This window comes from Typopeltis vanoorti, chromosome 5 (assembly GCF_054136105.1).
Source record: "Typopeltis vanoorti isolate ZY-2024b chromosome 5, IOZ_Tvanoo_1.0, whole genome shotgun sequence".
Classification (NCBI taxonomy): domain Eukaryota; kingdom Metazoa; phylum Arthropoda; class Arachnida; order Uropygi; family Thelyphonidae; genus Typopeltis; species Typopeltis vanoorti.
The window spans coordinates 130115268-130536202 of record NC_143553.1 but is presented as its reverse complement, the minus strand read 5'-3'; the positions used below and the strand labels follow the sequence as shown (position 1 = coordinate 130536202).

General features: G+C 36.1%; 1 protein-coding gene and 1 pseudogene across 1 annotated transcript; both read left to right on the top strand.

Annotated features, from left to right (window-relative positions):
• The first annotated feature begins 92439 nt into the window (after positions 1 to 92439).
• On the top strand, positions 92440 to 92607 carry LOC150106814 (U2 spliceosomal RNA; annotated as a pseudogene).
• A 2040-nt stretch (positions 92608 to 94647) lies between these two features.
• On the top strand, positions 94648 to 418963 carry LOC150106813 (WD repeat-containing protein 91). The gene is made up of 17 exons (XM_090392727.1): positions 94648 to 94853; positions 162582 to 162846; positions 189020 to 189142; positions 208674 to 208756; positions 215281 to 215396; positions 229271 to 229416; positions 236791 to 236912; positions 261846 to 261939; positions 285428 to 285465; positions 301529 to 301623; positions 306490 to 306586; positions 331531 to 331637; positions 359098 to 359263; positions 380116 to 380224; positions 392303 to 392415; positions 413276 to 413467; positions 418715 to 418963. Exons 1-17 carry the CDS (start codon positions 94734 to 94736, stop codon positions 418868 to 418870), a joined length of 2142 nt encoding a protein of 713 aa, XP_090248853.1. The 5' UTR covers positions 94648 to 94733; the 3' UTR covers positions 418871 to 418963.
• Positions 418964 to 420935: the final 1972 nt, after the last annotated feature.

The window sequence follows — 420935 nt, the reverse complement described above, 5'->3', positions numbered from 1 at the left end:
AAAGTTTGATTGGTTCTACCTGTGGGAGATGACACATTGATCACATCTGCCAAATTATAATTGAAATGTTCAATAAGTGTTTTGTCATTGTATTTCAAGTTGAGAGTAACGTTGAGTAACATTGGAAAAATAAAAGGAGTCGTCAGTGGTTCAGGAAAGTAAAGTATTTGAAATTAAGCTGAATTTTAACAAGGCTGTGAGAGCAGATGGTTTATCACCATGTACACTAAAAAAATGTGCAAAGGAGGAGACATATTTTCTGTGTTCTTCTAGATGGATATTGACAGTTCTTCCTGTTTTTCTGAAGTATTTATAGCTTGCAGCAGCAAGGGATACTGTAGAACCTAGGATGGTCCAGATGGGAAGATCTTTAGCTGAGTGGTTAAGGGTAGCTAATTTTTGGAAAGGACTGAAGGACATCTCTATGTTGTACTTTTTTAAGAATGCATACAATTTTTTTTGAGGTACCTCTGATGTAGGGAATACCAATGGATTTTTTGTGTTCATGATTGGATGAGGGAGGGAGGCAGAGAGCTCTGTTGATTTTGTTAAGGGGGAAGCCATTGGTTAAAAATGTATTTTGAATGTGACTGATTTTAGGAAAGAGCATGCAGCTGCTGTTTTCCTTTTCACTGGTCAGCCAGATCTCAGATATTAGCTGAGAATGTGTGCATTTTTTGCTAAAAACTTTTCTAACATTTCCCCAACATGTGGCCAAATGAAGAGCACATCATCATCATAGTCAGCTTGTAGGTTTATCCCCTGCCAGGTAAAATAGCCAGAGTGCATTGTGAACATGAATAAGGCTAATGTGTCAGGGATAGAGAGTCTGAATGAGTTCTGTGGTTTCTTTTTATCCTCAGAGATACTGATATCTCTGAGGATCATGTTGGATATGATCTTGCATGTTGGATATGATCCTCAGAGATATGATCTCTGAGGATCATATCCAACATGCAAGATTTGCAGTGAACGGTTTTTTTTATATAAGAAGGTGTGGCCAATAAGGGGAGGGAGCTCTTTGGGCTAAATGTTTGGCTACTTTATAAGTAGGGAAGCCAATACTCCCTCTCAAGGGTATTTTCTGTTGATGTACTTTAGATAAACCATGTAATCCTAGGTATCGCAGATTTATGTTTTTGAATAGTTTCCGAAGTCCAGGATACTGTTTTGTCTAATAACTTTTTGAGAGCCTTATTTTGCGTTTCAGTAGGATCACTGTCAATTAGACGATCTGTTGATTGATCTCTGAGTAAGATCAACATTTTCCGATCATATTCAGAGTGATCAAGTATTAAATATTTTTAATACTTAATACCCCCCACCCCCACCCAACAAAAGCAACCCATAAATCCAGAACGCAAAATATCCATTGTTATTCCTTACATCTAGGGCACCTCAGGAAAAAATTGCACACATTCTTAAAAAGTAAAACATAGAGACATTGTTCAGTCTTTTCCAAAAATAGCTATCCTTATCTATTTACCTAAAGATCCCCTTCACCATCCTAGGGTCTATAGTATGCTTTGCACCTCCTGCAAGCTTAATTACTTTGGATGAACATGAAGAAACCATCAGTATCATTCTATAAAAACAGAGAAAATATGTCCTTCATTATTATAGTCATTCTAGGCTGGCAAACCATGTCATGAATACGAATCACTAGATCTAATGTGGAAAAAAAACCTCCCTCCTAGACAGAAATTGGTTTAAATCATAGAAACTGTTTTTGGAATCCACAGCACAGTATTCCCCAAACTTAGACAAATTCAGCTACATTACACCACCAAAAGTCAGAAACCATTTTGAGACCATAAGCAAGTGTTCATCACCAGTTAGAACTGTAGGAGCCTGCCTTTTATAATCAGTCTGTGTTTGCCTTTCTACTAGTGTGCCTGCATGCATGTGCTTGATATGTCTCTTTTTACCATGAAGATGCCTTAGTGACCAAGGAAAAATATTGGTCAATATGAGTGATAATTAGAAAAATAAACCTCAGTAATATAATCGTGATAATCAAGATCCAAGCATTCATATCAGATTTCAAAAAATAACTTCTCAGACCTGTAGCAACTTTTATGCAGCATACTTGCCCTCTTCCATTTAATTATATGTGAAGGACTGTCCAGAGCATAATCTGAGTCTGCCATACAGATGATCATGAATGTAGTTTTTGTGTTCTTTAAAGCAGATGTTAACAGATCTTTCCAAAGGACAGAGTTGCAGGCATAAGCAACCTTATGCACTGCAGGATATGCAAGAAGAATAATCCTTTGGAGAACAGATGCATGTTGCTAGCTGGATGTGGTTTGAAAGGGACATAGAGATTATATTTGTGAAGAACTTTAGCTATCTTTCAGATGTGTTCTGGATATAGGATATAAGAATAGTTTTGTTGCTACATTGTGTGAATGTGAAGCATACAGTATTTGGTTTATTTTATGGAGATTGCGGCTGTTGTCTAAAAAACCACCATTGTGAAGATAACTGAGTTTGTTCTATGGTAAGGGCTGTGTCATTAGAACATATAGTCTTGACTCTGTGTAATGTTTTGAGGATGATGTCATACTTTTGGAATGGATGTTGGTGGCACTACTGCATACATGTTTGTGTATGTTTCCTATAAATAAATGAATAATTAACCATTTGGTAATTGCTTGGTTGTGCTTGATTTTCTAGAAATTTTCTAGAAATGGCTGGAGGAGAAGCCATTATGGTATCATCTGGTTATCTGCATATTTGTCCTTTCCATGAAAAATTACCTAGGTGAATTTGAATAATTCAAATATATTGGGGTGGGGGAGGTTTAATCAAGTCAAGTCAGTTTTTTTTTTGTTGTTGTTGGTGATGGTGATAAATTACATCATCATCAGCTGTATAACTGAGAGGAGACCTCCACATAGCCTTTAAAGGAATGCGGAGAACCGACCAGCGCTTCTAACCTAATGTCCAATCCTCACCTTCTCGTGGTGCACCCTGTTGGGTATCTACTTTGATACTGAACAAACGAGGATTGGCTGGCAATTTGGGATTTAGCCGACCAAATTGTATTCTTATTGGTTAAACCAAAATAAAAAATGATGGTACAACATGACAAAATTTCATGCCGGCTGGGGCGTCGCCCGGTTAAACAAGGCCCCCGTTGTTTTCGCCAGGGAACCAGGGCGAACAGCAAAAAGTCAGCTACTGGAACAAATCTGAAAACAAACCCCAACTCAACATCACCAGAGTTAAAGATCGGTACTATCAACGTAAGAAGCCTGAATGGCAAAGAAATGGAGCTAGCTGAGGAATTAGATAAGTACCAGATCGACATAATAGGGGTGACTGAAACAAAAAAGACCAAAACTGGTGAGATCTTTCTGAGCAATAAATACAAAATGTTATATTCAGGCAATGACAATCAAGGAAAAGAAGGAGTAGCCATAGTATTCAACACAAAATACAAGGCTAATCTTCTTGAATGGCAGTCAGTCTCAAGTAGAGTAATGTGGGCAAATATGAGAATGGGGAACTGGACAATGAGACTTATTTGTGCCTATGGTCCCACAGAAGGTTCTACTAAGGTAGAAGTGGAGGAATTTTTTGAGGCTTTAGAAAAAGCAACTGACACAATGAAAAAGGAAAAGTTGGTCCTTGTTGGGGATCTAAATAGTAGAGTAGGAAATGATTGTGAGATCATACAAAATTATTTTGAGAAAATTAGAAGAAAAGAGCAAAGGTAATAATAATGGAAAATACCTGTTGGATTTCTGCTCAGGACATGGACTGGTTATTACTAACACCATGTTCCAACATAAAAATGTGCACAAATTCACATGGAGAGAAGAGGCTAGGAATAAGAAAAGTCTCATTGACTATGTTATTGTTGATAGTGATGTTTTCTCCCTGGTGCAGGACACCAGAGTGTACAGAGGATTTGAAATTGGAAGTGATCACTATTTAGTCTTGAGCAGGATAAAATTGAATTTCATATTGAAAAGAATAACATGTAAGAAAGTTTTAAAGCGAATAAAAGTTGAGCAGCTCTCAGATGTGAACTGTAGACTAAAATACAGAAATATTATTGAAAAGAAAATGAAGGAGTTTGAGAACAGGAATCAAACCTTGGAGATACAGTGGCAAACTCTGAAGGAAACATTGATTGATTCTGCCAGAGAGGCATGTGGTGAGGTTGTGTGCAAGGATAAAAAAATCAGAACTCCCTGGTGGACACAGGAAGTTAAAGAGGCAGTGAAGGAAAAGAAGAAAGCATATCAAAAGTTCCTGGCAAATAAGTCAGCTTTTACTCTTACAGAATACAGAGACAAATGTAAGAAAGCTAAACAGTGTGTAAAACTAGCTAAACAAAAGTCATGGGAGGACTTTGGCAAGAATATAGAAAATAAATATCAAGAAGGTGGCAAAATATTCTGGAGGTTGTTGAAGAAGCTTAGGAATGGAGGAAAGAGTGCTGTAAAAGGAATTAGAGATGATAACGGTGAAATGAAAACAGGAGAAAAAGATATCCCTGAAGTATGGAGTAATTACTTTGAAAAACTGCTAAATGAAACAAGCAGTGATGACAGCACAGTGATAAAAAAAACACTGACCAGGCATGCAGTCAGGAATACATATCCATACTTGAAGTAGAAAAAGCCATCAAAGGCTTGAAATGTGGAAAGGCAGCAGGAGTTGATGATATTCGACCAGAAATGCTGAAGTATGGTGGTATAAGAGTTTTATACCACCATATAAATTGCATAGTTCAGAAAGCCTGGACAGAGGGACGAATTCCCGATGATTGGAGTAGAGCTCTCATAGTACCCATATATAAAAAGGGAAATAAAACTGAATGTGAGAATTACAGAGGTATTTCCCTACTGAGTGTTCCTGGCAAGATCTATGCAAGTATACTTGAGAAACGGTTCAGAAGAATTGTGGAAGAAAAGCTTGGTGAAGAACAAGCTGGATTCAAGCCAAATAGAGGCTGTCAGGATCAGATCTTCACTTTACGACAAATAGTCGAGAAAGCATGGGAATATAACAAAGATCTGTATTTAAGTTTTGTCGATTTGGAAAAGGCATATGACAAGGTGCCAAGAGAGAAGCTATTCAATACGCTGCAGTTATATGGTGTCAATGGGGCATTATATCAAGCAATACTTGGTCTTTATTTGAGTTGTAAGTCAGCAGTTAGAATTGAAGGAAGTACAGGAAGATGGTTTAATGTTAAATCTGGTGTGAGACAAGGATGTACATTATCCCCTCTGTTATTCATTATCTATATGGATCACATTATGAAGGAAAGTGGTATTAAACCTGATATCAAAATTGGAGATGTTAATGTCATCTCTTTGCTTTATGCGGATGATGTTATACTTCTAAATAAATCCGCTACAAGTCTGCAAGATTCTCTGACTAAATTGAATAGCTGCTGTAATAGATATGGTATGAAGGTCAGCAATAAAAAGACAAAGACAATGAAAATAGGCAGAATCATTGAAAATGTCAACTGTGTTGTGAATGGAGAACCTGTGGAACAAGTAAAACATTTCAGCTACTTAGGCACAATTTTTACTGAAGATGGTAAACTAAATATAGAAATAGACAACAGAATCAGCAAAGCTGGTATCGTGGGAAGTCAATTGAATAAATTCATATGGAATAAGAAAGAAATTAGTCGGAACACTAAATTAGCTGTATACAAGACAGTGTTCAAACCAATTTTAACTTATGGATCTGAGAGCTGGGTCAGAAGTAAAACACTTGACCAAAGACTAGAGACCGCAGATATGAGAGTCCTGAGAAAGATTAGAGGCGTGAACAGATGGCATCAATGGCAATATCATATTAAAAATGAGGATATTAGGAAAGAACTTGACATTGTCAGCATCCAGGAATGCATTAGCAGAGCTAATCTCAGATGGTATGGTCACTTAAATAGAATGGGAGAGGAAAGATTAGCAAAACAAGTGTTCTCTACCAGGTTGGCAGGAAAACGACCCAGAGGAAGACCAAGATATAGGTGGATTGATACGGTACAAAGTGCCTTAGACGATAGAAATATAAGATCTGATAATGTTGGAGTTTTGACAAGTAACAGACTGATTTGGAGGAAAATTGTAGATAGGAAGTTAGTAATGATGTAATTTTTTCATGTAGTACTGTCATATCCTGTACACCCCTTGAGGGTACATGGCAGGAATTTGATGATGATCTTCATGACACTTTTTAGCCATGTCCACAACCTGTATAAAATAGATGAAACACTCCATACCTCCCATCTCTCCCATACCTGAGACACAGGATCATACAAAACTATTCCAATTCTCTCCTCTACCTGAGATGCTTCTGAAAAAATAGCTGAAGTTCTTCATAAATATAATCTTCATGCCACTCTTAAGCCACACGTCCAATTAGCAGTCTTCATCCATTCTCTGAAGGCTCAGCATCATCCTCTTGCATATCCTGCAGTCTATAAGATTCCTTCTTCCTGCAACTTAGCCCTAGTCTAAGTTGCAGGAACTTGTAGTGTTCCAAAGAACTCTGTATCTGGTGTCAGTGACATTTGAAGCAAGGCCACACTTGTCAGATTCCAAAAATGCAATATAGTCAATGTCCTTGGATTATACTCAAATCAGAATGGCCAGTCTATCCAAAGTAAAAATTAAAAAAAAAAAACACTGACATGAACTGGGTGTCTGATAGACATCAGGAACTTTTGGACAGACTGTTCGATCTGTTAACATTCTCCTTGAAGAATGCACACACATATAACATACATATATATATATATGTATATATATATATATATTTCATCCAGTGTAACATGGATGTTGTCAGGAAGAAGGAAGAGTTGATTGCTAATTACATTCAAAACAAGAGTCATAAAAATGGGTCACATAGCATGTGCTTACTAGCTTTTGTTTTGCTTGCAGCTGAGTTGACAGGAATGCACTGTTAGAGTTCAAAGGAACAATTGCAAAAGTTTCTGCAATTAAATTGAAATAACCTAAAAAAAGAAAAGAACACTTAATAGTAATTACTTCCCAAAATATTGCAATTGGCATACAGTTGGAGCATTTAAAGTTCTGATAATTTTGCAGTGTTCCACCCATTTCAGGAAAAAGACAGTCAAATTTGAATCTTCTAGAATGAAAAATCTCGATCTTGTACCAAAGAACTCTGTCTAGTGTCAGTGACATTTGAAGCAAGGCCACACTTGTCAGATTCCAAAAATGCAATATAGTCATTGTCCTTGAATTCTGCTCAAATCAGAGTGGCCAGTCTATCCAAAGTAAAAATTTAAAAAAAAAACACTGACATGAACAGGGTGCCTGATAGACATCCGTAAGGAGAGAGAGGTGGTAATTTGTCCTTGTAGATTGTATGAACGAATGGTTTCCAAGCTAATTTGAAGGAAGTGAATAGATTAAATTTATGAAGATTCTGTGGAATTTGTTCAGACATTCCTTTAAGGTAGGATATCCAAATTCTTCTCACATCAGATTGTATTCTGGTTGATAACTATTCATAATTTTATGAATAGTAGTTTTGTTAATCATTAGTCATCAGAGTGATTTTTACTTGATTTAATTCATCTAGGAGAAGGGCAGAAAAACAGATCGCATGAGCTCAACATACTACAGTTTTGCTAATCCCGTCTTCTGTGATGAATGATGATATGAGAATGAATGGATGTATCTGCCAGTAAAGGTTTGTTTTCGATAAATCAAAAATTCAACACAGCCTATAGGATTTCAGATTATTAAGGTACCCAAAAAGGGAAGACTGTCATTGGATTCAGGTTCAATAGTGAAACTCTACATGCAATACATAGAACTTATTTTATCCAGGAATTCTGTCTTTGAGTGGGACCAGACTGCAAAGAAATCAAATCATCAAAATGCAATGCCAAATATCAGGTTGAAGGGAAATGGTATGGAAAAGTTGATTTTCTAGATCAGGGCTGTCTAACTGTAGGTAATCTGAGGGCTGCATTGCAATACGTATCTAGTATTTTGGTGAGTAGCAGCAACACAACCTCGATAGCTGAACACACGAACAACGCTAATCGCTCGCTCATGTTCCCTGTGAGCACTGGAGCATGCGTGTTGGAACAAAACAGTGTAAGAACACTTCTTTGACACATCTAATATTTGAAAAACACGTGGGTATATAGTAATGTAAAAATACCAAATAAAATTACCAACATCGAGATTATCGATTACTGATAGAATTAAAATATCTAATACGCATTCCATTCAAATTATTTTATTTTTTTCGTTCGTGAAAATCAAAACCTACAGGTGGGCTGCACAAAATTGCACTGAGAGCTGCATCCAGCCTGCAGGCAATGCTTTGGACAGCCCTGTTCTAGATGCTCCATGAAATAATTCGCCTAAGCAGGTGAGGTGGGACTGTCCATTGCTGCTGCTTCAGTTTATTTGAACAACTTATTCCATCATTTAAAATAGCCTCCATTATTTTAGGTGATTTAAGTAGAAACGTTTATAATTGTTTCTTTGAACTCTAATAGTGAATTCCTGTCAACACAGCTGCAACTAAGTCCCAAGCTAGTAAGTACATCCTACATGACTCATTCTTAAGATTCATATTTTGAATATAGGTACCGATTATCTTTTCTTTCTCTCTGGCATTATCTGTGTTACATTAGATGAAATATACTGGATTTTTTTTTTGTTTGTTTTTTTAATAAATTGTATATTTTTTCTACAATGGTTGGCTGTATAAGTATTTAGAAATATGTCTAGCACACACACGTTCCTTTAAAATATATGATTATTCATGATCATACGTTTCAGGATGAATATTGGTATAGCAAATCAGAACTGGTAGACCATGCTCTGGTATTTTCTTCACACAGAATTAAATGGAACAAGACATCTGTACAACATAGAAATTACTATGGATCTGAGAAACCATTTTTAGAATCAGCATCAGTTAGGAAATATTCCCTTGAACTCAGTAAATTTCTAAAACTGCATTTAGATTGGCTTCTCTGAATTAACTTCATTGTTCTAATTTAATGTCATAAAAGTGCTCCTAGGGAGCACTTTATGACATTAACTTGCTTATAGTTACAATTCAAATTTTTTCTTCAACCTAATGTAACTCAATAAATTATTCATTTTTGTTCTCCTAATGTTGTTTATATTGCAATTCTCTATTATAAATAACCACCAATTCCCAAGCCTATCACTGTACTCAAATGCTAGATTTTTCAAGGACATAGTACTTGCTATTGGTCTTCCCAACTTACTGAGTTGGGAGGACCAATAGCAAGATAAACTTGAATTTCTATTCTGGAGATAGATATATATATATATATATATATATATATATATATATATATTTTTTTTTTTTTTTTTTTTTTTTTTTTATTATTTTATTTTATTTATTTTTTTTTTTTTTTAGGCTCTAATAAGCAAGGTAATATTATCAGATGATGAATATCCTATATCTGCTAAGGCTTTTACCAATATCTGTGTTCATCATCACGAACCATAGGCACACTGCCCGTTGGTGTCCGATACCTCCTTCACTATCTTCTACCACCTTTCTTTGTCCAGTGCACAGTGTCGCAGTTTCTTTAAACCCATTCCACACCAGCCCTTTATGTCATCTATCCATTCTCTGTATGGTCTACCTCTTCTATTTACACCATCCATAATACCAAACACGAATGTCTTTATCTTCTGATCATTACTCGTCTACTTATTCATTCCAAATAATTGTATAATTTTCTGCATTAAATTCTCCTTTGGTTGTATCTTTTGATAGAGCTCTTCATTTGTGATTTTCTGTACCCATCCTATTCTTAGAATCTTCCTGTAACAAGTTCTTTCAGATGCCAAAATTCTTTTTGTTGATTCCTTATTTATTACCTACATTTCAGATCCATACAGTACACCACTAAAGATGCATTTTTCTATTACTCTTAATTTCATTCGCAGGCTGATCACTTTACTTTTCTAGATGTTATCCATGGCCTTCAGATTTGTTTCTTCCCTTTTACTCCTATGTCATTTTATTCTCCAAATATGTGAATTATTCTGCATTTTCTATATCAGTTCCATCCCCTTGTATCTTTTGTTTCATGTTCTTCTCAACAAATACCATTGTCTTTGTTTTTCCCGAGTTCATAACAAGTCCAAATCTATTCCCTTCTTCATTTAACAGTTTCAGTGTTTTTTTGTAGTTCTCTTTCTTCTTCTTCACTAATAATAATGTCATCTGTAAATCTCAGATTGTTAATTTTCATCCTGTGTACTGATATTCCTTTGGCACCGTCCTTCATTGTCCATTGCTTTTCCTAAATGTGTGATGAAAATGTTTGGTTATTATTGGTTATATATAATTGGGTCCCCCCTGTCTAGTACCTCTGCTTGTTCTAATTTTCCCAAATCCTCACTTATTCTAACTGCTGCCATTGCATTCTTATAAACATCTTTTAATATGGCTATTTTTCTGTCAATTCCATAGGATTTTAGCAATGCTAATGTCACTTTCTGGTTAATGCTGTTAACCGCATGGTCGAAATCTGTTGAATTGCACTTCTATCTTTCCTAAATCCGGCTTACTCATCTGCAAGGTATGCTTCCAGTTTTGTTCTCAATCTTTCTGTCAATATCATCATCACCTTACTAAGGTGACTTGTCAAAGCAATTGTTTTATAATGAATTAAGAGTGAAAGAATCTGACCTTAATCAGTTCTCTGTTATACGGGAAACATTGGATAGGCTAATTAGATATTCCTTTGGATCAAATGAAATGATATTTGGTCTAAGAACATGTTCTATAATTTTTACATTCTAGCTTATTTCCATTCTATTTTACTTCCATTTTACATTCTAGCTTATTCTTGTATAATGTCACTAATATCAATTTCACCCACTCTGGCATTTTCTCTTCCTTCCATACTATATTTAGTGTTTTATCTAATTTCCCTCTTATTCTATATAAATATGTTTTTATTCACTTGACTTCCAGCAATACCATCTTTGCTGGAAGTCAAGTCAATGTTCCAACTCATATTGACTCGTATAGTCAGAATAAATACAGAATATATGTTTTGTTTTTTGTTGGACAAAAATGGTGGAAAGTGTTGGTTAAAATGGCAGTGTACAAGGTCTTTTCAGCATACAATTAGCATAATTGATAACACAGAATTACTAATGTTAGTAAAACTCTTTCTTACATAAATATAATAACCTCTTAGGATGAGTAGATTCAAAATGGACTAACTGGATAATAAATAGAGGCAAATGCAACTTACAAACATAATGTATTTGCAAGTTTGAATGTTCATATTTTTGAACTCGTTAATGTGTTTCTGGAATGAAATTAACTTCATAAAAAGATTGTAAAAATGCATTCTAAAATGTTTATTGTAAATATACGTAATTCAAAAAGAATTAAATTTACTCTAAGAACAGAGTACATTATTGTTTAATACATACATACTCAGGGTACAGCTGTGCTGAACCAGGCTCCAGATTATCAGATCTAGACATTTCAATTAGCTCATTTGTCGGGTCATCTGAATGAGAATCTTCACCTCTTCTACATCTGAAACATCCGTTTCTAAGTCCTGCCTCAATCTCATTTTACAATTCCTAGGTGATTTTTGTCTTTAGTTTTTTTTTTCTTCAGAATACTGAACCAGAAAGAAAGCATGGGCACAGTTTTCTTCAACAGTATTTCATTGTTATCAGTTGTATTTATTTTTTTTAACTACTTCTAAGATATTGTATCCTTTCCAGAATTCTTTCAAGTTTAGTTTCATCTGCACTAAGGTTGCTGTAGCTTTGTTAATTGTATGGCATAAACAGAAGTGTTTGGTACATGGGAGCATGAATACTGCTTTTGCATTTGGATTTAAGTCAGTTAATATTATAGAATAACCTGGTACATTATCAATAATCAATACCACTTTGAACAACATGATTTACAAACCACTCTTGGAATAATGCATATGTTACCCACAAATTTTTATTAGAACTCCAAATAACCATTAATGATTTGTCAACCCCTGAGAGTCCTTGGATTTTTAGAGTGGTAAACTACAAGTAGCTGTAGTTAGTCTCCCAATGCATTCCCACCAAATAGCAAGATTGGACTGTCCTTTGAAATTTTGAATCCTGGAACTTTTTCTCCTCATTTGCAATAAAAGTCAATAATTGTATCTTTTCCAGAAAAGGCCAGTCTCATGAACAGTGAAAATTTGATGAGAACAGTATTATCTTCCTTGTCAATTTTTTGATAATGTCAAAAGGAATTCTGATTTGCTACATCATCAGACTTGCCAGATGATTTTTTTTTTATATTTCATCTTTTTTTTTTTTTTTTAAATCTAACAGTTTATCTAGCAACAGCCTTAAAATCAATAAGATCATCTGTTTTGCTTATGCCTATTTTAATATCTTGAAAAAGACTTCTAGCTTGAATCAATTGAGTAATAGTTTTATTCAGTTCTATTTTGATTCCGAATCCAAATTTTTAAAACAGCATTCCATTTCTTCAACAATGATATTTCACTATTTTAGAAATAATTACAGACTAAATAGAGCCTGCACTGCAAGTTTTTTTTAAAATAATTATTGCAATCATAGTAATGGTTGATGTTACAGTCATTATGATCTGAAAATAGTGAATATCTTGAAGCAGTCAACTCACCATTTTCATATTGTTTTAATTATCAGTGCTGTAACAAGGGCATGGCGGCCACTGCCTCAACTAGGTTTATGGTGCAAAACGTAAAAAATGAAAATAAATAATTAGATATAAAAGTCTGCTATTTTATATTGTATTTTTAAATTTTGGCAATATGGCGCTTCAGACACACAAATTCTGCAACTCGTTTTGATGTGGTTAATAGTAAGTATTTAACATATTGCATTTAGTAAAGTTTAACTTGTTACATTTATTTAAATTATCAAATTTTTTGTAATTTTTGGGTTAGGGGGTGTAAATTAGAAACTTGCCACAGGCGCTTCATACCTTCGTTAGTGTACTGTTAATTATGTCCATTTTAGTTTCTATTGAAATTGGTTGACTGTCTACAATAAAAATTCTGAAAATGATCGAATTATAACTGTTAAATTAAAAACAAATAGAAGCTACTTAAATATCATAGGAGTACATGCCCCTGAAGAAGGTTTGAAAGAGGATTCCAAACAATTTTATAAGGAACTACAAACACAGTTTAATACATGTAATAAAAAAAAGACTATATATTAATAGCAGGAGATCTCAATGCTAAAGTTGGAAATAATCCGATCCCAGATGTCTTAGGAAAATGGGGAGAAATCTGCATCAATAACAATGGTCAAGAACTATTAGACTTTTGTACTTTCAATAATAATTGAAATAAATATACTTGGAATGGCAGAGGAACAAGATCTATAATTGATTGTCATTACTAATGTTTATATTAGTAATGATATGCATGTTTACAGAGGGAGCTAAATTTTTTTTTCAGATTATTATTTAGCACTCTAAAATAAAAATACTAGCAAAATGGAGAAAGGAAGTAAATACAAAAAAGCAAGAAATAGAACAAGTACACAAAGCATATCTATCACAAGAAGAAAGCATTAGAATGCTATATCAATCATGATTAATGGATTACCTGAAAGAATTCCAAATCAGTGAAGATATAGAATGGAAAACTGTAATAAAGATAATCCATATAGCAGCCTCTGATCATAATGATAAAATGCAATAAAAGAAAAACAAATGGCATACAAGTCACTCCTTCAAAAACGTACACAAGGAACAGAAGAAATATACAAAAACAAAAGAAATATAGCTAAAAACCATAGTACAGAAAGCTTACCAAGATTCTTGGGACAGATTTATTAATAAAATATACATGGAAGACAAGACATAGCCTACAAAATATTAAGAAAGTTAAACTGTGAAGAAAGAAATACAGCACAGATCAACATAATATAAGAAAAACAATGGATAGAAAATAAGAATTTATGGTATCACCCAAATTTAATAAAATAATGAAGAAATCAGCACTGATATAGAACCAATAAAATGGGAAGAACTAAAAGAAGCAATAAAGGTATCGAAAAATAAAAAATAAACTGGATTAGATGGCATAAATAGAGCTTTGAAAATATGGCAAATATTCACATTACAAGAAGATTTACATTTACATCACAGACTCTTAAAATTAATAACTGTTGGAATAAATGTGAGGTTACATTAGTTTGGTCAAAAGTGAAGGTTATATCTATTTAAGAAAGAGACAGAGGAATAAGTTTATTAAATACAGGTTACAAAATTTACAATAAAAGACTTAGAAATATTGCGAACAATCTATTCTCAGAAGAACAAAATGGTTTCAGACATGGAAGGTCATGTATAGTGATACTGATAACTTTTTAGGAAAAAAAAACGCATTTTTTTGATAACTTTTAGGGGAAAAAAAAAATTTAAAAAAACGTGTTTTTTATGATAACTTTTTAGGGAAAAAAATAAATCGCGGTTTTTTAATTGTTGTTTCCTAAAAAGTTATCAGTATCAGTTGGAGGTGACATTACTAAAAGATATCTGCAAATGATGCGCTCGCTCATCTCCATGAGGCTGAGCAGACATCTTCTGGAGGAGAGGGGTTGAGGAGGAGTATTGCAGGGAAGACCTCTGTCACCCTCTTGACTACCCTTTCACTTCCACCACCTAATGCTATAATGCTATTTTTTTTTCCTCCAAAGTTATCAGTATCAGTTGGAGGTGACATCACTAAAAGTTATCTGCAAATGATGAGCTTGCTCATCTCCACGAGGCTGAGCAGACATCTTCTGGAGGAGAGGTGGGGAGAGTATTGCAGGGAAGACATCTGTTAACCTTGACTACCTTTCACTTCCACCACCTAATGCTATTTTTTTCCTCCCAAGTTATCAGTATCAGTTGGAAGTGACATCACTAAAAGATATCTGCAAAAGATGAATTTGCTCATCTCCACTAGGCTGAGCAGACATCTTGTGGAGGAGAGGGGGGGGAGAATAGAGGGTGATGGGGGTTAGGTGGGGGAGCATTGCAGGGAAGACCTCTGTCACCCTCTTGACGACCTTTTCACTTCCACCACCTAATGCTTTTTTTCCCCATCCCAACAATTTCGGACATATGAGTGAGAGAATTATAGTCACATGGTCTAACATCAAAAACACTTTTTGAGGATAAAATACTTAACATAATAAGGACAAATAATATAGAATACCCTTCGAGCCACAGAGATAAGATTTTCCCTATGATGTCTCAAAGTAAGATAATCTCACCTCAGCATCATATCCAACAGCATATAGAAACATGTCTGTGAATCATCTGCATGAAAGTTTCATTTTGGAAAGAATGGTCAGGTAAATAGTACTATAAGGAAAAACAAACAAGTCAAGTGTCTTTGCAATTCTGGCAATTCGTTCATCCCATGCAGCTATCATCTTGTGTTGTGGTGATTGGTATCCAGGAAAGTAAAGTAAAATAATGGGTGAGCCACGAAAGTCATTGAAATTTTCTTTCTTCAGGAAAATAGCACGAGACAAAACTCTTCACCTAGCTCTAAAAGGATGGAAACCAATTATTATTTTAGAAGACACGTACATTGTGATGTATTTATCAAGGACCACTTGGGAAAAGATATGCAGGAAGTGGTCTGATATCCTCGGCTACTTGCAAAGAAGAGTTGATTACGAAATGGACCTCGGTGTGTGTTATATTCTGAAATGCCAAGAAAGTTTTTTCTATTAGTTGTGAAGAAGCTGAGAGATTTTCACCAAAAATATACGACATTGATAATCATTTACTAATTTTGGAAACTGAATTACCACCTATTCGTATCATGAGAAAAATTATTGCTAATCATTTAAATTCATCAATGGTAAAATTAGACTCAATATTTTATCCAATTCGATAAAGATTCTGTATTTTGGGTCATTACGAACATTTTACAAAAACTGTTTGTGTATATTTGCTGACAAAAGAATACACAGAATGTGTATTCTTTTTCCTAAACACATGCATACACAATGTGTTTAGGGATGCATGGTGTCATTTCCATACTGACAATATCAAATGTATGGAAGTGTGGTTACATGGTATCTGATTTAAAAATTCTTTTACCTGACCAGCTATTTTGATGTAATGTAACCAAGAAACAGTGAGTAACAAAAATTTTATTCATTGAACTCTGGAAAATGTTGAGTCTAAACTAAATATTGGGGAATATTTTTAGGTAATTACATGTGTCGAATTTTTCTCAGTGAATATACTTGTAAATAGTATTTCAGCAAAATAAAATATGCATTGGTAAACTTGAATGAACAAAGATGTGTGCTTTTGTTGTGTTTTTCCACAGTGAATTTTTTACTCAGTTATTCTGATTAGAACTTGATATTTAAATCCACAACTTTATATCTTAATGCAATTCTGTTTAATTATGTAAAAAAATCACAGCTGTGAAATTAATGCTAGGAAGGGAAAAAAGTGTAGTGAAAACTAATATCCATGTATTGATTATTTTAGAAATTGTCTAATGCTAACTATTGACATTATTTGAGTTATCTGAAAACAATTCGTTCACATAATCGAAAATCCGAACTGTTAGAATTTAGTTGTTTTACAGAGAGAGCAGCTAATTAACCCAAAACGTCACTTTAACTCTTAAAGTTTGGTATAGTAAAAATGTTTGTACTCTCCAGATAACACACATATAAATTTTACCTTTCCCAACACAAACAATATATCCAGCAGCATGTGAAAACATGTCATTGAGTCATCTGTGCAAAAGGTTCATTTTTGTAGGAACAATCAGGGTAAAGCATGGTAAGTGTAAACAATACTATATAAGAAAATACCATAGAGTCGAGTTGACTTTGGACTTAAGGTAATCGTTCATCCACTGCAGCTGCTGTTTTGTGTTGTGGTGTTTGGTAATGTAAAAATAATGGGTGAGCCTCAATTTCTTTGTGAAAAGTTCTAATTGTTTAGAATTTTGTAAACGAAAGTTACCATAAAGTATACGATCAGAGCTAATAAACAGTGAAATAATAAATAACTTTATTTGTGGTGCCATATGAAAATATAAGAAGAAGAATGAAGGAAAACGATTATGAAAAATCGACAATGGGTGAAAAATACGAATTTTCAGTTATCATTGGGATAATTGATTGCCAATTTCTTTTGAATAAGAGTTCAAATTTATTTCCTAAAGAAATTTGTATTTCTGATGGAATTATTGTAAGATATGCATTGACAAAATCACCTTGTAGTTGGAAAGAATGACCTGAATGAGTTATAAAACAGAATTCTTGGTTAATAAAATATAACCATCAGCTGAAGTGAGAAATTGGTTCACTACTAATGGACAAACTAAGAAATTGGATGATAGAATCAACATGCAAATATTACTCGCCAAAGGAAGAGAAAAATCAAAAACATTAACGAATGTGTACAATACCAAGCTATTTTAAACCTGGTTTTACTCCATTTCCCAAGTAAGCAAACAGACAAATAAATCAAGTTTGTGCCTGCAAGTAATGCAAGTCTAGCTGACCCTGCAGGTAGTGCAACACCAAGGTAACTCATGGTAAAAGTAGAATAAGCTCTGATCACTAATCTTAATATTTACCCATAATGCAAAGCACATCTCCTGGAGGAGATGTATGATGCTTTGTATTAAAGGCAAGGGGCCACTACCCAGACCGGTTTCAACCTTTATTGAGGTCTCAATTTTTATTTAATAAGGTTAAAACACCTTATGGTAACTTGTTCTAGTAAAATACTTATAAGCTCTGTATTACTAAAATCTTGATATTTCTAGCTGGGCTCCCACTGATGAAACCTCAATAACGGTCGAAACCGGTCTGGGTAGTGGCCCCTTGCCTTTAATACAAAACATCATAATACAAAACGTCAGTACACATTTGTGAAAACGTTTTGTTTTTTTTTCCTTCTAATTTTGCGTATAACTAAGGCCATCGACAGGGTTTTAGGGTCCAGGTAATAATATTTCTACGGTTCATTAGGGTTTTTGCTTACCCCTTTTGATACGTGTATAAAACAATAAGCATGATTCCGTTTTTACCCTAAAAGATGCTAAAATGCCTGATTCATCATTAGTTGTTGTTTTTTTAATCTGTTACACATTTATATCATTTGGGTCGTTTTCGAAACCATATTGTATTCTTTATCTATAGTTACTCTAAAGCAGGGATGGGCAACCCTTGTCATGCATGCCAAACGTGGCAGGCAACCCAGGGCTCACCTTAAAAAATAATTAATACATTTCAAACATCTTCACTGACTTGTATATTTTAACTTAATATAATACAATTTTATTAAGTACAGCGATACCAAGTAAAAATGCAATAAATAAGCAAACCCTACCAACTGTTTTAGTAATAATAAGGAACAAAGATCCTATTTCCAAGCCATCTGTCTCTGCGATATACTGATGTACAAATTTTGTTCCGTTCAGTTATTGCATCATTCTTCAGGCAGCCAGACGTGGCGTGACTCCTTTACTATCATTTGATATATCTTTTCATGTTTCGTAAAGTACGTATCCGTTTTCTAAAGTGTGTATATGTGGGTTTGTATTTTATTAAATCGTAAGTCATTAAAATATGGATTGGAAGAATTTATTGTCAATTAATATGTTTAACTTATTATATATAAAAGCAAATTTCCTTTATTTTGCCATAAACATACCCTATTCACTCGAATATAACTCGCACTTCTTTTCCACAAAATTAAAGCTAAAAATCGCGGTGCGAGATATATGTAGGGATATTCGGAAACTAAAGTATTCAGTTTTTTCTTAAAATCCTCGCATATATCTTGCACCACGATTGCTATTTCCTACCTAGAGAGCAGTTTCCTTGTGTGCATCCTACCCAAATAACGCCATCTTCTTTCCCATTATTTCAAGCAAAAATTACGATAATTTACAAGACTTGAGATACTTAATGAACAATCCTTCACGAATGACTAATGAACAGACAGCTATGGTACTAGGCCAGTAAAGATAGAGCAGCTGTGAAGACTTGCATATGATTGGTGCGGTATTAACAAAAATCGCGCGAGTCAAACATAAAAGCAAGCCGGCAATTTTTGAATTGAAAATTTCAATTTGAAATGCTAATTCTCTTCAACCAAATTCAATATCTGAAACTGCCATAAAAAGAATCAAAAAAAAAAAAAATCAGCTAACGCCTTTTTGTTCCCTTTCTTAGTTTTTACACGTTCACGAATTTTAACATTCCGTTTATATATTTATTACTGCCTTGCATTTGAGCTGGGGTGGACAAACTCCCACACATCTAGTTTTTAATTAGATACCGTGTTTGCTGGTGCAACATGTAGTTTTGCTTGAGTATAAATAGTGTAGTTTCTGTGGGTAGGGGATATTATTATTCATGACACATGTGATTCATTAGCCATTTTTATCCCCGTTTGTCTCTAATTGCAATATTTGTTGAGAAATATATTACACAAATGTCTCTGTACCTTATTCTGTGATACAATAAAACGCCCTGTTTTTACTTATGTTTGCAGTGACTATTGGCTAATGGGGGAGGGCGTGTGGTTTACCACGGGAAGCGAGTTACTATCGCCCTGAAACGTGTTTAAACTTTTTTTTTTCTTTCCAGTGCGAGGTATACGCAAAACTTTTTAATTTCCTTTTTCGTAAAGTAAAACCAGGGGTGCGAGGACGAGTTATATTCGAGTAAATACCGTAAGCTGTTTTTAAAGCTATGTGAAATGTATTATCAATATGCAGGGTTATGAAGTGTCATCTACACGTAATTAGATTGCATGCGTACCCTTCTCGTCCATTTGCATGTGTGTAGGTTGGCTTATAATTGTACTAATTTTTGGTTTGCTTAAACTTGGTTGGTATATGCAGAGAGTGATTATGATGAGCTTTTCTGAGTCCAAATTATAATTTTTGTCAGTGTCTATATGTCTCTGTCCATATTATTACAGTCCCATAATCCGATTTTCATTAAAGTTAAAACCTGTATGAAGAAAGCAATTATTTAATTGCTTTGTATATTTATTTATTTGCTACCTGCTCTTTACAGATTGAGCAGAATTCCACAGCCACCAGCAAAGAATACATAGAAATTCAAATGAAAAAGATATTAGACAATTTAAAGAATACTGGACTGAAATTTTTGGCATGGTTTAGAAAGATAAAGCATTATGCATTTTATGTCCCGAATCAGTTGTTTGTAAGACTTCTTCTGTAAAGAGACATTTTGAAACTGTTCATAAGAAATTAAGTAATAAAAGTGAGCAAGAACAAAGAGAATTAATTTCTCATGAACTGAGTAAGACAAAAAACAGCCTGATACTTGGATGAAATTTATTTCAGGTAGTCCTAGTTCCAACATAGTTGCTGCTAGTTTTGAGGTTTCAAAAGTTATTGCCCAACATGTGGAGTGATGGGAAATATATTAAAGAAGCATGGCTAGAATGTGCTCCTTTCCTTTTTGAATTGCTTAAATTTAATATGTAAAAATTATTCAGCGCATTAAAGAATTGTCTGTGAGTAGGAAAAAATTAAGGATAAAATACTTAAGTTGGAAAGGAATATAGCAGAACAATTAAGATTTGGCTTCATGTAAGTTCTTTTCTATTTGTGTTGATGAGAGCACAGACATTACACCATTAGCTAGGCGGGCAATCTTTACTCGATTTTGTAGGGATGACTAAGTATGCAAAGAGAGGATTAAACTTATAACACTACCTGAGCTTATCAGTGAGGTTGAAATATGTAAAGCAGTTATGAACGAATTATCTATTCGACAAACTGATATTTCAAAAGTGGTATCTAGCATGATTCGTAAGGAAGCAGGATTGTAAATCTGTTTGAAAATTACGTTGGTCATCCACTGATAGGTTTTCATTACATCATACATGAGGACAATTTATGTGCAAACGCGGCCTAAAAGATCTTTAAGAAGTGATGAAAACAGTAACCAAGGTTATTAATTACATTTCTGTATATGCTTTGAATAAAAGACAATTTCAGAATCTATTGAATGAGGTGGATTCGGTGTACAAAGGACTAATAATGTACAACAACGTTCGTTGGCTTAGTCGAGGTGTTGAACTGAAATGATTTGTTGCAGTAGTGGCTGGTGAAAATTTTAAGTGGGGGTGCTGCATATACAAAAAAAATCACTATTTTTTCCTAATCAGTAACCAATTTATTAATAAATAAATTAACATATTAAAAATTGCTTAATTAAAAATATTTCATCCTCACCACGAACCAACACCAATAATAAAAGTTTCGTATCAATAGCAATGACAAGTGCAAACGAATATCGGTGTTAGATCGCAGTACATTTGTTTCGTGTAACGATAATTGAAAAATATAATTCTTTTCATATTTTCAACAGTGACACTCTTCATAATTCAGCCTTGTATCTATAATAAATAAATAACTCTATGTTATTTTAACAAAATAAAATGATATTTACAAAAAAATAGTTCACCACGAACAAGTGCCAATAATAAACGTTTCGTATCTCACAGAAATAACGAGCGCAGGCATAAGATAAACTGCCCAAGCGGCAGTGTATCTAATGACGTAACATGCAACGACAGCAAACGAATATCGGCATTAGATCTCAGTGAATTTGTTTCGTGTAACGATAATTAAAAAATTATTCTTTTCATATTTTCAACAGTGACACCCGTCATAATTCAGCCTTGTATCTATAATAAATAAATAATTATATGTTATTTTAACAAAATAAAATAAGATTTACAAAACATAATTCACCAGGCACAATGCAATAATAATAAATGTTTCATATCTCCCAGAAATAAGGCATGTAGGCATACTAAAAATACACTGCTATTTGAACAGTTACAGTTGGAAATGACATAACGTGCAATGACAAGAGCAAACGAATATCGGCGTCAGATCGCAGTGCATTTGTTTCGTAATCTAAAGAGATAATCGAACAATTCAGTAATCAGTGTCAAAAAATAGTAAATGATTATCAATATCGTTCATTTTTGGTGAAAATCTCTCAGCTTCTTCAAAAGTAATACAGAAAACTTTACATCCACCTGCTCCTGTATCATCGAGCATTAATTCCCCATCTTGCATTTCAGAATATAACAGACATCGAGATCCATTTTGTAGTCAACTCATCTTTTCAAGTAGCTGAGGATACCAGACCACTTCCTGCATAACTTTTCCCAAGTGGTCCTGGATAAATATATCACGATGCACGTGTCTTCTAAAATAATAATTGGTTTCCATCCTTTTAGAGCTATGTGTAGAGTTTTGTCTCGTGCTATTTTCTTGAAGAAAGAAAATTTCAAAGAATTTTGTGGCTCACCCATTATTTTACTTTACTTTCCTGGATACCAATCACCACAACACAATATGATAGCTGCACTGGATGAACGAATTGCAGTAACTGTGAAAGCACTCGACTCATTTGTGTTTCCTTATAGTACTGTTTACCTGACCGTTACTTCAAAAATTAAACTTCTTTGCAGATGACTCACAGACATGTTTTCGCATGCTGATGGATTTGATGTTGATGTGAGTTTATCTTACTTTGTGACATCATGTGGCAAAATTTATCTCTGTGGCTCAAATTCATCCAAGGGGAAATGAGCGAGCTCATCATCCACACAAAAGGTTCATTTTTGAAGGAATGGTGAGGGTACGGCATGGTAAGGGTAAACAGCACTATGAGAAAAACCATAGAGTTGAGTGACTTTGGACTTAAGGCATCCACTGCAGCTGCTGTATTATGTTGCAGTGTTTGTGTCTGGTAATGTAAAAATAATGGGTGAGCCACAAAATTCTCTGAAAGTTTCGTTGTGAAAAGTTCTAATTGTTTAGAATTTTGTAACAGAAAGTTAACATAAGATCAGAGCTAATAATCAGTGAAATAATAATAATAATAAATAACGAAGGAGTCTGTGTAGCTCAGTAGAAGTGGCATTTGCACTCTACAGTGCTTGACCACATGAAGAAAGGATTTGGTGGTTCAAATCTAGTCGCCGACTAGAGAAACTTTTTCTAAGCCTTTTTTGGGCCGGTTCCAAAGTTAGTTAATCTCTGGCATAGGCTAGCGGGTTTTTTCCCATGGAAACTCGGATTTTCCATCCCGTAAACTCAAGAAAATCGACCGTAGAACCCACACTATTTTCAGACATTAAAAATATTGTGTTAGGGTTATGAGATGGCGGCACTAGCTTGCTGCCTTCTTCACTGCATACCGATGAGTGATAGCCTTGGGCCAGCTATCTCTTGATTGGCTACCAGTGGAGATTGAACTGCCCACTCAGTCTCCAAAACTTAGATAGGGTAAACGACCCTGCCTACTCCCTATACGGGAACAACATAGGCGTTAGCTGATTTTTTTTTTGTAGTGACAGAATTTCCCAACGATCACAAAATGAAAATAAGCTTTCAGATGAGAGTCACATTGTCAAAAACCACATGATGACAATTCCACAAGCAAGGGAAGAACCTTTGAACAACAGTGCAGATTTAACAATAAGAAGATTAAGGAACAAAAAATAGATTGTATTTATCACTTTATTTATTTTCTGTATGTTAGATTCAGTAAATACATTTGTAAATAATATTTCACTCAAAGAAAATGTGTAAATTTAAGTGAACAAATTGGGTGTCATTGATGTGTTATACAAATTTAAGTAGGACCATTTTTTTCCTTGTGAAATTTCATGCCACAAACTAAACAGAGACTTTTTTTTTTGAAAATCCACTCAGTGTATTAAAAGTCTTATTTTTTCATGCAATCCCTCAAATATTTCAAGAAACTCTGTCAACTCTTGGAAGAAAAAGGAATCAGGTAATTAAATTAATAGCCAGAATTTTAGTGGAGAATATTTCACCTGCAAAGTGACAATTTTGTCATTATATCTGAAGATACCTCCAACAGACTAGAAAGACAGTCATAATTAAGCTAAAACTGTCAGAATTTGGTTATTTTACAGAGAGACATTAGATATTTTAACCCAACACGTTACTAAAACTCTTAAAAATATTGCTGTAGAAAAAAGGTATCATAGTGTGCAAATAAAATCAAGTGACTTGCGTGCGATTCGAAACTTATTTCACAGCATACCACCGATACATTCTAGTGGGGTGGGAATTAAAAACAGACACCAAAGCAAATAACGAAATTGTAGTTTTGTGAATAAAGTACAAATGAACTGTAAAGTGACAATTTTGTTACTACATCTATAGATACCCTCACCAGATTAGAAAAAACAGTCGTACCAAATTCTAACAATATGACTGTTAGAAATTGATTATTTACAGAGAGAGACATTAGATATTTTAACCCATCAAGTTAGTAAACTCTTAAAAAGTTTGTTGTAGAAAATAAAAAGGTATCATAGCATGCAGATAACAAGTGAATCAATATGCAAATATCAAATAATACTTACCATTGGAAGAGAAAAATCAAAACATATTTACGTACTTAATAGCCAGACCCATTCTTCATTTAAATGATATAGTTCGCCCACTATTTGTAGATCTCTCCCTGACATTTTGCCAAGAATAGCCGATTCATGCTGAAGGGAAGAAAGAAATGAAGGATGTACGAATTTGTCGCCAACATGAGAAATCATGTGCTTTCTTGCCTGTCACTGTATTAGTACTAGCTTGATTTTTGTTGTAGCTTTTTGCATTTTTTTTTTATTATTAGTTTGTATGATGGATCCAGTACAGTCAACAAGTTCTGTTGTTAAACGTTTCATTAGCTCTTGCAAAAGAATATTGAATATTGTGCTGACATTCTGTGAAAAAGAATCGTCTCCTTGTTTCCCTTTCTCAAGTCATAAAACGTGCAAGTGCAATTGCGGGCATATCGGGGTCGACTGTTAAAAGAATTCGTAGGGAATCAAAAGGTGAAGTTAAGCCAAAATTTAAATCTCCTAAAAAAGCGCCAGAGTAAAGAAAACCATCGAAACCATAGCTTTGAATGATTTTGATGTAAGCGTTATGAGAAGAACTATTCACGAATTTTACGTGGTCGAGAAAAGAGTGCAAACTGTTCCGAAATTGATTCCTGTGCTTAAAGAAAAATTTGATTTTCCTTGGAAAAGAGAAACTTTAAGGAAAATACTTCATGAAATCGGATTTTGTTTTAAAAAGTCCCAGAATAAAAGGAAACTTATCATGGAGCGAAGTGACATTGTTTTATGTAGAACGCAGTATTTGAGAGCAATAAGACATTTCAGGGAGAAGAAAAGACCGATTGTGTATCTAGATGAAACTTGGATTGATAGTAATTTAACTTATGGAAAATGTTGGCAGTCTAAAGAACTTACTATACGAAGCCAATTACCATAGGCAAATGAATTCTACGATCTTCGAAAAGTGGGCAGAAGAAAAACTGATTCCAAACCTTCCTAAAAATGCTGTTGTTATAATTGATAATGCTTCAGATCACTCTATTCGATCAAAATGTTCCAAATTGGTCTAATAAGAAGCAAGTTCTTATGGATTGGCTCTCTGCAAATAACATTTCTCATTCCCCAGATATGCGAAAAATTGAATTGCTTAATTTGTCAAAAGAAACTCGCCCACAACTAAACTATTTAAAAATTCGACACGATGCTCAAAGAGCATGGATTTCTAGCTTTGAGGCTACCACCATATCATTGCGATATTAATACTATTGAGTGCGTTTGGGCAGAAGTGAAAACTTTCATTTGCTATCGCAACGTACTTGGAGATATTGATATGTCGAAACTTTTTAAGCTTTCAGAACAGGTGATTGAAAGTATTACAGTTCAAAACTGGGAAAAATATTGCTTTCATGTCACCTCATTGGAAAATATGTATTGGGACAGAAACGGAATTATCGAAGAATTATGCGAACCTTTGGTGATCAGATTAAGTGAAAGTGATGGCGATTCGGACACCGATTCAGATGACTGTGAAGATTAAAAGGATTTGATAATGGTATTTTTTTCCAAACTTTTTTTGCATGGGTTTGTTAAAAGAGTCACAACAAGTCATAAATAATTAATCGGTTTAGGACATTAAAGTGTCTCAGTTCTCTCAACTGTAAGTTTAGAATATCTAAATTCCTTTGAAAAAATTTCTGTTTTTCTGTATAATTATTTTTATTTTATAGAAAACTTTATTAAAAATAAACTTAGTTAAATTTTTGTTTTATGCTATACCTTTTTTAATTTTGTTAATACTCTATGTACATTTTTCCAATTGTTATACAAGCAAAATAGTTACACTTTAAAAACTACAATGTTCGTAAAAGAAAAGCTAAATTTTCCGACCTGTAATAAAAATCAAACACATCGCAGAAGACAGATTGATTACCCTATTATTGGAATGGATTCTCCTTTTTCTGACATGCGCAGAAGTGTGGAGGGACCTAGTAAAACTCGGACTTGTGATGAGTGGTAAAGCTGGTGAAAGTCTTGATCATTACGCCGAATGAATGCTCGCTTATAAGTATACTTTTAGAACACATTCATAAGCATTTCACTGATGTAACTCTAGTGATGTTATTTATTTCTCAAAAACTTGACACAAACTTGCTTTACAAGATTCTTGAAACTACAAACACATTGTAATTTGCTTTCAAACACTAATGTTGTACTTATTCTTTCACTTCGGGCACATTTAAAAAAAAAAATGGATACCACACACAGCAGAAACTTTGCTAATCAAGTCCTAGGCGTCGTCTGCTTCTGTCACGACTGCAGCGTCTCCTCGCCACCAGTACACAGTTTAAAGAGAATTCGCAAGTCTTTGTAACAAAAATCCTAACAGACCTCTAATCGGTGGGCGAACTATACCAAATGATGAAAACAATATGGGTAGGAATTCCAAAACTCTGAACAGCTGATGAATTTCTTGCATGCTGTGATCATAAATAGTTATTTGAAGGTAAACATTTTATTTTTCTTTACAATTTTTCTTTCTTTCTTACTTTCTTTATTTTAATTTTGAGAACATGGGTATGAATTTCAAAACTTTGAAAAGCTGATGAACTTCTTGCTTGCTGTGATCATAGATATTTAATTGAAGGTAAACATTTTATTTTATTTTTTACAATTTTTCTTTGTTTCTTTTTTTTTTTTTTGATGGTTGACATTGTTGCATATTGTTTTCAAGAAATATGTTAACCCTGCTTTCAGATACGTGTTAAGTTTAATGTCTTAATTTTTGTTTAGTTAGGAATGCAAAAACCTTGTTTGTCTCATTTTCGTTACTTAACTTACTAATGCTAATGAAAGAAAAATAAATAAATTTCAGTTACATAAGTAAGTAAGTTCAGAGCTTTGGAATTAAAGTGCAACTGTTAGCATTTGGTGATTTTATATTTGAGCAACATAAAATATAAATTATGCATTTGTAACTTAATGAACAAAGATGTGTGCTGTTGTTGCGTTTTCGACAGTGAAACTTTACTCAGTTATTCTGATTACAAATTGATATATAAATTAATAACATTATACCTTAATGCAATTCTGTTTATTTATTGTAAAAAAAATAATAATAAATCGCATCTCTACGCTTCTAGATGTGCGAATTTGTCGGTCACTGGTGGATCTTAGTCAGGAAAAGACATGCTAACTTAGTGGAAAATTGTTGCCTCTACTGTTAAAACCATAGTTCAATAGCCAAGAATGATCTGTTTTTACCTTTGAAGAATACCGCGATACATCTGTGAAAGGAAGTGATTAATGATTTACAAATGGCTATACAAATGTTCCCATAGTGTCTGAAAGAGAGCAAAAAGCAAATGAGCAGAAATGAGTCAGACATCTTCAAGATAAATGAACATCAGTGCAAATTCCCCAGCCAGAAAAGTTCACAAGTAGGCTCAACAAAAAAGCGAAGAGAAATGACACAGTTTAAGATAGCATATTTGAATATCTACAGCGTATGGGGAAAAGAAATTCACACTATTTATTTATTGATTAGAATTGTATGTATTGGTTTAAAAAAAGAAAAAAACTAGGGAAACTGATATCCTGTAAGTAATTATTTTAGAAAAGTGTCTAATGCTACCTATTGACAATGTTTGAGTTATCTGTAAACATTTCCTTCACATACTCAAACCACGAACTGATAAAACCACGCAAAACATCAAAGGGAGGATGTGAGTCAATGCGTCAATGAGTCGTGCGGGTAGTATTATCAAACCCTCAAGTAAGACTAGAAGACTTCCAAACTCCCCCCCCAATCAGAAAAGTTCACAAGTAGGGACAACAAATTGGCTAAGGGAAATGACACAGTGCCACCATGAGTGAAGGAAAGAAACGAAGCGCATATTAATCTATAAGAAAAATAGTCCACTTCATTTCAGACCTTATGTTTTTGTGTTTTGTGCTGAGAATATATGTTAAAAATCAACAATTTGGAATAGTCAGAAAACCTCCATAGTTATAATATATCCCCATTTTGGAAAGATTCTAAGTAATTTAAATTATTAGAATTTCTAGACTCTATACAAAAGTTATCAACTAAAGTCGCCATTTATTTTAATTTATTTTTAAAATGCCGTTTGGTTTTTCTCTTGACTGTAAACTAAAAATACCAAAAGTCAAAATATTTTGTAAAAAAAGATAACTTTAATTAGCAAACGTAATGAAGTTTAAGATTTTAATGTAGACAAATCAAAATATTCGGATGAGTTATGTATATGCGAAAATAAAAGTGTGTGTTTGAGGGATATATTTAATTATATACACTAGTATATAATTAAATTATTCAGAAAAGCCTAAACGCTGCCACCATTTAGACTCTACTCTACTCTATGAATTTCTATATTATTTAACAAGAAAGAAATACCCCAAACTATTTTTTAAAAAAAAATAAACTAACGCCTATGTTGTTCCCGTATAGGGAGTAGGCGCCAAACTATATTGGAAAATTAGTACTTTCATCTATAGGCAACCAAACACAAAACTTGAAGACAATGACGGATGTGTGTCACCCTGGGAAAATTCCAAGATATCTTATCTCAAAAACATCGCCGACAAATCCATAGGCAAAGCAAAACATTATGTTATGTCACAGAGACGTGTTTCCCAGAAATTTCCAACCACATAACGTCACGATTCTTTATCTACGACTCATAACAACACACATCCACGAAACGGACGTCGCTTTCCCCATTCACCCTACCCCTGTTTGGTTTAAAGTGTCCTACCAATCACAGTACCAATCCTTTTCCACTAATATATCTTCTTTTCCCATTCAAAACAATAACGTGACTTATTTACAACTAACAAATGACGTCACTTATCTTCATCTGATAACAACACACATCCAGGACACTAACGTCGCTTCCGCCATTCACCCTACCCCTGTTTGGTTTAAACTGCCCCACCAATCACGACATGAGTCCTTGTCTCTACCATCACCCACAATTCCATACGCGAATCAAACCACAAGAACTGACGTCACTGACACATCTGTCCCAGGGAAATTCCAAACTCAAGATGTCACACACACAATGATGTCATCATCTCAACAAACAACACGTCACGATTCCTTATCTTATCTTGATCTGGTCAAAAGCACCTGGTCTACTACTCATTCCGTCGGAAAGAAATGACTGATAACCCTCTCAACCTCTCATTACTGAAATGCTGGCGTACAAGTCGCTGTACTGAATGTTATGTGGCCATGCTCCATCCTGCATAAAATTGATGGAGTCCAAACATTATCTTTGCTGCAATGCAGGAATGACAAAATTTTCCAGCATTCGTCGATAAATCTCTCCAGTAATAGAGCAGGTTACAGGACCTGTAGGGGTAACATGCTCAAACAAGTATGGTCCTATTATGAAATCGGCTGTGAAGCCACACCACACAGTTACTTTTGGAGAATGCAGTGGTACTTGCTGGATCGCTTGGGGATGTTCAGATGACCAAATTCTGCAGTTGTGAGTGTTGAACAACCCATTCAGATAAAAATGAGCCTCATCACCCCACAATATTATCCAGAGCCAGTCATTGTCGACCTCCATTCGGGCAAGAAACGTTAGCGCTAATGTCATGTGCTTATCATAATCTGTGGTAGTTAGTGCTTTCATTATTGAACTTATACGGATAGAAAAGTTATTTTATGGCCACCCTGTATTTGATATTTGTTTCTTACCGCCCTATCAATGTTGTCTCCTGGGTGCGTTGCACCATCAGGTTGGTGCAGCCCTGCTCAGGAGAAAGAAACTTGCACAGAGGAGTGCATGTACTCACTTTTCAGTACATGCCATTAAATGATGAAAGTACTTTAACATCGATGATTCAATCTGTGATATCTATTATGGATTGGAAACAGTGGGACACACATTCTACAACTGCCTGGTTGGCCGAGTGGTTAGCGAACGCACTATCCAATCAGGAGGTTGCGGGTCTGAATCCCGCTGTGGGCATGGATGTTTGTAATTCTCTTTAGGTGGGAGATAAATTTCATCGCCCTATGTGATACCACCTCCCAACTTTTTAGAGGCTTGAAAGAGTTCCTCTTTCAAGTTTGGTCTCTAGAACAGGATTCCAGACTATGTAAAAATAATATATATATATATATATATAATTGATAAAAATGGCAAAAATAAATTCTTAGCCCACCCATGGAACAAAATGTACTATAGGTTTGTAATCACCTTTCATCGGCGGGAAATCTGCCTTTTTTTTGTCCTTTGTATAGTAGAACAGTTATCTTTGGATAACTGACAGAAGGTGAACTCTACCACCTGGATAATTTAAAAACAGAGTTAATCCAAATTATGTTTTATTGAGTTAAATATAGGGTGATCAAAATTAAAGGATCCCTGTTTAAGGACTTATAGAGCATCACACAGTGATCCAAATACTGCAAAACTTGGCAGGAATACATTGTGCATATGGAAGTGATATCTAAGAAAGAAAAGTTCTAAAATTCACCACCAATGGGCAATTATGATGTACCGAATGTAGATGTAATTTTTCTGGGTATGTGTAAGGCAGAGAAAAGCGACAAGCATTGATACATTTTTATAAATTGCCATTATGCATGCACAATATTCAATGTGCCACCCCTTCTCAGTATATCACAAACTGCATCTTTATACAGTGTATTCGTTGGCAGAATGCAATTGACTGGGACTGCTGTTGCTCACATGCTGTGTTATGCTGTCTTTCTCACTGGCAAGTTATCAGGATGATCCCGATAACTTGTCTTTGAGAAATCCTCAGAGATAAAAATCAAAGGGATCAGATCAGGTAAACGAAAAAACCATGCAGTGGCAAATGCATGACTGGTCACACTGGCTTCTGTGAAATGTTATCGAAGATCCTCCTGTACGGATGTGTGGAGGAGCCCCATCCTGCTTGAAAATGACCGAATCTCTGCACAGGCACTATTGTAGCTGTGGGACAACAAAATTGTTTAGCATATTGCGATACATCTCAGCAGTAATTGAGCAGGTCAGAGGAACAGAGTAGTGAATTTCCTCAAAGAAGAATGGTCCAATGATAAACAAACCTGTAAACCCGAATAAGAATGTAACTTTGGGTAATGCAAAGGAATTTGTTGGATTGCATGCAGGCTTGAGGTAGCCCATACTCGGCAATTGTAGGTATTTACAGCTCTATTCAGGTGAAAGTAACATCAACTGCCATGCAGCGAATGTCAGTTGACATTCCAAGTACTGTGGGTTCAACTGCTGTCAGGGTTATCTTAAATGAGTGGAAATGCCGAATATTGCATAGAATTTTCCAGACAGTTGTTTAAGGCACATCCATGTCTTGACACAGCAGGAACCAACGCTGTTATTCATGGCCTGCTCAACAACGGCAATAGCAACTTCACTTGTGAACTTATTGGTTTGTGACCCCTGCCATGTATAACTCCCAACGATCCCATTTCTTCAAAACAACTGTTGTGTCCTCAAAGGGTTAAGAAATGTTTAATGTAAATTATTCAGGTCACAACTTTAATGCAACTTAGGCAGAGAATATAGAATGTTGGCAATAGGATAAGTGTAAGCTGTTTACAAGTGGAAAACAATTATAAATTAGGAATTACATAAATTTGTATAGTAAGCTTTTATATATAATCTGTATTAAGTGTGGACCAGATATAGATCCATGTAAACTGACAAATCCACTTGAAAAAGACCAGTCTCTAGTACTAAATTAGCAAGGCCTATGAGTCAGGGTTCAAGGGTCACTTTTGCCATCCTGCATTATCAAAGAGAAGGGAGGGAGAGAAGTACTGGAAAAGGAAACCTAAGCGTTTTCCAGGAAAGGAAAGCAGGCACACGTGCGATTAAAATAGAGGGAGCTAAGGAGATTGACGTTAGCTCACGTGACCGCGTTGGCGCGCATCGCGAAGATCGAGATTGCCGAGAGGAGAAAATTAAACAAAAAGGCCTTGGAAGCACGATTCGAGATCTTTTTTCCTGGATTCCTGGTTCCTGATCTCTCGGACAGTGGTCGAGCTCGTCGTCGGGGAAGTTTCCTGGCCAGTCGGGGAAGGTATTTGGTTCGTCTGTCTTAGCGTTCGTATTGGGCCAAGCTATGTCCGTGCTCGATGATAGCTGTGCGTCGTTGTGCGAAGGAAGAACCAAATTGAGTTGGCCGTACAAGGCACCGTAACCGTGCCGCCTCCCAGTTTTCCCACTGAGATTCTACTCGCACAGATCAACGGAAGATATTCTCTAAAAGGACTATATTGAAGGCCTTGATGACCAGAAAAGGCTGGAACAAAATTTATGAATTTGAGGACAGAGATGGTAATGTAGACTTTTAAAATCCTATTTCCTGTTGTAGAAGAGAGTGAATTCCCTGTGAGAACATTTGTAATGGACTAAGCTTAAAGGGACTGTAAGAATAGCCTACAACTAGGCATAGGCACGAAAATAGTGTTAAGATTTGTTTGCCCACGAGGCCGAATAGATATCTGCTTACGCTAAGCTTAATGTATAAATTGTGTTATTGCATTAACTCATGGCCACGTATATCAGAATGGCATGATGATTACCCATGAAATTATACAAAATTGATTGTATTAGTGGTTATTGCAATTTCATATGTGTAATTAGTATAAATTAATTAGAGCCTTTGATCTAAATTGAGTGCATCCACATTAACCTGTTTGAATTGTATAATTGTGTATCTCCTTAAGGCTCAATAAATTGTTTCATTTACTGTATGTACTTGCCTGATCTGCTTGTGTTATATGAATTCAAAACCACCGCTCATAAAGAAATCAACGAACTAAGCGGGATAAAGCCAAGAGAATAAATATATTAAGTGAGCCACGACTGTGAGAAAGAAATGAGCAAGCGGAGGGATAAGATTAATCTTGATTCTAATTATCATATATCTGTGGGGGTCACCCTGAGCAAGAATCCTTTCTATCCTAGGTATTAGCTGGCGCAGTAAAAAAATAAATGTGTTAATACTTATAGGGTGAACTCCATCAGATTGTTGTGTGATAAGATGATGTTTAGAAAGTAAAGAGGCCAATAAGACTGCAAAGATCCTAAGAAATAAATTAATTTAATAGGAGACCAGCGATTTACTTGCATATGTGAAAGAGCTAAGATAACTGTAGCCGTGTATTAAACAAATAAAAGAGGGACAAGGTAAAGCAAAAAGGGAGTACAATACAATATATAAATAGTATAACAAATAATAGCGTGGCCAGTAAGATTTGATAGAAGAGAGAAAGGATATTTAAGTAAGATAAGGTGTCGTGGTAAGCCAGCTATAAAATTCAGAAAGAGCAAAGGAAAGTAACGATAACATAACTAATCATTCTTCACAGGCACATGAAGTCGTGTACCTTGTCAAGATTTATGCAGGCGACGAAATTCGCGGAGTGCAGCAACAGCATTGTAATTTTTATTGTGTATAGATTTAATGACTTAAAAACTGAGATAACTTATAAAGATTTTATGAGAATAATACAACTAGTTTCGGCTTATAACAGCATTAATCAGGTATTCGTTAAAAAAAGATAATAGTAATAAACATTGAAGCATCTAAAAAACTGAAAATTACAGGTAAAAATTGCAACACATAATTGAAACAAAAAAACGTTGTATTTTTTAAGTTTTTCTAACTGGCGCGCTATTGTTTATTGCGTGTGTGCGTGCGGGCTCTCGTGAACATGATCGTGATCCACCTAGACAGTGCACCACAGAAACTAATAATAAATTTAAATGTAGCATCTCCATCCATACATTAGCACAATCTCTAACAAATCCGATAAGGTCCTTAAAAAATACATCAGGACGTTTTTCACCACACTTACTTCCAAAAATCCGTTCTATATATATATATCTATATCTATATATATATATATATATATATATATAGAACGGATTTTTGGAAGTATATACATATATACTTCTCGTAAACGCCAGAAATGCAGCAGCAAATGAAAGCTTAGGAAAGACCAAAAAATTTAATAAAAGAAAAAAACTGAAGATCTGGGATGATACAATCAAAGAAATAATTAAAAAGAAAAAAGAAGCCAATAACAAATGGTTAAGCAGTAAAAGATTAGAAGATGAAATAGAATATAAAAGAATAAGAGCCATAGCTAAAAGAGAAGTCAGAAAAAGACATAGAGAATCATGGAACAAATTTGTTTCTAATTTAGAACATGATTTATATAAAATAAGATATCAAAGATATCAAAGAAAACATAAAATTAAACACTGAATTGAAATTAGAAGAATTTCTAAATTACTACACAGAACTGTGGACAGACAAATATTTTAAAAAAGACAACTGGCAAACAATTAACGAAAATGAAAAGGAAATATCTGAAGAAGTATTAGAAATCAGCCTGAAAGAAACAAGAAACGGAAAATCACCTGGAGAAGATAAGCTAGGTTCAGAACTATATAAATACGCAGGAACAAGATTCAAAGAAAGACTCTTTTTATTTTTAAATAAAATTTACTCAACTGGTATTCCCCCAATAGAATGGAAAAAAGCAATTGTGATTCCTATCTTTAAGAAAGGTAATAGAGATGACCCTAAAACCTATAGAGGTATCAGTATACTAAATTCCTGTTACAAAATATATAGCAGAATCTTAAATAACAAAGTAATGAAATATTCCGAAAACTTTATTCTAGAGGTACAAAATGGATTTAGAAAAGGACGATCATGTATAGACCCAGCCTTTTGCCTAAAATTAATAATAGAGAAAAGAAGAGAATATAATTTAGAAATACATATTGCATTTATTGACTTTGAAAAAGCATTTGACAAAGTCAAAAGAAACATATTATTTAACATATTAAAAGAAAGACAAATACCAAATAATATCCTAAAAGCTATCACAAGTATATATGAAAATAATCAAATACAAATAAGATTAAATCACAAGCTATCATATACAAGAGAGATAAACCAATGGGTCCGGCAGGGATGTCCCCTCTCAGCAACTCTTTTTAATATCTACTTAAATGAAATAATAATAAAATGGAGTAAAAATTTACATCAAGGAATTAAACTTTCACCTACAGTTAACTTAAGCACTCTCTTCTTTGCAGACGACCAAATAATAATTACAAATTCTGAATATAACTTACAGAAAGCTATTTTAAATCTAAATGAGATATCCAAAGATTATGGTATGATAATATCAACGGAAAAATCAAAAACTATGGCCTTTAAAGAACAAGATCCAGCAAGAACTAAAATAGTAATAGATAACAAGATCTTAGAACAGGTGAATTCATTTAACCACCTAGGATGTATGATTACATATGAAAATGAAAAAGACATAAACGTAAAAATTGCAAAATATTTAAAAATAACAGGTGTAATTAACTCTATATTTAAACCAAACCTAGTTCAAAAACAAACCAGGCTAAAAGTAAACAATATATTAGCCTTACCGGTCTTAATGTATGGAAGCAAAATCTGGACAATAAAACAAAAAGACAAACAAAGATTAACAACAGCAGAAATGAAGTTTATGAGAAAAACTGTAAATTATACCCTATTTGATCACAAAAGAAACGAAGATATTATGAAAGAATTAAACCAAGAACCAGTAATAGAAAAAATTAAAAAATATAAACATAAATGGATGGAACACGTTCAAAGAATGAAATCAGAAAGATTACCAACAAGCCTTAAGGTACAAGCCATTAGGAAAAAGAAAACCTAGGACGTCCTCTTAAACGATTCAACGATGACTTCTAAAGCCGGAACAAGCCATGCTAGGCCTGAATCCTTGATACGTATGATGATGATCATGACTTCCAAAAATCTATAATGACACTTCACACTTTTTCTCCGAGATGTTAATTGCATGTAACTAGCCATAGTGATCTCAGCATGAAAATGTGAAAACTGTCTCTTGCTGTCTATTTATAGCATAAAAAATTCCAAATGTAATAGCAGCAACTATTACATTATACATAATAAAATTATGTTTAATCCTTTATCCAAGTGTGAGCAAACAAAGTTTGCACCTGAAAGTATCTACCGCTAGGTGGCCAAGGTGTTGCACGTGCGTTCATACCGCTCCTGCCTTCCCCCACCTTTTATACATTTATCCGAAAGGAAGGACTTATTTTTTTATATAGGTATATTCTCCAAGCCGAGAGCTATCTACTCATACTAGTCGTGTACGCGTAAGTGTAGTGATAAGTGATTTATGACAGTTTTCTTCTACTGCTGTACGAGTTCGTATATATCTTCAATTTGGACGCCATAATTCCTTCTCGGACACCTGCACCCCTCACCTGAGGCTATAGCCGGCGAAGGATTAACCGCCATGGCAACGGCACATTCATGTACTACCAAGGATTTAGCAATTCAAAGACCCCCTACGACTTCGGACCCGGAAGGAAGAGCAAAGGTCACCGGAGCTATGTACACAGAAAACAGGTCAGTCAATTCAAAATCTTATGCTAATGTTGTATCTAATGGAAATATCCTATCGTCCCCCAAAACACTGATCTCACACACGAACGCCTCATCAGCCAGCAATAAACCGATTAACGCAAAAATAACTACCACTGTTACGAACGTCATTTCCCGAGAAAATGGGATTGTTATTTTCGCCACCAAAGAAAAGATCCCATTAGAAGATTATCTGACGGCGATCGCCAAAATTGTGCCCGCAAAAAACATTACTGACGCTTCCCGCGTAGCTGGAACTGTGCAGGTATATTTTAGCCATATCTCATGGGCACAAACGGTACTGCAAAAAGGAGTCGATATTGGCGATTATCACTTCGAAGCAGCCCCAATAGCACTGGCCCCAACAAAAGTAACAGTATCAAATGTTCCCCCTGAAATTCCTCATCAACTCAACAGATCCATGTTGTCAAGATACGGTTCGGTCACAGGAAAAATACGCACATTGTCAGCAGCCACGAAGAAGCCCGAATTTGCCCATGTCAAAAGCTTTCGAAGGCAGGCATTAATGCATTTTCCAAACAACGACGCACTGCACGACCTCCCAAAATTAATCAACACGGACATAAACGGAATAACCTATACTTTCTACTTATCTTCCTCATCACAGTGCTTCTTCTGTCATGAAGATGGTCACATTAGGAAACAATGCCCCTATATTACCAACAGTTCATCAACAAACATCCCAGCCCAGAATAGTAAACCAGTTGAACAGAATAACATCGCACATGAAGAAAATCAAAGCATAGGAAAAAGTAAACCAAAAATCCTCTCCTCATTACAAACTTCAGAGGAAAGAAAATCCCGAACTGAAAAAGACAACGCTCACGTCGCTCTTGAACGCCTGCCAAGTAATGAGATCCAAGGCTCAGAAAACGAAGTCTCACAACACGAAAACACGGATCCTCCCAACAGAGATGACAAGGACGAACTAATTAAAAGCAATCCCCAGACCCAGCAACCAGAATCACTAACTCAGCCTCCCACTAATTCAAAATCTCACCCTATAGAAGAAACTACTCAAAATGGCCTTTCTTCACCTGCAGCCAGCCAAGGAGAAACAGAGTTCCCAGACGATGAGGAAACTGTATTTCCACATGACGACCTAGAAGAAGAGGAAGCTGAGGGTGAACTTCCTCACACTGAGGGTACCCTAACCATGAAGCAGCTGTCATCCTTCATACAGAAAGTGCGAGGTTCTCCTCACAAACTAACTATAGCCCTTAAATACACCACAAGAATCCCAGAACTAATATCTCAACTTCAGGACCTACACTCGAAACTGAAATGTAAAAAGAGCAGAGCAGAGGTTAACAGGAGTAAGCGAATCTACTACCTAATTAATGGTCTACAAACACAGTACCAGGACCAATATTAGATTAAACTTACAATCAAACTTTCATAAATCATAATGTCTATAAGCCTTTTCTCTCTCAATGCAAGAGGATGTGCCTCTGCTCTACGCAACAGAATAGTCTTTGACCAGGTACAAAAATATCATATAGACCTAATACTAATGCAAGAAACAAACATCAACTCCTCATCCAATTTATCCAGAAGATGGGCAGAGTGGCCTTATGACTTACAGCACTCTGCAACCCAACAACATCATGGAGCAGGAGTTAGCTTAGGTGTACATCATAGATCTCCCTACAAACTAAAAGTGATTGCTGATATACCAGGATATGCCTTGTATGCTCACATAATAGCACCCAACCATAATACCCTGCATGTGTTCAACATCTACATACCACAGCAGGATGCTCTGGCATCACAAATCCTGGATTTCGTTCAAAACCATCTGTCTAGTATAGACCAAGAACATGTCATAATAGCGGGAGACTTTAATTGCACTCTTGACCAAGAAAAAGACAGACTTCAGTGTGCTGAACATCGTAGCCAATTAATAAACAAACTTCAAACATTGGTAATCGATAATGAACTCATCGACGTCTTCCGGCATCAACATCCTGATAAGAAATCCTACACATGGAGGTCAGCAATCACAGCGACAAATAGGCCACTCTACCAAGCACGACTGGACAGATACTACATTTCCAAACATACCTTGCCTCTAGTCAGAAACATCTCACACATCCCTTCCTACATTTCAGATCATTGTTTCGTCAAGCTGCAACTTTCATTATCCTTGGAAGCATCCAAATCAGGAAGTGCCTACTGGATCTTCAACAATACTCTCCTGAAAGATCCAGATTATATAATAAACACTCAGGCTTTAATAACCAACCTCACTCACTCGAAAGTGGATACAGAACCAATGAAAACATGGTGGCCCCACCTAAAATCACGAATAAAATCCTTTACGCAGATCTACAGTCACCAGAAAAATCAACAGAAGAACATTAGAATCAGACAACTTGAAGAACAGCTCAAGTATCTCCCAGAAGAAAGCCCTGAACATCATTCTGCCTTGCAAGCCATGCAAAGACAGGCAGAATTATCGGCAAAAGGTGCCCTACTTAGATCGCGGCATACACAAATAAATCTTTCAGATGCCCCCACAAAATATTTTTTCTCTTTGGAAAAAAAATGCCAGGCAGCAAACTCCATCTCTGCTATCAGACTTCAAGATGACAGCATCACAGAAGATCCAAGAAAAATCACCTCTGAAATCCTACAATACTACAAGAATGCATACAGCACTGCAGGAACATCCCATCATGCCATTCACGAAATACTGAAAGAAACAAAAAAAATCTCTGCAACAGATCGGAACCACTTAGAAAAGAAAATCACTCTACATGAACTGAAAACCGCATGCACATCCTTGCCAAAGAACAAATCTCCTGGCCTTGATGGTCTCACGTCAGAGTTTTTCCAAGCCTTCTGGAATCAACTCGGACCACTTCTCCTCGAAACACTGCAAGAAGCCTACATCAATGGCCTCCCACAATCCGTCACGACCTCAGTAGCACGATTGATACCAAAGAAGGGAGACCACACGGATATCCGAAACTGGCGTCCACTCTCCCTAATTAATACCGATTGCAAAATAATTTCCAAAGTTATAGCAAACCGAATAAAGCCAACACTGCCTGAAGTTATTGGCCAACATCAAACGTACTATGTCCCAGGAAGATCAATACATGATAACCTCCATTTAATAAGAGACCTCATCCACATCGCAAATAGCCAACATGAAGACCTAGCACTCGTCAGCCTTGATCAGAAGGCTTTTGACAGGGTAGAGCACGAATACCTTTATGAAGTTCTAAAGGCATTTGGCTATGGTCCTCTCATCATTGAAACAGTGCAATTGCTTTACAGAGATGCACACTTCTGTTTAAAAATCAACAATAGGCTCACTCGCACTTTGTCATACTCTCGAGGGATCAAGCAAGGATGTCCCCTCTCTGGTCAATTATACACACTGGCCATAGAACCCTTCTTAAAAAGAATACACGACACCATCATCTGCAAACGAACCAGAATAATAGAACCACATAAAAAAATTACCTTATCAGCATATGCCGATGACGTCACTGTAATAGTACGAAATGAAGAAGAAATGACAGTAACCGAGGAAGCACACAGACTATATGCACAAGCCTCAGGGGCCAAATTAAATTCTGCCAAAACCACAGGCTTGTGGTCAGGCAGATGGAAGTCTAGAAATGATTCTCCGATCGAATGTACCTGGTCAAGCGAAGGACAAAGATACTTAGGTGTGCACCTTGGCAACACCAAAATATATAACACACTGAACTGGACGCAGCTGCACAATCGTTTTAAACAGGTGCTAGGTAAATGGAACAGCGTTCGTTCCATGTCTTCACTTAGAGGAAGAGTACTAATAGTTAACCAGATGGCTGCTAGTGTCTTATGGCATACCCTCAAAGTACTCACACCTCCTGAAGAATTTCTCCACCACATTCAAAAGGAAATCAAACGTTTCCTCTGGAACAAAACTAACTGGACAACACACCCTCAACTCTGCAAGCCACTCAGCAAGGGAGGTCAAGGCCTGATTTCCCTTGAAAACAAGATTCGATCCTTCAGGATAATCCTCCTCCTAAAGACACTTCAATGCAATCACACTTATGTAACCACCTTCGATTACATCACGAAAGCATCCACCAGAGGACTTACACTTTCCACAATCCTCCGAATGGCCAGTCCTGCACCATCTCCTCCTAAACTACCTACCTTTTACAAAGATGCTCTACAGCGATGGAAAAACACAGGACTCCATCACACACTCACAGGATCAACAGAGTCAGCTGTACTTACAGAACCACTATTTTCAAACAAAAACATCACAAGTCTCACAACTGGCCAGCCTTTTCTTTTCCCTACATGGAACTGGGCAGGAATAAGAGTCATAGGAGACCTCCTAACCCACACCCTAAAGTGGAAAGCATTCACAAGCCTACCAATGAATAACCCAAAAACTGAAAAACAATATCAACAGTTGCAAGCCTCCATTATAAAAGCCTATCCAGATATCGCTACACCTCAGGAAATCCGTATTCCTTCTAGAAACTGCTCGGGGCCAATATTTCATCTTGTACAATCTGAAGCCTCACTTCCAATTCATCCCTCCAACTACAAGAAAATATACCACTTCCTCATGTCAGTGTCCCCATCCTCACCATTCTTATATTCAACCTTAACACTCTCATCTACAAGGCTGCATATACCACACAGTTTTCAGTGGGATCTGCCATATAAATCAAAATGTGCCAAACCAGATTCCGAAATACAGTGGAGATTATGGCATAACATCTTACCAACTCCTTCAAAGCTCTACAAATTTAAGCTAAGAGAAACGGATCTGTGTCCATTCTGTGACGTTTCAGGCAACCTGGAACACACATATCTGACCTGCCCTGCAAACAAAGTGATAATCACCTATGCCCTGAATACCGCCTCTAGCACCTGTAACTACACACACAGCCAAGAAGACTACTGGAATTTAGTCCACACAGAAGAAAACAGACACAGAACATGCAATTTCATCTTCATCTGCGCTAAGGCCGTCATCTACAGTTTTTACCAAAAACAGACAAGAAGTAACCAGCACCCATCGATCACTGAAGCTGCACAAACCCTCATGCACATCCTCCGTCGGAAACTAAAAAGCAGGCTTCTATTGGAACTTGAGCACTTCAAAGAAACAAGAACTGTCGCGAAATTCCTAGAGGAGTGGAATCCAACTGGTACCCTCTTCTGGATTGACGACGACAATGTGCTCCATCTGAATGATAACTCAGAATGAAACTGAACTGTTAATTTTGAATATTCATTTATATCTCTATTGTACACCCGAAAGGAAAATGTTTTTTTTTCTTTCTCTGTAAATATATACTTATAATATGTAAATAGTCATTGTTGCCTATCGTGTAATGTTTATTTTAACAAGTTAAATAAAAAAAAAAAAAAAAAAAAAAAAAAAAAAAAAAATATATATATATATATATATATATATATATATATATATATATATATATATATATATATATATATATATATATATATATATATATATATATATATATATATATATATATATATATATATATATATGAAAACAAATATAGATTTAATGACTATAAAGCCGAGATAACATATAAAGATTTTAATGATAAATACTACTAGTTTCGGCATATAGCAGCCTTCTTCAGGTATTTGTAAAGGAAAAGAATACTAATAAACATTGAATTATCTAAACAAACTGGAAATTACAGGTGCAAATTGCCTCACATAATCGATAATGCCAAAACACATCTCCAAGAAGGGGATGCATGATGTTTTGTATTAAAGGCAAGAGGCCACTACCCAGACCGGTTTCGACCTTTTTTGAGGTCACATCAGTGGGAGCTAGGCTAGGAACACCAAGATTTAGTAATACAGAGCTTATAAGTATTTTACCAGAACAAGTTGCCATAAGGTGTTTTAACCTTATTAAATAAAAATCTCTGTTAACATACATAACATACATATTTTTTAAAATAATTGAATGACTAGAACGGAGATTTAAGTAAAAAGGTTTTAATATTAAAACACTACTAGTTTCGGCTGGTAACAGCCTTCATCAGGTGACATTATGAAAGAAAGAAAAAAGAAAAACACTGAAACACTGAAGCTTAAATAAACTAAAGAACATCATAGAGAGTCTTTATACATAATTAACATTACAACGTTGTGGTTGTATTTAAAGCTGTTCTTTCGTTTGTGGTATTGTTGGGAAAGTACGTGCTAGTAGCATCTCGTAAACGCCAGTACATGATTACAGCTGAATGACTATCTGGGAGGTTGTAGTTCAAGTTATTATTTAGATGATCAGGATTGAAGATGATTTCCCTGGATTCTACGATTTTTCTCTCTTGTTCATCATTGTAACCGAAGATGTTAGTAGATTTTTCCCAGCAGACTTTGTGACTTTGGCTTTCATCATTAGGATTAGCCGAGAAAAGGATATGACTTGATAATGCACTGGCTCGCTGTCTCTTTTAAGTAATGTCTCTCATGTGTTCTTCCATACGCAATTTGACAGATTTGTCTGTCTGCCCAAAATAAGGAATATCACAATCACACAATATTTTATATACACCAGGGTATTTGAATTGATGATGACAAGTGGCTTATTAAGAAACGGATTTTTGGAAGTGGAGTGAACAAGGTTCTGATATTGTATTTTCTTAGAACTTTTACTAATTATGTAAAACTGTACTTATGTAAGGAATAGAAATATTGCCTTTGAATCTACTTGTTTCTTCTCAGTGATGTCCAGGAGGATTAAGAAGGAATTTTTCAATGATTCTCTTGGAATATCCATTAACTTTGAAAGAAGTTTTGAGATGGTTTATTTCTGTAAGAAGTTCATTTTGGTAATCCAGAAGAGAACGGGCTCTATGTCCCAAGGTGGAAATTATTCCAAGCTTATGAGGAGGGAAGCGATGGGACTGACTATGCAGATATCTGTTGGTATGCGTTGGCTTTCTATACATCGATATTTTGAGTTTACCAGAGGACCGTGTCAGTTTGACATCAAAAAAAGGCAGGGAATTATCCGTTTCAAGCTCGGCAGTAAACTTAATACTTTGATGTTGGCTATTGAGATGTTCGAGGAAAACCATAAGGGAATCATGTCCATGGCTCCAAATAATGAAGACATCATATATGCAGCGTTTCCAAACTTTAGGTGTTAAAATAAAGGAAGCGATAGCCTTGGTTTCAAAATCCTCTAAGTAAATATTTGCGAGTACAGGGGATAAAGGATTACCCATGGCCAGTCCATGATTTTATTTGTATATAGTATCTTGAAATTTGAAGTAACCGGACTTGATGCAATGTGTAAGCAAGGCTAACATTTTTTTGGATAACTTGTCCTGGAGTAATGTTAGGACTTCATCTGTTGGAACATTAGTGAACAAAGAAGTTATGTACAAGCTAGCCATGATTTCATCTTCAATAACTGTTATATCCTTGATGTATGTAACGAATTCTGTAGTATTCTTGATAAAGGATGGTGACTTGCATGAAAAACTTTAGGTATTTCGCAAGATATTTTGAAAGGTTGTACGTGGGAGAATTGATACCTTCTACAATGGGGCATAGTGGGGTGTTCTCTTTATGGAGTTTAGGAACATCATATATGCGAGGAATAAACGAATGGAGAGAGCGTAGAGATAAACGAACGTTACGGGATAATTCAGTGGTTGTTTTTAATAAGTTGCTTGTACAATTTTGAAGTTCACGAGTTGGATCTCTCACGAGTATTGAGTAGGTATTGTTTTGTAATAATTCAAGCATTTTATTCAGGTAATCTTCAGAGTTGAGGATGACTGTTGCATTGCCTTTATCCGCAGGAAGGATAATTATATCTCTGTTGTTTTTTAAACCTTTAATAGCTTTACGTTCTGTTAAAGTAATGTTATCTGCAGGTGATTTTGTGTTATTGATAATAAAGACTGATTCATTACATAGAAGTTTTGCATCTTGTGGAGGGAGAAATAAAGTAGCTTTTTCTATTTTTGTAAGTAGTGTCTCCTTTAGTATAAATTTAGGGGAAGGAATAAAGTTTAGACCTTTACTAATAATGCTTTTTTCTTCATCTGAAAGTATATAAGAAGATTTGTTGATAACGACTTTGTCAATATTGATGTGTGGTTTTGAGAAGTTCCTATTATTTTGTATTCTTTTTAATGTTTCAAAATTTCTTATAAGATTTACTTTGTTATTATATTGTATTGTGGCTGCTTGAGATTCACAGTTTATATTAAAGGTATGCCAACTTACATTATCTAGAGATTTTTTCAGTTTCTCCGCTAAAGTACATAATTACAGCTGAATGACTATCTGGGAAGTTGTAGCTCAAGTTATTATTTGGATGAACCGGATTGAAGATGATTTCCCTAGATTCTACTGTACTGGCGTTCACGAGATGCTACTAGCACGTACTTTCCCAACAATACCACAAACGAAAGAACAGCTTTAAATATAACCACAACGTTTTAATGTTAATTATGTATAGAGACTCTCTATGATGTTCTTAGTTTATTTAAGCTTCAGTGTTTTTTTCTTTCTTTTATAATGTCACCTGATGAAGGCTGTTACAAGCCGAAACTAGCAGTGTTTTAATAATAAAACCTTTTTACTTAAATCTCGGTTCTGGTCATTCAATTATTTTAAAAAATATGTATGTTAACCGAGTTAATACACACACACACACACACACACACACACACACACACACACACACACACACACACACACACACACACACACACACACACACACACACACACACACACACACACACACACAGTATATGTAAAGCTATATAAAGATAAGATAAACATTCTTGTAGTATGTAAATAAAAAAACAACAGTTTTCAAATTATTTAGATAGAAGAAAGTGTGATTTTTGTTTGTTTTCTTTGTAATACTACTTTTTGTTTTATTTTTCTTATTTGTCCACGAATGGTGCAACCTTATTTAAAATACGCAGTAGTTACTTCTGTAATTGAAACTCAGAGAATTTTTGAAAAGTTAAATTTGCATGCACTACAAAGGACCATGGTTGATCCATCCCTGCAGATAAATAAGTCCCGCATAATCGGCGTTTTACTGCATTTGGTGTAACGTATTGGGCAATCAATTACTCACAAAAGAACAATTTGTTGCAATATCTTTCTACTTTTTAGCAATAGGTAAAATGAGTTAAAATATTATTTATGAAAAATTAGAAAAAAAAGAAAGTAGGATTTTGAAAACTAGCAATATGACATTCAAACACTTTACAACATTTTCTTATGGAAATTCTGCTGTTCAGATAATTGATTTTTATGTTTAGAAAGAAACAGTCCAAAAGATATCAAATTTTTGATAAGTTGGTGCAGACCATTCAGCACTAGTGAACAAATTAATCCGAACAATCACATTTCAAAGAAAATTTAATTTCGCAAGAAAATAAGTACAAAAATTTTACTCCAACTTTACTTGATAATATACATGTGCCCCTCTGTTCCTAATAAATTCCTTAATTCGCTTATGCAGGGACTTACCAACGTAGACCAGTATATTTTCTTATTCATCTCGAAACCATACTTTTATAATGGATTGTATTAAGTTTTGCTTTATATCACAATTTAATTTTCAAAATCTCTTTGTCACTATGACCCACAAATTTCCTATTGAATTAATGTCAGAAGAGACAAGTGACCACTGAAGTAATTGGATGTTGTGATTTTTTCAGGATCAATTTTGACTTTTTTTGAAGTGTGGCATGGAGCAAGATCCTGTTTGAAGATAAGTTCTTTGTATTTCTGGATCTGATGGACCACTCATTTCCAATATTATGTATTGGTCACTTTTCATCATACCATCAACAGGCACAAGTAATCCTGGACCGTCTGTGTAAAACAACCCCAGAACATCGTTTTAGCTGGGTGTTTAGGTGTTTGTGGTGGGCGGTAAAAGTAGTTTCAGCTGCTGAGTTTTGCGAACATAGGGTACTCACTCCCTGTGGACAAAAAATGACTTTCATCTGAGAATGACCGTCCACTTCTTACTATCCAATCTTCGTACACTTTTGCCCACTAGAGCCTATTTTTTTTTTACATAACCTTCCTAAACAGTTCTTTCTTTTTTGATCTGTGAGCAGTCTTCTACGGACTGTGATGTCAGAAGCAATAACCAAACTAGCTTCCAAGTCTCTAAGTATACAGCAGAGAATCTTGAATTCATTTTCTTTCTCTACCTAGTAAACGATCTTTGGTAAGTATAGTTTTCCTTTTTCATCCAAATTTCATTTTCTGTCAGACGAAAAAGTACCTAGCTTCCAAAAACCTCTTTAAAATTGCATTAACAGTACCCAAAGCAACACCACACTCATTAGCAATTTGCCTTTGAGTCATAGATGTATGAGGAGAAAGAGTGCATAGTTTAGAACTCTTTCTTGGAGATATGTCCATTTTATCATCATCAAATTCCTGACATACACTCCAGGATATCATGGTAGTACTACAAGAAGATCTTGCATGATTACTAATTCAAATTAACAATTTTTCCTCCAAATCAATTGTTATTTGTCAAGATTACCAACATTACCAGATCTTATATTTCTGTCTTCTAAGGCACTTTTTCTATACCAATACACCTATATCTTGATCTTTCTCTGGGTCATTTCCTGCCAACTAGGCAGAGAACACATATTTTGCTAATCTTTCCTCTTCCATTCTGTTAAAGTGATCATACCACCTGAGATTAGCTCTCTTAACACATTCCTGGATGCTAACAATGTCACATTCTTAACAAATATCCTCGTTTTTAATATGATATTGCCATTCATGCAATACGTTCAGGCCCCTAATCTTACTAAGAACTCTCATATCTGTGTTCTCTCTTTGGTCAGGTGTTTTATTTCTAACCCATCTATCGGATCCATAAATTACAATTTGTTTGAACACTGTCTTTTATACAGCTAATTTAGTGCTTTGATTAATCTCTCTCTCTCTTATTCAATATACATTTATTCAGTTGACTTCCTACCATACCAGCTTTGTTGATTCTGTTGTCTATTTCCGTATTTAATTTACCATCTTCACTAAAAATCACTAAAAATTCAGCTAAGTTGCTGAAATGGTTTACTTGTTCCACAGGTTCTCCGCTCACAACCCAGTTGAGATTATCAACGATTCTGCCTACTTTCATTGTTTTTGTCTTTTTATTATTGACCGTCATACCATATCTATTACAACAGTTATTCAATTTATTCAGGGAATCTTGCAGACTTGAACCAGATTTATTTCAAAGTATGACATCATCTGCATAAAGTAAGCAGTTGACATCAACATCTCCAATTTTGATATTAGGTTTAATACCACTTTCATACATAATGTGAGAATAATAGAGTTATTCATTATCTATATGCTGCTGACTTACAAATTATATCAGCAAGACAGTATTGCTTGATATAATGCCGCATCGACGCCATATAACTACATCGGTTTGAATAGTTTTTCTCTTGGCAACTTGTCATATGCCTTTTGCAAGTCTACAAAACTTAAATACAGATCTTCGTTATATTTCCATGATAAAATTTCTCACCTATTTTTCATAAAGTGAAGATGTGATCCTGACAGACTATTTATCCTGCATCCAGCTTGTTCTTCACCAAGCATCTGTTCCACAATCCTTCAACCGTTTCTCAAGTATACTTACATAAATCTTACCAGGAACATTCAGTAGGAAAACAGCTATGTAATTCTCCCATTCAGTTTCATTTCCCTTTTTATATATCTACTATGGGAGCTCTACTCCAATATCTGAATTCGTCCCACTGGTGAGGTCTTGTGAACTAAGCAGTGCAGGTATAAAAGTCTTGTAGAGACTTTTATACCTGCATGCAAGACTCTTATACCCCCATAATGTAGCATTTATGGTCGAATATCTACTCCAGCTGCCTTTCCATATTTGAGGCTTTTGATGGCTTTTTTTCTTGAATGATGGATGTGTTGTCTTTATATTCTCTAAGAGCACAAGCTAACTTATTGTCTAGGAACTTTCGATGTGGTTTCTTCTTTTCCTTCACTGCCTCTTTAACTTCGTGTGTCCACCATGGAGTTCTGAATTTTCTATACTTGCAACCTCACCACATGCCTCTCTGACTGAACCAATCAATGTTTTCTTTAGGACTTGCCATTGAATCTCCAAGATTTGATTCCTGTTCTCAAACGTTTTCATTTTTCTTGAATAATGTTTGTGCATTTTAGTCTACAGTTCAGATCCGAGAGCTGCTCAAATTTTATTAGCTTTGAAGATTTTTTATATGATCTTCTTTTCAATATGAAATTCAATTTTATTTTGCTCAAAACCAAATGGTGATCACTTCCAATTTCAATTCCTGTCCACACTATAATGCCCTGCACAAGCGAGAAAACATCACTATCACAATAACACAGGTAATCATACTTTTGTTACACCTTGCCTCTTCTCTTCATGTAAATTTATGCACCTTTTTATGGTGGAACATTATGTTAGTAATAACCAGTCCATGTCCTCAGCAGAAATCCAACAGGTATTTGCCTAGGGATTCCAGACGTCCCGTAAAATACGGGTCGTCCCGTTTTTGGCTAATGCGTCCCGTTGTCCCGAGAAAAACTCTTCGGGACAGTTTTTTGTCCTGTATTTTAGAGTTCAAGACTGAATAACTAAATCGATGAGTTACAATTTCTATTCTATTAAAAACATCGCTCTCCGTCATTACAGGGAACTGTAGACGCGTTGTTATTTTCTCAAGGCGAGTGATGGCAACACTGCAACAACGATAAGTTCGTTAGAACAGTGTGCATGTGCATTGACATTTTGGCGTGTGCCGTGATATTGGCTCAGCTTTAAATAGCACGGAATTGTCCGCTTGGCCCACGCCATTTTAGAAGCTTGCTCCGAGAGAAACAGATTGGTGCTTGCAGAGTATTAATTACTGTACGGCTGTTATTAAAATGTAAAGTTTTTCAATTCTCCTGTGGCCTTGTTGAACGTTGAAAATACCGAAAACGAAGTGTGATTATACAGACGTTTTAAAATCTCAATTTCCGTTTTTAAAAAAAATCTACTAAATTGGGAAAGACAGATAAAGTGGAGTGTACGGTTTGTGGTGGCTTGTTTAGCGTCGAGCATGTCCGAAAGTCCGACATTACCCAGCACATTGCTACGAAAAGACACAAATCTGCACCTCGATCTAGTACAAGTGCAAAAGTCAGTGATTTCTTTACTAAGAAAGAGATGCGGGAAGTGGAAAAGAATTTTGCTGCAGAAGAAGAAATTTCGCGTATCACACGTGTTTTCACAACCAGAATTTTCGATCAATGGATTGTACATCTAAAATAATATGCAAGTTATATGATAGAAAATTTACGTGTGGGCAAACAAAAACAAGCGATAATTGTAAATGTTTTGGCTCCATTTGCAATCAAGCAATTCAAACTGGAAATGGAGAAAGCAAATTATATATCTATCTTGATATATAATTTGCTTTCAAACTTCAAACCATGGTGCTTTAAAATTAGTTACCCTCAGTCATAAGCGTCCCGTATTTTTTTAAAATGTATCTGGGATCCATATATTTGCCATTATTATTAACTTTGCTCTTGTCTCCAAATTTTTCCAAAATATTTCTTTATGTCTGACAATCATTTCCTACTTTGCTATTTAGGATTCCAACAAGGACCACGTTTCTTTTTTTGTGTTTTAGTTGCGTTTAACAAGAATTAAACTTAAGCAAGTTTTCCTGGCTCAGTCTAGCACATTGTGTACATAGACTTTTTCGTATGCATAATAATAGTTATAATCTATTTGACAGGCATACCAATAGAAATTCTATTTATCTAGCAGAGTATAGGTTATCAAAGGGAACTAGTCAACTAGTTCCCTTTGATAACCTATACTCTGAAAAGGTCAACTAGTCAGACATAGTTAAGAAAAGGAATATTTAGGATCTTAAGTTCACAGCCATATAATCAAACTAGGGCTGAAGATGGAAAGTTGATGTTTTGTCTAACTCCATAGTCTCAAAACAAAAGAAAGTGACACACTGGTAAACGATTCAGACATGTTGATGGATATGTGCAAGAAAAGGAAGGGAAGGAAAATGAAAATAAATTGCTGCTTTGAATGTATTCTCTACAAACTTCAAGATATAGACAAAACTCTAGCGGTAATAAGATTACATGCATTAGGTAGGCAGGATATCAGTGACAGATTCCTTTACTGGTATGGATGGTCATGTGTAAGATAATTTTCAAGAGAGACATGAAAGCAGTTGTTGAGTGTAGACTTTTTTAGGAGATGAGGAACGTGTTGCCTATCATTGGATGATTTATGTCCAGTTGGAGTAGAAACCCATGACTTCTTAAATAATTGCAACTGTCCATGTGGCACTGAGTTTCACTCCATCTTGTGTGAGGTGGAGTTTAAAAAGATCAAGTACATAATGGAATGTTGTACAGATCTAGTGCATCTTATTATTGACGAAGAAAGGCATTATTGAATCAAGCTGATGTGTGCAAAACGAATAATCATTAGGGACTTTAATTATCTGAATATTAATGGGGAAGCAGTGAAATCTCATAAGAAGAATGAAAGAATTTATTAGGCTGTTGCGAGACAGCTTCCTCGGCAGCATGCGACAGAAGGAACTGGTCAGATAGAGGATATACAGTAAAATACATGACTCTTCTACCTCCGGATGGTAACAGTGATCATACAGTACTAACTTGGGAAGTGGCTAAGTTTGTGAATATTTCATTAGAAAAGTTTACATGTTGAACTGCAAAGCATGATATTAACTATATTTCCTTGAGACAAAAATGGGACACTGGGATGGCAAAAACGGGACGGCAAAAACGGGATATTCTGTATTATAATATTCTGTATTATAATACAGAATATTATAATTCTGTATAATATTATAATTATACAGAATTATAATATTCTGTATTCATGAAAAAGTAAGACGATCAAAACGTTTTATTACATAAACATATTGAGCTTACAATTATTCTTCATTGACAGAACCCATACAAAAAATTTAGCTGGACGTAGAGGGGGGAATTGTATTTCATCACGATCGTGAAATGAATATTTCTCCAATGAAGTGATCTTATGCAGTAAATTTCGGTCTTTCAACACCTTACCATAAAACTTCTCACATTCCATGACACAATTTTGTCTTACAACTAGCATAGCCCTCATTGTCTCAACACTTAATCTAGATTTCGCCTTTGACCACATACTGTTCATAACAAAAAATATTCTCTCAACAGGTGCTTTACTTCCTGGAAGACAAAGAATAAACTATACAATATTACAAAAGTCTTGAAAGTCTAGGCTTTTTTTGCTCATTTCAGAAAAAATCTGTACCCATCTATTAGATACCGGAATGTTTTCTTTATTCCATGTATCCAACTGCCTCACAGCTATGGATATTATGGGGGTCCACTGATCGAATACATGAGTTTCTTCTGTTTCTGTGCGTGTGATGAGTTCCTTGTTCCCGTTGTCCTGTATTTCTTCCCATTCAGAAGTCTTTCTTAGTAACACCCACTTGAACTTCTCAATGTTTCCTAAACTGCACTTCCACGTGTTGACATATTCTAACTGGTTTCATAAAAATTCTCAACTACCTCAAAACACGTAGCCTGATTAATTTCTCCTGAATCTACTAACATCTTCAGTTGTTTTTTGACATCGGTAATTAAAAACACTTCATTTTTTTCTGAACGACTCTAAATTGTTTACAAGATTTTCAATGTTCATGGCTACTTCTGTAGCTGAAATATTCTGATTTGGTACGTGCTGAAGAAAATTTTGGTTTATAAATTTTATTTATCAATGTCGACAAGCAGTCATTTGTGAGAAAACTTTGCCCGTGACGCACAATATCATAAGCAACAGGAGCTTCACTTGCTGCAATTTTATCGCTTTCACTATTACCATCATTTCAGCATCCTTATATATCTGCCTACGTAGATGTTGGTTGATGTGTCACTTCTGCCTCCATGAACAACGGAAAAATGGACATTATAGTGTTGGCATACCACTTTTGTTCCATCACTACAGAGCTTGTCCAGTTTAATAAATTTCAATTCTTTCTGGAGATCATCATTAAAACTGCAGTTTCGCCTTTTTGACATTGCAAGGATAGACTTAAAGTTTTAAAAAATAAGACTTAAAAACTTTTAAAAATATGAAATTTAAACCACCGGTTATCATACAGACAAAACAAAAACTAACATTTTCTCTGAATAAATCACTGCAAATATCGATATTTAGTATCGAACAATGCGTCTCAATGGTTATACAAATTACTAGTATCCATGATATTGATATACGATTATAGGTTATGAATAATAATTTATGATTGACCAATATTAAAGTATATTTATAGTTTGTACTAAAAAACGGGACAAAACTGACATTTTTATTAAAACGACGGGACGACCGGGAAATATGAGAAAAAAAAAATGGTACTGTCCAGTTCAAAACGGCGTATGGTCAGTTTAGATATTATGAACAACTGAGTAGTATGCTGGGTTCTGGACAATCAAATCAGTTCAGTTGTTGGATGGGAAGAATATTGACAGTGCATGGCAAACGTTTAAAAATAATTAAATCATTCAATATCGGAATGCTTCCTTAGAGTTCGAAGAATAAATAGGATAAGAATGAAATGGATGTGTAAGCTTATTTAACAAGAGATTCATTAGAAACAATTATGCGAAAAGAATGTGATGTGCATAAGGACGAAGTCACTTGTGAGAAATATAAGGAGCAAGCCAGAAGACTCATAACTGTTGAACGGAAAGCTGCCTGAGTATGAATGTAAACTGCCTCTGCACGCTGAAGACAATCCAAATGGATTCTGTCGTCGTGCTTCAAGTAAAATAATGAAAATGAAAGAATAACTATCGAATGCAGATGGTGTGATTGTGACAAGTACAGAAAAGATTGTTCAGCTAATGAATTCCCATTTTGCTAAAAGCTCTCAGCCTGGTGTATGCAACATTGAACTCACTGCTACCTCTTCATTGGATGCAGAATCTCAGGCAATAGGGACTGGTGGGATTGTCATGTTAGTATCTACGGAGTAGTGGTGAGGATTTTGGAAAAGTTAGTAACGACACGCATAGGGAAATAAGTTGACAGAGAATCTCAACTTTGTATTGAAGGGCATCAGTTTATTAAAGGACGATCATGTGATCGTAATGAAATGACGATAATTGCTCAAATTTTAGAGTTAAATTTGAACAAGTTAATGTTATAATTGAAATAGATAAGGGGAATGAATACAAAATGATACTCTTGAAATTTCCTAAGGCTTTTGACAGGATGCAGCATGGAAGTCCGTTGCACAAATTGGACAATATGGATTGAATAATAAAACATTAGTGTGCATAAGAGGATGGCTCTCTGAGAGATTTGACAAAGGGATGATATATATGTTTCTGCAAGATTTGAGGTGAATTTGCAAGATTTGAGGTGACCAGTTGGATACCAGAGGGGAATAGTGCTTGGTCCACTGTTAAGTGGACCAAGGACTATTCCCTCTGGTATCCAATTCAGTCTTTACATTAATGATATTAGGAAAGATTTGCCAGATGGCATATGGCTATTTGTTGATGATGAAAAGATTGACAGGATGATATGAAATGTAGCTGATAATACTTGCAGATTGATTTGAATAGGCTGGAATTGTGTTCATGTGAAAGTGATTTTCAATTCAACGTGATTAAATGTAAAGTTATATACTTTGATGTGATGGTCAGATATCCAATGTCATAATATATTGGTAAAATTATACTACAAGAAACCAGGATAAGGATCTTGTAGTTTTAGTAAATAGGAAGTTGTATTTCACTGGCCATATAGCACAAATTTCAAACACAACTCAGAGGTTAATTGTTTGCATTCTTAATCGAACATTGAGATGTAAAGCTAAGGAAGTCAATGTGCCTCTTTAGAAGGCCTCGATTCTATTTTGCGCAGATCTAGTCTTCTGGATGCCGATATCGTGGAGAGAGTGTAAAGAATAGCGTGAAAGATGAAATCGTGAGAGTTTACATGATGAGTAATATGATTGAAACTAACAGACTTCTGATAGGATCATACAAAATGCCAGTACATGAAAGTTTTTATTTTAAGGAGGGTAAGGTGGGATCAATATGGTATTCATTCAAAATTAGAATTAATGCAGTCAAGAAGGGATGAGAACTACACTTTTTCTTATATATATCGGTGCCTAGTTGGAACAGATTATCATTGTAGGTGCCGAGTGCAGGTAGTGTGAAATGAATAAATTAGAGGGAATGTATAACAGCAGTGGGGGAGGGAGTGAGATCTTTGAATACTGCATAGAATGAAATATGCACCAAGAAAAATTCGTAAAAAAAGAATAGAATCTGGAAAAATTGAATTTTTATGAAAGATCGCAGCCAGCCTGTACTCAGTGGTAAAAATTAGGGAATCACAACACAACATAAAGGTAATCACAACCGAAAACAAAATCACATAAAAATGTTAAGAACTAAAAGAGAGTCAGTATTAAATAAAATATACGAATACAGCAAGTCTGAAAGAACAGCCAGTTCTAGACTGCTCCAAAAGGTACCTATACTGTACTCCCACAGATACGAGACCCTTCGACACGTCTGTGCATGTCAGAAGAAAGAGAATCCTTTCCGATAATAGGGTAATTAATTCGTCTTGTAAGATGAGTTGTTTATTATTACACGTCAGAAAATTCACTTTTCTTTTATGAACATTGTAGTTTTCAAAGTGGTAACTATTTTGTTTGTATAACAGTTGGAAAATTTTACGTATAAAGCACGTGATTTTGCGTCTTGGTGACCAATTCGTACATCAGGTGATTTCTTTTCCCCCTTCAACATGAATTGACTCGTCTTGGCAAGTTACCAGACTAGGGTCTCGGATCTGTGGTCTGACAGTACCACCCAGTTAGAGGGTATAGTACTCAGGGATCATCTGGAAAGATGGAATGAGAATGAGGCCGAAACATATTATTTACTTGCAAAATAAAAGTACAAATAAATAATAAAAAGAAAAAAGTAAACATTCCTATCACACTCATGGTACCAGTGTACTATAGGATTACAACCTTTCACAAGTAGGAATCACATTAAAAAAAATATCTCATCTGCTAAAAGTAACTAACAGGGACATAAGATGCTTTATAATATTTTTAACAACTTGATACAAGTTCACGTTTTTTGATTAAAAAAGCCTAAACCGCTTCGTACTGTACTCATTAAAGTCGTCCCATTTTTTTATCTTGCTTTCCAGCCGGTCTTCATCAATGAAAATCATTGTATTTGCTCCTCGTAAACTGAATGCATCAAAAAAAAAAAAATCAGCTAACGCCTATTTGTACCAGTATAGGGAGTAGGCGGGAGCGTTTACCCTATCTAACTGAATGCATTTATCTTCGGAAAAAAAAAAAAAAAAACATCTGACAAATAAACTAAACTTTGAAGGCATAATTGGACTGTTCTACATCAATGATCGTTATCATCATCATCATTAGTGGCTCTAACTAGCACATAATCTCCAACTACCTTCCAAGTATCATTGGATTTCTTAACCATAACTCCAGGATAAGGTGGTTAGCATTATGCTTATAAGTATTCTTTGTCTGTAAATTGTATTCTACTGGCCAGTTTGCTTGGTTCCGGGAAACAACCAGATTTCGGAAGGAAATCCTTGCCACCCCGTGTGAGACTATCTAACTCACGTTCAACTGAAGAGCCCTGGTAGAGGTTCTCGGTGTTCTAGAAGGGATCCAGGTCTTTCCAACCAAAGGGCTTCGCCAATACCAACTAAGATAAGGAGGTTCTTGTTATCCATTCACATTTACTTTCTCTCTACGTGTCTGTACATAAAGCAGTGAATAATCTGGAATTGTCTCGGCTCGATTTTATAGAGTTATCCATTTTGATATCACCATGAAGTACCCTTTTAATTTAGGCAGACATTTTTCACAACACTAGACATCGACATTTGTCTATGAATATATCCACGAGAGATTAGTACACACACAATTCTGATCAAAGTAATTAGGAATTTAAATTATCCTGTAATTGATTTTGCACCATCTGTACAAATTCTACAACACAAAGACCAATCAATTTGTTTTTATTCAAAATACTATTTCATTAAATTAAAAATATCTTCATTAATTCTATACTCTGCCAAAGGATGCTAAAACATAAATTTCTTTTACTTCACATTTTGCAAATAACGTGCAAATACAATTAAAACGGCTAGATCAGAAATATCTCTGGTTAAATCTAAAAGTAAAATATTTTCTTACCCTTCTTATAATAATGAATTCAACATCATCAGACAAATCATGTATTTGGTGGCATTGCTATATCGGAAAAAATGCATAATATCCATTTTCGTTGCTAAATTCCTTTAAACATGCACCAGACAATAGCTTTTGCGAATGAAAAAAAAATTAACTTGTCTGCAATAATATGGACTTCCTGCGCTTACGCTATTTCACAGCTTACTAAGTACAACGCCTCAAGTTCTTTTTCACTATTTCCGAATGATGTATACGAATTCAACAACAGATGTTTTTAGTTCTGGCAATTTCCGTTTAAATATCAGCTGGCTTTACAGCATAATTTTCAGTTTTTTTTTCTAACTGACGTGACAAGAGAAAGGTTTCAAACTACTATGGACGAGCAGCACTTTTCCACAAATGACACTTTACGGTATGGATAATCCTCATCTCCTAGAAATTAAACACCAGTTTTCATATAATCGTCATTATATTTCCTCTTTTTAATTAATATCTCATGCTAATCTTTTGTGTGACTTTATGTACTATTTTAAATTTTGTCGAGCTGAATGAATTTTACGAGTTTTTGAGAGTCATCTTGGGTTGAATTTGAAGGGGTACTTTGATTTTTATATTGAATTATATATATCAACATTGTTTTTATACTTAAGTCTTCAAGAGAGAGAGAGAGAGAGAGAGAGAGAAATCCAGTTAATCAACAATGAATCACGGAGTTGTCTAAACCGTGTGCAATACATAGCGGTACACATGCACATATTCACAACTCTCTCCCGAACATCTTGTTGCACGTTTCGCAATCAGGAAGCGTTTCAATAACCACAGCTATTTTGAAACTAAATATAAATTGACCCGAAACTCTTAAACCACTATTAAATTCTCTTAATACTTTACAGACATGTAGCAATGTAAATCTAAGCAGATGCCTTTACAGTGCACTTCCCCATGATTGGAAAGATTAACCAGGTATTAGAGTAAAACGCCCAAGTACATATCAGGAATAACAATTCCGGATCATTCACATATCACCAAACTTCGCAGCTGGAATGAGGAATTCTTGATAACCAGAGCCAGAAATCCAGTTAATTGAAGATACCCCGTTTGAGATTCATTCTAATCACTGTAGTTTCTTCCGGTTAGAACTCTCTTTCGACAAATATTTTATGGAGAAATTTTCAAATCAAATTAGTTTCTGAAATGGGTGCTACCATTCTTCCACCTTCTAAGAATGCAAGAATAAGCACAAGTGATGGTTGATATCTATGGAGATATAGACTAGGATGGAGAAAGATCACATGGCAGGAAGGAAATGGAATTGATACACCTAGTGAGAGATAATTATTTGAGGCAGCATGTGATGGACGGCAAAGGGTGTGAGAGTATTGGATTTGATCATAGGATCAGAAGAGCTATCCGCAACGAAGGTGACAGCATTGCCTCCGATTGGTGAAAGTTACCATGTGAAACATGAGGAATATTCTGTTAAGAAGGGGTATATGTGGAACTACAACGTAAGTGGTTATGACAAGCTTAGGAAGAAGCATAAATCTGTGCCACGGAATAAAACACTACAGGGTAATAGTGCATAGGAGATAGTTAATGGTCATATAGAGGAAGCAATTTTAAATTGTATACTTAAAGTAAGGAGGGTTAATCAGGTAGGAGTTAGAGATTAGTAATATCATTTAGCACGAGCTGCAGAAGAGGAAAATGATGTGGAGGTTATATAAAAATAAAGGCAACTAGCAAATTCACGAACAGTACAAGGCTCAGAGAAGAAAGGTGACCAGCCACAAGGAAGGCAAAATCAGATTATGAGACGAATCTAGCCAAGCAGGCCAAAGGTAATCCAAAGATTTCTTTCATTATCTGGTAAGAGGAAGAATGCCTGTTGAAGATTAGCCTTAATGAATGATGATGGCCTCGAGCTGACAGAATTAGGTAAAATAGCGAGTTACTGAGCGATCACTTTTCAAGGGTGTATCATCCTTTAACACAGGGTTTCTCAAACTTTTTCTACGACGGAACACTTCACAAATCCTGAAATTTTCACGGAACACACTTTGGTTATTTTGTAATGTATTAATTAATAATTAATTGGTAATTTAGCTGATTTTATTATCAATTAATAATTGATACTAATTCTTAATTAATTAAACATCGATTAAACCATCATTAAATTAATTTGTGCTGATTTTCATTGACATATCTTATTCTGATCAACAAAAATGTATATTATTATAAGTATTTACGAGTGAATGCAGACTCTTTCTCCTGTGTGCTGGTAGTTTTCCCCTCCTTTTGTACATCCTGGAGATCTTTATAGGCTTGAGGTGAATGACGCACTATCTGTTCCGTCACAAATACCTTCAATAAGAGATTTCTTAATACCAAAATTAAACAAAGTGCCTTGTCTCTTGTTCATATTAGAATTTAAATCTGTATTCTTATTACTTTTAAAAAATAACGGCATTCCGGTTTCAGAACAAGCACTTACACACTGCAATACGAACTTGCGAAGAAAGTATTCAGTATTAATAGATTTGAGAACCGGATACCGACTACCTTGATCTTCAATTTCAGTGGAAAATTTTTCTTTATACTTCCTTGCTGACATTTGCAATACAGATGTTATTTCGTTCAGTTTTGAGAACACGCCGCCCATTGTTATAATCCGCTTGCAGACAATTTTTATGACCCGTCAAGAACGGGGGGTATTCCCTTTCCCAAATGTTGAAAGGTTTCGATGTGTGAAAATTAACGATACACAGATATTATTAGGCGTTCTGGGGGCTGAGCTTTTCGACATATTCACGAATATTATTCTCCTCAGAATATTTCAACCATAAAATATTTAGTCATGAAAAAATGCTTAGATAACAAAAATAACATTCCGAAACTTCTCGCAGAACACTAGTGTTCCGCGGAACACATTTTGAGAAACCCTGCTGTGCGACAGACACTAATATGGGAACAGAGGTGGATGAATGGGAGAATCTTAGGATATTTCTGAATCTCAATTTAAATACAGCTGTGGGATTAAATGGAATATTAGCTAGAGTTTTGCGAGAATGTGCCTCCCTGAAACTTGAATAAAGGTGTGGTTAGTAGGGATGTGAGAAATAGATTTTTGCTTGGGTAGTCGTGAATGGTCGAAGTTGGTTGCCAATGTCAGTCGTGAGCATTTTATCTGTTGATGGGTTGAAGGAGAGGTATGATAGATTACGTGGATAGTTTGGGTCTACTGCGATGAGACTTTAGACTCCATGGAGGTGCCCCTACAACAACAACAACAACAATAATAATAATAATAATAATAATTTTGTTTCGGTGGCATTTCTACTATCTTCCTCGAAGCTTCCTTATCTGAGGAAGATAATAGATGTCAGTGGTTTGGTGTTTTTTTTTCCAGTGCCTGTCGCGAGCCAGGTGTAATAATAATAATTATTATTATTATCATGGGCAACTCCAATAATAATAATAATATTGTGTCCTTCTTCAAAGTTGTTCCAATTCATACCTGTTCAAGATTCGTAAGGAAGTAAATAATCCCAAATCATTTTTAGGCAATATTATTAAGTGCAGTTGTGAAACTTCCACCAGCGAGTAAAGAGGACGATTGTTCTAAAACGTTTTGGGACTGGTGCACATCGATAATGTTGGCTATAGATGGTTTTGGATTATTTACTCCTAAATTAGTCATGAATAGGTATGTTACTGATATGGTATCCCATGATAACATTTCTTTTAACGTCCATAATTTCTGTCGATAGTATACAGCATGGCCCCCACAAGGATAGGGCTGACGGGGCTCTAGCCTGGGGGCCCGGAATTAGGGGAGTCTTGTTGGGTCGGCCAGTTAAGTGAGACTAACAAAAGACAAAAAGAAACTTTATAAAATAAGAATGAATATGTGCTGATAGGAACTACTAGATTTTGCAATCGTTTCCAACCCATTATTTGAGAATAAATTGTCTTATTTGAATTAAAATTTTGCTAGTTAGTAAGTAAAAGAAAATATAAAGCTTTTTTAGTTATGATTTTTTTTTGTATGAAACAAACTTAATTTTTTTTTTCCAGATCGTACAAAAAATTTGATATATTAGAAATATTTAAATAAATTGCTCTCAAGCAAGCAAAGACGTTCTAGTTAAAATAAATAAAATCCCAATGTCTGATTCAAAGTACAAACATAAGTCCGGAGCTCAGAAGAGGAAACTTAAATCCGAGAGAGAGAATCGAAAGCATCACGAGGTCGTCAATTCATACCCAAATTTTTAAAATCTGAAAACGAAAAGGACATAGTTCCCAGTACTGATCATAGTGAAGGTGGTGTTAATGTTTGTGACACTGAAATCCAAACAAAATATCAGTGTCAAATCGGAACTCATAAAGCAGTCGAAAGTCAAGCGATTGTTACATGTGAACCTCTTGCAACGGAGGAAAAGGCCGCAAGTGAAAAACCTGCAGGAGGAGTGACTATGGAAGAATATGATACAGTTGATGCATCAGTTGCAGGCCCTATTGAAAAATCTGATATAAAATATGATGACCCTAGTATTTAGCTTAGAGTAATCTCAAACAACATGCGGCAAGAGACAGTACGAACTATCAGCTTTCAAGAATTCCAAAAATTTATAAGGAATTGCCATGAGATCTTAATGGTATGAAATTTGAAGATTATTTGCTCTATAAAAACGAAAGATGAAAGAACAAGAGAACATTTTCCAAGAGAATGGTTAACATTGTGTGTATCGAAAGAAAATCTTTATTGTCTACCATGTCGTATTTTTTGCGACTCTAGTGACAAAAACGTAAGCAGTTTAGCCCAAGAAGGATTTTCGCCAAGAAATAAGCATTGGAAAAAGTTGTATGGTATGTTGCCTCTTCAAGAAAATAGAGCCGAACACAAAAAACAATATCTGGCTTGGAAATCCCTTTTGCAGTCATTGAAAGGACATGGAATCGATAAAGACTTACAACTACAAATTCAATATGAAACAAATAAGTGGAGAGCACTTCTGCAATGGATGGTAGACGTAACGTTATTTTTATCATCCAGAGGTTTAGCATTTCAAGGAGAGAACACGAAGATTGGAGATGCTCGTAATGGGAATTTCTTAGGTATATTAGATATAGCCAAGAATGACTTAATCTCCTAGCAATTTTGTTAATCGAAAATGATTTGGATAAGCTTTTGTGTTATCATTTAAACTAATTGATCCTAAACCCTGTAGAGCAATGTGTTGTCCTTAGCCTGAGCGATAGGTAGGGGGCCTGCCAAAAATCCTGGCCTGGGGCCCGCTTCAGGAAGTGTGTGTGTGGGGGGGTCCTGGTATACAGATATACAGTGTAGTCTATGTATGTTTCCTAAAATGAAAGACAGATTTAAAACAAAAATCCAGTAATGGCTTTAATTCTTAAAGGTAGCAGTTGGAATTTCCCAACCCCTCTAGCCTACTACAAGATAGTGAACAGCCAGTCAATGCACTTCATCATTCATTGATGGTGAGCTCGAAGCTCTCAGGAAATCAGTATAATCAATCAATATAATCAGTGTCAATGAATGAAGTTGAAGTATTCTTGGAGATGAGGAAGAGTTGGCGAGGATTCCGAGACGAGTGACCAAGATGGCGCAGATCTCCGGGATACACCTTATGAGTATAGATTGAAGATTTGGAAGTTATAGATATTGGCTGATAGGAGGAAAAGGAGTGAGACATATATGTGTGACATGACATGGGTAACGCTATAAGTGAGACAGACAAATTAGTGAAAGGTGTTTGCATGATCAGTACAGAAGAAATTTTTCATAACAGATCTGGGGTAGGAGAACTAGAGGGCCATCCTTGGAAATTGAGAAAGTGCAGTAAGAAAGGGTGTGATAACTAGATTTTTTTGATTGGAGAACGGCGAATAAGTGGAAAAGTTGCTAGAGTCGGTTAAAGGTGCCACGACTGTGACTGATTCAAAGCAAAGTATGATAAATATTGTGCAGTATTAGATAGTACTTGGCATAATGATTAGGGCCTTCATCGATAAGTCTGTGGATTACATGGAGTTTCCCATGTAATAATAATAATAATAATAATAATAATAATAATAATAATAATAATATTTTGCTTAGCATTAAAAATCTGAAACTCTACATAATATTACTGACGAATTATTTCAATAACACCTATCGTAATAACAAAGACACATATCGCATAACAGGACCCACAACAAATTTCTTAAATCCCTAAACCGTTCAACAACTCACCCGGTTCTTTTATGAGATCACATCTAATACCCATGCTACTCAATAACCTACCAAAAAATTTAAAACATATAGACAACTACAGAAGATTAACATATGAACTCTGAAAACTATACCAACACAGTTAATATAGCATTAACATTTATATATTCTTCTTATTCTTTAGCTATGCCTTATCCCGTGTTAAACGGGGTTGGTGTTCATATCTTTAATCTTCTTCTTCCAGATTCTCTGGTCCAGGGCATCTCTCCGACTCCATCCTTTCTCCCTAAGAACCTCTGCCACATCCCTCCATCTGAGTTTGGGCCTACCTCTTTTCCTCATTTCCTCCACCTCCATATGCTCCACTCGTTTACCAACATACTCCTCACTCCTTCTCTCTACATGACCGAACCACCTCAGCCTGCTTTCTTGTACCTGCTTACCGATCGGTCTCACCTCGATCATCCCTCTGATGTAGTCATTCCTTATCCTGTCTTTCTTTGTCATACCACTCATCTATCTCAACATCTGCATCTCTGCCACCCCCATCTTCCTCTCCTGTGCTTTTGTTATAGGCCACGTCTCCGCACCATGGAGCATCGCTGGCCTCGCCACCATCTTATACAGCTTTCCTTTCATCTTGCATCTCACTCTCTAGTCGCACAGGACCCCGCTCATCTTCCTCCAGTTCATCCAGCCGCATGTTATTCGGTGCTGTATTTCCTCATCCAAGTCCTCTCGACGACCGACCCGAGATACTGGAATTTCTTCCCTGAAGTCAACCTTTCACCCTGGAGTCATATGATTATATCCTCGTCACTCCCTGTTGATATATATTCGGTATTTACCCGGTTAAGTTTCATGCCTCTCTCTCCTCCAACACCTTTCTCCACTCTTCCAGGGTCTTTTCAAGCTTCTCTTGGGATGATTCGCAGAGAACAATATCATCGGCAAACATCATGCTTCCTGGTGCCTCCTTCTTGACGTCCTCCACTAATACATCCATGACCAGATCAAAGAGGTAGGGGCTCAGAGTTCATCCCTGATGGAGCCATACGACAATGAGGAATCCCTCTGTCATGCTGGCACTAGACCTGACCTGAGTTTTTGCTCCCTCGTACATCTCCTTCACCAACCTCACGTACTTTTCCGACACCCCCCCCTTCTTCCTCATACACCTCCATACCTCCTGTCTGGCCACTCTGTCATATGCCTTTTCCAGGTCCATAAACACCATATGTAGCTCCACCTGCATCCCCCTATATTTCTCCATCAATCGCCTTAGCGCAAATACTGCATCCGTCGTCCCTCTTCCTGGCATAAATCCAAACTGCTCCTCACCAATTTTTGTTTCCCCCCATATCCTTCCTTCAATTACTCTTTCCCATATCTTCAACGTGTGTGTGACATCAGCTTGATCCCTCTATAGTTGCCACAATCTTGAACATCTCCTTTTCCCTTGTAGATTGGGATGAGAATGCTTTTTCTCCATTCCTCTGGTATCTTTTTCCTGTTGGGCTATTTTCCTCATCAGATCCCATAATATGTCTACGCCCTCGCTGCCCAAGCTTCTCACACTTCTCCAGGTATCTGGTCTACCCCACAGCCTTTCAATTCTTCGTTTTTTTCAGTGCCCAATACACTTCCTCTCTGCTTATGCCCTGCACCGATCCTTCGTTTGCCTCTCCATCCTCACACCTCTCATTGGATTCTCCTAATTTAGTACACTACGAAAATATTCTTCCCATCTTCCTCTGATTTTGTCCTCCTCTTGTAGTACTACTCCTATGGCGTCCTTTATCTGCTTAACTGATGATATGTCTTTCGAGGCCTTATCTCTAGCTTTCGCTATTCTCAACAACTTAGCTTCACTACCGTTTCTCTTCAGTACTTCATAAACCTCTTCAGCTGCCTTCGCCCTTGCCACAACTCTCTTTGCACTTTTCTTCGCTAATCTATATGCCTCCTTGTAGGCTCTGGTTCCAGTCACGTCCCATTTTTTCTTTGCCTCTTTCTTTTCCCTGATCTCCAACTGCACCTCCTCATTCCACAAACATGCCTCCTTATCCTCTGGCGGCCCCTTTCCTGATGTTATACCGAGCACCTCTTCTCCAATTTTTCTAATATTCCGACTATTTACGTCCCACCATTCTTCCACATCCTCTGGTAACTTCATTCCTTCCAATACCTTTTCTTTAAACTCATTCCTTGAACCTTCCACTTCCAATTTCCATCACTTTATTTTCCTATCTTTCTGCTACTTCTGTCTATTCTTATTTTCTCCTTTTATATCACAGTCTACCACAACCAACCTGTGCTGTGCCGCTATACTTTCTCCGTTAATCACATTACAGTTTTTCACCTCCTTCAGATGTTTCCTTCTGCACATAATATAATCAATTTGGCTCAACCTATCCCCGCTCTTATAAGTTATCAGGTGTCCAACTCTCTTCTTAAACCACGTGCTAGCTATAGCCAGGTCGAAGGCCACGGCATGCTCTACGATTCTTTTACCTTCTTCATTTCTTTCACTACTACTTCAACCCCCGTGCATCCTTTCTTCACCACTTCGTCGCCTTCCTACATGCCCATTCAGGTCTGCTCTGACGATCACTCTCTCACCATCAGGGATTCCCATTACTACCTGGTCTAGTTCTCTCCAGAATGCCTCTTTCTCCTCCTCATCACAACCTACTTGTGGAGCGTATCCACACACTATCACAGCCATGCTTCCTCCAATCTCAAGTTTAACACTCGTAATCCGATCGTTCTTCTGGCACACCTCGCAGACTCCACCCTTCAGCACCTTGTTGATGATGATTCCAACTCCGTTTCTTCCATTCTCATTCACCCCGCTGTAAAACAGTTTATATCCTTCCGCCAGCTCCTTTGCTTTATTGGCCTTTCACCTTGTCTCCTGCAGGCACAAGATCTTTAGCTTCCTTCTTCTCATCATGTCTACTATCTCCCTACATTTCTCAATCATTGTACCCACATTCAGCGACCAAATTCTTACTTTACACACTCTCTCTTTCTATTTGGACTCGCTTCTTTAACCGAAACCGTCCTTGGTTCTGTAGCCCAAGCCCACTTCTCACAGTCCTCGGGCGACAGAAATGCGCGTCGCTTACGAGGGACGCCCTGGCTGTTGTCCTTTCTCTGTTATTCGACATTTCATTCCTGGTTTTGGCATGTTTTTTACGGCTGGATGCCCTTCCTGACGCCAACCCTCCCCATTTATTCAGGCTTGGGACCGGCACTGAGATGGGCTAACTTTCCCTCCCCAGTGGCTGGGTTAGCATTAACATTTAAGCTTTAAAAAAATCAACACTATTTGAGACAATACCATTTAGAGTTTATGAACATAAAGTGGAATTGTCTAACGACTGAGGTGATAGGATTGACAAGTAGCTAAGATATCCAGCTACTCCCTTTTAAAAAAAAAAACAAAAAAAAAACGGTTTTCTGGAAAGGAATGCTTACGAGGGACGCCCTGGCTGTTGTCCTTTCTCTGTTATTCGACATTTCATTCCTGGTTTTGGCATGTTTTTTACAGCCGGATGCCCTTCCTGACGCCAACCCTCCCCATTTATCCAGGCTTGGGACCTGCACTGAGATGAGCTAATTTTCCCTCCCCAGTGGCTGGGTTAGCATTAACATTTATATACACATCACAAATCACCAGCATCCAATGCCTACCCCCTTAATGTGGGGCACCTGTTCGTGGTGGAGAGGACCTCCCAGTGATGGTACTGGTCCTTTTCATTCTTCCTCTCTTTCTCTGCTTTTCTTCCCATATTCTTCGCTCTACTTCTGCTGAGTCTTTTTCACTATCCTTTTTTCCAGACCCATCACTGGGATCCAACGCCCTGCCGCCGTGTTTGCTGTCAGGTGTGACCCGTGGACATCTGGAAAGGTGGGGGAGGATACTAATAGTCTTGCACTACTTTGGCCCCTGCTTTGGCAAGACAGGCGGTCTTGGATGGAATAGCTAGGATCAATCGGCTAGTGGGCTTGCCTGCAAGGGTCAACAGTGTTGCACTAAGTCTCTCACCCCCACATGGTCTGTGGTCGGGATCATAGGCTTGCTGTAGTGCCAGTATAGCGTCCGGGGTAGCCCTGGCGTTCCAGTCCTGAGCGCAAGCAGTGGGTGTTCATGTGTGGTTCCATGGTGAATGGGGCGCTCTGGCGCCGAATTAAAAACTGCTTGAGCATGAATCCTTCATCCTCAAATGTTTCATGGGCCCTAACAAAGTCCCAGCCAAGTACTGATACCGTAGATACAGCATATGGAAACAGAAGTAAGAAACAAAAGATACATGATGCTAACATAAATGTACCAAATTTTTAATCATTCATGCTATAGGTGAAAAACCAATAAGGAAAATATCACCCTTCTTTATTCAAAACGGGTTAAAAAGACTGGCAGGACTTCCCAAAACTGTTAAGAAATTGTGTTCCGGTGATGTCCTTGTGGAAACGTTGTGTCAGCAACATTCCGAGAAATTACTCAGTGCAACGACAATGGGTGGAATAGAAATTATAGCAACACCTCATAAAACACTTAACACCTGTAGAGGAGTGATATCAAAATGGGATCTCTTCGATGTTCATGATGTGGAAATATGTTCAGAACTTAAAGATCAAGGAGTGACAGGTGTGAGGCGCATCCTGATACATAGGGATGGTCGCCTAGTTCCAACCAAGAACATCATTCTTACTTTTCATACACCTAAGCCTCCAACATCTGTAAAAGCATGGTATCTCAGCTGTCCTGTTAGAATGTACATCCCTAACCCACTGAGATGCTTTAAATGCCAGAGATATGGACATGTCCAAACTGCCTGTTGTGGTTCTACTACCTGTGCTCGATGTGGTAGTAAAGAGCTTGATAATAAATCTTGCTGTGCATAAAAAAGCTAAATGTGTCAAGTGCCAGGGAAATCATCCAGCTTACTCTCATGCATGTCAGAAATGGAAAGATGAAAAAGAAATAGAAAGAATGAAACAAAGAAAAACATAACATCCAAGATGCAAAAAATGAAGATAGCCACTATCACACCTGCTCTGTGATCCTCTTATGCTGAGAAGGTAGCAATTAAGAAAATCACAGTAGCAACTCAAACTTGCATGTCTGTTCCACCATCTGATAATTTCGCCATACCTGCACATTATGAATAACAAGTACTTCTCTGTTGAGCTCATTAATCACATGACTTATGGCCTTACTCCAGAGACAGCTCAAAAAATGATCCCACTTGTGGAAAACCCGTGGCAAAGATATCACTTAAAGATAAACCACCAGATACTCCCACAGAAAAAATGGATACTTCAGTAGCCAGTGAAAGTAAACTAAACTTACTAACTGACCCTAACACTTCAGACGGTTGTATACTCTATAAGAGGAAGTGATGGACACTGGCCGTCCATACTTCCCCAAAACAATTGATAAATATAAATATGACAAAGGTTAGTGCTCAACATTCCGAAAACCAGAAAAGTCTATAAAACCAAAACAATAGGAAAATTTGCACAATGGAACTGTTTGGTTTCGCCAGAATATCGAGGATATCAAGATTTTGTTGCAGAAACACAAACGTTTCCATTTCTGTATACCGGAAATGTACTTAAGGCCCAATAAGGATCCTCCCATTAGGAATTTCACTGTTGTACACAAGGATAGAACTGGAGGTGGTCCTGCACATGGAAGAGTAGCTATCCTAGTGGGCAGTCATATTCCTTTCCATCAGGTCCAACTTAATACTTCTCTGAAAGCAGTAGTGATTCGCTTCTCCATGGAATTTCTTATTACAGTATGTTCAATTTATTTACCACCAAATGCTGAGTTAAATGAAATTGATCTTGATAACCTTATCTCGCAACTGACTGAACCCATACTTTTAATGGGTGACTTTAATGGTCACAATATTCCATGGGATAGTGCCAACACTAATATAGGAGGTCGAATCATTGAAAGAATTCTTGATAATAATAACCACTCCCTTTAAAATAATAAACTCAATACTTTCTTCCATATGCCTACCTGCTCATATCACGCAATTGATCTTACAATCTGTTCCCCTTCCATTCTTCCACTGCTCATGTGGGACGATGAAGAGAACATATATGGAAGTGATCACTTTCCTGTTCTCTGCACAATGTCTTCACAGGAACCACGTTCACCCACATGGATACCTATGTGAAAAATGGACCAGGCTAACTGGAGCACTTTCTCTCATCTTGCAAAATTTAATGCTGATGCCATCAGTCAAACACCTATCAATGAAGCTGTAAAAATATAACAAAGTGCATTGTCCAGGAAGCAGCAGCCTCCATCCCAAAAACATCATCTCGGTTTTCACTCTATCCAAAGCCTTGGTGGAACCCAGAATGTCAGACAGCCAAAAAAGATCAACACAGAGCATGGGATATATATATCATAGATATCCCACCACATCAAACCTTATAGCTTTCAACAGTGCTCGAACCAAAGCACGCTATGTGAGGCGTCAGAGTCAAAAACAATAATCATCCAATTTACTACATCAATTAATCAAATGACCAGTCCAAAAATTGTAAATGAAAGGCAGATATAGAAGACATTGTTTGTCTATCTTAGACCATAATGGAAGTGTTACTGCTGATCCCAAACCATTGCAAACACTCTGGAGAAAATTTGTGCCAGAATCTAAGCAACAGCTTTATATCCTCCTGAATTTTTAATTCTCAAAGAACAGCAAGAGAAACAAAGGCTACATTTTTCTACCAATGTTCTTGAGCCATACAATCAGCCATTTTTTAAGGAGGAACTAAAAAGGGGTCTCCTACTATCTCACCTTAGTGCAATAGGACCTGATGACATCCATTATGAAATGATAAAATATATACTATCATCTTCTATGGATCTCCTTCTCTTACTATACAATAGAATACTTGCAGAAGAAGAGTTTCCAAATTCTTGGCATTAGTCAATTTTCATTGCTATCCTAAAACCAGGAAAAGTTCCAACACAAGTAAATAATTATCGACCCATTCCTCTGACCAGCTGTCTTTGTAAGATACTAGAGAAAATTGTTAATGCCAGACTTCTCTGGTATTTAGAAAGCAACAATCTTCTCTCCAATACACAATGTGGGTTCCGTAGATATCGTTCAATTTTAGACCATTTGGTTCATTTAGAAACTTGTATAAAAGATGGATTTCTGAAGCAAGAACTCCTTCTTTCTGTTTTATTGACATGGAAAAAGCTTAAGATACTGCGTGAAGACATGGCATATTAAAAGACTTCTATAACTTGGATCTTAACTGACACCTTCCTGTATTTATTAAAAACTTTCTTCCCAGGCGAATTTCCAAATCAGAGTGGGATATATGCTATCTCGATCATATCATCAAGAACAGGGTGTTCCCCACGGTTCTGTCTTAAGTGTGACACTTTTCATTGTTAAAATTTACTCAATCACCAAACAGGTTCCTGCCACTGTAGACAATGCTCTATGGGTTGATGACTTCACAATTTACTGCCATTCTTGTAACATGAGGGTAATTGAAAGATAACTTCAGAAAGCAATTGATCATGTTTCTCTGTGGGCTCTTTGTAATGGGTTTAGATTTTCAACAGAAAAAAATGTCTCCGTACACTTCTCTCTGAAACGCACTCTTCCCCAGATCCTGAATTAAGAATGGGATGCACTATTATTCCAGTAGCTACAGAAGTCAAATTCTTGGGACTGGCAGTAAACTTACATTTCTAGCACACATTCGTCAACTAAGAGAAAAATGCACGAGAGCGTTGAACCTTCTTCACACTCTACAGTATACTCTACTGAGTGGTGCTGATCGAGCTTCATTGCTCCATCTTTATCGTGCACTTATACGTTCAAAGCTGGATTTTGGGTCTCAAGTTTATGGTTCTGCAACACAGAGTAACCTGCGATGGTTGCTGGATTCCATCCATCATCAGGATATACGGATAGCTTCTGTTGCCTTTCGCACATCACCCAATCACAGTCTTTATGTTGAAGCAAATGAACCAGCCCCATCACTTGGACAGAAACAGTTGTCTCTTAATTATGCCCTAAAGATAAAGTCTCTCCCAGATCATTTTACATGGACTATTCTCTTTTCTCTGCACCAGGAAGCTGAATACCACACACTTTAAACTCCATACATCCTTTTGGTATATGTATTACTATTATTACTATTATTACTACGGGCTACTCCAGTAGTCCTTAGACTCATCGAAGGAGGCCCTAAACATCATGTTCACACAACTGTTCAACATTCTCACAGTATCTATCATACCTTGCCTTGAACTCGCTCACTGTCATAGCACCCACAACAGACTCTGGCAGCTTATTACACTCATTTACCACTCTAAAAGTAAAGAACCCAGCTCTAACACCCCTGCTAACCACGCTCTTGCCCAGCTTCCATGGGTGTCCCCTAGTTCTCCCACCACCAGTCCTGATCTCAAAAATATCATCTGAATTAATCCTATAGAATCCTTTTAGCAATTTGAATGTTATTATTTTATTATTATTATTATTATTATTATTGTTCCGGGAAACTCCAAGGAGTCGACAGACTCATCGAGGGAGGCCCTAACATCATGTCAAGAACAACTATTCAACATTCACACAGTATCTATCATACCTTGCCTTGAACTCATTCACGGTCGTAGCACCCACAACAGACTCTGGAAGCTTATTCCACTCATTTACCACTCTCCAAGTAAAGAACCTAGCTCTAACACCCTTGTCCACCACGCTCTTGCCCAGCTTCCATGCATGACCCCTAGTCCTCCGACCACCAGTCATATTTTCAAAAATATCTTCTGGATCAATCTTATAAAAACCTTTCAGTAATTTGAATGTCTCAATCATATCATCCCTACTTCGCCTATCATCCAATTTCTTCAACCCACAAATCTTCAACCTATTTTCATAAGGTTCATTCCACAGACCTGCTATCATCTTGGTCACTCGTCTCTGGACCCTCTCCACTTCCTCCCCATCACGAAGAAACCCTGGTGCCCATAGCTGGGGACAGAAGTCCAGATGGGGTCTTATCAAGGCTCGATACAGAGGAACAACAACTTGTTCGTCTCTGCATGTTAAAGTATTTTTCAGAAGCCAAGTGATTTGGTGAGCTGTTTTAGTTACTTTTGCAATGTGCCCCCTAAACTTCAGCTCCCTATCCACCAACACTCCCAAATCCCTGGCCTCATCAATCTCCTGAAGTATGATTCCACCAATGCGATATACTGCTGCTATTCTTTTCACCCCAAAGTGCATAACCTTATACTTTGCCACATTAAATTGACATCTATTTTTCCTAGCCCAGTCCTCCAAACTATCCAAATCATCCTGTAAAATTTTGACATCTTCTGCACTGACAATTGCTCTACCCAACTTTGCATCATCAGCAAACAAGTGAACACTTCCTCTCAGATCCTTTCCAATATCCTTGATGAACAAATTGAAAAGCAGTGGTCCAAGAACAGAGCCCTGTGGCACTCCACTAGTCACAAGACGTCTTTTAGACTCCACTACTGAATAAACCACTCGTTGATATCTCTCCTTCAACCACCCTCTTATCCATCTCACCAACCCTATATCTATACCCATCTGCTCCAGTTTACTGATTAGGGTTCCATGTGGTATCCTATCAAAGGCCTTGGCAAGGTCCAGCAGTATCACTGTAAACCCATTACCCCTATCCAGTTCAGCCGTCACTGTGTTATAAAACGTGAGCAAGTTACTGAGGCATGATCTACCCTTCACAAAACCATGTTGTCCCCCATACAATATCCCATTTTCATCTATCCAATCCTGTATTTTTTTCTTGACTAATTTCTCTAAGACCTTGACAATGATTCCTGATATGCTAATCGGTCGGTAATTTACAACAGCAGTCTTGGAACCACCTTTATGCAGTGGAACTATTTTCCCCTCTTTCCACCCGCTCGGGACTAACCCAGACCCAAGACTCAAATTAAACAAAATGGTCAAGGGTACTGACAATTCTTTAGCTGCTTCTCGTACAACACGAGCTGGTATACCATTCAATCCCACAGATGTATTGACATTGAGGTTATGCAATAGACTACTCACCTCCACTTCATTAACCACAATTCCCGTATAATCTACTGGTTTATTCGTTTCTGCAATGTCACCACCTGGATGATATACGTTTGCAAAGTGCTCACTCAGTAACTCAACTATCTCAACTGATTCAGTTACCTCCCTATCATCGGCATTCTTTAAAATCAATCTGTCATGTACATTTTTCCTTTTACTTGCTACATATCTAAAAAACTGTTTAGGATTCTCTTTAGCCTGCATGGCCAATGTTCTTTCGTAATCCTTTTTTGCTTTTCTTACCACACTCTTCACCCTTCTGGCCTGCGCTTTATACCGTTCATGTGCCTGCCGGTCACCCTTCTCCTTAAATTCCCTCCATAGTTGTTTCTTTTTTTTGCAACTCAAGCTTAATGGTGTTATTCATCCATTTAACCCCTACTTGATTTATTATTCAGACTCTAGGTATACAGTCAGCCATTGCTTCATGCAAGCACTTCTTAACTACCTCCCATGCACTATCAACTTCTAGTCCTTGCAGTTGTACATGCCATGGCACTGAACCAATCAAAATCCTAAGCTTGTCATACTTTCCAGCCCGATAATTCCAGATGTACCCTGTCTTAATTGAAAATTCTACACCTTTAGCCACCTCCCAAGTTAAGACCCTATGATCACTCTCACCGATTGGTGGCAATGTGGTCATATTTGTTACAGCCAAATCCTCAGATGTAATAACCAGGTCAAGCACTCTCTGACCCCTAGTATTTTCCATTACATGCTGTCGCAGATAGTTATCTCAATCATATCTCCCCTTTTCCGCCTATCAACTAGTTTCTGCAACCCACAAATCTTCAACCTGTTCTCATATGGTTCATTCCATAGACCTGCTATCATCTTAGTCACTCGCCTCTGGATCCTCTCCACCTCATCCCCATCAAGAAGGAACCGAGGTGACCAAATCTGGGCACATTAGTCGAGATGAGGTCTTATCAGGGCTCGGAACAGAGGTACAATAACTTGCTTGTCTCTGCTCGTCAAGGTATTTTTCAACAACCAAGTGAGCTGATGAGCTGATTTAGCTACTTTCGCAATGTGCCCCCTAAACTTCATCTCCCTATCCACCAACACTCCCAAGTCCCTGGCCTCATCAATCTCTTGGAGTACAGTTCCACCAATGTGGTATACTGCTGCTAATCTTTTCACTCCGAAATGCATAACCTTACATTTTGTCACATTAAATTGACATCCATTCTCCTTAGTCCAGAACTCCAATCTATCTAAGTCATCTTACATGACTTTGACATCTTCTGCGTTCACTGTCGCCCTACCCAAATTTGCATCATCAGCAAACAAATGAACTATCCCACTTAGACCGTTCCCTGTTCTGTTCTTGGACCACTGCTGTTTAATCTGTTCATTAACGATATAGGGAAGGGTCTAAGTGGGACAGTTCATTTGTTTGCTGATGATGCAAAGTTGGGTAGGGCGATAGTGAACTACTCTTTGATATCTCTCCATCAACTACCCAGCTATCCATCTCACCAACCCTATATCCATTCCCATATGCTGTAGTTTACGGATTAGAATTCCATGTGGTATCCTGTCAAACGCCTTTGCCAGGTCCAGCAGTATCACTGTCAACCCATTTCCCTTATCCAGTTCAGCCGTCACCTTGTTATAAAACTTGAGCAAGTTACTGAGGCATGATCTACCCTTCACAAAGCCATGCTGTCCTCTGTACAGTATCTCATTTTCATCAATCCATTCCTGTATTTTTCCCTTGACTACTTTCTCCAAGACCTTGACAACAACTCCTGATATGCTGATCGGTCGGTAATTTGCCACCATACTCTTGGATCCTACTTTATGCAGTGAAACTATTTTCCCCTCTTTCCACGCCTTCGGGACTAAGCCAGACCCGAGACTCAGATTAAATAACATGGTTAAGGGCACTGATAATTCCTTAGCCGCTTCATGCAAGACCCGTGCCGGTATACCATCCAATCCCACAGATGTATTCACATTAAGGTTCTGTAATAGACTATTCACCTCCACTTCATTCATCACAATTCCCATATAAACTAATGGTTCCTTCATTTTTTCAAAGTCACCCCCTGGATGATATACTTTTGCAAAGTGCGTGCTCAGTAACTCCACTATATCAACTGGTTCAGTGAACTCTTTACCATCGTCATTCCTTAAAATCATTTTGCCATGTACAGTTTTTTTCTTGCTTGCAGCATATTGAAAGAACTGTTTGGGATTCTCTTTTGCTTGCATAGCTAGTTTCCTTTTATAATCGGTTTTTGCTGTTTTTACCACACTCGTTACCCTTCTGGCCTGCACTTTATACCGTTCGTGTGCCTGCAGGTCACCCCTTTCTTTAAATTCCCTCCATAGTTGTTTCTTTTTTTGCAGCTCAAGCTTAATGGTGTTATACATCCATTTAACCCCTACTTGTTTCACTATTCGGACCTTAGGTATACAATCAGCCATAACCTCCTGTAAATGCTCTTTGACCACTTCCCATGCTCTATCGACGTACAGCCCTTGCAGTTGTACATGCCATGGCACTGATCCAAGCAATCTCCTAAGCTTGTCATACTTGCCAGCATGGTAATTCCACATATACCCTGTCTTAATCACAAATTGCACACCTTTAGCCACTTCCCAGGTCAAGACCTTATGATCACTCTCACCAATAGGTGGCAACATGGTCATATTCATTACAGTCAAATTCTCAGATACTATTACCAGGTCAAGCACTCTCACACCCCTAGTATTTTCAATTACATGCTGTCTCAGATAGTTATCCCTTAATAATTGAATAAAATCCATTTCCTTCCTCACATGTGTTTTCTCCTCCTTCCAATCAATGTTACCATAGTTGAAATCCCCCATAATAATTACCCTCCTTCCACTCATTTCATCAATTTGTTTATGCATACCATCACCACCATCTATTCCATCACCTGGTCTATAGCAGCACCCAACTGTATATTTTATTCTGCCAGTGTCAATTTAACACCAAATAGCCTCAAATGAGCTCCTTTCACTATCCTGCAATACTTCAATTCTCCTTGGCTGCAGTTCATCAGCTATCATCAATAACACCCCTCCCCCAATTTTATTCTCTCTGTCCCTCCTAAACATACTATAACCTACACATTTTATCCCACTAACTATATCATCTTCCGTCAGCCATGTTTCACTAATGCCAATAACCTGTGACCAGGAAGAGCCAATCAAGGCCAAAAATTCTTCCTTCTTGTTCCTAATACTCCTGGCATTAGTATACATGAATTGCAGTGATCCCTTTGTCCCACCCCTATCTTGATGCGTTATTCTAAATGTCCCATTCCCATTTTTTGTCCTTAGTGCTGGCTCAGGTACATTATATACATTTTTACACTCAACTGTCTCCCTGATGTCTGGATATCCACTTCCCCCCCCTCCTTGGTAGTTCTAGTTTCCCTGGTTCTGCACATCCATTTTCACTTCATTCAGCAACACTTTTTCCAGTCTCCGCACACTAAGTCCATTCAAATGCAGGCCATCCATCTTGTTTAAGTCCTTTCGCCCATCAAACTCATTCCACACGTCCACGAATTCCACACCACACCGTCCGCATAACCTGCGCATAATGTCATTTGCGATTATGGGCCTCCTTCTAAACTCCTCTCTATCATACCGCGGTAACAGACTCACCATTCTAACTCTGTCACTCTTTTCTTTCGCTACCTTTAACAATACTTTCAGGTTCTCTCTCATAAAAAATTTATCACCTTTCAATTCATTCGTACCCGCCACAATTATTAATTCTTTCACCCTCTGTTTTTGCACTCTAATACTCTCACTTACATCCTTAAATTTCGCACCCGGTAAGATTCGTGTCGTGATTGGTGGGGCACTTCGAACAAGATCAAGATAAGATAAGGAATCTGTCATGAATGTTTGTTATTATTAGATGTAGATAAGTGATGTCATTTGTTAGTTGTAAATAAGTGACGTTATTGTTTTGAATGGAAAAGGGAGATATATTAGTGGATAAGGAATCGTGTCGTAATTAGTGGGACACTTCTGACAAGATCAAGATAAGATAAGGAATCATGACGTGTATGTGTGTTATTTTCAGATGAAGATAAGTGACGTTATTGGTTAGTTGTAAATATGTGAGGTAATTGCTATTTTTAAATAAGTGACGTTATTGGTTCAGAAGAGAAAAGGAAGATATTATTTTCGTGTCTTGATTGGTGAGATACTATGAACAAAATAGGGGCAGGGTAAATGGGGGGAAGCGACGTCACTGTCTTGAATGTGTAGTGTTATGAGTTGTAGAAAAGTAAATGGTTTGCATATGTCATTATGGGTGATGGATAGTGATAAGATAAATTTTGGAATGTTTGGAATTTTGCTGGGGTCCCCTTTCTGTCAGGGATCTCACCTAGTGTGTTGAGTTCGCATTAGGAATTGTGGGTGAAATTTAGAGATAACCAATCGTGAGGTATGTGTTTGGAAATTCCTGGGGAACATATGTCTCTCTGTGTTTTGGTTTGCCTATGGAATTGTGGGCAATGTTTTTGAGATACAATATCTGGGAATTTTCCCAGGGTGACAAACATTCGTCATGGTCGTCAAGTTTTGTGTTGTTTGTCTATAGATGACAGTATTAATTATCCAATACATTTCGGTTATTTCTTTCCTGTTAAAGGGTGGGATTTCTTACAGTCGAGTCGTGATGGCGGCAGTGATTAGGCTTTTCTGAATAATTTAATTATATGCTGGTGTCCCTCTAACATACACCTTTTTTGTTCCAAAGTTATCACTATCAGTTGGAAGTGACATCACTAAAAGATTATTGGCAAATGACAACCTCTTTTTCGAATTAACGTTATCTTGTTTACAAATATTTGGGTAATGGTGTTTTTTTAGTTCACATGAAGAGAAAAAACCAAACGGCATTATAAAAAATAAATTAAAAATAGCCAGAGACTTAAAAGCTTACAGTAAATTTTAATTTTAATGATAATTTAAATTTACTTACAGTCTTTCCAGAATGGTTCTTCTTAATGCAAATAGATATTCCAAAATAGTTGAATTTTTATCCATACCAAAACACACAAAAACCCAATCCTGAAATCACAAAATTTCTGTAATAACCTGAAAAGCTATTTGACTTTTGTTCCTTAGATTTTCTGTCCATTTGGTACACTGTTCATTCCTTAGCATTGGGTCATATTGTGTTTTTATTTCCAAACTGGTGATTGTAACCTCAAACTCTTTTCCTGTCTAATATATCCGCCAGCGATCGGTAAACACTCACACAGAAGAATATTTCTGTAAATAACCAGAAACTATAGTTAGGCATACCGTTTAGATTTCCACCCATTTGGTTCCTTTCGTTTTGTTCTAGATGACTCGTTAATTTCTGGTCTTAGTTTTCGACCTCTCTAACACTATGGAACTGTTTGTATTAATCACATCCTGTAATACATGAGTTGAAGTATTGTTCAAAAGGTATCATTTTCCCATGGTTGGATGTTTGTTACATACTTACATATGACTAAGTGATTAGTATTCACATGATTATGATGACACATGTCCTAAAATTATTCATTCCTGATTAAGGATTTTATATGCTTATTGTTTTCAAGTAGATGGCTTGTTTGTTTGTTTACATTTTGTGTAGCTAGGAAACTGGAATTTATTTCAAATGAATATTAGCTCTGTAATATATATACTTTGTTAATTTCTATGTTACCTTATATGTGATTGCAATATTATTAACAAATTGAATTTACTTGAATCTCATCTGAAAGTTAATTTTCATTTGGTGATTGCTGGGAATTTATGATTGTAGTAAAATTAAGGGTTACATATTTATTTTTGGAAACCAATGCATATATTTCTGAGCATTATTAAAAGCCAAAATATTTCATTATGTTTCCAAAAGCATTTAAAAGTACATGTTATGTTTTCACCTTTTGGGTATGAATTGGGGATGAATTTAAATGATTAGCAATAATTTCCCACATAATATGAATAGCTGGTAATTCAGTTTCCAAAAATAGTAAATAATTATCAATGTCGTACATTTTTGGTGAAAATCTCGCAGCTTCTTCACAACAATTAGAAAAAACTTTACTTCCATCAGCTCCTGTATCAACAAGTATTAGTTCCCCATCTTGGCATTTCAGAATATAACACTCACCAAGGTCCATTTCATAGTCACCTCTTCTTTGCAAGTGGCCGAGGATATCAGACACTTCCTGCATATCTTTTCCCAAGTGGTCCTTGATAAATACATTGCAATGTACGTGTCTTCTAAAATAATAATCGGTTTCCATCCTTTTAGAGCTATGTGAAGAGTTTTGTCTCGTGCTATTTTCCTGAAGAAAGTAAAATTCAATGACTTTTATGGCTCACCCATTATTTTACTGTACTTTACTGGATAAAAACAACCACATCACAATAAGATAGCTGCACTGGATGAACGAATTGCCATAACTGCAAAGACACTTGACTCATTTGTTTTCCTTGTAGTACTGTTTACCTGACACTTAACCCTACCCGTTCCTTCGAAAATGAAACTTTCGCACAGATGAGTCACAGACATGTTTCTACATGCTGTTGGATTTGATGTTGATGTGAGATTATCTTACTTTGAGACATCATAGGGAAAATCTTATCTCTAGAGCTCGAAGGGTATTCTATATTATTTGTCCTTATTATGTTAAGTATTTTATCCTCAAAAAGTGTTTTTGATGTTAGACCATGTGACTAGTTCTCTCATTCATATGTCCAAAATTGTTGGGATGGGGAAAAATCATATTAGGTGGTGGAAGTGAATAGGTCATCAAGAGGGTGACAGAGGTTTTCCATGCAATGCTACCCCTCCACAACCAACCCCCTAACCCCATCATCCCCCTATTCTTCCCCTTCTCCTCCATAAGATGTCTGCTCAGGCTAGTGGAGATGAGTGAGCTCATCATTTGTGGATATCTTTTTAGTGATGTCACCTCCAACTGATACTGATAATTTGGAGGAAAAAAAAACCCTCCAACTGATACTGATAAATACAGAGGGATAAAAGAAAGAAACGCTTACCTGCAATGTTCCCCCATACTCTAACCCCATACTGGATAACTTTGGGGAAGAAAAAAAACGCGTTTCTTTTTTCCTCCAAAGTTATCAGCATCAGTTGAAAGTGACATCACTAAAAGGTATCCGCAAATGAGGAGCGTGCTCATCTCCACTAGGCTGAGGAGACATTTTCTGGAGGAGAGAGGAATGAGGGGGTAGAGTATGGGGTGGGAGAGCATTGTAGGGAAGGGTTTCTTTCTTTTATTTCACTCTGCATTTATCAGTATCAGTTGGAGGGTTTTTCATTAGTATGATATAAAGTTATCAGTATCAGTTGGAGGTGATATCACTAAAAGATATCTGCAAATGATGCGCTTGCTCATCTCCACTAGCCTGAGAAGACATCTTCTGGAGGAGAAGGGGTGATGATGGAGTTAGGGGCAGGGGGGAGCATTGCAGGGAATACCTCTGTCACCCTCTTGATGACCTTTTCAATTCTACCACCTAATGCTATTTTTTTCCCATCCCAGCAATTTCGGATATATAAGTGAGAGAACTAGTCACATGCTCTAACATCAAAAACACTTTTTGAGGATAAAATACTTAACATAATAAGGACAAATAATATAGAATACCCTTCGAGCCATAGAGATAAGATTTGTCCTATGATGTCTCAAAGTAGGATAATCTCACATCAACATCATATCCAACAGCACAACAGCATGTAGAAACATGTCCGTGATTCATCTGCATGAAAGTTTCATTTTCAAAGTAATGGTCAGGGTTAAGGGTCAGGTAAACAGTATTATAAGGAAAAACCAACGAGTCAAGTGTCTTTGCAGTTACGGCAATTCGTTCATCCAGTTCAGCTATCGTATCGTGTTGTGGTGTTTTTTATCCAGGAAAGTAAAGTAAAATAATGAGCCACAAAAGTCATTGAAATTTTCTTTCTTCAGGAAAATAGCACGAGACAAAACTCTTCACATAGCTCTAAAAGAATGGAAACCGATTATTATTTTAGAAGACACATACATTGTGATGTATTTATCCAGTACCACTTGGAAAAAGTTATGCAGGAAGTGGTCTGATATCCTCGTCTACTTGCAAAGAAGAGTTGACTACAAAATGGACCTCGGTGAGTGTTATATTCTGAAATGCCAAGATGGGGAACTAGTACTTGATGATACAGAAGCTGATGGAAGTAAAGTTTTTTCTAATTGTTGTGAAGAAGCTGAGAGATTTTCACCAAAAATGTACAACATTGATAATCATTTACTATTTTTGGAAACTGAATTACCATCTATTCGTATCATGGGGAAAAGTATCGCTAATCATTTAAATTCATCAATGGTAAAATTAGATTTTCAAGATTTTATCCAATTCAATAAAGATTCTTTATTTTGGAACACTTATGAATATTTTATAAAAACTGTTTGTGTATATTTGGTGACAAAAGAATACATAGAATGTTTGGGGAGGCATGTTTTCATTTCCAGATGTTAAGCATGGTAAGCGGAGCTTACCAGTTACCACGGTAAGCTGTACTCACCATTGGTAACTGGTTTAAAAACTCTTTTGCATGATCAGCTATTTTGATATAATAGAACCAAGAAACTGATTATTCATTGAACTGTTTGGAAAATGTTAAGGGTATAAACTAAATATTGTGAAATATTTTAGGTAATTACATGTTTCGAATTTTTCTCAGTGAATATACTTGTAAATAGTATTTCAGCAAAATAAAATATGCATTTGTAAACTTAAATGAACAAAGATGTGTGCTCTTGTTGTTGTGTTTTTCCATAGTAAATTTTTTACTCAGTTATTCTGATTAGAAATTGATATTTAAATCCACAACTTTATACCTAAATACTATTAATTTAATTATTTAAAAAAACATCACTACTGTGAAATTAATTCCAAGAATGTCTGTGTGGTTAGCCTAGTAGCTTTGCTCTTCACAACCATATGCCTGGGGAAGGAGTGTCCTAGGTTTGAATCCCTTCAACGACGTGAGGAGCTTAAGGATCTGCCATAGCCAAGTTATCTGGTCTTGGGAGTGGACAGCAGGGCTTTTTCTTTCAGTTTATCTGGTGTTTTCATCCTGCAAGCAGGTAAACTGGTCTGAGAACTCACGGATTACAGTCAGGAATATTGACCCAGCCATAGGTCTGATTCATCAGCCTATACTGGTTTTGAAGCCTGGATAAAATTTGGGGGACTAGATGATACTATGAACTCCTGTAAAAGGGGAGTGCAGTATTATCACATTTCAGGATTGTGTTTTTGTGTGTTGTGGTGTGGATAAAAATTCAACTAGTTTGAAATCTATTTGCATTAAGAAGAACCATTCTGGAAAGACTGTAAGTAAATTTATATTATCATCAGAATTTCTAGACTACATACAAAAAATTTACTGTAAGCTTTTAAGTCTCCGGTTATTTTTAATTTATTTTTTTAAAATGCTGTTTGGTATTTCTCTTCATCTAAACTAAAAAAACACCATTACCCAAACATTATAAACAAGATACGTTAATTCGAAAAAGAGTTTGTCATTTGCCAATAATCTTTTAATGATGTCACCTACAACTGATAGTGATAACTTCGGAGCAAAAAAAGTGTATTTGAGGGACACCAGAATATAATTAAATTACTCAGAAAAGTCTAATCACTGCCGCCATCACGACTCTACTGTAAGAATTCCCACCCTTTAACAGGAAAGAAATACCCCAAAATGTATTGGAAAATTAGTATTGCGATCTATAGACAACCAACACAAAACCTGGCGAAAATAACGAATGTTTGTCACCCTGTTAAAATTCCCAGATATCTTATCTCAAAAATATCGCCCACAATTCATAGGCAAACCAAAACACCATGTGATATCACAGAGAGACATATGTTCCCCAGAAATTTCCAAACATATACGTCACAATTGGTTATCTCTAAATATCACCCACAATGCTCAATGCGAACTCAACATACCAGGTGATGTCCCTGACAGAAAGGGGGCCCCAGAAAAATTCCAAACATTCCAAAGTTTATCTTATCACTATCCATCACCCATAATGACATACGCAAACCATTTACTTTTCTACAACTCATAACAATACACATCCAAGACACTGACGTCGCTTCTCCCCATTCACCCTACCCCTATTTTGTTCATAGTATCCCACCAATCAGGACACGAAAATAATATCTTCCTTTTCTCTTCGGAACAATAACGTCACTTATTTAAAAATAGCAATTACCTCACTTATTTACAACTAACCAATAACGTCACTTATCTTCATCTGAAAACAACACACATACACGTTACGACTCCTTATCTTATCTTGATCTTGTCAGAAGTGTCCTACTAATCACTACACGATTCCTTATCCACTAATATATCTCCCTTTTCCATTCAAAACAATAACGTCACTTATTTACAACTAACAAATTACGTCACTTATTTACAACTAACAAATGACGTCACTTATCTACATCTGGTAACTACAAACATTTATGACACGATTCCTTATCTTATCTTGATCTTGATCTTGTTCATAGTGCCCCACCAATCACGACACGAATCCTTATCGCTACCATTACCCATAATTCCATACGTGAACAAAACAAACAACGTGACATCACACACACACAGATGGTCCCCAGAAAAATTCCAAACATTCCAAACTCATGACGTCACAAACACGATGACGTCATCAAATGAACACCAATCACGTCACGATTCCTTATCTTATCTTGATCTTGATCTTGTCATTAGTGTCCATACTACTACTTGCATTGCTTGACTTAGTGTTGTACATGCATTTTGTTTATTAACTGATATTGTTGTCTATCTATGTACTGCCTTAAATGCTTCAGTAATTTTGTTTATATGTAGATATTGCATTGCACAGCTTAAAATTTGTGCATACACATTATTTACTAATTTTTTTTACTAATTATGTATTGCTGCAGGACACCTTGTATATTTGAGTAGCCTTCTTGTAATTTTGTTTATATGTAGATACCACATTGCCAAATTTTATATTTATGCATGCATGTTGTATAATAATTCCTTTTTGCTGTATAAACATGCTATAATTTTAACTACATGTAGATGCTGCATTCCTAGGCTTGTACCCGTATTTTGTTTATTTAATTTGCATTGTTGACAATTTTTGTACTACTGTAACCTTTAACCTTGTATTGCCATGCCCTCTGCAACAATTCTGTTTCTATGTAGAGCCTGTGTAGCTCAGTGGATGTGGCGTTTGCACACCACCGCGCCAGGCCGCACGAAGGAAGTCTTGGTTTCGAGTCTAGTCGGCGACTAGAGGAAATTTTTCTAAGCCTTTTTTCGACCGGTTCCCGAGTTAGTCGATCTCTGGCACGGGCAAGCAGGTTTTTCCTCCCGGAAACTCGGGTTTTTCGTCCTGTAAACTCAAGAAAATCGACCGTAGAACCCACATTATTTCAGACATTAAATATATTGTGTTAGGGTTAGAGACCACGAGATGGCGGCACATTTGAGCCGTCTCTCTTCACTGCGTACCGCTTAATTAGTGATAGCCTTGGGCCATCTATCTCTGATTGGGTACCAGTGGAGATTGAATTGCCCACTCAGTCTCCAAAAGTTAGATAGGGCTAAATGGCCTCGCCTACTCCCGTATATACGGGAATAAAAAGGCGTTAGCTGATTTTTTTTTTTTTTTTTGTAGATGCTGCTTTGTGGAACCTAATTTTTGTGTACACATATTGTTTACAAATTTCTTTAACTGCTTATGTATACTTGTAACCTTAGTATAGCACAGTATGACCTTCGTAGTTTTTGTGCCAAATAAACTATAAACCAACCAACCAACGCCTACATTCCATTCATAAACAGTACCAAACAACAAAAATAGTGAAGGATAATCTCACTCTCTTCATAAAAGATAACCCTAGCTTCGAAGTAGGTGGGATTATCCCGCCTCATTCAACGAATCCTCATAATCATAGACAGCAAATTGTTGTTATGTATATGTCAATACAGTGTATAATAATAAAAGATGATACGGATATGAAAAAAATTATGTGTATTTATATTAAGAAAAATATTAAAAAGAGATAAGGAACTATAAAATTTTGTACACAGCAGAAAATGTAATATGTCTTAATCGTACATAATAAATAAATAAATCAGCTAATGCCTTTTATTCCCTTATAGGGAGTAGGTGAGGCCTTTATACCCAATCTAGCTTTTGGAGACTGATTGGCAGTGGTGGTTGGTGAAAATTTCAAGTGGGGGTTCTACATATACAAAAAAAAAATTCTAATCAGCAACGAATTTATTAATAAATAAATGTACATATTAAAAATTGCCTTTATTAAAAATATTTCATCCTCTCCACGAACAAACACCAATAATAAAAGTTTCGTATCAATAGCAATGACAAGCGCAAACGAATATCGGCGTTAGATCGCAATGCATTTGTTTCATGTAACGATAATTGAAAACATATAATTCTTTCATATTTTCAACAGTGACACTCGTCATAACTCAGCCTTATGTCTATAATACATAAATAATTACATGTTATTTTAACAAAATAAAATAATATTGACAAAAAATAGTTCACCATGCACACACACACACACACACCAATAATAAACGTTTCATATCTCACCGAAATAAGGTGCATAAGGATACTGAAAATAATTGAACAATTCCAATTATTAATAATTCAATCAATGTCAAAGCATAATCTGTAGACATTAACATGTTGTATTGAATTTATATACATGTTGTAAGCATCGTTATTATTTATAAACACAAACAAAATTTAAATTTTTCATTTTTTCCTTGGGGATGCTGCAGTGTCACAGTGCGTATGTATGGGCCGCCACTGCTGAGTAGGCAGTTCAATCTCCACCGGTAGCCAATCAGAGATAGCTGGCCCATGTCTATCACTAATTATAGCAGCCACTGATGAAGAGGCTGGCAAACAAGTGCTGCCATTTCTTGGTGCCTAACCCCTAACAAGATATGTTACTGTCTGAAATAATGTGAATACTACGGTCGATTTTCTTGAGTTTACAGGACGAAAAACCAGAGTTTCTGGGAGAAAAACGCCTTGCCTCTGCCAGAGATCGATTATCTCGGGAACCAGTCGAAGAAAGGCTTAGAAAAAGTTCCTCCAGTCGGCAACTAGACTTGAACTTAAGTCTAACTTCGAGCGACCAAGCACAGAGGACGCAAGCACCACTTCCACTGAGCTACACGGGCATTCAAATACCCTGTATGATTATAATAGAAAAAAAATTGTTATTCCAAAACTTACTATATAAAGAAATACTACTTTTCTTTTAGGCTTACACGGTGATCTGAATGCATTTTAGTAAATTATGGAGACAACTACCGTGTTTGAATAAAAACTTTAGTTTAATATAACTAAAATCTACATTCTAATTATAAAAATCTAATTTAAAGAATCCTGCGAAATTCTGATAAACCACCCAAATATCAACAACAAATATGGCATGAAAATTCCAAGGATCTGGATGGCACACATTCAGCCTACCTAATATGAAAGATACAGCATAAGTCAGGACTCTAGCCAATCCTTTGCTAGTATTAGAAACTATTCCATACCAACTGGCTGGAATGATGTGAATATATGTATATAGTAAACAACACAAATAATAGGACTCTAGCATTGATGTATAATTTTTTGAAAATTTTTTATTTTTATTTTAATTTTTTTCACCAGAGGTCAGGCCAACAATTGTTGTAGCGGTTGGTCAGTGTCTTTAACAAACCAGTTTGATTGTAGTATAGCTTGTTTCCTGTGTATAGTTGTATGCTCCAGAAGATGACCTTGACATAAAGGTCGAAAAGTCGAATGTAGATTTTAATTATATTAAACTAAAGTTTTTATTCAAACACGGTACAGAAATACTACCTATCGCTATTATATATATATAGTGTAAAATAGAAAAAAATCTGCAATAATCATCACCATTAATATTATAATAATATATGTTGCAAAGAATAATAATAATAATAATAATAATAATAATAATAATAATAATAATAATAATAATAATAATAATAATAATAATAATTATTATTATTATTATTATTATTATTATTATTATTATTATTATTATTATTATTATGTTCATTATGTTCATGTAATGTATTATAAATATTATATATAAATAATAAAGTTTGAAAAAAATATATAATGGTGGCATGTGTAGCTCAGTGGAAGGGGTGCTTGCGTCTTCTGGACGCTCGAAATTAGACTTAGGTTCAAGTCTAGTAGCCGACTGGATAAACTTTTTCTAAGCCTGTTCTCGAGCTAGTCGAACTCTGACATGGGCAAGCAGATTTTTTCACCCAGAAACTTGGGTTTTTCGTCCCGTAAGCTCAAGAAAATCGACCACAGTACCCAAATTATTTCAGACAATAACACATTCTCTTAGGGTTAGGTACCAAGAGATGGCAGCACTTGTTTGCCAGTCTCTTCATCAGTGGTGGCTGCTTATAATTAGTGATAGACATGGGCCAGCTAGCTCTGATTGGCTACCGGTGGCGAGTGAACTGCCCACTGAGCTCCAAAAGAATAGATAGGGTTTAAAAGCCTCGCCTACTCCTGTAAAAAAAAAAAAAAATCAGCTAACGCCTTTTTGTTCGCGTATAGGGAGTAGGCGAGGCCGATTTTAAGCCCTATCTTTTGGAGACTGAGTGAGCAATTCAATCACCACTGGTAGCCAATCAGAATAGCTGGCCCAAGGCTATCACTAATTAATCGGCGTGCAGTGAAGAAGGCGGCTAGTAAGTGCCGCCCTCTGGTGGTCCCTAACCCTAACACGATATATTTAATGTATGAAAATAGTGTTGTTTCGACGGTCGATTTTCTTGAGTTTATGGGACGAAAAAACCCGAGTTTCCGGGAGGAAAAACCCCCTAGCCCATGCCAGAGATCGAGTAACTCTGGAACCGGTCGAGAAAAGGCTTAGAAAAAGTTCGTCTAGTCGGCGACTAGATTCGAACACCTTACGTCCTGCGGTCAAGCACTGTAGAGTGTAAACGCTACTTCTACTGAGCTACACAGGCTCTTGCCTACCCCTATAAGGAAATAAAAGGCATTAGCTTGTTATAAATTCTTCAGTAAAGTCGATTACATTATTTAACGCATTTATAGTTTCACTTAAATTTGTGTTTTGATTTTTTTTTATTACGTGACACTTCCATGGAGTCCAAAGACTCATCGAGAGAGGGCACCCACTCCACAACTCTCCATTTCCACCACTCAATCTACCATAAAGCGAACCGCAACTACCATCATCATCTACACCAATGTCATCTTCTGGCCACTACTACCAGTAGTATTTTCACAGACAATCATAAACATCCATGCCCACTGCAGAATTCTAAGCAACGGGTCAGAATCTCGCAGCTTTTGGCTGGAGAACGGATATGCTAACCACTCGGCCAACCAGGCCATTTTACTTACTACATTGATCCAGCATAAAATTCAAACCAGATTATAAGTGTAAACAAAAATCAATAATATTTAATTTTCAAAGCTAATGTTTTTGCTTCACATTTTGTACTATTGTCGTCAATTTTGTACTATTGAATATTATCATACATTTCCACAAAAGAACCTAAAACTTCTCCTATATTATATCTAAGCGAATCTAGTATCAGCAATGTCGGATTAAGGAGAAGGATGACCGGGCACCAAGCTAACGATTTGAGCAAATAAAAACTTATGAACAAAATTGGAGTTTTGCCTTTAATTTAATTAAAATAGGCAATTTAATCAAATTACCAAAACATTGTATGGATTTGCATTCAATTCTTAATGATGAAGTAGTAGTGACATAAATTTTTCTCTGATTTGTATAGGTTTAGATTAAATGTTGAATCTACTTTCAACACTGTGAATGAATTATACATTCACTGTACATTACGCGTGAATTACACATTCACGCGTAAGGTCTGTCACACAAACAAGGCCCATATCTCGCTTTGTAATGGAGGTTAAGCCGGATATACCTTCGCGCATCACGTTCTAACTGACGAATGCGCGCTGCATCTAAAAAAGAAACCGTAACAGAACGCTCCGGGAGAGCGACATGCTCGTTTAGTGATTCTGACAGCTGTATATGACACAGCGAAAAACAACTTGCAGTTTTTGCTAAATGTTATTAAAATTCACAGTATTTCTTACAATATAACGCTAATATTAAAATGTTTTTATTTTATTTTTCTGCTCACTTCAGCGTATCGTCTGCTTACCGAGTTAAGTCGGCATGGATAAAGGTTCCTCAAGTAACTGACGGGAATCGAAACGGGTCTTTCCAACTAAAGGGCTTCGTCTATACTGACTGAGCTACGTAGGCTCGTTCGTCTCTCTTTGACCATAAAATAGTTCTTTATTTGTGCTTATTCTCTAATCACTGTTATCACTGGGACAATTCTCTTTAACTTTTGTTGGTTCAAACCATTCTCTAATTTGAATAGTTTATTTGAATAATCATTGATAACCAGTTGCTTTGAATCAATGATTATATAATTATTGAATAATTATACATCTTTTCAATATTCTTCCATCATCAGTAGTATTTATTTTTATCGTCATCCTCAGTTATTCAACTGTTGCGAATAAATGACTTTGTTATTTTCTTTATTATTTGATATGCTGCTATGTGGTTATTATTTTTTTTTTCGAACGTTATCTTCAGTTTCTCTGTATTCTCTAGATCAGCGTTTCTCAAACTTTTCCTACTACTGAACACTTCACAAATCCTAAATTTTAACGGAACACTTTGGTTAGAGTCGAGTATCATCAGTCTCGTATTCAATGTAAAACTAAGGACACACCATCGTTGCAGCAGGCTGTATCGCATCACAAAAATGGGTTACAGCGCACACTACAGACGTCTTGGGCCCTATCGGATCGCATTGACCTTGCTTATGACCGCACGTTTCCTAGAATTGATACCTCAGTACTTCACTCGTGCTCGGAGGTGTCGACAACCGCGGGTGGCTGAGTTAAGGCCAATGCGCGCTGGCCTTAATTTAGCCACCCGCGGTTTGAACATGTTTGAACTTGTCACAGCATTTAAAACCACTCTAGGCTCATATTAAATTTGATAATTTTTCACGGAAAACTGGTCTTCCACGAAATATATTTTGGGAAACGCTGCTCTAGATGACTACTAAGTTTTTTTTGCATGCGTTATCTATTTTTTTCCTGTCTATTTGTCTGTCAATTCAGATAATTACACTGATAATTTCACCATTCAGATAATTTCGAATATTCCGATTTAGTCTAATCTCCTCCGATATTGATACAACATTTTCTATCTAAAATCTTCTAAGCTACTTCAATGAATATCCGTAAAAACTCTTAGTAAGAGTCATTACGATCAAGAGAATGAGCAGGGATTTTGGAAATGGAAGCAATATTTGCTTTAAACAGCTCTTGGGTGGTTTTTGATTATACAGTAGCGATCAAATTCATTTCTGATTTTGATTTGGATTTACCATTTTGGTGAGCTATAAAATAAATATATCTCAAAGAAATTGTTCAAAATTATATATTTTTTCTCAGCACTCTTTTTCCATAACTTAAAGATAAAATACCAATGAGTGTGGTTTTGGTTTAGGTGCTGTTTAATGCGATTTAAAAAGGGGTTTAAGGAAACAAGTACAGAAAAGGAAAATGTGGGCGAAAAAGGAAAACTGCACTTACTCAAGATCGGTTACTATTTAGGAAAAGGAAAATAAATCCAAGATTGTCTGCTGTAGACATTGTTGGCATCTAGTGGAAGTAATGTTTCTGACATGGCAGTCCGTCGAAGATTGTTGGAAGCAGAAAGGACTGTCCACAGGCCGATGAAGAAACAACTATTGAGAAGGTTATGCAGAAAAAGAGGCTCCAGTGGGCAAAAGTGTTACAAGATTGGACTGTTAAGAAGAAGGAAAGTCATTTTCTCAGATGAAAACGATTTCTTTGTTAAAGTATCCAATGTTCGCTAATCAGCTGCTGAGAAAACTTCTCCCACCCACTTTCACAAGCTCCTAAATCCCAGCTAAAAAGATGTTCTTGGGTTGTTTTACACATGATGATCCAGGATCACTTCTGCCTGTTGTCAGTATGATAAAACCTGACCAATTCATAAAAATATTGAAGAAAATAGTGGTCCCACAGATCCAGAAAGAAAAAGAACTCATTTACCAACAGGATCTTGTTCCATGCCACACTTCAAAAAAAAAAAAAAAAAGTGAAAGAGTTACTCAAAAATCAAGCCATCCAATTGCTTCAGTGGCCACATAACTCTTCTGACATTAACCTAACAGAAAATTTTGGGGCACACAGTGGAAAAGAGACTTGGAAAATGAAATTGTGATACAAAGGATAACTTAATACAATCCATTATAAAAGTATGGTTTCGAGATGCAGAAATAAGAAAAATGTGTTTCTACGTTGGTAGATCCGTGCCTGAGCAAATTAATGATCTTATTGACAACAGGGGAGTTCATATAAATTATTAGGTAAGGTCGAAGTTTAATTTTTATACTTATTTTCTTGCGAAGCTAAATTTTTTATTTAAAATATCAGTGTTCGGATTAATTTATTCGCAATTCTCCGCCTATAAATATAAATTTCATATCTTTGGGGACGATGGTGCCCCGTATGAGATCATAAACTGACAAGAGCAGATATTTCTCTTTCACTTCTCTGCCTTTTGGCTAAGATACGAGTGTAGTATATGTTCTTATCAGCTTATATCTTATACGGGGCACAAGAACTGCTGTTTGAAAGGCAGTGAAGTGTTTGGGATTTGCTCCACCTTTGCCGCAAGTTTCCTAGTATTGTATAACTACAACCTCAGTCCCCTCTGGTTACCGCTTTTCGACCTTATATTGTGTGTACACGCTCTAGATCGAGGTGTAATTGGTCTCTTTTTTATCGAGGTCAGTAAAGTTCGAAAAACACTGTAGTAGATGAAACACATTACCTGATGTAAGAATACTCAGAAGTACTCCCCCAGTTATTGGGAATTTCAAGCAGCAAGAAAAAGAAGTGAGAAATGAAACCAAACATCCTATCTTAAGTGTGTTTGATTTGATTTCCAGTTTACTACAGTAGTGTTCTCATTTTAGTTAATTATTGGTCAACGGCAACACCAACATTATTTCAAACCGAATATTTTTAGAAATTATGAAAGCTCCGTAAATTTGACCAGAGAGCATACAAGAATTCAATCCTAGGCATCAAGTTGCTTGCCTAAGACTTCATTCACTTCTTAAAAGACCACGAGCGCTGTCCAAGCGGCCGTATATTCGCCTTTTATTAGTGTATTTGATAAAGGGTTCACCGACTTGACAGCTGTTGCGAAAGGTTGATTCTGTTCAGAGACCAGGCAAACAGGGGAGAATGTTGGTCTTGAAATTCACGCTTGCTCTTGTTATCATTGAAAGAGTGAGAAGTATGACTGAAGCGGAATAATGAATTACTGACCATTTAAAACTATATATTTTGAAATTTATGTACATTTAATCATACAAATACAGCATTTATTTTACTAATGATATTCTATCTTTTTCAATTTAGCTACTTGAACACAAATTCTACCCCTACGGTTCTTCTTTATGAACTGGTCAATAACATCGTCATAAAAAGTTGGTTGTAAGTTAATTTTCCCAAGCAAAACACACACATTTGTAAAGGCTACCAAAGCTCACTGGCTAGAGCTACTCTGACTACGTATGGCCTTGTGTTTAAGGCGATGGGAAGGGAGCGAAAATGGCTATGCGCGCGCATGAAATCACAGTGCTGCAGCGAGGACCTGAAAGCTCCTACAACCGAGCAAGCCAAGGTAGCTTTGACTAGACGAGCAAGCATCGGCCTTCGATACAAAACGCAAAGCTCAATTATTGCCGCGCAAGCTTAAGACGTCTTCTGTCTACAAAAATAAAAGCCTAAATGGAATGCTTATAAATGCATGCATTTATTAATAAATAAATATTACTTCTTTCTCAATTAATGAGCTTGATCCATGCTTGCTTTCTCAAATAGCAAGCATGGAAAATTCGCCACTGCAGGCAAAAACTCCCATTCAATACTAAAGAAATCTAACATCAGAGAAGTGTATTTTTCTTAAATGAACTCTCGGTCGGTGTGTAAAAGTAATTAATAAGGAAAGAGCCAGTATCATTTTGTCCCGAAGCGAAACCGTTTCGCTCTTTTTTTTTTTTTTTCTTAATAAGTAAAAAGTTTCATGCCGAATATAGTAACTATAAAAGAATCGGCGACTACTAGCGTAAGCTAAAGCACGTAGTACAAACTAGGGCAACTCGCAGCATGTGAGATTTAATATCCGCTTAATTTAAATAATGTTTACATCGCCGAAATGAAGCCTATTGGCTCTTTATTTTAAATAATTTATGGGTGCACCCTTTTGACAACTCGTATAGCAGAGTGTATAAGTTCTTTTCGCTATACTCTTAGTATTATATTATATTTGGTCTAGCTACTCACTGATGAGATTTCAATAAAGATCGAAACCGGTCTGGGTAGTAACCTCCCACCATAACATAATGTATAACATCATACATCTCCTAGGAGATGGGTTTTACATTATGTGAAATACTAAGAATAGCGATCAGAACTTTCTTCACCTTTGTTGCGAGTTGCCCTAGTTTGTTCTACGTGCTTTAGCTTACGCTAGTAGTCCCCTATACTTTTATAGTTACTATATTCAGCATGAAACTCTTTGAGTTGCTTATTCGGTTTTAAAACAATGTGGGATTTAATATCCCCTTAATTTAAATAATGTTTAAATCGCCGAAATGAAGCCTATTGGCACTTTATTTTAAATAAGTAAAAAGTATTAATTGTCATCGCTCGATGGAGCTGTTGTAACTATGGATTCTGGAGGCGTGTGTGCTTTATTTACAGATGAATGCTTTTAGCCAGCTGGATTCGTTTTGGAATGTGCAAGTAGTGTTACATTAATAGAAATGGCGGCAATCAACTTTGGTGATGATCTTGTTCGTGATTATTTGTTATACAGGGGTTTCATGGGTGCCCTGAAAGCCTTTGATGCCGAAGTCAAAGTTGATAAAGATAAAGGCTTTCGTGTAAGAATATGTTGTATTATGTGTTTTAAGGTTGTTTTTTACCAACATTTTATAAGTCGCATCACTGCGTGTGACTTACGTTTAAATAATTTTTTGTTGTTTCAGTTGAAATACTTTTTTTACCCCTCCAGCTTTAATAACTCCTCTCGTTCCGAAGTACTACGGTTACTTCTTCCCCTCCCTCCTGAAACCGATGTTCCACAATGAATCCAGAGATTATATGACGAATTCGTTATAGTAGTAATAAGCTCTTCAGTGGGTGCTTGAATCTTCTTATATTTTAGTTCATAAACTCTTACGCTTTCCCCAGCTTTCTATCATATCCCGTTAATTTGATCACAACGTATGTTTTTAATCTTTCTTTAATGAAGAATAATTTTAATATAATTACGACTATTATAGCCTGTTTTTGTTTAGGAGTGCCCCTTATTTTAATACACTGGCTAACAGGCTAACAGTACTCAAAAAGGGGTGTATATATATATTTAGGGTATTATGGGTGAGTATAGAAGGCAATTATGGCAGAATAAAAAGAGGTGGAAAAATTTTGTACATACCTTGTTTTTGGTTCTATGGTGCCTTCCAATTCCAAAATCTTGCTGAAAGTTGTTTATAAACGGGGGGGGGGGGAAGGAACATGGGGTGTGTGTGTTTTGACGCTTGAAATAAGTTTGGAAACCCGGGTTACTATTAATAATATATATATTATTTTGTTTAGGGCAGCATTTTTTTTTTGTGTGTGTGTGGGGGGGGGGGAAAGGCGAAGGGTATCCTTATGTGGAAACTGGGACAGGGGTTAACGGGGTATGGACCGTTTCGGACGTCGTCTGACCGTCATCGGAACCTTGTCAGAATGAAACCATTGTCTCATTCCGACAAGGAATGAAGCTTAAAAATATTTGTTGTGCAAACCAAATTGACTCAGTATCTCTTAGAGTATTATTTACTACAATGTATTTCACTACTGGGAGTAATGATCTACAGCCCAGTATGTTTGTCTTATCTACACAACAAAACATGACCCAACTATAGGAAGTGACAGCATGATGTTTATCTGTAATTTGCAGTCGGTTGTAATTTACCACTTTTGATTCAGAAAATTAGCACTGCACATTTTGCTTCTTTTTGCGCACATTTGTTTATTTGCAGTTTCATCCTTTTATTGTCGTGAAGATTTCTAGTTTTTTTTCTTCCCTTCCTACTTTTGATATAGTGATGTATTAATCTGTAGTCCTAAAAGGTCGGGCCCACCAGGTATATCCTTGGCTTTCTGAACCATAATCGTAGGATAAGGTGTAAGTAATTTTGGCAGTTGACTTATATTAATAATCCATTGACATCAGTGGAATCTGTTATACCATGCACATCTTTGAGTTAAAGAGTTAAAAATCAATAAATATAATATATATACTATTGTATTTATCTAATGGCTTGCACATGAAACTTGGACAGAATAATAGAATATTTGACTCCAGTGTATTTCACCTAGTGTTATCTGGACATCATCAGGAGAGAAGGTTGTTAACCACATTCAAAACCCAAGTTGCAAGGAATGAGTCATTTAGCTTGTGCTTACTTGCTCATACCTGTCACAGCTGAGTTTAAAGGAAAATGCTCCATTAGAGTTCAAAAGTAAACAATAATTCACATACAGCTTATATAACCTATTCATTATTACTAAACAATAAATAATGTGAACAGTTAATCCAAATTATTTCCCAAAATTTGAAACAGGCATGCAGTTGATCAAATTTAAATCTATTGCAATGAAGAATCTTGGTTTGATTCCAAAAAAACACTGTAGACTGTCAGTGGCATGGTAAACAATGCAGGACTCTTCAGATTAAAATAATTTAATGTAATTCTGATCGTTTTCGATTTTAGTTTCATCAAAATAATGAAGTTAACGTCATGACAGCACTAGATAAATGTCAGGTAAGGAGAGCGGTGGTAATTTATCTTTCGTGCATGATAGAAAAGAAGACACTTTGAGCTACTTTGAAGGTTGCGTATCTTGTGAAGAACCCGTGCTATTTGTTCCAATGTTCCTTTAAGGTAGGGTATGGAAACTTTTTTACAACAGATTATAGTTTGGTTGAGGTGATCTCTATTAGAAATTTTTTGAATGGCAGCCTGGTTATATCCACTAGTAGTCAAGGTGATTTTTATTTCTTTCATTTTAGAAACTATGGACTTTTACAACCGTGTTATAAATAACTATTTTAATTTCCTGATATTCCAATCTTCATATTAAGGTCATGACCTCTAGTGAAAAAAAAAAAAATACAGATAAAATTAATTAAATATTTAGAAACTACATCAAAGCTAAATTCTGTTTAAGATAACATGGGAGAAACATTCTTTCATATAGATAGGACATCATTGTTACTGTAAGAAAACTATTTTTAACATGACAATTGTTACATTAGATTTAAGATTCTGGATTATCTACAGTCCTGTTTATAGTTAGCTCCTAGGAAGAAAGGTTCCGTGGTTAGAATATGTGCCTTCCATATGCTTGGGATTTTTAACCCCTTAATTATTGTTTAGATTGGAGTGGTTGATAAGAATCTCACAGGCTGCCTTAAATTTGCCTTCATTCCATGTTTTGGTGTGATGTAAACAACTGGTGCTTTCCCAGTCAATTCTCTGTAAAGTGTTCAGGGCATGATCAGAAAGGCCAACTTCACCATAATTATTATATTTAATGTGTCGTTTATGTTCCTTTTGTCTGATAGGAATTGTGCATTCTGTTTCCCCTATATATGATAGATTACAAGTTTCAATAAATGCAGTATACTCCAGGGTGGGCCAGCAGAGGGAGTGGGTCTTTGGATGAGTTGAGTAAGCTTTTTAATTTTGCAGGAGGTTTAAAGGTGGCTTTGAGGTTGTATTTCTGTAGTAGTCTGTTTATTTTATCTGATGTTCCTTTAATGTAAGGAATGGTTATTGTAGTCTGGTTTATCTTTGTTTTTTGTTGAGGTCTTGTAGAGAATTTTGTTAATAGTGTTTTGACTGTAACCATTTTTTAGAAAAGTATTGCTGATAACTTTAAATTCGTCTTTCAGCACTTGTTCATTGGAGCAGATCTTCAAGGCCCTGTTTTTTAGAGTATTAATGACACCTATTTTTTTGTTTCGGGTGGTAGTAGGAGTTTGTATATATATATATATATTGGCCCGTATGTGTAGATTTCCGCAAACAGTGAAGGAAAGACTGCCAGAAGGAGGATAGATGCGTGACAAGTGTATCTAGAAATGGAAATGTGTTTTTGTTTTTCAATCTCAATAGTGAACTGTATGTGTTTGTGTTGTTTGTTTAGGTGGCTAAGGAAAGTGTCTAGTGTCTGAAAGCCATGGGGGCCAGATTGTGAAAACATCACCAACGTATCTAAGCCATGCTCTAGATTCCTCTAAAATAGAGGCATCTAGAGCATATTGCTCAAAATGTTCCATATAAAAGTTAGCAATAATGGCGAGCCTATGGCTGTGTCTTTCTTATTGTAGGTAGAAAGCGTTTTGCCATACAAAATAACCAGAACGTAATTATTATTATTATTACGTGACACATCCAGGGAGTCCGAAGACTCATCGAGGGAGGAACACCTACTCTACATCACTTTGTCTCCACCACTAAATCCACTAACTACTTCAATGCCATCTACTGCCCACAACTGGTATTTCCACAGACAATCGCAAACATCCATGCCCACAGCAGGATTCGAACCCTCAGCCTTTCGGCTGGAGAGTGGATATGCTAACCGCTCGGCCAACCAGGCTGGCATAATACATATTATGCCAGGCCAGCATAACACATGCACAAAGAGCGCTGTGATATCTGAAGGGAATTTGTTCTGTAAAAGGATTGTGTCATTCAGTGGGACATCTGTAAAGAGGGCAGAGACGTCAAACTGACTAATAAATTTGTTGGAAGTTTATTTCCAACTTGGTTAAAGTATAATAAATTTAGCTTAATCCTTTATCCAAGCGTAAGCAAACAAAGTTTGTTCCTGAATTATACATTGGTCATACATAACTGGTAATTAGCTTACGGAATTAACAACGCATATAAAGTATATTAATTAAAGGCAACTTTAATGAATAACTTCTATATTTCGGCAACGTCATTGCAATCTTCAGGAACATAAAAATATGGTATGTGCACGCAGGCACTAACAAAAGCAAATGAGGAAGAAGGCAAGAAACTAATATTGTTCCTAAAGTCCTAATGGTGCCCTCCGGCGGGCTAATTTGGTTGTCTTGGCCGTTGGGCTGAAGTTCTCATAATGTAAGTCTCCCAAATTTGGGGTAGTTTCATGCACCCAAATTTGTTGAGGTTTGGAATGTTTTTTAAAGCAGCTGATGATTCCTTGAATAATCTTTCGTACTTAAACTTGCTGCGGCGTATTATTTTAGTTTTCTTCCAACGAATTCTATGTTGGGTATCTAAGACATGGTCTGCCAGCCCAGAGTGGCTCTACTGGTGAAACCAGATGTAATCTTTGTGTTTTGAAATCCTAATATTTGCTGTCCTGCCTGTTTGGCCAAAGCAGGACAATTTGCAGCTGCACGGGACCTGGTATACATCAGGTAGGTCTAGGGGAAGTGGTTGGTCTTTGGTAGAGCGGATAAGGGATGCCAACTTTTTATATGGTCTATAACAAGAAGTAAGGTGCTATTTTTTGAGGATATTGGTTATTTTCTCAGAGGTGCCCTGGATGTAGGGGATGGTGATAGATTTAGTTTAATCTTTATTGTGGAGGGGAGGGGGCATGTGGTTTACTGGTTTTAGTATTTTTGGGGGGTTATAGCCATTGGCTAAGAAAGTGTTGAGGATATGGTTTAGTTCAGTGGTTAGGGCCTTGTCATCTGAGCAGATTAATTTTGCCTTGTTATATAGTGTTTTTATAACCCCATATTGTTGTGAGGGGGGGGGGATTGCTGGTGAATGTATCTGCCAGTATGAGTGGGTTTTCTGTAAACAGAGAAACCAAAGATCCATCAAGCTGGCGAGTGATTAAGTGTCTAGGAAGGGGAGGGTGTTTTTCACCTTTTTTTTCTAAGGTGAACTGGACTCTGGGGTGTTGGTTGTTTAAGTGTGTTAGGAAGGAGTGTAGTGTATCTGAGCCATGTGGCCAAATAGAATTGCCGTGAGGCAATTCGTAGTAAAGGTGGACGACCAAGCTCTCATCACTCCTTGTCTCAGTATCTCCCATAATGCAAAATGCATCTCCTTGCAGACATGTATAATGCTATGCATTAAGGGAAGGGCGAATACCCAGACTGGTTTTGACCTTTATTGAGGTCTCGTCAGTGGGATCCAGACTCAGAGGTGGTGATACTAAGGTGGAAGCGAAGGAGAAGTCATATTAACCTATACAAGTTGCCAAAAGGTGTCTCACCTTATTATTAAATTAGTCTGGATTTATTTATCTTTATCCTATTTTCCACTTGATTAGAGTATAATAAATTTAATTTAATCCTTATTCCAAGTGTAAGCAAACAAAGTTTGCACCCTTTAGTTTCTTCAAGACTGAGGCAATTCGTAGTAAAGGTGGACCAAGCTCTCATCACTCCTTGTCTCAGTATCTCCCATAATGCAAAGTGCATCCATCTCCTTGCAGACATGTATAATTATTATTATTATTATTATTATTATTACTACGGGCTACTCCAGGAGTCCTTAGACTCATCGAGGGAGGCCCTAAACATCATGTTCACACAGCTGTTCAACATTCTCACAGTATCTATCATACCTTGCCTTGAACTCGCTCACTGTCATAGCACCCACAACAGACTCTGGCAGCTTATTCCACTCATTTACCACTCTAAAAGTAAAGAACCCAGCTCTAACACCCCTGCTAACCACGTTCTTGCCCAGCTTCCATGGGTGTCCCCTAGTTCTCCCACCACCAGTCCTGATCTCAAAAATATCATCTGAATTAATCCTATAGAATCCTTTTAGCAATTTGAATGTCTCAATCATATCTCCCCTTTTCCGCCTATCAACTAGTTTCTGCAACCCACAAATCTTCAACCTGTTCTCATATGGTTCATTCCATAGACCTGCTATCATCTTAGTCACTCGCCTCTGGATCCTCTCAACCTCATCCCCATCAAGAAGGAACCGAGGTGACCAAATCTGGGCACATTAGTCGAGATGAGGTCTTATCAGGGCTCGGTACAGAGGTACAATAACTTGTTTTTCTCTGCTCGTCAAGGTATTTTTCAACAACCAAGTGAGTTGATGAGCTGATTTAGCTACTTTCGCAATGTGCCCCCTAAACTTCATCTCCCTATCCACCAACACTCCCAAGTCCCTGGCCTCATCAATCTCTTGGAGTACAGTTCCGCCAATGTGGTATACTGCTGCTAATCTTTTCACTCCGAAATGCATAACCTTACATTTTGTCACATTAAATTGACATCCATTCTCCTTAGTCCAGAACTCCAATCTATCTAAGTCATCTTGCAAGACTTTGACATCTTCTGCATTCACTATCGCCCTACCCAACTTTGCATCATCAGCGAACAAATGAACTGTCCCACTTAGACCCTTCCCTATATCATTAATGAACAGATTAAACAGCAGTGGTCCAAGAACAGAACCCTGTGGCACACCACTAGTCACAGGCCGTTTTTTGGACTCTACTCCTGAATAAACTACTCTTTGATATCTCTCCATCAACCACCCAGCTATCCATCTCACCAACCCTATATCCATTCCCATATGTTTTAGTTTATGGATTAGAATTCCATGTGGTATCCTGTCAAACGCCTTTGCCAGGTCCAGCAGTATCACTGTAAACCCATTACCCTTATCCAGTTCAGCCGTAACCTTGTTATAAAACTTGACCATGTTACTGAGGCATGATCTACCCTTCACAAAGCCATGCTGTCCTCTGTACAGTATCTCATTTTCATCAATCCATTCCTGTATTTTTCCCTTGACTACTTTCTCCAAGACCTTGACAACGACTCCTGATATGCTGATCGGTCGGTAATTTGCCACCATACTCTTGGATCCTACTTTATGCAGGGAAACTATTTTCCCCTCTTTCCACGCCCTCGGGACTAAGCCAGACCCGAGACTCAGATTAAACAACATGGTCAAGGGCACTGATAATTCATTAGCTGCTTCATGCAAGACCCGTGCCGGTATACCATCCAATCCCACAGATGTATTCACATTAAGGTTCTGTAATAGACTATTCACCTCCACTTCATTCATCACAATTCCCATATAAACTAATGGTTCCTTCATTTTTTCAACGTCACCACCTGGATGATATACTTTTGCAAAGTGCGCACTCAGTAACTCCACTATATCGACTGGTTCAGTGAACTCTTTACCATCATCATTCCTTAAAATCATTTTGCCATGTACAGTTTTTTCTTGCTTGCAGCATATTGAAAGAACTGTTTGGGATTCTCTTTTGCTTGCATAGCTAGTTTCCTTTCATAATCGGCTTTTGCTGTTTTTACCACACTCGTTACCCTTCTGGCCTGTACTTTATACCGTTCGTGTGCCTGCAGGTCAACCCTTTCTTTAAATTCCCTCCATAGTTGTTTCTTTTTTTGCAGCTCAAGCTTAATGGTGTTATTCATCCATTTAACCCCTCCTTGTTTCACTATTCGGACCTTAGGTATACAATCAGCCATAACCTCCTGTAAATGCTCTTTGATCACTTCCCATGCTCTATCGACGTCCAGCCCTTGCAGTTGTACATGCCATGGCACTGATCCAAGCAATCTCCTAAGCTTGTCATACTTGCCAGCACGGTAATTCCACATATACTCTGTCTTAATCACAAATTTCACACCTTTAGCCACCTCCCAGGTCAAGACCTTATGATCACTCACCAATAGGTGGCAACATGGTCATATTCATTACAGTCAAATTCTCAGATACTATTACCAGGTCAAGCACTCTCACACCCCTAGTATTTTCAATTACATGCTGTTTCAGATAGTTATCCCTTAATAATTGAATAAAATCCATTTCCTTCCTCACATGTGTCCTCTCCTCCTTCCAATCAATGTTACCATAGTTGAAATCCCCCATAATAATTACCCTCCTTCCACTCATTTCATCAATTTGTTTATGCATACCATCTCCACCATCTATTCCATCACCTGGTCTATAGCAGCACCCAACTGTTTATTTTATTCTGCCAGTGTCAATCTCACACCAAATAGCCTCAAATGAACTCCTTTCACTATCCTGCAATACTTCAATTTTCCTTGGCTGCAGTTCATCAGCTATCATCAATAACACCCCTCCCCCAATTTTATTCTCTCTGTCCCTCCTAAACATACTATAACCTACACATTCTATCCCACTAACTATATCATCTTCCGTCAGCCATGTTTCACTAATGCCAATAACCTGTGGCCAGGAAGAGCCAATCAAGGCCAAAAATTCTTCCTTCTTGTTCCTAATACTCCTGGCATTAGTATACATGAATTGCAGTGCATTAAGGGAAGGGCCACTACCCAGATCGGTTTCGACCTTTGAGGTCTCATCAGTGGGAGCCAGACCCAGAGGTCGTGATACTAAGATGGAAGCAAAGGAGAAGTCATATTTACCTATATGAGTTGCCAATAGGTGTCTCACCTTATTATGAAATTACTCTGGATTTAGAGAAAGATGTTGGAAGTTTATTTTCCACTTGGTTAGAATATAATAAATTTAGTTTAATCCTTTATCCACATAAAAGCAAACAAAGTTTGCGCCTGTTCGAAACCGGTCTTGGTAGTGGCCCTTCCCTTAATGCATAGCATTATTCATCTCCGTAAGATGCGCTTTGTATTATGGGAGATACTGAGAAAAGGAGTGATGAGAGCTTGGTCTACCTTTACTACGAATTGCCTCAGTCCTGAAAATATTTCAGGTGCAAACTTTGTTTGCTTACACTTACATAAAGAATTAAACTAAATTTATTATACTCTAACGAAGTGGAAAATAAACTTCCATCTTTCTCTAAATCCAGAGTAATTTAATAAGGTGAGACACCTTTTTGGTAACTCATATAGGTAAATATGGCTTCTCCTTTGCTTCCACCTTAGTATCGCCACCTCGGGGTCTTGCTCCCACTGACGAGACCTCAAAGTTTGAAACCAGTCTGGGTAGTGGCCCTTCTCTTAATGCATAGCATTATACATCTCCGCAAGGAGATGCACTTTGCATTATGGGAGATACTGAGACAAGGAGTGATGAGAGCCTGGTCCACTACGAATTGCCTCAGTCCTGAAGATACTTCAGGTGCAAACTTTGTTTGCTTACACTTGGATAAAGGATTAAACTAAATTTATTATGACTAATAAATCTTTGTCTAATGTAATGTCTTTGATTATGTTTATGAAGTGTTGTGTGTTTCTGATATAGGAGGGGGAATGACCTACGAACTCTTTGAGTGTTGCTGCTAATTTGTGCCTAGGTGATAATTCGGGCTGTCTATAACTTCGACTGTCGGCCAGAGTGGTGTGTTTTGTTTGTGTATCTTTGGTAGACTGAATTTATTCCCCACCTATTGTTAACTTTTATATAGAACGTTTTGAGCAACATGCTCTAGATTCCTATCCTTTAAAACTCAGTCTGGTTTAGATACGTTGACGATGTTTTGCAATCTGGCGCCATGGCCGCTAGACACTTTACTTAGTCATCTAAACAAACAACACAAACGCATACAGTTCACAATTGAGATTGACAAACAGAACACACTTCCGTTTCTAGATACACTTGTCACACGTCTTCCTTCTGGCAGTCTTTCCTTCACTGTTTACTGGAAACCTACACTTATGTTTACTAGAAACCTACACTTCATATACACAAACTTCTACCACCACCCAACACAAACTAGGTGTCATTAATACTCGAAAAAAACAGGGCTTTGAAGATTTGCTCCAATGAACAAGTGCTGAAGGTCAAATTTAAATTTGACTTTCAGCACTTGTTCAAATTTAAATTGAAGTTATCAGCAATACTTTTAAAAAAAAAAAAAAAAAAAATTGGTTACAGCCAAAATACTACTAACAAAATTCTCTACAAAACCTCAACAAAAAACAAAGATAAATCAGATTACAATAAAACTAACCATTCCTTACATTAAAGGGACATCAGATAAAATAAAATGAATACTACAGAAATACAACCTCAAAACTACCTTTTAACCCTTCTGCAAAAGACTCACCCTGGAGTATACCATATTTATTGCACCTGTAATCTACCATATACAGGGGAAACAGGATGCACAATTCCTATCAGACAAAATGTGTTGTTTACAACACATTAAATATAACAACTATGGTGAACCTAGCCTTTCTGATGATGCCCTGAACACTTTACGTAGAATTGACTGGAAAAGCACCAGTTGTTTACATCACACCAAAACATGGTATGAAAGCAAATTTAAGGAAGCCTTTGAGATTCTTATCAACCACCCCAATCTAAACAATAATTAAGGGGTTAAAAATCCCAAGCATATGGAAGACGCATATTCTACACATGGAACCTTTCTTCTTAAGAGCTGACTATAAAAAGGACTGTATATAATCCAGAATCCTAAATCTATAACAATTGTAATGTTAAAAATACAACATCATTGTTACTGTAAGAAAACTATCTATATGAAAGAATGTTTCTCCCATGTTATCTTAAATAGAATTTGGCTTTGATGTAGTTTCTAAATTTTTAATTTTAATTTTATCTCTATTTTTTTTTTTTTTTCGTTAGAGGTCATGCCAGTAGAATAACCAGTGATGAGATCATTTGTTTCTTTACTTACTGTGTGAAATGTAACTCAGCTTATCCTTGTATATTTGTATATATTCCAGGCGATGACCTTAATATGAAGGTCGAAACATCGGGAAATTAAAATAGTTATAACACGATTGTAAAGTCCGTAATTTCTAAAATGAATGCTGATCACCTTGGAACACTAAAAGAAATTGTTTTTATTTCATTTAATTCTTGTAACAGAAGGGAATCAGAGGAACAGATTGCTTGAGATCTGTGTATAAAAGTTTTGAACATGAATTACCCATTGCATGATATTTATTGGTAATTGTGTTTTGACTGTTGTCAACCAATTGCTTCTCTCCAGATTGTATTTGTAACGTAGGATACATTATATTGAGTTAATAAATTCTATCCAACCCTTACATTGCTTTAAGTTGTAAGAGGAACAAGTATACCAAATGTACTTTTCCCTTCTATGTATTAGTTCTAATGGCCTGTTACAGGAGTAACTTGAGCCCTTCTAAGTTTTACCTGCCCCGAGGTTAAGGTGACTAGCCCTGTGCCTCCCGGTATATCCTGTGGCTGTAGCTCGTGTGTTAACCCCCCAACGGGCCACGACGTCTATAGACGCCCTGATAAATCTGGATACGAAGCTCTAAAACACGTTGAATAATATGGATAAGAAGTTCTATTTGGTGTCACTATTTCATCCACATTGGCCGGTAGAGAGGGTAATGGGAACTGTTTGCGGGAGGAAAAACCCAAGATAAACTGAGGTAAAAAAACCTGCTGTCCGTGCCCAAGACTGGCTAACTTGGCTGTTTGAGAAAGATCCTTAATCTCTTCACGTCAATGACGGGAATTGAAACCAGGACACTCCTTTCCCAGTCATATGGTTGGGAGGTGCATAACCACTAGGCTAACTGTGCGGACCTACCAAATTTACTGACCTTAGTTTTTATGTCTAAGAAGAGTTCTTAATCATGCAAAGAAATATTCAAAAATATTGCTGTTTTCTGACCTCCATTAAGTCCATGATTCAGCATGGTAGATCTGCACTGCCACAACTCATTCACTGGTTGTGCATTCATCAGGTCCAGATTTACATATAAGCTAGGAAGTTATAGCTTTGGATCTCACATTAGGGCCTCTTTCAGTATAAATAACCTAAAATTTACTTGGCAGGGGGGGGTGGAGAGGCTCTAAAAGTTAGATTAAGAACCACAACCTTAAATCCAACTGCACTAATCACCCTCTCAGCACTGTATTATGTGCTCATCATTCACACTTCATACAAAATATTTCACTTCTCTTCTCATGCTCTAGTTATACATGGTGTCCACATTGAACCTACTTAGTTTAAAAAAAATGGTAAAAAATAGAAATGTGAAAATGAGTAAGGTTTGGGCTGTTCCAAAGACTATAAATTTTTTTTTTTTTTATAAAAAAGTTGGTGAGTGTTTCTTCTCATTTGTACATTTCGACACCATGGTCCATACACTTTAGCAGCAACACGTTGAAACTAGGGAGGTTCATAATAAATTAAGTTTAATCCTTTATCCAAGTGTGAGCAAACAAAGTTTGCGCCTGAAAGTATCTTCAGGACTGGGGTAAGGTAGTACAGCACCAGGTCTACTCCTTGCAAAGGTGGAGCAAGCTACCAACACTCCTGTCTCAGTATCTCCCATAATGCAAAACACATCTCCTTGCAGATATGTCTAATGTTATGCATTAGGGGAAGGGCCACTACCCAGACTAGTTTCGATCTTTATTGAGGTCTCTTCAGTGGGAGCCAGGCCCAAGTGGAGATACCAGCCAGAAGCATTAGCAAGGTCATCTCTACCTATAGGAGTTGCTAAATGGTGTATCACCTTTTTAATAAATTACTCTGTTTTTCGAGAAAGATGTTGAAAGTTTATTTTTCACTTGGTTAGAATATAATAAATTTAGTTTAATCCTTTATCCAAGTGCGCGCAAACAAAGTTTGCGCCTGAAAGTATCTTCAGGACTGGAGTAAGGTAGTACAACACCAGGGCGACTCCTTGCAAAGGTGAAGCAAGCTACCAACACTCCTATCTCAGTATCTCCCAATACACCATTTGGCAACTCCTATAGGTAGAGATGACCTTGCTAATGCTTCTGGCAGGTATCTCCACTTGAGCCTGGCTCCCACTGAAGAGACCTCAATAAAGGTCAAAACTAGTCTGGGTAGTGGCCCTTCCTCTAATGCATAACATTAGACATATCCACAAGGAGATGTGTTTTGCATTATGGGAGATACTGAGATAGAAGTGTTGGTAGCTTGCTCCACCTTTGCAACGAGTAGACCTGGTGTTGTACCACCTTACCCCAGTCCTGAAGATACTTTCAGGTGCAAACTTTGTTTGCTCACACTTGGATAAAGGATTAAACTAAATTTATTATATTCTAACCAAGTGAAAAATAAACTTTCAACATAGGGATGTTCAGTGTGGAAACCCTTTAAATCAATAAGGTTTATTGATTTAAAGAAATCAATAAACCTTATTGATTTATTATTATGTGACACCTCCAAGGAGTCCAAAGACTCATCGAGAGATGGCGCCTACTCTACAACTTTCTCCACCATTCAATCCACCAACTACCATCGTCTACTGCCCACCACTAGTTTTTTTGTCTGTAAATTGCATGTTTTCTTAAGGCCGATTTGTCTGGATGTGGGATTGAAAACCCTGCTACCTCTGTATGAGATCAGCTAATTCACCTTCAGTTGGAAAAAGCCATGTAAAGATTCCTCTCATCACGACAAGAATCAAACTTAGGCCTTTTCTAATCGAAGTGTGCAACGTACTGTCTTTCTTCAAATTCTGCTACAGAGTCGCATTTATCTTGTGAAAAATCTCTTCTACATTAATCTCCACACACACACACAAAATAAAATACCTCCTCCTATCTATGAAACTCTGCAAATGGCATTTCCTCAATCCATCCTGATACCCACATTCTAGATACCTAATATCATAGTTGCTGTGTTATAGATTACTCTCTTGAGAAGGGCCATGATTGTCAATGAGTGGATGAGAAAGATTGTGTAGGTGGAATGGTGTGCAGCTTATAGATGTATGGAGTAAATTCAATGGACTAAATGATTTATATATATATGCCTGTTGGACCATTTGAGTGTTTTGAAAGTAGATTTTTGGAGAAAGTGTTGTTTAACAAGTGTTTGAAATGCAAAGCCAGGGAAACTAGAGATATTAAGGGGAGATGTGGTCAGGAAATGTATCTTGCCACCCCTGGGATAAAAGTGAGTACAGAAATGATTATGTAATGCTGAATGTGATTTCACAGGTTTCAAATTCAAATGGGTTGGTAATGACATTATATAAGGGTAACTTGTATGCCACCAGATCTCAGTCCTGTCTGATCTCTTGCAAGAAAGAGCTCTCATGCCTCCCCTTACCTTCAGTAATACTGAGATATCCAAACATGATCAGATTTCTTTACTCAGACTGACCTGCACCTTTTGATCTTTCCTGGCACAACCATATTTCAGCTATAGCTTCTGCAGCCACCAAAAAGCTTGGTATACTTTTTTGCACATGACACTACTTCACACCTTCATAGCTGCTAATTATACAAAGCCAAATCCCACCCACCCATGGAATATTGCTGTCATATTTGGGATGGTGCACCAAAATCCTCTAAGAAAGCTAGATTCTGTCCAGAAGAAGACAATCTGGCTAATTAATGAACCCTCTCTCTCACAGGTATTCAGTTTCTGCCTTGTGCCTATTCTACAGATACTTTCATGGACAGTGCTCTGCTGAATTGGCCATTATTATTCTCCCACTCTCTTCCAAAATCATTAAAACAAGAGCCACTGCCAACCAACACCCTTTTATAGTCCATCTTGAAATTCCCCAAACCAACTTCACTGTCTCCTCTTTCATTCCATCTACTTCTGTCATTTGGAACAGTCTTCACCACTTTGCCTTCATTACAACCCTCAGCTGTTGAAGCAAAATGTAAACAGGATTTCACGTTTCTTCTATTCCTCTTTCCAACGCATGGTTCTAATGTGCTATAGGTCATGTGGCCTTTTGTGTGTGGATCAGATATATATCATCATCAGCCATTGTCAATCCACTGCTGAATGTGAAGGCCTTTCCAAGATTACTCCAAAACTGTCTGTGGCTCTCTCCTCTCTTCCATGTCACTCCTGCAAATCTGATATCATCAATACACTGTGATTTAGGTCAGTGTCGTGGTCGTTTTTCCTCTCGTGGAGTCCAATCCAGTACTTCTTTGTCCATGTTGATCATGTCTTTGAGCAATATGCTCAGACCATTGCCACTTCAGATGTTTCACTCTTATGTCAGAAACTTTGGTTTGATTTTTTGTCTATGTATATTCCTTTTGTGATCTGGTCTTGTGATACCAAGCATACTTCTTTCCATACTATTATCTTTTTATCTTTTATCTTAAATTAAATTTTATCTTAATTTTTGAATTTCCTTTGTCTTTAGTATCCATGTTTCACAGCCATATGTCAATATGGCTGTGAAACGTGGATACTAAAGGTATCCATTTGGTTTAAAACTTTTCTCTTCAGGCATAATAGTAGTTGGCTTTTGAATATTGAATGTAGTTTTCCAAATGCATCGTGCATCTTTTAATTTTGTCTATGATATTTTGTTTGAAATCTGTTGTCCTAAGTATATGCAACAATCTACTTGTTTAATTTTATCATTATTGATTTTTATTATTTCTGGTTGGACATAACCATTGAACATAACTTGGGTCTTCTTTAGGTTTATCTTTAGTCCAGCTGTTTTGCTAGCAATTTGGAGTTCTTGGATATAATTCACAAGCAGTTGAAGTAAAGATAACTATCTCGTCTGCAAAGCTTAAATGGCTTAAATATCTTCCATTTATCTTCAATCCTTTCCTTTCCCAATCAAGAAGTTTGAATGTGCCTGCCTTGGGCATAGATGTTGTGATTGAAAAATTATAGGCATCAGTTAGACCTTGTTGATAGAAAGTGATATAGGTATGGGGATAGAATGGTATTGTATTTTCAGGTAGGATAGAGGAATAGGAGTGCAAGTTATTTAGGGTTGAGTGTTTGGAATTACGACACCGCAACGAAAGCTATGAAGCTTCACAGTGTATTATTGCCGGCCTGGTCAGCCAAGCACTTAGTGAATCTGCTCTCCAGCCAAAAGGTTGTGGGCAGGGCTGCATTTATACTTTTGGAGGCCCGAGGTGCAACATCATTATGAGGCCCTCAAAAATAAGCATTTTAAGTTCATTGAAAATAAAAGTCAACATTTCCATAATAACTCATTTTAATAACACAATACAACATTGGTATATATATATTACTTAAATTAAGGGGATATTAAATCCCACATAGTTTTAAAACCGAATAAGAAACTCAAAGTATCGGCGACACTAGCGTTAGCAAATGCAAGTGATTGGTATATATATATATTTGCATTTAAAAAAAATATCACTATTTAGTCTTGAGCAGGATAAAATTGAATTTCATATTGAAAAGAATAACATGTAAGAAAGTTTTAAAGCGAATAAAAGTTGAGCAGCTCTCAGATGTGAGCTGTAGACTAAAATACACAAAGATTATTGAAGGAAAAATGAAAGAGTTTGAGAACAGGAATCAAACCTTGGAGATTCATTGGCAAACTCTGAAGAAAACATTGATTGATTCTGCCAGAGAGGCATGTGGTGAGGTTGTTTGTAAGGATAAAAAAAATCAGAACTCCCTGGTGGACACAGGAGGTTAAAGAGGCAGTGAAGGAAAAGAAGAAAGCATACCAAAAGTTCCTGTCAAATAAGTCAGCTTGTGCTCTTAGAGAATATAGAGACAAATGCAAGAATGCTAAACACTGTGTAAAACTAGCTAAACAAAAGTCATGGGAGGACTTTGGCAAGAATATAGAAAATAAATATCAAGAAGGTGGCAAAATATTCTGGAGGTTGTTGAAGAAGCTTAAGAATGGAGGAAAGAGTGCTATAAAAGGAATTAGAGATGATAAAGGTGACATGAAAACGGGAGAAAAAGATATCCTTGAAGTATGGAGTAATTACTTTGAAAAACTGCTAAATGAAACAAGCAGTGATGACAGCACAGTGGTAAAAAACACTGACCAGGCATGCAGTCAGGAATACATATCCATACTAGAAGTAGAAAAAGCCATCAAAGGCTTGAAATGTGGAAAGGCAGCAGGAGTAGATGATATTCGACCAGAAATGCTGAAGTATGGTGGTATAAGAGTCTTACAGTGGCTGCACTGCATAGTTCAGAAAGCCTGGACAGAGGGACGAATTCCCGATGATTGGAGTAGAGCTCTCATAGTACCCATATATAAAAAGGGAAATAAAACTGCATGTGAGAATTACAGAGGTATTTCCCTACTGAGTGTTCCTGGCAAGATCTATGCAAGTATACTTGAGAAACGGTTGAGAAGAATTGTGGAAGAAAAGCTTGGTGAAGAACAAGCTGGATTCAGGCCAAATAGAGGCTGTCAGGATCAGATCTTCACTTTACGACAAATAGTCGAGTAAGCATGGGAATATAACAAAGATCTGTATTTAAGTTTTGTCGATTTGGAAAAGGCATATGACAAGGTGCCAAGAGAGAGAAGCTATTCAATACGCTGCAGTTATATGGTGTCAATGGGGCATTATATCAAGCAATGCTTAGTTTTTATTTGAGTTGTGAGTCAGCAGTTAGAATTGAAGGAAGTACAGGAAGATGGTTTAATGTTAAATCTGGTGTGAGACAAGGATGTACATTATCCCCTCTGTTATTCATTATCTATATGGATCACATTATGAAGGAATGTGGTATTAAACCTGATATCAAAATTGGAGATGTTAATGTCAGCTCTTTGCTTTATGCGGATGATGTTATACTTCTAAATAAATCCGCTACAAGTCTGCAAGATTCTCTGACTAAATTGAATAGCTCTTGTAATAGATATGGTATGAAGGTCAGCAATAAAAAGACAAAGACAATGAAAATAGGCAGAATTATTGAAAATGTCAACTGTGTTGTGAATGGAGAACCTGTGGAACAAGTAAAACATTTCAGCTATTTAGGCACGATTTTTACTGAAGATGGTAAATTAAATATAGAAATAGACAACAGAATCAGCAAAGCTGGTATGGTGAGAAGTCAATTGAATAAATTCATATGGAATAAGAGAGAAATTAGTCGGAACACTAAATTAGCTGTATATAAGACAGTGTTCAAACCAGTTTTAACTTATGGATCTGAGAGCTGGGTCAGAAGTAAAACACTTGACCAAAGACTAGAGACTTCAAATATGAGAGTCCTGAGAAAGATTATAGGCGTGAACAGGTGGCATCAATGGCAGTATCATATTAAAAACGAGGATATTAGGAAAGAACTTGACATTGTCAGCATCCAGGAATGCGTTAGCAGAGCTAATCTCAGGTGTTATGGTCACTTAAACAGAATGGGCGAGGAAAGATTAGCAAAACAAGTGTTCTATGCCAGGTTGGCAGGAAAACGACCGAGAGGAAGACCAAGATATAGGTGGATTGATACGGTACAAAGTGCTTTAGACGATAGAAATATAAGAGCTGATAATATTGGAGTGTTGACAAGTAACAGACTGATTTGGAGGAAAATTGTAGATAGGAAATTAACAATGATGTAATTTTTTTCATGTAGTACTATCATATCCTGTACACCCCTTGAGGGTACATGGCAGGAATTTGATGATGATGATAAAAATAAACCAGTTCAAATTTAAATAAAAAAATTAATAACTAAGTTTTTTTTTTTCTGGCTTTAGTTTTAGCAAATATATCTATAATGTCATCATAATTGATAGTCCATTACATCTGATTCAATGCATAATAACGAGAGGTCACTTGTTTTATTTTGGTGCAAGTTGCTTCTTAAATAATTTCTTATTCAGTTTCAACACTGAAAATGAGTGTTCAGCACTTGTATTTGAAATAGGCATCGTCAAAAATATTTTAAAAATTGTTTCTACGTTTGGAAAAGTAGACCTTAACTTTTCGTTTATAAATTTGTACATATTTTTAATTGAAGAATTTTCTTCCTTTATCATTATTAAAAATTGCTTAACTTCATCAGTAAATTTTTCTGGATCAGTATCAGTCCCATAAGTTTGTAAAATTTTATCAATACTAGTCTTGTACTTGTCTTGATCTATATCTTCCTTCAAAAAAAGTCAAACATCTAATATATCGAAATAGCTTTTTGTTCTTTCATTAATTTCCAAAATTAGCTTATCACAAATGACATTAAAAGTGTTCACAGCGAAATTTTCTTTCCTATGTAATATAATCTCATTGTTAGACTGTGAAACTTTGTCACTCGTTTTTTTTTTTTTTTTTTTTTTTTTTTTTTTTTTTTTTTTTTTTTTAACTCTTTTCTTTTCATCTTTAAATTTTGTCTCATCTGTTAATAAATTTGCTTCTTCATTTACAGCAGCAAAACTTTCTTATCTAGAATAAAACCAACTAAAGAGTGTAACAAATTATTAGCTAAAAACAAATCCATATCAGTATCTTGTAGAGATTTACTAGTAGCATTTATTCGTTATAAAATTTTGTCCCACATAACTGTTAAAATTGTTGTTTCTGGTTTGTCAAAATGTTCAGCCAATGATGAACTCTCTAATTTAGAAATAGGTTTTTCATGAGGAGAAATGGATAGTTCAAGTAATGCGTCTTTAATTTGTTTATATCCACGTTTCAAAGCCAATATAGCGTCAGCTCTTGCGGACCACTTTGTTTCACTTAGTCTTTTAACTGTTAAAGATTTTTTTTCTAAATGTTTAAGGAGTATACCCCATCTTGTTGAAGATGAAAAGTAATTATATACATTTTGAATAAAACAAAAATATTGCACTGCTTCCGGACAAGATTCCAGGGCATAGTTGCCAATTAAATTTAAGGGATGACTAGAGCACGGTATATAATGTGCAGAGGGACTGTTTTTTCAGCCTAGCTTGTAAACCTGTATAGATACCTTTTTCATATTGGCAGCGTTATCATAGCTCTACCCTCTGCACATTTTTATATCCAAAGATAATTCTTCTAATTTTTTTAATACTACCTCTTCTAAATATAAGGAATTATGTTGTATAATTCTGATGAACCTGATAAATGTTTCTCTAATGTCAGAATTTGCAGCAACATACCTAAATATCATAGCTAGTTGGTCATTATGAGCAGTGTTTGGCGTTGAATTGAATATGATAAAGCTAGTGGGATTGAATGCAATGGGTATAGCGTGTTCAGGAGTGACAGGGTGAATAAAAAGGGGGGAGGAGTGTTATTGATGATAGCTGATGAGTTGCAGCCAAGGAGTATAGAAGTTGAACTGCAGGATAGAGAAAAGAGCACATTTGAGGCTGTTTGGTGTGAGATAGAATCTAGCAGAACAAAATATACAATTGGGTGCTGCTATAGACCAGGTGATGGAATAGATGGTGGGGATAGTATGCATAGGCAAATAGAAGAAATGAGTGGAAGGAGGGTAATTATTATGGGTGATTTCAATTATGGTAACATTGACTGGAAAGAGGAGAGGGCACACGGGAGGAAGGAATTGGATTTTATGCGGTTATTAAGGGACAACTGTCTGCGGCAGCATGTAGTGGAAAATACCAGGGGATAGAGAGTGCTTGACCTAGTAATTGCAACTGAGAATGTGGCTGTAATGAACATGACCATGTTGCCACCAATTGGTGAGAGTGACCATAAGGTCATGACTTAGGAGGTGGCTAAAGGAGTGGAATTTACAATTAAGACAGGGTACATGTGGAATTACCGGGCTGGTAAGTATGACAAGCTTAGGTGTGTGCTTGGCTCAGTGCTGTGGCATGTAAAACTGCAAGGGCTGGATGTTGATAGTGCATGGGAGAAGTGTTTGCAGGAGGCAATGGTTGACTGTATTCCAAGAGTCCGAATAATAAATCAAGTAGGGGTTAAATGGATGAATAACACTATTAAGCTTGAGCTGCAAAAAAAAAGAAACAATTGTGTGAGGGAATTTAAGGAGAAATGTGATCAGCAGGCGCAGGAACGGTATAAAGCTCAGGCCAGGATAGTAACAAGGGTGGTAAGAAAAGCAAAAGCGGATTATGAAAGAAAATTGGCCATGCAGGCTAAAGAGAATCCCAAACAGTTTTTTCAATATGTTGCAAGTAAAAGGAAAATGTCCATGGTAGAATGATCTTAAAAAATGCTGAGGGTAGGGAGGTAACTGAATCAGTTGATATAGTGGAATTACTGAGCGATTACTTTGCAAGAGTATATCATCCAAGTGGTGACATTGCAGGAATGGAAGAACCAATAGCTTATACTGGAATTGTGATGAATGAAGTAGAGGTAACTAGTCTATTACAGAACCTCAATGTCAAGACATCTGTGGGATTGGATGGTATACCGGCACGGGTCTTGCATGAAGCAGCTAATGAATTATCAGTGCCCTTGACCATGTTGTTTAATCTGAGTCTCGGGTCTGGCTTAGTCCCGAGGGCGTGGAAAGAGGGGAAAATAGTTTCCCTGCATAAAGGTGGTTCCAAGGCTGCTGTTGAAAATTACTGGCCAATCAGCATAACAGGAATCATTATCAAGGTCTTGGAGAAAATTGACAAGAGGAAAATACAAGATTGGATAGAAGAAAATGGGATACTGTATTGGGGACAGCATGGTTTTGTGAAGAGTAGGTCATGCCTCAGTAGCTTGCTCACGTATTATAACACAGTGACGGCTGAACTGGATAAGGGTAATGGATTTACAGTGATTCTACTGGACCTTACTAAGGCCTTTGACAGGATACCACATGGAATTCTAATCAGTAAACTACAGCATATGGGGATGGATATAGGGTTGGTGAGATGGATAGGAGGGTGGTTGACGGAGAGATATCAGAGAGTGGTTTATTCAGGAGTAGAGTCCACAAGATGGCCTGTGACTAGTGGTGTGCCACAAGGATCTGTTCTTGGACCACTGCTGTTTAATTTGTTCATTAATGATATAGGAAAGGATCTGAGAGGAACAGTTCATTTGTTTGCGGATGATGCAAAGTTGGATAGGGCAATAGTGAATGCAGAAGATGTCAAAATTTTGCAAGATGATTTGGATAGATTGGAAGTCTGGGCTAAGGAGAATGGATGTCAATTTAATGTGGCAAAATGTAAGGTTATACATTTTGGGGTGAAAAGATTAGCAGCAGTTTACTACATTGGTGTAACTGTACTCCAGGAAATTGATGAGGCATGAGATTTAGGAGTGTTGGGGATAAGGAGTTGAAGTTTAGGGGGCATATTGCAAAAGTGGCCAAATCAGCTCATCAAATCACTTGGGTGCTGAAGAATACGTTGACAAGCAGGTTATTGTTCCTCTGTATCGAGCCTTGATAAGACCCCATCCCGCCTACTGTGCCTAGATTTGGTCACCTAGGTTTCTTCTTGATGGAGAGGATCCAGAGGCGAGTGACCAAGATGATAGCAGGTCTGTGGAATGAACCTTATGAGAACAGGTTGAGGATTTGTGGGTTGCAAAAATTGGTTGATAGGCAGAGGAGGGGAGATATGATTGAGATATTCAAATTACTGAAGGGTTTCTATAAAATTAATTCAGAAGATATTTTTGAGAACAGGGCTGGTTGTGGGAGGACTAGGGGACATCCATGGAAACTGGGCAAAAGTGTGGTTAGTAAAGGTGTTAGAGCTGGGTTCTTTACTTTTAGAGTGGTGAATGAGTGGAATGTGCTCCCAGAGTCTGTTATGGATGCTGTGACAGTGAATGAGTTTAAGGCGAGGTATGATAGATACTGTATGAGTGTCGAATAGTTGTGATGAATATGATTTGGGGCCTCCCTCGATGAGTCTAATGACTCCCTGGAGTTGTACGTAATAATAATTATTGCAAAATAAGCAGCTTCCTTAATTTCTGATATTAATATTTTTTTTTTTTTTAGCTATTAATGCTATGAATTCATCACAAGTATGGTAAGAAAGATAATTTGATCTGCCAGAACCACAGTTGGCATACATTTTCATGTGATGTTGTTTAAAAAATCATCAAATTCACTTAAATAATGTAAACACGATAAATAATTTCCGCAAGAATCAGAAAAAATATCATTTGTATTTCCTCTAAATGCTAGCCCTGGTTTACTCAGTAACTTAATGGTAGCTATTATTCTTTTTAAAACCTCTTTCCAATAATTTTCTTCAGATTGTATTTGTTTGATCAATTTGACTATTTACAGAACTTGATTTTCTTTTGTGTTATGTGCACATCGATCGTATATGCTGAGTAGAATGCTCGTGATAACATAAGGTTCATGTTATATTTCTCCAGTCATAAAACCCTTTATTAAGCTATCATTTGACTTAGAAAACAATTTACAAACAAAGCAGTAAATTGCTTTGCTGGTTTCTGAAAAAATTAGCCACTCTCATTTCTCCTTTGTTCCATTCGCCTTTTTACAGAAAAAATGTGATATATTTACATTTCTGACATATATTTATTGCGTTCTGTGTATTCTTTTTTTAAATTTTCAATTTTACCAACATTCTGGGGCATATTTATTAAAATATGCTCGATAAACTGTTCATTAATAGTAAGTGGCCACACTACTATATCGGTAGGATAAGAGATAGCTTGCTTGCTGGTAAGTACAGACTCTGATTGAAAATTTTCTTCAGAAACCTCTTGATTTGTTTCATTTACTTCTTTCTCTCCTATGTTTTCCACATCATTTTGATGTTCTTCATTTTCACTTTTGTTTTTCATTTTCTCTAAGTCGTTTTCTTTTACTAGCTCCGATTCCAATTTTCTTGGCATCATTATGTGTATTAATCTATCAAAAGCGAAATAAATATTTATTAAATCCAAAATAAACATATAAATAAAATAAACAATTACGTTAAAAGCTTAAAAAATACAAAAATAGAAACAATAGTACCTTGGTTTTGTTAAAATAAATGAGTAACAGTAAAATAAGAATAATAATTAATTGAATAATATATTCTTACCAACTGCGACAACTACTTTAACAATATAATTAGGTATATACACTTATATACAGTATACTGCTTTACAAGTACTAGCCGAATAAAAATAAAGAACGGTAACTAAACTATCAGTTTAATTACCGTTCTTTGGAATTTCCTTTTACTGTTCTATGATAATTGACCCTTTTTGGTGCACAATTTATTTATTGTCTCTCTTCCCAAAAATATAAACGAATTTCACATGTATACAATAAATATTAATATTAAAAAAATCTTGGTAATATTAAACTAGCAACCTTGTAAGTCATTTTATATAAACAAATGACTAACTTATATTGATGGATTATGAATAATTATGCAACTTCTACGATACTTTATATTTAATATTAAATTTTCTAAATAGTTTAAAACCTTTAATGTAATTTTAAATATATATATTATTTACACTTTTAAATATTCCATGTAATTGAACCATAATTAATTTAAAGAAAGATGTAATTAAAATCTTTCTGTGAAAGATTTCACTTGCAGTATTGATTATTGATTTTGAGAATGTTGATTTTGTTTGACAAGCTTTGTTGACAAGCATCATAGTTGCTACAAAAATTCTGAATACCGAAAAAATATTAAAAGGTATGGTGATAATTTAGTATAAGGATAAAAGTTTCTTGTTGTTTTAAAAAGAAAAAAATTTAAATGCAATCAAATTAAGCTTGCTAATCAAGGTAAAAATTGGAACTTCATGAACTGTCAAGTTCAGATATTCTCGCTAAAAATAAAAATTTTGAATTTACGGTAAAAAAATATTATAGCAAAAATCATTTATGGAATTACAAGATTTATTCAACTCCAGCTTTGATTTTTTTTAAGTTGCAGTAATAAGCATAATAATTCCAGCTTTAGTTAAAACGTAGAGGCAATAAACAGTAATGATAACTTGTTATCTTAAGGCATATTCCGGTAATTGGACCACATTTTTTTTATTAAGCTAAAAGCACAATAAAGAAATAAAATCCGACAAGTTTCGTAAGTTGTTTGACTTGCATCTTCAGGGGTAAAAGGTAACTGAAAGTTAAAACAACAAAAACGAAATTAATAGTTCATACTATGCAGTTGTAGCCATCTGACTGTTTATAAAATTAAAAAATCAGAATGCAGATTCAACGCAGTGCTAAGTTTAAAAACTTAGCACAATGCTGGATGATGCCACGTTCTGTTCATGATCATAATGTCTGAGGTATATTTTTTTTATCAAAGCTGACCAAACTTGATGTAGGCCTTGGTTTTTATTGCATTGTGTTGGAATTCTAAGCATGTTTGCAGCTTCTTTAAATTTCTTTACGTAATAGTTTTTTTCTATATAAGACATGTTTGTTTTCTGCCAGAATACATTGTGGCTGGTGGAAGTGGTATGGAAAGTTTTGAAATACGCATGGATGAACACAAAAAGGATGTACAAAACAGAATAGAATACAAATCAGGTCTAGCTTTCCACTTTTTACAACAAAACTGGCTAAGTTATGTTTAATATATCTGTTCATAAATATACTCAAAATCCCTTTGACCTAATAAAAAGGCAGAATGCTGATGAAACTTCATCAGCATTCTATCTGTTAAAATGCAACTCCCTCCCTGCAGTTAACGGATTATTGTAGTTATGTGTACTGTATTTCTTGGATTGATCCATTTTTGCTGCACAATTTACTTATTGTCTCTTCTCAAATAAAAACTAATTTCACATGTGCGAAAATAATTAATCAAAATGTTTGTTTGCATTGGGAATATTAGGTATATACACTTGTATACAGTATTCTGTTATTTAAAAAATATAAAAATTTAAAAAATATTTATATTTTTTAAATAACATTTAAATTTCCGACCCATATAATAAGATTATATGGGTCGTACATTTCAATTTTAGGAACGATTTTTTTTTTATTTATTTTTATGAACAACAAATGGTGTTAAACTGGATTACTTGGGGATTTCCAATTGTGAGTCTTTTTAATTTATATCCAATGGTATTTTACCAGAGATTTTTTGTCTTTTGCTTAAAACTGCAACAGTACAGTTACTTTGGAAAAATAACAAATTCGAACAAAAAGAAAGTGCGCACATGTTATCTAGCAGTATTTGTGTGTGTGGGATGATAATTTTTGGAGGGGAGGGAGTTCGCCATTAAAGGCGAATTAATTCTGTTATGAAAATTTTGGAAATAAAATTTCATTTTGACGCATGCACCTACACATGTTTCTAAAGATAAACTGTAGGAAAATATCGAAATTAGCCGAAAATATGTACATAACAGTTGACTTCATAACTGCCGTTTATTTTGATCTGTAGTGAGTGATTAGGGGGGAAAGAAAGAAAGTTGAAATGCAATAACCTACAGATTATGTTATAAAAAATTATGCATTGCATGATATGATTCAAGATTTACGTATGATAACTAACCTTCGAACTAAGATTATGAATAAAATAGGAAACTTAATTTGGAACAGATGGAGGCTGCATTCATTTTTAGATTCGGATTTTCATGAATTTATAAAATAATTGTTTGACAAAAATAATTATCTTCAATCAAGTTCTTGGAGAATTTTAAAATGTATTGGCGATTAAAATAATCAGCAAAAAAAATTGATACTCTCATTGATCTTCCAAAGTGATACAATATGAAGTGAAGAAAGTATGAAAGGATTTCTTATTTTACGCCGGTATTAAAAACTATAATTATATGATAAAAACAATCAGCAAAATGAATATAACTCATAAGTATTTAAATTAAGGGGATATTAAATCCCACATTATTTCAAAGCCGAATAAGAAATTCAAAGATAGAAATCTGATCTAGGAGTTTCATGCTGAATATAGAAACTATATAAAGTTCAGTGAGTCCAAGCGTAAGCCAACACCTGGTAATGCAATGCCAGGGCTACTCGTTTGAAAGGTGGAGCAAGCTTCGATCACTATTCTTGGTATTTACCCATAATGTAAAACAACAGCTCCTAGGAGATGTATTACTGTTCTACATTATGAGAGAAGGTCCCTACCCAGACCGGTTTCGACTTATTTTGAGGTCTCATCATTGAGTAGGTAGAATGGGAGTTCATGTCTTTCATCATTGGCCTGTGGATTATAAAGATGTGCTGAGGGTCAGCAGATAGTGAGAGGGAAGAAAATAAAGGTAGAGTAAGATAGTGGTAGGTAATAAAGAGGTCTCAGTCGATCTGTTTAACTTGATAACCTACCTACTAGAGGTTGTGGCCAAACACGTCTTCCGACATCATTTCCATACGTCTGTTCTTTTTACAGCTTGTGCTGTAACACGTCTGAAATAGAAACTTTTTTTTTTAAAAAAAATAGAAAAAATAATTCTGTAATTAGACTGAGGAAAGAAAAACCTGGTATGACTTTTGAAAGAAACCAATGGAACTTTAAATGAAACTCCAAGGAAAAGAGGGACTGATAGAGTGGGGGAAGAACCTGGCCCGAGTGATGCAGCCCACCGAAGGAACTGCATTGCCTCGATGTAAGCCTTCGCAGCTCGGGTTCTCAGGTCTTACCCCTCCCGAGTGAATTATTCATAAGGCCATTGGAATGAAGAAAAAAAAAAGAGATTCAAAGTCCTAAGCTTTTGTCAAATTCCTTCATAACCCACCAACAATCTTCCTGGATGTTTGCTTTTGTCAGACTTTTCAATGTGTTGCACAACTGCACTATCTCGTTCTCGTCTAGGTCCCAGTGGCCTTTTAACTGGTCCGGTCTCTGACCATTCTTATGTCCCAGATACGGAGGTGATCCCATTCGAGAGTTATATTCTTATCATAAATGGAGAACGCTGGTGACCCGACATTGTACATAATTCGACAGACTTTTTCTGCTACTTTGATAGATCCTTTAAAAGTTTTTGAAATCACGGCTCCATTAATAATGCCTCTGTCTGTTATTTCTATTAGTTCCCCCCCCCCCTCAACATATCACTCCCTGGGGTTTTGTTGGTTGCTTTCTCAGATTCTCCCAGGTTTTCTAGATAATCTGTTGTGGTGTGCATTCTTCCTCTTCATGAGCTTCTGATGAGGTTGTGTTACCCAGCTTTAATTTTTTAACATTCTCTTCCTCAGGGCATTTTGGAGTGTCATTACTAATTTCCATTTCTTCTGTCTCTTTTACTGTGTTTTCTGCCAAGGTGGCTTTTCCATCGTCTGAATTTTCTGGCAGATTGGATGTTTCTTTTACCATTTTTACCTCTTCTTCTGTGTCATCTTCGGTTTTTTCCACCATAGTAGTTTCCTTTTTTGCAGTGTTTCTTTTTCCTCCTTTTTGAGTCTTTGGAGTTGGCTTTGTTTTCCTTTATCAGTGGATTGAGAGGTGTTTTTTTGGGAGCTGGAAAATCATCTTGTTTTGTGGATTCGGACTCATTGACAATTGCTGTGGTTGGCGATATAGTCCCTTCTATTCATTCTGCATGCATCTTGTTGGGACAAGTGTCTACTTTGTGGGTTTTGTCTCTGCATTTTAGGCAAGGTGCCAGACATTGACCTAGGGCATGTCCTGCCGCCATGCAGTTCTTGCATTTGTTTTGGGGGAAGTCAGCACCTAGGTGTTCCATTGAACTGCATCGAAAACATTGTTTCTTTACCCCAGGGTAGTTGACCACTACCCTGGCAGATCCTAAAAAGATCAAGTTGGGGACTTCAGTTTTCATTTCCATTGAAATGATCACCTCCCCTGACTTCCATTCTGGTATGTCCACGTCTTTGCCTATTGTTACGTCCCTAATGATCCCCCCCACTTAGAGAAGATTGTCCTTATTACTTCTGCACTTTTTCCAAGTAGTCGACTAGGAATCTATCAATCTTGAGAGTTTTAAAAATGCTCTCTAGTGAAAAGGGAAAATATTTTTTTCCTTAGCATTCCACTCCCTGAAGTTTTTCCTGCGTCTCTATGTTCTTCGTTACAAGTTGGAATCTGCCTCCCATAAGGGGTCAAACCATGTATGTTCTCAGCTTCTATGATGTCTAGTAGAGCTCTCACAAATGTCCTCTTGTCGATGTTGGAGTTGACCTCCACCCCGAGGGTTTGAACTCTCGGCAAGAATGAAGTCATAATTTACGAAAAGAAGAGATACCTTAGCAAAAAAAAAAAATAAAGTCCACGAAGGGACCTTCCAAACAAGGCCAAGCATTCCTCATTTGCAGAAATCTCCTACTACACTTGGTAGAGGGGTGGAAAACTACAAACATGCACAAGGCAAAAAAAGGACAAAGTAACTAAATAAGGTCTCACCAAGACAGGATAACTCCAGGCAGCAGGACTGGAACATGCAACTCTCTTTCAGGGTCGCTGGAACAGGTACTCCTCACAAACTGGATCATGAAAGTAGGTAGACCTGAATGATACCAAGATGGTAGTGAACAGAAACTTGCATACACTCTGCTATATGAATTGCCAAGAAGGTGTACCAATAAATTATTTAAAATAAATAATTGATTATTTTATTTCACGTTGCTGAATTGAAGCCAAGAGGCTTCAATTCGGTGATGTAAAAATTATTTAAATTAAGGGGATAATTTAAATTATCCCCTTATAATATTAAAACCCATATTATTTCAAAGCCAAATAAGAAACTCAAAGATAGAAATCTGATCTAAGAGTTTCATGCCGAATAGTTTCTTATTCGACTTTGAAATAATGTGGGATTTAATATCCCCTTATTTTAAATAATTTTTATGTCGCTGAATTGATGCCTCTTGGCTCTTTATTTTAAATAATTTATTGGTACACCTTGGCAATTCATTTAGCAGAGTATATGTAAGTTTCTGTTCACTACCATCTTGATTTCAGTAGAATGGTTGTTATTGCGAAGAATGTTTTTGATTTCAGTGGTGGTTAGCGAGTTTTAGATTTTGTGAATCATCTTTTGATAGCAGAGTATAAGGTAAGACTGACTTTTGATGCAATTTTCTGGCCCTTGCCCATTCTCTTCGTTCGCCATAATATATATTTCTCAGGTAAGCACATTTGAATACTTTTAAACATGAACAGTTTAAGTCCTGATGACTTTGTCCAATCTCTGAATAAGAAGCTGGTGCTCGACCTCCTCAAAAAATTGTTGAAGAAATTTGGGGTAGAGTGGCAAGGGTTTCTAAACCTATATTCAGTGACAGATGACTCCACAGAAGGGACAACTCAACACCAGGGAAAGAAGGGAAGATGAACCTGATAATCTCTGCTCCCACACCAAAAGACCATACAGAAACCCATGCTTGAAAAAAGTGATAAACAGCGGAGACTCAGGTAAACGAGGGGATGGAAGATCCCCTCCCCCTCCCAACACTGACCTCTCCCACACCCAACAATGAAAAAGTTCTACCAATTGTGCTACAGGAAAAAGAACGATGGGCGGCCCTCAGGCCTATTATGCAAAACCACCAAATTGCCTATTCACGGACAAAAAAACATAGACGACGGAGTTAAAATCCAGCCTGCCACAGTAGGCGACTACAGACACCTCACAAAAACCATGGATGAGTTAGATATTAAATATCATACTTACTCACTGAAATCAGAGAAAAACCTAAAAGTTGTACTCAGTAGAGTAACAGAAAACATCTGCACAGAGAAATAACCGAAGACCTACGCCTCCACGATCTCCCACCTGTCAAGGTCAGCAGAATATTATGGACTGACAAGAGTCCAATGCCCCTAGTACTCGTAGAGATACCTAACACACAGAAGAGCATATACAACATAACAACGATCTGTGGTCTGAAAATCACAACTGAACCACTAAGGAAAAGACCCTCGTTGGGCCAGTGCCACAGATGTCAGAAATACGGACATGCACAGAAATTCTGCAGAGCAGACTACAAATGCTTCAAATGTGAAGCATTTGTAGTCCACCACCCCCACAGCAACCTGCTCAAAACCCAGGACCTTAACAGCCAAATGCGCAAACTGCCCCCACCCAGCAAACTTCAGAGGCTTCAGTCACTACCCTATGAACAAAACAGACAAAAGGAAACAGATCTCTCAACCCTGCCCACAGGCACCAGAGTCGACGGCTCCCCAGTTGCTTGACACCTAACAAAAGACAACAAAACACCAGCTCTCACAAATGGAAAATACCAACAGTCTGGAAAGCTACCGTCAAAGCAGGACATATGCCGACATACATAGATCTCCACAGCAGATCATTCCATATGGAAATTCCTAAACAACCTCAGGAACAAGTGCAAATCCCCCCCCCCTCTCCAATCAGAAGCACCTTGCATACACAGATGCTGACAAAGCTGAAGTCATAGCAAGAAACCTAGAGAAACAATGCAATCCTGCATATGAGAACCTAAACATCAGCCATGTGTACAAGATTCATCGTAAAGTCAGGTTCACAGTAAATAATCCAGATGACAATCCAAGCCCTATAATGCCTACTTCACCTACCGAAATAATCGGCATTGTCAACCACCTCAAGATCAAAAAAGCCCCAGGTCCCGACGGCATCACTAACAAAGTCATCAAGGCACTACCACGTAAAGCCATAGCACATCTGGCAAACATCATAAACTCCATCCTCAAATGACAACACTTCCACCAGTCATGGAAAATAGCTGACATTATCCCAATTCCCAAACCAGGCAAAGACCCACACCTACCTGAAAATTACCATCCCATCAGCCTGCTATCCAACTTAGGAAAAATAGCAGAGAAAATCGGACTTCAAGATCATGTCAACCAACTAAATATCATTCCACAAGAACAATTTGGCTTCTGTCAAAATCACAGCACTACCAAACAGATCCATAGACTGGTAGAATACATCACCACAGGATTTAATTGGAATCGGCACACTGGAGCTGCCTTCCTAGACATCTCAAAGGCCTTAGATAAGATCTGGCACCAAGGCCTCCTCTATAAACTTATCATCGCAAACCTTCAACTAAACATGATACACCTGATTAAATCATACCTCTCAAACAGGAGGATGCAAGTCAAAATCAATGAAACAGTCTCAACCCAACGGAAAATCCTCACTGGAGTTCCTCAAGGATCACTGCTAGCCCCAATCCTGTTCAACATCTATATGGCAGACATCCCTCAAAATCCTCTCACATCCACCATCGCCCTTTATGCAGATGACACGGCTATACTAGCCAGATCCTGCCAACCACATCTCATAACCAAAAAACTACAAGACACTATCCTGAATCTAGAAAAATGGTTTACAGACTGGCGACTACAATTACCCCCCCCCCAGAAAAGTACAACGATACTCTTCACAAGAAGACTAGCATCCTCCAAAGGAGACATCACCCTGTTCAACTCTAAAATTCCCTGGAAAACTGAAACAAAATACCTCGGAATACTTCTCGATAAACGATTATGCTTCAACAGCCACATCAAGAGCACATGCACCAAAACTTCAAAAGTTATCGCCCAGCTGTACTCCTTGATCAACAGACACAGCAAACTAAGCACAAGAAACAAAATTCTACTCTACAAGACAGTGAGCTGTCCCACAATTATATATGCCTCCCAGCCTGGAGCCATACCTCCGAGACAAACATCCTCAAGCTACAAAGACTACAGAACAAGTGCCTACGAATGATACTGGATGCCCCTTGGTTCATCAGGAACTCCCAGATCCACCAGGACATAAATATCCCCTACATCTCTCCACTACTACGCTCCCTAGCAGAAAATTCTTTATGAAGACATCTATGCATCCAAATCAATTAATACAACAAGCCGGAAACTATGATGGTAATGACCACTGGAAACATAAAAGACCGAAAGCCATCCTAACACTCAACGACGTGTAACCACTTCTGCCCACTCAGGGTGAGCTAAAATAGCTCACAAATCTCTCCCATCACTGCTACTGAAACAGACAACAGGGAATATAAAAAGTGTCAAGCTTCACCTGTGCCATATATGTCTTGCATCCTACCATCTTGGTATCATTCAGGTCTGCCTACTCACTGATGAGACCTCCAAAAAAGGTCGAAACCGGTCTGGGTAGGGACCTTCTCTCATAATGTAGAACAGTAATACATCTCCTAGGAGCTGTTGTTTTACATAATAGGCAAATACCAAGAATAATGATCGGACTTGCCCCACCTTTGCAACGAGTTGCCCTGGCATTGCACTACCAGGTGTTGGCTTACGCTTGGACTAGCTGAACTTTATATAGTTTCTATATTCTTCATGAAACTCTTAGATCAGATTTTTATCTTTGAGTTTCTTATTCGGCTTTGAAATAATGTGGGATTTAATATACCCTTAATTTAAATAATTTTTGCATTGCCGAATTGAAGCCTCTTGGCTCTTTATTTCAAATATCTCATAGGTATTTATCTGATATAACTTAGATTCCGGTTACCGAGCAAACAGAAAGCAGTTGCGTTTCTTAGTGTAGGCCACAAAACGTAGCTACTACGTACATCAGGTAATGTAGTTAAGTGTTCTTTTCAGCGTGAAGGATTATCGCATCTTCTAATGGACATGATGGTCAAACTACACTTCTTATCCATGTTCTTTCAGCAGGTGGACAGAATATTATCCAGGTTTGCTGGACGTGTATATACATCCAGCAAAGAAATGGTATGCTTAAATACATGAATTTTATGGAATACAGAGTTCCTGTTAGTTTTATATTCTAAGGAAAGAACAATGTATTTCAAATGGAAGCGGGAAGCCTCACAAATTTTTCAGCTGCCTCTAGTTTTTATATTATGAATTTAATATTTAAAAATAAGTATTTTATTTTGCAACTATAACTAAGCTGTTTTTTTTTATTGGTTTTTGTGAGGAGTAAGGTTTTAAAATGCGCACCTGGTTGTGGGTTCGAATCCCGTCATGGGCACGGATGTTGTGATTGTCTGTGGAAATACTAGCGGTGATGGCGGGCGGTAGATGCCGTTGGTGTAGTTGATGGATGGAGTTGGTGAGGACAGAGATGTAGAGTAGTTGCCCTCCCTCAATGAGCCTTTGGACTCCCTGGAGGTGTCACATAATAATAAGAAGAATATTTCTTCTAGGCATGCTGTGAATAATTACATAGATATTGTGTCGCCCTGTCTTATACCTCTCTATTTTCACATTAGAGATGTTTCCATTGAAATGAATTGCTTCTGTGGTATTGGTGTATGCTGATTATATAGTTATATATATAAAAACTGTGCATCCAAGGTGATGCTGAAATGCATGTACATGAATGTCGCAAGTATCAGAAATAAGAGAGAGGAGATTTTGGCATTGGTCAGCTTGACTTGGCAAAAAATTATAGGCATCGGTGAGACCTTATTGAAAGTGATATAGGTACTAGGTATGGGGATAGAATGGTATTGTATTTTCAGGTAGGATAGGGGGAATAGGACAGGAGGTAGGGTATTGCTGATGATATCTGAGGAACTACAATTAACAAAATTAGAAATTAAAGAGGATTTTAGGTCTGGCTGAGGTGGTTCATTTGAGCCTGTCTAGTGTTAATAGCACAAAATATATTGTTGGTTGCTGTTATAGTACATGAACTATTAACTACGTATGTGGGCAGTAGATGGTGTTGGTAGTAGAAGTTCGGTGTAGTTGGTGAATGGAGTGTTGGAGACAATTATTATTTCGTGACACCTCCATGAAATAATAATATGGACCAGGAGGTCCACAGGAAGATGTAGATGCTGTGTATAGGCAGGTTCGCACAGTGAGTGCAGTCTGAACAATTATTATAGGAGACTTCAACAACTATGGGAACATAGAGGGAGGAAATGGGACATGGCAAAATGGAAGTGGAATTTTTACATTTGCTAAGGGATAATTATCTAAAACCAATGTGTTATAGAGGGGACCAGAGATTTGAGCTTTGCTCTGGTAATACTATTACAAGATACATCCAGAGCCAAGGTAGATACTACCTCTAATTTGAGAGAGTGATCATTCAGTCTTGTTCTGGGCAGTTGCTAAATGTGCGGAATTCTCTGTCAAGAAGAAGGAATTTATGTTGAACTATAATGCTGGTAATTATGACTGGTTTAGACATCTTAGAGCAGTGCCATGGCTTGAAGCTACAAAGAAAGAATGTCAATAGTGCATGAGAAGTGGACAGAGATTATTTGAGAGAAACAGTATCAAACTGTGCATACCAAAGGTCAGGAGGATAAACTGTTGAAAATGGCGAAAAAATATATCGATTGGATAATCCATCAGATGTTGCAGAGATTCAGCGAATGTTACTAGAGTCCAATGATGAGAATGCGAAGGTGAAAGTGATTTAGAAGATGATGATTATATGAAAGTTCATTAATAAGATTTGGATACCAAACAAGATATTTCAAGTGAAGAAAGTGAAGATGAATTAGACACGAACGAAGAGTATTTTCTTGGAAAGGTAAAGAATCAAAATGGAGGAGAAATCCAATAAGAAGACAAATTAGAAGACAGCTGCAGAATATTTTGTGTCAACTTCCGTTAATTCAGCCAAATGCAAAAAAATGCCAAGACAGAACTTGAAACTTGGAATTGCTTTATCACCAGTGGCATAGTTGGTGGGGGAAGTCTGCCCCAGGCGGCACTTTGAACCTTACCCTATATGTCATTTTGACTTTTTGTAATATTTTTGGTGTGTATTGAGAGGGGCGGCAAAAGCTCTAGCAACACATATCATATTTTACATCTAATCTTATTATATATACAAATAAATACATTGATTCTATTTTGAACCAGTATTCAAGAGAAAGAGATGCTAAACGAATAGACAAAACAGAATTAAAAGCATTTTTAAGCCTCTTATATCTAGCTGATTTACATCGCAACAATCGGCTAAATTTGCAGGATTTATGGACTACAGATGGTAGTGGGATTGAAGTTTTTAGACTTACGATGTCTTTACAGGGATTTAGATTTATTCACAATTGTATCAGGCTTGATGACAAACTTACCTGCTTAGAACATTGATAGATTAGCAGCTGTGAGAGACATTTTCTCATCATTTGTAGAAAAGTGTAAATTATGATACTCTATGGGAGACGTTTGCCTCGAAACCCAGGTAATAATAGACAAAATGTTACCTGGGTTTCGAGGCAAATGTGGATAATATATTCCATCAAAAAGCCCAGTAAATATGGAATAAAAATTTTTGCTATGGTAAATTTGAAAGTATTTTACACAGGAAATCTTGAAAAATATGCAGGTAAGCCAAAAGGACCTTACTTGATTAGTAATAAACCAGTAGCTATAATCAAGAGACTTGCAGAACCTATTTACTCTTCAGGGCATAATATTACAGCCGATAATTGGTTCACTGATATAAATCTTATTGCTGACTTGAAAAAGAAGCCACTTTCGTATGTAGATACTGTTCTTAAGAATAAACCCCAAGTGCTACCTGAATTCGTGTCTCCTAAAAACAGGTCCAAAAAATCCAACATACTGTATTTGCTTTTGATGCATATTGCACACTTGTATCTCATATACCAAAAAAGGGAAAAAACATAATTTTAGTTTCACGTATGCACTTCGATAACACCATGAATTTAGATTCACAAAAGCCTGATATAACAGAATATTACAATCAAACAAAGTCAGGAGTTGACACTGTGGACCAAATGATTGGCACATATAATGCAGCCAGGAACACCAGAAGATGGCCTATGGTTATGTTCTGCACAATTTTGAATATTGCAGGAATAAATGCTCAGACTATTCATATACTGAACAACAATGTGAAAATACGGGGCAGAATATTTATTAGAAATCTCGTAACGCAGTTAGTGTCAGAACAAATAAAAAGGCGTTCAGAAATCTCTATAGGTGTGCATAAGCCTTTACACTTGAAACTTCATCAGTTTCAAACACAATTTAAAGGATATTCTAACGACGACATAGATACGGCTCCCTCGACAAACAGAAAAGATGCTTTACCTGCTATGCATCCAAAACGAGTCGCTTATCAAAATATTTTTGCAAGTGTTGTAAAAAGTATTTATGCCTTGAACATGGCAACATTGTTTGCGATGACTGTTATTACTGTTTTGTAAATCCAACTATTGAAGATTCTGATTACTTCTGATTAATGTTAAATGCATTTGTTTAGTTTTATTTTCTTTCATTATAAGAAACAAAATAACACAAACACGTTATTTTGTAACAAAAATTTTTATTCTTTATATTTGTTTCTTCAATAATTTCTAGATTGTAACTGAAAATAAAATAAATAAAGCATCGTGTATTATATTTGCAGTGTTTTTTTTTTTTTTATCGTATTTTAGCACATACTAGTAATGAACGTAGCTCTCTGATACACGCAGCCTAAGCTGCAATTTTTAGACCGCAAACTCTGCAGGGTTAAGGAAACCACATGAAAATCTAGTTCAGAAACTGGAGTATACGGGAATGAATATGAAGCTAGTAGCATGGAAGGGATGGGGATTAACTGACAGACACCAGAGAATAGCATATGGTTGAATGGAATCTAACAGAATGAGGATAACTAGTGGAGTACCTCAAGATCTGTACTAGGGCCACTACTCTGATTTGTATATCAATAATACAGGGAAAGATTTAAAAGGGGGATATTCAGTTGTTTGCTTCTAATGCAAAACTGGAGAGAGAGAGCGATAGTTGATCAAGGTGATGTAGATATCTTTCAAGATGATTAAAATAAATTGGCATTGTGGGCAAGGATAAAGATTGTCAATTTAATGTTGAAAAATGTAATGTAATGCACTTTGGGTTGAAAAAGTCACCTAACATACTGTCTATCACATTGACATTATGGGATTGCAGGAAATTGAGGTAAGGACATGGTGATAACAGTGGACAGAGTTGAAGTTCAGACAGCACATTGCAAAAGTTGGTAAAATAGCTCAGAGGATTACTTGGATTTTGAAAAACACTCTAACAAGTAAAGATAGGTTACCATTCCTCTTTATAAAGCTATGATTTGGTTGCATTTTGATTATTATGTTCATATTTGATTACCTGGGTTTCTTGGGAATTAGGAGGTGGTGGAGAGGATTCAGAGATGAGTGACCAAGCTGGTTAATAGGTTTATGGAATACTCTCCATGAGGACAGGTTGAGATTTTGTGGGTTACAAAGTTTAGTTGATAGGTGGTGAAGGAGACATTTTATACAATTAATATATAACATATTAAAGGGGCTTTATGAAATTGATCCATAGGTAACTTTTCAATATGACAAATAGAGAACTAGGGGTCATCTGTGGAAGTTGTGTGTGTCATTGGTAAAGGTGTTCAAACTAGATTTTTTGCCCAGAGAGTGGTGAATGAATGAATTCCAGGAGAGATATGGTGTGGGTGTGTGTGTATGGATTAAGTCTCCAATAATTCTCTGAATTCCATGGAGATACCGAATAATAATAGATTCTTTCCAAAATAAATCTGTGCAGGTTCTGTTCAAGTCCTTAAACAATGGAATCATCTTTACTTCTGTGTTGATATGCTCATATTTGCTATGATCTTTTGTAACATCTCACAATTTTGCCAACATAGTTCCTAAATTTGATTCCTTTTCTATTAATAGCATCTAATAAAATCATTCCTCCATCCCTTACCCAAGTTTGCAAATGGCATTTATTTAGTCATTCCTAGTACCCAACATTCCAGTGAGCTGACACCATAGTTACTCTCCTGTAGATCTATTCCAAAATATCATCCCCTTGTAAACCAGGTGACCGAATCTCTACACCAGTGCTTTCCAAACTTTTCATGTTGGGACACACTTTTAGACAAACATAATTTTGCTGCACAGTAATTCAGTCTGATGTGCCTCTCATGGGTCACGTTGTCAGATCAGATGTAGTTTAAGTATATGCTTTTACAATTATATTTTGTATGGCTTTTAGAAGGTTTATTTAAAAATCTCTTCCTGTTCATCCGATACCGGGTTAATAAAAATTCACTATTTATAGTAAGTGATTAATCACTTACTCCTTTTAAAACTGATCCCATCATTACTATAACAAGCAACTCCTTTTGATATTTAATCTTATCAAATATCAAAAGGTGCATTAATTTGTTTGGTACCATACTTTCATTTGCAAGTATCACCCCCATAAACTAAACACTGGGGACAAGGATGGTTTTCATTACCAGAAAATGTGAACCCCAATTTCATATAATCTTTATTGTATAAATGAGGCATGGAAAATTTTCCTTTGCACTTCTTCCGTATTAATGCAAACCGTTCAACAGTTGATTCTTGCATAATTTCTTATATAGTCAATACATTTTGTTCATCACAAATGTCACCTTCAGCTTTTCTTTTATTAATTAGAAACTTATCCATTTTACAGGTAATTCAACACCAATTTGATAAATAAAACTGTGAATTTATTGTAAAGCTTTAACAGTAACTAAACATAATATAAAAGCACCAAAGCTCTTTGTTTATTCACATTGCAGTTAGAATAAACATCACTAATAACATTTGTATGATTTTTTATTCTTTAACGATACTTGTGACATAATGATTATTAAATATATACACGTTAACAAAAGAATAATATTTAATTGGCCAAATATTTCAGTCTGAATATTACAGACCATCTTCAGTGGCTACATTGGAATAGTTTGTAACATTGGCAACTCACGCTCTTTTTTGAAAAACTCTTCTGATTTCTTAAATAAATTGAAAAATCGCTTTACAACCCACAGATCTTATGGTTAGCGTTGATATAGAATCTTTATATATGAATGTACCTCTCAAAGAGACTTTAGAATTACTTGCTGACACATCTTCCCACTAGATATTATAAAGTTATTTGATTTTGTCATGCGCTCTGGATATTTCTTCTTATTATTTCGGGCTACTCCAGGGAGTCCTTAGACTCATCGAGGGAGGCCCTAAACTCCATGTCCACACAACTATTTGACATTCTCACAGTATCTATCATACCTTGCCTTGAACTCGCTCACTGTCATAGCACCCACAACAGACTCTGGCAGCTTATTCCACTCATTTACCACTCTAATAGTAAAGAACCCAGCTCTAACACCCCTGCTAACCACACTCTTGCCCAGCTTCCATAGGTGTCCCCTAGTTCTCCCACCACCAGTCCTGATCTCAAAAATATCCTCTGAATTAATCTTATAGAATCCTTTTAGCAATTTGAATGTCTCAATCATATCTCCCCTTTTCTGCCTATCAACTAGTTTCTGCAACCCACAAATCTTCAACCTGTTCTCATATGGTTCATTCCATAGACCTGCTATCATCTTAGTCACTCACCTCTGGATCCTTTCCACCTCCTCCCCATCAAGAAGGAACCGAGATGACCAAATCTGGGCACAGTAGTCGAGATGAGGTCTTATCAAGGCTCGGTACAGAGGTACAATAACTTGCTTGTCTCTGCTCGTCAAAGTATTCTTCAACAACCAAGTGAGTTGATGAGCTGTTTTAGTCACTTTTGTAATGTGCCCCTTAAACTTCATCTCTCTATCCACCAACGCTCCCAAGTCCCTGGCCTCATCAATCTCTTGGAGTACAGTTTCACCAATGTGGTATACTGCTGCTAATCTTTTCACCCCAAAATGCATAACCTTACATTTTGTCACATTAAATTGACATCCATTCTCCTTACCCCAGAACTCCAATCTATCTAAGTCATCCTGCAAGACTTTGACAACTTCTGCATTCACTATCGCCCTACCCAACTTTGCATCATCAGCGAACAAATGAACTGTTCCACTTGGATCCTTCCCTATATCGTTAATGAACAGATTAAACAGCAGTGGTCCAAGAACAGAACCCTGCAGCACACCACTGGTCACAGGCCATCTTTTGGACTCCACTCCTGAATAAACTACTCTTTGATATCTCTCCATCAACCACCCACCTATTCATCTCACGCACACCACTGGTCACAGGCTGTCTTTTGGACTCCACTCCTGAATAAACTACTCTTTGATATCTCTCCATCAACCACCCAGCTATCCATCTCACCAACCCTATATCCATTCCCATATGTTATAGTTTACGGATTAGAATTCCATGTGGTATCCTGTCAAACGCCTTTGCCAGGTCCAGCAGTATCACTGTAAACCAATTTCCCTTATCCAGTTCAGCCGTCACCCTGTTATAAAACTTGAGCAAGTTACTGAGGCATGATCTACCTTTCACAAAGCCATGCTGTCCTCTGTACAGTATCTCATTTTCATCAATCCATTCCTGTGTTTTTCCCTTGACTACTTTCTCCAAGACCTTGACAATGACTCCTGATATGCTGATCGGTCAGTAATTTGACACCATAGTCTTGGATCCTCCTTTATGTAGTGAAACTATTTTCCCCTCTTTCCACACCTTTGGGACTAAACCTGACCCGAGACTCAGATTAAACAACATGGTCAAGGGCACTGATAGTTCCTTAGCCGCTTCACGCAAGACCCGTGCCGGTATACCATCCAATCCCACAGATGTATTCACATTAAGGTTCTGTAATAGACTATTCACCTCAACTTCATTTATCACAATTCCCGTATAAACTAATGGTTCCCTCATTTTTTCAATGTCGCCACCTGGATGATATACTTTTGCAAAGTGCGCGCTCAGTAACTCCACTATATCGACTGGTTCAGTGACCTCCTTACCATCGTCATTCCTTAAAATCATTTTGCCATGTACAGTTTTTTTCTTGCTTGCAGCATATTGAAAGAACTGTTTGGGATTCTCTTTTGCTTGCATAGCTAGTTTCCTTTCATAATCGGCTTTTGCTGTTTTTACCACACTCGTTACCCTTCTGGCCTGCACTTTATACCGTTCGTGTGCCTGCAGGTCACCCCTTTCTTTAAATTCCCTCCATAGTTGTTTCTTTTTTTGCAGCTCAAGCTTAATGGTGTTATTCATCCATTTAACCCCTACTTGTTTCACTATTCGGACCTTAGGTATACAATCAGCCATAACCTCCTGTAAATGCTCTTTGACCACTTCCCATGCTCTATCGACGTACAGCCCTTGCAGTTGTACATGCCATGGCACTGATCCAAGCAATCTCCTAAGCTTGTCATACTTGCCAGCATGGTAATTCCACATATACCCTGTCTTAATCACAAATTGCACACCTTTAGCCACCTCCCAGGTCAAGACCTTATGATTACTCTCACCAATAGGTGGCAATATGGTCATATTGATTACAGTCAAATTGCGAGATGCTATTAGGTCAAGCGCGCTCACACCCTTAGTATTTTCAATTACATGCTGTCTCAGATAGTTATCCCTTAATAATTGAATAAAATCCATTTCCTTCCTCACATGTGTCCTCTCCTCCTTCCAATCAATGTTACCATAGTTGAAATCCCCCATAATAATTACCCTCCTCCCACTCATTTCATCAATTTGAGTATGCATACTATCTCCACCATATATTCCATCACCTGCTCTATAGCAGCACCCAACTGTATATTTTATTCTGCCAGTCTCAATCTCACACCAAATAGCCTCAAATGAGTTCCTTTCACTATCCTGCAATACAACTTCAATTCTCCTTGGCTGCAGTTCATCAGCTATCATCAATAACCCCCCTTCTCCCATTTTATTCTCTCTGTCCCTCCTAAACACACTATAACCTACACATTTTATCCCACTAACTGTATCATTCGTCAGCATGTTTCACTAATGCCAATAACCTGTGGCCAGGAAGAGCCAAGCAAGGCCAAAAATTCTTCCTTCTTGTTCCTAATACTCCTGGCATTAGTATACATGAAATACAGTGATCCCTTTGTCCCACCCCTATCTTGATGCGTTATTCTAAATGTCCCATTCCCATTTTTTGTTCTTAGTGCTGGCTCGGTTAAATTATATTCATTTTTACACTCAACTGTCTCACTGAAGTTTGCATATCCACTCCCCCCCGTCCTTGGTAGTTCTAGTTTCCCTGGTTCTGCACATCCATTTTCACTTCATTCAGCAACACTTTTTCCAGTCTCTGCACACCAAGTCCATTCAAATGCAGGCCATCCATCTTGTATAAGTCCTTTCGCCCATCAAACTCATTCCACACATTCACAAATTCCACACCGTCTGCATAGCCTGTGCATAATGTCATTTGTGATTATGGCCCTCCTTCTAAACTCCTCTCTGTCATACTGTGGCAACAGATTCACCATTTTAACTCTGTCACTCTTTTCTTTCGCTACCTTTTAAAAATACTTTCACGTCCTCTCTCATAAAAAAATTTATCACCTTTCAATTCATTTGTACCTGCCACAATTATTAATTTTTTCACCCTCTGTTTTTGCACTCTAATACTCTCACTTACATCCTTAAATTTCGCACCCGGTAAGTACGATTTAGTTACACTCCCATCTATCACTCCTCTTAATAACGAGTCACCATACAACACTCTTTCCTTCATTTCAGAAACTCTCCCACTCTTATGCTGTTTATTTACGTTAGCCGAATCACTCCGAAAAGAGTTTTGCAGATGCTCTAATTGCCGCTGCGCATTTTGTATCACTGTATCAAGCAGTATCAATTCCTTACATTCTTGTATAAAGTTTACCATGGAGATTGAAAAAGACAAGTTATCATTTTTAGATGTCATTCTCATCCATTTACCTTCAGGTATTCTTACAACAATAGTTTACAGAAAACCAACTTTCACAGGTTATATTCTCAAAGAATCTGCTCATCATCCTTGTCAAAAAAACAGGAATCATAAAATGTTTAATACAACGAGCCAAAACTAATTGTTCAACTTCTCATTTATTACAGAAAGAACTTTCAACTGTCACACATCACATGAAACTAAATGGCTTCTCCGAAAAGAGCACATAACATCTTTTCGATTCTTACAATCCAACACAGAACAGCAAAGATTCAATATGTCGAGTTCCAATTCTTTACATTTCTGGGATTTCAGAACCAATTTCAAGAATTCCTAAGAAATATGATTTAACAGCCACTTATACACCTATTAACAAATTATCCACCCATTTTCCTTCATCTAAAGATAAACGCTCAACCTTGTCTCTACCTGGTGTATCAATTTCCTTGTAATCTTTCCTACTTTGGACAAACTGGACATTATATAGAAAAAATAATTCAAGAGCATCAATTCAACACAACAAACCTGAGAAATCTAGATTAAGCCACAACATCCTTTGGTCCAAGACATCTTCTCCTACACAGATGTAGCTACGAATTTGAACGTTTATTTAAAGAAAGTGTGAGGTCTTACTTCAACATCCAAATTTGATTCATAATGACTTTATATCTATATCAAAAATTTGGGAAAGTTTAATCAGGATAACACATTATTTTTTTAATGTAAATTTCCTATATTAGTCTAATGTTATTTAAGATTATTACATGAATTTCTGAATTAATATCTTTAATTATGACTTTAAAATGTTTACTAATACTTAGCGATATGACATAACGCAGCTCATTCTATGTGTGAATAATAAATTTTTCATATTCCATCTTGTTTTCTTTAAAACTATTCCTATGTAGCCACTGAAGATGGTCTGTAATATTCAGAACCGAAATATTTGGCAAATTAAATATTATTCTTGTATAAACGTGTATATATTTAATATTCATTTATATGAATAAGTGGGGCGCTTTATTTTTATTGGTCGAATGATATTAAAATAAAATAATAAAACTGAGTTACTACTACGTGATAAAACCACAGGGATGAATTTGGCTGCATTTATTCTCCATTATTTATCGAAATATATTGATATGAAATATTCTTAAAGGTTAAAAATAATTAAAAGATAGTTTGTATATATAATTTTTAAAGTGAAATTTAAATTCTAGAACGTAAAACATCTTGCAATTACATTCTGTTTAAAGTAAAGTATTTTTGGAATTCCTTAGTGCGGCTCTGCACAATTTAGCTTCTGTTTACATTTACTGTCACTCATACTTGAATGAACTATAGAAAACCCCAATGAAAACGAAACTGACGGTGATGGTTACATGCAAGTCGGTATAGACTCATGGAGGGGGGGGGGGGTTCCCGAGTGGTTGACCAAATATCTTCTTCTTTAACAGCGCTAACTGAAAGTCGTACCGGTACTTCACAAAATGGATTCCACTGTGGAAATTTTCAGTGATTATTCTCTCTAACGCTTTATGTTCGCGCGACACACCTTCACACTGCAGCTGACACACAAATGTGTCGCGACACACAGTTTGGAAAGCCTTGCTCTACACAGTAATCTGTCTATAGCCTGATCATGTCTTTACGCAATGAAATCATTACTGCTTTACTTGTATGTCGATATTCTCTTCATCATTCCATAATATTTTGTAACAGCCTTGCAATTCTAGTAATGTGGCCCTAATTTTTGGTGCTGTCGTTCAGTTGTATATGCTGCATCTTATCCTTCCTTTCCACATTTCAAAACTATATGGTACTTCACAAGATTGAATTGGGAGCTGTGTGGATGCATGAATGCTTTCACAGCGAGTCTATTCTCCTCTTGGAGAGCAAATCAGCATCCTTCCTCAGTTTTGCATCATATGCAAACAATGTATATTCCCATTAAAAAAATATTATTAACATGTAATTAAACAATAATGCTCCAAAGTAAACCCATCGCACCACTAGTGGAAGTCTTCTTTCAAGATACTTCTTCCCATACACATCTTTCTTGTACCTATCAGTCAGCCTCTTTTTCATCTTGCTAATCTGTTGTTTGCTGGACTGGTTGACTGAGTTTTTATTGTAACCTATTCCCAACCAAGTTATAAGGCTGCAAATTTGAATCATGCTGTGGGCATGGATGTTTCTGTCTTTAGGTGGAAGATGAATTTCATCATCCAGTGTATTGGAGACCTGAATTGTTCATTTTGGTCTCTGGAGCAGGGTTTCTGGATTTTATAAAAGTTAAATGCAAAATAATTATATAAAATTAGAAAAAATGGTGTTTGGTGGGGGGGGGGGTTCCTTGATACTAACATACTACAGGCTTGTAACCTTTCATGTTGGCAGTCACAAAACAACAACAAAAAAAATTCCTAATCCATTCAGGATTGTTATGTGATGAACTGTCAAAGACTGTTCATCACATAACAATATGTGATGAACTTTGCAAAATCTAAATATACAGAGATCTGTTTCTCTGGCCTTCAAAGAACTGAACATTCACCCAACCCTTGGATGTATTAAGTTGTCAGCTAACTACTGGTACAGCTCCATGTAGCTGCACCTTCAGTTAATATGGTTGTAATTTTAAAATAAGATAAAATACCATTCTGTCCTTTCTCTCCACCATATTCCTTTCACTATGAAGTAATCAACACCTTAAGCTAATTATAACTGCCTGGCTAACTGTGGATTATTTCCTTTCATAGTTCTAGCTAATATTGGTAATGTGTGTGTATCATTTAAGTGGCATAGAAGAGTGCTAAAATTCTCAAAAGAAATGGAGGATTAGTAACATTTATTCATTAAACAGATTTTATATATGTAAATTCAGTTTTTTTATATATATAAATATTTCAGTTTAAATCTATAATACTTTAGTACTGGATGGGCTAAGAGTTAAATGATCAGGGAGCCCTACTCTAGAGATCACACTTATAGTAATCTATTGTTTATCCAACCTTTAAAACAATGACTTTTCTATTAACTGACCCTTGCATGTCAACCAACTTTTCATACAATACCATGCGATATTGTACTTTGATCATTTGACTCTTCAGTTATCAGAATGGCAAACTGCCTTCTCATTGTGGTCAGATAAATGGTAGATTACTATAGTACCTTTTTGATTACTTCAGGCCAACTTAACAGGATGGTGATTTCAAACATGCTAACCACTCGGCCAGCCTGGCTGGCAGTGTGGTTAGCATGTCTGCTCTCTAGTCAAGAGGTTGCAGGTTCAAATCCCACCGTTGGTGTGAATGTCTGTGGAAATACTAGCGGTAGATGGCGTTGGTGTAGATGCGATCGGTTGGTGTGGTGGAAGCAGAGTTGTAGAGTAGATCCCCTCTCTCAATGAGTCTTTGGGCTCCCTGGAGGTGACATAATAATAATAGGTGATGAAAATGCCATCTACCTAAAGCCTTTCACAAATAATCATGCTACAATGGGATTTGAACTTAAAAGCTTGTATTTTAGAAACTGGTAATATCTTTTTGAGCATTACAAAGGTCCTCATCCTAACCAAGAGAAGTATTGTTACATCATAATGCCCTTGCCAAGTTGGCAGACAAATGTACATGAAAGTTCCAGAAGTCTGGAATGAAATTGAATGACATGTAGGAATAGTCACCATTGTTTTTTCCTGCCCCCCCCCCCCCCACTCAACATCCTCGAATGGTCTGCAGTAGTCTTTTGGTGTCTCTCAGTGCAGAAGTATATTAGCACCTAGCTTTTCTTTTGTTTTTGTTCTTAATACATCAACAGATGGTTGTTAATGACTGTAATCAGAATATGAGAAAACAGAATTGCAACGAGTAACAAGATTTTTTTAAATTTTAAGTATGGAAAAATTATTAGCATTTGTATAAGTTTGGTAGTGGATCCAAAACAAGATATTTGTTTATAATTGCTAGAAGTATTGAGAATAAATGGGAAGAGTCATAGTATAGACTGGGTTGGTTGTTTTCTTGAAAATAGCTACTATACATGAAACTTGGCTGGGAATAGAATGAAATAGCATTATTTGTTGAAATAACAGCTTCACACATGTCAGAAAAAACTAAATAGAATTTATTACTCAAATGTATTACTGATATATTGCATAGGATCTCCTACTTTTTGGGCAAAAAAAGCTTTCAAGTTTTCGTAGAAAAAAGTGAAGATTTTCAAGTCTAAAATGATTGTAGTCTTGCTGTTTACAATATACCACTTCAAGAAACACTATGGCTTTTACAAGCAGGTATCCCTTATGACATTGTCAAATTATTCAAGTTTACTTCAATGCTTGTTATTTTTCTTGATGTAATTATTTCAGTCAATCAAAGATACTGCATCGAGTAATCCTATATTATCTGCTTTGGCTGATTATTTCACGGACCATTTAGAGAATTGGATTTCATAACATCATTTCTCCTCGACTTTGCATTTGACTACATTTTGTGAATGATATCTTCGCAATCTGGTCTCACTGTGGAAAAACAGAACTACTTCAATTTTGAATAAAATTAACTCTTTATATATTCCCATGAAGTTTACTATTGAATATGAATCTAACAACAGTTTCCCCTTTTTGGAGACTTTAATACATCATAACTCTGCTGGTAATATTGAATTTTCTGTTTACAGGAAGGGAAGCTATCCTTTATAGGCAGATATATCCATGCATCTTCACATCATCCTTCACACACAATAGGTGTTATCAAAAGCCTTGTGCATTGAGCATGCACAATTTATTCTTCTGAGTCTTTCTATTAGAAGAATTAAATAAAATAATTTACTCTATTACTTGATGGATACAGTGAGCCCTTGACAGAAAATATTTCATAATTATCATCCCTCTTCCAGATTGTAATCTGATGTTAATAGGATCAGCATCCCCTACCATAAATGAACATCCGAACAAATAGCAAGGACCCTTCACAGATATAATTTATGTTACTTTCAAACCAGCCCAGAAGTTGTCATCTTCAAAAATGCCAAGAAATTATATTTTCGGTTTCATCCTTTATCCAAGTGTAAGCAAACTTTGCTTGCTTGTGAAGTCACTTCACAACTTAGCTACTTGTATAAGAAAGTTTGTCATCTTTCTTACTGCCAATCAAAGATACATTATCTCTGTGCTTGCCTAATGTTTATCAAATACTCTGTTCTTGTCACCTTTGATGCTTTTGACTGACTGGGTGTTAGAATCCTAGCATATCAAGATTATATAAGATTTTTGGAATTTGAAGGTTCAGGCTGTGCTTCTCATACCATTGACACTAGACATATAGTTCGCTGGAACCATACCAAGATGCTACACTACAGCAGGTGTAAATGTGACCATTTAGTTTTCAAATCATGTGAAGCCCTAAGCCACCATCTAGATCTTAATCTGACAGACTATATGCTTATTTCTAAGTTTTGGAAAGTGATTACTGTTAATTGTTAATTTTTTAAAAAAATTTTAATTATACATTTATATCCACATCTCTGAACTCTAATAGCATTTCCTCCTACTGTACAGCTGTGACCAAGATGTGATATTATATGCATGCTGCATGATTCATTCTTGTATTTGGAATTTAAATATTATCAGTTCTTCCCCCTGAATGAAGCTCATGATATATTGAGTGAAATATATAGAAGTAATAAATTCTATTTAGTTTTCTCTTACATGTGTGAATCTGCTATTTAAAAAATGATTCATCTAATGCATGTCTTTATTAAACGTTTAGTAATAGAATGGAAAGTCAGTGACCTTGACCATATTGTTTAATCTGTCTCAGCTATGGGTTAGTCCTGACGGGGTAAAAAGAGGAGAAAATAATTCCATTGCATAAAGGTGGCTCCAAGACTGATATATCAAATTACTGACATATCAGGAGTTGTCAAAGTATTGGAGAAGCTGGTCAAGAGCAAAATACAGGAATGGATAGATGGAAATGGGATACTATAATGGGGGGGGGGCAGCATGGTTTTGTGAAGGTAGGTTGTGCCTCAGTAACTTGCTCACATTTTATAATACAGTGACGGCCAAGTTGGATAAAGGTAATGGGTTTACAGTGATACTGCTGGACTTTGCAAAGGCCTTTGATAGGATACTACATGGAAATCTAATCTGTAAACTGCAGCACATTAGGGATGGATATAGGATTGGTGAGATGGATAAGAGGGTGGTTGATGGAGAGATATCAGAGAGTAGTTTATTCAGGAGTGGAGTCCAAAAGAAGGCCTGTGACTAGTGGCATGCTGCAGGGTTCTGTTCTTGGACTGCTACTGTTTAATTTTTTCATTAACGATATAGGAAAAGATTTGAGAGGAACTGTTTAGTTATTTGCCATTGATGCAAAGTTGGGTAGAGCAATAGTTAATAAAGATGTCAAAATTTTGCAGGATGATTTGGATAGATTGACAGACTGGGCAAAGGAGAATGGATGTGAATTTAATGTGTCAAAGTGTAAGGTTATGCATTTTTGGGTGAAAAGATTACCAGCTGTATACCACATTGGTGGAACTGTACTCCAGGAAATTGATGAAGCCAGAGATTTGGGAGTGTTAGTGGATAGGGAATTAAACTTTAGTGGGGGCACATTGCAAAAGTGGCTAAAGCAGCTCATTAGACTTGGTTACTGAAGAATACTTTAACGAACAGAGACAAGCAGGTTATTGTGCCTCTCTATCGAGCCTTGATAGGACTCCATCTTGACTACTGCATGCAGATCTGGGTGCCAGGATTTCTTGGTGATGAGGAGGAGGTGGAGAGGATCTAGAGATAAGTGACCAAGATGGTAGCAGATCTATGGAATGAACCTTACAAGAACAGGTTGAAGATTTGTGGGTTACAGACACTGGTTGAAAAGGGGGTGATATGATTGAGACATACAAATTACTGATGGGTTTTTACAAGATTAATTCAGAGGAAATTTTTCAGAACAAGTGTTGTGGTGGGAGAACTAGGGGCCATCCATGGAAACTGAGTAAGAGTGTAGTTAGCAAGGGTGTTAGAACTAGGTTTTTTGCTTGGAGAGTAGTGAATGAGTGGAATAGATTGCCAGAGTGTTGTGAGTGCCATGACTGTGAATGAGTAATTGTGTCTTCTGGAGGAAGGTCTAATGAGATACAGTAGTCTAGGCAAAGAAAGAGATAATTTGCATTGGTCATTATGGAGGAGTTGGAAGACAAGAATGAAGTCAAAATAGCCTCGTCTTTAGGTGATGTTACAATGCACCTCTTAGGGTGAGACAGAGTAGATAGCACAGATGGATAAAAGTTATGCCCAACAGCTTCTACAAGGAACCAGAATGCACAACTTCCATTTTACAAGTGGCAGCTTTTCTACATTCATCCTTGTTGAATTTAGACTTGACCCCTTTAATGGTGGTTCTACAGGTGTTTTGTGCAGTTGTGTTGCTATGGAGGAAGCTGGTGTTTTTGATCTCGAGTCACTTGTGAAAGGTTGTTTTTCTTGGACAGTCTGGGCACACTTCTTGGAGAACCTTGATTTAGATATAGGTTGGAAAATTTGAATAGAGTGGGGGAATTGAAGTTTCCATTCCAATATGGATTTCTGTAACAAGATCAGAACAGATATCTGGATCTGAAGAATGAAAATAGTAGTCTGTGTAAAGTTCATGTAAATCCTCCCACTTGGCATTGTTGTAATGCTAGAGCATGTTATGTTGTCAGTGGCTGAAGGATGTTCCATCAGAGATGAAGTTTGGAGGAGATTGTGGTGTGAATTACCAAGCGGAGCAGTCACTTGAACAGAGTACCTGGAAGGAGAACTAGTTAAGAAGAGAACCAGAATGTTTGGTGAGTGAAGAGGATTGTCAGGAATTCTGGTAGGCAGATTATCTAGTTTGATTTATTACTTATAGCAAAAATCTCTGCCTCTCTTCAGTCTTGGTCAGTGAAATTTAAAAAGAGAGCCATTTAGTGTAGACATTGAAATCACCAAGAAGGATGACTTCAGTTTGGAAATTTAGACTGAATGAAATCAAGCTTTGAAAATAGGAAGTGAAAGAGTTCTGAATGATTTTCAGAATTGGGAGTCTGCAGTCTGATGTTGTTATATAAACCATACATTGCACTTAAAGATCAATTTATCTATTGTTCAGCATTCCTATCAAATGCCTTTTTACAAATTCCAGAAAAATGACAGTTTGCCTTTCCCTCATCTGGAAAATGGTAAAGGCATGTTAACAGAATGCAGAAAGATAGACTATAATGAAAATTAAGTTCTAAAACATCCTTTGGAAGACTACAAAAATGGTCGGACGATAGATTGCAGTAAACATTGTTGCAGCAGATATAATTCTAAGTGGAAGAACAGTGAGGATGTCATTGCCAAACTATGAGAAGCTTGTGGGTGAGCATAGTGTTTCTGATCAACAATCTAGCTGGTATAATATTTCATTTATAAAGTGTTAACTGTAATAGGGCTGTTAGGGTGATTCAAGGAATGAAAAGATAACCTGAAAAATGTTAGTAATTGCTCATAAATATGATTATCATGTTTTAATGAATACTTTCATATTACTAAAAAACAAATGACTATTTTTTATAACTAGATATCAATTGAAGGTAGTACTTTCAACTTTTAAGAAATTGGCAGAAGTAGTGAATAATGCAAGTCACACTTGCCATATTAATTTTTACAACTTCACTGTTTTAAGGATAACTTATTACAGAAGCTGGTATTTTTTCTTGGACAGATAGCATTGAATTATAGATTCTGCTGTCTAATATTAGTGGGTTATGTATAAGGAAATAGTGTTCCATAACAGATCTAATGATATGCTCCAGAGTTTTCTGTTTTAGGACCAACTTGCATACTAATGAAATTAGGAGTGTTGTAATTAAAAGAACACTTACTAGCAGTGATGCAAAGGTGGAAAAGGAGTGGGAGGGAAATAAGGAAAGTGATGTTCTCATGTTCCAAAAGGATTGAAATATGTCTATAAGAGCAAAGTGGTAACACTACAGCTTTGTTGTTAAATGTAAGATTTTGTAGATTGATATTCTCTGTATTTGATTGGCAAAGATGTACTGAAAGAATTAGAGTAGATAAGAAATCTTGAGTTTGATAGAAAATGAGCTGAAATTTACTAGCACGTTACGAAAATCCTAAGGACAGTCCAACAGATTGTTAGTCATGTAGATGGCAGTGACACGTAGATGCTATCGCTCCTCTGCATTTTGACTGTCTTTTTTATGATATGTAAATATCATAAAAACAGCAAAGAAATCTGCACAGAGAAGTCAAAATGCAGCCTAAATCAGAAGAGCAGTGATTTTTTTCTACACTGAAAAGTCCAGAGTAAAATGACTAAGGTGATTTCAAGCCATTGATTTAGTACGATGGGTACAAGACCAGATTGAGGATTGCCATCTGTAGAGTCTGATAAAGTGTAAGGTGGTGAGGGTAGAGGTTATACTGAATTAATGGCAAAGATTATTCATAGAGTGAAGAGAAAATAAAGGCATCTTGAAAGTTACAGTATATAAAGAGAGAGAGTATGAGCATGGAGGGAGATAAAGAGCATGTTCCATTCTTGGAGAATAGTGACCGTGGAATACAATTAATATGCAGAATGAAGTGAATGATTTAAAGGACAATAGGATGAATATATACTATTCATATGTTTATGATGTTTAGCTGAAGATTATTGTTAACATCTGACTTCCATGGAATCAGAGACTCATTGTTGATGTACACATTATTGCACACAATGCTCATCCAACCATGCCTTAAACTGATTCAGTGTGTCTACATGCACAACACACTTGGGCAATGCTTTCAACTCACCAACTGCTCTCCATGCAAAGAACCTGCTCATTTCTCTGCTCACATCTTCCTTATACAGTTTCCAGCAATGCCCTCTTGTTCTACTCTCCTCTTCATTCTATGAAACATCTCTTCCATGTCAACCTAATAACCCCTGACTAACTAGCTCTAGCTTATGTCTCAATCATATCCCCCCCCCACCTTTTCCTCCTATTCATGAGGCTTTGCAGTTTACATTTACTCAATCTGTCCTCATACTCCACGTTCCAAAGACTACTGACCAACTTTGTGAATCTCCTTTTGGACCCTTTCTAACATATCACCATGAAAACATAGCAACCAAATATGTGCACAATAATCCATGTGTGGCCTGATCAAGGCCATATACAATGGCATCATAACCTCTTTATTTCTGAATGTCAGGGTCCTCAGCATCATTGCCATTATTCAATGTGATGTCTTCGCAACTTGTGCAATGTGGCCCCTGAATTTCAGGTCCTTGTCTACTACCACTCTCAGATCTCTCATCTCCTCTACCTCCTTTGAAGTTTCCTCACCAAGTGTATACTTTGCATCCTATTGTTGCTTACCAAATTTCAAAGCCTTACAGTTGGCAGCATTTAACTGATAGTTCCACTTACCCATTTATGCAATCTATTCAAGTCCTCCTGTAAGGACATAACATCTGCTTGACTCTTCATTGCTCTCCCCAGTTTTGCACCATCCTAGTATCATTAATATACAAATTAAATAACAATGGTCTCTAAACTGACCCCTGCAGTGTACTACTAGTGACCTTCCTTTTTCAGGATGCTGCATCTCCATATACAACTTTCTGATACCTATCTGGCAGCCAGTCACTGATCCAACTGAGAAGTTGTTATTCAGTGCCATCTGTTTCAGTTTATTTAATAGCTTGTGTGGCAGTCTATCAAAAGCTTTTGTGAAATCCAAGTATATCAATGTATATGCATCTCCCTTCACCAAGATATTTGTTGCCTTGTTATAGTATATAAGTTAGTAAAACATGATCTCCTTTTAACAAACCCATCTTGATAACCAAAGAGAATACTGCTGTTATCAACCCACTTCTGTATCCTTCTTCTCATCAATCTTTCCAGTACCTTCTCCACAACTCCAGATATATAGATTAGACTATAATTTGAAACAATTTTACCTTCTTTCCACTCCCTTTGAATTTGTGCTGTTGTAAGACTTATTAAACAGGCATTCCAATGCTACTGCCAATTCCCTTAAGACTTGTAGTGATATGTCATCAAATCTTATCACCTTAATCAGTGGCGGCCCGTACATAAGCATTGCGACACTGCAGCATCCCCAAGGAAAAAATGAAAAATTTAAATTTTGTTTGTGCTTATAAATAATGACAATGCTTACAACATTATATAAATGCAATACAACATGATAAAGGTTACAGTTTATGTTTCGACATTGATTGAATACTCGCGACTTATTTTTCACGGTATTAACAACACCACACACGCTTTTATCACAAATGTTTTATTATTCAATGAAACATCTTTGTGATAAAATCTAGTATAATATAAAATATAAGATAATATAAAATAAAGTCGCTTGCCTCCCTTACAGGCAACTCCTCTACTTTTGTAAAAAAATTCAATCCATTTCAAAACACTGGTTAAAAATCTAATCCTAAAAGATTCAGACATAATGGTTAGTTTCGATGTCACCTCCTTATTTACCAATGTACCACTTATAGACACTTGATTTAATCAAGTCTAAATTTCCCCCTGATATTTTTGAATTATTTCAATTTACCATGAATGCAGGTTACTTTACATGGGGAGGAAAATTCTACAAACAGATTAATGGTACTGCTATGGGTTCCCCCCCTCCCCTGTTAGCAAATTTTTACATGGAACACTTTGAAAACAAAGTACTTACCACAGCTATATACAAAGCCAAAAGTGTGGTTATGCTATGTAAATGATGTGTTTGCCATCTGGCCCCATGGACAAGACACTTTGGATGCTTTTGTCACCTACCTAAACAGCCAACACCCCAAAATTCACTTCACAGTAGAAAAAGAATCAAATAACTGTTTACCATTTCTTGACACATTAGTCACCCACCTTTCAGATGGATCACTATCCTTTTCTATTTACAGAAAGCCTACACACACACACACACACACACACACACACACACATAGAGGAAGATTCCTGCATAAGCAATCACATCATCATCCAGTCCAACAGTACAGCATTTTAAAAACACTTGCACACAGAGCCAGAGAGCCATTTGTTCTAACAATACAGCTTTGACCACTGAACTCCAATACCTGTGCCACACGTTCTTAGCCAACGGCTACAATTCCTACAAAATAGATAAAATACTACATAAGCCCATTACTTGCCCCTCCCCCCCCAATACACAAGAATACACCATGACCATTTCTATTCTCATATCAGAGGTACATCGGAAAAGATAGCCAAAGTATTGTTGAAACATGGCCTTCGCACCTCTTTCAAACCTCATGTTAAGCTGGCAACTCTGATCTGCTCAACTAAGGATAAACTTCACCCTTTAGCACACCCAGGAGTGTATGAAGTTCCATGTGACTGTGACTTTGCCTATTATGGGCAAACAGGAAGATCAGTGAACATCTGCCTGGAAGAACATGAAAGATACATTCGCTACTATTACTATGGCAAGTCGGGACTGGCAGACCACGCTTTGGACACTCCTTCACACAGGATTAGATGGAGGAAAATGAATGTGCTATTTAGGAGTCATTATAGATCTGAAAGATTATTTTTTGAGTCAGCAATGGCTTTGAAGAATTCTCCCAACCTTAACAAAATATGGTTGCATTAATTTGCCAAAAATTTGGGAGACAGTTATCCTAAGAAAAACTCCTGGATAGCTGTTGCTTTTTTTTTTCCCATTAGAGGGTGCCAAAAATAGGACTTTAGATCTTTTTGCCTTTTGCAATTATATTGTTTCACTCACTCATTGTCGTGTATACAAGTGTGCTGTGCTCTGATGATGCCGAGTTGAAAATCAGTGAAATATAAGCGTTAATAAAACATCTTTGTCATAAAAGTGTGTGTGGTGTTGTTAATACTGTGAAAAATAAGTCATGAATAACCATCAACACCTAAGCTTATCTGTTAGATTGATTGAATAGTTAATAATGGAATCGTTCGATTAATGCTTTAGATTACGAAACAAATACACTGCGATCTAACGCAGTGTCCATATTATCACATTCAACCAATTGTGCCAGACTCGCTGATATTCGTTTGTGCTTCTCATTGCACGTAACTAGTGAATCTGACACTGCTCGTTGGACAGTGTATAGTATGATTGCGCGCGATATGAAAGGGTGAACTATTTTTTGTAATCTTATTTTATTAAATTAGTATATAATTATTTATCATAGCTACAAGGCTGAATTATGACGAGTGTCACTGTTGAAAATATGAAAAGAATTATATTTTTTCAATTATGGTTACATGAAACAAATGCACTGAGATATTCTATTTACGCTTGATATTCGTTTATGCTTGACACTGCTCTTTGGGCAGTGTATCGTATGCTTGCGCTCGTTATTTCTGTGAGATACGAAACTTTTATTATTGGTGTTTGTTCATGGTGAAGGTGAAATATTTTAATAAAGCAATTTTTTAACATGTATTTATTTATTAATAAATTGGTTACTGATTAGGAAAAAAAGAATTTTTTTTTATTATTTTATTTTGTATATGCAGCACCACCACTTAAAATTTTCACCAGCTGCCACTGGCCTTAATTAACATAAAGGTTATTTATTTCCTCAAATACCTCTCGCTTATTCACAATTAAGCCATCCTTTCCTATGTCCTCTAAACTTAAGTTCCTCGTGATATATAATGTAGAAAGTATTTTTAACTTGGGTATAGTTATGTTAAAGATATCAAGCAATTTTAAACCTGGTTTTACTCCATTTTTTCCAAGTAAGCAAACAGACAAAATGTCAAGTTTGTGCCTGCAATTTATGCAAGACTAGCTGATCCCACAGGTAGTGCAAGACTAAGGCAACTCGTGGTAGAGGTGGAGCAAGCTCTGATCACTAATCTTAATATTTACCCTTAATGCCAAAACACATCTCCAAGAAGGGGATGTATGATGTTTTGTATTAAAGGCAAGGGGCCACTACCCAGACCGGTTTCGACCTTTATTGAGGTCTCATCAGTGGGAGCCAGGCTAGAAATACCAAGATTTAGTAATGCAGAGCTAGTAAGTATTTTACCAAAACAAGTTACCATAAGATAAGGTTATAACACCTTATGGTAACTTGTTTTTTATATTGCTAATGCTTCTGCCTTGGTATCACCACTTGGGCCTGGCTCCCACTGAAGAGACCTCAATAAAGGTCAAAACTAGTCTGGGTAGTGGCCCTTCCCTTAATGCATAACAGTATACATATCCGCAAGGAGATGTTTTGCATTATGGGAGATACCGAGATAGGAGTGTTGGTAGCTTGCTCCACCTTTGCAAGGAGTCGCCTGGTGTTGTACCACTTTACCCCAGTCCTGAAGATACTTTCAGGCACAAACTTTGTTTGCACACACTTGAATAATGAATTAAACTAAATTTATTATAGTCTGACCTAGTGAAAAATAAACTTTCAACATCTGTATTTAAGTTTTGTAGATCTGGAAAAAGCATATAACAAGGTGCCAAGGAAGAAAGAACTATTCAAAACGCTAAAGTTGTATGTGTCAGTTGGGCATTATATCAAGCAATACTTAGTTTTTGAGTTGTAAGTCAGTAGTTAGAATTGAAGGAAGTACAGGAAGATGTGGTTTGATGTTAAATCTGGTGTCAGACAAGGATATACATTATTCCCTCTGTTATTCATTATCTATATGGATAACATTATGAAGAAAAGTGGTATCAAACTTGATATCAAAATTGGAGATGTTAATCTTATCTCTTTACTTTATTATTATTCAGGCCTCCATGGAGTCAAGAGACTCGTCGTGGGAGGTCCTTCTTAGGAAACGCAGTTTATCATACCACTAATTGACTGTTCTTGCTCTCATCACTCTCAGGCAATGCATTCTGCAGTTCAACCACCTTCCACACAAAGAAATCACTCCTCATCTTCTTGCTCCCAGCTCCCTCTCATAACTTCCAAGAAGTGAAAGAACTCCCCAGTGTCAACCGTGTAACTACCTTCTCAACAGTTTAAAATCCCTAGCCGATCCTCAACTGATATTGTACACTCCTGAAACCATCTTTGTTATCTGCCTCTGTACCCTTTCTACAGTTAATTTATACCTTTCAGATCCTGAGGACCAAATTTTAGAACAGTCGTCAAAGTGTGGTGTGATCAGGGTCTTATATAACTTAATGATAACTTATCTCTGCAGGTGAGCATTCTTCTTAATATGGCAGCAATCCTCTGGGTTAACTTCACCACCTTTGCAATATGCTCCCTGAATTTCAGTTTTCTATTAATTACCACCCCCAGATCTCGTTTCTCTCTACTTCATCCAGTACTGCCCCTCCAATCGAGTATGCAGCCTCCCATCAATGTATCCAAAAACTTCAAGACTTTGCATTTTGCTGCATTAAACTGACATCCCCATTCATTTGCCCGTCTGTCTAGTTTATTGAAATCCTCTTGTAGGGCTGCCACATCTGCACTATTACTGATAACCCTTCCCAGCTTCATATCACCTGCAAACAACTGAATATCCACTTTCAATCCATTGACAATATCATTAATATAAAGGTTGAACAATACATGTCCCAGTACTGAGCCCTGTGTAACCCCACTTGTAACCTTCTGCTTTCTTGATATTGTCCCACCATACACAACTCTGATATTTATCGGACAACCAATTTTGAATTGGTTGTCTGACTAACCTGACATTTAAACCCATGTGCTGCAACTTACATATCAGCTTATCATGTGGCACCCTGTCAAATGCCTTTGTGAAATCCAAAAAAATGGCAGTATATGCCTTTCTCTCATCAACTGCTCTTGTCACTTTATTATAAAAGGCAATCATATTACTAAAGCAAGAGTGCCCCTTAACAAATCCATGTTGATTCTCACAGACTTACCTTCATCTGTCCAATGCTGTATATAGTCCCTCACTTATTTCTCCAAGACCTTAACAACTACTGATGACACACAAACTGGCCTATAATTATACACTTCCAGTCTGCTACCACCTTTATGCAATGGCACGATCTTACCTTCCTTCCATTCTTGCGGGTACCTTTCCTGCATTCAGACTTTTAATGAAGAGCCAGGTCAACGGAGCTGTCAGCACGTTCTCTCAAAACCCGTGGTGGAATACCATCCAGTTCCACAGCTTTACTGACATCCAGAGTACTCAGTATTTGGAACACACTCTTCTCTTGCACTTCTAAACCCTGACCCTGCCCTATCCCTCTAGTATTAAAACCTTCTTCTCCAGGATGAAATACTCTACTAACCTAAACTAATCTATCATTTCTCCTCCTACTGGCCACATAGCTAAAAAAAAAATTCCCTAGGATTTTCTTTGGATCTTAGTGCCAATCTCTTCTCATATTCCAGTTTTGCCTTCCTCACCATACTAGTCACTCTCATGGCCTGCACGTATATTCTTCGTGCATCTGCTCTCCACCCCTCTCCTTATATCTCTTCCATAATCTCTTTTTCAACTGCAGTTCCTGTATGATATTGTTTGTCATCCACTTTACACCAAATTATGTCTGCTTCTTCACTTGTGTAATACAGCTTGCTATTGCTGCTAACAAATATTCCTTCACAATTTTCCAAGCAGTAATGATATCCTGGCCTTTCCAATTCTGCTCTCCATGGAACTGTCCCAAGTTGATATCTAAGACTATTATAATCACCTGCCTTATAATTCCACATATGTTCCCTTTTCTTTGATACCCCTGCATGTCTATTCATCTTATAAGTCAAAACCACATGGTCACTCTCTCCAACTGGTGGGAGAGATGTCATCTCAGTTATTATCAGCTTCTGATGCTATCACCAAATCCAAAACTCTTGAACCTATTGTTACCTCTATTACATGTTGCCTAAAGACATTTGTTCCTCAAGAATTCTAGAAATTCCATTCCCTTATTACTACATCATTTTCCTCTTCTCAGCTTATATTACTATAGTTAAAATCTCCTATAACAAATATTCTTCTTGCACTTGCCAAGCTCAACTGCCTAAACATCACCTGCTCTCCACCGTCTGTGCTCCTTGGCTTGTAGCAACATCGTACTAAATATCCTGTCTTGGTCACTTCTATCTCGCACCATATGCTTTCAAAACCATTAGTATCACTTCCTCGTGACACTAATGGTTTTGAAAGCCTCCACTCTTAGAGGACATAAGTTATCACTTATCATAAGCAGTACTCCACCACCACATTTTACTTTCTTATCTTGCTGAAAATGCTGTACCCTGCTACTTAAATTCCTGTTATTATATCATCTTCTGTCAACCACATCTCTGAGATCCCACTAATCTTTGGCCAGACTGATGCTATCAGTGCCACCAATTCATCTCCTTTATTTTGGATACTTCTAGCATTGGTATAAAGCTTAAAAATGTTACTGCTTCTTTACCTATCATTATCCTCTCTAGACCCCACAACTTAAATATCAGCTTATCAGTTTATGCAGATGATGTTATACTTTTCAATAAATCTGGTATAAGATTCCCTGACTAAATTGAATAACTGTTGTAATAGACACGGTATGAAGGTCAGTAATAACAAGACAATGAAAATAGGCAGAAGCATTGAAAATATCAACTGCATCGTGAAGGGAGAACCTATAAACCAGTAAAACATTTCAGCTACTTGGGCATGGTTTTTAGTGAAGATGGCAGTGGCGGCTCGTGAAGTTTTAAATGGGGATGCTGCCTATACAAAATAATTTTTTAAAAAAATTATTTTTTTCCTAATCAGTAACCAATTTATTAATAAATAAATCTACTGATATTATTTATTAATAAATTGGTTACTAATTAGAAAAAAAAAGAATTTTATTATTATTTTGTATAGGCAGTACCCCCCCCCCCCCATTTAAATCTTCACGGGCTGCCACTGGAAGATGGTAAATTAAATATGGACAAATATAGACAACAGAATCAAGAAAGCTGGTATAGAGGAAGTCAACTGAATACATTTATATGGAATAAGAAAGAAATTAGTTAAAACACTACTAAACTAGCTGTATACAAAACAGTGTTCAAGCCAATTTTAATTTATGGATCTGAGAGCTTAATTAGAAATAAAACACTTAACCAAAAATTAGAGACAGCAGATATTGAGAGTCCTGAGAAAGATTAGGGATGTGAACAGATGGCATCAATGGCAATATCATATTAAAAACAAGGATATTAGGAAAGAACTTGACATTGTTAGCATCCAGGAATGGGTTAGTAGAGCTAATCTCAGGTGATATGGTCACTTAAAGAGAATAGGAGAGGAAAGATTAGCTAAACAAGCTTTCTCTTCCTGGTTGGCAGGAAAAAGATCCACAGGAAGACCAAGATATAGGTGGATTGATACAGTAAAAGGTATTTTAGAGGACAGAAGTATAAGATCTGATAATGATGGAGTCTTGACAGGTAACAGATTGATTTGGAGGAAAATTCTAGATAGGAAGTTAGTGGTGATGTAAGTTTTTATTTTTTTTTATATACTATCCTGTACACTCTTGAGGGTTCATGTCAGGAATTTGATGATGATGATGACACATTGCTATGTTAAACTGGTAGCCATTCTTCTTTGCCCATAAGAGAATTACAGAATTGAGTGGCATTTAGAGGAACATAAAAAGAATAAAAATGTTCAGCAGCAAAACGGAAAACAAAGCAAGGAATCAGGTAAGTTATGTCATAATAATGAAAATCTGGTAAGTTGATTGTAATATGAATGTTATTTGGTATGGTGACTACCATAAAACCTGCCATTGATGAGCAGGTTATAACATCAAGTTTTCCCATGGCACAAATTAAAAATATAACTCAAGCAATTAAAGAAAAGCAAAAGAGGTAATTCTGACCTCTGATTTACCAGTCACTTAACTAGTGATAAATTCAGTATGAGTGGGGATATTGAAAAGGTTGTTGGAAGAAGTGAGAGTGAAGAGTGAGAATCATAAGTATATTACCTGGATATGATGGAAATGAATTATGAAGAAGGGCTATGATGACAATATAAGAAGGAATGTATACAAGTTCTTGGATGTTTGGAGTGATTTTGAGGGAAGATTGAATTTCTATGAGAGGAATGGCCTACACTTGAATGCATTGGGCATCAGGAGTCTTGAAAAATCATTAATTGATATGAGACTTAGCAGTCAGGGAAACTGAATTCTGATGGGAGAAATTGTGAGAATCTGTGTAAGAGCAATGATGTTGGGTAACTGTTTTAATGATGGGAATGGTTATATTATGGAAATAATTTATGAAGAGAATGATTCTGTGTTCATCCAGTTTGGACCTATCAAGCATGCGTAAAGATGCCTGCATAAGTAATGAACTAGATAAAACAGAGAACTGCAAGTTATTGAACAGTGTCATGCAGACCACAGACTAGAGTATACAAAACAGCATGCCGATAACTTATATCTGTGCACGAATGCTAGGAGTATCAGAAACAAAGGAGTAGAGTTTTGTTGCCTTGGTTACTATATTGGGATCTCATATTGTAGGCATTAGTGAGACCTGGCTATCAGAAGTGGACATACTAACTGGTATTGAGTGCAAAGAGTACAGTAGTTTTAGGAAGATTAGATGGGATAGGAGTAAAGATAGCATGCTGCCAATTGATATCAGATGACTTGAATCCAGTTAGTTGAGACCTATGATGGCAATACTAGTAACAGTTTTTTTTATGTGGTAGTGAGTTTGAAGCTATCTGGTGTGTGTGAGAGGAGTCCAACAAGATTAAATACATAGCAGGGTGTAGTTATAGACCTGGTGGATTGTTTGCTAGTGATGAAGAAATGCATCACCAAATAGATAGAATGGGTGTGAAAAGAGTAATCATAATGGGGACTTTAATTATCCAAACATTGATTGGGTAGCTGTGAAATCACATGAAAAGAATGAAGCTGAATTTATTGAGCTGTTTCAAGACAACTTCCTCAAGCAGCATGTAACAGATGGAACTTGTGGTCGAAGACGGTCAGATCTGATTATAGTTTTTTTTTTTTGGGGGGTGGGTCAGTTCTATTCTGCCTCTGGTTGGTGATAGTGATCATGTGGTACTCGCTCGGAAATTGCTAAGTTTATGAATTTTTCATTCAGAAAAGGTTATGTGCTGAATTACAAAGGAGGAAATTATAACAACCTGAGGGGTATGCTGGGTTCCTCACCATGGTATCAGTTGTTTCATGTGAAGGATATAGTGTGTGTGTGTGTGTGTGTGTGTGTGTGTGTTGGAAGTGTTTCTCATCAGTGGGAGCCAGATCCCAAAGGAATACCAATGTTCTTAAAAGAACTGGGCGATGGACTGAGTCCTTGACTCTTTATCCCATCATCTGAATGAAGAAAATCCGTGTAGATGGATGTTATTGAGCTAAAAAGCTCTAGTCATGGGTAGGTAACAGCAATAGCTGAGCCTCGATTAAAAACTTCATTGGCTACAGCATTGCCATTTGTTATCCTGTAAGTCCTAAAAAGGACTTTAGGCTGTTCCAGCCAATCTCTCTTATTACATATTCGGAATACCAATGATTAATGATTAACATTTCTGACTCTAAGGGTGAAGCAAAGCGCTTTTCATGTTCCCTGCTATCTGACATGGAAACAGTGAGTGGAAATGTTTGTGAGCAAAATGCTCGCCCTGGGTGGGCTTGGAGGTTAAATATCAGAGGGGGGTATTAGTATGGCTTTGGGCCTTTTGTATTTGAAACAGTCTGTGGCATCATAATTCGTAGCTAGTTGAACCAGTTCATTGGGGTTTGCAGATGCTTTTTTGAAAAACTTTGTTGCTGTAGTTTGCAGAAAAGTGTATATGTAGGGGACATCTGTGTCTCGATGGAGCTGCACAGTTCTAATGAACCACGGGACGCTTAGTATCATACGAAGGCATTTATTTTGTACTCGTTGTAATTTGAGAATGTTAGTATCAGCGGTATGACTCCAGGCTGGAGAAGCATAAGTGGGTATAGGGTGGACCATCAGTTTGTAGATGAGCAGTTTGATTCTGGTGTTTAGTTTACTGTTCTGTTGATTAGAGGATAGAGTTGAGCAATGGCTTTTGATGCCTTTGCACAGAGAGCCTTGATATGAGAATTGAAAGTTAGCCTTTTGTCTAGTAGTACGGCAAGGTATTTGACTTCTGTTTTCCAGGGGATTTTTGTGTTGAATAGGAGGATGTCATTTTTGGGAAGCATCGGTCTTCTGGTAAATAGTATGGCTATGCTCTTCTAGGGGTTTACTTGTAGTCTCCATTTAGAGAACCACTTCTCAATCTGTAGTATGTTTTTCTTGTAGTTTATTGATGGCTGTGTGTGGTTTTAGAGATCTGGTTAATATCGCTGTATCATCTGCATACAGGGCTAGGATGGATGACAATGGATTGTGTGGGATATCAGCTATGTATATGGAAAACTGAATCGGAGCTAGTAATGATCCTTGTGGGACTCCAGCCGTGAGACGTTTCTGGGCTGATACTGCGCCTTTGATCTTGATTTGCATATGCCTGTCGAAAAGGTATGATTTGATTAGTTGTACCATTTCCAGTGGTATTTCAGTTGATCATTTTATGTAGCAGTCCATGATGCCAGATTTTATCAAATGCACTGTTGAAGTAATGCAGAAATCATATTTCCCATATAGAAATACTCAAAAGGTGTCACAATTTATTACTAAAATACTCTGGATTATGGATAAATTTTGAAATTTTTTTTCACTTGGTTATACTATAAATTAAAGATGCCAAGACTTTTATGTTGTTTCAACTGCAAGTACATAAAGGTTAGTTGCTTACTGGGTCCAGATCTACTGCCATACTTTTGTACTTGCCATCTTACTCTGACTTGCTACCTCATGAACAAAATTCAACTTTTTCTGTCCATTCACATGCTAATTTACCTTCTTCATGCATCCTCACCTGTACTCTCCCTGATACTTCTAGTTGCCCTGTTGTATTCCCAGTCTCATGGCAGTCAGCAAATTTATCACCCCTTTTAATAGGCACACTCAACAACTTATTAAATCTCCTTCCTATCATTTATTTTTTATGGTTATTTATTACTGATAAAATGTGCGAATTTTTTCATATCTTAGACTGAATATACTAATCTATAAGGTTAACCTATTTGCTTCAACACTGGTAGGTACACCTTAAAAATTATCATAGCATTAACAAAACTTATAAATTGAGCAAGTCCAGGATTGAACAGATTATTGTAATAAGGCAACAGTGACACACCTCCCCCCCCACCTGATTAAGGTATTTGCTTGAACGAGCAAAATTTTTCTAGCCTTCCCTATCCTTCACAAACCTGTGCTAACCATCATTGATAATTCTACTTCTATGAGTCTAATCCTGTATTCTATTCCTAATTAGTCATTTCAGTACCTTATGCTACTGCAGATAAACAGGCTATTCTGTAATTGGATATATCTATGTCGGCCTGGTTGGCCAAGTGATTAGTGTATCCACTCTCCAGCCAAGAGGCTGTGGGTTTGAATCCTGCGTAGGCATGGATGTTTGATTGTCTTCCACCTTTATACATTCATTCATCCAAGTATAAATACACTCTCCCAAGATAGACTGGGTCACCATGGGAAAAGTAGACATAACCCTCCCACAATGGGAGAGGCCTTCACCCTATAGTGGGCAGAAAACAGGCTGATCATTATTCTCATGCAGCAGCCTTATTTTACCTTTCTTCCTGTTTTGTACACAATTCTTTAAAAATGCATTGTGATATGTCATTCTTTCCCACACTCTTATTAGCATCTAACCCATTCAGCATATCATATACCTAAAATTCTTTTATTTCTAGCCCCACATGCATTTATCATGTATCTCCCTTTTAGATGTTGCACAGGATTTTTCATGCCACTATGATATATGCTGATAAACTCATGAAATGATTCCACTCAGTCATCCTAATTGTAATAATTGTAATTATTCTTCCTTTTATTTGTCACATAGCAGAAAAACTCGCTTGAAATTTCTCCAGCCTGACTAACTGATCTCATCTAATAACATTTTCTCTCTTTTTTATACTAGGCTTGTCAATTTTGTTACCTACAATTTATATTCCTTTTGCATCTGATCACAACTTGCTTATCTTTTCTGTAGCTCCTTTTCAAAGAGAATTCTGAGAAAAGAAGTTATGGAAGCGATGTTTCTTAATTCACTGTTCATCCATTTCACTACTAATCTTTCATTTATTTCACTTCTTGTCAGATTTATCCCAACAAATATCTATGTTTTGTCAGCCTCATTTCCTCACAGCTCTCCATCCCTTGGTACTGATGTTAGTTGACTACAGAGCTCCCCATAATCACTTGCCTTTGGTAATTATACATACTGGAGTGAGAAAGGAAGAACGAGAGGTGATTCCTGAAAGTTATATAAAGGTATGCTGAAGGGAGTGAGAAGTAGATTTGTGGAGATTGGTTGTTGAGTAATATCTGCTAGATGTATTGTGAATGCTAAGAATGAAAGTGAGTTTGAGGTTTAGTATGATAGAGATGTTGCTAATAGAGTAAAGTCCCGCAATGGGACTTTCTCGTTTTTTAATAATAATCCAAACCCCTTGGTTTCAGGGTGGATTAGTTGTAAACTTTTTGAAACTTTATCCATTCACATTACAGATTAGTCTATTTTTATTAAACAAAAGCTTGAAATCAAAATCTAATATCAAAAGAGGGAACTAACTCCTAGTTAATTAAGAGGAGATGAGTTAGTTGTTATTGACATAAAAGTTGTGGTGCTGGGTGACCACTCACAACCTTCTGTCATGAGAAAGCTGCCTACTATGTATTTGAATTAATTACTACGCTTTGGACCCTTGACTGATTTTAAGATTCCCTCTTTGCATGCCTTGCAGGGCACACTGGCATCATGGAGGACTTACCAGAGAATGACTTCTTGAATCCCCAGGTCTGGAGTTGGATAGCACAGATTATTATTGGTCTAGGCCTCTTCTGGTCCTTCATGTGGTACCATAGTATGTAGCACTGTTTCAATGTGAAGTTGGAAAATAAAATAAATAATTTGAAGGTCAGATTAACTTTTGTAAAATGCAACTGTTAAAATTTATACAGAAAATAAAATTAAAAAAAAAAAAAAGGAAAATCCTTAGCTCATCAATGGTATTGCTATATTATAGGTTTTAAAAAAATTGTTTGAAATGTGTGTGTGTGTGTGTGGGGGGCATTCTTTGAAAGATGCTTTCAAATTTATTGTATTTTACAGTTTTATATTAATTTTAAGTATTTTAGCTGTAACATAAAAAAAATAAGCTAAACAATTTTGTATTAAAATTTCTTTGTATTAAAATTGCATAAATTTTCAATGTACAAATTTTTTTTTTCAGCCTGATAGAATTGTTGACCATTTGAGCACATGTATTAATACTCTTGACCTGACTGCACTCAGAGATGCATGGACTCATCTTGACCAACGAGTATTTTCTCGGTTAGAACATTCCTTTTTATCTACAGCCAAGAAACTGGAAAATGCTTTGCTAAGAATGTATGTAGTAATGTGCATTTCTAGTTCTCGCCAAGACAAATTATCAGAATTCTTTGAGAAAATGACTCTAGAGTTGCAAGGGCATTCAGAGTGGAAAGACTGGTTTAGTAAGTAAGAATGTGAAGTAATTTAAAATAAAATTATTGGTGCAATAAATATTGTAGTACTCTATTTGCATGGTCACATTTATATATAAATATTACAATTACTAGAATTTCTTACAGGTTTTCTTAAATGTTGAGGGTAGATAATTAAAAGAATAATTCCATGTAACCTATGAAGAACTGACTGATGATTCTAAGTCGATAGCCATTCATCATTTTTCTGTAGTGTGCACCTTGTTTGTAGTTGTTAAATTGTGAATGAAGAATTTTATGATTATTAATACTTCATTCATGATTTAACATGAATTGCATTTCCTGAGCTAAGTTTGCTCCTAAATAAATTCTAATTTAAACACTTACTGTTATTTGTTCATTGAAATAATAATTGTAATTTTTTTTTAGTTATTTTATCTGATATAAATTATTAATATAATTTGTAAATGTATCCTAAGTGAACTGTAATATATGCATTTTATTTGTTGTTATGGAAAGTGAAAATATTTCTAATAGACTCTGCTAATGTGATTTGATTGGCTGCTGTTGGAAAACTAAGTTATTTCATGATAGCGCATGCCTTAGCATTGAGAACTGTACAACGATCACGTGATAATTTGGTGGTTTGGGCAGGAAAAAGAGAGAGGGTTTATGAGATAGAGGAAGAAGGAACCAGAAGGAAAATGGAATGAGTGTAGATAGGTAGTGAGATGTGACCTAACTTGAGATCGAACGTCGCAACAAAGATTTGAAAGCTTGTTCCGATTTTAATGAATCTTACTTTGAACTCATAATTATTTATAGTTTCCTGTCACCTTGTAAAGGATTTACCTGAGTGAGTGGATAATAATAATATGATTGAGATTTATCGTAAGACATGTTATTACGAGTAAGAAAATATCTTTTCCAGTCTTGGCAAATAAGTTGTTGAACTCAGGGATACTAAAAGTTTTGTGTCATCTATAGTGGAAGATTATCAAGTGCCTAGAAGTGATGTAAGAATTTTCTATCATGTGCAAGCTATGATGATCATACCGGTAAGAATATCTATTCTATAACTAACGTGTGATAGTGTTGCTTGTGTCCGAAGAACTTGGTAAAATTTCGTGTTGCTGAAGCCAGCTAGTCCAGCTTGATTGAGCGATATTATAAAACATTTCCTTGTGAAACAAAATGTGAGAAACTTCATTAAAGAAATAATTCGTGTTTGAATGTGTTATCTCACAATGCATATGTATATTTAAGACTGAACCTTTTAAGAACTATTTTAATCCTCTGATAGATATTGAAGTTGCTAGTTAAGTGTTTGATAAATTGAAGTTTATGAATATATCTCTGAGACTAAAAAGAATTAACTTTTAAATGTTTTGCTGAATATTGATGTTGTTTAAAGTGAAACTAAGTTGAAATCATAACAGATGAGAATTGTGAAAGCCTTATACATAAGTTCTAGCAGTAAATGATATACTCAGCTGAGTAGAATCTAATTTCTTTATAGAATGCATAAATTGTTTTCTAACTGTATTGATCTTAATAGAGTTCTTGTTTCTTATGTAAGAATAATTTTGTGAGAGAATTAAATATCTTGTTTAACTTGATTCTTATGCTTGCCTAATTTCAGTTTCATTGCACTGCTCATTAAAATATGAATCTTGTGGGAAACCCTATATATATATATATATATATAAGTAAGACGATTTTGGCCTGTAGTAAGTTCTCATAGCTGTAGTGCTAATTGGTGCTCGATTCCCTTACAAAAATTGTATGATTTCAAACATAGAGTGGCGCAGTGTAATAAAAATTTTCTTTATGTTTGAAAGTGGGTTAAATAACAACTAGCAAATATAATATTGGATGAAAGACAAAACACAACAGTGGGTATCCACTTGGATCACGAATCAGTGAGGATGTCCTGAAAATTTTGAGATGTAGCACTAGATTATTTTATATTGGGTGTATGCTGCTTTTACATTTACAGTGGAACAGTATATCAAAAACCAGCTGGGGTGTTGCCTGATTGTAAATTGCACTGTTTTCATCAGGAAAATGCACCTGCTGGATTATTAAATGTAATTTATAGGTTGGCAGCACTATCAGCTTACAGAATATCAATGAAAGCAGCTGCTAGCAGATGAACTGCAGAAATATTTGTTACAGAATTGTTGCTGTTGATTAAAAAAAAAAAAAAAAAGTACTGAAATTGATATTATTTTAAAAATATAGGATGGTTTATTCAGGCAGTAGGAGTAAGAAAATAGAGTAGCTGAAGAGTGTATGTGTGTGTGTATATGTGTATATATATATATACAGTAGAACTTTGTTATAATGATCACAGTTACAGCGAATTCACGTTTATAACGAATAATTTTGAAGGTATATTTGAATTGCATTTGATTTAATACATGTATTTCATGTTTATTACAAATTAGTTTCATGGGAATAACGAACGAATAATACATGTTAGTCATTCCTTTACTGACATTTAGTACGTACGCATTTTCTGGTTGTGGAAAAATGTTGGGAGTCGAACGGAAAATTTTATCGCTTTCCAAAAAAGTAGAAATTATACAGGAGGTGGAAAGTGGCCAATCAAATCTGACAGTAGCAAAGAAGTATGGTTTGTCCCCATCTACAATATCAACAATTTGGAAGAATCGTGAGTTGACTGAAAGCTTTTGAAAGCAATTTATCGAAGTGTAAAAAACTTAAAAAGTGTAATAAAAGTGATGTTGATGAGGCACTTCTTTCGTGGTTTAAAGTGCAAAGAACAGCTGGCTTACCTATTAGCGGATCAATTTTGAAAGTTCAAAACTGGAAGAAAAATTTGCTGTTCAACTTGGTTATAGCGATTTTAAATGCAACAATGGATGGATTGATCGCTTTAAGAACAGAAACAATATTGTCTACACAAAAGTGGTGAGGCTTTGTCCATTGACAAAAACGTTGTTTCTGTCAATGGACAATGGACTGGATCAAGAATGTATTACCGGATATCAAACGAAGGTATGGATACAACAACATTTATAATGCAGACGAAGCAGGGTTTTTTAATAATTTAATGCCCGATAAAACTTTTCAATTTAAAAACAAAGTGCATTGGTAGAAAATTTATCAAAAATAGACTCAGTTTTAGTTTGTGCGAACGTGACCAGTAGCGATAAAAGAAAGCTTCTTGTAATTGGAAAATCGGCAAAGCCTAGATGCTTTAAAAACATAAAGAAACTTCCTGTTGATTATACAGCGAATAAGAACTCCTGGATGACATCTGCAATTTTCGAAAATGAAATTCGCAAGTGGGATAAAAATCTTCGCAGCGAAAACCGGAAAATTTTGTTATTGATAGACAACTGTCCTGCCCATCCTGTAGTGGCTAATTTAACAAACATAAAACTTGTTTTATTGCCACTGAATGTGACATCTATCTTGCAACCACTTAATCAAGGCATAATTAGATGTTTTAAATCCCATTTTTGTCGTCTGTTAGTCTTGGAACAGATAGAATGCAGAGAAAAATCTGTGGAAAATGCTTATGCTTACGACTCGAAGATCGGTGTACTTCACGCAATACGTTTAATGAGTGATGCTTGGAATTTGGTGTCATCGTCTACGATACAAAACTGTTGTAAGAAAGCCGGTCTTGTGGAATAAAAGTGTGAATCTGAAGAAGATGAAGAGGATAACTTACCGTTATCAGCGTGGTTAAAAGCGCGAAACTTGAACAATTTTGACACGTGTGCAGAGATTGATAATTTTATAGACAATGATAATGGCGTCGCAACTTCGGGTATACCGACAGACGCTGACATCTTAAAATAAATCTCTCATACACCAGAAGAAGATAATAGTAGTAGTGACTCCGAGGAAGAAAATAGCAATGATGAGAAAATCGTTACCTGGTGTGAAGCAGAAAGTGCTTTGCATATTTTAACAAGATTTATGGAATTGCGATCTGTAAGTTCAGACGACACATTCAAGCATCTTAGTGGTATAAGGAACAATTTCAAACATATGAAATATGCGTCTTGTGCAAAACAAAGTACGCTTGATGATTTTTTATGTAAAAATGTGAAGTTTTAACAGTGCTGAAACACTGCACCTGTGAGATAGAGGTTGAAGTGAGTGCAAGAGAAAGATCATTTCTGAGCCTAATTTGCATGCTTCTGGATGGTATCAAAGATTTTAAGGGAAGTTATAGGTGCACCATTTCAAACATGAGCAGTATTCTACATATGGGATTTAGAATTCACTATATACAAACCACAATACAATTTGGAGTTTATATATAGTAAAGAGTTGGTTTGTGTAAAATACTCCTGAACAGAAGGAAATACCAAGTTTCTTGGATGCTATTGATGCAATGTATTTATGCCAGGAAAGACTAGAGGTAAATGTTAGTCCAAGCAAAGAGATCTGATCTTGTCTGGTGATTTGTGTTTTACTGAGGGTAAGGATAGGTGAGCTGGGATCTTCTGAGTAAGAAAAGGCAAGAACATAAGGTTGTCCTCTCCCCATTGGAGGATAATATTTAGATCAATGTTTAAGGCACTAGTTGCAGATGATCTTGTAGCTTGATGTCAATACTGCATGATTTATCAAACTAATAGGACAAGTGGAGAGTACTATTGTCTGCAAAGCTGTGGATGGGATTAGTGGCTATTATGAGTAGGGAGTAGGTCATTTATATATATTATTATGAGAGAGAAAGTAGGTAATAGGACATGGCCTTGAGGCACTCCAGCATTAGTTGTGAAGCTTGAAGGGATGGAGCCATCTACCTTGACTTGCAGAGAAAGCTGGCTATCCAGTTACAGAGGGTGGCTGGGAGACCAAAGGATGGCAATTTATTTAGTAGACCTCGATACCACATGTTTGAAAGCTTTGGAAATGTCAAGGACAGCAGCACAAGTTTCTCCAAACCTTTCTGTGGTATGTGTCCAGCAGTAAGTGATGTAAGTTATAAGGTCAGTTGTGGATCTTGAATGGCAGAATCCATACTGGCATTTGCTGATTAATTCATGGGCATGCAAGTAGTGGAGGAGTTGGCTATTGATGACTTTTTCCATTATATTGGAGAGGACAGAGGCAATGGCAATTGGTAGGTAATTTGCAATGTAGAATTCTATCACCTTTTTTTGGAATAGGATGGATATGAGATTATTTCCATGCATTGGGATAAGTATCAGATATGTATAATAAATTATAGAGATGATGTAGGATGGGTATTAGCTCTGAAGTACGATGTTTGAGAACAATTGGAGAGATGCCATCAGGACCAAAAGACTTCTTAGTATCCAAGTTATTTAGTAGTTTTCTGATGTATTTCTGTCAAAAAACTATAGGAGGCATATGGTGCTTGGATCTCGGTATGGCAGGAGGTGGTCTCTTGAGAGATGAGATTGAACATCTTAAGAAGAGGTTGGCTGATATGAATGAGGAGGAAGTGAATATTTATGAAGAAAGAGTAAAAGGATAATCATATAGCATTCTATGGAACTCAGGCAGCATTAGTAGTATGGTGAATAAAAAAGTACCCAAAACATGCTTTCCATGGTGGGAAAGAACAGGTATCAGAATTATTATTATTCCGGTCAACTCCAAGGAGTTGACAGACTCATCGAGGGAGGCCCTAACATCATGTCAAGAACAACTATTTGACATTCACACAGTATCTATCATACCTCGCCTTGAACTCATTCATGGTCGTAGCACCCACAACACACTGGCAGCTTATTCCACTCATTCACCACTCTCCAAGTAAAAAACCTAGTTCTAACACCCTTGCTAACCACATTCTTGCCCAGCTTCCATGTATGGCCCCTAGTCCTCCCACCACCAGTCCTATTCTCAAAAATATCTTCTGGATGATTAATCTTATAGAAACCCTTCAGTAATTTGAATGTCGCAATCATATCACCCCTTTTCCACCTATTGACCAATTTTTGCAACCCACAAATCTTCAACCTGTTCTCATAAGGTTCATTCCACAGACCTGCTATCATCTTGGTCACTCTTCTCTGGATCCTCTCCACCTCCTCCCCATCAAGAAGAAACCCTGGTGCCCATATCTGGGCACAGTAGTCTAGATGGGGTCTTATCAAAATATTTTAACAAGATTTTTCAAGAGATAAATCTTGTTAAAATACTTTAACAAGATTTATTTCTGCTTGTTAAAGTATTTTTCAGAAGCCAAGTGATTTGATGAACTGATTTAGCCACTTTTGCAATGTGCAGCCTAAACTTCAATTCCCTATCCACCAACACTCCCAAATCCCTGGCCTCATCAATCTTCTGGAGTACGGTTCCACCAATGTGATATACTATTGCTATTCTTTCCACCCCAAAATGCATAACCTTACACTTTGCCACATTAAATTGACATCCATTTTCCCTAGCCCAGTCCTCCAAACTATCTGAATCATCCTGTAAAATTTTGACATCCTGTTCACTCACAGTTGCTCTACCCAACTTTGCATCATCAGCAAACAAGTGAACACTTCCTCTCAGATCCTTTCCTATATCATTGATGAACAAATTGAAAAGCAGTGGTCCAAGAACAGAGCCCTGCGGCACACCACTAGTCACAGTCCATCTTTTGGACTCCACATGTACCCTGTCTTAATTGTAAATTCCACACTTTTAGCCACCTCCCAAGTCCAAGACCCTATGATCACTCTCACCAATTGGTGGCAACATGGTCATATTTGTTACAGCCAAATCCTCAGATGCAATTACTAGGTCAAGCACTCTCTGACCCCTAGTATTTTCCATTACATGCTGTCGCAGATAGTTATCCCTTAATAACCGCATAAAATCCAATTCCTTCCTCCGGTGTGTCTTCTCCTCACTCCAATCAATGCGACCATAGTTGAAATCTCCCATAATAATTACCCTTCTTCCACTCACTTCTTCTATTTGCTTGTGCATACTATCTCCACCATCTTTTCCATCACCTGGTCTATAGCAGCACCCAATTGTATATTTAGTTCTGCTAGCCACAATCTCACACCAAATGGCCTCAAATGTGCTCTTTTCTCTATCCTGCAATTCAACTTCTATTCTCCTTGGCTGCAGCTCATCAGCTATCATCATCAACAATACACCTCTCCCATTTTATTTTCCCTGTCATTCCTGAACGCACTATACCCATCACATTCAATCTCACTAGCTATGTCATCTACTGTCAGTCATGTTTCACTAATGCCAATAACCTGTGGTCTGGAAGTGCCAGTCATGGCCAAAAATTCTTCCTTCTTGTTCCTAATACTCCTAGCATTAGTATACATGAATTTCAGACCCCCATTAGCCCCATCCCTACCTTGATGCCTTATACTAACTATCCCATTTTGATTTGTTGTCCTTATTTGCTCTTAGTGGTAGTTGTGGGCATGAATGATATTAAATTATGAAAAGCAATTAAACAAATTGGTTTAATCCTTTATCCAACTGTAAGCAAACAAAGTTTGCGCCTGAAGTACACTCTCTGTCCAAAAAGAAACCGAACTTTTGATAGAAAATAAGACACAGGCCAATTATAATTATTCAAATAATTTATTTCAATCAATATACTCTCTCTCAGCTTCAATACAGCATTTTGCAGTTAATTTGTTAAATGAGTTTTTTATATCGGTTTTAGGATGCTGTTGAGAGTCATGGTTACTGCTGCTTGAACGTTTTCAATGGTGTCGTATCACTTTCCTTTCATTGGCAGATGATGTCAGGGGAAGAGAAAGAAGTCACAGGGTGCTAAATCAAGTGAATTCGGCAAGTGTTCCAACACAAATTTGGTTTTTGCTCAAAAACTGTCTTGCAATGTTTGAACGGTGAGACGGTGCATTATCATGCAGAAGTGACCAGCTGCCTGCATCACGATATTCATGCTGTACGCAACGAATTCTCGCTATCAATCACTTCAAAACTTCGAGATAAAACTCGCCATTGACCATTTGGCCAGGCGGAATGAATTCTTTGTGAATAATGTCCTTGGAATCGTAGAAACAAATTGGCATTGTCTTTACTTTTGACTTCTCCAAGCGACTTTTTTTTGGATGCCCCTCTTCTGGTGGGCTCCACTCAGCACTCTGGCACTTTGTTTCGGGCTCATACTCAAAACACCATGTTTCGTCACCAGTAACAATCGTTTCAAGGAAGTTTGAGTCCTTACTAGCGGTTTTAATGAGGTCCTTGCAGTGTTCAATTCGATAAATTTTTTGGTCGTCGGTCAACTTCTGGGGAACAAATCGCAAATTCATTTTATGAAGGCCCAAACTCTCAGTCAAAATGTTGTGCACAGTTGATTTTGGAATCCCCAATTCATCTTCAATCAATCTCGTGGACAATTTCAGGTTTTCTTTGATATTGCAGTTTTTGGGTGTTAACTTTGCTCAGTCCAGTTTTTGGATGGCCCAGCTTTTCGTCATCCTCAAGCATCTCACAACCACTTTGAAATTGCTTAAACCACTCGTAAACTTGAGTACAGGATAATCATCACTGTATGCTTTTTGAAGCATTTGATGCGTTTCGGTAAAACTTTTACCAAGTTTAACACAAAAGTCAATCCCAGCTCTCTGTTTGAAACTCCTTTTCTGACTGTTGATCAAAGCACACTATCACTCTTGGCACTATAACTCAGTGTCTAATGAAACAAATGTCATAAACAGTTCACACAACACTAATGAAGGTTGTCGCTTTCGACAACAAAAAGATATAACAGGTAGTAGCACTAGTTGCTTCTATTTTCTAAAAGTTCTGTTTCTTTTTGGACAGAGGGTGTATAATCAGGACTGGAGCAACTCGTGGTAACGGTGGTATTATAAAGGTGAATTAAACCAAGTATATAATTTCTTGGTATTTTTAATTAAAAGAAATGTGGAGAAAGACTTCAAGTTTATGTGGGAAGTAAAGGATAATAGTGCTGTTCGGAAATTTATTTGTGTGTTGCCCAGATATGATGGTAATGAGTCAAAGCTGAGCAGAGATAATGAATGGTGAGTTGTGTAAGGCAAAAGTGGTTCAGTTTGTGACTCTGTGGAGTGAATTGGAAGGGGAAATTGGACTAGTTTAAGGTTGATGGATTGCATTTGAATGTGTTTGGTGTTGGACATTTGGTGAAACTTTTGTTTGTTGAGAAGGCACAAAATCAAGAATTTAGTGTAGAATGATCAAAGGTGATTGCGAAACAGGTTGTAGGACAGAAGTAAGACTGACACAAGGTTGAATATGTGATTTATGGCAGTGATGAAATGCATAAAGGTGAGGATGAAATAGGTATGAATGGCAACTAGTCAAAATCAGGGAAATGGTTATGGTGAGACTGAAAAGAGAGGTGTGGCATAGCAGATAGAGTAGAAAGCGATGATATTGGTGAGATGACCTTAAAGACGGGGGGGGGATCCTTACATTCGTATAAATGTAAGGAGTATTTGAAATAAAGCAGCTGAGTTTGTTGCGTTGATTGATGAATGAGTCAATGTGCCCAGAGATGGTGTAAATGAAACTTGGTTGATGCACTGTCAAAAATAGAAATTGAAGGATATATAACTTTCTGGAAAAATAGGAAGGTGAAGAGAGGTGAGGGAAGAGTACTGTTATGATTGCAGGAGAATTATGTCCATAAAGAGTGGAAGTTTAAAACGGTAGTACATGTGAAGATTTTGAATCTGGTGTGAAGTTGAAATTAACAGGCTTATATATCTGGTAGAATATAGGCAAGGAGTGTAGAGAATATTGATTGTGAAATGTTTAGGCACCTCCTTTTTATATTGGGCATATAAGGAGGTGATCCTAATGGAAGACAATCTCCTCCTTCCAGTCTACATTGCTATGAGTGTGTGGTAACAAAGAGTGGATTTGTTGAATTTCTGAGGGATAATAAGCAACATGTGACAGAAGCAACTTTAGGTTTTAGTGTTGGATTTGATTGCATCCTTACAAGATGTGGTTGTTGATGAGATATTAATGCTGCTGCCAGTTGGAGAGAGTGATCATAAGGTTATTGCCAAAAAAAAAAAAAAGATGTATGTGGAATTATAAGGTGAATGATATGGGAAGTTCTGTAATCAACTAGCATCAATATGTTGGTTTTATGAACTTTGCAGAAAAGATGTTGACACTGCATGGGAATTCATAAAGCAGTATCTGACACATGCAGTACAACTACATACCAAGGGTTAAGTGAGTAAATAGAATAGAGCTGAAATGGATGAACAGTGAAATCAAGCAAGCTATGTTGGAAAAGAAAATGTTATGGAGAGGGGGGTATAAGACAGTTGATGGTGATCAGCTCCATGAGGAGTAGAAAGTGCAGGTTAGGAAGCTGATAAGCATGGTAAAGAAAGAACAGGTGCAGTATGAGAGGAGATTGGCTGGTCAGGCCAAGTTTAATTCAAAAGGAATTCTTCTGCTATATGGTAAACAAGAGGAAGAATGATTGATTATAGCAGGTTGATGCTAGTACAGTCATAGCAGCAGAGTGACTGTTGCAAAGGATGTAGTGGAATTATTTAATGAGCACTTCATCAGTGTATATCATCCCAGTGTAAATGTGATACTGTCAATATGTAGAAGTGAAGCAAGTATTAGAAGAATTAGGGGTATATCAGGCATTGATTGGGTTAGATGTTAATAAGGCTGCAGTAATGGATGATATATCACCATGCATTTTTAAGAAATGTGCAAAGTAGTAAGCTGTGTCCTTGCCCCCCCCCCCCGGTTCTTTTAATGAAAGTCTTGTAGTGGATAAGGTTTCTAAGGAGTAAAAAAAAAAAAGCAAAATAGTACCACTCTACAAACATAGAACAGAAGTTTCCAATTACAGACCAGTCTATATATCTGCAGTTAATCAAGGTGTTGGAGAGGAATAGAATACAGGATTGGATTGATGGACATGGGATTCTTTGATGGTCATGTCAATTTATCTTATTTTAGCAGTTTAATGTTTTCTTGGATTTTGCAAAAGCAATTGATAGGTTACCTCATAAGTTGATGTAAAGACTGCAGAGGATGGAAATGGATAGTATATTGGTTATATGGAGATTGACTCTCTGAAGTACAAACAGGTTGTGTATGATGGCAAAATTTTTAAAAAAGGATGGTAACCGGTGGTGCTCCCTAGGGTTCTGTTCTTGAGGTCCTGCTGCTTAATTTGTTTGTTAATGATATTTCATATGGATTGGCTGGAGATGTTCAGTTTACTTATGATGCAGAGTTGTGGAGAATTATAAGGAGCACTACTGATGTTATTTCCCTTCAGGAAGATTCTTCTGGTCAACTTGCTGCTATCAGAAAGTTATGGAAAGATAAAAGTATTGTCATCACCAGAGCAGATAAGATTAATGTCACAGAATATAATCAAAATATTGATATTAATCTCAGAGATCATGCTACCTACATCCCAATAGATCACACTCCCACAAAACACAAGTTAAAAAATTAAAACTCACTTAAAAAAGTATCTTCCTGGCTACTGGACAAAAAAACTCAATCCTTTGGTTCTCTTTCCCTTCCTGGATATACGGTTTACCAAAAATTCACAAACCTAATATCTCCCTAAGACCTACAGTAGATAGCACTGATTCTCCATGCTACAAATTGTCAAAACAGTTGGCTAACTCTCTCATCCCTCTCACTAGACTTACCACATCCTACATAAAAGGAAAACTATCCATTTGATTGAAAATTTAATGTTAAATAATAAAGATATATTGGTAAACTTCGACATCGCGCCACTCTTTACCAATATTCCCTTAAATGGCACGCTCTTAAATTGACTATGGTCAATCTGGCCTTTCAGACCATGTATTGGATACAATCGACAGGATTTCCTAGAAGAAAACCATCATGCTTCACTATAGTAAATTTAAAAAGGAAAAACTGTTTTCAGAATCTGCAGTGGCACTCAGAAATCAACTGAATTTAAATATCGATGCATAAAACTTCCCAAAATTTGGGAAACAATAATTGTCAGAGGTCCCAATTTACATCATAGGCTGCCTACAAACGACCCTTAGAGTGTCCCACCGAGATAAGACTTTAGTCACCCAAGTGTTTGATTTAGTATTGTGTTGTTTTTGTGTGTGTGTTACAAGTTATTTGTAATCCCTGAAGATGTTTCTTTAACAAACGAAATATTGGACACATTAAAATTTTAATCCTTTCCTAGTACTGTAAATATCCCATTAAACATCCATCAGGAGATGCTATTTTTAATAAGTGCAAGGTTTTGCATTTGAGTCCAGAGATATGAGGCTGTGTACTGTATTCATGGAACTATACTGTAGAAAGTGGATAAGATTAGAGATCTGGGATTAATATTTGAAAGTAGACTTAAGTTCAGAGGGCATATTTCAAGTGTTGCAAAAGCTGCATATTGTATTGCCTACTATGATAATAAGTACACTGATATGTAGGGATAAGGAGATGATTGTGTCATTGTATAAAAACACTGGTCACACCAATCCAAGTGATCAAATCTGAGCACTTGGATTGTGCTCAGATTTGATCACTTAGTTTCATTGTTATGTAGAAATTGGAGAAGCTACAAAGAGGAGTGATCAAGACAATATCAGAACTCTGGAATGTTGGCAATAGAGAGGGGTTAAAGGAATGTAAATTAGAGTTTAGTGGATAAGAGGAAAAGAGGTGTGATAGATGTTTAAGTTATTCAGGGGACTTGATTGAATTAATATAGAAGGGATTATGAAAAGTAAAAGATTGAGAGAGGAAGAACCAGAGACCATCTCTTTAAATTGTGTAAGAGCATGATGAAGAGTGAGGAGTAGAATTGTTACATGGAGAATTGTGGATGAATGGAATGCATTATCGAGTATGTTAATACAAAGTGTTAAAGATTTTAAAGGTTCAATATGATAAATGTGTTGTCAGTTGAGGGAACCTCTGAGGTTGCTGATTCCATGATAGCACTTCATGGTATAAACAACACCAAGAGAGGAAAAAATACATTTAGTAAACTTACTAATATTTTGTTGATTTTCTACTCACTATCTGCAGAGCATAATTATAATTGTGATAAACTTACAGTACTGAACTAAATAATTATGGGGAAACAATTCAGATTGTAACTGAAACAGAATCAATGGCTTTACATGGCACCCTCTCTGGACTGGATAACCATAAAGTTAATCTGGAGAAGTCATTAACGCAACCATACGTATTCAGTTTGAGAAAGCACTTCAGTGCTGATACTGATTCTAAAATAGTCTCTCAAACCTATAACAACTAATATGTAATATTGATGCTTTCTTCCATCTAATCCTATGTAAAGATCCCTTCACATACAGATCACATACAGTGACTTTCCATAGAGATGATTGCAGATGTAATTTGTTCTTCAAGGTAGATGTTAAATGACTGATCTACCAGTCTGTCCAAATTAGGCTAAACTGGAAGCACAACGAACTTCATACACTCCAGGATATGCAAAAGGATGAAGTTGATTTTTAGGAAAATAGATGAAGATAGCTAGCTGAATGAAAGATTTGAGAATGGCATAGAGATCATATTTGCAGGAAACTTTGGCTATTTTTTTCTGTTGTATCCATAATATATGGGATAGGAATGGTCTGCTGTGATTGTGTATTTGTTGTAGGAGGGATGGGGTGATGTATGCAGTATTTTATCTATTTTATGCAGGCCTTTAACCATTAGCTGAAAAGGTGTTGCAAAGGTACCTGAGCTCAGTTTCAAGGGCAGCCATTTGAAGAAGTAGCTTTGGATCATATAAATGGTAAAAGATAATGAGCCATTAGGAAGGCATGTCAAGTATTTCTAGAAAGTGGAGACAATTGTAATTATTATTATTATTATTTTTTTGGTGAAGTTTATTTCAGGATATTGGCTGTTGAGATGTACTAAAAATGCATTTAGTGTGTCTGAACCTACTAGTGTTACACCCTGATACCTTAAGAATGTAGAATTCCAAGCTATCATGCTGTAACATGAAGAATAAATAAATTAAAAACCCTGCATAAAAGATAATAGATCAATTATTTAAAAGAAATATTCTTGCATCCAATAAAATATAAAGGCGTTTGTTGAACTAACTAACAAAAAGAAAGAATATATTAATGTTGTAATATGATATAAAAGAGAAAATTTAATTAAATAAGAAAGAAAAGGATTAGTCATAAGAGATGGTATGTGAGAGGCTAGAGATTAAAATATTAAGTAAGTTCATAGAGAAATTTTGGAAAGGGGATTAAGTTAGAGGCTAGCAAAAGAAAAACAACAGACTATCGCTCAGGACCGATTCCCGGATTAAGACATCGTTATGGGCTTGCCGATCAAAGGACGTTTGGCAGAAAAATGCCACCCTAATTGGTCGGTGAAGTAAAATCAAATAAGGGGCAGGGAAAAGAAGTTAAAGAGGGTGCTGTTAGGAGAGCAGGTATAAAAGGGTTGGACCCCCCCCCCCCCCGACGAGGCTTTTAGAGACTTTTAGGCTTTTAGACCTGCTTTTGGTTTTTGGTTCTGTTCCAGGAGGGTTCTTCGCGAGCTCCTTCGTATGGGTTTCACAGTGTTTTCCTGAGTGGCGAGATTGGAGTTATATCTCCGTCGTCACAACACGGAAACAAAAGTGAGCGAAATTTCGGTTCCGTATTTCCTATGTAAGAAGCAAAGAATGCCATATAGTTGAGGAAAAGAAAGCATATTCTTTGTGTTTCAACTTCAGTGACAACCACGAAAAAGGGAAAGCTGTAAAGAAATCGATATCCACGTCGCGAGTTGCACAGCCATTATTTAGACGATTCAAAGTGTGTCCTGAATAACGAAAGGTAAAGACCGCGTAGGCATAGTTCAATTCAAAAGGGAACATAGGAGAAGCAGATTATTGGAGAGGTTATACCAGGATACTTCAATCAGAAAAAGATAGAGGCCCATATGGAAAACTCGGGAAAGAAAGGTACTGTAAATTATATCTCGTGTTAACTAAGATTCGTCTGTATTAGTTATCATTATTCTAATACTGAACTGTTGAAGTGACCAAGAAAACAATACTAGGACTTTAGTATCTGACAGAATATATTGAAAGTAAGCTGGCTAGTGTTAATGTTATATGAGTAATTAAGTGTCCTGAGAATTTTGCATGTCTATTATATTGTATAAGAAAGTTTAAATGTCATAGTTATGGTTTAGTTAAGCTACTTAAGTTTGGATAGTTAAATAGTGTGAATTAATCTTATGCCCATGTCATATGAAGTTATGTGTTGAATGTGTATGGCGGCATGATCGTAATACCCATTATAGGATCATAGCTTAATTATTTATGATAAGCTAATGTCAGTTTGTAAATATTTAGTATAGCATTGAATTGAGTAATAACTAAAATTTGAATCGTACCATGTTAAGGAATTTAATAAACCTTTTGTCCAATGATAAAAGGGTTGTCTGAAATTGCTGTCCAATGCACCACTTGAAAAAATTACGAACCTAATCATGCGGGGAAATTAATGTGTTAAGAAACGAGAAAGTGTCACGACTGCAACATAGTTACACTTTCTGACATAGTTTAGTTCTTTCTCCTTGTTTTTGCATATAATATCTTAAACTAAATGTCCCAAAAGGTGCAGTATAATACAAATATTAGGGATACTAAGGGGAGAAATAACTTAGATATTAGTAAAAATTTTGGTGATATCTCGAGCATAGATAAGCGGAAATTATTAGATAGAATAAAAATCATAAATTGGGACACAACACTAGACAGATCCAGGACAAACAGCAAAACACATCAGAAATGCTCAAATATGGAGATATTTATGGATGAATGTAGTTTCATCCACAAATGGATGGATGAATGTAGTTTCATCCACAAATGGATGGATGAATGAATGAATTAGGCAGTGCAGCCAATGGAAAAAGTTTTTTCCATGGGCTGCACTGCATAATTCATAAGGTCTGGTCAGAGGGTTGAATTCTAGATGATTGGATCAAAGCTCTCATACTACCTGTCTAGAAAAAGGGAAATAAAACTGAATGTAGGAATTATCGAGGTATTTCCCTACAGAGTAGTGTTCTTGGTAAGATTTATGCAGTTATACATGAGAAACAGCTAAGAAAAATTGTGGAAGTTGGTGAAGAACATTCTGGATTCAGGCCAAATAGAGGTTGTCAGGATCTGATTTTCACTTTAAGACATAGTTGAGAAATCTTGAATATAATAAGGATTTGTATATAAGTTTAGTTGATTTGGGAAAGGCATGTGACAAGGGAAACCCATTGTACTTCCATCCAGCATTTTTATATTTCTCCTTTCCATAAGTTCTTCCTTGCAGCCTTTCCATAGTTCTTCATCTCTTTGGGATAAAGGAGACCAACTCTGCACAGAGTAGTCCAAATGCCGTCATATCAAGGACTTATAAAGAAGTAAAATGACTTCCCTACCCTAACATGTCAATGTTTGTCTCAACATCGCAATTATCCTCTGAGGTTTATTTGTAATATTTGTTATGTTACCTTTTTAAACTTCAGCTTTCTATTCACCATAACTCCAAAATCTCCATCCTTGTCAGTTACTCAAAGCATAATCTCACCAATATAATATGCTATTGGCTATCACATGTCAAAGTGCATAACTTTGCACTCAAGCATTGAATTCATGGCCATTATTGTTGCCCATGCTTCTGTCCTATTCAAATCACACAGTGAACTGTACATCAGTTGCATCTCTGATTGCCTGCCTATCTTTTCATAACCAGCAAACAGTTGATCTCCTGTCAGGTCCTTTGCAATATAATTCATGTATAGATTAATCACAGTGGTCCATGTACTGATTAATGCAGCACACTACTGATCACCTTAAATAAATCTGCCATGTGAATCTAGAAATTAGCAGAATTCTAAATATAGACAGTCCTTCTCTCTATACTTTACTCATTGAACACTGTTTTTTTTTCTGCACAATCTAATGAACTAATGTGCAGTCACAACCTCCTCATCTCACCTTTATCATACCCATGGTAGCAGACTCACAATTTTTTACTTTATTACTTTTTTGCATCTTCCAGTAGCACTTGCATAACTTGTCGTGCATCATTTTTCACCTTTCTAGTTATTTTCTGCAAAAAGATCGATTCTTTCACCTTACCTCTCTGCATTCTGACAGCTTCACTAATATTGTTAATCTTTACCAGGGAAACAATCTTTACACTCATTAAGTACATATCTTATCATAGAATTACCATAAATTTTTATCCTTGCTCTCCTCTCACTTTTTCATACTTTCTTGTTTCTTATAGTGCACTTCTTGTTTCTATCTCTCAACTCTGCTACTTTTTTAGTTTCATGAGGTCCTCTTCTTTCACCTGCATTTTTCCATCTTTTGTCAATGTTCTCCACTCCTAGCATGTATTTTATTTTCTGCACACAATCGACACTCAACTTTCCTATGTATTTGCTTATCAGTCTTGCATTACTTTCACAAATCTTTTACCTTTTGTAACATATATATTTCATACACACATACGTCTAACAGATAAGCTTAGGCGTTGATGGTTATTCATGACTTATTTTTCATGGTATTAACAACACCACAAACACTTTTATCAACAAGGATGTTTTATTAACGCTAATATTTCGCTGATTTTCAACTCGGCATCATCAGAGCACAACACACATGTAAACGCGATAGTGAGTGAGTGAAACGATATAATTGCAAAAGACAAAAGATCTAAAGTCCTATTTTTGGCGCCCTCTAATGAAAAAAAAAAAAAAAAGCAGCAGTTATCCAGGAGTTTTTCTTAGGATCACCGTCTCCCAATTTTTTGGCAAATTAATGCAACTATATTTGTTAAGGTTGGGAGAATTCTTCAAAGCCATTGCTGACTCAAAAAATAATCTTTCAGATCTATAACGACTCCTAAATAGCACATTCGTTTTCCTCCATCTAATCCTGTGTGAAGGAGTGTCTAAAGCGTGGTCTGCCAGTCCTGACTTGCCATAGTAATAGTAGCGAATGTATCTTTCATGTTCTTCCAGGCGGATGTTCACTGATCTTCCTGTTTGCCCATAATAGGCCAAGTCACAGTCACATGGAACTTCATACACTCCTGGGTGTGCTAAAGGGTGAAGTTTATCCTTTGGCGAGCGGATCAGAGTTGCCAGCTTGACATGAGGTTTGAAGGTGGTGCGAAGGCCATGTTTCAACAATACTTTGGCTATCTTTTCCGATGTACCTCTGATATAGGGAATAGAAATGGTCATGTTGTATTCTTGTGTATTAGGGGAGGGCAGAGTAATGGGCCTATGTAGTATTTTATCTATTTTGTACGGATTGTAGCCGTTGGCTAGGAACGTATGTGCGCAGGTACTGGAGTTCAGTGGTCAGAGCTGTATCGTTAGAACAAATGGCTCTGGCTCTGTGTGTAAGTGTTTTTAAAATGCCGCACTGTTGGACTGGATGATGTGATTGTTTATGTAGGTATCTTCCTGTGTGTGTAGGTTTCCTGTAAATAGAAAAAAGATAGTGATCCATCTGAAAGGCGGGTGACTAACGTGTCAAGAAATGGTAAACAGTTATTTGATTCTTTTTCTACTGTGAAGTGAATTTTGGGGTGTTGGCTGTTTAGGTAGGTGGCAAAAGCATCCAAAGTGTCTTGTCCATGGGGCCAGATGGCAAACACATCATTTACATAGTGCAACCACACTTGTGGCTTGTATGTAGCTGTGGTAAGTACTTTGTTTTCAAAGTGTTCCATGTAAAAAATATGCTAACGGGGGAGAGAGGGGGGAACCCATAGCAGTACCATTAATCTGTTTGTAGAATTCCCCCCCCCCCCATGTAAAGTCACCTGCACACATAAAAAATTCAGACATCCATTATGTCTGAATTTTTTAGGATTTGATTTTTAACCAGTGTTTTGAAATGGATTGAATTTTTTACAAAAGTAGAGGAGTTGCCAGTAAGAGGGGCAAGCGACTTAGCTAAATGCCGGGCCAGTTTATATGTGGGACTATCTATGCTATCAACTATGGGGCGTAGGGGAATATTAGTTTTGTGGATTTTTGGTAGTCCATAAATACGGGGTGTTTTAACATGAATTGGTTTTATTTTCCTGATGATTTCTTTGGGCCATGATGTCACTTTTTTCAGTAATTTTCGGACTTTTTTCTTTTGCGACATCGTAGGGTCTCGATGTATAATTTGATACGTGGAACTGTCACATATGAGATCTTGCATTTTTTTGTTATACTCTTCTTTATTCATGATAACTGTTGCATTTCCTTTATCGGCTTTTGTAATAATAATATTTTTATTATTATATAACTTTCTTAGGGCAGTTATTTGCTTACGTGGCATATTGCTTTTTGGAGGCTTAGCTTTGTTTATAATACTTGCTATGTCTAGTCGCACGTTATTGGCCATTGGTGGCGGAAGATCGTGGATACCCCGTTCTACTTTCATCATAATTTCGAGTTTAGGAATTTGTTTGGGCGTGACGGCAAAGTTATGTCCTAAACTGAGAGCGTTCTTGGCTTCTTCGGTGAGTGTTTACGACCACGTGGTCTCGTCGAAGTTGCGGTCGGGACTTCGTATGTTGGCGCTGTTGTAGTAGTTCAAATTTCTTTAGGTGCTTTCTTTTAACTTTTGTGAATTCTTTTTTTGCTGCAACTTCGGAGATCTGCTGTAGGACAGTCCATATTTCAGGATTTAACACGTTTATTAGTTATTGTTGTAGAGCTGTTTAGCTTACTAAGCTCTATGCGAGTAGCGGTGATTTGTTCTCGAAGAAGCGCTAAACTCGCCCGTCGATAAATACGATGTGCCTTTGCCGATTGTAACTTTTCTTTGAATTTCAGAAAAGATGGAATATTATCGTTGTCGCGGCATCGTTTAAGGAAGGCTAACCGGTTCAATTTTCTGGATAATTTCAGTTTCAACTTACCTAAGAAAAACTCCTGGATAACTGCTGCTTTTTTTTTTTTTTTCATTAGAGGGCGCCAAAAATAGGACTTTAGATCTTTTGTCTTTTGCAATTATATTGTTTCACTCACTCACTATTGCGTTTACATGTGTGTTGTGTTCTGATGATGCTGAGTTGAAAATCAGCGAAATATTAGCATTAATAAAACATCCTTGTTGATAAAAGTGTTTGTGGTGTTGTTAATACCGTGAAAAATAAGTCATGAAGTACACACATACGTATATACTGCAAAATTTCTCATATGAAACTTCCCTAACAAAGTTTCATATGAGAAATATGAAACTTTGTTAGGGAAGTTTCATATCTCGTAAAAAGCAACATATCTCTAGTCTTTGGTCAAGTGTTTTACTTCTGACCCAGCACTCAGATCCATAAGTTAAAACTGGTTTGAGCACTGTCTCGTATATAGCTAATTTAGTGTTCCAACTAATTTCTCTCTTATTCCATATGAATTTATTCAATTGACTTCCTACCATACCATATTTGTTGATTCTGTTGTCTCTTTCCATATTTAAATTACCATCTTCACTAAAAATAGTGCCTAAGTAGCTGAAATGTTTTACTTGTTCCATAGGTTCCCCATTCAAAACACAGTTGACATTTTCAACGATTCTACCTATTTTCATTGTCTTAGTCTTTTTATTGCTGACCTTAATACCATATCTATTACAACAGTTATTCAATTTAGTCAGGGAATCTTGCAAACTAGTAGAGTATTTATTTAGAAGTATAACATCTTCTGCATAAAGCAAAGAGCTGACATTAACATCTCCAATTCTGATATAATTTTTAATGCCACTTTCCTTCATAATGTGATCCATATAGATAATGAATAGCAGAGGGGATGATGTACATCCTTGTCTCACACCAGATTTAACATTAAACCATCTTCCTGTACTTCAATTCTAACTGCTGACTAGCAACTCAAATAAAGACCAAGTATTGCTTGATATAATGCCCCATTGACACCATATAACTATAGCATATTGAATAGCTTCTCTCTTGGTACCTTGTCATATGCCTTTTCCAGATCAACAAAACTTAAATACAGATCTTTGTTATATTCCCATGCTTTCTCAACTATTTGTCGTAAAGTGAAGATCTGATCCTGACAGCCTCTATTTGGCCTGAATCCAGCTTGTTCTTCACCAAGGTTTTCTTCCACAATTCTTCTCAACCAGTTTCTAAAGTATCCTGGCATAAATCTTGCCCAGAACACTCAGTAGGGAAATACCTCTAATTCTCACATTCAGTTTTATTTCTCTTTTTATATATATGGGTACTATTAGAGCTCTACTCCAATCATCAGGAATTGGTCCCTCTGTCCAGGCCTTCTGAACTATGCAGTACAGCCACTGTAAGACTTTTATACCACCATACTTCAGCATTTCTGATAGAATATCATCTACTCCTGCTGCCTTTCCACATTTCAAGCCTTTGATGGCTTTTTCTACTTCAAGTATGGATATGTATTCCTGACTGTATGCCAGTTTAGTGTTTTTTACCACTGTGCTATCACTGCTTGTTTCATTTAGCAATTTTTCAAAGTAATTACTCCATACTTCAAGGATATCTTTTTCTCCTATATTCATGTCACCTTTATCATCTCTAACTCCTTTTACAGCACTCTTTCCTCCATTTCTAAGCTTCTTCAACAGAATATCTTACCACTTTCTTGATATTTATTTTCTATGTTCTTGCCAAAGTCCTCCCATGACTTTTGTTTAGATAGTTTTACACAGTGTTTAGCTTTCTTACATTTGTCTCTGTATTCTCTAAGAGCACAAACTGACTTATTTTCCAGGAACTTTTGATATGCTTTCTTCTTTGCTTTCACTGCCTCTTTAACTTCCTGTGTCCACCATGGACTTCTGATTTTTCTATCCTTGCAGACAACCTCACCACATGCCTCTCTGGCTGAATCAATCAGGGTTTTCTTCAAAGTTTGCCACTGAATCGCCAAGGTTTGGTTCTTGTTCTCAAACTCTTTCATTTTTTTCCCCAATAATCTTTGTGTATTTTAGTCTACAGTTCACCTTTAAGAGCTGCTTAACTTTTATTCGCTTTAGAACTTTCTTACATGTCATTCTTTTCAATATGAAATTCAATTTTATCCTGCTCAAGACTAAATAGTGATTGCTTCCAATTTCAAATCCTCTGTACACTCTGGTACCAGCACCAGGGAGAAAACATCAACAATAACATATTCAATGAGACTTTTCGTATTCCTTGCCTCTTCTTTCCATGTGAATTTGTGCACATTTTTATGTTGGAACATGGTGTTAGTAATAACCAGTCCATGTCCTGAGCAGAAATCTAACAGCTATTTGCCATTATTATTAGCTTTGCTCCTTTCTCCAAATTTTTCCAAAACATTTTTGTATGTCTGACAATCACTTCTTACTCTGCTATTTAGATCCCCAACAAGGACCAACTTTTTATTTTTCATTGTGTCAGTTGTTTTCTCTAGAGCCTCAAAAAATTCCTCCACTTCTACCTTAGCAGAGCCTTCTGTGGGACCATAGGCACAAATAAGTCTCATTGTCCAGTTCCCTATTCTAATATTTGTCCACATCACTCTATTTGAGACTGCCTGCCATTCAAGAAGATTAGCCTCATATTTAGTGTTGAAACTATGGCTACCCCTTCTTTTCCTTGATTGTCATTGCCTGTTATTCTCCTAAATGGATCCAGCAAAAAGTCTAAGGATTCTCTAATTGAATTGCTCTAATAAACAACCCTGATCGGTTCTCTGCATTCCTTTAAAGGCTATGGAGGTCTCCTCTCAGGTATGAATAGACAGATATGTGATGAGAACGAAGACCATGTAGGTCAGCAGTAAGATGAGAGAAAAAGGTAAAAAAGTAAAGATGAAGAAATCAAAAATAATGCATAGTGGAAATACTCTAGAAAGAAAGCAAAGAAATAAAAGCAGATTGAATAGTGAATTCATATAAATATCTGAAACGAATTTTTACAAGTAACCATAAATTTCATGATTAAATATCAGTTAGAATAACAACAGGATGGAATATTTTTAACCAGTATAGTAGTATATTCTAAGAAACTTTAAAAAGAAAGGTATGCAACACAGTGAAACAACACGAAAGTGCCATTCTGAGAGTAACATGGCTAGATAGGAAGGTTAAGGTATGATTAGAAAGGATATGTGATGAGAATCTGAACATTGAAGACGATGTAGGTCAGCAGTAAGATGAGAGAAAAAGGTAAAAATATATTATAGACAATTAAGAGAAACTTGGAGAACAAGCTAGGTTCAGGACAAATAGAGGTTGTCAAGATCAAATTCACTTTAAGAAATAGTTGAGAAATCATGGGAATATAACAGGAATTTGTATCTTAGTTTTGTGGATCTGGAACATGCATTATGCCAAGATATAATAATGATATTATATCGAGAAACACAGTCTCTATTTGAGTTGTAAGTCAGCATTTAGAATTGAAGGGTATAGGAAGATAGTTGTTAATTCAGGCGTGTGAGACAAGGGTATATATACTTTATCTGCACTGTTATTCATCATCTACATTAATTACATTAATGCCACTTTCCTTTATAATGTAATTAATGTAGATGATGAATAACATCTACATTAATGTAGATATTATTCATCATCTACATTATAAAGGAAAATGGCATTGAACCTGATAACAAAATCGGAGATATTAATCTCATATGTTTAATTTATGCAGATGTTATACTCCTAAATGGATCCAGCAAAAAGTCTGAGGATTCTCTAATTAAATTGCGCTAATAAATTTGATATGAAAATCAGCAATAAAAAGACCATAAAAAAGGCAGGAACATTGAAAACATCAACTGCATTCTGAATGGAGAACCTATAGAACAAATATACAGGCAAAAATTTTGTTTAGCAAAGATGGCAAATTAAAATAAGGAAATAGACAACAGAATTAGCAAAACTGATATGGTAGTAAGTCAAATGCATAAGTGAGAAAGTAGACAAAACATAAACTAGCTGCATGCAAGATGGTGTACAAGCTAATTTTAACTTACGGATCTGAGTACTGGGTTAGAAATAGAGTGCTTGATCAAAGACTGGAGACCATGGATATGAGTGTTCTGAGAAAGATTAAGGGATTGGACAGATATCAATAGCAGTATAATATTAAAAATGAGTAAATTAAAAAGGAACTTTGTTAGCATTCAGGAATGTGTGTGTGTGTGTGTGTGTGAGCAGAGCTAATCTCAGATAGTATGGTCACTTAAACAGAATGGGAGAGGAAAAATAAGCAAAGCAAGTGTTTTGGCAGGGAAAAGACCCAGAGGATCTAGGCAGATTGACGCAGCTAGAAGTGCTTTAGAACAGCGCTTCCCAAACTGTGGGCCACGGCCCCCTTAGGGGCCCATGAAATAATGAAAACAAATTTAAAATGTTTTAAGACTAAGTAGATTTTTTTAATCTTAAAAGAAATGTATTTAATTTTTATTATTTATCTTTTCCTTTTTGTTCTTTTTTATATTTTAATGGAAAAAAAAAGTACACATTGGTGTTGGTTCACAAATTTTGCTTCTTGCGTATTTCAGCGATTAATGAATATTAATAAATATATGCTTATTCATATACGTTTCATTTCAAAGGTATTGATAAGAAACACAAAAAAGATTACAAATGCAAAATCTTGAATATAAATTGTATTGAATATAAATACAATAAATATAATATGTCTGTATTAAGATTTTTTTCGATGGGGCCGTGAATTATTTTAATTTTTCCAACTGGGCCTTGTCATTCATAAGTTTGGGAAGCACTGCTTTAGGAGACCAAAATTTAAGATAACAGATTAATTTGGAGGAAGACTGATGTAATGACAGAGGAAGTCGGTAATGATGTAATTAAAAGAACGTTCAGACCTCTCCAAAAATTAGCTCTTATTTGCTGACAAAAAGATCCTCTTTATCCTAGAAATATTTTATCCATTATTAAACTACAAACAGATGTCAAAAATTTTTTTTTTTTCATTTCGACAAGTTTCATGAAATACTTTTTCTCACTTCATCAGGAAATAACATGAATAAACTAAAAAAAAGCTAGAAAGCAACAAATAGCAGTTAACATCTCTAATGAAAAATATTTGAACACGCATAAACAATAGAAAGCATGCATTCATTGTTATGCTAGCTGCCGGTTCATGGGTTGCTGTATACCGCTGATAAGTGTCGTGATGGAATAATAAAGACCAGACTTGATGTAAAGTCATCCCTTGTTTTTTGTTGCACTGTCGATCTTCTATCATTTATCATCTTGACTTCTACAGGATTTCCTGCTACTGTGAATTGGTATACTTAAAAAAAAAAAAAAAAATTTCCTCTGATTTGGATCACTGTATTCAGTGGAGACAGTCTCTATTATACAGATAATGTAGATTTTAATCAGACAATTTTTGAAATATGCTACAACCCTATGACATTCCCCAAACCGAAATAAATATAGTTGTCCCACACTGACAGAAATTTTGGAGACCATTATGACAGCCCTACCAGCAAAATTACCATGCCAGTAAAAGGCTTCATGTAGAAGTGTAAGTCTGTTTTTTTCTTCCTTTCTCTGTTTGAATGTAGATGCATGTATCTTGATAACTAAGGCTAAATATTGCCTTAACTATTAAATAAAACTTAATTGAGGCATTGACAATGAAAAGGGTGTAAGTGCCAAAATTTACAAAAAGTTGTTTTCTAACTGAAAGAGATGTATGTTCCAATGCCAATAGTATAGAAAAGGAGACAAGTTCCCTAGCCCATTCATTCTAATTGTAATTCACGTCAACAGATCATGCTGGATACAGTTTTCCTCTAGTTGGCATTTGGTTTTTTGCTTCTCCTGTAAAATTTGGATTTTGTCACTTACACCCTTTTCATTGTCGACACTTCAATTATTAACTAAGTAAATCATCAGAATCTTAGGTATCCGCACTAACCGAGCTGAGCTGACCAAACCAAAGATTGTTGATAGGAAACTGATGATAACTCAATATTCGTAATATCTGGTATACCCCTTGAGGATGCTAACCATGAAATGTTGTTATGTCTATAAAATGAAGAATTAATAAATTTTTCTTTTGGTAAGCAGTTCATACATTAATGCTGGTCTCTAAATAAAATGTATCCTTAATTGGGTCATCAGAAAGAAATATTAGATAAGACTGCATTATCTATTTCTAGATGAATAAATTTGATTATTTCTCTTACATTTTTCTTTCTTTAGCATTGCCCTTCCTCAAAAATCCAGAAGAGAATCCAATATTTCAAGTATATTTTACTCGTCAGTGGCAAGATACTATGTTGGTATCATTGCACAATTTCATCAGTGTTGTATTTCAGAGTATGGGTAAGAAGCTTTGAATAATCTTGTTTTTATAATAGAAATAACATAATTGCATGCATGCAGTTCATAGTTAAGAATCAGTTAGTTATTTTATCTTTTTTTAATGTTATTTTTTGTTTTCTGTTTTAATTATTCCCATCCCATCTCTCCTTTATCTGATGAGATACAGTGATCCATTATAATTAAGCAACTTGCATTGTTATATAGCTAAATTTTTAGTAATAGAGTTAGGATGGCTATTCAGTAATCGCTCGTTTAGACTTAAGTGCTGAGGAGGAACTTATGTTAGAGACTTAATAGAGACCAAACAGTGGTGAGAATTAAAACTGATGTTCAGTTCTTCCAATATTTTGTCTTAGTCACAGAGACATCTTATGGGGTGCAATATGAATAGTAATAAAAACACACATACACAAAGACATACACAAAAAGTGAAACAGACAAACGTTTAATCTTATCCAGGTAAGGTGCTCTCTGTAGATGCCAGCTTGGAGGCTTTGGTTGTAATGTGGGATCTTTGATTGTTTTCCATGTTTTGGGAAGTTTTATTACATCCATATTTATTTAAATTGAGCTGGTTTTTAATGGCCTGCAGATTCTTGAGATTGGTCTTTCACTCTTAGACCTCTTGCAATGGTGCATCATGGTTTTCTCATTTGATTTTGTGTGTAATATCTAGAGCATGGTTTGGTAGTCTTGACTGATTGTAGTCATGATTCTAGATGGATTTTTTTGTTTTTCCACGTGGATGATGGCTGATCTTTCAATTGATCTGTAGTTGGTTGACTTGCCGGAAGAAGGAACTTTATGCAAACCAGAAATTCAGAGGAAAAGGAAATTGAGAGAAGTTGGTCCTTGGGAAGAATAAGCACAAATTCTGGTTATTTTTTCACGTGCCCTGGATGTAGATCATGCAAAACATGGCATCCACTGGTCGATGCCAGTGCATTGCTAGGTTGCTGACCTGCTGGATATTATTCTGTCTAGATCAGTGGGTCTTAACTTTTTTTTTGCCTGTCAACCCTGCTTAATTTTTCACTAGGTTAATGACTCAATAAGATAATTATAATATATTATTAGGCAAACTTAAATTACCATCCACATATTTGAATTGATAGCTAATTAAAAATTAATTACTTTGATACAAATTAATTTTTACTTAAAAAAAGATGTGAACTTACTGTATTTAATAAGTCAATCATTAATGGCTACCCTGAGTGAGCCTGATGGGATCCTGCTAATTTTTCAAAATTAATTAATTAAAAAATTAATTACTTTGATACAAATTAATTTTTACTTAAAAAAAGATGTGAACTTAATGTATTTAATAAGCCAATCATTAATGGCTACCCTGAGTGAGCCTGATGGGATCCTGCTAATTTTTCAATATCAGGTTCAATGTTCGACAAACAAAGTCTCAAGTCTCCTCTTTCACTTATTTGCAATCTATTTTGCTGCTGAGCTAACAATTGCAACACCATGCCGAATCCTTTCTTGACCAAGTATGAAGAAGGAAAAGCAATGAGCAGTAATTTTATTTCTTGCCAAAGCTGAGGATACTTGCATTGCATGTTTGGCCAGAATCTTTCATAGCCATGCTGTTGAATTGTACTTGAGCTTCAAAATCATTTTTTAAGTCAATAAATTCTTTACACAAATTTGGATGAACAGAAGCTGCATCAGAAAGAAATGGATTTATGACCCAATCGGGTATTTTAAACTCATCAAAGTCTTTGAATCTAAATCATCAAGTCTTCTTTCAGTGTCAGAAGATGGGAACAATAACAATCCAAATCTGTATCTAATATTAAATCATCTATTATTCATAGACTGGAGAACTGCAGAAAATCTCGTCTTGCAATGCTCTGCTTGTAGAATGTTAATTTGTTGATAAAAGCATTTATAATTTCCTTCGCTTTAATAAGCTTCATGTTGCTTCCCTGCAATTTGATGTTAAAATCATTCAATTTGGTGAAAATATTGGAAAGATATGCGATATCAACCTTTTCCTTCTTTAGAAGATTGCACAAGTTCTCATCACATGATTTAAGATAATGGCTCTTTGAATGAATAATTGAGTCTCTTTTCGTTATTAAATAATCTATTTTCGAATAATGCAAAATGAATGTTATTTATTAAATTAGAAACTAAAAACCCTAAATATAGCATTTGCAATAAATTAAGGACATTTTATATTAATCAAGGATATTTTACAATTGAAAATAGTACATGCAATGCTGAAAAATTTAATACTTACATGTTTGAACTCTTTGAAATCATATGCGATAATCCTTCTTTACATTCATCTTGGATTATCATGGATAATGCAAGAATTCATAAACCCACTGATTTGTCAAATATTTGTTTTAATTATTCATGCCAATTAAAGTTAAGTTATGTTGTTTTAATTTATTAAACCAAATACTTTAAACGATACTTGACATAATGATTAGAAATATACATGTTTACACAAGAATGTTTAATTTGCCAAATATTTCGGTCTGAATATTACAGACCATCTTCAGTGGCTACATAGGAATAGTTTTAAAAAAACAAAGTGGAATATGAACAATTGATCATTCACACATTAAACGAGCCACGTGATGTCATGCCGCTAAGTATTAGAAGAGTAAACATTTTTAAAGTCATAATTAAAGATATTACTTCAGAAATTAAATAATAATCTTAAATAACATTAGACTAATATAGGAAATTTACATTAACAAAAAAAAAATAATAACAATGTGTTATCATGATTCAACTTTCCCAAATTTTTGATATAGATATACAATCGTTATGATTCAAGTTTGGACATTGAAGTAAGGCCTCCACACTTTCTTTAAATAAATGTTCAAATTTGTAGCGACATCTGTGTAGGAGGAGAGTCTTGGACCAAAGGATGTTGTGGCTTGTTTCTAATCCATGCTGAGCTAATCCAGATTTCTCAGGTTTGTTGCGTTGAATTGATGATTGATGCTCTTGAATTCTTTTTTCTATACAATGTCCAGTTTGTCCAAAGTAGGAAAGATTACAAGGAACTTGATACACCAGGTAGAGACAAGGTTGAACGTTTATCTTCAGATGAAGGAAAATGGGTGGATAATTTGTTAATAGGTGTATAAGTGGCTGTTAAATCATATTTCTTCAGAATTCTTGAAATTGGTTCTGAAATCCCAGAAATGTAAAGAATTGGAACTTGATGTGTTGAATCTTTGCTGTTCTGTGTTGAATTGTAAGAACTGAAAAGATGTTGTGTACTCTTTTCGGAGAAGCCATTTAGTTTCATGTGATGTTTGATAGTCGAAAGTTGTTTCTGTAATAAATGAGAAGTTGAACAGTTAGTTTTGGCTCGTTGGATTAAACATTTTATGATTCCTGTTTTTTGACAAGGACGATGAGCAGATTCTTTGAGAATATAACGACCTGTGAAAGTTGGTTTTCTGTAAACTGTTGTTGTAAGAATATCTGAAGGTGAACGGATGAGAAGGACATCTAAAAATAATAACTTGTTGTCTTTTTCAATCTCCATGGTAAACTTTATACGAGGATGTAAGGAATTGATACTGCTTAAAAAGGAAGGTAAGGAGTCTCTGTTGTGAGGCTGTACAGCAAAGATGTCATCTATATATCTAACCCAAAAGGATGGTTGAGGAAATATAGATGAAAACAGGACTTCTTCTAGATGTTCCAAATAAAAGTTGGCAAGAGCAGGAGAGAGTGGATTTCCCATGGCTGTTCCTTCCACTTGGTTGTAAAATTTTTTTTGACATAAGAAATATCCAGAGTGCATTATGAAAGCAAATAACTTTATAATATCTTGTGGGAAGATGTCAGCAAGTAATTCTAAAGTCTCTTTGAGAAGTACATTCATATATAAAGAATCTATATCAAAGATAACAATAAGATCTGTAGGTTATAAAGTGATGTTTTTCAATTTATTTAAGAAATCAGAAGAGTTTTTCAAAAAAAAAAGAGCATGAGTTGCCAATGTGTGATTTCCATAATTTTGATATATATTTGGCTATGCGATAAGTAGGAGTAATATCAAATTTCCGAAGTAATATCAAATTATCCACCCATTTTCCTTCATCTAAAAATAAATGCTCAACCTTGTCTGTACGTCGAGTTCCAATTCCTTACATTTCCGGGATTTCAAAACCAATTTCAAGAATTCTGAAGAAAAGATTTAACAGCCACTTATACACCTATTAACAAATTATCCACCCATTTTCCTTCATCTGAAGATAAACGTTCAACCTTGTCTCTACCTGGTGTATCAAGTTCCTTGTAATCTTTCCTACTTTGGACAAACTGGACATTGTATAGAAAAAAGAATTCAAGAGCATCAATCATCAATTCAATGCAACAAACCTGAGAAATCTGGATTAGCTCAGCATGGATTAGAAACAAGCCACAACATCCTTTGGTCCAAGACTCTCCTCCTACACAGATGTCGCTACAAATTTGAACGTTTATTTAAAGAAAGTGTGGAGGCCTTACTTCAATGTCCAAACTTGAATCATAACGATTGTATATCTATATCAAAAATTTGGGAAAGTTGAATCATGATAACACATTGTTATTATTTTTTTTTTGTTAATGTAAATTTCCTATATTAGTCTAATGTTATTTAAGATTATTATTTAATTTCTGAAGTAATATCTTTAATTTTGACTTAAAAAATGTTTGTTCTTCTAATACTTAATGATATGACATCATGACTAGTTCTATGTGTGAATGATCAATTGTTCGTATTCTTTCTTTTTATTTTTTTTTAAAACTATTCCTATGTAGCCACTGAAGATTTTCTGTAATATTGAGACTGAAATATTTGGCAAATTAAACATTATTCTTGTGTAAACGTGTATATGTTTCTAATCCAAATATGTCACACTAGGCTAGCACATGTAACGCTATGGTAGCGCTTGCCTGTCTGAACGCGCCTATTGTCTTTGCATATAGTGTAGGTGTTGTCTGTAAATCTGCTCACTTTGTTAAAATAAGTAAAGGTTTTGTATGATTGTGTTACGTAACGTGAAATATTGTAACATTAAATTAAATATCAACAAAATAAAAATATTTTTATAGTATTTAAAATGTCAGCAAAGAAGAGAAAGATAGAACAAGAAAATCGAGAGTTTAAAAGTGAATTGACCGAAACCTATGCATTTGTAGCAAATACAGCAGGATTTCCAATGTGTTTAATATGCCATGTAAAGCTTTCAAACAATAAAAAATCAAATATACTAAGACATTAATTAAATAAACATGATGCATTTATTTGACAAAGCATATCCACGGGGAGATGAAAGAAAAAAGGCAGTAGAAGAGCTGCAATGCAAAATAAACCTAACTAAATGTTCATTTTCCAAATGGATAAAAGCATCAAAAAATACAACTATTGCTAGTTTTGTGGCCGCTCAAGAAGTTGTTAAACAACAAAAATCTTTTACAGATGGGGAATATGTGAAAGAATGTTTTATTAAAATGTCCGAATTTCTCTTCTGCGATTTTAAAAACAAAGCGGAAATAATTACAAAAATAAAAGACATGACATTATCTGTTAAGATTGTAAGGGATAGAACTGTACGAATGGCAGATAACAAATCAGCAAGTTACAGATCTAAATTCAACACCAGGATTCTCCATTGCCTGTGACGAATCATGCGATGTGGATGACATTGCACAGATTGTACTTATTTGTAAATACGTAAACTCTCAAGGACCTCAGGAAGAATTACTTGATATACTGCCACTTACAGGACAAACTCATGGAGAAGACATTGAATCTGCTGTTACCACTTGCTTGAAAGTAAGGGTATTAATATTAACAAAATAATATCTATTGTGACTGGTGGGGTGCCAAGCAAGAAAGGTACAAAAAAAAGTTTTGTTTCTTTATTTAAAAAACAAATTTTGCATGACATGATTTCCTTTCACTTCATAATCCATCAAGAGATACTTTGTGCACAAACTTTTCCAAAAGAGATAACAGTAGTGATGGATTTGGTTGTAGAAATCATTAACAAAATAATGGCAACACTGCTACATCATTGGCAATTTTGTGAACTTAAAGAAATCAGTTGGGAATATTCCATATTCCCATCTTCTTTTGCATAACAATAAGATTTCTTTCCAGAGGTGCAGTGTTGATGTGATTTGCCTTGGAAAGGTTAAGTTGTTTCTAAGACAAAAAGACGCCTTGAATATGCACAGTTAGAAGATACTCATTTGTTACAAAAATTCTACTTTATGGTGGATATGACTTCCCATTTAAATGCACTAAATAAGAAACTACAGGGAAAGGGAAATACAGCAGTTTTGCTTTTAGAAGAAGTGATTTCGTTTGTACAAAAATTATATTTGTTTGCGATGAAAGACTTAGAGAAAGGAATAATAATTACATTTTATACAAGAAATATCAACAAGAACAAGTTGATAATAATTCCATAAATTTAACCTTTTTCAAAGAAATTGTGGGAAATATGCGATCTGCATTTAATGGGAGATTTGAGGAGTTTAGGAAGAACAAGGAAACTGTCATTTTTAGTGCGACCACTTGAAATTAATCCTGCCGAATTAAATTTTTTATCTTTTGCTGGAATTAATGAGACTGCATTTCAACTTGAGTTGGAGGACCCGAAAACCATGGATTTGTGGAATTCAAAATTTAGAAATCTTGAAGCTGACCTGGAGGAGTTGGAAAGACAAAAATCTACCCTTGCAATACAACACAAATGGTCTGAAATAGAAGATCTTAAAAAGCAAGATCAGATTGTATTTGACACGTGGAATTGTTTACTGGATGCTTACATTCAGTTACAAACATATGCATTTGGACTTGTATCGATTTTCGGATTGACATATTTCTGTGAGCAAATATTTTCTAATATGAATTTTATTAAAAGTAAGTTGAGAAACCAACTAAACAACACGAATTTTTCGTCATGTTTGAAAATGAAAATCACGGTATATTCGCCACATATTGAGAAACTATCCCAAGAAGTTCAACAGCAAAAGTTGCATTAAGAAGATATTTTAAATTAAAAAAATTAAAGAAATAGGTGTGTTATTGGATTTTATACATATGTTTTTGTAAGGAGGAGGAAATCTTTGTTTTAATATTTAAAAATATCATATAATTTCAGAAATGGTAAGGTAAAGTAACATGTTATCATACTTGTATCATATAATTTCGTGTGACATGCCACCCCGTGTTTTACAAGTATGATAACATGTTACTTTACCTTTCCTATCCTCTTTGCTCCCTGCAGAGCATAGGGTCTCAACCATTGACTTCCATCTGACTCTATTCCATGTTTCTTTTTTGATCTCTTTCCAGGAACGTCCCAGCCACCTTGCCTCTGTTTCTAGTTCTCTTCTCCGTGTTATCCTGGGTCTGCCTCTTTTCCTCTTGACTTGGGGGTTTCATTCTAGTGCAATTTTTGCTATTTCTTTATCTGGGTTCCTGATTGTGTGACCTATCTAGTTCCATTTTCTTTTAGTGATTTCATTTCTGATGCTGGTTTGACCTGTTCTCTCCCAAAGTTCTATGTTTGTTATTTTATTTGGCCAGTATATTACAATAAAATACAGTAGACCTGTATTTTATTTATGTTTTCCTTTGTTAGTGACATGTCTCAGCTCCATATAGTAAAACTGGTTTAAGATTAGTGTTGATGAGCCTAATTTTGGTTTTTAATTTTATTTCTTTTGACCCCCAAATTTTCTTCATCATATTGAATGCAATCTGTGCTTTCTGGATTCTATTTTGTATGTCCTGTTTGGTTCCTCCTCTTTGTGTGCTGATCACTGATCCCAGGTAGATGAAGTTATCTACCTGTTCCAGTGTTTTCCCTAGTATTTGAAAGACTAATTCTTGTTTGGGGTTTATCTTCATTACTTTGGTCTTGTTATGATTTATTTTCAAGCCACATTTATTTGCTTCCTGGTTTAAATTATCTATTTTCTTTCGGAGGTGTTGATGTTTTTGTACCAAAAGGCATATATCGTCTGCAAAATCCAGGTCACTGATTTTATTTGACCATCCCCATTGAATGCCAATTCTTTCTTCAGATGTTTTCCTCATCACCCAGTCAATGACAATCAGAAAGATGGTCGGGGAGAGTATACATCCTTGTCTTACTCCTGTGTTTGATGCAAATGGTTCTGATAGTTTGTCATTATTTATTATTTGGATTTTGTATTTTTCATGAGTTTTCTTTGTTATATTTATGATTTTCTGAGGAATCCCGTAGTGCTTCATTAACTTCCATATAGCCTTTCTGTCTATGCTATCAAATGCATGTTCAAAGTCGACGAATCCCAAATATAGGCTACTCTGCCACTCTGTTGACTGTTCAACAATTATTCTTAATGTTATTATCTGATCAATACAAGATCTGTTTGGCCTGAACCCAGCCTGTTCTTTCTTCAGTTTAGTTTCAATTTCTTGTTTCATTCTTTCTAGTAAAATTCTAGTAAATACTTTACTGACAACATTTAGAAGTGAAATCTCTCTCCAATTTTTACAAAGTGTTATATCTTCCTTTTTTTGGCAGTTTTACCAGGAGTCCTGTATTCCAGTCTTCTGGCCATTCTTCCTTTTCCCATATTTATTATTATTATTATTATTATTACGGGCAACTCCAGGGAGTCATTAGACTCATCGAGGGAGGCCCCAAATCATTTTCATCACAACTATTCGACATTCATACAGTATCTATCATACCTCGCCTTAAACTCATTCACTGTCACAGCATCCACCACAGACTCAGGGAGCGCATTCCACTCATTCACTACTCTAAAAGTAAAGAACCCAGCTCTAACACCTTTACTAACCACACTTTTGCCCAGTTTCCATGGATGTCCCCTAGTCCTCCCACAACCAGCCCTGTTCTCAAAAATATCTTCTGAATTAATTTTATAGAAACCCTTCAGTAATTTGAATGTCTCAATCATATCTCCCCTCCTCCGCCTATCAACCAATTTTTGCAACCCACAAATCCTCAACCTGTTCTCATACGGTTCATTCCACAGACCTGCTATCATCTTGGTCACTCGCCTCTGGATCCTCTCCACCTCCTCCCCATCAAGAAGAAACCTAGGTGACCAAATCTGAGCACAGTAGTCGAGATGAGGTCTTATCAAGGCTCGATACAGAGGAACAATAACCTGCTTGTCTCTGCTTGTCAACGTATTCTTCAGCAACCAAGTGATTTGATGAGCTGATTTGGCCACTTTTGCAATGTGTCCCCTAAATTTCAATTCCTTATCCACCAACACTCCTAAATCTCGTGCCTCATCACTTTCCTGGAGCACGGTTCCACCAATGCAGTAAACTGCCTCCCATCTTTTCACCCCAAAATGCATAACCTTACATTTTGCCACATTAAATTGACATCCATTCTCCCTAGCCCAGACCTCCAATCTATCCAAATCATCCTGCAAAATTTTGACGTCATCTGCATTCACTATTGCCCTACCCAACTTCGCATCATCCGCAAACAAATGAACTGTTCCTCTCAGATCCTTTCCTATATCATTTATGAACAAATTAAACAGCAGTGGTCCAAGAACAGATCCTTGTGGTACACCATTAGTCACAGGCCGTCTTGTGGACTCTACTCCTGAGTAAACCACTCTCTGATATCTCTCCGTCAACCACCCTCCTATCCATCTCACCAACCCTATGTCCATTCCCATATGCTGCAATTTACTGATTAGAATTCCATGTGGTATCCTGTCAAAGGCCTTAGCAAGGTCCAGCAGAATCACTGTAAACCCATTACCCTTATCCAGTTCAGCCGTCACTGTGTTATAATACGTGAGCAAGTTACTGAGGCATGACCTACCCTTCACAAAACCATGCTGTCCCCGATACAGTATCCCATTTTCTTCTATCCAATCTTGTATTTTCCTCTTGACTATTTTCTCTAAGACTTTGATAATGATTCCTGTTATGCTGATTGGCCGGTAATTTTCAACAGCAGCCTTGGAACCACCTTTGTGCAGTGGAACTATTTTCCCCTCTTTCCACCCCCTTGGGACTGACCCAGTCCTGAGGCTCAAATTAAACATAATGGTCAAGGGCACTGACAATTCTTTGGCTGCTTCACGTACGACACGAGCTGGTATACCATCCAATCCCACAGATGTATTGACATTGAGGTTCTGTAATAGACTAGTTACCTCTACCTCATTCATCACAATTCCAGTATAAGCTGTTGGTTCCTCCATTTCCGCAAAGCCACCACCTGGATGATATACTCTTGCAAAGTGCTCGCTCAGTAATTCCACAACATCGACTGATTCAGTTACCTCCCTACCCTCAGCATTTTTTAAGATCATTCTACCATGAGCATTTTTCCTTTTACTTGCAACATATTGAAAAAACTGTTTGGGATTCTCTTTAGCCTGCATGGCCAATTTCCTTTCGTAATCTGCTTTTGCTTTTCTTACCACCCTTGTTACCATCCTGGCCTGAGCTTTATACTGTTCATGCACCTGATGGTCACCCTTCTCCTTAAATTCCCTCCACAATTGTTTCTTTTTTTGCAGCTCAAGCTTAATAGTGTTATTCATCCATTTAACCCCTACCTGATTTATTATTCGGACTCTTGGTATACAGTCAATCATTGCCTCCTGCAAACAGTTCTTGACCACCTCCCATGCACCATCAACATCCAGCCCTTGCAGTTTTACATGCCATGGCATTGAGCCAAGCACACACCTAAGCTTGTCATACTTACCAGCCCGGTAATTCCACATATACCCTGTCTTAATTGTAAATTCGACTCCTTTAGCCACCTCCCAAGTCATGACCTTATGGTCACTCTCACCAATTGGTGGCAACATGGTCATGTTCGTTACAGCCACATTCTCAGTTGCAATTACTAGGTCCAGCACTCTCTGCCCCCTGGTATTTTCCAATACATGTTGCCGTAGATAGTTGTCCCTTAATAACTGCATAAAATCCAATTCCTTCCTCCCATGTGCCCTCTCCTCTTTCCAGTCAATATTACCATAATTGAAATCACCCATAATAATTACCCTCCTTCCATTCATTTCTTCTATTTGCTTATGCATACTATTCCCACCATCCACTCCATCACCCGGTCTATAGCAGCACCCAATTGTATATTTTGTTCTGCTAGATTGTATCTCACACCAAACAGCCTCAAATGTGCTTTTTTCCCCATCCTGCAGTTCAACTTCTATACTCCTTGGCTGAAGCTCATCAGCTATCATCAATAACACTCCTCCCCCCTTTTTATTCACCCTGTCATTCCTGAACACGCTATACCCATCGCATTCAATCCCACTAGCTTTATCATCTTCTGTCAGCCATGTTTCACTAATACCGACAACCTGTGGCCTGGAAGTGCCAACCATGGCCAAAAACTCTTCCTTCTTGTTCCTAATACTCCTGGCATTAGTGTACATGAATCGAAGAAGCCCATTTGTCCCATCCCTACTTTGATTCCTTATACTAATTATCCCATTCTGATTTGTTGTCCGTCGTACTCGCCCGGGCATAATATACTCATTCATACACTTAACTGCCCCCCCCCTAAAGTCTGCATATCTACTCCCCCCCCTCTTAATAAATCTAGTTTCCCTGAGTCTGTACATCCACTTCCACATCATTCATCAACACTCTTTCAAGTCTCCGTACACCAACTCCATTCAAATGTAACCCATCCATCTTATATAAGTCCTTTCGCCCATCGAACTCATTCCACACATCCACAAATTCCACACCACTCTCCATGCATAACCCACGCATAAAGTCATTGGCAATTATGGCCCTCCTTCTAAACACTTCGCTGTCATACCGCGGTAAGATACTCACCATCCTAACTCTCTCACTCTTCTCTTTTGCTACCTCAAACAACTCCCTCACATCCTCTATCATTTCCATTTTGTCCTCTTTCAAATCATTCGTTCCTGCCACTATTATCATCTCTTTCACCCTCTGTTTTTGCAGTCGAATAGATTCGCTGACGTCCTTTATGTTCGCACCCGGCTGGTACGACTTCGTTAAACTCTCAATTATTACGCCTCTTAATAGCGAATCCCCATACAGCACTCGCTCCTTCATTTTATTGACGTTTACGTACGTTCTATTATTTGCCGTCACAGACTTGCGCCGGTTATTTGTCGGTACGTTCAACACACATTTTTGCATACGCTCCAGTTGTCGTTTGGCTCTGTGTATCGCGCCATTTAAACGGGCAATTTCGCTACTCGCATTTATCTCACCATTTTCATTATCGATCAAATCATCCATTCCTTCGGTGTTTCTACCTTCATTTACACTTTCAGCGACGCTCTCACACATATCTGGCACTACCACGCAATTCTCTAGTACACCGCCATTTTCTGCATTCTGACTACCGTTAACGATATCAGTCTCGATACACGAAACACGCTTGAAGTCCTCATTCTGTTTACACTTTCTACACATATTAACTCCACTATCACTTTCTAACCAGACTCCTACCGCTCTTCGCAAGGCATACATCTCACAGACAGCACATTGCATAAATTCTTTTACATCACAACTCTTAAGCAAGCATGGCGACCTGGCCGCCATTTTTTTCTTTATCGGTGCCATGTGTACGCTATCTTTTCTTAAAAATAATAATTAAAATAACAGAAAACACGCAAAAATTGCACAGACACACCAAGAAACAAAAAGCAAACAATACTACTTAAAATTCTGGTAAAATATCTAATGTTAACACAAAATAATACTGATCTTTTCAGGAGCTCTCGACAAGCCGACGATCTAATCCATTATTAACGCGGTATTGAATTGAATATTTGATTAAACAGCAGGTGTAGCATTTCAACTGTAATGTTTATATCTGATTTAAGTAGTGTAGCCTGTATATTGTCACTCCCAGCTGCTTTATTGTTTTTTGTTTTCTTTACTGCATGAGTTATTTCTAGTTTAGTTATAGTTTCTGTATTTATTTTAAGTATTTTTTCTTCTGGTGTTTCTGGTATTTCTTGTTCTAGGTTTTCTATTTCTCCATTTAAAATTTCTTGGAGATGTTCTACCCATCTTTTTTCTATGTCTGCTTCATTTGTGAGTAACTTTCCCTGTTTATTTTTTACAGACCCTTCTCTTTTAAATCTCTTCCCAGCTAGCTTTCTTGTTATCTCAAACAACCTCTTTTGGTCAAATTTACTTGCTGCTGCTTCAGCCTCTTTACACATTTCCTCCAGGAAATATCTTTCCTTGCACTTTTTTTTTACCTGTCTGTTTTTAAGCCTGTATCTTTCATTTATCCTATTTCTTTTGTTTTCTTCTGTACTTTGCAGAAGTGTATTCCATAAAGCTTTCCTTTCTTCAGAGATCCATTGTTTGCGATTCCTACTCTGCCTTCCCAGATCTTCGGCGGTACTATTAAATATATTCTTTATTTTTTTCCCAGTTCTCTTCAACGTGTATTTCCTTATGTTGTTCTACAATGCTTCCATATTTATACCTTAATGTTACTTTATATTTGTCTTTTCTATCCTTATTTTTCAGTTTGGATATATTGTATTTAATTCTTTGGTTATTGCCTTTAAATATTTTTTTTAGTTTCATTTTTATTTTTGCAATCAATAAGTGGTCTGTAAAGGCATCTGCACCTCTCCAAACTCTTAAATCCATCAAAGTGGTTCTCCAAGGTCTGTTTATTAAAATATAGTCTTTGGTTTTTGGATTTCTTATCAGCTGATATCCAAGTCTGTTTATGGATGTCTTTATGTTTAAATGCGGTTCCTCCTATGATCATATCATTGAAAGTGCAAAAGTCTTTTAGCATTTCCCCATTTTCGTTAGTTTCCTAAACCTTCTTTTCCCATTATTTGTTCATATCCCACGTTACTATTTCCTACTTTTGCATTCATGTCACCTATAATTAAAAGCATATCTTTACTTTTGACTTCATCTACTTCTTTTTGCAGCATGTCATAGAAGTCTTCTTTCTCTTCTGTTTTTGCATTGTTTGTTAGTCCATATATATTTATTATAGTCGCATTTCTGTATTTAGTTTTAAATCTAGCTTTGATGATTCTTTCAGAAACTAGTTTCCATCCAATTAGTGCTCTTCTAGCATTTGTTGTTATCATGAAAGCTACACCTCTGCTATGTGTGTCATCTTCATTTTGGTTTCCAGAATATAAAATGTATTTGTTTGTTGTTAGTTAGATTTCTCTGCTACCATTCCATCTGGTCTTGTTTAGACCTAGTATTTCTGTTTTGTATCTTTCCATTTCTCTGGTTAGTAAGTTAGCTTTTCCACTTTCATACAAAGTCCTAATATTCCAGCATCCAATTTTGGTTAAGTTTTGGGCTAAAGACATTTTTCTTGGAGTTTTCCACCTGTCAGCTTCCCTAATGGGGCTTTCACTAGCTTGCTTCTTTATCCCAGTACTTCTCCTTCTTGGTTTTGTGTCGGTTTTCCAACAATGGTTGAGGTTTCTGTAGCAATATAATCTTTCCATATTATGGTTGCTAGCCACAAGATCTGGGCTTGGGACCGGCAATGGCAGAGTTATGATAACGTGTTACTGTAAAAAAAAAAAAAACTGAATAAATAATTTAATTATAATATTTTTCAATGTAGTTTCTAAATTTAAAGCAGTGATGAGCAATCAAATAGTAAATCAATACTTGGTTTGATCCATATAAAGAATTTTTTCTTTGATAAAAAAAAAGTATTACTAAGACTTTTATTGTTAAAAGACCATAAGATTTAATGATTACAAATACAAAGAGCCAACAAGTTTCACTAGCCACTGTCTAGCATTTTCAAGGCTGTACTGGTGTAAAAACAAATGCATCAAGTTACATGAAAACATACACTTTAGTAACTGCTAGGCCGTTACATTTGATAATTCATATTTGATGGCGTGCATGCGTTTGAATGCTTCAGTCAGAATCCAGTACATGTCCACGTGTTGTGTAGTTTTTCACATATTATAGTTCTGTTGAGCTGAGAGAATTGATGAGATATTTCCATATGTCTTTAAGAATAGCACCTTGATTTCTGTTTAAATTATTGCCTGTGCATAGCACCACTGCTTCTTCTTTGAAAGTTCTGTGTCTGTAGTCATTCTTGATGTAAGGCATAAAACTGTTTTTCCAATCTATAACGTGATTTGATGTTGAGAAATGATGAGCTAAACCAGATGTGATGATTCTATTGTGATTGACATCCTCCACTTGTTCCTTCTGTCTTATTTCAAAACTTCTAGAGGTCTGTCCAATGTAAGAAAGGCCACACAATTGAAGAAAGGTACCTCATCTTTGGGTGATCTTAAGACTTGTCTGATCATGGTAGTTGGTTTAAAAACTACTCTGATGTTATGAGCTTTTAACATTCTCGCCAATTTTGTGGATACTTAATTAATATATGGAATGACAGCTATGGACACATATTGGGACTCCGTTCTACGTTGTTGGAGGTTGTCTTTAAAAAACAATTTGTTTAAAATGTTAGAGGGGTATCCATTCAGAGATAGTGTTAGCTATTTGTGACAGTTCTCTCTGTACATCTACTTCTTTCAAAATAGACCTTAATTCTCTATTATGGAGCATATGAATGATGCTGTGTTTTTGTGAACTATAATGGTTAGGCGAATAATGTAGATATCTACCTGTATCTGTGGGTTTCTTGTAAATGGACAGTTGGACATTGTTATCTTCTCTCCTCACCAGTATGTAAACCAACTACCCAAAGATGAGGTACCTTTCTTCAAATTTCCTGGAGTATACGAAATTCCATGCACGTGTGGCCTTTCTTACATTGCACAGACCTCTAGAAGTTTTTAAATAAGACAGAAGGAACATGTGGTGGATGTCAATCATAATAGAATCATCACATCTGATGATTCTATTTTGATTTTTCCTGAAGGCATAGAAGTTTTTCCAATCATTATAGATTGGAAAAACAGTTCTATGCCTTACATCCAAAATGACTATAGACACAGAACTTTCAAAGAAGCAGCAGTGGTGCTATGCACAGGCAATAATTTAAATAGAAATCAAGGTGTTATTCTTAAAGACATGGAAATATCTCATCAATTCTCTCAGCTCAACAGAACTATAATATGCGAAAAACTACACAACACGTGAACATGTACTGGATTCTGACTGAAGCATTCAAACGCATGCATGCCATCAAATACGAATTATCAAATGTAACAGCCTAGCAGTTACTAAAGTGTATGTTTTCATGTAACTTGATGCATTTGTTTTCACACCAGTACTTGAAAATGCTAGACAGTGGCTAGTGAAACTTGTTGGCTCTTTGTATTTGTAATCATTAAATCTTATGGTAACAATAAAAGTTCTTAGTTTTAATATATTAGACCAAATATGAACAATTTAAGAAAGTATTACTTTATTTTCCATTATTTAGGTATATTTAAATTTTTTAACCTGCACAAATAAATCCACATGTAAAAGTCAACAATTATAAAATAGATTTTTAATTAAAATATACTAATTCTGCCATACAAAATGAACACCATATACTGCACAAAAAACCTGAGAGGGCCGCATACAGCCTGCGGACCATTGGTTGCTCATCACTGCGTGCAGCTCCCTAAATTTTTTTTTTAACAGATATCATTTTAAAAATGGCTCTTCACTCCAAAAAGGTTGCCGACCGCTGGTCTAGTGAACCTCTTAGAGCCTTAATATAGTGTAATTACCTGTTTTATGATTAAATAATCTATTATATTTGTTCAAGCATTTGTTTTAATAGAAATGTATGAAAATGTGTAGCAAGTAAACGCAGATACTTTGAATTAAATTTAAATTATTGTACTGCTATCGTGTTGAACGGCTTATGTGTTCATCGCACATGTTGATTGGATTTTAACGATATAAATGCAAACACAGATTGATAAGAAAATAACTTTTTATTGACTTAATTGCTAATCTTTCGCTGGTATTCTATCTGGCATCTTCAGAGCACACAAAGTTTGTTACAGTAGCGAGATAACTGCAATCCGGTACAACAGTGGGACTAGTATAAGTAATTGTAGCATGCAACACAAAGACTAAAGTCCTAATTAGGTACCATCTAAGTTGGGGAAAAAAAAAAAAAATAGAGAAAGCAGGTATTAATTTGGTCTTAGGATGACTGTCTCCCAAATCTTTGGTAGATTTATACAGCCATACTTGTTGAGGTTTGGTGTATGTTTCAAGGCTTCTGTTGATTCCAGGAACAACCTCTCTGACTTGTAAAAGCTTCTGTGCAGCACTTCTGTTTTTTTCCAATTGATCCTGTGTGGAGGGTATCCAAAGCATGGTCTGCTAGACCTGACTTGCCATATCGAAGGTGCTGGATATATTTTTTGGGTTCACCGAGGCAGATGTCCACAGTTCTTCCTGTCTATCCATAGTAGTAGGCTCAATGACATGAACAGGGCATTTCATATTGTACTGCTAAATTGTACACATTTATTGTGATACTATGTAGTGGAATTGGTTTACTTATCATAATTACAAACTGAAATGAGGGAAGGGGAGGGTTTTTTTAATCTAAGTTAATGTATTATTCTACATTAACAAGAAATTATGCTTGTTTCAGCCCATTATAAATAAATTTTTCCTGTGAAGTATCTTTATGATTAAGTGACTTGTATATGAAGCTCTTCATTGCATGAAGTTCCTTTTTGTTGCATCTGCTGCATGTATAATGCATCTCATTATACATGCAGCTTTCCATAATAATGCATCTCATTATTATGGAAAGGAGTCACTTCCAAAATCAGTGTTAACCTATATTTGTCTTCTTAGTGAGAGCTAAATCAGTAGCAGGAATTATTTCTCTTCTCATACATACTAGAATGACTACTTGCTGTATATTATTGCTACTTTGGATTTGAGAAGACTGAAATATAAGAATACAGGATGTGTCACATTTCAAACTGAAAATATCAAAATTTATAATCTTATTTATTTAGCACCTTATATTAATTTGAAGAAGATAAAATGTGGAACTGTTAGATAAAACAGAAAGGGCATCAAGTTTTACAGATCCTGAATCTACAGTAAAGTTTCAGGTTTAACATAAAAATTTGTAGAATATCTGTTTTCATCTCTCATATTTTGTTCTGATTTGGTTAAGTGTAATCCATTGATGTTTTGTGCTTGGTGTCCCTTTCACTATCTGATAGTCATCTTGCAGAATACTGCTCTATTGCTATACCGCTCAAATGAATCAGATACTGGCTCCCTGGTTCAATAATGATAATATATTGAGCATGCTCATTATGACTATCACTCACACCTTATGTGGGAAGAGAAGCCAGGAGACCCTACTCTGGAGATGAAACATTGCAGTAGCCACTTCACACCTCAGTCACCTTCATGGTATAACCTGACAGAGTAAGCGGCAGCAGGATTATTTGCCATCTGATTGGGAAGACTCCAACAGACATGTTACCATTGTGCTTGGTGTCCATTTTATTATCTATTAGTCATCTTGCAGAATACTGCGTTATTGCTGTACCCTCAAGTGAATCAGATACTAGCTCCCTGGTTCAATAATGATAATATATTGAGCATGCCCATTATGACTATCACTCACACCTCATGTGGGAAGAGGGGGAAAGAGAAGCCAGGACACCCTACTCTGGAGATGAAACATTGTAGTAGCCACTTCACACCTCCCAAAAGTAGAGTTGTATTTCATAATGGGCATGAAAGACATATACCACCTGGAGTTATAGTTAGCAGATAGGCTATAAAATAAGATGAGGAAATCTTCAACAGATTAATAGGAACACTCATCAGACTTTAGCATTCTCATCAAGTATATGGGGTGACCTGGGGATGTTGCTAATAATAATTCTTTCATTACATCTATTATATCAGGATCTGAGTTACCAGAAGAAAGTAAACATATAGTATGCTAAGAGAGGAGGATTATACAGTCGTATGCTGTTGTGATAAATGTAGAATTTATTAGAAAATTACTGAAATTGTATAATGCCTTCAAGATTAGTCAGTTCACTTTGAAAAAAAGGAAGCGATTACAGTTGAAAATGGACTAATTTTGATTTTGAAGAAGTCAGAATGAGATCATGATTTAAGAAATTTTAAAGGAATTTAAATAAAAAAATATAAAATAAAAAAAGGAAAAGTAAAGTTCAGAAAAGTTTAAAGGCAGGATTCTCTGATTCTTAGAGGCACGAATAAGAGCTACTGTAAGAATTTGGTAGTAAAGGTTGGGGGGGGGGGACATGAAACAGGGAATGTCAAAAAAGAGGACATTCCATGTTAAACATACTCTCATATAGTATATCATATACCTTATTAGAAAATGTAATTATGTATTATGTGCATATGTGCTTAGACAGAAGAATCAGGTTGTGTGTGTGTGTGATGAGTTTAATGAATTGTAATGGTGAGTGATAAATTAAAATTTGTATTTACGTTTCCTTATGAAAAATTTAGCACTGACTTTGGAACTAATTGACAATGATTTCTAATATTTTTTTTTTTTTTTATTACTAGCTACTCCAACACTTTTGAGCTATGAAGAAGAGCTGTTTCGACTTAGTGCCCTACAGGAACAAAATGACATGTTAAGGCAGAGGGTAAGCACTTAGTCAGTGGTATTTAATTAGCTTTTCAAATCAAGTTATATGTATGGCTTATTGTTATTTAGCAATAATACACATGTAATGTTTTATATCAAATTTGAAAACTATATGGTGGAGGGAGGGGCTGGAAAGTTCTGATAAACACACCTAGAACAAAAATGATATTAAAGCAACTGATACAAAAAGAAAGAACATATGAGGATATAAGAATATAAGTTACCTTCATAACTCTGCTGCTAGTATGTTCTTTCTTTTTATATCAGTTGCTTTATCTTTCTTCTCGGTGTTTATCAGAACTCCCCCCCCCCTTAAGTTTTATGTTTCATAAAGCAGTGAAGTACTTTTATTATTTTGCAGTTAGCTTACCTGCTTTCCAAACAACAAGTTGCAGGTTTCTGGACTATGCAAATACAAATGAAAAAAATACAGAAAAAAAAAAAAAAAAAAAATATATATATATATAAAAAAATGGAACAAAAATCCTTAGTCCACCTACAGTATTAATGTACTATAGGTTTATAGATGCTTTTTTTTATGTGGGGGAACCACATAAAACTGTCAAACTTATTATGGGTAAAGCCCTTACACAATTGCACTAGAATAATTTTATCTTTCAGAATAATAGATCCTTCTACTAGTCATCTTAATAGGCTACTCCATTATTCAGCAGCTGAATAATGAAAATAGTAGCCTATTAAGATGACTAGTAGAAGGATCTATCTGCTAGTTATCTTAAACATCTTACCAAAAAAAAATTTCACAATCAGCAGAGGTGGTCTTCTCTTGTAGAAGTCACATATTGACACTGCTTACCACTTTGAGAATTTTTTTATTTTTATGATTATTTATTTTTTATTTTTTATGTTGGGCCCATATAGAGGAGGTTGGCTGGTCAACCTATAGTACGTTAGTACCATATATGGGTGATGGGTTGTGAAAGGAGAAGCTTGTTTACATTTGATTTGAACGCCTGTATATTGTATTCCTTGGGAAATACGTCAGGAGGAATACTGTTCCACAGTACTGCAGTAGCAGGGATGAATGAGGAGGAGAAGAAACTTGTTCTGTGGGTTGCGAGATGTACTGTAAAAGGATGTTGGGCGGCAACTGTACCTGTTCCAATGGGCTTAGTACAGGGTGGAGGAATTATTGATGCTGTTTCAGATGAACCTTTCCCGTGAAAGTATTTATAGAATATGCAGATTGCAGAGACCAAACGTCTATGTGGAAGTGGGCAGAGCGAGTTGGTGAGGGATGGGTCATTTATTAGTCTAATTGCTCTCCTCTGTATTGAGTCAAGCATTTTGAGGGAGCTTTTTGGAGCCCCACTCCAGATGTGAGAGCTGGGCAGATTTTTGACTTGTATAGTGTTAACAGCTGTTTAGAGGTGAAGTAGCGTCTTGAGTGAAAGAGAGAACCTAGTTTTTTGGAAGCTGAGGATGCAATGGTTGTGATGTGTTTATGGCAGGAGAGGCTGGCATAAACAAATTTCTCTTCTCGGAATTACCTTGACATCAAGGTAATTCCGAGAAGAGAAATTTCGTCTTGTCTGTGAATTGGAGTGTTATTGAAAACAATGCTGGGGGAAAGTGGTTATTTTTTGTGAGAAATAAGACAGAACTGGATTTTACTAGCGTTGAAGTTGACAAGGTTGTCTGAACCCCATCGGATGATGGCTTGGAGGTTGGAATTAAGGGCAGTGGTGGTTGATGTTCTGTGGGTTGAAGTGAGTTGTGTAGGGTAGGGTTTGTCAAATGAAAGGGAGGAATGTAGTGTGCTATCATCTGCAAAACTGTATTGGGTAGAGGTCAACTGAAGTAGGTCATTGATATATAGAAGGAAGAGAATCGGTGAGAGAACTGAGCCTTGAGGGACTGGCATTAGTTGGATGGTGAGAGGATTAGGGAGCCATCTACCATACATCCTGTCTGGACACACACACATAGTGTGCATCCAGACAGGAAGCTGGCAATCCATCTGCAGAAGTCCTGAGGCAGTCCAAATGATGGGAGTTTCTTAGTAAGCCTTTGTGCCAGACTCACTCAAAGGCTTTGGAGATATCAAGTGCAATTACTTGGGATCTGCCGAATTTCTCCATAGCATTTGTTCAGTGATGGGTGATGTGTGAGAGTAGATCTCCTGTTGAACAGCTTTGGCAGAATCCGTACTGGTGGTCGCTTAATAGCCGGGTACCTTCAAGGTAGATTAGGAGTTAAGAGTTGATGATTTTCTCCATTACTTTAGATAGGACTGAAGTGAGTGAGATAGGGCAGTAGTTAGATGGCAGTGATTTGTCACCCTTTTTAGGAATGGGTTGAATATAGGCCATTTTCCAGGTTTTGGGATATATATACCAGTGGAGTAAGAGAGAGTGTATATACATGTGAAGGATAAGAGTCAGTTTAGGTGCACATTCCTTCAGGATAATTGGAGGAATTCCGTCTGGGCAAGGAGACTTTTTTGTGTCTAATTTAGACAGCAGGTTTGTGATGTCTTTTTTTGGCAAAAGGATATAGGAGACATTGTATGTTGGGCAGTTGGAATGACTGGTGGGCATTTGCCAATGTCAGTTATGTGTGCATTGGAGCCAAAGTGTGATGCCAGGAGGTTAGCTTTTTCTATGGGCGATGTTGCAAATGAGCCATCTGGGTATGATAGAGGTGGGAATAGTGTAGGGCAAAAGTTACAGCCAGTTGCCTTGGCAAGGGACCAAAAGGCATGGCTGCTGTTTGGACAGGCTGCAAGCTTCTTGCTTTTTGTCTGTTCAAAATCTGTTTTGGAAGTATTGATATTTTTCTTGCATTTGTTTCGGGCTTCAGTGTAGGTATTGAAGGAGGATGGGGTATGCCTGATTTTTCATTTGTACAGCCTTGGCACATTTTTGGAGAACCAGGGTTTAGTTAGGGGACGGCAGGTCTGAGTAGTGTGGGGAATATATGCTTTCATGCCAGCGAGGATCACTTTGGTGATGCGTTTGGTGCATATGTCTGGACTGGAAGACCGGAAACAATAGTCTAACCATGGGAATGAAGCATAGTAGTCTCGGAGACTGTCCCGTTTGTCACTATTATGATACCAAACTATTGTGTGGGAGTAACTGTGTAGGCATTGTTGCATGGGGGAGGAAATGAGCACTAAGTTGTGGTCAGAATTACCCAGGGGGCTTACTACATTCACTGCATATTTGGAGGGGTCATTAGTAAGGAAGAGATCTAGGGTATTTGGGAAGTGGTTTGGGTTATCTGGTATTCTGGTCGGTTTTTGAACAATTTGCGTGAGGTCATTAGTGACTGCAAATGTTTCAGCATCTCTACCTGCAGGATCTGTATGACTGGAAGAGGAAAGCCAATTGGTGTTATGGACGTTGAAATTACCCAGGAGGATGATTTTGCTGTTTGGGGAGTGGAACTGGAGAAAACCAACTTTTAAGGAGAGGAAATGAAAGAGCTCTGAGTGATTGGTGGTATTAGGAGAGTGATAGAGACTGCAGATGAATTTGACTGAGTGGGGAAGGGATATCTTCAGCCAAAGGTCGAAGTCTGGTAATTCCAAGCTAGCTGTTCTCTGGCAGGGTATGTCAGAGCAGATATATGCACAGACGCCACCCTTGGGTCGAAAGGAGTTAAATAGTGTATAGTTAGGAAGGTTGAGATGAATAGTGCTGGGGGGGGGATTTGAGTTTTGGTTAAAAAAAGTAGGTGGGGTTTGGTGGACCGCAGGTGGTAGTGGATGCTGTTGAGGTTAGAGTTGAGGCCACGGATGTTGGTGGAGTGGATATGCAAGGTTCTGTGAGGCAAGGATTTGACCCCAAGGGTCCTACACATTTCCTATTCAGTGCCTGTATGCTGGTGTTCTTGGTGGCTGCTGATGTCACTTGGTTTTTGTACTAGTTTGGATTGTTTGTAGTCTATTACCCAACTGTTGTCTCCATTTTTCTTCTAGTTGTTTTCGGAGTTGGCATCTTTGTTCTCTCTGGGTAAAGGTTAAATCAGGTTGAGTACGTATGGGCGACTGGGGGCAAGTGTCCTTTAGCTTGTTGTTTATCGCTGTTATAAATTTGGTTGTGTCTATTGGTGAGTCGCAGGTCACTTTCACGAGACGTGGATAGTTCGTTCCGTCCTTTCTTTTGTTTATGGGTCCGATACAATGGCATTTGATGATGTTTCTGGGATCGAAATTGCATTCTCCTGCAAGTTTGCCAATGTCTTCTTTTAGGGATTTACTGTTTTCTGTCGGAAAGTTCAGGATAACAGCGTTGAGTTTCCTAGTTTCGGCCTCAAGCGACTCGTGTACCGATGATGTAGTTAGTTCACAAAGTTCGTTAGCAGGCACGGGCGTACTTGTGGTCGGGCGCTGGTCGTTGAGTGTCACGAGCTTAGTTTCCAACTTTTCAATTTTGGAGAAGAAGGTATCGATCATGATATTAAGCTGCTGCGCGAGGTTTGTGACTGTTTTGTCTAGCTTTAGTATCTGTTTTACGGAAAGGAGGCACATCATACGGAAGTAGGGGTGGTTTAGATTGGTGAAAAGCTTGTGCACCGATTGATTTATTTTCGTGCAAGAAATATGTATCCAGTTGCAGCAGAAATCGCACAATATGCCTTTTTTCCCTTCTTTGACTTCGGTTTCACAGCTGCAGAACTTAGTAATGTCATTCGGTTTGTTGGTGATCGGCGACGGTACTCTGACAGGACTTGAGGTAGTCTTCCGTTGTTGGCTTTTGTTGCAGCCATCTTTATTTCAGACGGCAGGCATAGCGCTTTCACATGGCTGTTTTTTAGTTGTAAAATATAGCAGATTTAATGGACTGTGGGTACTTATGAGTTGTACTGTAGTAGCCAGCTGCTTAGTACTTTCTGTTACCTTTCCGTTTGCTGCTTATTTTGTATAAAAAACACTTGCAGTTATGATAAAATGTGGGAGCACAAATTTAACGTTATTTATTCGCTGGTGCCACCTGACTAGATTTTGATCTAGTTGACTAGATACAACTCAGTCATAACATTATAAAATATGAGTATATTGCTGAGACTTGACCTCCCTTTAGTAAATCCCTGCTATTCCTTATAGAGCATAGCTTATCTGTTAACCATTTCTCTGTGCATTCTTACCAACATTCTAAAATCTTCACCACCATTCCAGAGATACTGATAGGGTGGTAGTTAGACACATCCATTTTTTTTTTTTCACCGCTCCTGTACTACAGAACTATCATACATTCCTTCTGTTCCTGTGGTATCTTTCCTGAGGTGAGATTCAAGTTATACAAATATGCCAGGGGCCTAGCCAATTTGATTGAACATTCCTTTAGCATATGTGCTAATATCTCATCTTCCCTATTGCAGAAATCTTATCCAGGTAATGCAACAGCTCTCCAACCTTCATATGAGACTACTACATTTGATGAAGAGATAAAAGATAGTGTGAGTTGCTTTAGCCATAGATCCAAATAAACCAAAGCAATGTAATAGCAGCAGCACTGTTCACCTGTTACATTCACCTTGATAGATCTTGGCAAAGTGAGCACTCATTATTTGAACAATCTCATTCAACTTTTTACACAACAATACCATCTACATTTGGTGAAGTTATTCTTCCACATTCATTCTTCATTTTACTTTGCAGCTTAATGATGAAATTCTTGGATTGCCTTTTGATTTTAGCTTGCACAGCCAGTTTCTTTTTTTTTAATCCAGTTCAGTTTTCCACACAATATTCATAACTTTTCTGGTCGCATTTTATATATTTCATACCTCCTCTCACTCTTATTCTCATGATATTTTTTCAACATCATCTTATGGATCTCTTGCTCTTAATAAGTTTGTGTCCATTTCACTCCCATCCTATTTTTCTTGAGCCAGTAAACATTTTCAGAATTTTTCATGAAGTGATCAGTTGAGGCGATAAGGGACTACCCATTGCCAATTTGAACTATTTTTTATATTAAAAAAAAAATTATTCCACCAAGAAATTGGATTGGAGGCACTGTTCAGATAGTTTGGTAATGTCCAGTTGAAAAAAGATTTCCTACAAGTTCTAAAACATTAATTGACAGGAGAGAGAGAGAGAGAGAGAGAGAGAGAGTGAGTGTGTCCGGACTGGACTGTAATGGTGTTACAGTTTTCAGTTGATGATTATGGATGTTTTCTTATTTTCTAATTATATATTTTTCCATATACAAAGGAAATTTCCCACTTCATGCATAGCTTATTCAAGCCTACTTTAGATGAGACTACAAAAAAACATTGCTGACAAATTTAGTGAAGAGCAAGTTGAGTTCCCTAATAGGAGATGCTAAGACCAGATAATTAATTTTAATTCAGAAAGTTTAATTGAAGTTTAACAAGGATCTGTATTTCATTCTTGCATACAAAACTAACTGGCCCATTATCTTAGTCTAGTGTGTGTGTTTATGGGATTACTATTTAAAACACTTGGTCGTTTCATTGATTTATATTTTGTATTGGTAAAGAATAGTTAATTCTTATCTATGTTCTTTATTATTATTTTTTGTGTAGTTAAGTATGATGCAGGTTACAGATGCTTCTGATATAGTCAAGGGTGTTCCAGAAGCCAGTTGTCAAGAAATTCCTGCTCCACCAGAATTAATGGATGACTTTTATGTAATTGCACAGTGAGTGTGTTTTAAATAATTATCACCTAATTCATTTTCTCAGAATATTTTATACTATATCTTTAGTAATATTTACAATAGATGCTCATCATGGTGAACCTGTGCAAAACAAACACCTTATTATAGAGAATAAAGGTCAAAACTGGTCTAGGTAGTGACCCTTCCCATAATGCATAGCATTATACATGTCTGCAGGGATATGTGCTTTGCATTATGGGATACTAAGGCAAGTGATGTGAAGTTATTAGCCTCTATATACGAGTTGCCCCAGTTCTGAAAATACTTCAGGCACAAACTTTGTTTGCTTATTTTTTTGTCTGCTCGGTTAGCCTAGTGGCCTATGCCCTTCACAACCATATGCCTGGGGAAGGAGTGTCCTAGGTTTGATTCCCATTAATGGAATCAAACAACGTGAGGAGCTTAAGGATCTTCCTCAGCCATAGCCAAGTTAGTTGGTCTTGGGCATGGATAGCAGGGTTTTTTCCATCAGTTTATCTGGGGGTTTTTATCCCACAAGCAGGCAAACCGGCTCCGTGAACACACAGGCTACAGTCATAGGATATATCATGGCAAGGAAGGCAACGGGAAACCACCTTGCTCATAACCATTTCCTTAGTATGGTAGCATATAGCTACCTCCCACCAGCCATATGGATGAGAGAATAGAATAGAATTATAGAGAAGGGTTTACTCTTAATTTTAAGGAATAAATATCCCCAAAGAAGGCAAGTGTTTATGATTGCTATAAGAGGGTACATTGTGTGTGTGTTGTATTATTACCACTGCCGAAAGATGTCATTTTTTCATGATTTGGTTAATAATATTAGGTTAACTCATTGTAGTTTTTGTTTTATGTGGTGTGGGATTGACTGAGTTATTTTGTAAGCTTTTTTTTTTTTTTAGTACAATATTGTTGGTATGCTACCAATCCATGATAGAACAATAGTGGCAAAGATATGATTGTTGGATGATTTGAATTTCTGTGACTTTTGTACAGTGCAGTGTGTGTGTGTGAGTGAAATATGTTTGTTGTGAAAATTAAAGGATTTATGAAAGAGTGAAACAGGTGAACAAGTATGTATTAAGTGTTTCGACAGTGAATGCTGGTTAGGTGGTGAGAACAAAACAAATGTTAGAGTAGATGGTATCAGTGGTAAAATGGAAAACATTATAAATATTGAATAGAGTGATCAATGCAAGAAGTAAAGGTGATTGTGGGCTTAAAGGGATGCTGCAGTTTCTATATACTACTTCCAGAAGTATCAGGAACAAGATGGGAGTTTTGGCATTGGTTAGTGCAACCTTTGCAAGGGTATATTATACAAGTGAAGTTAATGCTGTGACATATGTGACAGATTATGGGGAAAGAGTGGATGAATTGGAGATTCTTAGGATATTGCAGAATCTCAATGTAAATACAGCTGTGCAATTAGATGGGATATCAGCTCCTGTTTTTGTAGGAATGTGCAAGGGAACTGGCAATGCAAACTTTAATTTAACTTGCAACTTGACACTCTGGTAGAGTTCCAAGGGAGTGGAAAGAGGGCAAAATAATTCCCTTAAGGGAGGTTCAAGACATCAATATCTCAGGAGTGGTGGTAAAAGCACTGGAAAAAGGATGAGTGTAATAAGAATATGATACCCTGAGGGGCAACCTGGCTTTGTGAAGGGTTAGTCATGCCTTAATTTACTTACTTTTTACAATAGTGACAGCTGAGTTGGATAAAGTAAATGGCTGCACAATGATTCTGCTGGATTTTGCAAAGGCATTTGACCAAATACCACATAGAACTCTGTTACACAAATAAGAACAAATGAGTATGGATATGACACTGGTTATGTGAATAAGAGAGTGGCTGCCTGACAGATGTCAGAAAGAGTGGTATGCAGAGAAGAAGAATCCTGGCAAAAACTGATAACTAGTGGTGTGCCATAGCATTCAGTGCTGGAACCATTTGTACATAAATGATATAGGCAATAAACTGAAAGGAAATTTTCAGTTGTTTGCTGATGATGCAAAATTAGGTAGAGCAATAGTGAATCAAGGTGATGTGGAAAGCTTGCAGGTTGATTTAAATAAGCAATCAGCATGGGAAAAAGATAATGGGTGTCAATTTAATGTGGAGAAATGTAACGTTATGCATTTTCGGATAAATCAATTACAAGCTGTGTACCACATTGATGAAACTGTACTCCAGAAAATAGATGAAGCTAGGGATTTAGTTGTTTGTATTTATTCCAGTGCAAATAATTCATCGCTATTTTTTTTTTCAATGTCAACAGTCTTTTCATTTTGCAGTTTAAAATGAAATCTTGAGAGATCATCCCACATGGACAAGTATTTTTTTTTTCTCCATATTGGGAAAACTTGTATACAGGTATCCCTTGCTTAATGTGGGATTTGATTGACACGGCGAAATTAATTGCGGCAATCTCTTGATATACACGGCAAGAGTTTTGATTAATGTGCCTTTAACCCTGCGGAGCTCACAGCTGATCTGACAGATACATGCAAAATGTTTAATATAAATATTCTTATACAATTCAGTGTATAGCTTGGAGGTCATGATTAGCTATGCATTCTTATGTTACGAGTGATATTCCACACTGTTTTTTGCTGTCAGTTTGGTTTAACATGTTATGTAAAGATTTATGATGTTTGACAGTAAATGTTATCTGAGAGATACCGTGACCTCTGATGTCAGTATAGTATGGTTTAGTTGTTTGTTTTTTTTATTCTTTGTTCAATAATTTCTAGATTGTAACTGAAAATAAACCATCATGTATTACTGAAATAGAGAGCCAAAGGCTTATTTATCATACATCTCCTCTAGGAGATGTGCTTTACATTATGGAAAATACTAAAGAAATTGATCTGGAGCTTTTATTACGAGTTGCCCATAAGGTTGCTTATGCTTGCATTTGCTGAAACTTTTAGTTTCTATATATTTGGCACGAAACTCTTGTAGTTTCTATATTCGGCTATGAAATAATGTTGGATTCAATATCCACTTAATTTGTACCATCATGTATTATATTTGCAGTGTGTTTTCTTTGTTTTATTGTTTGTTTGCTGAGGTCTGGAGAGTCATTTTGCTTGTTATCGTAGAATTTATGCCGATAAGAAAAAAACTAGAACTGTTCAAACAACTCTTGATAACTTCTTTTGATGAAAAATTGCAGTAAATAATGTAGGTACAAGTATTTATTAAACATTTACTTTGCATTCATTTTTTATCTTTCCTTAAAGAGTACCATATAAAACGAATTATTAATACAGTAATCGATCATGGATGAATTATAATTTTTACCATTGATTATTAGATTTGATTAACACAATTTTGATATACGCGGTAACATCGAGGGATTAATTAACCACGTTAATCGAGGGATACCTGTATTACATGTCAGTGTCATATATCCCTCTGATCTGCATATTAAAGAATTACTACAAACTTGGACATTAAGGTAGATGCATTTAACCTTGCCATGCTTGCATTCCACTGCACAGCACTCCACCTCTTTTCTATGTTGTTTTAAATTGCAAAATTCTTTAAGCCTAGAGCATGTTAGTACCATGGTTAGATTAAGGGTTATCTGGAAAATACTGTCTTTTGAGAACAGACAGAACTTTCTCATACCACTTCAGGCATCCAGTAAAGTAGGGAGGAGAGGTGGTGAAATTCTTATACATAAAAATATTTGCAAAACATAATCCATTCTGGGATTGGATGGTGGATACATTAACCACTTGGTCAACTGGGCCAATTAACTAGTTCACCAGTAGCATCCCCCAGGTAGAATATCCTGAAAAAATGAACTCATTAACAGAACCTCTTCTACAAAGACAATCTACAGAGAAATTCAAAATCATCTTCTAGTCAATATGCTGCTGCTGTCTTCCCAGACAGCATATCTACTTGGATTCTACTATATAAAACTCAGAGGAACTGACAGAAGTTCATGCTGAGTTATTTTTTTTAACATTGTTTTAGTATATATATTTTATAAATGATATATTCACTAGTGCTTTTTATTCTCCAAAGGTAGTAAGTAGATGAGGCCTATGGCTGTTTAGCCCTAGCTTTGGGAGACAATTGAGCAGCCATTCTCTATTCTTAGTCAAGCATAAAGTTGGTTCAAGATTATCAGTAATTAATTATGAATTATATTTTCAGTTGAATAAAAATATGTAAACTTCTTTTAATAATTTTGGGAGCATATGAATGGAGCATGTTATACACTTTTTCAAAAATCCCCCCCCCCTCAGTCCAGGGTTGGCTTAGTTAACCCAGTTGCTGCTTAGAAGAAATCATGACTCGTTCATTTGCTTTCCCTAGCTTAGAGAGACCATTGCTTGTGGTGTGTGTGTGTGTGTGTGTGTGTAGTAGCCTTTCTTAGAACGATACTCATGTTGCATATTTCTGATTCATTCTCATTATTTTCTTTCTGTGTACATAATTCAGATTTTGATTTTTCAGCATCATTTTATTTTATACTTGTGTTGTCTATTAATGGGAAGCACTAATTAACAAAAGCTCTTAAAAAATTCATTCAGCAGAAAAAAAAATCTTGTTATTTCAGTTAGTGCTATTTGCATTCACAATTAATCACTTAACCTTACAGCATGGCAACATATTTCCTCCTCTTAGATTAAAAAAGGGGGGAGGAATCTAATAGTGTAATAAATTGTTTGCTGTTTACTTGATGTCTGTTTATAGATTACAGCAATGAACTACAGTTAATAATGATAGCACAATTTTTTTTTTTTTTTAATATTTCTATTTATGTGGTACCAAGTTGATTGGATTCTTGCAAAATAGCTCAAAGGATTACATGGAAGTAAAAAACACATTGTTGAGCAGAGATATGAATGTTATTATCCCTCTTTATATATGGTTACATTATGGCTGTATCTTGACTGCTGTGCACTGATCTTTTTGCCTGAGTTATTTAGGCATGAATAATGTGGTAAAGACAATTCAGAGAGTGATCAGGATAGTGATTGATCTGTAGGATGCTCAATATGATGATAGATTAAAGGTGTATACATTACAAACTTTAGTTGATAGGCAGGGTGTGCCCCGTCTGCCAACTGTAATTCTTGTAACATACACGCAGCACAATACTAAATATGTAGGTGACTTTAAAGTAACATCTAGGTAGTGTGCCCAGACCTCTGAAAAGGCTTCAGTTTTTTTATGTCTAGCCAGACAATTATTGTTTCTCAAATTTTAGGAAGTTTTATGCATCTGTATTTATTTACATTTGGTTGATTTCTGAGTGCCGTTGCAGATTTGAAAAATGGTCTTTCCTTTTTTAAATTTACCATGGTGGAGCATGGTGTTTTTTTTTATAGGAGATCCTCTCAGTTGTGTCCAATACATGGTCTGCAAGGCCATATTAACCTTAATCATGATTGAAGATGTATGATATGTGTTCTTCTAAACAAATGGTCACTGATCTACCTGTCTGTCCGAAGTAAGCTAGCTTGCAGGAATAAGGTACTTAATATACTCCAGGCACTGAGAGAGAGAGAGAGAGAGGGAGGGAGTTGATATTTGGTACAACTGATGAGTAGTAAGTCTGAGGCTTAAAAGCTGTGTAGAGGTATTTTTTTTAAAGCCCTGGCTATTTTTTCTGATGTGCCATGGATGTAGCAGATGGTAATGGCATTTCTGAAATCCTTCTGAAGTGATGGAGGAGAAACTGATTACTTTTTTAATTCTCTAATTACTGTAGTCATTGGAAAGGAAGGTGGTTGAGTTTGTTGAAAGAGAGGTTCTTCTGGAACAAAGATTATAGGCACCATTGGTTCAAGTTTTAATAATGTGATATTGTTGAGAGGGGGAGGTGGGATAGTGGTAATAAAGTTTGTGAATGTACCTGCCTGTGTGAGTGAGTTTTCTATATACAGTGTAGGAAGGGTAAACTACTGTTATTTACTTTTTCCATCATAAACCGGATTCTTAGATGTAGATTATTGAAGTGACTAAGGAAGGAGTCAATGTGTGTGTGTGTGTGTGTGTGGGCCATGAGACCAAATAGAGAACACATCATCTACCTATCTTCGCCAGATAGGTTTGAGAGGGACTGAGTCTATGGCTTGTTTTTCAAAATTTTTCCATGTAAAAATTGGCAAGAAGAGTTAGGGGAGGGAGGGTCCTATAGTGGTTCTCTCTGTTTGTAAATTTTTTTCTTCCAAGAGAAATAACCAGAATTGAAAAATATTGAAAAGAATCTGAAGGCTTAAGTTTTTTTTTGTAGTAATGTCTGGCTACCAGGAAGATACTCTTAAATTTTTTAAATTGCATTTTTGTGGTATCGTGATCTAGTGTCAATTCTAGATTTGTTACCTACATCCCACTAGGTCATGATCCCACAAAAATACTAGTTAAAAAATTATAAGTATCTTTAGTATCTTCTTCGCTGCCAGACATTACAAAAAAAAACTCATACCCTTCAGCTCTCGTCCCCCTTGGATATATGATTTACCTAAAATCCACAAACATAATATTCTTCCCCTAAGACCTATAGTAGATGCCACTGATACTCCATTCTACAAATTGGTCAAAACAGCTCCCTCTTGCCCCCCCCCCCTCACTTGACTTACATCCTATATATATATAAAAAAAAAAAAAAAAAAAAAACTATTCATTTTAAAACCTTGATTGAAAATCTAACTAAATAATACATGTATAATGGTGAGCTTTGACATCACCTCACTGTTTACCAGTATTCCCTTAAATGATGCCTTGAACACTCTTAAAGTTTTTCTTCTGATATCTTAGATCTCTTTTCCTTTGCATCAATTCTAGTTATTTTTCTTGGAAGAACAACATTTACAAACAGTTAGAAGGAACTGCAATGGTTCCCCTTTGCCCTTTAATCGTCTTGCCAATTTTTACATGGAAAATTTTGAAAAAGGAGCCATAGACTGAGTTGCTCTCAAATCTATCTGGCTAAGATATGTTCTCTTTTTTGCCTTTTGGCCAAGACACATTAGACTCCTTCCTCAGTTACCTCAATAGTCAATACCCAAGAATCCAGTTTACGATGGAAAAGGAAAATAACAATAGTTTACCCTTCCTGAGATGCATTCAGAAATGCCATCACCATTCCCTACATCTGTAACACATCAGAAAAATAGTCAGGTCTTTAAAAAAAAAAAAAAAACCTCGACACAACTTTTAAGCCCACCCAAAACTTGCTACCCTTATCCGTTCTACTAAATATCAGCTTCCTCCTCTCTTAGTCCCTGGAGTATACAAGGGTTGTTCGAAAAGTTTGATTAAAAAATAAGTTAAACATTTTTTTGAAAAAATCGCCTTTATTTCTGAACATCGTCTCCATCAAAGTCTAGTCCAGCAAGTTTCCAATTTTTTCATCCCATCTAAAAAGTAATATTTGTCAAATTGTGCAAAATAGTCATTGACAGCCTTGATAACATCCTCGTTCGAAGAAAATTTTTTCCCAGCAAGCCGAATTTTTAAGTTTGGGATGGACAAGAAGTCACACAGGGAATCCGGAGAATCCGGTGGATGTGAAACCAATCCGGTCCTCAATTTTGCCATTGTGACAGCGAATGTGTGGTATGGTGCATTGTCTTGATGAAAGAGCACTTTTTTGTGCGCCAGTCTTTGCTGTTTTTTCTTCAGTTCTTCTAAACGGTCCAACAGTGACTCATAATAGACTCCTGTTATTGTCTTACCCTTTTCCAAATAGTCTATCATGATAATTCTTCGGGAATTCCAAAATACAGTGGCCATCACCTCCCCAGCTGGCAAAACCTGGTTACTCCCACCAAAATCTGGTTCTAGCTAGTTCAGCTCATATCAACTCCTTCTCCCTTTGAATACCGTAGCTCCATGCACGTGCTATCTAAAATTAACTCCATTTCCTTGACAACAGCCAATCAAATCTCAATAAGAATTACATAAAGTCATATCAGCAGAATGCTACATATTTACATTCTCTTTCAGAAATACAAATAAGGAAATAATTCATAGTTCATAAGGTACAATAAACTTATATATATACAGTTTCTTACAATATAATCATAGGAATAAATTAAATAAAATGAATGACATTTTTATACAGAGTCCTTTTTATAACTAATACATATTCTAGATTAAATAATTAAACAATAATAAACAAACTTAAAGTAATTATATGAATATTAATTTATAAGCAAGAGACTAACGTCAAATAATATACACAAGTCTTGCTTATGACTGACATGGTGGATTATGCTGGCTTCTGAAAGAAGTATTAACAATTTTCATTTCTCTTCACTCAGAATCCAACAAAGGCTTACTCTTCCTCTGAAAAATTTTTCTTTAAAGAAAAATTTTTCACACAGGTCATTCTTGCTGGGGATCTAATTTCTTCCTGTTTTTTTTTTTTTTTTCTATCATGACTTGTGCATGCATTCTTGTCCACCTTTTTATTAAAATTACTATCATCCTTATTACTGAGATCAGCATGTCTATCATACCTGCATTGAGGGAAAGTCTCTTGAGAATAAAATTTATGTACTCTACCGTTAGTATTGCATCTTGGATGTTTTGTTCTATCTGTGTCCTCTCTGTAATCACTCATTCGCAGATAATTTTTTCCCTTTCTTTTCATAGTCTCTGGTGAATCTCCTATGAAAACTACTTAGTTAGGCCTGTTTCTTTATCTTCTTGTTTCATTAGATCTAGTATGAAGAGTAGTTGCCTTGACAAAGTGAACTTCAATTGTTAGTTGATCTGTAGAGTCAACTTTTATTTCAGATGTGGGGTATCTGTTCATTTAATGTTATGTCTGTGCTGAATTGAGATTCAAGCTTATCCAGTTTATCTAAGTCTGCACCACTATTATGCTCAATTAATTTATCAGCATGTGATTGTATTTTCTAGGGGTTGTGCATCAGTTGACTTATTAAACCTTTCTGTTAGTTTCTTCTTTCCAATATATATAGGCTTATTATTATGTCTAACACTTCTTCTTCTGTTCATCAGGGATATTTCTCCCCTTGAAAAATCACATGAAAAGTGATACTTTTCCATGAAGTTAGTTCCCAAGATGATATGAGAATCTGGGTTAGATGTTGAAGGAATAACCAGTAAATTCTGCCAGACATTTAGTCTAAAACCTGGTAGATAAATTCTTGCATGCACTTTCTCATAAGCTATAAAATTGGAGTCAGACAGAGTGGTAATTTTAACAGGCCTCCTTAATTGAGCTATATCCTTCCTTAATCTATGCTTTATTTGTAGTCTCTACTAATAGTTGAAGCATTACAGCTTCTGTCTAATAAAATATTACACTGGAATCCTTGGATATTTCCTTTTAATCTTCATCATTGACTCATCTGATTTGAGCGAACGTTGATAATTACTGCATTTTCTGTGAGGGATATATCCAAAATTAGAATCCCATGAGTTGTTGGAGTATTTTCCTCTAATATAAGAGCAATTTCTGGCAATGTGTCCAGAAATTGCTCTTATATTAGAGGAAAATACTCCAGTTTTGTAGCACTTGAAACATTTAGGTGGATCTCTAAGGGTTGGGAGATATTCCTTCCTTTTTTGAGATTGAGAGACAATTGGCACTTGTTGATTAAATCCCTCCAATTTTTGCATCATCTTATCCAGACTTGTTAATATAGGCAGATTTTGTCTTTGTACTTCCTGTTCTATCATCTCGTTGATTCTATCTGTTGAGAGGTTGTGATTCTCATGAGATTTTAAGGTAATAGTTGCTAGTTGTGTCCACTTGATCAAGACGATTTATTATTGGTTGCTGCAATCTCTCCACTTCATGGTGAACCATAGTTTTCGCTTCCTCCATTAATATCCTTTTGTTTGATTGATCTTCACTGTCCGACACTTGATTAAGATTTATAGAATTTTCCCCAATATCTTTCCTTTCTCCTTTTTATTTTCCCTTTCAGTTTTGATTATGTTAGAGGAACAATCAGCCTTTTCTAAGAAATTTATATGGCTTAGATTGGATGAGGGAGAAAAGTCTCCTATCATTTGCTCTTTTTCCTTCACAGCTTTAAAACACTCTTCTAATGTGGTAATTCTCTTCTTGTAGGCTGTTTCCCTTAATTCTGGTCTAACACCTTGGCGGAATTGTTGGAACACAGCCCAGTCTAAGTGAGGTTTATCTTCATTAGTTACATTAAAACCGTTGGATAGTGTCAACAAACTGATTGTAAAAATCTGTGATAGTTTCTCTATCTTTTTGTGTGACTCTGTAGTTTCCATAAGTTAGGGCCAATACTTCTTAATCTAGAATATTGCGTAATTAAAACATCCTTAAATTTCTGATACTCTAAAGTTTCTTTGAGAATTGGGTATGAGTACAAAAATGTGTTTGCCATGCCAATTAATTTACTTCTCAACAATATTAATAATTGGAAGTCAGTCCAGTTTGCTATTTCCCTAAGTTTTTCAACAAAAGAAAAGAAAGACAGCACATCATCTGATTCCTCACCCGAAAACTGAGGAAAGACCTGTTGTGGGTTAAATTATCCGTTCACTGTACGAAAAAATTCACTATCTTCCATTTCGAACTAGATGAAACTACCATATTAATCTATCAGCTACAAACTTAAATTTAAAAATCTGAATCCAAAAAAAATAGCTTCTTTCTTTGCCTGATTCTGGTTCACAACCTGCTCACTGTGATTCATTTAATTTTACTATTAAGGTTTTAGGGATCACCTCTTCTTCCACGATAGCATAAAAAAATTTAATTACTCAATTTACACTAGTGAATTCACATCCTGTCGACTGCACCATTTTGTTGTGTCGTACATCCTGGCTTTGAATCCGCCATCTTGTTGGAACGGTATTCTTATTTAAATTATGTTTTTTTTTTTTTATTAATTGTTGGTTGATTACTGATCCAAATATAGAGACATTTATATTATCCTGTGCCACCCTATATTCAGATTAGTCTATATAATATAGTGGAATCAATCATCAACTAACTTTTTCAATCTCACTTTTTTATAGGCCAAGGTTAATATTATCATTTAAGGCTTCCGCAAGGTCCTATAAACTTTGAGCGGTGCAATGAAAGAGAATCAGGCAAACACCAAATTGAAATCAATAAAACAAAACATTTAATGCACGGTTATATAACATGTACATTAAGTATAACTTTGAAAACAAGATAATGCAAATCAACTTAGTTCAAATATTCATAACAAACATAAAACATTAGGCATCAAACATCCAGCTGTCAATTCTACATTCTTCAGAATAATTAAAAATGGTTCACACAGTTCAATGTTACAGAATCTTACAGTAAATATTCTTAAAGTAGTATTCTCTAATTCTCTCTTAGTCAACAAACACTTAATTATGAGGCAGTTATCACTTCAAGGGGGAAACACTTTTGCGCTCCATACTTTGGCTATTTTTAGTAGAACGCCACAGTTAATGTTAAGATATATAAAGCAGAGCTAACTCTTATTTCTTCACACTGAAATATAAAAAATGGATTGCTCTTACCGGGTTACATCTTTTACATATTGGATTCACTATAGGCACACTTAAAACTGTAGTTAACTATCACTTTGAAGTAACACTATTCAAAAGAAATCTTCACTATAATAACTGAAATATTAAACGTAGAGCTTCACAAGTCTTGACGCACTCGTTTTAGGTAATCTACTTATTCCTTGTTTTCTTCTATGCATTAAATTCAGCTTTGCACTATTCTTCTTCAAAACAATTGGAATTCGTCGTAATTTTAGAATTCTGTATAAATATTCCTAATTGCTTATTAATTTCCCGGTTCCTTGTTAATCTATTTACGATATTTCCAAATCCCCTTACTGCCAGCCGTTACTTTACTCCTTGATGTCCTGAATGCTTCTCTCCTATTTGCTTTCGTTTTCCAATTAAATATTTACATTCTCTTTCAAAAAAGCAAATAAGAAAATAATTCATAGTTCACATAAGGTACATTAAACTTATATATATAGTTTCTTACAATGTAATCATAGGAATAAATTAAATAAAATGAATGACATTTTTATACAAAGTCCTTTTTGTAACTAATACATATTCTAGATTAAATTATTAAACAATAATAAACAAACTTAAAGTAATTACATGAATATTAATTTATAAGCAAGAGACTAACATCAAATAATATACATGTCTTGCTTATGTCATGGTGGATTATGTTGGATTCGGAGAGAAGTATTAACAATTTTCATTTCTCTTCACTCAGAATCCAACAATGTTACTCTTAAATAAATCGAGGATTTAAGATTTAATGATCAAGTCTGCAAGATTGCATAATAAGTTGAATTAATCACCCTTATAAATTTGGCATAAAAATTAGCAATAAAAAGACAAAAAAAATTCTGAAAACAGCCAAGAGACCCTTTAGAACAAATAAAACATTTCAACTATTTAGGCACACTTTTTAGCAAAGGTAGCAAATTAAGTATGGAAATAAACAATAGAATAAACAAACTGACATAGTAAGGAAGTAGTTGAATAAGAGAAAAAGTAGTAAGAACACTAAACTCATAATATGCAAGACACTGTATGAACCAGTTTTAACTTATGTATCTAAGATTTGGTTAGAAATAAGTGAGCAGAGACTAGACTACATCTGTGAGAGTTCTGAGAAAATTTGAAAGTAAACAGGTGGTATCAATGACATTATCAGATTAAAGATGTAGATATTAGGAAGAAAGTTGACATTTTTAGCATTCAGGAATGTGTAAGCAGAACTAATTTTAGGTGGTATGGTTGCTTAAATAGAATAAGAGAGGAATGGTTAGCAGAACAGGTGTTTGATGCCAAGATGGAGAGGGTTAGTGGAACAGCAGAGGAAGACCAAAATATCTTAGTTTTCCTCTGGATTGATTTTGATTCATCAGTCAGAAGTGCCTTAGGAGAATGAAATTTAAGATCCTATAATGCTGGAGTCTTAAGATAATGCCATGTCTAACCACACCAGTTTCATCCTTTATTGAGGTCTCATCAGTCATGCATAACATTATGCACATCTGGAAGGAAGTGTGCTTTGCATTATGGAGTATTAAGGCAATTGATAAAGTTATTCTCAATATACAATAAGCCTGGTCATGAAGATGCTTCACATGCTTACACTTGGATAAAGGATTAAACAAGAATATAATTATTCAAAATTAAGTGGATATTGAATACCACATTATTTCTTAACTGAATAAGAAACTCAAAGATAGGAAATCTAATCTAAGAGTTTCATGCCAAATATAGAAAACTATATAAAGATTGGCAAGTCTAAGCATAAGCCAACACCATTGAAAAACCTTAGTATTACATCTAGGTCTACCTACTCACGGATGAGACCTCAAAAAAGGTCGAAACCGGTTTGGGTAGTGACCTTCTCTCATAATGTAGAACAGTAATACATCTCCGAGGAGCTGTGTTTTACATTATGGGAAAATACTAAGAACAGTGATCAGAGCTTACTCCACCTTTACTACGAGTCGCCTTGGCATTACGCTACCAGGTGTTGGCTTATGCTTGGACTCTCCGATCTTTAGAAATATTCGGCACGAGACTCTTAGATTTCCTATCTTTGAGTTTCTTATTCGGCTACGAAATATTGTGGTATTCAATATCCACTTAATCTTGAATAATTTTACTTTGCCCAAGGTGAAGCCTGTTGGCACTTATTTCAGTAATAATATAATTTCTTATCAAGTGTAATTTAAATGGTTTTTCTAGATAAGTAGTTATTTCTTGCTGCAATATTTAAAGTACTGAAATCATAACCACTCTGCAATTAATTTTACTTATTGCTTCTCTCTCTCTGTGTATGTGTGTCATCTCAAAATGTGCCTTTTACTTATTTCTTTATGCACAGGGAAACTCCAGCACTAGAAAATCAAAGTAAATCTTTACGGTCACTAATTCGGAATTTTAGCAGTGGTTTTCCTCCGTCTCCTGTTATGGGACGACGTAATCAAAGTCAGAATGGTCGCCGGCAAACAGATGACAGTAATGCATCAGGTTGGCTCATAAATTAATTCTTTAGTAAATAACTTGAATGTGTGCATTATCTGTTTTAATGTGTTTACTGATTGAAGTATTTTATATAACAATTTTTTGCCTGTAGCAAAGTGTTAAAAGACAATAATTTAGCTTAGTAAGCATCTTGCTTAATGATATTATTGACATTTTTAAATGGTAGTTTTTATGTCAGCTCCACATGCAAGGTACCAACACATATGACATGACAACCTGATATGTAGTTTTTTGTTTCGTTAATTTGCATTGCATGGGCTTGCAGAGGACAATAAAAGAGGATATAAAAGACCCCAAAAAAAGTTACTAATCTTATTATATGGGTATCTTGGAGTTGGATGACTCATTGCGGGAGACCTACAGTAACCTTTATACATGTAATACCTATCGTGTCTCTCCTTAATCTCATTGTTAGAGCACTTACAACCAGCATTCCCTTTAATTTTTGCAAGCCCATGCATGCAAATTTCCATTCTCAGTGTGTGTTGTGTGCTAAATATTTCTGTAAAAGCAACCTACCTGCTTACTTCTTCAGCTACTTAAATAGTTATACACATATGCAGTTTATAAACAAATTATCACTTTTCAATAGTGATATTTTGATAGTTTAACTCACTAAACTGCTAATGTAGTATTTCTCATTAATTGTTGCTCTTTTTTTTTTTTATCTAGCTATAACCTGTAAAATTGAGAGCACTAAAATTAATTCATTTAAATCTTATGTAGCTACAAAAATCCAAAACCATTTGCATCCCATTTAAGTGACTGTACTGTCTAGACAGTATACATTAAACAAATGTCTCTGCAGTTTGTCCACATACCATAGGCTAAAAGTAATGTAAAAAAAAATATATTTAATGGTGGTATAAGAGTCTTGCAGTGGCTGCACTACATAGTTCAGAAAGCCTGGCCAGAGGGACGAATTCCCGATGATTGGAGTAGAGCTCTCATAGTACCCACATATAAAAAGGGAAATAAAACTGAATGTGAGAATTACAGAGGTATTTCCCTACTGAGTGTTCCTGGCAAGTTCTATGCAAGTATACTTTAGAAATGGTTGAGAAGAATTGTGGAAGAAAAGCTTGGTGAAGAACAAGCTGGATTCAGGCCAAATAGAGGCTGTCAGGATCAGATCTTCACTTTACGACAAATAGTTGAGAAAGCATGGGAATATAACAAAGATCTGTATTTAAGTTTTATCGATTTGAAAAAGGCATACGACAAGGTGCCAAGAGAGACGCTATTCAATACCCTACAGTTATATGGTGTCGATGGGACATTATATCGAGCAATACTTAGTCTTTGAGTTGTAAGTCAGCAGTTAAAATTGAAGGAAGTACAGGAAGATGGTTTAATGTTAAATCTGCTGTGAGACAATGATGTACATTATCCCCTTTGTTATTCATTATCTGTATGGATCACATTATGAAGGAAAGTGGTATTAAACATGATATCAAAATTGGAGATGTTAATGTCAGCTCTTTGCTTTATGCAGATGATGTTATACTTCTAAATAAATCTGCTACAAGTCTGCAAGATTCTCTGACTAAATTGAATAACTGTTGTAATAGATATGGTATGAAGGTCAGCAATAAAAAGACAAAGACAATGAAAATAAGCACAATCAGTGAAAATGTCAACAGTGTTGTGAATGGAGAACCTGTGGAACAAGTAAAACATTTCAGCTACTTTGGCACGATTTTTAGTGAAGATGGTAAATTGAATATAGAAATAGACAACAGAATTAGCAAAGCTGGTATGGTGGAAAGTCAATTGAATAAATTCATATGGAATAAGAGAGAAATTAGGTGGAACACTAAATTAGCTGTATACAAGACAGTGTTCAAACCAGTTTTAACTTATGGATCTGAGAGCTGGGTCAGAAGTAAAACACTTGACCAAAGACTAGAGACTGCAGATATGAGAGTCCTGAGAAAGATTATAGGCATGAATAGATGGCATCAATGGCAATATCATGTTAAAAACGCGAATATAAGGAAAGAACTTGACATTGTCAGCATCCAGGAATGCGTTAGCAGAGCTAATCTCAGGTGGTATGGTCACTTAAACAGAATGGGCGAAGAAAGAATAGCAAAACAACTCAGGTTGGCTGCAAAACGACCCAGAGGAAGACCAAGATATAGGTGGATTGATACGGTACAAAGTGCTGTAGACGATAGAAATATAGAAATATAAGATCTGATAATGTTGAGTCTTGACAAGTAACAGACTGATTTGGAGGAAAATTGTAGATAGGAAGTTAGTAATGATGTAATTTTTTTTCATGTAGTACTATCATATCCTCTACATCCCCTACATGGTGCATGGCAGGAATTTGATGAGTTGTAATGGGTTATAGTAATATTGTAATGCACAGAGAAATTAGTAAATAAAATAGTAACAAGTATGATTTATCATAGAATCCATTTTTATAGTATGTTAAAAAATTGACTGTAAGTTAGAAATTCTGAAAGAAAAAATTTTGGGTGCACAGTTACTAAGTGTATGCACTTCCCTTTTTGACTGGTGTGTGCATGTGTGCATGCACACACATTACTCACAACTACTGGCAATCTGTTTCACTCGTTTGCCACTCCAAGCAAAAAAGCTAGTCTGTACACCCTTGCTAACCACCCTCTTATAAAACTTCCCGGGGTGACCCCTAGTTCTCTAATATGTTGACAAAATTTCTTTTGTGTCAATCTTATAGAACCTTTTTAGTGACTTATTGCATCCCCTCTTTTCTACCTGTCAGCTAAACTTTGCAAACCACACACTTTCATGTCCTCATAAGGAACATTCTACAAATTTATCACCAGCTTGGTCATGTGTCTGTGAATCCTCTTTCCCACCTGTTGATCCACAAGAAACCTAGGTAACCAAATCTGTGCACAGTAGTCAAGATGCAGCCAAATCATAGCGTTATAATTATGATTTAATTATAAGACTATGATTTGGCCTTATAATTATAAGACTAATATTACCTCTCAATCCCTAATCTCACCAATTTCTTGCAATCCAGTACTGTCAGTGTGATAAACAGTATGTAATTTCTTCACCCTGAAGTGCATAACTTTACGTTTTGCAACATTACAGTGATGATTATCCTTTGCCTGCAATGCAATTTATCTAAATCATCCTGCAGGATATCTACTTTGCATTATCAACTATTATCCTCCCCAGTTTTGCATCACCTGCTGACAGCTGAATATCTGTGTTAAATCATTTACTATATTATTAATATACAGATTGGAATAGTAGCCCTAGTACAAGAGCCCCTTGAGGCACTCCATTAGTATGTTGTCTGCACAGTTAGCATATTGGCTATGCACTTGGCAATCATATGCCTGGGGAAAGAGTGTCCTAGGTTAGCTTCCCATCGTCGACGTGAGTAGCTTAAGGATCTTCCTCAGCCATAGCCAAGTTAGCCAGTCTTGGGCGTGGACAAAAGGGTTTTTCCTCCAGTTTATCTGGGGTTTTATCAGGAACGACAGGATCATATGAATGAATCTCTCTCTTCTGCTGCACAGCAGAAGAGAGAGATGAATTCTGGAACGTGCTAGATGAAGAAAACGAGATGGTGATTGTCGGAGGAGACTTGAACAGACACATAGGGAGACAGAATAGGGACTGTGAAAGGGTGCATGGTGGCCATGGAGTGGAAATGATGAGCCAGGAAGGAGAGAGGATTTTGGCCTTCGCAGTAGCATTTGATCTGGCAATTGTGAACTCCTTTTTCTGTAAGAGGGAAGAGCATTTGATAACATTTAGAAGTGGCAACAACAGTTCACAAATTAACTACATTTTGACTAGAAGAAAACATCTTAAGGCAGTAACAAATTGTAAGGTAATCCCAACAGATCAAGTGGTGCAGCAAAACCAGCTGCTGTGCGCAGACTTTAAAATAAATTCGAAGATAAGAACCTTTGGAAGCCATGGGAGGATTTTAATCAATAAAGTTGATTAAAAGAAGAGAGTGTGAGGAACAGTTTTAGAGAGAAGGTGTCAGAGAGGATTTCGGATGAACTAGAAAGTGTACAAGATTGGTGGAGGCATAATTCAAAAGCAATTCTGAGTTGTGAGGTTCTTGGTGAAACATGCGGAAAGATTAGAGAGCAGAAGGAGGTTTGGTGGTGGAATAATAATGTACAAGAAGCAGTGACGGCTAAGAGGAAGGCAAAGCAGAAGTGGGACGAGTCAAGAGTGGAAGAGGACAGAGGAGTATAGAGAGAGAAAAAGCGAGAAGCCAAGAGAGTTGTTGCACAGGCGAAGGCCATGGCATATCAAGACATTTATGATCAATTAGAAACAAAGGAAGGACAGAAAAAGAGTTATAGATTGGCAAAATGTAGAAATAAGGTATCAAAGGACATCATACAAGTGAGGCAGATCAAAGACTGCAGGAAGGGTATTAAGGAAGGATGTAGATATAAGAAACAGATGGAGAATATACTTTGAAGGGATTTTGAATGAAGAAAATGCAAGGATGGGAGAAGATGGGAGCCTTACGAGGGGATGGTGCAGAACATTAGTAGAGTGGAAGTGAAGGAGGCCATAAACAGGATGAAGAATGGAAAACTAAGTGGCCCCCCCTCACAGGATCCCAGTGGAGGCATGGAAGGCACTGGGGGAAGAGGGAATTGACCTGCTGTGGGACCTGGTAATAAACGTTTGTCAACAGGAAAATATACCCGAGGAATGGAGGGAAAGTATTCTTGTCCCCATCTACAAGAGTAAAAGGGATGCACAAGACTGTAAGAATTAAAGAGGAATAAAGTTGATGTCCCACACAATGAAAATCCTAGAAAGGGTTCTTGATGGAAGACTGAGGAAAGAGGTGGAGATTGCAAAGGAGCAATTTGGCTTCATGCCTGGTCGATCGACGACACATACTATCTTTGGGTTACAACAGATGATGGAAAGGTTTCGAGAGAAGCAACGGGAGCTACATCTGGTATTTATTGATCTGGAGAAAGCGTATAATAGAGTGCCAAGGCAAGAAGTCTGGAGGTGTCTGAGGGAGAAGGTACCAGAGAAACATGTCAGGCTGGTGCAGGAGATGTACAGAAATGTGAGGACAGTTTGGAGAAGAGAGTTTGGACCTGTCTGGGAGAAACAGAAAGTTTTCCAGTGACATTTGGCTTGCATCAAGGATCAGCATTAAGTCCATTCCCGTTTAATATTGTGATGGAGGAGGTGAGAGAAGACTCGCCTTGGACTATGTTGTATGCAGATGACATCGTGCTGTATGCAGAAACAAGAGAAGTGACAGCTAAACTGGAAAGTACTGGAAGAGAGAGAGGTATGAGACTGAGCAGAAGTAAGACAAAGTATATGTGTTACAAAGTGGATGGCAGCCAGGAGACGGAGCTGGAAGGAAATGTTCAGGAAGGTCAGTGACTTTAGATACTTAAGTTCAACAACAAAAGAGGATGGTGAGGCTGAGAAGGAAGTGGGATGGAGGAACTGGAGAGAGAGATGGCTGGAGTGCTATCCGATCAATCTAAAAGGCAAAATCTACAAGACAGTAGTGAGACCAGCTATGACGTATGCTATGGAAACTGTGGCCCTGAGGAAAAATAACATCAGCAGGATGGAGGTAGCAGAGATGAAAATTCTTAGGTGGATGTGCAGTGTGACCAGAAAGGGATCGTCTGAGAAATGACTGTAAGAGGAACGGTGAAAGTTACGAACTTAGGAGCAAAGATACAGGAGGCAAGGTTGAGATGGTTAGGTCATGTGATGAGGAGGGAGGAAGAGTATGTGAGAAGAAAGGTCATGCAAATGGATGTGCAGGGGAGGAGGAAGCACGGCAACCAAAGAAGATATGGTGGAGGAGGACTTGAGGATGAACTTGGATGTGGCTACAGCCCAAGACAGGAGGTTGTGGAGAAGACTAACTACAAACAGCGACCTACTTAAGTGGGAAAAACTGCAGAAGAAAAAGATGAAGAATTAGGAAAGAACTTGACATTGTTAGCATATCCAGGAATGTTTTAGGTGGTATGGTCACTTAAACAGAATGGGAGAGAAAGATGAGCAAAACAAGTGTTCTCTGCCAGCTTGTCAGGAAAAAGAACCAGAGATAGACCAAGATATAGGTGGATTGATACAGTAAAATTTGACTTAGAAGACAGAAATATAAGATCTGATAATGTTGGAGTCTCTACAGATAACAAATTAATTTTGAGGAAAATTGTTAATAGGAAGTTAGTAATGATGTAATTTCTTCATGTATTACTATCATATTATCCTGTATACCTCTTGAGAATACATGTCAGATGACCTTGCACTGAACAACCTTCTCCAAACATGTAATTCAAACCATTCGATTGTATATGTCCATCAGGCATATACAAGTCCTTTTTGTCCAACAAATTCATTTCATACATCTATAAACTGCATGCCGTTCCTTGTGCACAATCATATCATGATTCAGTCAGCAATCGTGGCCCTTGTTCACAATTCAATTGTATCATACAGAGGTAGCATACTCGAAATCTTTACTGTTTCATTTTGCTGTTTCACTTCTATCAGCATTTCTTTATCTTCTCTCATTACATATTTTTCACCTCTCAAATCGTTCATGTCTGCCAAAGCAATCAATTCTTTCAGTTCTCCATTCTGCAAACTAATATCTTCACTAATATTCTTTATCTCTTTGCACCTGGAAAACATGCTTTCATCACTTTCTCATTAGGTACACCTGTCATTGAATCTCTGTACAATACCATTTTCCTTATTCCCAGTTTCTTGCTCTTTCATACCTTTCCCATTCACTTTTCTGTCATTTTCTCTTTTCTCTCCTGTGCTACATGCCAATTGTTTCTCCAATCATTTGAACTCCTGTTTTGTCCCATAAGGAATTCAGCATACACACGCTTTTACTCCTCTCACTGTTCTCATGATCCACAGTACCTTCAGGCACTTCTTTTATGTGCTCATACATATTTTGCTCACTATCACTCATTTCTTACATAGTATTCTCCACACTTTCACTGTACTGCTTTGCATCATTAATATTAGTTACTTCACCTGCTTTCGACACAGCTTGCATTTCTTATGCTTGCACACAAAACATTTCTGACATATCCTTGCTTTACTTTTATGTCATAATCTATTCACTCTTGGATATGATTGTGTTGAGCAAACAATATATCACACAAAATCCCATATCTTAAATATTCACTCTTGGAAATGATTGTGTTGAACAAACAATGTATCACACAAAATTCCTTATTGGTGCTATGTGAAACACTTCTTAAATAATGTTGCATATTAAATTTCATAAACAGTTTTTATAATCCTGTTGTAAATAAATTTAAGTGCAAATTTTGTTTTATACTCTTTTTCTATTAGGTGCTAAGTCAACTAAAGGTAAACTTCGATCTCCTAGTGTGCCTTCTCAGGCATCACCAAGTAATAGAGCCCGGCATCAAACAGAACATGATACAACACATAAAACACTTTCTCATGGAAAGGTAGGTAGGTTTGAGTGTTTCTGTGAATATTAATTTATGCATTTAGAATTTGTTATATAGCTTAATTATATCAGCATAAAGCAAACAGTTTGTGTGATACTGAAAAGATGTAACGTACATATTTGTGTATATATGGATTAATCACTGATTCACTTTTTTTAAAAGCTGTAAGATTATTTGATAAAAAAACTTGAACTGAAGTTTTTCTTCATAAAATTAGTATTATAATACAAATGTATATAAAAATTAGGTTTTACTTGAATAAAATTGTGTTTACCTTTCTTGGAATCCTGATATACTTTATGTAAACTGGAATAGAGCAGAACTCCATATTAAGTTGCTATACTGGAAAGTTTTAGCTTTTTAACTTGATAATAATGTAAATAATGTTAACATAATGCTTTATGTTTTAAGCAAAATGTTTGCTAAGTTTCTTGTCTATCCTCTGTGCAAATACTTACATGTAAGTAGAACACAATATAAACATCAGAATTGTATTCCATTCTACTGCAATAAAAATAAAAAATAAATATGTACGTTTCAAGACATAATAGCAAATAAAATCACTGATTTTGACTGCCAGCTGATTATGCACTTAATCCTAAAACATTAGTAATACCATGTTCTTTCTTTATTGCATTAACAGTGCATAGGCTATTAGCAAAATTTTGTTTTGAAGCAGCTCGCATTCTTTAAAAACCAGAGCTGTCTTCTTCATCTTACCTATATAAAGTGAACTCAATGTTCTCTCATTTGAAAAGGTGTGATTTTATTATGACTAGCACTTACAAAGAGGAACTAAAACATTGATAGTTCTAGAACAAAAAGAATACCACTGGTGACCATTTCTGAGAAACTTCTATCATACACAACTTGCTGATATTGTTCAGAGAACCAATCCATCCAACCAGTCTGTTAAGTTTGTTATGTAGTAATCTATCGAATCTTGCAAAGTTCAAGAACATCAGTCTTCCTTATATAACATATTCCATTCACCTTATCATAAAATGTAAATCAATTGCTGAAACAAGACTCTTACACTTCACAAACACATGATCATTGCAAATCCTAAGTCCATTGTTGCAATCCTGTATTCTACATCCACTGTCCAAAAAGAAACCGAAAAATAGAAGGAACTAGTGGCGCCACTTGTTGCATCTTTTTGTTGTCGAAAGCGGCAACCTTTATTAGTGTTGTCAACTGTTTATGACATTTGTTTCATCAGAAGCAGAGTTATAGTGCCAAGATTGACAGTGTGTTTTGACGAGTGGTAGGTTGTCATGATATTCATGACATATTCATGACATGCACAAAGGTGGTTCCAAGGCTGCTGTTGAAAATTACCGGCCAATCAGCATAACAGGAATCATTATCAAGGTCTTAGAGAAAATAGTCAAGAGGAAAATACAAGATTGGATAGAAGAAAATGGGATACTGTATCGGGGACAGCATGGTTTTGTGAAGGGTAGGTCATGCCTCAGTAACTTGCTCACGTATTATAACACAGTGACGGCTGAACTGGATAAGGGTAATGGGTTTACAGTGATTCTGCTGGACCTTGCTAAGGCCTTTGACAGGATACCACATGGAATTCTAATCAGTAAATTGCAGCATATGGGAATGGACATAGGATTGGTGAGATGGATAGGAGGGTGGTTGACGGAGAGATATCAGAGAGTGGTTTACTCAGGAGTAGAGTCCACAAGACGGCCTGTGACTAGTGGTGTACCACAAGGATCTGTTCTTGGACCACTGCTGTTTAATTTGTTCATAAATGATATAGGAAAGGATTTGAGAGGAACAGTTCATTTGTTTGCGGATGATGCGAAGTTGGGTAGGGCAATAGTGAATGCAGATGACGTCAAAATTTTGCAGGATGATTTGGATAGATTGGAGGTCTGGGCTAGGGAGAATGGATGTCAATTTAATGTGGCAAAATGTAAGGTTATGCATTTTGGGGTGAAAAGATGGGAGGCAGTTTACTGCATTGGTGGAACCGTGCTCCAGGAAATTGATGAGGCACGAGATTTAGGAGTGTTGGTGGATAAGGAATTGAAATTTAGGGGACACATTGCAAAAGTGGCCAAATCAGCTCATCAAATCACTTGGTTGCTGAAGAATACGTTGACAAGCAGAGACAAGCAGGTTATTGTTCCTCTGTATCGAGCCTTGATAAGACCTCATCTCGACTACTGTGCTCAGATTTGGTCACCTAGGTTTCTTCTTGATGGGGAGGAGGTGGAGAGGATCCAGAGGCGAGTGACCAAGATGATAGCAGGTCTGTGGAATGAACCGTATGAGAACAGGTTGAGGATTTGTGGGTTGCAAAAATTGGTTGATAGGCGGAGGAGGGGAGATATGATTGAGACATTCAAATTACTGAAGGGTTTCTATAAAATTAATTCAGAAGATATTTTTGAAAACAGGGCTGGTTGTGGTAGGACTAGGGGACATCCATGGAAACTGGGCAAAAGTGTGGTTAGTAAAGGTGTTAGAGCTGGGTTCTTTACTTTTAGAGTGGTGAATGAGTGGAATGCGCTCCCTGAGTCTGTGGTGGATGCTGTGACAGTGAATGAGTAAGGCGAGGTATGATAGATACTGTATGAATGTCGAATAGTTGTGATGAAAATGATTTGGGGTCTCCCTCGATGAGTCTAATGACTCCCTGGAGTTGCCCGTAATAATAATAATATGCAACGAATTCTCGCTAACAATCGCTTCAAATCTTAGAGATAAAACTCGCCATTGACCGTTTGGCCAGGCAGAATGAATTCTTTGTGGATAATGCCCTTGGAATCGTAGGAACAAATCAGCATTGTCTTTACTTTTGACTTCTCGAAGCAACTTTTTTTCGGATGCCCCTCTTCTGGTGATCTTCACTCAGCACTCTGGCACTTTTTCGGGCTCATACTTACTCAAAACACCAGGTTTCGTCGCCAGTAACGATCATTTCAAGGAAGTTTGAGTCTTTTTATGAGCGGTTTTAATGAAGTCCTTGCAGTGCTCAATTCGACACATTTTTTGGTCGTCATCAACTTGTGGGGAACAAATCACAAATTCAATTTACGAAGGCCCAAACTCTTGGTCAAAATGCTGTGCACAGTTGATTTTGGAATCCCCAATTAATCTTCAATCAATCTCACAGACAATTTCGGGGTTTTCTTTGATGAAATCGTGCACTTTTTGGATGTTAACCTCGCTCAGTCCAATTTTTGGACAGCCCAGCTTTTCGTTCTCCTCAAGCGTCTCACAACCACTTTGAAATCACTTAAACCACTCGTGAACTTGAGTATGGGATAAGCATTCATCACTGTATGCTATTTGATGCATTTCGGTAAAACTTTTACCAAGTTTAACACAAAAGTCAATCGCAGCTTTCTGTTTGAAACCTCATTTTCCGACCATTCGTCAAAACAGTCACTCTTGGTACGATAACTCTGCTTCTAATGAAACAAAAAACAGTTGACACTAATAAAGGTTGCCGCTTTCAACAATAAAGATACAACAGGTGGCGCCACTAATTTCTTCCATTTTTGAAAATTTTGGTTTCTTTGTTGACAGAGGGCATATTCTATCAAACTTCTTTAATACCTTATCCACAACTGCAGATATACAGAGATTGGTCTCTAATTGAAACCTGTCCTGGAATGATGCTTGTGAAGTGCTATTATTTTCTCTTTTCGCTCTTTAGGAACTTTTCTGCTATAGAACTTGAAATAACTAGGTCAGAGGCATAGCTTACTCTTTTGCATGTTCCTTTAACAAAAGTGTTATGTATTCCTTGTGGCTTTATTAATATCCGTGCCTATAGTTATATCACCTTTAATTCTATTATTTTCCTCTCCTTCTAGATGTTGTATAACATCATTTACACTTATCTGGTATATACCCTATGATACACAGTTAGTGTTTATTAAATAACTCCACTAAATCCTTTACCATGGTCATTGTTACTATAACTATTCACAGGTGTCACTTTCCATAATTATTCTTCCTCTTTCTTTCCGCATAACAAAAGAATTCTTTTGAATTCTTTTCAGCTTAACTGGCCAGTTCTATCATACTGCACTTCTTCTTTCTTTACCATTCTTGTTACCTTTGTAGCCTGCAATTGCATTCCTTATTCATCTGATTGCCATTGACTGTCTTGCACCTCTAACTAATTATCTTTCTCACACTGCTTGCCTGATTTCACTATTCATCCATTTCACTCCTACTATTTATTTGCTTGACTCTTGGTATGCAGTTGTGCATTGCTTGTTTCATATCCTTCTTAATCAGTTCTCATGCTCTGTCAACCTCTTTTCTCCACAGCTGATTAACTCATAATATTGATGCCATATGACTTTGAAGCTTGTCATAATTACCTATCTCATAATTCCACATACACATCCCTTCTTGACAGCAGCCTTTTCCTCTTTGAACATCTCCGAAACCAGTAACTCATCATCATCATCATCACTCGCCAATCAGTGACAATGTTGATACCTCATTTACAGCCACATCTTGAGAATATTCAACATCCTAAAACCTTGTATTGCTTTCTTCACATGCTGTTTAAGAGAGTTATCCCTCAAACTCAATAAATTTGTTTTCATACACTATCATCCGTCCAATTCATGTGATTAATATTTTCCATTAGGATCACCTTCCTTTTTATATACCAACCAGTTTGTCTAAACATTTCACAATCAGTGCTGTCTACATTCTCTGGTCTATATCAGCACATTATTAGATAAATCATTATCATCATCATCCTCAAATTCCTGTTATGTACCCTTGTGGGGTATACTGTGAATAGGATACGATGATAGTACTGAAGGAAGAGTTTACATTATTACTACCTACCTATCAACAGTTCTTCTCCTCCTATGCATGGAAAGGCTTATGTTGAAAGTACATGTTAATTTATTTTCACGGTATTGATTACAACACAGAATGATAAGAAAATAATATTTATTAATTTATTAGCTGATATTTTGCTGGTATATTATATCCAGCATCTTCATAGCACAAAAACAGTTTGTCACAGTACACAAAACAATTTGGTAAAACAGTGGGAATAGTTTAAAAAAATTGTAACAGAGGACAACACAAGGAACTAAAGTCATAATTAGGTGCCATCTGTGTTGGAAAAAGAGAAAAAACAAGTACTAATTAGATCTATTTTTGGTAAATTTATACAGCCATATTTGTTGAGGTTTGGAATATGTTTTAAAACTGTTGTTGATTCCAGAAACAATCTCTCTGACTTATGACTTCTGTATAGCACTTTTTCTTCTATTTGATCCTGTGTTGAAGGGGTATCCAAGGCATGGTCTGCTACACCCAACTTGCCAGATGTATTTTTTTTATGTTCACCAAGGCAAATGTCAATAGTTCTTCCTGTTGGTCCATAGTAAGACAGGCCACTTCAAATTGCCAATTTGACATGTGGTTTAAATATGGTGCATAGCTGATATTTATTAAGCACTCTAGATATCTTTCCAGATGTGCCTTGGATGTATGGGATGGTAACAGGTTTGCTGTAGTCTTGTGTGATAGGTAATGGAGGGTATTTTGGGGAGCATTTAGTTTTTTTTTTTTAATTCTATGGGGATTATAGCCATTGACTAAGAAAGTGTGATACAAGTTGAGTGAGTTCAGTTGTAAGACATTGTCATTGGAACCGATAGCGCTGTGAATTTTAGTGTATTTAGGATACCATACTGTTGAGCTGGACCATGATGTGATTGTTTGCAGATATCTCCCTGTATGTGTGTGGGTTTTCTATAAACAGAAAAAGATAAGGAACCATCTGGAAGCCATGTGATTAGTGTATCCTAGAAGGGCAGACAGTTATTAGCTACCTGTTCCATTCTGGAGTGGATTTTAGGGTGTTGTTTATTCAAATGCACTAAAAATGTATTCTAGTGTGTCTGGACCATGTGGCCATATAGCAAATACATCATTAACATAGTGTAGCCAGCCAAATCACTGTTTTGAGAGTGGTTGTATTCATCGCTAGCTTTTCCAAGTGTACTATGTAGAAATTGGCTAAACAGAGAAAAGGGGGGGGGGGCATTGCTGTTCCATCTTCTCTTTCCATTCAAAATAACCTGTATGCACTGTAAATTTAAATAGTTCAGATATATTTGGGAGAGGAAGGGGATGTGACTTGAGGAAATCAAGGGATTCAATTAACAGTAACTTTCCTCATGATTATTCTATTATCTACGGTGTCAGATCAAGGCACTTTTAATTGCATCAGTCTACTTACATCTTGGTCTCTTTCCTGCCATCCTGGTATTAAACACCTATTTTGCTAATCTTTACTCTCCCATTCAATTTAAGTGATCATAGCATAACAGAGATCAACTCTGCTTGCACATTCCTGCATTCAGAATTCTAGCAATGTTAATTTCCTTTATAATATGGCTCTCCAGTTTATGCCATCTGTTTACTGTCCTAATTTATCTTGGAATGCTCATCTGTGGCCTACAATCTTTGAACAACTGTTTTATTTCTAACCAAACTCTGAAATCCCTAAATTAAAATTTGTTTGAACACTAGTCTTGTATATAGCTTAACAGTTTAGTGTTTTGACTGATTTCTCTCTCTTATTCCATATAAATTTATTCAGCTGGCTTCCTACCATACTGGCTTTTCTGATTCTGTTGTCTATTTCTATATTTAATTTTTCATCTTCACTAAAAATGTTTTTTGACTTCCTATCATACTGGCTTTTCTATTTCTGTTGTCTATTTCTATATTTAATTTTTCATCTTGACTAAAAATGTTTTTAAATAGCTGAAACGTTTTACTTGTCCTACAGGATATAGTTGGTTTTCAGTGTTCCTCCTATTTTCATAGTTTGTCTTTTTGTTACTGATTTTCATACCAAATTTATTAAGCACTTATTCCATTTAGTTAGGGAATCCTTCCTGCAGACTTGTACTGGTTTCTTTAAGAGGATAACATTATTTGCATAAAGTAAAGAACTGAGTTGAATATCTCCAAATTTGATGTCAGGCCTGACGCTACTTTCCATCATAATGTGATCCATATAAATTTTGAATAGCACAAGAATGTATTACACCCTTCTGTCGCACCTGGTTTATCATCAATCTTCTATCACTTCTAACTGCTGGCTTACACCTTACACCTTAAATATAGATTATGTATTGAACTGCATAATGTTCCATTTTTCTTTACAATTGTAGTGTTTTCTTTTATTTAAAAAAAAAACAACAACTTTCCTGTTGTTACTTTGTCATATCCTTTTTCCACATCTACAAAATGTAAATACAGATTCTTGTTGTATTCCCATGACTTTAACTATTTGTCTTAAATCTGCTGGAGGTTGTAGTCATTTTGGAAATGCTTCATCCTCTCTCTCTCATTCATGAGAGAGGCTGTTCCACAGAACTGAGGTGGATTAGAATGAAAGATGACTGGGTGTTGCAGTTTCTGTGATTTTGCAGTTTGACTCTAAAGTGATGTCGAGCAGCAGTTGCTCAAATTCCTATAGATCTGGCAGAAATGATGAGCATAATGGATTCTAGTTATGCTGAACAGCAGTCATGGAAATATCTGTACCAGGGACACAAAACTAATCTTCGATGAGAAAGTGACGGAAGAGAGTAAGAGACGTCATTAATCAATCAAAAATATTTAGGGAGGTCTTAGGTGCACCACCACCCCAAACAAGAGAGCAGCATTCCAAGATTGGCCAGATTTGGAATTTATACAGATTAAGTAAGTAACTCTTGAGAAAATAAGTACTGTCTTGATTGTAAAGGATGCCAAATTTTTTTGGATGCTGATGGTGCTATAGAAGTGATATGATTATGCCAAGAATGGTTTGGAGTAAGTTGGCATGAGAAGAGAAAGATTTGGTCTCGACTGTTGACCTGAGCATTATGAAAACTAAGTTGAGAAAATCTGAGATTTTTTTTCTCTCCTTTTTTTGTGTAAGAAAACAAGCAAAACTGTTTTGGATGCATTGAAGTTGACTAGGTTATTTTTCACCCCAATCAAGGATACTATGGAGATCAGTGTTCAGTGCATGTAGGGATTGATCTGAGAGATGAAGGCAGCCCATATGATGATAATTTGTTCAGAAGTCCTTGATGCCAGACCTTCTCAGAAGTCTTAGAGATGTTAATGTGCAATGGCACATTTTCTTAATTTCTCAATCTTTCTATGAAATGAATTCAGAAATTCTCAATCTTTCTATGAAATGAATTCAGAGGTGCATGATGTAGGCCAAGAGATATCCTATGGATCTAGATTAGTGAAATCCATATTGGTGATTACTAATTAGATACCAGTTCTCAAGGTATTAGAGGACAAAATTGAGATGAGTGCAGTAGGTTGACAACTTTATGGTAGACATTTATAACCTTTTTTGGGAACTGGCAGTATATGGGCTTATTTCATTTCTGTAGTTTTGATGCCAAGTGAGTACATTTTAGTGTATAGGTGATAAAGAACGTGTTAGTTCAGGAGTACATCTCTTAAGAACAATAGGTGTGATTCCATCAGCACAGACGGCAAGTATTCGAGTTTAATTGACTGCCCTGGTACACTTCTTGGAGACCCACAGTTTAGATATGTTGGAAATTTTGAACAGAGTGAGGAATGAAAGCTTCCATTCCAATATGGATTATTTCTCTAACAAGTATCTGGATCTGAAGAATGAAAAACAGTAGTTTGACCATGGAAGGGAGAAGTAAAAGCCACATAAGTTTTTTCTGAATCCAGTGCGTTCAAGTTTCCATCCACAATGCTTAACTTCTAATGTGCATAAATAATATTTGGAACACTCTGGATATATTCCTTTGTAATTCTGAGTCCATTTTATTTTCCTTTTATAGATATGCTATTTTCACTAAAACTTCACATGCTCCAGTATTTTCTATTTCCACTCTTAGTAGACACAATTCCTTTGCTACTTTCTCTCCTCATTTCACTTTTCTATCTTGCCAGAAAGTTTTATATCCCTCCACTTCTACTCCTAACCAATTCTCACCCAGTTATCTCTGGGCATACTGACTCAGTGTTTCCTTATTTTTGATACTGTTTTTTTACTGTTTTTGATAAAGTCAGTGTGGCAGGATCAAAGAGAGAGAAACTGAAAAGCAAGTTATGAAAGAACAGGAAGTGGATAAAGGTAGCAGTTCTCAACTCCTAATATACTAATTTTTAGTATCTGTTCATCAGCCACCCTTTGATCCATATCACTAGTTTCCAATCCATCTCCATTTTTTTTTTTTTTTTTTTTTTTTGCATAACAGATTTCTATGTGGTATTCGGTCAAATGTCTTTGCAAAATCCAGCAGAATCATTGTGTAGCCATACCCTTTATCCAACTTGGCTGTCACTCTTATTATAAAAAATTAGTAGATTACTAAGGCATGAACGACCTTTCACAAAGCCATGTGCCCCTCATAGAGTATCATATTATCTGTCCATTCATGAATTCCCTTTTTGACCAGAGTTTCTAGTACTTTTACCACTGGTTCTGAGATACTGATTGGTCTATAATCTGGTGGCACAGATTTGTTATGATCCATCGAGTCGTTTCAGACTCCTGGCGACTCCACGAACATACACTCTCCATTCCGATCTGTCCCTGACCATGTCTTTCAGAACCTCCAAGTGCACTCCAGTTGCTTCTTTAACTCCATCCACCCATCTAATTCTTGGTCTTCCTCTTCTCCTGCTTTCATCAACTTTAGCAAGCATCATCATCTTCTCCAGACTGTCATTTGCTTGCATAATATTCTGAAGTATGACAATTTTTGCTTGATCATAGCTTCAAGAGAGCAATCTGGCTTTACTTAGATCTGCCTTTATGCAAAGGAATTATATTGCCCTCCTTCAATTCTTTTGGAACTTAAATAGTCTAGTCAAAGGCAGTTCCCCTGCACATTCTCTTAAAATGTGAGCTGATATTCCATCCAAGCTGTATTTTCATTCAGATTCTGCAATATCTTAAGTGTCACCAATTCATTAATCTCTGTTCTAACATCAGTCCCTGTCATCTCTGACATAACAATATCATCACTTGGATGTTATACCTTTGCATAGTGGTCACTCAATTTTGTCTGCCTCTGTTACCTCGCTACCATCTGCACTCATTAAAGTTATCTTTCCATAGTCATTCTTTTTCCTATTTTCCAAATAACAAAATTGGGGTTTCTTTTAGCTTGTTTGACCAGTTTAATATCAAGCTGGTCACCTTTCTTGCCTTATTCTTGTACTGTTCATGAGTTAGATGGTCACCTTTCTCCCTATACTGTATTTTCCATGTATAAGACGAATCCTACTTTTACGAACCCAAAATTAAGAAATCAGTATTTCAAACATAAAACATAATGCACATTTTTTTAAATATTCCAAGTATATTTAGTAATTAGGTAATATTTTTAAGATACATGCTAAGATGCATTTTCTGGGCTCACTTGGTTTGTGTATGGCCAACCCTTTTCTCCTCATGAAGTTAAAGCACCATTTTGCTTTTCCTGTGAAATCAATGTTCATTTCTGTTGCAAACCTTTTTGCCTCATATTGAATAAGCTTGGTTGACACACATATCCCACTCTGGTGCTGCTCCATAATCCAAGTGTTAAGCCTCTGCTCAAGTTTGGCTGTTTTCCCTCTTAAGGCCCTCTTATTTTTTGGCATCTCAACTAGTTGTTCTTCCTGTTTTCTCCACTATCTAATCATACCTCCTCCCACTGAGTATATGATTAAAAAGTGGAGAAAACAGGAAGAACGACTACTCGAGATGCCAAAAAAGAAGAGGGCCTTAAGAGGGAAAACAGCTAAACTTGGAGCAGCGGCTTAACACTTGGATTATGGAGCAGTGCCAGAGTGGGATATGTGTGTCAACCAAGCTTATTCAATATGAGGGCAAAAAGGTTTGCAAGAGAAATGAACGTTGATTTCACAGGAAAGTGTCTGTCTCTCTGAAGCTTTATTTCCATGTTCTTTTGTGTAATTGATGACTTTTAACTTGAATTTTGAAGAATATATGACAATCGTTTTTTTTTTGGACATTTTTTGAGCTAGTGCTCAAAATATTATTAATGCATTAACTTACCCCGCCAACAAGTTGCAGACATATGAATGCTTTCAGAGTTCTGATTAGTTTATTCGGAATCAGCTGTTAATGACGTCATTGACAAAGGTTAGTGATTGGCAGAAGCCTGTTCATGGAGACGACGTACCATCAGTTTCGCCAGAGCAACTGCAGATCTTTTGACAGGTTACCCCCCCGTGTACAAAATGACACCCAATTTTTGGTCTAAAAATTTTAGAAAAAAGTATTGTCTTATACACAGAAAAATATGATATATACCCTCAACAATCTTTTTTTTTTGTAGCTCATGCTTAATGATATTGCTCATTCATCCAACTCCTACCTTATTTACTCTTCTGACCTTTGGTATAATGTTATATTGCTTCTTTCAGATGTCTCTCATGCACTATGTACATCCTTCTCTTGTACATAGTGCATGAGAAGGATGTACATAGTGCATGAGAGACACTATGTACAATGTACATCCTTCTCTTGTAGAACTTTATTCCATAATACTGCTTCAAGCTGCCTCCTGCGTATCATAATTACGTCTTATAGTTCCACATCCCCTTTCTTAACTGGAATTTCCATATTTTTTGCTACATCCCAAGTCAAGACAATGGAGTTAATATCAAGATAATTTTCATGAACAATACATTCTGGCAAAAATATTCAGTTCAAAATTACTAAAGACTGATTATAGCAATCTCTCAGTTATTAGATTGCATTGGAAAATCAGTTTGCTTGTCAGATAATTGAGGGCATAGTTATCTGAAGGTACTGTTATGTGTCTTCTGTACCAGAAGACACTTAACACACCCATTCAGTTATCGGTTAACTTAGGGTTTGATTATTTGAAGGTTAATTGAGACATCATGATATTATCTGCATTAATAGTATTCCCATGAATACCTCAAGAAACTATTTGATGATTAACTATAAAGCAAAATGTTAAAGTTAAAAATATATTTCTGTAAATGCTTCTATTTTTTTTTTTTTTAAGTTTTCTGATTTTTTTTTCCTTTAGTTAAACTGAACTCAAAATCCTGCTGAATATATCAAATTTATAATAGATATAACGTAATTATATAATTAATAGTAAATATAATGTAGATTTTTTTATAGTGTACAGAGACTGATTTATTACTAGCTTAATTACTGTGAAGTTTAATACAACATTAGATTTGCATTAACAGTGCTTAAATGTATATTAACAGAACAGATTAAGATATAGATAAGATACAGAAGTAATTCATTTGATAAAGCACATTTTAACAAGTTGCTTGTTGAAACCTTTCATAACTGGACCATCAGGATAGAGACCATTATACTGCAAGATCAACTCTAGGCACTGACTTGAGATTTTTTTGTAGTTTTTTTTTTTTTTTTCAGCCTCTTGCTGGGATGGAAAAACCATATGTTAATATATTAACATAAGGTTTTTCCATCCCAGAAACTTTTGTTTTTAATAATGCAACTCAGAAAAATCAATTGTGGGATTAGCAATTCCACAATTAGCTGTCACATGAGAGTGCAGACCAGCTTTCAACAATTTCCAAAAGTTGCTAAAATGGATGAAGAATATAAAAGGTATTACAAGATTTATTTTTTTTATTTATACATTCACACTCCAAAATTTTTATTCCTCTTGTCACTTTGCAGACATAAAATGCTGTACTTCACATAGGATAAAATAGTGCATATGTTTTTATGTAGCAGTTAGGAAAAATGAAATAAATATGCATCGCTAAATTCCTGACATGTACCCTCAAGGGGTATACAGGATTATGATAGTACTACATGAAAAATTTACATCATTACTAACTTCCTATCAACAATTTTCCTCCAAATCAATCTGTTGCCTGTGAAGACTCTAACATTATCAGATCTTATACTTCTCTCCTCTAAAGCATTTTTTTGCTGTATCAATTTGCCTATATCTTGGTCTTCCTATGGACCTTTTCCTTGCCAACCAGGCAGAAAACACTTGTTTTGCTAATCTTTCCTCCCATTCTGTTCAAGTGACCATACCACCTGAGATTAGCTCTCTAATACATTAAAGCATGTTTCCTAATATCCTTGTTTTTAATGATGTTGGCATTGATGCCATCTGTTCATGCCCCTAATCCTTCTCAGGACTCTCATATCTGCAGTCTCTAGTCATTGGTCAAGTGTTTTACTTCTTACCCAGCTCTCAGATCCATAAGTTAAAATTGGTTTGAACACTGTCTTGTATATAGCTAATTTAGTGTTTTGACTAATTTCTCTCTTATTCCATATAAATATATTCAGTTGACTTCCTACCATCCTGGCTTTGTTGATTCTGTTGTTTATTTCCATATTTAATTTACCATCTTCACTAAAAATTGTGCCTCATCATCATCATCATCATCAAATTCCTGCCATGTACCCTCAAGGGATGTACAGGATATGACAGTACTACATGAAAAAATTACATCATTACTAACTTCCTATCTACAATTTTCCTCCAAATCAGTCTGTTACTTGTCAAGACTCCAACATTATCAGATCTTATATTTCTATCGTCTAAGGCTCTTTGTACCGTATCAATCCACCTATATCTTGGTCTTCCTCTGGGTCGTTTTCCTGCCAACCTGGAAGAGAACACTTGTTTTGCTAATCTTTCCTCTCCCATTCTATTTAAGTGACCATACCATCTGAGATTAGCTCTGCTAACGCATTCCTGGATGCTGACAATGTCAAGTTCTTTCCTAATATCCTCATTTTTAATATGATATTGCCATTGATGCCATCTGTTCATGCCTCTAATCTTTCTCAGAACTCTCATATCTGCAGTCTCTAGTCATTGGTCAAGTGTTTTACTTCTTACCCAGCTCTCAGATCCATAAGTTAAAATTGGTTTGAACACTGTCTTGTATATAGCTAATTTAGTGTTTTGACTAATTTCTCTCTTATTCCATATAAATATATTCAGTTGACTTCCTACCATCCTGGCTTTGTTGATTCTGTTGTTTATTTCCATATTTAATTTACCATCTTCACTAAAAATTGTGCCTCATCATCATCATCATCATCAAATTCCTGCCATGTACCCTCAAGGGATGTACAGGATATGACAGTACTACATGAAAAAATTACATCATTACTAACTTCCTATCTACAATTTTCCTCCAAATCAGTCTGTTACTTGTCAAGACTCCAACATTATCAGATCTTATATTTCTATCGTCTAAGGCTCTTTGTACTGTATCAATCCACCTATATCTTGGTCTTCCTCTGGGTCGTTTTCCTGCCAACCTGGCAGAGAACACTTGTTTTGCTAATCTTTCCTCTCCCATTCTATTTAAGTGACCATACCATCTGAGATTAGCTCTGCTAACGCATTCCTGGATGCTGACAATGTCAAGTTCTTTCCTAATATCCTCATTTTTAATATGATATTGCCATTGATGCCATCTGTTCATGCCTCTAATCTTTCTCAGGACTCTCATATCTGCGGTCTCTAGTCTTTGGTCAACTGTTTTACTTCTGACCCAGCTCTCAGATCCATAAGTTAAAATTGGTTTGAACACTGTCTTGTATACAGCTAATTTAGTGTTCCGACTAATTTCTTTCTTATTCCATATGAATTTATTCAATTGACTTCCCACGATACCAGATTTGCTGATTCTGTTGTCTATTTCTATATTTAGTTTACCATCTTCAGTAAAAATTGTGCCTAAGTAGCTGAAATGTTTTACTTGTTCCACAGGATCTCCATTCACAACACAGTTGACATTTTCAATGATTCTGCCTATTTTCATTGTCTTTGTCTTTTTATTGCTGACCTTCATACCATACCTATTACAACAGCTATTCAATTTAGTCAGAGAATCTTGCAGACTTGTAGCGGATTTATTTAGAAGTATAACATCATCCGCATAAAGCAAAGAGCTGACATTAACATCTCCAATTTTGATATCAGGTTTAATACCACATTCCTTCATAATGTGATCCATATAGATAATGAATAACAGAGGGGATAATGTACATCCTTGTCTCACACCAGATTAAACATTAAACCATCTTCCTGTACTTCCTTCAATTCTAACTGCTGACTCACAACTCAAATAAAAACTAAGTATTGCTTGATATAATGCCCCATTGACACCATATAACTGCAGCGTATTGAATAGTTTCTCTCTTGGCACCTAGTCATATGCCTTTTCCAAATCGACAAAACTTAAATACAGATCTTTGTTATATTCCCATGCTTTCTCGACTATTTGCCGTAAAGTGAAGATCTAATCCTGACAGCCTCTATTTGGCCTGAATCCAGCTTGTTCTTCACCATGCTTTTCTTCCACAATTCTTCTCAACCGTTTCTCAAGTATACTTGCATAGATCTTGCCAGGAACACTCAGTAGGGAAATACCTCTGTAATTCTCACATTCAGTTTTATTTCCCTTTTTATATATGGGTACTATGAGAGCTCTACTCCAATCATCGGGAATTCGTCCCTCTGTCCAGGCTTTCTGAACTATGCAGTGCAGCCACTGTAAGACTCTTATACCACCATACTTCAGCATTTCTGGTCGAATATCATCTACTCCTGCTGCCTTTCCACATTTCAAGCCTTTGATGGCTTTTTCTACTTCAAGTATGGATATGTATTCCTGACTGCATGCCTGGTCAGTGTTTTTTATCACTGTGCTGTCATTACTGCTTGTTTCATTTAGCAGTTTTTCCAAGTAATTACTCCATACTTCAAGGATATCTTTTTCTCCTGTTTTCATTTCACCTTTATCATCTCTAATTCCTTTTACAGCACTCTTTCCTCCATTCCTAAGCTTCTTCAACAACCTCCAGAATATTTTGCCACCTTCTTGATATTTATTTTCTATATTCTTGCCAAAGTCCTCCCATGACTTTTGTTTAGCTAGTTTTACACACTGTTTAGCTTTCTTACATTTGTCTCTGTATTCTGTAAGAGTAAAAGTTGACTTATTTGCCAGGAACTTTTGATATGCTTTCTTCTTTTCCTTCACTGCCTCTTTAACTTCCTGTGTCCACCAGGGAGTTCTGATTTTTTTATCCTTGCACACAACCTCACCACATGCCTCTCTGGCAGAATCAATCAATGTTTCCTTCAGAGTTTGCCAATGAATCTCCAAGGTTTGATTCCTGTTCTCAAATTCTTTCATTTTCTTTTCAATAATACTTCTGTATTTTAGTCTACAGTTCACATCTGAGAGCTGCTCAACTTTTATTCGCTTTAAAACTTTCTTACATGTTATTCTTTTCAATATGAAATTCAATTTTATCCTGCTCAAGACTAAATAGTGATCACTTCCAATTTCAAATCCTCTGTACACTCTGGTGTCCTGCACCAGGGAGAAAATATCACTATCAACAATAACATAGTCAATGAGACTTTTCTTATTCCTAGCCTCTTCTCTCCATGTGAATTTGTGCACATTTTTATGTTGGAACATGGTGTTAGTAATAACCAGTCCATGTCCTGAGCAGAAATCCAACAGATATTTGCCATTATTATTAGCTTTGCTCTTTTCTCCAAATTTTCCCAAAATATTTTTGTATGTCTCACAATCATTTCCTACTCTGCTATTTAGATCCCCAACAAGGACCAACTTTTCCTTTTTCATTGTGTCAGTTGCTTTTTCTAAAGCCTCAAAAAATTCCTCCACTTCTACCTTAGTAGAACCTTCTGTGGGACCATAGGCACAAATAAGTCTCATTGTCCAGTTCCCCATTCTCATATTTGCCCACATTACTCTACTTGAGACTGATTGCCATTCAAGAAGATTAGCCTCGTATTTTGTGTTAAATACTATGGCTACTCCTTCTTTTCCTCGATTGTCATTTCCTGAATATAACATTTTGTATTTATTGTTCAGAAAGATCTCACCAGTTTTGGTCTTTTTTGTTTCAGTCACCCCTATTATGTCGATCTGGTACTTATCTAATTCCTCAGCTAGCTCCATTTCTTTGCCATTCAGGCTTCTTATGTTGATAGTACCGATCTTTAACTCTGGTGATGTTGAGTTGGGGTTTGTTTTCAGATTTGTTCCAGTAGCTGACTTTTCGCTGTTTGCCCTGGTTCCCTGGCGAAAACAACGGGGACCTTGTTTAACCGGGCGACGCCCCAGCCGGCATGAAATTTTGTCATGTTGTACCATCATTTTTTATATTGGTTTAACCAATAAGATTACAATTTGGTCGGCTAAATCCCAAAATTGTGCCTAAGTAGCTGAAATGTTTTACTTGTTCTATAGGTTCTCCATTCGCAATGCAATTCATATTTTCCATGCTTCTGCCTATTTCCATTGTCTTTGTCATGCTGACCTTCATACCATATCTGTTACAACAATTATTCAGTTTAGTCAGGGAATCTTGCAGATTTGTAGTGGATTTATTTAGAAGTATAACATCATTTGCATAAAGCAAAGAGCTGACATTAACATCTCCAATTTTGATATTGGGTTTAATACCACTTATTAAATCCTTCATAATGTGATCCATATCATCATCATCATCATCATCACGAACCATGGGCTCACTGCCCGTTGATGTCTGATGCCTGTTTCGCTATCTTCTTCCACCTTTCTTTGTCCAATGCACAGTGTCGCAGTTTTTGTACACCCATTCCACGCCAGTCTTTTATATCGTCTATCCATTCTCTGTATGGTCTACCACTTCTGTTTAAACCATCCAAAACACCAAATATAAATGTCTTTATCTTCCGGTCCTCACTCATTCTACAGATATGTCCAAATAATTGCATCTTCCGTTTTATAATCTTCTGCATTAGATTCTGGTTTGGTTGTAGCTTCTGATAGAGCTCTTCATTGGTGATTTTCTATATCCAACCTATTCTTAGAATCTTCTTGTAACAAGTTCTTTCAAATGCCAAAATTCTTTTTCTTGATTCCTTATTTATTACTCACGTTTCAGATCCGTACAGTACCCAACTCAAGATGCATGTTTCCAGTACTCTTAGTTTTGTTTGCAGACTGATCACTTTTCCAGATGTTATCCATGGCCTTCAGATTTGTTCTTCCCTTTGCAATCCTGATCTTTATTTCTTTTTTACAGTCCAAGTCATATGTCACTTTACTTCCCAAATATGTGAATTGTTCAACATTTTCACTTTTTTCCAAGTTCATAACAAGTCCAAATCTCTTCCCTTCCTTGTTTAACAGTTTCAGTGTTTTTTGTAGTTCTCTTTCGTCTTCTTCGATAATAACAATGTCATCTGCAAATCTCAGATTGTTAATTCTCATTCCATGTACAGATATTCCTTTGGCATCTTCCTTCAATTTGTCCATTGCTCTTTCTAAATGTGCGATGAAAATGCTTGCTGATATTGGGTCTCCCTGTCTAGTACCTCTGCTTGTTTTAAACCATTTCCCCAAATCATCACCTATTCTAACTGCGCCACTGCATTCTAATAAACATCTTTTAATATAGCTATTAGTTTTTTTATCAATTCCATAGGATTCCAGAACTGCTAATGTCACTTTCTGGTCAATACTGTGAAATCCTTTCTGAAAATCAACAAAGCAAGTATATATGTTTTTGTTTTTTCTCCTAGCTTTCTCTGCTATTAACCTCATATAGATAATGAATAATAGAGGGGATAATGTACATTATTGTCTGATACCAGATTTAACATTAAACCATCTTCCTGTACTTCGTTCAATTCTGACTGCTGATTTAGAATTCAAATAAAGACTAAGTATTGTTTGATATAATGCCCAACTGACACCATACAAATGTAGGGTTGTGTGGTATCAGGTGAATAGCTTCTCTCTTGGCACCTTGCATATGTATTTTCCAGATCTGCAAAACTTAAATACAGATCTTTGTTATATTCTCATGGTTTCTCAACTACTTGTCATAAAGTGAAAATCTGATCATCCTGAAGCCTCTATTTGGCCTGAATCTAGCTTGTTCTTCAAGCTTCTCTTCCACAATCCTTCTCAACCATTTCTCAAGTATACTGGCATAAATCTTACCAGGAACATTCAGTAGAGAAATACCTCCTGTAATTCTCACATTTAGTTTTATTTCCTTTTTTATATATGGGTACTATGAGAGCTCTATTGTAATCATTTGGAATTTGTCCCTCTGTCCAGGCCTTCTGAACTTGTCGAATATCATCTACTCCAGCTGCCTTTCCACATTTCAGACTTTCGATGGCTTTCTCTACTTCAAGTATGGATATGTATTCCTGATTGCATGCCTAGTCTGTGTTTTTTTAATACGGTGCTGTCACCGATTGTTTCATTTAGCAATTTTTCGAAGTAATTACTCCATACTACAAGGATATCTTTTATCCAGTTTTGATGTCACCTTTATCATCTCTAATTTCTTTTACAGCACTCTTTCCTCCATTTCTGAGCTTCAACAACCTCCAGAATCTGAGATGAGATCTCCTTATAGCCTTTAAAGGAATGCGGAGAACCGACCAGGACTTCTTACCTAATGTCCAATCCTCACCTTCTCTTGGTGCACCCTGTTGGGTATCTACCTGGATACTGAACGAACGAGGATGGGCTGGCAATTTGGGATTTAGCTGACCAAATTGTATTCTTATTGGCTTAAACCAATATAAAAATTGATGGCACCACATGACAAAATTTTGATGGCTGAGGCGTCGCCCGGTTAAACAAGGCCCCGGTTGTTTTTGCTAGGGAACCAGGGCGAACAGCGAAAAGTCAGCTACTGAAACAAATCTGAAAGCACACCCCAACTCAACATCACCAGAGTTAAAGATTGGTAATATCAACATAAGAAGCTTGAATGGCAAAGAAATACAGCTAGCTGAGGAATTAGATAAGTACCAGATCGACATAATTGGGGTGACTGAAACAAAAAAGACAAAAACTAGTGAGATCTTTCTGAACAATAAATACAAAATGTTATATTCAGGAAATGAAAATCAAGGAAAACAAGGAGTAGCCATAGTATTCAACACAAAATACGAGGCTAATCTTCTTGAATGGCAGGCAGTCTCAAGTAGAGTGATGTGGGCAAAATATCAGAATGGGGAATTGGACAGTGAGACTTATTTGTGCCTATGGTCCCACAGAAGGTTCTACTAAGGTAGAAGTGGAGGAATTTTTTGATGCTTTAGAAAAAGCAACTGACACAATCAAAAAGGAAAAGTCTGTCCTTGTTGGGGATCTAAATAGCAGAGTAGGAAATGATTGTCAGACATACAAAAATATTTTGGGAAAATTTGGAAAAAAGAGCAAAGCCAGTAATAATGGCAAATACCTGTTGGATTTCTGCTCAGGTCATGGAATGGTTATTACTAACACCATGTACCAACATAAAAATGTGCACAAAGTCACATGGAGAGAAGAGGCAAGGAATAAGAAAAGTCTCATTGACAATGTTATTGTTGATAGTGATGTTTTCTCCCTAGTGCAGTACACCAGAGTGTACAGAGGATTTGAAATTGGAAGCGATCACTATTTAGTCTTGAGCAGGATAAAACTGAATTTCATATTGAAAAGAATAACATGTAAGAAATTTTTAAAGGGAATAAAAGTTGAGCAGCTCTCGGATGTGAACTGTAGACTAAAATACACAAAGATTATTGAAGAAAAAATGAAAGAGTTTGAGAACAGTAACCAAACCTTGGAGATTCAGTGAAAAACCTTGGAGAAAACCCTGATTGATTCAGCCAGAGAGGCATGTGGTGAGGTTGTCTGCAAGGATAGAAAAATCAGAACTCCATGGTGGACACAGGAAGTTAATGAGGCATGGAAGCAAAAGAAGAAAGTATATCAAAAGTTCCTGGCAAATAAGTCAGCTTGTGCTCTTAGAGAATACAGAGACAAATGTAAGAAAGCTAAACACTGTGTAAAACTAGCTAAACAAAAGTCATGGGAGGACTTTGGCAAGAACATAGAAAATAAATATCAAGAAGGTGGTAAGATATTCTGGAGGTTGTTGAAGAAGCTTAGAAATGGATGAAAGAGTGCTTTAAAAGGAGTTAGAGATTATAAAGGTTACATGAAAACAGGAGAAAAAGATATACTTGAAGTATGGAGTAATTATTTCAAAAAATTGTTAAATGAAACAAGCAGTTACAGCACAGTGGTAAAAAAACACTCAACAGGCATACAGTCAGGAATACATATCCATACTTGAAGTAGAAAAAGCCATCAAAGGCTTGAAATGTGGAAAGGCAGCAGGAGTAGATGATATTTGACCAGAAATGCTGAAATATGGTGGTATAAAAGTCTTACAGTGGCTGCACTGCATAGTTCAGAAAGCCTGGACAGAGGGATAAATACCCGATGAGTGGAGTAGAGCTCTAATAGTACCCGTCTATAAAAAGGGAAATAAAACTGAATGTGAGAATTATAGAGGTATTTCCCTACTGAGTGTTCCGGGCAAGATCTATGCAAGTATACTTGAGAAACGGTTAAGAAGAATTGTGGAAGAAAACCTTGGTGAAGAACAAGCTGGATTAGGCCAAATAGAGGCTATCAGGATCAGATCTTCACTTTATGACAAATAGTTGAGAAAGCATGGGAATATAACAAAGAACTGTATTTAAGTTTTGTCGATCTGGAAAAGGCATATGACAAGGTGCTGCCAAGAGAGAAATTATTCAATACGCTACAGTTGTATCGTGTCAATGGGGCATTATATCAAGCAATTCTTAGTCTTTGAGTTGTAAATCAGCAGTTAGGATTGAAGGAAGTATATGAAGATGGTTTAATGTTAAATCTGGTGTGAGCCAAGGATGTACATTATCCCCTCTGTTATTCATTATCTATATGGATCATTTTATGAAGGAAAGTGGTATTAAACCTGATATCAGAATTGAAGATGTTAATGTCAGCTCTTTGCTTTATGCGGAAGATGTTATACTTTAAATAAATCTGCTACAAGTTTGCAAGATTCCCTGACTAAATTGAATAACTGTTGTAATAGATATGGTATGAAGGTCAGCTTTAAAAAGACAAAGACAATGAAAATAGGTAGAATTGTTGAAAATGGCATTAATGGAAATATCATATTAAAATCGAGGATATTAGGAAAGAACTTGACATTGGCAGCATCTAGGAATGCGTTAGCAGAGCTAATCTCAGGTGGTATGGTCACTTAAACAGAATGGGCGAGGAAAGATTAGCAAAATAAGTGTTCTCTGCCAGGTTGGCAGAAAAACGACCCAGAGGAAGACCAAGATATAGGTGGATTGATACGGTACAATGTGCCTTATACGATAGAAATATAAGATCTGATAATGATAATATTGGAGTCTTGACAAGTAACAGAGTGATTTGGACGAAAATTGTAGATAGGAAGTTAGTAATGATGTACATTTTTCATGTAGTACTATCATATCCTGTACACCCCTTAAGGGGTGTACAGGATATGATAGTACTACATGAAAAATGATTTGATGGTGATACAGGATATGATTTGATGATGATGTTCTTACCAAAGGCTTCCTATGACTTTTGTTTAGCTAATTTTATACAATGCTGTGCTTTCTCATATTTTTCTCTGTATTTTCTAAGAGCATAAGCTGAGTTACTTGCTATGAATTTTTGACATGCTTTCTTCTTTTCCTTGACTGCCTCTTTAACTTCCCGGTCCACCAGTTCTGATTTTTCTATCCTTGCAGACAACCTCACCACCTGCCTCTCTGGCTGAATTAATCACTGTTTTCTTCAGGACTTGCCACTGAATCTTCAAAGTTTGGTTGTTGTTCACAAACTCTTTTTTTTTTTTTTTTTTGAATAATGTTTGTGTAGTTATTTACATCTCACATCTGAGAGCTGCTCAACTGTTATTTGCTTTAAAACCTTTTTACATGTTCTTCTTTTCAATATGAAATTCAATTTTGTCCTTCTCAAGAGTAAATGGTGATCACTTCCAATTTTTCCACCAGAGAGAAAACATCCCTATCAACAATAACGTAGTCAATGAGACTTTTCTTATTCCTTGCCTCTTCTCTCCTTGTTAATTTGTGCACATTTTTATGTGAGAACATGGTGTTAGTAATAACCAGTCTGTGTCCAGAGCAGAAATCCAACAGGTAACTGCCATTATTATTAACTTTGCTATTTTTCTCTAAATTTTTCCAAAGCATTTTTGTATGTCTGACAATCATTTCCTACTCTGCTATTTAGATCCCCAACAAGGACAACTTTTCATTTTTCATTGTGTCAGTTGCTTTTTCTAATGCCTCAAATTCCTCCACTTCTACCTTGTAGAACCTTCTGTGGAACCATAGGCACAAATAAGTCTCATTGTCCAATTCCCCATTCTGATATTTGCCTATATCACTCTTCTTGATATTGCCTGCCATTCAAGAAGATTAGCGTCATATTTAGTGTTGAATACTATGGCTACTCCTTCTTTTCCTTGATTGTATCATTGCCTGAATATAACATTTTGTATTTATTGCTCAGAAAGATCTCGCCTGTTTTTGTCTTTTTTGTTTCAGTCACTCCTATTATATTGATCTGATACGTATCCAATTCCTCAGCCAACTCCATTTCTTTGCCATTCAGGCTTCTTATGTTGATGGTACCGATCTTGAACTCTGATATTGCATATGCATTTTACATTAATAAAACATTATTTACATTAATATAGAGGATTTCTTTAGTCCAATTATGCTTGGGACTTGTTCAGACATGCAGAAAGAAATACAGTAATGAAGTGCTTAAATATGGAGGTATAAATAATTTACTGTGATTTACTGCATAATTTAGAAGGTTAAATTCCAGATTAGTGGAGTAGAACTTTTTTTTTTATTGAAAATAACATGGAAAATATGAACTATATTTTCAGTAGAGGAGCTATAGAATAAGAAATATTTCAACTGTTTAGGTATATTTTTTGATGAACATGACAAATTAAATATAGAAATGCATAATAAGGATAAGAAAAGCTGATATGATGAGATGCAAGAATAAATTTATGGAATAAGGGAGAAATTAGTTACAATAGTAAACAGGACTAAGAATAGTAGACTGAATACCTGTATACAAAACTAGTACATCTAAGTTGCATTAGAAATAAAACAGTTGAAGATTAGATACCATGCATATGAGATTTCTGAGGAAAATTAGAGAAGTGAACAGATATCACCAATGACATTATTTTATTTTAGTAAAAGGAAAGATATTAGAATGGAACTCGACATATCAAAGGATCTGTGAGCAGAAATGATCTGTGGTAGTATGATCCATTAAACAGGATTGGTGATGAAAAGCTAGCAAAACAGGTTTTTGATGAAATACCAATAACTACAGTGAAAAGAGACCCATAGGAAAACTGGAATCTAGATGAGTTGCAGCTAATTACTCCTTTGTGAACCAGAATATTAGATCAGATGACATTAAAATTTCAAACAATCCTGTTGATAGGAATCTGGTAATGTAAATTTAATTGTATAGTGTTGTCATAGTATTCTGCGTACGTCTTCAAGAGAATGTACAAATCAGGAAATGAAGATATTTTCATTGGCAATCATCTCCAAACAGTGAACTTTGTTTTAAGCAATGACTTAAAAAAGCATTCCAAGTGAGATAAAGGAATGTCTACGAAGTATAAATATCTAAAGAAATTTGACTTCAACTATAGGCTTAATTTTATTATCATTAGATCATCAGACAACAGTTAATAGCTAAAAGCAAACTTAAAAAAAAAAGGGGGGGGAGGGTGCATTTGCTTTTAAAATTATTTCAAAGTAATTTTAAGTTTTAGTTATAACTTTAAGACCTTATGTTGAAAGAAATATTGCATGCGTTTTCTTTCCAAAAGTATTTTAAATAAATTTTAATTACAGCTCTTTTATTTTGTAAACCTATTTACATTTACAACAGTTTCTTGCCACATGACAGGAAGACCTTAGTTCTCAAGGTTTGTCACAGTCCATGGAAGCTACATCATTTAGAATATCTGGTTCATTACACTCATCTCAGACTTCTCATCAAAGTAAGTGGCAGTCACCAAATTTTAAATATTTGAATATAAAATATCGTTTTAATAATTCAAGTTGTTTATGCATGTATTGAGTTATTACAATAGTGTTAGTTTTATATAATACAAAATACATTTGATTTCAACAATATTCTAAATTCTTTTCATTTTCTAATTATTTCTGTTACTTCTGAATTATTATTATAGACCAGGGACATAATTTTTAGAAGTAAAATACGAATGAAGATAATGATACTTAAAGTGAAGTTGGAATACATATTTTGGATTGCAGATTAGTTGAAGGTGGTGTAGTTCAATGAATCAGGTCTTCTGATCCACAATGGGAGTATGGCTCAAGTTTGGAGTCTACTACTTGAGATTTTCAATCTAACTTTGTTCAACAACAGTATACGAAGGCACTTAAAAAAAAAATAAATCAGTGGATTGCAACAAAAGCCCCAGCTTCACACTCAGTCTATATCAAGTCATGCAACAAATGCAAAACAGCCATCAGCATATCCAAAATTGACTTTGACAGCAGAAAATGCGTGCCTTGTACAAAATTGCCTTCTTATACCTTGCAAGAGCCATCGAATTCAACTTCTGTGTGTTTCCATTTCTTTCTTTTTCTCTCATTCAAGATGGCACACCTATTACAACATTTAAAGTTGACCCCCTGGCATCATTCTCCTCCTAGCTCCTGCAAAGATGCCTTTAGTTTTTAGTGTCTTTCAGCAAAAAAAAAAAAAAAGGATTTTAAATAACTTCGATATCAAAAATTTTTCTGTTGTTGATGGCATTGCATCAATAGTACTCAAAAATCCAAAGCTACTTCTGAACTAACATTTGTTCTGTATCATCTCTGCAATATTTTATGCTCAGCTGGCATTCATCTTAATACACAGAAGCAAGCATATATCGAACCTGTTTGAAAAAAGGGTGATAAGTCAATGAGCTTATCTAGTCTAAGTCTAGATAAGCCTGGCAGCATCATTCTTCTTCTGTATACCTTCTGTCTCTCAGCAAGAAGGCATTAGAAGGATTTTCTTCTTCCTAACATGGATTTTAGACCAGGTGGCATGTTCTGGTCTCACACTATCTCTTTCTTGGTCTTCCGATTCTTCCTTTTCCACTTATTTTATATTTGCATAATATTTTTGATAGTCTGCTGTCATCCATTCAATTTAAATGTTCTATCCATTTTTGTTTATACTGTCTTATGTAGTAATTATAGTAAAACCTCTTTTTTACACTTTTCAGGGGACTGATGGGAAAAAAGTATAAATAGCAGGAAATGTAAAAAAACATTTAAAAAAGGCTAAAAGATGACTTACTGCTAGTATGTTAGTCTACATACTAAATTACAAAATTTAATAACCGAAAATAAATGAATTTACAATTACTTACATTTATCTATGTAAAAAAATCTTTAATTGTTGACTGTTTTTTTGACATAGCGCCAGATTGCTTTGCATTGAGTTCAATGCTTGACCTGTTTTTTTCTATCGTGTTCAAAGTGGACACGGAGAGTCCAAGATCCTTTGCTAAATGCATGTGTTCCAGCATGCCAATCTACACGTAGCAGAATTGCCATCTTTTCTTCTACCAAAATACATTTTCTGTCTTTTTTCTCCATGTTAGTAACATGAATAATCCACCACTGCAAATTGAAAGCAACATTCACATGCTAAATTACTTAGCAGAAATTCTGCAATATTAATTCGTACTGTGATTGAAAAATCACGGTATCACTCATCACTACATTACTGCTGCACATGTGCAAGTCACCATGATGGCGGAAATGAAACTATACAGCTGAAAGCAATGCCATCTGGGAACAGAAATGCGCAGATTATCGATTCAAAAATCAGTATTGCCACCCGAGAAAAAAACGCAAATCACAGGAAATAACGTCTACATCAAGTTGTTAATGGCGGGAAAACAATATATCGTAAGAATTGGCTTTAAGACGGGACCAACGGAAAATGATGTGAATGGCAGGAAAACGTAAATTGCTGGAACTTAAAAACAGGGTTTTAATGATTGGTTTTATATTCAGGGATTGTAAAATTTCTTCATTTGTTTTATGGTCCCATTTGGTATATCCAGCTATTTTTCTGAGATATTTCATTTCTACTGTTTGAATTTGTTTTTCATCTTTCCTTTTTTTATTGTTCATGTTTTGCTTCTGTATAGTAGAGTTGGTTTTGGCAAGACACTATATAATCCAATTCTAGTGTGTTTTTGTACTAGGGATGGCTTAAATATATTATTTATTATGTCATTTACTTTGACAAAGTTTGATATTTTAGTGTCTGTCTTTTTCTTCTTCATATAATAAATCACATCCTAAGTATTTGAAAGTACTTGGTCTTCCGATAGGATTATTTTAAATAACTTAAATATCAAAACTTTTTTCTGGTATTGACCATCTCACCAGTACTACTTGAAAGCTGTATACCAAAACAACCATTTTGTTCTGTATTATCTCTACAATCTTCTGTGCTCAGCTGGCACTTATCCTAATACAGAGAAGCAAGCATATATTTGAACCCTTTCAAAAAAAGGGTGATACGTCTATGTCAAACTACTGACCAGTTACCGTCACCTAAGCCCTCTCTAAAATAATCAACAGCAAGCTTTTCCTTTACTAAAGGCCCACCAATTAATCAGTGACCATCATTGTGGATTCTGCTATTTTAGATCCATCCTGCATCACTGAACACATGCTTTGGATGTTTTTAGAGAAATGTCTTGTTGCTGTTGACATTTCCAGAGCATTTGATTATGTGTAGCACGTAGAGGCTTGCTCATTAAATTTGCCATCTTTTACGGTGGGTAGACAGCGTTCTCTCTCTGGGTGTTCACTGCATGTCATAGTGGATGGCCTCCTCTCATGAAGCTTCTCCACCAGTGCAGGAGTCTTGGTGCTCTTCTCTATCTCCTACTCCTTTATATATGAATGACCTTCTGACACATATCAGTGTTAGATCCTGAATGGAAAACTTTTGAAAGGAAATAATTCATTCAGGATTTAACATGTTAAATCTAACAACTTAAGGAGATACCTGCATTCTAGCAGAAAATAAAGAAAATTGTTTGCTATATGTATTCCTTATATGTAATTTACTGCGATTTATTGCTGTCTAACCAGAAATCAAAATAGAGAATTTATGTCAGAATAGAGATTTGTATAAGAAAATTATTAGTTTCATTAAGGTATCTAGTATGCTGTAAATCACTAGATAAGTTGTAAGTATTAGTCCAACGGTCGCATGTGAGCTGTACAAGTTGAGCATAGGGCCGGAGGCAATGGTATATGCAGAAGGTGATGTTAGCACGCTTTCCACGAAAACAGCACTCCAAGAGCAACAGGAAAGTAAGGGATCAACTTGGGATCATGAACGAAGAGGGTCGTGCAGAAAATATGCAGCGGAAAAAGAGGGCGCACGAACTGGGAATATAAGGCGATGCAAAGCCATTTTACAGGACTTTTCCTGGCTGTTCTTCTCGTGGATCCTTTGACTGGTGGTTCGAGAGAGAGGTGAGTCAGTGCAGCGATGTCAGACAGTGGGCCTTTTCCTAGAGATGCTGGAGAGATTCCACACGGAGCTAATCGTGAGATATCGGCCTCTGCAGAATCGAGCCCTCACTGAATGTCCCATCGGAAGGAATGGAGAAAGTTTCCTTAGACATGGTAACAGACACGTGCAAGTCCGGCAGCTGTTCAAGGACAGTGTAGCCCCAATGCCAGGTGCAGAGACAGCCTAATCGGAAGGTAACTAAACCCTACAAGTGGAAGCGACCTGATATCCAGAAAAGAGTTGGTAAAGTAGAGAATTTTATTATATGTTTCAGTTGTGTTAGAGGAAAGAAAATCGTGTGTAATAGAAGAATGTGGACAATTTATTAGAGTTCTTCAGTGAGAATTATTATTTGGAGTAGCTGGTTTCTGTTAAACAAAATTGTCTGGAAGCGATTACATATGAGTGTGACTGAATTTGATAAGTAAAGCTGATGTTGCAGAAAGCAATTAATCGAATGCCATCAGAACATATAATATGTAACTGAGTAACTTGTGGAAAAGGATTATAGTTTGTAGTAATGTGTTTCATTTACGTTATCTAGTTTTGTTTAGCATTTTCCTTAACTAACTTAGCATTATTTGAATCAACTTAGTATGTACTGATTTTCTTAGCAGGAATTTATTTGTATGAATTTGAGATCATTGAATATATGATGCTTCATAGTTATAAATGTCTTGAAATCCCAATAAATATGTTTTATTTACTTATGCCTGAGTTATACCTGATTACGAGATCAAATTATCACTTATAAAATTGAGCCTAGGCAGGAGGGAATAGAAAGTGTATAGAGATAGATTACAGGTCACGACTGCTAACTGAAATCTATATGACCGTAGCAAAGTGTTTATTAATGTGTTTATGCCTAAAGTTCTAGGAAAGTCTCCCTGTGTAAGAGTCCCTTTTATTATAGGATACTGGCTGGCGCAGCTTTAAAATATAAATTTGCCAGTATCCAAAAAGGAGACAAACCCTAGATAGAAATTTCTTAGGTCCGTATGCAGAATAGATAATAGCGATTACAGAGATAATAAAGGTTAGAAAATAGGAGAAAGCAACGATGTAACAATGGTGCAGTCGGTAGGATGTGATTAGGGCCCCCCCAAAATTAAGGTTAATAGATCCATAATCACTGTAAGGTGGTTTTGACCTCATATCAGGCAGTCACGCATTTATTGGGACAGTAGAAATTTGAGAGAAGGTTTTGTATTAGATTGTAAGCTGAATGCAGGTATGTCTCTCCTGACAAGCTCAGAACTAAATGATTTTCAATTCTTCAGAACTATAAACCCCCAACAGATATTCCCTCAGTTTTCTGGAGAGGACACTGACAATGCAAGAACTTTCTTTGAATACATTGAGGAACTGAGGAAGATTGGCCGATGGAGCGACTTCCAACTGCTAATTTTGCTACGTAGCAAGCTAGTTGGAAGGGCGAAGAACTTCTTTTACTCCTTGCCGACTCTAAAGGTAACCCTGAATTACCAAAAGTTCAAAGAAATACTTATATCTCAGTTTTCGAAGGCAAGGAATGTGGATCCAAATTTATGGAAACTTCAGAAAATGGTGCAGAAAGACGAGGAGAAGGTATCAGAATTTTAAACTCTTGCAAATACCCTGAGTGTCTCTGATGAAGTTGAGCACCATCTGAACTGGGCTGTCTTCCAGCACTTCAGGATAGGGTTAAGGCAAGAGCTGAGGGAGATAGCATTTGGGATATAACCAACTTAGAAGAATGTTATCCAGCCATAAAAGAGAGAGAACAACTGTTTGGAGACATCTGTCCTGCAGCCATAGTTGGGTCTTTTAATATAATTAAGCAAGAGAGAGACAGCAATAGGGATCAAAGCACTGTGATGGGACATCCAGAAAAGGAGAAGCAGAAGGCACAGAGAGGAAATGAAAAAAGTAGACCTGAGACAGTTTACCAGGTTACTACTAGCATTCCAAGTTTTAGCGAGGTTCGCTGATTAATCAAGCAAGAAGTGGAGAGATTGCAGCAACCTATCATGGAACATCTCAATGCTGTACTTAGTCAGTTGACAACAGCCTCCATGACAAACCAGGAGAATTCCTCCCTTCAAGATGAGAGGACCATTGACCTAATCCACAAAGAGGTTGAAAAGATGTAAAGACCACTGCTCGACAAAATGGACTCTGTGATGCATAGATTGACGGAGCTGTCTGCCAAGTGCAATAGTAACTCTCCTTTGTCCTCGGACGGAGATAATGCAAGGGGTTACTATTGAGAGTCCCCAAGGTGCTATAACTGTAACAAGTTAGGTCATGCCCGTAACTGTTTTAACAGGCATGGAAACTCAAAGGGGAACTATCATTCAGAGGCCAAGACACATGTTTGTAGCAAACAAGCAGAAAGGGGGGGGGGGTGACGATATCAGAGACAAATCCCTGTAATTTTGGTTGAAGGATCTGAGGAAGAGGGTTCAGGGCATTGATAGATACAGGTTCACAAGCTTTGATTATCTCCAGAAACTATTTCAGGGAGATAGAGCCCTATGTAAAGGGGGGGACAAAACATCTGCGAAAAACCATTAAGCTTTTGGGAATATCCCCCTCTATTACTCGCGCAACGAAATCAGTGAGATTGAAGGTGAGCCTGCGCGAATATGGCATGTGTGTTTGGCACAGTTTCATAGTTTTGCCAAGAAACTCTCTCCCTCATTTAAGACTAATCCTAGGAAATGATTTCTTAACTAAATACAGTTTCTCCTGTGATTATTCTAGAAGAGAAATATGTTTTCAGGGGAGGAGGAAAAATACAAAGGCTGGAAGGGGGATCACAAGCTCGGAGCAAGGGAGGTGTCCATATGCATCAGAAACACCAGAGAGAGCGAGAGTGGGCACAGACCTACTGAGGAAGACGCTGAGCATAGAGAACTCACCAACTTAGAACAGAGTGAGGTCTCCTCGTCGAAGATCTCAAAGAATCCTGATATGATTGACCAAGAAGGAAGGACACAATCAGATGAAAAGGTTACAAACAGAAATGAACGTGAGACAGGTGAAGATATGTTGGAGATCAACTATGCTGGTATTAAGTGGAATATAACTACCTCCTGTAAAAGATTAATGAATAACTGGTGCAAAACTCGGGAAGGATGAGACGATCATAACACAGCAAGTAATAAGAGAAATTTTAAATCAATCACCTGGGGTGTAGAGCATGCCCTCTTATCCAAATGTGACCCGGAAATTAAATTCAAAGAATGGAAGAGTCATCCCCAGAGAACTGAGGGAGGTATAAAAAGAGTTTCTCTGAAGAAACAGAAAAACTTTTTCTTTTAGAAAGGGAGGACCTTTGTTAGATCCTGAATGGAGAACTTTTGAAAGGAAATTATTCATTCAGGATTTAACATGTTAAATCTAACAATTTAAGGGGATAACTGCACTCCTGCAAAAAATAAAGAAAATTGTTTGCTATATGTGAGAATATGTATTCCTTATATGTAATTTACTGAGATTTATTGCTGTCTAACTGGAAATCAAAATAGAGAATTTGTATAAGAAAATTATTAGTTTCATTAAGATATCTAGTATGCTGTAAATCACTAGATAATAAGTAGCAGTCCAAAGGTGAGCCATACAAGTTGAGCGTAGGGCTGCAGGCAATGGCATACGCAGAAGGTGACGTTAGCACGCTTTCCATGAAAACAGCACTCCAAGAGCAGAAGGAGATTGAAGGATCAACTTGGGGGCATGAACGAAGAGGGTCGTGCAGAAAATATGCAGTGTAAAAGAGGGCGCACAAAACTGGGAATATAAGGCGATGTGCACCATTTTACAGGACTTTTTTTCTAGACTGTTCTTGTGGATCCTTTGACTGGTGGTTCGAGAGAGAGCTGAGTCGGTGCAGCGATGTCAGACAGCAGGCTTTTTCCTGGAGATGCTCGAGAGATTCCATGCAGAGCTAATTGTGAGATATCAGCCTCTGCAGAATTGAGCCCATTGGAAGGAATGGAGAAAGTTTCCTTAGATGCGATAACAGACACATGCAAGTCTGGCAGCTGTTCAAGGACAGCATAGCCCCCCAATGCCAGGCGCAGAGACAGCCTAATTGGAAGGTAACCAAACCCTACACGTGGAAGTGATCTGATATCAGGAAAAGAGTGGGTAAAGTAGAGAATTTTATTATATGTTTCAGTTGTGAAACATATAAGGTAGAGGAAAGAAAATCATGTGTAATAGAAGAATGTGGACAATTTACAAGAGAACTTTAATGAGAATTATTATTTGGAGTAGCTGGCTTCTGTTAAACAAAATTGTCTGGAAGCAATTATATATATGAGTGACTGAATTTGATGAGTGAAGCTGATGCTTATTTTAAGAGGAACTTGTGGCATAGTAAATTAAATAATAAAGGAACACGTAAAAACCACAGTTATATCTTCAATTAGTAAAAGGACAAATATTTCGTATTAAAATTAATAGTACATCTTCAGTGTCTGTTACAGTAATAGGAATGGAATACAAGCAAAATGTTCGGTGGATCACCTATTAAAATACAATTGTTACCGCGTGCTAGGAAATAATAGAGAATAACAAATTTAATCTATTAAGATAAATGGTTTTTTACATAAGATAAAAGTCTCCCAGATCTTTGAGAGAGAAAGACAGTCATTTCTATTTAAATTCGGTCGGTGTAAGATAGTTTCGCAACTTTCTTTGAATAAGCGTTCATATTTGAATCTGCATCTATGGAGAACAGCTTTATCCCACTGGACACTATGAGTAGAGTCAATACTGTGCTGTGCCAGACCAGACTTCAGAGGTTTGTTATAATCAATATAATATTGATGTTCTTTAATTCTTTTTTCCCAAAGAACGGCCAGTTGGTCCAAAATAAGAGACATCGCATTTGCAAGGTATCTGGTAAACGCCAGCCAAAAATAGAGAAGACAGTTTATCCTTTGTAGAACGTAATAAAGAAGAAATTTTGTCGATAGGAATATATGTTGGAATCGATTGAATACTTTTTCAGAATTCTACCTATAGGTTCTGAGATTCCTGGAATGTACAGAACAGGAACTCTGCAGACCGTTAAAGAAACTGTAGGTATTGGAACATGAGTCAAGTATCTGTTGGATTTGATTGGAGTTGTAATCATTTGATTCCATTAACTTTTTAATGATGGAAAGTTCTTGTTGTAAGATTATTGGGGAAGAGCAAACTTTATGTGCTCTATGAATTAGAGATTTAAGAATGCCAAATTTTTGAGACGTGTGGTGCGCACACTTTTTGTGAATGTATCTGCCAGTAAATGTGGGTTTTCGAAAGACGCTTGCAGATAAGGTACCAGAAGACGTTCTTGTAAGGAGGATGTCCAAAAGTGGTCAAGTACCAGAATTTTCTTTTTCCATAGTGAATTGGATGAGTGGGCGAAGGTTATTTATCCGTTATAGAAAAGTGGAAAGTTCATCTTCATTGTGTGGCCAAACAGCAAAAACATCATCGACATAACAGTATCAAAGGGATGTTGAGGATGAATGGATGAGAACATAGTATCTTCGAATTGTTTCAAATAGTAGTTTGCCAAAGGTGGAGACAGAGGGCTACCCATGGCAGAACCTTCAATTTGTTTGTAGATTCTGTTTTTCCAACTGAAATAACCTGAGTGGATGACATATTCGAATATCCTTGCGATATCTGGAGGGTAATCTTCATATAAAGAATTGACTTTGTCAGTTAATGGGATATTGGTGAACAGAGAAATGATGTCAAAACTGACTAACATTTCAGAATCTATAATTTTAATATCCTTGATTTTTTCAAGAAAATCTGTTGAGTTTTTTATATAGGATCTGGAATGATCAGTGAGAGCACTTAAGGAATGTGATAATAGTTTTGCAATACGATAAGTTGGAGAATCAATGCAATTCACGATAGGTCGTACAGGACAGCCTTCTTTATGGATTTCAGGGAGTCCATATAGACGAGGAGTTCTTCCAAAGTAGGTGCGTATTTTTTCCACGTAGTTAGGATCCCAACTAATCACCTCATCAAGTAATTTATATAGTTGTTTAATTTGTGAATTAGTAGGATTACGTGTGATCTCTTGGTAGGTCGTAGTGTCTTCTAATAGGCTGGATACTTTTGTCTCATAGTCAGTCTTATTCTTAAGAATTAAAGAACATCAATATTATATTGATTATAACAAAACCTCTGAAGTCTGGTCTGGCACAGCACAGTGTCCAGTGGGATAAAGCTGTTCTCCTCCATAGATGCAGATTCAAATAGGAACGCAATTTCGAAGAAAGTTGTGAAACTATCTTACACTGACCGAATTTAAATAGAAATAACTGTCTTTCTCTCTCAAAGATCTGGGAGACTTTTATCTCATGTAAAAAAACCATTTATCTTAATAGATTAAATTTGTTATTTTCTATTATTTCTTAGCACGCGGTGATCAACCGAACGTTTTGCTTGTATTCCATTCCTATTACTGTAACAGACACTGAAGATGTACTATTAATTTTAGTACGAAATATTTGTCCTTTTACTAATTAAAGATATCATTGTGGTTTTTACGTGTCACTTTATTATTTAAGTGAAGCTGATGTTGCAGAAAGCAATTAATTGAATGTCATCAGAAACTATAATGTGTAATTAATGAGTAATTTGTGGAAAAGGATTATAGTTATGTAGTAATGTTTCATTTATCTTATCTAGTTTTGTTTAGCATTTTCCTGAACTAACTTAGCATGATTTGAATTAACTTAGTATGTACTGATTTTCTTAGCATGAATTTATTTGTATGAATTTGAGATCATTGAATATATGATACGTCATAGTTATAAATATCTTGAAATCCCAATAAATATGTTTTATTTACTTATGCCTGAGTAATACCTGATTACGAGATCAAATTACCACTTATAAAATTGAGCCTAGGCAGGAGGGAATAGAAAGTGTATAGAGATAGATTACAGGTCACGACTGCTAACTGAAATCTATATGACCATAGCAAAGTGTTTATTAATGTGTTTATGCCTAAAGTTCTAGGAAAGTCTCCCTGTGTAAGAGTCCCTTTTATTATAGGATACTGGCTGGTGCAGCTTTAAAATATAAATTTGCCAGTATCCAAAAAGGAGACAAACCCTAGATAGAAATTTCTTAGGTCCGTATCCAGAATAGATAATAGCAATTACAGAGATGATAAAGGTTAGAAAATAGGAGAAAGCAACAACGTAACACCAGCAAGTAATCCTATTCATGGTTTTATTGATGACTGTACACTCCATTTGACAAATCATGCAGTGCTCGCACATCTTCAACTTCAAGATCTATAACCAGTGCAGCATTTACTGATCTTCAGTGTGGTGAAGATAGCTTTAGTTGCCTTTAATGCTTTCAAAATGCAGTTTTGTCTTCTTTCTTAAAAATTAAAATAAAACCTGAACTTACCTCCCTTACCTTCAATAAAACACATCATAAGGTAATCAGATTTCTCTGTCGATGACCCTTGACTGACATAAGCGCTTCCATAACGCAATTGGAAGAACGACGGTACATTGTGCCCTTTGATTGGAATAGGCCTAAGTTAGATTCTCGTTGCGATGGGAGGAATCTTTATCTGGGCGATTTCAATCGAAGATGAGTTAGCCGATCTCATACGGAGGTAGTAGGGTTTTTTCGCCCGGAAACTCTGGTTTTTCATCCCACACACAGACAAATCGGCCTTTCAGAACACACACAATTTACAGACAAAAAATACTAGTTGTCGTGGAGTTGGGCGGTAGATGGAGATGATTCGTAGTAGAGGTTCGGCGGTTGAGACAGTTGATGTCCTCCTGTGATGAGTCTGTTGACTCCTTGGAGGTGTCAGGAATAATAATATTTACCCGTAAGCTTTCTTCACATGAAGAGCTTCGTCAGCTTCCAAAAACAACAGTAATTCTTTTCCTCTCAAGATGCTGTTTTTCACCCATTCATCTACTAATTCTACACAAATCTTAAATACTGCTCATGTTTATGGTGCATCTATAACCTCCCTAAAAATAGATGTATCTAGAAGTGAGCAATTTAGCTCACTTCTAGATACATCTATAGGTAATCCTTCCCTGTGGTAGTTGATCGTTCCCTCATTGACTCACTTCAAGCACTATCTCAGTCTGTTTCAGCCCTGTGCCTTTTCTTCAGGTACTTCCATACACAAGCTTCACCAATTAATTATCAATTTTGGTCTGTTAAAGCAAGAGCATCAGTTGCTTCCCAGCATCTCTTTTCATTTGAATTACAAACACACCAAACCTGCTTTTCTCTTCTTATTTTGTCTATCTCTGTTCTCTGGAACATCCTTCCTGATGAAGTGTTTTCTAACAACTACATCCAACATTTTCAAGAAAAACTCTTCACCTACACCATACACACAGCCATGATGTGCAATAGATTCTATGTCTTGTGGGTAATTAAGGTGTGGGTAATTCTATGTCTTGTGGGTAATTAATTTAAAAGCAGACTTGCTTAGCAGCTGGGATATAATTTATCTGTAAAAGAAGGGGTGTATGTGTGTGCACAGGCTTGTTGGCCTATGTGGTTAGCATACTTGCTCTCCAACCATGGGTTCAAATAATCTGTGGGCAAGGATGTTTGCAGTTGTCTTCAGGTGGGAGATTAGTTTCATTACCCAGCGTGAGACCACCACCCTGCTTATTGGAGGCCCGAAGTAGCTTGAAAAAGTTCCATGTTTGGTATCTAGAGTAGGTTTCTGGACTTTGTAAAAATTACAAAAAATAAATAAATAAAATTGATAAAAATGGAGGGGGGGGATTCTTAGTCCACCCCAACATATAGGTATATTAATAGTAACATTTTGTGGATAGGAACCACATTAAAAAAAAACATAAAAAATTATACTCCACATATGGAAGACAGAGGAGCTTATATCAATAAATGCGGTGTATGGAGAAATGTATGTAAATGTCAAAATATCAGAAAGCTACTGGAAGATCATGCCATTAAAGTAAAGCAAAAAATGCATCTGAAAAATGGCTGTTCTGGTGTAGGCTGGATAGCAGAAAACTCGACTTGGAAAATCACTTGTTCTGTGCAAACCAAATACCAGAAGGAGTTAAGTCAGAATCATATTGTGCTACAAACACTCAACATCAAAAGGTCAGCATGGAAGAGAATTGGGAAAATGCTTTGGGGGGGGGGGGGGGGAACTGCTTTCTCAATCTGAATAAAATTATTGGATATGCATAGTTCCAGTTGATTTATGCTGTTCAAAAGTCGATAAACATTTCACCTCATATACAGTTGATTCTCATTATGGTAAACTTTGCTTTAATAAATTACTGAAGTTCTGATGAAAGCCCCTTGGGTAAAATGCTATTATAAAACAAATTTACGATAGCACTAAACACAAATTTACGATAGCACTGTAGATGCTCTGAATTTGTTGTAGTGAATTTGCTTATCACCATCTCAGCTCATAGTCATGCCTGAGTAACACATGCTCACTATTTTTCTACTGCAGACCTTTTCTGTTAATCTCCTGATATTCACCAGCCAGATTCTCTTTCTGTCCAACCAAATGATTTCCCATAACCATGACCGTCTTTTGCTTGTTGACTCCTCACCCTGTTCATTTTCCCTCCTGGAAAACAAACCTTGTGCACTCTTACATTCATGACAATTTTCATAATGCAATGCTGTTACATCCATAGCCATTCATCACCCCTTTCTCAACTGGCTGTGATTTGATTATTTTGCACACTTCAATTCATATCTGCATTGCCTTCAATTCGTGAACTGTATTGCTTGAATTACCTGAAACAGCATGTCATGGAAGGAACTAGGGCTTTGAAAGTGCTGGATCTGGTAATAGCATTAAAAGATGTACCCATAACCAAGGTGGATATTGCTTTAATTTGGGGAGAGTGACCATGCAAACTTGATCTCAAAGATTGCTAATCATGTGTAATTCTGTGTTAAGGAAGAGTTAATGTTGAACTATAAAGCTGGTAATTATGTCAGATGTAAGAAGCATCTTGGAGTAGTGCCATGGTTTGAGATACTACAAGGAAGGAATGTGTCATGCATGCAAAGTGGTCAGAGATTGTTAGCAACTGCAAAATCTCCACCTGGATGGATACACCTTTGCAAAGCAATCACTCAGCAATTCAACAATTTTTTTTTATTCTTTGCTTCTCTCACAATCATTGATTAAAGTCATTCTATCAGTCATTTTTGCTCTTATTTGCTACACAAAGAAAAAACTCTTCTGAATTTACTTTGCCTTCTTAGTTAATTTTCTTTTATAATCAGATTATGGTCTCTCTCTCTTACTATACTATAGTCACCCTTTTTTCCTGCACTTTATACTGCTTACTAGTATGCTGATCACATTTTTCTTTAAATTCCCTCTCAAATGTTTCATAATGCAGTTTGGTAATGCTTCTTTCATTATCAAACTGCATACCCAAGATCAGGAGGCTAAATCAAGTTAACTGTAGAAAAATGAAACATTTTAGAGGGAATTTAAAGAAAAAGGTGATCAGCATACTGGTGAGCAGTATAAAGTGCAGGAAAAAAGGGTGACTATAGTATGGTAAGAGAGAGAGACCATAATCTGATTATGAAAGAAAATTAACTAAGAAGGCAAAGTAAATTCAGAAGAGTTTTTTCTTTGTGTAGCAAATAAGAGCAAAAATGACTGATAGAATGACTTTAATCAATGATTGTGAGAGAAGCAAAGAATAAAAAAAATTGTTGAATTGCTGAGTGATTGCTTTGCAAAGGTGTATCATCCAGGTGGAGATTTTGCAGTTGCTAATCTGATGTTGGAATTGAGATAGATGAACAGGCAGTGCTCAGCATATTGAAAAATATCAAGATGAATGCAGCAGTGAGACTAGATGGTGTGTCAGTTCGTGTGCTACATGAACGTGCAAGAGAATTGGTAGTGCCACTGATGAAATTGTTCGGTCTGTCTCAGTTCTGCCAAGGTTCCAAGGGAGAGTAAAGAGGATAAGATAGTTTCATTACATAAAGGTGGCTCCACAACAGAAGTAGCAAATTACAAACAAATCATTATCTCAGGAGTGGTGATTAAAGTATCAGAAAGATTTTACCTTTTAACGAAGGCAAAATCTAGTAGTGTAAAATCCTTTCACAAAGCCATTCTACCAACACAGGAATACATTATTGTGGGTAACATGGCTTTGTGAAAGGTAGGTCCTGCCTTAGTAATTTACAAATGTTTTATAATGGTGACAGCAGAACTAGATAAGGTAAATGGCTACACCATGATACTGCTGGACTTTGCCTTTGCAAAGTTCAGCAGTATCATGGCAGAAATTTGACAGAATACACATGGAAAACTATTACAAAAGTTGGAGAAAATGGGAATGGGTATGAAGCTGGTAACATGGATAAAGGGGTGGCTGATAGACAGACAGAAATCTGAGAGTAGTATCAGTTCATCCCCAAGGTAATGTAGTTTTTTATATTGTTCAAATGTATCTCAATTTGTCTAAACATGAATTTTTAAAGCTTTATAAGTACGACTAAGCTGAGGCAGCCTCATTCTAAGGAATTCCACCTTGCAACAACATCATATGTAAGTTATTGTTTAAATAACCTTTTATTACTATGGAGGTCACTGAAGACCACATTGGCACATCATGCTTTTAGCTCAAAAAAGCAACAATGATGCTAACACTGTAAAACAAAAAAAGTGTGCAAGAAGTGTATGGCGATAATGTTTTGAATGTATGAAAGTGCCAGCGATGGTTTCAAAAATTTTGACAAGGGGACTTTGGTTTGAAAGACTCTCCTCACTCTGGATGCCCTCTCTCTCGATAATGATATGCTGGAAGCTGCTATTGCAAGAAATGTCAATGCAACTGTTGACAATTTAGGAAAAGATTTTAATCATCGACAGTTGCATTGACCATCCATCACCATTTGCAAGAACTTGGAATAGTGTCTAAGCTCGGCAAGTGGGTTCTTCACGAACTGATGAACAACAGTTGATGAGAGAGTGTCAACATCTGCACTGGTCTTCATTCTCGAAGAGGTTCGGTCTCCTTTTTTGAGTCATGTAGCCACTGGTGATGGAAAAGTGGATACTTTACAAGAATGTTAAGTTTGCTAAAGTCATTGGGTTCATTCAGGGGAACAGGCCAAAGAAGGTTTTTGTTAAGCATTTTGTGGGATATTGCTGGTATTATACACTTTGAACTCTTTGAAGTGTGAACAACTCAATCAATGGAATGAAAATTTGAAAGAAAAAAAGTGTTCACTGGGCAATCGAAAGGGTGTTGTTTTTTACCATGATAACGCATGCCCTCATAGTGCAAGAATCACCTGCATCAAGATTGAGGGACTTGGCTAGTAAAGAGCTTCCGCATTCCTCTGTATTCTCCTGATCTTGCACCTTCAGATTACCACTTATTTTGAAGTTTTCAACATTTCATTAATGAAAAACAATACAACACATTAGAGACATTGAAATTGCGCCTATGCAACTTCTTTGCTTCCAAACATCCTGAATTCTCTAGAAATGGCATTATGAAGCTTTTACAACATTGGAAGAGCATTATTGATTCAAATGGAGAATATATACTTGATTAAATTAGACATGACTTATCTTTTATATCCTTTCAAAACTTAATGCTAAAAGCATTACTTTTGGGATGATGACCTGATATATGGTGAAGTGGAATCTAGGAGAACGAGGATGACTAGTGGATTACCTCAGTGTTCTGTACTAGGGGTGCTAATCTTTAATTTGTATATTAATGATATAGAGAAAGATCGAAGGTGTGTGGGTGGTGGTGGTAGGGGTGGGGCATTCATTTGTTTGCTGAAGATGCAAAAGTGCAGAGGGCAGTAATAAGTGTTGTGGATATCTTGCGGGATGATTTAAATAAATTGGCATTGTGGGCAAAGAATGATTGTCAATTTAATGTTGCAAAGTGTAAAGTTATGCATTTTGGGTTGAAAAGGTTACATACTGTGTATCACATTGATTGTACTGGGTTGCAGGAGGCTAAGGACTTAAGGGTAATGGCAGACAAGGAGTTGAAGTTCAGAGGGCATATTGTAGAAATTGGTAATATAGTAAAAAAGAATTACCTCGATATTGAGAAACATGCTAACCAGTAAAGAGAAGAAAGTTATCTCTTTTTAAGCTATGATTTCATCTTGGGGGATCAGGAGGTGGTGGAGAGGATTCAGGGACAAGTGACTAGCTGGTGACATGTCTAATGAATAAATAACATGAAACAGATTTAGTTTGTGTTTTTTTTTATTTATTTATTTTTTTTATTAGTATAAAATTTTTGCACTAGTATCAAGGGCATCTTCAGTATGACCTTCAAATTAAACAAGAACAGAAACCACTATATTCAACAATGAAACGTGCTACACATATGTATGGTGCTAGTGCCGCAATGAGAAGAAATGGTGTATTTGTTTTGGTGTTACAGAAAGTGTTTTTTTTTTTAACTAAATTATATTGTCTAGATTTGTATAATAGTACTTTTGTGTGATAGTCAGACTGGACATAATCATTGTGCTGTGGTATTGTGATTTTAAAAATGTTCCCTTTAGTTATTTCGATTAATACGAGTGCTAGTTAGCATTACAAAAATGGCAGCAGTGCAGAAGGTCTCAACTTAGAGATGATTTTTTCCTGGACTTTCTTTTCGCAGTGGATAAGATGTGACAATTGCTTTATGTATGTGTCCAAAATCATTAGATTTATGGAGTGTTAGTTAGATCGAACAATAAAAAAGAGCGTATTAGGTATGTGAAAAGTGTGATGAAAGGCTAGGACATTCCAAAAATGAGAACAGTGTTACCAGGAATAATCAAAAAATCGATGGAAGTGCTTGCGATGGTAATAACAGAAGTGACATGGAAGAGCTTACGCAAGAGTTAATGAAAATGAAGAGTCAGGTTAAATGTATGGAAGAGGAGGAAATGGAACGTTTATAGAAGAGCATAATTGATGTAAATGACAACGAATTTAATAAGAAGCAAGTATCTAAAGGCTGATAGGGTTGCTTTATATGGTGACTCAATCATTAAAGGTGTGGTAAAAAAAAATAAAGATGCTTTGCTTAGAAGGAAGGAATGAGCTTCAGAATTAGTGGTAGGCACAAACGACTTGAATAGTGAGACAAAGAATGTGGAAAAGGATTTGAAGTTGTTGCAGGAAGTGAAGAATAATGATGTCATTGGGAAAGTGGTTTGTTGCCCAGATATGACAGTAGTGAACTCAGAAGGAAAGCAATGATACTGACAAGATGGCTGAATTGTGTTATGCAGAGAGTGTTGAATTTGTGAATGTATGGGATGAATTCAAAGGGAAGTTAGACTGGTTCAAAGTTGATGGAATGCATTTCAATGGATTTGGTGTTGGTTATTTGGAGTGATTGTTGTTTATACAGAGTTCATACGAAATTAGTACCACTGAGTCAGAGGTTGAGAAGCAAGTTGTGGAAAGACGGGAAGAGGATGGATACAAAGGTGAGGAAGTGATTATAGCAGAGTAACATAATGCAGTGCAAAACATTGAGGGATGAAAAGAATATAAATGAAAATCAGTCGGGATCAGGGAAACGCGGATAGTCAGGATCAAGAGAGAAGTGCACTATAACAGAGAGAGAGAGAGAGAGAGAGAGTAAAAAATGATTGTGTTGATAGGATGGCCTCATTGAGTGGAGAATTGTTATACTTATATACTAATATATGGAGTATCAGAAATAAAAGGGCTGAGTTTGCAGTATTGATTGAATCAGTATGCCCAAAGATAATTAGCATAACTGAAATTCAATTGACTGAGGATGATATACTGTCAGGACATGAAATAGTAGGATATATAGAATTTTCTGAAAGGATAGGAAGCAGGGGGGGGGTAACATTAATAGTAGCCGAGGAATTGTATACTTCAAGAGTCAAAGTGGAAAGTAGTAGGAATATGTGTGAAGATTTTGAAGCTGTTTGGTGTGGAGTTGAGATCAGTAGAATAGTGTGTCTAATAGGATGCTGTTATAGGCCAGGAAATGTTTATACAATTAGTGGCAAGAAAAAAAGATGATCCTAATGGGAGATTTTAATTATAGGAATGTGGATTGGAAAGAAGAGTGTATAGTAACAAAGAAGGTGAATTTGTTGAGTTTCTGTGGGATAACTATCAAAAGCAGCACAATGAACCTCTTGTTGGAAGCGACAAGAGGTTCCAAAAGTGTTTCCAAATCTAACACCAATGAACCTCCTGTTGGAAGCAACAAGAGGTTCATTGGTGTTAGATTTTATGATATCCTCACAGGATGTGGTTCCAATCCTGTGGAAAGTAGTCCTGTTTGACTACTTTCTACAGGATTGGAAAGTAGTCAAACAGGAAAAAGTTATCAAGAAGGTCTAAATGAAAAACAATAAGATGGGTGATTATCAGAAACTCTGTAGTCAAACTAGCATCAATACCTTGGGTTGATGAATTGTTGTGTAGAAAATATGGGAAATGATAAGGCAGTATCTAACACAAGCAGTGCATAATTGCACACCAAGAGATAAGTGCATAAATAGAGTAGGAGTGAGATGGATGAACAGTGAAATCAAGCAAGCAGCGTTACAAAAGATGTTATGGAGAAAGTACAAGAACATTTGCAACGAACAGATGCATGAAGATTATAAAGTGCAGGCTAGAAAAGTGACAAGCATGGTTAAAAAAAAGAAAAAGTAGAATATGAGAGGAGATTGGCCAGTCAGGTCAAACCTAAGCCATAGATATTTTTTTGCTTGTTGATGGTTATGGTAGCAGAGTGACCATGGCAAATGATATAGTGGAATTATTTAACGAACAATTCATCAGTGTAAATCATGGTGTGAATGATTGTGTGCAACATGTGGAAGGGAGGCAAGAATTAGTAGAATTAAAGCTGAAAGAATCGAAGGTGTATCAAGTGTTGATTGGGTTAGATGTTGATAAGGCTGTGGGAATGACACAGTGTATATTTATAATGAATATTCACAACAGTTAGTCATGCCTTTGTCCTGGGTTATTTAATGAAAGTTTTGCAGTGGGGAAGGTTCCTAAGGAGGGGAAAGAAAGCAAACAAGCATGGTTTGCCTTCTTTCCAATTTGTCAAGAACAGAAGTGTTTCCAATTATAGACTGGTCTATATATCTGCAGCTATGATTAAAGTGTCTGGAAAAATTGGTTAGAAGAATACAGAATTGGGTTGATTTACGTAAGATTCTTTGATTGTCAGCATGGGTTTGTGAAAGGCAGGTCTTATTTTAGCAATCTGCTTATGTTTTATGATAAGGTGACAAAGGGAGAATCATATACAGTGATTTTCTTGGACTTTGAAAAGGCATTGATAGATTACCACAAGTTGGTGTACAAGCTGCAGAGAATAAGAATAGATAGTATATTGGTTAGATGGATTGGAAATTGGCTCTCTGAATGATAACAGTAAGTTGTGTATGAAGAGCCATGTCTCAGAAAAGCAAGGTGACCAGTATCATGCCTCTGGGTTCTGCTTGAGCCCCTTCTGTTTAACTTATTTGTTAATATTTCATGTGGATTGACTGGGGATCTTCAAATGTTTGCTGATGATGCAAAGTTAAGTAGAATTATCAGTAGTGCTGTTAATTCTCTATAGGAAGATCTGAATAGACCTTCAGCTTGGACAAATGAGTGGGGTTGCAGTTTTAATGTTTATAAATGCAAGATATTACTTTGATGTATTGGTGGAGCTGTACTCTAGGAAGTGGATGAGATTTGGAATCTTGAAGTGATGGTGGAGAGTGGAGTGAAGTTCCAAGGACACGTCACACACATCATATAGCTGCTATAATAAAAAAATACATTGACAGGTAAGAATAAGGAGGTGTAATGCCTCTATATAAGGCTTTGGTCAGACCACATATGGACTTTTGTACTCAGATTTGGTCACCTAGTTTTCATTGTGTTGTGGAAACACTAGAGGATTCAAAGACTAATAACCAAAGTGATATCAGGACTCTGCAGTGTTGGTTATGAAGAGCATTTGAGAGAATGTGGATTATAGAGGTTGGTGGATAGGAAGAAAAGAGGAGATATGATAGAGAACCTCAAGTTAATTAAGGGATTCTATCAGATTAATACAGAAGAAATTATAATAAGAGTGGATGTTGAGATGGGAAGAATGAGAGGCCATCCCTGGTAGTTTTATAAGGCTGTGGTGAAGAAAAGTGTGAGTAGATTTTTTACATGAAAAGTTGTTGGTGAGTGGAATGCATTGCCTGAGTGCATTGTGAGTGTGGGTAATGCAATTACTTCAAAACTCATGATAGATGTGTTGCTGCTGAGTGGGCCTCCCACGATGAATGTTGGTTCCATGGAGGTGACTGAATAATAATGATGTGGAGCATCATGGTCTAATTATATTAAGATTCTAGTAAGGATAACTTAATTTTTTTAAGTTAATTCTGGAATTTGTGAACTATTTCCCATTAGAGGGATAATTCAAGTCCATTGTTTCTATTTAGTTTTGGTCGATGTAGAAAGGCCTCAACCCTCTTTGCATAAACGTTCCAAGAGATTTACTTTTGTGTTATTCTCTTTGTCTATCACAATCTGTCCATTGCCATTTATTGTCTTCTTTATTGTTGCAATATTTTTTACTTTTATTTATTTTCTACTTATTATTCCTTTTATCTTTTATTCCTGGAATAGCTCTTTGTACTAATATTAATTCCAAAATCTTTGACATTAATTCTTTGATCTTCAGAAAAGATTGACAAGGAAATTAATGAATTTGTTTAATAGTCAAAATATTTTGTATGTTATTTAAAATGAAATATAAAATATCTTTTGAATATTAAGTTATGTAAATTAAACATTTCCTGTTCTTTCAATGTTGGTACTCAGTTTTTCTGCAGTGCAATTGTGAGAAAGATTTTCTTCAGTATCATTATTTTTCATTTCAAAGATTATAATTTCAACATAATGAAGTTTTCTAGAGTAAATTAAGTTTTAAATATATAACAAGTTTACTGTGCCATTCAGAGGTGAAATTCATTTGAAAATTTTAATTAAAAATCTAGTTGCCTTATTTTCCTGCATTTGCCACTTTATTTATTTTTATAATGGTAATCCCATAAATCAGAAGCTCCCCAGCTTGTATGTTAGGATTGCAAATGGGCAGAAATGTAGAGCAGGAAGAAGAAACAGGAATGTTGGATGCTAAGATGTTAAATGTTAATGTTGGATTTTGTTGGCTTGGTTGTCTAAATGGTTAGCATATCTGCTCTACAACCAATAGGTCATGGGTTCAAATCCCTCTGTAGACATAGATGTTTGTAAAGGCCTGCTCCTGGCAAGCTTGTATAGCTCCTGAGTTTATAAGGCTTATTTATTTATTTATTTTTTAAAGTTTTATTTTTTCTTAATGAGATTGAACTTGTTCTGTCTCATTAGGAAATATATATGAGAGAGAGAAGACTTTTACAAAAAAAAAAAAAACAGCAGGTGATAGAATGAATAAACTGGAAGAAAAAGTTGTAAATGAGCTTGAAGTCAAATTGTAAAAGGGTGTGGAATAGTTGGAGCTTGTATTTCGGCAGATTTAGAAGAGAGTAGGACAATCCTCATTGCCAATTCTGATAAACACCATCCATGGAAAAATTTGTAGAGAATGCAAGCAGCAGAAACTGAATGTTTGTGTGTGAAAGAGTGAACTGGTAAGATATGGGTCATTAGTGAACTTAATTTCTCTTCTGTACTGAGTCATATTTTTTGGGAGGTCTTTGGGGAACCAAAAAACCTGAGAACAGTACTAATTGGATGAATGGATTTTGTATAGATGTAGAAAGGTTTTTGCTTGGTTATAAATTAAATAAAATATGCCAAAAAATTATATTCTTGTTTAATCCTTTTGCCAAGAATATAATTTCTTGGCATTTTTAATTGGATTTGTGTAAATTAATAGCTGTTTAAAGTATTACCTTGACAACAAAAAGAGACCCTAACTTTTTGGATGCTGAGATAGTGAAATTTATGTTATGACAAGAGGGATTGCAGGTTAGAGTAGTCTTAGAAGAAAGATTTCATCTTGTCTAGAAATTGGTGTATTGTCAAAAGTATGAATGTAAGAAATGGGTTGTTTTTTTACAAGAAATAAAGCATAATTGAGTGTTAGTAACATTGAAATTAATAAGGTTATCATCACCGCTTTGAAGAATAGTTTGATATCAGAATTAGGATGGTAGAAGTTCATATTCTGGAATATTTTTTCCAGAGTGCATTGTTTGTCAAATGAGAAAGAGGAGTGCAATGTACTACTGTTATTAGCAAAACTGTATATTGTATTTTCTGTCAACAGGTTCTTGATACACAGAAGGAAAAGAGTAAACCTTGCATTCCTACATTTTTTACAATGTAAAGAACAGAGCTTGGTATTCCTACCAATTTTTCAAAAAATATACTGTCCATGTATGTTGTGGTCTGCAGCTGCTACAAACTACTAAAGTTTATTCTATTTTTTTTCCCCACACATGGAAGGGAGAAGAGCCTATAGCACACAGATGCCATGTGTGAGGGTCAGGAATATATGAAGTATCAGAAATAAAAGGGCTGAGTTTACAGTATTGATTGAATCAGTATGCCTAAAGATAATTAGCATAACTGAAATTCAATTGACTGAGAATGATAGGACCTGAAATAGTAGGATATATAGAATTTTCTGAAAGGGTAGGAAGCAGGGGGGGGGGTATCGATATTCAATTGATATTCTTCTTCTTCTCGAATTGTTGATGCTAGCATCATATTGTGGTTAAAATCAATGTAATAATTAACCAGTTCTTGTTAATGTTTGCTCTAAAAATGAAAGTTTTGAATGCCTGATTTTAAATTTTAATGAAAGGAATTCTATTTTTTTTTTAAATCATTTATTTTTCAGCTTCAGAACAAAAGGAATCCTTTTACATACTCAGTCAGGTAAGAGATATAGTTTATTACAATAATTTAACATATATTTAAGTTATATTATTATTCTTAACCAGCAGTAACATGCTTTAATCCATTGTTTCATAATCAGATGAAATAAGGAATTTTTTTTAAGCATTAAAAAGTATATTTTTTAACTTGTATGTAGTATATATCACACATGCATGGTGTTTTGAATAATCATAATTGAAGTTTGTTTATTCACATGCTACTCATCAGTGGATTTAACATAATATGAATGTATGTTGATATATTTTTGATATTATTATAAAAACCTCCATGGAGTCAAAGACTCATCGTGGGAGGTCCACTGTTATACACACAGTTTATCATACTGTGCCTTAAATATATTCACTGTCTCTGCACACACCACACTCTCGGGCAAAGCATTCCAATCACTCACCACTCTCCATGCAAAAAACCTGCTCCTCACTCCCTTGTTCACACCCTCCTTATACAGCTGCTTCCAGGAATGACCTCTTGTTCTCCTGCTATCCTCACTCATTCTGTGCAAAACCTCCCCAACATTAATCTGGTAATAACCTCTTAACAGCTTATGTCTCAATCATATCCCCCCCTCCTCCTTATATCCACCAATTTCTGCAAATTGCATTTTGTCAATCTGTCTTCATACTCTACATTCCAGAGATCAGAAACCACCTTAGTCGATCGCCTCTGAACTTTTTCCAATGCAATTTCATCTTTTTGAAAACTAGGTGACCAGATCTGTGCACAGTAATCCATATGTGGCCTAATCAAAGCCTTATACAAAGGAACCATAACATCCTTACTTCTACAAGTCAATGTCCTCCGCATCATTCCCATTATCTGCTGTGTTGTCTTCACTATTTTAGTAACATGTCCCCGAAATTTTAGGACCTTGTCTACAATCACTCCCAGATCTCTCATTTCCTCTACCTCTTCCAAGATATTTGCACCGATTGTGTACTTTACATCCCATCTCTGCTTCCCAAATTTCAAAATCTTACACTTTGAAACATTGAATTGACATCCCCACTTATTTACCCATTCAGTCAGTGTATTCAAGTCCTCCTGCAAAGCTACAGCATCCACACTACTCCTGATAGCTCTCCCCAACTTTGCATTATCTGCAAACAACTGCACATCACCATTCGGACCTCTCAAGATATCATTTACATACAAATTAAACAGCAATGGACCCAAAACAGACCCTTGAGATGCACCACTAGTAACTTTCCTCTTTTGGGATATCACTCCTCCATAGACAACTCGCTGATACCTATCAGACAGCCCATCTCCAATCCAGCGAACCAATCTACTGTTCAGCCCCATCCGTTCCAATTTAATTACCAGCTTGTCATATGGCAATTTATCAAATGCCTTTGCAAAATCTAAATATACCACTATATATGCAACACGCTTATCCAATGCATTTGTCACTTTATTATAAAAAGTAAGCAGGTTGCCAAAGCATGATCTTCCTTAGTAAATTCATGCTGGCAGCCAAAGATTATTTTTCTGTTGTCAACCCAATTCTGAATCTTATTTCTAACTAACTTCTCTAATACATTGACCACAACTCCAGACACACAAACTGGTCTATAATTCAAAGCCTTACTCTTATCACCTCCCTTATGAATTGGAACAATTTTACTTTCTTTCCACTTTTTGAAACTTGACCCAGTGAAAGACTCATGTTGAAAAGATATACAAAAGCTGTTGTTAACTCTCTGGCACATTCCCTCAAGACATGTGGTGAAATAGCATCAAGTCCCACAGCCTTATTTACATCAAGTCTATTCAATTCCTCATATACCTCCTGTTCACTTACTAACAGTTCCTCCTCCTCCTTTCCCACTGCCTTCAAGTTCTGCATGATGCCACATTCACAAGAATGAAATACCTTTAGAAATTGCTCACTAAATATCTCAACTATATCCTCCGCAGCGGTTATCATTCCTCCGTTTTCACCAATCAATCCCATCCTACCATAATCATTCTTTCTTCTACTGGCGACATATTGAAAAAACTCCTTAAGATTTTTTTTGGCTGCTTTAGCTAACTGCTGCTCATACTGCATTTTTGTTACCCTTATCTAGTCACCTTCCTCACCTACTCTTTGTACTTCTCATGCAACTGGTTGTTATAAATACTCATTTGGTGTTTCTTTCATAATACCTTCTTCCAGATTGCATACCTTATTTCTTGATTCATCCATTTTACATCCACTCTATTTACCCTCTTCACCCTTGGAATACACTCTGATATTGCCTCCACCAAATAGTTCTTGAGTATGGCCCAAGCAGCATTGATATCCTTTCCATCCAGTTCCTCTTTCCAATTTATTATCGCAAGCTGTTTCCAGATCTTTTTGTAATTACCAGTCTTGTAATTCCATATGTATCCCTTTCTGACAGACGTATTATTAAAAATATAAGAAGATAAACAGTTACTTAGTAATTTCTGAAGTTATAGATTGACCTTGTTTTAATTTAAATCGTAATAAAGATGTATTCTTAAGCAAAAAATGTAAATTTCTTCTTCAGAAAAATTTCCAAATTTTCCATTTGGAAACTTACTGTAAATTTTTATTCTAAATCATATTCAGTATCATTGTAAAAGTGAGTGGAGCTGGCAGCAGAATTGGAATTTCAAAAATGGTACTCATCATCTGGTGTTCCCAGACTTTTCCTTATTTCTTGCATCTACTCTCCATGTGAATTTGTGTACATTTTTATGTTTGAACATGTTGTTAGTATAACTAATCCATGTCCTGTACAGAAATCTAGCAGTCATTTACCATTATTAGGTTTGAGCTTTTCTCCAAATTTTCCCAAAACATTTCTGTATGTTAAGTAATCATTTCCTACTCTTTTGTTTAGATCTCCAACAAGGACCAACTATTCCTTTTTCATTGTACCAGCTGCCTTCTCTAATGCCTCAAAAAAAATTCCATTTCTTCCTTGGTAGAACCTTCTGTGTGATCATAAGCACCAATAAATCTCATTCTCCAATTCCCCATTCTGATATTTGCCTGCATCACTCTGCTTGTTATTGTCTGTCATTCAAGAAGATTATCCTCATATTTAGTGTAGAATACTTTAGCTACTCTCTCCTTTCCCTGATTGTTATTGCCTGAATATAACATTTTGTATTTGCTGCTTAGAAAGATCTCACCTGTTTTTATCTTTTTTGTTCCAGTAACGCCTATTAGTTCCATTTCTTTTCCCTTCATGCTTCTTACGTTGATAGCGCCAGTCTTGAGCTATGCTAATGTTGGGTTGGGATTTGTTCCAGTAGCTGACTTTGCACTATTCACCCTAGTTCCCTGACAAAAACAGGGGCCTTATTTGACTGGGCAACTCCCCAGCTGGCATGAAATTCTGTCTTTTTTGTACCATCATTTTACATTGTGATTTAAGCCAGTAGGAATACAATTTAGTCGGCTAAATCCCAAATTGCCAGTCCATCCTCATTCGTTCAGTATCCAAGTAGATACCTAACAGGGTGCACCATGAGAAGGTGAAGATTGGACATTATGTCAGAAGCCCTGGTTGGTTCTCCACATTCCTTAAAAGGCTGCATGGAGGTCTCCTCCCAGTTTTACAGCTTTGACTCCAGTAATTTCTCTTAAACACCCCTGTATATACAGGGTAAATAAAATTGAATTAATAACTACAGAACTATTTGAATCCAAGGCCTTCTAAATAAAAACTATACTTTTGAGATCTCTGTCTTTTAGAGGATAAAGTCATTGTCTCACTGACTCATTCTATTAAGAGTTTGTTTTACACAAGCTTAATCAGTCTACAAGGCTGAACAGTTTGTATTTTACAACAAATTCCTACAAAAACAGATGTTCGTTAGAATCAGTTTTTTTTTATCAGGCCTTTTCTGAAAATATAAAATTTAACTTCCATTTGGCTTGTTTCACTGAGTATAAATATTGTTACCTTTAGGAAATTTAATTAAAAGACTAAATCACAAATTCTTGACCAGAGAAAGTTTCTCTTACTACTTTGTAAACAATGTATCAAAGTGGAACTCTTCACTGGTGTCCTCGAGACAGAAGTCGAAACTTCATTTAGCATTTGTTTGGGCATCAACATAGAATGTCTATTCAATATCTCCTTTTATTACTATTCACTTACTGTTCAGGTCAAGTATCAACTTTTCCAGTCAAAGAATAAAATTCTTTTCAGAATCCTCGTTTAATACATTGACTGTTTTTCAAAAAAAAAAAAAAAAAAATTCTCTGGTCTGTGTTCTTGAGCTTCCATTCTCTCTCCTTGTTTTTTGTTGTCCCAGTACAGAAGGCTCTGACAGCTGTCAATCACTCATCAACCTCCTTGGTTAGCACTTGTTTAGCTAAGTGACAAGCAAGAAGTCAGTAATGGCTGACACATTATTGTTATTAGTGCGAAGAGAATGCCTGAACCACAGATATCACTGTATACTTAACAATTGTGAATTGCAATAAAAAAAAATAAAAAAAAACATTTGAAATTGTTGCAGTATCTGGTAAGTACATCAATCTGAAGTACTTTACATTTTTTAAATGTAAATATCAGTTTCTCATTGGACACATCACTAGTGCTTGCTTGTAATTGCTTTCCATATACAAGAAGAAATTCTTTGGACTGAACTGATTAACAGATATCACTGTAATTAACTTCAGGGATCATGTGGTTATGATCCCTGAAGTTAACCAACAAAAAATTAATTAACAAAGATGCTTAAGGGTCAAAGCTGTATAACTGAGAGGAGACCTCCACATAGCCTTTAAAGGAATGCGGAGAACCGACCAGGGCTTTTGACCTAATGTCCAATCCTCACCTTCTCGTGGTGCACCCTGTTGGGTATCTACTTTGATACTGAACGAACGAGGATGGGCTGGCAATTTGGGATTTAGCCGACCAAATTGTATTCTTATTGGTTAAACCAAAATAAAAAATGATGGTACAACATGACAAAATTTCATGCCGGCTGGGGCGTCGCCCGGTTAAACAAGACCCCCGTTGTTTTCGCCAGGGAACCAGGGCGAACAGCGAAAAGTCAGCTACTGGAACAAATCTGAAAACAAACCCCAACTCAACATCACCAGAGTTAAAGATCGGTACTATCAACGTAAGAAGCCTGAATGGCAAAGAAATGGAGCTAGCTGAGGAATTAGATAAGTACCAGATCGACATAATAGGGGTGACTGAAACAAAAAAGACCAAAACTGGTGAGATCTTTCTGAGCAATAAATACAAAATGTTATATTCAGGCAATGACAATCAAGGAAAAGAAGGAGTAGCCATAGTATTCAACACAAAATACGAGGCTAATCTTCTTGAATGGCAGTCGGTCTCAAGTAGAGTAATGTGGGCAAATATGAGAATGGGGAACTGGACAATGAGACTTATTTGTGCCTATGGTCCCACAGAAGGTTCTACTAAGGTAGAAGTGGAGGAATTTTTTGAGGCTTTAGAAAAAGCAACTGACACAATGAAAAAGGAAAAGTTGGTCCTTGTTGGGGATCTAAATAGTAGAGTAGGAAATGATTGTGAGACATACAAGAATATTTTGGGAAAATTTGGAGAAAAGAGCAAAGCTAATAATAATGGCAAATATCTGTTGGATTTCTGCTCAGGACATGGGCTGGTTATTACTGACACCATGTTCCAACATAAAAATGTGCACAAATTCACATGGAGAGAAGAGGCTAGGAATAAGAAAAGTCTCATTGACTATGTTATTGTTGATAGTGATGTTTTCTCCCTGGTGCAGGACACCAGAGTGTACAGAGGATTTGAAATTGGAAGTGATCACTATTTAGTCTTGAGCAGGATAAAATTGAATTTCATATTGAAAAGAATAACATGTAAGAAAGTTTTAAAGCGAATAAAAGTTGAGCAGCTCTCAGATGTGAACTGTAGACTAAAATACAGAAATATTATTGAAAAGAAAATGAAAGAGTTTGAGAACAGGAATCAAACCTTGGAGATTCAGTGGCAAACTCTGAAGGAAACATTGATTGATTCTGCCAGAGAGGCATGTGGTGAGGTTGTGTGCAAGGATAAAAAAATCAGAACTCCCTGGTGGACACAGGAAGTTAAAGAGGCAGTGAAGGAAAAGAAGAAAGCATATCAAAAGTTCCTGGCAAATAAGGCAGCTTTTATTCTTACAGAATACAGAGACAAATGTAAGAAAGCTAAACAGTGTGTAAAACTAGCTAAACAAAAGTCATGGGAGGACTTTGGCAAGAATATAGAAAATAAATATCAAGAAGGCGGCAAAATATTCTGGAGGTTGTTGAAGAAGCTTAGGAATGGAGGAAAGAGTGCTGTAAAAGGAATTAGAGATGATAAAGGTGAAATGAAAACAGGAGAAAAAGATATCCTTGAAGTATGGAGTAATTACTTTGAAAAACTGCTAAATGAAACAAGCAGTGATGACAGCACAGTGATAAAAAAACACTGACCAGGCATGCAGTCAGGAATACATATCCATACTTGAAGTAGAAAAAGCCATCAAAGGCTTGAAATGTGGAAAGGCAGCAGGAGTAGATGATATTCGACCAGAAATGCTGAAGTATGGTGGTATAAGAGTCTTACAGTGGCTGCACTGCATAGTTCAGAAAGCCTGGACAGAGGGACGAATTCCTGATGATTGGAGTAGAGCTCTCATAGTACCCATATATAAAAAGGGAAATAAAACTGAATGTGAGAATTACAGAGGTATTTCCCTACTGAGTGTTCCTGGCAAGATCTATGCAAGTATACTTGAGAAACGGTTGAGAAGAATTGTGGAAGAAAAGCTTGGTGAAGAACAAGCTGGATTCAGGCCAAATAGAGGCTGTCAGGATCAGATCTTCACTTTACGACAAATAGTCGAGAAAGCATGGGAATATAACAAAGATCTGTATTTAAGTTTTGTCGATTTGGAAAAGGCATATGACAAGGTGCCAAGAGAGAAGCTATTCAATACGCTGCAGTTATATGGTGTCAATGGGGCATTATATCAAGCAATACTTAGTCTTTATTTGAGTTGTGAGTCAGCAGTTAGAATTGAAGGAAGTACAGGAAGATGGTTTAATGTTAAATCTGGTGTGAGACAAGGATGTACATTATCCCCTCTGTTATTCATTATCTATATGGATCACATTATGAAGGAATGTGGTATTAAACCTGATATCAAAATTGGAGATGTTAATGTCAGCTCTTTGCTTTATGCGGATGATGTTATACTTCTAAATAAATCCGCTACAAGTCTGCAAGATTCTCTGACTAAATTGAATAGCTGTTGTAATAGATATGGTATGAAGGTCAGCAATAAAAAGACAAAGACAATGAAAATAGGCAGAATCATTGAAAATGTCAACTGTGTTGTGAATGGAGAACCTGTGGAACAAGTAAAACATTTCAGCTACTTAGGCACAATTTTTACTGAAGATGGTAAACTAAATATAGAAATAGACAACAGAATCAGCAAAGCTGGTATCGTGGGAAGTCAATTGAATAAATTCATATGGAATAAGAAAGAAATTAGTCGGAACACTAAATTAGCTGTATACAAGACTGTGTTCAAACCAATTTTAACTTATGGATCTGAGAGCTGGGTCAGAAGTAAAACACTTGACCAAAGACTAGAGACTGCAGATATGAGAGTCCTGAGAAAGATTAGAGGCGTGAACAGATGGCATCAATGGCAATATCATATTAAAAATGAGGATATTAGGAAAGAACTTGACATTGTCAGCATCCAGGAATGCGTTAGCAGAGCTAATCTCAGATGGTATGGTCACTTAAATAGAATGGGAGAGGAAAGATTAGCAAAACAAGTGTTCTCTGCCAGGTTGGCAGGAAAACGACCCAGAGGAAGACCAAGATATAGGTGGATTGATATGGTACAAAGTGCCTTAGACGATAGAAATATAAGATCTGATATATTTCTTGGAGTCTTGACAAGTAACAGACTGATTTGGAGGAAAATTGTAGATAGGAAGTTGGTAATGATGTAATTTTCTCATGTAGTACTGTCATATCCTGTACACCCCTTGAGGGTATATGGCAGGAATTTGATGATGATGATGATGATGAGATGCTATTTTAAAACGATTCATAATTGTAATTTGACTATTTTATAATGTAGAACCATTTTAAGGTAATCTGTAATAAATCATTTTAGCTGAGTTTCATAATCTTTGAAAGGTATTTTCATTATTTTAGTTTCACTTTCAGGATTGCAATTTGTTGACTAATAAATTTAATGAATTAGGCATGGCAAAATTAATTAGTTTATTAATAAAGTTGGTTAATTTCTCCAATATTACACTAGTTGTCAACCATATTGGTTATACATGGTAAAAAGTTAACATATCTGTTTTCAAATCACATAAAAACTTCAAATTTAGAATAGAAGTGATATGCTTCTTCAGGACTCTTGCTTAGGAAGAGTCCTGAATGGCAGGAGTCTAATCAATCAGGACAAGGACAACTAGTTATTCTGAATATTCCTTAAAAATGTGTGACGCATTATCCATCTGTTAATAATTGGTGGATTTTTATGTAGATAAGGATATTAATCCTACCATAGAGAATGATCTCTGTTTCTAACAATTATTTTTTTTAATTCCGAGTGCACCTATATGTTATTATATGCACAAGGGTTCACTCCAATTGGTGCAATGATCTTAACTCTTTCTTTCAGAATCCAAATAATCATTGACTCAAGACCAAAATACAAAATAAACACATTTAATATAACAAAAACAATAATATATATACACTTCAAACAAATATTACATAACTAACTACAAATTAATTGGATCCAAGGCCTTATTAAATTAAACTTACACTTAAGACTAGACTAAACACTTTGTTTGCACAATCGCAAAATGTTCATAGCCAGTTTCTCTCTCTGTCAAGGCCCTTCTCCAAAGACATATGACTTTATTCTTCCTTTTTACAGGATCCTTTCTCATCACTTATGTAGCACACATTAATTCTTCCGAACTTAATTCTGTCTCTTTTCTTCAGTAGAAATAATAGTCAGATCCGGCGTCCTTAATATAGATGAAACTTCCTAATCAGAGTTTTCTTGAACATTCCTTTAGAACGTAAATAGCAAATTCTTCTTTTATTCACTAAATGCTTATTGACAGTCTTAACTCTTCCAATTAAAAAAAAACTTGCAGTTGTACGATTCCCTTTTCGGAATCTACTATAAATCTTTCAATTAGTGTTTCCTCCAATATTCCGTTTAAAACGCATATAGCAATATTTTCTTTTATTTATCCACATACTCATTCCACATTAAAACTTAATAGTTCCACGATTCCTTTTTCGGAATATACTATTAATTTTCCTTCGACTGTCACATAAAAAAAACTTAAGTAAGTTCCTCCGAACCTAAATATCTGCCGGCCTGTGTTCTAACCTTCCGAACGCTCTCTTGTTTACAGCCGTTACTCAGATACCGAACGCTTTCTTGTCAGCTGTCAGTCACTTATCAAACTTCTCGGCAAGCATGCGCACTGCATGAAACTGGTAAGCAAGAAAGGTATAAATAATGGCTGATGCATTATCTCTGTTAGCGACAAGAGAATGTCTTCATAAAACACAACCTTTGATTATTTTAAATTACAATAAAATTATTTTAAGTAATACAAATATCAAATCTGGTAAGTACATCAATTTTTTTGACTTCTTTACATATCACTTTTGACAAAACAATTTCCATAACAGGCACATCGCAAGTGCCGACAATGCGTGTTATGAAAACAAAACTAATAAACATTTTAACATAAACAATTCGTAAAAATATTCAGAATTTTAATTTTGATTATTTTTACACATCTATTGCCACTTAATAAACCTCCAGTACATTCACTTCTAATCCTCACTTGTGGGGATGGTGGCAAAATAACCACTGCAGAGGATGTAGTGGAATTATTTAACGAGCAACTTTGTATGTCATACTCTAGTATATAATCTTTCTGTAATTATTCTTCTGCTTGCTTGCCACATACAAGAAGAAATCTTTTGGCCTGAACTGACTAACAAATGTCACTAATTAACTGTAGCGACAGAAAATTAATTTAAATGATTTTTTAAAAAATAAGAAAATTTCTACAGAGTAGTAATTTTTAATTAAAAAAGACTAGTGCTACTGCAAAAAAAAAGTCTTAAGACATTTCCAATTATAGACTAGTGTGTGTATACATATTTCCAGTTACATATCAGTATGTATATATCTACAGTTGTGGTAGAGCTATTGGAGATTTGTTGAGAATAGAGTACAGGACTGATTTCATAAACATAGAATTTTCTGTTAGATTTATACTGGATTTCTAAAGGGCATTTGGTAGTTTACTTGCATTTTATGACACTGATGAATATAGTGGATAAATGACTTTTTTTTGTATATTGTGATATTCTTGGAGCTAAAAGCATTTGAGATTGCTACATACCAAGATATAGATAATAGTCAGTAAAATGTTGTTTTTTTTTTGGGGGGGGGGAGGATTCCCACAAAGGACGTTAACTAGTGGTGTACCACAGGGTTTTGTTACACCCTGATATCTTAAGAATGTAAAATTCTCAGTTATCATGGTGTAACATGAAGAATAAATAAAATAAATTAAAAACCCTGCAGAAAAGATAATAGTTGAATTAATTAAAAGAAAAAGAAAGATTCTTGCATCCAATAAAATATATAAAAAAATAAAGGTGTTTGTTAAACTAACTAACAAAAGAATATATTAATATTGTGATATGATTTAAAAGAGAAAATTTAACTAAATAAGACAGAAAAGGATTAGTCATAAAAGATGGTATGTGAGAGGCTAGAGATTAAGTTATTAAGTTGATAGAAAATTTTTAGAAAGGGGATTAAATTAGAGGCTAGCAAAGGAAAACAACAGACTATTGCTCAGGGCCGATTCCCGGATTGAGACATCGTTACAGGCTCGCCGATCAAATGACGTTTGGCAGAAAAACTCCACCGTAATTGGTCGGTGAAGTAAAAACAAGTAGGGGGCGGAGAAAAGAAGTTAGAAAAAGTGCCGTTAGGAGAACAGGAGAACCCCTCCACACACACACACACGAGGCTTTTTTGGTTTTGGTTTGGATTCTGTTCCAGGAGAGCCCTTCATGAGCTCTTTCGTAAGAATTTCATGGTATTTTCCTGAGTGGTGAGATAGGGGTTATATCTCCATGCCACAACACGGAAACGATAGTGAGCGGAATTTCAGTTCCGTATTTCCTATGTGAGAAGCGAAGAATGCCATATAGTCGAGGAAAAGAAAGCATGTTCTTTGTGTTCCGACTTCAGTGACAACTACGAGAAGGGGAAAGAAGCAAAGAAATAGATGTCCACGTGGCGAATTGCACAGCCGATGCATAGATGATTCAAAGTGTATTCGGAGTTACGAAAAGTTAAGCCAGTGTAAGCATAGTTCAACTCCAAAAGGAACGTAGGAGTAGCAGATTGTCGGAGAGGTTACACCAAGCTAGTTCAATCAGAAGAAGGTAAAGGCCCATATGAAAACCCCAAGAAAGAAAGGTACTGTAAAATATATCTAATGTTAACTAAAATTTGTCTGTGATGAGTATCATTATCCTAATACGGAACTGTTGAAGTGACCAAGGAAAATTTATACTAGGACTTTAGTATCTGACAGAATATATTAAAAGTAAGCTGGCTAGTGTTAATATTATGTGAATAATTAAAGTGTCCTGAGAATTTTGCATGTCTATTGTAATGTAAAGGAAAGTAAAAATGTCATAGTTGTATGTTAGTGCAGAGAAAGGTTTAGTTAATCTACTTATGTTTGAATGGTTGAATAGTGTGAATTAAGTAATCACGTGTCCTAAGAAATTTTGCATGTCTATTATAATGTATAGGAAAGTTAAAATGTCATAGTTGTGTTTGTTAATGCAGAAAGGGGGTTAGTTAATCTACTTAAGTTTGAATAGTTAAATAGTGTGAATTAATCTTATTTGTCCATGTCAAATGAAGTTACGTGTTGAATATGTATGGCGGCATGATCGTAATACTAGTTATGTGTTAGTGCAGTAAATGGTTTGCTTAATTGAATAGTTAAATAGTGTGAATTAATCTTATTTGTCCATGTCAAGTGAATTTATGTGTTGAATAGTTATGGCGTCATGATCGTATTGCTCATTATAGGATCAAAGCCTAATTACTTGTAATAAGATAATGTTAGTTTGTAAGTATTTAGTTTAGATTAAATTGAGTAATCATAAACATTGAATTGTACCATGTTAAGGAATTTAATAAACCTTTGTTCAATGATAAAAGAGTTGTCTGAAATTGCTGTCCAATGCACCGCTTGAAAAATACGAACCTAATCACGCGGGAAATTAATGTTAAGGAACGAGATAAAGTGTCACGACTGCAACAAAGTTGCACTTTCAGACATATTTGAGTTCTTTCTCCTTGTTTTTGTATATAATATCTTAAACTAAATATCCCAAAAGGCGCAGTATAAATACAAATATTAGGGATACTAAGGGAAGAAATAATTTAAGTATTAGAAAAAAATTTGGTGATATCTCGTGCGTAGGAAATAGAAGAACATAGATAAGCGAAAATTATAGAATAGAGTAAAAAGCGTAAAATGGGTCACAACATAAATGGCACAGCCGGTAGGATATAAAGTATAAGAAAGTTAATAGAATATAATAAGAAGAATAGGTCACAACAGTTTTATTCTTGGGCTACTATGTCAATCTTCACAGATTGAGAGTATTATAATGCAAAACTGAGCAGAGTTAAAAGGATTTATGCTGTAGTTAAATCCCTTCAGAGAGATACTTTTACCTTGAATTGGATGTGTGGAGGGGACTTGCTATTTTAATAAGTGCAAACTGTTGCATTTTGGAGGTCAGAGGCATAAGATTATGTATTTTATTTATTTATTCATTGGGGTGCTCTTCCCCCTCCCAACCGTCCCTTAGAATAGGTTGAGTCCTTCTAATGAAGGATTATGTATTTTATGACTGTAGCATCCGTGTGTGTGTGTGTGTGTTCACAGGCCAGTTTGCCTGTTCTGAGGGATGAAAAACCAGTGTTTCCTTGCAGAAAAAACCCTCTACTTCAGTATGATACTGGCTAACTCTCCTTTCTTCAAAAGAGACCAGATAAAGTGGATGGGAATTGAACCCAGGTCTTTTCGACCAAAGGGCTTCATTTATGCCGACTGAGTTATGGAGGCTCTAGACTAGATATTGTAGTGATAGAACTGTACAGAAAGTGGATGCAATTCAGTATTTCAGTATAATTGTTATCAATGGTTAATAGTTCAGCAGTAACATTGTTGTGAAAACTTAATTTATGTTGCTATGATAAAGGAATATATATAACCAAAAGAAAGACCATGCTAGTAGCAGAGTTTTTGAAGGTAACTTATATTCTTATATCCTTGTATGTTGTTTTTTGTATATTTGTTGCTTTAATATCAATTTTGCTCTAGGTATTTATCAGAACTTTCCAGCTCCCCCTCCCTCAACTCATATTTGACAACTTCATAATCAGATCACACAAAAGTAGTTGTGTGCACTTGATTTTCACTGTGATGAAGAAAGTGGAGAGCTTTCAGAGATGAGTGATTAAGGCAGTATCATGATTCTAGTATGTTCAGCCATTTGAGAAGTTGAGTGTGCAGTTTTGTAGATAGAAGAAAAAGGAGGATATTTTATAGAATGAACTCAAAAAAAGAATAGACAGTAAAGGAGAGCAAGTGGCCATCACTGGAAATTGAGTAAGGGTGTAATGATGAAATGAATGGAGGAGTAGATTTTTACTTTGGTTAGTTATGAATATGTGGAATGTTTTGCCAGTGTGTTATGAATGAATTAGAGAGCTGTTGCAATGAATTGGATTCTATGCATGTTTGGTAATAATATATATTCTTTCCTATAATTAGCTCATACTGTAGGAAACATTATGGTGACCTCATTGACTGTAACAAATTTCCAAGAACTTCTAGCCAGTATCCTAAATGAATTTATTATAAAATTTATCCAGCTTTGCTAATCAGCATTAATTCTAAAGAAAATTCACTATAAGCTAGCCTTCCAATGTAACAAGTTCTCAATAGTAAGTAGACTGTATTTTCAGTGCTATGTACGAGGGTATCAAAAATTTTCGAGACTATCTCTGTTTACAAGAAATTACTTTATCTACATTTACACATTATCACCTTCAAAATAGTCCCCCTTGCATATCAATACAGCGCTCCCAGCATTCTTGCCACTTCTGGAATGTGTTCTGGAAGTCTTCTTTTCGAAGCATGTCAAGCACCTTCTGCGATTCGTGCTGGATTTCCGCAATGGTGTCAAAACGGTGACCTTTGAGCTGGATCTTCATCTTCGGGAAGAGGGCGAAGTCTGCATGAGCCAAATCTGGCGAGTAGGGTGGGCGCGGAAGTGAGATCATGTTGTTTCTAGCAAGAAACTCGCGTGTGAGGAGAGCTCGGTGACAGGGTGCATTGTCGTCGTGGAGCATCCAGTTTTTCACGTGCCACAGATCTGGTCACATTCACCGAATGTCCTCCCTGAGATGCCTTAAAACCTGGCAGTAGAACTCTCTATTGACAGTCTGGCCCCTGAGGACGAGTTCTCTATGCACAATGCCATGAATGTTGAAAAAGACGAGCATGCACTTGGTCGAGCTGCGGACCTGCCTCGCCTTTTTCGGTTGTAGAGATGATGGGCTCTTCCACTGTGAAGACTGTTGCTTCGTCTCAGGGTCGTACCTGTACACCCAAGTTTCGTCACTGGTAATAATCCTCGACATGTTGACGGAATTCTTGGCAGACTTCGACGCGGTGTTCCTTCTGCTCCTGGGTCAGCAGCCTGGGGATGAACTTGGCAGCAACACGGCTCATGTTCAAATCACATGTGAGGATTGCCTGGACTGTTCCATATGGCACACCGACAATGGCAGCAATGTTGAGGAGTGTTCTCCAACAATCCTCATGCACAAGTTGCCAAATGGTTTTGACATTTTTGGGGGTTGAGCTCGTTGAAGGTCTTCCTTATCTCATCATCTTCCAGAGATGTTCTTCCGCTCTTGAAGCATGCGTGCCACTCAAAACACCTCAAACGACTCATTGCAGCATCGCCACAAACTTGCCGAATCATGTCAAACGTCTCTGTGGCAGATTTGCCCAGTTTTGTACAGAATTTCACTTTTGCTCTTAGTTCTAACTTGTTGTCCATGATGAAATCGCAGATGTGGTAACGCAGGTGGTCAGAATAGCATCAGTTGCACAGCTCCTGATGTACACAGGACAATGTCTTTCACGTCTGCCATCTGTTGGCATGTTACAAACTTAGTCTCGAAACTTTTTGATTCCACCTCGTATGTTGAATGTGACAAATTTGGGAGCACATTTCACTTCTGGAGTCAGCCACCTAAATAAAATTACTTGTTCATTCTACACAGTGCTGCTGATTGTAATGTATTTTGAAATTTTATTTATGGTATTTGTGTATAGTAAGTATATAAAACTTAACTTTTAAAGTTAAAAGATAAATCTTTTAATTTATGGTTAGAAATAAAACACTTGACCAAAGACTAGAGACTACAGATATGAGAGTCCTGAGAAAGATTAGGGACGTGAACAAATGCCATCAATGGCAATATCATATTAAAAACGAGGATATTAGGAAAGAACTTGATGTGGTTAGCATCCGGGAATGTATTAGCAGAGCTAATCTCATGTGGTATGGTCACTTAAACAGAATGTGAAAGGAATAATTAGCAAAAGCATTCTCTGCCTGGTTTGCCATGAAAAAGATCCACAGAAAGACCAAGTTATAGGTGGATTGATGTAGTAAAAAGTGCCTTAGAAGAGAAATATAAGATCTGATTGATTTGGAGGAAAATTGTAGATAGGAAGTTAGTAATGATGCAAGTTTTTCATGTAGTACTATCATATCCTGTACACCCCTTGAGGGTACATGTGAGGAATTTGATGATGAAGTATATAAAACATATTATAATATCTTCAAAAATAATTTGAGTTAGTATTTGCTTTATTTCTTTGAAATTTTAGGAAGAATATAGTGAACATCGTTCATGCATTACACATTGTAAATTTAATAGTTCAGGATCTGTTGTTGCTAGTGCTGATATGGATGGAGTGATCAAGTAAGTTATTTGTTTTATGCAACCAATTATTACAAATGAATGAAAAATTTACTGGCTTTTGTATTCTTTCTAAATTGGGAATGCTTTATTGTGTGTTAAGTCTCCTGGCTGTTTTCACATGAAAAATTCATTTACAAGGAAAATCATTTAATGGAAGTAATTGCTAAGAATAGCGATTTATTTCTTTGCATATGCTTTGTTGAAATGATGTGTAAGAATAATTACAAGCTCATTTTGTTTGGTAGAAGTCTATTGGTGACAATAGACTTCTACCAAAGCGCATATTTGGTATTACTAAGCAGTTTTACTTAGTAATATTTTCTCATTAATATTAGACTTTTTGCAGCTAACTCGGATTAAAATTAAGATGTTGGAGTAAAAAAATAAGATTGGGTTTTATGTAGTCAGCTCTCATTATAACATACTTGTAGACACTAGCTACAGGAATACATCATATCATCTGATGCACATTTATTTCCCTTATGGAAAATTGTTTTTCACACAGCTTTTTAAAATTTTTCTTTAAAATTTATCATTATTCTATAGCAGTTTTGGCTACACAGCTGTATTTTTTTGTGTGATCGATGTTTTCATTGAAGAATCTTATGATGCAAGTTAACTTCTAACATAAGTGTTCTGTTGTATTAATTTGTATTTAACTATAAGTAATTAAGATACAAAATTACAAGTTACAATCATATCTCCCCTTTTCCACCTATCAACTAATTTCTGCAACCCACAAATCTTCAACCTGTTTTCATAAGGTTCATTCCATAGACCTGCTATCATCTTGGTCACTTGTATCTGGATCCTCTCCACCTCCTCCCGATCAAGAAGGAACCTAGGTGACCAAATCTGGGCACAGTAGTCGAGATGAGGTCTTATCAAGGCTCGGTACAGAGGTACAATAACTTGCTTGTCTCTTTGCTCGTCAAGGTATTTTTCAACAACCAAGTGAGTTGATGAGCTGATTTAGCCACTTTTGCAATGTGTCCCCTAAACTTCATCTCCCTATCCACCAACACTCCCAAGTCCCTGGCCTCATCAATCTCCTGGAGTACAGTTCCACCAATGTGGTATACTGCTGCTAATCTTTTCACCCCAAAATGCATAACCTTACATTTTGTCACATTAAATTGACATCCATTCTCCTTAGCCCAGAACTCCAATCTATCCAAGTCATCCTGCAAGATTTTGACATCTTCTGCATTCGCTATCGCCTTACCCAACTTTGCATCATCAGCGAACAAATGAACTGTTCCTCTTAGATCCTTCCCTATATTGTTAATGAACAAATTAAACAGCAGTGGTCCAAGAACAGAACCCTGCAGCACACCACTAGTCACAGGCCGTCTTTTGGACTCTACTTCTGAATAAACTACTGTTTGATATCTCTCCATCAACCACGCACCTATCCATCTCACCAACCCTATATCCATTCCCATGTGTTGTAGTTTACGGATTAGAATTCCATGTGGTATCCTGTCAAAGGCCTTAGCAAGGTCCAGCAGTATCACTGTAAACCCATTACCCTTATCCAGTTCAGCCGTCACCTTGTTATAAAACTTGAGCAAGTTACTGAGGCATGATCTACCCTTCACAAAGCCATGCTGTCCCCCGTACAGTATCCCATTTTCATCAATCCATTCCTGTATTTTTCCCTTGACTACTTTCTCCAAGACCTTGACAATGACTCCTGATATGCTGATCGGTCGGTAATTTGCAACCGTAGTCTTGGATCCTCCTTTATGCAGTGAAACTATTTATTCCGAATAGTGTACATGTGTCCAATTCTCTTACTGACTGACCATCATAACTGGTCATCACAATGTTTTCTTGAAACATAACCATATCACATTTAGCAGAAGTGTTATATTATGTAATCTTATCTTCCCTTGTTAATTAAATATCCTTCATCTATCATGTACTCAATTGTCAACTAACTCAGTCTACCCTTTTACATGAAATCTCTAATAGATCTTAGGCCTACTCTTAAATTTAGTGATAGTAACTCTTCTATTTTTTCTGATGGATGATTCTCTCTTTGATATGGAGAAATTTATTTTTTAATGTGCCACTCCGCGTCTAGATATTTGCAAACATAACATCCAGGAATCATCAATAAGTGAGTACAATATCACTACTACTTCAAGGTTTTACAAGAATAATTATTCTGCTCTTAAACACATCACAATCGTGGTCCTATTTCATTAGATTGGGTTCCCACTTAGATTCGAACATTTTTATGAGCGGTGCAGTGAAACTAAGTCAGGCAAGCACATGGTTAAATTTACAACAAAACATTTATTACGTTCAAGCATGAAATTTACACAAGTTATGAAAGCACAAAATTATATCAGTTGACCAAAAGTTCAAGCAGTTACTCTAAAACAATGCAAGTCAAAAATTACTAAAACATCTAACTCAGTTAGATAATTTATTTAAAGATCATACTCTATTTATAGTAATAAACTACATAAGTCAATCTATTGATACCAGACATTAAAACTATACATTTGCAGCTGCTACACAGTTTAGACATTCAATTTAACATACAGCACTTTCCCTACTCTATTACTTATTTTCCTGAAGTCCTTCAATTTAAAATCATTATTTTAAACAAGTCCTTAGCTAACTCTTATCACATTCTCTGGGAACAAATATTAACTCATCTCACACATTTCTAGGAACTGAAAATGATCCTACACATGTTCTCAAGGAACAAGCAAATTACTATGACACGTTCCCTTGGAACAACCATTGATACTCTTTCACATTCAATATGAACACTCATTGAGATAATACATGTCCCTTCTATACATTTCCATAATAAGAAGAAAATAATTCCTTACCGGGACTGAAGATATACTTTGCCTATCAACTTAGTGTCTGGGATAGCAGTTCCTCTTTCTTGTTCCATAGGATTTTCTCCTGGAGCCATTCATAAGGCTGGGATCTGTTCACGAGAGGGCACTTCTTTACAGTTTAACGCAGGTGGATACCGATTCCTCGTCACTGTAGTACAGCATAGCTATGCTGTGCCGCATCTATTCTGGGTGGCTGTGGAGCGCATATCTCTTGGCTATAAGAACATCATTCTACCAGTTGCCTTGGAAGCTTCCGCTAGCTTCAATGTCTACAGACCGGAACACAGGAACAAGGAGCAAGGGAGCATTTTAGGTTATGCTATCTGTTTTTGTACTTCGCGCCTCGTTATCCTATTGGTTCTTCCTTTTCGTCAACAGCACATGGTTCCTCGACAACTAGCACCAAAATTCAGTACCGGCGAACGTCTTTGCTACATCATGTGATGATCAGCGCCAAATAGGACTAGCAGATATTTTGACTTCTACGTGCATTACTCATTCTCTGATATGCGTGTCTTGCAGTTTCTATTTTTGTTTTGCAGGCGGATTAAGTTCCAAGTTCCCGTGCATAGTTTACATGGCATACATACAAATTACTAGGAATTAGCAAGAACAGTAAAGCTCACAGCTAGAAGTTTTTCTATATTAACATATATATTACAAATTAGTGGCATACAACAGTAGGTAAATTTTCAGTATTTATTTCTGATTAACAAAATTGGCCTTGGGAATGGCAGATTATGTTAAACTCTGAATGAGATATTATTATTCTGCAACTCTTCTCATTCAGAATTTAACAGAAGTTCATTCTTCATCAGTGTAAAGTGTTTTTAAGAAGATAAAAGTACATATTTTTATACATATATATATATATTAGGGTTACCAAGTAATTTTATAAACTTGGTTATTTACTCCTAATCCCAAGTAAGCAAACAGTTAAGTTTGCACCTGAAACGTAGTTCAAGTCTAAAGATGGTGCAACACCAGGGCAACTCATTGTAAAGGTGGGTAAAGCCCTGATCACTATTCTTAGTATTTTCCTTAATGTAAAGTACATCTCACTAAGAGATGTATACTGCAATACATTATGGGTGGGGTCACTACCCAGACTGGTTTCAACCTTTTTTGAGGTCTCCTCAGTGAGTAGCTAGACCCTAAATACTAAAAGGTTTTAGTAATACAGAGCCTTATCAACTTTACCTATGCAGGTTGCTAAAAGGTGTTTTTATTTTGAATAAACTCTGGAGGAGATATAGATGTAAATAAATTTTTTTACCTTGGGAATAATGTATATTAGTATTTCTCTGTATTAATGAAACCTTGGTATTTAGGATCTAGCTACTCACTGAGGAGACCTCAAAAAAGGTTGAAACCAGTCTGGGTAGTGACCCCACCCATAATGTATTGCAGTATACATCTCTTAGTGAGATGTGCTTTACAATATGGAAAATACTAAGAATAGTGATCAGAGCTTTACCCACCCTTACAATGAGTTGCCCTGGTGTTGCACCACCTTTAGACTTGAACTACGTTTCATGTGCAAACTTAACTGTTTGCTTACTTGGGATTAGGAGTAAATAACCAAGTTTATAAAATTACTTGGTAACCCTAATATACATTATTCCCAAGGTAAAAAAATTTATTTACATAGATATATATATCTATATATATATTTATTTATTTAAGATTTTTCATTAAAAAAGTCATTTGCTGGATTAATACTTTTTTGTTACATTTCTTAAGGGATTGTAGTAGTAATAATTTATTAAAAATTTTAAATTTTTTCATTCAATATAAAGTTTAATAAACTTCACCTCGTGCTAGCCAAAATAATGAATGAATTGTGAATAAAAAGAATATATTTTTTTTTTGCATTTAATTTACATGCACTGTATGTAACAGTATCATAAGTAATGACTTTTTGAAATTGAATGCTTATCATCAGTGTATCTTTGACTATAAATAATTATTTTATTTATAAGTATTTGTTTTGGAATAGAATATGGACTCCAAGTCCTTCACTTCAGACAGAACACACCATTGTATCTCAGTCTAGTGTTTTAGCTTTAGAATGGGCTAGTAAAAGGGAAAAATTGGTAAGTAGTGAGAAACAGTATTATTATTATTTCTTATCATTTATTGCCTTAATCATATTTAGTTGATGTAAGCAGTAAAGTCTCATTAATAAAAGCAGCAAAATAAAACAGTATATTCATTATCATCTTGTCTGTTGATCTTGAATACAGGTGTGAAATGACTAATACTGAGAATGAATTCTGGTAATGAGATTATTCACTGACCGACTTCAAATCATCCTGAAACAAAGATTTACTTTTTTGTGACCAATGAGTAGATCTATCTGAAGCTCTACCAGTGGAACTAGGGAAGGGAGAAAAAGTTGAATCTTCTTATATTCACATTTATGTCATTCATATTACATGCTTAATTGAGTGGGAGTGTTAATGGTTGGAAATTTGCACTGGAATAATACACATTTAACATCACCATTGTTGCAGAAATTTAATAATATTGTCATTAATTGTGCTGATATATATATATATCAGCAATTTCTTGATATGCACCCTCAAAGGGGCCGGGGGGGGGGGTGTTCAGGCTATCATGACAGCACTATAGGAAGTTTACATTATTAACTTCCTATCAACAATTTTCCTCCAAATTCATATATTATTTGTCAGAAATTCAATATTGTTGTATCTAGCATTCATGATTCAAAGGCACTTCTAACAATCAATCCACCTTTGGGTCTTTTTCCTGCCATCTTGGCATCAAGCACCTGTTTTGCTAACCTTTCCTCTTCCATTCTATTTGAGTTCACACATTCTTGAATGCAAACAATGTCAAGTTCCATCCTAATGTCTTCATTTTTATTATGATTCTGCCATTGATATCATCTTTTTACTCCCCTAATTTTCTCAGAGCTCTCATGTGTCTCTAATCTTTGATCAAGTGCTTTATTTCTAACCCAACTCTCATATCCATAACTTAAAACTGGTTTGAACAGTTTTATATAGTGCTTATATATATATATATATATATATATATATATATATATATATATATATATATATATATATATATATATATATATATATAAGGAAAAGCTTTTTTAAATAACGAAACCTGTGGTGCGTTCATAATTAGAAGAAACACACGTATAAACCACAGTGAAAATTATTTAATTGTAAATATTTCATCCTAAGTATCTTAGGACATCATCAGTACAGTATTTAAACAAAAATTAGGAATAACATACAGTTAGGGCGCATGATTACAATAGAATCTCATGAAAACGTGCATAACGTGCTAAAGTAGTACAAAAAAAAAAACTTTAATTATTTAACACAGTTTTGTATGATAATTTCCCATACTTTAGGAATAGTAAGAACGTCGTTGCGGTTTAGGTTTGGTCTGTGTAGTAGGGCTTCAGAACTTTCTTTGTATAAACGTTCATGTTTAAATAAAGATCTATGTAAAACTTTAGCCTTTTCCCAATGGATCCTATGGTTTGGATTTTCAATTCCGTGTTGAGAGAGGCCAGATTTCTGCGGTTTAAGAAGACGAATGTGGTCTTGATGTTCCGAGATGCGTTTCTGAACAGACCTACCTGTCTGTCCAAAGTAAGATAATTCGCAAGAGCACGGAATCTCATAAACACCAGGTAACATCAAGGGTGAGAATTTGTCCTTAGGAGAAGGTAATAAGTTGTAAATTTGGTTGATAGGTTTGTAAGTAGTGGCAAAATTGTATTTCTTCATAATTTTAGAAAGACGTTCTGAGATGCCTTTAACGTAAGGTATGGGAATCCTATGCACTTCTTCCTGTCTGGTTTGATGTATGCAGAAGTGACTGATGATTTTTTGAGTTGTTTTGGGATTATATCCATTTAGGATGGCTGTATTTTTGATAACTTCTAATTCCTGGTTTAAAGATTCTTCAGAGGAGCAGAATTTGTGTGCTCTGGAAACTAGTGATTTAATAATGCCAGATTTCTGAGATGGATGATGAGCAGAAGAATTGTGAATGTAGCGACCTGAGAATGTAGGCTTGCGAAAGACGGAAGTGCCGATGGAACCGTCTTCTTTTCTTTTGATGTGTAAATCCAAAAAAGAGAGACCCTGTGGAGATTCTTTTTCTAACGTAAAGTTGATGCGATGATGAAGAAGGTTACTTTTATCTAGAAACAGTTGTAATTCAGGTTCGGGATGATTCCATACTGCAAATACGTCATCGACATATCTTAGCCAAATTTTTGGTTTGGGTTCAAAAGTGAATATTTTTTCCTCAAGGTGTTCTAGAAACAAATTTACTAGGTTTGGTGATAAAGGAGATCCCATTGCTGTTCCTTCCTCTTGCTTGTAAATTTGATCTTCATCATCGCATCAACTTTACGTTAGAAAAAGAATCTCCACAGGGTATCTCTTTTTTGGATTTACACATCAAAAGAAAAGAAGTCGGTTCCATCGGCACTTCCGTCTTTCGCAAGCCTACATTCTCAGGTCGCTACATTCACAATTCTTCTGCTCATCATCCATCTCAGAAATCTGGCATTATTAAATCACTAGTTTCCAGAGCACACAAATTCTGCTCCTCTGAAGAATCTTTAAACCAGGAATTAGAAGTTATCAAAAATACAGCCATCCTAAATGGATATAATCCCAAAACAACTCAAAAAATCATCAGTCACTTCTGCATACATCAAACCAGACAGGAAGAAGTGCATAGGATTCCCATACCTTACGTTAAAGGCATCTCAGAACGTCTTTCTAAAATTATGAAGAAATACAATTTTGCCACTACTTACAAACCTATCAACCAAATTTACAACTTATTACCTTCTCCTAAGGACAAATTCTCACCCTTGATGTTACCTGGTGTTTATGAGATTCCATGCTCGTGCGAATTATCTTACTTTGGACAGACAGGTAGGTCTGTTCAGAAACGCATCTCGGAACATCAAGACCACATTCGTCTTCTTAAACCGCAGAAATCTGGCCTCTCTCAACACGGAATTGAAAATCCAAACCATGGGATCCATTGGGAAAAGGCTAAAGTTTTACATAGATCTTTATTTAAACATGAACGTTTATACAAAGAAAGTTCTGAAGCCCTACTACACAGACCAAACCTAAACCGCAACGACGTTCTTACTATTCCTAAAGTATGGGAAATTATCATACAAAACTGTGTTAAATAATTAACGTTTTTTTTTGTACTACTTTAGCACATTATGCACGTTTTCATGAGATTCTATTGTAATCATGCACCCTAACTGTATGTTATTCCTAATTTTTGTTTAAATACTGTACTGATGATGTCCTAAGATACTTAGGATGAAATATTTACAATTAAATAATTTTCACTGTGGTTTATACGTGTGTTTCTTCTAATTATGGTAGGATCATCATTAAGCTGGGAGTATGTATTGCAATCATGAAGTATTTCCAGTCATATGATTTAGCATTTAAGACTACAGTGATATTTCCTTTTGTCAGCTTTGCTGATAACTGTTTTTTATTTCACTAAGGAATTTGGGGCTTTTCATTCTAATGGTGGAGTACTCAATACTGATGATTGGGCATCATAGATCACTTTGGCTATTTCAAAACATAATCTATTAGCTTTAGTACTAGACAGATGACTGGTGTACTTTTTAATGTTGTGTATGAAATCTAGATAGGGAATATGTCTGAATGAAATTGCAAACTTATGACCTTTTTCTAGTAAGTTTTCAGCTCATCTTCAGTTAGATGGCCTGATAAGTTTACAACCCATTTGCCAGCGGGTAATTTAATTGTAATTTTCTTAGATCATTCTAACAATATTAAGTATTTTTTTTATCGAGATTTATGATACTTTTTTCCAAATGCTTTAGTGCCTGCATTTTTTGAAGTATCGATAACCATGTGTAGCAAGTCTTGATTTAATATATTGGACAGCTCAGCTTCCTGTTGTTTTAATGATATTTAATGCCAATTCTTTTTTGAAACTTGTAACTGATTAAGTAACAAGGAATGGTTCGCTAAGTTAAAGGAGGTCATTAAATCGCCAGGTGTTCATAAAATTTATCAGAAAGCTAGCCATTTCTTGTTACTTAATCAGTTATGAGTTAGATACTTCCCAAGAAAGTATAGCATGAGTACTGTCACCAACTGATGGTAAAATAGTCATATCCTTAACAGAGACCCCCTCTGATGCTATGAACAAATCTCCCTTTGACCTTCAGTTCCTCTTTTCGCATGCTGCTTGAGAAAGTTGTCTTGCAACAACTGGATAAATTCCTCTTCATTCTAATGAGATTTCTCTTCTACCCAATCAATGCTTGGATAATTTGTCATCCATATTGATCACTCGTTTAGCATTGATAAGTCTAAATTGACAATGCATTTCTTCATTCCCTGCAACTGAGCACCACCAGGTCTGTAGCAATACCCCTGCCATATATTTCATTTTGTTAGCCTCCACTTCACCAGATAGCCTGAAACTCACTGCTACATGGGACATTATTACTCGCATTGTTTTCTTGTGTTTGAAAAGAATTCTACTCTAACTAGACTTAAGTTGTCTGATATCATTAATACTACTCCCCCTTCTCTCCTTTCTCTTCTGCCATGCCTAAAAATAGTATACCCATTACACTCGATCCCAGTAAACATATGTAATTCTGATAGCCAGGTTTCACTAATGCCAACAATCTTGGGTGACATAGTATTCAATAAAGCAATGAACTTAACCCTATTGTTTCTGATGCCCCTGGCATTTGTCTATATAAATTACAAATTACCACCTAGTCTATTTATAATTAGATATGCAATCTATTTGTCGTTATTGTTGAACTGTCTCTTTTCCCTCACTAGAAATACTCAAAAGGTTCAAAGAATATATTTCCACACCTTTGCCAGATACATAACCATGCTCAAAGTCATTCATATCTTTATCACGTTTTCATACCAGAGCTAAACTTTCACACATTTTACCCATTCCTCCCTTGATCTAGTTTTCCTGACCCTTTGCATTAGGTCTCATACCAGTAAGTAATTTTTCCAGGCTCCTGTTGCCAAATGAATTGAATTGTACTGAGGAATTTGCCTGTGTGCTGTGTTTGCTAGGATTAAGAAGAAAATCGTTGCTTTCTGACATATCCTAATCAGCAGGTATTTATTCACACTTGGTTAAAATGGTGAATTTTTGATATTTGCATGTAATGTTGTTACCGAAGTTTCCTTCTAATTAAAGAATCTAAGATAAGAAGTGTGATTGTAGTGAAGTAACTAATGAGTGTCTGAAGGTATTAGTTTGTTTTTTATTTATTTAGAATATGTTGTCATACATGATATTAATGTATGCTGATATATGTTGGTAAGAAGAAACAACCATCTCCCTCCTTTTCCCTTCTCCATTTTTTTAAATTAATTTTATGATGATGGAAGAAGGAATATTAGATCGACCAAACATTCTTTTGCATTCTCATAAACATTCATTTTTAAAAGCAGCTTGATGAGTATATAAGAAAGAATAATAACTGAACAGAATTAAGGGCCTAAGCTGCAGCCTTTTGGCTGGACAGCAGATACACTAACCACTCAACCAACCAGGCCAGCAGGGAAGAGGAATGTTGTAGAACTATGCTTTGTGCGATTCCTTAAACATACCTACTTTAGAGAAGTTTTTTTTTTTTAACATGCAAGTATATACTTCTAAATCTGTGTAGGGAAGATATTCTTTCTTTTCCTTGATAAAACTCAAGTTGTGTTTTTACTGAAATCAGCTAAGTGTTTAAAAATTAACTTTTGTGCATTAAGTGTAGTGTCCTCTCATGTTTAAGTGCTTCTTGGTCTGTTTCTAAGTAAACTCTTCTAAGTGTATACACAACACATGTTTGAAAATACTCAGTGATATTGTCATTAACATATCACTAAGTATATTAGAAAAGAAAAAAATACTGATCAAAGACCGAGGATCACAGATATAAACAATCTGCAGAAAAGTTAGTTTTTCTGCAGTTAGATGGCATCAATAGCAGAACAATATTAAAAAGGAAAATATCTTGATTGCATACACTAGAAAACGATTTAACTAACCACAGATTATACAATTTAATCTTTGGTTAGTTTATATACACATAGCTACTTCTCTTTTTACATGATTTTGAAATAACAGTTTAGAAAACAAAAGCAATTTTATTTTTACGCTGTATATTTTAATTTAACACGGTTCAAGTGGCATTTATTTTAAAAATTTCTGTTTGAATTCAGTTCTGTTAAAAAGGGTATTCCATTATAATTATCATTTCCCGTATGGTACATATCGACTTATTAAACTTGAATTTTTGGGGACCCTCCCCCTTCGATGTTTTAAATATCAGCGATTACGCTACAGAATGTAGACAAATGCCAAGCAGAACTTCTACAGCGAATTCAGAAAAAAAGTGCTGGTGGAACCCCCAACTGGCCATGATATCTATAGACATCCAGCTAAATCTGGATACGATTCTGTAACACCCGTTGAATAACATGGATAAGAAGTGCAATTTGGTCTGACTATTTCATCCACCTCGGCCAGTAGGAGGTTAGCAGCTAAGGATCGTGTGACTATTATTTTGCAGCAATGCTTCAGGAGATTGTACATTAAAGCCATTACTCATTCATCGATCCCTAAGACTGATTATTAAATTATCTAAGTATTGATTTCATAGCAGAGAAAAAACTCATAAGAATAAAGGAGAATTTATTGAGCTTTATTAAGGCTTTTATAAAGCTTTATTAATTTCTTAAAGTTACATGCTGAACTGCAGATCTGGAAATTATGACGAACTCAAGAGCATAGTATCTTTGGTTCCAGAATATCAATTACTGAATGGGAAGGATATCAGCAGGGCATTGGAAACTTTGAAAAGATACTTAAATAATGTAGTATCTGAATGTTTCCTTAGATTTCAAAGAACAAATAGGGGAATGAAATGGATAAACAACTCAAGCAAAAGCTCCATAAGATGTTGATGTAGAAGAAATATCATGAGAATAAGAGTGAGCACAGTTATGAAATATATAAAGCGCAAGCTAGAAAAGTTTGAAGTATTGTACTGAGAGCTAAGTGGAATATGAAAAGAATACTATAATGCCATGATGATATCCTTCCCATTCAATAACTGATACTCTGGAACCAAAGATGATACTCTTTAGCTGTGTAGACTAAAGTCAACCCAAAAGAATTATATTGTTACTGCAAGTAAATAATGAATGGGGAATAATAACTTTATTGAATACAACAGTACCCTTGTATCAAAAACAGATACAATAGTTCAAATAATGAATGCTTGCTTTGCATTAAGTTATAAATCTGGCATATGTAACATAGCGCACAAGAAGGATGTTCTAGAGCTGTTGCATAATCTGCATAAGAATTTGGCATTTGGGACAAATGGGATATCGGTACTTGTGCTAAAGGAATGTTCAGCTCAACTTTATGATGAGAATAGTAGGATAATTCAACTTAATTGTAGGATAAAGTTGAATACTTCAGTTTATCAATTAATATAATTTTAAATAGGGAAAGCATAAGTCAAATGAACAATTATGCTTCAAGTGTCGTCCCCTAGAAGATTGGCAACTTGTCACAGAACTTTTTTTTGCTGCTCTGGAACATTTATGGTAATTCAAGCAAGTCCAGTCCTTAATGTCTTCAAACTCCATTCTCCTGGGTCTACTGCTCCCTCTTTTTCAGTCTAGTTAGATGTTCCAAAATATTTAAGTTTTCATTCTTTAATGATTTTCATTAATGTTCTTTTCATTTTTGCTTTCTTAAAGCATCTTCGTTTTTCATTATTATTGGCAAATACTAGAGTGAGACATGGATAATTTGAATTTTATAAGATTTTTAAATGCAGCCATATAATACACACAAAAATCGGAAAAAGTAATCACTTGAGTAATTATTATTTTTGTTTGTTTATTTGAACCAAAGAAAGGCTGAAATAACTCGTTTTACTTATTTAGACACAAGTTCCAACCTTCTTTTGACCGTAATCAATCATACAATCCATGAAAGCTCTGGCAGAAAAACTGGATATTCAGTTGATCGTCAACACTGTTTCCCATTGTAAAATATGGGCAAGAAAAGTTCAATTATTTATAGAAAATTACTTGTCTATACTGCGGTGTCCTAAATGCATCATTTCACACACGTAAAATAGACAAAACTCGGAAAACAAAAACAGCCACTCTTGAAAAATGACAAGGTTCGATTGGGTTGGTTGACACAATATGTAACAGTTGCAAAGTTATCAAAAGTATCTACTATGTGTAATTAATTGTTAATAGGCTTTTGTTGTGTAAAACTTATGTACCAGTGCCCCTAATGATGTAAATCTTAAGAGTTAAATAAAAATAAGCAATTAAAACCTCACAAGTTTCATTCTCTCTATTGACATCATAATGTAGTTTCAATACTGAACTTTCCACAGGCATTTCTCATTTTCTAAAATTTAGTTTTGGTTTTTCATCATCATGCGTATTAAGGATTTAGGCCTAGCATGGCCTGCTCCGGCCTTAGAAGTCATCGTTTAAGAGGACGTCCTGGTTTTCTTTTTCCTAATGGCATGTACTTTAAGGCTTGTTTTGGTAATCTTTCTGTTTTCATTCTTTGAACGTGTTCCATCCATTTATGTTTACATTTTTTAATTTTTTCTATTACTGGTTCTTGGTTTAATTCTTTCATAATTTCTCCGTTTCTTTTGTGATCAAATAGGGTATACTTTGCAGTTTTTCTCATAAACTTCATTTCTGCTGTTATTAATCTTTGTTTTATTGTCCAGATTTTGCTTCCATACATTAATACTAGTATGGCTAATATATTGTATACTTTTAGTCTGGTTTGTTTTTGAACTGGGTTTGGTTTAAATATAGAGTTAATTACACCTGTTATTTTTAAATATTTCGCAATTTTTACGTTTATATCTTTTTCATTTTCATATGTGATCATACATCCTAGGTAGTTAAATGAATTCACCTGTTCTAAGATCTTGTTATCTATTACTATTTTAGTTCTTGCTGGATCTTGTCCTTCAAAGGCCATAGTTTTTGATTTTTCTGTTGATATTATCATACCATAATCTTTGGCTATCTCATTTAGATCTAAAATAGCTTTCTGTAAGTTATCTTCAGAATTTGTAATTATTTGGTCGTCGGCAAAAAGGAGAGTGTTTAAGTTCACTGTAGGAGAAAGTTTAATTCCTTGATGTAAATTTTTATTCCATTTTATTATTATTTCATTTAAGTAGATATTAAAAAGAGTTGCTGAGAGGGGACATCCCTGTCAGACCCCTTGGTTTATCTCTCTCGTATATGATAGCTCGTGATTTAATCTTATTTGTATTTGATTATTTTCATATATACTTGTGATAGCTTTCAGGATATTATTTGGTATTTGTCTTTCTTTTAATATGTTAAATAATATGTTTCTTTTAACTTTGTCAAATGCTTTTTCAAAGTCAATAAATGCAGTATGTGTTTCTAAATTGTATTCTCTTCTTTTCTCTATTATTAATTTTAGCCAAAAGTCTTGGTCTATACATAATCGTCCTTTTCTAAATCCATTCTGTACTTCTAAAATAAAGTTTTTGGAATATTTCATTAGTTTGCTATTTAAGATTCTGCTATATATTTTGCAACAGGAATTTAGTATACTGATACCTCTATAGTTTTTAGGGTCATCTCCATTACATTTTTTAAAGATAGGAATCACAATTGCTTTTTTCCATTCTATTGGGGAGATACCAGTTGAATAAATTTTCTTTAAAAATAATAAGTCTTTCTTTGAATCTTGTTCCTGCGTATTTATATAGTTCTGAACCAAGCTTATCTTCTCCAGGTGATTTTCCGTTTCTTGTTTCTTTCAGGCTGATTTCTAATTCTTCTTTAGTTATTTCCTTTTCATTTTCGTTAATTGTTTGCCAGTTGTCTTTTTTAAAATATTTGTCTGTCCACAATTCTGTGCAGAAATTTAGAAATTCTTCTAATTTCAATTCGGTGTTTAATTTTATGTTTTCTTTGGTATCTGCATTTAAGTGTTTCAAAATCTTATATACATTGGGTCTTATTTTATATAAATCGTGTTCTAAATTAGAAACAAATTATTTCCATGATTCTCTGTCTTTTTCTGACTTCTCTTTTAGCTATGCCTCTTATTCTTTTATATTCTATTTCATCTTCTAATCTTTTTAACCATTTCTGAGAGGTTTCTTTTTGATCATTTCTTTGATGGTATTATCCCAGATCTTCAGTTTTTTCCTTTTATTGAATTTTTTGGTCTTTCCTAAGCTTTCATTTGCTGCTGCATTTAGTATCGTTTTTATATTAAGCCATTCTATTTCTTCATTTTGTTTTATTTATCTAGATATTTTTTAATTCCTTGTTCATGTAGCCATTGTACATTATGTCATTCAATAGTCTAGTTTTATAAACAAATGTTTCAAATTTTCTTTCTGTTCTTGTTACTTGTAGCCATTTAGGTGGTAATCTTAATTTTATTTTAACAAGGAAGTGGTCACTGCTTATTTCATATCCTCTGTGAACTATGACAGCTAGTGAAAATTTTGTCTTTTCATTTAATATAAAATAATCTAGTATTGATTTTCATCCTCTTGCTGCCCAAGTATATTTATGTATGTCTTTATGTTTATAGAAGGAATTCATTATTTTTAGGTTATTATAAAAACTACAAAGTCAATCAATTTTTTACCATTCCTGTTTAGAGTATGTTCTCTATGTATTCCTATATTGTTATTAATTTTTGTGTTTCCAATTCTTGCATATAAGTCTCCTGCTAAAATTACTTAATCATTTTTATTTTATTATATATGTTTTGTAGCTGATTATGAAAATCAATATTATCCTGTTCTCTTCCTTCTTCTGGGGCATACAGACCAATTATTGTTCAATAGCCTCTATCTATTTTTATTCTAGCTTCTATTATTCTTTCATTCCATAATTTATAATGTTTTAATTGTTTTGAAAGGGAGTTATGAATCAAAATCATGACTCCTGCTTGTGCTCTTTGGTCTCTGTGAACTCCACTTATATCACATTAAAATATTCGGTTCTCATAGTCCCTTTTAATTTCTTTTTTGTTTCAGTGATTACTGCTATTTTAAAATTTCTTTCATTTAATAGTTGGTCTAATTCTATTATTAAATAGAATATCCTCTGTTTAATATAATACACATAACAAACTGGAATGTTTATCTATGGATAAACATTCCAGTTTGTTATGTGTATTATATTTTGTCGTTTCCAATTTTGTTTTAACTTTTCCATTCCAGGGTCGTTTTCCATAGATTCAACCGATTATCTTTTTCTGTCAGCTTACAAGTAGAATTATGTTCTCCATGTCAGGGTACTAGCCTGACGATGGAATAGTTCAGTGGTAGGGCTGCTAACTTAAGGCTTCTAATACGTGTTGAAAGGCTTATACGCTGGTTAAACATGATAACTAATAATTAAGGAATTGAAAGTGTACACTAGAAATATAAATTAAAAACAAATTTAATAACTTTCTGATATTTCGGCAACGTCATGTTGCCATCTTCTTGGGAACTTAAAATAAAGAACAGGTGCACGCAAATGCTACATAACAGCAAATGAGAAATGAAGCGAGGAAGCTACCGTTTTCCTAAAGTCCTGATGGCCCCCTGGCAGGCTCTATTGTTAGTTATTGGCCTTTGGGCTGAAGTTCTTCTGATATATGGTTCCCAAATTTGGGGCAGTCTTATGCACCAAAATTTGTTGAGGTTTGGCATGTTCCTAAGGGCTCAGGCTAATTCCATGAATAGTCTTTCATATTTGAACTTGCTGCGGTGTATTACTGTGGCTTTCTTCCGCCTTATTCTGTGGCGGGTATCCAGAACATGGTCTGCAAGCCCACAGTGGCTGTACTGGTGAAATCGGATGTAGTCCTTGTGTTCTGAGATTCTGATATTTGCTGTCCTACCTGTTTGGCCAAAGTAGGACAATTTACAGCTGCAAGGGACCTGGTATACACCAGGTAGGTCTAGGGGAAGTGGTTGATCTTTAGTGGAGCAGATAAGGAATGCTAATTTTCTATATGGTCTGTAACAAGAGGGCAAGTCATTTTTTTTAGGATTTTGTTGATTTTTTCCGAAGTGCCTCAGATGTAGGGAATAGCGATGGATTTAGAGTAATAAATATTTTTTGTGAATGGGGTGAAGGTGGGCTATGGATAACTGGATTAAGTATTTTGTGGATTTTTTTGGGGGGGGGGGGTAGCCATTGGCTGAGAAAGTGTTAAGGATGTGATTTAGTTCAGTAGTTTAGGGCGTGATCATTTGAACATATAAGCTTTTGCCCTGTTGAATAGTCTCTTAATAACTCCATATTGTGAGGGGGGGGAATTGTTGGTGAATGTATCTGCCTGTATGGGTGGGTTTTCTATAAACTGAGAAAACCAAGGTTCCATGAGGTTGGCAGGTGACTAGTGTGTCTAGGAAGGGGAGGCTATTGTTTTTCTCTTTTTCTAGGGTGAACTTGATTCTAGGGTGTTGGTTGTTTAAGTGTGTTAAGAAGGAGAGGAGTGTATCCAGGCCATGTGGCCAAATAGCAAACACATCATCAACGTAACGAAGCCATATGGTATTTTTTTTGTGGGGGGCTGAGTTTAAGGCTTTTTCTTCAAAAGTCTCCATAAAGAAGTTGGCCAAGGGTGGGGAAAGTGGTGAACCCATGGCTGTCCCCTCTATCTGTTTGTAGAATTTTTCCTGCCAAACGAAATAGCCTGAGTTCATTGTGAACTGAAATAGGGCTGAGATATCAGGAGGAAATTTAGCTTGGATTAGCTCTAAGGTTTCTTTGAGGAGGACATTTGTGAATAAGGAGGAGACATCGAAACTGACCATTGTCATTATGTTGGAGTGTAAGGTTTTCTATACTGGCTTTGAAGTGGGCTGAGTTTTTTATGTGTGATGGTGTATTGCCAGTATAGTGTGAGAGTGCTTTGGCTAAATGCTTAGCTAGTTTGTAAGTGGAGGAATCAGTGCCATCCACTATGGGACATAATGGCACATTTTCTTTGTGTAATTTTGGGAGCCCATATATACGGGGGGGGGGGGTCTAGAGTTATGTGGTTTTAGTCTGTTAGTAATCTCCACAGGCCAAGAAGTAACCTTCTTAAGGAGCCTATGGAGTTTTCTAATTTGTGAGTTGGTGGGATTGTATTCATTGGGGAGGTAAGTAGCTCGATCTAATAGTAAAGCCTCTTAAGCTTACCTGTGTAGTCATTATGATTAAGTACCACAGTGGTGTTCCCCTTATCCGCTTTGGTGATAACTATTTCTTTGTTTTTCTTCAATTCTTGTAGTGACTTGTATTCACTAATAGATATGTTGTTTTTTGGTGGTTTTGCTTTTGTGAGAACACAGGCTCCACCAATCTAATATCATTGGTGATGTGGTTTGGAAGGTGGCGAATCCTGCATTCAATCTGAATCATGAATTCCTCGGCCAGTAATTTTCTAGGAGCAATGGTGAAGTTGTGGCCACGTGACAGAGCGTTGAGTGCTTCAGGCTTCAAGGTGACTGACAAAAGGTTAACTACAGTGTTAATTTGTAGTTTTTTGTTTGGACGTCGAGTTCTTTTTTTAGTTTATCAAACTTGTTGATATGTCGACCCTGTATTCGCTGCAGTACACGAGACGTCATGTAGAATTGACCAAAGTTCGTGATTCAGCATATTTGAAAGCTCATCCTCTAGCTCTAAAATAGCTCTGTTTATGTCAGCTAGGGTACCGCGTGTTGCAGTAATTTTCTCCCGAAGTAAAGTCTGGCTTGCCCGGTTGTAGATATGGAGAGCTTTTTGTGAAATGAAACGGTGCTTCAATTGTACACAATTTGGAATTTCCTGGTTATCCCGGCAGCATTTTAGGAAGGTCAGACGATTCCGTTGTCTGGATAACTTCAGCTTCAGTTTGCCATAATGGCGGGCCTTGCGTGCAGAGGCATCTCCGTGGATGATCGTAATACGTGTTGAAAGGCTTATACGCTGGTTAAACATGATAATTAATAATTAAGGAATTGACAGCGTACACTAGAAATATAAATTAAAAACAAATTTAATAAATATTTTCCCGATATTTCGGCAACGTAACATTGCCATCTTCTTGGGAACTTAACGGTGTTAAGTTCCCAAGAATATGGAAAGAAAAACAAAGAAATAGTTATCACCAAAGCGGATAAGGGGAACACCACTGTGGTACTCAATTATAATGACTACACAGGTAAGCTTAAGAGGCTTTACTATTAGATCGAGCTACTTACCTCCCCATTGAATACAATCCCACCAACTCACAAATTAGAAAACTCCATAGGCTCCTTAAGAAGGTTACTTCTTGGCCTGTGGAGATTACTAACAGACTAAAACCACATAACTCTAGACCCCCCCCCCCCGTATATATGGGCTCCCAAAATTACACAAAGAAAATGTGCCATTACGTCCCATAGTGGATGGCATTGATTCCCCCACTTGCAAACTAGCTGAGTATTTAGCCAAAGCGCTCTCACACTATACTGGCAATTCACCATCACACACAAAAAAATTCAGCCCACTTCAAAGCCAGTATAGAAAACCTTACACTCCAACATAATGACATAATGATCAGTTTTGATGTCTCCTCCTTATTCACAAATGTCCCCCTCAAAGAAACCTTAGAGCTACTCCAGGCTAATTTTCCTCCTCATATCTCAGCCGTATTTCAGTTCGCAACGAACTCAGGCTATTTCGCTTGCCTGGAAAAATTCTACAAACAGATAGAGGGGACAGCCATGGGTTCACCACTTTCCCCACCCTTGGCCAACTTCTTTATGGAGACTTTTGAAGAGAAAGCCTTAAACTCAGCCCCCCACAAAAAAAATACCATATGGCTTCGTTACGTTGATGATGTGTTTGCTATTTGACCACATGGCCTGGATACACTCCTCTCCTTCTTAATACACTTAAACAACCAACACCCTAGAATCAAGTTCACCTTAGAAAATGAGAAAAACAATAGTTTCCCCGTCCTATTCTTGTGTAGAGGCTTAAGTGCTGTGAAGACATTATGTTGGAGGTTTAATGGATTTTTTACAACACTCAAAAAGAATTAAAATAGAATTTAATACTTCCTATATTTCGTCCTAGTCACTAGGACATCTACGGGGATTACAAAGACAATTAATGTAACATGCACACAAAAACTTACAATACTAAGCCCAACCACGTGGGTGACAAAGTCCTATCTAGGTGGAGCGCCCTCTAAGGGCAGTAGTAGGTGGCCTGGAATGTAAGGTGGGACCTCTGGTGATGACTGTTTCCCAAATCTTTCGGAAGCTTAATGCAACCGTATTTGTTAAGATTTGGTTGGTTTCTGAGAGCTGCTGCTGCTTCTAAGAAAAGTCTCTCTTTCTTGAATTTGCTGTGGTGGAGCATGGTGGTTTTCTTCCATGATACTCTGTGGGTGGTGTCGAAAACATGGTCAGCCAAGACTGAATGGCCATAGTTGTGTTTAACGATGTACGACTTGTGTTCCTCCAGGCGGATGGATGCTGATCTGCCTGTCTGTCCAAAGTACGCAAGCTTACAGGAACAGGGTACTTTGTAAACTCCAGGCAGAGAGAGAGAGAGAGGAGGGAGCTCATCTTTCGTAGAACGGATAAGGGTAGCCAGTTTGCGGTAGGGCTTATATGCTGTGTGTAGGTTATACTTTTTTAGTATCTTGGCTATTTTTTCCGAAGTGCCACGGATGTAGGGTATGGTGATGGCATTTTTAAATTCTTGTTGACGAGAGGGATGGGGAATGGGGGAGGAATTGATTATTTTTTTGATGCTCTGTTCGCTGTAGCCATTGGAGAGGAAAGTTCTGTGTATGTGGTTAAGCTCAGTAGTGAGGGCGGTTCCACTGGAACAAAGATTGTGGGCTCTCTTGGTAAGGGTTTTAATGATGCCATATTGTTGTGAGGGGTGGTGGTGGGAGAGTTTGTGAATGTATCTGCCTGTGTGTGTGTGTGTGGGTTTTCTGTATACAGTGAAGGCAAGTGTATCATTAGGCAGGCACGTGACTAAGGTGTCTAGGAAGGGTAAACAATTGTTCTTTTCCTTTTCCATAGTAAACTGGATTCTTGGATGTAGGCTATTGAGATGACTGAGGAAGGAGTCTAACATGTCTGGGCTATGAGGCCAAATAGAGAACACATCATCTACATATCTTAGCCAGATAGAAGGTTTGAGTGGGGCTGAGTCTATGGCTCGTTTTTCGAAATCTTCCATATAGAAATTGGCAAGGGGGGGGGGGTGAGAGGGGGGAACCCATGGCGGTTCCCTCTATCTGCTTGTAGATTTTGTTATTCCAAGCGAAATACCCAGAGTTGATGGCGAAGGAAAAGAGATCTAAGATGTCAGAGAGAAAAACGTTTTCTAAGAGAGATAAAGTGTCAGTTAAGGGAATATTGATAAACAAGGAGGAGATATCAAAGCTTACTAATATGTCTGTATTATTGAAGGTTAAATTTTCTGTGAGGGCTTTAAAGTGGGTCGAATTTTTTTTTTTTATATAGGAAGCTGAATTTCCGGTGAGGGGGGGGACAGAGAGTTGGCCAGCTGTTTAGACAGTCTGTAACAAGGTGCATTGTTGGCATCTACTATAGGCCTGAGTGAGGAATTAGGTTTGTGGATTTTTGGTAAACCGTATATTCGGGGGGACGGGAGCGGAAAGGTTTAAGTTTTTTCTTTCCAATGGCGGCGTTCATCACTGCGAGGGCGGCACGAGTAGAGGCGATTTGCTAGTGACGAACGCCGCCATTGGCTCCTTACATGCAGAGCTCTCCACCGTTCTTAACCCTGAACTTTGGTCGATTCTCTCTGACATTTCGGAAACTTCCGCACAGAGAGAATTTCAGAAAATAAAAAACAAACACGTCAAGAAATACAACAACCTGGTTAAAGACAAACCACAACCACAAATTCAACCGCTCCAGACAGTAATAAACCTCTCGTCCAAAAGGCTCAACGATGATGCCGTCAGCGCCCTTTGCCTCGGCCGTAATTTTGCCGTCGCCCCGAAAGAAGTGCCGGTGCTCGATGTAATGGTTAACGTCGAACGGGGGATCGGTCGCTTACCGTCGGAGGTAGCCAACAACATCAGACTCGACGTAGCCGACATCCTCGTTCACTCTTCGTCTCCAAAAAGTAACTTATCTTATTCCCAACGCATGGCTCTCCAGAAACTACGCAAAGAAAAAAGTATCGTCATCACCAGAGCGGATAAAGGTAATGCCACAGTTGTCCTTAATACCAGCGAATACAATCGTAAAATGAACATTATCCTCCGTGATCGTGCTGCCTACATCCCGCTAGAACACGACCCCACAAAAACGCAAGTTAAGAAATTAAAAATCTTACTTTAAAAAGTAACCTCCTGGCCCCCCGACGTCACGAAAAAACTTAAACCTTTCCGCTCCCGTCCCCCCCGAATATACGGTTTACCAAAAATCCACAAACCTAATTCCTCACTCAGGCCTATAGTAGATGCCACCAATGCACCTTGTTACAGACTGTCTAAACAGCTGGTCAACTCTGTCCCCCCTCACCGGAAATTCAGCTTCCTATATAAAAAATTCGACCCACTTTAAAGCCCTCACAGAAAATTTAACCTTGAATAATACAGACATATTAGAAAGCTTTGATATCTCCTCCTTGTTTACCAGTATTCCCTTAACTGACACTTTATCTCTCTTAGAAAACGTTTTTCCCTCTGACATCTTAGATCTCTTTTCCTTCGCCATCAACTCTGGGTATTTCGCTTGGAATAACAAAATCTACAAGCAGATAGAGGGAACCGCCATGGGCTCCCCCCCTCTCACCCCCCATTGCCAATTTCTATATGGAAGATTTCGAAAAACGAGCCATAGACTCAGCCCCACTCAAACCTTCTATCTGGCTAAGATATGTAGATGATGTGTTCTCTATTTGGCCTCATGGCCCAGACATGTTAGACTCCTTCCTCGGTCATCTCAATAGCCTACATCCAAGAATCCAGTTTACTATGGAAAAGGAAAAGAACAATTGTTTACCCTTCCTAGACACCTTAGTCACGCACCTGCCTAATGATACACTTGCCTTCACTGTATACAGAAAACCCACACACACAGGCCGATACATTCACAAACTCTCCCACCACCACCCCTCACAACAATATGGCATCATCAAAACCCTTACCAAGAGAACCGCCCTCACTACTGAGCTTAACCACATAGACAGAACTTTCCTCTCCAATGGCTACAGCGAACACAGCATCAAAAAAATAATCAATTCCTCCCCCATTCCCCATCCCTCTCGTCAACAAGAATTTAAAAATGCCATCACCATACCCTACATCCGTGGCACTTCGGAAAAAATAGCCAAGATACTAAAAAAGTATAACCTACACACAGCATATAAGCCCTACCGCAAACTGGCTACCCTTATCCGTTCTACGAAAGATCAGCTCCCTCCTCTCTCTCTGCCTGGAGTTTACAAAGTACCCTGTTCCTGTAAGCTTGCGTACTTTGGACAGACAGGCAGATCAGCATCCATCCGCCTGGAGGAACACAAGTCGTACATCGTTAAACACAACTATGTCCATTCAGGCTTGGCTGACCATGTTTTGGACACCACCCACAGAGTATCATGGAAGTAAACCACCATGCTCCACCACAGCAAATTCAAGAAAGAGAGTCTGTTCTTAGAAGCAGCAGCAGCTCTCAGAAACCAACCAAATCTTAACAAATACGGTTGCATTAAGCTTCCGAAGATTTGGGAAACAGTCATCACCAGAGGTCCCACCTTACATTCCAGGCCACCTACTACTGCCCTTAGAGGGCGCTCCACCTAGATAGTACTTTATTGTCACCCACGTGGTTGGGCTTAGTATTGTAAGTTTTTGTGTGCATGTTACATTAATTGTCTTTGTAATCCCCGTAGATGAAATATAGGAAGTATTAAATTCTATTTTAATTCTTTTTGAGTGTTGTAAAAAATCCATTAAACCTCCAACATAACCTCCCCATCCTAGACACACTAGTCACCTGCCAACTTGATGGAACCTTGGTTTTCTCAGTTTATAGAAACCCACCCATACAGGCAGATACATTCACCCACAATTTCCCCCCCCCCATTAAGACACTATTCAACAGGGCAAAACTTATATTCAATTGATCATGCCCCTAAACTACTGAACTAAATCGCATCTTTAACACTTTCTCAGCCAATGGCTACCTCCCCCCCCCAAAAAAAAAAAAAAAATCCCAAAAATACTTAAACCAGTTATCCACAACCCACCTCCACTCCTTCACAAAAAATATTACTCTAAATCCATCACCATCCCCTACATCTGAGGCACTTCAGAAAAAATCAACAAAATCCTAAAAAAACATGACTTAACCACCTGTTACAGACCATATAGAAAATTGGCATTCCTTATCTGCTCCACTAAAGACCAACCACTTCTCCTAGACCTACCTGGTGTATACCAGGTCCCTTGCAGCTGTAAATTGTCCTACTTTGGCCAAACAGGTAGGACAGCAAATATCAGAATCTCAGAACACAAGGACTACATCCGATTTCACCAGTACAGCCACTGTGGGCTTGCAGACCATGTTCTGGATACCCGCCACAGAATAAGGCGGAAGAAAGCCACAGTAATACACCGCAGCAAGTTCAAATATGAAAGACTATTCATGGAATTAGCCTCAGCCCTTAGGAACATGCCAAACCTCAACAAATTTTGGTGCATAAGTGTGCCCCAAATTTGGGAACCATATATCAGAAGAACTTCAGCCCAAAAGCCAATAACTACCAATATAGCTCACCAGGGGGCGCCATCAGGACTTTAGGAAAACGGTAGCTTCCTCGCTTCATTTCTCATTTGCTGTTATGTAGCACTTGCGTGCACCTGTTCTTTATTTTAAGTTCCCAAGAAGATGGCAACGTGACGTTGCTGAAATATCGGAAACTATTTATTAAATTTGTTTTTAATTTATATTTCTAGTGTACGCCAATTCCTTAATTAGTTATAAGGCTTCTGAACTAGCCTTCCAAATTTCAACCTATATTGAATGGGGAATAAGGTATATTGAAGGGGGGGAAGAGTAGATTATAGAAGAATTATAGTAAGGTTTATAGAGAGGGCATAGTTGTAAAGCCAGAAATGAAAACTCCCCATGGTCCTTGAGTACTCTAATAGCATAAGGGTCATAAAATAGAGTTAGTTGATAAGGCCTTATAGGAAAGATTAAAGTAAGTGGCTCTTTCTCAAGATCCAGCTAAGGGTCCATGGGAGTGCCACTTCCCTTACAATCAAGATGATTTCCCCTTATGGCCCTGTTGGTCCATGAGTCCTTATTCAGTATATTCGGGCACCTTCACCACACACACACACATGGTTGGCTCCCCTATTCGCCACCCAGGGGACTCGCTCTCTAGGGGTTACAGGGTCCTCCCCGAGAGTAGTTTTTGTTTTTATGCTAATAAAATCAAGTTTGATATATCATATTTAGTTATTTCATCCTAATGATCAAATAAGCATTATTTTTTAGAACACAAATAATGAAGGAATATTTATTGTTACATCCTGAATGAAACATTTATTAAAAGAAATTATTCATTCAGGATCTAACAAGTTTAAAATGTAAACAATGAGAAACTTGTACTTGGGCAAGAAAGTAAATACACATACATTAACCTTAAGTAGAGCTGAAAAAATGTTGATTTAGAAATGTGAAATTAATCCTGTTTACACAAAGTCATGAAAGGAATTTTGTATAAAAAATGTAGTTAAAATAGAATATCCTATGCAGTGTATGTGAATTAATTGAGTGCAAGCTAAAATCTAAAGGTCACATCTTAGCCGTCCAGTGTAACTTATGGCCTAAGGCAGAAATTATATGGAAGATGAAGCTTGAAAGCGTTCTCAGAAGACGCCATGCGTGGAAGATGCATGCCATGTGGAAAAACATAAGGGAGAGAGGACACTAGTGGAGGTTTTATAAAAGGGGTTTGGCTCCCTATCTCAAGGCTTTTTGGTTCCTGGTTCCTTGTGCACGTTGGCGCTCCCTCCCGCCGGCTGGGTGATTCCGGATCGTCCGTAGAAGTTATCCGTCGTCTCCATTAGACTGAGTGTCCTAGCTAGCTAACCCTTCATAGCAGGGCAGCTGAGCAAGACCGAAGAACCGGCAATGCTGAAAACTGTAAGTGGTAACGGAACGAGACCAGAGCAGCACATCGCCGTATTGTTTCCGAATGACCATATCGTGCAATCATCGTAAGTGACCACTTGGGCGAAAGCCGGCGGAAGGATCGAGATGTCTAGACAAAGCAGTGAATGGACCAGATAATCATTCCAAGGGATGGTAAAGTAGAGAATTTATTTTATGTTTGCAGTTAAAGAAATGAGTGGACACTATGTAATTTAGAGTGTGGACATTTGATAGTGAACTTTTAAGAGATTACCATATTTGGCAGTGACCTGTCCCAACTGGAAAGAAATGTCCGAGAAGGAGATTGTATGTGTTATAACAATGATAAAATGTGAGAAATATTAAGTAATTTAGGAATGATTGAGGGGATAAAATTATAGACTAGCAATTTTGTATTTTAATGAGCAATTCAGTAGAGCGAGTTATTATTACTGTTCAAGGGTATTTAGCTGTGTTATCTAACTCTTTTTACTTAGAATGAAGTTGAAATAACCATGTGTTTAGTGCGTTCCTTGTATATAAATTTTAGACCTCAGTAAACATGTTTTTGTATTTTATACCTGATATTGGCCTGAGATATGAATTCAAATTACCACTCATAAAACTGAACCTAAGCAGGAGGGATATAAAAGAATAGTAGAGATTTATAAGCCACGACTGCATACTAAGTTTGATATAGGTGAATTGAATTAGATTGTATACGAGTATAAGTGCTTGAACTTTCACCACTGTATGTTATTCTGGGAAGGTCTCCTTGGATAAGAGTCTCATCTATCGTAGGATATTGGCTGGCACAGTTTTAAAAAATAAATGTGCCAATATTTGATCAGGAGACAGTCTCAGATAATAGAATTAAGAGTTTTGTTCCTGACTAAGATAAAGCCTCTAATATTTGAAGAATACACATGACTGGTCTAAGAAATGGCCCAAATTATAGATTGAATAGAATATAGAGTGTGATAGATGCAAATTGAATTGAGTGTTAAGGATAATTGAGAATTAGAAGAGAGTTAATCATAGTGTAGTAAAGCAAAACATAATAGAAGAGAAAAGTATAGAAGAGCAACGATATAACATTATTCAGATTTTGATGTTCTGGGTTAATATTTATTCAGAATTGCAATTTTTTAATGATTTTTTTTTCTTTTTTTAATCTTATACACTAGCCCATTGGTTCCCCCCCCACCCATCGTTAAAACACCAATACTAATCTGTCATTACTGTGACATTCCAGTATCTCTTTTCATTTCTTTCTTGTCCTTGGAAAGGATACATGCAAGTTAATACTACAACCTAATCTTTCAAATTACTTTATTTTGTGAAATAAGGATCTTTGTTGTTTCAAGATATTTTTGACTCATGTTTCTTTTTCAGTTGTGAACATTGCTTCGTAAACTATTTGACATCCAGTATCTCTTTTCATTTCTTTCTTGTCCTTGGAAAGGATACATGCAAGTTAATACTACAACCTAATCTTTCAAATTACTTTATTTTGTGAAATAAGGATCTTTGTTGTTTCAAGATATTTTTGACTCATGTTTCTTTTTCAGTTGTGAACATTGCTTCGTAAACTATTTGACATTAATTTTCTAATATCATTCCAGAAAAAATAGCTTCTTTGAGTTTGGCATTAGAAAGACATGTATGTTTTAAGTAAAAGCATTTAAATATTCCTCTAATGCTTCCATTAGTTGCTTTATTAAACCAAATTTCATATGAATCTGTGATAAGAACATTATTTGGATCTGCTAAACCTTTATAATTTTTGAGCTTGGAGTGAAGCTTTTTACTGGGTTCTGATTATGGACTCTGCTGTTCCGTTTGCAAAGAAAACCTATCATTTTGGGCATTTTCACATAACCAAATTTGCTGCTTCAGAATTGTGCTGAAAATTTTCAAATCTCCACCAATTAATATAATTCCTTATATTTGACTTTATCAAAAAGTTCATGACTTTCATAAGTTTAATTTTTTAAACACTAAACAAACTGTGTTGGAAGTGAAAATATTGTTTTCATGGGTTGGATGAATTCCAGAGCTTTCCAGAGATGAGGAGAAAGAAATACAAGAGATTTAACAAGTTTGAAGATGTCCCTCCATTACTAAAAGAAGAAATTCTTCTAGGCCTAGACAGAGTTATAGAGCAAATGAAGCTGAGAAAGGCACACAGTTAAAATGACATTCATACAGAAATGCTCGCGGTCCTAGAAGAAAATAGAGTAGAGGAGTTAGGAAACTGTTTAACCGTATAGATGCAAGTGGATTCATTCCTGATGAACTCAGGAATTCTATTTTTATAAATATCCCAAAAAAGGCTGGGGACAGTTGAATGTAAAGATTACAGATCAGTAAGCCTAATGAGCCATATAATAAAATTTGTATTATGAATTGTGTTATGATTTGCAAGGAATAAAATCAAAAACAGAAAAAGAAATAGTATGTCCAAAGTAAATTTATGAGAAACAAAGGAAAAAGAGTTTATCTTCAATATCAGAATATTACAAGATAGAACCTTAGAATTGCAGAAAGATGTTTATATTTGTTTTATAGATTATAATAAAGTATTTTATAATGTTCACCATAAGAAATTAATGGAAACATTAATAAAAATAAGAATATACAGGAATGACATGAGACTGATATTCTGTATATATATAGGAACCAAACTGTAAACATAAATCAGTGAACTGTCAGAAACTTTCCAAGTCTTAGATTTCGGAGATTGAAATCTAAGAGTTTCATGCTGAAGAACTATCGGCAAGTCCAAGCCATGAAACCCTCAGAGTTTCGTATCCGGCTTTAAAATGATGAGGGATTTATTATCCCCTTAACTTAATTTACGCCGCCGGGGAAAAAATAGCCTCTTGGCTCTTTATCGTAGTAATAATAATATGTGGGTACACTGGTCTGGCAATTCGTATAGTAAGGGTATATATAAGTTCGGTTCACTTAAACCTTGGTATTATCCAGGTCTACCTACTCACTGATGAGACCTCAATAAAGGTCGAAACTGGTCTGGGTAGTGACCTCTCCTCATAATGTAAAACAGTAATACATCTCCTAGGAGCTGCGTTTTACATTATGAGAAAATATTAAGGATAGTGATGGAGCTTGCTCCACCTTTGCTCCGAGTTGCCCTAGTGTTGTACTACCCAGGTGTTGACTTACGCTTGGACTCGCCGATAGTTCTTCGGCATGAAACTCTTGGATTTCGATCTCAGAGTTTTGTATCCGGCTTTAAAATAATGAGGGATTTATTATCCCCTTAACTTAATTTATGCCGCCGGAAAAAAATAGCCTCTTGGCTCTTTATCGTATAATATAACTTGTGATGATTCAACCACAAATATTCAAATGCTAATTATTTTTAACTAAGCATTATTACTTAAGTCTAGAATGCTTTCCTGTCAAAGATAAGTTTCTTAACTGTGGCACAAAAAAAAAAAAGTTATTTTGTTTGAATATATAGAGATCTGCTATATTTTGTGAACAACTTTTTGTGTGATAGGGGAAATAAAAACATAGTTGGCATTTCTGTGCTTTGAATACTTGAATTACTGAAAAAAGAAGCTAAACTTTCATCCCTAGTATTTCAATCAAACTGTTAATGCATTGCATCCTGAAAAATTTCTGACAAAAGGCCTAGTTTTACCTATTATATACTTTGATCAGTTACTTTTACCTCTTAAACAGTAAGTTTGATAGGTTGCAGCAGGTATTTATTGCTAATTTTAAAAATTTAAATTTTAGTTACTCTATGGCAACATTACTGGACGTCTGAGGTTGTACAATACAAAGGATAGGAAAGTAGTTGGAGACATATCTCATGATGCATCATCGTTTCTTAAGGATCAAAGGTAAGTTCTAAACAATCAAGCTTGACGCATCAGAATGCCTTTTAATATTTGTTTTCATCATTATGTTGATTTTAAAGGAGAAACTTGGATAGTTTCAGATTTCATTATTGCAAATCTTGTTTTTCTTCTAATTATTGTAATCCAAAAATAGGTTGCCCAACATATGGTAAGCAGGTGCTTTGGATTGGTTGTTGGGAAGTCAGAAAGAAAGGGAAAAAAAAAACTTAACATTATATTCAAAACAAAGATAGTACTTTTTGAGAACTTCATATGAACGGAAGTTGTTTTAAAAAACAGCAATAGAATGCTTCCTTTGGGATTCGTAAAGAAGTTTATTCTGAGTATGAAGTTGAACTGTAAATGAGTGTAATCATGTCATGTTTTAATGTGTAGAGGAAAATGGGCTTGGTGAACTTAATTGTGCCAATTTTAATGAACAGCAATTATGAGAACATCATAGTTGCTATTCATCAGCCAGCAGCATATTCTCCATTTCTTGAGAAACTTGCTCCTTCCCCCTTTTCTTTCTTCTCTAATTTTTTATGCTTCTCTTTTTATTCAGTCCCCTTGTATTTTTCGGTTAATATAGGTATATGTATAATTTACCTTTTAAGTCTCTAAAGAGGATATTCTTCATGAGATAACTGAAATAGGATTCATAGGTTTAAATTGGCCATCTCGGAAGTACTGAGGCAACATCAGCACATCATATGCAATATAGGTGTGCAAACTGAAGTTCACTCACTCTGTAGCAACAAAATCCTCTCTCTCCGCATATACTTTAATGGCATGCTTACGTGATATCCTTCACATGAAAAAATGTGAGCTAAAGTAACTGGGAAAAAGATAATCATGTGTAAAAAGAAAGAAAAGTATGAAAGAGTGAGAAACTGGGAATAAAGAAATAAGAGTTTGTATAGAGATTTAATGACAAGGAGTATACTTAATGAGAAAGTGAAGAAAGCATGTTTCCCAGGTGCTAAGATGAAGAATATTAGTAGAGATGTTTTGCTGAGAGAAGTGAAAGAGTTGCTTGCTTTGGCAGGCATGAATGATTTGAGAGATGATATAAGAGTTGGTGATATAAGTGAAAAAGAAAAGTGAGAAAAATAAAGATTTTGAGCATGCTTCATTGGTATGAGAGGACTGATTTGAGAAGGGTCATGATTGCTAATGAGTCAATTAGAAGATTGTGCACAGTTTATAGATGTATGGAGTGAATTTGATTGATGACAGGACTTGCATATGCCTGATGGATGACATTTAAATAGCTTTAGAAAGTTTGGAGAGAGAATGTTGTTCATTGAGAGGTTGAAAGTGCAAAATCAGGAAAACAAAGGATTTAGGGGATGCAATCAATCTGGGTTAGTCATCCCTCGGACAAATGAGTGTGTATACAGAAATGAGCAGTTTCGCAGGTTACAAATCCAAATGTGTCATTACCAACACACAAGGGTAAGTCTGAAGGGATGTTGAAATGCACATCCACAAATGCCAACAAGTATTACAAATAAGAGTTTTTGGCATTGGTCATCTCAAGTTGGCCAAAAATTATAGGCGTCAGTGAGACCTGTTGAGAAAATGGATAGAATAGGTATTGTATTTTTTTTTGGGGGGGGGGGATAGGTCAGGAGGTGAGGTATTGCTGATGATAGTTGAAAAACATTAAACCAACAAATTAAAAGTTAGAGGATTTTAGGTCGGGGGGGGGGGGAGATGATTCATTTGAGAGTATCTGGGGCAGAATAGAGGCCAATAGGACAAAATATTGTTATCTGCTATCTATTGGAATATGTGAATGTCATACATTGGCAGATTATCACAATGAATGAGCAATTATGGGGACTTTCAACCATGGGGACATTGGTTGTAGAGCAAAAGGGTGCATAGCAAGATGGAAGTGGAATTTATATAGCTACTAAGGGATAATTACTTGAAACAGCCTGTCATGGAGGGGACTAGGGGTTTGAGGGTGATGAGTTGGTAACAGCATCAGAAGACGTATCCATAACCAAGGTAAACAGTCTGCTTCCAGTTTTGGAGAGTGACCATGCAGTCTTGTTATGGAAGATTACTAAATATGTGGACTTTACTGTCAAGAAATGGTTTGTTGAACTATAAAGCAGGTTAAAAAGCCAAACGACTATTTTTTCTGGCCAAGTTGATTAAATTAAGGAGATAAAAATCCCTTATTATTTTACAGCCAGTATGCGAAACTCTGAGATCGAAAACTACCATCTAAGAGTTTCATGCCGAAGAACTATCAGCGAATCCAAGCGTAACTGAGCACCTGGTAGTACAATACCAAGGCAACTCAAGCAAAAGGTGGAGCAAGCTCCCTCACAATCCTTGATCTCATAACGTAAAACACAGCTCCTAGGAGATGTAATACTGCCTTACATTATGAGGAGAGGTCACTACCCAGACCAGTTTCAACCTTTTTTGAGGTCTCATCCACGTCTACCTACTCACTGATGAGACCTCAAAAAAGGCTAAAACCAGTCTGAGTCGTGATCTCTCCTCATAATGTAAGGCAGTATTACATCTCCTAGGAGCTGTGTTTTACATTATGAGAAAATATCAAGGATAGTGAGGGAGCTTGCTCCACCTTTTGCTTTGAGTTGCCTTGGTATTGTACTACCAGGTGCTCACTTACGCTTGGATTCGCTGATAGTTCTTCGGCATGAAACTCTTAGATGGTAGTTTTCGATCTCAGAGTTTCGCATACTGGCTGTAAAATAATATGGGATTTTTTATCCCCTTAATTTATAAAGCAGGTTGTTATTATAATAAACTTACAATCCTCTTCCTAGAGTGCCATGGCTTGAGGACCTAGAAACAATGTCACTACTGCATGGAAAGTTGTCAAGCAATTGTTTGAGAAAAACAGTATCTGACTTTGCATACCCATAGAGGAAAAAACCAAGTAGAGATAAGTGGATGAGTAGAGATATAAAGCATGAGCTGCAAAAAAAAAAAGAGAGAGAGAGAAAAAGGAATAATGTGAAGGGGTATAAAGAAAAAGATTATCAGCATACACACGGGCAGTACAAAGTGAAGCAAGAAGAGTGAATAGTATGGTAAGAAAGGTAAAATCAGAGTGTGAGAAAATTAGCTAAGCAGTCTAAAGTAAATCCAAAAAAAGTTTTTTTTTTTTTTTTTTTTTTCATTGTGGCATATAAGAAGATGAGTGACTGTGAAAGAATGATTCTAATCACTGCTGATGGTATGAAATAGAATCAAAAGAAATAGTTGAGTTGCTAAATGATCACTTTGTAAAGTTGTATCATCCAGGTGGAGGTGTGACACACTGATATCAGAATTGAGGTGGATGAACAGACAGCTGCTCAAGATATTGAAAAATATCAATGTGAATACAGCAGTAGGACTGGATGACATGTTGGCCTGTGTGCTGTGCTGTGTGAATGTGCAAGAGAATTGGAAGTGCCTCTGAAGTTATTCAATCTGTCTCTGACAGGTTCCAAGGGAGTAGAAAGAGGGTATAAGATAGTTTCATTACATAAAGGTGACTCCAAGACAGAAGTAGCAAATTATAAACTAATCATTATCTCAGGAGTGGTGGTTGAAGTATTGGAAAAATTGGTTAAAGGTAAAATTCAGCAGTGGGTGGATAGGAATACAATACTTGGTGGGCAGTATGGCTTTGTGAAAGGGAGGTCCTACCTTTAATAATTTACTCTTTATAATAGTGACAGATAAAGGAAATAAATGGCTACACCATAATACTGCTGGACTTTGCAAAAGCATTTGACAGAATACCGCATGGGGAAACTATTACAAATGTTGGAGCAAATGGGAATGGATATGAAGCTGGTATCATAGATAGGGATGTGGCTGACAGACAGACACCAGAGAGTAGTATATGGTAGAGTGGAATCTAGACAAATGAGGATGATTAATGTGATGCCTCCAGGTTTTGTATTAAGGCCACTACTACTTTAATTTGTATATTAATAATGTTTGGAAAGACTTAAGAATGGGGAGAATATTCAGTTGTTTGCTGACGATGCAAAACTAGGAAAGGCAATAGTTGATAAAGGTGATATAGATATCCTACAAGATGATTTAAATAGATTGGCATTGCGGGCAAAGAATAATATTGTTAGTTTAATGTTGCAAAATGTAAGGGTATGTATTTTGGGTTGAAAAGGTTACTTACTGTATGTCGCATTGATGGTACCCAATTTCAAAAAACTGATGAGGCTAGGGCAGTGGTTCTTAACCGGTGTTCCGCGGAAGGTGAATAGGCGTTCCGCGAGAAGTTCTGGAATTTGTAACTAAACCATCATTAAATTAATTTGTCAACACAAATTAATTTAATGATGGTTTAATTGATGTTTAATTAATTATTAATTAGTAATTTATTATCAATTATTGATTAATAAAAAGTCAGCTAAATTACCAAGTAATTATTAATTTATACATTACAAAATAACCAAGGTGTTCCGTGAAAATTTCCGGATTTGTGAAGTGTTCCGTAATCGAAAAAAGTTTGAGAAACACTGGGCTAGGGACTTGGGGATACTAGTGGACAGAGTTGAAGTTCAGAAGACATGTTTCAGAAGTTGGTAATATAGAAAGGATTACCAAGATGGTTTCAAAAAATTGCAAGTAAAGATAGGGAAGTTATCTCTCTTTATAAGGCTATGATTTTGGCTGCATCTTAACTACTGTGCACAGATTTAGACATCTGGTTTTCTTGTGGATCAGGAGGTGATGGAGAGGATTCAGAGACAAGTAACTAGGCTGAAATGTACCCTATGATAATTTATTTTAAGGTGTGTGTTGCAAAATTTAGGTTGATAGGCAGAAAAGAGGGGCATGGCAGAAACTCTTAATGGGCTTCTATAAGACTGACACAAAGGAAATTTTTTGATACATGATGAACAGAGTAAGAAATGGAAGTTATTTCTTGAAATTGTGTAAGAGTATAGGTAGTAAGGTTTGTGCAGAGTAGATTTTTTTTCTTGGAGAGTGGTGAGTGAGTAAGTGGAATGGATTATCAGAATTATTTCTGAATGCCCTACAGTGAATTAATTTAAGGAGAAGTATATGATAGGTATTTTGTGTATAAAGGTCAGTGTTGGTCTCCCATAATGAGCCTTCTGACTCCATGGAGATACCCATATAATATTTTTTTTTAAACAGGATGGAATGTGTCTTGGAATAATGCTATCTCCCAGTTATGTTCAGCATAGTTATATCACAGTCCTTTCCTTTAGTGTTTATACAGTGATCAGCATTGATTTCAGACAAATTATGGAGACTACAACTGTGTTAAAAATAATTAATTTCCCGTTTCAACCTTCATATTAAGATCATCATCTGAAGTATGTACACACACACACACACACACACACACACACACACACACACACACGAGGGGGTGGTGGAAAACAAGCAATATTACATTTCAAACAGTATGTCAAAGAGAATGATTTGATCAACAGTTATTCTATTAACCTGACCTCTAGTGAAAAAAATAAAATAAAATGCATACATCAAAGTCATATTCTATTTATAATATCATCTGAGGATAATTTCATATAGATAGTTTTATTACAGCAAAAGTGATGTCTTAATTTCTTTGTTATATCTTTGATCATTTCAATGATTTCTTCAGCAAACAGATGTCATTCTTAGCTGTATAAGGAAGGTGTGAGCAAGGGAGTTAGAAATAGATTTTTTGCATGGAAAGTTTTGAATGATCGGAATGCATTGCCATAGTGTAATGTTGGCAGAGAATTTAATTGTATTTAAGGCAGGTGTGATGAGCTCTATGTATGACAAAGAGCCCTTCCACAATGAGTCTTTGACTCATTGCTATCTTATCTGAAGGGGGTCTTCAGATGATGATAATAGTAATTTCTGTTTGAAGTTCTCCAGCAATCCCTCACTTCAAGAATGTAAAAATGTCAGCTCTTATTTCATATATTGCCATCATTAATACTATTTTTGTTTTAATTATCTATTATTAATCTCTAACCAAAATAAATAGCAGACCTCTAGCTTTGATGTTTTTTTTTTTTTTTTTCACCAGAGGTTCAGGCCCAAATTAGTGATACCTCCAATCTCCCTAATCCTGTCTGTTTCATGCCTCTTTTCTTTTGACTGAAAAAAAGAGGCATAAAATTTATTTTCTTAATATATAAAAAGGGCAAAGATGATATCAGTAACTATAGACTGAGTTTATTTTTGTATTTGCATTTTTGTATCCATTATTTTAAATATAATCGTAAGACTTGGATGATGCCCAGCCATATGAACAAGCAGACTTAAGAACAAAGTTCTCCCCTATAGATCATATCCATACCATTACTCTAATAATAAACAAAATAAATTAATATAATCTTCATGCATATTTAGTGTTTGTAGATTCTGAGAAAGCCTTTGATTCTTTATATCATTCAGGAATAATAATGAGCAGCTTAAAACAACAGGACATCACAGCAAAATATATCAGATGATTAGAAACTATATATTAGAATTCAACAGTGAATATGAAGTTAAAACATCGGGGAAAGAAAGATTAGAAGAGTGAGAAAAGGAGATCTGAAACACTAAAATTTTCTGATTTATTAGAAGTCTTTAGGAATGTATCATGGGAATAGATCTAAATCATTTTCATTTTGCAGATGTTATCCTTGCCTGCAAAAAATCATAAAATGACATTGACAGAGGAAAGCAGGTAATGTTCTTTAAACCTTTTTTTCTTGCTTGAGGTAAAACATTGAAGTTTATGAAAAAATCAGATCAAATTGAACTAAAATTAGCAAATGATACTGTCGAAATTGTTGATAGCTATATTTACCTCAAAGAGTTAGTGAGCTTTAAGGAAAAACAACATAAAAAAAAAAAAAATAGAATTGCACTAGGAAGCTGCATAAAGATTATTTGTTAGGTGGATTTACCTGTAAAATCTATTTAATATCTTCTCCAGTGTTTACATGTGGAAGTAAGACATAGCAATGACTAAAAAAACGGAAAGACAAAAGTTGTCCAGAGAGCTTTGTCGAGAAGAGTACTTCACATAACAGAAAAGGATGGAATTAAAATCATAATAGAATTAGAGAGATGACCAGAGTAGAGGATATTGTAAAATGTGTAAATGGTGATGGGCTGGCTAGCCATCTCCATCTTTACATTAACAGATGAGAGATGGACAAAATTAAGCACTGAGTGGATATTAAGAGAAGGAAAGATCATCAAAGAAAGACAACTGGAATGAGTGGGGGGGGGGGGGGGGGCTATATCTAGCATGGTAAATTATAATATTCTGGCCTGGTTGGCTGAACGGTTAGTGTATCCGCTCTCCAGCCAAAAGGCTGCGGGTTCGAATCCTACTGCGGGCATGGATGTTTGTGATTGTCTGTGAAGATACTAGTGGTGGTGATGGGTGGTAGATAGCGTTGGTGTAGATGATGGTAGTTGCTGTTCATTGTAGTTGATGGATTGAGTGGTGGAAACAGAGCTGTAGAGTAGGTGCTCTCGATGAGTCTTGGACTCCTTGGAGGAATCGTGTAATAATAATAATTTAACATCAGTTATTATATTAGAGCTAAGATCCTGGATTATACAGTCCTATTTATAGTTAACTCTTAGACAGAAAGGTTATGTGGATAGAATGTGTGCCTTCCATATTCTTGGGATTTTTAGACCATCATTACTATTAAGATTAGCCTAATCTTAATCTAAACGTCAGGAAATTAATGTAATTATTCCTAACACAGTTGTAGTCTCCATAATTTGTCTGAAATAATCATATCACAGGTCATTGCTTCCTTAGCTTATAAGAAATTCATTTCTTTTTTCTTTAGATATCACTTTGCTGCTGTTCATCTCTAGAAATCCATGGCCCATTACAAAAAAAGCATTAAATTTGATTAATGACCTCTTACCAGTTCCCTCCATACTTTCACAGAGGTATTCAGTTTCTGTTGTAATTATGTTTGACAGATATTTCCATAGTTACTGTTCAAAGAATTGGTATTAGTAATTTCCTCATTGTCTAAATTTGTTAAGATGATTGTCTCAGATAATCCTAACTTCTTCTCAGTTCAAATCCAAACCCACAGAAGAAATCGTTGTTATTCATTCCCTCTGCTGCTGTCACATTTTCCCGATATATATATTTCCTAAAGTATACTATCAGCACATCTTTGAATTCAGTGTTAATAGGTTTATCCTTTCTCCTCAAATCCACTTTTCATTGGATTAAACATGCGAATAATACAGGATCAAAAAACTGAACATACGTAATGGCTCACTAACCCCCCCCCCATAATCCCATCTTTTCTCCACAAATCATGAATAAGAATGGAGATAATGTGCATTCTTGTCCTATCCCTGATTTTACATCAAACTATCTTCCTGTATTTCCTTCAGTTCTAACTACTGACTTACAACTTAAATATAGACCATCTATTGCTCTGTATAATGTTCTATTTACCCCCCCCCCCATGTTGTCTGTTGAAAAGCTTTTCTCTCAGCACCCTGTCATATGCATTTTCCAGATCTACAAAACTTCAGTATAGATGCTTATCATACTTCCATGATTTCTCAACTATTTATCATAAAGTGAAAATGTGATCCACACAACCTCTGTTTGACTTGAATCTCCACATAGATTTTCAGCTTCTTTTCAAGTATGCTTGCATAAATCTTACCTGTAACACTTAGTAGAGAAATTCCTCTAATTCTTATGTTCAGCTTTATTCCCCTTTTTATAGATCTAAACTATTAGTGCTCTATTCCAATCATCTGGGATTCAACCTTCTGACCAACCGCTCTGAATTATGCAGTGTAGCCCCTGCATGACTTTTATACTTCCATATTTGAGCATTTCCTGTCGAATATCATAGACTTCAGCTGCCTTTCCGCATTTCAAGTTTTTAATGGATTTTTCTACCTCAAGTATGGATATATATATATATATATATATCCACACGCGCGCACACACACACACACGTGTGTGTGTGTGTGCGCACGCGCGCGCGCGCGTGTATTCCTGAGCTTCTACTCGGTTGTTATAGTACATTAAATAAATATTTAATGACTTTAAACCGAGATAAAATATTAAGTTTTAATGAAAATGATACAACTAGTTTCAACCTTTTTACAGCCTTCATCAGGTATCCACTAAAGGTAGAACACAATAATAAAAGTTGAAGTTACAAAAAACTGAGAATTACAGGCAAAAAATGCAATACATAATTGACACAGAAAACGTTATATTTTTCAAGTTGTTCTATTTAACGCGCTATTGTTTGTTGCATGCATGCTTGCAAGTTCTCGTGAACACCGGTATTGAACAAGTTGTATTGAACAAATTGCTGTTCAAATGTTCAGGATTAAGGAGGATTTCCCTGGACTCCACAATTTTCCTTTCAAACTCATCACTGCATCGAAAAATGTTTTCGGATTTATCCCAGCAAACCGAATGACTCTGTAGATCATCATGAGGATTTTGAGAAAAGAACATGACTGGATAGCGCAGATGCATGTGATCTTTTATAGGAGATGTTTCTCTTATGCTCCTCTATACGTAGTTCAATAGATTTGTTAGTCTGTCCAAAATAAGGAATATTACAATCACACCATAACTTGTATACACCTGGATATTTCAGGTTGTGATGAATAGGCTTCGGATGGCTTATAAGAGAACGAACTTTAGGGAGTGTAGTGAAAAACGTCCTGATGTTGTATTTTGTAAGGACTTTAGCCAATTTATTGGAGACTGAACTAATGTTACGGATTGAGATGCTACCTTTAAAATCAGTAGTTTCCGTAGTACACTGCCTAGGAGGATCCAGAAGAAATTTCTTAATCTTTTTTTCAGAATATCCATTTTGTTTAAAGATAAGAGAAAGGTGATTAATTTCTTTTTGGAGCTCATTCTGGTTCATTTAAAAGAGAGCATGCTCTGTGTCCTAAGGTAGAAATAGTTCCAAGCTTTTGTGGTGGAAAGTTATGAGAATGACAGTGCAGATATATTAGTATGAGTGGGTTTTCTGTATATATAGAGATTTTAAATCTATCAGAGCATCGTGTAAGAATTATCCAGGAATGGAAGGCAGTTATTTCATTCTAGTTTAGCAGTGAATTTTATATTAGAATGCTGGTTGTTAAGATGATGAAGAAAATCCATGAGAGATGTGTCTCCGTGACTCTATATAATGAAAATGTCTTCAACATAATGTTTCCAAAGTTTCGGCTTAAGTGAGAGGACGATATGGCTTTCGTTTCAAAATCTTCCAGGAAAATGTTTGCTAGAACTGGGGATAAAGGTTTGCTCATTGCTAGGCCTTGGTTTTGTTTGTAATTCCTTTCATGGTACTCTTTTCTCCATTTCTAAGCTTTTTTTTGATAGCCTCCAGAACATTTTCTGCCTTCATGATGTCTATTTTGTATACTCTTACCATGACAGTCTTCCCATGACTTTTTTTGTTTACTTTTACACATAGCTTAGCTCTTTTACGTTTTTTTTTTCTGTATTCTTTTAGGGCATCTGCTGACTTATTTGATAGGAACTTTTGATATGCTTTCTTCTTTTCTAGAAATGCTTCTTTAACTTCTTGTGTCCACTGTGGGATTGCTATTTTTCTACCCTTATAGCCGGCCTGGTTGGCCAAGTGGTTATTGTATCCACTCTACCTTATCAAGAGGTTACAGGTTCGAATCCCACCAAGGGCATGGATGTTTGTTATTGTCCTACTAATCAATTACCATATGATCTGCACCATAAAAAATCAAATAGCTGGATCAGTCAATGTCTTCTTCAGCATTTGCCACTGAGACTCAAATTTGGTTCTTGTTTTCAATCTGTTTAATTTTTTTTTTTTCTCCCAATAATGTTTATATGGTTGAGTCTACAGTTTACCTGTAAAAACTGATCAACTTTAATTGGTTTTAAAACTTTTTGCATACTGTTCTTTTCAATCGGATATTCAGTTTTATCCTGTTTAGTACTAAGTAATGATTACTTCCACTTTCAGATCCTCTATACACTCTGGTATCTTGAACCAACATGGAGATATCACTACATAATGACATAGTCAATGCATCTTTCCTTATTTCTTGTCTTCTCTCCACCTGAACTTATGTACATCTTTGTTGGAACATGGTGTTAGTAATGACTTCCATTTCCTGAGAAGAAAACTAGCAACGACACAGACTATTCATTACTCTAATTTCTCTTACAGTAAAAATCAATTCAGCAGTGGATCTCCCTTTTCTAAAATCAGACTGCTCCTCTCTTAGACCTTCTTCATATTTATCCCTCATTCTTGTTGCCATTATCCTTTCGTAAATTTCTGCACATTTACACAATATTATTTCTATAGTGATTACTCCTTGTGCCTTTTTTAATCTCATTTTTATCTCAACATTTTGAAGACTGTGATAGTGTGCGACGAAAACAGCTAGAAATGTGGAGCAGCAGAGATTGGTTGCTGCACCATGATAATGCCCCAGTCCACATGGCCTTGTCTGTCCAATAGTTCCAGATGAAAGCCAACATGGCGGTTGTTCCCCACCCTCCCTTCTCACCTGATCTCCATGTGACATTTTATTCCCATGGATAAAGAAAACCATGGAAGGGCAGAGATTTGTTGATACGGACAAAGTGAAAGAAAAGTAGCTGGAGGCCATAATAGTATTCCAGTTGCAGTTCCAGAACTGTTTCCAGCAATGAGAAAAAAGGTTGTGACAAGTGCATTGATTCTCATAGAGAGTACTTTGAAGGAGACTAGAATATGGTATAAGCTTTAATAAATTTAAATAACAATTAATTCCAGTTATTTTGGGGTACTCCCCCCCTTGTATACTGGAACAATCCTCATGATCAAATCATCAGGTATCACTTTTCTCCAGATCATCTTAAAGATGTCATACAACCATTTTAGTCCTGATCTGCCAGAATCTCTGGTCATGATCAATTCAACAAGCAAACAAACTAATCTATCCAAGAAGACTTTGCATTCTTCTTCCTTAATATGCTTCTTCAACCTTTGCTAGATCTCTTTCCCTGTTATTTTCTGTCTTCCATATTCATTCCAGTTTACTTCACAATGGCTTTCATCTTAGTGCAACAGATCTTTAAAACAATATTACTGCGCCATCCTAATCTATCTTCTGGTAATCATGATTTGCATCTACGAAAAAACTGGTTCCTTATTGCTGCTGCTTCTATTCTTCATTAATCCACATTTTCTTTCTCATTAATATTTTCTAACTTATTAGGAATTATAGGCACATTAACACAAGGATATTTTAATATTTGCCAAATATTCAGTCTGAAACTAACAGACTGTCTTCAGTGGCTACATAGGAACAGTTTTTAACAAGGTGGAATACCAACAATCGATCATTCAAAAGTAGAATGAGCAGCATGATGTTACATTGCTAAGCATTAAAGAGAGGAAAAATTTCATCAGAGTGATGATTAAATTATAATTATTAATTCACAATTTCATATAATATTCTTAATTTATAAATAACATTAGACTAATGTAGGAATTAAGTCTCAATTTAAAAATAAAAAAATTAATGTGTTATCCTGATTAAACTTTCCCATATTTTTGATAAGGATATACAGTCATTTTGATTCAAGTTAGAGAGTTGAAGTAAGGCCTCAGCACTCTCTTTGAATAGGCATTCAAATTTATACCGACATCTGTGTAGAAGGCGAGTCTTGTACCAGAGGATATTGTAGCTTGTCTCTATCCTGTGCTGAGCCAATCCAGATATATCGGATTTGTTGTGCAGAATGTATGATTGATGTTCTTGAATTCTTTTTTCTATGTAATTCCTAATCATAATGTCACAAATGTCTCTCAAGAGTAATTTTCTAACTTATGTATGAATTTCCAGCTATTCATCCTTGTTATTTAATTTTTCATAGCTTTTTTTATATGATTGTGAATAGTTCTGTCATTTGATCTAGTCTTTATGAACTTCCAAAAAGGCTTTTTTTTACTCTCTCTTACCACCAGCATGTTTCTTTTCCTTTTTTGCTTTCATTTGTTCTTCCACACATCTTTTCTGCTGTTCCTACTGTTGGGGATCAAAAGTTTTCCTATTCTTCGACCTGATTTGAAACTGAAATTCATGCTTTTAGTCTGATGCAACATTCCCAACTTCAGCTTTTTTTTTTTTTTCCTTCATATAGGTGGTTAGAAGAGGCATATGATCTCCGTCGAAGGTGGCAGATGTCAAAATTTTATTTATGATTTTCTGGCTCCATTCTTTATTGAGAATGAAATAACCTGTTATTGATTTTTTTGTATACCATTCCAAATATACCTTGTGATTCTGTTGATTTTATCTTTTCTCATAGCTGTTTCCAATTTTGAGATAATTGCTGATGCAGAAATATAAATCTTTATCTTTTTCATTCCTCATTTCTTTGACAAAAACCAAATGGTTCCAAAACTTTTGGGGCCATAGTTAAAGCCTAAATACAAGTTTCAATTTTTTATTTATTTTATTTTATTTTATTTTTTTATAAATACTGCTGTGCTATCTTCTCCAACTGGGGAATTAAGATTAACTAATGAAACTTATTCCTCTGTAATTTTCAGTTTTATAAGATGTAATCATGAGGCTATAGCCTTGTGGAAATGCCATTTGTATCCATAATTCTAGGCTGTCCAAAGAATGGAAGATTTTTCTTTGATTCTAGTTGCCAACTAGAACTCTTTTTTTTTTTTTTTCCTAAGCCTTTCTTTAACCAATCCTCAAGTTAGTCAGTCTCTGTCATGAGCTATGCAGTTTTCCCTCCCAGAAACTGGTATTTAACATCACATCTCAAGAAAATTTACTGTAGAACTCACTGTTACAGTCTATAAGTGCTTCAAGGATGGAGATGGCTGTCTACTGTTTTTGGAAAAAATTAAACAGGACTAAATTACCTCCACCCATCTTTGGAGAATAAAAGGTGTAAGAGCAGGTGGATGAGTTTTTTGTTTACACTTTGGTAAAGGATTAAATTTCTTGTCTAGTATAATTTATGTTGTAAACAAGTGCAAAAAAACTTTCTACAAGGAAATATCTTTTTCAATTTCTGCTGTGAAATAGATTTTAGGATAGAAGCTGGCCAGACAAGGAAAATATACTTAATGTAACTGTATTTTTGAATTCATGTGGTATTTTTCATTGCCCATCTTTTCAGAAGATTCCGTATGCATATTTTCTAAGTGGAGTGAAATTGAGGATTCCATTGCTAGCCTTTGTTTCTGTTCATGGTAAGAGTCTTTGAATTAAAAGAAAGCATTATCTAGACAATGCATAAAAAGGTTGAATGTGTGTCCATCCACTAGAAATATCTTAGTATTAGTATTACTTCTAAGCCTCCATGGAGTCTGAAGATTTATCAAAGGAGGTTGAAAGTTCTTCTAGTAGAGATTTGTATCATGTCTTCTCTCAACACTAGTAAAAAGCATTATTATTACTCCAAGACCCCATGGAGTTAGACTCATCTAGGAGGTCCCTTTTGTCATACACACAGTTCATCATACTGCACCTTAAACACATTCAAATTCTCTGCAGACATGCTCTCAGACACTGCATTCACAACTCTCCATGAAAAAAAATCTTACTTTTCATTCCCCTGCTTACTCTCCTTATATAACTTCCAGGAATGACCTCTTGTTCTCCCCCAATCTCCCATCATTTTATGGGGGGAAAAACAATCTCTTGAACGCTTATCCCATAACAACCCCTTACTAACCTATGCATCTCTCATATCACCCCTCTTCCTCCTTTCCACTATACTTTGCAAATTGCATTTTCTCAAACTTTCTTTATACTCAGCATTCCAGAGACTGGAAATTACCTTAGCCAATTAATTGTCTCTGGACCCTTTCCAATAGCTTTTCATCCTTTTGAAAACCAGGTGACCAAATCTGTGCACAGTAGTTTATATGTGACCTAATCAAGGCCTTACAATGGAGCCAGAATCTCCTTACTTCATGTAGGAGTTCACAATTTTGGACATTTCGCATGAAAGAAAATATCAAAGTTGTAGAGAAAAAGTGAGCTTGGAAATCCAGCCTAGCCTTTCACACTATTAACAAAAGCATCAGGTTGTTTGGTAACTCACAAGAATGCCATATATTGAATTTAACAGCTATATTTGCAAATTTAAAGATCCTGAAATGACACAATATCCAACACAGTGTTATAAGATCTTATCTTCAGCTAATGGTGATGGGACTACATAAAGAATCTGATATACTTGTAACTAGTTTATGACGGACAGCATGTGATTCATTGCTCAACAATGAATCACATGTAAGACATCTCAACATGATATGCCCTGTCAGTTTGATCACAAAACAAAGTGATCAAATAGAGTATACTTTGCAGTATTTTTCATAAACTTCATTTCTGCTGTTATTAATCTTCGTTTGTCTTTTTGTTTTATTGTCCAGATTTCACTTCCATACAATATAAGACTGGTAGGGCTAATGTGTTGTTATACTTTTAGTCTGGTTTGTTTTTGACATAGGTTTGGTTTGCAATTTTTAGGTTTATATCTTTTTCATATGTGATCATACATCCTAGGTAGTTAAATGAATTCACCTGTTCTAAGATCTTGTTATCTATTACTATTTTAGTTTTTGCTGGATCTTGTCCTTTAAAGGCCATAGTTTTTTTATTTTTCTGTTGATATTATCATGCCATAATCTTTGGCTATCTCATTTAGATCTAAAATAGCTTTCTGTAAGTTATCTTCAGAATTTGTAATTATTATTTCGTCGTCGGCAAAAAGGAGAGTGTTTAAGTTCACTGTAAGAGAAACTTTAATACCTTGATGGAAATTTTTATTTCATTTAGGTAAATATTAAGAGTTGCTGAGAGGGGGCATCCCTGTCGGATCCCTTGGTTTATCTCTCTCGTATATGATAGCTCATGATTTAATCTTATTTGTATTTGATTACTTTCATATATACTTATTATTGGTATTTGTCTTTCTTTTAATATGTTAAATAAAATGCTTCTTTTAAATTTGTCAAATGCTTTTTCAAAGTCAATAAATGCAATATGTGTTTCTAAATTGTATTCTCTTCTTTTCTCTATTATTAATTTTGCAAAAGGCTGGATCTATACATGATCGTCCTTTTCTAAATCCATTCTGTACTTCTAAAATAAAGTTTTTGGAATATTTCATTAGTTTGCTATTTAAGATTCTGCTATATATTTTGCAACAGGAATTTAGTATACTGATACCTCTATAGTTTTTAGGGTCATCTCTATTACCTTTTTTAAAGATAGGAATCACAATTGCTTTTTTCCATTCTATTGGGGGAATACCAGTTGAATAAATTTTCTTTAAAAATAATAAGAGTCTTTCTTTGAATCTTGTTCTTGCATATTTATATACTTCGGAACCAAGCTTATCTTCTCCAGGTGATTTTCCATTTCTTGTTTCTTTCAGGCTGATTTCTAATTCTTCTTTAGTTATTTCCTTTTCATTTTCGTTAATTGTTTGCCAGTTGTCTTTTTTAAAATATTTGTCTGTCCACAATTCTGTGCAGAAATTTAGAAATTCTTCTAATTTCAATTCGGTGTTTAATTTTGTTTTCTTTAGTATCTGCATTTAGATGTTTCAAAATCTTAGATACATTGGGTCTTATTTTATATAAATCATCTTCTAAATTAGAAACAAATTTGTTCCATGATTCTCTGTCTTTTTCTGACTTCTCTTTCAGCTATGGCTCTTATTCTTTTATATTCTATTTCATCTTCTAATCTTTTACTGCTTAACCATTTATGATAGGCTTCTTTTTTTTTTTTTTTTTTCATTTTGATTATTTCTTTGGTTTTATCATCCTATATTGAATATTTTGGTCTTTCCTAAGCTTTCATTTGCTGTGCTGCATTTAGTATCGTTTTATATTAAGCCATTCTATTTCTATTTCTTCATTTTGTTTTATTTTATCTAGATACTGGTTAATTATTTGTTTATATAGCCATTGTTTTATAAACAAACATTTTAAATTTTCTTTCTGTTCTTGTTACTTGTAGCCATTTAGGTGGTAATCTTAATTTTATTTTAACGAGGAAGTGGTCACTACTTATTTCATATCCTCTGCGAACTCTAACATCAGACGAAAACTTTGGCTTTGCATTTAAGATAAAATGATCTAATATTGATTTCCATCCTCTTGCTGCCCAAGTATATTTATGTATGTCTTTATGTGTATAGAAAGAATTCATTATTTTTAAATTATTATAAACTACAAAGTCGATCAATTTTTTACCATTCCTGTTTAGAGTATGTTCTCCGTATATTCCTACATTATTATTAATTTTCGTGTTTCCAATTCTTGCATTTAAGTCTCCTGCTAAAATTACATAATCATTTTTATTATTTTATTATAAATATTTTGTAGCTGATTATAAAATTCAATATTATCCTGTTCTCTTCCTTCTTCTTGGTCATATAAACTAATTATTGTTAAATAACCTCTATCTATTTTTATTCTAACTTCTATTATTCTTTCATTCCATAATTTATAATGTTTTAACTATTTTGAAAGGCAAGTTTATTTTTCACTTGGTTAGACTATAATAAATTTAGTTTAATCCTTTACCCAAGTGTAGGCAAACAAAATTTGCACCTGAAATAGTTCTGGACTGATGCAACTCGTAGCAAAGGTGGACCAAGCTCTCATCATTCCTTGTCTCAGTATTTCCCATAATGCAAAGCACAGCTCCTTGCAGACATGTATAATGCTATGCATTAAGGGAAGGGTCACTACCCAGACCGGTTTCGACCTTTTTATGTTTTGAAAGGGGACATGGTTATAAGGACAGAAATGGAAAGCCCCCATGGCCCTCGAGTACTCTAATAGTATAAGGGTCATAAAATAAGAGTTGGCTGATAAGGCCTTATAGGAAAGATTAAAGTGAGTGGGTCTTCCTCAAAGTAGTAGAAGAAGTGGATAGATCCAACTAGGGGACCATGGGAGTGCCACTTCCCTTACAATCTTTATTCTAGTAGTAAGACTTATACGTTGGTTAGACATAACTGGTAATTAATTTACGGAATTGACAACGCATATAAAGTAAATTAATTAAAGATAACTTTAATGAATCACTTCTATATTTCGGCAATGTCACATTGCCATCTTCGGGAACATAAAGATATGGTATGTGCACTAAGGAACTAACAAAGCAAATGAGGAAGAAAATAAGAACTAATTTTGTTCCTAAAGTCCTAATGGTGCCCTCTTGCGGGCTAATTTGGTAGTCTTGGCAGTTGGGCTGAAGTTCTCAAAATGAAAGTCTCCCAAATTTGTTGTATCAGGATTTCAGAACACCAAGACTACATCCGGTTTCACCAGTACAGCCGCTCTGGGCTGGCAGACCATGCCTTAGATACCCACCATAAAATTCGTTGGAAGAAGACAAAAATAATCCATCGCAGCAAGTTTAAATACGAAAGACTATTCAAAGAATCTTCAGCAGCTCTAAAAAACGTTCCTAACCTCAACAAATTTGGGTGCATGAAACTGCCCCAAATTTGGGAGACTTTCATTTTGAGAACTTCAGCCCAACTGCCAAGACTACCAAATTAGCCCGCAAGAGGGCACCATTAGGACTTTAGGAACAAAATTAGTTCTTATTTTCTTCCTCATTTGCTTTGTTAGTTCCTTAGTGCACATACCATATCTTTATGTTCCTGAAGATGGCAATGTGACATTGCCGAAATATAGAAGTGATTCATTAAAGTTATCCCTTACAATCAAGATGATTGCTTTTGCTTTAGTATCACCACTTCTGGTTCTGCCTCCCACTGACGAGACCTCAATAAAGGTAGAAACCGGTCTGGGTAGGGCTATTTCCTTAATGCATAGCATTATACATCTCCACAAGGAGATGTGCTTTGCATTATGGGAGATACTGAGACAAGGAGTGATGAGAGCTTGGTCCACCTTTGCTACGAGTTGCCTTAGTCCTGAACTACTTCAGGCTCAAACTTTGTTTGCCTATACTTGGGTAAAGGATTAAACTAAATTTATTATGTTTTGAAAGGGTGTTATGAATTCAAATCGTGATTCCTGCTTGTGCTCTTTGGTCTCTGTCAACTCCACTGTATATCATATTAAAATTTTCGGTTCTCATGGTTCCTTTTACTTTCTTTTTTGTTTCGATGATTACTGCTATTTTAAAATATCTTTCATTTAATATTTGGTCTAATTCTATTTCTTTATATGCTATTCCTCTTATATTCCAGTTTTCTATATGTATTATATTTCATCTTTTCCATTCCAGGGTCGTTTTCCGTAGATTCATTCTGATTACCTTTTTCTGTCAGCTTAAAAGTAGAATTATGTTCTCCATGTCAGATGACATGGAGAACATAATTCTACATAATAGGAACTAGCCTGCTGATGGATAGTTCAGTGGTAGGGCTGCTACCTTAAGGTTACTGAACTAGCCTTCTTCCAGATTTCAACCCATAGGAGGAATAGGATATATTGAAGGGGAAAGAGTAGAATTATAGTAAAGGTTTATAAAGGGGACATGGTTATAAGGCCAGAAATGGAAAGACCCCTTGGCCCTCGAGTACTCTAATAGTGTAAGGGTCATAAAATAAGAAGAGTTGGCTGATAAGGCCTTATAGGAAAGATTAAAGTGAGTGGATCTTCCTCAAAGTAGAAGAAGTGGATAGATCCAGCTAAGGGACCACTGGAGTGCCACTTCCCTTACAATCAAGATGATTGCCCTTTTTGGCCCTGTTGGTCCACGAGTATATTAGAGTATATTCAGACCCTACCCCCCCCCACACACACACGGTGGGCTCCCCTATCCACTACCCAGTTGACGCACTCTCTAGGGGTTACAGGATCCCCCAAAAGATTGTTATTATCATATTTATTATTATTTATCATATTATACTGTTATGTGTTTTCGAATCAAAAATATCTTTATTCCTGATGTAAAAACTCGATGTTACAAAAAATAATTAAAACTCTAGTGCATAGATTTTTACAGTAGGAACACACCTTAAAAACACTTGTATAAAGTGTATCTATGTTTCTTATGTTCAAATTTTGTATAAACACCAAAATAAGCCCAAAGGGAATTGACTCGCTCATTGTTTAAAGGCAAAAGTAAGATGTTGAAACCAACAGTAATATCAATGAGTCGGCAGCTTCTTTTGAAAAGTATTTACTAGTCCTGTAGCAGGAGACCTTCAAGGTCAGTATTGAAAGGGTGCGGCGTGCATCAATCGGAAAGTCCCATAGGCCAAAGCTGGATTAAGGACGTCTAAGGAGAAGAATAGATTTGTTGACGAATGTTCGAGAACTGCCAATCTCGTGATGTTGCCCGGGGTTCTCGTAACTACGCACAAGACATGTACGGAGACATTTGGGGTCCAATAACCTTGAAAAAAAAGTGTAGGGGCAATGAGATATAAGGCTCGGAGTTTTGTTAAGAAAGGCTTCCTATTTTCATCTTGCCTATCTATCCACGAGAAGTCGGGGAGGAATGGTGCCATAAGTCCGTAGGAGAAAGACGGAGTCCATCCACTTAAGGCAGTTTTCCAGTGCGAAGCCAAGGATAGTCTGGAGGTCAATCTAAGGAGAAATCTTGCCATGTAAATCCAAGCCTTGCCGCTCCATTTGAGTACATGCATGGCCAACATCATATGCAGTTTCCTCGCCAGTCAAATTCTAGACGCCGGAAGAACCCATCCAGTATCCCGCTAGCTGAAGCGACTCCTCATCGTTGCCCTGAGACTCTTGTAAAGGAAAGGAAAAGAAGTAAAAACCCAGAACGGAGAAGAGCCCCTTGAAGCACCAGAAGAAAATAACAAACAAGGAGGGAAGACATATGCAAGACAGTCAGAGACCCACGTGAGTCTGTAATGTTCATTTTCTTTATGTGTTTGACTAGATAATTTCCCTAAAGAACTGCTGAACTGACTAGTAAAAAAAAAAAAGTTGCAATTTTTCTTATGTGCATGAGTCACCCAGAGATCTGTGCTAAACCGTAAACAAGCCAAATGTGAGCGTAGTAATTTTCCTTAAGATGAAATTGGGTTAATTTGAAATTCTTCTAATCTTTATATGTGCTGAATTAATTTCTTGTTGAAATGTTTAACTTAGAAGGGATGAAAGTATGTCAGTATAATTGCCAGTCATATAACTACGTCTTTAAAGTTAAGAGTGAGAGCTTAGGAGTTATATGATGTGTGTGTGGTGCTTGCTAGAAGATTAATTACTGTTGCTATGCACACCTAAATAGTTTCTTGTTATGTTTGAAGAATTTTTAGTAATTGTGAAGCGGAATGTACTAAATAGAGTTTAACTGAGAATATATATATATGAAAGTTCCTTGAATATCGTGTTTGAATACTTGTTTAAGAATTAGGATTTCTTTTGGGAATGAAGCTTTAATTACTTGCACTGTATATAATTCTTTGACCTATTATTAAATGTTGATTGTTTTTTTATACAATGTTTCTGACTCAGTTTAATCTTTTGCAATGCACTGACCTTAAATAAAATCAGACCTGTAAGGTGGGAATAACCCAGAAGTTATTAATGAGTTAAGAAACTTAGTAGAAAATTTTTGGCTATGGCTAAGTTATGATATGAGTAAATTCTTTGTTCAGCGAGGGTATTAATGCCATGTGTCATAAGGGGAACTTCTGAGGTGCAGTCAAAATAATTGAAATAAATATCTAGAGATCTCAGACATGGGGAGGAATACTTAAAGTAGAACAAAGATAGAATTAGAGATTGATATAAGCATAGTGATAAAAGTAATTTACAAAGTATCACAAACATTACAAAGTGTTACAAATATTACATTCAGAAAAGCGACACCATAAAATATTACACTGATGAAGTACGATAAGAAACTAATGATAAAACAGTCTTTCCTTTATAATTTTCATTGTGGTTATATCAGAATTACTGATATAAAGATAATGGTTATCAGAACACAATAATTGGATAATTAAGCATTTACCTATAGGTAGGATATACCTGATTCACATGATGTATCATTAAGTTGAAATGCATAATGACCATAACCCAACTCTGCAAGGTAAAACGTTGAACAAGAAAAACTACATGTGGTGTATAGTGTGAGTTTTATTGCACTGCATATTATTTGTTGAATCTCCAGGTGTAACTATTATAAACATTATTAATCTATTTGTGTTTATATGACCTTCCTTAATAGCCTTTCTCTGCTGTGGAGAAATCAAATCCCAACTCTTTTTTTAACCTCTTTGATAGCTTTCTGTTATGTAGATTTCCCCTGAGTGGTCTGTTAGCTGTACATAGCAAATACCATGCGAGCGCTAAATCTTGTTTATGCTTCCAGCTTTATTTTTATTTAGCAGTTTTGTTGACTGTGCAAGGGAATAAATGCTACATTTACAACATAATGTTTCAGTAACTTCACTCTTCTATTTGTATGTCAAATATTATAGAGATACTACCTTCAGTAGCTTCAGTTTTTCTCTGCTGTTTAAACTGCAAGCACAAATTTTATTGTCTTAGGATCCATACCCATTAAGGTGCTCTATTTTTGTGGTTCCTTCTCTTGCAAATGTTTAAAATGTGTATGGTTGTTCTAATGGCTCCAATTCACCATGCTTGGGTAATGGTGGGGGAGGAATGTAGGTGTAACTTCCTGTCTCAGTCAACTTTCTGTTAGCTACATCATAAGTGATTTTGCTTTAGATAGCATGAGGAATATATTGATGAATAGGAGGAACTGCAGACTGTTTAGATAGGCTATAAATTCTACCAGCTGCTCTTTAGATCCCTTTACCCCCACCCCGAGGGAACATATCAGGAATTTGATGATAATGCTCTTTGAATCATTCCTGCCAAATGATTAAACTGAGAGCCAAATTCTTGGTCTTATGTGGCGATCCTCTAAAGTGCTGTCTCTCAAATTGATTTCATAATTAAATTTGAAAGTTGTAGTAAAAGCGATGATCAGTCTATGACCAACTCTCTCCCCCTGGGAAAAAAAAAAAAAAGATTACGAAGCAGTATTTAAACAGTTTGGCAGTATCAGGTAGAAAGATGGAAGATATAAAACTGGATCCATTTGACCTTCTTGCCAACTTGGATATTGTCAACTTATCAGTATTCCCAGAGATGAAACCTTGCAATAGATAAGAACATTGATAAATTCACAATGTCAAGGCAAGCAAGAAGATCCAAGAGTTCTTGATTTCTATCCAATCTATTTTCTCAATGAAATTAGAATTTCTGTATCATCCACTTCCAGTATGTCTAAATATCTGTATAGATGTTTAGATGTACTGGAAGTGGATGATTGCATCCACTTCCAGTACGTCTTTACTTTACATTGCATTTACAATGGAATGTAAAGGTATACATCTGTGTTATTACTTCTTCCAGTAATAAGTATATGTCAGAATCACCAATAAGCAAAATGACCATCTAAATTCAAATGGAATCTACATTTGTGTTTTCCTGGCAATAACATTATTGCTTGGAAAACTCTCCTCACATGCTCTTACTCAAGCATTCAGTTTGAGTAAGAGCATTTGAGGTCTCAGCCAATGACCTGTTGAACCTTTTCTCGGGTTAGTTTTATTAGCCCCCCAAAAGGGTGTTTTGTTGACGGTGAGTTTGCCCAGTCTCCTCAAGGTCAGCATGCAGGGATGCCATCAGTTAAGAATGAAGTGCAGATGTGCATTTCTAATTAGTATAACTGAAATATGATGAAATGTGCTCTAAGTACATTTCAGGTAGGAGCTTGGGATATTCTCTACATCATATAAGAAAAATAAGTCTTGATATGATCTCTAATTTGCCTATTTTTGAAGTTATAGACTTGCACTGTATGTAATAAGTTGTCTGTAGACCTCTGGTGTTCTTTAATTTGGTTATTTCTGGAAAACCTTTTACCTGTAAGTATAAAAGATGAAAATATCACAAGGGAGGTAGTGCAGATTTCACAAGACAAGTTTTCATTCAAACCATAATTTTTACACTTTTTAGTGACTATCTGATTTCGTACATCAAATGTACATTTCTAAGTTTAGAATAATTGGAGTATAATGGCTGATAAGTGATCTCTAAGCACACTTAAAGTAGTAACTTAGGATAATATCATTCTCTACATCATGTGCTGTCTGCTATGTAATGCTAATGAACTATATATTTTAATGAAATTACAAGACTAAATATTAATTACAATAAATTTAATATTTTTGAAATGAAATGAAAATGGAAGTAGTAAAATTGGATATTAATCCAGTCAGCCTGTATCCACAAGTGGACTGGTCATGAAGACACTTCAGCTTATGCTTGGAAAAGAGATTAAAACAAGAATATAATTTCTTGTATATTATGATTTACTTTGTAGCTAACAACAGAAAAGAACTTTTGCAACTATCTCTCACCCAAAGTATTTTAATACAGTAAAACCCGATTTTATGGACTTCAGATTTATCGGACAAAATTTACAGTCCGTATGTCACATGTGAAAATTAACACTCTGTTAATTTTAAAATGCTTTTAACCAAGATTTGTGTATAATTAAATTAACAGGTTATTTTTTTTTAACAAATTTCCTGGGTTTTTTTTTTAACAAATTTTGACGAATAGGCCATGTTGGATAAACACTGTAGTAATTTAGCCAACATAAATGACTCACTGCTCATAAAACATGTCCGGCGAATGATTAGCACATGATCATGCCAATCGCACTGTAATTGGTTCTTTAGTCGTGTGCTGTGACTTTCTGCGGCAGTTTTAATGCGTGCCGGCCGATGTTCCAACGTGCACTAAGCTATGCCCAGTAGTGTGCATTGGTTTACTCGTGGTGAATGGTTTATGTATGTGTAAATCTACTTTATTATATAACGGACTTTCGGATTTAACTGACACCCCCCTCCCTCTCGCCCGAAGTTCGTTATATCGAGGTTTTACTGTAATATAGTTATTTCACTATTTTGATACTTGTATATAGAAAATGTGACTTCTGCTTTGATATAACTATGGTATCTTCTTGGTGACTCCCGCTAATGAGATCTCAGTAAAGATTGAATGATCCTGAGTAAGGAGTCTTTTGAATTGATGTGAAGACAACTTCTATACATAAGTAGCCTAGCCATGAAAATATTTTATGCACAATTTTTTTTTGCTTATGCTTAGATATAGGATTAAAGCAAGAATATAATTTCTTTTATACAAGCAAAAAAACTTTCTCCTACTCTCTCTGATCCATAGTACTTAAAAATGTGGTCTGAAAGGAAGTATGCTTTGTGTTATAGGATGCTAAGGCAGTGAACTGTATATTTTAATGAAATTACAACAGATTAAATATTAATGACAATAAATTAATATTTCTGATATTTTGGCAAAGTCAAATTACTATCATTAGGGAACACAGTACAATATGATTTATTGTACATCTTCTCCTCTAGCCAATTTTTTGTGGAACATTTTGAAAAACATATCCTTGATATTGCTGCTCTCAAACCTTCTATCTGGCTAAGATATATTGATCATGTGTTCTTCCTCCTCCACCTCAATAACCAACACCCTCAGAATCCAGTTCACCATAAAATTTTCTAGATACTCTAATCACACAACTTTATCCCATCATTTCTCTTCTTAACAGAGCCTCCAACCTCTGTTTTACTCAGGCTTCCCTTTCAGCTGAACTGAACTTTATTCACCAGACCTTTCTGTCCAATGGTTGCAATACTTGAAAAGATTAAAAATTGGTTTTTCTATATATAATTGTGTCTGCATGCACACGTGCCAATCTCTCTCTTGCGTGCACACGCACAGTATAGTCTGTATTGTTTTCAAATCTCATCTGAAGCTGGCTACACATATCTGCTCTCCTAAGCATCCACTCTCTCCCCTCTCTGTTCCAAGTGTTTAAAAGGTTTCTTGTTATTGCAAATTATCATATGATCAAACTGGTAGATCTACTGATATCTGCCTAGAAGAGTACAAGAAATATATCTGCTGCCATAACTATGGCAGTGGATATATTTGTTGCAGTGAATATAATAAATTCACTGCAACAAATATAAACTTGAAAGATTCTTCTTAGAATCAGCTGCAGATTTGTTAAACCAGCTTAATCTTAATAAATATGGTTGTGTTAAACATCCCAAGATTTGGGGAAACTTTAATTCATAGGTTTCCTGCCCAACAGTTAAGGCTAGCTAACAGCACCCATAGAAAGTACCGCTCAGTAAGCCTTTCGGCTTTTAGTCTAACTTTTCCCCTTATTGTTTTGAGTGTTTTCCTGTTTGCTTTTACAATTTTAAGATTGTATCCCTGATGATGTCTCTGTCACAGAGGCAAAATGTACGATCCAATAGACTTGTATATTATCATTTCTCTGTGTTATATTCATTCCATTAAACCTAATAATGAGTTCGTGACCAGCATTTGGCATGATACCACTGAATATGATTTTTGGTACATAATTTTTATTTAAACATTCTGTTGCTACCTATAATTTTTTTTCATTATTAAAAACAAGACTGACTCATTTACCTGAGGGTTTTTTTTTTTTCAGTGGGATTCATGTTTGGGCCAAAATTAGCACCAATTCTTGAAGGCTCTCTAAAAATTTATGTTCAGAAAAAATTTAATTTGAAATCAAGCAGTCTTGAAAGTAGGCAGATAAGATAAATGTTGAATTCAAAGCTAGGATGGCCTATCAAGAAATAATTCATAACAAAAGTAATAATGAAATAAATTAAACATTTCATTGGATTAAACAAAAAAGACTAATTAAGAATTGAAAAAAAGTGCTATTTTCAGGTAAGTCATATTGTGGTGTAAGGAAACAATGCAGTCAGGAAAGGCGAAGTAGTTAACAAACACATCACTGGTGGCAGAAGTTTTGGAGATGTTTCTCAGTTGGTCATTCCTAAAACTGAGGTTTTTGGGATGAAAATAGTCCTGCACAACAACAGCCTCTAATTGAGGAAGCTTGTTCCAGAGCAAAAGCAATTTTCCAAGCAAGACAACTCCGTGTCATTCTTCAAAAACACAAATAATTTTATGAAATTGGTTGCTTAGCATGATCTAGGATTTCTCCTGACCTAATTCCAATAGAAAACCTCTAAGCTATCTGTGAAGAAAACTCAAGAATGGATTATACAAGTAAGGCATGCTGATTTGTGGTAACATGCATTCCTCAATGGAAAGTTCAGTACATTAGGAAAAAGGAAAAGCTTTGAATGCCATCACATATTATAAATATTATCAAAGATAATGTATAAAGTATTAAACAATTAAATGTGAAAATTTATTTATCTTTTGAAAACTGAATGCTTTCTTCAAAATATTATTAATTAATTTGCACATGTATATGATTCAGCTTACTTTATCAACTGATTAAGACAGTGTTGTTGCATCAATATTCATAATATATAACTTTTATCATATTGTAGAATAATGTGCATTGCATGCAGTCCCACAGAAACGTGTTTTGCATTCTCAACTAGTACTTCTCCATGTCGTCCACTTTCCAAATCGGAAACTATTAAACCTGAAGTCTCTTCTCTTCCTCCTCAGGGCAAATTTTTTTTATGGGATATGCGTACCTTGCAGTTACAGGTCAGTATCATCTTTGTTTTTTAATGCTATTTACATTTAACTCTCAGTATAGTAAATTTAAATGTATAGTGAATTTACTCAAATTCCTTGTATCTATGGAATTTGGTTGGAACTTTTTAGTAGTTTGCTATAACAAAAACTTATACACTATAACAATGTGTATTATAACTAGAGCTGGGGCATGGCACCTGCTTTACAATTCTGTCATCACCACTTAATCCACCAACTACACCAATGCCATCTACTGTCTGCCACTAGTATTTTTTGTCTATAAATTGTGTGTGCTCTCAAGACTGATTTTTCTGTATGCAGGATGAAAAAAAAAAAAAAACAGTTTTCTGGGAGAAAAAAAACCTGTTTCCTCCATATGAGATCAGCTAATTCACTTTTAATTGAAAAAAAAAAACATATAAAGATTCCTCTCGAAGGGTGCAATGTACTGTTGTTCTTCTAATTGCACTACAGAAGTGCTTCACTTCAGTTTCAAATGATATAACTATTACAACTGCAAATTCGCATGAATCAGCTTGTTGCAATTTGTATAACTGATGCTTTAAAGTATAAAACTCTTCCATATCGGTAATTCTGTGGCTTTCTTCAAGCTTTCCAATAATTCTTCCCTGCATGAATCATTTTGATATCTTTAAGACATTACAAGACATCCAAGTTTGCAACTTTATTCCTTCAAACACAATTCGGTTAGTGCTGCCTTTTGCCTTTTATCCTGTTGTGTGCTACCACATGACCTCGTTGCATAATTCACTTGCACATTCAATTTGAAAATTTCAATTACAAATTCAGTTTGAAAATTTGAATGTGTAATTGACATTTTCAGATTGTATGCAAAGGATCATGTGGTAGCACTCAACAGTATAAGACAAAAGGCTGCACTAACCGAATTGTGTTTGAAGGAATAAAAATATCATCTAAATACGAGAGCCATTATAAAAGTGAAGATGGATAAAAGGGAATACCTTTAGATGGAAATGTCATCAAACAGAAAGCATTACTGTTGTACAAACAAATTAATGAGAAGGAGCCAACAACATCAAACAACAATTGTGAATTTTCTGCAAGCTCAGGTTGGCTTACAAAATTTCTCAAAAGATATGCACTTCATAGTGTAAAAATAAAAGGAGAAGTCGCATCTGCAGATGAGCCGGCAGCTAGGAAATTTCTTTCAAACTGTTTAAAATTATTGAAAATGGTGGCTATACTCCTGATCAAGTTTGAAATGCAGATGAGATCGGTCTTTTTTGGGGAAAAATGCAAAGTAAAACTTATATAGCAAAATCACAAAAGAGTGTTGGTGGCTTTAAACAGTTAAGGATCGTGTGACTCTATTTTGACTGTATGATCTCCTGAAGCACTGCTTCAGGAAATCATATATTAAAACCATTACTCATTAATTGATCCCTAAGACCACGGGCAATGAAAGGTGTGGATTTTAACAAGTTAACAGTGCACTGGAAAGCAAACAAAAAAAGGTTGGGTTACAAAAGAAATTTTTAATGAATAGTTCCATCAATGTTTTGTTACAGAAGTTATCGGATTCACAGTTGCATTTATCGGATTTATATATATGATTTACCTGATTTTGCTCTGTATACTTAGTAGTTAGCATTTATTAGTTTTAGTTTCATTACTATCTTACCATAAATTTTGGAAGCAGTTCAGCAAGGTTTTCTCTTTGATTATTTCATCTTCATCATCATCAAATTCCTGCCATGTACCCTCAAGGGGTGTACAGGATATGATAGTACTACATGAAAAAAATTACATCATTATTAATTTCCTATCTACAATTTTCCTCCAAATCAGTCTGTTACTTGTCAAGACTCCAACATTATCAGATCTTATATTTCTATCATCTAAAGCACTTTGTACCGTATCAATCCACCTATATCTTGGTCTTCCTCTCGGTCATTTTCCTGCCAACCTGGCAAAGAACACTTGTTTTGCTAATCTTTCCTCTCCCATTCTGTTTAAGTGACCATACCACCTGAGATTAGCTCTGCTAACGCATTCCTGGATGCTGACAATGTCAAGTTCTTTCCTAATATCCTCGTTTTTAATATGATACTGCCATTGATGCCATCTGTTCACGCCTATAATCTTTCTCAGGACTCTCATATCTGAAGTCTCTAGTCTTTGGTCAAGTGTTTTACTTCTGACCCAGCTCTCAGATCCATAAGTTAAAACTGGTTTGAACACTGTCTTGTATACAGCTAATTTAGTGTTGCGACTAATTTCTCTCCTATTCCATATGAATTTATTCAATTGACTTCCCACCATACCAGCTTTGCTGATTCTATTGTCTATTTCTATATTTAATTTACCATCTTCAGTAAAAATCGTGCCTAAATAGCTGAAATGTTTTACTTGTTCCACAGTTGACATTTTCAATGATTCTGCCTATTTTCATTGTCTTTGTCTTTTTATTGCTGACCTTCATACCATATCTATTACAAGAGCTATTCAATTTAGTCAGAGAATCTTGCAGACTTGTAGCGGATTTATTTAGAAGTATAACATCATCTGCATAAAGCAAAGAGCTGACATTAACATCTCCAATTTCGATATCATGTTTAATACCACTTTACTTCATAATGCGATCCATATAGATAATGAATAACAGAGGGGATAATGTACATCCTTGTCTCACACCAGATTTAACATTAAACCATCTTCCTGTACTTCCTTCAATTCTAACTGCTGACTTACAACTCAAATAAAGACTAAGTATTGCTTGATATAATGTCCCATCGACACCATATAACTGCAGCGTATTGAATAGCTTCTCTCTTGGCAGCTTGTCATATGCCTTTTCCAGATCGACAAAACTTAAATACAGATCTTTGTTATATTCCCATGCTTTCTTGACTATTTGTCGTAAAGTGAAGATCTGATCCTGACAGCCTCTATTTGGCCTGAATCCAGCTTGTTCTTCACCAAGCTTTTCTTCCACAATTCTTCTCAACCATTTCTCAAGCATACTTGCATAGATCTTGCCAGGAATACTCAGTAGGGAAATACCTCTGTAATTCTCACATGCAGTTTTATTTCCCTTTTTATATATAGGTACTATGAGAGCTCTACTCCAATCATCGGGAATTTGTCCCTCTGTCCAGGCTTTCTGAACTATGCAGTGCAGCCACTGTAAGACTCTAATACCACCATACTTCAGCATTTCTGGTCGAATATCATCTACTCCTGCTGCCTTTCCACATTTCAAGCCTTTGATGGCTTTTTCTACTTCAAGTATGGATATGTATTCCTGACTGCATGCCTGGTCAGTGTTTTTTACCACTGTGCTGTCATCACTGCTTGTTTCATTTAGCAGTTTTTCAAAGTAATTACTCCATACTTCAAGGATATCTTTTTCTCCCGTTTTCATGTCACCTTTATCATCTCTAATTCCTTTTATAGCACTCTTTCCTCCATTCTTAAGCTTCTTCAACAACCTCCAGAATATTTTGCCACCTTCTTGATATTTATTTTCTATATTCTTGCCAAAGTCCTCCCATGACTTTTGTTTAGCTAGTTTTACACAGTGTTTAGCATTCTTGCATTTGTCTCTATATTCTCTAAGAGCACAAGCTGACTTATTTGACAGGAACTTTTGGTATGCTTTCTTCTTTTCCTTCACTGCCTATTTAACCTCCTGTGTCCACCAGGGAGTTCTGATTTTTTTATCCTTACAAACAACCTCACCACATGCCTCTCTGGCAGAATCAATGTTTTCTTCAGAGTTTGCCAATGAATCTCCAAGGTTTGATTCCTGTTCTCAAACTCTTTCATTTTTCCTTCAATAATCTTTGTGTATTTTAGTCTACAGCTCACATCTGAGAGCTGCTCAACTTTTATTCGCTTTAAAACTTTCTTACATGTTATTCTTTTCAATATGAAATTCAATTTTATCCTGCTCAAGACTAAATAGTGATCACTTCCAATTTCAAATCCTCTGTACACTCTGGTGTCCTGCACCAGGGAGAAAACATCACTATCAACAATAACATAGTCAATGAGACTTTTCTTATTCCTTGCCTCTTCTCTCCATGTGAATTTGTGCACATTTTTATGTTGGAACATGGTGTTAGTAATAACCAGTCCATGTCCTGAGCAGAAATCCAACAGATATTTGCCATTATTATTAGCTTTGCTCTTTTCTCCAAATTTTCCCAAAATATTTTTGTATGTCTCACAATCATTTCCTACTCTGCTATTTAGATCCCCAACAAAGACCAACTTTTCATTTTTCATTGTGTCAGTTGCTTTTTCTAAAGCGTCAAAAAATTCCTCCACTTCTACCTTAGTAGAACCTTCTGTGGGACCATAGGCACAAATAAGTCTCATTGTCCAGTTCCCCATTCTCATATTTGCCCACATTACTCTACTTGAGACTGACTGCCATTCAAGAAGATTAGCCTCATATTTTGTGTTGAATACTATGGCTACTCCTTCTTTTCCTTGATTGTCATTGCCTGAATATAACATTTTGTATTTATTGCTCAGAAAGATCTCACCAGTTTTGGTCTTTTTTGTTTCAGTCACCCCTATTATGTCGATCTGGTACTTATCTAATTCCTCGGCTAGCTCCATTTCTTTGCCATTCAGGCTTCTTACGTTGATAGTACTGATCTTTAACTCTGGTGATGTTGAGTTGGGGTTTATTTTCAGATTTGTTCCAGTAGCTGACTTTTCGCTGTTCGCCCTGGTTCCCTGGCGAAAACAACGGGGGCTTTGTTTAACCGGGCGACGCCCCAGCCGGCATGAAATTTTGTCATGTTGTACCATCATTCTATATTTTGGTTTAACCAATAAGAATACAATTTGGTCAGCTAAATCCCAAATTGCCAGCCCATCCTCGTCCGTTCAGTATCCAAGTAGATACCCAACAGGGTGCACCACGAGAAGGTGAGGATTGGACATTAGGTCAGAAGCCCTGGTCGGTTCCCCGCATTCCTTTAACGGCTATGTGGAGGTCTCCTCTCAGTTATACAGCTGGATTATTTCAAGTTTTACTTTTTATTCATATTTCTTAGAAAGAATTTTGTATCTGTTTGGTCTCTTTATTGTATGATCTTTTTGCAATTTTGCTATGAAGTGATCCTATATTTCTCTCTTTTTTCAGCATGCTGTTTTGTATTTATAATTAATTTCTGCTTCTAGTGATTTTGTGTTTTATCCATTGTTTATATGCTTCCTTGTCTTTGATTATTGCTTCAATGTTCAATTTCTTATTCTCCTCCTCTTCCATTTACTTTTTGTTCCAAGGCATTCTGTTGCTACATTTATTAATGTTTGTTTTTTTTTTTAATTCCATTCTATCGCTATATTATCATTTTCTTTTATTTGTTCTAGATTTTCATTCCAGGATGATACTTTTATCATCTAAGAATTGAACTCTAAAAAATTCTGGGGATATCTGTTTGCATTGATTTAGTTAATTTTAAAACATCTTGGATTCTTAATTTTTCCTTTAATAGATAATGATCAGATTCTATTTTTGCACTTCTAAGTACTGGCTATGTAGTATCATAGTAGATGTTTTTCTGTTAGCTATTATACAGTCTATTATACTTTTTAGGTATTAGTAATTTTTAATTGTGGAAAAATCCTCAAGTATGTATCTATTTCTGTTGCATGTAGTTTCATCATTTGTTCTCTCATTATTAATAGATAATTATTTGTGTTTATTTTATCTTTTATTTTTGTAGACCTGAATAAAAAGCATTGTAATCTTCCTCTCTTCCTTCCTCTAGGCACCAATAATAGTCAGGAAGCCACAACTTATGTGTAATCTTAGTTTTTGAATTCTCTTCCTCTAGTATTTGTAATGTGTGATATTTTAAATTGATGTGTTAATAAGAAAACAAAAATAAACATGAAACAAAGCACTCAGTAAGATGAGGCTGACCAGGTTTATAATTAAATAAAAACTTAACACAAAATTTAATTAATAATATAATAAAAGGAAATAATTGCAGATAGCCATAAAAAAGGTGCATTCTGTGACAGCATTCTTATACAGTGATGGCATGTGCTATCACAGTTGAATCAAGAGCAGTTTTTATAAGTTAAAGATACCAAAAAATTATATACTTGGTTTAATCCTTTATCCAAGTGTAAGCAAACAAGTTTGCCCCTGAACTATTTTCAGGACTGGGGCAACTCGTATAAAGAATCTAAGACTTCACTTGCCTTAGTATGCAAAGTGACAAGAAATGGAAAATATACAAGCAATTAGATGGGACAGCTATGGAATCTCCCCTTTCCCCCCCCCCCCCTCCCATAGCCAACTTCTACATAGAATATCTGGAAAAGCTAGATATCAATACAGCCACTCTCAAACCTAGTCTCTGGCTATGCTGTGTTGATGATGTGTTTGCTATTTGGCCACATGGCCCAGACACATTGAATACATTTTTAGTACATCTAAATAGCCAGCACCCAAAAATCCACTTTACAATGGAACTAGAAGCCAATGACTGTCTGCCCTTCCTGGACACATTAATCACACGTCTTCCAGAAGGTTCCTTATCATTCTCAGTTTATAGAAAATCCACACATACAGGGAGATATTTATACAAACAATCACACCATCACCCTTCTCAACAATATGGTATCTTAAAAACACTAACCCATAGAGCTAGAGCATTTTGTTCCAGTGACATTGCTCTCACTGCTGAACTTTCTCATCTACATCACACCTTCCTGACCAATGGCTATAACCCCCATAAGATAGAAAAATACTAAATGCTACCCAAAAACTCCCCCTCACTATCTACCACAGAAGACTACAACAAAACTATCACCATCCCATACATTAAAGGCACATCTGAAAAGATATCTAGAGTACTTAAAAAACACCAATTATGTACCGTATTTAAACCTTATGTGAAATTGGCAACTCTCATCTGTTCACCTAAGGACAGATTCTCTTTTTTATCACATCCAGGAGTCAATGAAGTGCCCCGTTCATGTCATCGAGCCTACTATGGACAGACAGAAAGAACTGTGGACATCCGCCTCGGCGTACACAAAAAATATATCTGGCACTTTTGCTATGGCAAGTCTGGTCTGGCAGACCATGCTTTGGATACCCTTGCACACAGGATAAATTGGAAAAAAAACAAAAGTGCTGCACAGAAGCTTTTACAAATCAGAGAGGTTGTTCCTAGAATCAACAGAAGCCTTGAAAAATACTCCAAACCTCAACAAGTATGGCTGTATAAATCTACCAAAGAATTGGGAGACAGTCATCCTAAGACCAAATTAAGACCTGCTTTCTCTCTCTTTTTTTTTTTTTTTTTTTTTTTTTTAAACTTAGATGGCACCTAATTAGGAGTTTAGTCTTTGTGTTGCATGCTACAATTACTCATACTAATCCCGCTGTTACACCAGATTGCAGTTGTCTCGCTACTGTACAAACTTTGTGTGCTCTGAAGATTCTGGATAGAACACCAGCGAAATGTTATTAAGTCAATAAATAGTGTTATTTTCTTATCAATCTGTGTTTGCATCTATACCATTAAAATCCAATCAACATGTACGATGAAAACATAATCCTTTCCATGTGGTTAATACTACCACCAGAGAATTCCAGGGAAGCCACACATCATCCACACCATCTCTCATACCTTTTTTTTTTGAATTCATTCATACTTTCTGCACTCACCACCCCAAAAGCAAACCATTACAATCATGTCATGCTTTGCTCTATGAGACAGAAATCTAGTTCTTACCTCTTTATGGATTGCATTCAATCTCAACTTCCATGGATGTCCTTATCCTCTTACTATCTTCCATAAAATGAAAAATTCCACATATTGGTATCTTTTGTGACTTTTTGAGAAGTTAATAGGTTCTTATCATATAAATCCCTTTTTTTTTTTCCCTGTTTGCTAATGTCTACAACCCACAAATTCTCAGTCTTTCCTTATAATCTATGTTCCACAGTCCCAACATCTTTTACACCCTCTCTACCTTGTCTACAACATTGGAAATCAGGAGACCATATCTGCACACGATACTCTAGGTGATATCAATGTCATATCAAGGCCATATTTACTCATATAAAGAGTAAAAATGATTTTGTTATCCTTACATGTCATTGGTCATTTCAGCATTGCAATTATCCTCTGAGTTCCATTTGCAGTTTTTGATGTATGACCCCTAAACTTCAGCATCTATCTACTTAAATCTCCACAATACTTGGTCTGATCAGTTTCTTTTAACATAATTTAAGCAATAAAATATGCTGTTGGATATTTCATTGCATCAGAGTGCATAACATTACATTTGCTAATTGAACTGAGAGCTGATTTTCACATTACTACCCTATTCGAATCATTCTGTAAGTGCTGCATATATATGCCACATTCCTGATTACCCTACTTATCTTTGGTCACCTTAAATCTTAGACTTCCCCCCTCCCTCCCATACACACTTTTTTGATATGTCAGTCAGCCATTTTTATCCAAGATAATAGTTTATAATCCTATCCATATCCTGCAACGGCCTTCTATTCTGTATTCTGAATAAATACAGAATGGAAGGCTGTTGTATACAAACAAGGGGAAAGGGGAATACTTGTCTAATTCAACCATAACATTCATATAAAATATTAACAGTGACTTAAATATGACCTTCCCTTAGTAAACCCATGTTGTTCATTCCAAAGTATAGATTCTCTATCAACCTATTTCTGTATGTGAGCTCTAACATTTCCAAAATCTTAACTGCCACTCCAGAGATACTGTTAGGTCAATAGTTAAGCACAGTTTTTGTACCACCCTCTTGCAGTGGGATTATCATACATTCTTTCCACTCTTGTGGAATCTTCCCTGTGCTAAGACTCAAATTATACAACTAGGTCAAAGGCATAGCAAGTTCATCTGTGCACTTTTTAACATCCATAACAATATCCCATCAGATCTTATTACTGAATTCTCATTCAGTTTATGCAACATCACTAATACCTCCTACCCATACACCTTTCTTTATTCAGTGTCGAGCAAGCATGAAGTTCTGTTTCATAAACCAAGTTGACAGCTCATAGCAAAATGGGCACAATTTCTTCTGGATTTGTCATTTGCATAATATCTGCTTCAACACATTAATTCTTTCTTTTACTTTGCAGGATAACAATAGAATTCTTTTGGGTTGTCTTTAGCTTGCAGAGCCAGTCTCTTCTCATGCTAAGACTTACCTTTCCATACTCTTCTAGCTTGTGTCTTATAATTTTCATATCTGTCATCATTCTTATGCACACAGTATTCATTCCATGTTACCTTTTTCTTAAGAATCTGTTGCTTAATAAGACTGCATATCCATTTTATTCCTGTTTATTCTTTGAACCCTAGGGACGCATTCCAGTATTGCATCATTTAAATATATTTTTTAATCCTATGTACTGCCAATACCCTAGAACCAAATGTAATGCCTGTATACAATGCTACAGGAAAATAATGCCAGCATTTGGCCATATTTTCTTGCTTTGTAGTTCAGCATCTAATCTTTCCTTAATAGAATATCCATATACCTAGTCACTCCCTAGGTATAACGTGATCACTGTCACCAGCTAGATGGAGAATAGCCACCTCTTTAACTGAAATCCCTTTTGACATAATTAGGTCTAACTCTTTAACATCAAGTGTCTCTGTCACATGATGCTTGAGGAAGTTTTCATAACAGCCTGGTAAATTCAGCTTCATTTTTCTCATGAGATTTCACTGTTAATAAATCAATGTTCAGATAAAGTCAATCATGATGACTGTTCTTTTAGCACCCATCAGGTTGATATGGCAGTGCATTTCATCATCACTATCAGTGGATCTAGTAGATCTGACCCCCCCCCCCATCATGTGTTTGATCCCATTAGACTCAACCTCACACCAGATAGCTTCATCCTCACTGCTACATAGAAAATTGTTACTAATGTTGCAGTCATAGCTTTCTACTCTGACAAGACTTAAAATATCCAATTTCATTAGCAGTACACCTCTCCTCTCCTATCTTAGAAGAAATGGATGCGAGTTTTTAGATGTGTGTAGTGCCTTTAATGGCAGAAAAGACTTGGATTTGCCATCAGCAGCCTGAAAAATTACTTACCAGGATGAGACCTAATGCAGAGAGTCAAGGAAATTAGATCCTTATGTGAAGAATGGCAGAATATGTGTTTGAAAGTTCAATTATGGTATGCAAACATGATAAAGATATGAATGGCATTAAACATAGTTATGCATCTGGAAAAATGGGTGGAAGTGTAAGCTTCGGGTTTGGATCTTTTGAGTGTGTCTGGGGAGGGGGAGAAAAAGCGTACAAGGCCAAGTAGATTGCATATCTAAGTATAAGAAAGGGCCAGTATATAATTTGTCTATATGCAAATGTTAGGAACATCAAGAACGAAAGGGTTTAGTTCATTGTTTTGAGTATTGTTATCTAAGAGTATTGTTAGGAGTGAGAAATAGAGGGGGGGGCACTACTAATAATACCAGCTGACTTGAATCCAGTGAGGATAGAAATGCATGAAACCAATAATGGTAATGTCCCATGTAGCAGCAATTTTGAAGCTATCTGGTGTGAGTGGAAGCTAACAGGATATGGTGGGGGTATTGCTACAGACCTGGTTGCTTGCAGGGTATGATGAAATGCATTGCCAAATTACCCTGATGGGCACTAAATGAGTGATTATTATGGGCAACTTTAATTATCCAAACATTGATTGGGAAAAAGAGAAATCTCATAAGAATGAAGAATAGGTTATTGAGTTGTTGCGAGACAACTTTCTCAAGCAGTATGTGAAAGAAGGAACTTGAGATCAGTGTTAGATTTGTCCATAGTGTCAAAATGGTCTCTGTTTAGAATAAGACTATTTTAGCACCTGGTGATGGTGATCATGCTATACTTTCCTGGGAGGTGCTTAATTATATTGATCTTCCAATTATTACGTTTCATGCTGAACTACAAAGCTGAAAATTATGACCAACTTAAGATAATACTTGTTGAAAATTTTTCACTTGGTTGTACTGTAAATTAAAGATGCCAAGAAATGGTGTTCTTGGTTTCATCCTTTATCCAAGTGTAAGCAAAAAAGGTTTGCACATGACGCATAGCATTATACATGTATAATATACATATCCATGAAACACACGTGTCCATTATGATACGTGTGTTTCATTATGGGATACTAAGACAATCGATGTGAAGTCATCAGCTTCTATATACATGTAGCCCAGTCGTGAAGTGACTTCACGCACGTGCTTTATTTGCCTACACTTGGTTTATAAAGGATGAAACCAAGAATATAATTTCTTGGAATCTTTATTTATTTTTAAGATAATACTGTCTTTCGTCCTATGATTTCAATTATTAAATGGGAAAGATATCAGCAATGCATGGAATCTTTGAAAAAGTGTTTAAATGAGGCAGTATCTGAATCATCCATACAGTTCGAAGAATAAATGGGGTGGGAGTAAAATGAATGTGCAACCTTATTAAGCAAGAAATCCATAAGAAAATCATATTGTGAGTATAAGAATATGAGGAGTTATGAAATATGTAAAATTCAGGCCAGGAAAGTAATGAGCATTTATATGGAAAACAAAATTGGAATATGAAAAGAAATTAGCTATGCAAGTTAAAGAATGTGGAAGAATAACTTTACTGAATGCAGATAGTAATCTAGTTTCAGAAGCTAGTAAGATTGTTTAGCTAATGAGTGTTCACTTTGCTAAGATATATATCAACCAAATGCAAGTAACATGGTGCACAGTTCTACTACTATATTGGCCTGAACAGTTAGACGTGCATGAGAATGAGGAAGAGCTGTTTGCATAACCTGGATAAGAATTTGGCAATAGGGTCAGATAGGGTATCACAAGGGATGTTCAGCTGATGAATTGGCTAGGCCTTTGACATGTTTATATGACTTGAATCTCAGCTCAGGAAAGATACCACAGGAATGGAAAGAATGTATGATAGTTCCATTGTATGTGATTCAAAAACCAGTGTGTCTAACTACCAACCTATCATTATCTCTGGTGTGGTGACGAAGATTTTGGAGAAGTTGGTAAGAACTCGCATACAGAAATTGGTTGACACACAAGCTATACTCTACAAGGAACAGCATGTGTTTACTAAAGCAAGGTCATATTTTAGCAATTTGCTTGTATTTTATAACAATGTTACGGCCAAGTTGGATAAATGGAATGGATATACTGATACTGTTTGATTATGTTAAAGCATTTGATAGGATACCACATAAAAGATAGTTGCATTAACTGGAGAATATGGGTTTGGAACATCAACTCTTGACTTTAAGTGGATGTTTGACAAACATATCAAAAAGTGGTATATGGTGAGTGTGAATCTTTCAGATTTAAGGTGACCAGAGGTGCATCACAGGGTTCAATCCTTGGAGGCCATTCTTGTTCACTATACATTAATGACATTAGGAAGGATCTAATGGGCAATATTCAAGTGGCAGAGAACACTTGTTTTGCTAATCTTTCTTCGCCCATTCTGTTTAAGTGACCATACCACCTGAGATTAGCTCTGCTAGTGCATTCCTGGATGCTGACAATGTTAAGTTCTTTCCTAATATCCTCATTTTTAATATGATATTGCCATTGATGCCATCTGTTCATGCCTATAATCTTTCTCAGGACTCTCATATCTGCGGTCTCTAGTATTTGGTCAATTGTTTTACTTCTGACCCAACTCTCAGATCCATAAGTTAAAACTGGTTTGAACACTGTCTTGTATACAGCTAATTTAGTGTTCCAACTAATTTCTCTCTTATTCCATATGAATTTATTCAATTGACTTCCCACCATACCAGCTTTGCTGATTCTGTTGTCTATTTCTATATTTAATTTACCATCTTCAGTAAAAATCGTGCCTAAGTAACTGAAATGTTTTACTTGTTCCACAGGTTCTCCATTCACAATACAGTAGACATTTTCAATGATTCTGCCTATTTTCATTGTCTTTGTCTTTTTAATGCTGACCTTCATACCGTATCTATTACAACAGTTATTCAATTTAGTCGGAGAATCTTGCAGACTTGTAGCGGATTTATTTAGAAGTATAACATCATCCGCATAAAGCAAAGAGCTGACATTAACATCTCCAATTTTGATATCATGTTTAATACCACTTTCCTTCATAATGTGATCCATATAGATAATAAATAACAGAGGGTTATTATATGTACGTCCTTGTCTCACACCAGATTTAACATTAAACCATCTTCCTGTGCTTCCTTCAATTCTAACTGCTGACTTACAACTCAAATAAAGACTAAGTATTGCTCGATATAATGCCCCATCGACACCATATAACTGTAGCGTATTGAATAGCTTCTCTCTTGGCACCTTGTCATATGCCTTTTCCAAATTGACAAAACTTAAATACAGATCTTTGTATTTAAGTAGCCTGTGACTAGTGGTGTGCCACAAGGATCTGTTCTTGGACCACTGCTGTTTAATTTGTTCATAAATGATATAGGAAATGATCTGAGAGGAACAGTTCATTTGTTTGTGGATGATGCGAAGTTGGGTAGGGCAATAGTGAATGCAGATGACGTCAAAATTTTGCAGGATGATTTGGATAGATTGGAGGTCTGGGCTTAGGAGAATGGATGTCAGTTTAATGTGGCAAAATGTAAGGTTATGCATTTTGGGGTGAAAAGATTGGCGGCAGTTTACTGCATTGGTGGAACCCTGCTCCAGGAAATTGATGAGGCACGAGATTTAGGAGTGTTGGTAGATAAGGAATTAAAATTTAGGGGACACATTGCAAAAGTGACCAAAACAGCTCATCAAATCACTTGGTTGCTGAAGAATACGTTGACAAGCAGAGACAAGCAGGTTATTGTTCCTCTCTATCGAGCCTTGATAAGACCCCATCTAGACTACTGTGCTCAGATTTGGTCACCTAGGTTTCTTCTTGATGGGGAGGAGGTGGAGAGGATCCAGAGGCGAGTGACCAAGATGATAGCAGGTCTGTGGAATGAACCGTATGAGAACAGGTTGAGGATTTGTGGGTTGCAAAAATTGGTTGATAGGCGGAGGAGGGGAGATATGATTGAGACATTCAAATTACTGAAGGGTTTCTATAAAATTAATTCAGAAGATATTTTTGAGAACAGGGCTGGTTGTGGGAGGACTAGGGGACATCCATGGAAACTGGGCAAAAGTGTGGTTAGTAAAGGTGTTAGAGCTGGGTTCTTTACTTTTAGAGTAGTGAATGAGTGGAATGCGCTCCCTGAGTCTGTGGTGGATGCTGTGACAGTGAATGAGTTTAAGGCGAGGTATGATAGATACTGTATGAATGTCAAATAGTTGTGATGAATATGATTTGGGGCCTCCTTCGATGAGTCTAATGACTCCCTGGAGTTGCCCGTAATAATAGTAATAATTTGTCGTAAAATGAAGATCTGATCCTGACAGCCTCTATTTGGCCTGAATCCAGCTTGTTCTTCACCAAGCTTTTCTTCCACAATTCTTCTCAACCGTTTCTCAAGTATACTTGCATAGATCTTGCCAGGAACACTCAGTAGGGAAATACCTCTGTAATTCTCACATTCAGTTCTATTTCCCTTTTTATATGTGGGTACTATGAGAGCTCTACTCCAATCATTGGGAATTCGTCGCTCTAGCCAGGCTTTCTGAACTATGTAGTGCAGCCACTGCAAGACTCTTATACCACCATACTTCAGCATTTCTGGTCGAATATCATCTACTCCTGCTGCCTTTCCACATTTCAAGCCTTTGATGGCTTTTTCTACTTCAAGTATGGATATGTATTCCTGACTGCATGCCTGGTCAGTGTTTTTTACCACTGTGCTGTCATCACTACTTGTTTCATTTAGCATTTTTTCAAAGTAATTACTCCATACTTCAAGGATATCTTTTTCTCCAGTTTTCATGTCCCCTTTATCATCTCTAACTCCTTTTAGAGCACTCTTTCCTCCATTCTTAAGCTTCGTCAACAACCTCCAGAATATTTTGCCACCTTCTTGATATTTATTTTCTATATTCTTGCCAAAGTCCTCCCATGACTTTTGTTTAGCTAGTTTTACACAGTGTTTAGCTTACTTACATTTGTCTCTGTATTCTCTAAGAGCAAAAGCTGACTCATTTGTCAGGAACTTTTGATATGCTTTCTTCTTTTCCTTCACTGCCTCTTTAACTTCCTGTGTCCACCATGGAGTTCTAATTTTTCTATCCTTGCCGACAACTTCACCACATGCCTCTCTAGCTGAATCAATCAGGGTTTTCTTCAAGGCTTGCCACTGAAACTCCAAGGTTTGATTCCTCTTCTCAAACTCTTTCATTTTTTCTTCGATAATCTTTGTGTATTTTAGTCTACAGTTTACATCTGAGAGCTACTCAACTTTTATTCGCTTTAAAACTTTCTTACATTTTATTCTTTTCAATATGAAATTCAGTTTTATCCTGCTCAAGAGTAAATAGTGATCACTTCCAATTTCAAATCCTCTGTTACACTCTAGTGTCCTGCACCAGGGAGAAAACATCACTATCAACAATAACATAGTCAATGAGACTTTTCTTATTCCTTGCCTCTTCTCTCCATGTGAATTTGTGCACATTTTTATGTTGGAACATGGTGTTAGTAATAACCAGTCCATGTTCTGAGCAGAAATCCAACAGATATTTGCCATTATTATTAGCTTTGCTCTTTTCTCCAAATTTTCCCAAAATATTTCTGTATGTCTTACAATCATTTCCTACTCTGCTATTTAGATCTCCAACAAGGACCATCTTTTCCTTTTCGATTGTGTCAGTTGCTTTTTCTAAAGTCTCAAAAAATTCCTCCACTTCTAGTAGAACCTTCTAAACATTTAAACCTTAATACCATTAAAAAATGAAAAATAAGAAGCAGTCTGATTGGTGAAATTTAAATTTGGCTGTCCACTTTACACAAATTTTTGCAAAAGCTAAGTGTGTGTGCGTACACACACGCTAACTCCTAGTATAGTTCTTGGAATAACAGATCATTAAAATTAGTACTGTTAAAAAACCAGTCTTAAGTTCTGGAGAAATCCTTACTAGTAATTGGGAAAGATAATTTTATACATTCAAAACAGAAAAAAAAGTATTCAGGAATATGCGGATCATTAAGCCATAGTAATTATAGGAATTACTCAAAGCAACTTATGAGAAAATGAAATTCAGGCAAGGGAGATCACCAGTACATCTACTCGGGATCTCCACTCTGTTGCAATTATTAGAACTGATGTGTGGAAAAGAACAAATTTGTAACGAGTAAATTATTGAAATATTAAATAAAAGTGGGAAAAATTACTCGGTCATACTCCAGTGCTATAAAAATGCCACTGTAATAATAAAATTTAAAGAGTAACTGTAACTTATAAAATACCAATTAAAAGAAGAGATTGTGGGGGGGGGGGGAGGGTTGATTCCAGTTCTCACACTCTTTCATTTTCTTTTCAATAATCTTTTTGTATTTTAGTCTACAGTTCACATCTGAGAGCTGCTCAACTTTTATTCACTTTAAAACTTTCTTACATGTTATCCTTTTCAATATGAAATTCAATTTTATCCTGCTCAAGACTAAATAGTGATCACTTCCAATTTCAAATCCTCTGTACACTCTGGTGTCCTGCACCAGGGAGAAAACATCACTATCAACAATAACATAGTCAATGAGACTTTTCTTATTCCTAGCCTCTTCTCTCCATGTGAATTTGTGCACAATTTTATGTTGGAACATGGTGTTAGTAATAACCAGTCCATGTCCTGAGCAGAAATCCAACAGATATTTTCCATTATTATTAGCTTTGCTCTTTTCTCCAAATTTTCCCAAAATATTTTTGTATGTCTCACAATCATTTCCTACTCTGCTATTTAGATCCCGAACAAGGACCATCTTTTCCTTTTTCATTGTGTCAGTTGCTTTTTCTAAAGCGTCAAAAAATTCCTCCACTTCTACCTTAGTAGAACCTTCTGTGGGACCATAGGCACAAATAAGTCTCATTGTCCAGTTCCCCATTCTCATATTTGCCCACATGACTCTACTTGAGACTGACTGCCATTCAAGAAGATTAGCCTCGTATTTTGTGTTGAATACTATGGCTACTCCTTCTTTTCCTTGATTGTCATTGCCTGAATATAACATTTTGTATTTATTGCTCAGAAAGATCTCACCAGTTTTGGTCTTTTTTGTTTCAGTCACCCCTATTATGTCGATCTGGTACTTATCTAATTCCTCGGCTAGCTCCATTTCTTTGCCATTCAGGCTTCTTACGTTGATAGTACCGATCTTTAACTCTGGTGATGTTGAGTTGGGGTTTGTTTTCAGATTTGTTCCAGTAGCTGACTTTTCGCTGTTCGCCCTGGTTCTCTGGCAAAAACAACGGCGGCCTTGTTTAACCGGGCGACACCCCAGCTGCCATGAAATTTTGTCATGTTGTACCATCATTTTTTATTTTGGTTTAACCAATAAGAATAAGATACAATAAGATAGAATAAGAATTAGATACAAATAATGTAATTTGGAAGCAGAATAAAATAAATTGGAACAAGTTAAAAAATGTAATTACTTGGCATCTTAATCACAGATTATTATTACATGACATCTGCAATGATTCGTTTCAGGAGTGTGCTCCACACTACACAGCCCATCATCACTGCTGCTTAATCTATGTAAGCACTATCACTGCCCACCATCTACTTTCCTCATTCTTTTACTAAAAGCATTTTTATCTGCATGTATTCTCTGTCTGATTTGCTTGTATATGGAATGAAATGCAGTTTCAGGAGGAGAAAACTTTTACTTCCTTATGAGATCCTCTCATGGCAAGAATTGAACTTGGGTCGTTTACAATCAAAGGGAACACTGCCCCTCTCCATTTCTCCCATTTGCATTATGGAGGTGCCACAAAGAAACTGTTTAACATAGAATGAATCTAGGGTGATCTACTATGACCGAACTTGCGAATATTTGGAAAAATACACAAAATATACAGTACTCCTCAATGGTCTTTATGGTGTTGAGACTTGGGTGTCAAGCACAATGAAAAACCAAGTTAATAAGCAAGACTTTGAAAACAGTTGAGGAAAAAATAAATCGCACATAACAAGAATCAAAGTGATGTGGACTTCTGTACAAGATATCTAAAAGACTTCTGCAACTTTTCATAAGCAGAAGAACAGGAAGAAAGATATCTCAAGGAAGAGTAAAAAGGAAATGGATGAAAACAATCGAGAGTAAATGAACTAAACTTGTGCTGAAATATAAATAATTTGGCTGCAGTTAGATAAGACTGGAAATCTGTTCTTGGTAGTGTCTGCCTACCTTAGACAGATGAGGATGCTTATTTTTAAGCTTGATCTAGATTTCTCTTATTAATTAAATGGGATCGGGAACTGTTGTTTGGAGTCTTTACTGTTGGTCGACTTTACAGATCAGTGAAAAATTGCATAATTTGACAAATGTTTCATGTGAAATGGTGGTATATTCATGTGAAAATGCTACTCACAAAAGCAAATACTTTTTCCATAGCATGCATGTATGCTTTAATTTATTTATTTCGTGTGCAAACTACAGAAAATGTAAGAGCATACATATAAATGATTAAATGCATACATTTAAAAAAAATAGACATTAAAAGAACAGGGATTAAAAGCATACATTAAAAGACAAAAATGCCACTTGCATGGAATATTAAGCAAAAACATAAAATGTCAAATTTCACTCATCCATTGACTAATATACTTTAAAGCTATTTCATTACACTGTATTAAATCTTCTCGGGTACATATATTGTCTATTAAGCAGCATTGCAGAAGATAATCCATGGTTTGTGTTTCACCACAGAGCAGCTATCATTGTCTGTGTAGCCCCATCTGAACATATTCTGCTTTGATCTGCCCATTCTGGAATGAAGTCTATTTAGTATTTTCCATCTTTGCCAGTCAAGATGTAAGCTAGAAGGAAATGATTTGTTTAAGTTCAGAGCCTCTGGAGATTGTTCTTGCCACATTGTTGACCTTGTAGCATTTATGGAATCAACCAATGGTTCCATTGAGTGAATAAAACTTTTCCTTGATCTTAGCCTCTTATGTACTGCAACATGTCCATACAAAGGATGCCGTTCATCGTTTAGTTGTTTCTGCTCATATCTACTCTGTGTAGTCCTGATGTGAGGAGGTGTAATACCAGACAGTGAGTATAGATGGTCAATTTTTCTAGGCTTAAGGCAGCCAGTAATGTGCTGACATGTTTCATTAAGAACCTTATCAGTAATTTTGATAAATTACATATCAAATTTACTCTCCTCTTCAACTAGAAGAACTGATACTTATATAAAATATACTTTGGATTTCAAAAATAAAATTTCAGATCTTCATTTGGACGTTTCTGATATCATGATCAGTTTAGATGTTGTTTCTTTATTTACAAATGTGCCTCTTTCTGAAAGCATTGAATTACTACAACAGGAATTTCCTTCGGACATTGTAAATGTATTTGATTTTGTAATACATTCTGGTTATTTTTCCTTTAAAAATAGATTGTATCAACAAATTGAAAGAACAGCAATGGGCAATCCTCTTTCTTCTGCTATCTCCAATTTTTTTATGGAACATTTTGAACGACGTATCTTTGACAGCATTTCTCCCAGACCTACTCATTGGTTCAGCTATGTCGATGACATTTTTGCTGTATGGAATGGCTCTTCGGATGAACTTCAACAATTTCTCACTAAGTTAAACGCACTTCATCCTAGGATCAAGTTTACCCTAGGAGTAGAATCAAATAAGCAGTTAGCCTTTTTAGATCTTCTAATTCTTCGCCAACCAGATGGACCTACATTTCTCAGTTTATAGAAAGAAGACTCATACAGGCCATTATATCCTTGCAGAATCTCATCACCATCCCAGTCAAAAGGCAGGAACTATTAAAACACTGTTTCATCGGGCCCACTCCTTTTGTTCTTTAGACGATCTTTTACAGAAAGAACTACAATATAAGAATTGCTTCATTAAAAGAACTTTGAGTAGTTTTAATATGTCTTCCTCTTCAAACACAGAAGAAATAACGCACATTCCTATCCCTTATGTACAAGGCATCAGTGAACGTATAGCAAAAGTTTTAAAACCACTGAATATTTTTGTTGCCTTTCGACCATTTAGAAAAATCTCCACCTTTCTCACTTCTCCTAAGGACAAGCTTCCACATCTTAATCATCCAGGTGTCTAATTGAATACTTTAAACCTGAAAACTCTGGACTTGCAGAACATGCCATCTTCACTAGACATAGAGTTCATTGGAGAAAGACGAGAGTTCTTCACAAAAGTCAGTTCCTCATGGAACGCCTTTATAAAGAAACATGTGAAACTCTACTTCATTCTCCTAATTTAAACAGATCCAACAGCTTACTTACGTCTATCCCCTTTATGGGAGATAGTACTTTACAAATCAGCTAATCTTTCCTAACTTTTTATTGTATTGATTTTTTTTGTTTTATGAAATTTATTGATCTTTTTAGTTATCTTACACCAGCTACTTAGGTGGCTCTTTTTGGAATTGTCAGTTATTGTTTAATTTGAGCTTAATATGTACTGAAGATGCCTGTAACACACAGACGAAAATTATATTATACTATTAAATAATCTTTGTACTTGAGTTTTTTCCATTATTAATTTTGTATTGATATGTCTACTCATGGTATACCTCTTTTAAAACTTAAGCTTAAAAATTAGGGATACTTGGCATTTTAAAGTAACTTATCCCAATTTTTTAAACTTATTATTGGAGTTTAGTTGCTTGATTTTTAAATATAATTTATTTTGTAGCATTGCCTTCCAATTGAGCCAGATACAACTATTGTCAATTCATGTGTATTTAACCACAATGGCCAGTTACTCTTAGTTGCTATGTCAGATGGACGAATATCAATGTTTGGTAAGTTTTTGTAATTAATTTTATCTTGGTAATGACAAAGGAGATCACGAGGTCATCATGTTGGAGGTTTAATGGAATGTTTACAGCACTAGGAAAGGATTAAAAATTAGTTTTTAATGCTTCCAATATTTCCACATAAAATTGCAAGATCCCATGAAAATGCAAGTTAAAAAATTAAAAAACTTAGGATGCTGGACTATACAAAACTCAAACCCTTTGGTTCTTGTCCTCCCCCCCCCCGGGATATATGGTTTACTTAAAATCAACAAACCTAATTCCCCTCCTTATACCTATAGTAGATGCCACCGATGCTCCATGCTATAAACTGTGAAAGCAGTTGGCTAACTCTCTTAACCCCCCCCCCCCCACTGGACTTATCACATCCTATATAAAAAAACTCTACCCATTTTAAAACCTTGATTGAAAATGTAAATAATACAGATATTGGTAAGCTTTAACATCACCTCACTGTTTACCAGTATTCCCTTAAGTGATACCTTAACATTCTTAAAAAACGTTTTTCCTTCTGATATCTTAGATCTCTTTTCCTTTGCCATCAATTTTGGTTATTTTTCTTGGAAGAACAAAATTTACAAACAGAGGAAACCACTATGGATTCCCCTCCTCTTACCAATTTTTACATGGAAAATTTTGAAAAATGAGCCATAGACTCAGTCCCTCTCAAACATTTTATCTGGTTATTAGATGTGTTCTGTTTGGCCTCATGGCCCATACACATTACTCCTTCCTCAGTCGCCTCAATAGCTTACATTCAAGAATCCGATTTATGATGGAAAAGGAAAATAACAATAGTTTACCCTTCCTTAGACACCTTAGTAACATGCCTTCCTAATGGTAGCCTTTCCTTCACTGTATATAGAAAATCCACTCACACAGGCAGATACATTCACAAACTCTCCTACCACCACCGCTCTCAAAACATGGCATTATTAAAACTCTACCCAATAGAGCCTATAATCTTTGTTCCAATGCAATGGAACCTCCCTTGCAACCAAACTCAACCACATACACAACACCTTCCTTTCCAATGGCTACAGCAATTACAGAATTAAAAAATAATAATCAGTTCCTCCCCCATTCCCCAACCATCTTTTCAGAAGGATTTCAGAAATGCCATCACCATCCCCTACATCATCTGTGGCACATCAGAAAAAATAGCCAGGTCCTTAAAAAAAAAACAAAAAAAAAACACTACACAGCTTTTAAGTCTCCCACCTTCCAACTTGCTACCCTTATCCATTCTACCAAAGATCAGCTCCCTCCTCTCTGTGCTTGAAGTATATAAAGTATCCTGTTCCTGCAAGCTGGCTTATTTTGGACAGAGGTAGATCAGCAAACGTACATTAAGAACACGAACACAAATCGTACATCTGTAATCATGACTATGGTCATCTGGCCTTGTAGACCATGTTTTGGATACAACCCACAGCATCTTCTGGAGAAAAACCACCATGCTCCACCATAGTAAATTAAAAAATGAAAGACTGTTTTTAGATTTAGTTTAATCCTTTATCCAAGTGTGAGCAAACAAAGTTTGTGCCTGAAAATATCTTCAGGACTGAGGCAAGGTGGTGCAACTATAGGTAAATATGACCTCTCCATTGCTTGTCTTAGTGTCACAACTTCTGGGTCTGCCTCCCACTGACGAGACCTCAACAAAGGTCGAAACTGGCCTAGGTAGTGGCCCTTCCCTTAATGCATAGCTTTATAAATGTCTGCAAGGAGATGTGCTTTGCATGGTGGGAGATACTGAGATGAGTGATAAGAGCTTGGTCCACCTTTGCTACAAGTTGCCAACAGTTGCATCACCTTGCTTCAGTCCTGAAGATATTTTCAGGCACAAACTTTGTTTGCTCAAACTTGGATAAAGGATTAAACTAAATTTATTATAGTCTAACCAAGTGCAAAATAAACTTCCAACGATTGTTTTTAGAATTGGTGGCACCCAGAAATCAACCGAATTTAAATAAATATGCTTGCATAAAACTTCCCAAAATTTGGGAAACATTAATTATCATAGGTCCCTTTTTGCATCCTAGGTCACCTACAAATGCCCATAAAGGGTGTACCACCTAGATGGGATTTTAATCACCCACATGTTTCACTTGGTATTGTGTTGTATTAAGTTTGTGTTACAAGAGTTTTTGTAATCCCTGAAGATGACTGAGACAAAATATTGGAAGCATTAAAAATTAATTTTTAATCCTTTCCTAGTGCTGTAAATATTCCATTAAATCTCCAACATGATGTCCTCCAAGCACTTAAGCCTCAACACACAGAGATCACAAGGATACACTGCTATCCATGAATTCCAAGTTCTATTATTGATTAGTCTCATTTCTCAACCCATTATCATTTCTGATAATATCTTCTATATCATTCCTTCTATTTTATATTCTTCATTGAAATTATCTCTACCGATTTTTCTGCTCTTCATTTAACACAGAACTACTTTAATTTGCAATCAAAATATTGACTCATCTGTTGTGTTCTTGCCTGGAAATATTGACTCATCTGTTGTATTCTTCCGAGAAAGAAGACATATCTGTTGTGTTCTTGCCTGGAAAAATGTACAACAGTCCGGAGCATATTTGTGTAACTGTCTAGAACATCAACTTAGCTTCAAGACCTTACCTCACAGATGCAAAAACAGGTATGAAAGACTCTTCCTTGAAACTGCTTCATATCTAAGAAATTATATCCCAAAATATTATGAATATTTTGAAGAGGACAGCAGTCTTGAAAGATTTGATGAATGAGATGGAAACAGTCATAGTGAATTTGAGGATTTTATTAAGGGTATCAAAAAATAGTATAATCTAAATGGTATTCATGGAGTATCCATTAAGGATGAACTGGCAGAGAAGAGACTACTAAGTTCCTCTTTTAGCTTATCTTCATCTCTTAGCATGGAGATTGAAAACACCCCTCCCTACTGTTTTCCTCAAAAAACAATGAAATGTTTGTCTATGAATTGAAGACAGGTATCACCAAAATAAACACATCAGTGGAAAAGGGAGAGCAAGAGAGGAATTACAGAAATATGTTGGTATTTTTTTTATAAGGGAGGTGACAATGTATATGATGCAACTAAATAATTTAATTACTACTTCCTATATTTTGTCAGCACATTTCATGCTGGCTGAGGCGTCGCCCGGTTAAACAAGGCCCCCGTTGTTTTCGCCAGGGAACCAGGGCGAACAGCGAAAAGTCAGCTACTGGAACAAATCTGAAAACAAACCCCAACTCAACATCACCAGAGTTAAAGATCGGTACTATCAACGTAAGAAGCCTGAATGGCAAAGAAATGGAGCTAGCTGAGGAATTAGATAAGTACCAGATCGACATAATAGGGGTGACTGAAACAAAAAAGACCAAAACTGGTGAGATCTTTCTGAGCAATAAATACAAAATGTTATATTCAGGCAATGACAATCAAGGAAAAGAAGGAGTAGCCATAGTATTCAACACAAAATACGAGGCTAATCTTCTTGAATGGCAGTCAGTCTCAAGTAGAGTCATGTGGGCAAATATGAGAATGGGGAACTGGACAATGAGACTTATTTGTGCCTATGGTCCCACAGAAGGTTCTACTAAGGTAGAAGTGGAGGAATTTTTTGACGCTTTAGAAAAAAGCAACTGACACAATGAAAAAGGAAAAGATGGTCCTTGTTGGGGATCTAAATAGCAGAGTAGGAAATGATTGTGAGACATACAAAAATATTTTGGGAAAATTTGGAGAAAAGAGCAAAGCTAATAATAATGGCAAATATCTGTTGGATTTCTGCTCAGGACATGGACTGGTTATTACTAACACCATGTTCCAACATAAAAATGTGCACAAATTCACATGGAGAGAAGAGGCTAGGAATAAGAAAAGTCTCATTGACTATGTTATTGTTGATAGTGATGTTTTTCTCCCTGGTGCAGGACACCAGAGTGTACAGAGGATTTGAAATTGGAAGTGATCACTATTTAGTCTTGAGCAGGATAAAATTGAATTTCATATTGAAAAGGATAACATGTAAGAAAGTTTTAAAGTGAATAAAAGTTGAGCAGCTCTCAGATGTGAACTGTAGACTAAAATACAAAAAGATTATTGAAAAGAAAATGAAAGAGTGTGAGAACTGGAATCAAACCTTGGACATTCAGTGGCAAACTCTGAAGAATACTTTGATTGATTCTGCCAGAGAGGCATGTGGTGAGGTTGTGTGCAAGGATAGAAAAATCAGAACTCCTTGGTGGACACAGGAAGTTAAAGCGGCGGTGAAGGAAAAGAAGAAAGCATATCAAAAGTTCCTGGCAAATAAGTCGGCTTTTACTCTTACAGAATACAGAGACAAATGTAAGAAAGCTAAACAGTGTGTAAAACTACCTAAACAAAAGTCATGGGAGGACTTTGGCAAGAATATAGAAAATAAATATCAAGAAGGTGGCAAAATATTCTGGAGGTTGTTGAAGAAGCTTAGGAACGGAGGAAAGAGTGCTGTAAAAGGAGTTAGAGATGATAAAGGTGACATGAAAACAGGAGAAAAAGATATCCTTCAAGTATGGAGTAATTACTTTGAAAAACTGCTAAATGAAACAAGCAGTGATGACAGCATAGTGATAAAAAAAAACACTGACCAGGCATGCAGTGAAGTAGAAAAAGCCATCAAAGGCTTGAAATGTGGTAAGGCAGCAGGAGTAGATGATATTCGACCAGAAATGCTGAAGTATGGTGGTATAAAAGTCTTACAGTGGCTGCACTGCATAGTTCAGAAAGCCTGGACAGAGGGACGAATTCCCGATGATTGGAGTAGAGCTCTCATAGTACTCATATATAAAAATGGAAATAAAACTGAATGTGAGAATTACAGAGGTATTTCCCTACTGAGTGTTCCTGGCAAGATCTATGCAAGTATACTTGAGAAACAGTTGAGAAGAATTGTGGAAGAAAAGCTTGGTGAAGAACAAGCTGGATTCACGCCAAATAGAGGCTGTCAGGATCAGATCTTCACTTTACGACAAATAGTCGAGAAAGCATGGGAATATAACAAAGATCTGTATTTAAGTTTTGTCAATCTGGAAAAGGCATATGACAAGGTGCTGCCAAGAGAGAAGTTATTCGATACGCTACAGTTGTATCGTGTCAATGGGGCATTATATCAAGCAATTCTTAGTCTGTGAGTTGTAAATCAGCAGTTAGGATTGAAGAAAGTATATGAAGATGGTTTAATGTTAAATCTGGTGCGAGATAAGGATGTACATTATCCCCTCTGTTATTCATTATCTATATGGATCACATTATGAAGGAAAGTGGTATTAAACCTGATATCAAAATTGGAGATGTTAATGTCAGCTCTTTGCTTTATGCGGATGATGTTATACTTCTAAATAAATCCGCTACAAGTCTGCAAGATTCCCTGACTAAATTGAATAGCTGTTGTAATAGATATGGCATGAAGGTCAGCAATAAAAAACAAAGACAATGAAAATAGGCAGAATCATTGAAAATGTCAACTGTGTTGTGAATGGAGAACCTGTGGAACAAGTAAAACATTTCAGCTATTTAGGCACGATTTTTACTGAAGATGGTAAATTAAATAAAGAAATAGACAACAGAATCAGCAAAGCTGGTATGGTGGGAAGTCAATTGAATAAATTCATATGGAATAAGAGAGAAATTAGTCGGAACACTAAATTAGCTGTATACAAGACAGTGTTCAAACCAGTTTTAACTTATGGATCTGAGAGCTGGGTCAGAAGTAAAACACTTGACCAAAGACTAGAGACTGCAGATATGAGAGTCCTGAGAAAGATTAGAGGTGTGAACAGATGGCATCAATGGCAATATCATATTAAAAATGAGGATATTAGGAAAGAACTTGACATTGTCAGCATCCAGGAATGCATTAGCAGAGCTAATCTCAGATGGTATGGTCACTTAAATAGAATGGGAGAGGAAAGATTAGCAAAACAAGTGTTCTCTGCCAGGTTGGCAGGAAAACGACCCAGAGGAAGACCAAGATATAGGTGGATTGATACGGTACAAAGTGCCTTAGATGATAGAAATATAAGATCTGATAATGTTGGAGTCTTGACAAGTAACAGACTGATTTGGAGGAAAATTGTAGATAGGAAGTTAGTAATGATGTAATTTTTCATGTAGTACTGTCATATCCTGTACACCCCTTGAGGGTATACATAGCAGGAATTTGATGATGATGATGTTTGTAAAACAGCTCAGCTTGCACTTTGCCAGAATGTGCAAGGAAACTGACAGTGTCTTTTACTAGGCTCTTTAATTTAAGTTTCAGATCTGGTAGACTTCTAAGGTACTCGAAAGAGGAAAAAATAAGTCCTTTGCATAAGGGAAGTTCTATGACTGCAGTGGCAATTATAGACCAATCAGTATCTCAGGAGTGGTGGTAAAAGTACTGGAAAAATTGGTCAGAAAGAGAATTCAAGAATGTGTGGATAAGAATATGATATACAGGGTGTTCGGGATAAATTTGACATATTTATAATTAATTATATTTTTCCGTAAGTTACATGTATTAACACACACTTCTCTTCATTTAAAAGTTTGGACCCTTCTTCATTCATATACAAGATGTCAGAAAGGATGGATAGCTGGAACCCACCTGAATCATGGAAGAGAATAACTTGTATCATGATGATTCGTGCCCGCCATCAAAATAAGGATATTACGACTGCTGCCCAATGCTCCCTGAATACAGTAAAAACAATCAGGCATGAACTAGAGACTTGCAATGGTGACTACGAGGATGTAGCAAGAAGAAAGATCCCTAGCAGACGATCTGATTGCGTTCGTACAGCAGAATTCCTCGCAAATCTGCAGGAACAGGTGTTGAAGAACCCTGGCATTGGAATTCGGGCTTTGTTCGTGGAGTTGCTAACTGTAGTCAAGCCCTGGATAACAAGGGTAGCCAATGGTAGGCCGTATGTATGGCAGCAGGATTCGGCCCCTTGCCATACCTCTGGGAAAAGTCAAAAATGGTTGTCTGAAAATTTCTACGACTTCACCAGTCCAAATGTTTGGCCTCCAAACTCCCAAGACCTTAACCCCATGGATTATTTTGTATGGGGCGCAGTTGAAAAAGACACCAATCGCACTTCCAGTAATACAAAAGCCCATTTAATGGATAAAATTAAAACAGTTTTTGCGGCCCTTCCCAGGGAGACTGTAGCATCAGCTTGTTCGAGGTTCCGAAGCAGAATTGAAGCTGTGATCGATGCTAATGGTGGTTATTTTGAGTAAATCTTGTTGATAGTATTGTAATTAACTCTGCCTGTAATGTTTTTTTGTCAATTCATTAAATTTAATAGATACAAAGAAGATTTTCTTTTTCCTTACGAAACTGTCAAATTTATCCCGAACACCCTGTACTCTGAGGGGTAACGTGGCTTTGTGAAGGGTCAGTCATGCCTTAGCATTTTACTAACTTTTTATAATACAGTGACAGCTGAATTGGAAAAAAGGAAATGGCTACATGATGATTCTGCTGGCTTTCAGGTATTTGACACAATACCACGTAGAGCCTGTTACACAGTTTCGAACAAATGGGGATGGATATGACACTCTCTTAAGTGGATAAGAGAGTGGCTCCTGGACATATATCGAAAAATCCAGGAGAAAGCAGTAGACTGGTGATGTGTTGCAAGTTTCAGTGCTAGGAACTGTTTAATTTGTACATAAAATGATATTGGAAATAATCTGAAAGGAAATATGCAGTTGTTTGCTGATGATGCAAAATTAATAGTAATAGTTAATTAAAACGATGTGGAGTAGTTTTCAGGATGATTTAAATAGACTGTCAGTATGGGCAAAAGATAATAGGTTTAACAGTTTAATGTGGAAAAATGTAAAGTTATGCATTGTGGGATAAATTGATTACAAGCTGTACACCACATTGATAGAACTGTACTCACAAATTGATGAAGCTAGGGATTTGAGGTGATGGTGCACAGAGTTGAAGTTTAGAAGGCATATTGCTAAGGTAGCTCATAAGATTACTTGGCTATTGAATGCACCAAGTAGAGATAAGATTGTATTCCTCTTTATAAGGCCTTGATGCATCCACATCTGGATTACTGCTCAAGTATAGTCCCCTAGGTTTCTTGGGCATGAGGAAGTGTGGAGAGGATTCAGAGGCAAGTGACAAAGATGGTGAGTGGTCTGTGAAATATTCCCTATGTGGATAGATTGAGAGTATATGGATTGCAGAAGTTGGTTGATAGCAAAAAAAAAAAAAAAGGATATGAGAGAAATATTTAAGTTAATGGGGTTTTATAGGATTGATGCAAGGGAAATGTTGCAGCTCTTGGCTAGAGGGTGCACAAAAAGATGTCATCCCTGGAAGTTAAGTAAAGGCAGGGTTAGTAAGGATGTGAGGACTAGATTTTTCCTTTGGAGAGTGGTGAATGAATGGAATGAGTTGAGTGCTTTCTCTGTTAATGATTTTAAGAAGAGGTATGATAGATATTGTGTTGATAGTTTGGGTATAACTAAATGTTGACAGCATGACACATGTCATGCTCTGTCAACATTTTCTTGTTTAATCTAATACTTTTAATACAACTTTTAAACAAAGTATGCATTCAAATCAAATATTGCTAGAGGAAACTTTTCCCAATGTTTTTCATCATTGAAATCATCAGAAGAATAACTTTATTGAATGCAGTTGTACTCAGCTGTCAGAAGCTAATGACACTGTTCAATTAATGAATGCTCACTTTGCTAAGATGTATTAACCAGGTGTATGTAACATGGTGCACAATGCTACTGCTACATTGGATGAAGAATTAGAGGTTCATGAAAATGAGGTCTGTTGCATAACCTGAATAAGAATTTGCTAGAGACAGGTAGAATATCAGCCCATTTGCTAATGGAATGTCATCTGAACTGGCTAGGTTTTTCATGATTATATACCTTGAGTCTCAGCTCAGGAATGATACAACAGGAATTGAAGGAATGTATGATAGTTCCATTATACAAGGGTGGTGCAAAAACTGACATGTCTAACTAGCGACCTATTAGTATCTCTAATGTGGTTGTGAAGATTTTAGAGAGTTTGGTAAGAACTTGTATGCAGAAATGGGTAGACAAGCTGTACTCTGTAAGGAGCAACATGGGTTTACTAAAGGAAGGTCATGTTTTAGCAACTGGCTCATATTTTATAACAATGTTACTGCTGAGTTGGATACAGGGAATGGATAGACTATGATAATGTTGGGTTTTTCTAAGGCATTTGATAGCATACCACAGAAAGGCTGTTGCATAAACTGAGGAATATGGGATTGGAATATAAACTCTTGACTTTTAGCAGAGATAGTTGACAGACAGATATCAAAAAGTGGTATACAGTGGGTATGAATTTGCCAGACTTAAGGTGACCAGTGGTATACCTCAGGGTTCAATCTATGCATTAATGACATCAAGCAGGGCCTAACATCAGATGTGCAATTGTTTGCTGATGGTGGCAATCAGGGATGCTACTGATATTCACCACTTACAAAATGATTTAAATAGGCTGGAAATATGGGCAAATGAAAATGACTGTCAGTTTAATGTTAGTAAGTGTAAAGTTATGCACTTTGGCATGATGAGATTTCCAGCGGCATATCAGGGTTATGCTACAAGAAACTGAGGAGGCAAAGGGATCTTGGCATATTGATGGATAGGAATCTGAAGTTCAAAGGTCACATATCAAAAGTCGCAAATATAACTCGGAGGGTAATTGCGATGTTGAAACAAACCTCGACATGCAAGGATGTGGAAGGCATTTTGCCATCTTTACTGGGATGGGAGGGGGGTTAAGAGCTAGATTTTAAGCAAACCTTGACATGTAAGGATAAAGGAAGTCATTTTGCCTCTTTATAAGGCTTTAATAAGACTACACTTGGATTATTTTGCACAGATTTGGTCTCCTGGATTCCACAGGGATAAATAAGCTGTTGAAAGGGTGCAAAGAAGATTATATCTGGATTATGGGATTTAGATAATGAGGACAGATTGTGAGTATGTGAATTACAGATTCTGGTTAACAGCAGAAAGAGGGGTGATACAATAGGGGGTCTATAAACCTTTGAGTGGTATTATAGGATAGTGTCTGAAATTTTTGATTATATGGAAGGTAGGGGAGAGAACACTGGGTATCCATGGAAGTTAAGTTTGTTCACAGTCAAAGGGGTAAGAGCTAGATTTTTCTCCCAGAGAGCAGTGCGTGAATGAAATACAAGGTGTGGCTATTAATTAAATAACGAAACTGGTTGCAGAAATGTGGTTTATTATTACTACAATTGTAACTTAATTGTTATCCCCTTCAACATACTCCCCTCCTCCTCCTCTATCTATACGCCATTGCATACAAATTTTCCATTGTTGGAAGCAGTGCTGCAAGTCATCAGGTGTTATCTGATGACTTGCAGATAACACCTGAGCACCCTGTTTTCTCCTTTACCTCATCCACTGACTGAAAATGGGCGCCCTTCACTGCAGATTATAACTTTGGAAAAAGGTGAGTTGCATGGAGCTAAGCCTGACGAGCAAGGTGGATGGTCCAACACAGGGATCTTCTTATCAGCCACATACTGCTTTACAGACAGTGCACTGTGGGCTGGAGCATTGTCCTGATGGAGAATCCAAGCATTGTTCTTCCACAGATCAGGTCTCTTCTTCCTCACTCGTTCTCTCAGCTTGGCCAGAACCTTAAGGTAATAATGTTGGTTAACTGTCGACCTTCTGGTACCCATTCAACCATTACCATGCCATTGATGTTTAAAAAAAAAAAAAAAAAAAAAATCAGCATTGCCTTCAGTTTTGACTTGCTCATTCTTGCTTTTTTCATTCTTTGTGACGGAGTTTTCCAGTGCATCAATTGTCTCTTTGTTTCTGGATTGTACTGGAAAATCCACGTCTCTTCATGTGTGATGATCTTCTCTTGCAAGTTCAGCTCGGCTGTCAGCAGACTTTGTTCATGTTCAAGTGCTCATGCAAAATTTGTCGTACAGTCTCCTTATCAATGTGCACCATGTCTGCTATCATTCGAATGCTCAATCGGCAATCGTTGTTGACAAGTTCATTAATTTTCGCAACGTCTTGTTCGGTTGCCTGTGACGGGACTACCCAATCATTTGTCATCTTCAACGTTTTCGACCTTGAGCAAAGCGTTTGTGCCATTGAAACATTCATGCACGTGACATTACACTATCACCATGCACCTCCTGCATCAGTTTCAAACACTTGGTCAGTGATTTCTTCAATTTCACAAGGAATTTGAGATTAATGCGCTGCTCGAGTTTAACATTAGACATTATTCTGACAAAGTGACTTCACATGTGTTTCTTTTATAACTGCCTACAGACTAACTATGAGCGACAGCGAGCATTGCTTATCTCAACTGCTTCTAAAACCTACAAGGGCATTCACGGCGCAAGCTCATCCCACTGCTATGAGTACATGATTCACAGCGCACCTGGTCTTGATATTTAATAGTCACACCTCGTAGTTTGCCTTTAGAGGTTGTAGAGTGCATCTAGTGTTGAATGAATTTAAGGGCCTTCCCTTATGGCAGCTGGTTTGGGTGATTTTTAGTCTCCCTCAATGAGTTCTTGACTCCCTGGAAGTCTCAGATAATAATAAAGATAAGTAATGTCAACGTTTTCTCGACTGTACAAGGATTCAGTTAAAGGTGAAAAATTGGCACCAAGTGATATTTTTTAAAGAATCAGGGCATAAATTGTTAACATAGTGGGACAGACCTTCAAAAAATCCAGTGCAATGCTGAAATGATAATGATATTGAAATGGATAAAGATCTTGACATCATTGTCACCTCAATTATTCAATATGGTTATGTTAGGAAAGCAGTTTTGTTGAGTAGATCAAGTTACATAGCTATATGCAGTCTATTTATGCATATTAAAAAATAAAAGAAAGCTCATTGCTTTATTTAATCAGATTTATCATACATTTGAAATATTTAAAACTTCTCTTGATTTTTATACAAATTTTAGAATTATTTTTAAGAAGAAAAAAAATTTTATATTGTAGATATGCGTACTTGTAAATCAATAGCATCTTGGACAGCTCATAGTGCAGAAGTGTTCTCTCTTCAGTTTAGTACCGATGAAACTGCTTGTTATACAATGGGTGGTGATGGCAAGGTTAGTTTTTTAATACTAAAGAAGAAAAAAAATGAGCTCTTTTTTATAATATATACCTTGGTTAGTATATTTGTTTTGTATGCAGTTTTATGTTTTTAGTTCATTGAATTATGGATCTACACTGCCTTTAGGTCCAGACTGGAATACAGTCTAAAAGACCTTGTTTGATACAGCAAAAGACTATGTTAAAAAGATACTACAATGATTTCATAGTGGGGCGCATGGGATTTTCAGTCTGTCCAGGTTACTAAAATGATGAACCTGATGCTTGTATTCTTCACAAATGTGTGGGATATCAGATATGTGGATTCCATAAGCAGCAGCAGACTGGTGCTTAGCTGGCATGAAACCACTTTCTCATGTAATTATGTTACATGAGAAAGTAAGCTTTATGTATACATAGACTGAAATGCTTATCTTTTTTCATGGAATAAGTATAGCAACAAGGAATAGAATTAAATACTATTCTCTTATATGAAAAAAATTATATGAAAAAAAAAGGGGGTGCTTAAGGGTCAAAGCTGTATAACTGAGAGGAGACCTCCACATAGCCTTTAAAGGAATGCAGAGAACCGACCAGGGCTTCTGACCTAATGTCCAATCCTCACCTTCTCGTGGTGCACCCTGTTGGGTATCTACTTGGATACTGAATGAACAAGGATGGGCTGACAATTTGGGATTTAGCCGATCAAATTGTATTCTTATTGGTTAAACCAAAATAAAAAATGATGGTACAACATGACAAAATTTCATGCCGGCTGGTGCGTCGCCCGGTTAAACAAGGCCCCCGTGTTGTTTTCGCCAGGGAACCAGGGCGAACAGCGAAAAGTCAGCTACTGGAACAAATTTGAAAACAAACCCCAACTCAACATCACCAGAGTTAAAGATCGGTACTATCAACGTAAGAAGCCTGAATGGCAAAGAAATGGAGCTAGCTGAGGAATTAGATAAGTACCAGATCGACATAATAGGGGTGACTGAAACAAAAAAGACCAAAACTGGTGAGATCTTTCTGAGCAATAAATACAAAATGTTATATTCAGGCAATAACAATCTAAGAAAAGGAGTAGCCATAGTATTCAACACAAAATACGAGGCTAATCTTCTTGAATGGCAGTCAGTCTCAAGTAGAGTGATGTGCGCAAATATGAGAATGGGGAACTGGACAATGAGACTTATTTGTGCCTATGGTCCCACAGAAAGCTCTACTAAGGTAGAAGTGGAGGAATTTTTTGACGCTTTAGAAAAAGCAACTGACACAATGAAAAATGAAAAGTTGGTCCTTGTTGGGGATCTAAATAGCAGAGTAGGAAATGATTGTGAGACATACAAAAATATTTTGGGAAAATTTGGAGAAAAGAGTAAAGCTAATAATAATGGCAAATATCTGTTGGATTTCTGCTCAGGACATGGACTGGTTATTACTAACACCATGTTCCAACATAAAAATGTGCACAAATTCACATAGAGAGAAGAGGCTAGGAATAAGAAAAGTCTCATTGACTATGTTATTGTTGATAGTGATGTTTTCTCTCTGGTGCAGGACACCAGAGTGTACAGAGGATTTGAAATTGGAAGTGATCACTATCTAGTCTTGAGCAAGATAAAATTGAATTTCATATTGAAAAGAATAACATGTAAGAAAGTTTTAAAGCGAATAAAAGTTGAGCAGCTCTCAGATGTGACTGTAGACTAAAATACAGAAAGATTATTGAAAAAAAAATGAAAGAGTTTGAGAACAGGAATCAAGCCTTGGAAATTCAGTGGCAAACTCTGAAGAAAACATTGATTGATTCTGCCAGAGAGGCATGTGGTGAGGTTGTCTGTAAGGATAAAAAAAATCAGAACTCCCTGGTGGACACAGGAAGTTAAAGAGGCAGTGAAGGAAAAGAAAAAAGCATATCAAAAGTTCCTGTCAAATAAGTCGGCTTGTGCTCTTAGAGAATATAGAGACGAATGCTAAACAGTGTGTAAAACTAGCTAAACAAAAGTCATGGGGAGACTTTGGCAAGAATATAGAAAATAAATATCAAGAAGATGGCAAAATATTCTGGAGGTTGTTGAAGAAGCTTAGGAATGGAGGAAAGAGTGCTGTAAAAGGAGTTAGAGATGATAAAGGTGACATGAAAACGGGAGAAAAAGATATCCTTGAGGTATGGAGTAATTTGAAAAACTTCTAAATGAAACAAGCAGTGATGACAGCATAGTGGTAGAAAACACTGACCAGGCATGCAGTCATGAATATATATCCATACTTGATGTAGAAAAAGCCATCAAAGGCTTGAAATGTGGAAAGGCAGCAGGAGTAGATGATATTCGACCAGAAATGCTGAAGTATGGTGGTGTGAGAGTCTTACAGTGGCTGCACTGCATAGTTCAGAAGGCCTGGACAGAGGGACGAATTCCCGATGATTGGAGTAGAGCTCGCATAGTACCCACATATAAAAAGGGAAATAAAACTGAATGTGAGGATTACAGAGGTATTTCCTACTGAGTGTTCCTGGCAAGATCTATGCAAGTATACTTGAGAAACGGTTGAGAAGAATTATGGAAGAAAAGCTTGGTGAAGAACAAGCTGGATTCAGGCCAAACAGAGGCTGTCAGAATCAGATATTCACTTTACGACGAATAGTCGAGAAAGCATGGGAATATAACAAAGATCTGTATTTAAGTTTTGTCGATTTGGAAAAGGCATGTCAAAGTACCAAGAGAGAAGCTATTCAATACGCTGAAATTATATGGTGTCAATGGGGCATTATATCAAGCAATACTTAGTCTTTATTTGAGTTGTAAGTCAGCAGTTAGAATTGAAGGAAGTACAGGAAGATGGTTTAACGTTAAATCTGGTGTTAGACAAGGATGTACATTATCCCCTCTGTTATTCATTATCTATATGTATCACATTATGAAGGAAAGTGGTATTAAACATGATATCAAAATTGGAGATTTTAATGTCAGCTCTTTGCTTTATGCTGATGATGTTATACTTCTAAATAAATCGGCTACAAGTCTGCAAGATTCTCTGACTAAATTGAATATCTGTTGTAATAGATATGGTATGAAGGTCAGCAATAAAAAGACAATGAAAATAGGCAGAATCATTGAAAATGTCAACTGTGTTGTGAATGGAGAACCTGTGGAACAAGTAAAACATTTCAGCTATTTAGGCACGATTTTTACTGAAGATGGTAAATTAAATATAGAAATAGACAACAGAATCAGCAAAGCTGGTATGGTGGGAAGTCAATTGAATAAATTCATATGGAATAAGAGAGAGAAATTAGTCGGAACACTTAATTAGCTGTATAAAAGACAGTGTTTAAACCAGTTTTAACTTATGGATATGAGAGCTGGGTCAGAAGTAAAACACTTGACCAAAGACTAGAGACTGCAGATATGAGAGTCCTGAGAAAGATTAGGGGCACGAACAGATGGCATCAATGGCAATATCATATTAAAAACGAGGATATTAGGAAAGAATTGACATTGTCAGCATCCAGGAATGCGTTAGCAGAGCTAATCTCAGGTGGTATGGTCACTTAAACAGAATGGGTGAGGAAAGATTAGCAAAACAAGCATTCTCTGCCAGGTTGGCAGGAAAACGACCTAGAGGAAGACCAAGATATAGGTGGATTGATACGGTACAAAGTGCCTTAGACGATAGAAATATAAGATCTGATAATGTTGGAGTCTTGACAAGTAACAGACTGATTGGAGGAAAATTGTAGATAGGAAATTAATAATGATGTAATTTTTTTCATGTAGTACTATCATATCCTGTACACCCCTTGAGGGTACATAGCAGGAATTTGATGATGATGAAAAAATTCCTTGTTATTCAGACATAATGAACATAATTATGAGAGCTTATAACATTCATAGCATTTAAGAGTACTGATACAGTTCATGACCCAAACTTTCTCATAGATTGTTGAACAGTTTACTGATATTATTTTGAATTATTAGTAGTATTGTTACTCTGTTATGGCGTTGCTCAAATTTCAGATGGAATTTCCATTCTCAGTGATATCAGCCAAGTAGTCACTTCTAAGTTGCTGCCAATCTTCTGTTTCCTCAATACTTGGTTCTTGTTTTTAGACAATAAGAAACTTTTTTATGAGATATTGTAACTTTTTTAAAAGAAAAATAGGTGAGGCATTCAACAAATAACTGGTCAAAACTTGAATAATGCATTCTGCTCCTTTCTCCTTTAGAACTCAATTTTGGTCTCAGCTATTCATGAATTACTATGAGACCTTAAACAGTATTAAGAAACAACTACAGCTAGGTCTCGGCTAGTGCACATAATGAATCTCATGAAGTAGTTGCATTATTTGAATTCACAGTGTTTGAACTTAAAATTATATGGAAAATGTGATAATTGACTCCAACTCAACAGAAATAGGCAATAAAAAATCTTAAGTTTCTATATTTATTAATGAAATATTACAATAAAGGATAAAAAGAATAACTTAATTTTAATTTATTGTTAACAAAGTCAGTAGTTATAGAGGGCAAAATAAAAACAAAATTCTAAATATCATTCTTGAAAGTAAGTTTCTTTCAAAATATTTTAGCAGCGTAGAGTAAACTGGTTTCTCTTTAAATCTTCATACATATGCTGGTAGATGCAGAGTACTTTATCCGCATGTCTGATTTAGACATTCCTAATTTAGAGCTGCTATGACCACATTCATGTTCTTTGATCATCAATTTTTGTTCTAATGTAACAATGTGCTTCTTTTTTGTGCTTGTAGTGTTTTTATCTGAAGGAATTTTCCTTTTGTCCATTTTATTAAGGTTACTTTTTTAAAATTAGAACAAATTATGAAAACTAATATTGTTGTAGCAGGCAGCAGCACATACACATGCAAAGATAAACAAGTGCTAACTGAAGTAGCAGCATCTAAAATTGTAACCTGGTAACAACTGCACACACACTAGCCTCACATTAATTGAATTTTGGTTTGCATTAAACGTGACCCAGTATTGTTGTACAATTCTCATGAAATTAAATCGCATTAATCGTGACCTAGTTGAGTATACAAATTTGGAATATAGTTTTTTCTTAAAATTGCATACATCTTTGAAGAGAAAGCCACTTCTTTTCCTTTCATTTTACATGGAGTCTTTTGAACAGGCAGTTTTGGACTCCTTATTTAAAACAAAAATTATTGCTAAGATATGTAAACAGTATATTCATCATTTTACATGGTGTTCAAAACACACTGCTGCTTTCCTCAGCCACTTGAACAATTATTTTCCTCTTCTAGACATGTGCTTTTTTTCCATTTATTAAAAGCCGACACACAAGACTTACATGTATATAATCCCACTACAGCTATAAACAGTATTTTTAATAACCTCAGAAAAAAGGACTTTATACATCTACTCCAATGAAAGCCCTGAGAAATGAACAAATTATCAAAAAGATTTGATAATTTGTTCATTTTTAATGATGACTTTCATTAATAATGGATACAATGAAATAATGATCAACAAAATCCTATATAATAGCTTTGCCATGAAAAAAAAAAAAAAACTCGGTACTTTGGCAACAGTCATTCCATACAAAAATGATTGTGGAAAAAAGTGGAAGGTACTATGAAAGTAAAATCACACTGTCTGCATAATCTGTTACCTGTTGCATTCCCTATATTGTAAAACAAGATCTATTTACCTATATAAGTTAGCTAGCTAGTTCATGTGTAACATTGTTTTGATACTGTATGGGTTTTTGGAGTGAAGCTTTCTGCTGGAAGTGGTAGGGTTGCAGATGCCCTTTCCACAAAGAGTTAATAGGACAGTCATGAACATCCATGCCTTTGGCAGGATTCTAACCTGCAGCCTCTTGGCTGGAGAGCAGATATGATAACCACTCAGCCAACGAGGCAAGCATAGTAAGACTGGAGAAGCAAAAGGTACATTAGATATTTACACCCATGAAACATTTGTCTGCCAGACTATATGACTGACATTAACCACAGGAACTGATTAGCAAGCAGTCCAACTGTTATACTGTACTAAGTAATGATATGACAAAATTCAAGGAACCATGTGAGGCCAATTTTCCTCCTGAATAAAGATGGTTTCAAGATTTCAAGAACATGGTCAGCTACTATCCAATCTCATCCTTCACCTCTCCTCCAGCCATCAGAACAAAATGTTATCCTTAACTGTATATACTTCACCCAGTGAACAGTTATAGAAATATTTTATTCCTAACACTTCAGGCCTGGTTGACTGAGCGAATAGTATGCTTGTTCCTCATCCAACAGGTCGTGGATTTGAGTCCCACTGCAGTCATGGGTGTTTCTGAAAGTGTGCTGTTATAAGTTTGTGTTTCAGTATGTATGTATATATTGAAAGTTTATTTTTCACTTGGTTAGGGTATAATAAATTTAGTTTAATCCTTTATCCAAGTGTGAGCAAACAAAGTTTGCGCCTGAAAGTATCTTCAGGACTGGGGTAAGGTGATACAACACCAGGGCAACTCGTTGCAAAGGTGTAGCAAGCTACCAACACTCCTGTCTCCGTATCTCCTTTAATGCAAAACACATCTCCTTGCGGATATGTCTAATGTTATGCATTAAGGGAAGGGCCACTACCTAGACTAGTTTCGACCTTTATTGAGGTAGAATGGGAGTTCATGTCTCTCATCATTGGCCTTTGGAGAATAAAGCATGCTGAGGATCAGCAGACAGTAAAAGAGGAGTATGATATAAGATAGAGTAGGATAGTAGGAGGTAAAAAGAGGCCTCAGTCAACCTGTTTAGCCTTATTGGCTAATTGGTCTGTAACATATAATCTCAATTTATCTATTCAGAAAAAAGGTTAAACATAGACTTTTGTCTATAGTTCACATATTATTTTATCTAAAGTAATGATTTACTCTAGTGTTAATGGAGGTTCTTTTTATGTTACTAGATATAATATCCTTATTTTTATTCCAGGTAAATGACTTAAGGTCCGGTAAGTAGGAATGAATAGGAACTTACTGAGGAACTTGTATAACTGGTACCACTGGGACTTAGAATGGGGAAGAGACTGGCCCGGGAGATGCCGCTCACGAGGAGCGGCACCGCCTCGCAGTAAGCCTTCGGCGCCCGGGTTCTCAGCTCTCCCCCCCCTTTGTTTGGAGTAAAGAAACCGTGCCAGCGAAAGCTTTGTGGCTAGGGGAAACAGAGTGGTTATTCTTTTTCCTGGGGTGGGGGGGATGGTGGGTTTTTTGGGTTCTAAAGAGATATACAGGGCTTGATGCGTCCCTGTATAAGAAAGCATATTGTCGGTGGTTTGCAGTATTGATTCACAAATTTAAAGTCTCCTAGTAAGTGCCTTTCTTGTGCAAGAAATTTGGGTAAGTAGAAAAAGAAACCTTTCTTATTCTTGCATACATTAAATTTGCGTCTCGTACCTGGGATTTTTTCCGTACTTTCAAGATGTGATATTTTAGTACATTGATTAGGAAGATAGTGAACTTTTGGGTTTTTTGGACTGGTGGCGGGAATTGTAGTCGTACGACCTCTTCTACTGTCAGCATGGGGATTCCCAATGCTGTGCTGAGTCTCCGCCAGATGCGTTGGGCTGGTGGGCAAAAATAAAAGAAGTGGTCCACCGTTTCCTCGTCCCAGCAGACATCGCAGAATGGGTCGCACGGGTTAGGTACATACCAGGATTTCGTCTGTTTAACCGGGAGCCGCCCATAGGCTATTCTCCAGGCTAGATCCCAATGAAAAGGCTGTCCCCAGCTATTTTTGATGTTTCTGAAGAGAATTTCATTATTTGTACTAAGATTGGGTGTATCACGCCTGGAAAGTTGGAAGAAATCCCAGTATACTGCTTTGGGTTTGTGTGTGAGGATTGCTATTCCTCTGTCTCTGAGTGTTGTGATCGATTTCACTACTGTACGGTACCACTTGGGCACCCCCCTTGCGCGGGGTCCAGCATAGTCCGTGATCCCAAAGAGGGGGAGGAAAAGTCCTATAAAATATCTAATTAGTAGGCCAGAAATGTGGTTGGAGTTTAAGGCCTTCCGTACGGTTTTGAACGTGTTTGCTTGTAGCAAGCTTTTGTGATCGGGCAGAGCATAACCCCCTTCTTCCTGTTTGAGTTGTAGGTATTCTTTCTTTACTTCGCATTTTCTCCCATTCCAGAAGAAATCCAGGAGTTCTTTTGATAACTTATTTTCTTGTGCCAGCGTGATGCCTGTGATATTGACAGTGTGCATCAGCATTGGGGTGACGATTGTTTTTATTACTGTCACTCTGCCATAAAAGGAGAAGAAGGTTGGTTTGAACAGCCTTATCCTTTCCCTGCTTGTCTCCTGCAATTTTTGGATTGGTAGTGCTAGGGTGTCTGAGAAGGGCACGCCTAGTATAGTTAGGGGCTGTGTCTGTAGCGTTAAACCGTAGGGAAGTCCAGTGCTATGGAAATTTCCGAAACTTTTGATTTTGGTTTTTTGTGCGTTAACGCGAAGACCACTGACTATGCTGAATTTTTGCAGCATGTGCAGATAGATATAGATGGACTCGGAGTCTCTGAGTGTAGCCACTACATCGTCTGCACATGCCACTATTTTGCATTGTCTGGAGCCTTGGGGCAGTGGAATACCGTTAATTGTGGGGGTGTTATCAATTCTTTTGATTAGGGGTTCTAATACTAGGGAGAAGAGGAGGGGGCTTAGCGGGCAGCCTTGCCTAACCCCTCTCTTTATGCGGATTGGTTCTGTTAGAAACCCATTAATAGATAGTTGGGTCGTGGTTCTGCTGTTTTTAATTGTACGCTGAAGTCTCGGGCCCACGCCTGTTTTTTGTAGGATGTTCTGCAAGTACCTGTGGTTGACGCTGTCAAACACTTTCTCCAGGTCGGTGGAGAGAAGTGCCAGGGGGTATTTTTTCTCTTTGGCCAGTTTGATCAAGTCTCTTAACAAAAAGAGATTGAATTCCATAGATCTACCAGGGATCCCATAGACCTGTGAGCTTGTTATTATTTTTTCGATACCGCCCTTAAGGCGCGTGCAGATAATTTTTGCAAAAATCTTGTAGTCTACGTTGGTTAGGGAGATTGGACGCTAGTTATTCAACAAAGTCCGATCTTGGTCTTTCTTGGGGATAAAGATGGTGTGGCTCTTAACGAATTCCTCGGGGATGTTTCCCGAAGTGAGAAATTCGTTAAAGATGTTTATTAACGCTGCCAATGCAAATTCCCAGATAGATCTATAGAATTCTATCCCCAGTCCGTCTGGCCCTGGGGTCTTCTTTGTTTTCATCATTCTGCACGTGGCCTTTAATTTGGCTGCAGTTATCGGCCTGTCCTGCAGGGCACTAAGATGATCGGGAAAAGTCATCCGTGCCCTGCCGGTCAGAGAAGATACCGATATACTGCTGATGAAAGTGACGGAATATTTCGTGGGTTGAGCGTAAAATCTGGCCCTTCTCCTCGATCTGGTGAATCGTTTTCTCATCATTAGCTGCCACCCATTGTTGGTTGTAGAATGCGGCGGAAGATGTTTCCAAATGTCTGAGATAGAGTCTCGTTCGAAAGTCGAGGTCCTCGACTCTACTCTGCCGCTCTTGCTGCAGTTCTATTTCTTCTGATGAGATCTCCGCAGGGAACTCCGCTCCGTTCGTTTGTCCGGTACCAGCCGAGTTCCCTGTAGAGATCCCTCAGCCGTTTGCGTTGTTGGTAGGCCCTTTCGCATCCGCATTTTTGGAACAGTTCCCTAGCCTGCCTCTTGAAGGTCAGCCAGTTTTCCCAGTCCCAGTTGGTGTTTGTCCATCTGTCACAGAGGTTCTGTAGCTGGTCGCTGAAAAGACTGGGGAAGGTGAGAGGGAGCCTCCAAGGACCTCTGGCTGTTTCCATCACCTCTGGGAGCGTGATTTTTAGTATGACCATCTTGTGGTCGGTTGTCAAGTAATGCACTGCGGTGTGACGTATCCTCTGAACATATTGTTCCAAGTTTTGGGACATGTACACCCTGTCTAGTCGTGTCGATATCTGGCCACGGCCCCACGTAGTTTCTACTTTGGCAGGGTTATTCCGCCTCCAGATATCGACGAGGTCAAAATTTATACAGCATCGATTTAAAGCGGCAATGCCACCAGTTCTGGTGTTTGAGTTCCTGCCTATTTTGTCTAGACGTGTGTCTTCCACACAGTTCCAGTCTCCTGCAACTATTAGGTGTTCTGCTCCCAGGAGATAGTTTTCAAGGGCAGAGAAGAAACCAATTCTGTGGTATGGATTGTTCGGGGCGTAAACTGCAGCAAGTTGGATGGTACGGCCACCGTACTTCCAGTCCACCGTTACTAGGCGTCCTGTGGCGTCTTTTTGGACGTTGAAGAACCCCCCCGCGATTGGTTGGCGAATTAGTATCCCCACCCTTCGCGAGTGAGCGTCCCCGAAGCACCAGTAGCTGGTGACCGGATAGCTTCTTGAGAAGTTCTTCACGTCCCAATGCTTATAGAAATGGGTTTCTTGTATCAGGAGGATATTAATTTTGTGTGTTAACATTAGCCTTCAGACAGCGCTTTGCGCAAAGGGGTTGCGTAGTCCGTTAGTGTTTAAAGTTGCGATTTTAACTTCCATGGTGGTGTTAGAATGGGGGGGGGGGGGGCGTTATCTGGTGTTTGTTTTATGAAAGCCGGTTCTGGTTCCTCGTCGGAGCTGGTTGCACTTTGAGCATCCGAGACAATGACGAGCCTGTCTGTAGAGTCCCTGTCTTCGTCAGATTCCATTTTGTGAACTTGGGGTTGTGCCAATTGATCCATTACTTGGGGTAGGCTCTCTAACATTGTAACGTCATTGTCGAGGGGCTTTGCGCCTATTGTTCGATGTTGACCTGTGGTCTCTGTGTACTCTGTTTCGTCCTCCGATGACATCATGCTGCTTTGTTTCGCTTTTTTCTTTTCCTGTGATTCCGTTTCTCTTGCGCGCTTTGTTGGGGCGCTGGGTGTGACCTCTTCCTCTTTCCTGCGAGCTTCATGGTTTGCCACATTGATGCTGGCGATGTTCTGTGTGTGGCGGCTTGCCTTGGGTATCTTTGGGGTTTTCGTTTCCGTTGCTGCTTTCTTTTCAGCCTGTTGGCTGAGCTGCGGAAAATTGCTCCTTGATACTTTCTCAGGGTTCCCAATGGGCGTAGCCCTAATCGGTGTTATGGTCCCTCCTATTACTTCTGAGTGTGTCTTGTTCGGACATGTGTTCACTTTGTGGGTCAGAGCCCCACATTTAAGACAGGGTTCTGTACAGCTTTCTATTTTATGCTTTGACGATTTGCAATTTCTACATTGTATTCGAGGGCAATCTGCCCCAAGGTGTTCCTTGTACGGGTAAATTAATTAATTTGGATCAGTGGAAGCCAAACAGCGAGCTGAGTGAATAAGATTATAAGCAAAGTGTAAAAACTCGATTGTAGCTTAAATATTAAATATTTCAAAGTACATTACATCGATTTTTTTTACTTAGGTTAAGTTCCATTTGAATATTGTAAAAAAATAAACTTTGTTTGTCTCGGTATAGTTTGTATCAGATGTTTTTGTAAATAACTCTTTTGAAGCTAACTGTATATACTGCTTTAATAAGAATATGTTAGAGTGTTAAAAACAAAGGCAATTTTTGTTGCTGAAGCTGTACATGGTGGCATTAGAAAGATTATTATTGAAACTTGTATGTATGAGAAAGGTTTGCAGGCTCTAAGCGTAAACATCTCCGAAGTTAGTCAGAAAGAGTTCAAACAACTTTCCGATGGCCGGCAACTTACAATCAAAAGAAAGCAGAGGAGAACCAAAGGCGTGCCGAACTTGAAACTTAAGATGAAATACTCATACCGATTCTTTGGGGGTTGCCAAACTTCATGTGAGGTCTCAGAGGAGGCCTAATAAAAAGGGACTGAAACAAGTAGAAGGGGTCCCAGTTCCAGAATTGCTGTCAGAGAGGAGGCCACCCGGTCCACAGTCGCCGTCAGAGAGACTGCCCAGATCCACGTTGCTTGAGAGAGGAGTTTCCCACTTCCAGAAAGGAGCTTCTCGGTTCTAGATGTCGCTAGAGAGAGAGAGAGAGAAACTACTTCTACTACTACTACTACTGCAGACAAGGTTTCAAATTACCAAAAGGAAGAGTTCCAATTGCTGAAGAAAAGTTTCCAGGCCAGGTTAATGTCAGACATTCAGCAGTGTGTTGCGTTTTCATTACAGGTTGATGAATCGAACGACTTCACTGATATTGCTCAGTTAATGGTATTTATTTGCATGGTATTTCAAGATTATTCAAGTAAAGAACTACTTTTGAAAATTATACCATTATTGGGAAGGACTAGGGGAGAGGACATTTTTTCGGCATTTGATGAATTTGTGAAACAACATGAACTTCCGCTTTTTAAACTTGTGGCTATTGCTACTGATGGTGCTCCTGCAGTGATAGGTAATAAATCAGGCTTCATTTCATTATGTAAAAACGATGACAAATATCCAGATTTTTTAACGTACCACTGTATTATTCACCAAAAAGTATTGTGTAGTAAAAGATTAAACACAAAAGATGTTTTGGATATTGCATTTAAAATTGTAAATTCTGTTCGAGGAAAAGCCCTGCAACGGCGGTTATTTAAATTAAGGCAGATGATGATAGGGAACTTCTGTTGTACAATAATGTTCGCTGGCTCAGCAGAAGTCAATTTTTAGTAAGATTTCTTGTATTAATTAACGATATAAAAATTTTTATTCATGAAAAAGGAGATATTTATCCACAAGTGAGTGATAAAAGATGGTTGTTACACTTATCATTTTTAGTAGATTTCTGTACCAAATTAAGCAATTTAAATTTAGAGTTACAAGATAGAGATAAAAATTTAATTGACATGTTAAGTTCAATAAAAACTTTTCAACAATACTTACTTTTATTAAAGAAAAATATAAATGACCATGAATTTAGACATCTCCTATATTAAAATTTTTTGAACAAAATCAAGAAATGCTTCGCTATGATTTAAAAGAATTTATTCATGAAATAGAATTAGTCGAGGAAGAAATAAATTGTTCAAATTAAACATATTTGGTCGTTTGAAAGTTGAGTATAAAAAACTTGTTGTTTAATACTGACCATATACAAATATTTTAACATTCTTTGCCTACCAGTTTCGCTAGCAAACTGTCTAGCTTTTTCAAGGCTAAGAAACTGGTAGGCAAAGAATGTTAAAATATTTGTATATGCTCTTTCTGTATTAAACAATAAGTTTTTTTATACTGAAGAAATAAATTCAAGATTTAAAGATTTTAATAAAACTGAAATGATTGTATCTTTTATCAGTAATCCATTTCAAGAAAACTTGAACATCACAGAAATTTCAAATAAAATTAGTGGGCTGTTTGATATAAACCAAGCTGAAGTAGAACTTGAGATAATAAACATTCAGAATAGTTTACATTTAAAATCAATAAACAATGAAGTCATTTGGAAGTATGCACATGAAAAATTCCCAATATTAACTGATATTGCATGAAAAATTCTGTTGTGTTTCGGATATGACCGTCATAGAAAATCAATTAAGAAACCAAATTACAAATGATCATTGGAATGATTGTTTGCAGTTGACCATTTCTTCATATCAACTTGACTATGAAAATATTGCGAGGTCCAAACAATGCCAAATTTCACATTAACTTTTTTTTTTTTTTTTTTAATCAACCAGCATTTCCTGTAACTTATGAGTTTGTAATCAATCTGTTGTTTTTTCTAACTTGGGGTTTTCCAAAATAGAGAAATAAATATTTTATTCCAATATATTTGTTTTTTTTTTTTCTTGTATTAAAATAATTAAAAGTGATAAATAAATTTTTTAATACACAAAGTTTTTAGTTGTTTATTTGTAATCAGATCAGGTTGGGGGAACGTGATCGATATAAGAGAGAGAGTAGATCGCCGAAGAACTTTTTATAGAAAAGTAGCTCACGTAGTAAAAAAGGTTGAACACCACTGCCCTAGGCGATGTAGTTGTGATCCAAGTTTGCTGACATAGAGCTGTTAAAATTTTAACTGCCTCTTCTCCCAGGGCTTTGAGCAGCTCAGTAGGTATTCCATCCCCTCCTGGTGCTTTCTTACTGGATAGCTGTTGCAGTGCCCACCTCAATTCACTCTCTAGTGGTATTGACTCCTGCTCTTCAAATTTCTCAGTAATTTTGGAGTCCTTTCTGTAAATAGCTTCTGTATACTCTTTCCATCTTTCTTTGATGTCTGCAGCTTCTGTAAGATATCCTTTGTGTTTATTCAATATTGTCACCTTGCCGTTGAACTTCCCTGTCAGTTCCCTGATCTTTTTGAAAATATCTCTTGTTTTTCCTTTCTTGTTTTGGTCTTCTATTTGTTGGCATTCCTGGTTGAAGTATTTTTCCTTGTCTCTTCTGGCTTGTTGAAACTCTGCATTCAAATGCCGTACTTCCTGCAAATGTCCTGTGGCTTTCATTTTCCTCCTTTCCTGGGCAGTTTTGATGGCATCTTCTGACAGCCATTTGAACTTCTTACAAATTGTTGGAATATTCTTTGCTTCTGTTTTAATTATATCTTTAATCTCTTCCCATACTTCATCTGGTTCTCTTTCACATAAATTGTGTTCAATCTGTTCTGTATATTAATATTGTATTCAGCCAGTATATTTCCAAGATCATATCTGATTGACATTTGTGTTTTCAGTTTCCGTAATTTCACATGTATCATAGCCACTAATAATTCATGGTCTGTTCCACAGTCTGCACCTGGAAAAGCCTTGACAGACTGAATTGCACTTCTCCATCTTTTTTGTCCAAGTATATAGTCAATTTGATTTCTCCATTGTCCATCAGGTGATATCCCTGTTTGTGCTGTTTAAAGCAGGTGTTAGCAACAAATAAAGAATTCTCTACACAAAACTCAACTAGTCTCTTCCCTGCAGTGTTACGAATGCCTAAACCAAAACGACCTGTTATTCCTTGTTCTTCCCACTTTTGCATTCCAATCTCCAATAAGTAGCCAGCAACATCCATGACCAAGCTTCCTTCCAGGTTTGACCTGGACACATCATAACAACTTCTACTTGTTGAAGCTCTGTTCTTCCCTAGTTGCATGTTGTGGATGCCTTCAGGCCTGGAGGTCTTACCATCCAGCACCATATATTTCGGTGGGGTGTGGGTTATTGTATGCCTGCAGAAATTTTTCCGGTGGGGGGAGCTTTGAGACAAATAATTATTGATGGAACAAATAAAACATTTCAGCTACTTAGCCATGGTTTTTCGTGAAGATGGTAAATTAAATATGGAAATAGACAACAGAATCAACAAAGCTGGTATGGTAGGAAGTCAATTGAATAAATTCATATGGAATAAGAGAGAAATTAGTCGGAACACTAAATTAGCTATATACAAGACGGTGTTCAAACCAGTTTTAACTTATAGAGCTGGGTCAGAAGTAAAACACTTGACCAAAGACTAGACTGCAGATATGAGAGTCCTGAGAAAGATTAGGGGCACGAACAGATGGCATCAATGGCAATATCATATTAAAAACGATATTAGGAAAGAATTTGACATTGTCATCATCCAGGAATGTGTTAGCAGAGCTAATCTCAGGCAGTATGGTCACTTAAACAGAATGGGTGAGGAAACATTAGCAAAACAAGTGTTCTCTGCCAGGTTGGCAGGAAAACTACCAAGATATAGGTGGATTGATATGGTAAAAAGTGCCTTAGATGATAGAAATATAAGATCTGATAATGTTGGGGTAATCAGTCTGTTACTTGACAAGTAACAGACTGATTTGGAGGAAAATTGTAGATAGGAAGTTAGTAATGATGTAAATTTTTCATGTAGTACTATCATATCCTGTACATCCCTTGAAGGTACATGGCAGGAATTTGATGTTGATGATTTTTCATTTGCCCCAGTTCTCTGGGTAATGTCTGGGCGATGTCCAAGTGGGCGACGGAAGAAAAGATGTAATATACAATTCTATTCCATTGATCTATTACCAGGTAAAAATGAGTTTAAAAAAATTGAAAAATCTTCCTTATATTTAAGTTTATTTTTATTGTGTATAATTACGAATTGTATTGAAGTTATATTGAAATTTCCCTTAGAATTATGGTATAAACATAAAATTTGAAAACTCTCGCTTATAATTAAGTTTATTTTTATTGTCTGAAGAAGTATTTCTGAGCTTCACTGCAAGGTGTCTTGTTTGGCAATTTATCATTTGGGCATTTCATGTGCGGTTATTTAGTTTAATATGCATTCGCAAGATATTTTGACTTCTATTAAACAGTAAGACTAGTTGTTTGTTTATTACATCATTTCCGATATTTGTATCAACGTTACAATTACCAGGTGCAAAGAACAAGTTTCAGTAAATAAAAGATATGTATTCAAAATTTATAATCTTAATCGTATACTAAATTGTATATGTGACATCTAAATTAATTTAAATAAATTTCAAACTCTTGATTATCTCTCAAATGAAACAAATTGCTAAGTACAATTATGTAGAAGTATAGAAATATTTCACTATTGATATGAATTTTATCAGTACTATTTTTCAAATAGTACTGAAAAAATTCTTAATTATATCAATAGTGAAAACTATTTTTTAATTTTATTTTTATATTTATATTTCTTGTTTCTATTCTTCAGAAATGGATAATTCAAGAATATCAAGTCAAAGAGACAAGGAAAAGTATGCTTGAAATGGGTATCTTTATGTTAAAAACAAGATTGATAAGAAAGGTTCAATTCAATTTTGGCGACGTGAAAATAAAAAGATAGGGTGCAAAGGTAGAATCTGGACAAGTGTCAGTGATGGATCACTAATTTCTGAAAAACAGGAGCACACATGTAGCAGTTCTGGAAATGTGGCCAGAGTAATAACGCAAGAAGTTAGTACAACAACCAAAAAATTAGCGGATACGACAATGAGCAACCCATCACAAATCAGAACTCAAGTTCTACAAAATGTTTCTTCTGCGGTAGGAGGAATGCTTCCAAATCATAGCAGTCTGTGCAGAAATATTCAAAGAATAAGATTAAAAAATTTAAAAGCCCCAATTAATCCTGATTCTAGGGAAACAATAATTTTCCTGAAGAATACTTAAATTATGAATTCAGTCCAACACAATTTGAACGTTTTTTATTCGCTGATTCTGGATCAGAACAGGTCGACCCCATGAGAATATTAATTTTTGGTCGTGAAAGCCATGCAGTGTGGAGCCAAAGCATGAATGAGTTATTTATGGATGGCACATTTTTACTTTCTCCCTCTCTTTTTGCTCAAATTTTTGTTATTTTGGCTAGAAAGGATGGAGATCCTGTTTTATATTGTTTATTACCTAATAAGACTCTTGAAACATACACAAAATTATTTTATATGATACATGAAATGTGACCATTACTAGATCCCGAAAATATAAATGTTGATTTTGAAATTGCTATTCATCAAGCATTACGTATAGTATTTACACAAGCTAACATAAATGGTTGCTTTTTTTCATCTCATACAAAATCTTCGTAAGCATTTAGCTTCATGCAGTGTCAACCAGATATAATTATGATGCGCAGTTCGCTTTAAATTCAAAAATGATCACTTCGTTTGCGTTTGTTCCAGAACAAGATATTATTTACGCTATTTCTGAACTTGAGAATCATTTATCCAATGAATTTGAACCAATTTTAGAATGGTTTACGAATACATAAGTCGTCTAAGGAATAATAGAACCAGGGCTCCACAGATTTTTCCCTCAAATGTTTGGTCCGTGTACCAAAGAACAATAACTGGAAGCAATAGGACAAATGATTTTGCGGAAGCCTGTCATCGAAAACTGCAATTGAGCTTTGGCAGCAGCGCAAGTCATCCAAATTTATGGATTTTTATAAATGGACTACAAAAAAATTCAAAAAACATGTTGATTATGAAAGAGCAGTAGCAGGTTTTCATCATGAGCACAAACGTAGACGTTTCGATGAAGCTGACCAAAGAATTTTGAAAAAAATTATTAATTACAATAGGGAAAATATAATAGAATATTTACGTGGCATTGCATATAACTATAATATGAATTAATAAATTCAAAAAAGTTATCTTGAATTTCATATACTTTTTTGTTTTATTGTATATATGTAACATTTGTAAATATGTTCGTTAATTACAAAATAATATTAATAAATGAATTAAAACAAAACTATTTTTTTCTTTATTTTAATGCTGTGCAATTATACGTTTCATTTTTAAATCATTTTCGGACCACTCTTTTTAACTATCTCTTTCTTAAACGATCCTACAAATTTTGATATATAATATAAATATTTATTAACTAGCTAACTCATTTTTTTGTATGGGAAATTTCAATATAACTTCTATACAATTCGTAATTCTACACAATAAAAATAAACTTAATTATAAGTGAGATTTTTCAAATTTATTTTTATGCCATTCTTTTAACTCATTTCTCAAAAAAAATATTATTTAAATTTACCTGGTAATAGATCAACGGAATAGAATTGCATATTTGATCTTTTATTCCTTCGCCCAGTTGTCGTGTACCCTAATGTCTGTGCTGTATGACATTTTGTTGTGTTGTTCCCTTATGTGTGGGATTCAAGCCAGTACAGAATAAGGTTTGGTGGTCAAAGTCTTAAATTGTCATTCCCGTTCATTCACTATCCAGTAAAGTTTGCCGGAGATGCTGAACGAATTATATTCTTGTTTTTATCCTATACCTAAGTGTGAGTACATGAATTTCATGATAGGTTACTTGTATATGGAGATGGATGACCACATCAAATTGCTCTAGTGTCTCTTAATACACAGCTTGCTACTATTCAGACACATAATGTTATCAGTGGCGTCGCATGCTCATTTTGGTGGGGGTTATTGTGCACCTGCAGAAATTTTTCCGGAGGGGGAAGCTTGGAGACAAATAATTACATCAATAAAAAATTATTAGTTTAATTAAATAATTGCATCAATATGCATCTTTAGCTTCTTTTTTTTTATGTAATTATTTGTCGATGTAAATTATAAATACATTATTTTCATTTTGCATAGATTTTAATGAGCTTTAATTCTTGAGGGAAAAAAAGGTATTCAGAATTAGTTTTTAGCACAATTTCATATATTAAAAAATTGCTGGCATTTTTATTAAAAATCAACTAATTAATTAATCCTAAATTAAATTAGTTTAGTTTAAAAGCAAAAAAATCATAAAATTAAAGTAAAATAATATTAAATTACATACACTTACCTTTTTAAAAATGTATTTTTCTTTAAATTTGTTTCACTATAAATTTACAATTCACACTTCACTCAGTAACTTACTAGACACAGAGGGCAAACTAACTGTTCACAAATCAGAAAAAGATGAACCAAAAACAGGAACATGTGTTTTATTGCTGCAATAAAACACGTGTTTATGGGTACCTTGTTGTGGGCCAGAATAAGCCAACCCATAATAAAATTTTAAGACAGACAAAGCATTCCCAGGGTCTAGGGTGTAAGATTACATATCTCAATCAATTTTACGATTATAATTTGTGGGATTTTTTAATGCCCCGTTCCCTGACTAAATTTTAGTCCTGAGAAAGATTGGGGCATGAACAGATGGCATTAATGGCAATATTGTATTAAAAATGAGGATATTAGGAAAGAACTTGACATTGTCAGCATCCAGGAATGTGTTAGCAGAGCTAATCTCAGGTGGTATGGTCACTTAAACAGAATGGGCGAGGAAAGATTAGCAAAACAAGTGTTCTCTGCCAGGTTTGCAGGAAAACGACCCAGAGGAAAACCAAGATATAGGTGGATTGATACGGTACAAAAGTGCCTTAGACGATAGAAATATAAGATCTGATAATGTTGGAGTCTTGATAAGTAACAGATTGATTTGGAGGAAAATTGTAGATAGGAAGTTAGCAATGATGTAAATTTTTCATGTAGTATTATCTTATCCTGTACATCCCTTGAAGGGTACACATCAGGAATTTGATGATGTTGTATTTGTTTCATAAACTGCATGTAAAATAGTATATATTAGAAAAATTTTGGACAGTTAAAACTATGACCACCGAATCAAACCATTGCATCAGAACTTAGCCGTGCAATGAGTCTCGATTATAAAAACTAACATGATTTTCATTGACACAGATGAAAGATGGTTCTGCAATAATGACCTAAAATTATTTTCTCTCTCTCTCTTCCCTCTTTAAATGAGTCTAAACGAGGGGGAAGTACCAAGGAAACTTCACACAACAAAATAAGAATACTGCAGAATGGCGTCAAATTAAGAATATCAATTTTATGTACACATACCATTCTTTAATGCTGAATAACACTTATGATTGTTGCTCGAAATAGGAAGGGAAAAAGTTTATTTGATACATAACTTTATACTTGATTTTTTTCCTCTATTTGCTAAAATTATTGTAGTTAATCTTAATCCCCCCCTTGTCTAATATCCAACTAAATAAGTAATTTCAAATTATTTAATGTTTATTAATTTGTTTTCCAATATTATTATTGTCTATAAAAGCATATTGTCATGCATTTTCAGCAAACATTTAAAATCAAAAAGTGCTACTAAATGAAAGAAACGTCAGCATAAAAATTTCAGATTGTCTAATTTTGCAATATTGTTTTTATTAAATTTACTGAATATAATTGTTTTATATTATCCCCTCTCCCTTAAAAATATGTGATCTAGCAATTGTGAAATTGAATTTGTATTTAAATACCTAAATTTATACGGTATAGTCAATTTTTTCTTAATGGAAGGGGGGGGGGGGTTCAATTTTTAATGCAGTTAAATAAGTGAAAAATATAACTGTTATATTAAAGTAGTAATCCAAAATTTTTGCAGTTTATTCAGTGGAATGTAAATAAAACTGGGAAAAAAATTAGAGAATTAGCTATCCATGTTGGAGCTACTGGTCCATTTGTTATTGGTAGTACAACATCTCATAGACACTATCCTGTTGGAAAGCTATTTGCATTTGACACTGATGGGAATCATGTGCTTACCTGTGGAGCAATAGGAGGTATTATTTATAAGGTAGGGAAAAATCATTTTATATTCTAAGTTTGCTATAGAGATGACTTAGTATAATAGATAAGAACATGTACAAATTAAACTAGTAAAATACTGTGTCCATGAAAGAAGCTGACAGATAAAAAAAAAAAAAAGTAATTCAAGAAATTGAAAATAAATATAACTCAAGATTCTTCAGATGCAATGGAATTCTTAAGAGGGTAGAAACTGCAAATTTGAATATTGACTTACAACTAGTGGGATTTAATTACTCGACACCAGAGGTACAATGTTCAGAAGAAAATGTTGAACCCACAATTATGGAAGAATTTCTGACTGAAGTCAAGAATGTTATTAAAGCACTAAAAATAAGGCAGCTAATGAAAATAAAATTACAGCAAAGCCCCTTTAACAACTAAGATTTATGAACTCCTCAAGCTAATATGGCAAAAAGAAGATGAAATCCCTGTTGATTGCAATACTATACCCTATTTTCTTTTTTTTTTTTTTTTAAAAAAAAAAAAGACTGATTGCCAGTAAGTATGGCAGTTGAACACATGTTGAAAAATATAATTTATGCTGATCTGTGAAATAATTAATGTATATATATGCTTCCAACATCATTGGATACTATCAGTGTGGCTTCTGCAAGGGAAAATCGACAAATGACATTTTCACACTAACAATTGTTAGAAAAACATTATATTGGATAAACAATTACAGCTAGTATTTTTAGGCTATAAACAAGTTTTGAAATAAAATCTGAAATTTGCCAAGGAAATATCCTCTCAATGATTTGTTCATCCTGTCATTTGGAAAAAGTCATTAGAGACCTAAATGAACAGAGGAAGATGAAAGTGAATGGGAAGAACATCCTACTGGCTTATGCTGATGACGTTATCCTTGGAGATTCATCAGAGTGATATACAAATTACATTAATTTAATTACCGAAGTACACCTGTAGATCTTGTCAAGCAAGTGGATGATTTTAACTAGGAGTCGACCATAACAGCTTCAATGATATCTATCAGAAGGTAGAAGTGAGAAGGCCGATCATGGATATTTTATAATTTTACAACTCCTAAAATCTAGAATATTATCAAGAAAAACTAAGACAGTATTAATCTACATTTGTAAAACATGATCAACAACAGAGGGAAATAACAGAAAACTTATCACATTTGAAAGAAAATTATTGAGACAATTTTTTTGACCACCTTACATTCAGAATGGTGGACTATATGAATGAAGACATAATGAGGAACCATGAAATCTTTTTCAAACGCCCAGTTTATCAATTACAAGAAGTAAGAGAATTGAGTGGTTTTTGGTCATCTCTGGAGAAAAGATGACCATTAATCCAGCATTAACAAATAAAACTCACAAAATATCTGTTGGATGAACACTTTTCACAAGATGCAGCATTAAACATAAATGGTTCATTAAGTTGTTGAGAGTATATAAGAACCTCTATAAACATCAGCACTACAGAATTTTTCTTTTATATCAACCCATGCTAAGCTAAGCTGTTTTGAATTATGTATGAAGCAGCTAAATATGAGTCCAGTGTATTATGCTTGTTAAATGCATGCGTCCCTTTTGGCTTGTTTTCTGGAATAAAAAATCTCAGGTCTTGACATGGAATGTCATGTTGGGGAAATGCACCTGCACTACCCTTTTTTATGGAAGGAATCACGTAAAGTGTATTTTATATAGTTGAGGTCGTAGTTGTTGAGTCAGCCAGCTTGAGGTTCTGGTAAGATAATGTTAAGGTAATTAGGTTTATGTGTATGCAGGCATGTCATTTGTGTATTGTGAAGTAAATGTTTTGTATTTTTGAGTTTTTTGATTCTAGTTATGGAGCATTTGTAATATGCCTTCTTACTGCATTTTTTTTTTTTTTATGTTGCCTTTCTAAGCATTGGCAGAAGTATAGTGAAAAAGTAACAGATTCTATTGTTTATCCAGAAATTATCAAAATATTCATTATCCTGCTAGAAGTAAAGAAGAAACAAATACAAACGTTGTTTACTTGCTTGATATAAAAATAGTAATGGATATTTATTCTTTAGTGATATTATCAGAGAAAATAAGAGCAGGTCATAATTTAGAGTGACAGTTTTTGAGTTTGCAAGAAACTCTACCCTGAATTCTTGAACTGTAGGGTAATGATTTCTTATCCTTTCTTGAAAAAAAGGTTAGTTTTTTTTTCTCAAATTACAGAAAATGTTAACACTTATTAAGGAGAAAGAAAAAAAAAGTTATAATGATCATTTCAAGAATGATTAACAATATATACATATATATAACTTACATTCTTATTCCATAGATTTATTGGTGGTTGTCATTTTGTCTGTTTCACAGAATTTCTTTTATCAACATTGCAAGTATTATGAAGTTCTGTATCTCATTATAAGCAATGAAAAACATGTTAAAATGAGTTTAAAAAAATCTTTGAAAATATATGTTGTATTTATCTTGATTACATTATATAATTTTGGATATGTCATGGATATACAAATTTTATGAAACAGTAACACAAGGTCAAGGTCTAGGATGTTATAGTAGGGTAGCTGTTTATATAATATTTCAAGATTGTTTTCACAATCACTAGAAGGGAAACACTAAACATGAAGAACAAAAATAATGTATAACTAAATATGTACTTCACAACATGTGCAAAGCAATCAAAAGAAAGAGATGAAATTACAATTCATTAAGCCTTAGTTGAAAAACTTCTTTAATGAATTCATACATGTTCAGAATAAATGCATATTAAATAATTTTTACTGTCTGTTATATGTAAAATTGCAGCAATGCCCATTTTATTCTAATCATACTTTGTTTTCATAAACAAAGCAGGAAGAGATGCTGCCATCCAGTTAATTACCACATGGTATGTTCTATTCTATCAGTGGTCCTGACAGGCACTTAAGCACCTATGCCCTTTTCAAGTATTCTTAGACTTCGCAACCGTAACTTGGGGATAGGTGGTTAGCCCTATGCCTCCCGGTGTGTCTTACTTTTGTAGATGCATGTGTTCACGGGACCGGTTTGCCTGTTCTGGAGGACGAAAAACCTGAGTTTCCAGGTGAAACCCACCCACCCACCTATGTAGACCGGCTAACTCGTCTTTCGTCGAAAGAGACTAGATAAAGGTTCCTCATGTCACTGACGGGAATCGAACACAGGTCTTTCTGACCAAAGGGCTTCCATGGTAAGTAAAGGTTACAGCAGTTTGTTGCAAACTATTTGTGCTGCAAGAGCAACTGATCAAGAATAAATAAATCTGTTAACAAGTTTCTTGAAAATAACTTTTTTTGGAGAAAGAGTAAAATCAACCCAAATACCAGTCTAGCGGAAATGACAAACGAACAAACCAGCTTCAAAATATAGGCTCCCAAAAGCTCTGTTAGAAATAAAGCTCAGGGACCAGAGATAGAAATTCTGAGAAACAGTTAGATGACATCCATGGCAGGATCCTGCTACAAAAAATTTCAAGAATGTATAAGCAGGGCAAATATCAGGTGGTATGATTAATAATCAATCAAACAAAATGAGAAAGACTAGCAAAAAAAGAGGTTCAAACCAAAAATGATCAGGTGTATATTAGGGAGGAACTAGGAATAAAATAATGCCAAGATGTAAATAGATCAATGCAGTTTGCGCTGCTTTAGTAGATAGAAAAGTAAGAATCCATGTGCAGAGGCTTAAGTGCTGTGAGGACATTATATTAGAGGCTTAATGGATTGTATACAGCACTCAGAAAGGATTAAAACAGAATTTAATGCTTCCTATATATTTCGTCTCAGTAAATGAGACATCTTCAGGGATTACAAAAAAACTAATGTAACATCAAAAACAAATAACTCACAATACTAAGCCCAACCACGTAGGTGACACTAAAGTCCTATCTAGGTGGAGTGCCCTCTAAGAGCAGTTGTAGGTGGCCTGGAATGTAAAGTGGGACCTCTGGTGATAAGCGTTTCCCAAATCTTAGGAAGCTTAATGCAACCATATTTGTTGAGATTTGGTTGGTTCCTGAGAGCTGCTGCTGATTCTAAGAATAGTCTCTCTTTTTTGAATTTGCTGTGGTGGAGCATGGTGGTTTTTTCCCATGAAAAAAGGTGCTCCTTTTCCTTCTTGTTATCTATGTGGTAATCTTTTAACTCTCCAATTTTTTTTTCTATCTTCAGCTGGCTGTTTTATTTCTAATCAAGCTATATTTAAGATCAACACATTAAAGCTGATTTGGCCATTTTTGTCGTATATACTGCTAGTGTGACATTTTGGTTGATCTCTTGCATCTACATTTATTTGGTTCTTATTCTAGCTTCTCCTTCCATGTCTACTTTTTCCATATCGTAGTCTGATGTATACCAGCTTTTATGATGATCAAACACAATTACTGTTTTTACTGGTTGCCCGTTCAGCAAATACCTCCCATATTAATCTCTGATTTCTTCAGACATGACAGTCCATTCTTATTTGTTGGTTTCAGCGCAATTCGTCCAATGCTATTTGTACAATTGAAAATAAATGGACGAAATGCGCTGAAAGCACCTGGGTTTGAGGTTATTCGTCCAATCCTATTACTTTTCTCATCCAGTAGGACATTTCATCCAGTCCTATTTGTTCAATTATTCATATTAGTCCAAGGAGTTATAAGTAACTTGTGATCATTAATAATAGTCAGTTGACAATTACTGAAGGGCACAAGACAACATGCATGGTCCACTCTCACGCGTTAGGTTAGTCAGTTGGCACAAAAGAGAAGGGTGCAAGACAATATACGTGGTCCATCATCACACGTTAGGTTAGGTTAGTCAGTTGACATCGATGGGACAAATTGAGATTATTGGACAAAATGTCTGACCAGACAAGTTTTTCCGTTGGACAAAAAATCTTGGCCCATCTATCCTCAAACCTATTTGTTTAGTTATTAAGTGGATACTTTACTAACAGGGTGCACTGTGGGTTACATTGCACCCTATAATTGAGTTATACTATGTGGAAGTCTTTTCTCAGTTGTCTCGGTTTAGCTACTTACTGTATATGACCCTTGTATTGATACAGTAACAATATTTTAGGGTTTTCACTGAAATTTCATGTCTATCTGGATCTTAAAATCTTTTATTTGTTCAACATAATTTTAAAATTTTTATTGTTTCATTATACAGAGCAATATATATAATGAGACAGAAAAAAATGTGTGCATATTAAGTTAGTATTTTACAGAAAAATTATAGTTGTCTTGTCCTTTATTATAGGTATCAAGTAATGGTATTATGTCTCCTGTTTTGAATCTTGGAGGTCATAAATGGCCAGTGGACACTGTAGACTGGTCAACAGCTATGGATTGTGGCACATGTTTAACCGGATCATTAGATGGAAAAATTATAATGTCTACATTATTATCCCAGTGATAAAGGGAAAGGACTTGCATATGTTTATTTTCAATGTTTTTTTGTAGTAAATTACAATGGAATTTGGTTTTCAAATATCTGATGTCAATATCTTTTGATTAAGAGAATAATTAACTATTTAAACAATACTGGTTTCATTATTTTTGTCTTTACATTTGAGTATACAAAAATACTGATATAAAAATAATGAGTGTTGATGAACTGGTAAGAATATTTCATCAGTGCCTTGCCAGAATGATCATGTTTGATAGTGTCTTGAGTGTACTAAGAATGGTGTGATAAACGGGAAAGATCAAATCAACAGACATGAGGCCAGCTGCTCGATAGAAGTGATTGATCATAAAATCCAGTAAACAAGTAGACAGCTCCAAGGCAAAAGCAGCAAACCATAGAGCAATTAATATATCAGCAAGTTGTTGGAGTATTGGAAAAATTGGTTCAAGATAAAATCCAACAGTGAATGGATAGGGCTATGATGAGTCTTGTCTTAGTAACTTATTCACATTTTATAATAGTCACAGTGGCATTGGATAAAGAAATGGCTACACCATGATTCTGCTAGACTTTCCAAGGCATTTGACAGAATACCACATCGAAAACCAATACAAAAGTTGGGAATGGATATGAAGCTATGTAAAGGTGGCCAGCTGAGGGATTGGGTCTTTGGATGAGTTGAGTAAGCTTTTTAATTTTGCAGGAGGTTTAAAGGTGGCTTTGAGGTTGTATTCTGTTTATTTTATCTGATGTTCCTTTAATGTAAGGCATGGTTATAGTTTTATTGTAGTCTGGTTTATCTTTGTTTTTTATTGAGGTCTTGTAGAGAATTTTGTTAGTAGTGTTTTGGCTGTAACCATTTTTAGAAAAGTATTGCTGATAACTTTAAATTCGTCTTTCAGATAAAATAAACAGAATACTACAAAAATACAACCTCAAAGCCACCTTTAAACCTCCTGCAAAATTAAAAAGCTTACTCAACTCATCCAATGACCCACTCCCTCTTCTGGCCCACCCTGGAGTATACTGTATTTATTGCACCTGTAATATACCATATATAGGGGAAACAGGACGCACAATTCCTATCAGACAAAAGGAACATAAACGGCACATTAAATATAATAACTATTGTCCCCTTCTGCATAACATCTGGCATTTGTAATGAGGTTTTTAGTGCACCATCCGAAATATGATATTAGTATTCTAAAGTTGGGCTTTATAAAGTGTTAAGAATTAGACATGTGTGAAGCAGTGTTTTGAATCAAATACTACTACTTCAAAGGATACCAACTTTTTTTTTAGGAAGATGTGGATCTGATGTGTTTGTGCCAGAATAGGCTCAATGTGAAAGTCAACTTAAGAAGACGAAAATTATCTTGACTAGATAACCCAGGAACATCAGTGCTTTGTTTTATCTCTTTTAGGAGCAATCACATTTCACTGGCCTTTTACTTTTGATAATAGTAATTTGATCAGTTTCTGTTTGATAATAGAAATCTGAGCAGTCAAAATCAGATTTTTCTTGGTGATTTCCACCTAGTTTTTCTTGCACCAAACACTCTCCCCTTTCTAAATAAATCCCAAATCCATCCAACTTTAAAATACTGTCCTTATATCGGAGTGGTGCATGAAAAACCTTGTAAAATTAATTTAATAGATAGCACTAGTCCAGTTGACATCTGGAAAGTACCTCACTTTTCATGAAACTGCTTTGCTTCAACAAAGATAACTGTTGAAACCTATGTCCTCTTAAGAAATTCTAATCAGAGCTAAGATAAACAAAGGGTACAATTATTTTTCTGTTTTGCAGGTAACTGTTTTCTGTAGTGCCTAGGTTGTTTCTTCTACTAACCAAAGTAAAAGCAGCACTGTAAGAAAGCCATTGATCTACTGAGTGATGCAATTTTCAGTTTTATAATAATCCCATTCACAAAAAAAGCTGAAAACCAGTAGTATACTGCTTGTGGGCTGAAGGTTACATATGGACCTCATGCAGAAACAAAATGTGGAACTTTTCCAACCATTTCAAGCTTACAAATACACTGCTTGGAAAGAAGTCAACAGACAACTC

Excerpts from the sequence above, each read along its gene's own strand:
- LOC150106813 (XM_090392727.1), top strand. The coding sequence starts at position 94,734 with ATGGCGGCAATCAACTTTGGTGATGATCTTGTTCGTGATTATTTGTTA. Across the intron at positions 261,940-285,427 it reads ATCTCAGACTTCTCATCAAA|CTTCAGAACAAAAGGAATCC; the intron begins GTAAGTGGCAGT and ends TTTATTTTTCAG. Across the intron at positions 359,264-380,115 it reads TGCGTACCTTGCAGTTACAG|CATTGCCTTCCAATTGAGCC; the intron begins GTCAGTATCATC and ends TTTATTTTGTAG.